The sequence below is a fragment of the Balaenoptera musculus genome, chromosome 9 (assembly GCF_009873245.2).
Source record: "Balaenoptera musculus isolate JJ_BM4_2016_0621 chromosome 9, mBalMus1.pri.v3, whole genome shotgun sequence".
NCBI lineage: Eukaryota > Metazoa > Chordata > Mammalia > Artiodactyla > Balaenopteridae > Balaenoptera > Balaenoptera musculus.
This window is the reverse complement of record NC_045793.1, coordinates 100,903,210-101,479,925: the sequence shown is the minus strand read 5'-3', so window position 1 is coordinate 101,479,925 and position 576,716 is coordinate 100,903,210. Positions and strand designations below refer to the sequence as shown.

Genomic DNA, 576,716 nt, shown 5'->3' with positions numbered 1-576,716 from the left:
ATCTGTTGCATCTTCTTTTTCCTATTTCCTGCCTTCCTATTAATTGGTGTTTTCACTTGTTTGGTGGAAACTACCTTCCAGTAACTTCCTCAGTAAAGGTCGCCTGGGAGCAGAAAAGGCTGAAAATATATTCACAGTCAGTTCTCCTTATTTGCAGTAGTTATGTTCTATGAAGTTGCCACAAACACTGGATTAGCAAATACTGAACCATTGCTCGTGGGGTTATTCCTATAAACCTGTTCTCAACATGTTTGTCTACCAATTGGTACCTTACAAAGGGACAGACACGTAGATCAAAGGAACAAAACACATCAATGTACTCAACTGATTTTTGTCAAAGTTATAAAGGCAATTCATTGGAGAAGAAAACATCCTTTCAACAAATGGTGCTAGAATAATGGGATGTCCTATGCAAAAGAAATGAATCTTCACCAGTATCTCACATATTATATATAGCATACTTCATAATGAACCATAGACATAAATGTAAAATGTAAAACTACAAAAAAAAAAAACAGGAGAAAATTCTGTGACCTTGAGGTAGACGGAGTTCTTCAAAATGACACCAAAAGCCTTACCCACCCAAAAAAAAAAAACTTAACAAATTGGATTCACCAATATTAAAATCTTTTGCTATTCAAAAGACACTGTTAAGAGAATGAAACCACAAGCCACAAAAATAGATACAATATTTACAAATCACATCCTGACAATGAACTTGTATCCAGAATGCATGTAGAACTCTTCAAAAATCAACATTTAAAAAACAATCTAATTTTTTTTAAGAGCAGAAGATTTACACAAAGACTTAATAAAAGAAAGCATGTGCAGATAGAAAATAAGCACATGAAAAGATTCTCAACATGATTATTCATTAAGAAATGTAAACTAAAACCACAATGAATATCATTACACAACTATTAGAATGGCTAAAAACAAACAACAAAAATTGGCAATACCAAGGAGTCTTCAAAAGTGTCAAGGTCATGAAAGATAAGAAAAAAACTGGGGAACTGTCACAGATCAGAGGAGAGTAAGGAAACATGACACTAAATACAATGTGGGATCCTGGAGAGGATCTTGGAACAGAAAAAAATGACATCAGTGAAAAACTGATGCAATCAGTTTGGAGTTTGATTAATATTCATGCACTGGTGTCAGAGGACCTGCACCAAAAGAACTACTAAAGGAGTTCTTGGTGCAGAAGGAATATGACTCCAATCGAAACCAAAATGCATGAAGAAATGAAAAGCAAAAGGAATATATAGGTAAAATATATGGGTAAATCTAAGTGAATATTAGTTTTATAAAACAACGATGTGTGAAATACTTGTAAATTAAAATATTTGAAAATAACACAAAAAATGGGAGGTTAAACGTAGTAAATGTGTTCTAAGGTTCTTACATTGTCTGGAAGTGATAAAAATACCACTTCCGGTTAGACTCTCATAAGACAAATGTTGTAATCTCTAGGGTAGCCACTAGAAGAATCATAAAAGAAGGTATAACTAACAAACTAATGGTTAGAGAGATGAAATAATAAAAAGTGCCCAATCAAGCCAAACAAACAAAAGATGAAAAAAAGGGAAACAGAACAGGAAGACAAGTGGAAAACAAATGTTTTTCAACACTTTCAACCTATACGAAAATGGATTTCAACCGAATTATATCTACAATTACATTCAATGTAAATGAACAAACTATTTCAATTAAAATACAAAGATTGTCAACCTGGACTAAAACAAAAAGAAAAGATAAATTCCTAACAAAAGCATTCAATTTATTACATTTTTAAAAAGCCAACATTTTCTTTGTTGATTTTCATTATTATACATTAATTTCCCATTTAAATAATTTCTGTTTTTATCTTCATAAGGAAGCTTTTGGGGAGAAGGATTTAATTTGTTGTTCTTTTTATAAGCTTTTGAGATGGTACTCAATTGTCACTTTTCACAGTGTGTTTTGACAAGAACTAGACAACTTAAAGTATGTTCTCTCTAAAAATAAATAAATCAACAAACAAAAAAATAAAATTTTAAAATAAAATATGTTCTCTCTTATGCCATGACTCTACAGACAAGAATGAATTCTTCTATAGAACAGAAAGAGAGCAGGAACTGTTCCTGCTGAGATGAACCAGCCCTCACACATTCACACAGCTAAAACAAATTAGACCTCATTTTGTCTTGACTATGCTACATGTTAATAGAAATGTTTTTTAAAGTGTGTGTACTGAATTTGAGTTGGGTTGGTGGGTGCATACTTGCTTTCAGTTGATTGGGCTAGCAGAGCATTTTGTAGCAATGTCTTTTTTCATTAAATATACATACAATAATTAATTGATTAAAAAATGATTTAAATTTGAAAAAATATAAAATATGTTCTCTCTGAAACCTGGAGGTACTAGTTTTCCAAGACCCTTTTTGGAAAAAAAATTAAAATCAGGTAGTAGCACTATTTTACAATGAAATGCCCAAATTTATATGACATTATCAACTTTATCTGCACGCTCAAATTTAAGATTCAATCAACTGAAAACAAGTTTTCACCCCCCAACCCAACAAATTCAGCACACATACTTTTTAAATTTTTTTTAATAAATGTGTGCTTCCCAACACTTTTTTTTTGGTTCATAGTTATTTATTTATTTATTTGGTTGCATTGGGTCTTAGTTGTGGCACACGGGCTCTCTAGTTGTGGCGCACAGACTCTAAAGAGTTCAGACTTAGTTGCCCCGCGACATGTGGGATCTTAGTTTCCTGACGAGGGATCGAACCCTCATCCCTTGCATTGGAAGGCAGATTCTTAACCACTGCACCACATAGGACTATTTTACTAAGACACTGAGCAGCCTGACAAGAGATCGTAGCTGGATAAAGGCCAATTCATGTGTGATTAGGAGTGGGTGAAAGGTAGAACCAGGGTTTCCTTTTATAAACCACTTTGGATTCACTTCAGCACTTGCAGACATTATCAGATAAAGAATATCAAAACTACAAATTATAGATTATTTTCCATCAAGAGTAAGAAATTATACAGATTGTGACATAGATAATGTTGACCTAAGGATGTTTTAAAATGTGTTATCAGTGCCATGCCTCCCCACACATAGGGCTTGCCTTGTTTAGTGCTTACGTGACTTCTCCCCACTCTGAGCTGATCAGTCTTTCTCCCATGCACCCCAGCACCTAGAACAAGGCCAGGTATATAATAGAAACCCAATTTTTTTGACCAGTCGGCTAACTCTCTACTATGGGACAGGGAGATGGAAGTAGGAAAAGGGAATCACGCAGAGTGGAACTGGGGTGGGGTGGCTTTCATTTTGGCCAATTGAGGCAGGAGTCTGACATGCTGTCAAAACCAAGAACTAGAGCGAGATGTCTGCAGCTTGAATGACTGTTGGGCTGTGGGTGAGCCCAGAAAGGGACAGTGGGCCCAGGGCTATCTGCTGTTTTTGTCTGTGTAAACCCAGACCTGCAGGCGAACGGTGGTTCTGATTGTTCTGCAGACTACTGGATATTAGTAGACATACTCTCAAGGGTCCATGAGTTTTCTGTGAACTTTTGAATTTTATATATTGATTTTATGACTAATGGCAAAAAAAAAAAAAAAGTTGGTATATCCTGGATCATCTTATAACCAAGAACTGCCTTGTAATTTAATATCTGAATGTATATTTGTGTTTACAATTATTTTGTTACCAACAGATAATATAAAGATGCATCATTCAAGATTAATATCGTGATAGATAAGTATGTGTGGATCCCATTAAGTGGGCAAAGGCCTAATGTTAAAATGCCAATAATTAACCCCTTCCCAGATTACCAGTTGTAAAGACAAACTTCTGCCACTGAAAAGCTTTATCATAAGGTTAGACTTCAGCTTCCACTGTTGAGATCCTGACTTGACGCTATGAGACCCCTTCCTGCAGTGGTTAAATGTGTTACTTTAATTGCTGTATGCTAATGATCAAAGATCAGAGGTGGACTTAATGCAAAACGATACCCTGGAGCCAAGTGCAGGTTAAATGATATTACAGCACATTGGGATAATGAAGGGATGGAAGCTGCTAGAGTAGACCAGAGCAGTGGGAGAAGTGAGTGAGCTTGCAGAGTGGGTCAGTGTAATCAGCCAGAGAAACCCAGCAGTCGGCACTTTATTGTGCTGAGGCAGATTCAGTCACCTTTGTGCCAGTTTGGAACATGCTTTTAGTAGCAGGGATACTAGCTAATAAGCAATGATTTTTTTTTTTTAAACCAGATTTTATATTTTTATTCAAATCACATTTACTTTAAATTTATTTATTTATTTATTTTTGGCTGTGTTGGGTCTTCGTTTCTGTGCGAGGGCTTTCTCTAGTTGTGGCAAGCGGGGGCCACTCTTCATCGCGGTGCGCGGGCCTCTCACCATCGTGGCCTCTCTTGTTGCGGAGCACAGGCTCCAGACGCGCAGGCTCAGTAATTGTGGCTCACGGGCCCAGCCGCTCCGCGGCATGTGGGATCCTCCCAGACCAGGGCTCGAACCCGTGTCCCCCGCATTGGCAGGCAGACTCTCAACCACTGCGCCACCAGGGAAGCCCAGCAATGATTTTTATAGATGGAATTTTTTAAAACTAATAATGCATTTTGAAGTGTACAACTAAGTTGATGATCACACCTTAATAGTGTAACAGTGGTTTACATGATAATGGTGATGGCTTGTGTGATAGTCCCGCAAGCTTAAATTTAAGTGTTGAGACAGGAAAGTATAAAATACAAAATGTCATCTCCCAACTATGAATTCCAACAACAAACATCACCAGTCACTATGAATTAATGTTGCTTTTGGTTGTTATGGTACTTACTTAGTAAATGTGTTTGGTTTTTGTTTTTTGTTTTCTTTTTTTAAATTTTATTTATTTATTTATTTATTTATTAATGGCTGTGTTGGGTCTTCGTTTCTGTGCGAGGGCTTTCTCTAATTGCGGCAAGCGGGGGCCACTCTTCATTGCAGTGCGCGGGCCTCTCACTATCGTGGCCTCTCTTGTTGCGGAGCACAGGCTCCAGACGCACAGGCTCAGTAATTGTGGCTCACGGGCCCAGTTGCTCCGCAGCATGTGGGATCTTCCCAGACCAGGGCTCGAACCCATGTCCCCTGCATTGGCAGGCAGATTCTCAACCACTGCACCACCAGGGAAGCCCAATGTGTTTGGTTTTACAGATGTGTAAGAACTATGAACATAAGGAATTTATACGTATAAAAATAACATAAATAATATATCAACATAAGATATATTGAGATTTTTTTTCCTTTTAAAGGAGGTCCACATTTACTGTCTTTTGAGAAAGAAACACATCAACATCAACTCTGGAACTTTGTTAAAAATAATAAACATTGCAGCTCTGATCACATAAATCAGCATCTCCTGGATGGGAGCCTGGGGATGTGTCTTTCAAAGCCTGTGGGTGAGTCTATGATCACACGTCCCCTCACTCTGGGCCAAAAGTTTATGAGTTCATTTATTTTATTCAATTTGTACATTTTCCCTTTCAAATTAATTACTTTATATTTTGTAGTCAATTCCTTTCACCTACTTTCCTTAGATTGATTTAATTTTTTCTCACTTCTCGAGATGAATACTAAATTGATTTATATTTATTCCTTTTTAAAAAACAATGATTACTTAAAATATGTCTCTTACATCCAATTCTTTTGAACATTTAGTATTTTTATAGTGTTTATTTCCTAAATAGTTTACAATTGGAGTTCTAATTTTGCCTTTGATGTAATATTTACATACGATAGTTGTTCTTTTTGATGTTGTTTTTATTTTAAAATTTCCAGTGGTTTGGATTTTGTTTGAGCTTGGTTGAACTTTGTTATTAACATCTAGATTATTTTTCATTGTCATTGAATGTAACCAGTGATACTTCTATATTTTTTAATTCATTAAAAGCTTTGATTTGTTTTTATAAATATTTTCTTTATATTTGCAAAGTAAGTGTACTTTCTGTTCATCAGATACAAAGTGCTAAGGATACCTATTAAAGCAAGCGTATTGATTATACTTTTCAAAACCACTCTATCCTTACTTAGTATTCCCTTTTATCTACTAAAGAAATAAGAGAAATGGTACCATAGTGAATTGCAATTGAGATTTTGTCCATTTCTTTGCATTTTTAAGAGTTTTAGTTTTATTTTGGTGCTGTATTGTTTCACATAAAAGTTTGCAAGTGTCATAATTCCACTGTAGAATCCACTGCCCTTTATTAATGTAGCCTAATCCCCTGTGCTGGTTCCACTGAATTCTCTGAACTTTGTCCATTAAGTTCTATTTTGCCTAATTTTAAAATTACCTCAGTTACCACCAAACTCCCCACCCTGCTGTCTGTACATTGCATTTTTCTAGTATATTATTACATATTTTTAAATTAAATTGTTTCTCTATTACTCTGCTCAGGTGCATCTCTTATATGCATAGTCAAATTTTATGTTGTTTTTCAATGTGTGGGTTTTAATATTAATTTAATCAGTCATGGGTATTAATATGTATTTATATGTATATTGGTACATTTATTCTTACTTCTGACTTATGTTTACTCTTTTTCATGCTTTTTATCACTTTGTTTTCCTTTATCTGTGATTATACTGATCATGTATTCTTCATAGTTTTATATTCTTTTTGTGATTTGAAAGTTAAAAATTCTTATCTTTATTCTATATGTAACTAACTTGAAATATTAAAAAAATGTTTTAATGATGTCAATGTAAAGAATGTAACATCCAATATCACCAGCTGTGAAAGACGAGAGGTGTAGGGTGCTTTCACACCTTCTGTTTTCTAACACATCTTCCAATACTTCACAGGTGTTTTCTCCAATTTCGTGAATAGAATTTTTATTTTTTATACTGTGCACTTTTACTTTCACTTTAATGTGTGTATTGCTTTAAAACAACAGTGACAATTATTTAGCTGTACCAGGTTTCATTGCTTAACATCATTTCCTTTAAATCTTTCCTTTTCTTGGAAGTAATTACTATGATTAATTTCTCTCTTTGTAAGACAAATTTTTCAGGGATTTTTTTTTCCAAGGATACATGATTGAACTGTGTCCCCCCAACCCCTACCAAAAGATGTGTTGAAGTCCTAACCCCCAGAACCTCAGAATGGGACTTTATTTGGAAATAGGAATTGAAGATGTAATTGGTTAAGACAAGTTCATATTGGAGTAGGATGGGCTTTGAATCCAATATGACTGGCGTCCTTACAGAAAAGGAGAGACACAGGCACACAGACTCACGAGGGGGAAATTACACGTGATGACAGAGGCGGAGATTCAAGTGCTGCTGCTGGAAGCCGGGTACACCAACGATTGCCAGCACTCACCAGACACCAGGCAGAAGTAAAGAGAGGGTCTACCCAGAGTTTCAGAGGAAGCATGGCCCAGCTGACACCTGGATTTTGAATGTGCAGCCTCCAGAACTGTGAGTCAGCACATTTCTATAGTATTCAGGCACCCTGTGTATGGTACTTACACCCCGCTTGTGGCGGCCCTAGGAAATTAATACAGTGGGTACTATCACTTCTGATTTTTGGTGTTCCTGCACATGTATTCCAGTTAATTAGCACATAAATTTATTTCACACCCCAAAATGAAAATCTTGAAGTACAAATTTTTTTCTCAACCCTCAAATTGTGGCTTCATTGTCTTTTTGAAGATTCCTTGTTTCTGTGTGATATCCAGTACCCGAAGCGCTTCTCAAAAGGTTTGGTATAATCAAGATTTACTCTGCAAAACATGGATGCATGGCTACCGTGTCCTCCTTCTGAAGTTCAGGACTGGAACACTTGGGGAGGTTCTACTGGGGGCATTTTTCACTTACTTGCTAAGCAACAATTTTCTTTAAATTTCCTAGGTCCGTGGCTCTATTTGCTTGAGCTTTTCTATCTTGAGAGAATTTCCTTATATTTCCTGAAATGTTTCCAGTGCTGATATGGATTTTTCCATAATATCATATTCTTTGTTCAGCTTCATTGATATTTCGTGAGGTTGGGTTTTTCTCAGGGAAAAAGCAGGCTTTAGGAGAAGTGATTAGAGGGCGTTACAGATGGCATCAGCATTGTCGTGTTTCTTTATCTACCAGGATGGTTTTACGTGTCATTGGCCACTTCAACAGGACGTGAGTTTACTTCAGAGCAAGAAGCCTTGGGCATGTGGCAGAGTTGTAACTGTCAGGAAAAGCTTGGGGGCATCACTTCTTCCTCTAACATAACATCACTCTGGAGCAAGAAGCCTTAAGTTTCACAAACACCCGTCCTCGGACCAGTTCCTTGCACGCGTCCTTCTGAGAGTCCTGAACAGACCCTCACTTGTATGACAGCCCCTCTGGATATGTGAGTAAAATGGCTTCATCTGATGCAGAAGAATTCTAGCTCCTGAGTCTGGCAGGGCACCTGCTCTGCAGCCTAAGCCACAGTGAGTGTGGACCATCTGGTCTTGGCAGGAGAAGTTTATGGCAGCTGCAGGAATTTGGGCGTCTCCATCGCTATGCAGGTTTCTTTACAATGAGAAAAACGAGAAAAGTTCAGTGCCATTTAGCATGTGGTGACATTTAGTGACCTTTCTGACACTAAACCCGCAAGTCTGAGTCTGGAAGCTGAAACTCCTCAACCTAGCAGTTCGTATGCTCCTGCAAACCTTCCAGTGACATCTGCTGGAAAAGACGGGTCGTTGTTGACGACTGTGGCCATAGAGTCTAAGCAGCCTTTGAGAGGTGGGCTGCACAACACCTGCATGCCCTTCAGCAATGGTGCCGAGGGACGCCCCATGCAGCTATTGGTGCAGAATTAGCAAAATTGTGCAATAAATGTTACCAAATCAAAATGTACAGAGAAAAAAAAAACAAAACATTGGGTTGATTCTAGGGTAACTATTGTAGAAAGAGTTCAAGGTTAACAAAGGGTGATAGAATGGGAGTGATTCACTGAGTGAAGAGACAAATAATTGCAAGGACTTTAAATATAAGTATTTCGCAATTGCACGAAAGGGCCAACACCTGCCAGATAAAGTTAGAAATGTGCTTATTCTATTTATGGCCAATTATATTTTTCTGGGTTTCAAGTGTGAATCTGGACAGTTTTAATTTATCACAAAATTATCTTTTCATTAAAATTTTCAAATTTATTTGCATGTATTTGTGCATCATATTCTCATAACTATTTTCCACATATATGGATTATTTTCACTTCCACTTTTGAAATTTTTATGTGTTCTCATTCAGAATTATACTTTCTAATTTATGTGATTTTCCTTCTAAGTTTATTTTCCAGAGAACTGTCTAGTATAAATATTTTAAAAGCCAAATTTTGTAATCACTGTCTATTGTTTTCTTTGTTCTAATTGCCTATTTCTGATTTTATCATTTATATATCAATCTTCTTTTTTTAAGACTATTGCTTTTTGTACATTATGGCATCTAATGTAATATATTAGTTTCTTTCTTAGTAAGTTACTTCTGGCTGTAAAATTATCAAGGTCTTGAACAGATACTTCAAAAAGGAAGATATACAAATGCCTGATAAGGGCATGAGAAAGTGTCCAGCAGTATTAGTCATCAAGTAAATACCAAATCAGATGTCACAACCCACCCACCAGAATGGCTAAGATAAAGAGAATGATATTGGAGCAACTCGCCAATGTTACTGGTGGCAGAGAAAATGGAACAGCCACTTTGGAAAAGGTTTTGCTATTTTTCATTAAACACACATCTACCCTCCGGCCCAACGATTCCACTCCTAGAAATGAAACCATATAAGCACCAAAAGATTTGTACATAGTGTCCACCGCAGTTTTATTCACAATAGGCAAAAACTGGAAGCAGCCCAGATGTTCACCAACAGGAGACTGAAGACAAACTGTGAGAGTCATAGTTTGGGATTCTCACTGCTCAGCTTTCAAATAGAAATGAAAATAATGATAACACGGACGAGTCTCTAAAACATGTCGCTGAATGAAAGTAGCGTTACACAAAAACAGCACATACTGTAATGATTCTATTTATACAAAGTTCCAAAGTAGGAAAAATAATATATGTAAAAAAAAAAAAGAAATAAAGAAATCAGAACGATGATTGCCTTTGGAGTGAGGGAGTAGGTAGGGTGGAAATTGATAAGGATGTGGCCCAAAGGAATTTCCTGCATTCTAGCTATTATCCTATTATGTTGATAAGTTTTTCAAAATTGCAAATGATGCGCTTAGGATTTGTGCATTCCACTATCTGTAAATTTTACCTTAAAAAGTTAAGAACCAGAAACAAATACTGATAATATAGTTGAAATATTTAGAAGTAAAGCATATTGATATTTTCAACTTACTTTGAAGTGCATCTAAAAATAAGATGAATTGATGGATAGGTAGATTTATTATGTATGTGGGTTAGCTAGAACCCAGGAAATTCCTTTGGGCCACAACCCTATCAATTTCCACCCTATATACTTCCTCACTCCAAAGGCAATCATGGTTCTGATTTTTTTTTTTTTTGATTTTTTAATTTTACCATATATTATTTTTTCTATTTTAGAACTTTGTATAAATGGAATCATACAGTAAGTGCCCTTTGGTAAATTTTACCTAAAAAATTAAGAACCAGAAAAAAAAATAAGACAGTTGAAATATTTAAAAGTAAAGCATACTGATATTTGCAACTTACTTTGAAGGAGTCAAAAAATAGGATGGATTAATGGATGGAGAGATTTATTATATATGTGATAAAACAAATGTAACAAAATGTTAGCAATCGTGGGACCTAGGTTGTGGGTATGTGGATATTCATTATTCAGTTATTTCAACTTTTCTGTAGAGTTGAAAATTTTCAAAATAAAATATGAGGAAAATATCTTTGGGCACACTTCAGGGGCAGCCCGATGGTGGACTCCTGGCTGAAGCCTCGCCCCATAAGCAGAGGTTGAATGACCTGCACTTTAACTGGAACGAATGGTTATGAAACATTTAAGAGGCGGGCGGTTGTGTGCTTCAGTTTCCAGTAAGCACTGTCAATAGTGGAGGAACTGAAGGCTGTTCACGTAACGCGCATGATTCCCCACAAGCAGCCCCACTGCCACTCTGGTCTCATTTGTGTAGCACTTGGTGTTCTAATTTGTGTATCATTTTGCAGTTCATGACCCAGTATTGTCTTATGATTTGGATATGAAGAAGATGAAGTACCATAATAGTTTTTAATAACTTATGATATGACCTTTAATTCTTTAAAAAAATTTAGGTCAGAAGTGACATACCTCACAAAATGGTAAGAAACAATAAGCATGGGCTTATTGGTTAATATTGTGTCTAACGTATAATGGTTCCAAACACCTCTTAAGATTCCAAACTATTCATAAGACACGATTTGATGATTCATACATGAAATAGTGTAATGTAAATACTTATTTAGAAAGATCAAAAACATTTTAAAACAGTGACTAAATACAGTGTTTTTTAAAATTCTAGAAAAGTTCAAAAGTATACTAATGGGAAAAAGTTACATCAAGAGTGCAAAAATAGTCTTAAATGGATAAACCAAGTTTTTAATGTGACAGCACCTAAAGTACAATTATTAATTTTTATTTAAATCTTAGATGGCAATGCCTTTAGAAAACTGGCTAAAATATCTTTGAAATGTTCAGAGGTTAGAAAAATATAAATAGGTATATTTAAAAAAACTTTCAAAAGAGGTTAAAACAATCCTGTTACATATAAAATAAGAATAGGTAATAGTATGGGGTAAACATAAATTTTAGGTAAATGTACCAATCACCCAAATCTGCTTTAAGTGAATGGGTTTTAAGCAAATTAGCCTTAGGCAAATTGGTTTACTCCTAGTTTGGTCACAGTAGGAATTCAATAAAGGTTTGTGGGAAAAGGCAACTACTGAATGGGAGAATTGGGAGTATTTGCAAATCATAAGTCTGATAATTAATATCCAAAATATGTAAAGAACTCAAACAACTCAATAGCAGCAAAACCAAACAACTTGATGAAAAAATGGGCAGAGAATCTGATGAAACATTTTTCCAAAGAAGACATTCAGATGACCAACAGGTACACAAAAAGGTACTCAACATCACAAATCATCAGGGAAATGCAAATCAAAACGACAATGAGATATCACCTCACACCTGTCAGAGTGGTTAACATGAAAGAGACATGAAATAACAAGTGTTGGTGAGGATGTAGAGAAAAGGGAACCCTTGTTCACTGTTGGAAATGTAAATTGGTGCAGCCACTGTGGAAAATGGTACAAAGTTTCCTCAAAAAATTAAAAATAGAGCTACCGTATGATCCATCAATTCCACTTTTGGGTATTTATCTGAAGAAAATGAAAAGCACTAATATAAAAATATATATGCACCTCCACATTCATAACAATGTTATTAACAATTGCCAAGATATGGAAGCAACCTAAGTGTCCATCAATGGATGAATGGATACAAAGGATGTGGTATATATATATATATATATATATATATATATATATATATATATATATATATATACACAATGGAATCCTATTCAGCCATTAAAATGAATGAAATTTTTCCATTTATAATAACATGGATGGATTTTGAGGTCATTATGTTAAGTGAATGTCAGACGGAGAAAGATAAATACTGTACGGTCTCACTTGTATATAGAATTTTTAAAAAACAACAACAATGAACAAGCTCATAGATACAGAGAACAGACTGGTGGTTTTCATAGGTGAATCATTATGTTGTTCACTTGAAAATAATATAATGCTATATGTCGATTATACCTCAACCTTTTTAAAGTAAATAAAAAATTTTTTTAAATATCTGTAGCAAATTGCAGAGAAGGAGTTAAGCTAATTTTTTTCTGTTACTTTTTTTTTAAGAAAATTTAACACGATTCAAATCCCTTTATATCACAATTTGATAGTTAAGTATGTGAAATCATGGGGTTTCAGTCCATAATGTTCATTAAAACAGATTTTACTGAAATGCGAATTGGAACAGTGAAAAATCACTATTGCTGTATAATAGAGTTCAGCAATTAGTTTAAACAATAGTTTCACAGAAAGTATTTTGCTCCTGGACACAATTCAAGAAACATATTTCAGTGACTTGCCAGGCACTATCAGACATAAAGATCATTAAGAAATGGTTTTAAGCTTCAGTGAAGTTGTGATTGAGCCGGGGGCAGAGGGGCATGGAAGTAGATGGCACACTTAGGTACCAACTGGGATAAAGCCAACCCCAGCATGTGTGATGGTGGAGATACAACAGAACAGGGGGAGCCCAGAGAACAGAGGAAGGTCATATAATGAGAAAAAATTAATAAAAGAAATAACATGTACATTTGACTTTGGAAATGGGACGAAATTTCACAGGTGGAAAAGAGCAGCGCCAAACAAGCAAACAAACAGAAAACCAAAACCTGGCATTATAAGTGAAGAAAAATTCTGAATAGAAAGAAGTGCTTTGAGGTGAGATGACAAATCTCTTAAAGTAGCAGATGAGACCATGGGATGTTATGAGAAAATGTTGAAAAGGTGGCTTCTGGTATATTTTGAAAAGTGAGAATTGAAAAGAAAAAGTTTTAACAAACCACCATTTTCAAAATAAGTTGTGTTGTTCCCCCACCCTCGTGCATTCACACATCCAGGTCCACGTCCTGTGAATGGGTGAGCTTACCCTACACACCAGCAGGTCACAAGAGAAAAGCAGCCTCCCGCTGGGCTCTGTGAATGGAACCCCCCAGAGAACTTCCATTGCTGACAGTGACCAGCAATGTTAGATGCTTTCCCCCAAACATGGGGAGAATTGTATGTGTTGCTTTTACATATTTGTAGAATTCTTAGTAGTTTTAAAAGTCTGCAGTCAGTAGTCATATGTTATAACCTGGAACAACTTTTATTGGAAAGTCCTGGTGTCTTATGATTTAAAACTCACCGATGTTTGGCTGATTCAGTGGCATGCAGTTCTTAGAAGCCATAGTCCAAGTAGAATTGTGGTCAAGCACTCCATGGAGGGAAATGATTTTTTTACATTTAAAAATCATTCTTCAGCTTAAACTCTTCTCTGGCAACTCTTCATGTAAAGACTTCATCTCCACCTAACTCACAGGCTCTTTCCTCTCTGGCCAGCAATACCAGCTGACCATCCTGGGCATTAGTGGGCAGCAGACATGGCAACAACTGCCCTCACATCCAATGGACTCTCTTCTCCAGAATTCTTCCATATCATCCATTTATTTAAAAACTACGTCTCATTATTATAGGAATTATTTCAATTACAACTGTTACATTAATTCTTGAAAAATTCACTATAAAAATTCATGGCATATCATGTGGTAATATGCACTAATTATTATGTTCCTTGTTGCCTATAAATGTTGCTCACAATCCATATCTATGGAAATTATTGTTGATTAAATTGCTATTAACTTCACAAAGACATACTAACTATGGCCAATTAGTGGTAATGTCTTGAATCCCGTACCAAAGAATCTGGGCATGTTTATGAAGTAAGAAAACTTGAGATAGGAAAGGTTCTGAGCAGATCAAAGCATGAAATTTAATCCACATCTGGTTTCACTATAAAGGAAAAAAAAAAGCAGAAAAATTAGAGGCTTGTAGATTAAATAATCTTTAAAATAATTCAGGCAAGAGATAATAAAAACCTGAACTAATAGAGGAAGAGAATTTTATTTTCTACTAGTACAATATATACCAGGTATGATGAGGAATGCTTAAAATGTTACCTTAGAATAGTAAAAACTTCCTGGGTTATGAAAGGTAAATGATAAAATCTGATAACCTTGCACCGTAAGCTATACTGAGGGGAAAAAATCTCAAAGGCATTGTTCAGACATCAAGAAAAAATGAAAATCCCCAGCACCAAAAAACATTGAGGAAAGAGAAAAAGAAAGGGTCTGAGAAAATATTTGAAGAGATTATAGTTGAAAACATCCCTAATATGGGAAAGGAAATAATCAAGTCCAGGAAGCATGGAGAATCCCATACAGGATAAATCCAAGGAGAAACACACCAAGACACATATTAATCAAATTATCAAAAATTAAATACAAAGAAAAAACGTTAAAAGCAGCAAGGGAAAAGCAACAAATAACATACAAGGGAATCCCCATAAGGTTAACAGCTGATCTTTCAGCAGAAACTCTGCAAGCCAGAAGGGAGTGGCAGGACATATTTAAAGTGATGAAAGGGAAAAACCTACAACCAAGACCACTCTACCCAGCAAGGATCTCATTCAGATTCAATGGAGAAATTAAAACCTTTACAAACAGGCAAAAGTTAAGAGAATTCAGCACCACAAAACCAGTTTTACAACAAATGCTAAAGGAACTTCTCTAGGCAGGAAACACAAGAGAAGGAAAAGACCTACAATAACAAACCAAAAACAATTAAGAAAATGGTAATAGGAACATACAAATTGATAATTATCTTAAATGTAAATGGATTAAATGCTCCAAGCAAAAGACATAAACTGGCTGAATGGATACAAAAACAAGACCCGTATATATGCTGCCTACAAGAGACCCACTTCAGACCTAGGAACACATACAGACTGAAGGTGAGAGGATGGAAAAAGATATTCCATGCAAATGGAAATCAAAAGAAAGCTGGGGTAGCAATACTCATATCAGATAAAATAGACTTCAAAATAAAGAATGTTACAAGAGACAAGGAAGGACACTACATAATGATCAAGGGAACAATCCAAGAAGAAGCTATAACAATTGTAAATATGTATGCACCCAACATAGGAGCATCTCAATACATAAGGAAAATGCTAACAGCTATAAAAGAGGAAATCAACAGTAACACAATCATAGTGGGAGACTTTAACACCTCACTTACAGAGGAGGTGGACAGATCATCCAGACAGAAAATTAATAAGGAAACACAACCTTTAAATGACACAATAGACCAGAGAGATTTAATTGATATTTATAGCACCTTCCATCCAAAAACAGCAGATTACACTTTCTTCTCAAGTGCACATGGAACATACTCCAGGATAGATCACATCTTGGGTCACAAATCAAGCCTCAGTAAATTTAAGAAAATTGAAATCATATCAAGCATCTTTTCCGACCACAACGCTATGAGACATCACAGGGAAAAAAACTTAAAAAACACAAACACATGGAGGCTAAACAATATGTTACTAAATAACCAAGAAATCACTGAAGAAATCAAAGAGGAAATCAAAAATTACCTAGAGACAAATGACAACAAAAACACAATGATCCAAAACCTATGGGATGTAGCAAAAGCAGTTCTAAGAGGGAAGTTTATAGCAATAAAATCCTACCTCAAGAAACAAGAAAAATCGCAAACGAAAAATCTAATCTTACACCTAAAGCAACTAGAGAAAGAACACAAACAAAACCCAAAGTTAGTAGAAAGAAAGAAATCATAAAGATCAGAACAGAAATAAATGCAATAGAAACAAAGAAAACCATAGCAAAGATCAATAAAACTAAAAGCTGGTTCCTTGAGAAGATAAACAGAATTGATAAACCTTTAGCCAGACTCATCAAGAAAAAGAGGGAGAGGACTCAAATTAATAAAATTAGAAAGGAGAAAGGAGAAGTTACAATGGACCCCACAGGAATACAAATCATCCTAAGAGATTACTACAAGCAACTCTATGCCAATAAAATGGACAACCTGGAAGAAATGGACAAATTCTTAGAAAGGTATAACCTTCCAAGAGTGAACCAGGAAGAAATAGAAAATATGAACAGACAAATCACAAGTAATGAAATTGACAATGTGATTAAAAATTTTCCAACAAACAAAAGTCCAGGACCAGATGACTGCACAGGTTAATTCTATCAAAAATCTAGAGAAGAGCTAACACCCATTCTTCTCAAACTCTTCCAAAAAATTGGAGAGGAAGGAGAACTACCAAACTCATTCTACGAGACCACCATCACCCTGATACCAAATCCAGACAGAGATAGTACAAAAAAAGAAAATTACAGATCAATATCACTGATGAATATAGATGCAAAAATCCTCAACAAAATACTAGCAAACAGAATCCAACAACACATTAAAAGGATCATACACTATGAACAAGTGGGATTTATTTCAAGGATGAAATGATTCTTCAATATATGCAAATCAATCAATGTGATACACCATACTAACAAACTGAAGAATAAAAACCATATGATCATCTCAATAGATTCAGAAAAAGCTTTTGACATAATTCAACACCCATTTATGATAAAAACTCTCCAGAAAATGGGCATAGAGGGAACCTACCTCAACATAATAAAGGCCATATATGACAATCCCACAGCTAACATCATACTCAATGGTGAAAAGCTGAAAGAATTTCCTCTAAGATCAGGAACAAGACAAGGATGTCCACTCTCACCACTATTATTCAACATAGTTTTGGAAGTCCTAGTCATAGCAATCAGAGATGAAAAAGAAATAAAAGGAATCCAAATTGGAAAAAAAGAACTAGAATGGTCACTGTTTGCAGATGACATGATACTATACATAGAGAATCCTAAAGATGGCACCAGAAAACTACAAGAGCTAATCAATGAATTGGGTGAAGTTGCAGAATACAATATTAATGCACAGAAATCTCTTGCATTCCTATACACTAGCAATGAAAGATCAGAAAGAGAAATTAAGGAAACACTCCCATTCACCACTGCAAGAAAAAGAATAAAATACCTAAGGGTAAACCTACCTAAGGAGGTAAAAGACCTGTACTCAGAAAACTATAAGACACTGATGAAAGAAATCAAAAATGACACAAACAGATGGAGAAATATACTATGTTCTTGGATTGGAAAAATCAATATTGTGAAAACGACTATACTACCCAAAGCAATCTACAGGTTCAATGAAATCTCTATCAAATTACCAATGGCATTTTTCACAGAACTAGAACAAAAAAAATCACAATTTGTATGGAGACACAAAAATCCCAAATAGCCAAAGCAATCTTGAGGGAAAAAAACAGAGCTGGAGGAATCAGACTCCCTGACTTCAGACTATACTACAGAGCTACAGTCATCAAGACAATATGGTACGGGCACAAAAACAGAAATATAGATCAATGGAACAGGATACAAAGCCCAGAGATAAACTCACACACCTATGGTCAACTAATCTGTGACAAAGGAGGCAAGGATATACAATGGAGAAAAGACAGTCTCTTCAATAAGTGGTGCTGGGAAAACTGGACAGCTACATGTAAAAGAATGAAATTAGAACACTCCCTAACACCATACACAAAAATAAACTCAAAATGGATTAAAGACCTAAATGTAAGACCAGACACTATAAACCTCTTAGAGGAAAATATAGGAAGAACATCTTTGACATAAATCACAGTAAGATCTTTTTTGACCCATCTCCTAGAGCAATGGAAATAAAAACAAAAATTAAAAAATGGGACCTAATGAAACTTAAAAGCTTTTGCACAGCAAAGGAAACTATAAACAAGATGAAAGGACAACCCTCAGAATGGGAGAAAATATTTGCAAATGAATCAACGGACAAAGGATTAATCTCTAAAATATATAAAGAGCTCATGCCACTCAATATTTTTTTTATAAATTTATTTACTTTATTTATTTATTTTTGGCTGCATTGGGTCTTCATTGCTGCATGCGGGCTTTCTCTAGTTGCGACAAGCGGGGGCTACTCTTCATTGAGGTGAGTGGGCTTCTCATTGTGGTGGCTTCTCTTGTTGCAGAGCACGGGCTGTAGGGCACTCAGGCTTCAGTAGTTGTGGCATTCGGACTCAATAGTTGTGGGTAGTGGGCTCTAGAATACAGGCTCAGTAGTTGTGGCGAACGGGCTTAGTTGCTCCATGACATGTGGGATCTTCCCAGACCAGGGATCGAACCAATGTCCCCTACATTGGCAGGCAGATTCTTAACCACTGCACCACCAGGGAAGCCCATACAGCTCAATATTAAAAAAACAAACAACCCAATCAAAAAATGGGAAGAAGACGTAAATAGACATTTTTCCAAAGAAGACATACAGATTGCCAAGAAACACATGAAAAGCTGCTCAACATCACTAATTATTAGAGAAATGCAAATCAAAACTACAATGAGGTATCACCTCACACCGGTTAGAATGGGCATCATCAGAAAATCTACAAACAACAAATGCTGGAGAGGGTGTGGAGAAAAGGGAACCCTCTTGCACTGTTGGTGGGAATGTAAATTGATACAGCCACTATGGAGAACAGTATGGAGTTTCCTTAAAAAACTAAAAATAGAATTACCATATGCTCCAGGAATCCCACTACTGAGCATATACCCAGAGAAAACCATAATTCAAAAAGACACATGAACCCCAATGTTCATTGCAGCACTACTTACAATAGCCAGGTCATGGAAGCAACCTAAATGCCCATTGACAGACGAATGGATAAAGAAGATGTGGTACATACATACAATGGAATATTACTCAGCCATGAAAAGGAATGAAATTGGGTCATTTGTTGAGACATGGATGGATCTAGAGACTGTCATACAGAGTGAAGTTAGAAAGAGAAAAACAAATATCGTATATTAATGCATGTATGTGGAACCTAGAAAAATGGTACAGATGAGCCGGTTGGCAGGGCAGAAGTTGAGACACAAATGTAGAGAACAAACGTATGGACACCAAGGGGGGAAAACTGCAGGGAGGTGGGGATGGTGGTGTGCTGAATTGGGCGATTTGGATTGACATGCATACACTGATGTGTATAAAATTGATGACTAATAAGAACCTGCTGTATAAAAAAAACAAAAAACAAACAAAAAACTAAAATAAAAAATAAAATAAAATTCAAAAAAAAAAAACTGGAACAGAACAAAAGTGTTTATTATCAATATTCCTACTTATGTGTCCACTGCAGTAAGGCAAGAAAAAGAATACAAGATATGAATACCAAATGGAAAGACTGGAAGGAAGAAACAATTTAATTTATTAATGATTAAGTTAATAATCAATTACTTATTAATTACAAAAGGGAAAATAATAACTAGTGAGAAGTCAGAGAAAACTTTACACAAGCAATCAATGTTAACATCAGAGATAAAGGGCAAAATATTATCATGTGTATCTTTTAGAATGACACAACATAATATGCAGTATTAGTTCCATAATGTAAATCTAATCACAAAATTAGAAAAACCCAAATTTAATAGTCTATAAAATACCTGTCCTGGGGAATTCCCTGGTAGTCCAGTGGTTAGGACTCTGCTCCTTCACTGCCGAGGACACAGTCCCTGGTTGGAGAACTAAGATCTGGGGCGCAGCCGAAAAAAAAGAAAAATACCTGTCCTGTATTCTTCAAAAACATCAATGGCATGAACACCAAATTGTTCCTAGTTAAAATTATACTAATTAGATGTGACTAGATGCAATGCATGATTCTGCACTAGATTCTACACTGGAAAATCATTGTTATAAAAGACAAATTATTAATCAGAGAGACAAAACTGTAATATGGACTATAGTTTAAATAACAGTATTGCATAAATATTGTTTCCTGAATTGTATAACTTAACTGCAAATACTTTAAAGGATATTATTGTTCTTAGGAAAAGCACGTTGCATTTTTATGGAATGAAGGTACTTAATTATGCAATTTACTCTCAACTGGCTCAGGGAAGTTTTCAGCTACACTGTAAATCTAGTTATATATAAAAATGATTTTTAAAGGTGACAAAATATTTTAAAGTGTCAAATATGGATTGTGTTGGCATTCTTTTCACTATTCTTGTAACTTTTCTGGGATTTCAAAATTTTCTATAAGTCTGAAATTATTTGAAAATAAAATGTTAAAAAATAAAGATATAATGTATGATATCTACAAAAAAGACCAAGAAATAAATCTAACAGAGATACACAAACTTTGAAGAGATAAATTATAAACCTTTTTTAAAGACATTAAATAGGACTTAGAAAATGGAGAGATATAGCATGTCTATGAATAGAAAGGTTTAATATTCTGATGATAAACAGTACAGGGAGAGAGAACCCAAACAGAACACGATAGCCTTGCTGAGTTGAGGAGACAGACATCGGCATTCAGCAAGCCTGAGACAGCTAGATTTGCACACTATAGTAGAAAAGATGGAGAAATGAAGAGACAGAGCTCCAGAAGTCTATATATAGTCTCCTTAAGTCTTTGGCTGAAGAGAAAGCTGAACATTCAGAGAGTATGGTTCCATGAGACTAAACAGAAAACTACCGCAGAAAGAACAACTACTATAAACTAAAACAGGACAACCACTGGAGCTTGCACAGGGCAGACCAGCCAGAGTGTAGAAAGCTCATTAGACACCAAAGACATTCAGTAGAGAGCCCAGGAAAGTCAACCTGAAAAGCAGAACTAACACGGGGTTGCTCTAAACCTGCCCTAACAAAGGATCCAGCTGCTCCAGAAGAAACATAACTGCCTGTCAAAAAAATTCTGTACTCCTTTAAAAAGACAACAAGATCCAGACATTTACAGCATCTGAAATCCAGTTCATGACACAGCATTTAATTTAAAGACACTGAACATGTGAAGAAGCAGGAAATTGTGACCCATAACCAGCAAAAAAAATCAGTGAATAAACACAGACCCATGAGGGACAGAGATGATGGAAGTGACAGATAAGGACTTGAAAACAACTGTTGTGTCAAGGTTTTAAAGGAAAATACGAACATAATAGCACAATAGAATGAGAATTAATATCGTGGAATCCAAGCAGGTCAATGCCTACATGTGAATGTATCTGTCAGTGTGCACATGTCAACATTAGAAATGAGAGACATTTATTCTCTAAATCTGAAGGAAAGGAGGATAGGATGGATGATAATTGGGGGGAAATGTGATTGTATCCAAGAAACAGTAAGAAAAATTCACATCTGATGTTCTTGTTCTGAGTATAAGCTTCATAAAAATATAAAATATAAAAATATAAATATTTTATATAAAATATAAAAATATAAATATATAAATATTTTATATAAAATATAAATATATAAGTAAAATTTTTAAAACTCTGCTGGAATTAAGAGGAATAAAGTAGATGGGCTTGGAAACAAATGATAGCACAAAACAAACAAATATAGGATGATAATAAAGATACACACTACGTTAGACCTTGTTAATTTCCAGCAGAAAAAGCTAACATATCACATGACTTTCATCATCAGGGTTTTAAAATCAGCCAATATGGTGCCAGGTTCATCAATAAACAGAATCAAGGGTGTCAGTTAAGGCAAGCTATGCAGGAAAAACTCAGGACACAAATGGTATAATGGAATACTAGAAAAAAATCAAGTTCTTAGAGATTATAGAAATGGCAGAGTTGATTCAAGAAAATTAGGGGAAAGGCAACAGGACAGATGACTGTGTCAAAAGGAGCAGACCCGCCTCAGATAGGTGATCTAGCATATAGGTTACTGATTAGAACTGACATAAGGTTGGATTAAAGTAAGAAAATAACGGAGCTGATCAAAAACATGGCAAAGTGTCAGGGTAGAGACAAGTAGAGGAACTCATGTGCTAAAGTCCTTGGGGGATTCTGAGGACCTTTCTTTCTGTTGGTGAGTGTGTCATAAACAGGTCACAGGTTGCTCCTTGGGAAGGAGGGCGGGGAGAAGGCCCTCACTGAGGCATGAGATACTCAACCACTCATATCTGCCTGAGAAAGGCATCTGGGTGTTAGGGTAACAAGAAGGGGACACTAGCCACTTCTCAGGTCCCCAGCCTGTCCTACTTGCACGCCAAATCTATTAGGAAACCTTCATCTTTTAGCTTAAGGTTTACTTTCCTGTTAAAATTTAAAAAGCTCTTGAAAGGGGTGTTCATTCAACCTGATCCTTCATCTTTTATGGAGCTGATAACTTTCTCAAATCTTTTTACTGGAAGCAGTTTTAATAAAAAGAGAAGGGGAAATGCTAGTTAATAGAGAAGTTCCAATGAGAAGAAAAGAGTGCAGCAAAGAGGAGCCTGGGAGCATGTCATTTATGATTTCAGCTGAGATTGCTCCTGCTGCCACACCTTGTACATACCTGGGCGTGCAACTCTAAGATAGGTGTGGCACCAGTGTCCCAGGATGTGTCCAGGCAAAGACTTTTCCTGAACCACTGTCAAATTTACTACACAAAAAACTTGGGTTTAAGCCAAATCCCCTAAAAGAAAAGACGTCATTCACTCAATAAACTCAGTTTCCCCCCTTTCTCAGCAATTGCCCACAGAAGACTGAATGGAAAAAAAAAATGACTATATATAATCTCTGGGTGTGTCTGGGAGGGAGGCTGGGGGAAAGGTGGGAAAGAGAAGAGGAAGGATGCCTGCTATTTGGTTGACTGTATCCAGGGAGCTAATCCCTTTCTTTGAACAAGTCAAAATGATTTGACAGCTATGATTAAAAAATAGGCTCTGTCTTAGAACTGAAAACCAGATAAAAGTACATTTCCAACTTTCCTGCTTGAACATAAAATATCACTATCTGTCCTTTATTTTCATCTGTGTGTGAGTTTTCATAAATGAAGTAACAAAATTTTTAAAACTCTCCCTCTTGTCCAGAGTCACACAACAATGGGAGACAGTAACTATGTCACAGAAGAATCTTGACCTTCATCAGTTTCTCAGCGTTCTGAAGCTCACCCTGTGCTTGTAGGGGCAGGGAATGGCCTCCTCATTGTAGCCTAAACCTGCATCTTTGTCCTAGAGAGATTAGAAGAGGGGCGCGTGAAAGTGAGATTAGGTGTTGGGAGTGTTTGGCATGCAATTTCCAGCTCACTGGTTTTGACAAAGCTTTTCAATCATCCCCATGAGTTGTGTTCCACTTGCCATTTATTATGTTATTGTAATGCTTCGAACACCAAGACTTCCTGAGCACAGTCTCTAAAATTATGTGACTTCATACAAATAGTAGTTTAACTATGCAGTAATCTGTGGCATTCAAGATTTATACTTAAATGTATATTTTTATATAAAAAATGAATTTAGTGAGTGATGTCAGTGAAAATGGCAGAGTAAAAAAATCCCAAAATCCTCCTCTCCATAAAAGCAATGAGAACACTGACAAAAATTGCCAGAATTAACGTTTTCAGAACTCTGGAAATTAACCAAAATTCTTTCAGCAATCTTGGAAACATTTATTCTTCAAATAACTGCTGAATTTCATAAGAACAGCAGGATATATGGCATTTAAACGTGGCCTGTCCCCATCTCCTTCCCCAACTCTGTAGTGGCCTGGAAAATAACAACCTGCAGTCACCATGGAAACCAGTAGTCTGGCAGCCAATAGAAGGAGAAGAACATGGTTAGAGCTCCTTCAGAGTCCCATTTCCAGATTATTGTCATTATTTGACCTTCCTAATGGTTTCTTGGAAGATCCTACTCATGCCCTCTTTATTTCACCTGACTTGGAGATTGCCCATTGCAAAAAGCCTTTTCTCCACGGATGTTTGTCAAAAACAGTCAGAGAGAGAGAGAAAGAAAGAGATTGAGAGCAAGAAAAGACTCAAATTACTAGAAAAAGAAATGAAAGAAGGGACATTACTATCTAACCAACAGGGGAACAAAAGAATTATTACAAACTACTATACAAATTTATATGCTAAAAATGAGATAATGTAGATGAAATGGACAGATTCATAGAAAAACACAAACTACCAAAACTGACTCTAAAAAAAATAGACAATCTAAACAGACTTATGGCAAAAGAAAGGAAATTGAGTTATTTGTAGTGAGGTGGATGGACCTAGCGTCTGTCATACAGAGGGAAGTAAGTCAGAAAGAGAAAAACAAATATCGTATGCTGACACATATATATGGCATCTAAAAAAAAAAAAAAAAAGGTCTTGAAGAACCTAGGGGCAAGACAGGAGTAGAGACGCAGACATAGAGAATGGACTTGAGGACATGGGGAGGGGTAAGGGTAAGCTGGGACGAAGTGAGAGAGTGGCCAGGACATATATACACTACCAATTGTAAAGTAGATAGCTAGTGGGAAGCAGCTGCATAGCTCAGTGCTTTGTGACCAACTAGATGGGTGGGATAGAGAGGGTGAGAGGGAGACGCAAGAGGGAGGGGATATGGGGATATATGTAGAGGTATAGCTGATTCACTTTGTTATAAAGCAGAAACTAACACACCATTGTAAAGCAATTATACCCCAATAAAGATGTTAAAAAAAAAAAAAAAAGAAGCTATTGAGGGAGTACTCTGCTAAAACAAGGGTAGATCAAGAAAAAGGAGGACTTGGGATACAGGAAATACAAAAGCCAACACAGGAAGGAGTAGCAAGCTGTGTGCAGATGCCCAGGGCAAGTGGTCCAGGAGGGAGTGTGAAAAGTTCTCCAAGGAGATGAATCAATACCTCATGTGAAGGAAATTCAGGCCACTGGAGAAGAGTTTGGAGTTGAAACAATAATAATACAAAACTAAAAAAGCAAGGCAATTATTAACACCAGGGAAAACAAAGAGTGGTGCAGGGAAGGAGAAGTAATCATCATTAATCATCTTTAGTTCAAGGCTCAGCTATAAACAGGATTTATATAATCACAGTCAGAGAAAAGGGATCTAACCAAAATTATGATATATCTATATTGGGAGTAGCAGTGGGGACAGAAAGGCTGAATGTGTTGTGAGGAGGTGTGTGGGAAGACAGACAAGAGTTAAATCTTCATCTTCCCTAGCAGGAAGTCATTAGATAATTCCTCAAGCTTGTAAGTCAGAGAGCAGCAAGACACTGTGTTATATAAAAATTTGGATGTAAATACCAAAAGAATGTGCCAAAAGAGTTTAAAGTGAGAGCTACTGGGGAGCGGAGAATGAAAAATAAGGGGATGGAAGACTGCTGGAGGGTTTTTTTGGTAACAAATCTTTGATTATGTACATGCATCAATAATTTATTTGTATATGTAACTACTGAAAATAAAATACATATGCATAATTTTAAAAATAAATAAATAAATAAATAGACTTATGGCAAGTAAACAGATTGAATGAATAATTTTTAAAAACTACCCACAAAGAAAAGCCCAGGTACAGATCACTTCACTGCTGAATTCTACCAAACATTTAAAGAAGAATTAATACCAATTCTTCAAAAACTTTTCCAAAAAAATAGAAGAGGAGTGAATACTTCTCAACTCATCTTATAAGGTCAGTATTACCCTCATACCAAAACCAGGCAAAGACATCACAAGGAAAGAAAACTCCAGGCCAATATCTCTTATGAATATGTGCACAAAATTCTTCAACAAAATAGTAGCAAACCGTATCCAGCAACATATAAAAGGAATTATACACCATAACAAAGTGTGATTTATCTCAAGTATACAAGGCTGGTCTGGAAATCAATTAATATAAAGCACCATATCAATAAATTTTTTCAATGACAAGATCATCTAAATAGATGCAAAAAAAATTGACAAAATCCAACATCCTTTCATAATAAATACACTCAGCAAACTAGGGACACAAAGGAGTATCCTCATCCTGATAAAAGGCGTTTACAAACACCCACAGCTAACATCACACTTCATGGTTCAGGACTGGATGCTTTTTTCTTAATATTAGGAACAAGACAAAGATGCCATTCTTGCCACTTCTACTCAACATTGTCCTAGAGGGATTCTAGTCAATACAATTAGGAAAGAAAAAGAAATAAAAGGCATCCAGACTGAAAAGGAAGAAGTAAAACTATCTCTCTATCTCACAGATGACATATTCTTGTATATAGAAAATCCTATGGAATCCACTAAAAAACAATTAGAACTAATAAATGAGTTCAGCAAAGTTGCAGGATATAAAAATCAATTTTATTTCTATATACTTGCAATAAACAATCAAAAATTAAAGAAGCAATTTCACTTCCAATAGCATCAGAATGAATAAAATACTTAGGAATAAATTTAACAAAAGTGCCTGAAAACTTATACACTGAAAACTACAAAACAGTATTGAAAGAAATTAAAGAATATCTAAATAAATGGGAAAACATCACATGTTCATAGATCAGAAGACTTAACACTGTTAAGAGAAACACTCTTCAAATTAATCTACAGATGCAACAGGCAATCCCTGTCGGAATCTGTTGACTTTTTGTAGAAATTGACAAGTTGATTCTAAAATTCATATGGAATTGCAAGTGATACAGAGCAGCCAAAACAATCCTGAAAAAGAATAAAGTACAGAGACTCACATAATTTCAAAACTTACTACAAAGCAATGGTAATCATGACGGTGTGATGCCAGCACGAGGATACACGTGTAGATCAGTGTGCTAGAACTGAGAAGACGCAAATGAATCTGTGTCCTTGGCCAACTGATTTGTCATTGAAAACCATTCAATGGGCAAAGAATAGTCCTTTCAACAAACGGATATCCACATGCAAAAAATACGGTTGGATTCATCTCACACCATATACAAATTTTATTTTAAATTAGACTAACAGCTTTATGGAAAGACAAAGAGAGCAGAACCCCTCTGCTCTACCCACAGTCCTAGGGCCTTGGCCTCAGGCTCTGAGCATTCAGGCATCCTGCAGCCCAAGAGGACTGTATACAAATTTTAATGCAAAATTTATTAAAGACCTAAGTGTAAAAGCTAAAACTATAAAACTCTTAGAAGAAAACATAGGGGTAAATCTTCATTACCTCATATTTGACAATAGTCCCTTAGATGCAACACTAAAAATAACAAAAGAAAAATAGATAAATTGAACTATTAAAATTTAAAAATCTTGTGCATCAAAAATACAATCAAGAAAGTGGAAAGCAACCCACAGAATAAGAGAAAATATTTGCAAATCGTGTATCAGATAAGGATCTAGTATCCAGAACATAGAAAGAATTCCTATAATCCAACAACAAAAAGACAAAGAACTCAATTTAAAAAATGGGCAAAAGACTTAAATAGACATTTCTCCAAAAAAGATATACAAATGGCCAATAGGCACATGAAAAACTAATCATCCTCATTAGTCATTAAGGAACTGCAAACCAAAACCACAATAAAATACCACTTCACACCCACTAGGATGACTATAAGAAAAAAGGATAATGGAAAATAATAAACATTGGCAAGGATATGGAGAAATAGGACCCTCATACATTGCTGGTTGGAGTGCAAAATGGTGCAGTCACTTTGGAAAACAGTTTGGCAGTTACTCAAAAGGTTATAAGTTAACATATGACTTGGCAATTCCACTTCTAAGTATATACCCAGAAGAATTGAAGACATATGTCTACACAAAAACTTGTACACTAAGTTTTTACACACTTGTGCATTGCAACATTGTTCATAATAGCCTCAAACTGCAAACAACTCAAATATCCACCAGTGGTTAAAAGGGTAAACAAACTGATAGATCTGTATGAGAGATTATTATTCAGCCATGTAAAGGAATGAAGTTCTGATTCATGCAACGATGTGGATGAACTCTAAAAACGTTATGCTAAATGAAAGAAGCCAGACACAAAAGGACATGTATTATATGATTTCATTCATGTGAAATGTCCAGAATAGGCAAATCCATATAGACAGAAAGCAGAATAGTGGTTGCCATGGGCTAGGGGCAGGAGAGGAATGGGGAGTGACTGCTAACAGATAACGTGTTTCTTTAGGGGATGATGAAAATACTCTGGAATTAGATCGTGGTAATGGTTGCTCAACTTTGTGAAAATACTAGAAACCACTTATCGCAATTTAAAAATGAGCTTAGCTTTTAAAATGTGTCAAACTAATACTGCTAAAAAAAAATGCTACACTCTCTCTTGTTCTTTAAGTTATCGTCACTTTTTGCCAAAATTGATTCCTAGGCAAAATCTTTATCCCTGGACAGGCAACTTCCTTTCCCCAATCTTGGGGTCTCTGATTCTATTTTAGAGCTGAAAAACAAACTTATCAGCTGGATAAGTAAAGGCATCTAAGTAAAATGCTTTGGGTTTAAATATTTTAAGCTATTTCTCAAACCATGGCTAAAATTACTACTGGTCTATTTGGGTTCATATTTTAGAGCCAGAATTCTCTTTATACGATTTATTTTCTTTCTTTTGGGCGTGTGAATTCTAAAAGGTGACTCCATAAATCTAGGAACTTACATTTTTCTCATCCATTTGTTAGGTATACTTAACTATATAGATTTTGCCCCAGCATCAGTGGATGTGTCAGACCTCAGGCAGAAGAACGTTTCTTGAATTTGAATTGATTTTATTCTAAATGTGTTTTTAGTCTGACTTCTAAAATACCTACCCCTTCCTCTCAACTCCTATCTGACATTTGCATGAACAAGTGCCTTCTAAGCCATGGCCGAGTCTAGTTTTAGGGACAGTATTATGGTTTAAAATACAAGTATTTTGAAGAAGAAGAGAGATGCTATGTAATCAAAGAGAAAATAACAAATCAATGCAGTCATAATTACTTCACTCAAAAAGAGAATCACTACTAAACATAAGTTTCAGAAACTAAAACCCTCGAAATATGGCACTAAATTGCTTTATTTAACAACTTGATTCAGCTTAAGGAAAAAACTTCAGAGTAATCTTTTAAAAAAAATAATAATAATGGGGTGAGCTAATATGTCAGCATAGGAACAGAATATATGTTATTTATCTAATTCAGGAAACAGTGGTAACACAATAATAATAAGAGCATAGGCCAGCAGTATAAAAACCTGGCAGATTAGACTACAGAGGCAATTTGAAGTTATTTCATAAAACCTTTGCCCAAGTTACCATGGACTTTTATTGAGTATCCCTTTAATATGTGATGGTGTCTAATTCAATGATACATGACAAACAAAATCATGATAACAGTTCCTTAGTTCATTTGCAGCATAATATTTTTGCAAGCACCTAAATCGTCTAAGACAGAACAAAAATAAATACAGTATATGAAATATGAATTATATATACAATATGTTCTTTAAATTGTCACATTTTGCTGACTAGTAAAGTTTTAGTAACATTTTAAAATTAAAATTGCTTTAAAAGTAATTTATGTACGTGGTTAACATATTTTTAGACATTACAAGAAGGTATAAAATTGAAAGGCAAGGCCTTTTTAACCCCAATTCCATTTCCTAGGAATATTGCCATTAAGATTTTGCTTCAGTTTCTTCTGGTGAGTGACACTGTGAGTTTTAATAATAATTTTATATCAGTGTTTCTTGATTTATCAACTTTTAATAACTTTTAATATTGAGATAATGTATACTTACAGAGAAATTGCAAAAAAAAAAAAAGCAGACTTCCCATATACCTTTCACTCAGCTTTCACTTATGTTATCATCTTAAATAACCAGAGAACAATTATCAAAACTAAGAAATGACATCTGTGCAATATCATAAACTAAACTAGAAAATTTGCTCAGATTTCACTGGATTTTTTACTAATATAATTTTCTGCACCAAGATCTCATGCAGGATTTATTAACTTTTAACAGAATCAATTGACCCTTCTCAAAGAAACGTGAGATTAGTGCACTTTCCATTTTCTTTCCCCCTTGGCATCCCTATAATTTTTCCTTACATATTTTTGTCCTTTTAATGGTGTGATTATAGCTCCCATGTTTTGATTGCCAACTTTTTAAAAGCATCTAATGATTTCCCACTGAAAAGATTAGGAAATTAGCCTACTTACACTTCCTTTCACTTCTTTTTCCCTACTTCTTAACTTTTGTTGAATTATTATTTTTATATCATTAAAATTATCGTTCTATATATTACAGTAGCCTGGTCTGAATTTTTGGTGTCACCAAAAATGATCCATTTAACACCTTGGCTTCTCCGTTCCTTGATTTTACCTCCCCAGCGAGCTTCTCCTCCACCTTACATCAATCAGCCTCTTATTCTCTCAAGCACACCCAGAACTTGTCACCCCCCATTTTCACAGCTTCAGCACAATCTCAAGCATTACTCTCTCTTCCCACTGCCTCCCATATTTATAGTTTACTTCCTTCAAAAATTCTTTGACTTCTAAAATTTCCTCATACCCTTTTGTACTTTCTCCGTCACGCTGCTCACTGCTCCATCCTTCAACAACCCTTGATGTGCTTTCTGTCACTATACATTAGTTTGTTTTCTAGAATTATAAATATATGAACTGGGACTTCCCCGGTGGTCCAGTGGTAAAGAATCTGCCTTCCAGTGCAGGGGAGGCGGGTTCGATCCCTGGTTGGGGAACTAAGATCCTACAGGCCACAGGGCAACTAAGCCGGCGCACCTCAGCAAAGAGCCTGCGTGCAGCAACCAAGACCCGATGCAGCCAAGAATAAAAAATAAATAAATATTTTTAAAAATAAATATATGAACTGATTTGTTGCTAGCTTCTTTTACTAGCAGAATGATCTCAAAGTTATTTTGAAATTCATCCCTCTCTCATTTCTTTCAATTGCTGAGTAATATTCCATTGTATGGATATAATCATTCACCTGTTGATGGACATTTGGGTTGTTTTTTTATCTAGTTTGGGGCTATTACAAATAAACCTGCTTTTAACATTTGTTTAGAAATCTTCATATGGACACATGTTTTCTCTTGAGCCATTCCTAGACATAGAATGGCCAGATCATATGGCAGGTTTATATTTAACTTTCAAAGAACTAGCAAATCTTTACCAAAGTGGTTGCACCGCTTTGCATTTCCACCAGCACTGCATGAGAATTCCAGTGTCTTCATATCCTCAATGACACTTTGTATGGCAGTTTTTTAATTTCAGCTACTCAAGTAAATAGTGTGTATGTTGTCTGGTTGTGGCTGAAATTTGCATTTCACTAATGATTCATGATACAAATCGTCTCGTAATTATTTGCCATTCACATGCCTTTTTTGGTGAAGCATGTGTTCAGACTCTTTGCCTGTTTTTTAACTGGGTGGTTTTAACTGGGTTGTGTTCGAGAGTTCTTCAATATTCAATTATATATCTGATAAAGGATATTCAATATCCTTTATCATATATATAATTTTCAAACAATTTCTCCCATGATATACCTGTCTTTTTATTATCCTAACAGTGTCTTTTGAAGAGCAGAAATTTTTAATTTTGATGAAGGTCCAGTGATCATTTTCTTTTGTATACAGGCACTTAAAATATCCATCCAGACACTGGATTAACGTCATTGCTTTGGGCGTATCTACCCTCGTTCAAAGCTGTCCCTTCCACTTTGGGGAAAGGCCTCTGCCTGTTGTGAACATCCGGAGGTGACCACCAGCTCTGCTTTGCCCCTCATCCAGGCCCCACTCCATCGCTAGGAGCCCCTGCCGAGGCCGAGCCCCACTTCCTTCCCTACAATTAACAAGCCTTCCCCTACCTGCTACCAAAGCCTGAGGCTGCGGGTGCGGACCTGCCAGCAACGGGACTGCTCACCTATGTCCAGTGTGGTTTGCGAGAGTCTCAGATCGCCCCAGCTGGCGGCACTTTTTAGCTCTGGGTTTCTCTAGGGCTATCTTGGGATGAGCGGGGAAGGTTCTGGAGTCTTCAGCAGTGACTGATTTCTCTGCTATTCCTACACCATTTCTTTTCTGTTTTTCTAGGATAGCCCAAAATTTCTGATGTGCTCATCTTTCATGTTTTCCAGAATGGTTACATTTTCATTGAATTCAGAGTTTCATTTCATTCATGAGAATCTGAGAGGCAAGTAAGGCAGCCACATGTGCCATGGTTACCACTCCAACTTATGTGTCCAGTCTTTTACATGGACTCCTTCTACTGGACAAGATTCCTTCAGTTGAAAGTGACAGACATAAACCAGTTTTAGGGGGAAAAGGCAGAGGTGGGAGAAGAAGATGTATGTATTCAAGGCACAGCTGGATCTGAAGATTCGAACACTGCCTTCTGATCTCTGTCTTTCCCTTCTCCCTTCTGTTTGTCTTCATTCTCCTCATGGCATCAGGATGGCTTCTGGCAGCTCCAAGCCTATACCAGCATCAGAGGTCACGATCCCGATCCCAAAGAGAGACCCTCTCTCTGGCAGCATCCGTCTTCCACATCCCCTTAGGAAATTCTGGCTGCCCCGTGTTGGGTCATGTGACTCACCCTGAATCACCAAGGCCAAGGAGATGGATATTGTGCTCGTGTTCACAGCTATGGGCAGTATTTGGGGGTTGGGAAAGTTGAAGAAGGGTCAACCCTATCCAAATACACAGAATGGGTTCCCCTGTTGTAATTATGAATTCTGAATCTAGAAAAAGAGGAACAGGATGTTGGACAAATATTCACCTGTAATTAACAAAACCATGAGTTGGATCACAATATCTAGAGTCTAGAATAGACTATCAATAAAGTACATAAGATTGTAGAAACAAACCAGCTGCCTATAAGAAGTAAGCATATTATAAAAGCAGTATTCCTAATAAATGGGGAGTAGCTAGAATGTTAAATTAATGGTGCTGGTACAAATGAATATCTGTTTCAAAGAAAAAAGTTAGAATTTCTCTTCACTCATTAAACCAAATATATCACGTGAAACCCAAATTGTGATGAAAAAAAATGAGAATTTAGCCTCAGCGTGGAGGACTTTCTAAGGATCTCTTGAGTCAATACATATCTACTGAATATCTTCTACATGCCAGGGAGTTTTTAGTTATTGGGATACATCTGTAAACAATGTAAAAAACCTACCCTAATAGAGCTTACGTTCCAGCAGGGCAAAGACATGATTAAAAGAATAGACAAAATAAATAAGTTATGCAGTGTGTTAAGAGATGAGATATACTATGGAAAACCAGAACTAGAGCAGGATAAGAAGGTGATGTTTAAGTGGAGTTGAAGGAGGTGAGGGTCAGGGATGGGGAAATGCAGGGGAAAGAGCCTTCCCGGTGGAAACCACTTGGGCAAAGTGCCTGAACAATAATGTCCCTGGTGTGTTGAGACGCAAAAAGAGGCCAGGATGGCTGTGAGGGAAGGAGGAAGAAGGGCAGGGGCAGGAGGTGGGGTCGGGGGACAGATTACAGGCCCTGCAGGCCACCGTAAGACTTGTGCTTTCAGTCTGAGCCAATGGGGTCGGCTCCAAGCAGACACAGAAGGACCACACTGACCACTGCGTTGGCTCGACCTTGAGGGGAAGAGGGGAGGAGGGGGAGCAGGGTGCCCAGTTAGGGGCTGGTGCCGGATGAGAGAAGATGGATGGCTCAGAACAGGGAGGTGTCTGCAGTGGAGATATAGGGAGGAGTGGCCGAAGGCCGGGTGCAGCCGAGGAGAGAGCCAGCGGACTTCCTGAGAGACTGGATGGGGGGTTGAGAGACAAGGATAAGCAAGGATGACTCCTGCTTTGGCCTGAGCAACTGAGATGGGGAAGCGGACGGCGGCGCCGGCCTAAGGGAAGATCAGGAGTTCAGACATTCTAAGTATAAAATGCTCGTTTGACAGCTGAGAGGGGCTATCAGACAAACAGCTGGCAATGCAGCCTGGGTGTGGGAGAGAGGTCTGCCCAGAGCCACAGGTGGGGGAGATGTGGCCACACAGGTGACACAGAGCCTGAACTGGATGCACAATTGAGACGGCTCAGGGCGTGAGGGCAGACAGAGGAGTTTGGGTAAAGGAGGACACAAAAGTGAACAATATGAAGGAAAAGTTAAGAACTTACCTGCTGAATAACGTAAAACCTCTTTGCATTCAAAAAGTAAAATACAAAACAAAATGGAAAATAAATTTGAACCACATATGACAGACATAGGATTACTTACCTTACTATGCAAAAATGACTTAAAATCATAAGAGAAAGACAACTACGTCACTAGAAAAGTGGGCCAAAGACACCAGGGACAAATGATTAAAACCAATAAAAGAAAATGATCAAATATGTTAATATAAATGTTTCAGACATTACATGAAATTTCTAAAAATCTTATATTTGTATTTGTATGGAAATATGTATGGAAATATGTTAATATAAATGTTTCAGACATTACATGAAATTTCTAAAAATCTTATATGTTCTGGTATAATGTTATAAGTAATAATCCTAGTTATTACTTTAAAATGTATATCTCAGAAATAACTAATTTTCTTGTCAACTGCATTATTATGAACTTTCATCAGATCTTTAACCATGGTCATTTTTAAGTCTTTTGTCATTTACAGACAGTTCTGGGTGTACTCTGATGATTTTGCAAATATGTTCCTATAAAAGGGTTTCATCTTCAAGAAATTCATGGAAAAGACTCTGACAAGTACAGGTTTCTGGTAACTGACTGTACTGCTGAACTGAATGAATAAGCATTTTCAGAACTCTAATGAAAAACTGATGAACTCATAAAAGTGCTAACAAAAGATCAAGATGAAAAAAAAATTAATTACATGGGACTGAGTGAACTGATGAGGATGAGTATAATTTTTGTGACTTTCTGTCTGAATTAAAAAAAAAAAAAAGCCCACAAGGACTCAGAGGCAAAGAATATACAAATCAATTTTCACTGCAAAGTAAAGGAGCTGTTACAGTGGAGGATTACTGGACTGAATGTCAATATTATGACATAGTATGAGTGTGTTTCATGTTTGGTAATTGCAATCATTGTTGCTTTTGTTGTGGTCATCCATGTACAATGCTTGGTGTCAGTCTATTTATCTCTTGTAAAAATAAAATACAGTGTATGTGTGTGGAAAAAAAAAAAAAAAGAAAATGATCAACAATAAGATTTGACGTCATCCTAAATAATAAACAAATAAATGCAAGTGGAAATAGCAATATATACTATGCTTCTATTATCAAATGAGACATTCGTTTTTATGATAAAGCACTTGGAGAAGACAAAATAATCTCCATACTTTGCAAAGTGAAAAAGCAGGTTGCAAAGCAATATGTACAGAATAACTCATTTTAATAAAAAATAAATATCTATTTATACAACATTGACCCATCATAGGATATGAGGCTACATATACCATATGATATAAATTGTAAAGGGGAATGTGTATACACACACACACACACACACACACAGACACAGACATTTCTACACGTGGAAGGAGACAGGCCAAATTGTGGATAATGACTGGTCCTTGGTGATGGGATTGTGCAGGGTTTTTTTAATATAACATTGTGTTTCTCAAAACGTCAACCATTAGCGTTCATATTTTTGGTAATCAGGGAAATAGGTGTTTGATAAAAATCACTGAAAACAAAAATTCCAAATAAATACACAGCTTACGAAAGCATGACAAAGCGTTAGCTGAACGTAAAAACAAATAGCAGTGAACAAGGCAGCCACAGTTTAAATTTTCTCCTCCAGCTACAGATAAAGTACTTCACCCAGATTTGCAAGGCTGTGTTATTTCTGTGTGTCACTGTTATATTTATAAAATTAATTCGTTTAGGTCTATGATATTGTAGGGACTGAATGAACAGGATCATTCCATCGAGAAATGCTAAAATAAATTGAGCAAACTGTGATTTACCCATGTGGTTTATACAGCCCCCATCCATTTCTTGTTCAAATTTACTTGCCTCCCTCTCCTGAAACTCCCATTATTTGGTTTGCTTCTTCCGATTACATGAAGCAGAGCACATGCTTCTGGATGAGGGGAGGAGCCCAGGACCTCTCATCTGCACAGCACATGGGTTAGTCCCTGAGCGTTAACTAGCACCTACAGAAGGAAACACAGAATCTGGCCTGAATGCAGACCTCAGTGCACACGTTCTGGGTAAGCACGGCAGACTGAAACTGCAAATTTATCTTCAGGCCTTTCTGTAGTCCCAAGAAGTTTTTTAAGAAATTGAAATTTTATCTCTATCTAAATCTCTCCAAAAGGAAAAAGGAAATGAGAGAGGGGAGAGAGTAACTGAGAGACACTGCGACCTGTTAGGAGGCGGAAGACCTGAGACCACGGTCACCGGCTAAGTGGGGGGAGGTCCGTCTGCAGTGGGGTAGGGGCACCAGCGAAGGACACACTGGTTGGTGGCCCAGGCCCTAGAGGCTTAGCAGTTGACAGCAGGGCGGCCTCTAAAGGCCGGGTTCAGAATGTGGTTGAAAATGAAGGATTGATTAAAGGTCCACACGAAAAGCACTCAGATTCCCAGATTTCCAATCCTGATTCCCGATCTCAGCCTCAACAGCGAAGCCTGTTCCCTCTCCATCCTCATGAGTGGACAGACCACCTGCCACAGGTTCCTGAAGCAGCAGAGAAGGAGCTGAGAGGTTTATCTTAACATAGTCTCTCTTATAAATCAGACGGGCCCAATGAACAAGGGTGCTGTGGAAGAATTTCCATCTAAAATGGAAACACCAAAAAAAAGAATAGGGACTTCCCTGGCGGTCCAGTGGTTAAGACTCTGCACTCCCAATGCAGGGGGCATAGGTTCAATCCCCGGTTGGGGAACTAAGATCCCACATGCCGCATGGCGCAGCCAAAGAAATAAAATGGAAATGAAGACATGAGATGGGAAATCTCACACGTGTGTCCTCAGGAAAACAAAACTTCAGGGCTGAGAGATTGATTTTCTGTAAAATGCCTGATTTACCACAAAAAAAAAAAAAAAACCCTGATAATATTGGAATTTTCTTATTGATATCACCTCATATCAATCCTGGGAAGTTTTGCTTATGGTTTTCAGAGGCATGAACAAGAAGTGACCCAGATCGGATTGGTCTGGCAAAATAAGCTAAATTGAGCTTTGCTGGTGCGGCTGGACTGGTTTTGTCCGCTCAGGGAATTTTCAAAGCTGGTTTCCATTTGTTTTTGATTTTAATAGATTGTAACTGAACTCTCCCTTCTTTACATTCCCTGCCCATACATACAGCACCCCAAACTCTCAACGGACTCGCTGCAGCTTGCTACACTTTGCCTGTCCCAAATTGCAATTCCCCCGTTATTCCCAAATAAACTCATCTTTTTGGCACTTTTGAGCTGGCCTCATTTTACTTTTTAATGTAGGTGGACGGTACACAATCCTGAGATTCGAGATACCAGAAAAGGTGACATGTGCGTGGACACTTGAAGCATTTTAGAGGACACTGTCACGTACTGATCAACAAACCTCCAGGCTTTATGACCTTGATGTGTCAAAATGAAAGAACCAAACCAACCAAATGAAATGGACCATGAAGATCCTTGAATAAAGTAGGACCTAGAATTGACTGAAAATTTATACAAAGTCCTTGAATTTATTAGTTGCACTTTATAACAAAGGTTAACACATGCCACATTGTCTTCATTTATTTCCTTAATACCAAATTAATTTTAGCAAAGAGGAATGAAATTCCCAGTAAGTGTCTGGTACGTACTGTATCTGAGCCAAATTATTTAATCTTCCTGGACCTACCAAATTAGTTTGCTTTTTTACTGGTGTATTCATAGTCCTAGCTGTTTATTCATCTTACAACACTAAATGCACTGAAAATATCTTCAAATTCTGAATAATATTACAATAAGACGTTGTGTGTGTGATCTTGTATCGATATTGCATATATGGCAGAGAGAGAGAGAGACAGAGAGAAAGATTGATTCATTCCACAAGTATGTTCTGGGTTTGGTTGGGTGTCTGCCTGATGCAACCACATAGTTGGCACATAGTATATAAAATACTTTTCTCCCACCTTTTCAGTCATGCCACCAAATTTAGCCCTTTTACAAATAATGGTTATACTGTCTGCTGATGTATTCTGGTGTGGATAGAAGAAAATGTTTATTTCATTTTATTTTATTTTATTTTATTTCCTGAGACTTGAAAGTAGCCACACCAGGCTCCCCTCGTAAGAGCGGATTCCGGGGTAACTTTGAGAAGTCAGTTGACAGGGAGATTGGAGGAAGCGGTGTTTGCCATAGTGCAGAGGAACAAGAAGCAGCCGGGAAAGTGCGAGGCTTGCCAATCGTGGGTTGTGCCACTCCGGGATGCAGAAATACAAAATTAAAAAGGCCGGTCCCGGCCCCTGTGATTTCCTTTTCTCTGGGTCCAACACTTTGGACTCCAGTCAAGGCCAGCAGCTGGCACCCCAGACGAGTCTTAGTAGGTCAGGTTAGAAGGCTGGCCATTCCCACTCAGCCCTTCATCTGTACCCACCACACACAAGGGGCATTTGAATGAGCACTTAAGAACCAGAGCTCTGCCTATTCTTCATTTGGGGCTAGATTCATCTTTGTGCCTCAAGACAATGGCTGTGCTCCTTTTCCTCTCGCTTGAACTCTTGGCAACCTACAAAGAGCAGGGCATCTGCCTCTGTGGTCTTAATTTCCCACCGAACACACTTTGTTCCGCTGCATACATCAGCTCTCCAAATACATCTGAAATGTATTTGTAGCTCTTGAATGAATACCGTGAACTTCGGAGCCGGTGTGCACGTCCCCCATCAGCCAAGGGGGTGTGGGAGCTCATGGTAACAGCGTGGGTCCGTCGTGAGAGGCTGCAGGACCGGAAGCAGGAATTCCAATCAGCGGACAGTTCGTGGCTGCCAGCCACCCTGAAGCAGTTTTCCTCTCCCCTCACCTGGTTCAAGTGAGCATTGGTTATGCAGGAAATATTTGGCGGGCTCCAACATGAATCAGGACTATGCATGGTGTTCCTCTTGTAGAGTCAAGTAAGACGTGATCCCGGCCCTTGAGGATATTTCAATTTAGTGAGGGATATAGCAGTCTGTGACATGCACTTGCTCACTGAAGGAATGTACATTGCGCTCCAGCCACGGGCCAGTGCTAGGATAGGCCATCTAGCCCTTGCTTCTTATTTTTTTCTCACCCCCAGTCCTATCTGCTTTAGAGCCTGTCAGCTCTACCTTCAACATACAGTGAGAACCCACCCTTCTCATCACAACCACCATCTGCCTCAAGCCGTCAGCATCTCCCGCGTGAGTTATTCGGAGAACCCCCCAGACACACATACTGGTGGCCTCGTGCTCCACACAGCAGCCCAGAGTGCCTCTTTCACACATGAGTCAGTGACGAGATACCCTTGTCCAGAACACTTCAAAGGCTCCCAGATAGATGAGAAGCAAAAGCCACGTCTCCTCACTGGCCTGCAAGGCCTTAGGAGACTGAAATCACAGCTGCGCATCCAAGATCATTTCCCACGGCTCTCGCCTCCCTCCCCTCCGGCCACCCTGCCTTCCTCGCCATCCTGCAACGTGGCCTTCGCGGCAAGTCCCAGCTCAGGGCCTCTGCACCTGCCATCCACCCCGACCCCACCTGGAACTTTCTTCCCACAGACAGGCATACAGGCCACCACATCAACTCCTTCAAATTTGTGTTTAAATATCACTTTTAGGGACTTCCCTGGTGGCACAGTGGTTAAGAATCCGCCTGCTAATGCAGGGGACATGGGTTTGAGCCCTGGTCCAGGAAGATCCCACATGCCGTGGAGCTACTAAGCCCGTGCGCCACAACTACTGAGCCTGCGCTCTAGAGCCAGTGAGCCACAACTACTGAGCCCGTGTGCCACAACTACTGAGCCCGCACGCCTAGAGCCACAAGAGAAGCCACAGCAATGAGAAGCCCACGCACCACAAGGAAGAGTAGCCCCCGCTCGCCGCAACTAGAGAAAGCCCGCGTGCAGCAACAAAGACACAACGCAGCCAAAAATAAATAAATAAAATTAATTAAATAAATAAATATCACTTTCACAAGGAGACCTTTTCCAACAGCTTCCAAAATTCTCATCTCATTGCCAATCTTGTTTTACCCATATCCCCAGCAATAGATACCCCAACCTATTACTATTTTGAACTAAATGTCAGATACCATATCTCTTTATCCATAAATGTTTCAAAAAGAAAGCCAATTTGTTTTAAAAAATAACCACAATACCTTTATCACATAAAAAATTAGCAATGATTTCTTAATATTATCCAATATCCAGTTGGTATACAAACTTCTCCCAATGACCAAAGAAGAATCTCTCTCAAGGTTTTTTTTTTTTATCCTCTCTCGCTCTCTCTCTCTCTCTTCCTCTCTCCCTTCCTTCCTGCCTCTTTCTCAATTTATTTGTTGAAGACAGTGAGTGATTTGTCTTGTAGAATTTTACATACTCTAGATTTTGCTGATTGTACACTATCCTCTATATTTCTGTAAACTGGTAATCAAATCTAGATGTCTGATCAGATTCAAGCTCAAATTTTAATCACACAGGCGATGTTATATATTTCCATCACGAGGCACCAAATGTCTTCTTGCCTCCCCTTTTTTGATCTTAGTGGCCACTGTTAGACTCAGCAGTGCCTGGACCTATGATCTCATTAGAGGTGAAAAGATGTTGAAATTCAGCTCTATCAATCCTTCCTCATGTTTTGTTCACTGGAAGAGATAACAGTAAGTCAGGAAATCATTGTGCCAGGTTTGGATGAGGTCATCCAGGAAAAAAACAGAGAGAGAACTCTGGGGAACGTCAACATTTAAGGAGAAAGGAGAGAAGAGGAGGTGAAAAGGACTGAAAAATAAAAATCCTGAAAGGGAGGAGAGTGCCATCAAAGAAGCCAATACAGAAGAAACGTCTCAAGAAACAAGAAGGAAGCCACAGTGCCAGAGGTCACAAAGACATCAAATAAGACAAAGGATGGAACAAAAACCATTCAGAAACAGCAGCATGAAATTATGCTCCTTACCACAACTCCCAGTGTTATATTTGAAGACCTGAAAGGAGATTGACATTTATTTAGCACCTGATTTGACACCTCCCACTTCCAAAACTGACTTCCAGGTGAGGTCTCTACCACGAGGGGAAGTCGACTTATCAGGCTAGTGGCTACAGCTGGTGCCACTCTGGGAAAACTTCTGACAGATTTTCTAAAGCTAAGCCTACAAGTACCCTTGACCCAGGAATTCCAATTCTGAGTATTTATCTAAGACAAATGAAAATTAATGTCCACAAAAAAACTTGTACACGAATGTTTATAATAGCCCCCAACTGGAAACAGCCCACGTGTCAATTTGTAGGTGAACCAATAAATAAATTGTGGCCTATTTCTAAAATAGATTACTACTCAGGAATAAAAAAGAACAGATTACTTACACACACACACACACACACACACACACAATTGTTTGATTTCATTTATACGAATATCTAACACAGGCGAAAACTCTGTTGAAAAATTCAGAACAGTGGTTGCCTCTGTGTGGGGTTACAGATTGGCTGGGATGAGGCATGGTGATGGTAATGGTCTGTTGGTAATTGGTATGGGATTTGGGTTGCATGAGTGTATGCATTTGCCAACCTTAAATCGTATACTTCAGACTTATTCATTTCATTGTATGAAAATTTTACTTCAAAAGAAATAAAGGAACCACAAAAAACACCGAACTCTGGTTGATAATGCATGCTGAAGGAATTAGGAAGAAAGTACAAACTATTTCAAAGTGTATCCAAATATTTGTATCCAAATAACAAGATAGATTGATGGATGGATAGGAGGATGCATAGATGGATAAATATGTGAAAAAGCAAGTAAGGTAAAGTGTTAACTTCAAATCGAGGTGGTGGTCTATAAGTGTTCATTGTAAATTTGTTCAAATTTCCCATGTTTAAACATTTTCATAATAAAATTGTGAAAATTTTGCTGTTACCTTGAAAAATTGTGTTACAATGTAGCAGCAAAAAGATGAAGATATAACAAGACACCATTTGCAAAAGCATTGAGAAACATCAAATACCTAGGAATGAATCTAACAAAATATGTACAATACCTCTATAGAAAAAAACTGTAAAACATTATTGTTACAAAATAAAGAACACCTTAATAAACCAAAGAATCCATTATAGTCATGGTCTGGAAGGTAAAATATTGTAGACATGTCAACTCACCTCCAGCTGATCTGTAGATTCCATGAGATCTCACTCAGTTCCCCAGCAGGTGTTTGTAGTTGTGTTGAAGTTGACAAGTTGACTCCAAAAACTTACTTGGAAATACAAAGTAAGACCCCTCCTGGGTCAAGAATAGATAAGGCAATCTTGAGAAATAAAAACAAAGCTGGAGGACTTACCCTGCCAGTTGTCAAGACCTTTTATAAAGCTGTAGTAATTAAGACAACGTGAAATTGGTGTAAAGACAGACAAATTGGCCAATGGAATGAACAGAGAATCCAGAAGCAAAACCACACAAATACAGCCACCAGGTTTATAATAGTACGTGGGGCAGGGCCAACAGGAGAAGTCTCTTATGAAAAAATTTAATCTTGGCTCCTACCTCACAATATACACAAAAAAGATCAATTCCAGATGTATCATAGACAAATATGGAAGGCAAAACAATGAATCTTTTAGAAAAAAGCGAAGTAGAACATCTTCAAGAACTTAAAGAAGGCAAAGATTTCTCAAACAGGACACAAAAAATACGAACCATATAAAAGAGAAAAATAATAAATCAGACTGTTTTAATTTAAGAAAAGCTATTCATCAAATACACTATAAAGGGTATGGACATGAAAGCTGCAGAGAGGGGAAAGATGTGTGTATTGCATATTTCCAACAAAGGGCTGTGTCTTATCCAGCTGTAGTATAAAGAACTGCAGCTCAATAATGAGCTGTAGTATAAAGAACTGCAGCTCAGTAAGAAAAGAGAGAAATCCAATTTTTCAAAACGAGGGTAAAACTTGGTCAGATTCAACATCACAGGAATTTGACTCACTTTCTTTTCCTCCTCCTGGGTTTCTTTATTTTTCCCTGCAGTTTTACTGAGATATAATAAACACATATCATTGTATTTAAGGTATACAGTATAACGGTTTGACTTACAAATATTATGAAAGGATTACCAATGATTACCAAATGATTATTAAGTTTAGTTAACATCCATCATCGCATATAGTCACAATAAAAAGAAAAAAAGAAAAAGAACTTCTTTTCCTTGTGATGTGAAATCGTAGGATTTACTCTTTTAATAACTCTCGTATACATCATAGAGCAGCGTTGTCTACAGCAATCATGCTGTACGTTACATCCTTGGCACTTAGAGAAACTTCTCTAGCAGTGAACTATAGAAATGATCCCTGAAAGTATAGCCTTTCCAGGGCTACTTATACTTTCTCACCCTTCTAGGTTATTTGAAATTGCACTAGGAATTACCTTAGATGTTACTATCAAAGTTCTCTTCTATCTCTTCCATCAGTTTTGTTCAGTAAAACCCTTCTATTCAGAGACTCCTCAGTTGAGTTGTAATTTTTTTTTCTTTCCTATCCACTCACAGGGGTTTTCTCTCTACAGCTTTCTCCTGTATAGGTCAGATGATAAACCGTCAAGCAGCCTGAAAACTTGGACCCTTCAGATAAAGTGTAGGGAGTGTTTGTGGGTGGAGGAACCTCTCTGTTCTCAAGTTCTCTGGGCACAAAAAGAGAAAGGCAATCCTCTGATAATCACCTGATCAAATAGGAATTCAACTCAGTGCTGCAGCTCCTTTTAACCTGCTGGGGCCAGCAGGATGAGGGGACCACACTACTTAAAGTATTCCATACAACAAACCCCTTTCCCCAGAGAGTCTACTGGTTGGTATCTCTTAGGAATCTCTAAAATATGAGCTTTTCCAGGGTCTCCCCCTAAGAGGAAAGCCTTCTCCCTGATTCCTGGATCCAAGTGTGTATCCTGGGACCACAGATCCACTAGAGCACTTGGGCCTCCAGATCTACTGCTTGTGCAAGCATGGAGTTTGGAAGGAGATGATGCCACAGGTGTGTGATTGGGGTTGTGTCTTCCCACTTATCTTCCAGGACAAAGGCTGACCTTCAAGAGCAGACTGATACTTCCCACTAGCTCCATTCACCAAACTCTTCTCTCAGCTCTCCCACAGGTGTCCCCTCCACCCACATGAACTTTCTGCCAACCTCCATTGTGCCCTTTGCTGTCTACTGAATATGCAACTCTGTCCTGAGTCCCACAGTGTTCTTGGCCTCGACTTTAATAACCCTGCCACATTTACTGTCACCTACTAATTTGAGTCCTGCTTCAACCCTAATTGACACTAAAGCTGAGATCTTGCTGCTGGTCCCCAGAATGAAGAGACCCTCTCCTCTTTACACCAGTATGAAGCTTAATGCAAGTTGACCTTAAATTAGTTGTGCTGTTGGGTCGTCCTCTTGGAGTCCAGTCCAACCTAAACCTCCCACTATTGCCCTACTGCTCTGTCCCTCTTGGTTTTGAGATGCCCTTGAGTAGAGCCAAAGCAATTTCTAGTATCTATTACTTTTTGCTTTTAACTGAGGACCTAAGGAGGTCGCTATTATTGACTTTTTATTGTGATAAAATATCTATCTATATATATAATAAAATTTGCCATTTCAACATGTATAATTCAGTGGTACTGATTGCCTTCACAATCTTGTGAAACCATGGCCACAATTTATTTCCAAAACTTTTTCATTACCCCAAGCAGGGATTCTAGACTCATTAATCTACTACGGATTTTAAGTGATGAAAGCTTTCATTTCCTGGATTACTGATTTAAGATAAGGCAGATTCAGCAATCACTTAGTTAAAGTCTTTTCTTATATTCCCTTCTCAAGGGAAGGGAGGAATGACAATTAATTCGAAACCTGCTGCAGTGACCTTCCTGGTCCGGAGCTAACCTTGTCTTCAGAAGGGTTAGATCTCCTCCAGAACCATGGCATGAACTGCATCCTCTATTTCATGATAAGGTTCCTTGGACACAAAATCTATACTCCATCCACTGGGACAGATATGAAACAGGTTGAGAAGATGTGTCCAGGGAAAATATCTCATGGCATCTCAGCAATGCCACTCAGCCACTGACACACATATATACCCTGTCCCTTTGGTAACATCATCACTACCTGAGCAATGTGAGGCAGGTCAGAGGACAGAGCAAAATGTAGATACCACGAGGGAGAAAAGGGTATTTAGTGCTTTGATGCCAGGACATCTGTTTTGACTTTTCAAAGTTTTGTTTGTTTATGTTGGTTGTACACCACACAGTGCGGTGTTTAAGTACCCAAGTGGACCCTGGAATTAAGCTACCTAGGTTCAAATTAGAGCCATGGAATTTAATAAGCCTTAGAAGTTCCTAAGACTTTTACTTACTAAGGCAAATTAACAAGCCTCTAAGTCTCAATTCTCTAAGCTGTATAATGCACAAAGAAATCGTAACTAAGGCTGTCATGAGGATTTAATGAAGCAAACCTTCTAAATTGTTTAGCTCAGTATCTGGCCCATACTTAGAGCAATAGTTATAATATTAAAAGTATAAATGAAACAGATCAACAAATAATTTTCAACAAATGAAATATTTAGGTACTGCTTTTGAGATGCAAAAGCATGACAGAAAAGATATGAGGGTTTTAATTAACAAGACTGTTCAAAATGTCAACTTTACAGATTATCAAACTGTTTCTTTAAATAATATTTGGATGTCAAGTTTCTGCATGGAGCAAACTAAACATTCTTTTCATAGTTTTTCCCTTTCGGTTCCAAGATGCCAACTTTCAGACAAGCACCTGAATTCCAAGTAAAAATCTAACATAGCCCCGGTATAAGGTACATTCATGATTACTCATCTGTAACCTGGATTTAGTCCATTTGTTTGTTGTGGGGAGAGGGGTTAGCATTCAGTAGTTATGTGGGGAGTCCAGAGAAAACTTCAAGTCTGTGAGAAGTTTGTACTTTGTACTGCTTGAGATTATTCTGATTCCAGCAGAACATCCCATTTCTATGTATTGCAACAGCCAGGGTGATTGCACACCTGAACGTACCCTTGGAATGTGCCGAGCCACAAACAGATGCCAACTATTCCAGCTATGTCTCCATAGCTCAGCACACGTATCTTTTCACAAACAAGAACTGAAATAGCCCCTGGTCCCATTGCTTGAACGTGTTCGGGAACTTCATGCTCTCAGGTCATCATCTCCCATCTCAGGTCATGCAGTAAACATCCATAAATGAGGGTGACTCAGACTGAAAGCTAAAAAATAAATGAATAAGTTACCCAGGAGAAGTCACAGTATCCAGTGCAGAGTTTTTTAGAGATTGTGGACAGAGCAGTAATTGGGTCTATTCCTAACTAGATCAATGATTTCTAGAAACCTAAATATTGTATATCTAACGGATGTGACAACCTCCAGGCCTCTATAGACTGGGCAGTCAAGAAACGTGAGGACACGTGGGAGAGGAGAGCTCAGTAGCAGTTCTTGATGCCTGGGGAGGCAGCCACAGTCCAGAGAAGGGAGGGTCACCTGAACCCTCTGAGGAGTTATACTTCATTCCAGACACAAGAAGAATCTAGCAGAACTTACAGAGCTGAAAAAACAAACAAAAAAACAAAAACATAGTTCACCAACGTGACCTGGAGTGTAAACCAAGACCTAGAACGTGGCAGGTTGGTCATATAACCTGACCACACCTGGTGATGGGGAGAGACAAGGCTGACCTAGTCTCCTACAGGCACTGCCAACCCTATTCCCAAGATTTGGCAGAAAACCATTTGCAACCTTCATTTTGCACTCAAGGGGCAGCTGCCAGACACCCAGGTGTGTGTATTGCAGGCTCGGAAGGGCTGAAAGCACAGGTGGCAGCTTGGGGTTGGGAGAGACAGGGACTGACAATCACAAAGCCTTTTAATACCATCAGTACCAGTGATAAGGAATTAAAGTATATTTAATATTACATATGCCACATTTAATAGCAGTTCATTTAAAAAATGGATGTTTGCTTCATTGTTGTTAAATTAAGTTGATGCTGCTATCCCATTATACCATCTTATTTCCATTTTTCTGTTGCAGAAGAAAGTAGAAATGAGTTTATATTTTGCTTTTATGTCAAGCATTTTCATGTGACATAAACTCTGTAATTATTAAGTTCCTTTTTTTTTTGATAGGTAAGAAGTGGATTTATTTAGAGAAAAACACATTCCACAGACAGAGTGTGGGCCATCTCAGAAGGTGAGAAAGGCTATTTTAAGTTCTGCATCCTATAATTCACTTCCATTTTAATTTTTTGTGGAATATTAAGGTTGATGCCGATATTTTGTATTGACATCTATTGTGCATACATACTACAATAATCATCTTTTTACTTTTAGATAAAGTCTTTGGTTTAAATTCCCAGAAATAGGATTCTGATCAAAAGGTATTTTTTACTTGTCATTATGTAGGTTCATTCGTTTGTTATGTTTCTCATGACAGATGCTGCTAAATTAATGGCAAGAAGCATTGTGTTAATTTACATCACACATATTATGGGTAAATGTACCACCTTCATCTCTAACACACCAGCTATTTTACCATCCCACTAAGCTTGAAAGACAACTCCGCAGTCTTTAAAATATAATTTCGTTCATAAATAACCATGCTGACCACTGTTTGACATTTGCATATTAAAAATATTTCCTACTAGGTAAATTTTCTGTACTTAAACTCAGAGATTTCATTTGATTCTTACTAGTTTGAATAACATTTTCCCATGGAAACTGAAAACAACACAAATATCTTAGAAGTTCTGGAGGTCAGAAATCCAAAATGGGTCTGTATCTGTTGGCAGGGCTGTGCTCCTTCTGGAGGCTCCATGGGAGAATCCATTTCCTTGTGTTTTCCAGCCTGTAGATGCTGCCTTCATTCCTTGGCTGGTGGCCACCTTCCTCCATCTTCAAAGTCAGCTACAACAGGCCAAGTCCTTCTCAAGCTGCCATCATTCCACCCTTCCAACCCCCTTGTCCACTTTTAAGGATTTTGTGATTACACTGGGCCCATCTGGGAAATTCACAATGATCTCGCCATCTCAGCACCTATAAATTAATCAAATCTGCCAAGTTCCTTTTACCATGTAAGGTTAACACACTCATAGGTTCCAAGGATTAGAATGTGGAAAATATTTGGGGGGCCATTATTCTGCCTACCATAGTCCCTAAATCTGAGGTACTCCCCAGGGCCTGACCAAAAAGGATGAACATCCTCTCTAGATGAACACATCCTCAATCTAAGTCCACAGGATTTACACAGAGGAAGACCAAGCATTGAGCCCACAATCAGTGATCAGCAAATACATGAGGAAACAAATCACCATGAGTGAGAGACAGCAGAAACAACAAATAGAAGACTTAATCCCCAAGGAATTAGCATAAAGAGATTATCAGGAATCATCATAAATAGTAAGAAGACTCAAAGAAAGGAAAAAACAATTGTTGAAATGAAACACCCTGCACCCCCCCCACACACACATATGTCAAATTGGAAGATAGAGTAGAAGACATTACCCAGGATGCAGCACAGAGGGGTAAGGATATGGGAAATATTTTTTTTTTTTTTAAACATTCACTTTATTTATTTATTTATTTTTAATTTCTTTATGGCTGTATTGGGTCTTCGTTTCTGTGCGAGGGCTTTCTCTAGTTGCGGCAAGCGGGGGCCACTCTTCATCGCGGTGCGCGGGCCTCTCACTGTTGCGGCCTCTCTTGTTGCGGAGCACAGGCTCCAGACGCGCAGGCTCAGTAGTTGTGGCTCACGGGCCTAGTCGCTCCGTGGCATGTGGGATCCTCCCAGGCCAGGGCTCGAACCCGTGTCCCCTGCATTGGCAGGCAGATTCTCAACCACTGCGCCACCAAGGAAGCCCGGGAAATATTTTTTTAATTGAAGCTACATAAAGAAAAAATTAGAAGGTCTAAATCCTGTCTAATCAGTCACAGAGAGAAAGAAGATAAAGAGGGAGAGAATAGAGAAAGGACAGTATTTGAAAAGATAATTGTGGTACTCCAAGGACAAAGAACAAGATAAACTCGAAGAGCCAACATTGCTGGGACAGGGAGTTACTGTACTCTTATCACTCTGTCACTAGCAACAATTACATTATCCCTGAGCCCTCCCAGGCAGCATGCCCTGTCCCTTTCCTGTTCCATATAAGGAAAGGTATTCGCCCTGTTCTTTTCTCGCTCAACACACTGGAAGTATGCATACCCTACCCAATCAGCAGATGACTCGTAGGTTCTTTTGTTCCCTGGCTATAAAAACAGACCAGTAACCCAATCTCAGGGTTGACTCTCCCTGACTACCAGGAAGTCAGTCCACTGTTCTGGCGGTGACACTTCCCTTGAATAAATTCTATCTTCTTTATATTCTGCCTTGTGTCTGGAAATTCTTTTCCAACCCGCGTTCGGACCACGACAATAATAGCTGAAAAATTTCCAGAAATTCTGAAAAACAAAATCCATAGATTCAGGATATATAACATACATAAAACTGAAGAAACAAAAATAAAATGTGTAGGACACTTCTTGTGCCCCATCTCACATTTTCTTGGCCACTTTTTACCCAGTCATCACTGCAGCAGCCATCTTTCTTCAGGCATAACTGACAGCATCTTGCCTCAGGTACAACTCACAGCTTTTGCGTTCTGTTCTGGCACTTCTCTGGTACATGTGGGAACCTGAAAGAGACCCACTTGTGCATCAATCCTGAAATTTCAAGGGAGGGTAACACTTCATGGAATAATCCTTGACCAGTGAGGAACAGGAACTGGTGGATAAATGCTCCCAGGTGCATCTCCACACAACCACTTCAGAGGCACATTCTAAAAATGACCTCAGAAAGTCCCAGAGGGCTTAAGTCCCAATTTTCTATAGCAGCAACCAGATCAATAAGGTGCCCTTGCATTGGCTCTCCCTACATCCTTGTTTCATTTTTTTTCTACTCCCACTTTTCTTTTCCCTCTGACCACCTGAATAAACAACCTACTCAAGTCTATATCACAGGATGTGCTTTCTGGGGGGAGGAAGAGATCAAGGTTCATAGAAAAAGTCATCTCCAGGTATATCAAAGTATAACTGCAAAATATCAAAGATAACAGAAAATCTTAAAATTATCCAGAGAGAAAAGTGAAATAATATAAAAAGAAAAGACAATAAAACTGACATCAGATTTCTCAATGATATAAGCACAAAAAACAGTAGAATAATACTTCAAAAGACTGAAAGAAAGCAACTATTAATTTACTCTGTACCCAGCAAAATCATATTTTAAGAGCCAGGGCAAAATAAAGAAATTTATAGATAAATAGAAACTAGAAATTTTACCATCAATATGTCTACATTAAAGGAACTTTTAAAGAATGTTCCTCAGGAAGTAGAAAAATAAACTCAGAAAAATGTTATGAGATGCAAAAAATGGCAGGGAAAAAATTGGTAAACATGTATAAATCTAAAGAAATATAACTCCATGACATAATAGAAATAATGTCTAATTTGAAGGCTAACAAATAAAAAGAACTTAAATTCTGAGAAACAATAAAATAAGGAAGAAGTATCAATCAAAGCTAGAATGTTCCAAGTTTCCTGTAGCATTTGGTTGGGAAGTTAAGCTATTAACTTTGAACTTAGTTAAATATACATGGTAACATTTTAAAATTTAGCACAAAAATAGAAATAGGATTTTAAACTTCCAACACATCAAGGGATAAATGGAATATAAATCAAGTAAAAAGAAACAGCAAGTGTAATAAACGGAGAGCAAAAACATAAAATGAGAGAGACCGGTAATAAATCTGTGACCATAATAAATACAAATGACCTAAACTCTCCCACTAAAATACAGAGAATTTTTTGACTTCCCTGGTGGCACAGTGGTTAAGAATCTGCCTGCCAATGCAGGGGACAAGGGTTTGATCCCTGGTCTGGGAAAATCCCACATGCCACGGAGCAACTAAGCCTGTGCACCACAACTACTCAGCCTGCACTCTAGAGCCCCCAAGCCACAACTACTGAGCCCGCGTGCTACAACTACTGAAGCCCGCACACCCTAGAGCCCACGCACCACAACTGCTGAGCCCACATGCCACAACAGCTGAAGCCTGCATGCTCTAAGACCCGCATGCTCTAGGGCCTACATGCCGCTACTACTGAGCCCACGAGCTGCAACTACTGAAGCCTGTGCTCCTAGAGCCCATACTCCGCAACAAGAGAAGCCACCGCAGTGAGAAGCCCACGCACCGCAACGAAGAGTAGCCCCCACTCGCCGCAACTAGAGAAAGCCCATGTGCAGCAACGAAGACCCAACGCAGCCAAAAAAAAAAAAACAGAAAATTTCTTAACAAGTAAAACCAAAACAAGCCCATCTATGTTGCTTGCAAAAACCTTACCTAAATCATAAGAGCACAGAAAATTTGAAACTAAAAGGATTAAAAATTTTACCAAGCATATACTTCCCAAATGTTTATCTCTAAATGCTTACAATAGAAACGAATAAATCCAGAGAAATTTAAAAGGAAAAGAGATTAAGAATAGGAGAAGAAATCACCTAAATAGAAAACAAATATATAATGGAGAGGATATGCAAAGCCAAAAAAGTAGGATCTTAGAAAAGACTCATAAAAGAGGTAAGATTTTTGTTGAAATTGACCAAGAAAAAAGGCTCAAATAGAATATTAGAGCAGAAAAAGTAGGTATAACTTCAGATAGATCAAAGACTAAATTAGTTAAAGTACTAAGAACAACCTTATTCTAATACAACTGAAAAAAAAATTAAATGAACAAAGTTCTACAAAAATATGACTAACCCAAATCAAGATGAAACAGAAAATCTTAATATTACTATAACTGTAAAGAAATTAAATTATTTTAAAATATTCCAACAAATAAAACCACAGGTCCAAAATATCCTACTGATGGGTTCTACAAACTTTCAAGGAGCAGATTATTTCAATCTTATAAAACTTTTTCCAGGAAATAGAGAAAGAGGAAATACTCATAACACATGCTATGAAGCCAATAAAATTTTATAATAATACCAGATATGAACAGTATAAAAATAAAAAATTCAAAATTAATCTTTCTTTATAAACAGAAAAAATAAATTTTAGCTAAAATTATAAATCTTTATTAAAACCATAAATAAAATATTAGTAACTAAAGCCAAGAATATAGAACAAAGATAATAAATATATCATGCTCGAGTTGAAATAGGCAGGAATGCAAAGTGACTTTAACATTTTTTAAAAACTATAAATATCACTCAGCACATTAAATGCTTAAAGAGTAAAAATTATATAACTACCAACAAATGTAGAGCAAATATTTGACAATTCATCCAACAGGTACATGAAAAGATGCTCAACATCACTAATTGTCAGGGAAATGCAAATCAGAACCGCAATGGAGAGCACCTCACATCTGTCAGAATGGTTATTATCAAAAAGACAAGAAATAACGAGTGTTGATGTGAAGAAAAGGGAACCCTCATACACTGCTGATGAGAATGTTAGTTGGTGCAGCTACTAAGGAAAACAGTATGGACGTTCCTCAGGAAAGTAAAAACAAAACTACCATATGATCCAGCATTTCCACTTCTGGGTATTTATCCAAAGAAAACAAAAACACTAATTTGAAAAGATATCTGCACCTCCATGTTCATTGCAGCGTTATTTACAACAGCCAAGATATGCAAGCTAAGTGCCCACGAATAAATGAATGGTTTAAGAAGATGTGGTATATATATGCGATTGACTACTACTCAGCCATAAAAACAGAAGGAAATCCTGCCATTTGCCACAGCATGGATGGATCTGGAGGGCATTATGCTAAGTAAGATAAGACAGAGAGAGAGAAACACTGTAGGATTTCTTATACGTGGAATCTAAAACAAAAATACCAAGGCCATAGGTACCGAGAACAAACTGATGGTTACCAGAGGCAGCGGAGAGGGAGTGAGTAGAATGGGTGAAGGGGTCAAAGGGCATAACAAACTACCAGTTATAAAATAAATAAGTAAGGCAGGGGGACATAATGCACAGTATGGTAAGTAACCACAGTTAATAATACTTGACCGCATATTTGAAAGTTCCTAATAGAGTAGCTCTTAAAAGTTCTCATCACAAGAAAAAAAATTTTGTAACTGTGTAAAGTGACAGATGTTAACCAGACTTATTGTGGTGATCATTTTGCAATGTGTGCAAATATTGAATCATTTACATTGTACATGTGAAACTAATGTAATGTTATATGTCAGTTATACCTCAATCTAAAAATATTTGATAATTCATCACTATTCACAATTTTTAAAAACTCTTAGCAAACTCGAAATAGAAAGGAACTTCCTTAAGCTGAAGTGTTAGTTACAAAAAAATTATACAGAAAACACCAGTCTTTGATGGCAATATGTTTGAAAAACCTTTCTAAAATCAGGAGCAAGATAGAGTATCCATTATCACAATCCCACTCAACACTGCACTGTAGATCTTACCTAGGACGATAATGCAAGATATAGAAATGAAGGCATAAAAATTGGGAAGAGACGAAGCTGTCATTATTTACAGATGATTTTCTACGTATAAAACCCAAAAGAATATATGGAATATTATAAATAATAAGAGCATTTACTAAGTGGCTGGCCAGTAATTGCATTATGTGTGCCATCAACAAGCAAGTAGTATTGCTTAAAAGATACAATGCTTAAAAGTATGATTTATATACATATACATTTATAGGTATATAAAGTTATAGTAATATATATTATATACATATTAAAAATATTAAAATCCATAAGATACATAGGAAAATACTAATATGTACAAGATGTGCAAAATTTATATTGAAAATTTCTCAACACTTGATTTAAAACATTAAAGAGGACAAGTAATGATCATGTTTGTGGATAGGAAAACTCAGTATGGTAAACATTTCCTTTCTTCCCAAATTGAAATACAGATTCAAAGAAATGCCAATTAAAATCCCATAAGGTTTATTCTGAAACTTGACAAGCTGATTTTAAAACTTACACTGGAAAAAAAAAAAGGCAAAGTAAAATTAGCCAACACTCTCCTGAAGGAGGAGAAGAAGAAAGAAGAAGAGAAGGTGGGGAAGGGGTGAACTGCCTCAACTGATTTCGGGGTTTTCTGTAAGGGTCTGGCAATTAAGATAGTGTGGTACAGGCAGGAATAGAAACATTTACCAGCAGAAAAGACTAGAGATCCTAGAAGCAGATCCACAAATATACAGGAACATTTTATATGAAAGAGTTTGACCTGCAGACAATTTACAAAGAAGACTGTAGAATTAATAGACCTGGGAAAGTCAGCTATCGATTTGGGGGAAAAAAATCAATGTCATCCCAGATTTACTCAAAAAGTTTTTTAGGGCTTCCCTGGTGGTGCAGTGGTTGAGAATCTGCCTGCCAATGCAGGGGACACGGGTTTAAGCCCTGGTTTGGGAAGATCCCACATGCCACGGAGCAACTAGGCCCATGAGCCACAATTACTGAGCCTGCGCGTCTGGAGCCTGTGCTCCGCAACAAGAGAGGCCGCGATAGTGAGAGGCCCGCGCACCACGATGAAGAGTGGCCCCCGCTTGCCACAACTAGAGAAAGCCCTCGCACAGAAACGAAGACCCAACACAGCCAAAAATAAATAAATAAATAAATAGATTGTAAGAGTCAATTTAAAAAAAAGTTTTTTAATAAATTAAGGATTAAAACATGAAAGGCAAAATTTTAAAACTTTAGGATATACACATCATAAAAAAATTGAAAAGATAAGACAGTCTGAGGGAAGACATTTGTGATATATATTGCACAAAGGATTAACAGATTAAATATATAAAGAACTTTATAAATCAGTAGGAAAAAGACCAAAAAAAAAAAAAAAGCAGTAGAAAATGGGCAAGTGACATGAACAGGCATTTCACAATAGATGGACTACTAATGGCAAAGAGAAAAAGAGTGAAAGGGAGGGAGGGAGGGAGGGAGGGAGGGAGGGTGGGAGGAAGGTCAGCTCTCAATGGTAAAAAAGCGTCCCTCTCTGGTGGGGAAGGTGGACACAGTGGAGGCTGTGTATGTGTGAGGGCTGAGAGAACATGGGAATCTCTGTACCGTCTGCTGAATATTGCTGTGAACCTAACAGTACTCTAAAAACAAAAGTCTACTTTTTAAAAATCACCTTAGCAGTTAACCAAAAAAAGTTAACAGGTAATTCGTGAAGTAACTCCTTAAATAGGTTATGCATAAGGTAAAGACTAATCACTTAACAATTCCATTACAATATGGGCCCTAAATTCCAGACGACATCACCAAACCTGGTAAACAGAGAAATAGGATGAAAAAACACACTAAATCCTTTCTTATGAAGCTTATTAACCCCTTAAATGCTAATCCTTCACAATCCCTCCACCAAGCACCTCCTCTCCAGACAGGCAGCGAGTCCAATTACTCCCACAAGGACCTACTTCTGCCCTCATTGGGATGCCCTGTCCTGACCTACCAGCCCTCCAGATGTCCCCTTTCTTGACTTTTCTCTTTATTCCATTTGATTTCTTGGGCTCTCAAGTCATTAGCATTTTTGTTACTACCTTAAAATGTATTTCCATTATACTCACCTGGAAAAAACGACATAGGATGAACCTGCTTCATGTGAGCCTTTGCTCAGGGAACAGGGCACAGAAGAGTCCCACAGAGATTCACATTGGTTTGGGTATCAGCTGGGCCCTTGACTGTCACTATAGCTACTAGCATGACACTTTCCACTATTTCAAATCTGTCCCTCTCTTACCAAACTTCTAACTCTGCTCTTATCCCCAGCACTTTCAACAAATTCTTTCACTTTTTACTTTAAAGAAAAAATGGAAGATATCAGATATTACTCCTTTATCATCAAAACCAGAAAGGTATAAAAGTAACCTATAGATTCGTGCATCCTTTTCCTTCCTATTGGAGAAATTGTGTATCCTCTTATCAGTTCACCCAGGCTTTGTAGCTACTCCATCAGAAATGATTAGAAGCCTTTGTTGCTTTTGTATATTAAACATTTTCCTCTCAACAGGGTAGGACCAGCTACATACTTTGCTCATCCCAGTGCAAAATGAAAATATGGGATCCCTGGTTCAAAAGCTATTAAGAGTTTCAAATGGCAACAGCAGATATTATCCAACCAGGTGCAGGTCCCTACAAAATGCAGGACCCTCCTGATTGCATGGGTTTCCCATCCACAAAGTCAGCCTTGCAATCAGATCTTTCTCATCACATCTTATACATGCTCAAATAGGATCCACTTAAAAAACAACACTTTGTTGAGGATTTTATTACCAATGGCATTTTTCACAGAATTAGAACAAAAAATTTTACAATTTGTATGGAAACACAAAAGACCCTGAACAGCCAAAGCAATCTTGAGAAAGAAAAACAGAGCTAGAGGAATCAGGCTCCTTGACTTCAGATTATTCTACAAAGCTACAGTAATCAAGACTGTATGGTGGACTTCCCTGGTGGTGCAGTGGTTAAGAATCTGCCTGCCAATGCAGGGGACACGGGTTTGAGCCCTGGTCTGGGAAGATCCCACATGCCACGGAGCAACTAAGCCTGTGTGCCACAACTACTGAGCCCGCACTTTAGAGCCCATGAGTCACAACTACTGAGCCTGTGTGCCAAAACTACTGAAGCCCGCTCACCTAGAGCCCGTGCTCCACAACAAGAGAAGCCACTGTAATGAGAAGCCCGTGCACTGCAGTGAAGAGTAGCCCCCACTCCCTGCAACTAGAGAAAGCTCACGTGCAGCAACAAAGACCCAACACAGCCAAAAATAAATAAATTAAATAAATAAATTTAAAAAAAAAAAAGACTGTATGGTCCTGCCATAAAAACAGAAATATAGATCAAGGGAACAGGATAGAAAGCCCAGAGGTAAACCCACGAACCTATGGTCACCAAATCTTTGACAAAGGAGGCAAGAATATACAATGGAGAAAAGACAGCCTCTTCAATAAGTGGTCTGGGAAAACTGGACAGCTACATGTAAAAGAATGAAATTACAACACTCCCTAACACCATACACAAAAATAAACTCAAAATGGATTAAAGACCTAAATGTAAGACCAGATACTATAAAACTCTTAGAGGAAAACATAGGAAGAACACTCTTTGACAAAAATCGCAGCAAGATCCTTTTGGACCCACCTCCTAGAGAAATGGAAATAAAAACAAAAACAAATGGGTTCTAGTTAAACTTAAAGGCTTATGCACAACACAGGAAACCATAAACAAAACAAAAAGACAACCCTCAGAATATTTGCAAACGAACCAACCAACAAGGGATTAATCTCCAAAATATGCAAACAGCTCATGCAGCTCAATATCAAAAAAACAAACAACCCAATCAAAAAATGGGGAGAAGATCTAAATAGACATTTCTCCAAAGAAGACATACAGATGGCCAAAAAGCACATGAAAAATGCTCAATATCACTAATTGTTAGAGAAATGCAAATCAAAACTACAATGAGGTATCACCTCCCAGTCAGAATGGCCATCATCAAAAAATTTACAAACAATAAATGCTGGAGAGGGTGTGGAGAAAAGGGAACCCTCTTGCACTGTTGGTGGTAATGTAAATTGATACAACCACTATGGAGAACAGTATGGAGATTCCTTAAAAACTAAAAATAGAGCTACCATATGACCCAGAAATCCCACTCCTAGGCATATATCCAGAGAAAACCATAATTCAAAATGATGCATGCACCTTAATGTTCACTGCAGCACTATTTACAATAACCAGGACATGGAAGCAACTTAAAAGTCCATTGACAGAGGAATGGATAAAGAAGATGTGGTACATACATACAATGGAATATTACTCAGCCATAAAAAGGAACGAAATAGTGCCATTTGCAGAGACATGGATGGACCTAGAGACTGTCATACATAGTGAATTAAGTCAGAAAGAGAAAAACAAATATCATAATAATATCTCTTACATGTGGAATCTAGAAAAATGGTACAGATGAACTTACTGGCAAAGCAGAAATAGAGTCACAGATGTAGAGAACAAACTTACGGTTACCAAGGGGGGGTAGGGGGGGTGAGATGAGCTGGGAGATTGGGATTGACATATATACACTATTGATACTATGAATAAAATAGCTAACTGATGAGAACCTACTGTAGAGCACAGGGAACTCTCCTCAGTGCTCTGTGGTGACCTAAATGGGAAGGAAATCTAAAAAAGAGTGGATATATCTATACACATAACTGATTCACTTTGCTGTACAGCGGAAACTAAGACAACATTGTAAAGCAACTATACTCCAATAAAAATTTTAAAATATATGTTACAAACAGAAAAAAAAATGAAGACAGCAACAACAGCAAATCAGCCTCTATCATCCTATTCCTGTCCTGCTATGAAAGACTCTCCCCTCCTCTTGAAAACCTATCTAGTTTGTCTAAATTTGTCATCTCCAGTGTCTCACCTCCCACTTATGCCTCCACCCCTCCCAGCTGGCTTCCCCCATGACGTCACAGAAAGGGTCCCAGCTGCTCCCTCCTCCTTCATGCTCTTCCCTTGGCTTCCATGAAGCCACAATTCCTGTTGTTCGACTGCCCCTTCACCAGCTTCCTTTTCTTCCTTCTTAGCAAAATCCTGCTCCTCTCCTAGCCACTCAACAGTAACACCGTTCCATCGACCTGCCCTCTTCTCTCTTTTTTTTTTTTTAATTTTTATTTATTTATTTATTTATTTATGGCTGTGTTGGGTCTTCGTTTCTGTGCAAGGGCTTTCTCTAGTTGCGGCGAGCGGGGGCCACTCTTCATCGCGGTGCGCGGGCCTCTCACGATCGCGGCCTCTCGTTGCGGAGCACAGGCTCCAGACGCGCAGGCTCAGTAGTTGTGGCTCACGGGCCTAGTTGCTCCGCGGCATGTGGGATCTTCCCAGACCAGGGCTCGAACCCGTGTCCCCTGCATTGGCAGGCAGATTCTCAACCACTGCGCCACCAGGGAAGCCCCCCCTCTTCTCTCTTCTGCGTGTGATTTCTTCTGCCATAAGCGCTGAGCCTGCACCTTCAGTTTTGACTTCCTTATGGTGATCTCACGATGTAGAATTTGTGTATTTTTATATAGCTAAAACTGACTTTTTTCCTTTTTTTCAATAATTCGCTGGCCTATTTAGGAAGCCCTCTACACCCAAAACATAGGAACAGCCTCTTATTTATTTTTTACTACTTTCATGGGTTTTTATCCTTTTTTGTTTTTTTAAAACATTATTTCAACAAAATTTATTTTATATATGATATCTAACATTTTGATAAATTATCTGTGGGTTCCAACATCATCTCCCTAGGAATTTGAAATCTCACTTAATCATCATTGTTTTACAATAAACATATATTTTTATCAGAGAAAGTTACAAATTTTAAATAAGAAAATAATGTATATAATCAAATTGGTTTTTCCTTTATAATTTGTTTTTTTTCACTTAGAGTAAGAAAAGGTAGAAACTGATTAATTCTTAATTATAATTTCTGATAGCTTTTCAATCATTTTATTTTCTATTAAACTTTTAAATAAATTATAAAGTTTTTACATTTTTTCCCCACTTCAGAATATAAGCTCTATGAAAGCAGGGGTGTTATATCTTTTCTTCAATGCTGTATCCCTACTCCAGTGCTTGGAACAGAATGGCAGGAAGAGTTTAATATGTATTTGTTGAGTTAATAATTAAATAAGTAATTGAACGAATTAACTATTTGCTAACCAGTTTCTCCAAACCTGTATTTTTTAATCTTTTGAAGTGTTTTAAATGGCCTTCTAGAAATCAATTATTAAATTCTAAAGTCATTGGTCTATAATTACAATTATAATCCCTATTGGTTCCACTAATTTAATTGTCTAGAAACATGCCGTGTGCCTGCATCCCAATTACTCTGCCCATGTATTATGCTTTTATATGTTTTGGCTAAGATCTATTTAAACTAATCTTTCAGGACAGTTTTTGATAGTATCATAATTAGATAAATGTGAGAATCAGTTAGCTGTGCTGGACAAAAAATATTTTAGGAGATCCTTTTCCATTTCCTTGTGTTTTCTGATCAGAAATATTATGTTTAGTGTAGGGAAAATAGAAAACAAAGCAAGAGAAAGAAAATACAATTCACCCATAATGTGACAAAAGAGGAATAATAACTTTCTAATATATTACCTTGTAACCAATAAAGTCGAATATATTTACGTTTATATTTTTATAAGTAGGTTTCTCCCTTCACCAGCCATTTCCTGGATATAATATCTTCATCTCTTTTTTCCACCTTTCTTTATCATATTTTAGATCCTTCCTTCAAACAGAATAGAGATGGATTTCATTTTCTTAACGCAATCTGATAGTCTTTTGTGATTGTCAAGTTCTTTTACACTTAGTTATGACATATCTGTTGCTCCTCAACAACTTACCCCAAAATATAGTGGCTTATTATCTCACAGTTTCTCTGGGTCACGAATGTGGGAGTGGCTTATCTGAATGCTTCTGGCTAAGGGTCTTTGACAAGGCTCCAATCAAGATATTGGCCAGGGCTTTCGTCATTGCTATGCTCAACTGGGGAAGACCCACAACTGAGACGCTTCAACCAAGACCCGTGGTTTTTGGCAGGACTTGGGTCTTTTCTGGCCCTCGGTGGTGAGACACTGAATATAGAAACAGTCAATGCAAGACCGTATGTAAAAATAGAGCTCTGACCCCCCACCTGCTGCAGCCCGCACAGGGAACTGACGTCTCATCCACAGTCCTCCACAGGAACCAGCCGAGGAATCAGCCTGCTGTCTCTAGTGACAATGCAGAAAGTCAAACAGTAACCCCTGCAACATTCAGCCCCAAATGCCCAGGACCTGATGAACGACTGATAGCATACTTTTGTCCCTACTAACAACTTAGGACCAACCAGAGGAAGCCAAATATGTCCCTCTGACAAATCGCATAGGATGTCCCCGTCTAGTAGCCCCCTCCAGCCAGGGCATGCCTGAAACCTCCCTTTTTTTTCCAGCATGAAGCTTTCCCACTCCTCTGCTTGCCTTTGAGTCTCTGACCAACCAAGTGATGGTGGTCGCCGCCCTTGCTGCAGCTGGCTCTGCATAAATAGCCTTTGCCTGTTCTCACGTGAGTGGTCTTCATTTATTCCCACAGTCAATGGTGGAGGCCCCACCAAAATCCAGTCTGCACTGCGTGTCATCATGGATCCTGGCCCTCAATCAGGTGTGGTACCCACAGAGGCTTCTCGTGCCCTGCTCCTCATGCACGGGCTGTTCAGTATGAAGACGTGGTAAGTCAGCACTGGGGGAGTCTGCTGTCTTTGTGGTTGAGTTCCTCAACTACATATTCTTAACTTGGTACCTGGATTTTTTTTTTTTTTTTGGCCGCCACACATGGCTTGTGGGATTTTAGTTCCCCAACCAGGGATTGAAACCGGACCCTTGGCAGTGAGAGCACAGAGTCCTTACCACTGGACCACCAGTGAATTCCCGGTACCTGGATTTTGTCATTGGTTCCATTTTGCTTAGCATCCTTGGTGGAATCAAGCCATTCTTCTTTTTTCCATCTGTAGCGTTACTATTTTGTGCTGTGCTGTCTTAAGAAGGAGAACCATAATACAGAACACAGGTAGAGGCCCTATAAGTCTCTTGTTAAGTCAACCTCACAGACCAGTGGGTTTTCGGAAACCGGCGTCCACTTAGACAAACGTTGCTGTAGATCAGTAATAATGCTGGATGACTCCTCCTTCCATCCTAATTGTGTGTTCTGTGAGGTTGGCTTTGATTCAGAGATAGCAGTCTCTCTGGATTTCCACCTGCCAAGGGACACAGATTGTCAGGTCTGGGGTGAGGGTGGCCAGCTGTCAGTCAGGTGCGAGCCCTGAGACACAGGTATGTGGGTTTCCCTTCCTACTGACCCTCGCCAGCCCTCCTGGGCTTGTGTAAATGCAAATCCTCTCCTCTACCAGGAAACACTCCTGCTTCTTATGTTTCTGTCATTACAATCCTAATTCTTGTGCTTATCTTTCCAAATGCATAACTTCACCAAGGATGATGTGACCCTTCATTGGCCACTCTGGGGAACATTTGAAATTGGTCATTTGAGAGGTGCCTTAGAAAAGAAAGGACATAACATTTTGCAAGTCCAGTAAGCATCATTTTTGATTGGTATGTGAGGACTCCAAATAAAATCCTGAGTCAAAAAGTGCTTTACTAAAAGACCCTTTGGCCAATGTTAGTGAACCCGTTCACAAATTAAACAAGAACAAACTAGACTCGTTTCCTTCTTTGTCCTCCAGGTGCCCCTATATCCAGCTGTCTTTCTTCCCCCTTATCCTTCTGATTGCTCTCCTTCTGCACCTCCTCTCATGTCTTCCCCTTGTCCAGAACCCCTACATTTCCCCAACAACTCTCTTGAAATACCAAAATGCCAGTTGCCTCTAAGGACCCACACCGCTCATGAGCCAGGTTGGCAGACAACTATAGAAGTTAAACCTTGGACCCAAACTGAATTAAGATCTATAATTAAAGATTTCCCTAAGCCCAAATAAGACCCACAAACATTCATGGAAGATTTTAGAATCCTTTTGGGTACATATAATCCATAGTTACCTGACATATGTCAACTTGTACATGTGTTGGTCTAAACCTCAGATACTAAATCTTGGAGAGCAAAAACTGATTGGACTGACCCAGAAAGGGACCCACAGAACCCCTCATTCCACAATAAAGCTGAGGGTCAAAAAAAGGCTATATGAGTAGGCCAAGGTGTCCTAAAACCATACATGAAAATTTTCCAATAAAAAATAAATTGGATCATCGCTCAATCATGAAAAAAGAAAAACATGAAAAAATAAGAGATTTTCAGGATAGACTAGATAACTTCTGAAGGTAGTTAAGGAAGTTAAGGAAGGCACTGATGTAACAACAGTCCTCTCATCTCCTTTTGTCAAAGGAGTTAAACCTGAAAGTGGAGACCTAATTTGAAAACAGAAATTAGAATAAGTAATAGCACGTTTAGCTGAACTACAACATCTGGCAGAACATTTTGAAAGGACTTTAGAACAAAAACAAGACAGGACAGAAAGTAAACTTTGGCCCTGCAGACCAAACATGCTCACTCCCCGACAAAACACCTTCAGTCTGCAAGGACACTTGTAGATATTGTAAACAGAAGGGACACTGGAAAAAATATTGCCCCATCTTAGGAAAGAAAAACAGAGACAAAGATCTATTCAGATCAATAAGGGTGTTCTGAGAAAGGGAAAAGTGCCCAATGTCCCAACATACCCGTAAATACTCAAAGGTGAGTTAACTGTAAATGTAGACGGTCAACTTCATCAATTTTTGGTGGATACAGTGCTTTCTGCATTAAACCTTGCCACCTTTGCTCAGCCTCTTCCTTGGAATAAACATACTGCACAGGTGGAAGTTACTTCAAATAACCCACAGATGTTTCCCTATGTCCCAGCCCTTAACCATAACCCTTGGGCCCTTGACTGTACAGCATTCCTTCCTGCTCTGTGATACCACCCCTATGAACTTAAAATACTTTGCAATGCAGCTGTAATTTTAAATGCAAAACAGAAGAACTATTTCTTGAGGTCCCAGAGAACCCCTCCATTCACAATGTAGTTGTGTCTGCCATGGATAAACCTTTGCCTCCTCCTTTATATTTAATACATACCCCAAATAAAGATCGTTAAACCGTACCTGACTATGGGCTAAAATTTCTACTGATACAGGCAAAATATTGGGCTGGCCAAAAAGTTTGTTCGGGTTTTTATGTTACAAAAAACCCGAACGAAATTTTTGGCCAACCCAATAACTGTAGCCAAACCTATAAAAGTTCAGCTAGATCCTATCAAACCACTACCTAACCTTCTCCAATATCCCTTGAAGCCACAAGCAAAGGGAGGGATCACACCTATAGTTGAAAGTCTTATATTCAAAGGCTTCCCATGTCCTGCACTAGCCCTTGTAACACTCCTGTCCTGCCAGTAAATGAACCAAATGGATGAGGATATTCACTAGTTTAAGACCTCAGGACTATCAGCAAAACTGCTAACACTCACTACTCAGTGGTACCCAACCCAAATACCATCCTGCCATCAATTCCCTCTGAAGCCGCTTGCTTCACTCTAGAGGATCTTTGCTCTGCCTTTTCTGTGCCTCTAGACCAAGAGAATTAATACCTTTCTGCCTTTACCTGAGGAGAACAATAGTGCACCTGGACAATTGTGCCCCAGGATTCACTGAAGACCCTCCTACTTTTCCTAAGTCCTCAATCAAGACTTTAAAGATCTAAATTTCCTGTGTGATTCAGTTCTGACACTGAATGTGGATGATCTCCTACTTTGCTCAGAAAACGAGGAAGCCTATAAAAAAGATTCCATTTACTTGCTCTCAGCCTTAGCAGGAAAAGAACATGCAGTTTTAAAAGATAATTACCATTTTTCCAATATACAGTCCATTATTTAGGGTTGACCCATTTACAGAGGGAAAAACACTCTCTCCAGATAGACTAAAAGCTTTCTAAGCTTATCCTAGACCCATGGCAAGATGACATTTGAGAGGATTTCTAGGCTTATCTGGATATGGCAGACACTGGGGGCCAAACTTTTCTGAGGTTGCAGTGAATTCACTAAGTCCTCAGTCCTAAGAGACCCTCTGCTCTGGGAACCAAACATGAACAGGCCTCTGGAACCTGAAAGAAGCTCTTCAACAGTCTCCTTCCCCAGGCATCCCTGCAAAAAGCCCTTTCATCTATTTCTGCGTGAGAGATCAGACAATTCCTTGGGGGTTGAACTCAGCTTCATGGGAACATCAACAACCCATTGCTTGCCCCTAACCCTTGACCCACTGGCAAAGGCTTATCCCCTCGTCTTAGGTCAAGAGCTGCCCCTTCATAACTCGCTGATTCTTCAGCTGAACTAGGTCTGGGCTCCCCGCTTCACCTCATGGAGCTTCATGCAGCACAGACTTTACTACTGACTGAAACACAGCACTTTTCAGTCAACCATTAACCTCTCACGGATGCTGCCTCTCTCTCCTTCATTACTATCCATCGCTGCGTGAATCTTGCCTCTCTCGCTGCCCCTGACAGAACGAGGGGACCTCATGATTGTCTTACTCGCTCACTCATATAGAGACTCTCCTTTAGAATACAGTCCTCCACCTGAGGTAAAATCAGCCCAGATGGCGGAACTTATTGTGCTTCCTAGAGGATGTCAACCAGCCAAAGACCAGAGAGTAATCACGTATGCAGATGGCAGGTATGTTTTGCGGGAAGTACCCGACTTTGGGATGCTTTGGAAACAAAGATGATTTCTCACCTCTGCTGCAAACCCCCATCAAAAATGGACAGCAAGGGACTTCCCTGGTGGCGCAGTGGTTAAGAATCCACCTGCCAATGCAGGGGGACACGGGTTTGATCCCTGGACCTGGAAGATCCTAAATGCCGCGGAGCAACTAAGCCCGTGCGCCACAACTACTGAGCCTGCAAGCCACAACTACTGAAACCTGCACGCCTAGAGCCAGTGCTCCGCAACAAGAGAAGCCACCGCGATGAGAAGCCCGTGCACCACAAAAAAGAGTAGCCCCCGCTCACCACAACTAGAGAAAGCCCATTCACAGTAATGAAGACCCAATGCAGCCATAAATAAATAAATAAATACTAACCTTAAGTCAACATTGTTGGGCAACCTTTAAAAAGATAGTTGAGGTTAGTTTTCAGGTCATATGTCACCCACCTGTCAACAACATAATCCTGGAAAAACTGTAAAGGTGAGACACAGCCCAAAACCAAAGCCTCGAGGCCTTTTGAACACCCTCAGCTGGATTTTACCCAGCTCCCAGCCTCCGTGGAATCTGAATCTATTTCAGTTATTGTGTGTCTGTTTTCAGGATGGCCTGAAGCATTTAGTTGCCAAAAAGTTTCAGTCCTTACAGTTGCTAAAAGGCGGCTTGATTTTTGTGTTTCTTTCATATCAAGTGATTGAGGCACACATTTTATGGGAACCATATAACAGAATTCCGTAAAACATGATCCCTTACTCAGACACTACGCTGTACTTAAGACATGCAACCTGGAAAAGTTGAAAGGACCAAAGACATCCTTAAATCAAAATTACCAATAATTTCAGAAACCTTTGAGTACCCTTGCCCAAAGATATTCCCTCTAGCACTTATGGCCCTACAGCCCACACTCTGGGGGACACATTGGTTATCCATCTATGAATTAGTAACTAGAAGGCCCATGAGTCTAGGAATTTCACCTCCCACACCAGACTCTGCCCTCCTGCATGCAGACATGGCAAAATATTGCAAGGGACTCATGTCCTATATCCAGTTCTCTCATCAACAGTTAAGGCCACCTTTCTATGTCCCTTTATGATCTTCAAAAGGAGATTTGTTATTGGAACAGACATCAGAGAAAAATTGCTCTTGAACCTTGCTGGGAGGGACTCTATCAGGCACTGTTATCAATAAATATCGCATTGAAAGTCTGAGGCAAATGTGAAATGTGAATCTTTGGATTCACATTTCACAACTAAAGAAGAAATTCAGAACCCCACACAACTGGAAGACTATTCCAATAGGGGATTTCAAACTAAGGATTGTCAGAGATCCTTCAAAAGCAGCCAATCTTCAGAAGCAAACAGCTGACCCAAGACCTTCAGAACAAATAGATGACAATGGATAGTGGACAGTTTCTGCCTAAGACCGCATATAATTCCTGTTTTGTTGCTTATCTACTCACTGATAATCATTCTCCTTCTCATTTGCTATAGATTCCTGTCACCATCCACCCATAATGACCTTTTTACTCTTTTCTTCCCTCCTTGTAATAAGTGTTAAGTCAGAACATACTCATTCTGAAGCCATCCTTACATGATCCCAAATAGTAATCACTGCCTTCATTCTTACTGAATGCTGTGTATGTCATCCCTCACCAGTCCTCCATGATCAAAACCTCTGGGCAATTCCACATTTGTGAAATGAGACCATAGGCAATCATAGCTGATGGCATTTCCACTTGCACCTGCATGTACAATTGACGCTACATAAATCAGTCTATTACTTTGCTAGTGACCCTCTCTCCCAGAAGAGGAACCAATTATTCAAATCTATTGATCAGACCTTAGATAATTCTAAATATGAATTCAAAAATCTTTGTAGAACAATGGGCCAAATACTACCTGGCAGAAACTAATAGAGATTCAAATATGTAACCCAGATCACATAAGATCTTGGTTCCAACCTCGTGCTGTGAACAGCTCCTTTTTTCTTGAACGTCCATGTGCCTCAACTGGATACTATTTCCTTTGTGTCCAGGATGCCTGGTCCTGTTTGCCTCAAACGAATACTTCTTTCACTTTGGGAATAATATTCTGAGACTTGTCTTTATATAGAGACTCTAATTCTGTAACTCAAAAAGCTTGGAAATTCAGATTCAGATGTGAGTTCCAAAATGAGACTACGGTTGATTATTTCAGGTACACTACTTGAGAAAATTACTGACTCATTATTTATGCAAGCAATTAGAGCAGTGCACCCATCATTGGGATCATACAAATAGAAAAGGCTAGAGGAAACCTACCGCTAAATATAATGGCACTGTCTCTGCTCTAAATGGATCCATCTCAACTCATTGGCACAAGTAGTGATGAACAATTGCATTGCTTTAGATTTCTTGTTCCTTAGTCATTGTAGGTCTGTACCATTGCCAATACTTCTTATTGTTCTTGGGACAATGAAACAAGCAAATCTGAACATTGTTTTAAGGAAAAAGCTATTTGGCTAACTAAGGTTGATCCTTGCGGCCCATGGGATTTGTTCTCCTGGCCTGGGTTGGGCAATTGGAGTTCCTGGTTTTGAAGAATCTTATAAGAACTATTAATCATTCTCGTTTTTGCCACAGCAGTTATGAAAATACTCTGCCTTATTTTCTCTGGAGTCTTAAATGCTTCTAGGTAGCAGCTCTCTCATCAGATGATTGCCATGATGAGACAACAAAAGGATCAGGAAGATCTTGCAACACAAGTGATTATGAAGACAACTGGACAATCTCCAAGTGGCGAAGATCTGGATCTCTAGTTCTTCCTGAATTGGTGGTCAACCTCTTGCAAGCAAAAGAATGACCAAAGGGGAACTGAGAAACTGAATATAGAAATGACAATGACCTATATATAAAAATAGAGCTCTGACCCACCTGCTGCAGCCCACACAGGGAGCCAACCTCTCATCTACAGTAACCAGCCCAGGAATCAGCCTGCTGTCTCTAGTGACAATCCAGAAAGACAAACAGTAACCCCTGCAACATTCAGCCCAAAATGCCCAGGACCTGATGAACGAGCGACAGCATACTTTTGTCCCTACTTCCAACTTAGGACCAACCAGAGGAAGCCAAATATGTCCCTCTACAAATCACATAGGATGCCCCCATCTAGTAGCCGCCTCCAGCCAGGGCACGCCTGAAACCTTCTATTTCTTCCACTATAGAGCTTTCCTCTTCCTCTGCCTGCCTTTGAGTCTCTGAAAAAATGTAAGGGAAGATCGTTGACTCTCTTGCTGCAGCCAGCTCTGCATAAATAGCCTTTGCCTGTTCTCACGTGGGTGGTCTTCATATATTTTCACCATGGGAGACATCAGTTCCTTGACACATGGCCCTCTCCACAGGCAGCTCACAATATGGCAGCTGGCTTTCCTCAGAGCAAGTGACCAGAAGAACAAGAGAGGGCAGGCCAAGACAGAAACCACAGTCTTTTTGTAACCTAATCTCCAAAGTGACATCCAACCACTTCTATTCTTAGAAACAAGTCACTTGGTCCAGCCCACATTAAGAGGAGGAGATTACACAAATATGTGAACACCAAGATGCAAGGGTCATTGGGGTCCATTTAGAGGATGCCCACACCTAGTGCAGTCACTGAAGTACTTAATACCATCCCGTAAATCATTTTATATTATTCTTCTTTTTGTTTTTGTCTTTTTTTATGTTTTTAATACCATTTCCACATGATTGTTTTGAATTTTCACTGTACATTTCCATTTCATTAATTGTAGTTTTCCTTTCTATGCTCTCAGAGATACATACGATGCTATTTTTTAAAAACAAGGGACCAGCTATTTCCCTCCATGAAATTCTATTTCATCACTATCTCGTCACAGAAGAATGAGGGTTCCTTTAAAATAGATTCACTTCCTCACCCCTTAAGTCTCATCCTATTGTGACCTTTACAACATGGTGGGGGGGTGGGGATGAAATGGGAGATTGAGATTGACATATAAACACTATTGATACTATGTATAAAATAGATAACTAATGAGAACCAACTGTACAGCACCGGGAACTCTACTCAGTGCTCTGTGGTGACCTAAATGGGAAGGAAATCCAAAAAAGAGGGGTTATATGTATACATATGGCTGATTCACTTTGCTGTACAGTGTAAAGTAACACAACATTGTAAAGCAACTATACCCCAATAAAAATTAAAATAATGATAATAAGAATAAAACATGGTCATATGCCCCTCTCTCTGCCCCACCCCCAGGCAACTCTAGTGTGTTGCTAGTATAATTTAGTACTTATTCGGGTTTCCTTCAGGGGTTGTCTCTTTGTTTCAAGAGTTGTCATTTATGCCTCTATTTCCTCTTCCTAAGATGCATAATCTTATCCACTTACACATACACAAATACACACACACACATACACATAATTGCCCGGTTTATTTTCCACTGCTCTTTCCCGTTTTTGCAATCTCCCATCTGAAAGTCTCTGTTCTGATGGTTTGTTTTTATATGTTTTCAACTTTTCATTGAGGTATGTGACACATACAGCAGAGCACACAAATCAAAAGTGAACAATCTGATGACTGATCACAAAGTTTACATACTCACATCACCTTCACCCAGGTCAGGAAATAAGATTTTGCCGGCACTCCAGAAGCTCCACCCAGGCCCCTGCCGGTCACTACCCTCTCCATCCACTCAAAAGGAACCACCATGCTGACATCTAACACCAGAGATTTGTTTTACCTGGTTTTGAATGTATATCAAAGGAACAATGCAATATTTATTCCTCTGAGCCTGGTCTCTTTCACTCAACATTATGTTTGTGAGATTGACCCATGTGTCTCTAGTCCTTCATTCATTTAAATTAATAGATAGCATTTCCTCATATGAATTACCAGAATGTATTTATCCATCCTACTCTTGATGAACAATTTGGTTGTTTCTAATTTGGAGCTATTACAAACAATGCTGCTATACTTTGTGTCTGTCTTCTGGTGCACATGGGCATGAATTTCTGTCAGGGCTATATCTAGAAGTTAAATTTCTGGTTCACAGGGAATGCATTTTTCACCTTTAATAGATAGTTCCCATTTCCAATGGTTGTACCACTTCAGTTCCCACCAACATTGTGCAAAAGTTCCTTGGTTAATTTGTTTTGTTTTGTTTTAGTTAACACGTGTTAAGTTTAATAAACACTTATTGAATATTTGCACCTAAGACAAAAGGATTTCAGAACATAATTCTACACTTTGCAATTACTTACCATGATTTTACCAGTATCCTCAAAAAACCAGACCACTGCTATTGTACCTTGTGTGCCCAGCCCTGTGTTAAACACAAAGAATAGGGTCAATCAGAAAACCCAAAGAACCTGATGTTATGGTGGTCAGATTATTTTTGCCACCTGGAAGTTCTTTTATTTCTTCTTCCCCATGAAATTTCAATAGTAATTACAATAGTTAAAATCTGGCAGCCCTAGAAGCTTAAGGAAGATAGCTATATTCTTAAAACCAAAATTACTGGACTATAATGATCCATTTATTTCAGCAATTTGCACAGTGAAAAGAGATTATTAGTGGTTCACTTACTTGATTTATATATGAGCAATTCAGGAAATGATGAAAACATCAAATGAATTCTTTAATGCGTCACTCAGCCATGGTTGTCAGAGCCAGTCTTGGTTATTCTTTTAGCTGATTGCAGCCACTATCATTTTCTGAGACTTCTGCTTAGTAAAGAAAATAATTTATTTGTTAATTTACTCATTTGTTCAGTCATTGAGGAAATGCTGTCTGCCCATAAGTGGACCTGAACTTCAAACCCACGTTGTTCAAGGGTCAACTGTATTTGACTATGTAGATTAACCCAAAATAAACACATTCAGGAAAATCCACAGCAAGATACAGCCAGTGAAATGACTGTATTTCAATAATAAAGAATTATGAAAGTATTCAGGTAGGAAAAACAAGTTACATTGGGCGAGTTTCTATAATAACTAGAAATGCCAGAAGACAATGAAGCAATGCCCATCAGAATTGAGGCCAAAAATATTCTCAACCATGTAAGACTATAGGAACTACTACACCGATATGATTTTTCTTAAATAAGATTTTTAAACACAAGGCACAATGGCAAAAGTGCTTAACAAAATCCATCCACCTATCTAAATGCAGCATTCATTGGTGTTGAGTTTTCAATCTATTGAAGAATACAACTATAGGAAGAAATAATTGTGGTGAATAGTGATTATAAAAAAAGATATAAATGTTATTGCCATGGACATCCAAAAATAATATATGATAATAACAAATGCTTGCAAGGATGCAAAGAAACTGAATCACTCACATATTGTGAATGGGAATATAAAATGGTACAGCCACTCTGGAATATGGCAGTTTCTTACAAAACTAAGACATGTTGCTTACCATACAACCAAGAAATTCATTCTCAGGTGATTTCCCAGAGAAATGAAAACATGTTCACTGAAAAACCTGTACATGAATGTGCATAGAATTTTAATTTGTGATAGTCTAAAACTGGAAATAACCCAAATATTCTTCAGTGGGTGACTGGTTAAATAAATTGGGGTCCATTCATACTATGGGTAGTAATGATAAAGAGAATAAACTATGATACACACAAGTTGGAAGGATGTCAAGGGGATTATACTGAGTGAAAAAAAAGGCAACATCAGAAGTGTACACAATGTATGGGTCCATCTATGTAATATTCTTGAAATGACAAAATTACAGATATGGAGAACAGATTCTTGGTGCAAGGGTTTGAGGGATACTTGTGGTGGAATTATTCTGTGTCTTGACTGTTTTGGTGGTCACACAAATTTACACATGTGATAAAATTACATAAAACTAAACACACACACACGAGGGCATGTAAGGCTGGTGAACTCTGAATAAGATTGATGGATTGAATCAATTTTGATTTCCTGGTTGGGATATTGTATATATGCAAGATGTTATCTTTGAGGGAAACTGGATAAAGGGTAGACAGGATCTCTCTGTATTGTTTCTTACATTTCTTTGTAGATGTGAATCTACTATTATCTCGAAATGAAAGTTTTCAAAATTTAAATAATAAGAAAAATAAGAAAAATTTGGAGTATGGGAGAATAAATAACTAAAACCTAATGTTGAAACATTTATTTAACTCAAATAATCACTTTGGTCTTTTAAGGCTTTTTACAACCTTTTTTTAAATGTAAAGAGATTATTTAGAATTATTAGAATTTAGACAAAAATAAATTTCAGTTCTTTCAATTTCACTTAGTTTCTTTTAAGTTCAAATAAAATTAAATGTAATGTAATTTATTTTGAAATAGAATAGGTAATTTGATTCTATTTTTCTAAAATTATTTCTGTTCATTTTTTCTATCTTTATATCTGCAACTACACATTGAGATGCTTAGAAAAATGTGCATCTAGTGCCAGAAATAGCTATTTCTCATTAATGAGATTTGAGGTAAGTTTTTTAAAATTTCTTTTTGTATTTTTGTATGATTTTTAAATTGTGGATATGTGCCATTTTTAATCCTAAACAAATAGCAACCAAAAAAAATTTTTCAAGAAGAACAATAAAAGCGCAGTCCCTGAGCTTGAAGAGGTTATCGTCTTGTAGGATGACAAGCAAGTAAACGAAAGATTTAGAAGGAGGGTCAAAGTTTCCATGAGAGACACCAAAGGACGAAACAAAAGCTGCCTTAGCTCCAGAATGAAAGAAGACTGCTCAGGAGTGATGAAGCATTTTATAATATTGTTTTTTAAAACCTTCATTTCTTGGTAATTTCACAAGTTCTGCCTGGAAAAGGCACACCATGGTAAAAACTGTTTCAAGTCAGACTTTCCACTGTAAAATCCACTTTGGTGAGTTTTGATAGTTTATTGACATGACTGTGTAAAAGTTGAGAAACTACAAGTGGAACAGCATGGACTTGGAGGCCAAGGTGTTGTTTATTTATTTTAATGAAGAATAGTCTAATAATTAGAACCTCACTTGAATTTTTACTCTTTCAAAAATTCATTTTCACCATTTAAACCGTCACTGTCTTTTTATCTTTGTAAAAGATGCTATTAAAGCCAAACACTGCAATGTGCTAGTAACCTACTTTTTTCATTTATATATGAAGTGAAAAAGAGCATTCAGATGTTTAATTTTCATAATTAGTTGGGAATTTTCCCAATAATTAAGGAGCTGGTATTAATTTGTCACTTGATTTTAATCTCTGAACATACAACTCGTGTATTTTTACTCTGGCCTTGGTGCCGCACCAAGAACTCTTGTAGTAGAAGGGAGACAGGCTGTCCATCTTTCACTGAATCTATGTCTAATATTTGTACAGTTGACTGTGCATATCACCATCTATTTACATGTCTTAATTGTGTAATAACATAATTGGCCATCATAAAGTCGTGGAGTAGGGCACTCGTCAGGCCAATCTTGCCCACAAGCCTAGCTACCCTGGCATATGGTCACTCAGCTCCTGCCTAAACACCTCCAGCTTCAGGAAACTCACCATCAACCAGGTGCTCAATTTGCACGGTTGCAAAGTTCTTCACAATCTAAATAAAAGATGTTTGTGGTGTTACTCATTACTCTATAGGCAGACCTTGTATATTTTATACTATTGTACGTACTTTAATCTTGCTAATTCAATTGATTTTCCCTTTTCCACTGTTGCCTAGTGGACTATTGGCCAGACACAACCATTGCTTGTAAGCTGCTCGCTGGCAACGCCTGTATTAGACTCACAATTCTCGGTCAACACAGTGCACATGTAGTCACTTCATGCCATTTTGTATAACAATGAAAATGTGGTCTGAATCACTTTCACAAGTTAATAACACACGAGCAACATATAATTGCAAAATTGTCTACATACCACATAAAAGAACTGTCATTGTGAAGACCAGATGTGATGATGTTTGTGGGGTACTTAACTCAGAATACATATCATGCGGCCGAGTAGTGTTTATGAAAGCCTCATGTTGTATTTCCCAATGTGTGTATGTAAATGTGTCTGTGTTTTGGAGCATACATGTTTTCATTTCTTTTATGGATTTATAAAAAATAAATAGAGTGGGGTAGGGACAGAAACAGGGACCTATTTCACCTTATAGTGACTGGTTGATGAAAACCACATTTTAATACAAATATTATTATAGAAACTTAATGTGTTTGTTCATTAAGGAACAATATTTGAATTTCATCCTCACAAGAGGCATCCAGACGTGCTCAAGAACAAGCACAGGTCACCTCAATGTCAACCTTTCCATGTCCCTGGCAGCCTCTGCTGTTTTTCCTGGGTACTCACTCACTCACTCCCCCACCTCCCTGGGTCTCACAGCTCCTGCCTCCTAGGTCTCTTCTCCTCTGAAAGAATGTAGCCCTGACCAGGGCATTTCCCCAGGACTTCCAAAGCCACAAGCCATTTCAATACACTCAACCATTTATACTCACTTCGGGCATTTCTTTCTGCTTGCCCCCGCTCCACACTGCCAGGCAATTATTTTATAGAGTTACCTTTTAGAGTTAGAGTCAATCTCTCTCTTATTTCTTGCAGTGACAGAACTCGTAGAATATATACAAGTTCCTTAGAAAGGATATGCACGCCCATCAGGACACAACCCTTACCTTCCTCTCTAGCTGTACCTCCTGCAACTTCCCCATCCCTAGAAACTTATGGTCTAACAGTACCGAAAACCTGTCAGGCGCTTCCATCCCTCTTTCCTTTGCGCATGCTACCCTTGCGCTATCTCCAACTCTGTTCCAAAGGAAGGGCTGGACGTTCACCTCCTCTATGAAGACTGAGAGGATCTTGGAGGAAGATTTAATCTTTCCTTCCTCTGGACCCTACGGTTTGTCTATGGTACCTAATCAATTGCATTGTTTATTTTGCTTTGTTTATAATTTAGATCTTTCATACTAACCTTCTCTTCATATGCTCAGCCAATTTTAAAATTCCTTTGGAAATTCCTACCACCTAGCAGAGTGTCTGACACATAACTGACATTCCATGAAGAATTGTCGAATGAATGAATGAACAAATGACATTCATCAAAAGAGCTTGGTCTGGAGGTGCCCATCACCATGGGGCTCTGTGTGGATTGAGCTGAGGTTGCCCTTTAGACCAGCACTGAGATCTCTGGGCATCATGGATGTAACAAATGACTTAAGAGGTAAGAGTGCCTGGAGAGGCACAAAGAGCAGTGTCACGGGAGCCAGTCATCAGCCTCCGTCCTCTCAGTGCTTACTCATTGCAGGTGCAGCTGCTCACGACCTAGTTTCATTTGTGCTTCCATCCTCAGTGGTCTCATTAGCTCCTGGCAGCGGTCATACCCCAGAGCATCTCTTTCTCCAAATGCTCTAATGAGAAGGCCCAGCAGATCTCATCATTTGGAACTTAACAGAAGCATTGGGCAGAGAGCAAGTGCCCACCCCCTCCCCAAAGACATCACCTCAGCCATCCCTCAGGGAAAAGAGAGAAGGTTTTCAATATACTCCCCGTCAGAGAGAGAGAAGAAACATTTCCCCACCAGCAAACCAGGGAGCAAGAAAGTCTCACTGGGGCGTTCAGCGGGCAGTTGAAAACTTGAAATGAAATCCAGCCTTCATATTTTGGTGGTGGGCAGTAGCAGGAAAAGGATTAGAGCTAAAATTAGAATAACAAAAACTAACTTTATTTGAAATATAGAGTGAAAGAAGTATTGAATAAGAACCACTGTAAATAACAAAAAATGAGGAATTTCAAACCAAAATGAGAGTTTAATGACCCTTTTACTGCTAAAAAGAACTGAGTCTTTTTTTCCAATTTTTTATCCTACAAAAGAAACAAGTATGTGGAATATCCAATGCCAAAATTCCAGCAAATCATTTTAACTGCTGAGTTTTCTAAGTGTAGAGGATATCTTTTCCAAAAGGCTATTTCCTAAATTCTGCTAAATAGAAGAGTTTTCTTATTTTCGCTTCCTGGTACCACTGTGGCCTATGAAATTCAAATAACCCACCTAGATTAAAATATTTCTGAAAAGACTACAAAACTGAATCCTGCCTTTGCCTCAGATTTTTCTGTTAAAAGCAAGTTTTTGCATAGAAATTAAATATCTAATGCAAATTTTTAGGGATAGATGTGAAGCAGTTTTCAAGATTCCTTAATTTGGCCCAGACGCCACGGTAATTTTGCTGCTATTAATGTTGGGCATAAAAGATATTCACCTTGTGCTTCAGTACAATATGTTTCAAAATACTAATCATGGGGATAGCTTCAAGATGGTGGAGGAGTAAGACGTGGAGATCACCTTCCTCCCCACAAATACATCAGAAATACATCTACATGTGGAACAACTCCTACAGAACACCTACTGAACGCGGGCAGAAGACCTCAGACCTCCCAAAAGGCAAGAAACTCCCCACGTACCTGGGTAGGGCAAAAGAAAAAAGAAACAACAGAGACAAAAGAATAGGGACAGGACCTGCACCTCTGGGAGGGAGCTGTGAAGGAGGAAAGGTTTCCACACACTAGGAGCCCCTTCGTGGGCGGAGACTGCAGGTGGCGGAGGGGGGAAGCTTCAGAGCCACCGAGGAGAGCGCAGCCACAGGGGTGCGGAGGGCAAAGCGGAGAGATTCCCACACAGAGGATCAGTGCCAACCAGCACTCACCAGCCCGAGAGGCTTGTCTGCTCACCCGCCGGGGCGGGTGAATTAGTCCCAGGGTCAACCATTGCCACTGGGCCTCTTGATTGCTCTCTGCATTGCCCTTCCACAGTACTCACTGCCTGTCAATCATTTGTCACCAAAATTAGTGTCCAGAGGGTGAGGGTCCCTGAAGCTCTCCCAGTCTCCCACACCTCTTTCTCAGTTCTTGGGCTAGGTTGGCTTTTCAGAGAGTTGTAACAGAAAGAGTACATAAATACTACATTTCTGTCTTGAATTCACAGATAGTTTCTGCAGACTTGTCCTGTAACTCTTGAGCCCTCTCTGGGGATGAACGCTTCATTTTCTGAGAGGGAGACATACTCTGTAATTCAACTACAAAATCAAGAAATTCATTCCAATAGTGAGAATAAAATCCCAAAATTGGATCTATCCTTTTTTCTTCTGTCTCTCTCATTGGCCCTGACTTGAAGTTATCTGAAGCAGGGCTGGTATTCTTGGAGTAGAAGAGATTCTAAAAATAAGAAAACACTATCCTGCATGGGAGATATTGTAACAAAGGAGCAAGAAACACAGTCATTCCCATTTCTCTTTAAGGTTAGAAAATCATTTTAGGACTTGCTTCCCTTTTTCTCACCTCCCCATCACCAAGCTCTCCTGTAGGAGGGGAAAGTTAATGCCATTTGAAACTGTACACCCTGGAAGAGAGGGTGCTAAGAAAACACTCCTTCTAAGACTTTTCTCCAAAGAAGACATACAGATGGCCAATAAGCATACAAAAATATGCTCGTCATCGCTAATTATTAGAGAAATGCAAATCAAAACTACAATGAGGTACCACCTTACACTAGTCAGAACGGCCATCATTAAAAAGTCTACAGATAACAAGTGCTGGAGGGGGTGTGGAGAAAAGGAAATTCCTACACTATTGGTGGGAATGTAAATTGGTGCAGCCACCTTGGGAAAAGGTATGGATGTTCCTCAAAAAACAAAAAATAGAGTTGCCATGTGATCCAGAAATCCCACCCCTGAGCATATATGCAGACAAAACTATAATTTGAAAAGATAGATGCACCCCTGTGTTCATAGCAGCACTATTTACAATAGCCAAGACATGGAAGCAACCTAAATGTCCATTGCTGATAAATAAAGATGTAGTGTATATATATATATATATATATATATATATATATATATATATATATATATATATATAATGGAATATTACTCAGCCTTAAAAGAAGAATGAAATAATGCCTTTTACAGCAACATGGATGGACCTAGAGATTATCATACTAAACGAAGTAAGTCAGACAGAGAAAGACAAATACCATATGACATGACTTATATGTGGAATGTAAAATACAATACAAATGAACATATCTATGAAACAGAAACAGACATAGAGAACAGACTTGTGGCTGCCAAGGGGGAGGGGGTGGGGGAGGGAAGGATTGGGAGTTTGGGATTAGCAGATGCAAACTATTATATATAGGATGGATAAACAACAAGGTCCTACTGTACAGCACAGGGAACTATATCCAATATCCTGTGATAAACCACAGTGGAAAAGAATATGAAAAAGAATATATAAATATATATGTATAACTGAATCACTTTTGCTGTACAGCAGAAATTAATAAATCAACTATATTTCAATAATTTTTTTTAAAAACAGCACTCCTTCTATTCTCTCTTCTATGGGCCTTTTCAGACTCAAGTTCAAATATATAACAGGCAACTCTGAGCTTCTAAAGCAACCCCTAGGGTCTTCCCTGGTGGCGCAGTGGTTAAGAATCCGCCTGCCAATGCAGGGGACACGGGTTCAAGCCCTGGTCCGGGAAGATCCCACATGCCGCGGAGCAACTAAGCCCGTGTGCCACAACTGCTGAGCCTGTGCGCTAGAGCCCGCAACCCCCAACTACTGAGGCCCACGTGCCTAGAGCCTGTGCTCCGCAACAGAAGAAGCCACCGCAATGAGAAGCCCACGCACCGCAACGAAGAAAGCCCGTGCACAGCAACAAAGACCCAATGCAGCCAAAAATTAAAATAAATAAATAAATAAGTTTATTAAAATAATAATAATAATAAAACAACCCCTAATGATCAGCCTTGACCGTGACTTAGGAGGTGAGGCACTTGGGCATTCCTCTCTCATCCTTTTTCCTCTCACTCCAAACACAGTTCTAAACTAAGCTGTCTGTCCAGAGGAATGCAAAGATAGAGGTCCTAATGAGAGGACACCTTATCATGTGGCAGAAGTGACAGCCATTAATGGAGGGACCGAAAACCACAAAATCAGAAAGGCAACTAGTCATTCTATTTACCCAGAGCCCTCCCAGGTTTACAGTTAATCCTTTGCACGCTAGGGCTCTATGCAGATTCAACTGGTCCCCTAATTTACAAAGATAACGTGTCATAATTGCTTATGTTTGCACAGCATCACCTTTCTTGCCCAGAAGTCACCTACTCTGAACCCTGCTTGTCAGAACTTAGCCAAGACGCCAGAAGCAAAACTGGCCCCCAAGACACTTGATGAGTTGGTGCAAAGTTAAGGCTCTGAAGTTTAGGTACTTTACTCGTAAGAGAGGACTCATCCAAAGCCAATTTCATTTTCATCTTTGTGTGTCTCTAACCAGCATGATTCTAAAATTTCTCAGCCCACAAATAGATTAGAAACAGCATATATTTAAAAGGTGATTGACTTGATCAACTGACAGATGGTGAAGGAGAAAGAAAAATACTACAAGTTAATAAGGCATAGCCGCTTAGATGTGGATTCCGTGTAGAGGCTAACGTACCAACACACTTCATTAGTTCCTCAGGGATCTCTGTGTTATAACCCAGGCTCTCAGTGAAGGTCAGAATGACAAATGTCCTTCGTTCCTTCATGTCCTTCAGATGGCAGCTTACACATCAAACGCTAAGAAAAACCTTCTTCCAATGACTCCACTTGAAGCAGCCCTTACCCAACATTCTGTTTCTCAGCGCCTTTTATATTTCCTTCCCAGCACCTATCAAAATTTACAATCATGTTATTTATGACTTTACTTTCTTGTTACATTGTCTACCTGCTGCACTAGATTATGAGTTTCATGTGGCAAAGAGCCATGTCCTTTTTGATCATTATTGACTGCCCAAATCCTGGCTCTGTGCTTGTCACATAAAAGGGTCTTGACAAGTAGATGTTGGGTGAAGAAAGCAATGTCACCAGGGAAGCATCTACATTCCCTGATTACAATATGTCACTTTAGAAACATTTCTTTAAATTTAGGAATGCTCCTTAGAAAGATGCTTAAAGAGATGTTATTTCCTGAAAGGACAGAAAAGTTGGGGGAATGTAACTTACCATTTCTTGAGCAACCATCATGTACCAGGAATGCTAATCCTCACAATGACACAGTAGAATAGGTATGATTAGTCCTCACTTCACTGATAAGGAAACTGAAGTTAAGCAACTTTCCAATTCTGTGCAATTAGTGGTAAAACCTGGATTCAAGCCTGAGGTCCACATCTCATTACTTTGATGGGTAAAGCTTCAATTATCTTCACTTAAGGAATCGCTTATGTGTCGTCTGGGATGCTGGCTGGACGAGAACCAAGAATTGGGTTCCAAAGGGACAATTAGGAAAGAAGGAAGGTCTTGTAGATTGGGGCTGAGTCAAGTCTGATAGTCAAGACAGGGAGACCAGGTTCAAAGGGCAGACAAGGAATTATAAAAGGACAGAATCAAAAGTCAGGAGTCCTATGAAAACAGGATCTGAGTCATGCTTCAGCCCACTTAAATCTGGCATCCACCCCCCACCCCCAGACTTTCCCAAAACAGCTCTCACTAATGTTACCAATGACTTTGACATCACCAAATCCAATGGGTAATATTTATTCTTTATCATGCCTGGCTTCTCCGTAGCATTTGGCATTCTGACCAGTTCCTCCTCTGTGAATCATTGTTTACCTTTGGCTTCCCCACCACACTCTCTCCTGGTCCTTCTCTTACGTATCTGTCTGCTCCACATCTGTCTCATTTGCCACTTCACCCTCCTCCACCTTGACAATAAATGTGGGGTTTTTTCAAGATCAAGATGAGACTTCCTTCTCTTTTGTCTCTCGGTCTTTACTGTCTTCTCCCTGGGTAAACTCACGAATTGCCATGGCTTTAAATATTATTGATAGGTTGACAACTCTTCAGGCATTTATTTCCCATTCTACACTACATTTCTGAACTTCAGGCTTGATGTCCAAATTTGCCTACTTGGCATTGCCGTTTGGATATTTTAAAAGTAGCTCAAATGTAATATATTCAAATACAGATTCATCAGCTCAGTCCTGATGATTGAACCCATGCATCCACTCAAGCAATGCAGAAACTTGGTATGATTCTTCTTATCTCCCTCCCCCTCAACCCTCACATATAAACCTACTAGTTATCTTTTTTTTTTTTTTCCTGGAACCACAGCTAATTGGTCTCTCCACCTCCACTCTTGTTCTCCTCCAATTCATTCTCTATGTTGCCACCAGAGACATCTTTTTAAAATACAAATCTCACTACATCATACCACTAACCAGGGTAAAACTCCATGCTTATACGGGGTCTGTATATCCTTGAATAACCAGACTTCTGCCCGCCTTTCCTGGCCCACGTGAATCTATACCAATTCTCTATTTCTGGGTTTCAGCCACCAAGGACCTTCTTTCAGTTTGTAGAATCCACGATGCTCCCTTTGGCCTCAGAGCTTTGATGTATTCTATCCTTCTTTCTGGAACATTCTCAGCCCTGCGATCACCCCACATCTGGTCATCCTAAGGTCACAACTCACATGTGACTTCCTCAGGAATCCCTGTACCTTTTGGATCCCACCCCCCCCACACACACACGCCAACACACTGGATCAAGTTCCCCTAATACCTAATATTCTTGTTCATCGGTACCTACACATTGTATAATTTGATTAATGTCTCTCTTTCTCAATGAAATGTAGGTTCTGAGGGGGCAGGGGCTGTGGAGATGGCTCATCACTGAAGGCCAGGGGCCAACACAGTGCTTTGCACAAAGATGATTTACAAGTATTGGTAAAATGCAGGAAGGGAGAAAGCAGGGAAGTAGTCCTGAGAGGACCTGGAATATCCATAGCTCACATATATCAGGCAGTCCCTAGGCAGCGTCCAGGTATGTCCGGCTTAAAGTAAAGGTGATTTGGTGTTATCAGTGGAGAATTCGTGTAATTTATTTATAAGGCAATAAACATTTTACTTCATCTTTAGATTGTTTTGACTTTACAACGTTGAATTATGGCTAACACATTTTTATTGTTGGGACTGTTGCTGTTTTGCTAAATCATATTTCTCCATTAACTTTTAATTCCGAATTTAAGGTATATTTCCATTAGAGCAGTTTGCAATAAATTTTTCATTTTTTAATTTTTTTCAGGATGCATTTTATTTATTTCTTTACTTATTCATTTACTTTTAATTGAAATACAGTTGCTTTACAATATTATATTAGTTTCAGGGTGTACAATATAGTGATTCAATATTTTTACAGATTATACTCCATTTAAAGTTATTATAAAATATTGGCTACATTCCCTGTGCTGTATCCTTGTAGCTTATTTATTTTATACATAGTAGTTTGTACCTCTTAATCCCCTACCCCAATCTTGCCCCTCCCCCATTCCCTCTCCCCACTGGTAACCACTAGTTTGTTCTCTCTGTATGTGAGTCTGTTTCTTTTTTGTTATATTTATTCATTTGTTTTATTTTTTTAGATTCCACAGATAAGTGAAAACATACAATATTTGTCTTTCTCTGTCTGATTATCTCACTAAGCATAAAAACCTCCAGGTTCATCCATGTTGTTGCAAATGGCAAAATTTCATTCTTTTTCATGGCTGAGTAAGAGTCCATTGTTTACATCTACCACATCTTTTTTTTGACCACACCACACAGCTTGTGGGATCTCAGTTCCCCACTCAGGGATCAAACCCACGCCCCCTGCAGTGGAAGTGCAGAGTCTTAACCACTGGACCACCAGGGAAGTCCTATACCATATGTCCTTTATCCATTCATCTACTCATGGACATTTAGGTTGTTTCCATATCTTGGCTATTGTAAATAGGGCTGCTTTGAACATTGGGGTGCATGTATCATTTCTAATTAGTGTTTTCATTTTCTTCAGATGTACACCCAGGAGGGGAATTGCTAGATCATATGGTAGTTCTATTTATAGTTTTTACAGGAACCTCCATACTGTTCTCCACAGTGGCTGCACCAATTTACATGCACATCAACTATGTACAAGGGTTCCCTTTTCTCCACATTCTCACCAACATTTGTTATTTGTGGTCTTGCTGATAATAGCCATTCTGAAAGATGTGAGGTGATATCTCACTGTGGTTTTAAAAAACCACAATGATTTCTTTTCTAAAAACCAATTCTTGGTTTCATTGATCTTTTCTGTTTTGGGTTTTTGGTGTGGTTTTTTTTTTTTTTTTTGGTCTCTATTTTATTTATTTCCTCTTTTATCTTTATTGTTTCCTTCCTTCTGTTGACTTTAGGCTTCTTTTTTCTTCTTTTTCTATTTCCATTAGATTGTAAATTAGGTTGCTTATTTGAGATTTTTCTTGTTTCTTGAGGTGGCTTGGATCACTATAAACTTCCTTCCTAGAACTGCTTTTGCTGTGTCCCATAGATTTTGGAAAGTCGTATTTTAACTTTTATTTATCTCAAGGTATTTTCTCATTTCCTCTTTTCTTTCTTCATTGACCCACTGGGTCTTTTTTAGAAGTATGTTTTTTAGTCTTCACATGTGTTTTTCCCATTTTTCTTCCTGTAATTGATTTCTAGTTTCATACTGTTGTGGTCAGAAAAAATGCTTGATATAAGTTCTATCCTCTTAAATTTGTTGACACTTGTATCATGGTCTAACATGTGATCCATCCTGGATAACCTCCTATGTGCACTTGAAAAGAACATGTATTTTGCTGGTTTTGGATAGAATGTCCTGTAGATATCTAATAAGCCCAACTGGTCTAATGTGTCATTTAAGACTACCATTTCCTTATTGATTTTCAGTCTGGATGATCTGTCCATTGATATAAATGGATGTTAAAGACCCCTACTATTGTGTTATTGTCAATTTCTCCCTTTATGTCTGGTAATATTTGCTTTATATACTTAGGTGCTCCTGTATTAGGGACATATATGTTAGCAAATGTTATAGCCTCTTCTTTTATTGATCTCTTTATCATTATATGATGTCCTTCTTTGTCTTTTGTTATAGACTTTGTTTTAAAGTCTAATTTGTCTGATGTGAGTATGCTACTTCAGCTTTCTTGTTGTTTCCATTTGCATGAAATACCTTTTTCCATTCTCTCACTTTCAGTCTGCATGTGTCTTTAGCTCTAAGGTGAGTCTCTTGTAAGAAGCATATAGATGGGTCTTGGTTTTTTTATCCATTCAGCCACCCTATGTCTTTTGTTTGGAGCATTTAGTCCAATGACATTGAAGGTGATTATTGATAGGTATGTACTTATTACCATTTTGTTACTTCTTTTCTGTTTGTTTTTGTAGTTCTTCTCTGTTCTTTTTTTTTTTATTTTAACATCTTTATTGGAGTATAACTGCTTTACAATGGTGTGTTACTTTCTGCTTTATACAAAGTGAATCAGCTATGTGTACACATATATCCCCATATCTCCTCCCTCTTGCGTCTCCCTCCCACCCTCCCTATCCCGCCCCTGTAGGTGGTCACAAAGCACCAAGCTGATCTCCCTGTGCTATGCAGCTGCTTCCCACTAGCTATCTATTTTACATTTGGTAGTGTATACATGTCCATGCCATTCTCTCACTTCATCCCAGCTTACCCTTCCCCCTCCCCATGCCCTCAAGTCTATTCTCTAAGTCTGTGTCTTTATTCCTATCCTGCCCCAGGTTCTTCAGATCAACTTTTTTTCTTTTTTCTTTTTTTTTTTTAGATTCCATAAATATGTGTTAGCATACAGTACTTGTTTTTCTCTTTCTGACTTGCTTCACTCTGTATGACAGTCTCTAGGTTCATCCACCTCACTACAAATACCTCAGTTTCGTTCCTTTTTATGGTTGAGTAATATTCCATTGTATATATGTGCCACACTTTCTTTATCCATTCATCTGTTGATGGACACTTAGGTTGCTTCCATGTCCTGGCTATTGTAAATAGAACATTTACAATGAACAATGAATATTGTGGTACATGACTCTTTTTGAATTATGGTTTTCTCAGGGTATATGCCCAGTAGTGGGATTGCTGGGTCGTATGGTAGTTCTATTTTTAGTTTTTAAGGAACCTCCATACTGTTCTCCATAGTGGCTGTATCAATTTACATTCCCACCAACAGTGCAAGAGGGGTCCCTTTTCTCCACACCCTCTCCAGCATTTATTGTTTCTAGATTTTTTGATGATGGCCATTCTACCGGTGTGAGATGATATCTCATTGTACTTTTGATTTGCATTTCTCTAATGATTAATGATGTTGAGCATTCTTTCAAGTGTTTGTTGGCAATCTGTATATCTTCTTTGGAGAAATGTCTATTTAGGTCTTCTGCCCATTTTTGGATTGGGTTGTTTGTTTTTTTGTTATTGAGCTGCATGAGTTGCTTGTATGTTTTGGAGATTAATCCTTTGTCAGTTGCTTCATTTGCAAATATTTTCTCCCATTCTGAGGGTTGTCTTTTCATCTTGTTTATGGTTTCCTTTGCTGTGCAAAAGTTTTTAAGTTTCATTAGGTCTCATTTGTTTATTTTTGCTTTTATTTCCATTTCTCTAGGAGGTGGGTCAAGAAGGATCTTGCTGTGATTTATGTCATAGAGTGTTCTGCCTATGTTTTCCTCTAAGAGTTTTACAGTGTCTGGCCTTACATTTAGGTCTTTAATCCATTTTGAGTTTGTTTTTGTGTATGGTGTTAGGGAGTGTTCTAATTTCATTCTTTTACATGTAGCTGTCCAGTTTTCCTAGCACCACTTATTGAAGAGGCTGTCTTTTCTCCACTGTACATTCTTGCCTCCCTTATCAAAGATATGGTGACCATATGTGCGTGGGTTTATCTCTGGGCTTTCTATCCTGTTCCATTGATCTATATTTCTGTTTTTGTGCCAGTACCATACTGTCTTGATTACTGTAGCTTTGTAGTATAGTCTGAAGTCAGGGAGCCTGATTCCTCCAGCTCCATTTTTCTTTCTCAAGATTGCTTTGGCTATTCTGGGTCTTCTGTTTTTCCATACAAATTGTGAATTTTTTGTTCTAGTTCTGTGAAAAATGCCAGTGGTAGTTTGATAGGGATTGCATTGAATCTGCAGATTGCTTTGGGTAGTAGAGTCATTTTCACAATGTTGATCCGACAAGCAACTATATGCCAATAAAATGGACAACCTGGAAGAAATGGACAAATTCTTAGAAAAACACACTATTCCGAGACTGAACCAGGAAGAAATAGAAAATATGAACAGACCAATCACAAACACTGAAATTGAACTGTGATTAAAAATCTTCCAACAAACAAAAGCCCAGGACCAGATGGCTTCACAGGCGAATTCTATCAAACATTTAGAGAAGAGCTAACACCTATCCTTCTCAAGTTCTTCCAAAATATAGCAGAGGGAGGAACGCTCCCAAACTCATTCTACGAGGCCACCATCACTCTGATACCAAAACCAGGCAAAGATGTCACAAAGAAAGAAAACTACAGGCCAATATCACTGATGAACATAGATGCAAAAATCCTCAACAAAATACTAGCAAACAGAATCCAACAGCACATTAAAAGGATCATACACCATGATCAAGTGGGGTTTATCCCAGGAATGCAAGGATTCTTCAATAGACACAAATCAATCAATGTGATACACCATATTAACAAATTGAAGGAGAAAAACCATATGATCGTCTCAATAGATGCAGAGAAAGCTTTCGACAAAATTCAACACCAATTTATGATAAAAATCCTCCAGAAAGTAGGCATAGAGGGAACTTTCCTCAACATAATAAAGGCCATATATGACAAACTCACAGCCAACATCGTCCTCAATGGTGAAAAACTGAAACCATTTCCACTAAGATCAGGAACAAGACAAGGTTGCCCACTCTCACCACTATTATTCAACATAGTTTTGGAAGATTTAGCCACAGCAATCAGAGAAGAAAAAGAAATAAAAGGAATCCAAATTGGAAAGGAAGAAGTAAAGCTGTCACTGTTTGCAGATGACGTGATACTATACATAGAGAATCCTAAAGATGCTACCAGAAAACCACTAGAGCTAATCAATGAATTTGGTAAAGTAGCAGGATACAAAATTAATGCACAGTAATCTCTTGCATTCCTATACACTAAGGATGAAAAATCTGAAAGTGAAATTAAGAAAACACTCCCATTTACCATTGCAACAAAAAGAATAAAATGTCTAGGAATAAACCTACCTAAGGAGACAAAAGACCTGTATGCAGAAAATTATAAGACACTGATGAAAGAAATTAAAGATGATACACATAGATGGAGAGATATACCATGTTCTTGGATTGGAAGAATCAACATTGTGAAAATGACTCTACTACCCAAAGCAATCTACAGATTCAATGCAATCCCTATCAGTCTTCTCTGTTCTTTTCTTCTTCTTTTAGTTTCTCCCGTACGGTTTGATGATTTTCTTTAGTGGTATGCTTGTGTTCCTTTCTCTCTTTTTTTTGTTTATCTATTGTAGGTTTTTGATTTGTAGTTACCATGGGGTTCATAGGTGTTGAGCTAAAACTATAACTACTTGTTTTAAACTGATAGTCATTTAAGTTCAAACACATTCTAAAATATCTACATTTTTTACTCCCTTCCCCCACATTTTGTGTTTTTATGTCATATCTTATGTTTTTGTGTTTATCCCTTAACTGTTTATTGTAGTTATAGTTGATTTTGCATTTTTCTTTTTTAATCTTTATATGAGCTTATTGAAGTGGTTAATCCACAGCCTTTATTATATATTTGCCTTTTCTAGTGGGATTTTTCCTTTCCTACAGATTCTTACATCTTGTTGTAGCATTTTCTTTTCAACTTAGAGAGGACCTTTTAACATTTCTTTTAGGGTTAATTTAGCATTGATGAATTTGGTTTTTGCTTGTCTGAGAAGTTCTTTATCTGTCTTTCAATTCTGAGTGATAATCTTGCTGGATAGATTATCCAAGTTTGTAGTTTTTTTCCTTTCACCACTTTAAATATGTCATATTAAATATAGCATGCCACTCGCTTCTGGCCTGCAACGTTTCTGCAGAAAAATCAGCTTATAGTTTTATTGGGGTTCCCTTGTATGTGACTCTTTGTTTTTCTCTTGCTGCCTTTAGAATTCTTTCTTTACCTTTTCCCATTTTATTTATGATATGTCTTGGTGCAGGTCTCTTTGGGTTCATCTTGTTTGGGACTCTCTGTGCTTCCTATACATGGATATCTGTTTCCTTCTTCAGGTTCAGGAGGTTTTCAGCCATAATTTCATCAAGTACATTTTCACCCCCCTTCTCTTTCTCTTCTCCTGCTGGGACCCCTCTAATCCAAATGTTAGTATGCTTGAAGTTGTCCTAGAGGTTCTTTCAACTGTTCTCATTTTTTAATTTATTTTTCTTTTTTGCTGTTCTGATTGGGTCATTTGCATTATTCTATTTTCCAGATCTCTGATGCATTCTTTTGTATCACCTAGTCGGTTCTTAATTCCTTCTAGTGTGTCTTTCATCTCAATTATTGTATTCTTCAGCTCTGACTGGTTCTTTTTTATATTTTCTAGTTCCTTGTTAAAATTCTCACTGTGTTCATCTATTCTTTTCCCAAGTTCAGTTAGCATTCTTATTACTAATGCTTTCAACTCTTTATTTGGTAAATCATTTATCTATGTTTCATTAGTTATTATTTCAGGGTTTTTTCCTTGCTATTTCATTTGAAAAAAAAAATTCCTCCATCATCTCATTTTGTTTAACTTTCTCTGTCTCTATGAAACTCGGTGAAACAGTTACCTATCTTGGTCTTGAAAGGGTGTCCTTATGTGGGAGCATCCTTATACAGGCTTCATGTGCCCAGTGGCTTTGGTGGGAAAGCTGGATCTGAAGTGAGCACAGGTCACATTTTTCCCCAGGGTGTCACCATGGTGAGAGGTGGCCCTTGAGATGGAAGGATTGGAGCCCGAGCCAGGAGCTGGGGCTTTTGCTATGCTCAGTGCTGTCACTGACCTATCAGGAGTGGGGTGAGTCCCTAGGTGCTGGAGCAGAAGCCCTGAGGGTCAAGTCCAAGCTGGTTCTGTTCCTTCTAAGTGTGTGCTCTTCCCCAGCAAATGCACCTTTGCCCCAGTTGAAGCTGTGCTAAAACAAGTGCGGCTGGAGAGGGTGCCCAGTGCCGGCTAGGATGTGAGCACTGGGACAGTCCCAGAATGCCAGTCAGAGCTCAAGCCAGCTCCCCATCCAGCACCTCTGCAAACGCCAACAAGGTGCTTACAACTGGGTCAACACAACTGTGCTCTCTCCACAGCAACAGCAGTTTCACCCTCGTGGGGAGCTGTGCCGGAGCTAGAGGGGCCAGGGCAGGTGCTCAGCACAGGCAGGGGGCACACTGGGACAGTCGTGGGAAACAGGCCAGAGCCCCAGGCAGTTTCAATCTGCTTCCTCCGCCCTGTTTCAGGAGTGAGCAGGTGTGCACACTCTTCACAAGTGGAGTTTTGGTTTCCTACAGCCTTCCTGTAAGCCCCACTGGTTTTCAAACCAGCTAAGGGGGCTCACCTTCCTGGTGTTGGATGCCAGAGATGGGGTGCCCAATATATGGCTCGAACCCCTTGCCCAGGGAGGATCCCCAAGCCTGTATAATCCCCTCTTCTTCTGTGTCCCCTCCTGGGGTGTGGGTTCCAACCTCATCGCTTCTCTTCCCTTCCTATCGACTCCATGTGGATCTTTCTTACAGCCTTGGTTGTAGCAGAGACTTCCTGCCGGCCTTCAGGTTGCTTCAGTGAGAACTGTCCCACGTGTAGATGGATTTTGGTGTGTGCACGGGGGGAGGGGAGCTCAGCATCCCCCTACTCCACACTCTTGATCTCCTCCAACTTTTAAATTTTTTTAATTTGGGCAAGAGTGGAGTTAAAACGTCTGACAATTGTGCGCTAGATGTAGGGCTGGAAGTAATTTTGTGTAGATCTAAGATGGATAATTTGATCTGCTCCAGACTGTCCTTCCTATTCTTGCCCCTAACTTTTCCTTCCCCCATAAGAGAAGTTTCTTCCAGACCTGAAGACCACCTGCAGTGGACTCAGATTGGTCCAGTATCCAATGCTCTTTCTGATAATAGCACCTAAACACACTGTCTCAGCATACCAGCTCTACTCGATCTACGTGCTTGGGGTGGGGCAGATCCACCCCAGCTCCACGGGTGGGCAAGTGACCCAAGTCTGGGCAGTCAGAGCACATCCCCTGGCCAAGATGACTGGCACACAGATGGGCACAGTCAGGCCAGTGGGAGTCAATCTGGTTCATTGGACTGCATGAGAAAGAGAAACTCTTCTTCCTCTTTCCCTGGCTGAGAGAATAGGAAGTAAGTGTGCATGGCTTTCTGCCCTTTGTCCTCACAAGAGGAAAATGTAGCCACACACAGAATAGAAATAGTGGGAGATAGTGAGTTGATGTCAATAGAATAATTTGAGTGCTGGTGCCATCGTGCTTCCCGGGCAGGGGTGAAAACTTCTGGAAAAGGGCTAACTAGTAAATAAGTTAGGCTTTGTGGGCCTGTGGACTGTACTGTGACTACTCAGCTGCCCTCACAGCACAAAAGCAGCCAAGGACAATATGTAAGCTAATAGGCAGAGCTATGTTTCAAGACACTTTTATTTACAGACACTGAAATGAGAATTTCATATAATTTTTTTTTTTTTTTTTGGCTGCATTGGGTCTTCATTGCTGGTACAGGCTTTCTCTAGTTGCAGCGAGCGGGGGCTACTCTTTGCTGCAGTGTGCGGGCTTCTCATTGCGGTGGCTTCTCTTGTTGTGGAGCACAGGCTGCAGGCACGTGGGCTTCAGTAGTTGCAGCACGCAGGCTCAGTAGTTGCAGCACATGGGCCCTAGAGTAGTTGTGACATGTGGGCTCAGTAGTTGTGGCTCACAGGCTCTATAGCACACACTCAGTAGTTGTGGCGCACAGGCTTAGTTGCTCCACGGCATGTGGGATCTTCCCGGGCCAGGGATTGAACCCATGTCCCCTGCATTAGGAGGCAGATTCTTAACCACTGCGCCACCAGAGAAGTCCCTCATATAATTTTTATGTGCCCCGAAATATTATTCTCTTTTGATTTTTTCCAACCATTTAAAAAGAGCAGAAACTGTTCTTAGCTTGCTAGCTTTACAACAGGCCATCGGCCAGAGTTGGTCTAGACTACATTTGCCAACACGCACTCAGTTTTTCAGTAACCCAGCCTGTAAATTCTCTTTTTTGCCTTAAATCATTCCAGGTTTGAGAGGTTTTTGTTTTTTGGGGTTTTTTTTCCCTGACATTTGCAAGTGAAAGAGTCTTGAACGTCTTATCCCTTGTTTGGTACCTGGGCTTTAGTTTCTCTCCTTCTGAGCCTGAACAACTGAGAGGTCTGAAAAAGCTAATAGAAGTGCTGTCTGAGAAAGTCTTTTCACATTTGCTAAGGCAGAAAAAAATGTTTGATAACATCTTAGCCATAGTAAAGCTGGGACTGAATGCATTGCTTTGACATCAATACAAATAATTCATTAATAAAAATAACCAAACAGTTATAAATTTACTAATTTCAAAGTCTGACATTTAATGAAATTAGTTGAGAATGGCATATTAGTGTTTGACTCTTCCAGATTGACCTCCCATGACTAGAAAATATCATATTAGACTTTAATATTTTTTGTCATTGCCTCAGGTCAAATTTATTACCAACCCAGAATATAGTGTTTTTAGCAATACCTCATGCGTTTATTCCTCATTTAAGTTATCTAAGTCAACCCTCCATTTGTCTCTCTTCCTGCTTGTTACCTCTTTATTCGTCATTAAGTTCATTCTTAATGTTTTAAAAACTGATCTTTTAATTTAAAGGAAAGTAGCAACAAAGAGAGATGAACAAATAATTCTAATAAACTGATCTCTATGCCACTAATTAACCCAATATTACTCTACAAGCTTGAAATACTTGCTTATAATTACCTTTGAGAAGAGGAGGTTGACTTTGTGGCCACAATGCACACCTTAAAGTTGACACTTTACTCAGACGTGCAAACTAATGATCAAAGGTGATTTGAATCATGCACTGAAGCACTGAGGAAGTCTTAACTTTTTAAAAAACATCTAATAATGATATGGTACTCTCTGTTCCTCTACCCTAACAAAATCACTACTTATATGTTTGCATGTTATCTCCTAAGAAGATAACTTTTACTCTTACGTTGCTGTAATCATCGCATCCAAATTGCCGTGTATGATTCTATTTTAACTGGCACTGAAATTTTGCATTGCCTTATGTTTCTACACAGTCTCCATAGTGACCATTTTATTGACAACATTATATTATAGCACAAAATATTGTAGTTCCTTTATATACCAGGCAGAAAGATTGTATTTCCTCGATGCTATAGAAAGTGCATCACTGAATATTCACATGTGTGTATTTCTTGGGGTGTCTGAATCCATTCAGTCTCTGAAGACCACTAAAGAGTTCCTTTCCCATTTCCTTTCTGGATACTAAACATTTCCTTCTTGATTTAGTAACTGCCTTATTCTCTCCCTTCTAGATCATATAGGTTTGTTCATCCACTTTAGGTGTATACCAAAAACAAAAGTAGTAATTCCATATCCCTTAGCTAAACATAGACTTTGCTTTCAACTGAGTGCATTTGTTACAGCCAGAGTAGCGGGTGCACAGGGAAGACGGCCTCCAGTTTGTGGGAGACTGAGAGCTCTGTGACTTTGCAAGTGCATCCTCTTCTCCCTTTCTCTCCCCTGCCCTGCAGTCCAGGCTGTTTAGACGTCCAGCCGGGAGGCCAGCCACTGAAGCAGCAGCAACCTTGCTGATCTGATGTCTGGAACCAGAGTCCCTGAACCTCATAAATACCACAGTTTCTTTCACTGGGTCACTTGTAAACGTTTCTGTGGAACTGTTCAAGCTCCTCTAGCCTCTAAACAGTCAGAAAGGAGTTGTGAACTAGCTCTAAGCATCAGGGGAATGAGACTGAGGCTTCATCCCACACCAGGAAGGACAATCAAGGCCCTCCCCACATCTCTGCATAAAGGCCAGCTTACTACACTGCAGACTGACGCTTCTTCCTGAGAGGTTAGAAGGCAGAGGGAGGGCGTTGGAGTGTCTATTTGTCCATACCTTGGAGGTAGCATTTGGATGACTGCTACAGAATGAATTCCTTTAAGAGTAAACATGGCAGCCCTACCAAAATACATCAGCTTTATGGTGAACATGACTCAGCAGCAGAAGGGAAATAAAAAGCAGGACAACGTGCATTTGCCCTTCAACTCAGCATTCTCCTCCTGGGTATTCACCCAAGTGAGATAAACACATATGTCCATCCAAGGACTTGTACGTGAATATTCATAGCAATTTTATTGATATTGATAATAGCCCCAAATTGGAAACAATTCAATGTCCAACAACTGGTGAATGGATAAACAAAACGTGGTATGTCCATATAATGGAGCACTAACTACCAACTCAGCAATAAAAGGAGCTACTGATAAAACCAACAGCATGGATGAATCTCAAAATCAATAAGCTAAGTGAAAAAGCCAGACACAGAATACAGTTGACCCTTGAACGTTGAGAATGGACTTGAGGACACAGTGGGGGGAAGGGGAGGCTGGGATGTAGTGAGAGAGTAGCATTAACATACATACACTAGCAAATGTAAAATGGATGGCTAGTGAGAAGCAGCTGCATAGCACAGGGAGATCGGCTTGGTGCTCTGTGACCACCTAGAGGGGTGGGATAGGGAGGGTGGGAGGGAAGCTCAAGAAGGAGGGGATATGGAGATATATGTGTGCATATAGCTGATTCACTTTGTCGTATGGCAGAAACTAACTCAACATTGTGAAGCAATTATACTCCAATAAAGATGTATAAAAAAGAAAAAGAACAACACAGGGGTTGAAAATTCACATATAACTTTTGACCCCCCAGAAATGTAATGACTAATAGACTACGGTTGACCAGAGGCCTTACTGATAACATAAACAGTTAATTAACACATATTATGTATGTTATATGTATTATATACTGTAGTTTTAAAATAAATTAAGCCTCTAGCTTAATATAAAATCTTAAAATAAAATCTTATTAAGAAAAAAATCTTATTAAGAAAACTATAGGGAAGAGAAAATACATTTACAGCAGTGTACTGCATTTATCGATACCATAAGTTTACATTGCCTGTTTACAAGACGAATCATCTGTCTGTCACTACCTACATGATATTGGCTTATGCAATGAAAAACACTGTAGATGTTTTACATATCACTAACACTAGATATCAAAAATAAAAAGATAGGGCTTCCCTGGTGGCGCAGTGGTTGAGAATCTGCCTGCCAATGCAGGGGACACGGGTTCGAGCCCTGGTCTGGGAAGATCCCACATGCCACGGAGCAACTGGGCCCGTGAGCCACAACTACTGAGCCTGCGCATCTGGAGCCTGTGCTCCGCAACAAGAGAGGCCGCGATGGTGAGAGGCCCGCGCACCGCGATGAAGAGTGGTCCCCACTTGCCGCAACTAGAGAAAGCCCTCACACAGAAACGAAGACTCAACACAGTCATAAATAAATAAATAAATAAAAGAACGTGAATTTCTTTAAAAAAAAAAAAAAAGCAAACTGGACTATTCATAAAAAAAATAAAAATAAAAAATAAAAAAAAATAAAAAGATAAGGTAGAAAAGAAATTCATATGTATTTACAGGTATAATGATTCATGCATTGATAATGAAACAGCAGCAACATGATTGCTTCATGGTCGCCTAGTGTAATCAATGGCAATTGCTTCATGGTAGCCTAGTCTATACACTAATGAATAAGTTGTTACAAAACTTTTATGGCATACAGTAGTACAGTCATATTCATAATGCAATATTGGAAATGTTGTTACATTTTTTAAAAAAGACCCTTACCTGTGATGATAGGCTGATACATAGTTTCTCCGATTATGAGAGAGAGAGGCATGCTGTATGGTAATGTAATTCTTTGAAAACAATGTTATAAAACTGCAAGAAAACCAACACATCATTAATCTTGTATTCATTATCTCTCACCTTCTGCTTAGGTAAGGATAGCCTATCCACTTCATTACAAGTCTTGCACATGATGTTCTACACGATGAATACTCAGGCGATAATGATGATGACACAATAAAAGTCTCATATAGTTCTTGCCGTACAGTTCTTAGATTTTCACACAATGACACTCACACGCATACATAGTTAATAAAAAGATAAGTTTATTAACTGTATGATACGATGATGATTTACTATTCATTAAGTGGAAGTGGGTCATCATAAAGGTCTTCATCCTTGCCGTCTTCACATCGAATAGGCTGAGGAGGGGGAGGACGAAGAAGAGGGTTGGTCCTGCTGTCTCTCAGGGGTGGCAGAGGCTGAAAAGGTGGAGGAATTGGAAGGGGAGGCTGAGAGGCAGGTGCGCTCGGTGTAGCTTCATGGAAATTCATCTTAATTTCTGTCTGGCTTTTTTGCTTTTCCACTTCTCAAAACATGTTTCTGTATAATACCAATCCTTCTTTCACCATTTGCTTTAGTTTCGGTGCCCGTATCATAGAGGGTCCAGGCTGTAAAGGTGTTGAAATCAGTCCTGAGTAATCAGAGCCCTTCTGCCAGGTTGTCCAACATCAACTTGTTTCCGGGTGCTGCTTCTTCCACGTCTTCTTCCTCACCGTCTGGCCCAGGTTGGGAAGTGCTCTTCTCCATCTAGTTGTCTTCTGTCAATACCTCTCATGTGGTGTCTATTACCTCTTGAATTTCTCTAGGATCTGTATCTTGAAACCCTCCACCTCCCACCCTTTTTGCCATATCCACAATCTCTTTCATGATTTCCTTGATTGGCTCTGTCGTAAATCCTGTGAAGTCATGCACAACATCTGAATGTGGTTTTCTCCAGCAGGAATTTATTGTTTTAGGCTTGATGGCTTTCATGGCTTTTACTATAACAATGATGGCATCTTCAGTAGTGTAATCCTTCCAGACTCTCATGACGTTCTTTCTGTTGGGTTTCTCTTCCATAGCTTGACGATCCTTTCCATAGAGTACTATGTGTAATAAGCCTTAAGGGTCCTTATGACCTCCTGACCTATAGGCTGAATTAGGGACATTGTGTTTGGGGGCAAGTAGACCACCTTAATGTCTTTGGTGTTGAACTCATGGAGTTCTTGGTTGTCAGGGACATTGTCCTATATCAAAAGAACTTTAAAAAACAGTCCCTTACTGGCAAGGTACTTTGTGACTTCAGGGTCAAAGCATCGATGGAACCAATCCAGAAAAAGTGTTCCCACCACCCAGGCCTTCTTGTTGTACAACCAAAAGCCTGGCAGCTGGTATTTACCTTTTCCTTCAAGGCTCAGGGGTCAGCAGATTTACAGATAAGGGCCGTCCTGATCTTACACCCAACCGCATTTGCACAAAACAGTTGAGTTAACCTATCCCTTCCTGCCTTAAACCCTGGTGCTGGCTTCTCTTCCTTACTAAGAAATGTTCTTTGTGGCATCTTTTTTTTCCAGAATAGGGCACTTTCCTCTGCATTACAAACCTGTTCAGGCAGATATCCTTTCTCCTCAGTGATTTTCTTAAAAGCATCTGGTAACTCATCTGCTGCCTCTTGGTGGCAGATGATAGGCTTTTCCTATTATCTTGACATTTTTAAAGCCAAACTTCTTTCTAAAATTATCAAGCCATCCTTTGCTGACATTAAATTCTCCAGCTTTAGATCCTTCACCCTCCTTTTGCTTTAAGTTTTCATATGACTTCGCTTTCTCTAGAACATATTAGAGTCTATAGGTATGCTTTTTTAATAGCAATCCTGCACCCACAGAAAAGCTGCATTTTTCAGTACAAGATAAAAAGGTATTCCACAAAAAGTGCAAGGTTTTTGAGCCTGCTGGAATAGCAGCAGTGAGAGTTTCACACATTTTTTTTCTCCTTCTTCTTTTTCTTTTTTTTCCCACAATGGTCCTTACACTGGATTCATTTGTCTTGAAATGGTAGCAACTGCAGCTGCAGACATCAACCTACAGTACATATCAAGCAATTCAACTCTTTCTCTATGTCCAGCATCACTAGTGGCACTTCATGGGTCCCCATTGTGTTGTTTAAGGTTTACGGCATTGCACTAAACATGATGAAAAACACAAGAGAACCCTGAGAGATCACTTTTTACTGAGATACCCAGTTTACTGGAGACACAAACTGCTCAGGGGGAGCTAATGGGCATCACAGGGAGTTTTAAGCAGATACAACACTTGAGCTCACGTGAAAGCAACAGAAGGCGCTCCAAAGTATTACAGTAGTACAGTGTGTACTACACTTAATTTTATGCAGCTTTGATTTAATGCTGCATCTTTACATTTGTTTACGTTTCTCTTAACTGCGAATGGCGTCTTGTGTGTGCATACATTGTGTTAGATTTTAACAAAATTTTTTATAATAGATTTGCTTATATTCCATGGTAGTAAATGATAAAATAGACTAGCATCTACATATATTTTATGCATTCATGTCATATCTTTTTCTTAATTTCTTTGATTTCTCTAGGCTACTTGGTTTGTCTGCAAGTTTTTACAAATTGTTGCAAATCTCAAAAAAATTTTCTGATGTATGTGTTGAAAAAAATCTAAATTTCAAACCAGTGTTGTTCAAGGATCAAGTGTACTTCATACGGTATAATTCCTTTTGAAATTCTAGAAAATGCAAACTAGTCTATAGTGCTGTAGGGGTAGATCAGTAGTTGAGTGGGGCAAGGGGCAGAGAGCTGGGGTTTGCCAAGGAGCATGAGAAATCTTTCGGGGTGATAAAAAAGTCTGCATCTTGACTGTGGTGGTGATTCACAGGGCTTGTATTGTACACTTTGAACAGATGCAGTTTATTATATGTAAACAATACCTCAATCAAGTTGATAACACTTTTTTCCTTTTTAAAAAATCTTATTGGAGTATAGTTGACTTACAATGTTGTGTTAGTTTCAGGTGTACAGCAAAGTGAATCAGTTATACATATAGATAATACATTTTTTTTCATTGGCAAGAGACTTAAAACAGATACTTCACAAATGGCCAATAAATACATGAAAAAAAGCTCAATACCATTAGACAATAGAGAAAGGCAAATTTAAACCATATAAAACCATAAAAACATGCATTTCATTTCATGTAAATTATATGTTAATTTTTAAAATGCAGATCTTAAAAAGAGAATAAAAATAAATTTTATTTTTAAATCAGAAACAAAACACTCAGAAATTCCACTTGCAAATGCATAAAACCAGTGCTATAGGTTATTCATTGTTTGGAAATATTCTAAATGTCCTTCAATAGGGAACTAGGTAAATGAATTATAGTACAAACATAAAAGGAAATACTCTACTATGGAAAGAAAGAATGAGATGTTAACTACTGATGTGAAATAGTTCCACAATGTATTATTACATATACTTTTTAAGTGAAGAAAGAACACTGTGTATATTGAGAGTACTGGAAGAACCATTCCTGGAAGGAAAACCACCTGATTGGGAGAACAGGGGTGGGACAGAAGATTTTCACTCTACACATTTTTAATCCTATTTATTTTATTTATTTCTTTTATTTTAGGCTGCGCCAGGTCTTTAGTTGCGGCAGGTGGGATCTTTGTTGCAGCATGCGGGATCTTTCATTGCGGCGCGGGCTTCTCTCTAGTTGTGACGTGCGGGTTTTCTCTCTGTAGTTGCGGTGCACAGGCTCCAGAGCGCATGGGCTCTGTAGTTTGTGGCATGCGGGGCTCTCTAGTTGAGGTACACGGGCTCAGTAGTTGTGGCTCGCGGGCTTAGTAGTTGTGGCTCACGGGCTTAGTAGTTGTGGCTCGCGGGCTTAGTAGTTGTGGCTCACGGGCTTAGTAGTTGTGGCTCGCGGGCTTAGTTGCCCCATGGCATGTGGGATCTTAGTTCCCCGACCAGAGATTGAGAACCCGCGTCCCCTGCATTGCAGGATGGATTCTTTACCACTGGACCACCAGGGAAGTCCCTAATCCTATTTAATTTTGAACCATGTGAATTTATTTACTCAAAGTTTAAATTAAGCTCACTTAATAAGTGGACACAAACAGCCCACCAATCTTCATACCTAAGTGTATCAAAAGCCATTGCCTTTTGTCAAGGGTCCTTGGAACTCTCACCTCCTTCCAAGCCAAGCCAGTGAGCAGACCTCACCCGCCCCCCTCCTTTCTCCTTCCCCCTCCCGGCTCCTTCTGATGCTTGGATCTGACACTTGTTCTCTCCCAGACCTTCTGGCTTCCATTCCCTCCAGTAGTTGCCCTGAAGGAGTAGCCCGGGCCCTCCCTCTGCCCTCCTTCCACAGATACCTTTCAGATCCCAGCACAGCAAAATCGTCACTTGATGTCTGCCTATGAAATAAAGGGGGGAAAAAAAGACATACGAGTGGGAAAACATTATTTTTCTGAATGTGAAGGGTTAATATTATCAGCAGGTGGATAAAGTATTTTAAAGAGGTCAGTACTTCTTAAATATTCCTATAAATTTAACAAAATTTCAATCAAAACCCCACTCCAATCAGACTCCCGCCCCACCACTCTAGTGAAACTTCTTCTTGACAAGGACACCAGTGACATTCCGGTGCCAGATTCCACTGAGGGATCTGCAGCTTTTGATGCAGCTGATTAAAGCCTCCTCTTTGAAGCCCCACTTGCCTCCAGGACAGTAGATCAGGCCACTCCTCAGTCTCCTTGACTTCTTCCTCCTTATCTCCTGTGTCTCTTCACAATGGAGGCCCCAGGGCTCAGGACTCTAATCACTTCTCCTTGCCGTTTATATTTTTTTCTAATCCCTTTATGACCTTATTCAACCTCGAGATTTTAAGTAGCATCTGGACGTGGATGATCACAATTTTTATCTCTTGCCTGGACCTCTCTCCTGAAGCTCACACTCATAAGTCCAACTACTTCTCCAGTATCTAAAAGTATCTCAGACACAGCAAGTCCCAAATCAGACTCTCAGATGTTCCTTTCTAAAACTCTCCTCCCATCTCAGTAAAGACTGCCATCAACCCCTTGCTGACCAAGACCTTGCGGTCATCCTTGGCTCTTGCCTTTCTCTCACACCCAGATTCATCATTATTTTGTGCCAGCTCTTACTGCCTGCCTCTCCTCCGTGCACTCAGAGGGTCCCTTTTCAGGGAGCACACCCCACCCTACCCCCACCCCCACCCCGGTCACCACCACCATCTCATTTCAGATCCATTGATCTTCCTGCTCCTTCCTTCCTCCCTTCATTGTTCTGCACAGCACTTATCCTAGAGTGCCTGTGTTGACTGGCAGCCTTCCACCCACTGCAATATGTGCTGAGCCCGGTCCTAACAATTGGGAGATTGAACAGTAAGCAGTGCCCAGCACACAGCCGTCTCTCAAATAATGCATGCACGCAAGTATGGTGACTGAGGAGTTTACTACACAAACTAGACAACTTCACATTTCATTGGGGCTAGCTGAAGGCCATCTTCCACTCACTTTTCTCCTTAACCCCAAACAAGTTGTGGGAACAAGGGCAAAGGTCAAGTCTTCCGACCTCCATGTCCCACATCTGGTGAAGAAGTGACAAATCAATGGGCTGCCTTGGAAGGTGACCAGAAGCACATTCTGGTTACCGCTGGAGAGAAAGAACTTGGTGATTCTATAAACTGCCTTGGAGAAGGCACAGCCTGCTGGAGCTGGTCCTGGGTTAACCCAACAGTCTCTTTGGTTAGCAGAGGCATAATTCCCTGCCTCAGGGTCAAGTAACATTTCCTAGCTGGAATCCTATGCCCAGGAATGCCTGCAGGGGCCACGAGCAGCTGGAACTTGACACGAAGCAGAGGGTCTGCTTTTTCCAGAATATTTTATACCCCTGGAGGCCCCCTTAGGTTCAGGAGGAGGTAATCACTGACCAGATTGGTGCATGAAAGCTGATGCCACAGAATTTATCTTACTCTTTATCTAGAACTTGAGGTCATTAGGTGTCCTAAGGCTAGGTAAAAGTATCCCATCCAGTAAAGACACTGTCAGCTGACCTGTGGGAGGGCTTGCAGTGTGGGAACTGCCCCGATTAGATGACAAGGAGCAGGTGAGAGCTTCTGCTCTCACCAGGTTCACTACAGGGGTGTTTGTTTCCTTCAGAAGACATGGATCTCTTCAAGGTAGCTCCAGCCTTGGTCAAATAGCAGTCGGTTTAGAGGGATTGTGCATGGGGGTGACCAGGATACTAAGACAGGAGGGAAGAAGGCAGGGCACAACCTTTAAAAGAATGACAAAGCCATTAAAGATATGACACAAACTGGTTAGAACCAACTAGGTCCAAGATGCTGGAAGATTCGACTTCCAGTGGACCTTGAGCCTCATTATACACTCATTGTAATACATTAGCATCTAAATGACACACCCACAGGTGCCATGACGGTCCCAGGGAAGACCGTGAAGGGCCAAAAAGTGGGCAAAGGCCCAATTCCTGGAAATCCCCCCCCTTTCTCCAAGATAGCTGTAATAACCCTCCCTCTTGTTAGCCTATGAATTGCCCAGCCCATAAAAACTAACCACCTCCACACCTCCTGCTTTTCGCCTTTTGAGACAGACCATGTTCCGTCCATGGACCGTGCATCCCCCAGGGCCGCCTCTCGCCTTCTGAGCAGGCCCACACTCTGTGGAGCGAGTATCCCTCTAAATAAATCTGTTTTCACGTTACTATGTCTCCCTTTTGAATTCTTTCCTGCGCAAAGCCGAGGACCCTCACTTGGCGCCCGTCCCAGAGACCTGGTACAGGAACATTCTCTTGAGCCCCATTCTTTCCTGCAACACTACCACGTGGCACTTCCGTTGATAGGACTACGTCCGAAGGACCAGGTCTGTCCCATCACACCTCTAGGAGGAGAAGGTGAATTCGCTCCGCCCGGCGGGGCTGGGCGCTCAGCGCCGCGCCTTCCTTCCCAGCTGCCGGCAGAGCGAGTCCAGCCAGCCTCCCCAGACCTCGGCGGGTCCGGGCGGGGGTCGGGGGTCTCTGTGGCAGGCGCCGGGCACAAGACATCGCGGGAGACCTAGCTCACTGTTTGAAAAACAAACTTGAGAAATATCCGCAAATCTCAGAAAAGAAGGGATAAGAAAAGCCGCCAATATTGCCCTCCCTCGTCCTGCTGAAATCATGGAAAACCCCATTCTCCCGCTAGCCCCGCTTCCAATCCCGCATTTAAAAGTTAAATATATTTTTTTAAAAGCACACAGAAGTTAGGATAAGGGTGGGGTGGGTGGGGAGAGGGCAGAATAGTAAAAACACGCAGTTACAAAGAAATCCTTACGCGCAAAATCACAATAAAGGGTCAGACCATCATCTCTGGTCAAATCAAAGAGCGCCGCACGGGCTGCACATCCCAAAGCCTCCCAGACGCGGGGCCGGGAGAAGCCGGAACAACCCCAAGGGCGGCCCGCCCCGCCGCGCGCTCCCGAGCTCCGCGCGGCCTCCCCTCCCCGAGCCAGGCCGCCGCTGGGAGGCCGCGCGGGGCTGCAGTCGGACGGCCGCGAAGGGGGAAGCGGGGCGCGGGGCACCCAGGAAGGGCGGCGAGGGGAGCCGCTGCGCGGCGCGGGCGCCGGTGCACCTGCAGAGCCGGCCGAGCGCACGGCGGGCGCTAGCTCGGAGGGTCATTGCCCGTTTCCCCCTGCACCTGCCGCGACAAACAGCAGTTCTTCTGAAGGCAAGGAACACCACTGGTCCTCCAAGTTCATAATTAGAAATCTCAGGGGGAAAAAAAAAATCATTGTTGACAACTTGTGCCATGGGGAGGCTGAAGGGGTCTTTTTTTTTGTTTTTTTTAACTTTGAATGACGAATTCTATGTTTAGGTTGTTTATGTGACCATGAAGACCAGCTGAAGGGTAAATCTAATGCGCTGCGCTCCACCGACTGGGCCCAGAGCTGAGCCAATTAACTGTGTTTGTTTATTGCTCTGTCTGCATATGAGGAAGGCTTAGAAAATCTCCAGGGAAATGGAAGAATGTTATATATACAGCCCATAGCTCCGAAAAACACATGCACACAGTATATTCTTTGTCATTTGCTATCTGCTAGGTGCCTTACCTACATGAATTCAAGTCATAATAATCCTATGTGGCAAGCATTAATGACAATTTACGGAGACAAAAACTAAGGATTTTGGTTGGAAAGACTGAATAAATAAAACATGCTCAAAGTCACATTTAGTTAATGGCAATTTTTAGATCACTGTTCATTTGGTTACTTCACGCCCCCCCCAACCCCGTCCAGTATATATATGTGTGTGTGTGTGTAAGTGTGTGTATAATATATATTATACAAAACACACATGTATAAGATATATGTATGAATACTTATGTATCAAATGTAAAATAAATAATTTAATATAAATTATTCATAAAATATATCATTTAAATATTTAACTAGGGGTTGAAGTCCTTCTTGTATAAATTAAGTAATGCCAGGGTATAACGGAGTAAGAAACAACCTGAACATCCAGGTAGCCGAACAAAGGTGAGTGTCTCTTCCACTCTTCCTGTCCATCGTGTAGATGTGACCAGCTGAAGGGTCTGCTCCCTGCCGTCGACCTTACTCCAGGCCCAGCCTGAGAAGCAAGCCACTCTCTGGACCATTACCAACCAAGGTAGAGGAAAGGGTGTCACGGGGAAGTGTACCCCGCTTTTGAGAGTCTGCCCAGAAGTGACATGAATCCCTCCATTAACATGTTATACAAGTCGAAGACTGATTTCCAGGGGACCAGAAAGTACCATCCTCCCAGAGGGGTGAGGGCAGGCAGACCCTGCGGGACACACTACTTTTCTCCACTGGGCTACAGTGAACTGGTCTCAAGTGAGACTACTAAAGAGGAAAGGCAGCAATGCACTTGCCAAATGATCTTAGCATGTGACAAAACTAAATGCCACCATCAGAACAACTCACTAACGTCCAGTGACACAACAGTAACTTCCCTAAATGCAGGCATTGAGAATTCTAGTCATGTTTGACATTTATTTTTATAGTGGAATAGTAAAGCATCCTATTTTTTTGGTGGCATTGAGAAATCAGTGAAATTGGTGAAAAAGAAAGAATAGAAAGGTTCCTATTCTTACACACACACACACACACACACACACACACACACACACACCCCTAGTTAGTCTAGCTAATCTTTTACAGGCTGACTGTAAGTTCTAGGAGGGCAGGAACTGGTAGCTGACCTCTGTCTCCCAGCCACTTTGTACTCAGTAAGTGAGTATTTAGTAAATGCCACTTATTCCAACTCTGAATTTTAATAAAATTGCTAACAACCCTGAAAACGTCTATGTGTTTTATTTTATTAACAAAGTATTTTTTATTATTCCTTTCTCTCTCCCTGAAACAATTCTTTCGGACAAGGTGCTTACCTGTCACCTAGAAAATGGCAGGGCCATATCTCCAAGGTCCCTCTCACCTCTAAGTTTCAACCTCAGGCTTTCTTGTGGCTCAGTTCTACAAAATTAACACGTGCAAGAATTTCTGATTTTCAATTGCAGAAATAGAAAAGCAATTTACCTTGGATTTCTCTAGCCCTGTTAATCATTTTTAACCTACAATATTCTCCCCCTTGCAGACCCTCTAGATCTACCACCATCTAAAACGTCACTTTGAATCTAACTTCTGGGGACTTTCTCAAAAGTGGTCTGCTCCCTTTCATAGTACTTCTCTTACTTAAAGACAACAACCTAAAGGAAGTAGTTTTCCTGGCCATTTTGAACTCTTTGTACACAGTGTCAATTTGTTTGAAAGTTGGGGGTGGGGGAGAAATCTCAACTAAAACATGAGAGAACACTTTAAGACTTTCAAAAAATTTCTCTGCATCTATAGTCTTTGTGAAGAAAGATAAACTGTTACCATTCTCTCTCTTTAGTCTCTTTAGTTGTTTCCTAAGAAAGCACACATTCTGTCATTTGTTACCATTTACTATAGACAAACCAGTCAGACAAAACTTGCTGACCTCCGAATCCTCCACGTCCTTCCCTGGGCTCTTCCTCCATCACCAGCTCAGGGTCTGCTTGTGCTCATCACACACGTCCCATAACCAAGAGGTAGAGCCTTCTTTCTCGGCTCTACGACAGGGCTGCATTTCTCCCCAGCAGTTTTTAATTGGGTTCAATTAAATTCTATGCCTCAAGAATGTCAACCATAATAATGATAGGGTATAATCATGAGCTGTGATAAACATCTGTCCTTTTACATTAGTCCATATTTGAAATATACTCATTTAAAGTAAGGTCTGTCACGGTATTCAATGCATCATGACCTCTGGACCAAAATCTCTCAACAAATAGATATGCACACACAGGAGATGAGCCAGAATGAGTTGGAGAGAGAAAGGAAGGGAGAGGTGAGAGGAAACCACACCTAAAAAGTGGCAGTAGCACTATTTAACCAGGAAGGCTGAGGCTGCAAACGCTCATGCCTATAGTAGCCACGCAGGCCCCATAAACTGGTGGGTCAGTCTCGGTGGTGTCGGTGTGAGCTGGCGACCCAGCGTCCTTTCCGAAGGGGACAGTTATCACCCCGCCAAATGCCAGCTCGCATGAAAGCACACCCAGTTGGCGAGCACTTTCCATTTTTCAAAAGAAACACAAAATTCACATTTTATATACGAAATCTCCTGATTTTTAAACGCTGCTATTAATTCAATTAGAAGAAATATTAAATAAGCCCCACAAAACCACATCTGTATCCTGAACTTGGCCTGCCGGCCACCAGTTGAAACCTCCAGGCTAGTGTTTCTAGTTATAACTATTCCCTGAGACAAGTGGTGACACCCTGGACAAAATATTTAGTGTCAGTTTGAAACCTTTAACATGGGCAAGGCATTGTACAGAGTCCAGAAACCTCCTACAAGATCCCTGCGCAAAGTAATTAACAAACATCGCAACAACGCCAGAAACTAGCATTCAAAACGCGATCCTGCTTTTTTGAGCATTACGTAACCCTCAACCCTAGAGATAAGGAAGAATACTAATAACATATAATACTACTAAGAATACTAATGATAAATGAAGGCCTCAGCACTTTGGTGTCAGCATATGATCCCTGAAAAAGAAGCTGCTTCTTTCTATTCTGCCAGAGATAGGTCTCAACTCAGAGTCAAATGCAAATAACTCGACTCAAAGGGAGAGGAAACCCGGGAAGCCTGCCACCAGCACCACCCAGGAACCTCGGCAGGGTTTCTGAGGCCACTGACTCTTACCTCTCAGAAACAGGTAATGTCTGCTCACAGTGTAAAATTGTAAGTGTGTAAAAGGACAGACATTTGAAAAACAAGTCTCCCTCTAACTCCTGACCCCCAGCTACCTAGCTCTCCTCCCCAGTGACAAGTCTTGTGTCTTCTTAAAATATATCTTTAGAAGAGCTGTTGAGTGCGCGTACATTGAAATGGGAACCTGTTTTAGACATGCACGTTCTTAGAGAATTTTAGGATTGGAAACGATCTGGTTCAGCCCTTAATTCACAGCTTCCCCTCGCGCTCTTTCTGCACACAAACCTCTCTACGGATGGAGAAACACTTTCCACTTGGAGGCAGCTCAACCCACTTTTAGATAACTCCAGTAGTTTACAAAAGATATTTTTTTTTAATTCTGAAATCTGCCACTCTGGTGTTTCATCCTCTTCAATTCCTGCTTTGACCTCAAAGGCCAGAGAAAACAGGTGGTCAAATGCCTTTTGCCTAAAATGGAACTTAAAATATTGAAGCCCTCCCGCTGTCACCCTGCCAAATAACCCCGGCTTCTCCTCCCCTTGCACAGGGTGTGTGGTTTCAGGGGATTCACTGCCATGTTCCTTCCAGAAAGGATTAAAGTCTTATTTAAAATACTCGGAAACTTCTTCAAAGAGGAGAACTGCTCATTAGAGGAAGGGAAAAAATTTCTGATCTATCGCTGGCAAAGTCATGAACAGCCTGTGTTATGAAAATGGATGGACCACAGAAGATTTAATGTGGGATGTACTACAGTCTCAGTGCATACTTGGTGTGCACGGATGCTTTATGTAGGAATTTTGGGGCCAAGTAGAAATTTTTGGTCGTACCTTCTCTAAAAAGTTTCCAAGATATTCTGAAATAGAATTTGGGGGCCTGAAGTCTCCATGTGTCTCAGGTCTGGAAAAGTGGCAGTATGAGAGTGATGAAGGACGTGGCCGGGGTTTGAGTTCAAGGCTGGCCTCATGACTAGCAAGGATGCTTTGGGACTTTGGGCAAGTTATTTACTTAACCTTTCCCAGCCACGGCATCATCTTGCTATAAAAGGCAGACAAAAGCATAACCTAGCTCATGGGTGGTCAGATAAGCTAATTTCTGAGCAGTACTTAATACAGTAGAGTCAAGGCTGCTCCTGCTATTCCTGTGGTGGTGGTAGGGGCAGCTTTTGCTTGGGATATGGCCCGGGATGTGACGCGGGATCACTTCTTGTAGAGGCTGGGTGCCCGAGCATCCTGTCTACAGGGCCCAGTCTGGGCAAAGCTCCGTTCTCTCAAGAGGATGTCATTTCTGTTAGATCAGCCACACAGTTTTTTTCTTAACAAGTAACACATTCATGAATACACTCCACTCCACGTACCTGTCAAAGAGCATAAAATCATCCTGAATGTCACCCCTCACATCACAAGCTCAGAGGAGAAACTGAACCTTCACATACATGTCCCAAGAGGATGCTGAGCTTTCCCGTTCCTCTCCAGTCACTGGGACCAATCCCGTATTGGTTCGTGTGCCTGAAGTGTCACCCTGCCTCTTCACGTAATTGTTCTCACAAGGCTCTGCTTCTTGAGATGCCATCAGGTCGTATGGAACGATGCACTATGAAGGTAGTTGCTCTCTCCTTTTGGGAGAGTCATGGGAGAAATCCCTGTGCAGTCTTAAATATTTGATGTAGCTTGAATAGCTTGGTGTTTTAATGGACAGTATATTCGTGCTACCACACAAACGTTTCCTTGACAATGGCTTAGGGCCCAGTCTGTGGCCCTTGTTGAGTAAATGCACAGAATTTCTGTGAGCAGATCTCTGCTACGAGACGCACCCTTTGCTGCATTCTGTGCCCCCACTGCTGTGTGCCTTGGTGTCCTTCTCTAGCAGGTTGTCCTTTCCTGAGGTTGTTTCTTTACAAAACCACTTTAAGTCCTTGTTTGGAGTGTGTGGAGGGGACCGAAGCCACAGACTGCAGAACGTACACAGCCCCCTTCATCCAGGGTACCTGGATGAGTTCAGCAGGCTCAGTGGTCGTCCTGATTCATTAAAACAAAGAAACAAACACAGATGACTCTAAATTTAAAGAAGTCCCAGGCTCCATGGACTTGCTGCCTGGGAAGGAAAGATGTAAAGTTCTGCTCCTCCAACCATAGGAAAGGTCCTGCTTTAACTCCGCTTACTGTAGGTTTGTGATTCCTGCTTAAACAGCAGGGAGACCAGAGCTGAACCGCCTGAATGTCACAGTGGACCTGGTGAGGAGAGGGAATCCGGCTGTAGACAGGCGGAAGACATCTGTCCTGTAGGAGTTGGAGCAGTAGGGTAAGGCGGCCTTTGCTGAAGGAATTTAGCTAAAAAGTTCCTGCAGCCTGAGAAAGGCTAATTTCTTCTAGCCGAGTCCTTAGTGGGTTTCCCTGGCTTTTCTCCTGCTTGAGTTACAGCGTGGTTGTCTCTGGGCAGAGGGGCACCTAGCTAGTGTTTGTACTGAGCCTTTATTCTCAGCGCTTGACTTTTTGAAGTGATTTACTGCATGTATTTGCTTTTCAAGTACTCCTGGCACATGAAATGCTGCGGGCTCCTTCGGTGCCCATGCACTCGTTCAATACACATTTTTCCAAGGCTAGTCTCTGTGTCAGGAGTTGGGTGCCCTCATTTCAGACGACTTCGAGGGTGCCTGACGGGATCCGAAGGACCGTCGGACTTGAGAGCGCATCTCAGAGGCCAGGCACCCACCGCATCCACGCGGGCGCGGCTAACTACCTTCTTGGAGGCCAGACCGCCGCTGACCCCCCCACTGGGATCCCGGGGTGCTCAGAGGAGTTGGGGGCCAGAATAAATCGGTGGTTTCCCCCTAAGTACCATCATCCGGCCTTGGCCTAAGGCTCGGCCAGTTTGCCCGGAGCTGGAACAAGTTTGCTCCGCAAGTTGGAGGGAGGAAGAAGGGAAACGGGAACCCTGGCACATAAGTGGCTCGCAGTAGGCTGGATGAACGAGACCGCAGGCAAGTCCGCGAGGACCCGTCCCGAGGGACAGCGCGGGGAACGCCCGGCTCCGCAATGAACTCCCGGCTCCGCACGCCCCCTTCCCGGGCGCCGGGCTCCCGGGGCCGCCGCTGTCCGCCTCCCCCTGTCCTGCCGGCCGACGCTCCTCCCGCCGGTTCCTCCTCCGCGAGGCGCGCCGTCCGCCCCTCCTCCCGGTCCCTCCTCCTTCGGCTCGGCCTCCCAGCGCCCCCGCCCCCGCCCCAGAGAGCTAGACATCCTGGCGGCCGGCGCAGCGCGCAGCCTCCGCCCCGGCTCGGTGCGCACGCCCGCGGCCCCGCGCGAGCCCCGTCCGCCCCGCGCCGCCGAGTCCCGCGCCCCGTGCACGGCCGCCGCTGCGTCCCGACCGAGTGCGGAGCCCGGCGCGATGCGACGCTCCGAGGCGGGCCGCGCCGTGCTCCTGGCGCTGCTGGCCGCGCACTTCCAGGCGAGTCCGGCGCTGTTGGAGAAGAAAGGTAAGGCTGCCCGCGCCGCCGTCCTTCCCGTCCTGGGCGGCCGCGCTTCTGCCGGGCCGCCGAGGAACGCGCGCCTCGGTTCCGGGCGGCGGGGCACCTCGGGCGCGAGGCGCGGCGGGCCGAGGAGCCCGGAGCGCGGCTTTCCCGTCCGCTGTCCTGCCCTCCGCCGGGTGGACGCCCCGGCGAGCGCTTGGTGCGGGGCGGGTGCGTCCCGGCACGTGCGTCAGCAGTCAGCCCGGGCCCGGGGGCCGAGGAGAGGCGCGGGGTCCATCCCGCCCCCTCGGACCTCCGGAACGGGAGCGGCCCTCCGCACCCGCGCCCCGCCCCCGGGCCGGCTCTCCGACCCCGCGAGCCCTCCTCCCGGCGCACCCTTGACCCGGAGGCCCGGGAGCTCGTCCCGGACACCAGCCACCTGTGCTGCGCGGCTGGGAGGGCCGCCCCTCCCTTCGGCACGGCCCGTCCGCGGCCCCACTGCCGCCGCGAGCTGCCCCCGGCCGTCCGCGCCTTCCCAGACGGTGGGCTCTCGTGAGTGATGGCTTCCCGGGACTGCCGAGACTCGCCCCCACCTGCAGCCTTTGGGCCGCGTGTCCGGGCTGCGCGGTGGAGTGGACAGAGCGGTGGGACCGGCCCCGGCGCGACAGCCGGGTCCTGGTGCGAACGCCCCAGGGGCGGAACCCATCCTGGCCGGGGCCCCGCGGTTTCAAAACAGGACTCACAGCAAGCTTTCCTCCTTAAAATCCAGAGATTTTTCTCTTTGGGATGTGTCTTCTAGCTTTTTGAAGAATTTGACATTAGGCCAACCAAAATATTAAACTTAACTAAAAAAAAAAAAAAAAAAAAAATGGATTGATGTCCATGGTTCACGTGTGCCCTGTCCAGACCTAACATGAGCGAGTCTGGCTTCGTGACTACCGACCATAAACCCACTTGACACGAGAAACATGCCTCAGAAGGTTTAATTGCACAATTTCAAGATCGAGCAGCCCGGGTTCCGAGAGTCAGGTCTGTACTTGCTGTTGATGTCATTGGCACAGGGAGCTGGGTTTGGGGCTGAGCGCCTTTGCTGTGGGAGCGCTAAGGCATAAAGCAGTGGTTCCCAAACTTTGCTGCAAATTAGAATCACTTGGACTTTAAAACAAAACAAAACAAAACAAAAAAATGACGTCTGGCTCCCACCCGCAGACTTTCTCATTTCTCTGGTCTGGGGTGAGATCTGGCATCTGTATTTTAAAAAGCTCTTCCGGTACTTTTGTTGGGCAGCTGGGTTTGGGAATCACTGGCAATAGACGTAAAATCTCTGGAGAGATTACCTGCCAATTTAAAAAGCTCTTTTGGAACATCTGGAGTTTTAACAATCTTGCAAAAGTACGGGAAAGAGGACGTGGGGGTGATTTCAGTAATAAGGGATTAGTCTTTTCACTGAAAGCTTCTCCTCCTCCTAGTCTGACGGGCTCCCCTACTCCATGCTGTGAACCCAGGAGGCTGTGGTCCTGCTCCTGAATCAGTTGACAGTAGGGTTCTTTTAGGCAGGTGGCAAGGGGACCCCATCCTTATTTTAAATTAAACTCTTGGAGTGTCTCCAAATCATCTCTTTTCTCACTGCAGAAATGTTCCCAGCTCCTCGCTGTTAACCCCTTTGAACACTACTGTTAGTGCTTGGAGATTTGTTTCTAAGAAATATATAACTACCACTGAATTTGCCTGTTAGTCCCGTGTTTGTTTAAAACAGAATCCTCCTGAATAGAATAGTGAGAGTAGGTGAGCAAACGTCATTGGGTTAAAGTAACATAAAAAGACCAAAGTGTAAGGGGCAGATTATTAACAAAAAGTGTGAAAGACCCATATCAATCAAATGTGGTCAGTTTTGTTCTAGAAAATTTACTCATTTTAGAGAGATTTGTTTGTTTCTAAGATACGGTGTCTTTTGTTCTTACTGCACTTGGTCCTGTCAGACACCGTTTTAAGTGTCCTCTTAATCCTTACGTCAACCATACGAGGTGGGTCCTCTCATTATATATGGGGAAACTGAGGTACAGAGAAGTGACTTTCCCACAGCTAGCAAGAGGCAGAACCTGGATTCAAAGTCAGGCCTTCTGGCCCCAGAGCTTCCCCCCGCCCCTGCCTGTGCTGTCTTGTGTGAGTTCTGGTTTTGGGGGAGCCCTGTGGGTGTGTGTGATGTAGGAAGCTGGCAAGGGAGGAGGAGGACCGGGGATGGGGAACCCGCCCGGCCCGTGGTCTGGACTCCTGCTCCCGGTACTCAGGGGGCACCTTTTGTGGAGGAGCTCCATCACCAAGTGAGCCGTGACCATGGAGATTGCTGGAGGGATGTTGAGCAAGCCCCTTGCTCTTGCAAAACGGAAAGGTGAAGGCGCTACTCCGGAAGTGATCCTGGGTGGTATTCCCAGCCAAGCCAGCCTGCCTGGCCCCTCCTCTGAGGACATCCTTGGTTCAGTAGGTCTGGGCTGTATTGAAGAGGACAAACTCGGGGATTCCAAATTGTATCCAGAGCGAACCCTCCTTCCTCTAAGGAGACCAGAGGACTCCCACTCAGTACTGGCCCGGAGTCCAGGAGCCTGTGTCCTTATTCCCGCTCTGTGTAAAGGTGGACATGTCCCTTGCCAGCTCCAGCTTCTTGAGTCCTCATTTCTCAATTCAACGAATATTTATGGAGTGCACAGAATGTGCCAGACATTATGAATTCAAAGGGGCAGGGGTAATCTTAATGGTTTCTGTTGTTGCTTCCAGAGTGGTTCTTTGGGCCACTAATTAAGTATTAGTAGATTGCTTTTCAGATCTGAAAAGGAAACCAGCGTCTGTGTGTCTGTCATCTGTCCACACCCGGGTAGCTCCGTCTAGCAGTAACAGGCTGATAGCTCCCATCGGCTTTGGACTGCCATTTCAGGCTTCATGTGTTTAGTTTTATAGTCCATAGATTTTCAAAAACTTATTCTGAAGTTTGAAGAAGCCGATTGCCAGAATCCATTGTGCTATGTAATTAGACTCGGTCCATGTGATGGCACTAACATGTTTTTAAATGTTTTTAGAGGTAGTGTCAGTAAAGAGGAAGAATTCTGCCCTGTTTAAAAAGAAAATACTCTTTGTTTTTCCTTTGATCAAAGCTCCAGGACCAGCAGCTAGTGTCTGAAACTTTCTTGACAGGAGTGGCAAGCCAGCTCTAACATTAAATTGATGATCATGGTGTCTAAGAGAAGATAGCCCCATGCTGGTGCCCCAAGCCCTGATACGGGGGCAGAATCAGAGCGTTGCGGACACACGGCTTGTTGAAGGACACCTAAGAAATCGGCTTGCACTCGCCCTGTGGCTTGCTGTGAAAGTTGTGCTTGTGTGTGTGTTTGTGTTTTCATTTGGACTTAGTATAGTAGAAACGGGCTTACGGTTTTACTAATAGAGGTATGTTTTGAGAAAAAGTCCAAGTTCTAGAACATGGCTCACCCATGTGTTGTTTCCTTGTAGACACAATTTAAAAATTATATTATGCCCCTCCGATTTCTACCGAACAAATCCCATTTTCGTTTTCTTCTGTCACTTGTGGACATTGGAAATTATGATAAGAAACATTTTTGGTCTCAGTTAATTATTACTGGTTTATTTCTGAACCATCAACACCCATGGAACAGAACTTACATCTTAGCTTGTTCTCGTAGGTCATTCCCATTTGCATCGGAGCTTCTGCCCATGCCTTCTTTTTCATCTCCCTTCTAAAAGCTTGTCTTTCTTGAGAAAATTCCTACAGTTGTCTCTTTGCACAGCATCTAAGGATAGTCTACCATCCAGCCCATGGGCGTAAGCAGGTGAGCTTGAATTCGGGCAAGGATCCAGGCTTTGAGACTTAATGCCAAATAACCGGTTTGACTGAAATTTTCACATTTTCAGAGTCATCAGGTCCAGCTTCCTTACAACAGGCTTAGATAGAAACACTCGATTCAGTTGTCTAGAAAGTTCCCTGAGCCAGCTGGTGCAGGAGGGGTAGCTGGGGCCGGCCAGCAGTGGTGGCTTGTTTACTTAGCCTCATTAGGAGCTAAGAACTGGATTTGACGTTTTAATCTCTGAAGACGCTGAAGTATAAGATCAAATGTCTGACCCTGCTGACTGAGCATCTGTGAGTTGCATATGCTTAAAATAAACTTTACTCCTACCAAATTTCAGCAGCTTGCTTAAGAAAGTCGTCTGTGAAAGCTTGAGTGTGGGGTAGAGTTTCCTTCTTTGCCCCACGTTATATCCCATTTTGGTGGTTTCTCATGGAAAAACCCAGAGTCCAAGTATCTCTTCTGGCTATATCTGGAACTTGTCATTATCAAGAGTCTCAAATTGCAATTTAGTGGACTAATGGTTAGGTGAGAATGCCTTGTACATAGTTCTTGTTATAGCCACAATTGCACCTGTTACTAGGGGGCCAGCAAACATGGCCTTGATTTAGTTCATTTAATTTAGTTTATTTAATTATTATTACATAAGTTAACCACTATTGTTCTTCCTTCGAATAAAAGGATGAGTATTACTGTGTATTACAGCCTTGGCTTTTATTTGCATTTTTTTCTTTACGTTCAAGCCATGGTGACAGTGTGTGCTGTTCCATCCACATTTTGAACTCTAGGAATGAATCTGACTTGATACTTGCCCTTAAGTGTCTAGAAGTCCAGTATGGGAAGAGAGATCTATAGATAACAAGTGTGAAAATGTCACAGAAGCGATGATAGAATTCCATGCAGGATAAAGAAGTCTTCTGGTATTTAGTCCTTGCTTTGAATTCTACCTGGAGAGGGGGCCAGGTATAGCCCCAAATGGAAGGGATTACTCATTTGAGCCTGCAGAGAGCTATGGGTATTTCCCCAGAGACTATGACGTATGATGTGAAGGGCATTCCGAGAGAAGTGCCAAGAGTAGCAAAGTCCCGAAGAGCACTGGTTATTCAGTGTGATGGGAGGAGAAGGGAGAGTTGACGAGCCTGCAGTTCATGGGGAGCTGTGTGTGAAGGGAGGGGCACCGTGGAGTTCGAAGCTAGGAACTGGCGTGATGTGTTTGGTGTTTCGGAAAGATGACTCCAGCAGGATTGTGGGGGATGGATTATAGGGGCAACAGTAGCACTAGGGAGATGGGTGACTCCTGCGGGTGAAATGATGTCTCAGGACCAGTGAGGCTGCAGAACAAGAGACTCGGGCAGATCTGGAGGTAGAGCTGATTGATAATTGTGTGTAACGAGTATAAGAAATGGAGAACCCCAGGATGCCACACAGGAAGCCTGGACAAATATAAATCCATTCACGGAGGCTGCAAACGCTCCAGGAGGGATGGAGTCGATTGGTGGGATTTGCAGCGCTCAGACGGAAAAGTCCAGGAGGCAGTGGAGCGTACAGGTCTGGAGCCCAAGAGAGCAGTGTGGCCTTGAATTGTTGTTCTATTAGACGTTTCAATGGCAGGCGTTGTCTTTGGCTGTAGGACAACTCGCCCCAGCCTGTTTTATGCTCACTGCACTGCCGCCATCCATACTGAGCCTGGCCAGGTTGTAGATCACCAGCTGCTTTTCGGACTCGGCTGCTGTGGTAAGCAGCCTGATGAGGTGCAGTTACCGGCAACCGATGAATAATGTACCGTGCATCGAAGTACGCCGCGAACTGTATTGGTGTACTGCTGTGCACGTCCTCAGATGGGAATCCGCCGTGTCTTATCTAGGACAGCATCGGATTACTTGGTTTTGTACCTTAGTGACTGAACCGAAAAGACCAGGAGGTGACTCCTTTTTTTTTAAAAACAGCAGCCTTTCCACTTTGAACATTCCTTAGAATCACCAAGAAGCTTCTGAAAAACAGGATGCCTTGCTGCACCCTAGGCCAGTCCAGTCCAAATTTCTGGAGGATGGAACACCGGCACAGACTTTTGAAAACTCCCTGGGGGGTTGTGATGAGTGGAGTAAGTGGTGTGTATAGCTTGTGGCAGAGAAGAAATGTTGTCTTTGTTCTCTGATTCCCGTGTTTTACTCATTACATGGGCTTCCTCAAGAGTGAGGGGCTGGTTTATATTTCATTAATAAATGAGTCTCAGAGTTGCATGTTTTTCATGAACTGATACATGAGAAGTCTACTACAGTGGCTCTCAGAGTATGTCCCAAGACAGCAGTAGTAGCACCTTGAACTTAAGAGAAATGCACATTCCTGAATCCCCAGCCCGGACCTCTGAATAAGGCACTGGGGGTTGGGGCCAGGGTTCGAGAACTGCTAACATGCTGCCCGCAGGCCTCGAGCTGGGTTCTGGGTACACACTAGAGGAGTGCGGGAACTGTGCTCGGCCTTACTGGATGCACAGTTTGCAGGGCTGAGCGGGGGGAGGGACACGTGTAGCACAACGTCTCGTGATAGATGTGATGGGGGTTTCGGTGGGAGCCCAGAAAAGGGGCTGCGTCTATCTCTGGGACAGCGGCAGTGTCTCAGAAAGAGGACATTTAGCTGGACCTCAGAGAATGAGGTTTTGCCTGGTCTCCATGCGAAGGGAAAAGAGAGAGATGATACTGTGACTGGTAGTCCTGCAGCAGCCCCGCCATGGCTGGCCACTTCGTAAAGGCACAGGGGAAGGCTTTAGCATTTCCTGCTTCCTTTTCTAAATGAGCATAAGGAAACTTACCATGTCAAAAGTAAAATGCCCAGGAGCTGACACATTTTATATTTAAAAAATAAAATGGTCATTTGGTCATCTTCTTAAAAATTAACCAGATACGAAGGATTGAACTAGCATCTGGATTATAGTTCATAGTTTTAACATTCTCCCCAGTAGCAAGATTTGTCCCTAAAACTTGTTGTGAATAAGAAAAATGACTTCGTCCGATCCTTTATTTAACTCCTACTACAGAAAGCAAGGAGAAAATGGCAACAAAAGTCTGCATGATTCTAGACACAATAAATACATGTTGAATCACATTGAACTCAGAAAATCTCTCAAGTTAATCGAGCCACTATCACTTATGAATTAGAAGACATCTATTTCCTGATTCACTGTTGAAAATTGCACAGGTTTACCTGTTTATTTGCAGAGGTCATTTGGAAACAACCAGGCGGATTTGTAACAGGGGATTAATGACTGCAGATGCTCCCTTGTGCACTCATTCCTGCCTTTAAGTGGAAGGAAATATGGAAGTGGTTCTAGACCACTGTTTACTTAGCAGTTGTTTTAAGAGCCTTTATGAAGGATTTTATTTTAATCGCAGAAATGTGATACCTGAAGGTTTTACTACTGTAGACATGCAGGCCTGCACATGGTGTATGATGTCATGATGGCCTTAGCAGTTGTAGGCCTTTGCACATGCTATCATTATGACCACTTGCGGAAGTTCCTTTCTTTTACTCTAAGTTTTGGAGAAAACTGATGCATTGCATATAGTCTCTCCAGTTTGACAAACTGAATGTATGTGACAAACTGCATGTTGTAGTTTCTTTGCCCTCACTCATAAATTCATCTCTACTTTAGTGTCTGGAATAAAAACAAATCATTTATTGAATCTGTGCAAGTCCTTAAGGACAGGCAAGTGTTCCCAGAAATCTCTTAAAATTGTAAATGGGATTTCAGAAAGTTTTGCAAAAAAAATTTTTTATATCACAAACCTGGTTTTACTTATTTACCAGCAAATGTGGAATACCTGAAGTCTGTAGGGAGATTTTATTGCCATACCCTTTCTGCATTTACACAGTATCTCTTAGTTCATTTGTATGCATCATAAGCTAGAGTAGATGGCTAAAATTGTGCTGAACAAGATAAACTGTTTTAAATTTCTTCTAGTACTAACTTGTAAGATCCTTTCTTTTTTTTTTAACTGAAGTATACTTTAACATAATATTAGAAAGTTAAAAAATTATCACCTCTTTCACAAGAAAAGAAAAAAACACCCCACTACTTTTGATTAAGTCCAGATGAATGACAGAAAAGCAAAAGGTGGTAGTCTAGTCGAAGCATTATTGTATCACCTGTTGGTATTTAAGGTATTGATTTTTAAATACAATGCATTTCAGAACTTTTTGTTGGCTTTGATTTGCTACAGAGTTAATAGAGAATCAGAAACCTTTCCTTATAGTTACTTCCTGATTTCTTTCTCTTGCCATTTCCTGATACTTTAATAGACTTCATGCATGGAATATATTTATGAGTGAGAATAATGTATTACCTTAATCTGTCCTCCCTCCCTTGCCTTCTTTGCGTCCTTCCTTTCCTCCTTCCTTTCTCTCTTTCTTTTTGGAAGCTGTTATGAATAAGCGTTTGCAGAGAAAGAAAATTTCCACAAAAGATTGCAGTGAAAACCTTTGACGAGTGACTGCAATAATATACTATGTAATTTTTTTAAGTTAGAAAGTATCAAAGACATTCAGTATTTATGATTATTTTTTGTACAAATAAGCATATTCTTGTATCATTCCTTAAAAGTGGTGTTGCTAAAGTTTTCCTTAGTATGTAGCTTAATGTATTTTTTCCCCAGTAATCTGTTGTTAGTTACAATAGGAAGAGAAAACAGATTAGAATCTACCTTCCTAGTTTCAACTTCCAAAAAACAACTAAACCAGATGGTTCTGAGCCTCCTGCCAGCTGGAACTGTCTATGAAATTAAAAGCAAATCTAAATGCATGCAAGGTATATATTTAAACATGTCGATAATAAATGTGTTGTCCCTATAATTTAGATGCTAAAACATTGATGTCATAATAATAATAACACCTTGCATTTATACAGCACTTCACAGTTTACAAAATGCCCTAATATCCATCTTTCCCAGGCTCCCAACAACCCAATGGGATGGAGATAATTATCCACATTTGAAGGTGCGGGACCCAGGCTCACAGGGGTTCTGCAGTTTGCCCATGGTTACTGGGCTAGTCAACACTTAGGTGCCAAGAGCTTTTCCTGCTTCACAACACACGCTGTCTCCCGACACGTGTGACAAATCTGACACAGGTGATGCATCTAACACGGGTCACACATCTGACATGGGTGATGCATCTGGCACAGGTGACACATCTGGCACGGGTGACACATCTGGCACGGGTGACACATGGCACGGGTGACTCATCTGACATGGGTGACACATCTGACACCTGTGACACATGTCACACGGGTGACACATCTGACACGGGTGACATCTGACACGGGTGATGCATCCGACACATCTAACGGGTGACACATCTGCCACCTTTGACACATCTGACATGGGTGACGCATCTGACACGGGTGACACATATGACACCTGTGGCACGTGTCACACGGGTGATGCATCTGATACCTGTGACACATCTGACACAGGTGACGCATCTGACACAGGTGACGCATCTGACATGGGTCACACATCTCACACGGGTGATGCATCTGACACCTGTGACGCATCTGACACGGATGACACGCTGTCACCCGTGTCAGATGTCCCGCACACTCTCCTTACCCCTCCTCTGAGATGTCCCTGGTTCTTCGCTGTTGATGCTTCCTATCATTTTTAGTCCTGTTTGTGAATCAAAAGACTAACAGAGAGAATTCCTCAACATTTCTGTTATACATCTATTACTTGTTTTTAATGCCCCTCAGAATTCCTGCTCTGTATTGTTCCTTTCCCACTTTTCCTCTTGTTACGAAGTATTTTTTGAGAGTTGTGTCTTATATATGTGTTGTAATAGCCTGTTTCATAAGATACAGGCATTGAATTTATGAGCCTTGAAAACATTTACTTTAGAAATTAAAAGTATAACTTTATTTTAAAGAGTCATAAGCTTATGTAAATTTGCCAGACCTGTAAATACTTGAAGAAAAAATGAGGGGAGAAAGCACCTTGGTGTAGCAGTTGGGTCAGTTCACAATGCGTGTGGCAAAGTGTGCTAATTTACTTACACAGTTGTGCAAAGAATCATATTCGGTGATTTAAATGAAGCACATACTTCAGTTCATTAGGGTGTGTAAACAGCTATGATGAAAAGAGACACACTTAACAAACAGTGTGCTTTCCAGGGATGCTCACGTCTACGTCACACCCTTTAGACAAAGCCATTCTGGCAAGTATCATCCTTGGAAGTGTGGACTTTAAGGAGAATTTATTACAAAAGTGAAGCTGTCCCACTTTGAGGAACTTTGTCGGTTAAATGGATGGAACAAGGAACATGACAGTGGGTGGGCCCCTCATTGATGGAGAGACACCTTTCCTCAAAGAATCTCCAGATACACTGTTCATTCTCCTCCATTACAAAGGAAGGAGCTGTTTTCAGTTATTGTTTATTCCTAACATAGTGGAAACTTTTAGTACTCCAGCAGAAATTCCCCAAGAGCATGTTTATATTTCATAATTATCAAGTGAAATAGGGAAAAGTTCTGTATGTAAGCTGAACAATTTTTTTTTACTTTTTAATATTTATTTATTTAGGCTGTGCCGGGTCTTAGTTGCAGCACACGGGATCTTCGTTGCAGCGTGTTTAGTTGCGGCACGCATGTGGGATCTAGTTCCCTGACCAGGGATCGAACCCAGGCCCCCTGCATTGGGAGTGCGGATTCTTACTCACTGGACCACCAGGGAAGTCCCTGTAGGCTGACTAACTGATCTGCAGTTGCAGCCTGTGTACTCAGATGTAGGGGCTGTCACTGAGAACGTGATTTTTTGCAGCCTGAGGTGGCACAAATCCTTACAGTGAACAGGCAGCTAGTATATTGATCTCAGGGCCACTTTAGTAACTGAGCCTCTAGGTCTTGCAGAAGTTACTTGGGCAAAAGCTATGCCATTTCACCTTCAATCAGCAAAGTCTGCCCAGCCAAGGCAGAACAGACAGTTAAGCAATTTGGTGAAACGGGACGACGTAAAGAGTCAGTCAGATGAGTTGCTCAGATTTTCACTTCACTTTCGGCCTCCAGAGACTTTCTCTTGTTTAAATGCAAATTTAATGATGTCCCTGGCTGGGGGAGGGCATTAAGTGAGAAAGCCCCAGGTTGATGGAGGACTTGGGTGGGTATCTGCGTCCATGTTCCCTCGTGACATAGGGATTGTCCTTAAAGTCTTGGCTAGAAAAGCTAGGTTTTTAGGTTGTTGAGCAACAGCTACTAAATAGTCATAATGTTGCCCAGTTGCAAAAACAAAACATTCAAACTATAGCCAGGGAAATAAGTAGTCAAAAATTCAAGGTCTGAACCATGCTAGGAGCCAATGAGAATGGGGTGTTTGATGCCACGGTGGGGACAGTTCTCAGGAGTGCATTCTTCTGTTGCAGTTTTTCTTTCTTCCTTGGACTTCATTTTGGGGAGAGGTTGGACTTTATTCCCCTTCTAGGCTTGCATCCTCTCATCTAGCTGACGAGGGAGAGGTAGACCGAGGTGGCAACCGCAGTGCAATGCAACGGTGGTGAGCGCAGGGATGCAGAGTGCGTTTCTTGAAGTTTCACAGGCTGGGTGGCTTCTGGACACTATGTACAAGGTTGCTTTTTAATTAAGAGAGAACCACTGGGTACCACGTAATGTAGTAACAGTATGCAGTCCTGATCTCATGACCGTCACATGTCCTGTTCACGAGGTGTTCCGTCGAGCCAGAAAAGGCCCAGGCTGAGTTTAAAAGGAGCTTTAAAAGTAACAGATGATAATTAATTAACACCCAGTGGTTCTGAAATGAGCCATCAAAATGCCAACTCAGCAGCGTCTCTCAGAGATGGGGAGACGGTGGGACGATGAAGTCCGTCTCTGTCTGAGGAAATGGCTTCGTGCGGTGAGCTGGAAGCTGAGTGTGGTCTCGGGGGAAGAGCGTGTCTGCAGATGAGTTTCCCCAGCGTTTGATCGGTGAAGTCTCGTTCTGCGTAGAGCTCCGCGTGCACACACCTCTGCCTGCTGGTGTGGCTTGGCTGGCCCTGACAGGTGGGAATCGTGTGCATCCTGACACACACGGCTGGGACGTTTGCAGGTCGGCACGTTTGTGCCACCTCCAGAGACGTGCGACCACTGCCCTCTGGCCGCCTGTGACTGTCCTCGCTCTGTTGTTGGTGTCATTTTGCCGCGGATGCTTCTGGTCACTTATCAGTTTGCTGTGCCCACTAGTTGGTATAGAACTGATTCTCCTGAAGAATCTGTATCCGTTTATATGTTGGGCGCTGTAAAGTGGAAGGTGTATGTCATTTATTAAAACGTCATTATTAAATGGGGAAAATGTTCTGGGGTTTCTTGACTCAAACAGGGAAAGAGGACACTTCCTCAGCCAAGAATTGACTACATTTGTGGGGTGAAGAGGGCTCACCAAACCAGAGGTCGAAAAAGCCACACATGCCAATCGTTCAGGGCTCTTGGAGTAACTGCCCCCAAAACAAAGGCTTCCATTAGGTGGATGTTTGTGAATTTCAGTGGTTCTGTGTCCAAAATGATCATGTCTATGAGTAATTTTTCCAATCTAAACGTTACTATAATAAGCTAAAGAATGCATTCGACCAGCGATTCTAGGACTAATCATCACCAACATTTGACGGATGACTTTCATTCTAGAAAAGGCAATAATAATGTTCGTATCGCTATCATCTGATGTTAAATTTTTTGTAAACAGGAAAAATAAAATGTGTACATGGGACTAAAATATAAATATACAAAACAAGGAATATATCAGAAAACCTCTAGATCTGCTGTGTGGTTCTTTTTCTGGACAAAAGTTACTTACGGAGGCTCTACATCCTGCACGCTCACAGGACGGTGTGGGGTCTGGATCAGTCTCCCCTTGGTTGCTGGGCACGTTGGCCAAGTTGAGTAACCCCGTGAGTCCTGTTTTCCTCATCTGTAGAATGGAGACAGTAATGGTGCTTATCTCCTGGGGCTGCCCAGAGGATGAAAGGAGATGGTTTGTTTAGAGGATGGAGTCCGTTTCGGAAGAGCCCACTGTTATCACTGTGTGAAGTGCTGCTGACTTGCACTCTGACCTCTGACCCTCACCACGACCTTTATGATCCCTGTTGTAGATGGGCAACCTGGGGTGGGGCAATGTCACACCACTCACGGAGCTCATCCGCCCAGGCAGCGTGGCCCTGGCCCCTGCCCGGGAGCTGGTGTCCTCAGCAGTTGCAGGTCTCTGCCCCAGATGCCCACCATGGCTCGGGGTCCTCAGGAGGCCATGGGGTCCAGGCAGGGAAGGCTCAGTGGCCCCACTCAGGGCCTCAGTTTCCCTCGGAAGGGCACTGTTGCTGTTTTGTTCCTGTACAGCCCTGGGCCGGTTTTCAGAATGCTCCTGATTTCATTGTACAACCTGATGATTTATTCCTGTGCTGTTTTCGCGTTAGCACGTTTATTACCGCCACTGTGAAGGCCCATTTCTCGTCTGTTTTGCCTGCTGACCCTCCTTTCATCACTGCAGCGCCCATGGCACTGATGGCCACACACGTTTCCCCAGCCTTTATGTCTTCATGGTCCCCTGGACAGATGCCCTGCCGGGAGCCCTTGGCCCTTTCAGCCACAGTTCAGTTTCTAAAGAAAGACAAAAATGGGTCTGTGTTCCCCCTTTCAATTATCACTTGCTCTGAAATTAAGCTGTTTCAGGTAGTGCTTAGTGCACGTGTGGTGGGTCCCGAGCTTCTGCAAATGTCCTGCCCAGGGGCCGCTGCCTTCATCTGGGGCACCAGCCTCAGAGCTTCCTTCGCTTTCCGGTTCTTCACCAGGTTTGTACTAAGGCCTGCAGGTGCTCTTGTGGAACCAGGAAAATGTACCAGTTCTCTATCTGTCTATCATTTGATTTATCATTGTTTTTGAATTTGCAAGATAACAGATTGGTCATGAATGAACATGCTAGAGACTTGCTATTTCCTAGCAGCAGCATATAAAAGTTATTTTTAAAGTTGTTTTAAATCTGTGAGTAAAAATAAATTGCTTTTGCTGCAAGAAACACCAAAAATGGAAAAGCTTAACAGTCCAAAGACGATAATTTATCTCATAGGCATTGTTAACAGCGTAGCTGCTTTAAACAGTGAGAAGATTTATGAGACGCTTGATTTACAACTGGGTTGAAGGTCGTTCTAACCTTCATGCCAGGTCTCGCCATCCTTGAGCTTTTTGGAGTCACACGGCACAGTCGTGGAGACGTGGCTTGCCTGTGAGCGGGCCATTTGAAAACAGGCAGGACACACAGGGAAGCAGTGAGCGCTCCTGACACGTAAGCCTTTGGGAAACAAACATTTATTTTCTTAGAAAATTAACTTTATGGTTAGCTCTTTTTTTTTTTTTTCCTAAAGCATGGGAGAAAAGAAAATGTGCAGTTAGGAAGGTTAGGATTAAGGAAGTAAACTGCTGTACCTTCCCTAGATAACGTTTGAGAGAATAAGTTCTTCACTTTCAAAACACACTTTAGGGCCTCCCTGGTGGCACAGTGGTTAGGAATCCGCCTGCCAGTGCAGGGGACATGGGTTCGAGCCCTGGTCCGGGAAGATCCCACATGCCGTGAAATAACTAAGCCCGTGCGCCACAACTACTGAGCCTGCACTCTAGAGCCCGCGAGCCACAACTACCGAGCCCGTGAGCCACAACTACTGAAGCCCATGTGCCACAACTACTGAAGCCCACGCACCTAGAGCCCGAGCTCTGCAACAAGAGAAGCCACCGCAATGAGAAGCCCGCACACCACAACAAAGAGTAGCCCCCGCTCTCCGCAGCTAGGGAAAGCCCACACACAGCAATGAAGACCCAATGCAGCCAAAAAATAAATAAATTAAATAAATAAATTTTTTTTAAAAACACACTTTAGAGTAGGTATTTGTCTGAACTTAGTATTTGGATCTTATTTTTTTCTCAATTTTTTTTTTTAATTTAATAGAGATGTTCAGAAGACTTTTGAAATTGTTGTAGTCCTTAGACTAAAAATAAAACACTGACCACCTTATGTAAATATGAATGGTGGTTTGCTGCAACAGCAAAGCTTTTTGTTGTTAACTTCTTATTTTTCAAGAATTACAGATTCACGGGAAGTTGCAAAATAGGCACAGGGAGGTCCTCTGCACCCACCCACCCCCAACTGCCCCCAGTGGAACATCTTAGCAAAGTTTTAAATATTTAGTTTGATGTCTTTATCTAATATAAGCTAGGTTAAATGCTCACTATTTTAATTAGCTAGTAAGGTGATAATATAGAAATCATAGCCTTCACAGTACTATTTAGAAGTTAATTTTTTTTTTAATTAATTAATTTATTTATTTTTGGCTGTGTTGGGTCTTCGTTTCTGTGCGAGGGCTTTCTCTAGTTGCGGCAAGTGGGGGGCCACTCTTCATCGCGGTGCGCGGACCTCTCACTATCGCGGCCTCTCTCGTTGCGGAGCACAGGCTCCAGACGCGCAGGCTCAGTAACTGTGGGTCACGGGTCCAGTTGCTCCGCGGCATGTGGGATCCTCCCAGACCAGGGCTCGAACCCGTGTCCCCTGCATTGGCAGGCAGATTTGCAACCACTGCACCACCAGGGAAGCCCGAATTTTTTTTTTTTAAGAAAATTTTTGGTCTTTAAATTTGGAAGCCATGGAGGCATGAGGAAGGAAATGGAATGAGGGATGGAGGGAGAACATAGACAGACAGACAGACAAACAGAGAAACAGAGAGAGAGATAGAGAGATAGATTGCTTTCTTGCTTGATTGATTGGACAAGCCAAACATTCTCTTCTAGTTTTTGGGTTAATTTGCCAAGTTTATATTGTGTTCAGATCATAAGTGGTTGGGTTTTTGTGTGTGTACCGTTAGGTCCATCCCATGTTTATTTTCCTCTGTTTGGTCTATTTTGCCTTCTTTAATTATCGGTGCCCTAGATGAGGGTCTTCTGGATCGCTGGTGATGTCATGTTTCTTGATTCAGATGCTGATTCCACAGATGGAATCACTCAGTGAGGGATTCATGGACCTGCATATTTTTGATTTGTACACTTTTCTACATGTACATTATACTGTACTAAGTTTAAAATACTGGCCTCACAGTCACTAGGTACAGAAGATAAAAAAACCTATAGGGAAAGCCAAGATTTTATTAGAAAATTCAGGATCTCAAAGACAGTATTGGACTTCCAAGTCAAGGCATTGCATCTGTTCTTTCTTTTGGTATAAGTAGCAAAAAGATCTCTTCAACTCAAAGTGAGACTGCTCTTCCTGTTACTTCACTTCAAGTTAATTACAAATCATTTTAAATGTAGGGTTGGAAAAGGATAGCATCAGAGTGGCATACTCCTTCTTCTTACATATATATAAAATCCCCCCCCAGGAGAAACCCTCTTTTAACAGGTACTCACCAACTGCAGAATCCTCACAGAAAGACAGTGTCATTGGAGGGTAACCACGTCTTCCTTCCCTGTCTGTTACCTCCCAGTGTCAGGGTCTCATGGAGCTATATTTAGACCCACACAGGGAAAGAGGAGAGAAAACCAATCCCATGGTAAAGACAGCTCCCAGTGTACATAACAAACGCATTCCCATACCGCAGATCCTCTTGTGGGAGTCTCTAGAGATTCCCAGATCTCCAAGCATGCCGAGCCCTGGTTCTTACACCTATTCCATTGCACAGCCGTAAACTGTGCTCGCAGTACAGCAGGGGCGCTTTATCTTAATAGATCGGTATAATTTAGCAGAATCATATTCATGTTTCATTTCCAACTTTTCAGTTCAGTTCAACTCAGTAGGCATGCATTAAATGTTTACTGCATATATTGTATACCAAAAAGCTGCTGGGGCCGGGTTCCATAGTCAGAAAATGTAGTCTCTGCCCAAACAAGCCTGCAGTCCAGAAGCCCATTCCTTCCGTCAAGTTTCCAAAAGTGAGAATTTGGTCTCATGTCGTTTGTGAGTTCTTCAGAACTGGAGTGGCAGTCGCAGGAAACCTGAATGGGTTCGCTGGGCTGCTGGTGTGTGGCTGTGAATCAGGACGTAGCTTTCAGAGCCCCTCACAGCTTTCTCAGAGCCTTTGACACACTTTATCTTGTTTGAATAATCATGCAAGAATAGCCTCATTTCGGGGATTTCCTTGGTGGCGCAGTGGTTAAGAATCCGCCTGCCAGTGCAGGGGACACAGGTTCGATCCCTAGTCTGGGAAGATCCCTCATGCTGCGGAGCAGCTAAGCCCGTGCGCCCCAATTACTGAGCCTGCGCTCTAGAGCCCGCGAGCCACAACTACTGAGCCCACATGCCACAACTACTGAAGCCCGAGCGCCTAGAGCCCATGCTCCACAACAAGAGAAGCCACTGCGATGGGAAGCACATGCACCACAACAAAGAGTAGCCCCTGCTTGCCACGACTAGAGAAAGTCCGCGTGCAGCAACGAAGACCCAATGCAGCCAAAAATTAATTAATTAATTATTTTAAAAAACAGTCTCATTTCCCTTTTTGATCTCTTTGTGAGGGTGATGCAGTAGAGTATAAGCCCCAGCTTCTGTGTTCACAGAACTGAATTGGTTCAGAAAATCTCTGAGCTCTTTTCACGTTTCTAAGTTGACATCTAAAATTGTTTCCCATAAGCTTAGTAGTTGTAAGAGGTAAAATTTCAATCCTTTGGTGAAGCTGCCAGAAAGATGCTGACTTCTGTTTCCTGGTCAAAACACTTGTTAATACTTTCCTTAAAAGACCTGTCTCAGTTCTGAATGGCGATTCTAAGATGGATATTTTGACACTTGATGGGAAGTTGGGGCAAGAGCCGTCAGGGACCGGCTGCCGGGAGGGAGTCGGCCAGGCTGTCTGCAGCATTTCAGTGCTGGGTCCAGCACCGTGCACGCGGCCGTCCTTTCATGTGGCAACCTGGAAGGGATTTTACAGACGGGGCCTGAGATGGGCCAGGAGGGTGGTTGTGAACGGAGAACCTGGGTTCAGGTGGGTTGGCTTTAGGAAAGAGCACGCACAGGCGGGGGGACACCCTGGGAAGTCCGGGTACCATGGGGGCCACCGCCCCGGTGTCAGACTAAGGACAGAGCAGGCAGCAGTGTGAAAGGGACAGTCAGGAAACTGGAGGAAACACACGTGCCTGCAGCCTTTTCCTAAACAGTGAACCTTCCTCCAGAGGGAGGGAGGGGGCTGTGAACAGCATGACCTTTCTCAGGAAGACGGCTGAGCAAACCCATCACAGCGCAGGTGCGCTGGTCCCTATGACAGCGTTGAGGCCACTGTGCGTCCCCGCCTGGGCTGGCTCCTGGGGAGCAAACCTGCCCTCTGTCTTGAGCTCAGTAAGTAGTGGCGGCAGTTATGAAGCTGCTCTAAAGTTGCTTTCTCAAACTTGGGGGCCACAGATGTACCCTTTGGGGGAAGTGCCTGTGGACTTTATGAGATTTTTAAATCTTGTCTATTCATTTTGAGGATAATCTACATTCCTTTGAACTTATGTGCAGACTGAACCATTTTGTAGCAATAAATCACAACCCGATGGTGCGCATGTGTGTAGGTAAAACCTCACCCTCCAGTGATATCTTAACGGTCACTTGTATATTAAGGAAATTAAGAGGAGAAAAGGAAAGCCGTTATTTTATACTGACCCACCCACTTACCATGCGTTTCCCTTCTCTTCTGTCGTTCAGGCTTGCACTGACCAGTGGCTATTGCCTGACAACAGTTGCCTCAGATATTTCACTCAGTTTTCTGGTTGTTTATAGCAGGAGGACAGTCTAGTACCAGTTACCCAGAAGTGGCCAGAAGCAGAGGCGTGTGGATGGAATTTTTATAATTTCAGTGTTTCTCCAATCGGGGTCCAGTGGAAATTGTTTTTCTGTAAAAAAAGGCCCATACAGTATTAAATGTGAGAAACCTCACTATAAATGAAGGAAGCTGAGAGGAACGAACAGGTAGGTGTCTTGTTCAACGTCCTGTACTAGGGACCTGATCGCCAAACACTCGGCCGATGCTGGGTAGCAGATGTAAACCAAGTATCAGAAGTTCTGTTTGTACACGCCACGCTTTAAGGGGAACCTAGAAAACAGGTGTGAGGGGCAGTAGAGACGGCAGGAGAGTGTGGAAGCCTGAAGGACAGTTATAACAACCGAGGATATGTAATGGGAAGGAGAGGAACTTGTAGGGGCCACACCTGCCTCCTCAGGTTGGCAGGGAGAAGAGAGAGCACGGATGAGAAGGGACAGCAGAGACCCACGGAGGCACAAGTCATTTCAGCTCTGTCCAGAGAGGAATGTGCTTGGTTGAGGCAGAGCCCCTCTGTCCCGGGGGTGGTCGGAGACCGGGCAGTCATTTGTGGGGTTAGTACTGAGGTGTTCGTTTATAGAGAGAGTCTAGGAATGCTTGAGTGTGTAGATATTTAAGAAATAAATTCTGCGCATCCCATGTCTTTTCCATACTCTGTCGTGCTGTCACAGTGGTTGCAAAGGAAGCACTGCCTGACATGAGCCCCCCAAGGCCTGGGAGCAAGGAACTGTCCCTAAACTACTGAGAATGAAGGAAAGAGATGGGTCCTCTGTGGGTTTGCTCCCAGCTGATACCTTTCTCTTTCTTAGACCAACTGATTAAGCTCTGACACGTGACTGTCCTCTTAACTAATACACTGAGAGTGAAGCAGAAATTCAGAGCTCCCTGAGGGTCACAGGGAGTTTTTAAACAAGTTTTGTATGGGGTAGGTCCAGCCTTGTGTCCACTGGCTCTTGTTACAACAAAGAAAGCTGCTTATCAAAAAGTTGTGTTGTAAGGATGCCTTTCTGCATCAAGCTTGGAATCTGGCCACGTGGAGGTGGGAGGAATGAGTCCCCTAGGGAAGTATAAAAGACGGATTATGCCTCTATAGCCATAGTACCTGTAAGATTTCTTCTGCACAGAACTACTGTATATGTATATACTGCATTTCTTCAGAGAAATATTAATCCTGAGACCCGCAGTCAAGTAGGATCCAGAGAGGCTTAAGAAGACGGTGAGCTCGGAAGATCTGCGTGGTTACATCCTCTGTGTGCTGTGACAGTGTGCTCCATCAGGGAAAAGCTTTGGTAAATACAAAATGGGTGAATCAGACCTTTGCGATGCCTTTTACTTACGCATTGCTATTTTTATTTCAAGGCTGGTTTGAACTATTACAAAGTAATGTTTAAAAGTGCTTTCCTCACTCTTCTTTGCTCTGCGTTTCCCCATCAGATCACTACATAACTGGAGAGAGATGTTTCTTTGTTTTTGTTTTTCAGTGTCTACTTATAAAACATGTTTTTTGAACAACTGTGTTTTAGGGACAGCATGCCTTTTCCCAGAAAATACCAGGTTAACATTAAATAGGCACTGGATGTTTATCTGAGCTTGTTTATGGGAGCATGAGAAATTTGGTAACCTTTGTATATACTTTACGCTATTAACTAGGTAGGAGGTCATTGGAACGTTTAGAATTCCACTGTAAACTTCTAAAATTATCAGGTGATAATTTTATTTGCATTGCATCTATATCAGAAGATGTTTGTTATTCATCCAGGAATGAAATTAGCTATGTGAGAAAGAATATTTGTGGTTCTGTTTGGAAATCTACATTCAGTGACCAGCAACTGCATGTCCTTCAGGAGTTCACAAGGCCATTCTGCACTGTCCACCATGGTGGACGCCTTAGTAAATTAGCCTGGGCCTCTGTGGTGGGAAGTGTCATAACTACACCCATGGAGTCAGACACTGATGATGGAAGAAGTTACATATAAAACCATAGAGTGAGCCTGAGGTACTCTGCACTTCTTTTATGACATTCTAGATTATTTATGTTCTGGTACAAATTTCTCACTAGATTGTCAGCTCCGTGTGACAAGCAGCTTCTGGTTCATTCAGCCCATAACTCCCAGCACCATGCCAGGTACATAGTGAGCAGTAAATAAATACTGGCTGCAATGCATTGAACATATCTAGGGTACGATTGCATTTCAAGTAAACTTCTGAAATCTGAACACATCTTTTTTCACTAAGAAGCACGAATGTATTTTTTAAAAACGGGGGAGGACTTTTTAAACCAGCAACTGATTAGATTATAGTGATCTCAATTCGTAAAATTTCTCACTGGCCTTCTTTATACTTAATTTGGAGTACATAGAAAAACAAGCATGTCTGAAGGAGAGTGCCAAGTGTTTTCTTATTTTACTTTTCAGAGCATTCATCTCTAAAGTAAAGAACATACATTGGTTTAAAAGTATTTTTAAGGAATTAGTAGTTGGATTAAAATTGAGTTATCAAGGAAAAACATATCTTAACTTCATGCATTCATGATTAGACCTCTTCATATAGAAGGGTCTGAGATTTATCTGCCGTATTCACCATCATCCAAAGAACTCAGGGGCATAGATTTTTTTTTTTAATTAAAATTAGTAGAAATTGGCAGGCAGTTTAGAGTAATAGCTGATCTTCAAAGCTCCCTTAGCAATTAAAAGAAAACTAATTATTTTTGCATGGAATACGATAAGGTGACTTTAAGTGCATATTAAAAGGTCATAACCATGACAACTCTTAAATATTACATCCAAGAAAAATAAGTTTGACTTTCATTTATTTTGGAAATAGCTATTAACTGTAACCCAAGAAACATTATGAACAGTGAGTTTGCTTCACGCCAGAGTGTTGTGAAAGTCAAGTGGCTAGTGGTTATTTATTACTGACAAGAAGCAGAAGTCATGTCCTGTCTGTCTGTGTGTCTGGATCTGCCCAGAGTTGGTACACCGATGAGAAGACCACAGGTACTAAATGAGGGGCTTCAATGAAATAAAATTGAATTTCAAGGACAGGGAAAGCAAAGTTCATTGAATTCTGTGACTCATATCCCACGTGTCATATGCTTTTTTACACTCAGTGCAGGATTCCTCTGTTTCATTTTATATTTCCATGTAGCGTGGATGTGGGTGAGAGTCTCCTTTACAAAGGCGGTTCGTGTAATTTACTCTATGTAAGTGTATGAGGAAATTATAAAATTTTGAACCATCAACCAGATAAATTTTTGAATCTTCAAACCGGAAGACATAAAATAGAGGGAATCAGAAGAACTATGTAAACAAAATAATGATAGCAGGTCAAACTTTGCTGCCACACATGAGTCTGGGGAGGCGCATTGGTCTTGACTTTGCATGTACACGTTTCACAAATAGTTCTTTCTTCCTTCCCATTTACCTCTGGAAACGGAAATTAGCGTCGTCAGTGACTTTACTGGGAAGTAGAAGCTGTCTGTGAACTTCCTTTTGTTGTTTTTAAAACAGACTATCACATTTAAATGTCAAATATGATAAGCTGGCATCCTTTAGGAGTACCTGTTTCAAATCAAATGGTATCTATCCTTCAAACTGCCATTTAATGACTGACTACTATACACAAGGTGTTACCTTCAAACTTAGGACTTAAGCTGCAAATCAAGTTAACAGATTTCAGCAATATGCAGATCCAGACCAGTGGTTCTCTACCGGGAACGGTTTTGCTCCCTGCAACCCTCAGTCCCCTTCAGGGAACATTTGGCAATGTCTGAAGCAGTTGTTGGTTTTCACACTGGGGTGTGTTATAGGCATCTAGTGGGCAGAGGCCAGGGCCAGACCCCGCCATAAAGGACAGTCCCCAGCCCAAAACGTTAGTGGTGCCGAGGTGGGGAAACCCTGGGCTAGGCCAAGCCAACCGTATTCAGCTCTTACTCATCCCTCTTTTTCATATCACACCAGCATACACTCACGGGCTTTATTCCTCCTGGCTTTGGAGCTGATTCTGCCTTCGCCTGGGTTTTCTGTGCGCCCGCGGTGCAGCAGCCGGCTTGGAGTCTGGCGTTCCTGACGGTTGCACTCGAGCCAGCATCCCACCTCCACCTGCAAAAGCCTGTCCAACCTGAAAGCCTAGCGAGTGAAAGCAGGAGTCATGTGAAGACGCCTTCATTATACCCACCCATAAACTTGCTTAGGAAGGAATCCGTGAGGTCCTGGAGTCAGAAATTGGCTCTATCCCTGTTGTCGAAACAACAGAAATTGAACAGAAAACACGTGCTTTTTCTTTTCCCTTCTTTTGTCCCCCTCCTGGCAGTGCAAGAGCGCCATTAGGTGAAGAAATCTCTCCGCACGCCACTCCCCAGAACCAGAAGAAAACCCAGCTTGTTCTAGCCCAGCTTTGTCATGGAGAGAAGGCAGCTGCTCCATTCTGAAATAGCCTTTCTCTGATAGCAGCCTGCCCGAGGATGAAATGCGTTTAAGAGTTTGAATTACACAATGCGCAGTGAATGCGTGCCTGTTTCTGCTTTATGGTACTTGCAAGTGAGGCTGTGTGCGCTGAGGTTTTAGATCACGACACCTAATGGCCTAGCAGAGGGGGAGGAAACCTTCTGCCAGGCAGGGGTCACTGCGTCAGTATTGGGGTGCTGGCCCACCAGCTGCCTGAGACTCCCGAAAGGGCTAAGTCACCGTGCTCTTGGCCGTGCCTAAAGGGAGTTACTAGAGTCTTGGAACAGGGCCACACACCTGTGGGGTGTTCCCTGGGCATTTGGGCAGGGCAGGTGACCAAGGGTCCTGTTGGAGTTGGAAGCCAACTTGAAAGCACATCTGGCTGTGAGCTCAAGTTCAGTAACACTCCCCCCCCCACCCGCCAACCCCATAATTCATGTGTGTCATAAAACACAATAATTTCTTGAACTTTAAAGTCATGCCTGTAATAGTGCCTGTGATACAACAGGGGCTCCATAAGTATCTGTTGAGTGAACGAATGAGTTCAGAACTGACGGGCTCTTGGTCCAGCTCTCACTTCACAGAGAAAGGAACTTGAGGTCCACAGAGATTCTACGATTGCCAAGTGAAAAGGTTGCTTTCACGGGCATGGTTTGCAGGGCCCTGTGGGTTATGTGCTAATACAGACCCCCAGGAAAACACCCACTCAGCAGACAGTGCTGCCTTGGGCACCCTCCCGCTCCTGCTCCCCAGCTTTCTTAAAAAGAGCCTCCAGGATTGCTTAGGCTTCAAGCGCCCCCAAATCTGCATCACCCTAGTTGAGAAAAATCAAAGAAAAAATAGAATGGGGCTGAAGGCCTCGCCATAACTATTAGTTCTAAAACAATGAAATAGATATTTTCAAATGTAAGACTTTTTAAAAATGTTTATTATATATGTTAGTTCTTGCTTTCTCTATATGAATGTAATACAGGTGTCGCTCTCTGAATAAATTAATAAGTTTTAGAGAACCAAACTGATAGTTTTTTATAAATTAGACACATTTAATCTAATTTAGTGTGACTACACCCAGCTACATAACTGATTGAACTTAATTTGAATTTCTGTATTATATGTTTTTTCCCAATAATTGACCCCAGTTTTCCCATCTATAAAAAGGGGTCAGACCTCACGGTAGCTAAGGTACCTGCCGAGTTTAAGGGAAATGGCCCAAAGGGAGGACTCCAGACCATGTCCACAGAGGGTCCTGCGGCCCCAGAGTCAGCACCATCGCTTAGTGACTGTGTGACCTTGAGAGGCACCTCTTTGTGCCTCAGTTTCCTCACCTGCCAAACACCAACACAATGGCAGCTAGGGCTTAGGGCCATGATGAGAATTCAAGGAAGTGATGCATGAAAAGTGCCTGCCATGTGAAAGTGCCTGCCATGTAGAAAGTGCTCAACAAAAATTAACTATTTTATTGCTGCTGCTGCTGCCGCTGTGGTTATTAATGTGGTTTCTAGACCTTTGCCATCCAATAAGGTAACCATGAGCCCCATTCAGTGGCTTTTGGGTGCTTGAAATGTGGCTTGTCCGAACTAAGATGTGCCATGTGTCTAAAGCACGTACTGGATTTTTCAAAATTTTAAAAATAAGATTTTTCACATACTTTTCCTTGTACTAAGTCAGGACAAGAAAAAGTATGTGAAAAATCTTAACACTTTTTAAAATTAAGTACACATTGAAACAAAAATATTTGGGGTATATTGCATGAAATAAAATACATTATTAAAATGTATTTCAGCTGTTTCTTTTTACTTTTTTATTACTGTGGCTACGAGAAAGTTGTAAGTGACGTATGTGGTTCGAATGACAGTACTGGGCGGTGCCGTGGGTACTGTGGGCGGCCAGGGTCCCAGGACGATGCGGCAGGTTTTGTCACAACTTCACCGTAGCTTCTGGTCTCCTCCACCCGAGCCCTCGCAGTGTGGGCCTGAATCTTTAGATTGGTAGGCTTTATCTCTCGGAAGGGTTGGCCCGAATAGATTGAAAAGAATAAGCATCTAAGTCACTGTGAATTTAATTTGCTCTCTGACTGTTCTGCTCTGGCCAAGGGGAGGCCCTCTTTAAGCGTCAATCTACCCCCAGTAAATGAAGGGCGATCTTGTCCCTTGCTCCTGAGAGGGTCCACTGAGAAAGCGTCACTGACCTTGCTTACGGCTCTCCTTTCAAGGGCAGCACGTGGCCTGGTGCTTCTTTAGTCTATGGTTCCCGGCTTTGTTCCTCAGACACATGTTAGTGTTAATAGTTCTTGGAAAAAAGCCTTCAGTGGAAGGCCCTGCATGTACCAGGCCACTTACTGTGCACATTTGATGTTAAGGACTCTGGGTAGTCCTGCAGTAAGGAGGCCTGTCTGATGTCATGACCCGTGGTCACTCAAGTTTATTTGACCGCAGAATCCTTTTCAAAGAACACCTGTAAGACACACCCCACCTGTAAGACACACCCCAGACTGAGACAGTTTCAAAAACACTCTCTTAATGAAAAGGGTCCTTTCACATGAACAATGTTTTCAGGGAAGGCAGGCTGAAACGGTCCCCTTGGAAATGTGAGACTGCTGCTTACTGATTGCCTTTGGCTGGAAGAAATCGCCGGGAACTGTGCTTCTCTAGAAAGAGTGAAGGGGGAAAAAGTAATTGCTCTTTTACTAGTGTGTCAACCTCTAATTAATACCTTTCTTATTTTTGGTTTCTCAAACAATATTGAAAGAATGCCTTGTTTAGATCAATAAAATAAGGAAAAAGTTACAAAAGGTTTGCCTTAAATTTATATGTATTTATCATTAGTCTATTTCCTGAAAGTAGCTGAGACATGAGAGTTGCAAAAATAGGGCCATTCCAGCGAAACTGTAAAGTAAAAAGAATGCAGCCATACAGGCAGGAGGCGACCCGGCCGGAGACTGCAGGCTAGTGGGAGTCATGCAGCCGGGCACGAGCACCAGCTCGGACCCTCCTGGCTGCAGGGAAGGCCTTTGCAGCTCCATGGTCCCAACCCCAGGCCTGGTAGATGGCTGCCTAAGTCATAGCAGCAAGGCCAGCTCTGGTCGGGGGATCTCCAACATCTGGTTACTGCAGATGTCAGTTTAGAGGATTATGCGTCATTGGAGTGTTGGTATACAGAAAAACTTCTTTATAAAAAGGCCTGAAAAGAAAAAACCTAATATAGTCAATCCAAATGTTTTTTAAATGAAAAAATGTATTTGTGTCCTTGATCTGGCTTGCTGCTTTTAAAAGATTAGAATTGGGGTGAAAGAAGTCTGTGTGCAACCATATGTCTGATAAAGGGTTAATTTCCAAAATATATAAGGAATTCATACAACTAACTCAATAGCAAAAAAAACAAGTAATCCACTTTAAAAATGGACCCAAATAGATATTTTTCCAAAGAAGATATACAAATGGCTGACAGGTACATAGAAATGCAAATTGAGACCACAACGAGTATCACCTCATACCTGTCAGAATGGCTATTATCAAAAAGACAGGAAGTAACAAGTGTTGGCAAGAATGTGGAAAAAAGGGAACCCTCGTGCACTGTTGGTGGGAATGTGAATTGGTGCAGCCGTTATGGAAAACAGTATGGAGGTTCCTCAAAAAACTAAAAATAGAACTATCACATGATCCAGCAATTCCACTCCTGGATGTATACCCAAAGAAAACTAAATTAGTATCTCAAAGAGATATCTGCACCCTCGTGTTCATAGCAGCATTATTCACGAGAGCTAGGATGTGGAAACAATCTAAATGTCCATCGATGAATGAATGGATGAAGAAAATGTGATACAGTGGAATATTATTCAGCAATTAAAAAAGAAGGAAAGGCTGCCATTTGCAACAACACGGATGAACTTGGAGGACATTATCCTAAGTGAAATAGGCCAGACCCAGAAAGACAAATGCTGCATGATCTCACTTATGTGTGGGATCAAAAAAAAAAAAAAAACGAACACTGAGTTCGTAGGACCAGAGAGGAGAATGGTGGTTGCCAGGAGCTGCGGGGAGGGGAAAGTGGGGAGATGCTGGTGAAAGGGTACAGGCTTTCAGTTATAAGATGAATAAGTTCTGAGGATCTAGTGTACAGCATGGTGACTATAGTTAATAATATTCTATTGTCTACTAGAAATGTACTAAGAGAGTGAATCTTAAACTTTCTCACTACACACACAAAAAAGGTAACTGTGAGGTGAAAGAAGGGTTAAAAAAAATCATCTGAATACATATTATGCATATTGTCACAGGGCTAGAAAATAATCAGTCAAATAAAAATTCATTAACATATTCATTAACTAGGAAAATAGTCCAATGAGGAGCAGAAACTTCTATTTAATTTTTGTCTCATCATTTTCTGTTTCTTAATACGTAACACGTATTAGTACAACTATCTATGTGCATTGTAATTAAATAATCATTTATTACGGGGATGTTCTCAGTGCGTATTTTGCTAATACGCAGGGATCAGGATGCTGATGGATTTGGATGCTGATGCAAACTATTTTAGGCCTTCCTGCTCTAGCCTCGTCCACTGGTTTTCCAGCAGTAATGAGGGGTATTTAAAATAATTTTTTGTAATGACACATGGCTTCTCTGGGCCAGCGTGTGAGTAGTAGGTGACAGCCGTGTGCCTTGTCAAGCTGCGTAAGCTGGCTCCAGGGCCCTGCGTGGAATTTGAGTTACAAGTGCTGATGAGGTTGGTGAAGTTTAGGTAAACACAGCTGGGACTGCACGATGGCCTTTGCGTGACCTTGGACATCACTGTAATTTACCTTTGGAGATGTGCACGTGCATCTTCCCTGGCACGATAGGACCTTCCATGATGCTTTTAAAGTGGTTTGGTCTGTGTTTTCTTGGTTACCAGACTTTCATGGAGCCAATAGAAGACAGTGGTTAAAGGCATCTCTTTATAGACAGAGTGGGCTCAAACTGGCCGTGGGACCGTGAGCACGATCCCGCGTCAGAGTCGTCTTTTGGGACTGAGGGTAGAGTCTCCACCTCTGTCAGAGCACCGAATGGGACACTGCATGCCGAGTAGGTAGGCACTCACAGCAATAACTCGGTGCCATCTGGGGCACAGGTGAAATATGGTAGCAGCTGATCCAGAATTCATACAAGGAGAAAAGTAAACTAAATGACCTGGAACAGATTTTCTTCTTTTGAATGTCTCTATAGCATAAAATGCCAGTGATTCTCAGGAAGGAGCTATATACATCAAATACAAGCTGTCTCTTAGTTAAAGGAAATCCAGACTATTAGCACAAATGGTGTGAACAAGCCGTTAATACACAGTAAACCACGGCCCAGCAAGGCTCTCCTTTTTCTGTTAGTATTTCCCAGACTTTCCACTCTGATTTTTGGTGCAGACACCAAGTAACCCTGGTTGTCTGCCCTGCTTTCAGAATACTTTGTAAGGATCCACACCAAGAAGGGAATCATTGGTTTTATGAGCTAGGTGTTTGGATTATACTATAACGTGGAAATAAAATCATCAGACCTTTGTTGCCTGAAGTTGGAGCCACTACAGGTAAATCTTTTCCACGAGTATTTTGCTGACGCTGGTTATAGCCTGGCTGTTGATGCAGTGTCTGTGGAACATACAAAGGGTGACCCTGTATTGAAAATCAACCCCAAACAAGTTTTTGTTATCCTTGTCTTTGGAGGCCCCTTATCCTCTGAATGGTGTCACAGTAGGGGGTGTCGTCTTTTTTTTTTTTTAACATCTTTATTAGAGTATAATTGCTTAACAATGGTGTGTTAGTTTCTGCTTTATAACGAAGTGAATCAGTTATACATATACATATGTTCCCATATCTCTTCCCTCTTGCATCTCCCTCCCTCCCACCCTCCCTATCCCACCCCTCTAGGTGGTCACAAAGCACCGAGCTGATCTCCCTGTGCTATGCGGCTGCTTCCCACTAGCTATCTGTTTTACGTTTGGTAGTGTGTATATGTCCATGCCACTCTCTCACCCTGTCACATCTCACCCCTCCCCCTCCCCATATCCTCAAGTCCATTCTCTAGTAGGTCTGCATCTTTATTCCTGTCTTGCCCCTAGGTTCTTCTGACCATTTTCTTTTTTTTAGATTCCATATATATGTGTTAGCATACGGTATTTGTTTTTCTCTTTCTGAGTTACTTCACTCTGTATGACAATAACTCAAGTTTCGTTCCTTTTTATGGCTGAGTAGTATTCCATTGTATATATGTGCGACATCTTTTTCCATTCATCTGTTGATGGACACTTAAGTTGCTTCCATGTCTTGGCTATTGTAAATAGAGCTATAATGAACATTTTACATGACTCTTTTTGAATTATGGTTTTCTCAGGGTATATGCCCAGTAGTGGCATTGCTGGGTGGTATGGTAGTTCTATTTTTAGTTTTTAAGGAACCTCCATACCGTTCTCCATAGTGGCTGTATCAATTTACATTCCCACCAACAGTGCAAGAGGGTTCCCTTTTCTCCACACCCTCTCCAGCATTTATTGCTTGTAGATTTTTTGATGATGGCCATTCTGACCAGTGTGAGATGACTTGTGCTCTAATTGATCCAATGCTTAAAATTGTTCTCTGAGATTAAATTTTACAGGAGTCATATCACACCTTTCCAAATGCTTACTATGTCAGTTTTAAACAGCATACCTTTCCGGAAAATTTAATCTATATTTAATATTTTTTTAAAAGCGAAAGTACTCTGTTATGAGTGTTTGTTATGTTTAAGACTTATTCGCCTCACCCCCCCTCCCCATGGTGTTAAAAGTAAGCAAGCGTGGTTATGCTTGTGATATGAGAGATATTCAACAAGTCCCAACTATTATCCACGCACACGCTCGCAATTCACCAAGAATAGTAAGTCTGAGAAGCAGTTTGAAATTCTCGTATTAGAAAAAAAGTGCTGTGTCAATATTTTAATTCCCTGTGAATGGTCAGTGGAGGTGTGTAGACAGAACCACTCATGCTTTCAGAGCTTTTATAGAACTGGGTGCTGTCTGAGGCACTGGTGTCCATAGGTAGCATGGTCGGAGGACCATGTGACCAGTTAATGGAGCGTTGGAACCTACCCGGATCTTTCAACCTCAGTTGCTCCTGTAACACCAGAAGGAAGAAAGCCGGGCTAGAAGGTTAACAGGAAACAGAAACCAGCTAGCTTAATTCTCACCAAGAAGATGTTGAAATGGGACAGATGCCTGAAGTGGCTGTGCTTTAATAACTGGGAACACAAGTGTCCTACAGTACGTTGAAGATAGAACTCGAAACTCAAAATGCTATTTTAAAATAATATTTTCAACCCTTTAAAATAAGTGGAAGTGTTACTTACGTTTAGTATGTATGCTTTAGCCACATGAAGTATTTTGATGCCATTGATGCAATACAATATTCCATGACTTTTTCTACCCAAATTAGCTAAGTATGAATTCCATCCGCATTATCTGAGTAAACTTTAATACGATCTTTACTGATTGTAGCAATACGTGGGGATGATCATTGATACGTGTATAGAAAGTTCCATCCCAGCTTCACAACCCCCCGTGGGAGGCCCGAAGAGAGAATAATTTTAATGTATCTTCTATTAGGGAAAACCTGGACCCACCACTCCCTCCCGGCCCGTGGACCCGTGAGCGCTCAGCCCCTTGTCGCTGTTTCACAGGACACACCACAGGCCACCGCTGCACGGGCAGACCTGTCAGCCCTTAGAGAGCTCTGGGGAAGGAAATCTGATACTTGACCCACAGGTCACATTTGACAGTTGGGGATTAGCTAGCTGTTCTCCTTGCCTCACTCGTCCTCCTGCAGACCTTCCCCTGGCAGCCTGGCCGCGGGCCCCTGGCCATCCCTCATGGCCTTTCCCGGGGTCGCAGGTGCAAGGCTCTGCACGGCGTGGAACCGACGGGATGGGGTCCGGCAGGGCCATCTCAGGAACAGGCCCGCAGGGAGCCGGGGGCTCTTTCACATATGGAATGATAAACTCAAACAAAATCAGGACTGTGTGTCCACAAGCTCAGAGGAGCGCAAACCCCTTGCTTATGTGCATCGTGGTGGCAGATTCTAAATCAGCCCGAGTGGGAATCTGCCGTCTTACCTGCAGAATTCCCACACGCCCTCACGCCCATAGACTCCCACGTGGCCTCTGAAAATGCTGCTTGAATCGCCCCTTCACCTGCTCCCACCGCGACCCAGCTGTCACTGCGGGCGAGCGATGGACAACCTCCCCAGTCGTGGGCCACGCCTAGGGGGTCCAGGCGTGATCAGGTCCACCCTGCTCCCTCTCTCTCTCTCCAACTATTTCTAACTGTGACAAAACATACATAACACAACATTTACCACCACAACCATTTTTAAGTGTGGAGTTCAGTGGCATTAACTACATTCACATTGCTGTGCAATCATCGCCACCATCCATCCCCAGAACTCTATTCATCTTGCAAAACTGAAACTCTGTCCCCAGTAAACAACTCTTCATTCTTCCCTTTCCCCAGCCCCTGGCAACCACCATTCTGCTTTCTGTGTCTATGAATTTGGCTACCCTAGAAGTCTCATATAAGTGTAATCATACAATATTTGGCTTTTTGTGACTGGCTTATTTCACTTAGCGTATCTTTAAGGTTCGTCCATGTCATAGCATATTGCAGAATTCTCCTTTTTAAGGCTAATAATATTTTATTGTACATATTTACATTTTGTTCATCCATTCATTCATCAGTTGACACTTGGATTGCTTCCACCTTTTGGCTGTTGGGAATAATGCTGCTATGAACATGGGTGTAAACTGTTGTCTTCTAAAGCCCAAATCTGATAAAGTCACTCCCCAGCTTAAAGTATTCCCCAGCTCCCTGTGCCCGTGGGGTAAAGGCCAGGGTCTCCTGTAGTTTTCTCCTGCCAGCCCTGCCCTGGGTTGTCTGGTCCATCACTGTGGCTGGGCCTTGCATCTCTATAGTCCTCTGCCTGTGTCCATACTCTGCCCTCCATCTAGAATGTGGTCTCAACATCTCTACCTGCTGAAATCTTGTTTCCTCTTTCAAAAAAAAATCCAAAGAGCTCAAGTGTCCTGGCCTCTGCCTGGGGTTCGGCACAAGCCTGCTCCCCTTCCCTCCTCCTGTGTGTGTCTGTGTGTCTGTGTCACCTGTAGGATCTGAGCCCCTAGAGGGTGGGCACTCCGTCTGGTTCAGTTTGGAAATCCTGGTCTTCCCTAAGTGCCTAACTTGCTGGAAATGTCCCTTGAGCAGCGTGACAGCTCCTGACCCTCAGGAGAGCCCTGCTAAGTCATTCCTTTGCAGATTGCTGCTGCTGCCCAGGTCATAGCTCTTTGCATGAGTGTATCTGGTCCCCAGAGAGTGACCTGTGGGGCAGGCACAGCCCTAGGAAGCCTTTACACAAAGATGAGGCTCAGCCTTCTTTGGTCCAGTTAGGGTCACGACCCTCTGAAGTCTGCGTGTCCAAGGTTAAAGGGAGCTTTTGGAGAGCTGCGCTCATGCACATGTCCCCACCTGTTCCCCAGTGTCATGTTAACCCACTGTCCCCCGGCTCTCTCGGCTCCAGCCTCACTGGCCACTGCTTAGTTTCTCAAACTGAAGCTCTTACTCCCCCGGGGCCTCTGCACAAGCTGTTCCCGCTGCCTGGACAGCTCGTTCCAGATCTTCCATTGTAACCTCCTTCTCACCTTGTGGAGTATTTGTTTACTCTTTAAATGTCTCTCCAGCTGGACCACGAGGGCAGAGCTCTCACCTGCTTCCTTCACCTGTGTACTCGCAGAGCCCAGCACCACTGTACGTTGACTGACACAAAATGCACTGAGAGCGAAAAAAACCTGAATCCCAGCTCCGCAGCGCTTGCTTCAGCTGAGTAGGTTTGCTCAAGTCCCGTGTCCTCCCTGGGCCTTAGTTTTCTCTCCTGTAGTACGATGAAGTTTCCCCTTGCTGGGGTGTCTCGGGGGACTACACAGACAGGCACTGAGCCAGCGCCTGCCCACTGACGGTGAGAAACAGCTCCGAGCCTTGCAAAAGAGACTTACACACCGTCCTTCCTCGGGCACAGTTTATTCATTATTCGTTCATTGTGTTGAGAAATGGGTTCTGGGGGAGCGATGTGGTGTCCACAGCCCTGATCGTGCACCTTGGTCTCTGATGGCCTGGCCTGGACCCTCACACTTAAACCCTTTCTATTCTTCGAAAATTAGACTTCTTTCAATAGTTTCAGTAATCAATCAGTCAGTAGTAGTAGTAATAATAATAATAATAATAACGATAATGAGTAATCCTGCCCCATGCAGGCCGTGCTCCACTGAAAGCAAGCTAAATGCTGCTCTCCCCAGAAACCTCGGGGGTCTGTCCCGCCTAGGTATGTGGTTCTGTGATGGAACAAGGGAAGATGCCACCATGTGGAGAGGTGCCCCTGGCCGCCCAGGCTGGTAGCGGGGGATGCTGGCCGGGCTCTTGCACACGCGAGGGCTGACGACGTCAGTGGCCAAGGTGCAGATACCCGGCAGGCCGTGTGGAAGGGGGCGAGTCCACGGCCCCCGGTGGGGATGCAGTGGCTGCCATGCGACGGAGGCCGGCGGGGGGCCGTCCTGGAGGAAGGGCCGGCCGGGGCGAGCGTGGGCTCTGACCCCCGGAGCCCGCTGCCCCCAAGCCGCTCAGCTGCCGGCGACCCTGAGGACAGCGCCACGTGGGGACCGGGAGAGGAGCCAATGAAAGAAAACGTGGGTTCCCAGCACCAGGAGAGGCCCTCCTCCAACTGTGCAAACAGTGCCCTGCAGGCATTTTAGGGATACGGTTTTGAGGAGAAGTATGTTATTTTAGCTTTCTTAGGTCAGGGAGAGAATGCAGCCCGGCGCACATTCCTCAGAGCAGACTATTCTAATTATTACCAGTTTAATACGGGTTCTGCTTATCTAGGGAAAATCCCTGTGGTTCCCTGACATGTTTCACTGTCATAACTAAGTGTTGGAGTAAATAAGACTTCACGGCCCGGCGCCTGGAGGAACTCAGCCCTCGGCGCTGGGGGCTGGGAGACCTCCGACCCCGGCAAGTACGGAGGCGTCCCTAGAAATGAGCCCAGCACCGCGCGGCCCGGCTGCGAGGCGGTGCCTGGTGGGCCGGCGCGTGCGCAGCTTGCCAAGCTGCTCTGCGGCCCGGGAGTCCCCGAAACGTCCCGTCCTGCGGTCGCCGGAGCCGCCTCCCGCCTGGCCACGCTTTCTCCTCCCGGGGTTTCCCACGTGATCGCAGAGCGCTGCCTGTTTCATTCAAAGCTCGGCTCACACTGCTTGCCCTTAGAGACGGCGGTGCCTTCCCCGGCGGCGGCAGGGCGAGAGCGCAGCTGCAGCCCCTGCGGGGGAGGCCGGCGGAAGCCCTGGGAGAACCATGGGCTATACAGTCGTTTGCTAGCTGCCCCGGGGCCAAAAAGCAAGTTACAGTTAAAATGCAAAGGATCTCACACCGGTCAGAATGGCCATCATCAAAAAATCTACAAACAATAAATGCTGGAGAGGGTGTGGAGAAAAGGGAACCCTCTTGCACTGTTGGTGGGAGTGTAAACTGATACAGCCACTATGGAGAACAGTATGGAGGTTCCTTAAAAATCTAAAAATAGAACTACCATACGACCCAGCAATCCCACTACTGGGCATATACCCTGAGAAAACCATAATTCAAAAAGAGTCATGTACCACAATATTCATTGCAGCTCTATTTACAGTAGTCAGGACATGGAAGCAACCTAAGTGTCCATCAACAGATGAATGGATAAAGAAGATGTGGCACATATATACAATAGAATATTACTCAGCCGTAAAAAGAAACGAAATTGAGTTATTTGTAGTGAGGTGGATGGACCTAGAGTCTGTCATACAGAGTGAAATAAGTCAGAAAGAGAAAAACAAATACCGTATGCTAACACATATATATGGAATCTAAGAAAAAAAAAATGTCATGAAGAACATAAGGGCAAGACGGGAATAAAGACACAGACCTACTAGAGAATGGACTTGAGGATATGGGGAGGGGGAAGGGTAAGCTGTGACAAAGTGAGAGAGTGGCATGGACATATATACACTACCAAACGTAAAGTAGATAGCTAGTGGGAAGCAGCCGCATAGCACAGGGACATCAGCTCGGTGCTTTGTGACCACCTAGAGGGGTGGGATAGGGAGGGTGGCAGGGAGACACAAGAGGGAAGAGATATGGGGACACATGGGTATATATAACTGATTCACTTTGTTATAAAGCAGGAACTAACACACCATTGTAAAGCAATTATACTCCAATAAAGATGTTAAAAAAAAAAAATGCAAAGGTTGGCAAATCCGAGAGGCTCCTGTCCCAGCCCAGCCGCCCCTGTGTCCCAGGAGATCTGGGGTGGGCGGGGACCGCATCTCTGTGGACACCTGATGCCTGGCCGTTCCTTCAGGTGATTCACATGGGCTCGCACTCTTTGTTTTTTTATTGATTGATCGATTGAGCTCTTAACTGATCTGCTTTACAATAAGCTGGTTTTGTTGGAAGCAGACAAACCCAGTTCCTAAGGGACATTGATGATTTCTTCAGTCTCTGAGGAAGAGTTTTCATTTCCCTCAATTTGTGGAAAAGGCAGGTGCCCTCCCTCCCCCTCGGTGGACAATCTCCACACCCGTCAACGGGTGCCGAGTGCCGCGGCATGGGGCCTTGCCCACCCTGGAAGAGGAGAGCCTGCCCACCGGGCTGCCTGCTCCCCGTCTGTTCTCTGCCCGCACTCGCACCCGCCCTTTCTGGAAGGGCTGAAGGCCTGGCGCTCCACGCGTCCCTCCCTCAGACCGCCTGGCCCGGATCGGGCGGCTCCTGGGCCGAGCGCCCAGCCTGGAGCAGGAACCTGGCCATCCAGTTTCCCCCCACCTCGACCTTCACTGACCTTGAGCAAGTTTCTCAGGTTTCACCTTTGATGAAACTTGAGCAAGTCTCACCCCCAGGTCGTCCTTCCGTTGGTGTGTGCAGGACCAGGTGGCGTTGCGTGGAAGACAGCTGACGACGGGAACCATCTGGCAGGAAGGGTGTTTGCCCGGACGGGAGGGGCGCGGTACTGGCGGGCCGGGCTGCCTTGACCAGGCCCAGAGCCTCGTGCCTGCCTGTGCCCGGGCCTCCTGCGGGGACCCAGCTCCCCAGCACAACCGCTCTGGATGGGTCAACGAGGCTGTTTCACACACTGATGTCCTTTGTTCCCCAAATGGGGGCCCTTAGTCTCAATCACAGCTTGACAGCGAGCCCGGATGTGTGACGTCTGCTTGGGAAAGTCTGGAGCACCTGGTGGCCAAAACCCTGGGCGCAGTAGGAAGCCAAGCACCTCTGCTCTCACACCCCTGCCGTGGTGGCAGGGCCTCAGGGCAGCGTTGCCTTTCTTTTCATGCCGTCTCCATCCTTGTCCCTCCCGCCCTCCTTGTCCCCAGTGCTCTTCTCCGTGCTCACCGTTAAAGGCCCCTGCCGACCCCGGATGCAGAGCCTTCACCATGGCTGGGCCTCACGTCTGCGCACGTGTGTATAGAGCCCCTTGGAGGTTGCACTGGCAGCCCCACACCGCTTCAGCTTCTGTTTACACGTGCACCAGAGTCACACACCAGAGCCGTCCTAGACGTCCCCATTTTCCCCACTGCGTCCATCCTGTCCTTGGTCCCCACGCCGACCTCTTGGGTTGGCTCTCACCATCTCCCGTGAGGACAGTGTCATTGCTGCCTCCTTGCCTCCCTCCCTTGCTCTTTCTTAGAGCTTCTCGTCACGACTGCCAGAGCCATCTCTAAAACTGGTTTGAAACCTTGGCTGCACATTGGAATCGCCTGGGGAGCCTTAAAAAAGCCCAGCACTGGCCCCAGTCCCTGGTATTCTGCTGTAGTTGGCCTGGAGTGGACCTCATAGGTGTTTTGTGAAAGTTCTCCATATGGTTTAGCTAGAATTGTTCTGAAATGTGCTAAAATGCTAATCGCATCAGGTCACGAGCTCCCTAACTCTGTTAGGTGATCCTTCTATCTGATGTTCAAAATTGAACATATCTGGACTCAGTGTACACATTTACACTTGTGCATTAACTCATCCAGCCCAGGGACATTATTTAGGAACTGGTTACTATGGTTGCATATGACACATGACTGTTTTCCTCATAAGCGCATGACCTGCGGGTCTGTCCTTGAAGTAACCACATTTAGCTGTGCAACTTCTTCTCTCCCCTTCTTTCCCTCCTCTTCCCCTAGCAATTCCTCCCTCCCGCTCACAGACACACACACAGACACACACACACACACACACCAGGATCAGTGTCATCTATGCTGAACCGCATCGTCTGCATTGTGAAGTCTTCTGAGTTTGAGTGACTTACTCTTTTGTTCACTGTTTTCTTGTCAAGTAGACTTCCACCTACTCGAGGTCAGTTCTTGAGCTTTGTGTGTTCACAGGGCTTATTAGCACAGAGCTGAACATGCCTGAATGAACCAGGGTGCTTCTGGGAGCCTCAGTGTAAGAAAACATTGGGTTTCTCCAGCTCTGAGCTTGAGTTTGCTCTTAGTAATTGCTTGATTCTGTGACAGTTTGTTGGTTAAGAAGGGAATACAAAAGGTGAGTTAGACCCTTGGCTCCTGAAAAATATTCACAAAACATGGAAAACTAGATGGGTGAGGGCAGAGGGAATAAAGGCATCTTGTAAGCGACATTGGTAGCTTAAGAGTTAAGGAAAACTCATGAGTGTTTCCACTATTTAAGTAAAACAGATGGTCATGCTGTATTTATGTGTAGGGTAATACCTGGAAAACTAAGGAGCTTGTCTGATGTGTCAGAGTCAGTAAAGCAGCTACGAGTGCTGCTTACATAACTTCTAAGAATAACATTTTGAACTAAAAGATGTGCTTTCCACTGATTTTCAAACTGGTGACAGTCAGGATCTGACTCTTTCTCAGCAGTATACTCTGTGCCCCTCCAAACACACGCATCTGAGCATGAGGGTGGGACGTGGTGGGACTTCACCTCATCGTCTGCAGTGCCCCCTCCCACGTGACACTGGGACTCTGCGTGGCTGCTTTGCCTTTAACAACTAACTGATAATAATATAGTTAACTTTTAACATGGAAAAATTTAATTTCGGGTTCACTTGTAGGTCAAAAGTCCATGTGTTTCCTTAGTCTGTTTGTTGCCCAATCATCTTATGGAAAATTGTCCGCTTTTGGACATTTTTTTCTTGAAGGCACTATTTGTTGAATGACTGGCAGAATGACAAAGCACCAGTTATGTAAGTGTGAAGAGGATGGGGTGTTTTCGTTGGCTCAGGTTAAGTGTGAGCCAACAGCAGTGTGGTGTGGATTCAGCAGCATGTTGGTGGAAGCGCAGGGTCCTGACCCCACGAGGTGATGGTCCAGTGCCAGGTGCTGGGCAGGCGTGAGTAGACTCTGCTGGCTGATTAAGGGCACATCTTAAAGGGACCATGGCGAGTGGGAGTTTGTGGAGTGGAGTGTAGCCAAGAGGAGAGTTAGAAACCATGCATGAGCAGTTCAGCTTGATGGAAGGACTCGTGGTGATAACAGCCATCCTCAGGTGTTCGCGGTATCGATATGTATGGTGTTAGGTAGGGTTCTGATTTCATTCTTTTACATGTAGCTGTCCAGTTTTTCCAGCACCGCTTATTGAAGAGGCTGTCTTTTCTACATTGTGTATTTTTGCCTCCTTTGTTATAGATCAGGTGACCATAGGTGCATGGGTTTATCTCTGGGCTTTCTATCCTGTACCACTGATCTGTATTTCTGGTTTTGTGCCAGTACCATACTATCTTAATTACTGTAGATTTGTAGTATAGTCTGAAGTTGGGGAGCCTGATTCCTCCAGCTCCGGTTTTCTTCTCAAGATTGCTTTGACTATTTGAGGTCTTATGTGTTTCCATACAAATTGTAAGATTTTTTTGTTCTAATTCTGTGAAGAATGCCATTGGTAATTTGATAGGGATTGCACTGAATCTGTAGACCGCTTTGGGTAGTATAGTCATTTTCACAATATTGATTCTTCCAATCCAAGAACATGGTATATTTCTCCATCTGTTTATGTCATCTTTGATTTCTTTCATCAGTGTTTTATAGTTTTCTGAGTACAGGTCTTTTGCCTCCTTAGGCAGGTTTATTCCTAGGTATTTTATTCTTTTTGTTGCAATAGTAAATGGGATTGTTTCCTTAATTTCCCTTTCTGATCTTTTGTTGTTAGTGTATAGGAATGTGAGAGATTTCTGTGCATTAATTTTGCATCCTGCAACTTTACCAAATTCACTGATTAGTTCTAGCAGTTTTCTGGTGGCATCTTTAGGATTGTCTATGTATAGTATCATGTCATCTGCAAACAGTGACAGTTTTACTTCTTCTTTTCCAATTTGGATTCCTTTGTTTCTTTTTCTTCTCTGATTGCTGTGGCTAGGACTTCCAAAAGTATGTTGAATAAGAGTGGCCCGAGTGGACATCCTTGTCTTGTTCCTGATCTTAGAGGAAATGCTTTCAGTTTTTCACGATTGAGAATGATGTTTGCTGTGGGTTTGTCATATATGGCCTTTATTATGTTGAGGTAGTTTCCCTCTATGCCCACTTTCTGGAGAGTTTTTATCATAAATGGGTGTTGAGTTTTGTCAAAAGCTTTTTCTGCATCTATTGAGATGATTGTATGGTTTTTATTCTTTAATTTGTTAATATGGTGTATCACATTAATTGATTTGCATATATTAAAGAATCCTTGCATTCCTGGGATAAATTCCACTGGATCATGGTGTAAGATCCTTTTAATGTGTTTTTGGATTCTGTTTGCTAGTATTTTGTTGAAGATTTTTGCGTCTATGTTCATCAGTGATTTTGGTCTGTAATTTTCTTTTTTTGTGATATCTTTGTCTGGTTTTGGTATCAGGGTCATGGTGGTCTCGTAGGACGAGTTTGGGAGTGTTCCTCCCTCTGCTATTTTTTGGAAGACTTTGAGAAGGATGGGTGTTAGCTCTTATCTAAATGCTTGATAGAATTCTCCTGTGAAGCCATCTGGTCTTAGACTTTTGTTTGTTGGAAGATTTTTAATTATAGTTTCAATTTCATTACTTGTGATTGGTCTGTTTATATTTTCTAATTCTTCCTGGTTCAGTCTTGGAAAGTTGTACCTTTCCAAGAATTTGTCCATTTCTTCCAGGTTGTCCATTTTATTGGCATATAGTTGCTTGTAGTAGTCTCTTATGAGAGATTCTCTTAGTCTCTTTGTATTTCTGCAGTGTCAGTTGTAATTTCTCCTTTTTCATTTCTAATTTTATTGATTTGAGTCCTCTTCCTTTTTTTCTTGATAAGTCTGGCTAAAGGTTTGTCAATTTTGTTTATCTTCTCAAAGAACCAACTCTTAGTTTTGTTGATCTTTGCTCTTGTTTTCTTTGTTTCTATTTCATTTCTTTCTGCTTTGATCTTTATGATTTCTTTCCTTCTACTAACTTTGGGTTTTCTTTGTTCTTCTTTCTCTAGTCACTTTAGGTGTAAGGTTAGATTGTTTATTTGAGATTTTTCTTATTTCTTGCGGTGAGATTGAATTGCTGTAAACTTCCCTCTTAGAACTGCTTTTGCTGTGTCCCATAGGTTTTGGATCATCATGTTTTCATTGTCATTTGTTTCTATGTATTTTTTAATTTCCTCTTTCATTTCTTCAGTGATCTCTTGGTTATTTAGCTGTGCACTATTTAGCCTCCATGTGTTTGTGGGGTTTTTTCCTGTAATTGATTTCTAATCCCATAACACTGTGGTCAGAAATGATGCTTGATACGATTTCAGTTTTCCTAAATTTTCCGAGTCTTGATCTGTGACCCGAGATGTGGTCTATCCTGGAGAATGTTCCAGGTGCACTTGCGAAGAAAGTGTATTCTCTTGCTTTCCGGTGGAATGTCCTATAAATATCAATTAAATCTATCTGACCTATTATGTCATTTAAAGCTTGCGTTTCCTTATTTATTTTCTGTCTGGATGATCTGTCCATTGGTGTAAGTGGGGTGTTAAAGTCCCCCACTATTATTGTGTTACTGTCGATTTCCCCTTTTATGGCTGTTAGCATCTGCCTTATGTATTGAGGTGCTCCTATGTTGGGTGCACAAATATTTATAATTGTTATATGTTCTTCTTGGATTGATCCCTTGATCATTATGTAGTGTCCTTATCTCTTGTAACAGTCTTTATTCTAAAGTGTATTTTATCTGATATGAGTATTTCTACTCCAGCTTTCTTTTGATTTCCATTTGCATGGAATATCTTTTTTCCATACCCTTACTTTCAGTCTGCATGTGTCCCTAGGTCTGAGGCGAGTCTTATATATGCAGCATATATATATATGCTGTCTCTTGTAGACAGCATATATATGGGTCTTGTTTTTGTATCCATTCAGCCAGTCTGCGTCTTTTGGTTGGAGCATTTAATCCATTTACATTCAAGGTAATTATCGTTATGGATATTCCTATTACCATTTTGTTAATTGTTTTGGGTTACAAATGAAGGATCAAGGTAAAAACCTACAAGACCAAATAAATGAAGAGGAAATAGACAACTTACCTGAAAAAGAATTTAGAGTAATGATAGTAAAGATGATCCAAAATCTCAGAAATAGAGTGGAGGCACAGATTGAGAAAATACAAGAAATGTTTAACAAAGACCTAGAAGAACTAAAGAACAAACAAACAATGATGAACAACACAGTAACTGAAATGAGAAATACACTAGAAGGAATCAATAGCAGAATAACTGAGGCAGAAGAACGAATAAGTGAGCTGGAAGACAGAATGATGGAAATCACTGCCAAGGAGCAGAATAAAGCGAAAAGAATGAAAAGAATTGAGGACAGTCTCAGAGACCTCTGGGGCAACATTAAACACACCAGCATTCAAATTATAGGGGTCCTAGAAGAAGAGAAAGTGAAAGGCTATGAGAAAATATTTGAAGAGATCATAGTGGAAAACTTCTCTAACATGGGAAAGGAAATAGTCACTCAAGTCCAGGAAGTGCAGAGAGTCCCATACAGGAGAAACCCTAGGAGAAACCCACCAAGACACACATTAATCAAACTAACAAAAATTAAATTCAAAGAAAAATATTAAAAGCAGCAAGGGAAAAGCAACGAATAACATACAAGGGAATCTCCATCATGTTATCAGTAGATTTTTCAGCAGAAACTCTGCAGGCCAGAAAGGAGTAGCAGGATATATTTAAAGTGTTGAAAGGGAAAAACCTACAACCAAGATTATTCTACCCAGCAAGGATCTCATTCAGATTCGACAGAGAAATCCAAAGCTTCACAGACAAGCAAAAGCTAAGAGAATTCAGCACACCAAACCAGCTTTACAACAAATGCTAAAGGAACTTCTCTAGGCAGGAAACACAAGAGACGATATATTATTATTAACTGAAGTTCACAGTTTACTAGCGTTCACTCTTGGTGTTGAGCATTCTATGGGTTTGTACAAATGTATAAGGACATGGCTCAACCGTTACAGTGTCAGACAGAATAATTCCACTGCCCTAAAAATCCTCTGTGCTCCACCTGTTCACCCTTCCCTTTCCAGAACTTGTGGCAGTCACTTGACCTTTTGCTAAATGTATTTATTCCTATGCTTTGTGTTATTCTATGCTTACCACATTCTGATCATGTGAAATTACATGACCTATAGTAGTGCTCCATAAATATTTGTTGAATAAATATTTGCATGAATAATCAGAGTTTCACAAGATTTCTTATCCATTACATCATCATTATGAGAAAACAGTGTTTTCACAGAGATGCGCTGAGGGGACACTGGGCACGTTCTTGACCCGGAGAACGTCTGGGCAGAAGTTGAGCTGGAAGCACGGAGGTCCGCTCTCTGGTCCAGGTGTTACTGGGCCTCCAGGAGCCTGTGCTGGGTGCCCGCTGGTGGCTCAGGGGTGCAGGCTGAGGTGGGTTCCCCGCCTGCCCCGAGCACACAGGGGGTTCTGAGGGGGACGTGCAGGGGCTGCTTCCACCCCACAGAAGAACAGCCTAATTCTAATTTATTTCTGTCATTCTAAGTTTTCTTACCTTTCCCAGTGAGCAATTTTATTACTCTTAATCACAGAATTGCCATTTAAAGTCATATGATTTTATTTCATTAAATTTATGTATTCTAGTTTGTTCAACCATTCTTTTACTGGGCCAGTTTGTGTGGTTTCTTGATATTTCTTTTTTTATTAATGCCTCAGTAGTTTTACACAAAATTATTTTTCTCTTTTGGATTATTTCCTTCGGGTGTAGTTCAGAAAGTGAAATCACTGCAGTCTCATGGTAAATTTTTGAATTTCACGGTGTGATGCTGATTTTTCAAAGTCCCACATTCTACAAAAAAATGTAATGAGGCGCACACCTTTTTAAATTTAATTTAATGTTTTTTATATAGCACGTTCTTATTAGTTATCTATTTTATACACATCACTGTATACATGTCAATCCCAATCTCCCAATTCATCCCACCACCACCACCCCTGCCGCTTTCCCCCCTTGGTGTCCATACATTTGTTCTCTACATCTGTGTCTCTATTTCTGCCTTGCAAACTGGTTCATCTGCACCCTTTTTCTAGATTCTACATATATGCATTAATATACGATATTTGTTTTTCTCTTTCTGACTTACTTCACTCTCTGTGACAGTCTCTAGGTGAATCCACGTCTCTGCAGATGACCAATTTTGTTCCTTTTGATGGCTGAGTAATATTCCATTGTGTATATGTACCACATCTTCTTTATCCATTCGTCTGTTGATGGACACTTAGGTTGCTTACATGTCCCGGCTATTGTAAATGGAGCTGCAATGAACATTGGGTACATGACTCTTTTTGAATTATGGTTTTCTCTGGGTATATGCCCAGTAGTGGGATTGCTGGGTCGTATGGTAGTTCTGTTTTTAGATTTTTAAGGAACCACATACTGTTCTCCACAGTGGCTGTATCAATTTGCATTCCCACCAACAGTGCAAGAGGGTTCCCTTTTCTCCACACCCTCTCCAGCATTTGTTGCTTGTAGATTTTCTGATGATGAGGCACACACATTTTTTTAAATAGACCTTTTCTTAGTATCTTTTCTGTCCGTTTTTGTAGGGGAGTGCCAGACTGTTTCAAGAACCCAAGACCTAATACCATCCCCCCATGAGCAGGGCCACAGTGAGCTTCTCATTACTTTGTCTCCATTTCAGGAAGACATTGTAGAACTTTTCATCTTGTGTTTTGGGAGCCATAGAAGGTTATGATAGACACCATAGTTTAGAAGGTTATTTGGGCTTGTTCCCAATGTAACAGTGCAGTTCCCTCTGAATAGTAGATGAGCAGGTTTGAGGACTCAGGATGCTGCGTGGCCTGGAGAAGGAACCTGGCCTTGGAGCTGGAGAGACATGGTCTCAGTCCAGCTCAGCCTGTTACCAACCATGTGACCATGTGAGCCTTTGGAATGATGAGCATGGAGTGGGAGCCCAGCAAATTACTGTCTTTTTCGATGATGTTAAGCAGACATGGCCAAATCTACTCTACTCTAACTTCTGCCACATGTCAGTCTTTTAAAGTAACCCTAAAGAAGGTGAACAAAACATTGGGAGACACTCCTTGCTCTTTAAACAAGACGGAAACTACAGCCCAGGAACCCATGCACGCTGCTCCTGACTGTGTTTCCACCAGCAACATTTGGGTCTAAAAACAACACAGCCCACTCTGAATCACTTAACATGAATCCAGTGGATTTCGTTCGTGATATTTAGTAGGCCCCATGGGACTGGGCATGTAGGTCTCTTGTTTGGATGGGATTCTGTCTTCCATGTGTTGCTGTTTAGCTTGAAGGTCCCACCCCTGGGAAGGCTGCAGGGCCTTTACCAACTCGCCCACCCACACTAAGGAGAGCAGCGTCCAAATGTGGAGAGTTTGCTTCCCACTGTTCTCAGCTGCTTCCAATTAGCCCCGATATACATAACCCGGGTTGTGTCTTTATCAGTACAATTCTCCCATGTCCGTGCAGATTCTGAACCACAGAGCGGGGGAAACAACCGTGGATGTTTTTTATAACAGAGCTCTCCCCTCCCCTCACTGTGGTACTCACACTGCACGGATTTCTTTGCTCTGATGAGACAACGTTTCACATCCCAGATTTGCTGTGAGAGGCACACTTCTCCCTACGTGGGTCTCAAAGGATGTCATATATAAAAATCCCTGTAAATATACACATCTCTCTGTGTGAAAGGTCATTGCCCATATGTGGATTGTTGGAACGAAGACAAATGAGCTTAGCCAAGAGACTGTAAAAGGTAGACCAACTATGATCTAATCTCCTTGACCTACAAAGCATTTTGTTCCTTGATTGACACAGTTTGTGCAGCATCTAAAAAGTGAATCTGTTTAAGCCTCACAGACACCACTGTCTCTATGTGGGTACGACTGCTGGAGATGCGGGGCTTGGACCGACTGGTCCTCACAAGCTCAAGCACGTGGTGCGTACTGTCACTCTGGGCGGACCAGGGGCTGGGGATCTAATTGCTGAGGGTTATGGGACTCTAATCTCAGCTTCAGGGGAATTTAGGGCCCCGGAGGAGGAACTAAAAAAACCCCGTGAACCAGGAGAGGGACTGATGCTGGGGAGATGTGAAAAGTAAGAAATCTAGCCTTTAAGAATGAGCGAGCCCGAGGCTAAAAGCCAGAAGTGGAATAATGGAGGAGCGAAGGACTGTTCTAGAACTAGGTCCCAGCTCTAGCAGCTCCCAAGACATGGTGGAAAAGGAAACTTCATTTTTGAATTAAGATTGATCTTCAAAGACAGGTGGGGGATTTGTGGTTCACTGTGTGAGAAAGAGGCATGAGTTCTGGCTTCCAAAGCATCTGAATTAAAGTGGGAGTAATAGGTGGCCATGAAAGGGTGGAACAGGAGAGAAAAGGACTCCACACCCCAGGTACCCTTTCTTAACCCTTAAGATCATAGAAATGATCCTAGAAATAAGTTACGATAATTGACTGTTGATCATTTCTACCTATTGCTTCAACGGTCATATTTTCTCTTTCATCACTGCGTATTTGCATGGAAAAGTGTACATGGGTTTCTGAGTATAATTTTGTGGTGTTCCTCTCCACTGTATTTGTGCCATTTGGATCACATTTGATAGGCAGGCAAACAGTATTATTCAGTATTCGTCACAGTATTATATACAGTATTATTATTATTCAGTATTATTTCCCAGTAGCTTTCTTTCCTTCACAGTTCTTTGGAAATAATCAGGAACTGACTTGTGGCATCATTGAAGAGCTACTTAATGTAAAGCTGTGCTCTGAACTTGACAAATGTACTTTTAATACCAAGTTAACGGAGCCCGTACTGCTCGTATGAGATGAATCTTACCATGCTGTGGTTGCTTGCCTCATGCTAGGCACCGTGCTTTAAGCCTGTGTGCTTAAACTCAGCCTGCAAGAGAAACACCATGGCTCCTTTTCACCGGTGAGGACCAGAGAGGTGGAGTGACCACTCCAAACCCACAGGGCCAAGCCCGAGCCCTGAGCTGTCTGCTGCCAAGGTCGCTCTGCTTCTCCACACCACACTGCATCTCCATTCTCATCACTCAGGGTCAGATGGAAAGAACAGATGGGGTCAAGTTTCAAACATAAGAGAAATTAGGAAATCTGTGCCCGGAAGCCAGAACGACCGGCCTCATCAAACTGGTCCAGTCGCCTCCTCTCATCTCCAAACTTTTCTGCCTTTGGCAGATTTTTCTCTCCCCCGCTTTTCCTCCTTGATCTTCCCTGGTGAAGTCATTAAGGTCCAGGCTTTGTTTCACTTTGGTTCATAATTTAGATGGACCCACATGGGCCGATGCAGTTGGAAAGGTGTGGAATTCTCTGGACAGCAGTAGAGTTGTGGACGGATCCAGTGTGTGTTTAAGATGAAAAGACCAGGCGTGGGGGAGGAAATAGAATGAACAAAAAATAGATGTTTTTTCATGAATACTAAACCTACACTTAACGGGAAAAGTTCCCTTCCCATGAGATCCCCCCAAAGTATTTTACCATCAGCGCACACAGAGCTTACTCAGAGATGGGGCCATCTTGGGACCATCTGGGCCGCACGTGGCATCGGCCTGGCCAACAGAGGTGCATCGTGAGCCCGGCACTGGGTGCTCTTTGAAGGGCTGGGTCTGCGCAGCGAGGGGAGCACGGCAGTGGGTGGGATGGTTCGTGAGACACGCTCTCCATGAGGGTGACGTAGAGCAAGCAGGGCGGTGCCCCCAGGACTGGAGGGACTTCTCAGCTTGTCCTGGGATGTAAATCCCAACTGCTCTCTTCTTCAACTGAGAAATAAGGCTGAATCAGCCAGCACAGGAGTTCTTGGGCTTCTTTGCTTGGTGCTGCACGTTTTTCTTGTTTTCCTTGCCTTTCACCTCCACATGCAGCCCTCAGGGAGTGAAAACCTAACATGGAAAATAGAGGTTTTAGTACATTTTTGTCATCTGAACACCACTGTCCTTCACTGCTAATGGAAAGGCAGTTCCCATCAACCTTCTTGTTTCAGCAGTGCTTCATGATGTGTGATGCACAAGAAACCAGAAAAATTGTACCAGGTGTTTTGAGTTTATTTGCCTGAACATAATAGGAGATTTTTTTTTTTTTCTTTTAAAAGAATGATCTTCCCTGGACTAAAGGAAAACTGCAAAGCACAAGTAAACATCAGTTTTTAATGTATAACAATATATTTCTTCAAACTACAGCTTTAATACTCAGAGTTTAATTTAAAAATGCATGCAGGCTTAACGTACGAACCTATCGATATAGAATGAATGTTTAATAGTAGGTCGTGTGTATTATTCACAGGCCTGTTTGACTGTCAAGTAGAAGTAATTCCAATTCATAATAATTGTGTCAATTATTCTTCTCCACCAGTAAGCCAATTTAATGGAAAATAATTTAATGTAGTGTCTGTCGGTTGTAATTTCAAAAATCCAGAACGGGATATTTTTCACAGAGCAGCCTGTATTGCTCTGTTAGGAGAACATATTAGAATCCAGACGTCCAGAAAGGGCCCCTCACGTTCTCAGAGTCCATTTTCCCTTTTTTGAGCAACACGGGGGTTAGGGTCACTGACCCCCGCGCGGTGGAAAATGTGAGTATAACTTTACAGTCGGCCCTCGGTATCCGTGGCTTCAACCAACAGCAGATCGTCTGGTGCTGTAGTATTTACCATTGACAGAAACCTGTGTGTAAGTGGACCTGCACAGTTCAAACCTGGGTTGTTCAAAGGTCCACTTTACAGACAAAAACACATAAATAGATGCAAACCAAACAGAGATATTAGAGTGATCCCACTGATGTTTATGTACTTTTTTCCCCTCATTCGGTCCTTCAAATTCTCACTCAGTGGCTATTTGCTCTTATTTTAGGGACAATTTAAACCTAATTAGAAACCAGAAGCTCTTACATGTCCACAAGGGATTTTAAAAGTTTGACAGCAGCAAGAAAAAATAGTGTAGCAATTACATAGCAAGGTAAAGGCTGCTAACATCACGAGGATAGAATTTCTCATTGATCTTAGACTTCTGAATTTAGAACTTCTCATAACACCTCTAGAACAAAGAAAAAGTCAATGAATAAAGGACATGAAAAGGAGACATAAGCCTAGTGGGCAGGTCATCTCTGTGACAGCAAACAGCCCACACAGGCCAGAGGCCAAGGAGGTTGGTGTGTCCCAGAATTGTCTACAGAGGGGGTCACCTAACACGCTGCACCACAAACCAAATATGGTGACATCGGAAGGCTTAGAGCAAATGTTTTACAAATATTTATCCAAAAGCATTGAAATAAGCGTTCTCAAGGCTTACCGAGGTCAACCTGAGTTATCTGGAAGGTGATGACATTTTTTTGGAGATTGCTTGATCCTTAATAAATGGGGGACCAGATGAGGATTTTCCCGTCTACTGTCTCAGAAATGTAATTCTGGAATTCCTTAGCTTCCTGGAGATTCTTGCTGCATTCTGGGCTTTTCCTGTATGAATACTTAGATGTTCTCAGTAACTCCCTAGGGAGGAGAGGGGTGCGTGAGGAGTAACCTTTGCTGATGACTCACGTGCTGTGTGGAAATTCCCCGTGCAAGTGAGCTGCCCTGGGCGAGTCTGAAGAGTTAATGCACTTTCAAAAGCCTCTACTTTATTCTCCGGGAGAGTAACTTACTCACCAGAAGTATCTAGGTGATACTAACACACTTGTAGCCTTTAAAAGATCAGTTTTATTTTAAGATCAAAAGTACAGAGCAAGGGCTGGAAAGTCATTAAAAACGGACAGCCAGTTTCCCATTTTTGAAAGTATTCATTAAAAGGCTCCTGTTGCAAAAGGAACAAGAAATAGCTTGGGATCGCGGCAGCATGAATCGTGTTGTCAACAGGTTAACTCCGGCTGGAGAGAGGTCTGCAAATCAAGCCAGAGGTTAGACGAAGCGTCACCAGAAGGGTGCTGTGGTGTAGGGCACATGGACTGTTATTTCCCTGCCTCTCTCCACTAACATGTTCTGATATTCATGGCAGGGGTGAAGGCACTGGGGACACAGAGTAAGTGTACTAATTTTCCTACAGAATGAAGTTGAGTCATATAGCCTCTGTCATTCCCAAACTATTCTCTGCTGCCGCATTCCTCAGTAACTCTGGAGAGGGGTTCCGAAAGTCTGTTCCTATCATGGATTATGAAAAAGATGAACTGTTCCAAAAAGCTGGAGATCGTTTCTAGCCTGTGTTTTCCTAGCTGTGGCTACATGACTGAAGTTCAGTGCAGACGGGACATCTGAATAAGGTGCTGAAATGTCCCCATGAGCGTGTGGAGAACCGCCCTGTGGAGGCTGGCTCCCTTTTTGCTTCTCTTTTTTGCAAGTTAACACATTCCTTCGATTTGGAGAGACTCCTTTACTTTTCGTTAGGTGGTGTTCTTACCTTCAGAAATATAAAATAAAATTGGCGAATCACCGTAATCTAGTTTGACTTTGGAGAATTACAGCCCAAGTTTTAGAAAAATCACAGAATTAATAACTGAAGAATCACAATATTGTAACACTGTGGTTAAAATATTGTGGCATTTGATAGAAAACGAGTTATCGCCATGCCTCCATTATTTTCAGACTTTCGCAGCCCCTTTTCAGCACAGAGACTGTTCTGGTGGAGGAGCCTGGGCACGGTGGGTGGGTGGGTGGCAGGTGGCCGAGGCAGGGGGTGCCCGGCGGTGCCCGGACGCGGCGAGGGGTGGGGCGCGTCTGCGGGAAGAGAACCCAGATTCTGCAAGAGATTAGATCAGAACGCACGATAGCGGACTATCTTCACGACCACATGGAGGCATCTCTTTTCACCGTCAAGTTTGCTTTGCTGAATCACAAAAAAAAAAAGGGCAGGTCAAAAAAACTTTGATTTTTTAGATTGATATTAGGAAGGTAAGATAAACTGTGCCCGGCAGGTTGTTCCGGCTGCTCCTGGGGTCGGTGGCACGTTCCTCTTCTTTGAAATGGACCCCAGCAAAGACGAATGATGTGCGCGCCGTTCCTAAGCTTGGGAAAAGATACAGCAAGAAAAAATACATGATTTCACGCTCACGCAGAAACTTATTTTTAAGTTTCAGACGTTTCACGCAGAAACGTCTGAAACTTAAAAATAATTAACATGTTCACGTAGAGTTGAAATGACAGAACTCGAGATTGAGTTCGCAGTTCCTGGAGCAACATGGTGAGCGCCACGTGGCTGCAGGGTGACAGCGCCTGCTTGGGCTCAGCTCCGCCGCCTGCTGACCACGGGATCTTAGGCTGGCTCTGTACCCCTCAGGGTCTCTCTCCTGCAGCCCTGCTGCGGGATGCTGTGAGGTGAGGATACTCGGCACCTACTCAGTGCCTGGCGCAGGGGGCGCATCAGGTAAGTACAGTTCTGTGGCATCAGAGTAGATGAGGAGGGTACGAATTTAAAAAGCTGGAGCTGGAAAATGCTGTTGTATCCAAAATGCTTTCAAGATTAATTAGGGACACGAATGAGGAGAGAAATGGAACCCACAAGAAAGTTATTTCAAAGTATCACATGTATTAGAGGAAGTCATCCGAATGGAAAATGTACACTAAAGCAAATAAATGCCTTAACAAGCAAGCAAAATAATGATAAGAGTCCCTGAAATGTTAGTTACTGGTCCATGACGTACAAAACTTAACGTGAGGACCCCTCATTGCTCTATAGTCAAAAGAACAGTCATTGTTTTGCCTTGGCTTTTGTTTTGAAATATCAGAACAATAATAATTTTCCACGGACAAAAATCCTCAATCAGCACCATTGTTCTGTCTCATATATTCTTTTCTTTAAAATTTTATATTGAAGTAAAGTTGATTTACACTATTCTGTTAGTTACAGATATACAGCATAGTGATTCAGTTACTTTTTTTCAGATTATATTCCATTATAGGTTTTTACAAGATAATGGGTATAACTCCCTGCACTATACAGTGTATCCTTGTTGCTTATCTATTTTATGTATAGAAGTTTGTATCGGTTAATACCACACTCCTAATTTGTCCATCCCTCCCTCTCCCCTTTTGTAACCATAAGTTTGTTCTCTATATCTGTTAGTCTGTTTCTGTTTTGTATATACATTCATTTGTATTATTTTTTAGATTCCACATGTAAGTGATATAGTATTTGTCTTTCTCTGTCTGACTGATTTCACTAAGTATAATATTCTCTAGGTCCATCCATGTTGCTGCAAATGGCAGTACTTCATGAATATTTATGGCCGAGTAATATTTCATTGTGTTTGTGTGTGTGTGTGTATTAAATCAATCATCTGTTGATGGGCACTTGGGTAGTTTCCATGTCTTGGCTATTGTATATAGTGCTGCCATGAACATTGGGGTGCATGTGTCTTTTCAAATTAGAGTTTTTGCCTTTTCTGGATATATGCCCAGGAGTGGGATTGCTAGATCATATGGTAGTTCTAGTTTTAGTTTTTTAAGGAACCTCCATACTGTTCTCTATAGTGGATGTACCAATTTACATTCCCACCAGCAATATAAGAGAGTTCCCTTTTCTCCACATCTCTCCAGCATTTATTATTTGTAGACTTTTTGTTGATAGCCATTCTGACTGGTGTGAGGTGATACTTCATTGTGGTTTTGATTTGCATTTCTCTAATAACTAGCGATGTTGAGCATCTTTTCATGTGCCTGTTGGCCATCGGTATGTCTTCTTTCAAAAAATATCTATTCAGGTCTTCTGCCCATTTTTATTAGATTGTTTTTTTGATATTGAATTGTATGAGCTGTTTGTACAATTTTGGATACTAGCCCTTTGTCAGTCACATCATGTGCAAATATTTTCTCCCATTCTGTCAGTTGTCTTTTTGTTTTGTTGATGGTTTCCTTTTCTGGCAAAGGTTTTTAAGTTTAATTAGGTCCCATTTGTTTATTTTTGCTTTTAATTTTTTGTGCCTTGGGAGACTGATCTCAGAAAATATTGCTACAGTTTATGTTAAAGAGTTTTGGCCTGTGTTCTCTTCTAGGAGTATTATGGTGTCACCTCTTACATTTAGGTCCTTAAACTATTTTAAGTTTATTTTTGTATGAAGGAATGTTCTAATTCCACTGTTTTACATGTAGCTGTCTAGTTTTCCAAGCACTACTTGTTGGAGAGACTGTCTTTTCTCCATTGTGTATTCTTGCCTCCTTTGTCATAGATTAATTGACCGTAGGTGTGTGGGTTTATTTCTGGGCTGTCTATTCTATTCCATTGATCTATGTGTCTGTTTTTATGCTGCTACCATGCTGCTTCGATTACTGTAGCTTTGTAGTATAGTCTGAGGTCTGGGAGGTTTATACCTCCAGCTTTGTTCTTTTTTCTCAAGATTGCTTTGGCAACTTGGGGTCTTTTATGGTTCTATATAAATTTTATGGTTATTTATTCTATTTCTGTGAAAAAATGTCCTGCATATTTTGATAGGGAGAACATTAAATTGTAGATTGCCTTGGGTAGTATGGCCATTTTAATAATATTGATTCTTTCAATCTAAGAACATGGGATATATTTCTATTTCTTTGAATCATGTTCAGTTTCCTTCATCAGTGTTTTGTAGTTTTTAGTGTATAGGTTTTTCACCTCCTTGGTTAAGTTTATTCCTAGGTATTTTATTTTTTGATGTTATTTTAAACAGGTTTGTTTTTACACTTTCTCTTTCATTGTTAGTGCATAAAAATGCAGCAGATTTCTGTATATTCACCTTGTATCCTGCGTTCTTGCTGGATTCATCTATTAGTTCTAATAGTTTTGGGTGGAACTGTCTCACATAGTCCTCATAGACTTCAGGCTCGATATTGAAATTTTTTTTCTGAAAATAGAGAAGGATACAAAGACAAGATTCAAAACAATCAACGTCAGGCCCCTTCTCTTTTTTATCTTGTTTCCTGCTCCCTCAGCTTTCCTTGGGGATGGTGTTTCTGGTTATTTCTGGTAGCAGCACATCCAGATTAGACAATGGTTTTCTTCACAGATAGTCTGCAGTGAGACAGCGAACGAGGTCAAAGCAATGATTGCCCGGCACAGTGATGGTCAAGTACCTGGACACTCCCTGGGGACTTGCCCTGGGTGGTTACCGTCCCCTCCTCCTGCCAGCCCTCACCGAAGCCGTGACCACAGTGCACGGTGAGAGTCAATGTGTCAGTGCCTTCGGCCAGGAGGCAGTATTCTGTCAACATCTAGGAGCAAACTTGGAAGAGCTGAGGGAAGAGAGAAGCTCACCTCCACGCTCGTGTTAGAAATGTATGGAGGTGAGCAGATGAGCAGGGCTGGGGCGGAGCCCCAGGGGAAGAGCGTTAGGACATGTGTTCCGAGAGGAGAGGTCTGGCTTTGTTACGGAACTTCCAGGGCCCTTTGGGAACAGTAGCCGCTTCTTTTTGCTACTGTTTCTTTAGAGAAAGGTCGTGAGACTAAAGTCTCTTATGAAGCAGTTTTGAGACATTCAGTTCCAGACTGATTACAGAGATGAGTATGAAGCTTATTTTTACTGTATTTTTCTAATGGAGTTCTCATTTCAGGAAAGGCAAAGAGACCAGTGAGAGCTCTACAGTTAATATTTCTTCTAAAATCAGATAATTAAGACACATGACACCCCTGACACTGCTGAGCACGTGAAGAGAAAGATTTACACTGGTGGCCCTGGAGTTCCATGTGTTCAGCTGCAAAAGGAAGTCACTTATTATCACCTATTTTAGCCCTTGTCATGGCTCTGCTCTGCTACACATATATGTCCAATAAGTATTTGTTGAACGAATAATAAACAGCCTCGGAAGAAGAGACAGTGGGTGGTGCCAGGTCTAAAAGAACCCCTCGCTCCGCCCATCCTGACTCCCCCGTGGGGTTCCCACAGGCCTGACTGGGCAGACTCGTCAGACCTAGGTCTTGCTCAGTCCTGGGTGCCACAGAGCCCAACAGGTACTCTACCCACCAAGACCACGCTCCCTACTCCCTACTCACTTTGTCCTCCTCTCAAGGATCGGAGACCTTCTAGGTCACAATACTGTGATGAGCACCCACCGGCCTGTGACATTGCCGACTAGAGTTTAAATATTAGACTACCGACAGTGGGGTCGGGTAGATGCACTGAACCCAGGAAGATGCCTGAAAAGACTTGCCTAGTGTTTGAGGAGAAAATCCTTACAGGGCATGTGCCCCAAACTGATCTACCTGCTACCTACACCAATCACAGGGGTTCGATTACACACACAAATACGCATTCTCTCTCTCTCTCTCTCTCCCCACCAACCCCCCCCCAACACACACACGCACACAGAATCTTGTTGCTTAAGTTTCAGATAGTCTACTTTCAGAAGAGTTTCCAGAAATACATCATGTACCAAACGGAGATATTACCTGAGCTTCTTTTTAGTTCTAATAGAGAGCAATGCAGGCTGCATTATTTTTCAAATATCACGCTTGAAAAGCACAGACAGGACACAAATATATTTAGAAAAATAGGTTATTAAAATTATTTTAAAAGGAGAATAACGCTACATGCCTTATCCCACCTTTCTCTGAATGTGACATTTCTCCCCTGTCCCAGGCTGCATCTAAGAAAAATGAAAGGGAATACCCTATGTCTTTTTTTTTTTTTTTAGTATTACTGTAATGTATTTTTATTTTTATTTTTATTTATTTATTTATTTTTGGCTATGCTGGGTCTTCGTTTCTGTGCGAGGGCTTTCTCCAGTTGCGGCAAGCGGGGGCTACTCCGCATCGTGGTGCACGGGCCTCTCACTATCGCGGCCTCTCTTGTTGCGGAGCACAGGCTCCAGACGCGCAGGCTCAGTAGTTGTGGCTCACGGGCCTAGTTGCTCCGCGGCATGTGGGATCTTCCCAGACCAGGGCTCGAACCCATGTCCCCCTGCATTGGCAGGCAGATTCTCAACCACTGCGCCACCAGGGAAGTCCAATGTCTTCTTTTCTGAGTAATGAAGCCCCAGTTTTCCCCACCTTTTCAGTGCATAGCACCTTCTTTTATTTCTGGTCAGACAGGTGTAGGTTTTGACCCCTGAAGTTGTGCTCTCTGAGTCCCCTGATATCACTGACTGACTTATTCTCATCTAGGTGATCTTAAGAATCACCAACTTTCCTGCCTCAGCAAAACCTCCACTGCTTGAAATATAGCAAGCTTATCCATTTTGGAAAGGACCACCATAACTGGAGTGGGAAAAGAACCAAAGTGTTGAACTTCTTACCTAATTTCCATTTAGAGTTCTGGGATTTAAATACATACGTGCACACATACCCACATGCAAGAAAGTGGCAAAAGCATTTTATTATTTTTTTTTAATTAATTTATTTATTTACCTTGGCCGCATGGGCTCTTTGTTGCGGCACGCAGGCTTCTCTAGTCGTGGTGCGCAGGTTTCTGTAGTTGCGGCACGCGGGGTCTAGAGCACATGGGCTCAGTAGTTGTGGCACGTGGGCTTAGTAGCGGTATGTGGGATCTTAGTTCCCCGACCAGGGATCTAACCCCAGACCCCCTGCAATGGGAGCATGGCATCTTAACCACTGGACCACCAGGGAAGTCCCGGCAACAGCATTTTAAAAAATGATGAGGTGCTGGAATTAGAACAGGACTTTTCAGTCTCCAGTTCAGTGCTCTGCTTTTACAGATGAGAGAGTTGAGGCCTGTGCAGATGGTCACTGGCAAATGATCCTCCAGTCTTCCAGTTTATGTCGTAATTCACAGCGAGTGCTGATTTTAGAAGCAAATAAACAAACGTGCAGGAAGAAATCACACAGACTGTGGCTTGGGTAACCTCCTATCTTGGTAGGATCGTTGATCAGTGTTGCATTCTTCTCATTCCCCCACGCCAGTCCTGCAGAAGGGCAAGGAAGTGGAGAAGAGAAAAAGGAATGAACAAAGCTGATGGGCTTTCGGCCCAGAAGAATCCTATTTAATCCCAGCTTTATAAAGTTTTGCTTTATTCCATGGCAACGTGGGTGTACACATCCCACTGGATGTTTCAGTCGCTTGGAGCAGGTGAGGTCTGTGCCGAGTTCAAGCAGGAGGCAAAGTGGAGACGGGCCCCAGAGGTAGATGCCGGGCCTGTTATCCCGTCTGTGCCTTGGCCTTTGCTGTGAGATCCAGAAGGATCCCCTGACGCTGACCATCGAAGCAGAGCCAACGCTGTGTAGGCAGCTTCCCGCGTGGCCAGGAAGGAACCGGGAGTCTTGTGTCCTGTTCACAAGCAGGAGGTGAAGAGGCTGTCCCACCCCACTAGTAGTGTGCTGCAGTGGAGAACTTATACACGATGCACTTTCCAAAATTGACTTTGTATGTTTTGGGGTTAAGGCTTTTGGGGGCAAGAGGAAAGGAACAGTTGTTTTGAATATATACTTCCTTTTGCTTCTGTTACTTAGAATTGTGTTTTGCCTATTTTTAAAAATTCAGACTCTTCAAGAAACAGATGAAAAGTTCTCGCAGAATGTTTTGTTTGAAAGGAGAATTGAAACCAGAGAGCCTGAGGGTGTCCGTTAAACCAGGGCCCGATGACTCTCTCCTCACAAGCCGCCCATGTGTGTTGGCAGAGTCCTGGCAACTCTGTGGCTTCTTGGGTCTCTTCGTCTCTTTCAGACTGTGACCCTCCTTCCCTACTAACCACTCTTACCCATGTGCCTGTGTGTGCGTGTCTGTGTGTGCGCACGTGTAGCTCACAAGAACTCTAAAGAGATATATTTCTGCTTAAATACTAGTATGTTTGCAGTCTACGTTTCAAATCAGTATAGAATCACAGGATTCTCTCCAAATTGTAGTTGAAAGAGAAAGAAAAAACAAAATTTATCTTACACGTATACTCATGGCACATTCAGGTCACACACACAGAGATGTTCCAGAATGTAGCTTATCTCTTGAGAGACAATTGACATGGTTTTCTGGGCAAGGCAAGGCAAAATATTCAGTAACTTAGCAACATAAACAGAATAGAGCCAGTATTGCAGCACACTTTTCTCTTGGACTGGGCCAGAAAGTAGCACAGAGAAAACAGTGTAGAGAAAGCTGAAAGACTCCTGCAACCGGTGCTGGGATTAGCGCTATCCCCACAGTAGGGATTCCGCCAGGTGTGCACCAGTGCCAGCACCTCCTTGACCATGACATTGAGTGTAGCTCTCCCTTGGTACGTGACCTCCAGGAAAGTGAAATGGGTATGCTTTATAAAGTTCCAGTGCCTACTTAACTGTTACTTTACAGAACATCAGTCCAGGTGTCATAGCTATTACTAGCAAAGTAATTTGGGAGTGACTTCCTCAGGGAACTTTGTACAGAGTTCAGCACATACAGCCCGGCACGTGGTGTATTGACCACTATCATTAGTGGTGCTGGTTTCCCTTTTTAAGGAAGTGACTTTTCTATGCAAAGGCACCAACTACATAAGGACAGCTTCCTGTCAGCACACTTGCCCATTAATTGTTTCCACTAATAGGACCAGGAACGGTTGTTCAGCCTTTTTATGACTCATGGATGCACCGTAGTCAAATTGCTTGGATGTGTTTAGATAAATACTGATAAATGCTTTTAACAATGTGCTGTTTTGTCTCCTTAAAGAGGTCCTTGAAAGATGACAGCACAGGTGAAAAGATGTCAGGAGTCACCTGACATCTCCAAGTGAACCTGTTTTCTTTACTTGTGAATTTGCCAGCTTCTAAAATGTCATATACCTAGGACTTTCATTAATTTTTTTAGGCACATGGCTACAGTTCAGTTTAATTCACCATCTGGAAAGTTCCCTAACAGTCAGACTAAAATTTCTCATGTTAATGCCTCACTACTTGTACGTAAGCACTCAGGCTTTGCTCTGTATGATCACTCCCTGATCACCTTGTCATCATTTTCCTCCCAACCTGTCAGTCTTTTTTCTGTCATTTAACCACTTAATGATCTATGATTTTTCCAAAAACTGAAGGAATTCCCTCAGTTCGGAGAGTCCAGGATCAGTGAAGGGCTGATTCAGTCCTGGGCAGCCTGAGTGGTGCTGGGTGCCGTCGTCGCCGTCAGCCTCCCGGGTCTCCCACTCAGCCTGCTCCCCCGTCTGTGGAAAGCTGTGCGTGTAGTGCCTTCCTACTAGGATTTTTTGTGAGAATTAAATCAAAGACTCACTGGAAAACTTTAGCACAGTGAGCGGGTGAGGCACGTACCACCGACGGAAGGGGTGTGCAGTGTAGATGCCGCAGCAATGCACACATGTGTATCGCCCCAAACTCCCCACTGCGACTTTTGAGTGCAGCTCACACTTTGTATGTGGCCTGTGGGGACGTGAATGTGTATTATTCCGTAATGTTCAAGTGTGAACTCAGTTTTGAATTTACGTAACATTATGGGCTCTTAGCTGCTGTTTAAGAGCATTCATATCCACTTTGTCCCATTTTTCCCACGAGGAAACCAAGGAGCAGAAATCAGAATACTTTCTAGAATCATCTGAACCACATCCCTGTTAATGAGAGAGACAGGCACACCTACATCAGATTTGGTTTTCCCCACCTCTTAAGATGTTATCAGCTTCATTTTAAAAAAAACGGGGTGGGGGGGGTGACCCTGGCCGTCCAGTGGTTAGGACTCTGCGATGTCACTGCCGAGGGCCCAGGTTCAGTCCCTGGGGACTGAACTAAAATCCCACCACCCTGGCGTGGGGTGGCCAAAATGATTTTTAAAAGGCAAATATGTTGTCTACTCTCACTTAGTCAAGCAATTATAACATATTTTTCTTTGAAGACTGTGTACTTACTGGGATGTGTATCTTCCACAAGGAATAACTTTTAGGCAAATTATGGTTAAAATACTGTTTGCATCTTTTCCCCTTTAGAATGGAAATAATCATGTCTTAGATTGAGTTAAACTAGCTCTTTCTGAGCGAGAGTGAGTGTAAGCCACACCCTTCGCCTGGCCTGGAGAGGCAAGTGGGCGGAGCCACTGGATGTGGGCGGGGCTCCTGCGGCGGTATTTGTTTTTCTCTTTCTGACTTATTTCACTCTGTATGACAGTCTCTAGGTCCATCCACCTCACTACAAATAACTCAGTTTCATTTCTTTTTATGGCTGAGTAGTATTCCATTGTATATATGTGCCACATCTTCTTTATCCATTCATCTGTCGATGGACACTTAGGTTGCTTCCATGTCCTGGCTATTGTAAATAGAGCTGCAGTGAACATTGTGGTACATGACTCTTTTTGAATTATGGTTTTCTCAGGATATATGCCCAGTAGTGGGATTGCTGGGTCGTATGGTAGTTCTATTTTTAGTTTTTTAAGGAACCTCCATACTGTTCTCCATAGTGGCTGTATCAGTTTACATTCCCACCAACAGTGCAAGAGTGTTCCCTTTTCTCCACACCCTCTCCAGCATTTATTGTTTATAGATTTTTTGATGATGGCCCTTCTGAACAGTATGAGGTGATACCTCATTGTAGTTTTGATTTGCATTTCTCTAATGATTAGTGATGTTGAGCATCGACATATTCTTTCACTCAGTGTGAAAGGCCACTCAAAGTCTTTTCAAAATTATTTTTGAGACACATATGGATTTTTTTAAAAATATCTAATTATTTTAAACATCTTCTTGCCTGTTCCCCAAATACATGATGTTCTTACCTAGGATGTATCAGGGAGGTGATAATTTCTCCCTACCCCTCTTGAGTTCTTTAGGCTGGTCTAATAATTACATTGACACAAGACAGATTAACAGGAGGAAAAAACCAATTTAATTCATATGCATGAAGGTCTCATAGAAATGGGACCGCCGAAGTGACCAGAGCAGACTGTTTTTATATCATTTTTAGACTAAGAAACACTTGTGAAGATTTAACAAACAAAGGGGCTTGTGCTTGGGGCAGCAGCCTAATGAAGAAGTGGCCAGAGTTTGTTTATACGGCTTTCTTAGCCTTGATTTCCCTAAATCCGGTGCTAAGTATGCCCTCTATCCTCTTGGTACAGGAAGGACACCGTCACATGGGAGATTATTTATTTCCCACTTTCTGGGGGAAAGAGGAGTGTCAGAGTGTGGGGTTTTATACCTTTTATTCCACCAGCTGTTTGTTAAGTAACTTTAATTCAAACTAATCAATATGCCTTTGAGGCATGTTTTGGGGTGGCCTGCCCTGGGTCCCAACAGATGTATAATATTACTAAAGAATATCTAATATTTAGGAATGCATATTTTCATGTTATAAACTACTACGACTACAAATTGACCCATTCATTGAAGTCAAAAGAAATTTGTAATCAACGAGTAAGCTTGCTGGCTGTCAAAATCGAGGTTATATTTTCTTAAGGTAGCATCACTCTAATTACCAAATAAAGAGCTCTCTTCCGAAGAGTATTTCAACAACACCTTTCCATCCAGAATTTGAACCATGAGATTGTATTTCAGAAGTCTGTTTTAGACAACTTTGGTGAAGATTCTAAGAGTTATGTTAATGGAAAACCGATAGAAGAACAACCTCAAGAAGACATTTCACAATACTAGTGAGGTTCCTTTGTCACCCTCTTAAGACTCTTACAGAACATTTGGAAGTCACTGAGTGGGGGTCAGGGGTGCCCAGGTGGCGGCATGGTCAGCCCGCTGCTAGAGCAGGGTTGGGTAGCTCCAGGCTGCGGGCTCGTGCTTGGCACGCTGAAGACAAAGGTCAAAGGAACCCGTGCCAACTTCACCTGCCGGGACACCACCTCTGACGACCTGGCCTTCCTCGCCCACGCTTCCTCGGCACCTACAGCCACATTCCTTTCGCTCAGCCCTTCTCCTGGAGGTCATTCTATCAGCTGAGTTGTAAGCACCGTGGCAGAAGTTCTCGTCTCAGGGCTTTTGGGATAGAAACAGTTTTCAGACCATGCTCACGGGGGAGTGGACTTAGCAACGACAATAACACAAGCAAAAAAGAAACCCGTGTATCTTGGAACAACGCATTTGGCAATCTGAATTTTTCCCCAGATTCGGTCACGCTCACGTCGCAGCTGATACATAGCCGTGACCCTCCCAGATCTTGGGAACACATCTTCTTGAACTTGCTTACAAACGGGCTCCCTGAAACGCGGGCTCCTCTGACAGGGACGCCCCAGGGCAGGGCCAGAGGCAGCGGGGAGGCGAGGCGGGAGCTCCGGCCCATCGCAAGTGCACCGCAGCTGCCTTGGCTGGCAAGCGCCGAGCTACACGATGTACTCCGGGATTGGAACCCTTTTTTTTTTTTTTTTTAAAGTTGGTTTGTAAATAGGATTGCACAAAAATCCATGCAAATCAACTCTCTGGATCAGAGTTTGCTGAGCTAAGAAGACCATTGAATCAGAGGGGCTGCTTTCAGTGGTGCGACTGTGACAGAGTAGCTCTGCAGGGCAGGGCTTTAGAAAGACAGACAAGCTCACCGCACGGTAATTTCCAGTAACCTGGAAATGTCAACACTGTTTAGCTCGATTAATTGTCTTTGTTCACTTGTCCAGCCTAGCAGTTACCCATTACTAACTAGAAATGAATGGCGTGTTTGCTGTTAGAACATCTCATTTAAGTAAGGTACTGCTACTGTTTATCATGACATTCTGTTAGCGATGTTTCATCAGCTTGAAAGGTATCACAATCCAAACTCTGTGTGAGCTTTATTAGTTTTTCAGGTGGTATACCTAGCTAAAATTCTAATTGAAATATGATTTTCATCATAGTTGAATAAATAACAGAAATGGTAACACATGTTAAATATCCGTAAAACGTCAGAAAGACCTGTAAGTTCCTTCAATCTGAGGGGCACTAGAAGACAGTTTTGTTATCAAGACTCAGGGATCCCAGTAAAAGCTGGATGCATCGGTTAGAGAGAATCCCAATAACCCCTGTGCTTATTCACTTCGATGATTGAAATTTCCAGTATGTTATGTGGCCTGGACTTCGGAACACAATTAATGTCGAGAGAATAATTCTCCTTTTTATTTCTCTCATCTAGTTCACCTGTTTTCACACACACCAGCCAAGAACAACCAAGCAAACACACACACACACGCACGTTCACCTTTTTCATCTATATCAATTTTTCAGAGCTCATCTCAATAAGACCTGTTTACTACTTGATCCCTGCTTCTTCCAACAGTCTCCCCTGCAAGGAAATAGTTTCTTCTCCTTTGTATTTCACTTGTAGAGGATTCATTCACCCTTGAGGAAGAGTTACTTGGGCATGTATTGTCCCTCCCCTACTAGAACATAACACCCGTGGAGCTCTGGGCACCCCTTCATTTGTTTTGGACCTTTGTAATGCCACCCCATCATTGGCGTTGCCATGTAAGATGTCAGTAAATATATGATGAATAAAACAGAGAATGAGGGAAATTGACTAGCAACCAAAGTCCTGAACCTTCTCTGCTTTGGTGTTTGAAAACCGAGTTCACTACCATCACAGGACATATAAAGGCAGAATGAAAATTGTGCAAAAATCTGTGTTGGTACCAATGTCTGCACGGTTGTTGAACAAACACCCATGTAGTAATAGAGGAGTGGCTAAGTCATTCAGGGTCTTGGTGAGGTCAATTACAGATTATTATTTAGACTCAAAGATTCCAAAGAAGATATTTGGATCAAATCTTCATTCTTTGTAAAGCTAAGTGGAAGTTGGCAGTTTAATATTCTGTGCTAGATGTGGTATTTTTAAAAACGTTATCAGTGTGCCTGGCATAGGACCTTGGCCACATAGAAATTCTTTGATAATTGTTGAGTAAAAGTTCACTGTAAAAGATCACATTAAGACTGTGAAATTATTTTCCTGGGTGGTTAAAATAGTAAATAACTAAATATTTTGCACAACATAAGCTGTCGAACAATTTCATTGCTTAATTTTCTAATCTCAGTCTTGGTATTTACTTGGAAAGTAAAACTTTGGCTTCCTTCTCTTTCTGTAACAGTGAAAAAAGCATGTATGTGTCATGTGCCCTACTGCACACTTCCCAGTCTAACATCTAGATCAATGATGCGTGATTGTGATGTAATTAAATGACAGAAATGTTGACTCCCGAGTGGAACCAACCCAGGGGAAGCCAGGCTGGGCAGCGTGTAGACTAAAAGATCCAGGTCTGCCAGAGTGCCAGAAACAGGCCAGAGCAGGAACCCACGTCCCTGGGCAGGAGTGGAAACCTCCTGTGAGGCCGCAGGGGCTCTCGGGTGCTAGATTTAGTGAAAAGCTCTTGCAAAAGAAGGCTTGGAGAGGTGCTATTCTGGGTGCACCGTCAGCTTTTCTTTTCTTTTCTTTTTTTTTAACCTCTTTATTGGAGTATAATTGCTTTACAATGGTGTGTTTGTTTCTGCTTTATAACAAAGTGAACCAGTTATACATATACATGTGTTCCCATATCTCTTCCCTCTTGCATCTCCCTCCCTCCCACCCTCCCTCTCCCACCCCTCTAGGTGGTCACAAAGCACCGAGCTGATCTCCCTGTGCTATGCAGCTGCTTCCCACTAGCTATCTATTTTACATTTGGTAGTGTATATATGTCCATGCCACTCTCTCACTTTGTCCCAGCTTACCCTTCCCCCTCCCCATATGCAGTGACAGAGAGCTGGACGTTCTCTCCTGGGCTGGGGGCTGCAGAACAGGCTCTGACGCCCTCGGGCTCTGCTTGGTTCGGCTCACAGAGCTTCACAGGATCGCAGTGTTTCACCAGTTAAAGGCGATGGGTGGTGAGCCAGGATGCTGTGGGTGACGGAGGGAGCGGGGCGGGCACCTTAGCTGCCTCTCTTGGGGTAAAGTACACAGCGGGCCTGCCTTTCCTCCCTGGGCGGGAGAACAGCCTAGAATAGGCTTCATATGTTCCTCCTGGCTTTCTAGAAACTCTGGAGTGTTTACCCTTCCCCCGTGGTATGTTCCAGTCCCGGGGTGTCCCCTCGCCTGTGGGCACGGGGGGAGGGGAAGGGGAGGCAGCTTGACAGCTGTGGGACCAGGGGTGGGAGGGCAGATGAGGGCCTGCCCTCCACGCCGGCGTAGCTCCCTAAAGCCCACAACAGTGCCAGAAAGGTCCCTTCTCACAGCCATACCTTAGGTACCCCGCTTCTCCAGAGGTGCCGCACTTTTAGAGAAATACTTTTCTTTTGCTTTATTTTCCTTAACGCTTAGACTCTACGCTGATCGTACTAAGTCCAACAATACCTAAGTGTGCAAAGAGTCTGTAAGCTTCCTCCTTCCTTCATCTGGTCCCAACCCCCTGAGGAGAACCGTTCTTACGCGCTGTTACATGTCTTCCCACCTGTAGAAAATGTTTATCTCTACCTGTGAGCTTGGAGACCACACTGATGCTGCAGTTGCTGAACCTGTCGGATTAAGGAACTGCCAACGTGGCTGACGTGGTGAGAGCCTGGAAGCCGTGATGGGTCCACGGTGCGGGGCTCTGCCCGGAAGGACGGAGGCGTGCGCAGCCGCGGGCAGCACTAGGTCTCTGGGTCCCAGAGTATCCCCTCCATCACCTGGGCATCCTCCGCAGAGACATGGAGTAAGAAAAAGGTTCAGGAGCTCTGCTGTTTCGTGCAGCCCTACATCCTTGTATGGCCTAGAGCGTGGTAACAAGCACAGGGCACCAGACTCTCCTCCACCTCCAGGTACCAAGTACTTATGTTCAGTTTTGGTTTCAAAAGGGAGAAGAGAAAATAAGATTGGCGCGTAGGGGTTCTTCACTCTTTCCTGCCCTGAGTGACAGGCTGTTGCCAGAAGTGAACATTTGTAGATTTTGAGAGCTCTTCCTACGTTCTCTTTATGAGTCCTCTGTCAGATATGTGGTTTGCTATGTTTACCCCCAGTCCGTAGCTTGTCTTTCCAACCCCTTAGAAGGGTCTTTGCTGAGCAGAACGTTCTCGTTCTGAAGTGCAGGTGATGCGTTTCCTTTTATGGATCATGCTTTTGGTGTCATGTCTGAGAATTCCGCACCAAAGTCCAAATCCTGAGGGTTTTCTCTTACGTTATCTTATAAAAGTTTCATAGTTTTGCATTTTAGACTTAAATCTTTGGTCCATTTTGAATATAAAATGTGAACTTTAGGTCGCCGTTCATTCTTTTGCCCCTGAAGTCTAGTTGCTCCTGCCCCATCTGTAGAAAACGTGCTACCCTATTTCAAGACATATTACACAGCTGTAATAATCAGGAGTTCTTGTTTCTTTTTGTTTTGATAATAAATGCCGGTCACTGCAACGTGGACATGGTGGGGACAAACAGGGGACGTTCCTCCCTGTGGCACTGTGACCTCAGGGTGACCCGGAGGTTGGGGTGCTGGTGATTGTTGACAAGACCTCCCCACAACCCAGCCACCAGACACTTAGAAAAATGCCCACAAAAGGTGCGCTGCAAAGCATGAAAGCTCAATCCTGGACTTTAAATGCTTAAAAAAAAGTACATGGTTACCCAAATGTAAAACTGACAGCTAGTGGGAAGCAGCCGCGTCGCACAGGGAGATCAGCTCGGTGCTTTGTGACCACCTAGAGGGGTGGGATAGGGAATGTGGGAGGGAGACGCCAGAGGGAGGGGATATGGGGATATATGTATATGTATAGCTGATTCACTTTGTTATACAGCAGCAACTAACACACCATTGTAAAGCAATTATACACCAATAAAGATGTTAAAAAAATAAATTAAAAAAAAAAAAGTATATGGTTACCACGTTTATGTCAAACAGTTTTTCAGGGGGAATTTTTCCTAACGTAAAACAAAAGCAATTTGAACAGAAAGCGTTTTGAAACATGCTTTTGGTGGGGCTCCTTGCAGATAGGGAGTGGAAATGATTAACAGGACGGTTATCAACTGTGGACTTCCGGCAGCAGAGGCAATGTTATTTTTTGACGTAGTGTGAGCCTGAGGCAGGCACATACCCCAGACATTCGATTTTGTGGACAGTCTCTTTCCTCGTCCACGGCAAGGAGCAGGAGGAGAATGCATTGCTGACAGAGGATGTGCAGCTTTTTCTTGGTCATTCCTGCTGCTGGTAGGGAGCAGACGTATTTAGCCTGGCTCTGCTTTCTTCTTTGCTGTGTGTTGCAGAACCCCAACAGAGGCCAGGTCCCCAGGAAGCTGGGGTGTGGGTGAACTTGAGCTGCAGTGCCGGAGCGCACCTGCCCTTGGCCACGGTGCAGAGCGGGGTGGGGGGGGCAGCCTCTAAATTCCCCGTGGGCAAAGCCTCCCCTTGGCGAGCCAGGCCGTCACCAAGTTACCCACCAACCTAGGGTAACAGTGGCTGTTTCTGCACAACTCCTTGGTGTGGCTGGGAAGAGAATGGGGAAAGAGATCATTTTGGAGTAGTGAATTTTCTTGCTTTTTAACCTTCCAGCTCTTTTCCTCTCTTCAGAACATGCTGTCAGTGTTTTCTTGTTTATTCTATAGGAGATTTTGAAGCCAGTCATAGACTCACAAAAAGTTGGCACAGGAAAGGTGTCAAGATAACATTTGGTTCAATGGCTTTCAAACATTACCAAACTGAGAAATTCATTTTAAAAATTACGACATTTACACATGACTATATGTGAAGTTTCATGAAATAATACCATCTTTATAATATCACTCTGAAACTGTCCATTTTCTTTTCTTTCCATTCTATTTCTTTTTCTTCTCTGTTATGCTGGTCTTAACCCACTAAGATGATTTCACAACACTGCTGGGTTGAGACCCACAGTTTGAAATAGCATCTAGGGCATGACTCTCATGTACAGAACAGGAAACTGAGGCCATTAGTAGATAAGTGATTAACCCAAAGTTGTTTAAAGCTAGTTACACAGCGGCAGAATCTGGATTAGAACTGTTTTGGCATCAGGAACTTGGGTCGTTCTTGGTACTTCAATGAGTAGAAAGATAGTCTTTGAACCTCACACATGGATAGAAGATACATTACCTTACATCATTCCCCATTTTCCTTTTCTCCTTTCTGCCACCAGTCATTGGATTAGGACCCACCCCAATCAGGTATGACCTGATTTTAACTTGATTACATCTTTAAAGGCCTTATTTCCAAATAAGGTCACATCACAGATACCGGAGGTCAGGACGCAGACACCTCTTATTGAACAGTTCAAATCACAGTACGTAGTCATCTACATATTCCACTTGGAGACTTTGCTCTTAGTGGTCGTAACCACTGCAATGTCAGTGTCGCAGACAGCTTGAAGCGTATGATCTCTGAAATGCATTGAAAACATTGTGTTCCCTTCCTTAGTCTGCAGTCAGTCAGCCTTGAACTCCAGTGAAGGGCTTCCTTTGGATTTTCTTCATGACTCCCTCCACTGAGCCCTCCCCATAGTCCAGAAGGACTGTAGCAGATACCTTTGCCAATGGTCTAGAGCCCTCACTGAAAGCTTTCTTTGGTGAATACAATATGAGAATGACACACAGTAGGTCACTCTTGCAGGGGAATGACAACTTACCTGCAGTATAACAAAAAGAGTGATATGGTGAGACACTATATAAATCCCAAGTTTTAAATTACAGCTAGGCTGAGTGGAGATCTCTGGTGGGTCTACAGATGATAACAAAGACTGAGGAAAGGGAATCCTTTTTTGCCCTTCGAAAATTGCAACTCATTAATCAAACTTGTGTTTTAAAAATACGTGAAGAGGAGATCAAGATGGTGGAGTAGAGGGATATTGAGCTCACCTCCTCCCACAAATACATCAGAAATACATCTACATGCGGAACAGTTCTCACAGAATACCTACTGAAAGCTTGCAGAAGATCTCATACAACCAAAGCTGCAAGAAAGATCCCCATGTAACCAGGTAGGATGAAGGGAAAAAGGAGAAGAGGAGGAATCGGGAGGGGACCTGCACCCCTGGGAGGAAGCCATGAAAGAGGAAAGGTTCTCTCACCCTGGGAACCTCCCTCACCAGCCAGGAGGTCAGCCTGGACAGATGGGGAGCTTCAGAGGCTGGAGAGGAGAGTGTGGGAGCTGGCCTGTGGCCCCACAGGGTAGCGAGAGACCAGGACAGACAGTCCTGGCCACATTGCTGCACTTCCCAGCCCAAGATGGGCACATGCTGGTGTGTGCTGCAACTGGCTTCAGTGGACAGACCCAGGGAGAAGACTTGGTTTGGCCACTCGGAGACAGCCCAAAGGGTCTGGAGTGTGGCCACGGAAGGGAAGAGGTACGATTGTCATTGTATGTAGATTTCTATATACTCTATATAGAAAACCACACAAAAACTATTAGAACTGATAAATGGTTTCAGGAAGGTAGCAGGATACAAGATTAATACACATAAATCTATTGCAGTTCTTTACACTGACAATGAAATATCAGAAAGAGAAAGTTAAAAAAAAACAAACCTGTTTAAAATTGTGTCAAAAAAATAAAATACCTAGGAATAAACCAAGGAGGTTTCTGAAAGACTTATACATTGAGAACTATAAAACATTGATAAAGGAAATCAAAGATGATTCAAGGAAATGGAAAAATATCCCATGCTCTTGGATTGAATTAATATTGTTAAAATGGCCATACTACCCAAAGCAATCTACAGATTTAATGTGATCCCCATCAAATTACCCATGATATTTTTCGCAGAACTAGAATTAATAATTCTAAAATGTATATGGAACCACAGAAGACCCAGAATTGCAAAAGCAATCCTGAGGAAAATGAACAAAGCAGGAGGCATAACCCTCCCGGACTTCAGACAATACTACAGAGCTACAGTAATCAGAACGGCATGGTATTGGCACAAAAACAGACATATGGATCAATGGAACAGAATAGAGAGCCCAGAAATAAACCCATACACCTACGGTCAATTAATTTTCGACAAAGGAGGCAAGAATATACAATGGAGAAAAGACAGTCTCTTCAGCAAGTGGTGTTGGGAAAGTTCGACAGCTGCATGTAAATCAATGAAGTTAGAACACACCCTCACACCATACACAAAAATAAATTCAAAATGGCTTAAAGACTTAAATAGAAGACATGCCACCGTAAAACTCCTAGAAGAGAACATAGGTAAGACATTCTCTTAAATAAATCTTAACAATGTTTTCTTAAGTCAGTCTCCCAAGGCAATAGAAATAAGAGCAAAAATAAACAAATAGGACCTAATCAGACTTATCAGCTTTTGCACAGCAAAGGAAACCATAAACAAAACGAAAAGACAGCCTTCAGAATGGAGAAAATGTTTGCAAACAATGTGACTGACAGGGGCTTAATTTCCAAAATATACAAACAGCTCATACAACTCAATAACAAAAAAACAAACAACCCAATCATAAAATGGGCAAAAGACCTAAATAGACACTTCTCCAAAGAAAATATACCGATAGCCAATAGGCACATAAAAAGATAATCAGCATCACTAATTATTAGAGAAATGCAAATCAAAACTACAATGAGGTATCACCTCATACTGGTCAGAATGGCCGTCATCAAAAAGTCTACAAATAATAAATGCTGGAGAGGGCGTGGAAAGAAGGGAACCCTCCTACGCCGCTGGTGGGAATGTAAATTGGTGCAGCCACTATGGAGAACAGTATGGAGGTTCCTCAAAAAACTAAAAGTAGAGTTACCGAATGATCCAGCAATCCCAGTCCTGAGCATATATCCAGAAAAGACGAAAACTAATTTGAAAAGATACAGGCACCCCAATGTTCATTGCAGCACTATTTACAATAGCCAACACATGGAAGCAATCTAAGTGTCCATCAACAGATGAATGGCTAAAGAAGATGATGTGGTGTATATATATACATATATATATATATGTATATATACACACACAATGGAATATTAGCCATAAAAAGAGTGAAATAATGCCATTTGCAGCAACAAATGAGATTATCATACTAAGTGAAGTAGGTCAGACAGAGAAAGACAAATATCATATGATATCACGTGTATGTGGAATCTTAAAAATAGTACAAATGAACTTATTTACAAAACAGAAACATAGACACAGAAAACAAACATGGTTACCAAAGGGGAAGAGAGGGGAGGGATAAATTGGGAGTATGGGATTAACAGATGCACACTACCATATGTAAAATAGATAAACAACAAGGATTTACTGTATAGCACAGAGAACTGTATTCAGTAACTTGTAATAAACTGTAATGGAAAAGAATAAAAAAACAAATATAGATATATACATATATATGTATTACTGAATCACTTTGCTCTACACCTGAAAGTAACACAATATTGTAAATCAAGTATACTTCAATAAAAAATTTAAAAAATAAATAAATATGGACTATAATGCAGACAGCCGTTAGTTAAGTATACTGAGAAGTCTTTGGTGAAATGAAATCCACTGTCTCTGTATATTACTCACGCGAGTCAGTGGGCGACATGCTGGGAATGATTGTCCAGGTTCAGTAAGTACCCAGGTTTTTCTAATACAAGAAATGAGGAGGGATTCGAATATACAGGTTGGCAAGATCAGGACCCTAAAACACGAACCACAGTGAATGGAACAGCATTAGGGAATTCATTAACAGCAAGGTCAAGGCAGGGCCAACTGCAAAGACACAGGATGGAGGAAAGCTGGCTTAACAGATGCACCCATTGAAGGTGAGGCTTAGTTTACCATAAGGAAATAACAGCCCCACCTGGGATGTTGTAACAAATTACTGCAAGTGCTGTGGCTTAAAACAATACACATGCATCGTCGCCCTGTTTAGTGCCTGGGTTCTCAGGGGCTCACAATGCTGTGATCCAGCTGGGTTCTCATCTGGCGCTCCCAGCCCTCCTCCATGCTCATCCTGGTTCTTGGCAGAATATACTTCCTGGAGGTTGTAGGACTGAGGCCCTTGGGCCCTAGCAGCTGCCTGCCCATTCACAGCAGGACTGTTTGCTTCTTCATGACCACAGTGTCTCTGCCAGGAGGGACATTTGTTAAGAGCTGTCACCTGATCAAGTCAGGCCCACATAGATACTCTCCCTTTTGATCTGGGACCTTAATGACATCTGCAAGATCCCTTTGCCTCTGACTTAAAACCTAATCACAGGAGTGATATCCAGCATGCATTTGGATCAAGTTGTATTAAGGAATAAGCAAGGGACATGAAACTGGATAAGCTTATGTTGATTGGAAGTACTCAGCTCCAGGGCTGCACTTGGGAGGGATGTTTGCAAATTGAAATGGGCCAAAGGGTGGGGAAGGCACTCAGAAAAGTCACAAGGACAGATGAAGATGGCCTGGGCCTGCTTGTTTGGGAGAAAACTAAGGGAGGATATAATAGCTATCTTCAAATATTTGAAGGGCTATTACTGGGAAGAGGAATTTGACATACTGGCTTTTGGCCTTTGGAAAGGCACGATGAGACATCCTGAAACATCTATCCCAGCCCAGCACTCGCCTGCCACATTCCTTCCCGGCTCCCCAGTTCAGTTCCTTGTCTGAATTCCAGAGGAGCACAGCCCTGGCCATAGTCTTCAGCAATCACACACATTGTGGACACTCAGGAAATAGGGAAGTAACCGTGGCAAAGGCCCATTTCCATCGGAATGATCTACTGAAGGGCATGCTCCAATCCAAGGAGGGTGTGTCCTCCCCATCATTTCTCTAGACCCTCAAAGGGTCAACTAGCACCAAAAAATCAGGACACCAGAAGCCTTGAGAAGTTTCCGGTGCCTAAGTGGACAGCTGCCTAGAATAAAAAACATCCATACAGGTATTCCGTATTTAATCATATAAAGAATACATACCACCTTGAAAAACTGCTGCAGGTATGTCTTACCTGAGGCATCAGAGTTGGCATTCAGTTGCCCCTTTCCGCTGTATTCATGCCAATTCTTTTAATATTGCAAAAACTCAGCGTCATTTCCATCTTCTTTAAGTCTTCTGCGTGTGTCTGCTTTTCCACGGGATGGCGTGGCGGAATGGAAAGCCGGTGGGCCCTGGGGTCAGGTGAGCTCTGGTTTCAGGTCCCAGGTCACCATGTGCTCCTGGACCCGTAGGCATCTGCTCTGTCACACTGAGCCATTTTCTTTCCTATAAAATGGGGATGATTCTGTCTCTAAAGGAGTCCGTGAAAACCTAATAGAGCAACATAGAAAGAATAAAGTATATAGTTGGTGCTTTATAAATACTTCTACTTTCTGAAAATTACTTCTGAAATAACTGGACAAGAATCCTTGAACATGTAGAATTTTCATTTTAACCATACCATAACATCAATAGTGTGGTGAAATTCTGCTCAATGTGATCTGCTAAGCATCAGACAGGGAGAAGAATTGACACCCAGGGTCCCTGTGTCTCCTGGCACGGTGCTGGGTTCTTTATCCAGCGTGTCCTTGATTCTCACAGGTGCCCCTGGTGACACAGTGGCAGATGCGATGGCCGAGCTCACGTGTTTTGGGCTCCATGTTTTGTCCACTGAACGTGCTGCCCTGAGTCTGACAACGTGCAGGGCTGCGTAGGGACGTGCCCCCTGCCCCTGGGGAAGGTGACCCTCTTCCCCTGCTAACTCCTTGTGCGTCTCACACGTAGTTTAAAACCAGTATTGATAGTATTATGGTAGCGGCTGTTTACCAGGTACCAGGCCCTGTGCTGGGTAGTTATTATGAATTATCTAATGTCTATATTGCCTCACAATTTTCCTGCTTCAGTATCTCCACTTCACAGGTGAGGAAACTGAAGCTCAGAGACTGAATAACTTGCCCTCGTTCACACAGCCGGTCAGTACGGAGCCAGGGCTTCCAACTCAGAACGTTCTTAATGTCTTCAAACCAGTCATTACAGGTTGTAAGATTTACCAAAAAAAAAAATGACGGTCTGTGGTAATCCAAAAAAGTGAGATTATTTGGCCCCCGTGGAGGAAGAAAGAGCGCTGGAAAGACGTATCACCAGAGCATGGGAAAAGTGAAACTACGGCTTCTCTGTGAGCCAGTTTTTCCTGGCAGCGTCTTGGAACAAAACCAACTATAGCAGAATTTTCTGTTTTAATATGAGCTGCAGGGTGACCTCTTTTCTTTCTGCTTTCACCTCTCTCCCCGTCTCTGCCTAGTTAATTCCGAGGAGCCCCTGCCTGGCCCGCTGGACAGCCATGCAGCTCGCAGTCCCCGGGGCCAGCCTCCGAGGCACAGGGGTCACTGGCCTCTGCTCCCGCCAGGAGGCCCGGAGGCCCGCACAGCCCAGAGGGGGAGGCGGCAGCCGCTGGCCGGCCGAGCAGGGGGTGAGCTGGGGGGTGGATGGCCCACGAGAGAACTGAGGTCTTTCCTTTCTTTTTGTCTCCCCTTCTAAGCCGTGAATCGACCCCAGTCTCCCCCCCACTCTGTCCCCTCTGGCCCCTCTCCGTCCGTGCCCCGCTGCAGGCTCGCGTTCTGTGTACACAGTGCTGTCCTAATATTTCTCTTTTCTCCGGGCAGGAAATGAGAAACTCATTTTTTAGAGCCATTCAGGAAGTTGTCCAGAGTTATAATGGCCCATTATCTAATGGCCGGAGTTTACTTAGGCTTTCACTACTTCCACTGCCCACTTGAAACAAGGAAAAGTATTTCCCCCGCTGCCGCGAGCGTGCTATTGAGACGGACCGCGGGCACCCGGACGCCCTGCTGCCCAGCAGCGCGCTCCAGGCTCACCCTCCTCCGTGCTCGTTGGAAGAAGTTTCTCGGTTATCTCTTCTAGTCTGTGCTCTCAGCGTTGGGCTCACACTCCCCTTACTGAACCCGTCATTCCTTAGAGAGTCGATCAGCCCGAGCCGGGGCACTTTTAAAAATGCGTATTCCTAGGCCTGCGGAGGGAGGGGACGGTGGGTCTCCGGAATGCTCATTCTAAGCCTTAATCTCTGCACCCAAAAGAGGCAGAGCGCGCACGCTTTAACGAAAGGTGGTTTGCGCCTGAAGCACGTAAAGCATTTCAAATACGTGGCAAAATGCGTCTGATTGGCACCACAGATTTTTTATTTTTATTAGGAGCATGAATGACAAGAACAGACTTTGAAGGAGGATTAAGCAGCCTTTTCTTACCTGCGCTTTGTGCTGTCAGGACAAGTCGGAAGCTCCCCTTTTCGGGTTCATCAGTGCCTGAGCACCCACGCCCCCAGCTGAGACCCAGCCCCCGTGGGCCGTGCTCTCACCCAGGATGTGGGAAGGCCTGGCCATGAGTCAAGGCTTACAGGAACCCATGCAGGTGAGCGGGGAACATTCCAGCACCTGGTGTGCAGCTGCCCCTCCCAAAGGCACTCCTCCCTCTGTGCAGCACAGGCCGCGGAAAGGAAACCCACAGTAGTAACTCTGGGTGTGTATGTCCGTAGCTGCTCGAGATGGGCCCACGGGGGAGGTGATACACGGAAACAGGGATCTCCTTCCTCAGATCCTGGCATAACGCGGGGAGTGAAAGTGCACCCGCTCCCACATCCTTGATATCTGCCACACCTGCTCGGTGCCCGTTCCTCTCCCGTCTGGATGAACAGCCCCACAAAGCCCGAGGTACCGAGAAGGGAATGAGGTGGCCACGTCTGCGGAGAAGAAAACCTGGTTTCAGACTCTGCACTCACCTTCCCCTGCCCTGCCCTGAAGGTGGGATCCATCAGGGCAGGCCCCCTTGGCACAAAGGACCCCATGAAAGAACCTGAAACCCAATCTGTAAAACTGCAAAACAGATGCCAGCAATGTTCCTAGGACGTCTTCGTGAGTCAGAACACAGGTGCCTTCAAGAACATTTAACTTCTCGACCAGTGTGCCCTGAGTATGTGCACTCTCCCTGGATGGAGCCCTGGCCACACTTGTGGTTGTTCAGATTACAGGGGTAATTTTAGAGTAATTTAGAAGTCAACTGCCGGGCATCTGCACTTGCAAACTAAATGCCTGGCACATGACTTGGTTAAGGTCATTACAGTACAAATGACAGGGGCGCACCTGGGCGACCTCCACGGTCATCCAGCTCCTGTGATTACCAGGGGCGGTCACCCTCCCTCTCAGCCCCGATGAAAGCCTCCATCCTTCTGCCAATGGGGCGCAACCCTGTTTTCAGCCCCTTTTTTTTTTTAATGCTGACACTGTGTTCCTTCTGGAATGAAAGGCCTCTGCCCACCTCACTCCCGTCCCTTTGAATGTGAAGACAGCAAGCTCCGGAGGTTTGCCAGCGGGCCCTTCCTGCATTCCACCATCCTTCCTCTTCCCTCCCTCCACCATTCTCATCTGTCTCCATTTGTTTGTTTGTTTGGCTGTATTTTAATTCCTTGATACGAAAACGCCTTCTCCTTGTAAAAAGTTCAGTGGTCGCAGAAAGTCAGAGAATAGAAGGAGTCTTCCTCTTCACCTCCCAGATCCCACTTCCACTGGCCAGAGTTTGGGAGGTGCCTTCCAGAATTTGTTCTCTGTATTCTACATACAAACATATGCACAAATAAAAATACTTTAGGTTTGGTTTATAGTTTTGTACAGTGAGTTGATGTGATGCAAATTGTTTTGCTACTTGCTCTTTTTTTTTTTTAAACTTCACTTTAACTGAGAGCTTTCCAAATTGCCATCTGTATGATCTGTGTAACTGTTCCTCGTCCTCAGGGTGACCTGCCGCTGCTGGTGGGCATTTAGATTGCTTTGGGTTTGTTAGCCAGAACGGTGAGGGCTGTAGTGAACAAGTTTACACAGTTTTTCTCTACACACAGGAAGGGGTTTTCCAGAAGACAGCTAGAAGGGGAGGACCATTCAGTGGATTTTTCAATAAATTGTTTTCAAAATTTCCATTATACACAGAAGTTGTAATACACATCCAGAGCCCCAAATCATCAAGATTATTTCACCATCTACCCTTGCATTTCTGAAAAATTTTAAAGCCAGTCACGTCACACCAAGAAATAATGTCATTTCACCACACCATCCTTCATTATGCACCCCTAAAACCGCGAATTTTATGTCATCCCGAGGAGAGTGGAACAGTTCAAGGAATGCTCAAGCTGTTGGTCAACAGAGCCCGGACTGTGTTCTAAATGTGGCCCTGAGTAGTGGTCAGCGGGAGTCCGTGAGTAGTACTTGAACTCTATCAGAGCTTGCCTTAGACAAGGTCCCTCGGCCTTCTGCAGAGCTACACACAGGTGGCAAGACCCAGTCCTAACTTGGTGTGCACACCCATGACTGAAGTTTGGCAAAACAACACGTACAACACACACCCTTAATGACTAAGCTGCCTCTGTTCTCCCACTGTGCCCATGATTCCTGCTGTGCTGGGAACAGAATGGCCTGAAACACAGTATTGTGGGTGAAATATCGTAAACTGTCCCTTGCTTCACTTTGCATTTGGCCTGACAATTCCAGTAGATGCTGAGTTCTGCAGATGTATTTGAGGAGGCCAGGAAATGCCCTGGAGGCCGAGATTAGGTGCTCCCTGTCGTGGAGCAGTCACCGTAATTGCTGCAGCAAGGTCTGCATCAAGAGCATCAGCCCAACCTCACTGCAGCCCTGCGGTGCAGTGTGCCCCGCGGAGGCGCCAGTGTCCTTGCTACCCCGTAGTCGGGGGCACTTGCAAATCCAGGCCAGCCCGAGAGCCCGGCACACTCACACTTCACCTACCCCCGCGATCGCAGCGCATAAATGATCCCGTTTTTCATCCCCGAGGACTGCTGTTTTTTCTATACTTATTACAGTATAATTGGTTCTGAAGAAAGTGTTCAAATTGTGTATCATGTGGAATACGTTTATGGAATCAAGTTTATATACCTTTTTCACCGGTTCACAAGGAGCTGTCCTAGCAAATGTCACCAGGCATAGTGACGAGCAGGTCACGTCATCCCTGTGCCAGGCTAATAACAGCTGCCTGCGCTGGTGTCAGCCACCGGGCAGGGCCAGCTGGTGGTGCATCTCCAGCAATTTGCAGATCATAAGTGCGGTTTTCATGAGGTTGCTAAAGATGTGTCAGTGTAGAGAGGGATCAGAGATTAGGAATTTGGAGGGCTTCTGTTGCTAGCATTTCTACAAATGACCAGTTAGAGGACTGAGCCCAGCCTGCACACATATGTGAAAACCTGTAATGGAGAAAGTTCACTTAATCGGTTACTTTTTTAAAAAATTTATTTACTTATCTTTTTATTTTTGGCTGTGTTGGGCCTTCATTGCTGCACACGGGCTTTCTCTAGCTGTGGCGAGTTGCGGGATGGTGGCTTCTCTTGTTGCGGAGCACGGGCTCTAAGCACGTGGGCTTCAGTAGTTGTGGCGTGCAGGCTCAGTAGTTGTGGCTCATGGGCTCTAGAGCACAGGCTCAGTAGTTGTGGCTCACGGGCTTAGTTGCTCTGTGGCATGTGGGGTCTTCCCGGACCAGGGCTCGAACCCGTGTCCCCTGCATTGGCAGGCGGGTTCTTAACCGCTGTGCCGCCAGGGAAGTCCCTTAATTGGTTACTTTTATGTGTCCCATCTTTCTAACTTGCCCAACATTTTCACATGTTTTAATTTTAGTCAAAAGAATCCAAACTAAAATGGGACTTTGAAAAATTATTTACCTTATGTGTGTCTTAATTTCCTCAACTGACATCTCGGAAAAAGAAGATGAGCTAGATGGTCCCAGGGGTCCCCTCCAGCGTGCGTGCCTGTCAACTCCTCACAATGGGCTAGTCTTCAGGGCACTTCTGTTGGTCGTGTCCTGTGAGAGCAGATTTACCTTCTACCCTTTTAGTTCTACTTTCCATGTTTGAAATTATAGAGGTCATGTGTCCAGGCTTTTCAAATGAAATCGCCTTTGTGTTGGTGGTTGTATTGGTCATTTTTTACTCCACTTAGTTTTGGAATCACTAGCTTGGCCAATTTATAACCAAAAACTGTAGTTTACAGTTAGTAATAAATCCCGCAGATGACTGTAGTAGCCAAATCCATATTCTCTTTCCACGACTCATTTTCAGGTCTTAGTCCTAGTTAATGATAAACAGAAACAAGAGCATTTCTCACCCTGATTGTGCAGCGCCTCTGTACTACTTTTCCTCGTCCTTTCATGGTATTACACAATTTTCTCTTCTGGAAACAGTAATTTCTACTTATACCTGTGGACAATCAATAATGAAAAAATGATTTTTTTCAAGGAGGAAACTGTATTTATATCTACTCTAATTTTGATGGAAACTTTCTCTGGAGACTGGGGTTTTGTTTTTAAAGTTTTTTCTTTTAAACATAGGAGAGTTTTTGCATCTGTTATCCAAGGATTAACCTAAGTTTCTCTTAGGCGGTGTGGTTTAAGGCTCAACATTTGAGGCCAGTCCACTCCTGGCGGCGGTGCTGGTCTTCCCGGTCACGCTGTGACTGTTCCTGGTGGCCCAGGGAGTGGCCAAGGAAGCATGGGAGGTGCCGACGGACACGGAGCAGTTGTCTTCGTAAAACGTCAGCTGTATCGCAGATGATCGCAGAACCAGGACAGGAAGTGCATCCACCAAGAACTTAACAGTACAGCCAGTGTGAGATGCGCATAACATATAAAAAATGAAACTATTGTACAGATGCAATGCATTGCGTAGGCTTGTATGTTTTCCCCATTACAAAGGAAAGTTTGTCTTCAGGAGGGGCTGCTCGACAGGATGACATCTGGCGATAACATTTTTCATTTGGAAGTTAACCTTAGAAGCCAGTTTCCACTGACTGGTGAGGAGGAGAATGAATTGTCCTAACCCAGCATCCAGCACTGCATCCTCGGGAGAGAGAGCTCTTGGTCGGTCACGAGAGGCAGCTGCCTTGTGCCAGCACCAATTCTGGGAGGTTTGCCTAGGGCTCTTCCTGAGCATGGCAAAAGTGCCTCGTGGACGTGGCCCTCCTACTGTCCAGATGATCGTACAGGACAGGCTAGCCTGTCACATCAGGAGGTCCAGTCAGAGAGAGGTTTTCAAGCATCTAGTTTGGGGGCAGTCAATAGAGCAGTGCTTGGAGACTCGTTAAGTCGGTGACCAACATCTAGGTCAGAGTTTTCTACTAAGAGTCCATAATGAAAATAGGAAGAGGAAGCTACTCCAGGGCATTCTAACAATTTTCTTTCTCACTTTATCTCTCACTAATGCTAGATATTCTAAGACTTTGCATCCATGCAGCTATCTCAGATTGGTTTTGGAAGAGGGTAAAAGAAGGAACGCATAGTGCTTTAGGTTGTTTCTGGCCATCATAATTGCTCAGCACTACATGTTCACGGGCGTTTATTTTGCAGGCTCTAGACAGACCCTGCTCTTTAGCAGATATGTAGTTATCCTTGAAATATTAGAAAGGTCCCAGCAACTTAGCAAAGGCATTTTGGATCATTCAAAACCATGACTCATAGTAATGCAGATTCATGACTCTGACTTCAGTTGAGCAAAAGACAGAGTTCTGTGGGGACATCCAGACTTGGGAAGTTGCTCTGAAGGCCTTAGGGACTTGGAGAGGGGGCTCTGGGCCTCCTCCTTCAATGGTTCTTTCACTCCCCTTTCCTCAAATTAAGGCTCAGTGTCCCAATAATTCTGAATTGTCCTTTATCCTTTTCCCGTTGAAATGCCTTGCAAACGTGTACCAAAAGATGGTCATTTCCCTGAGGATACTACTTGATCCTCTTATTCTTTTGTAACTCGTGGTGCCCAGGCTTGTGGCACGGAGGGCATGGTCTCTCCAGCCCATCGCTGTGCCCTCGAGGGTGCATTCCCTTGGGAAATGCTGGGGGAAAGAATTCGTCACCTTGGAAACTTAGAGCCGCCTCCAGCTAAACAGGAAAGTCAGCGGTGAACACAGGATGATCCTGGGGCTACGTCCACTCTTTATGTAGGTAAGGGATAGATTTCACAGGGAAAGGAGGAAATAGTATTTTAAAACTCAAGTTTGTATTTTCTTTTGCTTATGATTCAGTAAAATCTACAGAGGAGCCTTAGAAGTCACCTTGTGGAGCCGAATGTGTTGTTTTTCAGTTCCTCGTGGCACCTACGGAACCATCACCACTTTTGAGAAAACATCTTGTTTAGGCCCCACAGTGGCCCTTCTCACTCGCTCTGCCTTCTGTTCCTCTGCTTGAAATCACTGACGTTCCCCTGTGTCACCCACAGAGCAGCTATCCTGGCAGGAAAGCCCTCACCAGCAGGTCTGCCCGGAGCGCCTACCACCCTTTCCTGGATGAAAAGTCAGGGTGCGGCAGGGAGCAGCCCCAGGGCCGGAGGGAGCAGGGAGCTGGGAGAGCCGGGTCCCCTAAAGAGACGGTGATACAGACACAGCGTGGGTTCCCGGGGGCGCAGCCAGGGGCCCGCTCCTGACTGTCTGTTCCTGCCTCTGCGCCCTTCGTGGTGCTCAGTGCCCGCCTGCACTGACCCCACCAGCCACGGGCACGCGCTGTCTCTGGTCTTGTCTGGTATCCACTTTTCCCTCCATCATGCAGAATTCAAAAGGTCAGATCACTTCACCTCCCTAGACTCAATTTCCTGTGCCCTAGAGGAGGAGAAGGCCGGCGGCATCACTGCCCTGTCCTCTCCCGTCTCCCGGCGGGTGCAGCGGCCGCCTGGCGGTGACCACCCTGCTCAGCGCACTGGCCCCAGCGCAGGGCAGCTTCCCGATTTGTGCAGTGACCACAGGGTCCCGCAGGCACGTGCGGGCACACACACACGCACACACACACGCGCACACACGCGCGCGCACACGCACACATACACACATGCACGCACACACGCGCGCACGCACACGCACGCACACACACACACACACAGAGAGGTAAGGCTCCTAGTTAAGGAGGAGAAAGTGACTCCCATTCTCTCCTTTTTATAGAGGGGGAGATGGAGACTCCGTTTGAGGTGAGAAAGCACAGAAGTGAATCCCGGCCTCCACCTAAGCCTTTCTCCATGAAAGTTTCCCTCACTCACACTATACACATATTCAAATATTTTTTAATGTTTTTTTTTAATTAATTAATTAATTTAGTTTTGGCTGTGTTGGGTCTTTGTTTCTGTGCGAGGGCTTTCTCTAGTTGCGACAAGTGGGGGCCACTCTTCATCGCGGTGCACAGGCCTCTCACTCTCGCGGCCTCTCTTGTTGCGGAGCACAGGCTCCAGACGCGCGGGCTCAGTAGTTGTGGCTCACGGGCCTAGTTGCTCCGCGGCATGTGGGATCTTCCCAGACCAGGGCTCGAACCCGTGTCCCCTGCATTGGCAGGCAGATTCTCAACCACTGCGCCACCAGGGAAGCCCTAATGTCTTTTTTTAAACTCTTAGTCCTGTATGGTCTGATAGCAAGAAATGATTATAAGTATGCAGCTTACCTCAAAGGGGCTGAGGATAAATGTGATAAGAAACCCAGCAATGTCTGCGGGAAGAAAAAGTCAAAAGAACTGTGACAAGAGCACCAAAGGCTAGATCGACAGCAGGGCATTGTGAAAACAAAATAATTACTTATTGCCTCTATCCTCATAATTAAAATACACATGCACACCCAGGCAACCTTGTTTAAATCCTGGGCCCACGTAACACCCGGCAGCCGGGAGTACACACACCGGCTACTTCAGTGGAGCCCAGTGGAAGGCGGTCCGGGGTCAGGCAGCTGTGCTCTTCCCCTCAACAGCCCTCAGCTCCGTGGTTCTCAACGCTGACTGCTCACTGGAATCATCTGAAGAGCTTTCAGACACCTGTGCTGCCCCAGAATGATTGATTTGCAAATAATATTTTTTTAAAACCTTACCATGACTTACTGAATATCTGACCCAATGATTTGGTCAGTAAGTTCTTTCCCTTTAATTTTCTTGTTTGTAAATGCAAGCTTCCCACCGGTGTCTTCTAGGTTTGGCAACTTTGGGTTCTATTTCATAGCAGTGCTGGCTCTGTCGATCAGAATTCACCTATGACTCCTTTCTAGAAAATCATGGGGGACGGAATTTGTCTCCCCAGCAAGTACTGAAGGGTGAATTTGTGCATCCGTAAGTTTCTTCTTATTGACTGCAGCTGTCTGATTCCTGTACAGCAGTTCTGTTTCTGAACGGTTTACAGTAACGTTGGGTTAAGAAAACGTGTCAGCACACCCTGAGGTACCGTCAGTGATGGCTACTGAAGGACCCGTTCACTCGCTCATTTATTCAGCAGGTTTCTCTCAAGGGTCTGCCGAGTGTTTGCCGATGGTTGGGCGCTCAGGCACGAAGCAGGCACAGCCCGTTCGTCTCCCTGGTTGGTTCACTTGCTCCGTGGATTGACTACACCTCTTGGTACCATGACCAGCCTTATTCTTCGCTCCCTTGCTTGTTGTCAACCTGAACCTTACTTTTGGGGCTCACTTTCTTCATATGTGACATTTAAATGCTAACAGATGCTGCTGGCGGGGGCCTTAACCTGCTCTGTACGCATCCCCTGGTCCATGCCCCCCAGCTGCCTGTCGTCTCCCCCTCTCCTGCTCTGACTGCTAATGCAGCCCCTCCCCAATCCATTTCCCTGTGTCTGTGCCGCCCAGGCCCACAATAAATCTTGGACCTATTTACTGACCACTGCCTCTGGCTCTCCTCTGAAGGGCTCCCCAGTCGCTGCACCGTAATTCATATTTCGGGTACCGAGGAGCAAAGAGGGCTGCGTGGCGTCTCAGAGCTCTCAGCTGCTCTCAGTGGGACAATCTTAGGTACCCACTTCCTCATCCTTGAGGTTTATCACTCGGTGCCCTTGAGGATGACATTCAGAACCCCAGAGATCTGCACCTCCAAATCACCTTTCCTACCTACTCCCATGGCATTGGAGCTGTTTCACCTCAGAAATCTTGAAGCCTAATATCAGAAACCGAAATTTAATGCTCGTTTTACAGTGCTTTGCTCTATCACGCTTCCGAGACACTGCATTTTTTTTTTTTTACAAATTTAAGGTTTGTGGCAACCCCACATCAAACAAGTCTTTCGGTGCCATTTTTCCAACAGCATTTGCTAACTCTGTGTCTCTCTGTTTCTTCTGGTAATTCTTGCAATATTTCAAATTTTTTCATTATTGTATTTGTTATGGTGATCTGTGATTAGTGATCTTTGATGCTATTATTGCAAAAAGATCTCAGGTTCAGATGATGGTTAGCATTTTTTAGCAGTAAAGTATTTTTAAATTAAGGTATGTACATTGCTCTTTTATTTATTTATTTTTATTTATGGCTGTGTTGGGTCTTCGTTTCTGTGCGAGGGCTTTCTCTAGTTGCGGCAAGTGGGGGCCACTCTTCATCGCGGTGCGCGGGCCTCTCACTATCGCGGCCTCTCCTGTTGCGGAGCACAGGCTCCAGACGCGCAGCCTCAGTAATTGTGGCTCACGGGTCCAGCTGCTCTGCGGCATGTGGGATCTTCCCAGACCAGGGCTCGAACCCGTGTCCCCTGCATTGGCAGGCAGATTCTCAACCACTGCGCCACCAGGGAAGCCCCATTGCTCTTTTAGACATAACGTTATTGAACACTTAAAAGATTATGGTATAGTGTAAACATAACCTTTGTATGCACTGGGAAACCAAAAAAATCTGTGTGACTCGCTTTATTGCGATTTTCACTTTATTGCAGTGGTCTGGAACCAAACCCAAAATACCTCCAAGGTCTGCCTGTTCTCTGGTTTAAAAAAAAAAAAAAAAGAGCAGCTAGGGTTGCACAAACACCTCGTGCTATTTTATTTTTTCATAATGAAGCCTCGTCCCCTCTTATAAGAATGTCGCCCCTCTTCTCTACGGGTTAAGTTCTCGTGTTCCTTCCGGTCCCCAGTCTCTCGTCATCCTGTTTCCAGATGTTATAGGGCAACCTTCCTTTGCAGTTTTGGTGAAGACTAAAACCTGTATGCAGGTAACTTCCATCACTGGTTTGGAAACAGGCCTGTCTGGAGCGCAGTTCCTCCCCGTGTTCTCGGGGCACTGCCTCTGTGTCTCTGATATACGTCTGTGGGCCGTGTTGAAAGTGCCCCGGCCCGCTAACTGCCGAGTGAAGAGGCGGGTTTGGACGAGCTGACCAGACACGTCTGCTGTGATCAGCTGCGCAAGCATTGTCACAATCATTGTCATTCCTCCTGCAGTTTGAAGCCCTGTTTTTTTTCTGCTAATTTAGAGAAAATTTCCTTTGCAAATCCTTGATAAAATGAAGACTTTAAACTTGTAGTTGATTTTCCAGTTATGTAGTTGTATTGACCAAAGTTCTTGGTAACAATTCAGAATCTTGTAAAATATACCCATGTGTACGGAGATCTGTTTTTGAGTTAACCCTGGCACGCCAGGGGACGAAAGCCTAAACCGTGTCATGGGGGTATAAGCTGTCTTTGCCATTCATGCTGAGTTTTTCTGCTCATTTATAAAAAATTCTATCAAGCAATGGGAATTAGATGACAGAGATCACCTGTTACTTAAAAAGAATTCTATTTATGGATTATTTTACTTGCAGGAACATGTGAAGCGTCATGATCTCAGGGACCAGGAAACCAAAATATTTTTCCCACTCGGACATAAATTGATTGATCAGGTGTTCCAGGCCCAGCTGCTCCTTATTCAGCTTCCACTTTCACCTTTGTCGACTAGGAATGTATAGGTTCCCCTGGAAAAAGAGACCTCTCCTCTCCCTCGCACTGGTGACAGGGTCTGTGCCGCGTTCTTGCCCACCCGCTCTGGAGTGGCTGTGAATGGTAGCTGTGTCCTTGCTGGGGCCAGGCAGAGCACTGGGGTGGCAGTGTTTCTTGATGGTTCTCCTCCTGAAGTTACTGGAGGTTCTGCCTAGATTAGATGTTAATAAAGCTGCCCTGTGCCACGCTTGTGCAATGGAGCTAATGGAATGGAATGAATGTAACGTGAATTCATTACCCCAGCCCCTCACCAACCCTCCAGATGCCTATTATCATTCCTCCTTTGCCCGATAAAGAAAGGGAAGCAAGAGAGAGTGTGACTTTCCCAAGGCCGAGCCTGTGCTCTTTCTGGAGCTTGAATAACTGGTTCTAGAATGTTAGCATGCAAAGAAACTCCTGAGGACGTTTGTCAAAACGCAGACTTCTGTGTGCCGCCCAGATCTACAGAGCCAGAATCTCCCTAGGGGGCTTGAGCCACTTTCCTGGAATGCAGAACCGAAGCCTCCACCTTGCTCCTTTCCTGATGGCCTGAGGGCTCTCAGATCCACCGGGGAAGGAAGGCAGCACAGCCACTGTGAGAATGACCTCAGCTGACAAAGCTCCCTCTCACACCTCCCACCCAGTATTGTTTTAATAACACAACAAAACAAAATAAAACTGACCAGCCCAAATAGCCATCAAAGAACAAATGGATAAGTAAATCACCTAGAGGGAATTTACTGTAAAGCTAATGAAACTGAAGCTCCTTCCAAGGCCCTGGGTGGTCCTAGCAGTATGCTGGCAGGGTCTTAATGTTTTAGGAAATTTACATAAGGAAAGCATCTTGTGATTTTTCATTCCAAGTGTTCACTTGCACATTGTACCTAATTTTATATGCGTAAGTCTCAGGGCCCACAAACCCTGTGTCCACCTCTGGGGCCACCTGGGGGATACTGCCCAGCAGGAAACAGATTGCAGTAGATCACAGTGTGTCTGGTGAGCGATGGCCAAGATGGGGTCTGTACTTTGCCCACAGCACCCATAGGACAATCCCATTTGTGAAAAAAAAAAGGAAGTGATGTATTTGTGTGCGCCTAAGCACCTCAGAAAAATTTTTTAGCCCTATACTCTTCTGTACTCTTGATCTTTCCCCAAACTTCAAAAATGGTATTGATTCTATTATTTCTCCTAAATAGAAAAGTATCCATTTTTATAGGAAGCTTGAAAATAATTAAAAATGTGATGAGAAAATATTCTCAAATCATGCCTCACCGTAATAACTACTGTAATGTATTTAAAATTGGTGTTTCTTCCAGGATAGACCCCAGAGCTGCCCTATGCCTTGATGGTGTCGTTGCTGAAACAAAGAATCCCCTTTACTTTAAAAAACGAGGGTGTAGATAGCCTTATTAGAAATGGAAAGCTCGTTGATTTTTTTTTTCCACACCTAAACAACCTGTGTTTCTTTGAATAACCAATTTGTGACCCGGCTGGGACCAGGGGAGGGAGCTCTCCTGTTCACCTACGGCGAGCGCGGCGACAGACCTGAAAACATGCACGGGCTCCAACAGTGGAGGACCCGTTACATATGTAACTTGACGCTATATGATGAAATACTCTGCCAGTAAAAAGTATTTTGTAGATAAATATTTATTAAAATAAAATACTTGGCAGTCTATTAAATGAAAAAAGGCAAGTGAAAAATTATGTGTAGTAGAGTCCCATTTTTATAAATAAATTCCTTACCTACCCGCTATGCATAGAAAGAATTCTGAAAATACAAATACCGTATGAAGATCATTGGTTTTGTCTTTTTTTCCTGTTTGCTTATCTATAAGCCAGTTATGCTTCAAAGAACATGTTCCTCCAACAATATAAAAATGAAATAATTGAGTTATTTTAAACAAGGGCAAGCAAACGTGGCCCTCCAAGCCATCATCCTTCTGTGATTTGAAACTTCAGTTTTCTCACTTGATGAAAAGATTCAACAAGGTATTGAAATAATATGTGAATAAATAAACCATAAAAGGAGTGGAGGTGTTGTCTGTGAGCCGAACGATTAAGTGATTTGATTCCTCTGAAATCGCAGTCTTCTGATTGCCAGGCAGCAGCGGCTGCCCCAGGAGCTGCCGTCTCCAGGCGGAGCGGGTGAGAGGGCCCGAGAAAGGCCCCCAAAGCACGCGCTCCTCCAGCCTCTTCTCAAGTGCCTGTCTTCTCCCCTTCTCACTCCTCTCTCCCGTGGCCTCAAAGAGGAAATGGAAATCATTCGAGAAATACCCCGGGGTTCTCTCCAACCGGTTCAGCTCATGTGCATATATGTGGCTTCCTCTGTATCCCTCTGTTGATTTATTCTCTGGAAATCAGTGGATCGCAATCCCATCCCCGGCACGCTGTGAAGATTGTGGTGAAACTTCCCCACATCTCATCAATTACACAGACATTTCAGATGAGCTAACAGATGCCCCTTCTAGGGTAGGGCGGTCCCATTTGACTCTTTTTTTGTTTGGGGCCGTGGGATGGGTGATATTTTTTTTTAATGCTACATTCTTTTAAGCATTAAAGACCACCATTTGACTTTCAGAATTGGAAGTCATTGTGATGGTACAAGCCTTGAGCATGAGGGCAACGTTCCTTTCTGTGAAGAGATGAAATAATTGCTTGGAATAGCTGAGCAGGACACTTGGTCCCAGAGGCACGGGAGGAATTCAGGCGCTTGGTAGGAAAAGAGCACTTTGCACTTAGCAGCCTTGAGGGCTCTGATCAGCCACTGCAAGACCTGCTGCTGCCAAAGCCACCTTCTGGAGGGGTGCCCCGCTGTCACCAGCTATGGCTCTCCCCCGAGGGCACTCTCACCAGGCTGTGCCTGCACCAAGGCATGCCAGGGTGGGAGACGTCCTCTGCTGACAGCTCTGTGTGCCCCCTCCCAGGATCTGATTCATGAGAAAGCACGGATTTCACAATTTCTCCCAGTGTCTTCTGCCAACTTCTGTGAACAGATGTGGAATTTTAAAAAAAATTAAACAAAGGATCTCCATTCTCAATAACTGGGATGTTTCTTTTATATATATAAAAGAAACATAAAATGTGTGTATATATATATATATATAAATATACATTTTTAAAAATTTATTTATTTTTGGCTGCACTGGGTCTTCGTTGCCACGCGGGCTTTCTCTAGTTGCGGCGAGCGGGGGCTACTCTTCGTTGCGGTGCGAGGGCTTCTCATTGCGGTGGCTTCTCTTGTTGCAGAGCACGGGCTCTAGGCACGCAGGCTTCAGCAGTTGCGACACGTGGGCTCAGTAGTTGTGGTGCCTGGGCTTAGTTGCTCTGCGGCACGTGGGATCTTCCCGGACCAGGGATCGAACCCGTGTCCCCTGCATTCGCAGGCAGATTCTTAACCACTGTGCCACCAGGGAAGTCCCAACTGGGATGTTTCTGATAGAAGAAAATAGGCTAATGATTTGTTTAAAATCTCAGAGATGGAACTGATGCATTAAATGCACCAGTGTTTACAGATTCGGGCAGACCTTGTTTTATTGCAGTTTGCTTCATTGCACTTCAGAGATACTGCGTTTTTTACAAATTGAAGATTTGTGGCAACCCTGCATTGTAAGATGATGGGTAACATTTTTACCAATAAGTACTCTTTAATTAGGTACATTTTTAATGTACATTTAATGTACACTTTTTAGACATAATGCTATTGCACACCCACTAGACTACAGTGTAGTGTAAACATAACTTTTATGTGCACTGGGAAACCAAAACACTTGTGTGACTTACTTTACTGCCATATTCGCTTTATTGCATGGTCTGGAACGGAACCTGCAGTATCTCCGGGGTCTGCCTGTGTTACAAGGTGGGCTGCTTATGATTTTAATCTTTTCTTTTAAAATTTTTCTGAGAGCCGCTGGGTCTAGGAGCTCTCCGTGCAAGCCAGGTTTGTCAAAAAGAAGTGGGCTTTCATTGTGGCCTCGGTGGCCAGCGTGCATGGCCCGCCAGCCTTGCAGCACCTCCAGCCCTTCCCCCGGGGGACATGCTCCTTGAGCGGAGCCTTGAGCACCCTCCCGTGCTCCTCGAGAAAGGAAAGCACTAGAAGATCACAAGCCTTCACCAAGCTGCCGCGGGCCTGTTTGCTAACGTTAACTACGTCAAGTGCTTTGAGAAGGCCCCGCTCCCTGCACCGTGGGCTGCCCGTCGCGAAGGGCTCCAATCACAGCTGTGCCGTGCGCGCCCCATCCCCTCCGAGCCAGGATGTTCCGTGTAAACAGTGGTGTTGATTCCATCTGGCCAGCTCCCCCGGGTTCGGTGGGCGGGCCCCCAAGAGAGCCGAGCCTACAGGACCTCCCCTCCCCCCCAGCTGTCTGCTTTCTAAATTGTCTCAGAGCCACCACAGCTGTGCACCGCGGTGACCCTGCTCACAGCTGCGGTGCGCGAGGCCCAGGAGGGGGATCGCGGCTTCCGCCCTCTTAGAGCGCGGAGTCCTTGGGGTCCTGGACTTGCGGGACACGCGACAGGAAGCAGCAGCCTGAGCGGCTTGGGCCTCGGGTCCGGGAGGGCTGCCCGGGGCCTGAAGTCCGTGAACCCTGCCAAGGGCAGGGACCTCACCGCTACCCGAGACAATCTGTGTCCCACCTTTTTCAGCAGCTCTAATCATTTTTTAAAAAATTGTTGTCATTAGTACATTATCTGTGTCCCCGCCTCACCTTTCTTCTGGCCCTCCGACACCACATGTGACGCCTTCTTTCTTCGTGCCAACCCCCCAGTTTAAAGCCAGCTGAGCGTCCTCTTCCCGAGGCTGAGAAGCCCCCTCCCTGCAACCAGCTGATGGCTCCTGTCACACTTTGTCACTTGCCCGAGGGACCCCATGCTTCCCAAGCAGCCCCCCGACCACTCCTGCCCCCTCCCAGCTGCTGCTTGCTATCCTGGTATGTCGGGGTTTGGGAACCTAAATAAAGCACTTGTCATTTGCCCCTTTTAAAATTAACACTGTTATCAACACTCCTTCATTCTAGCTTCTTGACACCTGGGATCCGATCCTGCCACCCGGCACATACAGTTCCGAATCCCGGTGTTTCATACTGATTTCTTTGGCTTTATTTACTGGATCGTGGCACAGATGTTGACCAAGGCTGAGTTGTACGTGGTTAACTCCGCTACCCTCATCTGCTTAGAAATCAACACTCTGTCAACAGGCTCTGTTTACCCTACGGGAATCCATGAAATCCTATCAGCCACCACATCTTTGCTAATTAATATTATGGTTTAGTTAACTAGATGGCCTCATTGCACTTCATAATTTTAATATGCCTTAAAATGTCTCTACATTCCTAACACTCTCTAATGCGTTCTTGTAAAGATACCCTTGCAAAATTAACTGGACATTCAGGAACCTGTAGTGTCACATTAAGAGAGGGAGTGAAAGCTGGCATATTTCACCTGAAGCTCAATCTAAGGAAGAAAGTTTGTACAGACAGAGCTGTGTAGGTAGCGTGCTTTGGGAAGAACAAGGTACCAGTGGATGGTGGTGTCTGAATCTGAGCAAGGAATATTGTCAAGGAAGTTTAGACATCAGACTACGTTCTTCCAAACACAAGAATCTGTAGAATAATGTCCTGCAGGAAACCTATAAATATTCTGGAACCTGTCTCTTGATTGGGAGCTATTCATACAAGTTTTTTTTTTTTATTCATTTATTTATTTATTCATTCATTTATGGCTGTGTTGGGTCTTCGTTTCTGTGCGAGGGCTTTCTCTAGTTGCGGCAAGCGGGGGCCACTCTTCATCGCGGTGCGCGGGCCTCTCACTGTAGCGGCCTCTCTTGTTGCGGAGCACAGGCTCCAGACGCGCAGGCTCAGTAATTGTGGCTCACGGGTGTAGTCGCTCCGCGGCATGTGGGATCCTCCCAGACCAGGGCTCGAACCCGTGTCCCCCGCACCGGCAGGCAGACTCCCAACCACTGCGCCACCAGGGAAGCCCTCATACAAGTTTTGTCATCTCTGGTTACAAGAATAAAGGATGCTGTATGGGAAGTTCACATCTTTCAATTCACGAAAATTAATTTTTCTTGAATGATATAGTTTCTAAAAATGTATTACTTGCATTACATTGTTTTATTTTTATTTTTTCATGCCCGAGGGTAGAAGTGCCTGTGCTCATATTAAAAACAGCAGTGTTAATCTCTGCCTGAATCAAAACCCAATTTATAGGATCTGTAGTGCTTATGCCCACCCAGAAGCACCCACGGACGTGCTGAGGATAAAAGAACATCTGTAGCTAATAGGAATAGGAAATGTGTATCAAATGCTTACTGTGTGATAGGCACTGGCATGTGAGCTTCAGGGTCTCATTAACAACCCTTTGTGGCAAAAAGCATTGTAAGCAATTCAGCAGGAGAAAACGGAGGTCTAGAGAGTCTAGGTAAATATACCAAGGCCACGGAGGTGACGACCTGCCAAGCTGGACTGAGGCCCACGCACATGGGTTCCAGCTTTTCTGCATGGCTGCCGTGGATGAGTGACATCTGGGTAGATGGAGTTTTGAAGTCACGTAGGATGCTGAGACAGGCTGGGTTTAAATCCCACCCCAGCTGCCTACATGCTCTGTGACCTTGGCAAGGTCATTTTCTTGAGTCTCGTTTTTCTCATCTATAAATTAAGAAAAACTAGGGCCATTTATGGAGGTAGTTATCTTAAGAATTCCAAGGATGTGCATGGTACTCGGTACCCGGTATATGCTACGTGATCCACGGTGGTTAGCCTCACTTTGTATTCTCGGGGCAAAGATGCTGGGTGTGTTGAATCGCAGCCAAGTGGGCCCGTCTGCCTTCTCCTCCCAGCTCCCGCCCCACGGTGAGGCAGGGCTCAGCCCAGCAACTCTGCGGGAGCACTGACTCCTTCCATTCAAAACCCATGTTAGTGACCCCGTGGAGTTTGTTTTTTTGAGTTTTTGTTTTGTGTTGTTTTTATTTTTGTTTTTTTCTGTTGCTTTCCAGTGAAGTAGGAAGTGGGCAGCCTGGCAGGGAAAGTGATTTAGAATCAATTTATTGTTTATGCTTTGGCTTCATTTGATCTACGACAGATCAGCTGCTCTCAGAAAGCTACTCAAATGGAAGAAAAGTGGGGGGGGGGGGGAAGGGAATTTGGGTTAGTAAACTTTTCCATGATAGAAATAGTAGTAATGATTAATAACTTTTTTTTGGTTAATATGGTCAATTTATACTACAATGATGCCCCTTTAAAAATGAATTGTACAATGGATGTTTGCTCTTGATTTGAGGATTTGGAGTATAATCGGTATTTTAAGTTATTGTTATGATCTTGCAGTTGTTGCATCCTTCCCCTTATCGCTCATTTTTAGCTGTCTCCCCTGATGTCAAACACTTAGGCAGGAATAACACATTCGATTACAATGTGGCTCCATGTACTTCGGGAAACCAAGGACAGGGTGTGCCTTCAGTGCTTCAGGTACTAGAGGGGAAACTAGTTCACTTGCTGTTTTACTTTTTTTTTAATCTCATTCTAAGTGGTTTTGTCAGTCAGTTTCCTGTTGTTACAAGAGAGGGATTTACTCGATAACTTATTTGTAAAACAGAGTGTTAGACATGCCTTCTATGATGAAAGAGAAATTGGGTCAGAGGGAGGGGGAAATGGGGAGATGTAGGTACAGACTTCCAGTCTTAAGAGGAATTTGTTCAGAGGATCTAACGTGCGGCTTGGTAACTGCAGTTAGTAACACGGTATTGTACACTTGAGATTTGCTGAGAGTAGATCTTAGGTGCTTTCATCACACAGACAAAACAAGAGTTTAACTATGGGAGGTGATCTTGATCTTGGTAATCATTTCTCAATGCATATGTATATCAAGCATCACATCATACTCTTGAAATGTATGCAGTTAGATTTGCCAGTTATTCCTCGATAAAGTTGGCGGTGGGGGGGGGGGGGGGAAGGGAGAATCTGGGTCTAGTCGTTTCAGTGCCTACATGTAGACATGAATTGTTTCTCTCCTTTTCACCATGAAAACAGCTCCTGCATAAGTGGTACATGTAGTGAATAAGGCACGGTCACAGCATGAGGGGCCCTCGGAGCCCTGGGCGCAGAGCTGGACCACCTGTACCTGTCTCTAAAGGGGCTGACAACATCCAGGTAAATCACAGAGCATAGGTTCACCCACGTTAGAACGCAGAGCCCATGCATAGAAAAGGAATCCTGATTTTACTCTAAAGTTCATTTATATTTAAGGTTATTCCAAATGTATAAACTTTTTTTTTAATAGTAATCTTTTATTTATTTATTTATTTTTATATTTATTTTTGGCTGTGTTGGGTCTTCGTTTCTGTGCGAGGGCTTTCTCTAGTTGTGGCAAGCGGGGGCCACTCTTCATCGTGGTGCGCGGGCCTTTCACTGTCGCGGCCTCTCTTGTTGCGGAGCACGGGCTCCAGACGCGCAGGCTCAGTAGTTGTGGCTAACGGGCCCAGTTGCTCCGCGGCATGTGGGATCTTCCCAGACCAGGGCTCGAACCCGTGTCCCCTGCATTGGCAGGCAGATTCTCAACCACTGCGCCACCAGGGAAGCCCCCAAATGTATAAACTTTGAATTTAGCTGTTTTGGTAGAAAGATCTATTTGATAGATAAGACAATTTAAAATAAATGTTCATTTGATGAGTGGGTTTTTAAGAACTAATTATTTTTATTCTTTCCTCTGAAAGAAGTAGGATGGTGAGAATAAGTAATAAAAGTTTTAAGCATGAAATAAGAAGGCTGTCACGTGAATTTCTTAGTTCTTTCCTGATAACAACAAAATTCAGGACTTCGTTAAAGGAGGTATTTGAGGTAGTACATAGAGGCCCCAGGAGATCCAGAGACCCAGGTCAGGGCCAAGCTGGACCACTTCAGTAGAAAGCCAGGGCCACGGCCATTCTGAAGAGTAGGTAGAAGCTTTGTGTCCAGATGCGGAGCCCAGAGACGCGGGTAACTCTGGTAGTACGTGGCTGGATAGTGAAGATAAACATAGATGCTTACTCATCCCCTCCCAGCACTGGTCGGGGGCTCACTGTTTGTTCACGCCCACTCTCAGTTCAGGGATGCGCTAGAGCACTTCTGGCCCTGAGTCAGGAGTCACCAGGAGTGTCGTCCTGCCTAGATGTCCCGCCAGTGGGCCATGCCCATCTTTTCCCTTCTGATTTGCACCTGTATCTCTGTATTCCATGATGCGTTTTGCCCTGCTTCTAACTTGAAGTCGATCTCATTTCTTTGGGCACCAAATGGTCCAGTGGTTGTGTATCAGTACTCAGTCCTGTTTCCTTTAAACATCACTCTGCACGTCCAGGGATGCACTGTGTACTCCACAGTCCACAGGCCTGAGGGAAATTTTACCTTTTATCAAAGACTTAAAGTAAAACCTTTCAAATTAATCATCTCATGTGAAAGTCTAGACTTGATTAATACAAAGTGACTTTCCAGACTTTAATTCTAAGACGTTTTCCCCAAACTCTGGAATTTTGTTGCATCCTATCAATACGTATCCTTAATGCAGCAGTGTATCAATTATTGCTCAACACCTGCGTTGTAAAATGCATATTTTACAATCAGTTTTTAAAAAGTGGTGTTTAGAGATCTTGTTAAAAGTCTAGGAGTCAAGACATTACCCTATTAACCATGGAATTGTCTTCAGTTCTAACTCAGATGTTCCTGAATTCTTTTTCGTTATGAACATGTTAAATATATGTATAGTATATTTGCATATAAAACATGCATATGTATTTCCAACCTTGCGTTTTTCTAAGTAAAATTACAATACAGGAAAAGTAAGTCTGCTTTGTCAGAAAAAATATATATTAAGCATAATCTGACAGCATCTGGTTTATTAAAGCCCAGGCATTCTCATTGTTTACACAAAATAGTTCATGTTGTAACAAATGGCTTTCCTCCCGTATGTCACTTCCTCTTTCTCCCCATTTTTTGTTCCTGATACTTGGTGTATATTTTTTTTCCTATTTCCGTTGGCAAGCTACATGACAAGCAAATGATCACTAGAAGAATATGATTCCTCAGTGAAGGAAAATGCCCATTAGGTCTTGTTAATTAGTGATATAGACTATTTTCCAGTTTTTTTGTTTGGTTTTGTTTTCAGTAGCACCTATAGAGTTAAGTGATATAAAAAATCTATTACTATTTCAGGTGTTCATGTTTAATGAATTTCATGTGAAATATTGGCATTATAACCCAAAAGAAAGGGAATATGTGAGGAGTGAATGCTGCAGGGAGTGGGAAATCTCAGAGTTCCTATTTTTCAGCATCTTGTAATGTCCCAGCCATGTCCTGCCAGACAGAGTGCATCATAAAGCACAGGAGTGAATTCCGCTTGTCCAGAGTACATTTGACTTCCAAATTCCGGAGGCCACAGATTTGGAGATAGAACAGTGTTTGCATATGAAATTGTGGGATGATTTTTGCACAAGTGCCTATACATTTTCTGGAGAGAATTTGCCCACTCACTAGATTTCCCCCCCCCCCCCATTATCTGAAACAAACTACTGAAAAGACAGGCGTACTTGCAAAATAAATGATTTGCAAACTAAGAAAAATATTTAAAATCCATGCAAACGGTTACACTGTGTTACACTATGCATAAAAATGTCAATAAGCAAAGAATAACTGGAAAACAACTCCACTGCTGTGTAAATGAAACATCTTTTTACTGGATCCCACCGGGTTTCTTACAAAGCTCTGTATTTCCTCTTCAGGCGTTATCCTTGAAAGATGAAGTTGAAACAAAAGTTCTATTCTTTTTAAGTTGGCAGAACTTCTGAAAGGTGATTCTTAGCTGTACTATGACTCATTCCAAGTACAAAATTCTCTGACCCTGAGCTAGTCTATTTTTCATGTAGGAGCCTAGAAAAGCCACGAGCGATAGGAAATGACTATATGTCGACTCTTCTGAGAAGTGCGGGCCGGGAGGTGGACAGACCAGGAGTTGTGGTTGCCTGCAAGCTTCGTGCAGACTTACCCTCTGCGTTCCAAGACACACCTTGAGCGCCTCTTATGAATTAATGGAAGGATGGCTGGTGTTTAGAGCAAACGAGGAACTGGTGCTGGCCTGCTTCCCTCGCCAGACCTCTCCTGGAGTAACATTTTGCTTTTCTGATATTCCAAGTAACCTTATAATTATATATACATATATATTTTTTTTTTTTTTTTTTTTTTAATTTTTTATAGCTACTTTATTTATTTATTTATTTATTTATTTGTCTGTGTTGGGTCTTCGGTTCGTGCGAGGGCTTTCTCTAGTTACGGCAAGTGGGGGCCACTCTTCATCGCGGTGCGGGGACCGCTCTTCATCGCGGTGCGTGGGCCTTTCACTATCGCAGCCCCTCTCGTTGCGGGGCACAGGCTCCAGACGCGCAGGCTCAGTAGTTGTGGCTCACGGGCCCAGCTGCTCCGTGGCATGTGGGATCTTCCCAGACCAGGGCTCGAACCCGTGTCCCCTGCATTAGCAGGCAGATTCTCAACCACTGCGCCACCAGGGAAGCCCTACATATATATTTTTAAAACTTCAAAAATTATAGAAATATATGACATAAAGTAAAAATCCCCACAAACCTATCCCCACACGACTGAGAAATAACAAGTTTATAGCTTTCCCCCAAATTTTGCCTTTCATATAGCATATACGTGTGTGTATGGAGACATATATATGTGTGTGTGTATGTATATATGTATATACGTGTGTGTATATATATATATAGAGAGAGAGAGAGAGGTGGGTATACGTAATGAATTTTCAACAAAAATAGAATCATATCCATGCTCTAACCTATAATTTAGAGTTCGTAACTCATGTTTGTAATCGTGTTCTAAAAGTTCCTTTTTTCTTTTTAACTTCGTACTACAACCTGAGCAGATTCCAGGTGGATGCATTCTTTTAATAGCCGCCCTGTATACCAGGATTAGAATGTGCCCCTATTGTTGGATATTTGGCTTATTTCTAGAAGAGGTTGCATCCTTGTTCATACATTTTTATGCACTTAGGTAAGTCTCTGTTGGATAATCCCTGGAAGTGAAATCTGGTCAAAGGTTTGTGAGAGTTTTAAGTGTTACATTTTAAGAAGGTGCGAAACTAGGCTAAGACTGAGGAAACGTAGCCTTCCCCGGGATTCATGAATAACAGCTGAAAGAGCTGAGGCTATTTAGTCCTGACAGGAGAGATGGGGAGGGGGCTGCAGACAGGACAGCCATCCTCAAATCTTCAAAGAGCGTTTCTCCAGGGCAGGAACGGACTCCACCTGCAGGGAGGCGGGGCTGGGGGTGGGCGGGGCCGGGGCCAGACTCCAAGCGCTGCTTCTGTAGGCTTAGAAAGGATGTACAGAGCACCCTGGCAGCAGGATCACAGGCCTGACCAGTTGCCTGCTCTCGTGGAGCTTACATTTTAGTTCGGAAAACAGAAAATGCAGAAGTAAACTTACAAAAGAAAAAGGAAATTAATGATACCGGTCAATGATCGTTGAAAAAAAAAAATAGGGTACTGTGATAGAGAGTGACTAGAAGGGAAGAAGGATGAAGGGTAGCATTTAATAAGATAAACAGTAAAGCCCCAAATGAAGAACAGGCTGCCTTATTAGGCAAGTAAATTCCACAGCCTTGGAAGTTAAAAAGGGAATATATTAATATACACAGAGGATGAAATTATGGGATCTGCAATGTTATTTAAAGTCTCTTTCAACATAAAATATATGGATGTAATCCAAACAAAAGGTATCCTCAAGGACTCATGTTCTTCCCAAGGATCAAATTTTACTGTAGTTAAACTGGGAGACTTACATCCGTGTCGGGAGAATCGTAAGGAATATCTAGAGGAGTGAAAGATCTTCGGGCATCGCACTGTGTTCCCAGATAACTAACTTCAGGCTGATTTCTGCCTTGAGGTTGTGGCCTCATGGCCGTCTTCAAAAAAACCAAGGGCCGGTACAAGGCACAAAGCACAGTGCTTGGTTACAAGGGATCCTATGGCCGGAGACCAAGCAGAGAGCAAGATGAGACAGGTCCTGACGCAGTAATGCAAAGCCTTCCTCTCTTTCCCATATGAGTCATTGTTAGTCAGAAAATTACCTTTGCAGAAGGACTTAAATCCTTTTCAGACCTTAAAGTGATTCTTCCTCTTGGCTTAGGTGTAAACTTTTGTCTCAAAGGATAGATTCTATTAATCTGTTGAGCCTAGGACTGTGGATGTGTGTTTATTTGCATGACAAAGAGGCCTTTGGTATTTCAACAAACAAAAACAGGCATATAAAAACATTCTCTTTTTGAATGAGTACCGAACTTGTTCTCCAGTGAACTTCTGAAGGAAGAGAAAACCTGGGTACTCCTCCAAGGCTGGTTGTGTATTTTCCTTGCAGGAACTCCGGCAAGCTAGCCCTCCGCTGAGAACAAGGTCACCTAGATAACCAAATGTGGAAGTATGTTAGGGGGTGTAAAAAGATAGCAGAAATTGAGAGGTATAACAATGTAAACAGATATCAAGAGGAGTGATATTATCACTGTAAGTGTCTGTGGGGGAAGAGGGTAGGAGAGAAGATTTTCTACGAATCTCATGAGAATTTCCAGAGAGAGACAAGGGGTCTCGATAGAGAGAGATGGCTCTGTGAATCCATCCCCACTAATCCCCATTAGGTGATAGCACAGAAGTGTGTGTCTGTGTCCCTGCAGCCAAGCCCGTCCAGCCTTGCAGGGACAGGCCGGCCGCTGGGGCAGCCCTCCCAGCCCCACCAGGGGAAAGGCAGCAGAGATTGGGCACAGCCCAAGGTTTGCATCAGCACCGCCCTCAATCATTTATAGGCCTTTGTCTTAAATCTTAAGTGTCTTAAGATTATTTAGTTATATATATATAGAGAGAGCTCAATTAACATGTATCCATAACCTAAGATATTCATAAGAGACTGTATCTGCATGAACAGAATCAGGGACTGAGGCCACTCTCAGTCCTGTAATTACTGCATTTCCATGTTGCTTCCTGTTCACACCCGGAAGTCGAATTTCAAATATTGCTTTTCAGACTGTATTTGGGACCAATTTTAGCTCCGCTTTCCTTTCTCTTGCCTCTTTCTGGCCATCAGCCACCAGACTCTGCACAATGACCAGCTGGCCCCTGGCAGATCTTGGGCCCAGGTGTGAAGTAGCTAGAGAACCGTTTCAGAGCCAAGAAGGGAGTGATTTCATTTTCCATTGGCAGTATGCAGAACTGAAGGGGATTCAAGTGCCTTCAGAAAAGCTTCCTCCCAGTGAGTAGAGTTTTGGGGAGTTTCCAGACTTACACTGCTTTTATTCTTGGAAACATCATTGCCCCTTTTCCCCCTTCCATTTATATCCCAGGAACTGATTCAGAAACCATAGCAATTGGATTTGGACTTGCTGAATGCTAGCAGACAGCTGCCCGTACTCTTCCCAAGATTCCTGCCAGCTGGGTTAGGTACCAAATGCGAGCACCCCTGAGCTGGCCAGCCAGGTCCTCCAGCTCCAACCGTCCAACAGCAAAGTGACCAGAGCTGCAAGTGCTGTGCTTCGTTCGTTAGACACTTTGTGGTTTGGGCTCAATCAACCAGGGTATGATTTCAACCCCCAGTAACAGGTTTGGGGCAGCTGCCCAGTGAGTCAGGTTTCTTCCTGCTTCCTTGGCTGTTTTTTCTTACCTCACACCTTTTTCTTATTAGACTTGGATTTCCGTTTCCTGAGCCTGCTGTTTCCACGGATTCAGACAGGCTCCCAGGAGGACCTACCAGCCTTCTTGAATAAAATGCAGCAGTGAATGTCTTAGGTTTAAAATTGCCTAAAATGTGGTCTAAAAAGCACTAAAAATATTGTTACTATCCAGATTGAATAAAATCCTATAGAGATGAGTTCCTTGATTTGAACCGTTAGGTGTGCTGGCCTCACCTCAAGAGTAAATGTGTTCAGTTAAATAAGATAAGATCAAATAGAGGAGTGTTACCCTGGGGAGCGGCCTGGCCTCTTACGTCAGCGGCCCACCAGGTAAACACCGTGGAAATGCCACATTTAGGAGGGCTTAGGATGGTGCCACTAAAAGGAAAGGTTTTTTTTTTTAATTCTTTTTATTTATTTATTTTATTTCTGGCTGTGTTGGGTCTTCGTTTCTGTGCGAGGGCTTTCTCCAGTTGCGGCAAGTGGGGACCACTCTTCATCGCGGTGCGCGGGCCTCTCACCATCGTGGCCTCTCTTGGTACGGAGCACAGGCTCCAGACGCACAGGCTCAGTAATTGTGGCTCACGGGCCTAGTCGCTCCGCGGCATGCGGGATCTTCCCAGACCAGGGCTCGAACCCGTGTCCCCTGCACCGGCAGGCAGACTCTCAACCACTGCGCCACCAGGGAAGCCCGGAAATGTTTTTAAAACAGGGAAAAAGTGAAAGGTGTACCCCAATCATAGTTCCCCTGTGCCAGGCATTGTACTAAGTGCTTTTGTCCACATTGTCTCCCTCCGCCTGAGGGCACCCCAGAGCTGCTGTTAGGGGGTGCAGGGGCTTGGGGGGATGGGGTTGGAGGGGCGGCTTGACAGCTCGCGCTAAGGCCTGGCAGAGCTAGAGCTGGACTCTTCCATGACCGCTGCCAACCCCGGCCTTACCTGAAAGCCCTCCGCTGAGCAGTGCACAAGACTCATGGGCAAAAGGGCAGCTGCCCTTTACCTCCTCCTTTTCAGGCTGGAAAAAGCCCACCGCAATAACAGCAAGCCTTTAACCAGTGTGCCACAGTGACCTCCCAAAGATATATGAAAAAACCCGCACAAAGTGAGTGTTCCACCCGTCTGCATCTCATGGGTATTCACGGTGACATCACCATGATCTTGGGGACATTCTGACGGCCACCGCTCTGTGTCCTCTCTGGTCCCGTGGTCATGGTGGGCAACAGAATCTTGGGCCAACTATGGGGACACGACAGCCCGGTGACCAGGCAGCTGGTGAGAGGGGGCCATTGCTCAAACCCGTAATTCGCAGTCAAAACAAACAGACGATTAGCTGGGGGTTGTCACTTTCAATCAAGGCCTTTAGCATCGTCTGGACGTGGCCTCAGAATGAGCCCCGTGGGGCTCCGTGGCAGGCTCTGCGCAGATGGGGAAGCGTTGAGGAAGGAAGGGCTGCACGGATCCGAATCAGAAAGCCCACCTGGGCCTCGGTCACCTCACATGAAAGGTGAGAAGGGGGTCTTCCTATAAGGCTTGCTACTAGAGTTGAAAAACAAGAAAGAGGGGCTGCAAAATACTGTCTGAAATGTGACATCACGACGATCCTTGTTAGGCTATGAAATTGCTGTCCAGAGGGCTTTTGTAACCGGCCCAGGTCGCCCGGGCACTTCGTGGCAGAGCCAGCCCTGGAATCCGTCTCCTGACCTTCAGTCCTGTGTGATTTTCATCAGACGCACAGCCTGACAGTCACGCAGGAACTGCCGCCCAAGTCCCTGGGTTCCGGTCCCATCTTCTAAAGACAGGTCTCATTTTATCCTAGTGATCCTGGGGCAGTCATCAAAGGAAGATAAAATTATGCCCTGTAGATTCAGGATGTCCATACAACTTTTCCCTCCAAACTAGCGCACTTTTGCGAGTGAAATGAGGGGGTGACTGGACCAGACCCTGGAACCAAAGCACTAAGAGAAGCGCCTGGGCGGGCAGAACAGTGATTCCCTCGCACACGGAAAGGTTCGCGCGAGTCAGGTTTGTCACTCAGCTTCAGTTACGTGGAGAGTTCAGTGAACTGGGCCAGCTCATTCCCTAAGCATTCTGACTACTAGTGACCCAGTCCGATAGTACTGCTCACCCTGTGTCATGGTCGTGGTGACTGAATAAGATAGCGTGTGGGCCTCCTGCACAGGGAGTGCTCGGTAAACGTGTTCATCCCATGAAAACGCTTCCTAGTCAAGTCCCCTGGCATCCAGGCAGTCGCTCGTCTTCCAGGTGAAGGGCACAGCGAGATGTATGCCCAGCTCTTGCTCTCCTGGGTGTTGGCAAGGGGGTCCTTTTGGTCTCCTTTTTCCTCTGAAACTGTGAAAAGTCTTGGATGTGTATAAACGTTATGTTTTTGCCCTGTAGACAAGTAAATCACCTTCTTTCCACATTCCCGGTATTTTTTCAATGGATGTCCTCCAGTAAGGAATCAATAAGGGGAAATTCATTGAAAGCTTTAATTAGGTTCACTATTGATCCAAAAACATACCTCAGAAATCCAGCTTTTGTTCAACATTCTAGCCCCGTATATTCACAGAACTTCAATTCTGATACAAGCAATTTATCTGCGACAGAGACCCCAAGGTGAATTGGTAAGGAGCAGGGCTGTGTATGGGCTCTGGAATGTTTTGATAGGAGTTCAAGTCCCACCCAAAGGCCCGCAGACCTCTAGAAAGCAGGACACATGCCTTACTGTGGTAGCCTGGGGCCACCTGGGGAGCTTTGAAGAAACGCTGCTGGCCCAGGCTCACCCGACTCGCTGTTTCCCAGGTCTGGGCCCTGCCTTGGGGGCGGGGGTTTGAAGGTTCCCAGGGTTGGGGGGGGAAATGCCCCCCCAGAGACACTGAGAATGGTGCTTCCCTTTCTCTCAGCACTTAATACCTTGTCTTCCATTTAAAAAGTAAGACATGGCCGTCCTGGAAAATGGCCATGTAGTAAATAAAAACCTTGGCGTCCAGAGACAACCACTGTTAACAGATTAGTATGTATAAGTGTTTTTTACTCATTAACAGTATATCCTGAGATTTTTCTGTAGCATTTAATGTTTTAAAAAGATGTTTCATTGTTAGAGCACTCAATTTTATATCTATGCGCAATCATTTATTTATAATAGTTTCTTAATATTAGACATTCAGCAATTTTTTAAACAAATACTATTTTTTAAAATGTCCATTTCTAATTTTTATCATAAGGAACCATTGGATTTGATGTAATTGCAGAATTCATTCTCTTCTATGGCACCGTGTCCAATAGACTCGAAGTCTTAATATGTGTGTTTCTGGGGGTTTCTTCCTGGCATTTCAAAAAGAATGAAATACATTGTTACAAGCTATGTAAATATCAGCTTTTGAGAGAAGGAAATTTCATAGAAATAATGAAATGTTGCAGCCTTTTATTTATTATTCTTTAAGTTTACCTGAAAACCTAAGATGATTTCAAAAAATACCCTAAGTTAAAATATCACCAAGACTCTACTTAGACAAAAGTACAATAAAAGTGCATCAGGCTCTTGACAGGCATGATCTCTTAACGCCACGATAGGCTTGTTGTGAAGCAGGATCTTACCTACCAGGATAACTGCAGAAACACCACGCACGGTGCCCACACAGAGTACATATTCAGTGGTTGCTGTTTTTATGAATTCTGTTTAATAAATGTGTATTGTCCTGTATCACATTGAAGAAGTTATATTTATCATTACCTAAGACTTTAACGCTTCTGCCTTTTAAAAATAGATCCTGTAATCAGTCACAGGATTGCAGAGTGACTCACAGATCTGTAAATCTGAAGGGTTTCCTGGAAGGCTTCTCAGAGGTGGAGGCTGTTAGGAATCCCTCAGGCCTGGCACAGGGGCCCCTGGACCGCGGGACACGGGTTCCTCAAGGTTTCACTCCTCACCCACAGGTTCCCTTCAGACGCTCAGGCTACTGCTGATCAGACCCGGGAATGTATTTACATCAATTCTGTCCGTTACATGGAGAACTTCCTGTGTGCCCTTCCCTCTTCCATGTAACTCCACTTGCACAACGACATGCCGGTGTCGTTGCTGGGTACTTGGACTGGTTGACCCCTGGACTGCGTAACTGGAATGGAGATTGACCTCAGTAAACTCTATAATCCTCAGGGCAATCATGTATTGTCAAAATTTTATGTTTTAAATGACAGCAGGTGTGTGTAGGAAGATGCACGCGGTCCCAAAACACAGATAAGCGTCTGAAGTTGGAAAGAAGTGTCCGCAAGTCAGGGTTCAGGGTGTTTTATTAGCTTCCTCAATTTGGAAGAGGGGGCAGAGTGTGTGGGTCCACGGTTATTGTTATAACCTTACTTGTTTGACACTTGAAAATACAGCTTAATCGTGCTAGAAAGGAGAGATTGCCCTGGGAAAAGGGAGACTTGACGGCATGGATTTGAGAGAACCATGCGTGTTCTTTGTTTAAACGCCTCTCCGTGCAGGTGGATCCCTGATCTCAAGTGCGGGGAATGTCCAGGCCCTCTCTGCTTCTGACCCAGGGTAGGTGAGAGATTTCTGTGCCCACACTGTGCTCAGAACTGCAGCCCTGGCAGCTCTCCTCTTTTGCAGGTGACTTGGTGAGAGGCCGTGAAGGGTCCTGAGCTCACCGCACTGTCCTGGCCCCCGTGGGCATCTCCTGTTCGTATGTTCTGCCAGCCCCATGCATGGCCCCTTCAGAAAGCCTGATTCCTGACGGGGGATTCTGTTCAACCCAGGCAGCTTTTCTTATAGGGAGCAGCAGTCCTAGAATTTTTTCAAGGAAAATTTCAATTCACGTATCACGTAGAGTCAGAAAAGTGCCCAGATCAAAGGGGTGCGATTCGATGAATTTCACAAACCAAACCCCCCTTTGTAACCAGCACCCAGATCAGGATAACAAGCCTCTTGTGTCTCCTTCTGGGGCATGGTCACCAGTATCTTAATGCTAATACCATGGATTGGTTTTGCCTATTCTTGAATTTTGTATAAATGGAATCATCCAGCAAGTACTCTGGTGGGTCTGGTTCCTTTCACTCAACATTATGTGTTCAGAATTGTCCATGTTGTTCTGTGGAGTTGTATTTCTCTCCTTCGCAGCTGTATAGTCCATTATGAGAGAGTTCTACGCTGCATTTGTCCATCTACCATTGACGGGCGTTTGAGTTACTCTCTTTTTTGCAGTTATGAGACAGTGAATACTATCGCACGTGTTTCTGGGTGCACTCCTCTGCATTTCTGTTGGGCACCTAGGAGAGGAATTGCTGGGTCGTCGGGTGTGGGTTTGCTCTACTTTAGTAGATACTACAAAAAAAATTTCCGAAGTGGTTTTAGCAAACCATACTCAACCTGCAGTGTTTGAAAGTTTCAGTTGCTCTGGATCTGCCCCAACGCTTATGTTGTCTGATTTTCTTATTTTAACTATTCTGATGACTGTGCTCCTGGAAATCTAATGGTGAAAGTCAATATTCATTAACCTTCTTAAAATTAATTAATTTTCTTAAATTTATAAATATAGCCTTTATGCCAAGGAGGCAGCATGGGACCTGGAACAGGCTATAAGGCAGAGATGGACTTGAATATTGCTTCTGCCTTTGTCAACTGAGTAGCTTATCTTTAAACCTTGGTTTCTCCTTTCGTAAAACTGGAATAAAGGACAGGGTTAAGTGAAGATTAAATGACATAATGTCAGAAAACAGAAAAGGCCTGAGGCACCACATTCAATAATGGTTAGTTGTTTATACCCAACTCCCTGCAGATTTTTTAAAAATTCACATTTGCTACAGAAAAGCTTGTATTCTTCAGCAAAGCGTGAGGGTTGTGTAAGGCCATGGGCCACAGTCAACTCTGGCCAAGGGCCATGAGCTGACATGTGGTCTCTTTGCTTTGTTCTCTCCCTAGACGATATGAATCTTCACACTTTTCCCAGGGCCATTCCCTAAATCCTAGAGGATGACACTTAAAAGAGAACGTGGGGACTTCCCTGGCCGTCCAGTGGTTAAGACTCCATGCTTCCAAAGCAGGGGACAGGGGTTTGATCCCTGGTCAGGGAACTATGATCCCACATGCCTCACGGAACAGCCAAAAAAAAAAAAAGCGTGGAAATCCTCCAGCCCAACAATTCACTCCATTAAACCGTAACTAAGCCTCAGGAGGTAGAATGACTCTCTCGAGACCCTACAGGTGGTTGTGGCCTGGATGCTTCTAGAACTCAGACCCTCTGATTCCAGAACTAGTGCTGGTCCCACACTGTTTGGTGCCTCTAGTCAATACAGCGTAAATCTGTATTTTAAGCCGTAATGAAAATGAAAATAACTTCTGACATATGCAGTTAATATAACCTCTATCTTGTCCACAATAAATCTAACACCTCTCATACCAATGACAACTATTCAGCAAATTCGAAAGGAAATGTATTTGCTCTTTTGATTCCAGTGGTTTATAAAGTGCGAGAGGGGTGTGGTTAAAGGTTTCCTTGCCCCCATTTTAGATCAGTAAATGTTTATTGAATGAATGTGTGAGTGGAAGAGAGATTCATGGCACCCAAAGAAAGATGTAACATTCTAGAAGGGAGGGGCATTTCCTCCTCTGGGAAAACCCGTCCTCTCTTAACTTCCACGATTAAGAAGAAGCATGTTACAGTTAAGCTGCAAGAATCAAACAAGGCAGCTTGTCAAAACGGAAAGCCTTTTGGCCGCGGCTGCTGCGTGGAGGAACATTTGGTCCTAGGAAAGCCAGGGCGACCCTGGAGACCGGGCACTGAGTGAGGGGACACGTGCGTCCGGGTCACGGCCCTGTCCTAAGGGAAGGAGCTCTGTGGAGTCGCCCAGACCCTCCGCAGCAGGTACCGTCCATGGGCCGCCTTCTCAGACTGGTCCACAGGCGTCTTGTAGGATGCCCTTGACGGACACCAAGGAAATGGGCTGACGCCCCCCCCCCAGCCTTCACGTCTGTAAATCCACGTTGGAACTGCACGTGCGCTCTCACACCGTTGAGAGCTTCGCAAGTCTCCAGCACACGTTAAGTTTTTATTAATGAATCCTTTATTTGTCTTCATAAAATACTTAGAAGGAAGTTCCCCCTGCAGGTTTTCAGCAGAAATGCTAGAGCAGGGTGGGCCCAGCAGGTCCGCCCACTGCTGGGGAAGCTGCTTCCCACTGGGTCAGCCTTGTATCAGCTGCCACCCTGCCCGGACCAGGTGTCAGTGACGCGGCCGCAGCAAGTCCAGCGGACACAGTGCCTGCGCCGCAGAAAGTTCACATCCACCGGCACACGGCAAGTCAGGCAGTCACTCACAGCCCTGGGGTCGGCGGTGTGAGCTGGTCCCTCGGGAAGGCGCCAGGGGTGGCGGGACACTGAAGTGGCAGATCAGAAGGCCCAAATCGTCCCCGTAAATGTGCTCTCGGTGCCAAACTGGCAGGAAAATTGGTGGTTTCACTTTACAGATTCTTACTGGAAAGCTAGAGTTTAAAAATACACTCCAAAAATGTTTTTATTTTTATTTTTGACAAATCCTACCTTTGCTCCAAAGGCAAGGAGAAAAGAATAGAGGTCCATGGGGAGTTCAGGTAAGCCTGCAAGCACTTGCCCCTTCCCCACTGCTCATTTTACAATTAAAGTGTTACTACATTTATTACTGCAAGAAAGGTATCATTATTAAGACCTTAATTTCATAATATTGTCTAATCTGATAAGAATATGAATGCTGTGAAATGCAGGCCTTTTGAAGGCCTTCTCTAATGCTAATACTTCTCTAATACTCTGTTCTCTGCATGCACAGTCTCTGTGATGGTCTGCAAGTCCTTTCCCATGAGATGTAACACAGTGAGATTACAGGCTCAGAATTCAACATCAGACTCTCCCTTTCTTTGATAGGATAGGATATGACCTAAGTGTCTGATCCCAACGCAGCCTTTGGGGTGTTTAAAAATGCATGGTGACTATATATAATAATACTGTCTTGTGTGCTTGAAATTTGCTAAGAGAGTAGATCTGAAGTGTTGTCACCACACACACATACACACACACACACACACACACACACACACGGTAACTCTGTGAGGTGATGGATGTATTAACTTAATTATGGCAATCATTTCATAACGTGTGTTATTAAATCGTCACATTGTACATCCTAAATAGATATACTTTTTATTTGTTAATTATGCGTGAGTAAAGTTGGGGAAAATATATGGAAGTAATGTTGGCTCTAAAGTTGTATATCTCCAACAAATGTTTAATCCTTGGAAACTAGAATTTCAAATTGCAATGTAGTCAGAGATGGTCTTACCCCAGCAAACGTGAGAAGAAACTGTCACTGTGCATTTTCTCCTCCTAGCCAGTGTGTGCATTTCCTCAGAATATAATCCGTGTGTTCTCACCATGCCACTGAAACTCATCTGGGAAAGGTTCGGAGACTGCTCTGTAGTTGAGATCTGGTCCGTGCCTTTCCTCTTACCTGCTCCAAGCTTTTGCAGCTTTGGACAACGTGGTGTCTGCTTTTGCCTCATGGCCTGGGGGACTGCCCTGGCCCAGCTCTCTCCCGTCTCCTTCATCTCTCCTTGTTGGTGGTATATTTTAACAAAATCTCAGGTAATTCATAGGCCCTCCAGGGCTTGAGAAGCGGTGTCCTGAGCTCCTGGAGTCTGATTATTGCTGAGGTCAGTGTTCTAATCGGGTGGCTAGATATGACTGGGGACGCTTTTTCTTTCGTGTGAGCCTGGATAGGCCGCAGGCCATCCACCTGGCCGGAGCAGGCTTGCGTTCTGGGTTTTTCCCTCGCGTTGTTGTGTCTCTCCGTCCTCCCGCCGTGTGTGACAGCGCGCTGCAGCGGCTGCACCTCCCAGGTTAGGGGCCCGCAGGGGTGTTGGGCAACTTGATTAATGGCAAAAGGAAGTGCTTGCTTTCTTGGACAAATAACCGCTTCCACTCTTTCATCTGAAAGTTGTTCACATTGATAGAGAAAAGAATGCATGACCTCCATGAGGACATTGATGTGGCTACGACCCATCTGGAAAGGCATCTACTCATTGCCCTGAAAATCAGTAGTGGTGTCAGGAATCCCCACCTGTGTTTAGTGTCGGTCTTTCTTCCCAGACTGTCAGCTCCGTGAGGGCGAAGACCATTCACCCCTCCAGTAACAAGCACAGGGCCTGGCACGCATTTGGGGCCAGTGAGCGTTTGATGAATGACGCAAGGGCTCGTTCGTTCTCCTGGGAACTCCGCTGGCAATCTTCAAACACTCATTCGGAACAGAGGCTGCTTGTCAGGAAGCCAATTGTTATTATTTTATTTTCCACTGGTTATGGAGCCTTCAGACTTAAAAGGCATTATTAATATTGCTTGTCAGAAGAAATGTTGATGGAAACGAGTCAAATGGCATTATGGTTAGAAACTTGCCAGGTGTCATTTTTGGGAGATTAGATAACTGTGTTGTCTGGTAGAGTGAATTGCCTGTTTGTTGCAAGTTAGGACTTTGCTGGACTGGTTTACGGGGCTGAGGGGAAAGAGATAAGTGAATCTTCTAGTGAGAAGGTCATCTGTTTTGAAAGTGGGGACGATTCCATGAACCGGATCCAAGTGTTACAACATAGGGAAATGTCTCAGACCGTTCAGGGTAAGGAAGCCCCCAGCTGAACGTCAAAGCAGAAATTCTTCACGCTGTCCTCTTTGGAAAGCCCATGCAATCCAGACCTCTGAGTGCACAGCCGTGAGTAGATTTGGGGATGAAGGTCTGATACCAGAGAAGAGGTGAGCTTCTTCCATCAGGCACCCGAGGACGGGGCTGTCCTGCTGTCCTTGACACTGGCGTTCAGAAGCTGTTTCAGCAGAGGAGGTAAAAAGCAGACGGGACTTCTCCTCCCCGCACCGGAGCAGGGCAGGTAGGGCGTGTCCTCTCCATGGCACCGTGCCATCCCTGCCTGTCAGGTAGTGGCTTGGCCATTAGAGGAATGTCTTGGACATCTTGGCATTTTCCATGACAAGAAGAACAGAAGATCCTGCCCTTCTAGAGATTGCACTGGTCCCCGTAGCCAGCCGGCTGGGCCATGCTTTCTGCTGCTCTGTCTCTCGCTCCATTCCCCAACCCGGCCACCACCCCTATTACTTTCTTTCTCTATCTGAATTCCATTCAGAGAATCACCATTAAAAACAGACTAGCAATACACCACTCTGCAGCATAATGGGTGGTTTTTATCTTTTGTTTTAGATTACCAAGCTTTCCTGGATAACGTCATTTAATTGATCTTCATATTAGAAGGCCTTCCCCTTCACCAGACTAAAAAGGTATTTCAGTGATGCAATCGAGTGTGCGCTGTAATTAATTCAGCCGTCTAACAAGTGTATTTGTCGGGGTCTGTTCTGTGCAGGGGGCTCCTTGCTGTCCGATCCCATCGAGTCACGCTGTATCGTGCGCTTAAAACCGGTTTGGAGGGTAGGTCTCACGTTAAGTGTCTTAACACGATACGATTTTTAAAAATTAAATAGATAACACTGTTAGATTTTTTTTAAAGTCAATTCAGACCCTTAGAGTCCATCCCCAAAAGATTTAGAGGGTGGATCTGAGCCCACTTTCTGAAAGAAGTGATATCAATTTACTTAGGTCCTCTGTGAAACAAGCAGTATGGGAATCTCCTCCCTAAGAGCCCTCGGAGACCTCACCGTGACCCAGGAGGCACCGCCTCTGAGACCCCAACACCCACACCTCTCACTGGCCTCCTGTGCTCCCAGCCCTCAGCCTCCCTTGTGGCACCCGTCCTCCCTGCCCTCTGGCAGCACGCACGGTGATCTGGTGATCGCGGCCCCTGCCTGCCTGCCTGCCTGCCTGCCAGCCACAAGCCCTCCCCCCACTGCCAGCCCTGTGTGTGCTCCTTCCTCCTAATCAGTGCCCGGCTCACTTCTGCAGCCGCTGTTCCGGGCTGGCATCAGGATGCCGGCTCGCTCAGCGGATGGACCTGTGTCTCCCTGCTTCTTCCCACCTCCTCCGAGTCTTCTCATGTTCTGTTCCTCTGTTCTGTCTCCCCCTTGTTCCTCTGCACAACGAAAAGCTACTCTTCACAATACACTCAAGCAGCAGCTCCTTTAGGAAGCTTTTTTTTTAAAGGTGCCCTCTATCCTCGCTTACCTGAGAATTAGCAGCCTGAGCAGTTGCCTTAACTTCTTCCCAGCATGTCGCGTCCTGTCTCTGCCACGGGCGGAGTTCCTTCAGGGCAGGGGCCAGTGCACAAGTGCCTTGTGTTCAGTATATGGTGACAGATGAATTGACTGGTTAATTAATTAATAGTTTACAGTAGCACACCTTCGATGCAAAGATCACATTAACATAATCCACATGCTGGGTTGTTTTAGAGTGATGGCCTCTGATCAGGAAAGAAGTCACAAGACTAGGTCAAGAATTCCTTTTTAATCTACGGGCTTCCTATAGAAGATATTGAAAATGATCCACCTGGTTCCTCCAATTTTACCAGGCTGTGTCTTAAATTTCTTGTATGGAAAAAATGTGATGTGCGGCTACAGACCCTTCTTGGTGTGACCTAGTAAGTCTCAGGTGAATTTGTGGAATGATGGTGATGCCGTGGTGAAAGCCAAGGGGTAAAAGAGGTATTTTTTGCACATAAATATCTATGCAAGCAATTAAGAAATTAACATTCAAAATGCACTTACAGTAATCAGCATAACCATTCCTTTGATAAACAAACATGAAGAAAACTTAACTAAAAATACTGCATACTTCTGCTCAAGATTATATGCCCAGAAAGGATATATTTTTCTTAAGGTTTTTGATCTTTACTTTCTGTTTAGAATAGAGTCTGTGGGAAAATGCATTTCTTCATACTTGAAGTGTACCTCCATGTAAAGTGTTTTCAGAGGTTACTTATGTAACAGACGACTGCTGGCACCGTCTTGAAGAGCTTCATCCCATCTTTATCATGTGCTTCATTTCATGAGGCTTTGTAAGAGGAGGAGCTTTAGAGCTGCAGTGTCTCACTAGTATAAGTGTCAGTGTCAGTTTAAATCTAAGATGCAGTTTCTGAGAAGGAAAGCCTATGGGATAAGACAGAGAGGGATCAAAATATGGGGGGAAATGTAATGAAAGACTAGAGCAACTGAACTTTCCCAGCTCAAACACAGAATTAAAGCTCTGTGTGTGTGTGTGTGTGTGTGTGTGTGTGTGTGTGTGTGTGTTTCTAAAGCCTAATTAGAGAGGGTGCATAAAGGAATAGGGACATGAACAGGAAAGCTGTAGCTTCAGTTACAGGAAAACTCTGATCTAGATCAGTCATGGTTTTAAAATGTCCAGACTTGTCGATATTTTCCCCCTGTGCTATTGGCACAAAATGGCCCTGTGACATTCCATACTACTTCAATCAAATCTAAAAGCTTTGTTTCAGCATGTTTTATTGAAATCAGTATGTTTCAAATCTCTACCAGGTGTTTGTATAGGCACACGTAGGCCTTAGATTGACTCAGTTATTCACGATGGAGGTTGAACCCCACATAAAGTGTGGACCCGGGCTCTGGAGACTTGTTTGACATTGTTGGTGTTTACAGAATCTCAAAATTGCGAATTTAAGCTCTACAATTACGATGTTGTTCAGGATACCCTTTGGTTGCGGCCTCCAGTTAGAAAGCTATAGGGGGTCCTGTGTGAATACCATGGATCTGAGGACTTTTTTGAAGTCTGCATTGTCATGATATGCAGGTTTGGACTCGGCGTAACTAACTCAAAGGATGGACCCTTGTGGGCAGTGCACTTGGCTGACGGTCGGGAGCCATCACCACCTGCTTGTCCCTAGGATGCACCGCTGTCATTTGCAGCCCGAGCAGGGACACTAGGCCCCAGGCGAGGCGGGCAGCCCCTCTCGCCCGGTCTGGACCGAACTCAAGGTCTTTCCCTATTATCTAGGCCTTTCGTTTTTCCTTGCTGCCATGACGAGCTCAAACAGTCCAGATATTTACTTGGAAAGGCCTCTTCTGTGCTTCTGTAACAAGCTCTCCCCAGTTCTGTGGAGTCAAACTCCTTAACACCTGTCGGGGTTGCCCGTGACCCTGCCACCATGCTAGTGCCGGGCTCGGAAAGCTCAGTGCAGGGGCGTCTCCTAGAGACCTGGTTAAGATGCACGTTCTGATTCTGTGAGTCTGCGATGGGCCCAGGACTCTTCATTTCTAACAGGCTCTCCCAGGCGAGGCCAACGCTGTCAGTCTGCAGACCCCACTCTGTGCCTTGAGGCTCTAGACTGTTCTGCAACTGCCTAACTGGTCTCCCCACACTGCTCTGGAGGTCTTCTGGGCCCTTCTCCACAGGACAGTAGGGCCTTTTGTTTAAGTTAGAAGAGGGGGATTATTTAATTTTACAAAGGTGCGACATGGCATAGAGAAACATAATTCTTGTGCCCCGTAGAGACCGCATGCTTGTGTAGCACAGGAACTCTACTTAATGCTCTGTGGTGACCTAAATGGGCAGGAAATCCAAAAAAGAGGGGATCTATGTATACATGTTGCTGATTCACTTCGTTGTACAGCAGAAACTAACACAACATTGTAAAGCAGCTATACTCCAATTAAAAAAATAAAAAAAGATATGGTAGTCTTTTAAAAAAAATAATGGCTTTCCTCTTTACAAGAAAAAATCGCAGCGTTTGAAAATTACAAGCTATTGATATCCCACTTAGAGGTGAAGAGTCCGCTGTCACCAGGGCACCGCCAGAAGCCAGGCTCATTGCCCCCAGCACTGGGTTCCAGCCTAGGGCTTTGGCTCTTCCGACAGCTGACACATTCTAAGGATGACAGTTCCTGCCAGACTTCTGCCTTACAGCTTGTGCTTCTGAAAAAGTAACGCAATTAAACTTCTTATTTTGGGAAAAGTGGAAACTCACATGTTGTAAGAACTGGCACCGAGAAGCCCCGTGCAACCTTTTATGTAGTTTCCCCAGTGGGGCATCTTGCAACACCAGGATGTTGGCACAGAGCATCCCCTCCCACAGGACCTCGTACGGACACGCCCTCTTCGGGGCACCATCTAGGTCCTGCTCCAAAAAGCAGCAGCTTTTTCTTTTCTTAACATCTTTATTGGAGTATAATTGCTTTACATTGTTGTGCTAGTTGCTGCTGTATAACAAAGTGAATCAGCTCTACATTTACATACATCCCCGTATCCCCTCCCTCTTGCGTCTCCCTCCCTCCCACCCTCCCTATCCCACCCCTCTAGGTGGTCACACAGCACCGAGCTGATCTCCCACAGCAGGTATTTTTTAAACACAAATCTGAGCACGTTCCTCCTTGTTTGAAACCTGTCGGTGGCTTTTCGTGCCTTTAAAATGGAACGGAAAGTCCTCAGCAGCAAGCCCTTCGGCGGCCCCCCTGCCTCCCCTTTCGCTGCTCTCTGGGCTGCATCTCTGCTAGACTCACGTCCTGCCAGGGAGCCTTCCCCAGTCGCAGCTCCTGCTGCAAGAAAGCCCCCCCGAGCCCTTCCCCGCACTTGGCCAAGCTCCTCTTGTCCTTAAGAGCTCAGCTGTGTGGCCGTAGCTCAGGGAATCCTGCCAGGGCCGCTCTGACTGCGTCAGGGTCGACCCTCTACACCCTCCCCCAGCCACGCTCCCAGCCACGCTGCAGCACCGAACTGATCCATGATTTGGTGGCTGTCTGTCTCCCCACTGGAGTGCAAGCTTCACGAGGCAGGAACAGTGCCAGACCTATCTCAGCCGTGTGCCCGGACCTCACGCGTGCCTGACACACACGGACGCTGCAGTGACAGTGGTGATGACAGCGGTAACGGCGATGGCCTCCGTGAGCAGACACGGTCTTGCAGATGCTAACGATTTCGTCCTCACACCGACCCCAAGAGGGTGGCACTTTTACCCCCATTTTACAGAGGAGGGAAAGCGAGGCTGAGCCAGGAGTGATTTGCCTGGGGTGACCCCACCGGTCCCCTCAGAGCTGGCTCAAAGGCAGGCATCGGAGCTGGAATCCTCGCACTCAGACAGGAGCATTCACCACAGGCAACCTCTGCGCTGGTCCCTGCACACGGTGGTCAGGTGTCCAGTGGGCATCTGCTGTACAAACGCTGGAGGGAAGCGGTCCCCGCGCTGCCTTCGCAAAGCGGGGTGTGGTGGTCACAAGGGGCTTTCATCCTAGTGGGCTAGATTCTCAGTAGTTTCCTTATTAGGTTGATTTTCTTTAATAGCTTAAGTATTAGGTAGAGATGAATTAGAAAGTTGAGATTATTTGCAAGTGTGAAGTATAAAGCGTTTTGTAAATGTAATTCTATTTGTAAGTGGATGAGGGTATAATGAATGTAACATTCATTATATGTAAAGTATTGTGGGATTTGGGGTATAGAATTGACTTAGGAATTGTCCTATGAAACAGCCACAAACATCCAGTAACACCCAAACACCCCCTTTTAACCTAAAATCAACACTAAATAAGAAGTGACTAGACTTGGGGGGGGGGGGAATGCATGTGTATTTCTAGTGGTAAAAACCATTCCCCAGTGAAAATTAAATTATTATCTAGTTAATAAGAGTTCCCCTGTCCCTTAGCACATTAATACTTGCTCCCAATTGCTATTTAATATTTTTGGTTTTGTATGTCTTTTGCAAATTGAGCTAGCATTTGATGAATGGCTAGGTTCTGCTACCCCAACTTTTGGACTGTTTCCCACATAAAAATTACAGTTCCAGATAATCATGCCACAAAGATCTGGGTCTCATTAGGAGGGCGGGACGCTGGGAGGTGGCCCAGTCTGGCCTCCCCCAAACCAAAGAGCTATGGCTTTCTCTCATCGTCCTACAAACGATTCAAATTTTTTAGTAATTCTAAAACCTGATGTGCTTTTTCCATGAAAGGAAGTGTTACGGCATTTTCCAAAGGGGGAGGATCTATATCCTTGCTCCTTTACCCTCTCATTCCCACCCCCTCACCAACACCCACACAACATCTGTAGTTCTTAAACTAAAAGCACAAATTATTGTAAAAGTTAATTGAGCTTACAAAGAAATGTTTGTGTAGGAAACTTTCTCGGCTTCAAGGAGAAAAGTCTGGTTTGCATGGCCATTCCACAGGGTAGAAATTGGTCCACTGGAGGCATTCCTACAGCCCCACTGGGTAACCCCTTCTGCTGCCACCAGCCCCTTTCTGCAGATTTGACAATGTGCCAGAATAAACAGCTTAATGATGAGTCCTCAAAACATAAAGCACACACTTAACAGTTTTTCACTTCTCTGGTTACTGGCCTCAATAACCAGATAGTCAGCTTAAAAAGCAAAAAATAAACAAACCCAAAAAGTACTTTAGGTTACACATTACCAACTTACTGAAATATGTCCATTGCACCTAGGCCCCCCGGCCATTTTAAAAGACCTTGGACACCATCCTCACACAGCACTGGCCTTGCAGGGACCTGCAGGGCCCCAGGTTGCCAGGAATGACTTTATCTCTGTCAGCATGTTCTGTCGGATTGAATGGGACAGCCCAAGAATCTGGGGCTGGCACAAGAACAAATAAAAAGTTTTCCCATCTCCTGGAGTGAATTGTTGAGCCTGAATTTGGTACTTAAGACATATAGGGCGGGTCAGCAGCTTTCACTTGCGGTGGTTTTCCAGACCCAGGTAATTGGCTCCAGCCCCATCACTCCACTGCTCTCCCTTAACCACCAGGAGTCTCTTAGACTCAGAGTCACAAGCACATAGGTGGAGGCCATCTTGGTGAAGCCTTGTAACTTCACTTACGGTACCTGCATTTTGAAAGACACTAACAATGATCAAAAGCCGCATATGTGGCTCCTGGAGATTAGTCTCCGATTATCCCCAAGGGGAAAAAATTCAAATAGTTTCCCACTAACAGATAAGGAAACCCCACTCCAGGATCCTTTGGCCTAGAATTATTTTCATGGTGGAGCAGTTTCACCTTGGTCATTGAGCTTAAATGAAGGCTATTTTAGAAAGCCGAGCAAGGAAGAGAATTACAAAATGTCTTCTGTGAGCAAGAGAAAAGCAGAAGAGAGAAGTCGAAGGTAGGAATTTTTTCAAGAGAAGACATGAAGTATGTTTTGTGAATCCCCTGTGTGAGTTATTTTTATGTATTCCCTTGGGTAATAATTAATAACGCAGCAAGGATGGCAATGATAAGTTTTCTTGTCTGTTATTCTAACAGACCATGTTTTTGGAAGACGTCTCTCTGGTTAAATCCCAAATACATTCAGTCAGAAAGTGGGCTTTCAACAACAGAATTCTGTACCTGCAGTCAGTAGCAAATCCAATTCCATTAGGCCAGGAGGATGTAATAGAAAGTAAAACCTAAGAGAGACCCGAGCAAGGAAAAATACTTCCTCATCCAAGCCTGAGAGGAATTTACGGTCAGCCCTACTATTAATAGATGCAGTGGAGATTCCATTTTCATTGCTCAACTGCCATTTTAGTGATTAAACTTAAAGAGGTGAATCAAGTCTGCTGAAAACTCATATATGATGTTAGTACAGATATTTTGGTAATTTAGCAGTATTTATTCATCCCTTATTGCTTGCTGAATTTCTCAGTGTAATAAGCTAAAGGGAAGCCAAAGGAAACGGCATGTTTGCTGTCGTTCTCAGGTGATATATTATTCTTTAAAGAGACAGGATGTGCTGTGAAACAACAGAACGCTTTCACCACCCAAGTATGAGCAAGTGCACATCCATGAGAGGCAGCCGGGGCTGAGGAACCAGGAGGAGGAGGCTGATGGGGCAGCCTCTCTGGAGGGTGTAGCTGTGAAGGGAGACCACACACGTGGAACTCCCAAGAGCGCTTCGGAGGTGGAGTCGGGGTGGGGAAAGCACTGCGGTGAGAACAGCAGTGAGAGACTGCTGTTGTCTTCAGTATCTGCAGGGCCGGTTGCATCTGTGTTAAGTCAGAGGAAATTATCATGGGTCTAGCTTCACATCAGTGTAAGGAATAATTCTGGCATAGAGCTGTAAGTCAGGAGTGGGCTGCTACGCAAACTCTTAGCAAGATTAAAACTCTTAGTCACGCGGAAGGCCCATCAGGACTTGATAACCATTTGTCGTGAATATGGGAAGCCAGGATTCCTGGATTTGGAGTTGGATGTCCAGTTCTTTTTTTTTTTTTTTTTTTTTAACATCTTTATCGGAGTATAGTTGCTTTACAATGGTGTGTTAGTTTCTGCTGTATAACAAAGTGAATCAGGGCTTCCCTGGTGGCGCAGTGGTTAAGAATCCGCCTGCCAATGCAGGGGACACGGGTTCGAGCCCTGGTCCGGGAAGATCCCACATGTCGCGGAGCAACTAAGCCCGTGCGCCACAACTACTGAGCCTGCGCTCTAGAGCCCGCGAGGCACAACTCCTGAAGCCCGCGCGCCTAGAGCCCGTGCTCCGCAACAAGAGAAGCCACCACAATGAGAAGCCCACGCACCGCAACGAAGAGTAGCCCCAGCTCGCCACAACTAGAGAAAGCCCGTGCACAGCAACAAAAACCCAATTCAGCCAAAAATAAATAAATTTATTAAAAAAAAAAACCAACAAAGTGAATCAGCTCTACATATACATCTATCCCCATATCCCCTCCCTCTTGCTGATGTCCAGTTCTAAGAGTAGATGACGTAGCTTCGCACAGAACCGTAACCTCACTGCCCCAAACACTTAAATGACAGCTTCCAGCCCCGCACTTCCTTATAAGTTCTTAGTACCGTATATCTTCAATTCCTCTATTTAGCTGAGGATAAAATAGGAAGAGCTTAACCCTAAGAAAACCCTTCTGGAGTTTGGCCTTGGAGCAAAATGACTCACTTTAACCAGGTTTATCTTCTAGAAAGTACAGAATAGAGGGAATTCTAATCACGTGCTTCCCCACCTTCTGTCAGGCCTTCCTCTAAAGCAGAGATCGGCAAAGTACAGCCCAGGGGCCAAATCCAGCTGCTGCCTGTTTTGCGAATAAAGTTTTATTGGCGCACGGTGGGGCCTGGCTGGCATTGCTTGTTGTCTGTGGCTGTCTTTGGGCCACAGCAGGGCTGAGGGTTGGGACAGAGGCCCTGTCATCTGCAAACCCAGAAATATTTACTCTGGCTGTTTTCAGAAAAAGTTTGCCAGCCCCTGCTGTAGACCAGCATACAGGATGCTTCAGACTGTATTTTCTGGACTCAGACCTGCAGGGTGAGAGGCAGCTCTGGCTGGCATCACTCGTTCATGCATTTTTCCAGGCACGTGACCCATCTAATAGCAGATGGTTCCGTAGGAAAACTATTACCTTGAATTGCTAGCTCCTCGTGGAGAGCTTATATGTTCTAGAAACAGTAGTATCTGAGCAAAATCAAGATTCTTCTGTGGCAGAAAGTTGGCTCAGGCTTCTTCTTAGTTAACTTAGAAGTTTTTAGTGATTTCTGAGTCAGTATTTCCTAGTCACTGAGCCCAGGAATTGGGGTGGGCTTTGGGTCAAACTGCAAACCAAGGAAAGAGAGGCTGCAGGCCTCCACCGCTGGGACCATTTTTAAATGAAACTTAAAAGGAATATTTAAATTAAGTAGGAGTAAGTGAAAAAATTGTTCATTTTAAAACAAGCGTTAATTAAAAACATGCGCATACACACAGCACACAAATCCAACTGCACTTACAAAACCACCACAAAGGGTCAGGCGAGGCTTTCTTCTAAATGAAAAATAACAACGGGAGAGAATGTTCTGAGCAGAAAGCTGGAGCTCTCCTCAGGGAATTCTTCTAAAAGGCACACAGTAGGTGTGGCCTCCTCAGCCTTCAGTGCCGGGCACAGACCCCCTGGTCAGATACAGGCCCAGATGCCCCCGCTTTCAAGCCCTGGGCTCGTCCCCGTGGCCGGTCAGCTGTGGTCAGGAAGGTCACTGCTCCTTCCCTCAGTACAGGAGCCACGGCTGCTCACCAGGCCACAGACAGCCACGTGAGCAGAGGGCAGAGGGGTCAGCCTCTGGGAGTGCTTGGAAGGAAGGAAACAATTCATTCGACTGGACCCGGTCCAGATTTAACTCAGATTCAAGTCGTAGTAAATATTTACTGAGCCTACCATGTGTCACTGAATCCTCCCAAGAGCCCCTATTTTATAGGTGAAGAAAAGGAGCCTCAATGTGACGGAGAAGTGACCTCCGCAGCGGTGGGGCCAGAGTTCTTATCCAGCCCCTGTGGCTCCAAGGCCATTGGTCATTGACAAGTCATTGTAAAAGCCGCATGCTATTGTTCTGTAGTCAGAATGGCGGCGGTGGCGGTGGGGGGTGGGGGGGAGGCGGTGGTGTTTAACTTGCCCCTTTTCTGACTTTTCAAATCCTTCATGACCTGAGTATGAAGCACTGGCTCAAATAGTTGTGCTGAGGACCTGACATGTTTCAGTAACTTTAAAAAAAAAAAAAAGCAAGCGGCAGACTCTGCTGGTGGGTGAAATCAAGCCCATCACCTTTTTAGGGAGATTACTTTTCTCCTTTCACGGCTTCTGATTTGTTCCCAGCAGCAAAAAGGATACAATGACTCCCCCGCAGAGAGCGATTCCAGCCTGAAGCAGCACAGTGCAAGCTCAGACTCGAGAAGCGGCCTAGAATTCTCAGCCGTGCTAGCTTTGTCCCCTCCGCACTCCCCCCCAACAATCCACGCTTTCCCAAGCAGCACCCCCCGTAGACCAGCCTCCTTCTGCACCTCTGCTTCCTTCCCCTGCTCCTCGTTCCTGTGGGTTCCCCCGCAGGAGTGTCAGAGGTCCTCTGTGACCTCCTGCGTGTCGTCTCCTCTGGGCTTTCCTGCGGTTCTGCAAAGGCCGCCTTTGGCAGTCTTCACACGGCAAAGGCCGGGCGGATCCCAAACACCACGGGCCAGCTGAGGAACTAGACCTAGCCTTACGGTGGCCCGTGCTGCCCAGGGAGCAAAGGGAGGGGTGCTGGGAGCCTCTTGGTTTTCAGAAGAAAACACTGGTGTCATGGCCTCTCCCGGTGTCTTAGTGATTACTCCCTTGTTTGGATTTTTGTTGTTGTCATTTGCTTTGGGTTTTTGTGTTTTGTTTTTCGTTTTGGTGGGGGGTAGTGGCTACTTGTGTGTTTGGGTTTTTTTCTGACGCTCACGAGTAAACCAACTTAAATGTGTGTATGTTCAGAGAGGTGACCTTGAAACACCATTGTGCACTAGAGACTGATTTCTTTAAAACATGAGTGATAATAGATGAACACATTTAAAAGGACATTCAAACCATCTTGGGGTGGAGGGTAGGCATGCACAACCACATAGCACCCAAACACAGTGCTTCTGCAGGGAAGTAAATACTTGCCAGAAAGGTCCTTAGCCCCCGTTGTGGATTGGAAATCTTTTATTTCCTTGCAAATTACAAATCTTTTCCAGAATTTCCTTCAATAAGAAGAATGCATGGAGAAGTGATTCTTAGAGATAACTATCAAGAACCCAGGAAGGATCACTTGTATCCCCAGGTGGCCCAGAGGAGGGGAATGCAGGGGGGGAAGGAGAGATGGAAGGAACCTTATTTTCTTCGTGTAGCAAATGGTGTGACTGGGTACAGTGAGGTCACCAAGCCCGACAGCCGGCACTTGTAGGCAGCCTGTTCTTTATGGGAACGTGGGGTAGCGTGGCCTCATTTGCTTGACAGTGAGGAGTGCGGGGAGCGTTCCCGGGTAGCTCGCGGTCGGCGACTTCTCCTCTTGCCGGCCTGGGTTCCTTTAGCGTCTCTGCACCGCTTGGCTGTGGGATGTCCTGTGACTATTTCATATGTAAAGTCACCTCCCCAAAGGACGAATTCATTTCTTCGGGGCAGTGAGCACTTTGGATTCATTCCTGGCAACGGCTGTAGAACCATTTTATTAAATATGAAATATGTTTTCGTTGAAGAAGTGAATGATCAGAAGAACAGACAGCCCTCGTGGCCCTGGTGCAGACCACAGAGCAAGAGGGAACAAACCCTCACGCGGTGGCCGGCGACCCCCAAGGCGATGATGGCTCCCCAGGCCAGGGCGCTCCTAGGCCGGGCTGGGATGAGTTCCAGAGGGGCAGCTCCCACTGTGGGGCGTGTTGCCCAGCCTTTGTCACTAGAGGGAGTCGTGCAGGCCTGAGCAGAATGGAAAGCAGAAGGGATGTGAGTCGGGCGGGGACGTGTCAGCCTTGCCCCGCTGTACCTCCGCGCCACCTTGCTGGGAATGACACCGATTGTGAGCTCGCCACAACCTTCCTGCTGCCTTCAGCTCACCAGGTCTCTGCCGAAGAGGGTCAGGCCGAGTCAGAGGTGAAAGGTGGGGAGGGACAGCGGGCAGTCCTAAGTCAGACTCTGAACCATCAAGCCACGCTTTGACCCTGGTTTCAAGCAGTGGTCTTTGACACCAACCCCGTCTGGGATTTCACATTTCCCACTTCCTTAACCAGCCCTCCTCTGGGCTTTCCTCTGTGCTAACCATCCGTGTCCCCTTTACCACCCCGGCCCGCCCCCTGTCCTGCCCTGTTCTTTCAAGTCTCGTAGCTTTCAGATGGGCAGACCGTCCCATTCCAGTGGGTGCTTCGGCGGTGAGAGAGGGTAACCAGCCCTTCCTCGTCCAGGTGACAGGCAGGTCTCCGCGGTCGCCTTCTTGAGGAAGAGCTTTGCAGACTGTCATTGCAACTGTGCAGTGTCAAGTACTAATCTTATCGTGGACTCTGTGCTGCCCCACACCGGTCGGGCTGAAGTCATCACCTGAGAACGCAACAGGGCTCTGAAGAAATAGGTCAGAAGCACCAAAATCGCAGTGCAGGCAAAGCATCCAAGCAGTGGTTTGGCCAGCGGACCTTTGGAAGGGAAGTGGCATTACTCACTTCAGAAGTATGCCTGTGTGCAGAGAGAGAGCCCTGAGCATGAGTAAGCAATAGTCCCCAGCTAGGAGATTAGAAAAACAGAACCCGGGTCGAGAGGAGGCGCTTACTCACAATATATCTAGAAAGGAACAACCAGACTCACTAAATTCACTCTTGGTATATTTTCACACAGAGAGATCTTAAACCAAATCCAGCATCCTGTCCTTTCCTCAGTGCACCCTGCTCAGCATTCAGCATTCCATCAAGGAGCACTCCAGTCCCATAGAGGTCTAGTTCTGTGTTACCTGATATAGATTCTGATGTATAACCTGATATGTATCATTCATCTATCCATGAATTTTCATTCAGTACGTGTCCGTGTATTTAAAATACAGATGACCAGAGACAGAACGTGTTGCCAAGTACTCGAAAGAGATTTATTGGACTGAATGAATAAAAAAGATCAGTATGGCTTTCTGACATCTCCTCCGGTCCAAATCCATTCCTGATGGTCCAAACTAGGTAAAATTCATTTCTGATCTACCAGCCATTCAACTACCTATACAAATGGAGCTGATGGCCAGCCCTGTGGTTCAAGATTTTTCATTTCCGTTGTCAGGACCATTCTCTGGACTGGACAGCATCCTATAAAAATGAAAAGTGATGTCTTTAATTTCAGAATTTTAAAGCATCCCAAATTTCAACACAACTCATCAAATTCTGTTGAGTGCATTTAAGAAAGAAATCCTTGGGGCTTCCCTGGTGGCGCAGTGGTTGAGAGTCTGCCTGCCAATGCAGGGGACACGGGTTCGAGCCCTGGTCTGGGAAGATCCCACATGCCGCGGAGCGGCTGGGCCCGTGAGCCACAATTACTGAGCCTGCGCTTCTGGAGCCTGTGCGCGTCTGGAGCCTGTGCTCCGCAACAGGAGATGCCGCGATGGTGAAGAGGCCCGCGCACCGCGATGAAGAGTGGTCCCCGCTTGCCGCAACTAGAGAAAGCCCTCGCACAGAAACGAAGACCCAAAAAAACCATAAAAAAAAAAAAAAAAAAAATTAAAAAAAAAAAAAAAAAAAAAGAAAGAAATCCTTTCTTAATCCTTGTATGGAAATATGTTAATATAAATGTTTCAGACATTACATGACATTTCTAAAAATCTTAAAAAAAAAAAAAAAAAGAAAGAAATCCTGGGCGGTTAAGCGGGGGGATAGTTTGCTGGTATCCTTGAAGACACATAGGCAGAAATAGACTGCAGTGTTTTGGCTACTGTGAATACTGCTATGGTGAAGCCGTAGTGTCAGACATGATTTGTATTTAGAGAGATTTGTGATTTATGAAGCACGTTCATGTCCACGATCTCACTACTTCCCACAACTACCCTGTCCAATGCATCAAGCTGGTCTGATTTTAACCAGTGAGAACACCGAGACCCAGAGAGTTGCGATAACTGGCTGGAGATCATCCCATAACAATACATCACAATCTTCACACTGATAGGGCAGATGTTTGATGCGGTCCCTGGAAACCTTCCGCAATCCCTCCCAGAACTGGCCTTCCCAGGATTCATAAACTTCAGTTAACTCCCAAGAAAGTGGATACAATATGCACAGGTGTCCTAACGCAGTATATTTTTTAAAAGTCATAAACTGGGCTTGAGCTTATTTTAACGGCTAGGAGGAGAATCATGGGGAAGGAAATCAACCAGTTTTGGTATTCTGTGCCCCTACTCAAAAATAAAATAGGTGTAATTTTAAAGTCTTCTGCTTGTTAACTTAGAGTTACCTGAGTTTGCAAACGTGTTGGACGTGCCGAGGCTTGGCATGTTTAGTCCAGTAGGCATATTATAATGCACATGGCAGATTATCAAGTATTTAAGAGGACTTTTTGAGTACTACATGTGCATATTACAAGTTGCAGTGTAGATTGAAATTCAGTTTGACAACAATCTTTGGATGCCTACAAACTGAGAACTATTTATTAGTTATGAAATCAAATATGATAAAATAAGGAACTACTGATAAAATATAAAGTTTTGGAAAATAAAGAAAAATCTTTTTCAAAATTATAATGAGACTTTTCCCCTTCCACAAAACCTTTGATTAAACAACAGTGAAAATTTAAACACTATTTTGTATTTACTCTTATTATTTTCCCAATTATTTCATTATAACTGAACTGTAGATCTAGTTTCCTACAAACTGTTGTGTGGATTAAATAAGTTTCACAGGCTAGTCTGGTGCCGTAATCACAATTTATAACATTTTTCTATAGAATAAACTTACTGTCTGCTCCCTGAAATGGAAAAATGTATTGATAGATCAGGAAGAAAATGGAACTTGGGAACTCTTCAGTTCTGTCCTCATCTGAGGAGAAACCATGTGTGTGCAATGCATGGCGTTTCCCAGGGGCTGCCATATGCAGCTGTTCTGAACAACACTGACATGCATAAGCTGCAGTTTACTCGCCCTTCTAACACTTTCTATATACAGTACTTCATTCAGTTATTTCTAATTTTTAAACCACTTTCATAAAGCCATTTAACATGCAAAACTTTGAAAATCATTTCTCCATTTTTGTGAAGTGTATTTTATTAAAAATGTCCTTCTTTTGGCCTTGTTCAACACAGATTTTTGTAAATTATCTCCTCGATAATGTTTTATTATAAAGAAATATATGGTCACTGTAGAAAATTTGAAAAATGGAGAAACTATAAGGAGGAAATAAGAAAAACACCCAGAATCCCACTATTCATAAAAGACTATTGTTAACAGCATTTGGTGTATTTTCTTCCTGTCATATTTCTGTGCATTTTTGGATAGTTGAAATGTATATACATACACATTTTGAAATTGCCACCATAATACAGTTTCAGTAAGGCAAAAGAAATGATAAATCCTGATACGACGAAACCTCTGGCAAACTCTGAGTATCTTTTCCTTATTTATTTTTAAATCCATTATGTAAATATCTTATTTGAGATTTCCTTAAACCTTTTCAGGATGAAAGTGGGCAGAATCTTCCTCTGGCTTTTAAAGCTTAATCAAAGATGTTACCTAGCCTAGAAAGATTTTACGATAACCCTCCGGAAAGTTGTGAGCACTGGCGCTCTTCTGAGACATCCTGCGTCCTCCTCCTCCTCCACCACCAGACACACGGAAACAGGAAAGGCAGAGGGACTCAGGTCAAGTCATCCAAGACTTTGGTCACATGGCCACCATTGACCCATTGCTTCCACGTCTAAAATGTAAACGCAACATGTGTATTCACATCCCAGCGGTCAGTCCAGCGAGATATATCTGTACATATTCCACCTCTCCCCATTCTGTGTGTGTATTTGCATAAACAAATAATAATTTTAAGTAGTGATAAATGCTAAGAAGAAAAGAAATCAGGAGAATGTGATAGAATGCAATGGTGGGGACTTAAGCTGTTCTGGTTCCAGAGGGGCTTTTCTGAAGGGATATCATGTCCAGTGAGTTGGAATCTCAGTGATAAAAAGGGAGACAAAGATGCAAAGAGCTGGGGAGAAAGGGAAGAGCCTTCCAAGCAGATGGAACAGCCCTGAAGGGAGCAGGAACCTGGCGCCGGGGAGAAACGGCGGCGGGGGTGTGTGTCCGGGGAGAACGTATGTGGCTGGGCCAGTGGACGGGGGAAGGAGTCTGAGAGGAGGTGGGGAGGCCGAGGGCAGGGGCCCGTCCCGTGTTCTGATGATACTGGGAAACCTGGATCGTTCAAACCAAGAGCAGTGCAATGTGATTTCTGCTTCAAAATGAGGTGCTCTGTGGAAAACGGGGTAACAATCAAAACAGACAACTTCGGAGAAGGGGATAGATTGGCAAGAACCCAATGACTTTGGTTGCCGTTGAAGTGTAGAGAAAACAAATTAAAACAATTATGAGTTTACTTAGGCAATTCCACAAGTGTCTAAGTGGAGTTGGAGAAAGCTGGAGAAACCTGTTTTCATGTTGTGTCTTAATCAGCCATACAGATTTGCCCAGGCTTGTGGGCAAAGAGAAGGGCCCACTCCCACAATGACACAGGAAGGCCACAGGCTCTCCCACTCACATCAGGGGTATCTCAAGACTTAAAGGAGGCAGATTGTTTTATTTTCAGTTAAGATAATTTGGGGGGGGTTCTTGAGAAAAAGAACAGCCTGACTCTGGATCAACCCTCACTGTCCAAGTGTAATACGTAGATAACTTCCCATAAGACTCCCTGGAAGCCACGTGAAGCCCAGCCCCAGGATGAATCTCAGAAACGCCTGCTGTGCGGGGGACCTGACACCAAAGGACGGTGCTGGGTGATTCCAGGAGCACGAGGTCCCCAGACAGGCAGAACTATTCTAAGTGAAAACAAATCGCGCTGTGTGGTGTCTGGGGCAGGGATTGTCTGGGCGGGGCCGTGAGGGAGCTCCTAGGGTAACCGTGATGTTCCAGGGGTAACAAGTTACACGGATGCATGCATTTGTTGAAACTCATCAATGCTACACTTAAGACTGATTATCTCACAGTTTGTGACGTTACCTCAACAACAGCTGTCTACTCATCTTGAACTGTAATCAGTGGCATGTCAGGGTGAAGGGTACTGATATCTGTACCTTACTTTAAAATGCATCAAAAAAATGAGATGGATAGATACATGATAAAGTAAACGTAGTAAAATGCTACTTTAAGGATGTTCACAGTACAATTCTTTTAGCTCTTCTGTCCATTTATGAATCGTCGTAATAAACTGTGAAGGTGAAAAGCTAAGTGCTTTGCAGGCCCTGCTGCTCTTGGTTCAGTAGGATTTGTCTTCACATTTGCAGGAGGGAGAGCAAATCCCTAGTATGCTGTACGGAGCTTGACACAAACACTTTTAATTGTCTGGTTTTCGACTTCATAGCCCTAAGGTAATACTAAATTTCTCTTTGAATAAATTGCTTAAATATGCCTAAATGCATATTTTAATGAAATTCTTAAAGTACAATGTATTTCTTTTTCTTTCTTCTTATGATTGGATAAATATTCTTCAGACAAAGCATAAAGTAACTGTTTAATGCGCAGTATTTGAGTAAGCCAATCGGCAGATCCAAACATGCCCAGTTCAGACAGCACCTTAGGACGAGGACACGTCCACAGAGGTCCCCAATGCCTGTCCAGAGGCACCTTATGTCAAACACCTGTCACAGTTCCCAGTAGTTAGCTGTAACAAAAGAAAGTTGAAGCTTTTGTGTTCATTCAATCCTCAGAACAATTCTGGGAGGCCAGGATTGTTTTCACCAAGTCTGTACTTGAGGAAAGCGTGGCGTAGAGCTCGGGGAAGTCATTCAGTGTTGCATAAGGAAGAAGGGCTGACCAAGAAACTTTCTCCTGGCTGAGCTAAGGGCTCTCACTCTTGCAGTTTTGTCTTAAATCTGCCTCACTAGTTAGTGATTTTTACTTTTTAATATTACTGATTCAACAGCCTCACAGTTAAATTTTCTCACCACTTTATATTACATAACATGAGATATTTGGTATAAAGATGGAACCAAGATTATACTTTGTTCAGGCAAGAAACCTAGGCCAGGCCATTCCCATCCTCACTCTAGATTTGCTGTCTCCTTTTGGGCATATGACAGGGGAAGCCTCAGAAGAAACAGCCTTGTAAAATTTTCTTTTGATACTTTAGTAATTAACCCCAGAATAGAACTCAAGATGGACTTGCCTTAAGCTGAATCAAATAGTGTGTCAACTGCTTTTTCTCTAGGATAAACATGTTGGACAGTTGGACAATTTTTTGCCATTATTAAAAAATAAATCAACATCTTGCCTGACAGTTTAGGTCTATTTCCTCAAAATAGGTTTTCCAAAGTGGACTCATCATGACATGGAATTTAAGCATATTTATTTGTTTACACAGGTTGTCCAGTTGCTTCTCAAAATGTTTTACAAATTAACCTTCATATCAATAATGTGTAATGTTGCTATTGTCTTCCAGATACAGGATCTTTTATGAATGTAAAAGTAATTCATACTAATTGTAAACAGTGAAGGGTCATAGTAGGTATTCATCAAATAAATACTCATTCAGCACTTTTTGAAGGAGTGAATGACAACACAAGTACAGTCTTTTTGCAATTATTTTCTTCTATAACAGGCTAAACTGACATGGCATGTTTTCCTTTTCTACTGATGAAAGTCACTTTTGCGTGACTTAATAATAAAAATTCTTTGGTTCAGCCAAGAGAAATTTACAAGCTAGTACCCCTGATCCTTTAAAATGAAAGTAGCTGTGATTGTTTTCATCCTTCTGTGTACAGAAGAAACGCTTCAGAAATGTGCTCCAACACCCCGTTCTAGTCAGTACTGGTCACCCGGCTGGTGTGAAGGGCATGATCAATACTTGGGGCTCCCTAGACCAGAGCTGACCAGTTAGGCTGAAATTTAGAGACCATGGTCTGTCAGCTGGAAGGCAGCTTTTGTTCCAAGGTGTGCCGACGGAAAGGTCACCCTTTATCGTCAAAACCCTGTACCTCCATTGGTGGTGGCATCTTTAAGGACCTTAGAATTGGGAAATCAGTCTGGCCCCGTCCACATGCATTGCAGCCAACTGTGTACAGCGGTTCCAACTTGAGGTTGCCGTCAGAGCGGTCCACACTCCTGGGTGAAAACAGCCAGAGATGTTGGGTCCGTCCCGTGTTATGGTTGGAAGAGTGATGGAATCACTGTGCCCTGGAGCCAGTGCTGGGGGGGCTCTGTCTTGTGGGCCGTCGCAGTTCCCGTGTGAACGTTCTCTCTACCACCAGATTTGAATGAGACCACAGAAGGGGAGAAGAGGGAAATCCCCACACAGTTAAAGAGGAAGTAAGGGTTGCTTCATATTTACTGTTGGTGTAAATGCTTTGCACTGATTGTGTGGTATCTGAACGTGTGCTCGCTGCTGTGGCACTAAAATGCAAGAGCAGACGGTGATCCTCTTCAGAACACTTCTGTGGGGAGGGGACAAAGGACCTATCAAAGAGAAGTGCAGACTCGGCAAGAGTTCCTGAAGGAAGTCCCTGCATATTGACTCTGGCCTTGGTACTGTCCTCAACCACCTGGTTGCAGATTGCATCCGTGGAAGAGCCTGGCCTGGTCTGAATCTAACCTCCAAAGCCAGGGGCCATATTTCTTCACTTATGATAATTTGGGTTCAAAGTACAGTCCCTCAACAGCTCCCTGCTTCAAAAGCCCCGAACCTCTTTGTTTTCTTATGCTTGCCTGTACATGTTGTTCAAAGAGCTAGGTTTATAAACATGGCTTTATTATAATCCTCTCCTTTGCTTTTAAAGATAGACTACCAAATGTATTTTCATAGTCAAACTTTGTCCCCTAATTTTAAATGTTTTCTTATATTAAGTTTGATACCTGAAAACATCAGGGAGTTAACTGTGCCAAGGCCGCATCCCGGCAGGGGATGCGAAACCCTTGCACCTGCGCCTGGGTGGGTGGGCTCCTTGGAGTGTGGGCAAACACAGAGGCATGTTGGTTTCTCAGGAGCTGAGTGTGTTTTTTAAATATATGTTTTCATGTCATCATTTTCTAAATGTTATATAGTATTTGATTTTATTCTTTGGTGCATTCGTTTAGAATATTTTTCATCTCCAGCCAGTGGGTTTTAATTTACACTCTTGTCATTGATTTTAGGTTGTACAGTGTTATGGTCAGAAAATATGTTTGTAAATATTCTTTGAGCACGTAATAATGTGACATGCTATTTTTTGCAAAGTAAAAAGTTCATTATATAGTTGTTAACTCATCATTGTAATGCTGAGTTGCATATTATGATATGTATTTTTTGTTCACTAAAGCTCTTATAGACTGTTTTAAAGATTTTCATAGAATTCCCATCTATTTCCCCTTGAACTTTTAACAGTTTTACACAATTCCATGCATTATAGAGATGAACTAGTCCTTATAATGAACTGCACCTTATATAAACTTTTAAACATTTTTCGTCACAGTTGTCCTGAGTGGACTTTGATCAGAATTTCTGTCATAAGTCACTGAAGTGTGCAGTTAGTTGAAGATTGCAAATATCGTTTTATTTTAGTTTTGCTCTTCTACTTGGCATTTCATGTGATACCTTTTTTCCTCTTGTTTCCAGTTTGCCAAGGGACAAGTAACAAGCTCACCCAGTTGGGCACTTTTGAAGACCACTTTGTGAGCCTCCAGAGGATGTTCAATAACTGTGAGGTTGTCCTTGGGAATTTGGAAATTACCTACATGCAAAGTAGTTACAACCTTTCTTTCCTAAAGGTTAGTTCCATGAATTTGATTCTTACCCAAATATAGTAGAAGTAAATATAAGTAGATAAAGGCCTTGGCAGAATTTAACTGGCAGTGTATTTACTTTTGCTGTGGCAATTATAAGTCCTAGGGACCTACACATGCAAGTTTTATGAAAAGGCCACTTTACCAGCTAGTGTCAAGTTACAGCTATAAAAGAACAACAAAGAGAAACAGATTAGCCTGGCATTCCACTATCATCGTGGACACTAATCTTTTAACCGTCACTTCAGCCATGGTATCCTGACATACTGGCTCTTTAGAAAAAGAAAAAAGAAAAAAACTCCTGCTTTGTAGCATTTGACTATTTCCTTGGTATAAATACCCCCACCATGGTTGATTTCCAGCTACCAAGAGTTTAACAGCTCATTCACAAAATTCCCAGATGTGTCACAGTAACCTCTAATGAGCCAATGGGAATCAGCCCTGAAGGCTTCTGAGTTTGGTGTAAACTTAGGATTTGACTGGTTTTCTTCTGGGGTTTTTTGTCTTTTTTTTTTTTTTTTTTTTTTTTCACACACACACACTGTATTTTATTTTTACAAGAGATAAATAGACTGACACCAAGCATTGTACGTGGATGACCACAACAAAAGCAACAATGATTGCAATTACCAAACATGAAACACACTCATACTATGTCATAATATTGACATTCAGTCCAGTAATCCTCCACTGTAACAGCTCCTTTACTTTGCAGTGAAAATTGATTTGTATATTCTTTGCCTCTGAGTCCTTGTGGGATTTTTTTTTTTTTTTAATTCAGACAGAAAGTCACAAAAATTATACTCATCCTCATCAGTTCACTCAGTCCCATGTAATTAATTTTTTTTTTTCATCTTGATCTTTTGTTAGCACTTTTATGAGTTCATCAGTTTTTCATTAGAGTTCTGAAAATGCTTATTCATTCAGTTCAGCAGTACAGTCAGTTACCAGAAACCTGTACTTGTCAGAGACTTTTCCATGAATTTCTTGAAGATGAAACCCTTTTATAGGAACATATTTGCAAAATCATCAGAATACACCCAGAACTGTCTGTGAATGACAAAAGACTTTAAAATGACCACGGTTAAAGATTTGATGAAAGTTCATAATAATGCAGTTGACAAGAAAATTAGTTATTTCTGAGATATACATTTTAAAGTAATAACTAGGATTATTACTTATAACATTATACCAGAACATATAAGATTTTTAGAAATTTCATGTAATGTCTGAAACATTTATATTAACATATTTCCATACATATTTCCATACAAATACAAATATAAGATTTTTAGAAATTTCATGTAACGTCTGAAACATTTATATTAACATATTTCCATACATATTTCCATACAAATACAAATATAAGATTTTTAGAAATTTCATGTAATGTCTGAAACATTTATATTAACATATTTCCATACAAATAACCCAATGAAAGTTTAGTATTAGTTGTTTTGTTTGTTTTTTTATACTGCAGGTTCTTATTAGGCATCAGTTTTATACACATCAGTGTATACATGTCAATCCCAATCGCCCAATTCAGCACACCACCATCCCCACCTCACCTCTGTCTTTTTTTTAATAGGAAAACCTGCAAGATAGATAGAAAATAAATTAATAAAACATTTCCATTTTCATCTCAGTGTGTTGAACAGCAAGCAAAATGAAAGTCACAGCATTCCTAAGTAATACACATGGTCCTTTGTTATTATCAAGCTCAAGAGGCAAAAATGCAGGAATCATTGTAAATTCTGTCACCTCCCATGGGATCCAGTGGTAATCACCTATATGCTTCGCATCTGTCAACCACTCCTGTCCAGCTAGGTGTCCTGGGCTCTCTGGACCCATTTCAGATCTTGCATTCGTGAGTTCCTCAAAAGAGAAATAATACGTTTATGTTTTATCTCCTTAGACCATCCAGGAGGTTGCTGGCTATGTACTCATTGCCCTCAACACAGTGGAGAAGATTCCTTTGGAAAAGCTGCAGATCATCAGAGGAAATGTGCTCTATGAAAACACCCATGCCTTAGCGGTCTTATCCAACTACGGTGCAAATAAAACCGGACTGAGGGAGTTGCCCATGAGAAACTTACAGGGTGAGAGGCCAGGGAATGGGGAGGCTGTAAAGGCAGAGAGTGACCTCGGATGGTACTCAGCAGACTTGGTGCTTTTCTGAATTCCATTCAGAGAAGACTTTTATTCATCAGACACAGAGGTATTTGCGTGCCAGCCATGGGCAAGATACAGCAGGTGGAAGTTGCTAAGGAGATAGTAGATGGTGGGGTGGGAAGGGAAGATTTAAGCCAAGTACCAGTTCTCCCTGGTTCATGGAAAAGTATCCAGAGAGTTTGTAAAAAGTGGTAAAGGTTCTGGAAAAAAAGAGAGTATGACCAGGTGACCGGAGCTGGAATGCTTAGGCAGTCTGCCGGTCTCACTACCTGGACCTCAGGTATAAGGGACATAACGTGAAAAAAATCAACCCTTATCTGAGACGTTTTCCAGATTAATGCTGTTATCCGGAAAGCCATTTTTAAGTTAAGGATAGGGAATAAAGGTATTACAGGAGAAGTCTGAATTCTTGTGAGTAGGGCACTTGTGTGAGTTCTATGAGAGGAAACTACAGAAGATGAAGAAAAGACGTCACGTTGATTTTTAAAAATTGAAGGTAACAGTGATCGTGCCCTCACCACGCGGCAGGTGCAGTGCCAGCCGTGTTAAATTGGTAACTTCATCTAATGCCCACAACCTTCCTTGAAAGCAAGTGGTAGCTCTGCCACTTTACAGATAAAGAAATGGTGGCAAAGTAACCCTCCTGAAGTCCCACACGAGCGAAAAGATGGCCGGGGATGGCCACCCAGTCTGTGCCCCCAGAGCCCTCGCATCTTCCACGCAGCTCTGACGAGCGAGGGGGCCGACCCCAAATGGGGGATGAGAGCAGAGGATGCACGACAGGGTGAGGGTGCTGGGCGGGGAGGGGCCTGGTCCCAGGCCGCGGTGCTGGGATGCCTGAGCGTCCAAGCCCCATGGAGCCCGACGTCTGCTCTCCAGGTTGGCTCCTGGGCTCTGCCTTCAGGAGGCGGCCTTAGGGCTTCCCACCCCCTCACCTGCTGGGCGCAGCCCCGGCGCTGGGTCGTGTTGTCCGTGCTCGGTTGTGCTCGGCCCGCCTGGACGCCCATCCTGCCTCACGCTGTCGCTGTCTCGTGGCGACAGGCAGAGGCGGGTGGGAGCAGACGGTCGGGTTCCAGCCCCGGCTCCATCGCTCACCAGCCAGGCACCCGGGAGCGTGTTCTCTGTGTCTTCAAACATGGGGATGAACGATGGTGACAGACTTCCGAGGATGGCTGAGAAGACTCAGTGAATTGCTCCAGATAAAGCGCTGGGCAGCCGTTTCTTCGCTTGGTATTGGGGTAGTGTCAATCCCGATTATTTAATGTTATTAAATAATCCTCTAATGTGGGTTACTGGGCGAGAATTACACACTGTTATTGATAACTAACGTGCGCCTCTGCTGCCCGCGGCTTCTGTCGGGCCCTCGGCCTCCCCGCTGGCGCTCTCCCGGCCCCTGGTCTGTCGTCCCGAGGGTCCCGCTGCCCTGGCGTCTCTCTTCTGCGTCTCCAGCGCTGACCTCTCATCAGTTTATCCCTTGACTCTGGCTCCCTCCTGGTGAACGTTTTCACTTGGGTGTCCTGCTGCCGTCTCTGACTTCGCATCCAAAGCTCCCTTTCCGACCCCTGAGCCTGCCTCTGTGGCCCCCGCCGCCGCCCCGGCGCCCGCCCTCCCTCGGGTTCCTCCACGTGCTCCCGTCAGCCTTCAGGAAACGTCATCCTTTCCATCAGCCTCAGAGAGCTTCCCAGGGAGAACCCTTCCTCTGCCACGTCCTTTTCCCGCTGTGGGATGCTGGGCATTAGCTACGTATGTAGATTTGAGTTACAGTCAGAGGACCGTGCGAGGATTAGCTCAGGCCACGCGTATAACCCAGCTGGCCCCAGCCCCGTTGTGAGTCGTGGTCCTCTGTGGACGTGAGGTCATTAACTGTGTGACGTGTCTCCCACGCATGTCGCCTCTTAGAAAGGGACCAACAGAAATCACTCGTCTCCGCTGACCCCGCAGCTCTTGCTGCTGTGCTCTGTGTACACAAGTCATTCAGGAAATGTTTACACAAATGTCACGGAGGAAACACTTGTCCTCTGCTCAGGCTTGACTTTTCTTACCACCCCTGACTTTCCATGTCTTCCCAGCTCTTCCTTTGAACAGTTGAACAGTTTTACACCTTGGCATTCCCGGTGCCCGTCCCGTCTCTTCCTCACATGTACATATCCTCCTGCTGCACCTCACTCCCACCCCCTTTTCTCCAGTGAAATGCTCCCAAAGCCCCTCACACCATCCTCCCTTCCACCCGCCCTTCCTGTCGCGTCTGCCCTTTCACGTCGTCATCACACGGTCATTCCGGTCCAGCCCAGACCAGCCCCCCCGGGAACCACCGACTCACTGTACACGTGTCGTTTATGCTAAGTGACTAAGGCGTTATCTTCTTTCCTCCCCATATTTTGAAATTCTGATCATTCATGGTTCAAAGACCCAGTGCAGGGGAACCCTGACTCTTCCACAGAGGAATCCATCAGGTCATTTTCCACGGCCCCCCAGTGAAGTTCCAAGGGGAGTCTCGTTTGCAGGTGGCCGTCTTTTAGCAGGAGGCACAATGTGAAGAGACGCATGCCTACCTCAGGAGAATTGAGGAGGGACGGCACATTTGCTCATGGGGGTTCCTTCCTCACGCAGAGATCCTGCAAGGCGCCGTGCGATTCAGCAACAACCCCGTGCTCTGCAACATGGAGACTGTCCAGTGGAGGGACATCGTCCACACCGACTTTCTAAGCAATATGTCGATTGAATTTCAGAACCAGCTGAGCAAATGTAAGTGTTCCACAGGGACCCCTGCCCCCAACCTGCAGCTCCTAAGGTGGGCAGAGCTGTGGGGCTGGGGTGGGGATCAGAGAAGGCAGAGCTAACACTACGTTACATTAATCTAATACAAAAGTAAATATTGATAGTAAACAGATGATATGCTCACCGGAAGACAGAGGGGGGAAAAAAGTCTGTTTTTCATGGTGACGGCTCCCCTGCTGGCACATCACCCGCCCCCCCACCCCCACCCCCCCTACCCAGCACAGCTAAGCCCTCATGTGGCGTTAAGAAGAGCCCGTCATGTCAGCCCTGGCGAGGGGGCTTCTCACATCTTGTGTGAGGGGACTGACTAGACTTTTGTGAGCTTCTGACTTGCTGCCGAGGCTCAAAGTAGCGCCAGGCCCTCTGGAAAGCTTTGGGGCTGAACCCTGCCCTCCTGCTGATGGGCCTGGGCACTCCCACATGGAGCCCCCAGCAAAATTGGGGAGCATATGGGGACGCGTTTGTCCATCTTTAACTAGTGCCCGTTACCTAGTCCCTGCCATTCATCAGTAAAGCAGCCCATGCAAGGGAGAGGCTGGCCGGGGCCAGGCTGCAGGTCAGGGCTGCCCCATGAGCGCTGTTGGCAGTGGGAAACTGAGGACCCTGAGCTCCGCTTAGCCGGCTGCCTTCCTGATCTCCCTGACCTTCCGGTCTTGAAAATAAGAAGCCATCATCGTTTCCTGCTTCTCTGTTTCCCTACAACTATGCAGTGGATGCAGGGGTGTTTTTTTGTTTTTGTTTCTTGGGGGTTTTTTTGGTCTCAGAATTTGGAGCTGAGGGCTTCCCTGGTGGCGCAGTGGTTGAGAGTCCGCCTGCCAATGCAGGGGACACGGGTTCGAGCCCTGGTCTGGGAAGATCCCACGTGCCGCGGAGCAACTGGGCCCGTGAGCCACAACTACTGAGCCTGCGCGTCTGGAGCCTGTGCTCCGCAACAAGAGAGGCCACGACAGTGAGAGGCCCACGCACCGCGATGAAGAGTGGCCCCCGCTCTCCGCAACTAGAGAAAGCCCTAGCACAGAAACAAAGACCCAACATAGCAATCAATCAATCAATTAATAAATCTTAAAAAAAAAAAAAAAAAAGAATTTGGAGCTGATATGGATCTTAAAAATCAACTGGAGCTGCTTTGTTTTTTGGTTTTTTCTCTGATTTGATTGATTGATTATGATAAAATACCCTTAACATAAAATTTACCATCTTAATCATTGTTTTTTTTAAATAAGGACCTTTTTTCCTTTTGTGTATTTTTGTGGTGAACTTTTTTTCTTTAATTTTCTTTATTTTATTTATTTATCTTGGTTGTGCTGGTCTTAGTTGTGGCAGGCGGGCTCCTTTAGTTGCGGCACGTGTGCTCCTTAGTTGCGGCTCACAGGCTCCTTAGTTGTGGCATGCGAACTCTTAGTTGCGGCATGCATGTGGGATCTAGTTCTCTGACCAGGAGTAGAACCCACGTCCCCTGCATTGGAAGGCGGGTTCTTTACCTCTGTGCCACCAGGGAAGTCCCCATCTTAAGCATTTTTAAGTGTGCAGTTCAGCAGCATTAATTACATTCACATCGTTGTGCAGCCATCACCACCATTTATCTCTTTGCATCTTGCCAAACTGAAACTCTGTCCCCATTGAACACTAACTCCCCACTCCCAGCCCCTGCATCCACCATCCTACTTTCTGTCTCTATGAATTGGACGACTTTAGGTGCCCTGTAGGAGTGGAGTCACATAGTATTTGTCCTTTTGTGACTGGCTTCTTTCACCGAGCACAGTGGCTCTTCTTGAAGAGCCATCCAAGTTATAGCATGTGTCAGAACTTCCTTCCTAATATGGCTGAATACTATTCCATTTGTTTATTCATTCATCTGTCGATGAACACTTGAGTTGCTTGAGTTGCTTCCACCTTTTGACAGTTGTGAATAAAATGCTGCTGTGAACATGGCTATTGAGCCCTTTGGTTTTGTAAATGTATTATTCCAACAGACATTCAGCATGATACCTACTATGTTTGCAAGAAACCAAAAGCTTTCTTTTACAATGCAAAATTTTATATTATCCAGAGATCGAGGTTAGCCTTTCCTCAGCTCTCTGATGGACAGTGGGGGAGGTTAAATTGTGTATATTTATAACAAGAAAAACTGACATGGAAAGGCTGTGAGCCTAATATGGGTTTGCCATGGACCAGATCAGGCAACCCAAAGCGGCACATCTGCCCTCTCACACCACAGCTGTGGGAAACACCTGGCAAGAAAGTGTTGGGAAAGAAGAATGGTGGACAGGTTTATGCAATAACAAGATTCAAATATTACAAAGCTATGAACTCTAAACCAATATGGTATTGGTTTAAGAGTAGACATATACAAATAAGAATAAGATAATAAGAATAAGCCTAACTGAATCAAATGTCCATAAAGAAATGACATTGCAAGCAAATAAGAAAAGAATTCATTATTCAATAAATTGTTCTGGAATGATTTCACTACTAAGGGAAAAATATCAAAGTGACAGAACTATTAAGGGTTTTTTTTAAAGGATCTAGGGATATTAGGTTAGTCATATTGGAAATTAAGTGATGTAGAAAAATATTTTTGTTCAAGAATGTTCCTTACAGCCTTGTTTATAATAAATTTTGAAAGCAACTTATGTATCTAAAAAGAAGAGATTGGTTAAATAAATTGTGGTCCAGCCATGCCATTAAAAATTCATGTTAGGTAGAAAGATATTTACTTTTTTTTTAAATTTATTTATCTATTTTTGGCTGCTTTGGGTCTTCGTTGCTGCGCACAGGCCTTCTCTAGTTGTGGCGAGCAGGCGCTACTCTTCGTTGCGGTGCGTGGGCTTCTCATCGCGGTGGCTTCTCTTGTTGCGGAGCACGGGCTCTAGGCGCGCGGGCTTCGGTAGTTGTGGCGCACGGGCTTCAGTAGTTGTGGCTCTCAGTCTGTAGTGCACAGGCTCAGTAGTTGTGGCGCACGGGCTTAGTTGCTCTGTGGCATGTGGGATCTTCCCAGACCAGGGATCGAACCCATGTACCCTGCATTGGCAGGCGGATTCTTAACCACTGCGCCACCAGGCGAGTCCCAGAAGGATATTTAAAGGCATGGAAAAATTGTCATAACGTTTTATCAGTTATTTTTTAAGTTATAGTACAGTGTGTAGTGTGATATTAATTCTTATATGTAGATATACTTATATGCCTATGTTGATTACCTCTGGATGATTCTCATTTCTTCTTCTTGCTTTGTTCTATTATCCATATTTTAAATAATGTCTAATTCTTTTTTTGTCACAAAAGGTTAAGAATAGAATCATAAGCAGACTTTGAATTCCTTGATTGGCAGATGTTTTCCTGTGTTACAGAAAGATGCCATTAAACGTTTTTATTTTAAATATTTTCTTTTATAAACATACTATATGCTTATAATAGAAATTCGGAAAATATGGGGAAGTTTCGGGTAAAAACGAAAGATATCGTGATATCATTGTACAGACACAGCCACTTTGAACATATCTATGTGTTACTTTTGCTCTTTCCTCTTAGTTTCTTTCTGTCTTTCTGTCTCCACCTCCATCTGTCTCTCTTCACAATGTACAACCCACACCGTCCATCTGGGGCTCCTCCTGCCATCCTTCAGGATTCTGAGAAGTGCCAGCATTGCACTAATGCCTTTCACCCCTGGGAGCGATTGTAAACCTTGTCGGTCTTATTGAAGGGGTGCCCTGGTCCAACAGTTACTTGGCAAATCGTCAGCTCTTCTGTTTGAAACCGAAATTCTCCCAGAGACTGAATTCTTCCTGACTGTGGGAGACTTTGGGACACACGTTAAGTCCCTTGGTTACTGTGTCTTTGCAATGGAAGTGATCGGCATGGCGGATCTCTTTCTAACGAATTTGGTGGTCAGCTCTTCTCTCTGTCTGTATATAGAACACTCGGTCTTCAGATTTCTTAATGCCGATGAAGACAAAACACAACTGATGAGATTAAAACCCTTAGTAGCTGTCATTTATAGTCAATCATTTACAAAAACTGCACGAATGGATTGATCAATTACAGATAGTTTCAGACAGTAACTTGCAAATTAATAGCTGAAGTTTTAGATAATCAACCAGGTGACACAGAACATGCACGTCCTACCCTTTGTGTGGCATCCAGGCCTCTCTCTCTTTGGCGTGGAGTGTAGCAGTATTTATTTACAGGACCCCAACTCCTGGGATCACAGAGGATTGGACACGGCACGAATGTGGTTGGTGCATACCCATCCCCCCAGATGAGGCATCCTTAACATCATTGTGGGAGATGCTGGAAAATTCTCCGAGCCTAAGCAGATTTGAAATCTGGACCCACGAGTCCATTTAAATCCCAGTTTTCATGGCCTTTGACAAGTCAATAATCGCTCTCCTCCTCAGTTTCCACGACTGAAATGTAAATAAAAGCAGTACCTGGTTCTTTTTTTTTTCTCATGAGAGTCTTTTTTAAATCATCTTACAAACCAACCAGTTGAACAAACAGAGAATAAGAAATTTGAAAGCACTTCCTTGTTTCTAGGATGTGGCTTTGCCTAGGGGCTTGAGAAGGGGCCATCAGTTTCTTATTCCCTTTCCCTGAAATATGAATTTAACCATTACTTTTATATTTTAGGCCCAAAGTGTGATCCAGTCTGTCTTAATGGAAGCTGCTGGGGTGCGGGGAAGGAGAACTGCCAGAAAAGTGAGTCGGGGAGCAGAGTTTCACTGGCCATCTTCTCCCCTTACACTTGCATTTGTTTTCCCTTTGAAGACTCCGAAAGCATTGTTGATTTTAAGGCCAGATGTTAGCAGTTATGTGAATGACAGTCTTGCAAATCTCCCCGTGTGCAGTTAGTCCAGCGTGGGCTATTGTTGGCACTCCAGCCTGTCATAAGTCAGTGCAAGTGGGCCACCCGTGTACCAGCCATTCTCTCTGAACAATATGTTTGGCAGGTTTTCCTGGGAATGGGGGCTCGTCTGTGTTACCTGAGTCATGGCACCTCTCCCTCTCTTGAGTACCCACCTCCAGAGAAGCAAGAGTAGCTTCTTCTTCAAGGCGGTTTTTCTGCAGGAATCCTAGTTTGGGAGCATGAACGGCCAAGGAATCTGGGGACATGTCAGCTTGAAAACTTTAAGTCTAATTGTGATGCGACTGTTATGTCCTTTTAAACACTATTTTCTGGCAGGTGTCATGCTCTTTGTACATGCTTTCCGTTACCCACCCCAGACTCAATTCTCATCGGTATCTAATTTAGCAGTCTGAAAGTCCAGAGTTGATCTGAGTCAGTTCTCCTAAGTGATGAGAAACAAGTAGGAAAAAAAAAAAAAACAGTACAGTAAGAAAGATCAAGACTCAGTTGAATTGAGCAGAATGTGAATGTTTGGGAACTTAAGCCGCAGAATCACCAACTTGATCCATCTTTCATCCGCTGTTTGCAAGTGCTCTGCGAGGTCCCGGGGAAGGCATCCTTCCTCCCTCCCGGGCCCTTCAGCTCACGGGTGGCCTCTGCTTCTTTCCAGTGACCAAAGTCATCTGTGCCCAGCAGTGTTCCGGGCGCTGCCGCGGCAGATCCCCCAGCGACTGCTGCCACAGCCAGTGTGCCGCCGGCTGCACGGGGCCGCGGGAGAGCGACTGCCTGGTAATACCCACCCCAGCGGCTTCTCTGGCCCGAGATTCAGAGAGCCTTCCTGTGACCGAAACGTACTGACTGACGTCTGTAGCCGCAGGGGTGACAAAGCATCTTTTAGTGTCCTGCCTTCCTTCACCACTTACTACTTGGTGACCTTGGGCAACTTACGTGACCTCTCCGTGCCTCTGTTTCCTTGTCTGACAGTGGTGGAGAATAAAGTGCCTACCTGTTAAGTGGTCTAAACGGCACAGTGTGTGTGGCGTCCATACCCAGGCCCTGGGCATAGAATGAACCAAAACACGAAGTGTGTGTCATGGGCCCCTAACGTCTCTTGTGGCCAGCACCAGCCTCGTCTCATGCTTATCGTTCCACTGGATTCTCATTGCAAACCTAGGGCGTTGATGCCGCAGGGACCCCTAAAATGTGCACGGCGAAGGTAAGGGGCCACACAGATCCCGAGTGGCAGGACAGCCGGGGCTCCGCTTGTGCCTTTCGCCCCTAAAGCCTCTGCTCCTTCCACCTTGGCTCAGAGGCCTCCTGCACATCCCGCCACACCCACCCCCCGCCTCCTCGCCCCCCCCGTGGGGTCCCCGTGCCCTCGCTGTTGTCCCTGTTGCTGCGGAAAGCTCAAGCGAGACCTAGTGTCCCCGTGGGCCGTGGGTGCCACACATCTGATTATGGGCACCTTGTGAGTCCCGAGACACCAGGACGGACAGACGGGGTCCCGAAGTCAGAGCTGAGCGAGCTCCAGACTGGGAGACTCACCTTGGATGGGATCCAGAAGAGTCTGGTTTTCAGGGACAGGGGGGGCTAAAGTTCCAGAGGCTGGACAGGCCCCCAGGCTTTGGACTCGGCTGGTCTGGGCCGGTCCTGATGTGCGGCTGGAAGGAGACGGCCCGAGGCCGTTGGTCAGGACCCCTCTGTGCGTGGCCTGGTCCCCTCTGCACGACGCCCCCGAGTCCAGGTTCTCTGCGCTTGGCAATAAATTCTAAAATGTGTCCTCAAGTGTTGTTGAGGAGGGAAACCTGACGTAAGTTAAGCTGAAGAATAATTTCACCGTAGAGTTAACTACTCTCGGGTGTGTACTCCTGCCTCGTTTTGAAAGTTAACGGAGACGTGTTTTTCCCTCATCATAATCCGTAAACTCTGACAGCTGGGACAGTGGATTTAAGAAAAACCATGCTTTTAAGAGAAGGGTCTTTCTGACTGTACCGAGAGTACTTTAGTAGACGTGTGTGCTCTGACCAAACACCTGGACGCAGAGAACCGTGGCCGCGGCTCCCCGCACGGAGTCTAACAGCCGCCCCCCCTCCCCTGACAGGTCTGCCGCAGGTTCCGGGACGAAGCCACGTGCAAGGACACATGCCCGCCACTCATGCTGTACGACCCCACCACCTACGAGATGAAAGTCAACCCACTGGGGAAGTACAGCTTCGGCGCCACCTGTGTCAGGAAGTGCCCCCGTGAGTGCCCCTCGTGGAGACCCTTTCGTTGTCAGGCACCCCGTTACCTGTTCTATCTCCTGCTGGCATCCCCGCGTCCCCCACTCACGCGTCCTTGGGTCCCTGTGTTCACCTCAGCGTCAGGCAGGTGAGGGGACGGCTGCTACTCCGGCCTCAAGTCAGTTCTTGTGTCCTGAGCCCCAGCTGTGGTCGCCCAGAATATCCCATCGTCTGACTGGCACAAACCCATGACCACTGGGCCATTTTCCCGTTTAGCTCTTTGCAGGTATTTAAAAGGCCCAAGTGAGAGAGTAGTTAGAAGACCTGCCTTCTTTAGTGGTTAAAAGTCTGGTGAAGGTTGTACCCTTAGGAATACTGCAGAGGGGTTTTTGCTTGTCAGTCGGTTTTGTTTAATCATTTGGGCTTGGGTTTTGCTTATTTCTATTTGTGCTTTACAGATGGCTCTGGTATTTAGGGAATTGGCAACATGAATTATTTCATGGTACAGGAAGTGTAGAATTGTCTAATTAAATTGTTTTAGAAACCAATCTTGATTTCCAAGAGGGAAGGTTAAGGAAAAAAAAAAAATGTTTAAGAACAATTATGAGGGGGAAGTTTGCCCTACCAGATCTGTGAACATGAAATTTTATAAATTTGGAACAGAAAAAAGAACACACAACTAGAATAATAAACCACTGTAAGGTAAATGACGAGCTAAGAAAAATTCGCCACAGTCATGACACAGATAGACTCTCTGAGAGACAGCTTAACAGGCAGAGTTTAAAGTCCACAGGAAACCACTCAGAGCCTCAGAGAACAAAAGTAGACAGTTTTCAGAAGGAAAATGACAAATGCCCAGCAAATAGGTTTGAGGATCGACTTGGGAAAGTCACAAGGAACCCATAGAGTTCCTGAAAAGTATAGACTAATATTTGTGTTAATAGGTTATTAACACAAACACGTGTTCGCACCGGTGAGGGCAGCCGGGACAGTGACCGGCGTCGGGGCTGGTGCCGAGCGTGGGCACCGCCCCCCGCGGTGGCCGGAGGGGACGAGGGCAGCCCCGGCGGAAGCGTGGTCTTTGTGTAGCTTCCCATTTTCTAATAAATAGTCAAGCTTCAACCACAAGTCCTGAAGGGAGACCCTACGGGAACACAGGCTGCAGGGAGGGAGGGAGGGAGCATTGTGACCAGCGGGCGGGCGGCGCCCCGGGCAGCCCGGCTCCTCGCCGCCCCGCGCCTGGCGGGGAGGCCCTGAGAGCCCGTGAACCCCGCACCCCTCTCTGTTCGCAGCCTTTCATTCTTTGTCCTTAAAGTAAACAAAACCAGAGGATCAGCCCGTCATGGAGGGCCGTGAGGCCCAGGAACACCTGGCGCCGCTCTCGTCACCTTCCTTTCACTGTCCCCCAGGTAACTACGTGGTGACGGACCACGGCTCGTGCGTCCGCGCCTGCAGCTCGGACAGCCAGGAGGTGGAGGAGGACGGCGTCCGCAAGTGTAAAAAGTGCGACGGGCCTTGTGGCAAAGGTGAGAAGCCGCCCAGTGCGGGGGGAGGGGCTCTCTCTCCTCCCTGCCCCCAGGCCTTCGGCATCGCGCTCAGACGAGACGTGAGGGGGTCTCCAGGCTCGGAGATGCGTCCCTTCCTTTACGCTCTGCCCTGTTCCTGGGTGTCCTCAATGCCAATTTATCCCTGCTTATCCTGTACTTTATCTTTTATCTTGAAATCTTTCAAACAACACCCAGAAACGTTGCAAGAATAGTGTAATGAACACCCATGTGCCCTGCACTTAACTTTACCAATTTTCAGTAATCGCCACATTGTGTGTGTGTGTGTGTGTGTGTGTGTGTGTGTGTGTTTTCTGAGCCCTGTGACAATTACAGGTGCTATAACACTTCACCCTACATTCGCCAGCACGCTTTCCTACCCACGGGACATTCCCCTAAGTAACAAAAGACGGCTTCACTCTCATCCGGAGTTTAACATCGATTCAATGCAATTCTAGTTTTCAGTTTAATTTCAACTCCCCCACTGTCCCAATATGTCCTTTTTAGCTGCTTTTCGATCCAGAGTCCAGCTGAGGGCTGTGGCTTCCATGCTCTTCGTTAATTCAGGACCATTTCTCAGCCCCCTTTTCCCCGATGTTGTGCAGAGTTGAGGCCGGGTGTTTTGCAGGACGTCCCTCGTCTGGCCTGGGCACGGTTTTCCTCCGGGCGGGACTCAGGTGGGCAGGAGCATTTCCACTCATTGCGTCCCACCAGGTGGCACAGCCATTTCATCCCGTTACCACGATGACAAATTTGATGATTTGCTTGAAGTAGCGTCAGTCAGATTTCTTGGTGGTTATAAAGTAGTGATTTCCTATTTCTATCATTTCTTCTACATTTATTAGTTGACATTCTTTTCTAAAATAGCCTTTTTAGTACCCATGTGAGGTCATTGAATCCTTTTTTTATTCAGTTTATGGTAATCCCTCCTGTCATTATTCACTTTGATATCCAGACTGTCTCCCATGTGGCCCATGGGAGCCTTCCCAGTTGGCACCTGGGTCCTTTGGGCACGTGGCAGGCCTAGACCACGTCTTCCACTTCCATAGAAGACGCATCTACACTCTTTGTACCTTGCCACTTAAACTTAGCATACCCTGGAGATCACTCCAGATAACTTCACATGAATCTTCCTCATCCTACTTTGCAGCTGCTGGGCACTCCCCGAACCCTATCCATAATCCCCTATATCCTATCCCCTCTACCATAATTTATCCAGCCAGTCTCCCTGTATATGGTCATTGAGATTATTTCCACTGTTTTGCTGTTACAAAAAAAATGCCTCAATGAGTAACTGCTTATCTTGAACTCAGATGCCACCTTCCCTAAGAAGCATCTGTGATTTCAGCTGAAACTGATTACCACCTCTGTGCTCTTACATTGCAAGTGTGTTCTTTCACGGGGCAAACTCAGCCTCCGTGCTCCACGTCATCGAGTCCCTCCAGCCCCTCTAGGGGGTCTGTGCCATTACGATCCCCGCTTTACAGACCCACGAGCTCCCAGCGGGTCTCTCTGGCCACCTGGCCTTGTAGCTCCTGTGTGGCAGGGGTGTCGGGGCCCTGAGAGATGAGTATCCTTTGGCTCCAGGAGACCTCCCGGCAGAGGGGACATGGAAGGAAGAAAATAACCTGGGGCAGTGCCTGGCACAGAGGAAGTAGAAGAGTTAAGCCCCTGAAGAGAGAGAGGGTTACTATCAGCATCCTCAAATGGATCAATAAAATCAGAGATTATTTTTGTCTTTGTTCTGTTAGTTTTGTGTTCAACAAACATTCGATTCTCCTGTAATCATTATGCTCTATTTTCTACCCACCCCCAGTTCATATCCTGGAGTAGTGGCCAACTCAGATCCCTTCGGGTATAGGGCGACGCCAGGAAAACAAAGTTTGGAAAATGCATGTGTTGATGGTCCACAACTTCTCCAAATCTGATCGGTCTAGGGGTGAATGTGTAATTTACCTCCAAATTTAGGAATTCAGGTAACCCCACCATCACCATCACACCTGAACAGAGGGAGAATGGATATTCTTTCAAACATGTGGAATTCTCTTCCGAACCCGTAATTAAACGGCAAGTCCCCGTTGGCAGGCATCTGCCTCGGGGCTTGTTTGGCCAAAGCCGCCTCACTCTGTTGTCAGCCAGAGCCTTGGAATACTAAACCAGCCTCGCCCTCACATTCCCAAACCCACAGGAGGCAGATGCAGCGCAGGGCGAGCCTGGAGGTCCAGGGGGGCTGATGGGACAGGCCCCACTGCCAGGTGGCAACCCAAGCAGCAGGGACTCCGGACAGAGTAGAGCAGAGGGAGACGGACGGAGTGACGGGAGGGACCTTGTCCCCAGGGAGACCTGGGTGAGGCCAGGGGAGGACCTCATCCTGAACAATGAGATTTTCCATGATTATTCTTCAAAGTGAGATACAGTCTGAAAGAGAGGTACCAAAGATTGCACTGTGAATTCTAGAAGTAGAGCCACAACAGATAAATGGGCTTTCGAGGGAGCTGGCATTTGAGATGGAAATTCGGGAGTGAATGTAAATTAATAAATGGGCTCAGAGTGTGGAAAAAAGGCATCTGAGACTGACATCACAATAGGACACAGATCAAAGCACATGGCTTAAGTAAACACTGTGGAAGAAAAGCAATTTATCTGATAAGAGTTATTCCAGTATTTCTTATGATATAACATCAGACGGCCATTAAAAACCATGTTTGTGAATGGTTTTAATGACAGGACAAATGTTCACAGCATAACAAGTGGGGAAAAAAAAAAAAAACAGCTACATATCTAGTGTGACATAACCATGGGGGATAGCTAGACGGAAATTTTCTAAAATATCAAAGGTACATAGCAGAATTGCTTGTCATTTTGTTCCTCTTTATTCTGTGTTTTCAAGGTTTTCTCAGATGAATGCATCTTGCTCTTTTCATTAAAAAAAAAAATCTATGCATATTGTTTCTTTCAGTTAGAAGACCAAGCCGCAGGCCCAGTTAGGCGAGGGGAGGCATTGAGGGATAGTAGGGGCACGCGGGTGAGCACACACAGCGTAGGGCACACTGCCATGGAGAGGAAGCTGGAGTCCTCAGGAGCAACTGTACTCTGGCCCAAGTGGGGAAAATGAGGAGGAGAAAGCAGGTTCCTCGAGGACAGCCGTGGCGTCTCCTGTAACCACTGCAGCCCGAACCCTGCCATGGTCCCTGGGCCCTAGCAGGCCTAGCAGTGTTTGTTGAGTGAATGAATGACAGCGTGGCGGCAATAGTTCCCACGGCTGCAGTTTCCTGCCTGCTCCCCTCTGCCTGTGGAACACTAGCTATTCTTGATTCAACAAATGCGAGTGGAATAAACACCTCCCTTATCTTTACAGTTTGTAACGGAATAGGAATTGGTGAGTTTAAAGATACACTTTCCATAAATGCTACAAATATTAAACACTTCAGAAATTGCACCTCGATCAGTGGAGACCTTCATATCCTGCCAGTAGCATTTAGGGGGTAAGTAAAGATTAAGTTACTGATATAATAGAAGAAAAGGAAATCAGCTTTGTTCAGTGGCAGGTTGTTACTGATCGTCCTGTTACTTGTTTCAGTGATTCCTTCACACGTACTCCACCTCTGGACCCAAAGGAACTGGACATTCTAAAAACTGTAAAGGAAATAACAGGTGTGTGCCGCTAACATATCATATGAACATTAACAGGAAATCAGTGTTTTACAAAGAGAACTTTTAGCAGTACTTTCTTCTCCTTTGGCATAAAAACATTTATTCTGAAATTCTACCATTAATGAGTAAGTAGTTCTTTGATATTTTTCAAAAATGCAGTTTCCCCTGCACTCGAGAGGTGAGCTCTTTAAGCAAAGAGTTAGGTCATTCATGATGTGGCGTGAACATGTCTGATCTCTCACTGCCCAGCCCAGGCCAGCCGTCCGAGGACCAGCCCAGGACGTGGTGGGTAGAGGAAGGGGGGCAGCGGCGAGCGGACAGCCGGCTCCCGGGCCTGGAGACGCACTTCACATCCTGCTCCGCCACCGGCAGACGTGGGCCTGGGACCCGTCAGAGCTCCACTTCCTCCATCCCTAAAAAAGAAATAATCAGACTAAATAGCAAGGTTGTTTGGAGAATTGGAACTAAATAAGGATAACATGTCAGGCTCCTTGTGGCACTACAGCTCGGCACTGGCCGCTGTCATTGAGCGCGGCGGCCTGCTTGGGGTCTCGCCCTTGGAGCACAGCCTGCGGGGTGAGAGTCGGGCGGTGGCCCATGGGCAGCGTGCCTGGTGCACACCGACGCGTGCGTGCGTGTGCTCGGGAAGACGACTGGAAGAACGTTCACCTCCCCTGCTCATGGACACTCTCCTGAAAATCCTACAATACTGTCTCATACAAAATAGAAATTTCTAAGTGGTGTGTGTCTGAACCTTCCTTCTGCCTTATAGGGTTTTTGCTGATTCAGGCCTGGCCTGCAAACAGGACTGGCCTCCATGCTTTTGAGAACCTGGAAATCATACGTGGCAGGACGAAGCAACAGTAAGTTGACCCCAGCCAAGGCCTGGTAGACCCTTATTTTGTGTTCTTGAAATAAGACTTAGAGAAGTGCTACAGAGACAGTACAGAGAGTTCCCACACATCCTTCACCCGGCTGCCCCGATGGTGACACCCTACATCAGCGTGGCACAAGAATCAAGTAAAGAAATCAGCAGTAACTGAACTGCAGACTTTCTGGGATCTCGCCAGTTTTTCCATGAACGCCTTGTGTGTTCTGTCAGCCCACACTGCATGCGGCTGTCACGTCTCCTTGGTCCCTGCATTCGGTGACAGTTCCTCTGTCTTCCTTGTCTTTCATGGCCTTGACCCTTTCAAAAAGTATTGGTCAGGCATCTTGTAGGATAGCCAGTGTTTTCTCCTGATTCAGCTGAGGTTTTGCATTTTTGGCAAGAACAGCGCTGAGGTCACACATCCTTTTCAGCAAGTCATTTCAGGGGACCTGAGAGGCTTTTTAACATTGAGTGTTTCTTTCAGGATTTCCACTTTTCCAGCTCCAACAGTGAAATACACACACACACACACACACACACACACACACACACAAGCACCTTTAACGTAATAAGGGTAATGATGAGTTTTGTGGTGAGGGGAAGTTTGGGACTCTCTTGTTCAAACCTGCCTTGGAAACCGTCTGGTTCTGAGAACTCTTTCCCATAATTGACCCCTAAGAGGGCTACATAATATTGTGCAATATTAAAGAAATTCAGACGACAGTACATGTAAAGTAAGCATCACTCTCCAAAAACCGTCTTGGCTTTGCATCTCTGATGCAGCTCATATCACTTCCCAGAAAGGCCCCTGTGCTCTGAGTTCTCAGGAGTACTTCTTTTGCCCAAAGTTCATACAGAGATGAGAGATTTAGGTCAGTTTTCTTGGGTGACTAGCATGTACCTCTCAGCTTAGTTTTAGGGATTTAAACAAGATAAAGATGACTTTTTTCCTTTTCACATTTGCTGAGAAGCCCAATGATGCACCGTCCCTCCTGGGGCAGTGTGACCCCTGGTTCTCAGCAAAGCCAAACCTGCCCTGCAGGGAAGACCTCAGCTTTGTCCCTGCTGGCTTGCCTCCCCTGGACACAGTTTGGGGGGATTCCTAACAGCAGGGACGCAGGTCTAATACACAGGAGCCAGGCTGTGGGAGGACAGAGGGAGGAAAGGGTGGGGAGAGAAGAAGAAACAAGGAGAAGAAGGAGTCTCCAAATTATGCTTTGACTTCTGTCATCTCACGCCTTCATTATCTCTCTCTCTACTGTACTGTCTCAACTGGCCCATTCCACGTCCTGGTGTCCAGTGAGCTTCCTAAAAATGCAAATCTCCTTCCTGTGGTTTCCCATCATTTGCAGACAAAAACCTCCACGTGGTGTCTAAGGTGGTCCATGCTCTGGCCTCTTCCTCCCTCCCCAGGCCCCCCTCCCAGCTCACCCCCACCTCCAGCAGTAGTTCATGGTTCTCAGTGCCTGTCACGTGCTCCTCCAGGTGGTTCAGGACTTCCTTCCCTTTAGTCGGAATAACTTCCATCTGGTCACTTGATGAACACGTACTGATCACCCCGTAGGATCCTAGCACAGGGTTGGGTAGCGAAGAAAATATCATAGTTCCTGCTCCCAAGGTCCTGACAATCAGGCATCACCACTTCCGGGAGACCCCCTCCCCAGACTTGTTTAGACCCCTACTCTTTGCCTCCGTGGTACCCCTGCTGGGTTAAAATTATCTGCTCATATGATTGTGTCATCACTAGACAAAAGGTTTTTTGAGAATAGGAAACACACACTTAACCTAGAATTAGAATAGAATTAGTCACATATTACCTCAAATGTTTGTTCGATAAATGGATGGGTGGATGGATAGATGGACGGATGGGTAGACGGATGGATGGAAAGATGAACCTATGATTTTTTTAAGTGTATTTGGATATTTGAGAAGTTAGAACATGTTCTCAACTCCCAGGCAAAATTAAAATGCAGCAAATCAAATAATTACATTAATAATTACATTAATAAATATTCAGCCCCTAGTCTGCCACTGGGATTAGAGATACTAAATGAACAAGGTACTAGCTTTTCCCTGAACTAGCTTTAAAAAGCACTTGCAATTTTCCAAAGTTGCAATACATACCTTCCACAACATGACTTACAACCCGTGGAAGGCAGTTTGTGGTAAATCTAAAGTGGTACAGAAAAGCAAAGTTTTTAGTGATACTGTGTTTTCATAATTTTTCACGACATTGTTTTTCTTCTCTCCAACTTAGTGGTCAGTTTTCTCTTGCGGTTGTTGGCCTGGATATAATGTCCTTGGGATTACGCTCCCTCAAGGAGATAAGTGATGGAGATGTGATCATTTCAGGAAACCGAAAGTTGTGCTACGCAGATACAATAAACTGGAAAAAACTCTTTGGGACCTCAAATCAGAAAACCAAAATTATAAACAACAGGAGTGAAAAAGAGTGCAGTGAGTCATCACTTTGGTCGATTGTGGAGATGGTTCCAGCGGGTCATTTATTTTGATTTAGACTATTGAAGAACCATTCCCAAACATTAAAATTACTTTTTACTTTTGTAAAGAAGCAAATTAAAAGAAATCTGTATATTCTTAATTGTGAAGTTCATCAGAATTGTTTCTAGATCATTCTCATTTCATAGGATGAGCTTGCCTTGAAGTCTAGGCTATCAATTACTGGTAATTTACAGAACTAAATGTAGTATTAATTACATTGCATTTTTTTAATTTAATTTTATTTATTTCTTATACAGCAGGTTCTTATTAGTTATCTATTTTATACATATTAGTGTATACATGTCAATTCATCCCACCATCCCGCCCCGCCCCTCTTCCCCCAATTATATTGCATTTTAGCTGTGTGTTGCTCCCTTCTCATTTCATCCCCAATGACTATAGCTAGACACACACGTGCACGTGCACACACACACACACACACACCGGAATGGGATGAGTATTTCACACGGGTATTTCCAGTTCTGAGTTTAGAGCCATAGGCAGCTTTTGAAGCGGGGCCTGCACCGTAGCCTGTGCTGAGACCCAGGCCACCGGCAGAAGCAGACCTGAGTTCACATCGTGGCTCGAGCCCTTCCTAGCTTTGAGACCTTCGTCAGTTTACGTAAATCTTTGGGCTTTGGCTTCCTCATCCATGAAATGGAGGTAATAATGATTCCCACACCATAGTGCAGTTGAGAGAATTGGTGAAATTCTGTGTGCCTTGCACACGGCAAGGAACCACACGCTTCCCGTGCTGTTCCGGCAGCTCTGAGTGTTTCATCCAGGTACACTCAGCCCCCAGCAGGGCAAAGGGGACTTGCAGTGAGCCTCCGGAAGCCCTTTTTTGCATCACTGCTTCTTCCAGGGGGCCCAGCATGTGTTTGAGCACCTCACCCACCCTTGGCCACTGTTCCTTGGCTGACCCGTGTGGCTCACCCTGTCTTCGCAGAGGCCATGGGCCACGTCTGTAACCCGCTGTGCTCGTCAGAGGGCTGCTGGGGCCCGAAACCCAAAGACTGCGTGTCTTGCCGAAACTTCAGCCGTGGCAAGGAGTGTGTGGAGAAGTGCAACATTCTAAAGGGGTAAGAGGCTTTGTTTTTTAATCCCTATGGTTTTTTGTTTTGTTTTGTTTTTAAATTAATTTATTTATATATTTTTGGCTGTGTTGGGTCTTCGTTTCTGTGCGAGGGCCCTCTCTAGTTGCGGTGAGCGGGGACCACTCTTCATCGCGGTGCGCGGGCCTCTTCACTATCGCGGCCTCTCTCGTTGCGGAGCACAGGCTCCAGACGCGCAGGCTCAGTAATTGTGGCTCACGGGCCTAGTTGCTCCGCGGCACGTGGGATCCTCCCAGACCAGGGCTCGAACCCATGTCCCCTGCATTGGCAGGCAGACTCTCAACCACTGCGCCACCAGGGAAGCCCCAATCCCTATGTTTTGATTAAAAAAAATAAGACTTTGGTTTTATAGGTTTATAGTTAATCAGTCAGATTATTTTCCTTTTTTTCCTTTTCCTTTGTTTTTGTTTGTTTGTTGACAACTGTTAATCACAAAGGGAAGTGAACAAACTTTTTTTCATTACTTAATCCAATCCAATTTATAGAGTCTCTCTTTATCTGGAAATATCTTATATTTTTCCTAGCTGCACAAAGTTCCCAAGACAAACAGAGCAGTCTTCCATGGTTCAGATGGCCAAGACCACGGCCACTGTAGCACAGCATTCCTACTGTGTCAAAACACAGCTTCTGGTTAATTTTTGTTTATGTTCAAGACACACTGAACAGTGCAAATAACTTCAAATATACCCATGGACAAAGAAATAAACAGTTGTAGAACATTTGTTGAATTTATTGCAATCAATAAGAAGTACAGTCTGTTGATTCTATAGGAATTTTGATATTGAGTAAGGTTTTGAATGACCACAAATAATGACTAAAATAAATTAATAGGAAAGTGAAATGGAAGGATAGAGACTGGCAGAGGCAATTTTTTTTTTAAATTTAAAGAACAAGAGAAATTTCATGATAGAGAAGAACGTAGGCGTTACAGATGGCTCTAGGAAATCTTCCTTTCTGTTTCACTATCAGGGCTTGGGCTACAGCTCAGATCAGAAATACTTGGAAGCAGGATGAGAAGACCAAGTTCAATTCTGTAGGAATCTTTAGCTGATAGGCTCATTAGCCTAACAGAGTAATTTGCATAATTGATAGTATTGTTTCAACAAGAAATATTGGTGCAGTCCTTACAGCTGCAAACAGACACTAAGCTCTCATGTCTTCAGTGCTGACTTCTCTTTGAAGCGACAAGGTGATTAAAATAGCCACGGCGGTGGCACCCGGGTCTGCCCGTTAGAGAACCCCAGTGTCCAGCGGCACCTCCTCCACTTGCGAGGCTGGCTCCTGCAGTAGGTGTGGTAACCCAGAGAAGAAGCACAGGGAAAAAGTCCCGCGGCGTATTTGGTTTAATTGATGCCGTCTGCCTGAGAGGACTCAACGGACCACGTCTTTGGGTGTAGACACTCCTTGTTCACTGCCTAGTTAATTACCAGTCGTCTTAACAGCTGCCACAACTACAGTGTCTTTTCAATCAAACATCAGCTTGTCGCTTAACGTTAATCTAAGTTTGAGGAATGGTTAAAATAGTATAAGCAAAATTTTTCACGCCTGTGTTCCCTACTTGCTGTTTTTTAGGAATAACCACTGAGGAAACTTTTAAGAGCTGTCTTTCCTTTTCCCAGGCATTAGTCTAGATACCATTTCTTTGCAGCTTAATTTAAATATCCATGAATCTGATATTGGAGGGGGTATCTTCTATCTTAAGGACTGATATCTTAAGGGCTGTTTTCTTCTTTTTTTTTCCCCATGTGGCGCCTTGCTTATCTAATATTCAAAAACTGTGCCTGGAGAAAAAATGTAGGGAAGATGTTTTGATTATAACGGAAGCTGATGTTTTTTGTTCCAGGAGAAGATGACCAAAGATTCCGCTGACAAGAATCAGTTTATTACATTATAGTCCTAGATTCCCGGCCATTCGACTTTTACCTAAAACTGTTTTGACTTTCTAAGAGAGGTGATTTGTGTCATCTGAGCTCTCAGACAGGTGAAGCCAGACAGCATCCTGCAGCAGGGTCTCCAGGGACGGCACTGACCAGTTTCCCGTCTTCTCCCGTCAGAGAGCCCAGGGAGTTCGTCGAGAACTCCGAGTGCGTGCAGTGCCATCCGGAATGTCTGCCCCAGGCCATGAACGTGACCTGCACGGGACACGTAAGGAGCATGTTTGATGTCACCCCCTACACGTCAGCCGTAGCCCGCGAGGCTGACCCTCACCCCCGTCACCCTGTGCCTGCGGGGACACACATCCAGCACACTCCCCGCCCACACCTGAGGCCGTGCCATCTCACAGCCGTCGGGGGCTGTGACCGAGGGGAAGTCAGCTCACACCCTGCCTGGCACGGGCATTCCCCTTCTCTGTCCAACCCCAGATGCACGTGGTGACGCCCGTCCTCACACCACAGAGCAGGGCGCCCTGTGGACGGGGCACACCCACAGGCAGCCTTCAGTGTCCCTGACATCTGTCATCATTGCTTTATCGTCTTAATCAGACATCACCAAATTCTTATTTGACATGAGTTTATCGTTATTTGAAGAGTGTTCTTTAATCGCAAAGGAAAGGTTTTCAACATTCAGTTTCACATCTACATGTTCAGTAATAATCTTTTACAGAGTGTGAGAATGCAGGTCCCTCTCACACCAGAGTGCTCATGTTGTTAATTCTCAGTATTATTTATATGAGGAGCTCTGTTTGGATTTGAATTTCAACAGCCATATCTAAATCTAGTAACGGAAAACATTTTTCAGAAGTTCTTTAAATCAGACAGAAGACGGGTAAGGCTCAGTTTTGAGGTACAGACTGCCAAAACGGCTGGTTACAAAGGAAACCACTGGTTTTTACGTTGGTGTTCGGTTACATTTTCATCAGTGAAATAAAATAACTGGTGATGTTGACCGACTTAGTCATCTGATTGTTCTGGCTCTGGGAATACTCAGTCTTTGAGACATGAGAGCACTGAGCCAACAGGCAGACCCTCCCCTACCCACGTTATTTCAGCCCTTTGTGAAGTGTGTGGACACAACCCAAGCAGCCCCAATGCATTCATTTCTGTGGGTTTTAACCGACGCATTCACATTTGACCAACAGAATCAAATTTAGCATGCTGCACAGTTAATTATACAGCCAACACTGCATTTACACGTGCCACCTTCTCAACGCTGGAGAAATGTAGTTGTGGGTTTTCTCATCTGGGCCTTTGGCGAGTACAGCTTCCCACTGAGGCCCCCTCAACTCCAAACACGATTCACAAGGAAGTCCATCTGACCGATAAGGATATAAATATACATGTAGGCCAATCAAGAATGCTTTGACCAGGAAAGATGCCCACAGTTTATTAAGTAAAATGTAATAAAGCACATAGTACAGTTTCTTTTATGTTTTATATATATATATGTATGTATATAAAATACACGTTTAAAGTCAAGAAGGCTTTATTCTCAGCTGTTAACAGTGGTCACATCAGGCAAGTCACAGAAGAGCTTGTCCACTTTAAGAACTTCCACGTCGTTTGATTTTTTTCATGATAAGCATTTTAAGTAAAAAGTTACTTCATTCTGAAAAAGAGAGAGACATAAGTAAACGTTTGATTTATGAAACGGTTTTTCCACCTCGGTGCAGGGACCAGGCAGTTGTGTAAAGTGTGCCCACAACACTGACGGCCCTCACTGCGTCAAGACCTGCCCTGCTGGAGTCACAGGAGAAAACAGCACCCTGATCTGGAAGTATGCAGATGCCAATCACATGTGTCACCTCTGCCACCCCAGCTGCACCTACGGGTGAGTGCAGAAAGCTCTGGGTCTGCAAAGGAAAAGGCAGAAGAACAGGGTGCTTCCCATCTTGCAAATTCGTAGATTGAAAATGTCTCCAGACTTTCCAGTCAGTCAAGTACACAGGTTTGTATTTGAGTCAGTTCCTCCAGGTGTTCTGGTCCCACGGCCACGGCGGCAGCAATGATACGCTCGTGGGCAGATCATGGTGCTGGCGGGAGAGCCTCTCAGCCTCTCCAGGTGTGTCTCGTGCCAGGGTCCTGTTCTGCGGTGCCAGCATGTCCCAACACGAAGAATAAGGGACAGGGAGAACGAGAGCAGAGGTCCTGCCCGTCCCCAAAGGTTTCTATATATATATATATATATATATATATCTTTCCAGATGACTGGGATTCCTGTGGGAATCTTTTATTGGTTTACAATTAATAGAAGATAACATTGCCTGGAATATTGCCTAAAGATGCTTTTTCTTTTAGCTAGTTGATTGCTAAGCTGTTAATAGGGAAATTAAAACTATTTTGACTGTAATTAGCAGAAGCACTCAGAACGTATATATCTTATTTACTAAAATGATCAATTTGACAATGAAATGGGACTACTAGAAATCAGAAGGAGAAGTTGTCCCATATATTTCACATTCCCTTCTCTCTCTCCTAATCCTCAACTTTATTTGGCACCGTTACTCTTCTCTGGAGCCATCTCTTACTAGCTGTGTGGACTTGGGGAAGTGTCTTAACCTCTCTGTACTTCACTTTCCTCACCTGTAAATTAGGATAATAAGACTGCATTGCTCACAGGATTTTTGAGATCTTGAGTGAATACGTGTACTGTACTTAAAATAGCGCGTGGACCACACGAGCACTCAATCAGTGATTGCACAGATGGCGGTGCGGAGCTGGTGGCGAGGTGGCAATGACGATGGTGGCGGTTATAATGCTGGTGAAGGAGGTAATGGTGCCTGCGCTGCTGGTAGTGACGGTGGTAATCATGACCGTGACAGTGATGGTTAGTGTTCTGAAGGGGTGCAGAACCTTCCAGCTAGACTTCCAAACATCAGGAGTCTTGAAAATTTTCCGAGTACATCCTAAGTTTTTCCAAAAAACCGATTTTAACTGCATTTATATGGAAGAGCCTGGGCCTGGAGACAAGTGATTTGGGAATGACTGGTACCCTGGTCAACTTCCATCGTTTCACCTTCCTTCCTGAGTTTCAGCCATCATGAGGGTAAATGGAAGGGCTCCATCATTCCATGACCCCGGGGTCCAAGAGCTTCAGTCCCAGGCAGCTGATTCCCCAGCTAACATGTAGGAAGCCAGGGCATTTCCTGTGTGGTTTGCATGTGACTGTCTTCTCCCTCTAATCTTAGTCTAAGCCATTGGTGTGTTGCAAGTGACCTGGAATATTTTACCAAGTTTAACACACACACACACACAAACCCCACTAAAGCCAATTAATTAATTTGAGTAGGGCTAACATTTTTACAATATTTTGTATTCCCAGTCAGGAAATGATAATTTCTTCATACATTCAGATATTCTTTTTTATATTTCAGTCAAGTTTTAGTTGTGTTCTTTCATGTTCTGCCTAAACATTTTGTATTTATTTTTGCTACTGTGAAATGGACCTTGTTTTCTAGTATATCTTCTCATTTATTATATCTAATATATAAGATAGCTTTCGATTTTTTTTTGGCCGAGGTGTATATTCATCTCGTATTGGTGGTCTCTACTGAACTTCCTTTGAAATTAGGGTTTTAGTTCATGGTCTTGCATTTTCCAGGAAAACAATTATATCATCTCCAGTAATGGTATCTGTATCTCTTTTCCAAAAGTTTCAAATCATATTACAAGGGCCAGAATTTCTAGAATAATATCAGATACAATGGTAGTGGAGATCAGAATTGTATATCTGATGGTGGTGGGCATGGCTGTAATAAATCACCATTAAGAACAATATTTGCTATTAGTGTGAGATTCTTATTATCTTGTTCAAGAAACAGTTATCTATTCCTACTTTTAAACTCTTTTTTTAAATCCAGAATGAATTCTGAACTTTACCAAATACCTCCTTGGTAGGAATTTCAAGATTTTTCATATTTTTCCCTTTGGGTATACCAGCACACTGGTTATATTGACCACTCTGCAAACTCTACAAAACATAGTATAAACTGTAATTTGCTAGTTTTTCACTTAGTCTATTTTTTTCATATTCCCCAAAATAAGCAATTTTGGAGCAGATTCTCTAAAATAGAATTATAGTACCTATATCAAATAAATATATTTTTCCTGTTTTTTCTATCTCTGGGAAATAAATGTGTTTCTATATGTGTGTATGTCTGTGAGCATATAGCATTGGTAGAAAAATATATAGTTTTCCGTAATCTTGTTATTACTATCTCTATCTTCTCCCAAAGGAATTATGTACTAAAAATGGATTTAATTTTTTAAATATGGAGAAATATTGATGGGGTGAGGGGAAATAAAAAACATTTCTTTTACTGTGTATCTGGGATGTGCACAGCATCATGAAACACATAGTCTCAACGATGACTAAGAGCAAACGCGCTGCTTTCCCCATTTGTATTGTTAAAGAAACACTTAGAAAGGCTCTGGGGTCACCACGACTCATCAGCCAGCAGTGACAGAGCCCAGGTTTCAGGCACATGCTTGCTTCCAGAAGCCGTGCCCTTCCCACAGGGCAGGTCTGCTTACCCCAGGGAATGGGTCAGCAAACTTGAAGCAAATCCACTTTTTTTAATTTATTTATTTATTTATTTATTTATTTATTTATTTTGGCTGCGTTGGGTCTTCGCTGCTGCGCGCAGGCTTTCTCTAGTTGCGGCGAGCGGGGGCTACTCTTCGTTGCGGTGCACGGGCTTCTCATTGCTGTGACTTCTCTTGTTGCAGAGCACAGGCTCTAGGCATGCAGGCTTCAGTAGTTGTGGCTTGCGGGCTCTACAGTGCAGGCTTAGTAGTTGTGGCGCACGGGCTTAGTTGCTCCGCGGCATGTGAGATCTTCCCGGACCAGGGCTCGAACCCGTGTCCCCTGCATTGGCAGGCGGATTCTAAACCACTGCGCCGCCAGGGAAGTCCGCAAATCCACTTTTAAATGGAACCACATTTTATAGTAAGTCGTCAGGGGAAGGTTTCTTTGAAATTTTATGCCAATTAATTAAACGAAGTAACACGAAATTTTGCCTATTTTAATTACATGTAACAAAAAAATAATAAATCGAGTGGGAGACAAGGAATAATTTTTCTGACAAAATTAAATGATAGCATGATATGGCCTCTTTTGCTTGATATCTGACAATCATTTCTGCAGAATTATGCAGGGCACCATCAGCTTTCCCAAGGACCTCTTAATCCTTTGATACTCAGATGTTCCCTCTTAGGGCACCTATCCAGTCACTACCCATGTCCATCATCTCTTCAAATGTAAACTGGCCGAGCTCTCCCTAGGAGCGTCTCCCTTGTCCACAGCTTCTTGCTAGAAACCCCATAGGTTTCCCAGCAGCACTTTCAGAGGCTGCAAGAAACCCTGCTTCTTGTCCAAAGTTTGCAATTCCAGTTTGCACCACTATGCATAGAGTTCCCATTCTATTACGGTCTGGAAACCAAACAGGCATTATGGGAAAATATAAAAACACTAGTGAGGAGGGATATTTTGAGGAGGGGTTAATTTTACCAATTTTTATCCATTAGCGAATGTTGTCTCTGACGATTATCCTAGGAGATAAAGGATTGTGAAAAAAGGAGAACTCCTCGTGTGTTCCACTGTCTGAAGAAGCCTGTGTCGGGTGTAGGGAATGAAGGCCCGAGGCTTGCAGGGCCGAGACTGCGTTGTCTGACACCACGGAAAAGAGCTCTCAGACCCTCAAAACCAAGAGGAGTAGAGTACAGAGATCAGAGCCCTTGGAATGAGACAGAAAATGATTAGAACCAGTTGACAGTACGCATCCAGCAAGCACCGGGCCTCTTCACATACCTGAACCAGGCTTCTTCATCTTTCCCCAGGCCGTGAACATCAGTCTTCTCCATTTAATTGGAATATTTTATTTTCCTGTTGACGTTTTTATTGACAAACGTTGCTGTCCTTCAAAGCCAACTTAGTCTGCCTTTTCAGCCATCGTCCTGTAATCAAAATAACAGATGGTGGTGCCCCACAGAACGGGAACCCAGCTGCTGAGGGGTCACGTTAGGACAAATGATGTCCCTGCTCGACGTACAACATCGCAGTTGTGTGGAAGCGGATGGAGCCAGCCCCTGGCTTTCTGCGTCTGAAATCATCGTCCCCGTTTCCCTGCCCCCTGAGATGCATGTCGTCACTCGTCTGCCCCCACCCCGCCCCGCTCCTTAATCAGTGTGCCCCAGGAAATGGTTCTGGTCTCAGCTCCCTGTACCTCCTGCCCACATTGATGTTCTAGAGCCAGCTGTGGGCCAGCTGAACCTCTGGCAAATGGAGGCCGTGAAAACATGTCAATAATGAAGACCAGAAGTGTCTACTTTGTTCAGTGCTAGAACAATCCCTATCACAAAGCAGACACTCAAAAATACTTGCTGAGTGAATGAACAAATGAATAAATGCATAATAAACAAATGCTTAAGCACTATTGAGACGCACTGCGATTGTAATGATTTGAAAGTAATTTAACACACATTGCCTTATGATTTAATAAAAACTCTCCAAGAAAAAGTGCTAAAGGAGTAAAATGATCGAAATGTGTATCTCTCTTTCAATTCCTACAGCTGTGCTGGGCCAGGTCTTCAAGGCTGTGCAGTGAATGGGTAAGTGTGACACTTTGTATGGGATGACCTGATGAGAAATGACCAAGAGCGCTATGGGCGAGGGTAATGCTTTCCCTCTTTTCCGACTGCCCTCTGCCTTGGCCGGTTCTCACTTCACCCTGGGCCAGCCTGGGCATCCCTAGCACAGCTCACCCTGACCACGCTGCTGGCTGTGCTCTGGGGCCGGGGGGCGGGGGAGGGGGAGGGCAGGACAGGAGTGCTGGGCCTCCTCCACGCGGAGCCAGCCTCTCTGCCCAGCGCTTCACATGCAGTCCTGCCCCCTAGGTCACCAGGGTTGCTGGATCCTTCTCCTCCTCCAGCTTCTCTTCTCTTTCCTCGCTGACCCAGCTGGCCCTACCACAAACCTGCGTTTGAATGACCTTTCTATCCAATGACAGAGCTCCAGCTTGGGAGAATTTCTCCCCTTACTTCCTTTTCTAAACACAGGACTTCCTCAGCATTTCAGTTGTGATCACTTTGCCGTCACTGCCTGAAATGCTGCACAGAGAAAAGCAGAATTGGGACCTCCTGTTCAGACTCATCAGGAAAGAGTGATATTATCCATTAATAATGTCTATCGAAGAATCAGAATTATACACAAGACACTGACCAGATATCCCCAAACACCAGCCAAACATCCAGGAACCTCTGCCATCTCCAGTAATGTTTACAAAATTCCTCCCCTCAACAACCCTCCTCAATGCCAGCTGAGCCAGTCAGCTCAGTCTCTTGCCGAAGAATTAGCCAAGATAACTGATCCTTCCTACTATCAAGTGAGACATTAAAGACAAATAGGGCAGTTTCTCAAAGATAAAGATTTCCTTTTACGCCCTCTTCACTTGAGCCACGAGGACACCAGCAAGCTCCGTCCTCTCTTTGTGCTTCAATCAGCGTCTTAGTAATGAGGTTTTCCGTCACATCCCCACCCTGAAACCAATCAACGACCATTCTTTGTTATATTTACCCTTTTAATTTTTTTATTCTCTTTTCACTCTCCCTACTTCCCATGGAACACATACTCTGTACAAATTATTCCTGACATCTTTCAATGTCCCCTTCAAAATGGTGAAAACCCATTAATTCAAACTGCATTAATTGGGAAGATGGTATAACTCAGGAGATGAATTTTGCACTTGCTAAGAAGAAAGTGTCATATATACTATTTACGTGAAGTACCTTTGACCCACTTATGAGAAATCCGTAAGAACTATGGCACATTTTTTTAGGTGCAACGGTGCTACTGATTAATCTTTGATATTCGTTAACATTTCTACCTGAAAATATGAAGTTTGCCAGAAGCTTAGATGGCACAGGTGCTGGAGAAGAAAAGCTTTATGAAGATTCTAAATTCAGAATCTACTAATTCAGACGGTTCTTTCCCCGTGAGCTTTAGAACCCGAGTTTTGGGTGTTTGCTGGTCCCGAGCCCTATGGGGTGGCGGGGGGGGGGGGTGCTGCAGGATGACATCACTCATCCATGACAGCTCTGCTGTCCGTGTGGAAATCCTGTCACTTGCTCACCCCCTCCACACTCATGCATACAGCTCTTGAAAGCCCCGGACCCCTCGGGAAGTCTCCACAGGTTTGAAAGGGTCCCTCCTTCCAGCCTGGCCAGCAGACATCGCAAGTGTCACGTGCGGAGGGCGTGCCTCAAACGCGTGGAGACACTCCGGGGAGCCACACAAATTCACATGAAAAGCATGACTGAACTCTGAGTTACTTTTTAAATGATGTGTTTTCTTAATCAGCAGATGAAAGTATGATCGCTATAGGGATAAGTCAAAGTGATACCTCAGTGTAAAACATGCGACAAAGCAGGCTCCTATACTGAAGGAAGTTGGAAACCCTGCCCTGGGGCTCGAAGTCCACCCTCCTTTCTCCTTTAGGAGCTGCGCCGTATTCCACTTTCTGAGCTAGCCCTAAATGACGTCATGCTATCAGAACATACAGGAACTATGTGAAACGCCACCGTAACAAACCTCACTCTCTTGCGTTTCCACCTCGTTCCAGGCCCAGGATTCCGTCCATCGCCACCGGGATCGTGGGCGCCCTGCTGCTGGCGCTGGTGCTGGCCCTGGGCGTCGGCCTCTTTCTGCGCAGGCGCCGCATCGTCCGCAAGCGCACGCTGCGCCGGCTGCTGCAGGAGCGCGAGGTGAGCGCCCAGCGCGAGGGGGCGGGGAGGCGCTGCAGCCCGAAGGTTGCGTCTTAAAGATGTATTACTGCGCTCTATTTATCGCGAGGAAAGAGTCGGAAGAATCTCTGAATGTCCGGTTCTAAGCAACTACATGCACATGTTAGTACTTGTATCCAGGGGAATGCAGCTGTGTCTAGGGTAAGTCCCACGGCCGGTTACCACGCCGGGGCGCCCGCTGCCCACGTGGGGTGGGCGCTCGGGCCGGCCAAGGGGAAGGCTGGTGCGCAGAACTGTGAACTCACGAGGTGTTACTTTGGAAAATGCCATTGTCCACACCAGCGGCCGCTCCCTTTGGAGCCACGTTTGTGACCGTGTTGTCCGTGATTCCTCAGCCGGCATCCGTGTCTGACAACGTGTCAGACGCCAGAGGCCCTGGGAAGAGGGACCCACGGCAGCTACAGCATCACGGCTGTGAGGGGCCCGACCGGTTAGCAGAGTGACCACCACAGAACACTGTCCTTCCCCAAGTGTTCTCGGCCCGGACACAGAAATAGAAATTGCACTTATTGCAAAGGAGCTGTTCTGTTCAAGGATGCCTTTTTTTGGGGGGGGGGGGTCAGTCCCTGTTCCTTCCGAGTGTCTCACCAAGTTCCTTAGCACAGGCGTCCCTGTCTCCGGAGTGAGAGCCGCGAGTTCTGTCCCCTGGTGTCTGGACCTGCCACCCCTCTCCCCGGCCCGGCGGGCATCGTCTCTTCCTCTTGTCTCTCACAGCTTGTCGAGCCTCTGACGCCCAGCGGAGAAGCTCCCAACCAAGCTCTCTTGAGGATCTTAAAGGAGACGGAATTAAAAAAGGTCAAGGTGCTGGGCTCCGGAGCATTCGGCACGGTGTACAAGGTGAGCCCCCCCACCCCCCGCGAGTACCAGGCGCCTTCCGCTGTGGTCTTTATCGTGGTCACGTGCTCTTTGTGTCACTGAGGGTTTAGGAAATTCCAGTGTTTTTCTCAAGTTGTCTAGAGGAAATCTTTTATGATCACAGTGACAAGTAAGTGGTCCGGTGAGATCTGTACACAGGCACAGACATTTTCAGGAGGACGGTGTGAGCTTTCCGAGGGGTGGGTGGCACAAGTCAGTCTGAAAGAGGGTTGCCTGTCACGGCCCAGCAGCATCTGAATAAAGCCCAGCTCAGAACAGCTTCCTGTTCATTTCTTTTTCCTACATCCCTGTTGCGTAGTCTGATTTCAGTTAGGCCTAGACCCAGAATCTCAGAATTCTGGACAAAATGACTCACGCTGACTGTGTAACCGGTACGAGCTTAGGGGTTTTGTCTAACTACTCTGATTCCTGGAACGTGATAGCTAAAGAGCTGCTGAGCTATCGTGACTCCCAGCACCGGTGGCCTTGGGTGCAGGGCTGCGCTCGAGCCCCTCGCCCTTTGGGGTGGGGTCACTAATGATGCCCAGCCGGCCTAGGAGCCGCATCTTACGTGTATGATGATGGCCAGCCAATGTCTTCCCCTCTCTTTGTCACAGGGACTCTGGATCCCAGAAGGCGAGAAGGTTAAAATTCCTGTGGCTATCAAGGAATTAAGAGAAGCCACATCTCCAAAAGCCAACAAGGAAATTCTTGATGTGAGTTTCTGCTTTATTCTCTAGCTATCTGCACGCCTGGAAGCCAGAAGCCACCTTTTTTCGTGATTGGCAGCACATTGCTCTGTTTTAGACTTTGTCATCACCGCATTCTAAATGGTCACTTTTTCTGTCTTTTTTTCTTTCTGGCTATAGTCGGTATAATTCTCTCTCGTAGAGAAGACTCACTCTTCCATTCTCTTATTGGCCCCCAAAAGTATGGAAGCCTGCGGTCCCCGGGCATCCACCAGGGGCCGTCCCCGTGCTAGTGGCTTTACCCCTGCCGTCTCAGTGACCGCCCCTGGCGGGCCTGTGCTGCTCTAGGTGTTGTGCCCCCCAAGCCTTCGGTGAAGAAACGGAGGCATGAAGCAGCCCTGATGCTCAGGGTCGCGTGGCTGGGGGAGGTTTCCAGCACGTGGTTACTTCTGACTCTGAAATGCATGTTCGTTTTCTTCCACCAACTAGCTCATCTTTGAAATGGCTTTGTAAAGGTGCCTAGGATTAACAATATGATGCTCTATGAAGTCTATAATCTGTTGCTCACCTTCTGTACTTTTTCTCAAAGTAATTTAAATGTTATTTCCAGCATCCGCTGATTGCTACTTTATGGAGTCTTTGAAATACTCCACAAGATTATTGTTACATGTTTTTACTTGCGATTGTCTTGAACTTTTTCCACCTTCCCTGGACCCTCACTAGCCAATGAGGGGGCTGCACAGTCTCAGAAAGAGGCTGGATGCAGGAGGGGCCAGCCTGGAGCTGGGCAGAACCCTCTGCAGGTAGAAGCTCAGGAAGCTCCAGTGGACGCACCCTTGGGGTCCCGGGCTAACAGCGCTGGCCTACGCTTGCTGGGGTGGATGTGGGTTTCTCTTGCTCTTGTCCCAAAGCAGAGCCAGTGAAAGAGGAGCTGGAGGGGCTCAGTGGTGAATTAGGGAAACAGTCAATGAAAAAGGAAAACGACTGCCTTTACTGAGTCAAAAATCTAGAGAACTTAGATCGTGTTACAGCCACGAAGGACAAAGGTCAGATATAACATTTCCCCACTCTTGTATCTAACCCACAGAATATACAGTAAGCAAAGCAAACATGGGCCTTTTTAAAAAAGCGTTCAAACAATGAGCGTCCCAGGAGCGCACTCTCTCCAACCCCATTTTCTCCAGGCAGCCTCCTCTCCTTTCATCGCAGCAGGAAAGTCCCAGCCCAGTATTTTCTGCATGAAGGATGATGTATTAACACAGTGCAACAGAAAGTCTCACACACTGATGATAGCTCACCAAGCAAAGTTATCTTTCATTTTAACAGTTTACAGATTAATGTACAGTCTGTTAACGTAGGGTCGACTCCTATTTCCATAACCACAAGAAGTACAGCAAACAAGTGATTTGTGAAGTCTCTTCACTTTCAACCTCTAGGTCCTTCTCCTACACTGTTAAAAAGAAAATCTTTTTGCAGAATTTGCTTCCTTAATTCATTTGTTACTCATTTAAGACATTCTAATAACTTTCACAAAATGGTGTTGAGATGTGAATTTTAACAATATTCACTATGCAGAGTAAGGGCGATTTTGAAGACAGTAGCTATACTTTGGGAAGGAAGTAGCTTCACTGAGAAGGGCCCTCCAGGACCCCTAAAACTGGAGGAAATCTGCTTTCGTGGGCCAGAGTTGGGGTGGAAGATAGAGAAAGGAAAGACTGACAAGGTAAAAGAAAAAGAAGTTTAAAGTCCCATTTCGCCTCTCGTGCTGTCTCTGTCCTGCTCTCCTTCTCTCCCTGCGTCCCGCCCCTGGTTTCTTTCTTCTGCTCTAACACCCGTCCTGTGGCTGTAACCAGAGGGATGGCAGCCTGACGCCTTCCGCCTGCTTTTCCCGAAGCTCCGTCTGCCCCGCGCGCACAGGGAGCCTGTCCTCGCAGCAGCGTGGGCGCGGCCGTGGGGAGCCCCTGAGGGAAGGGAAAGCCAGTGATTTGAGGGCCAGTTTCATCAGTGAGTTAAAGGCGAGTTAATTCTGTAACAGGCAGCCCAGGGGGCTGAGCGTGGGCTCTGAAACACTCACACGCACTTGTAAATGGCCCCAGCAACCCGTGCTCTTATTCCCCTGCCCAGGCCAGCACTGAGGTACAGCACACACACACACCCTCTAGCCCTGGCGCACGCTGCGGTCAGTGGTGGCTTAGTTACTGGGACGCTTTCAGAAATGTTCTTGAAGTGAAGCGTCTGCCTCTCCTGAAGGAGTTTAAAGTCTAGTGGAATCCTTTTTTCCCCAATCTCTGTGAACGTAAACTAGTTCACAGATGAGGGAGACGGCAAGAAGGAAGGCCCCCCAAATTTCAACGGTTGGACAAAATAATAGACTTTCAAGGTCACCGAGCCTCAGAGGCCCTCCTGCCACGTGACTCTGACCTCAGCCATGGGAGCCTCCGAGCGTGGGCTCTGCCTGCCAGTCTGCACGCCCGGCGGGGGTGGCCGATCAGAGATGGCTGGGCAATACCAAGCGTTCTTGCCATAGGTCACGGTGCACCTTTGAGATTCCAAGAAAAACAAAGCTAAGAACAAAGCTCACGTTAACTCCTGCACACACTGAACAGGACACACGACCAGACGGCATCCCCATTGTGCCTGGGCTTCGGGGTGCAGAAATCTGTGGCTGTAACAGATTTTCATAGGAGCGGGGACCTGGCAGGGCTCCAGGCTCTGTGTGGCCGGACACCCACGCCCATGCTCTGCTCCCTGAGCCCCAGGTCAACTCCTCACGGCCCACAGCAGATGGGCCACTCAGACTGCTCTGATCTGCAGATTTTTCTCCCCTCTAAAATGAATACAACATGTTTCCAAGTCTCAACCAGATCTTAAGAAAATAAGAACAGCCAGAGGATTTCTTTGGTGTTATGGTTGTACAGTTTCCCAGACTGGGGGAGAGACGTGATTTGTCCTTTTCTGGCGATCGCATGGCCTACTGATGTTTCCATAGACTTTCCAGTTTAAATTTAGGGCAGGCAACGGAACGAGAATGCAAAACAGATTTATATACGTGCTCTTTCTGTGTCATAAGGTCTAGAGCTTTCTGGTAGCCCATCTGCCGGAGCACTCAACAAGGCCTCACGGCGCGTGGGGTAAGCGGGGGAGGACCAGGAGGGCCCGGGTCGGGGGAGACCCGGGTGTGGGCCCTGCCCTGACATAAGAAATGTGGTCTCTGGTTGTCATTCACTGGGCCTCAGTTTCCTCGTCAGACAAATAATGGCTTGAGAAGAAACCACTTGCAGGCCTTTTCCAGTTCTAACTTTTTATCAGTAGCCCTTCTCAAAGGTGAAGAGCTGTCAGAAGGTCCATAGTTTTAAACACCTGCTCTGCTGTTGTGATGCTGCGTTTACAACACAGACGAGGAGAAAGGCCGACTGCCCGTGAGAGCAGGGCGTCTCCACTTAGGGCAGCGTCCAGACGGACGGTGCTTCTGCAGCGGATGTCAGAGCTGTGGGATTCTTTCCGTAGTGGACGTGGCATGGTCTCTGTGTCGTATGATTTCAGTGTCTTTCAGCCGTGGTGTTCCTGAGGCAGCTCTGTGCCTAGAGATGTGTTGGGCACCACGGGAATGACGCAGCAGGAGCAGGTGTTGGGGAGGTGAGGTGATAAACAAGCCCCAGCTCCATGCATCTCTCACGGCACACCTGCCCGGGCAAGGCCCAGGGATTGGCATCTCTGGCAAGTTTGCAGGCCGTACTCAGCCTGCTCGCCCGAGGGAAAAACTGCAAGATGCCAGGAGAGTTCAACTTAGATTGGGGTTCAGGGAGGCCCTCTGAGGAGGGGTCAGCCAGGGAAAGGAGAGGTGGAAGGGCATTCCAGACAAAGGCCCTCCCAGGTACAGGCGAGCAGAGGTGGGGAACAGAGGGCAGGAGGACCGGGGGTCTGTTGGAGGAGAGGCTTTGCAAGGCCTGGCGGGCTTCCCAGGAACAGTGAGGCCGGGGGAGGGGCTCAGGCCAGAAACTGGTGCCGTCACGTTTGTGTTTAGAGATATGTGTACGTGCCCCTCCACCTGTCTGTCACCACTGTCACCTCTGGCTCCTGCGGTGCATCCCCCAGCATCCCCCTCGCGTGCCTTCACCTGGCCCAGGCTGTGTTCCCTTCTGCACAGAAGGCCCACACCCCGAGCACAGCAGCGGTCAGATGGGGAAAGGCGCCTCAGAACTTTCTCTTGGAGACCAGGTGATCTGAATAAAATGTCCCCCCCCCCTTTGCATTCTAAAGGGAAAGAGATGGAGTTTATTGGTGGAAATTGAGGATTCCCTGATTCTTAGTCAGACAAAAGCCAGGCCCAGTTGTGTGCATGGTTGTAAATGAAATCAGCTTCCTCCGCCCAAGGATAGCAGAAGGGTTCAAATAAAGTCCATGGCTGTGGGTCTGTGTCAGGCTCCCACCCCATTAGCAGGGGCGGGCCTGGGGGGAGTGGGTTCTGCAGAACAGCATGGATTTCCCTTCCCAAGGCTGAGGCGGGGCAACACAGACCCCCTCTTCTGAAGTGAATCCTGGGCCGCCAGCGGAGTCTGCGAGGGCTGTAGGTGTGACGTCCTCCATCCGGTTCAGAGCCGAAAGGGCTTCTCTGCCGTGCGTGGCATTGGTGCCCGTGGCCCCAGCAGTGCTGGGGGGGGCTCCCCCTCTCTGCCCCCGGCGCTCTGTGGAGAGGTGAGGTCCCCCTCCCTCTCCCGACCCCCCAGAGCTCTCAGCATCTCCCACCACGGTGCCCACGGCCGGGGTTCCGGAGTCAGCGGGCAAGTCTTCACCAGGGTGTGGGCCCCAAGCACGGGTTCCCACCGGCCCTGACACCATTTGAAGCAGCGGCATCTTTGGCTTTGAGATGGAGGTCTTCGTAAGGACTCAGCAACACCCAAACTTGGAGACATCAGGTCTCATTGTCACCCAGCGCTTTGCCAATGGCGAGCGCTGCCTGGGCCTCTTTGTGACGCAGAATCCGCACGTGCGCTCAGAGGACGCCGTCTCCCATCAAGCACCTGGCCACGCCACAGCCTCGCGTGCAAGAGAGCCTGCGGGAACGTCCACTGCACTAGACGTTTCACGGGCCCCCTTGTCCTCCACACGCGCGCATTTCCAAACTCAAAATCACGTTCGACTTCTGTACCCGGAAAGGGACAAAAAAGTCTGCCTGTTCCGTTAGCCACGGCGGGGAGCCTTTCTGATGTGCCCTCTCCTCCTCTGCCCCCAGGAAGCCTACGTGATGGCCAGTGTGGACAACCCTCACGTGTGCCGCCTCCTGGGCATCTGCCTGACGTCCACGGTGCAGCTCGTCACGCAGCTCATGCCCTTCGGCTGCCTGCTGGATTATGTGCGTGAACACAAGGACAACATCGGCTCCCAGCACCTGCTCAACTGGTGCGTGCAGATCGCAAAGGTAAGTCAGGCGAGGGCGCTCGGAGCAGGCACCTGGCTCTGCGAGGAGGGCAGGCAGGGCCACGAGGCAGGGCTGGCGGCTGCCGTTGCTTGCCGCTCCGCCCTCGCCCCCCGGGATGATGCGGTCCCTGGGGAGAGTCCCGGAGACCGGCGGCAAAGGGGAAATAAAGACAACCAGGAAGTCAGTAATTACGTTCTCCATCCTAGGACAGCGCAGAGCGTGCCAAGAGAGCGTGTGTGTGTGTGTGTGCACACGCGTGTACATGGCATGCACACGTCTTTAGTTTGGATTAAATTGAATCAATTGTCTTTTGCATCAGATCGGTGCCTGTCCCACTGCACACTGAAAATCTAATTATTCAGCTACATTTGCACAATTTTCTCTGTACGGGGGACTCTCAGTATGCTTGACGTTGGTGTTCTCATTTCCCTGGCATTCTTTTTGTTGAATACTGTGGTAATTTGTAGCAGAGGAGGAGGTGTGGCTTTCACCCAGGCAGGACTTGATCACAAGGCCAGCAAACCAGGCCAGCGCTGTCAGGTGACAGAGTGGCCAGGCGGACAGACAGGTGCTGGCTCTGACGTGCGGTGGCAGGAGGTGAATAGATGTTTCTGCTGCTTCATGGGGCTCTGTACGCGTCCCCCTGTCAACAGGCTAGATCTGGAGCGAGGGAGGGGCCGAGGGGGCAGACAGCGGCCAGGTGGAGCTGAGGCCAGGAGCAGAGCGATGAGCCGGGTATTTAGCTGCTCAGATGGCCTCACAAGGACTGTTCTTCCATTTCAGATCTCTCTCTCTCTCTTTTTTTTTTTTTTTTTTACAGATGACTTCTGCAGTGAACGGATTTTTTTTTAAATTTATTTATTTATTTTTATTTATTTTTGGCTGTGTTGGGTCTTCGTTTCTGTGCGAGGGCTTCCTCTAGTTGCGGCAAGCGGGGGCCACTCTTCATCGCGGTGCGCGGGCCTCTCACTGTCGCGGCCTCTCTTGTTGCGGAGCACAGGCTCCAGACGCGCAGGCTCAGTAGTTGTGGCTCATGGGCCCAGTTGCTCCGCGGCACGTGGGATCTTCCCAGACCAGGGCTCGAACCCGTGTCCCCGGAATTGGCAGGCAGATTCTCAACCACTGTGCCACCAGGGAAGCCCCAGATCTCTCTCTCTCGATGCCAGTAGTGCATCAGTTATCTGCAACCCAGCTTGCTAAATTCTGTTCCTGCTGACAGTGGGTATACCTTTCACTCAGTGGAACGAATGGAATCTGTGGCCAGGCCCCGCCCTCAGCCCCGGGGCGGGTGTTGGGAGCGTGCAGGAACCAGGGAGGACAGGGCGCCCCTCGTGCCCCGGGCCCCATCCAGGTCCTGGTTGCTCGCCTCACCCAGGGCGGCAGCACCGTCGGCCCTGCAGATTTACTCCTGAGGATGCGCCGGACTTGCTCGCTCGACCCCCAGCAGGCGTAGAAGGTGACTTTAGACAGACGAAAATGTGTTGTGGGCTCCGCTCAGCCAGCAGCCGCCAAGACGCTCGCTCCAGGACGGGCTCCTCTGGGGTCAGCGGTGCAGGGTGAGGCTGGCAGTGGGAGGCAGCCTCTGCCCTCTTCTGCCAGTGCCCGCCCGCCGGGGCCGCTGTCTCAGCCCCAGCCCCGGAGGCTCCGGCACCCGGCAGTGCGGGCGCGCCTCTCGGAGCCCCGCCCATCGCGTGGTGCTCTCGGCGCTCTCACGGCCGTAACCCCCGTCACAGGGCAGAGGAGTCACGTGGCCGCTGCTAGGCAGTGGTCCTGGTAGAGCCTGCGTGCCTCACGTGCTGTGGTCTCATGAAAAGGCTGCTTATTTCTGTGTCTGACCGTGTCAGTTTCCTAGGGCTGCCACCAAAAGGCGCGACAAACTTAGTGGCTTACCACAACAGAAGCTTACTCTCTCATAGTTCTGGAGGTCAGAAGTTCAAAATCAAGGTGTCAGAAGGGCCGCGCCCCTCCCAAGGCTCTAGGGGAGAATCCTTCCTCCCTCCCCAGCTCTGGGGGCTCCAGGTCCCTCCCGCCTCTGCCCCGGTCTTCACGTGGCCTCCTGCCCTAGGCCTGAGTCCAGATCGCCCTCTCTCTTAGCAGACACCAGTCATTCCTAAATCCAAGATGACTTCATCTCAAGGTCTTTAACCGATGAGATCTGCAAAACCCTGTGTCTAAAGAAGGTCACATTCTGGGATGCTGGGTAGGCATGAGTTCTGGGAGGATGCTTTTCAGCCCAGAACAGAGGCTGGTGTCGGGGCGGAGGTCGTTAGCCCCAGGTAGGTCTCGCTGAATATGGCATTTTTCCTGGAGGTTTACTTGTGTCCTGACTCCTGTCCCCAGAAATTCTTCCTTAGTCTCTTCCCTGATTAGCTAAGGCAGGAGAATCACCAAAGCTATCCCCCTCCACCCCAGGCAGCCTCTATCACCTTGCTTAACTCGCTTTATTTTTTAAAAACACATCTTGTGGGCTTCCCTGGTGGCGCGGTGGTTGAGAATCTGCCTGCCAATGCAGGGGACACGGGTTCGAGCCCTGGTCCGGGAAGATCCCACATGCCGGCGGAGCAACTGGGCCCATGAGCCACAACTACTGAGCCTGCGTGTCTGGAGCCTGTGCTCCGCGACAAGAGAGGCCGCGATAGTGAGAGGCCCGCGCACCGCGATGAAGAGTGGCCCCCACTCGCCACAACTAGAGAAAGCCCTCGCACAGAAACGAGGACCCAACACAGCCATAAATATAAATAAATAAATAAATAAATAAAAAGAACAGCAAACTTTAAAAAAAAACACACATCTTGCTACCTGCGAAGACCTGGTTTATTTCCTTGTTTGACTTGAACCTGGGAGGTGAGCTCTGTCAGAGCCAGGCCCTGGCCGCTGCCCCCCGTCAGGCAGGGCATCCAGAACTCTGCACACCTGCCTGGGTGATGAGGCCCAGCTCACCAGAGGGTGCCCGGATATTTAGCATTCTGATTATCTTGTGTCAGTTGGCCGCTCCACAAAAGTGACTTCTTATGTGATGCGACACATAGCCTTGGCAAGTTCTGCCCGGTACGGAACCGGGCTTGTGACTCTGGGGGATTCACATCTCAATTCTGGCTTTTCTTAGGCGAGTTGTCTCTCTGTGGCCGCGGAAGGGCCTCTGCCGTCTGTCTTCCCGGCAGCGAGAACGGTGCTGGGTAGCCTCTGTGGGGTGCCCACTCGGGCCCCAGTAGGCACCCCATGCTCACCTCTCTGGTTTTTTCCCCATATTTCGACTACTTTAAGTCAGATTAGTGACGAAAATCTAAGCTGAAACATTGTCTTGTTCTAGTTCTATATCGACTTTCTCTCCCTAGAGCAGCGTCTCCTATTTCCGGTCCCTCTCTCGTTCGTGAGCTTTTCCCCTTCTCTCCTTGGCAACCCTACGTTCAGACCTGCCTGCTCACAAGTGTCTGCATAGATGGAAGTTTATTTGACCCCAAATATCAGTCTTCTGCCAGCACGAGGAAGAAACAAACACCTGACCACGGCAGTGCCCACTACAGGGCGAGTTCAGCTCTGCCCAGGCCCTGGTCAGCCATGAGTTTCCAAAGTCCCTGAGTTGAGTTTCCAGGGCCTGCAAGTTTTCCAAGATAGTGCTCTATATAATATTACTCAGAATTTCACCTTGTTATTTCAATCCACTGCTCTGCCTGTTGAACTTCGTTTAGGTTCGCTCTCATCCAAAGTCGGTTCACGTTGCAGCTGTTAGATTTGTCTGCGATGGAGCTGCTTTCTATTTCACAAGAGAAACCTAAGCCACTGTACTTGAATAGCTGCGGCGATGCAGTGTCTGTCCTTGCAGGGAAAGGAAAATAATGGTTTCTTCAGCTGTAAAGAGAGAAATTTGCTCTTGGGTTAGTGACTGTTTACCTAAGTATTGAACAGTTTTCTCTGTAAAAGTTAGAAGTGAAACTACCCAGAAACACTTAGTGGCTGACCAGAAACTAAACCTGCTGGCGTTTTCAAGGTGGGATTTATTGACTTACAAATGTCCTCCCTGATTCACAAAGGCACAGGCTCTCTTGGGAAGTTTTCCAGTATTCACGGAGACCTGGGTACCATTACGTAGGTTTATTGTCCTGGCTAAACTGCTAGGAGGACAGATAAAATTATATCACGGGCAAAAGAAAAGAAGAAAAAAAACAGAGGCGGCCTAGTGGGGAATCTTGCTGGGGTCGGGAAAGCAGAGGTGCCGTTCCACACAGGGTGAGAGTGGATTCTAGACTCAAGTCTCAGGAGGCCGTGGAGACGTCACCTGCTCCCTCATCACCGCTTCCTGAGCTCCTGGCTCGGGAAGGTACAGGGGGCTCTCACTCACGGGGAGTAACTTAGGTGCTTCGGAAAGCGTGTGCATTCTTCCTGGCTGCATAAACCAGCTAGTAAATCCCAAAATAATTAGACGGGATAATAACGTAGTAAAATGTTAGAATCCAAAAGATGCTGTCTGTCATCAATTCAGTTTAGAGAACACCGCTGCCGTGCCAGGCTCTTTCCTCTTAGAGCACCGCAGAGCACATTACTGCCGAGTCCTGCATAAATCAGCTCTCTAGGCTGTGATTGATTTAACATTTTCACAAACCTTTGGGACCACAGAGCTTTCTTTCACCTAACCTGGATTAAGATCTCACAGAAGTGAGTTTTTAGAGAGGCGATATACGTTTCAGATACTTGACCAGGCCCTGGTGAGATCTGAAAGTAGCTGGGGGCTGGGGTGGAGGGGTGGGTGGGTGGATGCTGTCAGAAGGAAACCGACCACAACTTCAGAAACACCGAACTACGCCTAGTTCACTCTATAAGATGAAACTTAATAAGGATGAACTTCAGAAAACATTCCATTCGAAGGATCCATTTTTTTAAGTAGACGGGATACTTAGTTTGGTCTAAGTTCATCTGAAAAAGCCCCAGCGTTTTCACTGCTCACACATTTATAGGCGCTTTCAGGGCACGAGGGCAGCGAAGAGAAGACCCATCCAGGTGAGGAGAGGAAGGTGGTCCTGCCGATGACGTAGCAGAGCGTGCTGGCCCCTCGTGTCTGGGTCTAGGTGCCGTGTCATGACACCCACATCGACAAATTGTGGCCTGGTCGTGAGGGATGAGCAGGGGTGGGGGAGAATGAAAATCATGCTGGAAGAGGGGCCGGAAGAGGAGACGTTGTCCGTCAGCCTCGTGCAGCCTACGGGGGCAGCGGGGAGACACTAACTGCCCTGTGCACGGCCTCCTGTCTGGGCCCAGGTGGCTCTGGCCCTCGTGCCCAGGTCTGCTCCCCCCGCCCCCCGGCCTGGCTTTCCTGTGCTCCAGATCAGGACTCCTGAAGGTGAGGTTTCAGGCGACACCTCCCCCCGCTGACTAACTGTGCAGCCTGAGGGTGGTGATTCAGTCCCCAGCCCCCAGCCCCCAGCCCCCAGCCCCCAGCCCCCAGCCCCCAGCCTCCATCCACGCGATGGGAGAGGAAGGCGCTTCCTAAGAGCTGATTCAGCTGCAGAGCAGGTACCTGCGTAAAACCCTGGGCAACAAGACCGCAGACGGGGACAGAGCCCCACAGCAGATCCGGTTACCAGATATTTCAGTTATTTGAATTATTTTTTTATTTATTCTCACATCGTTCCACAAGATTACAGTTGAACTTAATCAACCTAAATGATCACTTTACAGTATGTCACTATAAAGCCAAAAGTTGCTGTACTGTTAAAGCATGTTCATCAACTTTTAGTCATTTCACTTGGTGATTTCTTGAGCATATATCTGTCAATGTCAGGTATCATGTGAAATATGTATATAAAGAAGACAAAATTTCCTATCTCCCCAAACTTGCAAACAGGTGAGGAAAACAGATCCCTACAGAGGTAACAATGCAGCAGGAAATGAGTGGGTCAGAGCAGGAGAGCTGAGGGACCAGACTCCCAGAGGCTGCTGTACAAGTCACACGGGGACAGCAAAGTGGGCTCAGTCGGCCAGCCGAGCGCCAGGTGCGGGGACAGCAGTGGTGAGGCGGCCGCCCTGCACCCTCGGGAGCCTGGACGTGGCTGTGGTGCTGTGGACACGAGTGAGAGCCCGTCCCCATCCTGGGGACCATCTGAGGGAGCAGTGAGAGGTGACCAAGAGACACTGAGGGCTGCCGAGGGATGAGGGGCAGGCCGGAGGGGAGGGGAGACCCCGCAGGAACCTGCAAGCGCGGCTTCATCACGAAAGCGAAGGGCGCCACGTGGGAATTTATTCATGATCAGACTTTGTTGGGAAGTGTAGCAGGACGTGGCAGCAGCCTAATTCAAGGTCATGGCAAAAGGGGTAGAGAAGAGAGGATGGATTTGGCATTTAGGAGGAAATAATAATCACAGCGCCGAGGGAGGACTCTCCCTGGGCACCGTCCTAAGTGCTCCATGTGGATTAACTCATTTAATCCTCTGAGTAGCCCGTTGTACATGTGGGGGAGAGTGAGGCAAGGGGTGTTGAAGTAACTTGCCCAGGTCTCAAGCTAGAAAATAGCAAAATCAAGATTCCACCCCAGGGCTCCTCGCTCCCAAGTCTGTGCTTTTCCCCAGCACGTGATGTCACGGGTCAGAGTGGAGCCCACAGGCTGGTGAGCCTAGCAGGCCTCCTGTCCCTACACAGCAGGAGGTTGGTGCCTGGGACAGGAAAGTCTGACACTTTCCTGCCTCTTCTGAGGGCAGGGGTGCAGTGGTGTGGACGCCATGCCTTGCTTTACTCTGCCAGAGCCCTCCGCCTACCCCTCCGCTTCCTATTCTGCCACCTCCGAGGTCACCAAGTCAGCGTCTGTCCCCCCTACCCACCACTTCCCCACGTGGTGGTTAAGAAATACACTAGAAATGCAGCTCGTTCCTGCCTCTCGCTCTGGGCTCCTCCTAAGAGTCGCAGGATGCTGCAGTGCCTGGGAATACGGTCCGTACATGTCACACCCAACCCAGGCCTCTCTTCTCCCCCGGGTGTTGTGCGAGGAAAGTCTTTAAAACCCTCGTGGAAGCAATCCTGTGTCTCCTGTGCATTCAGGTCCCAGGGCGGCTCTTCAGATCCCCTTTTAACCTCAGTATTGCAGCATCCATCCTAGCCGTCCTGTGTTAACTAGCAAAATAAATATGTTCCATTAAATTAAAGTGAGGCTCTCAGAGAGAAGAATCAGGGAACTGCCTTTCCAAGAGGCCCCACGAGGCTGACGCTGATATCGCTTCCTGCGGGTCTCTGTTTGGATTCTGAGAGTTCACGAGCGATGTCAGGGCTCTTATCTTTGGTGCTGGTTAAACTATAACTCTGCTGGGCCTAGAACTGTAACCGAGATGGCCTTTCAAACTGCCATATTGTGTGGGACAGAGACCAAGGAATAGAGTTTTATCTAAGTTCAAATGAGTCTAATCTTGTCCCGAAATTATCTCTGATTTAAATCCCTCTAGCTGTGTGCTCCAGACACGTACTGCTCTTTCCTGCCCTTTCCCAAGCCTTCTCTGAAGGCTGGTGTTACGAGAAAACGTTGCAGTTTATTGCAGTTGCTCTGCTCCTTTAAAAAAATCTGAGGTGGGGGGAGGGGCGGGGGTGGAGCTACTTCCATTGTTAGATTCCCATCCACCTGCCCTTGGGCACGCTCAGCGGCACAGGGCCAAGATGCTGGGGTGTCGCTTCCAAAGCAGTCTCTGGGTCAGCAGACAAGTCTCACTTGGAGGCCTAGCAGGAAATTAAGGGCACCGTCCCAGTGGTGGCCTCAGAGCCCTTGGTCTGTGAAGCAGCACCAGCCCAGGCTCTGGGCCCCTGGGTCAGCTGTCAAGGCTGTTGTGGGGGTACCAGACCTCCCAGCACCGGGAGAGGCATCTTTGCAGGCGTGTTTGAAATGCCGGGCTCGGAACTGTCGGCCGCTATTATCATTCATTCATCCCTTCCTTCCTTCATCTTCAACAAGCTTTTGTAAAAAATGTATCCAGTGCACCAGATCCTCTGTTAGGCATATAAAGAGGCAGAAAGAAAGTTCACGACGATAGTTAAATGTAGCTGGAAATGCCCTCTGAAGTCCTCCTTGTGGGCTTAAGTGAACCACAGGGGAGACAGATGCTGCTGAAAGGAGCCCCGTGAAGGGGCGGGGGGGGGGGGGGTGCCAGGGAGTAGGAAGTCCTCCTCTGCCAGGAAGCCCTGCTTCTCTCTCCCTCTCCACGCTCCATCCCTAAGGAATGATTCCTAACCTGGAAGTGCTATTCCAGGGAAGCACCTGCCCACTTCCTCTTGAATAGACATGAGCCCATTAACCTTATTTCCCGGCACCTGAGACATCTTAGAAAGGAACCATTTAAATCAAACAGCATCTTAAACATTCAGGAGCTTTCTAGATAATACAGTGGACACATGGGAATCATTTTTTTTTTTCCCAAGAGAAGAAAAACATTAAAGGCCTCAAAAATAGCCCTCAAAGACTAATTCCTGGTAGTGTCTTTGTAAGATCCTATTTTCCTGTGATGGCTAGTTTAACTCTAGAAAGAAAATTTGTAAACTTCGCTTTGATGTGACAAGTTAATTAGTAATTTTTACCTAATATCTATGCAAAAGGAAGCAATGAATTTGCCAGAAAATTTGGGATCTATCCTTATCTGCAGGTATTCCCTGCATTTGCACTAAAATGAAGAGAGCTACATGCAAAAATCTCGAGGGTAATGCAGAGTTGGTTTTGCCCATTCATTTCCATTTTGTGCCCTTCGGTAAGCATGTCTGTGGTGCCTGCCCTTCACTGGAGAGTTCATGAGTGTCAGCTGTAAAGGAGGCTGGAAATGTGGTCCACCTCCCTGGCTGGGGAGAGGAGAGGTGCCTTTGTGAGCAAGGAGGAGAACACGTGGTTCCAGCCACACAGGCCGTGTGCAGAACTTGACCCTCCGGCATCTCCTGCCTGCCCGTGTGGCCCTGCACAGGGGCAGCGGCTGCCAAGCTCATGTCTACGGGTTAGAGCTTGGGAGGGTCCAAGGGAAGCTTGGCTCAGCTGGGCAGGCTTCAAGCCAGGAGTAGGGGCAGGAAGTGAGCCCGCCTGTCAGGGGAGAAAGGGCAGGTGACAAAGACACCAAGGAGGCTGTGGACAAGGGCTAGAGGTGAGGGGTCACACAGTTAGTCCTTCGTAGCCGCAGTTCTGCATCTGCAGAATCAGCCAACCGTGGATCAAAAACATGTGGGAAGAAAATTCCAGAAAGCTCCAAAAAACAAAAGTTGAATTGGCTGGGCACAAGCAACTGTTTACATAGCATTTACATTACGTTTACAAGTATGTACATTGTATGAGGTGTTACAAGTAATCGAGTGGTGATTTAAAGTATGCAAGAGGATGTGTGTAGGTTACAAACAAATACTTGCTCCATTTTTTATAAGGGACTTGAATATCTACGGATTTTGGTTAGGCGGGTGGCAGGGAGAGGGGTTCCCGGAACCAGTCTCATGGGTACTAAGGGGTGACTGTACATCCGAGAACTCACTATGTGTCGGGCACTGTGTTGGGTACTTCTCAAGTATTCTGTCTTTCTTTCTCTTCCAGCCTTGATTCTGATTACAGCAGTTATGGAGGCAGCCAGGGAGGGGGTAGGGAGTAGCACCTTGTATCAATAAAAGCAAATTCAATATCCATGTGATTTCAATTTAAAAAAGAGAAAATAAAACAGGACCAAAACCTTCACTGGTAGTGAATCATGTAAGATGGTCCAGGAAAGCGTGATGAGAGCCCTGGATCCTGGGGAGGTGGCGCCCCAGACGCGCTGGCGCGGGAAGGTGAGGCCAGGCAGGTGGGGTCGGCCGTCCGGAGCAGCGTGCAGCATCTAACCAGGTCGCGGCCCGACGGCGGGGCTCCTGCTCTGTCACTGGCCTCTTCTATTTGTTCAACTGAGTTTGAAACTTGAGTAACCGGATGGCGATAAGTTAGTAAGTCAGTAGCTAGTTATGTCTTCATCTCTTCACCTTTTCATCCGTGGAGCAGATAGACTCTGGTCACTGATGTTACCAGGTGCAAGTCACTGTGTCCGTGGAGGGCAGTCGGTCCGCAGACAGGCTCCGGCTCAGAGGCTGTTGCGTACGTGACACCGCACCCTGCGCCGGGGCGCCCGCCCTCTGCCTGATCCCCGCTGAGCACCCACCCCTCACTGCGTGGCCCCGTGTTGCAGGGCATGAACTACCTGGAAGACCGGCGCTTGGTGCACCGAGACCTGGCGGCCAGGAATGTGCTGGTGAAGACGCCGCAGCACGTCAAGATCACGGATTTCGGGCTGGCCAAACTGCTGGGCGCCGAGGAGAAGGAGTACCATGCAGAAGGGGGCAAAGTAAGGAGCTGGCTTGTAGAAGGGCGAGCACTCCCCCGCCAGCAGGCTGACCAATGGGAGGGCCGTCCTCAGGACCTTCTGGGTGAGGTCACAGCTGCCACCAGCACCTGGGTCTAGCCAGGCCCTTCTGGCCCTGCAGCCAGAGCTGCCCAGGGAGCAGGATTTGCTGGGAAAGTGTGTAAAGATGTTTCTGACACATCCAGAAGCCAAAGGCAGTAAACGTGAGTTCAGCTCCATCTCTAGGTGACCGTTAGCCAAGGGTAGGTTTCAACCTTCCACTCCTGGGTAAAGCCCCTTCAGAAGAGCAGCTGGGAGAGCAGCCCGGAAAGGGCCCCGTGTTGTTCCAGCAGCTCCCGAGGGGCGCCGGCCGCGGCGGCATTGGCTTCTTCCTCTCGGACAGGCCTGGGGCTTCTCCAGGGGGCTCTCCCAGTGGCGAGGGGTGCGGGTCTCCTGAGAGGCCCTCCGGAACGCTCTGGATCAGCTGCTTCTCTCTTCGCTCTCACTGTGGCCCGCGTGGCTCCAAGCAGCTAGCCCTGCAGACAGCCGCGGACGCAGGGCACAACCAGGGCCCCCAGCTGCCAGCACGTGCACGCAGCTCGGCAGAACAGCCCACAGACCCGAGGCCCTCAGCTCTGGGCCTGACAGAGGCCCTGTTCGCTACCAGACTAAAACCTCTCCCCCGGCTGGGAAGGAACACTGGGCCCGGGTTGGGCTGGGGGTGGCCCAGCTTCCTCACCTTTGTTGCTTGTAATGCATTCCAGTGTGATTTACTTTTTTTCAACCGAGGGAAGCTAATTGTTGTCTTATTACTTTCCTCTCTCATCATCCCAAGGTGCCTATCAAGTGGATGGCCTTGGAATCAATTTTACACCGAATTTACACCCACCAGAGTGATGTCTGGAGCTACGGTGAGTCGAAATCCTGAGGCTGATGAATCAGGGCTGAGGCTTCACTGGCTCGTGTTGTCGATGTACATGATACGCTCTGCCATCCAGGGCAGTGACTAACAACCCCGTAATCATCGCCGTCTGTCTGTTGTACTAGGAAATGTGAAAAAGGAAATTGAGTGGAACTACCGTACCGGGTGTCACTGGAGAGAACAAGGAGCGTGTCAGGAGAGCGGGTAGCGGGAGGGAAAGAACTGGAGCCTAGGAGACGCCTGTCCCCCAGAATCAAGCCAAACGTCACCTCTTGCCCTGAATTTGAAGTGAACCAAAGGGAGATGACAGATCAGGTTTCGTGGGGAAGAGTTTCCCGGTAGAGAAATGTGGTTTTATGATGGACTGACTCGGGGGTTATGGTTTCATATAGTGAGTGGTCATCTTTGTGTATCAGAGAGAATGGCTTCATGAAACGCACTGTGAGGGTTTGTGTGTGTGGGGAAATATGAGGAAAGGGAGGTAGTTACTGTTTCCAGCTCTCGTGAAGGCCGCCTCGTCAGGGTCTGACTCTTCTTCCTTCCAATGAGGACAGCTCAGACACACCTTCCACGCCCTCGCCTCGTCCTCTGTACAGAGCGTTTCCTGGGTCCGCAAGGGCCTCGCCTTTCAGGAAGGCACTTCCACTGGCTGCCGTGCTGGGGTGCTTCCGCCTACGTTACTGCAGGCAGTCTCGCTGTCACCCAGAATCAGCCCAAAGGTTGCGGAACACCTGATCTGCATTGACCTATGCGTTACCAGCCTATCCCAGCTATCAACGCAACGGAGGTGAAGGGAAGGACTCACCCACCTCCATAGAAACGCGTATTTGGGGAGAGCAGTAGTAAAAAGAATCTCCGAGAGGAATTTAGTCACTGTCACAAAAACAAAATCATTCAGGATATTGTCCATTTAGCATTTCTTTCAGAGCATTATTAACTTCCTAATATTCCAAATGCATTTTTAAAAATTTCATGGGTCTTTGTCTTTTCTGCTATAACGTAAGCTTTACAGAGACGGAGATCTCTGTGAATGAATAAGTGGATTTTCATTTATACCTGTGAGCTAGCTGCTCACGATGAATGAACTAGATAAGGAAATAAAGCTATTCTGATGCCTTATTTTCAGTCATGTTCAAGAAATGTCTACTCCCCCAGAGGGATGGGAAGAAACGCCGCTTTCCCATTTGTGGTCCTGCCCAGAGCTGTCATTGTCATTGTCACAGCCCAAGCCACCCCCCCCCCGCACCCCCAGGGACACCAAGCAGGGGCTCCTCCTGGGTCTTCTCTGGGCTTGTTTTACACCCACTCGTCTGTTCTCCAAACAGCAGGAAAATATATTTTTAAACCACATTAGACGTTCGCTTCTCTGCTTAACATCCTTCTTTGGTTTTCCAAATATGTTCCAGATAAAACCTGAACCCCTAACCGTGATCAATAGGATCAAGAGTGGTCTCTCGCAGTGGTGATCTTGAGTGGTCCGGCTCAGTGACTTAATCCCTGTGAATGATTACAACCGGCATCAGAAAGCCAGCATCACCATGGGGGCTGTGTCTTTCGTCTCAGTGGAAATCGTGTTGTCAGTGGTTCTAATCTACTGTCCTGGCAGTACACCGGACCTGTTACAACATGAACCTGAGTTTTTAGTCTAAAAACATATCCTGTTACTCCACTCTCTAGGCTCCAGTCAAGGCAAAATATTTTAGTCAGTTAGGGACCTACGTGTTCCACTTAGGAGTTGAAAAGAGAGAGAACTCATAGCACCTTCCAGCCCCACTTATACCCCACAACCAGGTACACACACCGCCCTCTTTCACCGTTTGTTCCGAAACCCGAAAAGCTGCCTTCCCGCAGGGATTCATTGTGTGTGTTTAAACGCAATGTCTAAACCTAGTTAGAGCAGGACCAATCGACTTTAAAGATCTGGACATGAGATTTTCTTTCTTTCATCAAGTCAATATTGATTCCGTGGTGGGCAGGACAGAAGAATCTATTTTCTTGTCCCTGGACCACTGCTTTTCTTCATTCTTCAGCCTTGCATTTTGCCTGTTAATTCAGGTCATTCGGTTTGGGAATGACCTCTGGAAAATCTATGCAGATGTGTGGTGATACGCATTTAGAAGCCAATCTCAAGAAAAGGGGTGGTTAGACTAGCTGGAGACCAGGAAGGCCCCAGGTTCCTGGGTCTGGTCCCTCCCTGTGTGGTCTGGGGGCATACTCCCCATGGCATTTGTGTGTTTCTGGAGCAGAGAACTCCATCAAGGGAGGCACGGAGATGGAAGGGCCATCAGAACTTCGGAACAGTCTTAAAAAACACCAATTCTAAAATTACTCCTGCTTGGATTTTTTTTTAATCACGATGATTGATTGATGTTGAAGTTAAAAGTATGGGGTTTTTATATTTATCAAAGGGAACACAGGGGGCTTTTCTTCCATTTTTTTTACTCTTTAAAAACACAGGCTTATAACCTTGCCGGTAAGTCATCTGTGGCCGATGATGTCTGGGTGTGTAACTCCAGCTCCACAGACCGTAATCCGTATGTTTCAGAGTGGTGGTATTCTCTTTGCTGTTATTACTCAAGTTTACTATTTATTGGCCACTTACTGTCTGCCTGGGATTGTCTGAACATTGCAGTTGTGTTATCTTGTTTGATCCCCACAACTGTCCTATGAGGCAGATGCTGTCATCACCCCCCCTTTACAGGGAGCTGAACTGAGACTTCCAGCATCAAGCAAATTGCCCAAGGCCACAGAAACATGGGTTTTTAAACCTTAGACACAGTATGTCAACAACGATGACTAAAGACAAGGTGCTGTGATTATTATTGACTCATACAGCAACGCTTCTTCCTCTTAGGAGTCACCGTTTGGGAGTTGATGACCTTTGGGTCCAAGCCTTACGACGGGATCCCCGCGAGTGAGATCTCAACCGTCCTGGAGAAGGGAGAACGCCTGCCTCAGCCGCCCATCTGCACCATCGACGTCTACATGATCATGGTCAAGTGTGAGTGGCCGGCTGCACCTGGCCCTGGGCTGCCCTGAGCCAAGCGCCCCAGGGCCTTCGACGCCCTGAAGACATGCTGTCACAGTCTGTAGGCAGGCACATCTGTAAACACCCCCTCAGACACTTCTGAAAGCACTTACCTGACGCACTGAACACTGTGAGCTGACGTTTGCCCATGTTCACAAGCAAACGAGTAAAATCAAAGTCCTCCATAAGCCGTTACACCAAAATACTCTTTTCTCTGAGTTGCTCAATGAAAAAAAAGCTGCCCCACTTTTTGAAGCCTGTTACCAGAGAAACTGTTTTTAAATGCCTAACAATGAGTAACCACAAGAGGTTAATAGAATCGGCATTTCTGCTTTGACGTCAACCTTTTCGGATAGTGGATTTATGTGAGGACTTCTGCAGTGTAGCGAGTAAACATTTTAATCCAAGTAAGAGTGTGTAGCTTGACTGTGACACTACCGTGCCATGAGAATCACAAATTCAGTAGGCTCCGGGGGTAACATTACATGTATGATGAGCATTTATACAGAAGGTAGCACAGGGAATGTGACAGAGTTCATGTAAATATTAAGCCTTTCTGAACTTTAGACCACAGAGTTAATCAGTTTTAACGTCCTTGCTTTAGGTTGCGGAAGCTGGGATCCAGAGAGGTTGCATGATTTGTCTAAGGTCACATAGCAGTCTGGCCCAAAATAGCCTGACATCCTGCTGATAGAAAATAAATAAGAACCCTCAGGAATCATGAGGATTTCCAGTCAATAGCTGTTCCTCCAGCATGTTTAATCTAGACTTGGATCACTGTGTACTCAAATGCACTGGCATGGTTGACAGAAGTATCCCCCCCCCCGCCAGGAAAGGCACTGAAGCACCCCTGTCACGTGCACATGTGATTGCTTGAGTGTGTAATACAGTGAAAGCACCAGGGTGTGGAGTTCCCAAACGCCGAGGTTCTTAAGAAAGTCCCTAATTTTCCCTACACCGAATGTGGTTTCCAGCTTACTAGACTGCCGAGTGAATATGGATGAGGGTACGTGTCAAGGGAGGACTTTACTGAGAGACTGGACCCAGGGCACCCTGCAGTCAGAGCAGTTCACAGAAAGCAGTGCATATCGTACAGCTGCTGGGTCACTTAAGGCGATGACACCAGAATGCTGGCCCTTGGAAGGGGAGGTGCAGAAAATTAGAGCATGTTATTGCCATTCTGGCTCAAATATGTGATGGCATCAGGGTCTTTAAACAGTAATCAGTGCTGGTTTGCCAAGACTGAACAACCTGTCACGAAGATTAGGTTTCGTCCTCATTTATTTGTCTAAAAGAATCTCACTGTGAGTGCTTTCTTTCAGCGATGCCATCTTTATCACTTCTTTCAGGGTTCTAATTGCACTGACTTTCCTCCTTCCTTCCCCAGGCTGGATGATTGATGCAGATAGTCGCCCAAAGTTCCGTGAGTTGATCATTGAATTCTCCAAAATGGCCCGAGACCCCCAGCGCTACCTTGTCATCCAGGTACCAGCTCCCAGTCTGCACACCCACTGGGAAAATCCCTCTAATAAGCATCAAACGTCACTATGCTCCGTCCGGTGCCAACACAGCCTCCCCGTCTCGCAGGTCACACCATTAACCCTCAGTGCGTTAGAAGAAGCACAGCCCAAGCTGTGGACTAATTGGAGCGCACCACGGGGCCCCCAGCTCCATCTGCCATCCCTGTGAGCCCCTCACACTCGGCCCCTGTCATTTCATGGTCCCCTTAGCCAAAGCCTTATGTCGCTCTCATGGAGAACCGGGGCTTTGGTGTCGGGCAAACCTGGCTTCAGATCCCTGACCCTGTACTTACAACGTGAGGTTAACAAAACTAAGCTCGCAGCGCTGCTTTAAAGATTCAGTGAAATAATATATGCAAAATACTTTGCAAAGCGCCTAAAGGTTCTGCTCAGCAATCGCAGGGTGTGTGTGTTGGAGGGGAGGGACCCCACACCACCAGGCAAGCAATTGTCCATCACCAGCTGGTGTCCTTCAGTTCAGCTCAATCTGACACTGTCCACCTGGAGACAGCGTCAGATCCCACAGTCCTCCAGGACCGCTTCCCCTCCCCCCCCGCCCAGTTCAGATGCCTGTCCCAAGTCCAGGTTGTTACCTGGGCATCTGACCATCTGGCAGAAGGTTCCCACAACCCCCTCCTTGGGTTCCATTAATTTGCTAGAGTGGCTCTCAGAGCTCAGAAAATCTTTTTACTTACTGGATCACTGGTTTACTATAGAAGGATATAACTCAGGAACAGCCAGACGGAAGAGATGCACAGGGCAAGGCATGGGGGAAGGGCGCAGTCTCCGTGCTGTCTGGGTGCACCACTCTCCCCGGATCTCCAGGGGTTCACCACCCCGAAGCTCTGAACCCTGTCCTTTCGGGGTTTTATAGAGGCTTCATTACATAGGCATGATTAAATCATTGGTCATTGGCAATGGATTCGACCCCTAGTCCCCCTGCCCTCCCTGGAGGTTAGGGGTGAGACTGAAAGTTCCGACCGTGTAATCACATGGTTGGCTTCACTGGCCACCAGCCCCCATCTTTAGGTGCTTCCAGAAGTCTCCTCGTTAACATAAGAGACACATAGGAAATTCCAAGGGTTTAGGAGCTCTGTGCCAGGAGCAGGGAAGAAGACCAAATGTGTATTTCTCATTGTACACAGCACAGCACTCAGTAAATGCTGTGGCTTTGGCCCTTCCTTTTTCCTCCTGAGCCGTTTGCATTTCCTTTGAGGACTTTGAGACATCAGGGAATTTTCAGTGTCTTAATTCCAGGTCGGGGGAAATGGAAGGAGGAACTGTACTTCCCAGAACCGGGCAGGGGGAGGGGGGACGAGTGTATTAGAACCCAACTGGCAAACACACAAGCACCTGCTGACAGCAGACCCGCCTCGATAGCCAGGGGGGTGGAACGGCAGCTCGCCGGACCTTTCTGATGGTCTCACAATCTCTGCGCCAGGGGGACGAGAGGATGCATTTGCCAAGCCCTACGGACTCCAACTTCTACCGCACCCTGATGGACGAAGAGGACATGGAGGATGTCGTGGACGCCGATGAGTACCTCATCCCCCAGCAGGGCTTCTTCCACAGCCCCACCACTTCCCGGACGCCCCTCCTCAGTTCCCTGGTACCAAAGTCACTCTTGCTCAGGCTCTGCCTCCTGGTTTGAACAGATTGAGTTTTAGCAAAAAAATGATACCCATCTTGTGGAACTCAGGTAGAGACAAAGAAGTAAACGTTAAGCAGATGGTAAAGCCAAAATCAGAATGAATCAATTCAGTGTATTATTTATCTTACTGCATTGCAACAACTGGAACAGAGTTAAATCAGAACTAAACCTAGTTTTTCTAAAGCTAATGAGTCAAGACGAAATCAGGCCCCTTTAACTGTGCCCACTCCCGGAGGCCCCCCGTCCTGCTCTCAGTGGGGGTGGGTGAGCGTCCATGTGCACCATAAACAGCTGCAATTCTTTTTCAGAGCGCCACCAGCAGCACTCCCACTGTGGCTTGCGTTGATAGAAACGGGGTAGGTATCAGCTCCTATAAACCAGAATTAAATCACAGCTCTGTACCATGGCTCTATTAGACATAAAAAAATGCCCACCCTAACCCAGAAAGCTGTGATTTTCCTTCCTGTATTGTTTCATCCCTACCCTACGGCCAGCAATTAGCTATCGCTTATCAAAATGCTATTGAAAATACAGTTGATAGACCAGCAGCAGCATGCAGTTCATGGACCTGGCAGTCTGTTAGAAATGCAAACTGTCGGGCCAGCACCCCACACCTCCTGACTCAGGATCTGCGGGGAGGGGCCTGGCCGTCTGTACTTGAGCCCACCTTCCAGGTGACGCTGTGGCTTGACGTGTGAAGCCTTGATTAGACCCACACTCACCAATGTAGCAGCCACTAGCCACATGCGGCTGCTTAAATTTACATTTTCGTTAATTAAGTTAAAATCTAAAATTCAGTTCCTCGCACCTGTGCTTAGTAGCCGCCACGCGGAAGAGCACAGATCACAGAACATGTCTGTCATCGCGGAAAGCCCCGCTGGACGGCCCCGGCCAGGGCCGTGCCGCCTGCCCTGTGGTCTGTGGGCCACCTGTGGGTGGAGCGGGTCCTCTCCCAGACCTGCTGAATCAGAATCTGCAGGTTAACAAGCCGTCAGGGGGTCCTGATCCCCGCCGAAGCGAGCGGCGCTGGCTGCAGTAACCTTGCCTAATCTCCTCCCAGCAGAGCTATCCCCTCAAGGAAGACAGCTTCTTGCAGCGGTACAGCTCAGACCCCACTGGCACCTTGACCGAGGACAGCATCGATGACGCCTTCCTTCCAGCGGCCGGTGAGTGCCTCGCCCTGGAGGCGGTCATGCTCCTCGGCCTCCGTCCCCGGTGCCCCGGCCAGCTGCTGCTTTCCAGCTGGTCCAGAGGTGGGGCCCGTGGCACGCGTGCAGACACGATGGATGGAGGAAGAGGCCGATCAACAGAAACCGCTAGGCAGGCGCATGGGTCTCTGAGGGGCTCAAGGCGTGTCCAGGTTGTCTTTAGAATGAATCTGCACATTTTCTAGAATTTGAAGCAAACAGCAGAGATATACATGTGTGAGTGTGTGAGCATGTGTGGGTGGGTGTGTGACACATTTGATCTCTGTTCTCTCTCCTGGCTCCGTTCTTGGCCTGTGAAACATGTATTTGCCTAATCTAAGCTTTATCCCCAGACAGACCCAACCATCACACACACACACACACACACACACACACACACACACGCACGCACACCCTCAAGGGAGGCTGTCCTCTGAGAACTTTAAATTAGCAAAAGATAAACGTGCCCATTGCTTTGAGAAGGACAGAAAAGAACACAATTTATTTTAGCCAGAGAGTCGTCTCCCCAGGCTTCCCCGCTTCTGTCATCCGTTGCCTCATTGAAGAATATTCACGGGTTCGGAATGAGCCGTGGAATCCTGCTTAGGACGATGCTTTGCTGATTACGTCTGATTTCTTTTCAATTTCAGAATACGTAAACCAGTCGATTCCCAAAAGGCCCGCGGGCTCTGTCCAGAACCCCGTCTATCACAATCAGCCTCTAAACCCAGCTCCAGGCAGAGACCCTCACTACCAGAATTCCCACAGCAATGCCGTGGGCAACCCTGAGTATCTCAACACCGCCCAGCCCGCCTGCGCCAGCGGTGTGCTCGACGGCCCTGCCCTCTGGGCGCAGAAAGGCGGTCACCAGATTAACCTGGACAACCCTGACTACCAGCAGGCCTTCCTTCCCAAGGACGCCAAGTCAAACGGCATCTTTAAGGGTCCCGCCGCTGAAAATGCGGAATACCTGAGGGCAGCGCCGGCAGGCAGTGACCTTACCGGGGCCTGACCACGGAGGATGGCCTCAGCCCTAAAAATTCCAGCCCCTTCAGCCCCCAGGACCAAGCCACGGCAGCTACTCAGTCCTGCCAGCCATACTCACGTTCACTCTTGGACCCGTGGACTGGTTTGGCCACATCTGCCGTGATCAGCCCATCTTTCAGCCAACAAGTGTCCCCGACTCGGATGCACTTTGGGGAATTGCAGGGACATTCCTTTGTCTTCAAACTGTGAGGCTTCCACAAAAGGCATCCAGAAAGAATGTTGTCCGTTTGGGCAGAAGTTCACCTTTCAATGAGGTATATTTGAAAAACACTAAATATGTTTAAGGAGTTTTATTGCTTGGGGACCTCTGCGGTTTTAATTGTCATTGATTTTGCTCTTAATGGACTTTTCCAATGAGGGAAAATCTTGCTCGTAGCACCTGTGGCACTGAGTTGACCCAGGCCCACCTGTGACCAAGAAGCAAGGGTCAGTCTTCCAGCTAACACTTGATTCCCTTGGCTCTGCTTGGAGACTCTTCCATTGCAAGACAGTTGAATAACGAACCAGTCCTCTGGATCCTAAGCAGGCCCGATTGGTACTATATCAAATCACGGCAGGTGCAAGAGGATAAGCCACTTTGAACTCTTCCTGGGCAAGGAAGAAACAGAGGGGGTAGAATTCTTCCTCAGACTTACTTTTATGTAAATGTCTCCATGGTACTTAACTCTCCATTGGTTGACCAGTGTTTTCTAATTACAGGTATTAGATTTGTTTCTTTTCCATTCCATTGTTTTGAAATTCAGTATGCTTTCCCTGTCAGCAGGAGGAGACGGTAACCAAGATCAGCTCATATTTGATTCGTCAGCATTCAGACCAGTTGCCTTTAATTGAGATGGAATGACAGTGCAAAAAAGGAACAAATCCCCCAAATTTGAGTCCCAGAGGAAATACATCAAGTCCTTTGGGGGTCAGGGGACAGGCATGTATCGGGAGACTGCAAAAACGAAGCTGCGATTAAAACTTTGAGCTCCCCCCGACAAAAAAAAAATTTGTTTAAGCTACTCATGGAAGATAGTTTTCTTTTTATTTCACTTCAAGGGTTTTTTACTCCAAGGGTACTTTGCTCCTCACCGGTAAGCTGCCCCCGAAGCTCCTCCTCGCCCTTGGTGAGCTGAAGGGTCCAGGCTCTGGGGCAGCTCTGCAGACATGTCTCGCCCTCACCACTGCTGGCACGTTTTAGACTAGAGACAGCATTTTGTGTCGTGTGGAATTCAGGTGGTAAATATGAAATTTGACTTTGATGATACTGCCTTCATACCATCTATAGGCATGTGAGAAGAAGAAAACAATTTCCCCTTAAAATAACTCCCTGTAATTGGAGGACCTGCTGCTTAGGACACCAGCATTTTCTCAGCTGTGTCCCCGCACCCTGACTGTTAACACACTTCTTTGTAGACAGTGTTATAAACACTCTTCAGCATCCACTGCAGCCAGGAAGAAATGTTTCAGACAGTATTTTCAGCCGCCCATCCCACATCCCACATCCACGATTTTCCTTTAGCTTTTATTTATTGACTCAGATGGATCAGGGCCCCAGTTTTGTTACCAAAGTATTTTATTTTGTCTCAATGGAAATATACACTATATTCAATTCCATCACATCGTGTTCTAAATACCCTTGAACACCTTACCAGCCTGGCATAGGTACTGAAGATAAATAAAACATAATCCGTGATTCCACGAAATTCACAATTTAGCGAAGAAAATTGACTCACAAATACCAGCCTTAAAACGATATGACAGATGCCAGACATGACATGTCAGCCCAGCACCGTGACAGCACAAAGCAGGGCGTAAGGGGGGACCGGGTCCTGGAGGAGCCGTGGTGGAGTTGGGTTAAAAGACCCCCCAGGGTGTCAGCCACTGGAAAATGGAAAGTGCATTCCCAGCAGAGGGAGTGTCACCCACGAAAGCATCTGCCACAGGAACCACTCATGCAGCCGGTCTACAGGCCCACTGCCCCTTCCGGCCTGGGAGTTACGTTCCCCAAGGGCCCTTCGGGTCCGTCCCCACGGGGGATTTGAAAATGATTCGAGGAAAGATTAAACAACATCTCCTAAGAATCTGAAATTTTATGTCCTTGTCAGTAAACCACTTTCATTATTTATTCACCTCAGAACATAAATACTTTAGCCCACTATTTATCCAGCACTGAGAAACAGAACGATTCACATTCTGCTGTCACTTATTTGTCAGGAAACAGATGGTGAGGGAGGACCACGACATGCTGGTCCAATTGTAGCAGTAAAATCCTAGTATTTTTGTAATTTGAAATACTTTAACATAATAAAACAGCGAGAACTATTCAAGTTTTTTCTTCTTTGTATTTCAGTTTTCCTGCGTAAAATGTAGCTGCTAAATTCTCTTAAAGATTGTGTTTGCCAAAATGGTCTCACTGTGTCTGTCCAGGGAGGTGCAGGGGGGCCTGTAGATGCTTCAGAGCCCAAGAGAGCCTGAGTCCAGCCCGGGGGTCCCTGGGCAGTCAGGAGGGGGGGCTCCCAGGGCTCCAGGATTCCCACGTCTTGGCTCTGACTGGCTGGACCTCAAAGCTTAACGCTCACCCCTTTGGTTCCTCCTAGTTGACACCAGGCCCCGAGGTCCCACAGAGAGCCTGTCTTCTGTTTCCTCCCCAGCCATCCCTGGAACCCTTCCCCATGGCCCAGCCCCAGACCAGGCCTTTGGAAACAGGTCAGGGGGAAGTAAGAGTTAGAGGCTAACATTTACAGCTGACCCTTGAACAACATATGGGTGCGGGTCCCCTTAGACGTGGATTTTTTCACTAGTGAACGTGACAGTTCTACACGAGCCCCCGTTGGCTGAATCCTCAGATAAAGAACCGGAGGCTCCAGAGCGCCGACTTACTAAAGTTACTGGCGGGTCCACTGCTCAGAGGGTCAGCGCCCCAACCTGAGTCATTCCAGGGTCAGCTGTCCAGTGGGCCTTACACACATCTTCTCACATAATCTTTAAGGAGTCCCCATAGTCACACTCTACGAAAAATTGTTCTGTCACCTCAGGAAGACAGAGATGAATCTTCCAAACTCTAGGTTTGCTCTGGTCCAAGTTGTCACTGATTTTACAACTAGGAGCACAGCGGTGGAGACAGCAGGTTGCATTCCAGTTGACGATAAGGCTTAGGTATTTGTTGAAAGTTCTTAATTTTGAGCTTTAGCCCTCCCCCGCCCAAACTGCAGACATACATGAACCGTGAACTGCAGAAGCACAACGATAGTGGTTCTCAGGCTGGCTGCCCTTGGGAGTCTCCTGGGTCCCAACCAAAAAGGGTCTGAATTTGTCTCAGGTGCAGCCTGGGCCCAGGGATTTTCAGAGCTCCCCCAGGTGACTCTGACGAGCACCAGAGTTTGGGGAGCAGCCGTGTAAAGGAAAGGCTCTGCAGGGGAGACTCAGCCTTGGGCTGACGGCCTCCCGCTCACGGCGCACTCAGCGTGTAGGATGCGGCTGTTGGGTTTCAGTGACTCGCGGTTCTCACCCTTGCTGCCCGCCAGGACCGCCTGTGAGCTCAAAAGGACCAACTGAATGGGAATTCTACGGGCTCCCCATGTGGTTCTAATGGGCAACCAGAGTTGAAACCCTCATCTCTAAGGTCACCTTCCCTTGTACAAGCCTAGGCGTCTACACCGTGCCCGCAACTCAGGGCAGAATCAGAGAAACTGTGTGTGTGGAAGAGATTCCTGAGGCAGGGCCAAAACGACCCCGCGGTCCCTGGTGTGCCTGCAGACCCAGCCACTGGTGGCCATTCCAGAAGCCTCTAATTCCTTGTCACCAGCAGCTAACTCATCCTGAAAGTGGCAGATACCCAAATCTGAGCCTTGAGAAAGCCCTGGACAGTTTCATTTTCTAAGACGTATTAGAAAAATCCATCTCCCGCTGCAGGGAATGAGCTGCTCACCCAGAGTGACAGCTGTTGAAATTGCCCTTAACATCTATTCTGCATTTCTTTCCTGATGACGAGCGCATTATTACAATGTAATGATCTTTGTTTTTTCTTTGCTGGGGCTGTAGAACCTTAGTGAATAGAAACCCCTACCTCTTTCACCAATCACACCGGCTGTATCAGGAGCACAGATTTTTTACTATTGAAGACACATTCCAACAAGATTTTTAAATGTAAGCCTATTTTTGTAACTTTTTTGAGCACTGAACTTTGTAAGGTATATTTATAGGAAAACTCAGTTTTCTACTAAAAGAAATAGCTTACTTTAGAAAAACTGCAAGAGAATCAAAATTTGAAACTGAAATTTTTTTTAAAGGGATTTGAATGAAACAAGAGAAAATTCTCTTCTTTCTCATAAAAAGGCACAACATCATTGCAGAGCTAGGTTAGGTCGTCTTGATGAAGAGGAGACTCGTTTTTATATCTATAAAGTGAGAAAAAGGTGGAAAGCACATATAGTTTCTTGGTCTGAAGGAGGTTCATTTGACTCTGGCGCAATTCAGTGGGAAAGAATCACTGTTACAACTAAGACACAACTTCAACTGCATGCCGTACTCCACCCATCTGCCAACGGGACCCTGTAAATGTGAGAAAAACAATAGCGGAGCACTTTGTTGGTTTATCTATCCCAATCTGACTTTGATGCAAAGTATTTTATTTTTGTATTTACAATTGATATGCGATTACAATATAGACTAGAAATACCAGCAGAGCCCTAATAATGTTTAGCATGTTAGATGAATGCCACCAACGGTCTTCCAAACTAAGCCATTCCCGCACCCTAGGGATGGGGCTGTCAACGCCGGCTGCACAGTGAAATCGTGGGGGGAGCTTTTGAAAATCTTGAGGCCCAGCCGTGCCTCAGGCCAGCGAAACCCAGGATTTATACTTTGTAAAGCTCCTAAAATCATTCTGACGTTCAGCCAAGGCTGAGAACCACCAGCCTAGGGATTAGCCACAGGTGTGTGGACTTGCAGGCAGATTCTGCAGTTGTAGACACCTGAGGATTGAGAGAAGTCCAAGCACAAAGACCCCAGCATCGGACTTCCCTGGTGGTGCAGTGGTTAAGAATCCACCTGCCAATGCAGGGGGCACGGGTTTGAGCCCTGGTCCGGGAAGATCCCACATGCTGCGGAGCAACTAAGCCCGTGCGCCACAACTACTGAGTCTGCGCTCTAGAGCCCGCGTGCCACAACTGCTGAGCCCACAAGCCTAGAGCCCCTGCTCGGCAACAAGAGAAGCCACCGCAATGAGAAACCTGCGCACTGCAACGAAGAGTAGCCCCCGCTCGCCGCAACTAGAGAAAGCCCGTGCGCAGCAACGAAGACCCAACGCAGCCAAAAATAAATAAATTAAATAAATTAATTTTTTTTAAAAACCCAGCATCACTCGCTGAGGGTCAGGAACCTGGATGGACGGGGAGGGTCCAGGGCACGTGCCCAAGCACTAGAGGGGAGAGGGCCAAACCAATCGATGAAGAGGAAATACAGAACAGACCCCCGTTTTCCATGTCTTCCATTAAAAGTGGGCTGATCGTGAGCACCCTTGCTGCTTGTGCAACCAGCTGGCTGCCCTGCCTGGAGCCGCCGTGCATCCTTTATTGCCCAGCGAGAAAGGAAGCAGTTAGCTGCAGAGGGAGCCGGCAAGGAGACTGCATGAGTAGTTGGATGGCGTTTGTAAAAACCAGAGCCAACGAGAGGATGCTTGCTTTAAGAAACACGTCTTATTTTTTCTTTTTATATATATTATATCTGGGATAAAAACTGAAGCAGTTAGTACTATTTTCTCTTCCACAAGCACAGTATGCCTTCCGAGATTACACATTCCTATCTGAATTGCCAGCAGAAGTACTAAAAATCCCCACCCTATCACCTGGTAGATAAAACTACACATTTTTAGCTGCGTTTACTTGTTTGTTTTTTTTAAAAAAAAGAAACCCTTTTGACTTAATTTGGCTAGAGTAATCTTGCTGTATAATATAAACTCTTGGAAACAAAGACATGCTATGGATCTGATGACTGATATTAGAGGTGATGATGTAACTGATTAGCCTCGGACACCAATAACTTCGTTTTGAAACGAGCAATACTTTTTATAGCCTCTATATATGGTACGTTTTAACATTGTAAAGTTTTGCTATGATGAAAGCAATATTTGTACAAATGGAAAGCAAGGTTTTCTTTTATATGGTTTACACTGTTGATCAAAGCATGTTGATTGTATATGGAGTATTAAAAAATTAGATGTATACTATTCATTGTTCGTTACTCATACTTACCTTATAAAAAATAATATCGCATTCTTGTTAATGCAGTGTTGATATTAGTTATTAACCATATCTGACCTACTGTGGATGTTCTTTCCTGGCAACTTTTTAACGCTCATTAATAAACTTTATTTTTAGAGCAGTTTTAGTTTCAACAACTGCAAAACTGAGGAGAAATTGCGGAGAGTTACCGTATGCCCTCTTGCCCCCTGGCTCCCCGCTCCGCCGTCCACACCGTAGGGCCTGATACGCTTCAGCGAGTGGGGCCGTCTCAATGCCGTGCTGTGCAGGGCACACCTCCCAAGATCTCCCCTTCCCAGATGTCCTCCAAGAGACAGGCCTCCTTGCGGAAGAGTCCGTAGCAAGGTTGCGTTTCCTCAGGACACCAGAAGTTTGTGGTTGTGACTCTGCTCCGTAATAAACACTGAAAGTCAGAGACGTTCACGAACCACAACCTTGTGCTAGGGCGTCGGGCCCAGCTGCTCCCACTCTCTCCCCGTCACCCCCCGTACCACGGGGAAGACCTGCCCGCCCGCCCTGAGCCGTTTCCTCACTCGCCCGTGCAGGAAACCAGCAGCGCTGAGGGAAGAGGCTGTGTTGAGATTAAATCCTTGAACGGCTCAGGGAATTGGAGGAGGTTTGTCATCTGAACTGGCCGTAAGGGGCAGCGGGCGGTGGGAGGGAGCACCCAGGCAGGAGGCGGCAGTCACCTGGAGCCGTCCCACCCTCCCGAGGCCACCGCCCAGGCCCCCCCTGTGTCACAAGCTCCCTAATGCTGGCCGCGTAGACGCCCATCACTCCCAGGGGAGGCGCAGCTTTGTTTGGTGTGGTGCACCCCGAAGATCACTTATCACCCACGTGCAACACAGGCTGAGGGGGAGCTGTCGTTCAGGTGGCAGCAGGACGTCAGGTTCCGGAAGCAGAAGCGGGTCCAGGGACCTCTCCGGGTCGCTGTGGGACCCCCAGGCCTCCCTGGCCTCCAGAGCCCCCAGCCCCTGGTGTGCTCGGTGCCCTGGGAGAGGTGAGCCTCTTAGAGCTCCCCGCCTTCCATCAGGGCTGAACCCTCACGGAGAGAAGGGTGAGGCAGACAGGGACAGTGCTGGGGCCCCGGCTGCCTGGAGCCTGAAATGTCGCCCCCAAGGGAAGGTCGTGGCTTCCATCCCCCCCTCAGGGCAAACGCAGCAGCACCCCGCTCTCCCCCCACCCCGCCCCGGAACCCTAGCTGAAGCTCAGTGCACGTGGGGTTTCAGCTTGAAGGGATTCTGCCTTTGGAATCACAAAGGCCAAGTCATCACAGCTCTCTGGGGAGAGAAAAGCTTTCCCAAGAATAGGAGGGTCTGAAAAAGATGGGTAGACGGTTCTTCCCTGGGTTTTCCGCTTGTTCAGGGCGTGGGCAAGTCCTCCTGAGGCCAGTTCTCCAGGTTGTGTCGTATCCTGGCTCGTCCTCCAGGCCATCCCGTTCCTTCCTTCACACCCGGGAAAGGACGTTTAAAAACTTGGGTAGAAAAGCCGTTAAGATCACATCTAATTTTTGCCCTGGCCTCAAAAACACAGTAAACAAAATATAATAAAGAGCCCGTGGGCATCCATTTGTAGTTTGTAAATGTGTGCCTTGAAGGAGCCTCGCCCTCCGGCCCACCAGGCAGGCATGGCGCCCTGGGAGACTCAACAGTGCAAGGACGGCCGGGTCCACGCTGAGGCCCCGCCACTGATTCTGCCTGCAGCCTCTTCCTCCTGCCCTGGACACCGAGCTAGAAAACCTGGACACTAGGTTCTAACGAAAACAAAAATACATCCTTTACATCTTTTACTCCATTCCTGAAAGTTAGCCCTGATGAGCCCAAGCACAAAGCTGTCCCGTCAAGGCACATCACACGTGCAGGTCGCAGGGCAGGACAGATGGGAGCCACTCTGTCTCACCTGTGGCTCAGCCCCACGCACAGCAGGCGGCCCCCCACCTCTCCAGGTGGTCTGCACTGTGAAGGTGCTGGCGGCCGGGCCACTTGGGCAAGGAATCCCTAGGGGCCCAGCACCTGAGCATGAAGAGAGAGGGCAGGCTGCAGGGGGGCTCTGCCTACCTCCTACCCCGCCCCCAGGAAAGGATGTATCCAGGGGTCCGAGGGTGGTGAGGCGGAGGGAGCTAGAGAACACTACAACCCAGGGTCCCCAACACCTGGAGCTGAAGCTGGTGTGGCCCCAGCAAAGGGGACCTGACAACTCAGCAGGGAGTGGAAAGCCCAAGGTTTCCAAGAGCCTTAAATGCCCATCAAATTTTCCAAAGTGCAAAATCCCTTCTTTCCTTGAACCAACGATGCCCTTAAAAAATCCAGCCCTGGGCTTCCCTGGTGGCGCAGTGGTTGAGAATCTGCCTGCCAATGCAGGGGACACGGGTTCGAGCCCTGGTCTGGGAAGATCCCACATGCCGCAGAGCAACTAGGCCCATGAGCCACAACTACTGAGCCTGCGCGTCTGCAGCCTGTGCTCCGCAACAAGAGAGGCCACGATAGTGAGAGGCCCACGCACCGCGATGAAGAGTGGCCCCCGCTTGCCGCAACTAGAGAAAGCCCTCGCACAGAAACCAAGACCCAACACAGTCATAAATAAATTAATTAATTAAAAAAAAAAAATCCAGCCCTGCTCCCTCTGGGTGGAAGTAGAAGTTGGAGGGGTACCCGCCCTCTTTTCTACTCCGGAACAGCTCAGGACCTCTCCTTACCAGTTATTTTATCTCTAAAGAAGAGCTTGCCTTTTCTGCCTTTTCTGCTTCTCCTCTGTCTTTCCTTATTGTATAATTTAACCGTTCCGGAACTCAAGCAGAAATGGGGGAGACATTTTAACCTATGACAGGTTTCTTCTGCTCTCACATCCACTCAGCTGACCAGTTTCCACAAGAGCAAGTCTAAGTGGAATGGATCCCACGCAGCACACAGGCTTTAGCCATCGGGGACAAAGAGGTGCTGGGAGGACCAAATAACAGAGGAGATGGAAATGGCAGAGCCCGTCACTGAAAAAGTTCACTACGCCCAAATAATTTCTGGGTGTTCCAGCAAACCTGCAAAGAATAGTTAACTTTGATATCATTTAAAGTATTTCAGAACATAAAAAAAGATGGGAAGTTTCCCAGTTCATTCTACAGAAGTTAGAATAGTACTAAAAAAATCAAAGAAATATTACAGAAAGAAAATTATGGCTTCATTTATGAATGTAGATATAGAAATCCTTAATGAAATATAGGAAATGGAATCATTTCTTCCATGAATTCAAGGACAGTTCATTATAAGATATTTTGTTTATATTCATGAAGAAGTAATAGGGAAGATGTGAATATTAAGAGATACATGGCATTTGCTAACATTCAATCACACTGCTGTTAAAATCTCTTAGTAACCTAGGAATAGATGAAAACACTTTTAACTGGGTAAAAATATCTGCCAAAAATTTAAAAAGAAACATTGAACTTAATGGTGAGATACCAACACCTTAAATAAGAACAAGACAAGAGTGACTTTTATCATGTCTATTATTCAACACTCTTCTGAAATCCACTGTTTTGGAGACAAGGAAAAGCATATTATTCATATACAATATATTTGCATCCTTGGAATATTCAGCAAACCCTGTCCCATGCCCAGTAGTCAAATCCAGCCAGCAGCCTGTTTTTGTAAATAAAGTTTTATTGGAACATGGTCTCATCTATTCCTTTATTGCCTACGGCTGCTTCCACACTGCAGTGGCAGATTTGAGTAGCTGCAACAGGGCTCCTATGACCTGCAAAGCCAAAAATATTTCCTATCTGTCCCTTCACAGAAGAAGTTTGCTGATCCCAAACAACTGGCTGAAAACATTATTAACAAACATTAACAAAATAAGAAAACTCAGTAGGGTGGCCATCTGTGTCATTAATCCTACATACCATCAATCATTAATTAGACAATGTAATGGAAAAGAATCCCATTTAAAATAGCACTAAAACTACAGAACAGCTGGATATAAACTTAAATGTGCAAAAACAGTATGAAAACAAAAACTACAGAACTTTGCTGAGGCATAAAAGAAGACTTAAAAGATATATTGTATTCATGGTTATGAGGACTTAATCTTGTAAAAATACCAATTCTCTCCTAATTATTATATAAAGTCAACTGAAAATTTCAATCATTATTTTGGGAAGTAGACGTTTTAGATCATGGAATCCAAAAAAGAAAACGCACGACAGTAGCCAGGAACATTTGGAAAACAATTGAGTAGTGATATCAATGATATAAAAATACACTACATAAAACTAAAATAATTAAAGCTGCATAGGACCAATGTAGCTACAGGAAATAATTAATGGAAAAAAATTAGAATTTTTGGAAACAGACGTGTACATGGAAGTATAGCATGTGATAGTGATGACATTTCCAGATAGTGGAGGAATAAAAGGCTCCCCAATGAATGATTCTGGAGAAAACTTTTATACATTTAATTATAAATAAATTAATTAGAAAATTCATTAGAGCTCTATTTCAAATTCCAGATGGACTAAAGATCTAAAGATAACAAATCAAAACAATCAAAGTATTGGGTAAAATGTATGTGGATATTCTAGAATCTCAGGAAAGGTGATGCTGACGCATAACAACATAACTCCAAAGCCGTGAAGAAAACGACTGGCAACACGGCCACCTAAATAATTTTTAGGTGTTTTTTTTTTTTTTAACATCTTTATTGGAGTATAGTTGCTTTACAATGTTCTGCTAGTTTCTGCTGTATAACAAAGTGAATCAGCTATATGTATACATATATCCCCATAGCCCCTCCCTCTTGCATCTCCCTCCCACCCCCCCATCCCACCCCTCTAGGTGGTCACAAAGCACTGAGCTGATCTCCCTGTGCTATGTGGCCGCTTCCCACTAGCTATCTATTTTACATTTGGTAGTGTGAATATGTACATGCCAGTCTCTCACTTCATCTCAGTTTACCCTTCCCCCTCCCCATGTCCTCAAGTCAATTCTCTACATCTGTGTCTTTATTCCCGTCCTGCCCTAGGTTCTTCAGAACCATTTTTTATTTTTTATTTAGATTCCATATATACGTGTTAGCATATGGTATTTGTTTTTCTCTTTCTGACTTACTTCACTCTGTATGACAGACTCTAACTCCATCCACCTCACTACAAATAACTCAATTTCGTTTCTTTTCACGGCTGAGTAATATTCCATTGTATATATGTGCCACACCTTCTTTATCCATTCATCTGTCGATGGACACTTAGGTTGCTTCCATGTCCTGACTATTGTAAATAGTGCTGCAATGAACATTGTGGTACAGGACTCTTTTTGAATTATGGTTTTCTCAGGGTATATGCTCAGTAGTGGGATTGATGGGTCATATGATAATTGTATTTTTAGTTTTTTAAGGAACATCCATACTGTTCTCCATAGTGGCTATATCAATTTACATTCCCACCAACAGTGCAAAAGTGTTCCCTTTTCTCCACACCCTCTCCAGCATTTATTGTTTGTAGATTTTTTGATGATGGCCATTCTGACCGGTGTGAGGTGATATCTCATTGTAGTTTTGATTTGCATTTCTCTAATGATTAGTGGTGTTGAGCAGCCTTTCATGTGTTTGTTGGCAATCTGTGTATCTTTTTTGGAGAAATGTCTATTTACGTCTCCTGCCCATTTTTGGATTGGGTTCTTTGATTTTTGATATTGAACTGCATGAGCTGCTTGTATATTTTGGAGATGAATTCTTTGTCAGTTGCTTCATTTGCAAATATTTTCTCCCATTCTGAGGGTTGTCTTTTCATCTTGTTTATGGTTTCATTTGCTGTGCAAAAGCTTTTAAGTTTCATTAGGTTCCATCTGCTTGTTTTGGTTTTTATTTCCATTTCTCTAGGCGGTGGGTCCAAAAGGATCTTGCTGTGATTTATGTCATAGAGTGTTCTGCCTATGTTATCCTCTAAGAGTTTTATAGTGTCTGGCCTTACATTTAGGTCTTTAATCCATTTTGAGTTTATTTTTGCATATGGTGTTAGTGTTCTAATTTCATTCTTTTACATATAGCTGTCCAGTTTTCCCAGCACCACTTATTGAAGAGGCCTTCTTTTCTCCATTGTATATTCTTGCCTCCTTTATCAAAGATAAGGTGACCATATGTGTGTGGGTTTATCTCTGGGCTTTCTATCCTGTTCCATTGATCTACATTTCTGTTTTTGTGCCAGTACCATATTGTCTTGATTACTGTAGCTTTGTAGTATAGTCTGAAGTCAGGGAACCTGATTCCTCCAACTCCTTTTTTCTTTCTCAAGATTGCTTTGGCTATCCGGGGTCTTTTGTGTTTCCATAGAACTTGTGAAATTTTTTGTTCTAGTTCTGTGAAAAATGCCATTGGTGGTTTGATAGGGATTGCATTGAATCTGTAGATTGCTTTGGGTAGTAGAGTCATTTTCACACTGTTGATTCTTCCAATCCAAGAACATGGTGTCTCTCTCCATCTGTTTGTATCATCTTTAATTTCTTTCATCCATGTCTTACAGTTTTCTGCATACAGGTCTTTTGTCTCCTTAGGTAGGTTTATTCCTAGGTATTCTATTCTTTTTGTTGCAATCGTAGATGGGAGTGTTTCCTTAATTTCTCTTTCAGATTTTTCTTCATTAGTGTATAGGAATGCAAGAGATTTCTGTGCATTAATTTTGTATCCTGCAACTTTACCAAATTCATTGATTAGCTCTAGTAGTTTTCTGGTAGCATCTTTAGGATTCTCTATGTATAGTATCATGTCATCTGCAAACAGTGACAGTTTTATTTCTTCTTTTCTGATTTGGATTCCTTTTATTTCTTTTTTGTCTCTGATTGCTGTGGCTAAAACTTCCAAAACTATGTTGAATAGTAGTGGTGAGAGTGGGCAACCTTGTCTTGTTCCTGATCTTAGTGGAGATGGTTTCAGTTTTCCACCATTGAGAACGATGTTGGCTGTGGGTTTGTCATATATGGCCTTTATTATGTTAAGGTAAGTTCCCTCTATGCCTACTTTCTGTAGAGTTTTTATCATAAATGGGTGTTGAATTTTGTCAAAAGCTTTTACTGCATCTATTGAGATGATCATATGGTTTTTATCCTTCAATTTGTTAATATGGTGTATTACATTGATTGATTTGCGGATATTGAAGAATCCTTGCATTCCTGGGATAAACCCCACTTGATCATGGTGTATGATCCTTTTAATGTGCTGCTGGCTTCTGTCTGCTAGTATTTTGTTGAGGATTTTTGCATCTATGTTCATCAGTGATATTGGCCTGTAGTTTTCTTTCTTTGTGACATCTTTGTCTGGTTTTGGTATCAGGGTGATGGTGGCCTCATAGAATGAGTTGGGGAGTGTTCCTCCCTCTGCAATATTTTGGAAGAGTTTGAGAAGGATAGGTGGTAGCTCTTCTCTAAATGTTTGATAGAATTCGCCTGTGAAGCCATCTGGTCCTGGGCTTTTGTTTGTTGGAAGATTTTTAATCACAGTGTCAATTTCAGTGCTTTTGATTGGTCTCTTTATATTTTCTATTCCTTCCTGGTTCAGTCTCAGAAGGTTGTGCTTTTCTAAGAATTTGTCCATTTCTTCCAGGTTGTCCACTTTATTGGCATATAGTGGCTTGTAGTAATCTCTCATGATCCTTTGTATTTCTGCAGTGTCAGTTGTTACTTCTCCTTTTTCATTTCTAATTCTATGGATTTGAGTCTTCTCCCTTTTTATCTTGATGAGTCTGGCTAATGGTTTATCAATTTTTTTATCTTCTCAAAGAACCAGCTTTTAGTTTTATTGATATTTGCTATTGTTTCCTTCATTTCTTTTTCATTTCTTTCTGATCTGATCTTTATGATTTCTTTCCTTCTGCTAACTTGGGGGGTTTTTTGTTCTTCTTTCTCTAATTGCTTTAGGTGTAAGGTTAGGTTGGGTTTTTTTTTTTGAGATTTTTCTTGTTTCTTGAGGTAGGATTGTATTGCTATAAACTTCCCTCTTAGAACTGCTTTTGCTGCATCCCATAGGTTTTGGGCCATCATGTTTTCATTGTCATTTGTTTCTAGGTATTTTTTGATTTGCTCTTTGATTTCTTCAGTGATCTCTTGGTTGTTTAGTAGCGTATTGTTTAGCCTCCATGTGTTTGTATTTTTTACATTTTTTTTCCTATAATTGATATCTAGTCTCATAGCGTTGTGGTTGGAAAAGATACTTGATACAATTTCAGTTTTTGTAAAATTAGGAAGGCTTGATTTGTGACCCAAGATATGATCTATCCTGGAGACTGTTCCATGAGCACTTGAGAAGAAAGTGTATTCTGTTGGTTTTGGATGGAATGTCCTATAAATATCAATTAAGTCCATCTTGTTCAATGTATCATTTAAAGCTTGTGTTTCCTTATTTATTTTCATTTTGGTTGATCTGTCCATCGGTGAAAGTGGGGTGTTAAAGTCCCCTACTATTATTGTGGTACTGTCAAGTTCCCCTTTTATGGCTGTTAGCATTTGCCTTATGTATTGAGGTGCTCCTATGTTGGGTGAATAAATATTTACAATTGTTATATTTTCTTCTTGGATTGATCCCTTGATCATTATGTAGTGTCCTTCTTTTTCTTTAATAATAGTCTTTATTTTAAAGTCTATTTTGTCTGATATGAGAATTGCCACTCCAGCTTTCTTTTGATTTCCATTTGCATGGAATATCTTTTTCCATCCCCTCACTTTCAGTGTGTATGTGTCCCTAGGTCTAAAGTGGGTCTCTTGTAGACAGCATATACAGGGGTCTTGTTTTTGTATCCATTCAGCCAGACTATGTCTTTTGGTTGGAGCATTTAATCCATTCACATTTAAAGTAATTATTGATATGTATGTTCCTATTACCATTTTCTTAATTGTTTTGGGTTTGGTTTTGTAGGTCTTTTCCTTCTCTTGTGTTTCCTGCCTAGAGAAGTTCTTTTAGCGTTTGTTGTAAAGCTGGTGTGGTGGTGCTGATTTCTCTTAGCTTTTGCTTGTCTGTAAAGGTTTTAATTTCTCCGTCGAATCTGAATGAGATCCTGCTGGGTACAGTAATCTTGGTTGTAGGTTTCTCCCTTTCATCACTTTAAATATGTCCTGCCACTCCCTTCTGGCTTGCAGAGTTTCTACTGAAAGAGCAGCTGTTAACCTTATGGGGATTCCCTTGTATATTATTTGTTGCTTTGCCCTTGCTGCTTTTAATATTTTTTCTTTGTATTTATTTTTTGATAGTTTGATTAATATGTGTCTTGGCATGTTTCTCCTTGGATTTATCCTGTATGGGACTCTCTGTGCTTCCTGGACTTGATTGACTATTTCCTTTCCCATATTAGGGAAGTCTTCAACTATAATCCCTTCAAATATTTTCTCAGTTCCTTTTTTCTTTCTCTTCTTCTTCTGGGACCTCTATAATCCAAATGTTGGTGCGTTTAATGTTGTCCCAGAGGTCTCTGAGACTGTCCTTAATTCTTTTCATTCTTTTTTTGTTTATTCTGCTCTGTGGTAGTTATTTCCACTATTTCATCTTCCAGGTCACTTATCCATTCTTCTGCCTCAGTTATTCTGCTATTGATTCCTTCTAGAGAATTTTTTTTTCATTTATTGTGTTGTTCATCATTGTTTGTTTACACTTTAGTTCTTCTAGGTCCTTGTTAAACGTTTCTTATATTTTCCCCATTCTATTTCCAAGATTTTGGATCATCTTTACTATCATTACTCTGAATTATTTTTCAGGTAGACTGCCTATCTCCTCTTCATTTGTTTGGTCTGGTAGGTTTTTACGTTGCTTCATCTGCTGCGTGCTTCTCTGTCTTCTCATTTTGCTTAACTTACTGTGTTCAGGGTCTCTTTTTGCAGGCTGCAGTTTCGTAGTTCCCGTTGTTTTTGGTGTCTACCTCCAGTGGGTAAGGTTGGTTCAGTGGGTTGTGTAGGCTTCCTGGTGGAGGGGACTGGTGCCTGTGTTCTGTTGGATGAGGCTGGATCTTGTCTTTCTGGTGGGCCGGACTGTGTCCGGTGGTGTGTTTTGGGGTGTCTGTGAACTTAGTATGATTTTTCGGCAGCCTCTCTGCTAATGGGTGGAGTTGTGTTCCTGTCTTGCTAGTTGTTTGGCATAGGGTGTCCAGCACTGTAGCTTGCTGGTCATTGAGTGGAGCTGGGTCTTAGCATTGAGACGGAGATCTCTGGGAGAGCTCTCGCTGATTGATATTACGTGGGGTCAGGAGGTCTCTGGTGGTCCAATATCCCGAACTCGGCTCTCCCACCTCAGAGGCTCAGGCCTGATAACCAGCCAGAGCACCAAGACCCTGTCAGCCACACGGCTTGGAGGGCTTGTACACAAACAGCATTACAACAGCAACTTTAAAGACCTCTCTGCTTAGATAGCCTTTGTTATCTTCATCACATGCTTTAAATACTTCTTGTGTTCTGACGGGCTGGCTTCCCACATCCACAGCCAGGTCCTGGCCTTGTGAAACCCCACAGACTTCGTGCTGCTGCAGCCAAAGAGGATGGACTGCGTGGACCTGGGCCGACTCTGGGGAATCCTCAACCCTGCAGGTCCCAGAGGATGCAGAAGACATCTGGTGGGGATGTTGGCAGGGCACCCTTCTGGGGAGGTGCATGCTGGGGGCAGGAATCCCCTTTTTTTTAGTTTTTAAAGAAAGAAATAGCAGTAAAAAAATCAAAATTCATATAAGGAGAAAAAACTGAGATATATCAGGGATTAATATCTTAAAATATGAAGAATTCCAATGGACTCAAAAAAAATAGTTAAACACCCTACTAAAACTTTGACAGCGTATAAATGGACAATTCATGGAGAAATTACAAATGACTCATAACACTTATGAAAATATATACTCAACCTCACTAACAGTCAAGAAAATGCCAATTAAAATGAAACAATAAACCCTTTTCACCACACATTTTGGTAGGAATATAAAGTGTCATAAACTTTTTGTAAGACAATAAAAAGTTTAAATGTGTATATCCTCTGATACGGCAATTTCACTTGTAGAAATAAACTCTATTAAAATACTGTTATTGACTGAACATCTCTCCCCCCCAAAATTCATGTTGAAGCTCTCGTTCTGGAATTTGGAGATGGGGCCTTTGGGAGGTAGTTAGGGTTAAGTGAGATCAGGAGGCTGAGACCCCATAGCAGGATTAGTGTCCTTACAAGAGGAGAGAGACCAGAGCTCACACGCTCTTTGCCACATGATGACATGGCGAGAAGGCAGCCGTCTGCAAACCAGGAAGAGTTCCCACCAGAACCTGACCACGCTGGCCCCTTATCTCACACTCCCAGCCTCCAGAACTGTGTGAAATCCATGTCTGTTGTTTAAGCCCCCAGTCTGCGGTGTTTTGTTTTGGCTGTCTGAGCTAAGACAAATATTCAAACAACTATACAAAGATAGAGGAATGAAAATGTTCACTAAAACATTATCTGTAATAGAGAAAAAATATTTTTTAAATGCTTTATATCCATCAAAAGGGAAATTATTAAATAAATCATGGAGCATCCATAGTATGGAATTCTGTGCAGTTGTAACAAAGAAAAGGATAAATCTTCATGATATATACTTCTAAATGAAATAAAGCAAATTGCTGAATAACATTTTTGTTATTTTTAAAAGCTTATGTTAGTGTACATACCTACCTTTGAGTGTGTGTGTATGTGGGTGTGTGTGCACACAATCTGGAAACCGTCTGGAAATATTAGTGTCAGCCCATTAATGGTGGAGACGGGTGGTGAGTAGGGAGCAGTATGTGAAGTAATAAAGTAGCAAGGAGGGAATTTCACTTTTTATTTTCTATATTTCTGTGTTATTTGGCTTTTATAATGAATATATATTACTTTGGCAGTTGTGTTGGGACAAAATTTAATGTATGTCAGTTCCCTTCCCTCCACTCACAACAAAACATTTAGCAATTTCTTGTTTTGTTTTCTCTTCTCCCTGCTCTCTCTCCCCAGAACAAAATCCTTGTGGCACTGTCTCCTGGGAACAGGCCAGTGGAAGGAGAAAGCAGTGCTGGGGCGCTGCGGGCAGTGGGAGGATGTGGCCAGCAGGGAGTTGGGCTGAGCACGCAGGTTCCTGGATCACTGAGGATGGGGTGACAGAGCCCCTCCACAGTGAGGGCGTCTTAGTCAGCTTGGGCTGCCATAAAAACACACCACAGACTGAGTGGCTTAAACAGCAGACATTTATTTCTCACAGATCTTGGGGCTGACAAATCCAAGATCAAAGCAAAGGTAGAGAGGCCTCTTCTTGGCCTTGCAGAGAGCAGTCTCCTCACTGTGTCCTCATGAGGCAGACAGAGGAAGAGAGTGAGTTCTCTGGTGCCTCTTCTTATAAGGACACTAATCCCGTCACAAGGGCCCCACCCTCACTACCTGACCTAACCCTACCTCCCAGAGGCCCCTTCTCCAAACACCATCGTAACTGGAGGTCAGGCTTTCAATGTATGGATTGGGGCGGGGGGACACAAACATTCAGTCTATAACAGAGAACGTTCTTCACTTTAGGATGCAAGAGGCTCGGGCAGGATAGAAGACTTTAGTGAGAGCACATGTACTCTACAGTTTAAGAGAGATCCAAGTATGCTCTGGAATTTCTGTTTGGATCTTGTTTCTTTAAATGAGATACTGATCTAAGTATCCAAGGCTTTGCCATTATAGGTCAAAGTTTCAATACATAACTTTTTAATGCTTAAGAAACAGAACCATATTTTTAAGTTTACTGGCTACAGGAACTGACAACAGAAAGATTTGGAATGTGTTTTAAAAAGTGAGTTGGAGCAGGGGGATGTTAGGAAGAGTTTCCTTAAATATATTCACTTCAAGCAGCACGTCCCAAAGCCAGTCTCAACCCAGTCCCACAAAAGAATTTAGCCTTAATGAAGGAATCCACTATATGTAACAAAAAACTTCTCCCTGCCCTTCTAGAATTGTGCAGTTATGCACCATCCTTGGGAGAATCAAGACAATAATCGCTTAGATTTCTTCCTATAGAGCTAAATTCTCTCTAGGTACCCAAGTTGAAAAAGGCCTGCTGACATCCAAGAGTAAAAGAGGATTCCAAGCTTCACCCATTACACTAACCAAAAGGAACACACTATTAAAGTGCTAATTAATACTTGGACTAATGAAAGAATTAGCTAAAGAAACAATAATCATTGGTAATATATATTGATTTTTAACATAGATCAGATGCTGTGCTAAGTGCATATCTACACTAAGAGAGAAAAATGATTTTTCCATATTACAGATGAAGAAACATTTAAAATGCTGCATTATACTACTGTTTTGGACATAGGAAAAATCACGTCAGCCTTGTTTGGGACCAGAGCCCACAGAGCTGGTGTATTTCCTGGGGGTCAGCTGCACACTGCCTGGGCTCCAGACACAAAGTCAAAGCAAGTAACCCTGGGATTCGGTCATTCTGGGCCCCCTGAGAGTGACAGGCCCACAGAGTATACACCAGCAATGAAGGACACTGGTTCATTGCAGCAAACATTTATGGCCCTACTCTGTGCCAAGAAAGGTGTTGAGAGCTGTGAAGACACTAAGGTTGGTGTCCCACAGCAAGTAAAGTTGAAGGCACGCGCGCACACACACGCGCACGCGCGTGCACACGTGTGGGACCATACCATCAGAAAAAGGTATGGTTACACTACGGAATACTATGCAATATTTAGATAGAATTGGCTGAATTTCTATGTCATAATGGAGAGAGGTTTCCAAACCATATTGCTGAGAGAAAAGAGCAAGCTACCGAATTATAAAAAGAGGAACTACCCCTCCTCACCAAAAAAAAAAAAAAAAAAAATCCATTGCCATCGGCAATACCATACCATCAGAAAGCTGGCCAGAAGCCACACGTGGGGACGCCTCGCCCTCAGCTGCCAGAGGACATTCTGACAACCGGAACGGCTATGGCCAAGGTGAAACCACACAGCCTGACAAAGCGCAAGCAAATAAACAAAACAACCAACGTGGGAGCTAAGATGATATTCTTTAGTCTAAAAAGTACAGACTGGAACACAGGAGATACAGAAGCAGAGCATCCTTTGAAAAAAATAAAAGGATCGTCCCAAATGAAAGGGAAGTGCATTTTAAATAAATCCTGTATTAGCCGGGTCGAAACTATTTGTTCAGATCTTACCACTAGGAAGTTGTCATTCATTCATTCATTCATTCATTTGTTCAACAAACATTACTGAGCACCTACCATGGGCCAGGAACTGTCCTGGACCCTGGAAATGTGATGGGAGCAAAGCTAACAAGGCCCTGCTCTCCCCCAGAGCGTACAGCTTGTTTCTCATGTCCCCCCTTTTCCTGTGATGACACAGATGATTTTAAAATACCTAAATCTGAAGGCCCCCAGGAATTCCCAGGACAGCCACAGTGGATTCTTCAGGTGGCTCCCTTGTCTCGGGGGGTATTTACTTATTCTAAGGACCCTAAAACCTCCTCACTGAGTTTCCCTTTTACCAGCCCCTACAGGGCTGTGACTACTGTGTCACTGCACTCCTGTCCCTGAATAAATGCTGCAATTCTGGTAGACAGCCTTTAATACTATACCCAGGTAATATGAATTCATCCCTCTTTTAAAAGAGTAAAATATCGGGCTTCCCTGGTGGCGCAGTGGTTGAGAATCTGCCTGCCAATGCAGGGGACACGGGTTCAAGCCCTGGTTTGGGAAGATCCCACATGCCGCAGAGCAACTAGGCCCGTGAGCCACAACTACTGAGCCTGCGCGTCTGGAGCCTGTGCTCCGCAACAAGAGAGGCCGCGACAGTGAGAGGCCCGCGCACCGCGATGAAGAGTGGTCCCCGCTCACCGCAACTAGAGAAAGCCCTTGCACAAAAACTTAGACTCAACGCAACCAAAAATAATTTTTTTAAAAAAAGAGTAAAATATTGCCGATGGCAATGGATTTGTTTTTCTTTTTTTCTTTTTGGTGAGGAGGGGTAGTTCCTCTATTTATAATTCAGTAGCTTGCTCTCTTCCCTCAGCAATATGTTTTGGAAAACTCTCTCCATGATGACATAGAAATTCAGCCAATTCTATCTAAATATTGCATAGTACTCCATAGTGTGACCATACCGTTTTTTTTTTAAAGCCACTGTCCCTTTGTTGATAGCCCTTTGGTAGCTTGTTTCCAGTCTTTCACTTTTTTTTTTTTTTTTGGCTGAGTTGGGTCTTTGTTGCTGCGTGCGGGCTTTCCCTAGTTGTGGCAAGCGGGGGCTACTCTTCATTGCGGTGCGCGGGCTTCTCAATGCAGTGGCTTCTCTTGTTGCGGAGCACGGGCTCTAGGTGCATGGGCTTCAGTAGTTGTGGCACGTGGGCTCAGTAGTTGTGGCTCGCGGGCTCTAGAGCACAGGCTCAGTAGTTGTGGCGCACGGGCTTAGTTGCTCCACAGCATGTGGGATCTTCCCGGACCAGGGCTCGAACCTGTGTACTCTGCATTGGCAGGCGGACTCCCAAGCACTGCACCACCAGGGAAGCCCCTCAGTCTTTCACTATTACAAACAATTTTGCAATGGACATTATTTTATATGCCCTCCTGTGCACCTCTGCAAGGCTCTCTCAGGGGTACGGCAACAGGGAATTGCTTTGTCAGATCATGGGATATTTTAATTTAAATACATACTGTCAAATTGCCAGAAGAATATGAGGGGCCTATTTCTTAACATCCTTGCCAATTCTTAATATTATCAAACTTTATCATTTGTGTGAATTCAGTGAACATTAAATAGCTGGTTTGTTTTTGTTTTTTACTTTTCTTTTTTTGGCTGCGTTGGGTCTTCATTGCTGTGCGTGGGCTTTCTCTAGTTGCGGCAAGCGGGGGCTACTCTTCATTGTGGTGCGCAGTCTTCCCATTGCAGTGGCTTCTCTTGTTGTGGAGCATTGGCTCTAGGCACACGGGCTTCAGTAGTTGTGGCGTGCGGGCTCGGTAGTTGTGTCTCGCAGGCTCTAGAGCGCAGGCTCAGTAGTTGTGGCACACAAGCCCTGTTGCTCCGTGGCATGTGGGATCTTCCTGGACCAGGGATCAAACCCATGTCCCCTGCATTGGTAGGCGGATTCTTAACCACTGTGCCACCAGGGAAGTCCTGTTTTTGTTTTTGCTTTCTTTGTTTGTGGTTTTGCATTTTCCTAGCGAAGACGGGCATTTTTAAATTTTTATATCTGTATATAAAATGCTTATTGTAAGTAAAACATATAATAAAGGTAAACAAACATTAAAAAATATATATATTTATTTTTCTTATTTTATTAAACATTCAAATTTTGTTTGCGACCTTTTTCTATTGGGTTGTCTGTCTTCTTTTTATTGACATTTAGGAGTTCATTACATACCCTGGATTCTCATTTTCAATTTTCTAATCACATACATTTTATATGGTAACTATTACCATTGGTAAACATAATTTTAACTTGTTTATACAAATTTATTTTTTCTTTATGGTTTTTGCTTTGTGCATCTTATTTTAGGTCTTCCTTTTCCCTAAGGACATAAAAATGTTTTCCCATATTTTTGTCTGTCTCCAGGGTATTTTTATTTATTTATTTATTTATTTATTTATGGCTGTGTTGGGTCTTTGTTTCTGTGCGAGGGCTTTCTCTAGTTGCAGCGAGCGGGGGCCACTCACTCTTCATCGCGGTGCGCGGGCCTCTCACTGTCGCGGCCTCTCTTGTTGCGGAGCACAGGCTCCAGACGCGCAGGCTCAGTAGTTGTGGCTCACGGGCTTAGTTGCTCCGCGGCATGTGGGATCTTCCCAGACCAGGGCTCGAACCCGTGTCCCCTGCATTGGCAGGCGGACTCTCAACCACTGCGCCACCAGGAAAGCCCTCCAGGGTATTTTTACCCTCAGCTTTATGAGTTTCAACAGCATAGCTCCCTCTCTGGTGCTGGATCACACATCCTCCCCATGAGGCAGTTTCCTTAGCCGCACGCTCCTCAGCTGGCACTTCTGGGGCTAAGGCACACCCATCAGGTCCGCTGCCCTCATCACCAGCTGCTCACATCCGCCCTGCAACCTCCCAGTGTACCCAAAGTCCCAGCACTTGGTGAGATAAGTGAGGGAAACATTCTGAGTGGCCCTGCCGCTTTTGGTTTCCTGGTCCTGATTTCATGGCCCCAGTGATGAAACACCTCCCACGCCACCCACAGAGCCTGGAAACCCAAGGAGCAGCCTTGGGACTTAAGTGGTAGGAGGTCCATGGGATTCTTAACAAGCCTTAAAAATGCTTCTCTGGTTTTCCTGGCAGACTCACACATACCCATATAAATCAGCAGGAGGCGGTGGCAGTGAGGGCTCTGAAAAATCTTGGCAGGTCCTGCCATAGCCAGGGCCATCTTTCCGAGAAGAACTCATGGATGCTGTTGGCTGCCAGGGTGGTACTGAGCCGCCTCCAGACTAGAGAATCAACCCACATGACCGTGTCTTCTCCTCCGGGGGCCAGAGGGAAAGTGCCCCACACCCCGAGTGCCTGCCAAGCCCATCAGGGTCCCCCTTCCCCGGAGCCGCGCAGGCTTCAGACCACCACACGTTTTCAGCAGGAGACACCTTCCCCTCTGTCGAAGACCTTCCCCTTTGTCAGAAAACAACCTAAACTCCAAGACTTCCAGGCCTCAAACGAAAAGGAGCACCAGACTTTCCCTGCCAACAACAACGATCCTCACGGTGTCGGCTTTCACTATCATCCTAGTTTGCAGGGTGGCTGCCATACCTCCAGATGGCAAGTCAGAATTCCAGCAAAGAAGGTGGGGAAGGGTAAATAGGTAAACAGGAATGTCAAATAAGTGCCTTTGGATCAGAAAGTCTAGATGTTTGATTGTATATCATCTGTCAGAACACTGACCTAGGGCAGCAAGAGTACCAAGACCTTTCTAGGGCCACCTTGTTTCATCCATTTGGGCTGGAGTAGTCGCTCACCCTCCCAGGATCAAGGAATCTCTGCCACCTACACAACTGGGCTACTATAGCAGAAAATAAGAGAGAGGAGATGCAGTCAGATAGATAATAGCCAGTGCACGCAACAAGGAGGAATCTGTGGGGAAACAGGACAATGGGAAAGGTACAAATTCAACAGGGCGGTGACCAAGAGTCTCATCACAACTCCATCAGGCCAGGCGGCCGTGGAGGCTTGATGTAGGGGGTGCCCAATGGCTGGGATGTGTTCCCAGAATGTTGGGGATGCCAGGGATGTTGGAATCCTACAGTTACCCAGCATGTTCTACCCAGTGTGGAGCAGAACCCTGGAAAGCTAACGGTGATATGAAGAGCAGAGTCCAACCCATAGAGCAGGGATGGGAAAACTGGAACAGGGTGTGTGGGCCCAGCTAAGTGGGTCAAAGAAGTGCAGGGCTAGGCAGCAGCCTCAGGAGGAAGCTAGAAGGCAGCCAAGAAACCAAGGCACAGCTGATTGCACGGCCCAGGTGGACGCGGCCAGCATCAGAGAGGAAAGCTGGGACTTAGGAGACATGCAGTGACCCAGAACTGCCTCCAGGTGTAGTCCAGGAATCCTGAGAGCAAGGCTCAGAGCAGGAAAACTAAGTCTAGCCCCCACCCTGGGGGTGGGGGTGAGTCTCTCTAGACCACCCCGCCCTTGGTGGACGTGACCAGGTCCTGTCAAAGCTGACCCCAGTTGGAGGCAACATGGCTGGAAGGGGAGCCTGCAGCCTGGGGAAGAGGGGCTAACACGGTCCTCACGGCTCCTACTCACCTCTGCTTGTTCATCAGCCTCCTCTGCATCCATCCCTGTGATGGGGCAGACAGCCCCACCCCCTCCACCTCCCTGCCCAGGTGCTTCTCTGTGTCTGTGGTTCTAGAGGAAAGGTCAAGAAGAAGGACCCTCCCTTCTTTGGCTCCCTTCCCGTTCTCTTGACTTGGGTTTGAATTCTACTCAGTTGTGCCAGACCTGGGTACCCTCTGGGTTATTCCTGCCTCTTTCCATACAGGAGTGCTCCATCCACTAGAGTCCGCAAATTGTCTGTGCTTCAGGCCCCAGCCGGCTGGGCCCACTTCCCACCTGGAATTCTGACTTGCTGCCTGGAGGTGCAACAGCCATCTTGTCAAGCACCTTAATGCATTTATTCACTAAAAACAAACTTAAAAACAAACTTCCTCTTGTGACTTTGTCATCTCTTGCATACTGCAGCTCAGCTTTCACTCTCTACCTCTTAGTCTCCCCAACTTACTCCATCTAACAGAACACAGCATGAGTAGTAATGATGACCATTTACTACAGAACAAGAAACGAGGAGGCACTGTGCCCATGGCCTCATGTATTTTGGAGTTTTCATTCCTAAACAGTATAGAATAAAGAGCATCCTCTTGCTAGTAAATTGTCTGAAATTGTTGGAATAAGACATCTTGCTTAGTCAAGACTGCTACCAAGTCAGAGGTTCTGTCCAGAAGTTGGCTTAATATCTTACCCCTCCCCGGCTCTTCCCCAACTTACAAATAAGAACATCATCAGTTTCTTGCATCTTTCCCATCACATCCCCCTGCAGCCTTCTCAGATGTAAGCACCATCCGGAATTGTGTTTTTAGTCATCTTCTTGCTTTTTAAAGAAGTAGTTTTATCACAAATGAATGAATTTCTAAACAGTGTATTATCTCACTTTGCTTGATTTTTACTGCTCTAATTTGGGTGGTCTCCTGGGGCTGCTTTTTCCATTCTACGTTATGTTGGTAAGATTGCTCGTGTTTGTTAATTCATTTTCAGTGCTGTAGTTCCTTTTACATTCAGGCAAGAGTTGATGAGAAGTACAGCCCTGTTCCTCCTGCATTCAGCCTGAGTGGCTTTCTGTCCTCCACGACGGACTTGGTGATGCCTCATCTCGTCACACGGCACAGCGTCAGGGTATTTCCCGGCCAGGTAGGTGAGGGCTGCTGTGTGCATAAGGTTTGCTAGGAGAGACAGGAGCAATTTTTGTAAGTCAAAAATGATGCCATTGCTCCTCTGGTTTTAAATAGCTCTGCAGAAAACTGAAACGGTCATGTTGTTTCTGAAGAGTGCGTTTAGTGGGTTCTAAAATGACGTCATCACAGCCTACCACATCACGGGTCTCATGATGAGACACATTTCTCTTGATCTTGAATGCATGGGACTTCAGCCTCAAATCGCCTTCCATATGGTCTTAATAAACAAACTTCAGCAAGAAACGTGAGCGCGTGTGGCACTGCAGGTGTGGAGCGTCACCTGCAACAGGAGCTACAAGCTCTGGTCTGGCCCGGAGCCTGCGAGACATTCCCTGTGTGCCTTTGAGCGGGTTTTCCTCTCTGAACACAGTCTGCCCGTCTCTGAAAGGAGGAAGCTGGACCACGCGGTCCTCTCTGGCTCCACAATTCTAGCATCCTTTAACTTAGGAAAAATCCAAGAAGCAGAAACATTACTGGCAAACTCCAGGGCGAGAGAAGTGTTTACGCTGTACTGCCTGTTCCTCCTGCACGTTCCCCGACGTGTTCTCAGAAGCCAGAGATGTCCCATCCCTTTACTAACGTGCTTCACCAAGCCCGAGTCTGGGTTGGAGGTAGACCAAGACTAGCTGCAGGTGACAGGAGCTTCAGACTGCCTTTCTTCCCAACAAAACAACAAAATCCCCTGTCTGAGTCCAACCCATCCATATATGCATTTTCCAGTAACAAAGGAGCTTTAAGGCAGCTTCAAAAGTATGAGCTCACGCTGACTCTACAGATGCTAAAATTAGAATGCAAAAGAAATCTCTGCACCTATTTCATCAGTGAGCGTGGTTTTATCTCCAGGATGGACAAGGAACACACCTTCCCCTCCTTATCCGAGGGGCTCACCTGGGCTCTGCTACGCACTGCTGGGTGTGACCTTGCGTGAACCCGCATCCACCCTACAATGAGGGGCTGGGTTAGAGGGTCCTTAAGGTCTACCACCTCTAAAGTCCCAAGATCAGACAGTCTGTCTACAATAAAACAAACGAGTGTGGATACCTGTTTTTGGAGAGGGTTCAAAGTACAGAAGAAGAAATCTGGATCCAGATGTTACCTTCCTCCGCATCTTGGAGCTTCACTGCGCTTCTGTCCTGTCCTGGATGCCGGCCTCGTGTCTTATACATCCTGCCAAAGTCAGCACCTCAGTGACGTTGTTCCCATTTCACAGATGAGGAAACTGCATCTGAAATACAGTAGGTCACTTTCTTAAGGATTCAATTACTTGACACACAGCTACTGGACGTCAGTGCCGGGATTCGAGCAGAGGCCTACTCCACAGTGTGTGCTGTCCAAACACAGCAGAATCCTGCCGGGAGACAAAGCACAGAGCTGCTCCGCTCTTCACGGGGTCCGCAAACCGTCTCAGCACAGCCCCTGCTCTGGACGCCAGCGTCTCTCCTGTCCTCCCACTTTAAAAGTACAAGGGAAGGACTTCCCTGGTGGCACAGTGGTTAAGAATCCACCTGCCAGCTCTCTATTTACAATAGCCAGGACATGGAAGCAGCCGAAGTGTCCATCGACAGATGAATGGATAAAGAAGATGTGGCACAAATATACAATGGAATATTACTCAGCCATAAAAAGAAACGAAACTGAGTTATTTGTAGTGAGGTGAATGGACCTAGAGTCTCTCATACAGAGTGAAGTAAGTCAGAAAGAGAAAAACAAATACCATATGCTAACACATATATATGGAATCTAAAAAAAAAAAAAAGAAAAGGTCATGAAGAACCTAGGGGCAGGACGGGAATCAAGACGCAGACCTACTAGAGAATGGACCTGAGGACCCTGGGAGGGGGAAGGGTAAGCTGGGACAAAGTGAGAGAGTGGCATGGACATATATACACTACCAAATGTAAAACCGATAGCTAGTGGGAAGCAGCTGCATAGCACAGGGAGATCAGCTCTGTGCTTTGTGACCACCTAGAGGGGTGGGATAGGGAGGTTGGGAGGGAGGGAGATGCAAGAGGGAGGAGATATGGGGATATATGTATATGTATAGCTGATTCACTTTGTTATACAGCAGAAACTAACACACCATTGTAAAGCAATTATACTCCAATAACGATGTTAAAAAAAAAAAAAAAAAGAAAAAGAATCCACCTGCCAATGCACGGAACATAGGTTCAAGCCCTGGTCGGGGAAGATCCCACATGCCGTGGAGCAACTAAGTCCGAGTACCACAACTACTGAGCCTGCACTCTAGAGCCTGCAAGCCACAACTACTGAAGCCTGCACGCCTAGAGCCCGTGCTCTGCAACAAAGAGAAGCCACCGCAACGAGAAGACCGCACACCACAAGGAAGAGTAGCCCCCGCTCACCACAACTAGAGAAAGTCTGCATGCAGCAACGAAGACCCAACGCAGCCAAAAATAAAATAAATAAATTTTTTAAAAAAAGTACAAGGGAAGAAGGAGCTGAGGACTTCACACAGAGGGTGGGAAAGTACTGTTTTGCTTACCTTGTTTTATATTCTCTGGAAAAAGGAAGGAAGCCTGCTTGGGTTATAACCCCAGGAGCCACTTTCTTGGCAGTGAGAGCCTCAAAGTAGCCATTAACATGACTTACAAGCTTATGCGAAATAAACGCCAGGCAGACTGGGTGCTTCTACAAAAGTGCAATGATTCTATGGAAATGCGCTCTATCATTTTTAAAGGCCTCGTCTCCAAGAAAATCAGGCTTTTTAATCTACAAGCACAATTATTTTCTCAGCGATTCAAAGTAGATATTTTATAGAATGCCTGTTCCCAAACATGAGGAAACCATACGCTGTAAGGGGACCCCAGTGTTACGTACAGGATTATGTAAAATGAGATTCTCTTCCTGTAAGTTCGGAAGACGTACTAGTTGACAGAACGTACAGCTATCTGAATGTCAACTTCGGGAAACAAACGTCTTCCAGGATGACTCACATTCTGGTGAAAAGTGATAACCAAGCTATGACAGCAGAACAGTGAGTCAAACCTGAGAAGAATAGGAGGCGACGGCTGCCTGCCCTGTTTTCCCTTCCCCTCCCTTGTTCCCCTGTCGTCTGGCCATCACAGACACACAGGAGCGGGCAGAGCCGCAGACGCGGGCCTGGGAGGCGGGCCAGGGCTCAGCCCGGGCTTCCAGCGGGTGCCAGACCAAAGCCCAGGGCTCCAGCTGGGATTCTGGAACAAGGCTGAGTGCCATTAGCTGATTTCCTGAAGGCAAAAGCGTCTCGACGAGGTGACAGGAGAGCCAGGTGGCTCTGTCCGTGGAGACGAGCGGGCGAGAGAGGCCCGCTGGCGGCCGCTCAGCCTCCCTGGACCCCGGCCAAGGCCCCCAGCCGCCAGCCTGAGGCCCGCGGCCCGCGAAAGGCCGCGCGGACTGGTGCCGAAGGGCGGGTTTGTGGGGGGAAGAGGAGCTTCCTCAGAAGAGACAACTTGTTGCCCTTTTTTCCCACCCACCCGGGCTCCCTAGTTCAGGCTTTCCCCACGGCCCCTCCCCCCGCCACGCTCCGCCCTCCTCTCCTTCCAGAAGCACGTGCACCGGGGCGGCCGCGAGGAGAGACCGCCGGGCACACGTGGGGGCTGGAACCCTGACGCAGCCCCACGGGGGACGTGCGCTCGCAGCCGCTCGTTACGCATTTCAGCGCGCGCTCCTCGCTTCCAACAGACACGGACGGCCGCGGCACGAGCTGTGGCCATTCGCTGCGGACGGCCGGCCGCTCCTCCTTCGGAAGCGATTGCTCCGCGCTCCGCTCCCCGGATGGCCCAGTGGCGTCCTCACGGCTGTCCTGGAGCACGAGGGACACACAGTGCCGGCCGAGGGCCGCCCGGGTCAGAACGGCCCGGCGTTGCCACCTGTGCTCGGCGGCCTGGCTCATTGGCCCGATGCCAGCCAGCTCCACAGGCCTTGGCCCCGTGCCAGTGCCCGTCCAGCTTTATCCGTGCTGCGGGGGCTCCTCTTTGTGATGGAAAACCGTCATAAGCCGGGAGCCACCAGCACACACCTGGCAGGTGTAGTGCATGTGAAGGGCCCAGAGCAGGACCTTGTCTGTACTCGCAGGTGCCGGGACCTGTTACTTTCCTAGTTTGTCATTACTTCTTCACCCTTGTCCATGTTCAGATGTCAATGAAAACTAAATAATAAAGAAAAACAAACAAAAAAGAACAAAAGGCATTAACCAAAAGCTCCCCTCTTTAGGTGTATCTGCCATGCCTCTTTCGCAACTTAACACTCTGTGAAGACAGTGACTGGTTCATTTGGTTTGGCAAACATAGCCATTAGTATATTATAAACACCCCGTCTAATGTCAATACGAAGGAGAATTTAGAAACGTCACCTCTGCAAAAGAAACTCTTCTAGGTAAGCATCCAGATCTCGTGTTGAGTCAATAATCTGTGGAAACAAACTTTTTAGTAGTACCTGGGCTGAAATTCCAAAATAATATAAATATTGATGTATCTCCTGAAATGAAAAGACTCCATTACAAACTAATTCCCTTCCAGGCAAAGGCCACGTGAAGCTGAAAGCTGAAAAAATGCCGTAAGTGACAGAGAAAAAGACATCACTTTCAAGCTGAAATGCGAGGAGAACTTGTCATGGCCCAGAGTCCACATGGTCTTGCAGTTTCAGGGCTAGTGGTGACAGGCACAGGACACTAAGACCATGTGTGATGGGAGTGTGGGGCAGGAAGAAGCAGATGAGAACCAGTTTCAAGAGATTTCCAAAGCTGTAACAATTTGAACAACAAAATAAGTGATGATGGTAACAGATTATAACTCATTGAATCAATAGGAGTTCATGAGTCCATAGCCATGTAAGACACATAAATAAGAAGTGAAAGCTCTTCGTTAAAGTAGAGCGCCAACTCAAAATACAAAATAAAGACGGAAACCTCACAGCGTTGACACTCACACTGAGAGTGCAAACGCAGTGCGCCGAGAGCCTGCTGGAGTCTTCACACGCATCAGCGCACCGGCTGCACACTGCCAGCAGCCATGCGCTCTCCCCGCCAGGCACGCACAGTCATGAATAGAGAAACGTTAACACCAGCGACAAGTGATGTCGGTTTCTCTTAAGAACGTTCTAGATAAATTGGTTTAAAAAAAAAACTATTAATTTCATTAAATCTTGGCCCATTAATATATGTCCTTTTACTATTGTGTGAGATGAAATGAGAAGGCGCGTGTGCCGTGTGCTGAAGGGTGACGGTCAGGGCACCAAGGACCCAGGTGCTGGATGGGTTTTGTGGGCGGAGCTTGTCAGCTTTCTCATGGACACCAGTTTTACTTGAAACAACAACTGAGAGACAAATATGTTATTCACACATGGGTATTAGGCAGACATTTTCTCAAAAATGGACAAACCAAGCCCGATGCTTCAAGGAAATAACTGAGAGTAAATGTTGCCAATGAGAAAATTCAAGCTTTTTAACAAAAACTAGAATTTGGAAAACTTGAATCTGCCACCATGAGCTTGACCGTTTCCCATGACCTAGTAACTTCTGTAACGAGATCAGTGGTGATAGTAACAGATGTGATTTTTCAGTACTGTATAATGAAATGTATCAACATTTGATAAATTTCACAACTCAAGGATCCAGTATTTTCCAAATGGCTAATGTCACAAAATGTGACAAAATAATACACAGATAAAACATCTATCCAAACTGCAAGATAGAACAATGGATTTTAATGTAACAGAGTATGAAAATTTAATTGACATGTTTCAAATTCCACATTGCAACTAACCTTTAAGAAACTACTATTGTTGAGTTTTGGTGTAGTATCAAAAAGAAGACCCATAATTATCCAAAGTGGATATTTAAATACTCCTTTTTGTGGATTTTCTGCAAACATTTCCACCATAAGACCATATTCCAACAGATCAGAGAGGTGTGTAAAAATATGAAACAGAGCCACTTTTCTCACTAAACTTTCTTCTGAAAATATTATTTTTCATAAAATTGTTCATTTATGTTAACAGGTATTTGGTTTATTATTATTTTTAAATGAATTAGTAAATACTTTTAAAGTTTCCTACCTCTAATTTCTTCTTCAATAAATATTGATAGATCTAAACCATATTAGCAAAAGCTTTTTGGAGCCCTTAGTACTTTTTAAGAATGAAAAGGAGTCCTGAAATTAAAAAGCTTAAGAATTGCTACCTTGGGCTTCCCTGGTGGCGCAGTGGTTGAGAATCTGCCTGCTAATGCAGGGGACACGGGTTCAAGCCCTGGTCTGGGAAGATCCCACATGCCACGGAGCGGCTGGGCCCGTGAGCCACAGCTACTGAGCCTGCGCGTCTGGAGCCTGTGCCCCGCAACGGGAGGGGCCGCGATAGTGAAAGGCCCGCGCACCGCGATGAAGAGCGGTCCCCGCACCGCGATGAAGAGTGGCCCCCACTTGCCTCAACTAGAGAAAGCCCTTGCATGAACCGAAGACCCAACACAGCCAAAAATAAAAAAAATAAAATAAATAAATAAAGTAGCTATAAAAAAAAAAAAACAAAAACAAGAATTGCTACCTTGGGAAAAAGTATGCTTGGGAAAAAGGTGTTTTCTTTCTTGCCGGTTCCTCAAAAACATTAAACTGCTAATGAATTGGAACTCTGCAAGGCGCCGGGAGAGAGAGATGGGCTATTTAGCACTGTTCAGACTTATCTGACCCCACGGACACCACTGCACTGTGTGGGCATCTCTCCACAGACAAGAGCCCTGGAGATGGGAACCCAGGCTCTGCCATGAATTTGCCATGTGGCCTCAGTCAAACCCAAACACTTTCTAAATCCAAACCTAACACCCTGTAACAGTGGCACATCAACATTCCCACTTGCATGTGGCTTTGGACTCCAAATGCATATGTGGAAGCCCTAGCCCTGAATGTGGTAGCATTTGGGGACGGGGCCTCTGGGAGATGACTGGGTTTAGATGAGGTCATGAGGGTGGGGCCCTCATGGTGGGATTAGTGCCCTTGTAAGAAGAGACAGCAGAGAGCTTGCTTCCTCTCCCCTACACGTGAGCACACAGCCAGAAGGCAGCCATCTGCCAGCCAGGTAGAAGGCCTCACAGGGAACCGAATCTGCTGGCACCTTGATCTTGGATTTCCAGCCTCCAGAACTGTGAGAAACAAACGTCTATTGTTGCAGCCCCCCAAGTGTGGTGTTTTGCGATAGCAGTCTGAGCTGACAAAGACACACACACCTACGACAAGGCGGCACAGCTAAGGAAGCCTGGCAGTGCTGTGCAGTTACGTACGTGAGCCCCGTGGTCCCCACTCAAGTAAGCCTTCTAACCTGAGCTCTTTTCCAAATGTTTTAAATGTATTTTCAATCAGAATAACATGTACACGTTTTCTAAACATCAACTAAGGAGAGACACTGATAAAGAAAGCCACTTGTCCCTGCCTGCACCCCTACCCTCAGCCCTGCTCTCCAGAGCAACCTGATTCAGTCATTTCTGATTTGGTTCTGTGGTTGCCTCTGAAGTTCCCAGTAACAAGCTCACAGAGCTATTTCTGGATTTATCAGCTCTACGCATTATCCGCTGTTATGCTGAATGATGATTTAGTTTGCTTACACCCTCAATATCTTTCCCCATAACACATTCACCTACTACATACATACATATGTACATGAAATATAGGTGTATATTCAATTTATCTATTTGTGGCCTTTATAATTTTTAAGTTGCATCTTTACATCTCTACTTATTTCTCCATTAATTATAGACAGGTGGTATTTCTTTTTTAAAACATCATCGCCAATGCTCATTTATTAATCAAAGTCAAATGGGAAATACATCTGCTCTGATTTATAAATTAGGATTCCTAGTTGTCAGAGATGGTATTTTTTTAAGTCTACTGCAAAGTGTACATTATCATAGTGGTGTGAGCTTTTGATGACCCATGTGCATAGACTGGCCATCTATGGCTGGGATCTTTCATGGAATCCTTTGGGCATCTTCACGATATCCATGGCCTGCGTTTTGGAGAAACGTATGCGTGTACTCCCGGAGCCCCCTTCTTCCAAATCTGTGAAGACGTGCTCTTTCTAGGACTGAGAATTGCTGTCTCCCAGGAACTCTCTTCAGAGCGCTCCTGAGTTGGACCCACTGTTTCCTAGACCCCTCAGCTCCCTTTTTTTATTTGCTCCTTGTTTTTGCTAGAGTACAGCCTTGCAGTAGTTTCCCGGGACAGACACAGAGGAGTTAAAGTGGATTTACTGCGCTGTTAATGAGCCTCTTCCAAGGGCCTGGAAAGGAAGGGCCTCTGCCTTAGAGTCACATGATTGTGTGTTTTTATAAATTCTTCAAAAATCAGACCCTTGGGGCTTCCCTGGTGGCGCAGTGGTTGAGAATCTGCCTGCTAATGCAGGGGACACGGGTTCAAGCCCTGGTCTGGGAAGATCCCACATGCTGCAGGGCAGCTAGGTCCGTGAGCCACAAGTACTGAGCCTGCGTGTCTGGAGCCTGTGCTCCGCAACAAGAGAGGCCGCAATAGTGAGAGGCCCGCGCACCGCGATGAAGAGTGGCCCCCGCTTGCCGCAACTAGAGAAAGCCCTCGCACAGAAACGAAGACCCAACACAGCCATAAATAAATAAATAAATAAATAAGTAAATTTAAAAAAAAAAAAAAAAAAAAATCAGACCCTTCAACAGCAACCGTTTAAGGCAACGTCTCTCTCCCGCCTGCCCTTGGTCACATTCCCCACATTGCTGGGTGGCGGTGAAGCGGCCCCAGCGCGTGTTTTTAATCTGGCTGAGGGGAAGCTGAGTGGGGAACACACTGAGCTTCGGCACCTCCATCCCCACGCAGAGATGGGTTCTTGCCAAGCCAGAGAAGAACGGCTTCCACGAGCCACCCCACTCACCGTGTCACCTCTCTCCCCAACAGGCCGCGCCCCTGTAGGCCCTGAGGTCATATCCCAATATGAACACAGAGTTTCCTATACTATCAATAAGAAATAACAAATTTTGACCAACCATAGTAGAGAAAGGACTGAATGCTTCTCTTCTCTCCACAAAAATACTATAAAACTGTTGTCATATGAAGAAGCAACCAAAAAGTATAGGGAAAATACAGGATCAAAGTATAATAGAAATCAGTCAGTGAATCAAATTTTTTCTGGATTTTATAATATTTAAGGCTAATCTTTGTATTTAGTTGTGATTTCTCGTATGACTCTAAATAACTATTCACTTTGTATCTAATTATATAGTAGTAATTTTTAATGTTTTTCTGAAAGAGAGGCCCCCCAGATTGTACAGGCTTCACGCCCCACCAAACCTGAACCCATCACTGCATTGCAGGTACCTTTCCTGAACCCTTGCAATTCTGGAAATAACTTGTATTTGATAGATAATGGGGCTAAGTAAAAAATTCTAGTTTGAATTTTTGTTTCTCAGATACCCAAAGGCACTGAATCAGTATTGAGAGTACCATTTTGATTCGTTTCCCTGCTTTGGTGGAGTGGGGTGGGAAGCAGGCAGGACGGAGAGTCAGCTGGGCCACACGAAACACAGCCACACCTGCTGCTAAAATACAGAAATTCTTTTGCACCAGTTGGTACATGGTCAGCATCCTATGACCCCCAGCCCCGGCCCTAGCCCTGGAATGTCCCAGCATCCTGCAGACTCTCCTCTTGGACCTTTAGACCTTTCCACCATCCAAACAGCTAAAGGGCTAATACCCAGTAGAGCAAGACCCCACTTGAGAGCTACATCCAGCGGCATCCATTCTGACGGGCCAGTGCCCAGGCCATACCAAGTGTTAAATATTTTGAATCCTGCCACGGGGTGGTGGGATTTCGTTCTCATTGTTGGTATTTATTTTACTCTGGAAGCCATTAATATTTTCTTTTGTCGTATGAGTTCCGATATTTCACAGCAACGTGGGCTGTATGAGCCTCTTTCCTTTCATTGTGCTGGGTTCTCTACCCTGGAGATGTCCAATCTGGAAATCGCTCTGACCCCTCTCCTGCAGGAAGGCTTGCTCTGATTTTGATACAGGGGCAGCCTGCGATGGGACTTTAGATTCTTTCCTTAGGGAACTGCCCTGAGGCTGACCGTCCAGTTCACTTCCAGAAATCACTGCGCACAATCAGGCAGGAAGCTGCGTCCTCCCACGGGGGCCCCAGCCCTGCCTCACCTTCACCAGCCAGCACGCGCTGCCCCAGCTCACGCCCACCCTCTTCTCCCTCAGCATCTCTTGCGCTGTGGTCTCCTCACGTCACCGACAGGATGTGGGTCCTGTCACTCCTAAAGCACCTTTGTATTTTGCTCTTTCTTCTGACACACACAAGCTCATCCATCACTTTTTTCTTCCAAAATTATACAAAACTGCCCTCTGCATGCAGAATATTGCCTGTAGGAAGTAGCCCCTGTCTGGTGTCTAGATCTGTGTGACACCATCCCTCCCACCAGCGCCGCCCACACCATCTCCTACTCCAATCCCTGCTCACTCACGGCCTCCAGAAGCTGTGCTCTGCCTGGGATGACCTTCACCCCGCTCCACCCTGTAGGATTTAACTCACACTCCACCTTCTCTCTCAAGTTCTCACAAAAGCAGCACACACACCCCCTCCCATGCCAAATAAACCTCTCACTTAGCCAGGCCCTCCTGGGTGTGTGCATGTAGCTCTTAGCTTAGCTGTCTCTCCTGGGTTCCGAGCCCCTGCACCCAGCTGTGAGCACAGTGGGTTGTACATTACATAATAGTTACCATTCAGTTTGAGAGACTGGGAAGAGAGATGGTTCTGTGAAAAGAACGGAACCTCCTTGGGTAAAAAAGGTCTAGGAGAGCCAGAGAACCAGAACCTTGCATGGTTTTTTTGTAATAGAGGCCTGATTGTATTTTGGGTTTGCTAAGGCTTTGCACCTCGGAATTTCAGAACACCAGAAAAGCTGGGTTAGGAAGAGCCTTTTACTCTGGTTGTACCAGATCAAGTATGATATCAGAGCCGCCTCCTCTCAGTCCGTGACCCAAGGTTAAGGTTAAGGGAGGAGGGTGAGGCAGAGGGATCACCCCTCACCCCACTAAGTGAAAGGAGCCCGCAGATCGTAGAAACAGGGGGCTGGCCGGCACCGTCGAGGACCGCGGCCGTCGTCCCCCCCCAGATGGTTCCACATGCTTTAGGCCTCAGAACTTGGAGGCCAGCCAAGGAGAGTCTGTCTTCCCACCCCGAGTCCCACCCCCACAGGCAGGAGCCCTTGGCCTGCGCTCTGAACCCCGTCCAAGGGGCTGGGCCCAGGCCTGTCTCGTTGTTTTGTCTAAGTTTGATCAGGAATGAGTAGAAGGCCAGCAACTGCGTTCTGCCCAGACAAAAACATTTTATCCGCTTTCGGAAAAGCACGACCATGGAAAAGAACTGACTTTCTTCTCCCTCTGGGAATACCCCCTGCACCCCTCCACCCTAATCTCTGTCTCCTTTGCTCCTCACATGTTGCTGTCAAGGGAAGTCTCAGAGTTCAGCTATTTTACAGGAGAGCAGTTAAACGGAAGGCTCAGTTAAAGATCTGAACATCTAGAGACAAATGAGGTGATCAAATCTGACCTCTGCTGCCAATACTCCAGTAACCTTTTTTATCAAAACAGTGGAATATTTTAAGAATCAAATTATCAATTATTTTATTTATTTTCTTAAGTCTTGAGAGAAACTAAAATTTTAAATAGGCCTCAAATCATGGAATTTAAGGTTTTTTCCAATCGTAAACATAATGTATGTAGGAAAAAATACGATAAAGAAAATTTTAGGAGTTAGTTTTCCTGGGTCTCTCCTATGTATACATATTATTAAACTTTGTTTTGAAAAGAAAACTCAAAATTGTTTTCATTTAAATAGAAGTTTTCATCGTCTATCGGGGCCCGTTTTTTCTCTTTCGTGGCACCTGCTGTCCTCAGCACACAGCTTTTAACTCTTCGTCCAAGATTGCTGTTCTAATTCCAGCCAGAACATCCACATTCCAGGCAAAAAGGAGACAAAGGCAGGAAAGGGTGTGCCTCCTGTCTTGGAGGACACCTCACAGAAGATGTGTCCATGCTCGCCTACAGCCCCTGGTGCCCCGTCCTCACAGAGCCGCGCTCGCTGGGAGATGGGGTCTGTTGTGGTGGCCACGTGTCCCGCTAAACACCCTGAGTTCATTTACTGTAGAAAAATGGGAGAACAGACATTTGGATAGTACCAACAGCATCTGGTACGGGGAGTAAATTCCAAGGAGAATCCTTTTTAAATCAGCAAAGGGATGAAAATGAGGATACAAATGATGGAGATCACGCTACATAAGTAAAGAGATGGTGTGAAGGAGTCTGGGAAGACAGGGCTGAAGCCAGCCCGGCCAGAGAGGCCCGGACACGCTGACTTCTAGGTGGGAAGATGAGGTTGCTGACTCCAAGAGGGAGAAAAAGAGAAAAGGCAGAGGATTTTGTAGCGAGGGGGTTGCCATGTAAACTCTCTATACCACCGTTAAGTGTTGACACGGAGTGGAGCCGGACCTGTTTGGGAGAAGCAGCACATCCTGCTTTTTGGGAGGGTGCAGCAAAGCACAGCTGCTGGAAACACCAGAGTCTGTAGGTTTTCTTGCAGGGGGTGCTGGACACGTGCAGGGGGAGATCCTTGAGCGGAGAGCTCTCTCAAGGGCTGGTCCCCGTGATGAGAACAGGGCACGGAGCATGTCTGCAGCCCATGCTGTCCACACGTGCGTTGGGAGGTTCCTTCTGGTCGGGCACGCGGCTCCCGAGCTCCCGAGGGGGCTGCTGCCTGGCATCCTGGTGGGTGTGGCCGCCGTCCCGCTACAGGCAGCCGGCGGTATGAACCCCCGTACTCTCCACCCCTCCCTCCTGTGCTGAGACGCGGGGCGGTGGGGGCCGGGGAAGGACACACAATTCAGAACTAACTTCCTAACTGGCCTTTCTTAACAGTGATGTGAGTCGAAGTTCCCCGGGAAATTGGGGTAGGGTCTTCTTTTGCTATCTCCCTATAGAGCTGTTGTCCATTTCTGTCTGTCGTGGATGCTCACGAGCTTCCTATGAGAAGAAAGGAAAGCGCGTTTGTGTTGTTCATCGGGCATCCCGCAGCCCGAGGGCAGGAATTGCTGGGCTGTGGGGAGAGCATTCTAGGCGGAAATAACAACACGAGAAAAGGGAGTTAGGAAGGCAAAGCCCCAAATCAGGAATTAAGAGCAAAGGGAGGACATGGGGTGCAGTAAAAGGCAAGTCTAGAAAGATCTAAGGCTCTGTTCAGGTGCCAGCTCATCAGCTGGGAGCAGCTGCCCTCAAGGGTCTGAGGCTTGTGAAAAAGGACACGTTGATTAGCTAATGATGTTGGCGCCAGGGGTGCAGAAGGAGAAGAGGCAGGGAAGGAGCATGGGAACCTCATCACAAATCCGAGACAAGCGTGTCCAGGGCCTTGGAGCCACACGAGGAAGTCTGCAGTGTGTCTGAGGGATTTGCCTTAGAGCAAGGGCCAAGTCCCTCTAAGGGCTGCAAGGTCCCGGGCTGCTCTGGCCTAAAAATTCAGCACAAACATCCCTCTCTTAACAGTCAGCCAGAGGAGGCGGTGGGGTGACATGCAATCCCTGGGGCTGCCTTTGCCTTGGGAAAGCAAGGGAGAGCAGGGGCAGGGACACGAGGGACCACGGCGGACACGGCAGGTGGAGGGGAGGTCTTTCAGCTGCTTGCCTGGGTGACGATGATGATGATAATAATGAAGAAGCAAGATTTACAAGCAGCTCATGCAGCTCAATAACAAAAAAGAAACAACCCAATCCAAAAATGGGCAGAAGACCTAAATAGACATTTCTCCAAAGAAGATATACAGATTGCCAACAAACACATGAAAGAATGCTCAACATCATTAATCATTAGAGAAATGCAAATCAAAACTACAATGAGATATCATCTCACACCGGTCAGAATGGCCATCATCAAAAAATCTAGAAACAAAAAATGCTGGAGAGGGTGTGGAGAAAAGGGAACACTCTTGCACTGTTGGTGGGAATGTAAATTGATACAGCCACTATGGAGAACAGTATGGAGGTTCCTTAAAAAACTAAAAATAGAACTACCATACGACCCAGCAATCCCACTACTGGGCATATACCCTGAGAAAACCATAATTCAAAAAGAGTCATGTACCAAAATGTTCATTGCAGCTCTATTTACAATCGCCAGGACATGGAAGCAACCTAAATGTCCATCATCGGATGAATGGATAAAGAAGATGTGGCACATATATACAATGGAATATTACTCAGCCATAAAGAGAAACGAAATGGAGTTATTTGTAGTGAGGTGGATGGAGTTAGAGTCTGTCATACAGAGTGAAGTAAGTCAGAAAGAGAAAAACAAATACCGTATGCTAACACATATATATGGAATCTAAGGGAAAAAAAAAAAGGTCATGAAGAACCTAGTAGCAAGACGGGAATAAAGACACAGACCTACTAGAGAATGGACTTGAAGATATTGGGAGGGGGAAGGGTAAGATGTGACAAAGTGAGAGAGTGTCATTGACATATATACACTACCAAACGTAAAATAGATAGCTAATGGGAAGCAACCGCATAGCACAGAGAGATCAGCTCGGTGCTTTGTGACCACCTAGAGGGGTGGGATAGGGAGGGTGGGAGGGAGGGAGATGCAAGAGGGAAGAGATATGGGAACATATGTATATGTATTACTGATTCACTTTGAAAAAATAAAAAAGAAGCAAGGCTGCTCTGAGAAGCCGGCAGGAAGGAACCGAAGAGGCCCAGATAAGAAATCGCATTTCAGGACTCCCTCAGCATCTCCTCCACTTCCCCACGGTGGTTACAGGGGAGCTTTCCCACCCAGGCTTCAAATCTTCAAGCGACCTCAGGCATTTGAAAGGCAGCTTTGTATTCCAGTCTGCTGTCCTTTCTGTGAAAGAACTTAAGGCCCACTGGGGTTGGGCTGATAGCACCTAAGTGTCACCATCATGTTTCCTAAGTGTTCTTTTCAAAAGCTGGTATTCCTGGATGAGATCCATGAAATTCCATGTATTCCTAGAGATTCTCCCTCACGCCCAAGGGTAAAGCAGCTTTTATTGCCCCACCCGTGTCCATGGATCTTACATCAAATGCCTGTGAACCCTGACTGTGGGTCCTCACACACCCCCCACCGGCCGTTTCTCAAAGACCTCAGGAGCTGCCGTAGAAAACCTTCTCCTGGCAGCTGCCCTGACAGCTCAGGCTTCCTGAAATGTATATTCAAAAAAGAACCCTCACCTAATAGTGTGACCTTAGAAATGTAACCATTTGAACACTTCACATTTCAATTCCTCTATCCATCCGAAAATTTTTTTGAAGATCAACAGTGGCTTCAAAAGTTTGCCTACCTGTCATCAGACTTCAATCCAACTACCTGATACTGGCAGAGTCCCTAGAAAAGACACTGAAGACTTCTTAAAACTAAGATGTCTTTTCAAATGAAAAGATGAATGGAATTCCTTGCTTTTAGTGGAAGCCACGCCCCCTTTGCCAACAGTGCCCTTTAGGACCCATTCGGTATCCGGGTCCTCATCGCCCATCTCCACCGTGACAGGATCCCAACCGACAGCACCACCTGCAGGTCCGCCTCTGGTCCCGAGGCCCAGTGTGAACGGGAAGTGGTCTTCGCTCCCTCTGTGTGCTCACCCCACACAGAGCCCGAGGGCGGCTGCTGGGCTCTGGAGCCGGGTCTCTGACCCCTGCACTGCCCTGTTGGCCCCCCCTCGGCTGATGGGGGGCCCTCCTGATCAAGCACAAGACTGTGCCCAGCAGGTCTCCCGCGGTCCAGGCGCCGGGCCTCCTGACTCCCAGGCCACATTCCCATAATCTGTCAAACACCCCAGGGGACTGGCCACCTCCAACCCAAGATAGGCCCTAAAGGCCCTCACTTGAGCACAGGTCCCCTTCACTCGGTCCTCCCTGCTGTGGGCGTCGCGCTGGGCATCTGCACGCAGTCTCGTCTTGTTCCCGTGACGGCCCTGCAAGGTGGTCTCATTGTCACCAAACCGAGAAGCTAGAAGGCGCAGGGCAGAGTTTCACCCCAGCTGTCTGCTGCCCTGCCCTGCCTGGGTGCTGCGTGGAAGCAGTGCCCTGTTTTAATGTGATGCATTGCTCTAGAGGGGGAGTGAGCCCGGCATGTTCCACCTGTTTTATCTCGGCACAAAGGGCAGTGAGTTGTTGTGCCTGGATGACAAGGACAGAGCGTTCAGTGACCCCCGAGGAGCTCAGCCAACACGGATGCGTCTCGAAATCTGGTTTTCAAAAGAGCTCCCCCTTGTCCCAGCTCTATCTATCTCCGCATTAGGGCACATCGTGATGTTTCATACCCTTTTGTAAAAGCCAGCGTCTTCAAATAGTTCTTACAATCCGTGAAGGCAGTATCCCCATATTATATGGTATTCAGTCTTAACGCATTCTCCATAATGCCTGGCCTAGAAACCAAAGTTGTTGAAAACACCCACAGACTAATGGTGCCCTCTGCTGGTGGAGCGCAGCAGTACAGCACAAGGGCTCCAGGCCGCAGTCTAAGGATGCTGAGATTCACAGCGGGCTCGCTTCTCCAGTGAAGAAGCTGAATTCCAGCCCCAACTCTTCTGCCGACTGACTAATTGGCGTCGTGTAAGTGATTCCGCCTCCTGGGCCTCGGGGGTCTGTTCTGGAATGAAGAGCTTGAGCTGGTGCTTCCACATTCCTACGTTCCTGGAGAGCAGGAGAGCCCATCCAAGGTTTGGGAACCGGACCCTTTCACAGCCTGGCATAGAAGCAATAGAAGTCCCTGAACCACCATAACCTCCGGTCAGTAAAACATCACCTACTTCATCTTGACTTTTCAACTTCGTACGAGAGCAGAGAGAACCTGGGGCAGAGGAGACAGAGCTGCTGAGATGTCCAGCTCACGTGCGGCCGGCGCACCCCCAGTCCTTCCCGCAGTCGGAATCCCACTCCCCTCCCCCAGCCACGGCTGGCCCACTGCTGCCCTTCACTTGTTTCACTTACAAGTGGGCGGGTTCTGCGTTACCTAAAACCTGAGACCCACTGCCGGTGAGGGTCACTGACAAGCTGTCCTGGAGACAGCACTGGGGTTAGTCTCTACAAGGGGCATGGTGATGCCAGAGGCCAGGGTCAGGCTCCACCTCTGCTTCCGCCGCGTTCCAGCTGGGTCCTGTGTCTCCACTCCTGCGCTGCTGAAAAACAGGGGTTCACTGAGGACCAAAAGAGAAATGAATACAAAACTGCCTCATCAACCCTGAAGAATTGTGCACACAGATGTGATCATTAGGCTGGGAAGCCACCAAATAACAACCTGGCAGGACTTCCCTGGTGGCGCAGTGGTTGAGAATCCATCCGCCTGCCAATGCAGGGGACACGGGTTCGAGTCCTGGTCCGGGAAGATCCCACATGCCGCGAAGCAACTAAGCCCGTGAGCCACAACTACTGAGCCTGCGCTCTAGAGCCCGCGAGCCACAGCTACTGAGCCGGAATGCCACAACTACTGAAGCCCATGCGCCTAGAGCCCGTGCTCCGCAACAAGAGAAGCCACCACAATGAGAAGCCCACGCGCAGCAACGAAGACCCAACGCAGCCAAAAATAAAATAAATAAATTTATAAAAAAAAACAAAAACAAAAAAACAACCTGGCATAGTTAGGTACTAGAGAATGAATCGACGGCAACTGAAAAGGAAAATCCAAATTTATGCAAAAAAATAAATTAGGAGGTCTTGAACTAATAGCAAGATTATCTCAGGGCACGATTTCTCAAAATAAAACTCCCTTGAGATGCTCCAAGGGGAAAAATAGATTGCATGGGCTTTATTCCCTCCTGGGAGATTCACAATGCCTGTCAGATTTTGCTGCCAAATTTCTTACTAAAAATGCTCAATTTTTAGAGCTGTTTTGGATTTCAGAATTGCAGAATTTTGATACTTGTAAACCTGTATCAAAATCTACAAAAAAAATTCCAGTCTGAGTGGCTCCTATGTCTCTGGTCTCTTCAGAAGGAATTAGTTCAATCTAGTTTTAGTTTATATCGTTGTCAGTAACTTAGCAGTCAAAATAATCCTACCAACTAGGGTTGCTTTAGGACTAAATTGCCCAATGTATACAAAGTGCTTATCTGTAAGTAGGCACAAGAGGATTTAATACATGTGCTATAATCACCATCTGTGATGGGAGCATTCCTTCTGGCTCCAGGTCACTAGGAAAGATACTGCATGCACCAGTGCCACCTAAGAAAGGACCCAGGCCGCCACCTCATACTGATATTCTGAACCTCAAATTAGGACTAACGATCTGACAAGTATAACAGTAAGAATCACAGGACAGACTATTTGAACTCAGGATAGGATGCATAGATGACATAACAAATGCATGAGAAAACGGGATCAATTGTCTTAACAATTGACCCAGCCTGGAATGTCAGATTCCCATCTGTCATATAATTCTTACTTATTACACAGGCTGAAGGAGGACAGAGAAGGATGGTTCCATCGGTGAATAGAGTGAACGGCTCTAAACTTTCACTATCACCATGTGCTGCGTCTTATTCTACAAATCAGGGTCTTTTTTCAGCCAGCACACACTTCCCTTGTCCTGAGAACACTGAATATAGGACCAGAAGAACCACTGTTCCCCAGTCGCGTTGTGATCATACAGGCATGGGCCCAGTACTCAGCTCCCCGTGTGCTCCTTTGGCCTGTTTGTGGGTTCTCACGCCTGTACCACACAGTGTTGATTACTGTGGCTTTATTAGTGAGTCTTGAAATTGGGCCATGTAAGCCCTCCAATTTTGTTCTTTTTTTTCAAGATGGCTTTGGATATTCTAGGTCCTTTGCATTTCCATGTAAATTTCAGACTCATTTTGTCAATTTCTACAACAAGCCCTGCTGGGATTATGATTGAGATTGCAGTGAGTATCTAATTGGGGAGAACTGATATCTCAATAATACTTTCTTCCAACCCACAAACAGGGTATATCTTTCCCTTCATTTAAGTCTTCTTTAATTTATCTCAGCACCATTTTGCAATTTTCACTATAGAAGTATTGCATGTTTTTGTTGATTTATTGCAGAGTATTGTATGTTTCTGTTGTTATGGTATATGGTTTTTTTTATATTTCATTTTCCAACTGTGTACTGCTATATATTAAGTACCCATTGATTTTTCTATATTAACCATATACCCTGCAATTATCAGTTCTAGTAACTTTGTAGATTCCTCAGGATTTTTCTATATAAACAATCATGTCATGACTATAAATTAAAAACCAAGCCAAGCTGTACCCATAAAATTAAGTCTCTCTTTGGAGCCTAAGAAAAATGAGGAGAAGTAAAACTTAAGATGCTTCATTAATGAACTAAAAGTTTACATCTACATGACCCACAGAAATGAGTGCAACAACACAAGAAGGTGGACCAGGTTATCAAATTTTATGTCATTTGATTGTTATTTCCTTTGATTTATGGAGGGGGAGAGAGAAAGAGGGAGAGAGGTGCTAATCTCATCTACATTTGGGTAAATTCTCATCTACTCCCCAAATAGTGTTACTATCAGTAAAGATATCCAGAAAGTATTTGTCATACATTAAATAATGACCTGAATTAACTGCTGTAAGATAATTTAAAATATAGGGACTTCATTCGTGGCACAGTGGTTAAGAATCCACCTGCCAATGCAGGGCACATGGGTTCGAGCCCTGGTCCAGGAAGATCCCACATGCTGCGGAGCAACTAAGCCCATGCACCACAACTAATGAAGCCCGCGTGCCTAGAGCCTGTGCTCCGCAACAAGAGAAGCCACCACAATGAGAAGACAGCGTACCGCAACGAAGAGTAGCCCCCGCTCGCCACAACTAGAGAAAGCCCGTGTGCAGCAACGAAGACCCAACACAGACAAAAATTAATTAATTAATTAATTAATTTTAAAAAAAAAACCACACAAATATTTTTGTGATCCTGTAACACAACCTCTTTTCTTCCATGTTCTTGCTTCCCAATCGGCTCTAACACCATGTGATCATATCCACGGTGGTCCCACCCAAGCCCCACAGCAGGGGGCAGGAGCCCTATCTCTGACATTGTGTAGAATCTCCAACCCGAGGTGATTATAAAAAGCATGCGGACTTCAGTCCTTTGCACTACTGTCCGTAGACTCTCTGAGGCAGTACACCCCATACAGTGTGTGCCGGGTGGGCTGTGTTCCTACCGCGTCCCCGCGCAACTACCTCTCTACCACCATCTCCAGCTGGGTCCGCAGTTTCTTTGCTGTGGACAAACTACCAGTGCTCAAAACCCTTAACTCAGCCCTGGTCCTGTTCACCAAACATTCCTGCTGGCTCAGCTGTCTTTGAAAGTGTCCATGGCAGATTCTGAACTCAGAGCCTTTCAGTTATTGAGAGAGGCATATCACCTTGGCTCATTCAAGCCTTCAGTGCAGGTAGGCCTCTGGTTTCTTATGTGTCTCGAGTAAAATGAGAAATATTACTGCTCCCAAAATAGACTAAACTTAGGCAAAATTTAGACTAAACCTCTGGCCGACAGAATAATAGCCCCCCAAAGATGCTGTCCTAGTTTGCTAAGGCTTCCATACCACAGACTGGGACACAGACAGTATCTCGGAGTGGGTGATTACACAACAGAATTTATTTTCTCACAGTTCTGGAGGCTGGAGGTCGAGATCAAGGTGTCAGCAGAGCAGGTTTCTCCTGAGGCCCCTCCCCTTGGCTGCAGAGGCCGTCTTTGCCCCTCTCCCCGCCCCGGATCTCTGCATCACCTTCCCTCTCTGTGTGTCTGTGTCCCGATCTCCTCCCCTTATAAGGGCATCAGTCAGATTGCATTAGGGCCACCCTAAAAACTTCATGTTAGCTTAATTAACAGTCACGATCTGAGGTACTGTGGGTTAGGGCTTCAACATATGTGTTTTGGAGGACACAATTCAGCCTGTAACACATGTCCATGTCCTAATCCCCAGAACCAGTGAGTGTTACCTTACATGGCAAAACGACTTTGCAGGTGTGGTTAAGTTAATTTAAGGATCTGGTGAGGGGGGGTGGTTCATTCTGAATCATGCAGGTGGCCTCACTGTACTCACAGGGTCCTTAGAAGGAGGCAGAAGAGTCAGGGTCAGAGAAGGGGGTGTGACAACAGAAGCAAAAGCCAAAGGGAGACAAGACAGACTTCCCGGGGTAGGTTCCACGGGCTCTGAACACAGGAAGGGGCCGCGGGGACACAGGTGCCTCCAGAAACCAGAAAAATCGAGGACATGGATTCTCCCCTAGAGCCTCCAAAGGAACACAGCCCTGCTGACGCTTGGCTTTAGCTCAGGGAGACTTCCCACCTCCAGAACTGTGAGATAATAAATCTGTGTTGTTTTGAGCCACTAAGTTTATGGGAATTTGTTACAGCAGCAATAGGAAAACTAATATAACTTCCCCGTCTGGAAATATTTTGGAAGCTGTGAAAATGAGGAAACAATCAGAAGGATAATCAAAAAATAATGAAAAACTAGAGTTCAAGGGAAAAGACCAAAGGAAATGAGGGAGGGGGAGAAAGGGGGAAAGAGAAATCAAGCAATGCGACAGGAGAGAGCATAAGCATGCCTACGGTGGCAGCCCTGCAGAGGACGCGTGCTGGCCCGGAGAAGATTATAATATGAAAGAATCTAAAACACAAAGCCCGTAAAACCAGTTGTGGAACCCTGAGCCTCTAGGAAAAGCGGCCAGCAGCGTATTCAGCAACTCTTTGCACCCATGGCTCTGACCACACTGCCAACACCCCCAGATGAGCTGCCTTAGAAAGACCAGACCACGAAGCCAGTCAGCCAGATCTGGAAATGGCCCAGGGCGGGCACGCTTCAGAGAAGCCACAGACATAACAGGACCTGGTTCTAAGACCATCCAGGTGAACAATCTGGGCACCCTCCACGGAGGTGACGATAATCATAACAGCTACTTTTTAGAAGCCTATTACTATGTCCAAGCACTTGAGAGGCAGAATACACAAAGAGACAATGGCCAGACCATATATAAGAACAGAGCTCTGACCCCCCCACCTGCTGCAGCCCGTACAGGGAACCGACCTCTCATCCACAGTCATCCACAGGAATCAGCCTGCTGTCTCTAGTGACAATGCAGAAAGCTAAACAGGAACCCCTGCAACATTCAGCCCCAAATGCCCAGGACCTGATGAACGACCGACAGCTTCCTTTTGTCCCTACTTCCAACTTAGGATCAACCAGAGGAAGCCAAATATGTCCCTCTGACAAATCGCACAGGATGTCCCCGTCTAGTAGCCCCCTCCAGCCAGGGCTCGCCTGAAACCTCCCTTTTTTTTCCAGCATGAAGCTTTCCCACTCCTCTGCTTGTCTTTGAGTCTCTGACCAACCAGGTGATGGTGGTCGCCGCCCTTGCTGCAGCCGGCTCTGCAGAAATAGCCTTTGCCTGTTCTCACGTGGGTGGTCTTCACGTACACACTCAGGAAACACTCACAGCCGCCCGTGCAGTGATAACTGCCATGACGCTATGTAGCAGAAGCTAGAAGTCACTCTCTCACTGGCACCTGAGGCTGCGTGCTCATCAACTGACACTTGGAGCCCAGAGAAGTTTGGCTTCTTTTCCCAAAGCCTACCACTAACCATGTTTGGGAAAGACTGAACTAGAGTTTCAGAAGCAAAGCCATAATTTGGAAGCCAGAAAGATAAACAGCTGAATGCCAGAGGAGAAGGATTAAACAGGGAAAAACAGAGAATGACCAACATGATGGTCAGACGTGTCTGGCCCTCATCACAGGGGCACTTCCGTTTAGAAATTAACACGCTTCAAAACGTGCCCAAGTATTCCTGGCGGTTCCTCCGGGGTCTGTCTCGTGCTGTCCAGTGCAGTCCCGGCCACCACTGTCCCCGTGTCGCCCTGGGTCTCACAGACTCTGGAAGCTGAGCGCTAACGCGGGGGCCTGCCTTCAGAATCCTGCACTCATGCGCCAGAGCTGAGACCACTGCCCCCGCGGGCCGGCCTGCCCCCCAGACATCCGAGCCTGAACCACACACCCGCCCGGGGAGACCAGCACAGCCCCTCACTCCTGTCTCAGCACACCTCTTCGACCGTGTTTTGTCCCAGCATCACTGTCACTCCAGATGGTTGACAGAAGAACATTTATTCCTTCCCCCCATGATTCTTAAAGGCGATCACTCATTGCCACATTCCCGTAATCACCTTGTTGAACTTGCAACAGTCTTAAAATTATTTTCACAAACACTATTCATGCATTACACTATTCCTCTTTTTCTTTTTTTTTTTAACATCTTTATTGGAGTATAATTGCTTTACAATGGTGTGTTAGTTTCTGCTTTATAACAAAGTGAATAAGCTATACATAAACATATATCCCCATATCTCCTCCCTCTTGTGTCTCCCTCCCACCCTCCCTATCCCACCCCTCTAGGTGGTCACAAAGCACCAAGCTGATCTCCCAGTGCTATGCAGCTGCTTCCCAATAGCTATCTATTTTACATTTGGTGGTGTATATATGTCCATGCCACTCTCTCTCTTCGTCCCAGCTTACCCTTCCCCCTCCCCGTGTCCTCAAGTCCATTCTCTACGTCTGCATCTTTATTCCCGTCCTGCCCCTAGGTTCTTCAGAACCATTTTGTTTTGCACAGCAAAGGAAACCATAAACAAAACGAAAAGACAACCCTCAGAATGGGAGAAAATATTTGCAAACGAAGCAACTGACAAAGGATTAATCTCCAAAATTTACAAGCAGCTCATGGAGCTCAATATCAAAAAAACAAACAACCCAATCCAAAACTGGGCAGAAGACCTAAACAGACATTTCTCCAAAGAAGACATACACTATCCCTCTTTTGGGGGGATGATGAACACTCGGGGGACCCTGGGTTTTCATCCAAAGAGCAAAAAATATTTAAAATCCAAAAAACCTCTCCTCAAGCTCCATGAAGTCAAGGACGAGATTTCAAACAAACCAAGCCACCCCAGCTGCCATCCACCTGGGCTGCCTTTGCTGGGTGGGCTAGAATCTGGGGAGGGGGTGGGGGACATGATGGGGAACACGTGAAAAGAAAAGGGTAAATCAAGGAAGAATGCCAGGAAATCAAAAATGCATTGGCAGGGGCTTCCCTGGTGGCGCAGTAGTTGAGAGTCTGCCTGCCAATGCAGGGGACACGGGTTCCAGCCCTGGTCTGGGAAGATCCCACATGCCGCGGAGCAACTGGGCCCATGAGCCACAACTGCTGAGCCTGCGCGTCTGGAGCCTGTGCTCCGCAACAAGAGAGGCCGCGACAGTGAGAGGCCCGCGCACCGCGATGAAGAGTGGCCCCCGCTTGCCACAGCTGGAGGAAGCCCTCGCACGGAAACGAAGACCCAACACAGCCCAAAAAATAAATAAATAATAATTAAAGGTGCTAATAATTAAAAAAAAAAAAAATGCATGGGCAGAAGCCAGCCTGTGGTAAGCCCTCTAAGATCATAGCCCACAAGCACGGCCCTTGGCGTGCGGGAGGTGCGGTGCCCGGAGCCTCCTCCTGTACGGCCCGTTGTTCAGGACAGAGCTGACCCACAGCCAAAGGCGGCACGGAGACCAGGAGACATAGGATGAACAAAGGATGAGAAACAAAGCTGAGCTCTCTTCTGAATGGAGGCTCTGAGAACCGGGCGGAGGGGAGCAGAGTGGCCCCCTCCACCCCTGCCGTCCTGAGTGCAGCGGGTGTGACCCTGGTGCTCCTGTGTGGGTCAACGCACCCCGCCACGCCTTCACCCCGGGGTGTGCAGTGGAGGTGTACTGATGCTGCCGCACGTGCTTTCTTACAGAAACTTCTGCACTCGATGTACGTAATGCTGTCGGAGCCAAGAACGGAAGGTTGTAGCCTCGCCCGTGACCAGGCTGGCCGATCACTGCCCCATCCCTCATCCCTCCAGACGCTGTGAGGGGTTAAGGGGGAGATACGATCCCAGCAAAGCCAATCAGGATATTCAGGGAGATGGAAGAGGACATTGGGAGACGAGAGCTCTTCCTTATCAAATTCTGAGCTGCAGGAATCCTGTGACCGGGAGACCCTGGAGGGCATCGTCCCTGCCACCTCACAGGTGCAAGAGGAAGTGGCCCCGACAGCAGGGGCCGAGGACCAGAAGCCTGCCATTGCTGAGGAAACGCGCATGACCCCTCGCCCTGAGTCAGTGAAGTCCCTTGAGTTTCTAAGCAGACTGTACTTGGGCTTCTACCTCTCTTCCCAGCTGGAACAAAGGGAAACCGGCTGAGCCTATACCTAAAACTAGGACAGACACTGAGCAGCGGACCCCCTGCCCCTCCCCAGTGCCCGTTGAACAGTGTGACCGGGGAGGGATCAGGGAGGGAGAGCCTTCAAGAAGCGCGCCTCCCACCAGAGCTGAGCCCAAGATGAGGCAGTGACCTTACAGCGTGTCAGGACAGCCAGGAGAGCAGAAATAAAGCCTGTTCTCCTCCAAAGGGGCCACGGCCTCAGGACCAGGGGCCTGGGCCCTCGGGCCCGAGCACGTCACTCAATAGCAGCACACACTCACTCTGGTGCAAGATCCCTGACCCTAGGGCGAGGCTGGTCCAGATGCCGCTGAGTCAGAAACTCCTCCTCCAGGGTGCAAACCACCAGGAACCACCTTCACTGGCTCTTTTTGTTTCCAGAGCTGGGACTGGGCAATCCTGGTAGGGCCACACTGAACGTGCCTGGCTGCAGCCTGGCTTGGGACCCTGGAAGGGACTCGCCAGGTCCAGGCGGGGCCCTTGGATTGCTCTGGACGGCACTGTGCCCCCCCCAGAATTCATATGGTGAAGCCCTAATCCCTCACGTGGCTGTAGTGGAAACAGAGCCTTTCAGGAGGTGATTAAGGTTAAATGAGGTCATAAGGGTGGAGCCCTAAGCCCAGGGAACCAATGTCCTCATCAAAGAGGAAGAGGCACCAGAGATCTCTGGCGAGCACACGGTGGGAAGGCAGCTGTCTGCAAGCCTGGAAAGGAGTCCTCATCAGAAACCACATCCTCCAGCACCTAAATCTGGACTCCGCAGCCTCCGGAACTGGGGAGGGAGAACTTTCTGTTGTTAAGCCCCCGGTCCGTGGCATTTGCTTCGTTGTCCTGAGATGACTAAGATGAGGACTGGGAAGATCTCTGGGTAGACAGGACACCCGCCTGACCCTGTGGTTTTCTGGAGAAAGCCTCGGTAATGCTGAGCTCCGCGTGCTGAAGGACAGGGCAGCTGCTCGGAGCTCCACTGCCCTGATGACCAGCAGGGCTGGGCCGTGCAGCCTACAGACCCGAAGGGTGGACTTTGGCCGGGAGCTCCGTTTCCTCACTGAGGAGGTCGGGGCTGCTGCACAACCCTGAAGAAAGTGAGGCGTCAGGCAAAGTCCTGGCTCAGGGCTCAGTCACCTGACCCCGCGGTTTGGACGCTGAGTGGGCACAGAATGGAGCGGGCCTTCCAATTCCAGATGCTTCAGCTGCATCCGAGGCCAGGTGGCGGGGGCCCCTCCTGACGACTGGTCAGCAGAGCAGCCACCCCGGACAGTGTGGAAAACAGTCTCCCTGGGCTCCGAGCCCGGGGAGGGCAGGGCCGTGTTGGCTGTGCCCACCTTCGCCCTGTGCTGAGCATGGACGAAGGCACCCGGCGGGGCAGCTCTTTCCCGGACGAGGGGAAGTGCTGGGGCCCACGGACAGCGCCCAGCCGCTCCCCTCCCCTTGCCATCACGGCGGCTGCTTCTGAGCACCACGGGGCCGTCTGCCCTGGATACTCAGCCCGGTTTTCCCCCCCTGCGGCTCTCTCCCCAGGCCTTCAGAGCGGAGGAAACCCCCTGCCTCGGCTCCGCCCTTGCTCCGCAGCACAGCCGTCCGTCAGGGAGAGGGGCTGGGCGGCAGGTGAGATCCATCGCGCACCCAGGCGTCCGCTGGCTCTTCCCCTTCACGATGTTACCGAAAGCGGGGTCCGCCTGCGCGTCCCTTGACAGCCAGTACTCAAGAGGCAAGGTTGGTGGAAAGAAAGACTGCTTCATTCCAGAGCCCCGCAGCTGGCGGGGAGGGCGGACTCGTGTCCAAAGGCCAACTCCCCACCAACTGTCAGGAGAGTTTCAGGGGTGTACAGGCGGAGGGAGGGGGCTACACACAGAAACAGCACAGTCGGCTCTGACCGTCATCCTGAAATTGGTCCTGCGGTGCTCTGACCAGCGCCATCCTGATTGCCTTAAGTACAGTTAGTCTTCAGTTCCAGGCTTGGTGTGTTCCCATTTCCGTGAGGCCGATTCTCAGAATTGTGGCAGCTTATGTCACGGCTAGAGTCTAGTCATCATGTAGTTCACTCCTTCCACCTGGTGGCGGTTTCAGTGTCTACGAGACAGCTCCCAGGATGTGGCTCAAAACATGATCTGTAGCCCTTGAGGAGGAACTAAAGGTCCTTGACTTTGCTTAATGATTACACTATTATTATTTGGTCTCATTTGACTGTTGTCCTTTCTTTTTGCATTCTCCCACTTCTCTGATTAAACTTATTCTGTGACTAAAGTTTTTATATGGACAACAGGCAGGCAGAGGACACGGTGGGGAAGGACCACAGGGTCCTGCTCCATTTCAATAACCATCCCGGGCAGGAGACGGGGGCCTGCCTCGCCCAGTGATCCCAGCACGTTTCTGGAATCCTTTTGCTCTCTCCCTTCCCCGGGAGGTGATTTCATGATTTCTCCTGGCTGGAACACCCCACACCCCGCCCCCTCCTCACTCTCCACCCACAGCTTCCCCTTCTGCTTCCCTGAGGACACAGAGGCAACGATCTCCCACAGCCTGTCTGCAAAACTCCCTGCACCAGGGACATGGGTTCGAGCCCTGGTCTGGGAAGATCCCACATGCCGCGGAGCAACTAGGCCCGTGAGCCACAACTACTGAGCCTGCGCGTCTGGAGTCTGTGCTCCGCAGCAAGACCCCTGCGCTACAACTACTGAGCCTGCGCGTCTGGAGCCTGTGCTCCGCAACAAGAGAGGCCGCGATAGTGAGAGGCCCGCGCACCGCGATGAAGAGTGGCCCCCGCTTGCCGCAACTGGAGAGAGCCCTCGCACAGAAACGAAGACCCAACACAGCCAAAAATAAATAAATAAATAAATAAATAAATAATTTTTTAAAAAAAACTCCCTGCACCGAGAACCACCAGTTCCCTGTCCTCCCCGTGGCAGGTGGTGAGCTGACCCTGCTCCTTCTAAAGCAACCCCTGCCCTCCGTTTGTGCTCAGGACCTCAGCCCCTCATGTCAACTCAAGGCCTTTTCTCCTGTGGTTATCTGCTCTCCCTCTGGCATCAGCGGTTTACCCTTGTCTCCTGGATTATCACCATAAACGTACAGCATGTTCTAGGATCTCCCTCCTTTTAGAAGCTTCTCTCTCTAGGACGCATGTCCCCCCTGAGCTGCTGCTTCCCCCGGCGCCGGCCCCTTGCCCTCTGCACTGAGCCTCTTCTCTCTACCATATGCAGCTGCTCGCCCATCCCATGGCTTCAGTGACAACAAAATGCTCGTAATTGTTAAATGTCTATTTCCAGCCCCAACATGTTCCCTGAGATCCAAACTCAAATATCTCAGTGCTTACTCAGATGTCTAGTAGATGTCTCAAAATTCATACGATCAAAACAAAACTCTTCCCAACGCCCCTCAAACTTGCAGATGCCCATTTCAGCACATGGCACGGACACTGCTCCCATTTTCAAATCAAAACCCCAGGAATCCTCACTAAGTCCTCTTTCCCACATACTCTGGGATTCATCAGCGGGTCATACCCACTCCTTCATGAATCCCGAATCCAACCCCTCCCTACCAGGGCCTGCCAGCCCCAGGGGCCCAGCTTGGGGCCCCTCTCTAAGCTCTTGTGCTGACAGCCGCCAGGCCATGGGCGCCGCAGCCCCTGGGGCAGGACAGGTGGTGAAAGATAAGCAGGGACAAGGGACACCCCCACCAGCTACCACGCTCAGGACCAGGGCCACAGAAACGGTCATTACTTGCCCGAAATCACAAGACAGTAAGTAGAAGAGGCAGGATTTGAACCTAGGAAATCTGGCTCCAAAGTCTGGGCTCTAAAATACAGACGAGGACTGGACATGCAGAGTGTCCGGCTCACCTGAAGAACTGCCCAGCTGGAGAGAGTTGGACATTTTCAAACCCCACCCACACATTCCCACAGACACAGGCCATCCATGGTGTGGGCGGTCACGAGGCCATTTTTTCGGTCTTCAGAAACACTCTACTCCAGGGATGAGGGTCTAGTTAAAGGTCTGGGTCCATGAAAGTGGCCAGCTGGGCAAGCGGTGCAGCAGGGGTGAGGATAACGGGAGCGTCCAGGGAAGGAGCGACGCACAGAGAGGCGGTTCCTGAACTAACACGGGGCTCCTTTCCTGGATTGCAGGGTCCTCCTTGTGGCCTGGCTTGTGGGAACAAAATCTAAAAGGGGCCCGCCTCTACCAGAAAAACTAAGTGCCCACATCGAACAGGCCATAAGTTCCCAGCGTGATCACAGGAATTGCTTTGGAAGACTGAAAAGACAGATTTCTAGGCCTGAATGAAGCAAAACATCTCAGGTGGCATCTGAGAATCTTTACTTTTAGAAGCTTCTCAGATGAGCTCATCCAGGTTTGAGAACCACTGGTGCAGAGTGGAAGAAGGCAGAGGGGTTTGGGGCCTGGTGTGATAGCGAGCTTCCGGGCTGACTCCCAGAGATCCCCACTGTCTGATGGGAGCTCCTCCCTGGGGCGCCTCCTGCCATGCATAGGCCTAACCTGGGACAAGTGTCCTGCAACGGGACAGTGCAAACGGTGCTGTGAGGTTTGAGGCCGGGTCATAAAAGACATCACGGCTTTTCTCCTCACTCTCTCAGGATTACTGATGTGACACATCACGTCACAGGGACACTCAAGCAACCCTACAGAGGAGCCCCCGTGGAGAGGAACCCAGGCCTCCTGACAACAGCAAGCGCAGCCACGTGGGTGCACCGTCTTGGAAGTGGATCCCCAGTGCCAGTCAAGCCTTCCTGACACAATGACTCTTCATGAGACAGGCTCCAAGTCAGAACCACCCAGCTAAGCCACTCCTGAATTCCTGACCCACAAGATAGTATGAAATAATAAATGTTTATTGTTGTTTTAACCTGCTGAGTTTTAGAGTGATGTGTTAAGCAGAAAGAGAAAATTAATAGGCCTGGAATGATCAGGACATTTCGTGAAGGAAATTGGACTCTGGGCTCTGATAAGAAGAGAAGGGCAGGGCATCAGGTTAAAGAGTAATCTAGGTCCGGAATGATCTATTGCACTGAAAGTCAAACAGAGGAGAATAAACTTATCCCTTATCCCTGGGCCCAAGTTATCCTGCTTTCCCAGTGACAGGGACAGGACCCCTCCGGGACCTGGGGCGGGGGCTGGGGGGTGAGCTGGCATCACGACGCCCTGTGAGGAGCTGGCCTGGATCCTCACTGACGCCGTCCACGGGTCTCCAGCTGGGCTGCATGTTACGATCACCTGAGGAGCTTTAGAAAATATTGATTCCTGGGCCATATTCCCAAAGATTCCGATTTAACTGGTCTGGGCTGTAGCCTGGGCATGGGTAACGTTAAAATCTTTCCAGGTGACTGATATGCAGCTCTGGCTGAGGACCACTGCTGTAGATAAAGAGCTTCAGCGTCTTCCTAGAGCCGGGCTAAATATATGTGCAGCAAGGGTGGGCAGAAAACTGTGGGCCTTTGTTCTAATGCAGCCCAGTATGCAGGGGCGCTGGGACCATGCACACTAAAGTCAGGGTCTTCTGAAGGGCAATAATTTTTTTTTAGTATGTTTGGGGGGTTTTTTTGTTTGTTTTTTTGTGTGTTTTTGTTTGGTTGGTTTTTTGGTTTTGTTTTTTGTTTGTTTGTTTGCTGTTTTTCCAAGCTGCGCAGCTTGCAGGATCTTAGTTCCCCGACCAGGGATTGAAGACGGGTCCTCGGCAGTGAAAGTGCAGAGTCCTAACCACCGAATCGCCACAGAATTCCCATGAAGGGTAATAATTGAACAAATAGCCAATGAGGATTGCGGCTCTGGTTATCTATAGCTGTGTGGCATAAATCGCAATAACCGTTTATTGTAATTATCATGCTTGGTCTGGGATCGATGGAATTCATCTAGATGGTGCTTACTGAACTCTCACGTAGTTACAGTCAGACAGTGGCTGGGCTGGAGTCCTCTCTAAGACTGCTTCACACGATGGTTGACACTGGCTATCAGCTGAATCTCGTATAGGGCTGTTGGTGGAACATCTACATGCAGGCTTCCCATGTGGCCTGGACCTCCTCACAGCATGGTGGCCGGTTCCAAAAGTAAGCTTCACAAAAGAAACCATCAGAAGCTATTGGATCTTTTCTAAGCCAGCCTTGGAAGTCATGCAGCATCACCACATCTTTTTTTCTTTTTTTTTTTATTGAAGTATATAGTTGGTTTACAATGCTGTGCCAATCTCTGCTGTACAGCAAAGTGACTCAGTTATACACAGAGACATTCTTTTTTTTAATATTCTTTTCCATATGGTTTATCACACGATATTGAATATAGTTCCCTGTGCTATACATTAGGACCCTGTTGTTTATCCATTCTAAATGTAATAGGTTTGCATTTACCAACCCCAAACTCCCAGTCCATTCCTCTCCCTCCCCCCACCCCGCCTTGGCAACCACAAGTCTGTTCTCTATGTCCGTGATTCTGTTTCTGTTTTGTAGATAGGTTCATTTGTGCCATATTTTAGATTCCACATGTAAGTGATATCACATGGTATTTGTCTTTCTCTTTCTGACTTACATCACTTAGTATGATAATCTCTAGTTTCATCCATGTTGCTGCAAGTGGCATTATTTTGTTCCTTTTTATGGCTGAGTAGTATTCCACTGTACCACATCTTCTTTATCCATTCATCTGTCGATGGACATTTAGGTTGTTTCCATGTCTTGGCTATTGTGAATAATGCTGCTATGAATATAGGAGTGCATGTATCTTTTTGAATTATAGTTTTATCTGGGTATAGTCCCAGGAGTGGGATTGCTAGATCATATGGTAATTCTATTTTTAGTTTTCTGAGGAACCTCCATACTCTTTTCCATAGTGGCTGCACCAACTAACATTCCCAGCAGCAGTGTAGGAGGGCTCCCTTTTCTCCACACCCTCTCCAGCATTTGTTATTTGTAGACTTTTTAATGATGGCCATTCTGACCGGTGTGAGGTGATACCTCGTTGTCGTTGTTTGATTTGCATTTCTCTAATAATTAGTGATGTTGAGCATCTTTTCACGTGCCTACTGGCCATCTGTACATCGGAAATGCCTATTAAGGTCTTCCGCCCATTTTTTGATTGGGTCGTTTGTTTTTTTGTTGTTGAATGGTATGAGCTGTTTATGTATTTTGGAGATTAAACCCTTGTCTATCTCACCATTTGCAAATATTTTCTCCCACTCCATAGGCTGCTTTTTTGTGGATTTTTTTTTTTAATGATTTCCTTTGCTGCGCAAAAGCTTGTAAGTTTGATTAGGTCCCATTCATTTATTTTTGTTTTTATTTCTATTGCCTTGGGAGACTGGCCTAAGAAAACATGGGTACAATTTATGTCAGAGGATGTTTTGCCTATGCTCTCCTCTAGGAGTTGTATGGTGTCATGTCTTATATTTAAGTTTTTAAGCCATTTTGAGTTTATTTTTGTGCACAGTGTGAGGGTGTGTTCTGACTTCACTGATTTACATGCAGCTGTCCAACTTTCCCAGCACCACTTGCTGAAGAGACTGTCTTTTACCCATTTTACATTCTTGCCTCCTTTGTCAAAGATTAATTGACTGTAGGTGTGTGGGTTTATTTCTAGGCTCTCTATTCTGTTCCAGTGACTCATATGCCTGTTTTTGTACCAATACCACAGTGTTTTGATTACTGTAGCTTTGTAGTATTGTCTGAAGTCTGGGAGAGTTATGCCTCCTGCTTTGTTTTTTTCCTTAGGATTGCTCTAAAAATTCTGGGTCTTTTATAAATTTTTGGATTATTTGTTCTAGTTCTGTAAAACATGTCATGAGTAACTTGATAGAGATCACATTAAATCTGTAGATTGCTTTGGGTAGTATTCCCAAATTCTAATAATATTAATTCTTAGTATTTAACAATTTTAATTAATTTTATTAATTTATTAATTTTAACAATATTAATTCTTCCAATCCAAGAGCATGGGATAGCTTTCCATTTTTTTGAATCCTCTTTAATTTCCGTTAGAAATGTTTTACAGTTCTCAGTGTGTAAGCCTTTCACCTCCTTGGTCAGGTTTATTCCTAGGTATTATTTTTTGGTGAGATTTTAAAAGGTATTGTTTTCTTACATTCTTTTTCTGATATTTCATTGTTAGTGTAAAGGAATGCAACCAACTTCTAAATGTTAATCTTGTATCCTGCTACCTTGCTGAATTCATTTACTTGGTCTAGTAGTTTTTGTGTGGAGTCCTTTGGGTTTTCTATATATAGTATCATGTCATCTGCATATGGTGACAATTTTACCTCTTCCCTTCTGGATACCTCTTATTTCTTTTTCTTGTCTGATTGTTGTGGCTAGGACTTCCAATACTGTGTTGAAGAGAAGTGAGAGTGGGGCAGCATCACCACATTTTATCATCAAGGTAGTCACAAAGGCACAAGATAAAGTTGCTACAGACTGAATTGTGTCCCCCCCAAAATCCATATGTTGAAGCCCTAACCCCCAATGATATTTGGAGATGGGGTCTTTGGGAGGTGATTTAGTTTATATGAGGTCATGAGGGTGGAGCCCCCATGGTGGGATTAGTGCCCTTGTAAGAGATGCCAGAGAGCTTGTCCCCTCTCTCTCTCTGGCTCTGCCATGTGAAGATACAGCAAGAAGAGGGCATCTTCAGGCCAGGAAGAAGACCCTAACCAGAACCAAACACACTGGCACCTTGACCTCAGACTTCCAGTCTCCAGAACTGTGAAAATAAATGCTGTTTAAGCTCCTGGTCTATGGTATTTTGTTATAGCAGCCTGAGCAGACTAAGACAAAAGACTCCACCTCTTGTTAGGAAGAGTGTTAAAGGACTTGCAAGCATATTTTAAAAGCACCTAAAATAGGATGGACATAAACAACACCTCTACGATACATCAAGCCTCATGCCGGTGAGTCTAAAGCTGAGAAGTTTCTGGGATTTTATAGATAATCAGCGGTAGAACTATTTTGTAATCCATAGATTTCCTGGAATTGCAGCTCCCAGACCCTTTCTAGCAGAAATGGGAGGAATGGAGGTTGATTTGGTGGTCTCACCAGGAAAGCAACAGAGGAGATTCTTATTTTAAAAATTCCAACACATGTGCTCTGCCTAGCACATGGGAGGTGAAGAATAAACACTTGGTGAACTGATGAATTCGGTTCTCAATTACCACCTTAGTCACAGCCTTGAGAGCCCAACTGAAAGGCCCTGGGTTTGAATCATCTCCATCCTATGTCTGGCATTGGTCTGCCTGTTGGGAAACAGAAGACATTAAGTGGGGCTTCCCTGATGGCGCAGTGGTTAAGAATCCTCCTGCCAATACAGGGGACATGGGTTCGAGCCCTGGTCCGGGAAGATCCCACATGCCGCGGAGCAACTAAGCCAGTGCACCACAACTACTGAGCCTGCGCTCTAGAGCCCACGAGCCACAACGACTGAAGCCTGCGCGCCTAGAGCCCGTGCTCCGCAACAAGAGTAGCCCCCGCTCTCTGCAACTAGAGAAAGCCTGCGCACAACAACAAAGACCCAGCGCAGCCAAAAATTAATTAATTAATTTTAAAAAAAGAGAGAACAGAAGACATTAAGTGGACGAGGTGTCCACCTGCCGCCCAGTGACAGAGATGGGAGCCAGCAGCAGAGGGCTGAGACTGTTTACAAGTAGTTATCAGGCTAGATTTCTGCTCTGAGGAGACAGCGTGGGAATCTGTGAGGGGGATTAGGCTGGGGCTGAGATGCTGGAATTCGTTTCAGATGTGGATGACAAGACACAGTGGGACTGGAACGCAGGCAAACTTTTCAAGGCTGCTACAGCCCTTCAGCTGCTGTGGCCTGGCTCTGCGACCAGACGCCAGCTGCTCGCTAGAGGTGCCGGCCCTGGGCACTGCTCCCAGGGGCTCCTCCAGCCCTCACAACAAGAGTACAATGTACGTGGAATTTCCACAGGCCACTCTGTTCTTGAGTCCATTAAACTAGCGTCACTTGGGAGGGCAGATGGGAGGAAGTCCACGGGGTGGAGGGTGCAACCTCGGCTGTGGCTAGGGCAGCAGGACACAGCGCCCTAATGCTGCCATCAAGGTGTCAGCCAGAGGGATTTGCTAACTGGGTGAAGCATGACAAGGTCACAGGGAAGGTGACCTGAGGTGAGGTGGGAGGGGATTCCCGAAGATCAGGAGGATGTCACCACGAGGACCCCCAAGAGCAAAGAAGCAGCCCAAGTGATGACTGTTTCAAGGGGTTACTATACGCCTGGCAAGAAGCCAAAGCATGGGCCTGTCCAGGGCTGTGGCTTGGCTGTCAGATGGGCCCACACAGCCATTCATTAGACATCATATCCGTCAATCTCCCGGCAGCCTCTGAGGTGATGTCATCTCCACTCTGCATCTGAAGAAACTGAGTGTATTCCTCTCCTGTGCTGCTGTAAGAAACGACCACAAACTGAGCAAGGTGTTCTCTCCCAGCGTGGGCAGGGCCTGCTCCAACTGAAGGCTTCAAGGAGGACCCTTCCAAGCCTCCGCCTGGCTCTTGGTGGCGCCTACGGTCCTTGGCGTTCCCAGGCTTGTGGACGCACCTTGCCAGGCCCTGCCTGTCTCCCCTAACCCACCCCACCCCATGCCCCGCCTCCTGCCGTGTCTCCTCTGGGTGCACCTCTCCTGACCCCCCTCCTCTTCTCAGAACACCTGCCGTTGGGTTAGGGCCCATCTCATCCAGGAGGACCTCACCTTAGCTAATGACATCTGCAAAGACCTAATTTCCAAATAAGAGCATATTCTCAGGCTCCGCTGAACATGGATTTCAACCCAGTGCACTGAGTTTTAAAGAGGTTTAAGGAATTGCCAAGTTTCCACAACCCATAAGAAGGTAGTTGGAACAAGGTTTGAACCCACAGAGCAAAGCCGCTTGCACGCATCCCAGATTTGCCTTTGTAACAGAGGGGTTTAACCCTGCGAAGCCCCCAAGAAACATTCCCACCGCTGCCCTCACTTTTGGGCCATGGGGTGGAACTGGAAGACAAGTATTGTGCTGTCAATGTGAACCCCTGTGCCCGCACCCCTCAGGGAGATGAGGGAAATTCTGCCCAGATGCCTGACCTCCCGACAATGTTCTCAGCTGGCTTAGGGAGACCATCCACCCTGACAGCCCTCACCCCACCCTCACCGGATCACTGGGTGTGGATCAGATCCCAAACTCTGCAGGAGGCCACAACCTCAAGAGTCCCACGCAGACTGCCGTGACCCCTGGTGGCCTGGAGGAGGGGCGCTGGAGGGAGAGTCAAAGCCTGGACTGGGGGGAGGAGGACGCTTACAACTCAGGGAGGGACCCCAGGATCCCAGAATCCCAGGCCGGGAGTCTGAGGGCTGGCGCAGGGGAGGGCCTGGGTGTTCTTGAGCTGGGTGGGGGGCTCCTAGCGATGGGTGGGCCCAGGATAAGAAACAGTCCTTTCTTGGTCCAAAGACTCTGCACTGCACTGCAGCATGTGATCAGAAAACAGGAACTCAAAGCAGCGCAGGGCTCAAGGGACACCTGCTCGTGCACTGGACGCCACGGACCTTCCTTCCCGCGTGCGGGTGGGTTTGCGGGAAGGAAGGACAGAGGCCCTCTCGAGGACCAAAGTCCCCCTCCATCCCCCGTCAGGCCTCAGGCCACTCCCGGCCCGCGCCTTAGTGGTGCCACCGTGTGCCTGGTACCTCCACCAAGGCGCCAACCTGCGCTGGGCTTCAGTCCCTTCAGTTCCACCAGAGAACAAGGACGACCTGACAGAATCGTAGCCAGGACAATGGGACAGCAACTGACAGCGTCGCCTGCAGCTCCCTTTCCGAAGAAAAGGAGTATTATCGACTTTTTTAATGTTCTAGATAGCCGCCAAGCAGGGCAGAAGGGCTGGAGCTGGTTCCACATGGCAGGACCCAGGGACCAGGCTTGGCTGAGCCAAGCAGGTGTCAGGAGCAGGGCCTAGGGCCTCAGAGCCAGCTCAGGGCCCTGCCCGGTCCCCCAGCAGCTCTGTGGGCTCAGCGGGCTGCGTCCTCCTCTGAGCGCCGGGCTGTGGTAGGACCCGGAGGAGAGCGCACCCAGGGCCCAGGCAGCCCTGACGTTCCCGGAGTCTCCACGGCCTCCCCAGAACCTGCCTCTCCCTTAGTCCTAGATTCTGCTGCCACCTCCCATTTACTGTGACCCGTGAAGTGCCACAACTAAGACCTGACACAGCCAAATAAATAAATAAATAATTTTTTTTTTTAAATAAAGCTGAAAGATTTTCCTCTAAATTCAGGAACAAGACAAGGATGCCCACTCTCACTACTTCTATTTAACATAGCATTGGAGGTCCTAGCCACAGCAATAAGACAAGAAAAAGAAATAAAAGGCATCCAAATTGGAAGAGTAGAGGTAAAACTGTCACTATTTGCAGATGACATGATACTTTATCTAAAAACCCTAAAGTTTCCACCCAAAAACAATTAAAATTAATAAATGAAATCAGCAAAGTCGCAGGATACAAGACTAATATGCAGAAATTTGCTGCATTTCTATACAATAATAATGAACTACCAAAAAGAGAAAGTAAAAAAAAAAAAAAAAACCAAAAAGAATAAAATACCTAGGAATAAACTTAACCAAGGAGGCGAAAGACCTATACTCTGTAAACTGTCAAACAGTGATGAAGGAAACGGAACGTGATACAAAGAAATGGAAAGATATCCTGTGCTCTTGGAATAGAAAAATTAATATTGCTAAAATTACTACTGTGTACTACACAAAGCTATCTACAGATTTAACTCAGTCCCTACCAAAATATGACATTTTTCACAGAACTAAAATAAATAATCCTAAAATTTATATGAAACCATAAAAGACCCTGAATTTCCAAAGCCATCCTGAGGAAAAAAGAACAAATGATATGACCGATAAGGAGTTAATATCCAACATATATAAATAGCTCTTACAACTCAACATCAAAAAAAAAAAACAATTAAAAAATGGGCAAAAGAACTGAATAGACATTTTTCCAAAGAGGGAAGGCTAATGGCCAACAGGCACATGAAAAGATGCTCAACATTGCTAACCAACCGCAAATCAAATCCAGCAACATTTAAAAGGGATTATATACAATGATCCAGTGGAATTTGTCACAGCAATGCAAGGTTAGTTTAATATATGAAAATCATTCAATATAATAGATCATATTAATAGAATGAAGGACAAAGTCCACATGATCATCTCAATAGATTCAGAAAAAGCATTAGACAAAATATAGCACCGTTTCGGGGCTTCCCTGGTGGCGCAGTGGTTGAGAATCTGCCTGCCAATGCAGGGGACACGGGTTCGAGCCCTGGTCTGGGAAGATCCCACATGCCGCGGAGTAACCAGGCCCGTGAGCCACAACTGCTGAGCCTGCGCGTCTGGAGCCCGTGCTCCACAACAAGAGAGGCCGCGATAGTGAGAGGCCCGCGCACCGCGATGAAGAGTGGCCCCCGCTTGCCGCAACTGGAGAAAGCCCTCGCACAGAAACGAAGACCCAACACAGCCATAAATAAATAAATAAATAAAACTTAAAAAAGAAAAATATATAACACCCTTTCATGATAAAAATATCCAACAAACTAGGAATAGATGGTACTTCTTCAACCTGATAAAGACCATCTATAAAAAAACAGTTAATATCACACTTAATGATGGAAGACTAGATGGTTTTCCCCTAAGATCAGGAACAAGACAAAGATGTCTGCTCTCACCACTTCCACTCAACACTGTATTGGAGGTGCTAGGAGGGCAATTAGGAAAGAAAAAGAAATAAAAGTCATAGAGACTGGAAAGGAAAGGGTATAATCCCTATTTATAGATGACATAATCTTGTATATAGAAAACCCTAATAAATCCACTAAGAAACTATTAATAAATGAGTTCAACACATGTACTAGTCAGAGTTCTCAAGAGAAACAAGACCAATGTGGGGGGGAGGGTGCAGAAGAGAGGAGAGGGGAGAAGAGAGAGGACAGAACAAAGAGGAGAAAGATTGAGATTTATGAGAAATTGACTCACACGATTGTGGGGACTGACAAGTCCAAAATCTGCAAGACAGGCCAGCAGGGACGAGTTAATGTTGCAGTCTTGAGTCAAGGCAGTCTGGAAGCAGAATTCTTTCCCCCTTGAGAAACCTCAGTCTTTTTCTTTCAGGTGTTCAACTGACTGGATGAGGCAGTCCACATGGTGGAGGGTAATCCACTTTACTCAAAGTCTACTGATTTAAATATTAATAACATCTAAAAAATATCTTCACAGCAACATCCAGACTGGTGTTTGACCAAACAACTGAGTACCAAAACCTAGCCAAGTTGACACATAAAGTTAACCATCACAGCAAGGTTAATATACAAAAGTCCATTTCCATACACTAGCAATGGACATTCCAAAAATGAAATTCAGAAAACAATTCCATTTATAGTAGTACCAAAAAGAATAAAATATTTAAGAATAAATTTTTAAAAGTAGTGCAAGAATTGTACACTAAAAATTGTAAAACGTTTTTAAAAGATAGTAAAGATCTAAATAAGTAGAAAAATCCCCATGTACATGATTAGAAGACTCTAAGATGGCCACACTCCCCAAACTGATCTGCAGATTCAATGTCAACCCTATCAAATTCCTAGCTGGAAATTTTGATAAGCTGATTCTAAATTTATATGAAAACTCAAGGGATCAAAAATTATCCAAAATAAATCTTGAAAAAGAAAAACAAAGTTGGAAGAGTCACATTTCCCAATTTCAAAACTTATACTATAAGTTTACAGAAATCAAGAGAGTGTGATACCAGCATAAGGATAGAAATATAAATCAATGGAATAGAATTAAGAGTCAGAAATGAACCTTTACATTTATGGCCAACTGATTTTCAATAAGGGTGCCAAGATAAAATGGGAAACAATAGTCTTTCCAATAAATATTGCTGGGACAACTGGATATTCACATACAAAAGAATGAATTTGGACCCCTTATCTTACACCATACACAAAAATTAACTCTAAATGGATCATAAACATCAATGTAAGAACAAAACTATAAAACTCTTAGAAGAAAATGACCCTGGGTTAGGCAACGGTTTCCTAGGTATACCACCAGAAACGTGTGATGAAAAAAAAGACAAATTAGACTTCATCAGAATTAAACCTTTTGTGCCACAAATGATAAAATCAAGAAAGTAAAAGGACAACTCACAAAAAAAGGAGAAAATATTTGTAAATCGTGTTATCTAAGAAGGGACTCTGATTCAGAATATATGAAGAACTCTTACAACTCAAGTAAGAGTTGTAAGTAACCCAACCAAAAATGGACAAAGGGTTTGAACAGACAATTCTCCGAAGAATATATACAAGGCCACATGAAAAGATGTTTAATATCATTTAGTCTTTAAGGAAATGCAAAACAAAACCACTTCACGCCTCCTAGGACAGTTGGAATCAAAACAGATAGATAATAACAAATGTAGATGAAGATGTGGAGAAACTGAAACCCCCATACACTGCTACTGAGAATATAAAATTGAGCAGCCACTCTGGAAAACGGTGTAACAGTTTCTCAAAGGCTAAACATAAAGTTACCATACAATCCAGTAATTCCACTCCTGGTTATACACCCAAAAGACATGAAAAGCATATGTCCACACAAAGGCTTGCAGGTGAATGTTCACAGCTGCATTACTGATAACAGAGAAAAGGCAGAAACAACCCAAATTGTCTGTAAACTGATGAATGTATGAATAATATGTGTTAGATCCATACAGGGGAATATTATTTGTCAATGAAAAGGAATAAAAGCATTTATGTGCTACAACGCGGATAAATAGAAAGGAATAGTGTACTGACGTGCTACAACATGGATAAATCTTGAACACATAAAAGAAGCCAGATGCAAACAACTACCTTATGTATAAGCCCATTTACACTAAATCTACAGAATAGGCAAATCTTCAGAGCCAGAAGGAGATTAGTGGGGGGATGTGGAATTAGGAGTGACTACTAACGGGTAGAAGGTTTCCTTCGGGAGTGACGAAAATGCTCTATAATTAAACTGTGGTAATGGTTGCACAACTCTGTAAATAAACTAAAAACCACTGGATTGTACACTTTACATGGAGGAATTTATGGTAAGGGAATAATGTTTCAATAAAGCTGTTAAAAATTTAAGAGAAAAAAGATTCAGACAAGGAGGAGGAGGAAAGAGGAAAAAAAAGTAAAGAGAAGGAAGAAGTTATCTGTGTTGTCTTTCCAAAGTCATGAGGAAAGCTCTAAACACATCCTTGGAATGAGAAAGACCAACCTAAAATCACAAGAGGGGTCACAGGTCCAAATGCCTTAGACATCTGTATCACGACTGAGGAACACCAAGCTTAGGAAACCAAAATATTTCATTAATCTTTTATTTGTTTGTTTATCTTTTATTTATTATACAGGCTGCTAGCAAACCTGTCTGACTTTTACCTTGAAGGGAGACGTTATTATACCAGACAGCAAACAAAACCCTCCTCTCTGCTCCAGAAGGACACGAGTTCTCTATTTTCCAAGGCTATTCACTCTACAAGTGTTACGAAGCAAAGGCTCGCCGCCTGACATGCATAGCAGACAATATCGTGGTACTGGCTTTTGAGAAAAGAAAGAGCTTTATTGCAAGGTCGACCAGCAAGGAGACAGGAGGCAAGGCTCAAATCTCTCTCCCAATCCAGGGTTGGGACAAAGGAGTTAGGGACAAAGGAGTTAGGGGAATTTCAAACTTGGAAGCTAATTGGCTAGTCTTGAATCAGTCCATATAAGCTACTCATGCTGCTGGAAGCCAGATTTTTCCGCCATGGAAGGACTTCTCGCTTCATAAAAGGCTCTGGTGGCAGCATTTTTATTCTTTGAGTTCTGTAGACTGAAGATTCTTGGTTCCAGGATCACCCTGGAAACACGGGTTCCCATCTTGCATATGCACAAGGCTGCCATTCTCTGGTCCCTGGATAAATTCTCATTTGGGTGCATTTTTAGTCCCGTCATCATCCCGACTCTTGCGTCTATGTTCCAGATTATTTACAGTTTTCCAAACATGTGGCTTTCAGAAATGAACACACTACTCCAGGTGTGGCTGACCAGCACAGAGTAAAATGGCCTATCAATTTCCTCTTCCCAACTTCTAGACTTCTATTAATGCAGTCTGAGCTCATTCTAGGGCTTCTGTTTTTTGTGGATTTTTTTGGCAGTCACTTCACAAACAGATGACTCACACTGCGACAACATTTTAAGACAGGCACTAAAAATCCAGAAGTCTATTTAACAGGAGATGCCACAAAACTCCATAGTCCACATTCTGCATTTGAGCAAGTGGGTATATGGATCAAGACCAGGACTTTTCCTAACATCTACTTGTCCAGATTTTTCTGAGTCCTGATTTCTGTTCCACAGCTCAGTGTAATCTACAAGTGTGAAAACTGTGCCTTCTGTGTGTCATATTGCAGGATTGGGATGAGACATGATGCTTCCTTACAGCACCCTGGAGCAGGTGAGATCAAAGAGGGAGCCAGGACCCGAGATAACCTTTATCGAGAGAGTAAAAGGGGTAGAAGGAGCCTCTGCAGAGAATGCTGTGCCTGGAGGGGCAAGCAGGGTACGACCAGCCAAAGGATACAACCAACTTAGCCTTGAATCTGGCCACTGGTGCTAAGATAGTGAAGATAGTGAAATCCTGTTCTGGGGGGTTACAATGGAAGGGACTGAGAATCTGATTGGCAAAAAGCCATGGCCCAGGGAAGCTCTCCGAAGGGCTACAATTATTTGGAATGTGCAAAGAAAAGGCTTGGTCCCTGGAAGTAGATCTAGCAAGAACAGTACAAGAAGCACAATGGAAACCCAGGCCTAGCAAGGGCATGGGGGCAGGAACAGCACTTCCTGACCTGAATCCAGGAGTGACAACTTGCTGATGGACCTGCCTGGACAGGATTGGTTTGGAGGCTGGGATGAAAGGGGGTGGTGCTGGGGACGAATCCAGCAGGAGACAGTTGCAAGTAACGGAGAAGGCAGAAACTGGGAAATGAGATATCCGTGCCATCACTGAAGCCCCCAGTGAAAGAGCAGAAGAGGACCGGGCTGAGATAGGGTCACAACACCCACCTGCAGCCACACCACTCTCATCCTCTTCACTCTGAATTCCCCTTCTATGTAGTTTTCTCCATTTCGTTCTAAAATCTCACTTCATTGAGAGCAATTTCCCCTGTACTTTTTCCTGATGTTACTTGGCCATTAAATAGGAAGATATGCCTTTAAATAATCAGGCATCAGGTATCAGTACTCAGCGCTTACACCTAATTGCATTAGCATTTAACCTGCATTTTCCTCTTATCCAAATGGATAATGTTTTTTAAAAAATTATATGCCAAGGCTTCCCTGGTGGCGCAGTGGTTGAGAATCTGCCTGCTAATGCAGGGGACATGGGTTTGAGCCCTGGTCTGGGAAGATCCCACATGCCGCGGAGTGACTAAGCCCGTGAGCCACAACTACTGAGCCTGCGCGTCTGGAGCCTGTGCTCCGCAACAAGAGAGGCCGCGATAGTGAGAGGCCCGCGCATCGCGATGAAGAGTGGCCCCCGCTTGCCGCAACTGGAGAAAGTCCTCGCACAGAAACGAAGACCCAACACAGCCAAAAATAAATAAATAAATAAATACATTTTTTAAAAAATATTATATGCCTTGCTAGATTTCAGTAGCAACGTTGACCACTTTGCCAATCTCTCAATTTTATAACTGGATCAAAAAAGGAAATGAAGCTACTTCAGTATAGTTTTTAATTGAACCTACTGCCAAGTTCTAGTCACCTCTTGCTTGTGCAAGTATAGACGAGCAATTCATTTGCTAACCTATTCTACAAGACTACAGTCTATAGAACGTAGGATGTACCTTCTTTCCCTTGGAGAAAATGGAAGCACCTCTTCATCTTTGTTCTTCTTACATACTCCAAATACCTGTGACTTGCTGAGCTCAGCGCCTCTGAAGTTCCTTTGGCTCAGACCTATAGGACAACCAGATAATCTCTCAGGAGAGCTCACCAACCAGCAGACCTTGGCCATATCCAGACCACAGCTGTATGTGAGTCACTCAAACAAGGTTTTAAAAACTTTGAATTAGTTGCCAATGTTGAACACTGAAGACATCACATAAAATCAGGATTCCTGGCCTCTCTTGAAAATCTGGAAGCTATGACACCCCTGGGCCCTCACTTCCACATGGTACATCAGGTGCCTTGGGGTAGCACATGTTTCTAGTTTGCCTCTCCACCTGACCCACTTGCTCCTTCATATTGGCTTCCTGGCCCCTCTTGGTGTGGCATTTGTGATCCCTGATTTAGAGTTTCAACATTCACCCTGGACTCGGTTTCCGCCTTCTGGTTACAATCTTCCTATCTGAGGTTAATACTCCCCAGATGAGAACTAAGATGCAAAATTTGAGTTGAGAGCAATGGCAAATACCAACATAGCGCCTGCCAGGCACCACAGACACTGAACTATTAGTTCATGTCACACTCAGAACAACCCTGTGTGCAAAGTGCTATCATCCCCACCCCCCCTTACAGGTGGAGACACTGAGGCTCAGAGCTCTTAGTCAACTGCCGTGTCTACATCTTCTGCTCAACTAACCCTTACATTACGGATGTCTTCTGCTCTGAACCTAATATTCAGACTGGTTTTTTTTTCTTGACCTCAACATTTTGGGCTAGCCTCAGCATAGTTGGGGGTTAGGGTGCTAGCCCCCCAGACACTATTCTTCCAGCTCTGTGATACTTCAGTCTCCCTCCTCTCATGGTCTGTGTTTGCCCACTTTTAAATTGGAGCCCATCTGAGTATGACTCCCCCCATGTCTTCTTGGCTCACGTTCTCTGTGGGCTTCAGGAAACAGGAATCTGTTAAACAAATGAAGTCACATTGTTTTGGATACACCACTAAGAATGCTTAACAATAAAACGGTCTGATAAAACTGTGTGTAAATGGTCTGGGAAAATGAAGCGTGGATGAGAATGGTAATTACTCCTTATGAGTCAGGGAAGTTTTAAATTGACTTTCTGAAGTCAGAGGGTTAGAGGGTCACCACTGCAATCTGGTGAGTAAGTGGTTTCAGCACTTTCTTTCACTTGTCATTGTAAATAAATCTGAAATTGAAGGAAAATGAAGAAACACATTTCAGAAGAGCATAGTGTCTTTGACCTGAATTACTAGGGCAGAAACTGCACACAGACTCCTAAAACCTCGCCCAGTAAAGCAGGAGAGCATTTAGATTCAAGGACATTCACGTAGTCAGTAATTCATCAGGTATGTACTAAGTGCCTACTATGTGCCAGAAACTGTGCTAGGTGGGTACCAACAGTTTCATCCAATCGTTAATATTCTTTTGTGGGCCTACTAGGTGCAAGCACCACATTAGGCTCTGGGATGTAGCCCAAACTTTGGAGCTTATGTATTAGCAGAAGAGCCAGACTTTCAACAACCAATTACACAAAGTAGTTAATTATAAGTGCTGCAAAAAGAAAACGCAGTACGCTCCCCAACTTAGGTGTTCCCGAACATCTAGTTCCCGACAACTAGTCTGGGAAGTAAGGAAAACCCCCCTGGTGAGGTAAGATTTGAGCTGAAATCTGCAGGAGTTGGAAGAATAGTGAAGTGAAGTAAGAGAAAAGGGAATAGAAAGCGCCAAGGACCTAAGGAGGGAAGGAGCCCTTGACTTCAAGGCACTGAAAAAGGCCAGTGCAGCACACGCAGAGCACAGGCAGTGAGAGGGGAGGCACGGAGTGGGACCAGCGACCTGGGCAAAGACCACACCAGCTAGAGCTGGTGGACCCTGTTAAGAATTCTGAGATTTACCCTAAAAGCACTGGTAAACCAGTAGAGTTTTAAGCAGGATGGTGATATGATCAAATTAGCATTCCTAAAGTTCAGCATGCCATTATGTGAAGAAAGGTCAGAGGCGTGGAAGGGCAGGTGCCGTGGGTCAGCGATCAGGCTAGCTCAGTGGGGCAGGCAAGGAGTGCAGGGTTAGGGCTTCCCTGGTGGCGCAGTGGTTGAGAATCCGCCTGCCAATGCAGGGGACACGGGTTCAAGCCCTGGTCCGGGAAGATCCCACATGCCGCGGAGCAACTAAGCCCACGCACCACAACTACTGAGCCTGCGCTCTAGAGCCCACGAGCCACAACTACTGAGCTCACGCACCACAACGACTGAGCCTGCGCTCTAGAGCCTGAGCTCCGCGACAAGAGAAGCCACCTTAATGAGAAGCCCACACACCGCAATAAAGAGTAGCCCCCACTACGAAGACCCAACGCAGCCAAAAATAAATTAATTAATTAATTAATTTAAAAAAAAAAAAAAAAGAAGTGCTGAGTTTCTCATCAGCAGCAGCACCACTGGCATTCTACACTAGATGCTTCTTTGCTGTGGGACTGTCCTGTGCGTTGCTGGATGTTTAGCAGCAACCCTGGCCTTCATCCACTAGATGCCAGTAGCACCCTCCCTTAGTCATGACAATCAAAAATGTCCCAACATTGTCAAATGTCCCTTGGGGAGGAAAGTCACACACAGTTGAGATCCACTGGTTTAGGCTAAAGTGGTGACAAGGAAGGTGAAGAAATGTGGAGAGATTCAAGATGTAGCTTCTTGAAGCTGAATCAAAAGAAATTAATGATGGATGCATTAAAAAAGAATAAAATACCTAGGAATAAACCTACTCAAGGGGGTAAAAGACCTGTACTCGGAAAACTACAAGACACTGATGAAAGAAATTAAAGACGACACAAACAGATGGAAAGATATACTGTGTTTCTGGATTGGAAGAATCAGTGTTGTTAAAATGACCATACTACTCAATGCAATCTATGGATTCAATGTGATCCCTATCAAATTACCAATGGCATTTTTCACAGAACTAGAACAAGTCATTCTAAAATTTGTATGGAACCACAAAGGACCCCAAAGAGCCAAAACAATCTTGAGAAAGAAGAACAGAGCTGAAGGAATCACGCGTCCTGACTTCAGACTATACTATAAATCTAAAGTAAACAAAACAGTACGGTACTGGCACCAAAAAAAGACACATAGATCAATGGAACAGAATAGAGAGCCCAGAAATAAACCCACACACCTATGGTCAATTAATCTATAACAAAGGAGGCAAGAATATACAATGGAAAAAAGTCTCTTCAACAAGTAGTGCTGGGAAAACTGGACAACTACATTAAAAAAAATGAGATGAGAACATTCCCTCACACCATATACAAAAATAAACTCAAAATGTATTAAAGACCTAAATGTAAGACCTGAAACCATAAAACGCTTAGAAGAGAACGTGGGCGGAAAACTCTTTGACATAAATCGTAGCAATATTTTTTGCATCTCTATCCAAAGGCAAAAGAAATAAAAGCAAAAATAAACAAATGGGACCTAATTAAACTTAAAAGCTTCTGTCCAGCAAAGGAAACCATCAACAAATTGAAAAGACAACCTATGGAATGGGAGAAAATGTTTGCAAATGATATGACCAACAAGGGGTTAATATCCAACATATATAAACAGTTCATACAACTCAGTATCAATTAAAAAAAAAAATTAAAAGATGGCAGAAGACCTAAATAGACATTTTTCCAAAGAAGACATACAGATGGCTAACAGGAACATGGAAAGATGCTCAACATCCCTAATTATTAGAGAAATGCAAATCAAAACCTCAATGAGATATCACCTCACACCCATCAGAGTGGCTATCATCAAAAAGAACACAAATAACACATGTTGGTGAGGATGTGGAGAAAAGGGAATCCTCATTCATTGTTGGTGGGAAAGTAAATTCCAGCCACTGTGGAAAACAGTATGGAGGTCTCTCAGAAAACTTAAAACAGAACTACCATATGACCCAGAAACCCAGAAATTCCACTTGGGTATATGTCAAAAAAACCCAAACTACTAATTAGAAATGATATACTCACCCCAATGTTCATAGCAGCATTATTTACAATTTCCAAGATATGAAAGCAACCTAAGTGTCCATCAACAAACGAATGGATGTGGTATATATACCACATCATATATATATATATATATATATATATATATATATATATATATACACACACACACACACACACACACACAAACACATATACATACACAACGTACATGTTGCCATTTGCAGCAACTTGGATGGAACTAGAGGGCATTATGCTAAGTGAAATAAGTCAGACAGAGAGAGACAAATACTGTATGATATCACTTATACTGGAATCTAAGAAGTACAAAAAGCTAGTGAATATAACACAAAAGAAGCAGAGTCACAGATATAGAGAACAAACTAGTGGTTAACAGTAGGGAGAGGGACGGGGGAAGAGGCAATATAGGAGTGGGGGATTAAGAGATACAGATTATTATGTATAAAATAAGCTACAAGGATATACTGAACCACATGGGCAATATAGCCAATATATTATAATAACTATAAATAGAGTGTAACCTTTAAAAATTGTACACCTGTAACTTACATAATATTGCACATCAACTATACTTCAATAAAAATAATAAATAATAATAAAAAAGTAAGAACTAGAAAAAAAGAAATTAATGATGGGCTTGAAAATGGACAGAGCATTGGGTCAGGGATGACTCTAACTGAAGCTACCAGTGGATGGCATGGCACCCACTGATAGAAAACATGAAAAGAAGACCAGGTTTGAAGGAAAAGAGAAGAGTTCCATTTGGGGTATGTGTAATGTACAGTGCCTCTTAAGACCTGCAAGGAATGCAAAGAAAAACAAACAAACAAAAAGTGCCTGTCTTCCAGGAGTTTAGAATCTAGAGAGACTGACAAATACATTAATGAGTGCAGTGCACCGGGTCAAACACTGTGTTAACTTGTGCTCACGTTGAGTGGCCGTGAGTGACACACACACAGACGCAACCAGGTGTAACTGGAGAGGGAGGCCAAGGGTGGCTTCTTAAAGAAACGAACCTCAGGGTGGCTTTTAAAGGCTGGCTTTAAAGAAACCGGTTAGAGACAGAGAAGGGAAGAGGAAAGCAAATGTGAACAATCCATGCAGCAGGGAGCAGCGTAATGAACTCAGAGAAGGTGCAGAGCAGCTGAAATGAGGGCCTCTGCTAAGACAGTGAAACTGTAGACGGGGTGAGCTGGGGGCATCTCCTGAGGTCCATTCCTCAAGACTTCAGACCGACTGGCCGTAGGGGCGAGAGCATGGGCTGCTCCAGCATGACCTCCGGCTGGAGCAGCAGGTAACACCACCAGGACATGTGCAATATGGGACCCCTCCGCTTGACAGAGACTTCAGGGTGAGAACTAGATTGCGTGGGAGATATTAGTGTGAGTTTAGGAAAGGCGAGTTTGAGGCGTGGGAGGGAGACAGGCAAGCGGCAGCAGCCTCGAGCGCACTGACCCCAGGCTCCTAGACCCCTGGCCTGTTTCAGGGCGAAGTCGGGCCCCAGCAGTGGTCCTTCGAACAACCGTCCTCCCCCACCCCTCCCCACGCCTCCCCCCGGGTTCTGAGCCGGGTGCTGCCTACATCTCACCATGTCCACGGCCGCCCTGGTACACCTCGGACTTCCAGTCTCCACGTGTAAGCAGCCAGGGTCCGGGCGGCGAGACGGAGGGTCTGCGCTTTGCCGAAACTGGGAGCACGGGCGCTTCCGGCGACGGCGCCGGGGCCTCCCCGGGACCCGCTTCCGGCCGGCGCCGCGGGGCGGGGCTGCACGCGGAGGGATGCTGAACCGCTACCTCGCCGCTCACGCAGCCCGCCCAGGCCTCGTCTTCCGTGAACGCTTAGTGCAGGTTTCCAGCACTTCCGCTGGACTGAACTGCAAGCTCCACGGCCCCGACCCCGTTCTGTGAGGCTCTGGGAACTCCTTACGCTGCAGACATTGCTCAGGGCGTTTCAAGGGATGAAATAAATGGGTAGAATGCGGCAAGCTGGCAACGTGTACGAAATGGAGATGAAAATAGGTCAATTTGAGAACTTACTTTAAAAATTTCCAAGAAGAGGGGCTTCCCTGGTGGCGCAGTGGTTGAGAATCTGCCTGCCAATGCAGGGGACACGGGTTCGAGCCCTGGTCCGGGAAGATCCCACATGCCGCAGAGCAGCTGGGCCCGTGAGCCACAACTACTGAGCGTGCGCGTCTGGAGCCTGTGCTCCGCAACAAGAGAGGCCGCAACAGTGAGAGGCCCGCGCACCGCGATGAAGAGTGGTCCCCACTTGCCGCAACTAGAGAAAGCCCTCGCACAGAAACGAAGACCCAACACAGCAAAAATTTTAAAAAAATTTAAAAAATAAAAATTTCCAAGAAGAAAAATGCTTCCCCCATTATTAACCAAGACTATACCTCATCCCTTTTCATCAATCCAAAAAATACCGCTATGACTCATCCACTGTCTCTTCTGTCCCGTGGTCACAACTGAATTGAAAAGTGAAAAAACTAAAACGTTGTGCATGGAGTAGGGTTGCCAGGTAAGATACAGGACATTCAGTTAAACTTAAATATCAGATAAACAGCCAAGTTTTTAGTATACTTATGTACCAAATATTGCATAAGACACACTTACACTAAAAAAACCAAAAATAGGCATCGTCTATATAAAATTGAAATTCAACTGGGCACCCTGCATTTTTATTACTAAATCTGACAGCTGTACTGTGGAGCAGTCTGAAATTGGACGTTCAGCCTCCTAAAAGAAATATTTAAATGTGTTTATTCACTTGTTCAGTAGGTCCCTCCTTGTTCCAGAAAGGATGGGAAGTGCCTGAATAAAGTGGTGTCCTTCTAGGTGACTCTGTTGCCAGCTGTGGTCACTTATTCTTTATACTGAAGAGAAGGTCCTCCTCAGACGGCAGAGCAGGTCCCCCCAGGGGCAGCCAGAGACCCAGGCAGGGAATGACAGCACTCCTGTTCTGAGAGACCCCGACACCCTCCCTCGGTGCCTCCTGACTCTCCTCTCGGCTCAGGGCAGCTAGTTTCCCATCGTAAAGCTGGCACTGAACCTGCAGCAAACGCGATGAGAATCAAGGAGGTCTGTGTCCTGGCGCCACCTTCCTCCTCACCCGCTACTCTTTAATCCTGGGCGAAAGCAGAGCCTCTCACTCCCCACACAGTGCTCGCGTTCATTCTGTTCCCTAAGGATGGGTTCCCAGGGAGTCAAGAGCAGTGTCCTTCAGGTGCCAGGGGTCCTGTCGGACCTGTTAGGTGTGCCATGGAACCAGCATTCTGAGCTGATTCCGTTTGGGTCGGAAGCGAAACCAGGGAGAGGGACACTCAGGCAGTGGCATCTTCTTAAAGGTTATGTGTCATCATGTCAGACACAAAGACTGCAAGGAAGACTGGAGAAGTCCGAAACCAACTGAGAGAGAGAGAGACCAGGAGCGGTGCTGTTTTAATGTCTTCGCTCTCCCAACCGGGCTGACCCTACCCCCAGGCTTAGCCTTTTCAAAGCTAAGAAACTGGTTGAAACTCTGTGGTCAGAAGTGCCTTCGAAAACCTATCTTTTCAGGCCTCAACTCTGGTTTTGCTGGGCAGGGAGAGAGGCAGGGGCATGGACAGCAAGGCCGGCTGTCCCGAGGAAGAGCAGGCACGCGCTGGTCTTCAGAAGCACACACGCACAGGGCCTGGTCTGGACTCCAGCCTAGAGCTCCACGGCAAGTCGCAGCTCCTAGGATGTCATCTTTAGTCACTCGTTAGAAGAGTCTGAATAAATACAGAAGTCACACGCCTGGCCTACTCCAGATGGCTCAGAGCTCTTCTAGGCCATTATTACATGAATACTTTTTAAGATTCACAACAGTCATATTTGATAAGTGGGTGTAAATATTATCTTCCTTTTTATAAGAGAGACATAGGGGCACTAAGTTTACTTAAGATCAGGCCAGAGAATAGTAATAAGACTCCTACATAAAATTGATTTTCTTTAGGCTTTCCTGGTGGCGCAGTGGTTGAGAATCTGCCTGCCAATGCAGGGGACACGGGTTCGAGCCCTGGCCTGGGAGGATCCCACATGCCACGGAGCGACTAGGCCCGTGAGCCACAATTACTGAGCCTGCGCGTCTGGAGCCTGTGCTCCGCAGCAAGAGAGGCCACGATAGTGAGAGGCCTGCGCACCGCGATGAAGAGTGGCCCCCGCTTGCCACAACTAGAGAAAGCCCTCGCACAGAAACAAAGACCCAACACAGCCATAAATAAATAAATAAATAAATACTTTAAAAAAAATTTTTTTTAATTTTTTAAAAATATTATTTAAAAGGTTAAACATATACAAAATAGAGAGAATAATATAGTGAACACCCATGGACCCATTGCTCAGCTACAACAGTTATCAATTCATGGCCCATCTTATTTCAACATCCACTTTCCCCTCTCTCATATTATTTTAAAGCAAATCCTAATCGTTACAGTATTTCATCTAGAAATGTTTAGTATGACTCTCCGAATGATCAGAACTCTTTTTTAAACATAGCCACATTACCAATCTCATACCTAAGAAAGAGTTAATTTTCCAGTAGGATCAAATATCCAGTCAACGTTTAAATGTCCATTGATCTCATAAATGTCATAAATCTGTTTTTGGTTTATTTGAATTAATAGGCTCCAAATAAGGTCTACACACTCGGATTGGTTGACATATCTCTTAAATCTATAACTTCCCCTTCTACATTATTTTTTTTCCCTGCAACTTGCGTGTTGAAAACCAAGTCATTTGTCCTGTAGAGTTTACCATAGTATGGATTTTTCTGATTGAATCCTGAGATGTCATTGAACCTATTTCTCTGTCCTCTGTGTTTCCTACAAACTGGTAATGGGGGCTTGATCCACCTGTTTTTGGAAAACTTCTTCACAGGGGGTGCTGTCTACTTCCAGGAGGTTATCTCTCTTTCTCCATATCTTTTTCTGTCTCTCTGTCTCTCTGAAGTTATCTGCCATTTACTATTTAAATATTCAAAGCCTAGTTCTGTTCATTCATCACTGGTTGTGAAAAGGTGACATTCTGATTCAGTCTTTCCTTCTTTATCTGTTAGCTAAACTACATCCACAGAAAGAAACCACCCTCTTCTACTATCTGGTTACCCATTGGTATAGTTCATAGAGGAAAAGTAGGTCAAATGTTTGATTTCTTCCCTTATGTATCATTTTCAATGTACCACTTTTCAAAATAATGAGGTGAGTCACCAGCATTCTGCAACTGTAATCAGCGAAGTTTCTTTTGTGTTTGTGTCATGATGATCACAAATTTAAAGATATTGATAGATTATGAAATCAGAAGGTAATAGAAGATTTGAAAAATAATTAACAAGCTTACATCCATAATTGAAGAAAATATATTTTTAATTGAAATGTAATTCACACACATAAAATCCACCCTTATAAAGCATAAATTTAGTAGCTTTTAGTATATTCGCAAAATCGCGCAAACATCACCATTATTTAATTCCAGAACATTTTTATAACCTCCCCCAAAACACCCTATAATCATTAGTGGTCATTATCTACTCCTCCCTCCACCCAGCCCCTGGCAACTCCTAATCTACTTTCTGTCTCTATGTATTTGCCTGAAGATATATTCTTTACAATCACATTTGTAACATTTAAGAAAAATTACTGTATGAAAAGTCAGAAAGCAAATCTCAAGGAATGTCAAAGGACTGATAATATTCTTTGACTACAGTGCAAATAAATTAGAAATAAATAATGAAAAGATACCACACAACTGGAAGATCAACAACACACTTATTTGACCCAGGGGTCAAAGAGTCAATAAATCATGTCAATATTTACAGTACCTAGGAAATTACTTCCTTTGCAACTATTTAAACCTAAATTGAAAAGTATTAGATATCAACTTAAAGGTATGGAGAATTTTTCAAAATCCTTTTATGGAAGCGTGAAAGAAAGAAAGAGATTAGAAAGGCAGGAAGTTCGCTGGTTTAAAGACCACTTAAGGTGCCTGCCAGCGGGGGTGGAGCCCTGCTGAGTGAGGTGGTGCTGACCTGGTGGGCGAGGTCATCAGCGAGAGGTGATGTGCCGTTCCTGGCAGTTCAGAACAGACAACAGATGTGCTCTGACTACAGGAAACATCCCTTTAAGCCAGGCACTGCTCTGCCGGAAGTGAGAGTACTTACTAAATTGGTCACTGGTGCTTCCCCAGTATCTCCTTCACTTGAAATCCCCTGCAGTTAGGACATATATCCCCATAGCTTCTTCCGGTTACTACCCAGACAATTGCCAGTCACTTCTTCACAGGTTGTATGATGAATGAGAATCCCTCTCAAAAGTGACACTACTTCCACTTTGCTGTACACCTGAAACTAACACAACGTTGTTAATCAACTATACTCCAATATAAAGTAAAAATTTGTTTAAAGTCCAACTTCCAACAATCCTATATTTCTGATTTTATGCTAACTCATCACTCCAGTAGCTCCACAAATGTGCCATGAAACTTACATTTTCACTTGCATTTCAAGTGGCCCTGGCATGCACCTGGTGGGCACACACAGCAACACCACTTGAGTGCCTTTTGTCAACCAACACGGATCAGAACCACTCAGATGAACACACAGCAATGGCAGAAAGCAGGACCACAGCAGTGGAATAAACAGATTGGTCAGCACTTGGGAAGATGAGGAAACGACACAGGGACCCTCACTGGCCACGGGGGCACATCTGACTCTATGCCATCACATAACGGCTAATGTGATATGAGGATTGTGTTAACTGTACTCTTCACAATTCTAAAATAAAAAATATTCCTGAGGGAAACCGAGCCATGGGGTCTCAGCCTGCATGCGGTTGCTGAGTGAGCATGCGCAGACAGCGCGGCCTGGAGACTCAGCTGCAGCGCTCAGGCCCCAGGGTTTCGCTGAGGCCAGCAGTGGGGTGGGGCTAGGAGGCACACCCTCCACAGGGCACTTGGGTGGAGGGAGGCAGCAGTAATTCAGTGCCCAGAGCAGCTGGCAGACTCTGGCTCCAAGAAGTGTTGGCAGGGACTTCCCTGGTGGTGCAGTGGTTAAGAATCCGCCTGCCGATGCAGGGGACACGGGTTCGATCCCTGGTCCGGGAAGATCCCACATGCCACGGAGCAACTAAGCCCGTGTGCCACAACTACTGAGCCTGCGCTCTAAAGCCCACGAGCCACAACTACTGAGCCCGTGAGCCACAACTACTGAGCCCGCGTGCCAGAACTACTGAAACCCTTGCGCCTAGAGCCCGTGCTCCACAACAAACAGAAGCCACCGCAATAAGAAGCCCGTGCACTGCAACAAAGAGTAACCCCAGTTCTCGGCAACTAGAGGAAGCCCGCGCGCAGCAACAAGGACCCAAAACAGCCAAAAAAAAAAAAAAAGGTGTTGGCAGCAAATTCCAGAAACCCATAGTCAGCAGACATCTAAGGACCCTAAACACTCTTTGAGCAGCACGAATAGTCTGTGGGTCCTGCACCCCCAACTCAGCTCCATCTCCTCTTGCTTTACCAGGAAACAAAAGTGACCGAAAGAGGGAGGCCTGGGGTTCCAGTAGTTACTGGTTTTGTTACGAAGGAGAGGAAGGTCCATTCCTCTTTGCTCTGTTGCCCTTTCTTAGACCCGCGGCCGAAGGAAAAAATGTAACTTGTGGAACTTGAAAGTTGCTTGAAAATTCAATATAAAATAGTAGTTAGTGGGGTTTCCTTCATCCAAAACCATCTTGCTAAAGCAAATATCAGGGGATGGTCCGTGACCGAAGCCAGCGTATAAGGGTTCACAGATGGACAGCTAGGAAGCGGGTGGCTAAGGGCCCAACAGGACATCTGTTAGCCAAGAAAGTCAGACCTGAGAATAAAATATTCTAAAATATTGTTTTCCTCTGGACTAGACTTACAAAGCATAACACAAGATGAAGAGGAAATTTTTCCAAGATAAACAACCTGGAGTAGAGGGAGGCCTTGTTACCTTTGTACTCTTAGTAAATCACCAAGCACGGAGCTCATAGAGGAGAATTCCTGATCCCCCCAGATCACAGAGAATGTCGAGCGATGCTAATTTTCATTATTTTATGCTAGCTGTGCTACGTAACATTTCAGTGTAAGTCTAAGAGTGCTGGCTGCAGTACGCCGAGCCAGCAAACGGATGCCCTCTGGGAGGGCTCGTGCAGGAAGTCTGCTCCTGGCCACTACCCTCTCCTCCGCTTCTGCTCTCCTGCAGTTCCCTCCAGGGTAACGTGCACGTAGGTATTTACGAAGGAAAGCTGTCATGTGGCATTGCACACAGACTTCAGGGTAAAATCATAGATATTTTAAATAAGTTACAGCTACCCATTTTCTTAATCAACCCAGGTTCTAAGCATTAATCATATAGATTTTCCAATTAAGGCCCATCTACTTTCTTTCTTTCCTTTTTTTTTTTAAATTTATTTATTTATTTATTTATTTTTGGCTGTGTTGGGTCTTCGTTTCTGCGCGAGGGGCGAGCGGGGGCCACTCTTCATCGCGGTGCGCGGGCCTCTCACTGTCGCGGCCTCTCTTGTTGCGGAGCACAGGCTCCAGACGCGCGGGCTCAGTAGTTGTGGCTCACGGGCCCAGTTGCTCTGCGGCATGTCGGATCCTCCCAGACCAGGGCTCGAACCCATGTCCCCTGTACTGGCAGGCAGATTCTCAACCACTGCGCCACCAGGGAAGCCCTACTTTCTTTCTTGAATAAGATAGCTGTTGTTTTAAAAATACATATAATAATAATAAATGTTAATCATCAAAAGTTTAAAAAATTAAGAAATCTAGTGGATCAAAATCCTACCACCAGTGATTACTGTAATATAACACTGACATAATACATATACACATACATGCGCGCACACACATATACACACATGCTGAAATCTTGGCATTCACGAGTTAATCATTTGCAGTTTTAGTGATTCACAAGTAACTCCAAGTTCAACAATGTACGAATGTCACTTCGGTGTGTGGGAGAATGTCACTTTGGTGTTATCACTAAGCTAACGAGCTACCTTGCTGAAGATCCTGCCTTGACTACCTGGATCTCTGGATGTCATAAATTAATGCATAAGAGAACCCAAATTCAATCCACGTGAGTACATTTATTTGAAAACCCTACTGATATCAATAAAGACGGATTCACACTAAGCATATAAAAGAAGAGGGTGGGATTAATAAACAGCAGCCTCATTGACATACGTGGAAAGAAAGAGATACACATGCAGAACTCACAGGGAGTAGAGAAGAAAATTGGGAAACCAGAAACCATGGCTACTCTCTCTGCCCTGTCTTAGGGATTTACTTGCTTCTGGTTGGTTCTTTCTGTGCCTCTGTGCTCCCCTCCCCAGTTTTCTCTGCTTCCTCCTCTTGCAAATGCCTAAAAATGGCCACCTCACCCCCAAGGATAAATGAATCTCAGTCTTATGATCCAGAGAAACTGTCAGATTCTCAGTGTCTCAGTTTCAGCATCCCTGGAGTGGAATCAGAATGGCATAGCTCATCTTTGACCGCCAGGCCAAGACCTACTAGTCCTTTGGAAGGTCTTTTTTGCTTTGAAACCATGTTTATATAATTCAGTAAAAGATAAAAAGCTGATGCATTCATCCATCCGTGTACTTATTTAACTGAGCGATTTCAATCTAGTGTGAATATGTTAAACTATTACTTCTCTTGGACATTTACAGTTTAACCTATTTATTTAGTATAAGTATAGATTGAAAAGTTTTATGTAAAGACATCTCAAGCATCAGTAATTTTTCCTGCAGATTGGGGGGAAGTGGTGGGTTGAGTAGGATAAAATTCAAACTATGGTCTTAGAAGTGATCTGACATTGTCCTTGTACGTGGCTGGATCCAGAGAGTCTATTTCAAATCTCTCTTGTGGGAGATGGAGCTGGTCTAGTCAGGTGCTGGAGGCTTAGTCCCACAGGTATTTAGAGGCTGAGGGGAACCAGGAGTCACCCCTGTCATCCAGGCAGAGGGCAATTCAGCAAGTTCACATCTTCTATAGAAGGATGGTCTCCTTGAGTCCAATATCTATCCTGATCTCGTCAGCTGGCCTCCCTCTCATGAAGGGCAGCCTCCCTTGGAAGGGGCCATGGACATCTTTGGTATACAGATGCTCAGACCACCAAAACTTAGCACTTAGTCTTTAATGTGACAGTGTGATCTTCTTCCTTTGTAGCTGTAAAACAGATGCAACTTTATTTGGGTCTTTGCAGTTGATTTTGTATTCAGGGAATGATTTATCTTCCCGAATATGAATTCTGACAATAATCTCTGAAAATTAATGTTTGGCCTTGGGAGATTGTGTATACAGGGTGTGTGTATATGGTGTGTGTGTGTGTGTGTGTGTGTGTGTGTGTGTTTAAGCAAATCATCTTCTGTTGGAAGACTGGGGATAATGGAAAGGCTTTTACTCTAATGGGAAAACCTTCAAGGTCTTTGACCGAAGTGCTGAAGCCCATGTGCTTTAGCAATGTTTTACTGACAGTTCCTCCTCTGCAACTTGATATTGTTACAGTTTGATTAAATCAGTCTTTAGGAAGCACGCTAAAGTGGTTATTATACAATAAGAATGTACCAGTGGGATAGGAATGTGCCGGTGGGTGAGGAAATAAACCCAACACCCAGAGTAGGTAACTTGGTCTGGGTTCCCCAAAATGCAATTTCATAGGTGCAGGCGGTTTATTTGGAAAGAGGATCTCAGGAAGCAGATGCAAGAGAGTGGGCAGAGGCAGGGAAGGGAGAAAAGTCAACAGAGGCTATATTTTGAGCTGTACTTGCTGGAGGCGAGTGGAGCTTCATCCACCTGGGAGCCTCTGAAAAGCCTGGGGGAAAATGCTTCAGAAAGGCCTCACAGGAAGATGGGGACATCTGTCCACAGGTTTCCACCTTCCTGAGGCTTGGGTTGCCCCCAGGGGCATTAGCTCCACTGCTCCTGGGCAGGGGCTGAGTGTCCTCCTAGGCCTTCACAGCAAGCCCTGAGGCAGGGCGTCTGAGAGCCACTGCTGGTTGTAACCTGGAGAGCCCAAGGCCTGAGGTGAGGGCTCCAAGACAATGGCTGGAGCTGGGGATGGAGTTTCTCTAGAAGGTGGTGGAAGTTCCCACTGTAGAGGCGCCTGCAGGGAAGCTGAGTTCTCAGGACAGGGAGCTAGTCTGGGACCCGGGAAGTATCCTGAGAGCATCTCCCATGGAAAGTTTACCTTTTACTTTGTTTTCTTTGTTTTCCCAAGAACTGTGGGACTAGTTGTATTTCCCGGTAGTGCTCAACATTTCAATCTTCTCTAGCTAGCATCAAACATCTGCATACAGTTGCCTAACTCCATCTGCTGTTAGTGTTTTGCCAGGTTTTCATTAACCATATGTATGTATCTATCTGTATGTGTACATAAGTATGTATATAAAACTTCTGGATGATTTGAAAGTAAGTTGCAGATGTTATGTCACTTCACTCCTAAGCACTTCAGCATTCTTCTCTTAAGAGTGGCATTCTCCTGCATGACCACAATACCATTCTCATAGCTACAAAGATAATTCAATAATGTCATCTAAGAGAGAAATCATTTTCAGATTCCCCAAATGTCTCCAAGATGTCATCTAAAGTACTGCCCCACCCCAGATCCAATTTGGTTCACACATCGAAGCTGTTAAATGTTAGTTTCTTTTAGTCTAAAACTTGCCCCTTGCCTTTTCTTCCTTTTCATGATAATTGACGGTTTTTTAAGAATCTGGGCCAGATTCTTAAATTAACCACATTCTGCATTTGTCTGATGGTTTCCTTGTGAGAAGATTCAAGCCAAATTCTTTTGGTAAGAGTATAAATAGAAGATACTGAATATTTCTTATTGTACCACACCAGGAATTCCAAAATTTCAGATTTTCTCACTGTTGGTGCTGTTAAATTAGGTCACTTGGATAAGGAACCAACCAGCCTCTCAATTCTAAAACCACAACTTCCCCTATCTAATTAGTAATTAACCTGAGTAATCTGTAAATAATCTGTGGGATGAGGGTTTTTGTGTATAACATCCTGTTCCCACAACATTTTATCTCATCGTTTTATCATCTATCTAATGATCACTGATCAATCAGCAATCAATGATCACTTACGGGTGCTGTTTAAAATTCTACCATTCTTTCTAAATTTATTTGCTGCCATTTGTAAATAAGAGCTTGCCTTCTTCTGCCTTTTCTTTCTTTTTGCTTTTGAATTTTATATGGACTCATGCAATTTTTTACTGTTATGATTTATTATCGTCATTATTCTTTTTGACAAACTGACCCATTTTGGGGCAGTGGGAGCCTCTTCCAGACCATGTGTTTGTTGGTTTTTTGGGTTTTTTTGGTAAGTGTTATTGAGGTATACAATAAATACAGAAAAGCAAATCCTGTGTCCTTTGACCCTATTTATCCTTCATTGAATTCTTCCTTGATTTCTGGTAAAACAAGATGATATCCCAGGCTCACCTCAGACTCCCCCAGTCCCAGGCCTAGCTTCAGATATTTCTTCAAGGAGTCCTGATTCCTTTTTGTAAGAAATGGGATTTAGAAAACAAGCTCTTGCAACTAGAGATTATCACACTAAGCAAAGTAAGTCAGAAAGAGAAAGACAAATACCATATGATATCACTTAATGTGGAATCTAAAATATAACGCAAATGAACCTATCTATGAAACAGAAACAGAATCACGGATATAGAGAACAGACTGGTGGTTGCCAAGGGGGAGGGGGTGGGGGAGGGATGGTGTGGGACGTTGGGATTAGCAGATGCAAGCTTTTATATACAGAATGGATAAACGACAAGGTTCTACTCTACAGTACAGAGAACTATATTCAATATCCTATGATAAACCATAATGGAAAAAACTGTTTTAAAAGTAATGTATATATTGTATAACTGAATCACTTTGCTGTACAGCAGTAATTAACACAATATTGTAAATCAACTATACTTCAATAAAAAAAAAACAAGATCTGGTGTTTGTTGCTTCTAGATCATTTTGGTATACAGACCCCCCCCAAAAAAAGATACTATTTTTAAATGTTGATAAGGGCTATAGAGAAAATGATAAACAGGGAGGAGAAGGCAAAGATAGCAATTTCAAAAGGGAATAAATGAATTAGGACATTAAGAAAAAATGGAAGAGTAGAGCATAAAGGGAGGTGCACTCCCTCCCACACCCACCCTCCAGCGGTTGAAGGCGACCAGCAGATGGGCAGGAAGAGGCTGGAGAAGTGAGGACAGCTGAGAGGACGGCACAGGCGCAGACTCAAGACTGAGCACCCCCCGCTTCTCGGCTTGCAAGCCGCGCCAGGATGTCAGGAGGAGCGATGAGTGGCGGTGGGGGGCAAGCTGGCGTTTGGGTTACAGAATCATGGTCATTTTTTTAAGTAATTAATTTTTTATTGGGGTATAGTTGATTTACAATGTTGTGGTAGTTTCTGCTGTACAGCAAAGCGAGTCAGTTATACAAACACCAATCTCCACTCCTGTTTAGATTCTATTCCCATATACGCCATTACAGAGTATTGAGTAGAGTTCCCTGTGCTATATGGTAGGTTCTTATTAGTTATCTATTTTATATATAGTAGTGTGTATATGTCAATCCCAACCTCCCAATTTATCCCTCACCCCCTGGTAACCATGAGTTTGTTTTATACGTCTGTAACTCTATTTCTGGTTTGTAGATAAGTTCATTTGTACCCTTTTTTTAGAGTCCACATATAAGCGATATCATATGATATTTGTCTTTCTCTGTCTGACTTACTTCACTTAGTATGATAATCTGTAGTCCATCGATGTTGCTGCAAATGGCATTATTTCATTCATTTTTATGGCTGAGTAATGTTCCGTTGTATATGTGTACGACATCTTCTTTATCCATTACTCTGTCGATGGACATTTAGGTTGCTTCCATGTCCTGGCTATTGTAAATGGTGGTTCAGTGAACACTGGGGTGCATGTATCCTTTCGAATTATGGTTTTCTCAGGATATAGGCCCAGGGGTGCGATTGCTGGATCATATGACAGCTCTATTTTTAGTTTTCTAAGCAATCTCCATACTGTTCTCCATAGTGACTGCACCAATTTACATTCCCATCAACAGTGGAGGAGGGTTCCCTTTTCTCCACACCCTCTCCAGCATTTATTGTTTGTAGACTTCTTTGATGGTGGCCATTCTAACTGGTATAAGGTGATACCTCACTGTAGTTTTGATTTGCATTTCTCTAATAATTAGTAATGCTGAGCATCTTTTCATATGCCTCTTGACCACCTCTATGGCTTCTTTGGGGGAATGTCTATTTAGGTCTTCCACCCTTTTTTTGTTTGGGTTGTTTGTTTTTTTTGATATTGAGCTGCATGAGCTGTTTGTATATTTTGGGGATTAATCCCTTGTTGGTCGCTTCATTTGCAAATATTTTCTCCCATTCTGTGGGTTTTCTTTTTGTTTTGTTGATGGTTTCCTTGCTGTGCAAAAGCTTTTAAGTTTAATTAGGTCCCATTTGTTTATTTTTGTTTTTATTTTCATTACTCTAGGAGGTGGATTGAAAAAGATCTTGCTGTGGGCTTCCTTGGTGGCACAGTGGTTAAGAATCCGCCTGCCAATGCGTGGGACACGGGTTCGAGCCCTAGTCCGGGAAGATCCCACATGCTGTGGAGCAACTAAGCCTGTGTGCCACAACTACCGAGCCTGCGCTCTAGAGCCCGCGTGCCACAACTACTGAAGCCCACGCACCTAGAGCCTGTGCTCCGCAACAAAGAGAAACCACTGCAATGAGAAGCCCGTGCCCCTGCTCGCTGCAACTAGAGAAAGCCCGTGCGCAGCAAGGAAGACCCAACACAGCCAAAAGTAAATGTAATTTTTAAGTCTCGTTATATCCAAAGGTCTCTTAGCTAAATAAGAATCTTTACCATACCCATGTCAGTAAAGAAACTATAATTATGTCATTTTTTTGTAAAGATGCTCTCTCTTCTAACCCAAGTTCTTCTCAGCAGGAGAGTTCCTCAATATAATCAGCAATAAAGAACGCTCTCTCTCAAGAACGCTCTCTTCTTTCCTGGGCAAGTCTTCACAAACACCCTGTGGTCAAGGTGCCACTCTCTGGACCGAGACCTACACAGGTCCATGCTGATTCCTGGAGCTGAGCATGGAGAGCAATGGAGAAGGAGGGGACGGGAAGGGTCAGACAAAGTAAGAGATTCAGAGACAAAGCAGGGATGCGTGAAAGTAGAAAGAAGCCAGTGACTTTGGTACAGTGTGTAGTCCACACTTTCTCAGCAGCACCACAGGCAGACACATAAAGGCATGACTAGTAATTTCAGAGTTAGCAGAAAAGTTATCATTTAGTTCCAAGACTCCAGCTCATAGTTTCTTTAGGATTCTCTAGCACTTCATATCCTTCTTTTCCCTGACAGTGTCCCTGGGCTCCTAGACATGGCCCCAGCACAGCACAGCTCTACAGAATTATGTGTATTCTAAGCTGTGCTCCTAGGGATGTCTCAGGCACAATACAGTGTGAGTGGCCCCACCCAAAGCTGGGCAGTCACATGATCACCTTGTCACTGAACTCAAGTTCTGCTCGCCACTCAAAAGCAAATAGTCAAGAGGCATGTGTCAATAGAAAGGAAAGGTGCTTTAATCAGAAAAGCTGGCAATCTGGGGAGAAGGTGGACTCTTGTCCCAAGACCAACTCCAAAGATTCTGCTCAGCCATTATAATTTTTGAAGGGATAAAAGGAGGGGAAGAATCTCAGTGAATCATTGAGGCAGGAGGTTGGGTTCTGCATCCTTCTCCATTGTGTGCAGACAGGCTGACTCTCTCTTCATATGTTATCTTGCCTGTCTGATCTGCTTGCAGGATTACTAAGAGGGTCTCTTGAGGGTAGAGAGCTAGTCATTCTTTACTTAATTCTTCGTTCTTACTTCTTCTTATCTAGGAAAAGAATCAACAGGTTAATTAGGTTCTTTCAAGGTTAGAAGGGAACAGAAATGGGAAAACAGGAAAGGGGCAAAAGAGCTGCTTTCAACTTTGGTGAATGGCCAGTGGCCATTAACATCTTATTATTTGTTACTCATAAAAACAAACAGAAACAACCAAATCTCTCATAATGATTTGATAAAATAAGTTCTGATAGGTCATACAGTGGGATACTATGCAGCCAATAAAATCATGTTATAGGAGATATTTAAGGACAGAGGTAAACATTCATGATTTATTGCTAAAGAAAAACATAAAATATATACAGGAGTTCTGGCTTCTATAATGGGGGAACGATTCCACCAAACTATCTGCAGGAGGTCAAATCCTCCTGCAGATAACACTGATAAAACCTGAAAAAAAAAAAAGAGTTAAAAAGACAACAGTGTGGTCCATCAACAGAGGAATGGATAAAGAGGATATGGAACATATATACAATGGAATATTACTCAGCCATAAAAAAAGAACAAAATAATGCCATTTGCAGCAACATGGATGGACCTAGAGATTGTCATACTGAGTGAAGTAAGTCAGACACAGAAAGACAAATATCATGTGGTATCACTTATATATGGAATCTAAAAAAAGGGAACAAATTAACTTATTTACAAAACAGAAGTAGAGTCACAGATGTAGAAAACAAACTCTGGTTACCAGGGGATAAGGGTGGGGAGGGATAAACTGGGAGATTGGGATTGACATATACACACTACTATATATAAAATAGGTAACTAATCAGAACCTGCTGTATAGCACGGGAACTCTACTCGATACTCTTTAATGGCTTACATGGGGAAAGAATCTAAAAAAAAAATAAAGAGTGGATATATGTATATGTATAACTGATTCACTTTGCTGTACACCTGAAACGAACACACACTGTAAATCAATTATACTCCAGTGAAAATTAAAAAAAAAAAAAAAGGCCACAGTGTGTATATACTTGAGCCTGACCAACAGCAGGCAGAAACTGGAGTGGAGTCAGTCCTTGAAAGTCAGCGAGCCTATTGGGCAAGATTTGTGATTATGCAGCTTTGGGCCTGAAGCAACCTGGAGAACTCCCCAGGCCACAGGCTGCTCAGGGCAGCTTGAAGTGTCAGATGACAAAATTTGGGGCCGGCAGAGCAGATAGAAAGTTAGGGAAGAAATCCTGGAAGGGAAGGAGACGCAGAGTGGCTAAACCCCAAAATCTGACTGTAAACTCTGCCCAGACTCTTGACTGATCTGCTACAGATCTACACATGCATGGGGATGTTACCAAACCAAACTTGGGTCTGCTCAGCCTTGCCCAGTGAAGCCAGTCTCCTGACACTGGGTTATGGTGAAGGAAAGTGCAGCCTTTATTGTAAGGTGCCACACACGTAGTAGTCCGGGACAGCTAGAGCTCAAAAACCCCGAGCTCCCCAATGGGTTTCAGTAAAGCACTTTTTTAAAAAAATTTATTTATATTTATTTTTGGCTGTGTTGGGTTCTTCATTTCTGTGCGAGGGCTTTCTCTAGTTGCGGCAAGCGGGGGCCACTCTTCATTGCGGTGCGCGGGCCTCTCACCATCGCGGCCTCTCTTGTTGTGGAGCACAGGCTCCAGACGCGCAGGCTCAGTAGTTGTGGCTCACGGGCCTAGTTGCTCCGCGGCATGTGGGGCCTTCCCAGACCAGGGCTCAAACCCGTGTCCTCTGCATTGGCAGGCAGATTCTCAACCACTGCGCCACCAGGGAAGCCCCAGTAAAGCACTTTTAAAAGCCAGGTGAGGAAGGGGTCCCAGGGTACGTGATCAGCTCGTGCACAGTTCTCTGATTGGTTCATGGTGAGGTAACAGGGTGGTGTCACAGGGGTTAACATTACCTATCCTCAGGCTCTAGGAGACCTGGGGGCTATGTGCTCATGGACATCTAGTAATTAACATCTTCCGTTTGGTGGGGTTTTTTCACATCTGTAAAGCAAGTCAGGAAATGTGCATCAGATACTATTATCTAGGTACTTCAGAGAGGAGCTAAAGCAGAGGATATGGGGAAGGGGTCTGTCCCGGGAAGGCCCCATAGGGTCGTGCTCCATCACAGGGAGATTTCAATGGTCCCAGCAAAAAGTAACAGCTGAAAACTAAAAGAATGGTTAGCTATTTCAGCTGTTGTCCACTGCAGGGGAAACAGTTTGAAGTTCTTTTCTTATTCTATTAATTTCTTTAAAAGAAAGATTAACACTGTGTTTGGATGTTTATGATGTATATACATGACATATATCTACAATAACACAAATGATAGGACGTATAACTGAACTATATATCTTTTTTTTGTTTGTTTGCTGTTGTTTTTATTTTATTTTATTGGGGAAAAAACACTTAACATGAGATCTACCCTCTTAACAAATTTTAAAGTGCACAATAGATTACTGTAGAGTATCAGTACAATGTGGTAGAACAGATCTCGAGAGCTTATTCATCTTGGGTCACTGAAACGTTATACCCATTTCTCTCTCCCCCCGGTCTCTGGTAGCCACCATTCTTCTTTTCAATTCTCTGTATTTGACTATTTTACTCAAGTCCCACTTTTAAATTGAGTTGGGTTTTTTTTTTGTTTGGTTGGTTTTTGTTTGTTTGTTTGTTTTACTGTTGTGCTGTAGGAGTTCCTTGTACATTTTGGAGATTAACTCCTTATCAGATATATGGTTTGCAAATATTTTCTCCCAACCCTTAGGTTGCCTTTTCACTCTAGTGACTGTTTCGTTTGCTGTGCAGAAGCTTTTTAGTTCAATGTAGCCCTGCTTGTTTATTTTTGTTTTTGTTGTTTGTGCTTTTGGTGTCATATTTGTGAAATCACTGTCAAGATCAATGTCGTGAAGCTTTTTCCCTATGTTTTCTCTGAGGAGTTTTACAGTTTGGGGTCTTATGTTTAAGTCTTTTTTTTTTTTTTAAGAAATTTATTTATTTATTTATTTTTCGCTGCGCTGGGTCTTCGTTGCTGCGCGTGGGCTTTTCTCTAGTTGCAGCGAGCGGGGGCTACTCTTCGTTGCGGTGCGTGGGCTTCTCATTGCGGTGGCTTCTCTTGTTGCGGAGCACGGGCTCTAGGCACGCAGGCTCAGTAGTTGTGGCGCGCGAGCTTAGTTGCTCCGCGGCATGTGGGATCTTCCCGGACCAGGGCTCAAACCCGTGTCCCCTGCACTGGCAGGCGGATTCTTAACCACTGCGCCACCAGGGAAGCCCAGAACGCTAACCTTTTAAGACGTTCCATTGCTAGCATCAGAAGAAAGAAAAAAAATTGATCTTTACTGTCAAGCAGGCGCTCCCACCTTTGAGGAAGTCTGGTTAATGTATAACGCAGATACACACTGCACCTTAAAGGGGGAGGGAGGAGGCCCAAACAGAGAGAATTTTATGCTTAAATTTTCTAACTTCTTTCTTAAACTTCTAACAGGCGGAACAGTTCTCAGGTTATAATTTTCCTTCTTAGCTGACAAATACATACAGGAGGGCGTATAGGGCCCAAGGCAAATAATGTTTTGCAGGGCCATTATTTACACAAACAATTTGAATCACCCCAAGCCCCATTCTAAGGCCTAATCATTCTCCAGACCACTCTCCTAGAACCTGGGTCCAGCCAGGGGGACCCTAGGGAATCTCCAGGGGCGCAAGTTCCGGAGCTTCTGGGGCATCTGGTTTGTACCCTGCAGGGAGCGAGTGCTCTGAAGAAAAGAAATGGGAACGGACCCTTGTATGTCCTGCCAGGGCCTGGGGCACCCCACCCAGAAGGCACAGCCAGTCTTCAAGAATCCTGGGCAGAGGAAAGGAACTTGGAAAATTCCAAGGAAGGGCCTAGGGTGTATTATGCCATCTCTCTCTTTTTCTCCTTATCCTTCTCTTTCTTCCTCTGGTCACCATATTAAGTCTCATGGGGACCATATCAGAGCACATTTGAGTGATGCCATGTAATGTCACTCCCAAAGCCTTTTTTTGGCCAATAATCAATAATGAATCTGTGTCCGAACATAGAGCCTAGGTGTCTTGAGTTTCTCCACCTCACATGGTGCAGGTTAGCACGGACCTGCCACCCACCTGTGTTGGTGCAGAGTTGGATCATGGCACTCTTCTGCCTGGGTATTGGCTATTAGTCCCTCAACTGTTTTTTGCGTGTAACAGCTTTATTGAGATATAATTCATACAGCATATAATTCACTCATTGAAAGTGTATGATTCAATGGTTTTTAGTGTATCACAGAGTTGTGCGATTGACTGTATCACCACAATCAATTTTAGACCGTTTTCATCACCGCAAAAAAACCCTCCATATCTCCTAACCATCACTTCCTAATCCCCTCTCCCCTCAGCCCCAGGAAACCACTCATCTACTTTCTGTCTTTATAGATTAGCCTATTCTGGACAGTTTATATAGCACAACATGTAGAGTAGGAGGGGGATCTTTCCATGCCATTATCTGCTAAGGAGATCGGGTAGCTAGCTCGTAAGCCAGCTCATTCCTTATGAATGGGAGGGCTGTCCCAAATGAAGTCCAGTTTGCATTAGGAGAGGCCTGTTTCTCTGCATGGAGAAGAGCTAAGGAAATAATTAGCTAGATGGAAGCAGAGCAGCCATCTGAGTAGAAAAGGTATCTTGTAGTACTCGTTACTGAAAAGTCCTATATTTTTTCACGGAAAGAACTTACCTCTGCAACTGCTCTGTGCACCAGGTAGGCCAGGTTCCCCTAGCTTATGAAGAGCTTCTCGTGAACAGTAGGAAGCCACAGTTCACTGGTTCACTACCTGCAAACCACACCCCGCCACCAAATATTTATGGGAATCTTTATAGTGCGTCCCCTATGTTCTAGGGGGAGTCTGCCTTTGCCACCCTCATGGGCTGTGCCTGGTCTGGAGGAAGGAAGGGGAAGTGCACGGTTATCCGTGAAGCCCATTCTTCCTTCCAGTGTTTTGTAAAGCACTGTTATTGATCAAAATGCAGAGGCATGGGTCCTCCCAGTTTTGCTCAGAGAGCAATTCAAAGATATAGATATATAGATAGATTTGATTCCAAAACTCTCCTTGTGGGAATAGAGATTATCCTTATACTTACTTGAGTGCCAGGAAGAAAAATTTAATCCTTACAGCATAAGAAAAATTTGGAATCAATTCTGTCAGTAGAGAATTCTATAGATCGTGATATAGATGTATGTCTAATTCTAATCTTTAAAAAGTCAAATAACTGCATGTTTAGTAAACTATTATATGCAAGGTGCAGTTAGTAAGAACCATGTCTCAAATGCAGTCTAAATTACTTATAGTTTACCTGTTTTCAGTTTCAGTTAAATTATTTACGTATCCCTTCATTTCATTTTTTACTTGAACACCTACAATGTAACATCTAGGCAATAAATTTTGGAACAGACGTACGGTTTGTATTTACAGGAAATGTAAAATTCTGTAGAACTGACATAATATAAAACTATGTTGTATTGCTAAATTAGAAGTTCAATCCTCAGTATTGCTCATTTAAATGTACAAATAACATCCTTATGTAATAAATTCATCATTTCCTGTGGGAGGGCGGGAAATGATGACATTCTCTTTTCTGAGGACCAATCCGGGTTGAGCTCAGGATGAGTCCTTGCCCCGCATTGTTCTCAGAATCCCACCACGTCTGCAACTGAGGCTTTGTTCCTGGGCCCAATGGTTGCACCTGGCCCTCAGAGGGTAAAGGAAGACACATTCCTTGCAAATAGACTGTGCCAGGGCTGACTGCGTGTCCCCAGACCTTCTCAGAGATGGCTGAGCTGAGTCAACCTTTCTGTCTCGTATTTTGGGGCATTCCAGATGAGCTCGTGCTGAGAGCCTGTTGCCACTTCAGTTCTGTCTGTTCCTTCTTAGCCTTTTCTGTGATCTAACCAACTGCTGGGTTCATCCTTGCCTTCTTATCTATCTGTTAGTCTAGAACAACTTAAATCATCCCAGAGATTCTTGCAGAGATCTAGAAATCAAATTAGATATTTTGGGCAGTCATGATAGATTTTGATCTGATGTAGAAAGAGAGCGTGAAATTGCCCATTTTGACTCAAAGATTTTCAAAGATCGCCACGGCCTCCCCTGGTGAGAGCCGCTGAAGCATCCCCACGAGAGCAGTGGCTCTGTCCTCAGCACCCAGGGGCATCGCCACAGAGGACCGGTGCTGAGAGCTGCCCCAGGGACAGGAGCAGAGAAAGATGCCCTCCAATCCACCACCACTTCTTCCTGCAAATGCTTGCAAAACCCAACACTGGTTACAATCTAAATTGTTTCTGGTTTCTACAACTATCTCGTGGAAGCACTAACATCCAGCTTACGTTTTAAATTTTGGCACAAGCTTTAATTCTATTGATACATCCGTGACTACACACGCAATTTGGGTCAGGATCTCCTAACTCTCCTTTTACATGTTTGAATTGACACCTAGCCTTTCTTTGATCATCATTTTCCAATCACAAATTGAGTTCCACAAAGCAAGAAATTATACAAATGACAACAAAATACATTAGTGTCATAGGGAGACCTAGTAAAAAAGACTACAGGAAGTGGCAAACACGAGCAGGTGAGGGTGCAGCTCTTTGCAGTGTTCACCCACACATTGTACTGCTTTAAATGCTCCATGGCCCTGAAGTGAAATATGCCTGATGCAACAGCTTGCTGAAGGCAGTGGTTCTCAAATGTATGGTCTCAGAATCCCTTTACACCTTTACAATTTATTGACGACCCAAAATAATTTCTGTATGGGCAATATCTATCAATATGTACCAAATTAGAAATTCAAACTGAAAACATTCTACTATTTATTCATGTGTCAATATATTAACATAAATTACATGCTACAGGTTAACATAAACAACATATTTTTATGAAAGATAACTATTTTCAAAACCAAAATAACAGATATGGGGATATATGTATATGTATAGCGGATACACTTTGTTACAAAGCAGAAACTAACACACCATTGTAAAGCAATTATACTCCAATAAAGATGTTTAAAAAAAACAACATGCATGAGAAAAGGGGCATTGTTTTATTTTTTTTTATTTTTTTTTATTTTTTTTTTTTTTTTTTTTTTTTTTTTTCACACACACACACTGTATTTTATTTTTACAAGAGATAAATAGACTGACACCAAGCATTGTACATGGATGACCACAACAAAAGCAACAATGATTGCAATTACCAAACATGAAACACACTTATACTATGTCATAATATTGACATTCAGTCCAGTAATCCTCCACTGTAACAGCTCCTTTACTTTGCAGTAAAAATTGATTTGTATATTCTTTGCCTCTGAGTCCTTGTGGGATTTTTTTTTTTTAATTCAGACAGAAAGTCACAAAAATTATACTCATCCTCATCAGTTCACTCAGTCCCATGTAATTCATTTTTTTTTCATCTTGATATTTTGTTAGCACTTTTATGAGTTCATCAGTTTTTCATTAGAGTTCTGAAAATGCTTATTCATTCAGTTCAGCAGTACAGTCAGTTACCAGAAACCTGTACTTGTCAGAGTCTTTTCCATGAATTTCTTGAACATGAAACCCTTTTATAGGAACATAGTTGCAAAATCATCAGAGTACACCCAGAACTGTCTGTAAATGACAAAAGACTTAAAAATGACCACGGTTAAAGATTTGATGAAAGTTCATAATAATGCAGTTGACAAGAAAATTAGTTATTTCTGAGATATACATTTTAAAGTAATAACTAGGATTATTACTTATAACATTATACCAGAACATATAAGATTTTTAGAAATTTCATGTAATGTCTGAAACATTTATATTAACATATTTCCATACATATTTCCATACAAATACAAATATAAGATTTTTAGAAATTTCATGTAATGTCTGAAACATTTATATTAACATATTTCGATACATATTTCCATACAAATACAAATATAAGATTTTTAGAAATTTCATGTAATGTCTGAAACATTTATATTAACATATTTCCATACAAATAACCCAATGAAAGTTTAGTATTAGTTGTTTTGTTTGTTTTTTTATACTGCAGGTTCTTATTAGGCATCAATTTTATACACATCAGTGTATACATGTCAATCCCAATCGCCCAATTCAGCACACCCCCATCCCAACCTCACCGCAGTTTTCCCCCCTTGGTGTCCATATGTCCATTCTCTACATCTGTGTCTCAACTTCTGCCCTGCAAACTGGCTCATCTGTACCATTTTTCTAGGTTCCACATACATGCATTAATATACGATATTTGTTTTTCTCTTTCTGACTTACTTCACTCTGTATGACACTCTCTAGATCCATCCACGTCTCAACAAATGACTCAATTTCGTTCCTTTTTATGGCTGAGTAATATTCCATTGTATATATGTACCACAACTTCTTTATCCATTCGTCTGTTGATGGGCATTTAGGTTGCTTCCATGAGCTGGCTATTGTAAATAGTGCTGCAATGAGCATTCGGGTGCATGTGTCTTTTTGAATTACGGTTTTCTCTGGGTATATGCCCAGGAGTGGGATTGCTGGGTCATATGGTAATTCTATTTTTAGTTTTTTAAGGAACCTCCATATTGTTCTCCATAGTGGCTGTATCAATTTACATTCCCACCAACAGTGCAAGAGGGTTCCCTTTTCTCCACACCCTCTCCAGCATTTGTTGTTTGTAGATTTTCTGATGATGCCCATTCTAACAGGAGTGAGGTGATACCTCATTGTAGTTTTGATTTGCATTTCTCTAATAATTAGTGATGTTGAGCATCTTTTCATGTGCTTCGTGGCCGTCTGTATGTCTTCTTTGGAGAAATGTCTATTTAGGTCTTCTGCCCATTTTTGGATTGGGGTGTTTGTTTCTTTGATATTGAGCTGAATGAGCTGTTTATATATTTTGGAGATTAATCCTTTGTCTGTTGATTCATTTGCAAATATTTTCTCCCATTCTGAGGGTTGTCTTTTCATCTTGTTTATGGTTTCCTTTGCTGTGCAAAAGCTTTGAAGTTTCATTAGGTCCCACTTGTTTATTTTTGTTTTTATTTCCATTACTCTAGGAGGTGGATCAAAAAAGATCTTGCTGTGATTTATGTCAAAGAGTGTTCTTCCTATGTTTTCCTCTAAGAGTTTTATAGTGTCCAGTCTTATATTTAGGTCTCTAATCCATTTTGAGTTTATTTTTGTGTATGGTGTTAGGGAGTATTCTAATTTCATTCTTTTACATGTAGCTGTCCAGTTTTCCCAGCACCACTTATTGAAGAGACTGTCTTTTCTCCATTGTATATCTTTGCCTCCTTTGTCATAGATTAGTTGACCATAGGTGCGTGGGTTAATCTCTGGGCTTTCTATCTTGTTCCATTGATCTATGCTTCTGTTTTTGTGCCAGTACCATACTGTCTTGATTACTGTAGCTTGGTAGTATAGTCTGAAGTCAGGGAGTCTGATTCCTCCAGCTCCATTTTTTTGCCTCAAGACTGCTTTGGCTATTCGGGGTCTTTTGTGTCTCCATACAAATTTTAAGATGATTTGTTCTAGCTCCGTAAAAAATGCCATTGGTAATTTGATAGGGATTGCATTGAATCTGTAGATTGCTTTGGGTAGTATACTCATTTTCACAATGTTGATTCTTCCAATCCAAGAACATGGTATATCTCTCCATCTGTTGGTATCATCTTTAATTTCTTTCATCAGTGTCTTATAGTTTTCTGCATACAGGTCTTTTGTCTCCCTAGGTAGGTTTATTCCTAGGTATTTTATTCTTTTTGTTGCAATGGTAAATGGGAGTGTTTCCATAATTTCTCTTTCAGATTTTTCATCATTAGTGTATAGGAATGCAAGAGATTTCTGTGCATTAATTTTGTATCCTGCAACTTTACCATATTCATTAATTAGCTCTAGCAGTTTTCTGATGGCAGTTTTAGGATTCTCTATGTATAGTATCATGTCATCCGCAAACAGTGACAGTTTTACTTCTTCTTTTCCAATTTGTATTCCTTTTATTTCTTTTTCTTCTCTGATCGCCGTGGCTAGGACTTCCAGAACTATGTTGAATAATAGTGGTGAGAGTGGACATCCTTGTCTCGTTCCTGATCTTAGAGGAAATGCTTTCAGTTTTTCACCATTGAGAATGATGTTTGCTGTGGGTTTGTCATATATGGCCTTTATTATGTTGAGGTAGGTTCCCTCTATGCCCACTTTCTGGAGAGTTTTTATCATAAATGGGTGTTGAATTTTGTCAAAAGCTTTTTCTGCATCTATTGAGATGATCATATGGTTTTTATTCTTCAATTTGTTAATATGGTGTATCACATTGATTTGCGTATATTGAAGAATCCTTGCATCCCTGGGATAAATCCCACTTGATCGTGGTGTATGATCCTTTTAATGTATTGTTGGATTCTGTTTGCTAGTATTTTGTTGAGGATTTTTGCATCTATATTCATCAGTGATATTGGTCTGTAATTTTCTTTTTTTGTAGTGTCTTTGTCTGGTTTTGGTATCAGGGTGATGGTGGCCTCATAGAATGAGTTTGGGAGTGTTCCTTCCTCTGCAATTTTTTGGAAGAGTTTGAGAAGGATGGGTGTTAGCTCTTCTCTAAATGTTTGATAGAATTCACCTGTGAAGCCATCTGGTCCTGGACTTTTGTTTGTTGGAAGATTTTTAATCACAGTTTCAATTTCATTACTTGTGATTGGTCTGTTCATATTTTCTGTTTCTTCCTGATTCAGTCTTGGAAGGTTATACCTTTCTAAGAATTTGTCCATTTCTTCCAGGTTGTCCATTTTATTGGCATAAAGTTGCTTGTAGTAGTCTCTTAGGATGCTTTGTATTTCTGCGGTGTCTGTTGTAACTTCTCCTTTTTCATTTCTGATTTTATTGATTTGAATCCTCTCCCTCTTTTTCTTGATGAGTCTGGCTAATGGCTTATCAATTTTGTTTATCTTCTCAAAGAACCAACTTTTAGTTTTATTGATCTTTGCTATTGTTTTCTTTGTTTCTATTTCATTTATTTCTGCTCTGATCTTTATGATTTCTTTCCTTCTGCTAACTTTGGGTTTTGTTTGTTCTTCTTTCTCTAGTTTCTTTAGGTGTAAGGTTAGATTGTTTACTTGAGATTTTTCTTGTTTCTTTAGGTAGGCTTGTATAGCTATAAACTTCCCTCTTAGAACCGCTTTTGCTGCATCCCATAGGTTTTGGGTCGTCGTGTTTTCATTGTCATTTGTCTCTAGGTATTTTTTTATTTCCTCTTTGATTTCTTCAGTGATCTCTTGGTTATTTAGTAACGTATTGTTTAGCCTCCATGTGTTTGTCTTTTTTACGTTTTTTTCCCTGTAATTCATTTCTAATCTCATAGCGTTGTGGTCAGAAAAGATGCTTGATATGATTTCAATTTTCTTAAATTTACTGAGGCTTGATTTGTGACCCAAGATGTGATCTATCCTGGAGAATGTTCCATGCGCACTTGAGAAGAACGTGTAATCTGCTGTTTTTGGATGGAATGTCCTATATATATCAGTTAAATCTATCTGGTCTATTGTGTCATTTAAAGCTTCTGTTTCCTTATTTATTTTCATTTTGGATGATCTGTCCATTGGTGTAAGTGAAGTGTTAAAGTCCCCCACTATTATTGTGTTAATGTCGATTTCCTCTTTTATAGCTGTTAGCAGTTGCCTTATGTATTGAGGTGCTCCTATGTTGGGTGCATATATATTCATAATTGTTATATCTTCTTCTTGGATTGATCCCTGGATCATTATGTAGTGTCCTTCCTTGTCTCTTGTAACATTCTTTATTTTAAAGTCTATTTTATCTGATATGAGTATAGCTACTCCAGCTTTCTTTTGATTTCCATTTGCATGGAATATCTTTTTCCATCCCCTCACTTTCAGTCTGTATGTGTCCCTAGGTCTAAAGTGGGTCTCTTGTAGACAGCATATATATGGGTCTTGTTTTTGTATCCATTCAGCCAGTCTATGTCTTTTGGTTGGGGCATTTAATCCATTCACGTTTAAGGTAATTATCGATATGTATGTTCCTATGACCATTTTCTTAATTGTTTTGGGTTTGTTTTTGTAGGTCCTTTTCTTCTCTTGTGTTTCCCACTTAGAGAAGTTCCTTTAGCATTTGTTGTAGAGCTGGTTTGGTGGTGCTGAATTCTCTTAGCTTTTGCTTGTCTGTAAAGCTTTTGATTTCTCCATCAAATCTAAATGAGATCCTTGCTGGGTAGAGTAATCTTGGTTGTAGGTTCTTCCCTTTCATCACTTTAAGTATATCATGCCACTCCCTTCTGGCTTGCAGAGTTTCTGCTGAGAAATCAGCTGTTAACCTTATGGGAGTTCCCTTGTATATTATTTGTCGTTTTTCCCTTGCTGCTTTCAATAATTTTTCTTTGTCTTTAATTTTTGCCACTTTGATTACTATGTGTCTCGGCGTGTTTCTCCTTGGGTTTATTCTGTATGGGACTCTCTGCGCTTCCTGGACTTGGGTGGCTATTTCCTTTCCCATGTTAGGGAAGTTTTCGACTATAATCTCTTCAAATATTTTCTCTGGTCCTTTCTCTCTCTCTTCTCCTTCTGGGACCCCTATAATGCGAATGTTGTTGCGTTTAATGTTGTCCCAGAGGTCTCTTAGGCTGTCTTCATTTCTTTTCATTCTTTTTTCTTTAGTCTGTTCCACAGCAGTGAATTCCACCATTCTGTCTTCCAGGTCACTTATCCGTTCTTCTGCCTCAGTTATTCTGCTATTGATTCCTTCTAGTGTAGTTTTCATTTCAGTTATTGTATTGGTCATCTCTGTTTGTTTGTTCTTTAATTCTTCTAGGTCTTTGTTAATCATTTCTTGCATCTTCTCAATCTTTGCCTCCATTCTTATTCCGAGGTCCTGGATCATCTTCACTATCATTATTCTGAATTCTTTTTCTGGAAGGTTGCCTATCTCCACTTCATTTAGTTGTTTTTCTGGGGTTTTTTCTTGTTCCTTCATCTGGTACATAGCCCTGTGCCTTTTCATCTTCTCTATCTTTCTGTAACTGTGGTTTTTGGTCCACAGGCTGCAGGATTGTAGTTTTTCTTGCTTCTGTTGTCTGCCCTCTGGTGGTTGAGGCTATCTAAGAGGCTTGATGGGAGGCTCTGGTCGGGGCATTGTTTTATATTTTTGCGAATCTTTACACCTGGCTGCTTCTCTACTTAATCCGCTATGACATCACATATCATGTTGCCTCTGGAAAACCCCACGGTACACTCATGAGAGATGGTAGTTCACGGGGTACTCCTCTCGCACATGACTCCAGCTGTCTGCACAGGCCCACTCGTGCTCTGTGTCCTGTGCACGTGTATGAGTGACATGTCTGACTACCAGAGCACCAGTTACCATTGCTGCTGGGACAGCTGCAGTTGGTTATCTAGCTTACAAAAGATTTTATGTTAAAGATCATTGCAGCCTTTCATATCCAGAAAAGCAACCCTGATCTGTACTCCTGCCATTGTTGGAGGTCCAAAAGGTTTCCATTCTGTAACGGATTTCACACAAAACACAACAAAAATGAGACAGGCTGGGACCTGGGACCCTCTGCTGCAGGGCTGCCGTGCTGGCACCTGGACAATCGGCTCCTAGAGCAACAAGATACAAAGAAACTGTATGGGACTAAAAATAACTGTGTGCACTGTGCAGTTGGGGCAAATTCTGGACAAAAGATACAAAAGACCAAAAAAAGCCCAACTGCCACTTCTGAAGAGCTGGCAGCAAAAGCAGGGCACTGCACGTGCCCCCTGCACTCAACACCACCTAAGGGGTAAGCAAACAACCTAAGCCGCCCCTCTGGCCTGACCCCTGGATACACCCCTGCCCTCATCCCATATAAGGAAACAGCTTGCACCGCAGAGCCCCCCACTCCCCAACCCCCCAGGAAGCAAGCAGGGAAACCTGATACTTGTTCTCCCTCCTGCTGCAGCAGGGGCCCCAATAAAGCCTTGACCGGCCTCTAGTCAATTTCTATTGTTTGGGGAAGGCCACGAACCTTGGTCAGTATCAAAAAGACTGGAGACAACGTGGGACCTCTGATCACTAAGAGATAAGAAATCTAAATGAACAGTTTTGATGCTGCAAATCCATTTGTCATGATGTTACTCGATTGTTTAATTAGAATGACTACCCCTTCTGTCTAATGCACCTCCCTAGGTTCTAGATGTGGTATATTGCGAACTGCAGCGTTCATATCCACGTTATTTGCCTTACTTGTTGAACTGGCCTGGTGAACATTTGTTTAAATTTTTAAAAAAGGAAAAAGGAGAAACCCACCTTATGGCCTGTGTGTTATTTTGGTCTTGTAAGGATCTGTTTCTTCACATTTAAAATAATGACATTAAGATATAATAGTTTATGTTAAAAGTTAACATATTAAATTATTCTCAAAAAACCAAAAACTAGTGTTGGCTTCATAGCCACCCTAAAGGGTCTCTGATCACACTTTGAGAACTGCTGGCTTAAGGGATCAAATTTGTCTTAAATCAGGGCTATAGAGCATACGTAGGTCCTGTATGTGGCTTGCAGCTGGAAGGAACCGTCTTATGTATCAACAGAGAAAGGGGGTAAAGCAAACCCCTCCCCTATACCCCTGGGCTTGTTTCTTTCCCCAACTAGCTAACAACTTGGACCCTGATGGATGGACAAAGTGTAGGGAAATCTCAGAGGGGATTGCAGTGAAAGACAAAGGGAGTTTGCTGGTCTGCCTGCTGGGACTTCGCCTTGTACCATCCAAAGGAAAGGCCTTCTTAATGAAAGCCTGGGCAGCTCTGGCAATGGGACTCACTGGTAGCTGAGGAACATGGGCAAATCTAAAGCCTGTCAGATGACAAACGTGAAGAATAAATATAATAAAAAGAAAAACACTTAATAAATCAAAAACAAACAAAGCCTCAGGCCTTCAGGTGTCATCAACAAATGTTCCTTCCCCTGGCCCCCTGCCAACATGCATGCCATCTGGAAGTTTCTCAGCCATGCAGCCCTCTTCACTCCTCTCAGGAAAACCCGCTGTGACAGGGAGGAGTCTCACTCCCTGGGCCCTTTCAGAGTTCCCAACCTTGAGTGGCGCCCTAGGTTTCAGCCAGGGAACACAGAGGCGCCCCTCTCCCCCTTAGATTCCTTTGAAAGAAAGGACAGGTCACTTGCAAATTGTCCTTACCACTCCTGGGATTTGTTTCGGATGGGCATTTAGCTAATCCTTGTACCGTCCATCTCACTTACATAGAAGGGTTGGGGCGGATGCCCTCCCTGTCTAAGAATTTGGTTTGGCCTAAAATAATTAAAATGTTGTAATTCAAGGCACTGGCCGAGCCTTTGTACTACTGAAGAGTGTACACCAGAGGAGGACGGTCCTGAGGTTTGAAAGGGCAGAACGGATCCCCATACCTCCTGCATTAAGAAGCCTCTTGGAGACAAGAAGGTGAAGAAAGGAGACAGTCACTTCTTGAAAAATAATGTAATCAGTAAATGAAATCTCCACTGAGGGCAGGAACCTGCAGATCGGACAGCGTTTAGGAAAATTTGCCAATTCCTTAAACTGGGTTTAGATGTTTCAGTCTTCGAACATATCGGTTGTCCTTAGGACAAGTTTGTGTACTTGCCAACAGTTGTCCATGGTTACGCCCAAGATTTTAAGAAGAATGAGAAAACCTGTCTTTACCTCACACCGGGTTGTGGACACAATGTTGCCCTGCCATTCCAGTTAAACGAGGAATGTTCTGACCATCAAGCCCTCAGAGGAATGTTCTGACCATCAAGCCTTCAGCCAGTGCGGCTGTACCCAATGGTGCACCCTGAGGGGATTCAGGATGGAGAAAAACAGGATACTGGCCCTACACATTTAAGAGGCAGACCAAGGGAATAATGTCAATGAGCCTAAAATCATTAATTTGCGATGTCTGGGGATTTTGTGTGTGTGTGTGATTAGCAGTAATCTTCTCATATTCAACAACAGGGTTTGTTTTGTTTTGTTCGGCAAACTCCTATATATCCTGGCTCCTCGCTTACCTCTTTGGAGCAGTTCCTCTGAGCTATCTGAGAGGCTGCCATCCCAGGCTCTAGTCCTCAGTAAGGCCACCGAATAAAACATAATTCTCAACTTTTAGCTTGTGCTTTTTTTTTTTCAGTCAACAGGGGTAGAGAGAGATCAAAGGTCACCAGGCTTAACATAACAAAGCCAGCAGTGGATGTTTCTGCTGCACCTACCTGTGGTGTTAGGGTCTAAATAACGCAGGCTTTGGGAAACGTCTGCTGTGGGTTATTTTGTGTAGTAAAGTCCCTGATACTGGCTTAAGAGCGCTTTTAAGGAGCATTTTGCAGGGAGGCGGGGGTGACTGACAGGGGATCATTATTTGATTGACAGTCCCGAGCTATGGAACAAGTTTGCTGCTGCGCACGCTCTCACCCTTGAATCGCTAAGAAACGCCCACTGGGGGGGGTAGGAGGGCAAAACCACGTGTAGATTTTATTATAATTATGGTGTAATGAGTTGGGGTTCAATGTAGGTTATATGCCTGTGTGGTCTGGCCATGCGCAGCCCAGGGAAGTCCCCCCTCGTGTCACTGTGCGTCTCTTTATCAGGATAAGTTGCTCACTACACGACCATAGTTTCGCCCGTTCTGGGGGTGGGGGGGTGGTCAAGGGATAGTCCCCAGATGGCTGGGTGTATGACTTGATTTCTCCTTGTCTTTCTCGCCACTGTCACCTCCTTGCTGCTAATGTCTGACTAACTACCTAACAAGGAGACTGAATTTCCTATATGGTAAAAGTATCAGAATTCAGGAGCAGTTAGAAAATGTCCTTAACTGAGGGTGGGAGAAAGATGGACCCTGGGACAAAGGAATGAAGCAGAAGAGTGGAACGGGCCCCTCAAGGCTTCCCGTTATATCAGTTCTGTTTCCTTGAACTCTAAGGATATATATTTATGCTGAGTAACCCCTTTATAATGATTTTTTCCAACAGTGGAATTTCCCATGGTTATCCTATAGGTAGGGGCTGTTTCACATGTGCATCCTTGTACAGCTGGGGGAGACAACAGGACAGACAGGAGTGGGAAGCCAGGCCACAGAGGCAGGAGGATGGAGCATTTCCAATGCTTGGTATGTCACTTCTTGATATATTAATGTATACCTTGCTTGGTTTCAGAGAAGTATCCACATCATGCTAAGCTATGCTTACTTTTCTCACCCACTAACTTGGAATCCCGAGGGTAGAAACTATCTTTTGTCATCACCTAGTACCATCTGGCATTCAATGTTTAAATGGAAAAAGAAAAAGGGAATAATATATTTCCCTCGAGGAGGAGAAATCATTACATCTATTTAGTTTCAAATAATTAAAGAAACAACAAGAAGAACAAGGAGAACCAATAAAGACTGCTAACTATGTTGTGATTACATAAATGCAGATGTACTTGCTTGTGTCCTTTTATTATTATACATGTTATGCTCCTGGGCAATTACGCTAATATTGGACGAGCTTGGGGGGGTGGTCAATGAAATATTTAGGTGATTAAGGATGCTTTCACATTACGTGCTGCTACCAAAGATACCCGTTTATTCAAAACAAAGGGACTTAAAACCTAAAAGGAAAAAAAAAAAGGCAGTGGCTCCTCCTCCAGACCCCCCTCCCCCCGACGGCGGGATGACGGGGAGGGACAGCGCCCTCCCCGGAGACGCTGTCCTTGCGGCGCCGCTGGCCGGAGCCTACTCCTCGGAGGGGACCCCGCTACCGCGGCGCCCCGGTGACTGCGAACCGCCGCAGCCTCCCCGAGGGCCCGTCCAGAGCCGGGCCGGGGCGGGGCGCCCGCCGCCTTCTTTAGGGCTTGCCTGAGACCCGCCCGCGGCCGGGCCCGAGCGCCTCGGAGGAGGTTTGTCCCCGCTCGCTCGCCGTACCGCGCGGCCCCGCGGAGGGCAGGGCGCGCGGCCGACATGGGCGAGACCATGTCCCGGAGGCTTAAGTTGCAGTTGGGCGGGGACGCGGATATGGAAGAGCGGGCGTTCCCCAACCCCTTCCCGGACTACGAGGCCGCCGCCGCTGTGCCGGCCGAGGAGCCGCCACGTGCTCGCCCCCAGCTCACTCCCGACGAGCTCGGCCTCCCCTTCCACAGCGATGGGAAGGTGAGTCGGCGACCGGCGGCCGGACTCGGGCCGAGCCAGGCGTTGGGGGAGGGGGAGCGCCGGCGGTGGTAGCGTCCGCCCGCCGCCCCGTCGCCGCGCGGACGTCACCCACCCGCGCCGCGCGCTGCTCCTGGGTTGAGGCCCTGGGTTCCGCCGCTGGGCGGTCCGGGGCCGGTGAGCTCCCAGCGCGCGGGCGCCGAGCTGCGGTCCTTCCCGGGCGATGTGGCCCTGGAAGGCTGTGGAGCTCTGCGTTGTTAGCCGCTTTCCTCCTGGTAGGCGCCTCCTGGCCCCTCGTGCCTTTGAAATACGCTCTTTCGCGGCTCTCGGAAGTGCGGGCCAGGACTCCGGGGTCTGTTGAGGTGCAGATTTGTTTACCATCGAGGGCCCACCCCAGAGCTGCAAAGCGTACCCGCTGACCGCCCGTTGGCACTTTCCCTGGGGCCGAGGTTGTCGTCAGCCCTGGCCTCCGGTTCCCTGCCCTTGGAGTGTAGGGCTTGGGAACAGCAACCAAAAGACCTTGTTTCTACACAGTAGTGTCACTGTGATGGGTCTGGTGTGTGCGCCCAGGAGTCGGAAGTGGGATACGTTGTGAACGAGCTAACTCGGTGGGGGGAAGGGGGACATATCGGCACAGCTGTTCTCATTTTGGTAAAACCGCGCGTTCACAGGTTAGATTTCTGTGTTTCCACTGATCTCTGTTCCGACTGCCACTTTACCTCCCCGGCTCCCCATGTATTTTGTGTTTGAAAAGGTATGAGTTCGCCCCAATGAAGGCAATTTTGAAAGAGCTATTATTGGTCTGAACATGGAATCTTAGGCAAGTGTCTTCTCTGAACTCGCTCTTCTTGTATGTAATTCAAGCCTGGAGAACAATTCCTAACTCACAGGGATGTTAGTGATTGAATTGAAGTATATAAAATGGTCTGTCAAACTGCCTTACGTGGTACCTGGTAAGCCCCCCAATAAATGCATCCTCTTTCTTCCCCTGGAATAGTCAGTGCTCGTGGTTTAGAATTCATATGTCAGCACTGATTTTTCTCTGGATTTCTTTTGTTTTCACATACATTTCTGTTTTGTTTGTGACTTGGTGTTTAAATTCTTTGTAGTAAAAATAAGTCTGTGGCAAACATTTGAAAATTTTGTCATACATATTATCAGTTGCTGTCTCAATATTATCCTTAGAGTAAGGAGGCTACTGCAGTTTAAAGATAAGTGAAAGGAACCACTATTTGAGTCTCCCTGAGAACAGTAAAGAGGTGAGAACAGTTGAGTTTCATTTTCTATGAAAAGGAGATAAACACTGGTTCTGAAATAACATGTTTTTCTTTTTAACCTTTTATATCCAGTAAACATAATGTTGACGTCAACTACATACCAAACAGGCTTATGTAAAAGAAAATTAAACCACAAATAACTAACGGGGCTTGTGACATCTCCATGCAATTAAACAAAATAAGTCAGGGTGGGGGACCCATGCCAGTGGTCGTTGTTATATGCTAAAGGAAAGGGGAAGAGTTTTTTCATGTTCTTGAACATGAAAATGAGAGCACATTAAAGGGAGAGAGAGATTTCTGATTTTGAAAGGTGGACATGAAATGGAGCAGGACCCTGTGGTCCGCACCGCCGCCCCCCCCCCCCCGCCCATGTCCTCAGCCCACCTTTCGTCTGTAGAAAAACGGCAGCCAAAGAATAAGTTGAATTAGAGAAGTGAGAAAATGTAGAAGCAAAGGAAAGCAATCAAACAGGACAAAATAATAATAGTTTAGTCATGAAGCAAAGTGAAGGACCTTTAGTTCCTCCTCAAGGGCTGTAGATAGTATTCTGGACCATGTCCTTTGAGCTGTTTTGTAGAGACTGAAAGCCCCACCAGGTGGAAGACGTGAACTACATGATGACCAGAGTGTAGCCATGACATCAGCTGCCACAGTTCTGAGAACTGGTCTCAAAGAAATGGGAGCAAACCGACCCTGGAACTGAAAACTAAGTGTACTTAAAACAAGATGATGTTGATCAGACCACCACATGACCAATTTCAAGATGCCTGTCAGAGCTGACTGTGCTGTTTCTACACGTAGCCCCCTGCTTCCACTTACATACCCCAGAAACTCGCCTTTAAAAGCTCTTACCCACTGGTCATCCTTGGGGGTGGGGGGTGTCAGCCTTTGGACACAAGTACCCCCCCCTTGGTTTGCCAGCCTCTAAAATAAAGCAAACTTTCATTTCCACCAGTCTTGCCTCTCGAGTATTGGTTTTAGAGCCGCAAGCAGCCAGACCCCACTTAAGGTAAGAGAAAGAATGCTTAGATTTAGGGAAGTCGTAAAATAAAATGAACATGAATTAAGTTCCCCTGTCTTCTGTATTGATAGATTGTGATTAACAGATTATTACATCTTTAATTCTTAGAATATTAAGAATGTAATTAAAATAGAAGTTGTCAAACTATGCATTTGTTTTCATAGACATAAAGTTTCATGAAAATGAGGGTGTTATGCATTGAATTGTGTCTCCCCAAAAGATGAAGTCCTAACGTCTGGAATGTCAGAATGTAACATTTGGGAATAAGGTTGTGTTAGATGTAATTAGTTAAAGTAAGGTCATGCTGGAGTAAGGTAGGCTCTTAATCCAATATAAACTAGTGTCCTTAGAAGAGAGACAGAGACACACAGGGAGGGAGAAAATGGCCCTAGAATGATGGAGGCAGAGATTAGAGTGATGCATTTGTAAGCCAAGGAATGTCAGAGATTGCTAGCGAACACCAGAAACTAGAAGAGGCAAGGAAGGATTCTGCCCAGAGTCTCAGAGGGAACATGGCCCTGCCAACCCTTGATTTTGGACTTACGGCCTCGAGAACTGTGAGACTATAAACTTCTGTTGTTTTAAGCCACTCAGTTTGTTTTGGCACCCTAGGAAACTAATACGGAGTGTAATTTGTAAATTAGGCATTGAGGAATAATTTTATCATGATGGTGTGTGCTGTTAGTGAGAAAAGATTATGTAAAATCTACCAACACAGTAACTTTATTACTAAGTATTCTTTAAGTCACTTATTTGATCCCGTTTAGGTTAGCTGTGTATATGTTGTGGTGTAATCAGTCGGTAAAATTCACCTCAAATTCTAAAACCAGATCAAGTTGACTTCACTGAATTATGTTTCTGTAAGTAGGCTTTTGTAACATTTTGACAACATCGGTCCAGATATTATGAAAAGCAGTGAACCAGTGTAATAGCAGCTTTCTTTGTTTTTGTTTTTTAAATTATGGAAGGTATCTAAAGTCAACACTGTTGGCTACTTCTCTAATAGCCATTTCTTCCCTTCTTTTTGCTTGATTTCATCGTGGCCATGAACATCAGGAGCTGAATCATGGTTAATGGACACCAGTGTTTCTCAAAGAGTGCGTCTCTGATGAGCAGTGTCAGGTTTCTCCGCTGTATCATCAGGGATACACTCAGGAGACAGAAACCACACAGTGATTTGATAGGGAAAGTTCAATATAAAGAATTATTACTAACTATAAAGAGATTGGAGTAATGAGAGGTTGCCTCTTAAGAAGTAAAGAGAACTCTAAAGAATATAGGAATAGCTGATATGAGGAGCAGCCCCATTCCTAGGGCTAAGAGGGCACTCAAGGGAGAAGCCACTGTTATTATCCATCTATTGCTCTGTAATAAATGATCCCCAAACTTAATAATTTAATAAAAGTGTATTAGCTCACATAGTTTCCGAGGGTCAGGATTCCAGTTGCTATAGCTTAAAGCCCAGGTGGCTCTTTGTGATTGGTTGTCGTTAGGTTTTGATTTTGTAACCTTGAGGCATTTACAGGCTTAGGTTTTGGTTTGCTTACAGAGGCTGCCGAGGCAATAGAGCCACCTCAGCCTAATGGTCTCCTTGTTTAGTTAATCTAACAATACCCCTTTTGGTCACGCTCTCATACATGAGAGATTGATCTCAAATGGTGTATAAGCGCCACCCTCGGTCACCATCAGAGTTAAGTTGCTCTTGTGTCATTGTGAAACTCACAGGTTGTGGTGTCAGGTCCATGGAAGAATTGTTTTTGCTGTTCATCTCTTTGTTCACTTGTTTCTGTTTCTCCAAGAGCAGTGAGACCACCTGATGTACTGCTGATGGCTGTGAATACGCGTTTAAGATGGTTGAGAGGATATAGCCCACCAGGGAGACAGATGACGACTATGAGGAGGATAAGACAAAGAGACTGAAGACTAATCCTAAGCCAGGGCCCCCATGAACCAAACCAGTTGGTATCAAAGAAATCAAAGAATATACCTGAAGGGATATCAACCTGTTTTAGCCAAGTAGCTTATTTGCTAATTGCTTACATTTGCTAAAATATCAGAGGGGTTGATCCAGGTACAGCAGGAAGTATTTGCTTTGGTGCAGACTCCTTGTTTAGCCAGTGAGTGATCTAAGCAATTCTATTATCTAGAACCACCTTAGCAAGAAAGCCTAGTGACTTTTGTTTTGCAGCTATGGCCTTGGCAGTAGATTCGGTGATAGTTGCCAGAGCTAAGGAGCATTATCTTCTTGTGCATTAGCAGAGAGAAAAAGCAAGTAGTGAAGTGGCAAAAGGAATAAAGGTTTTTATATTGGAGATGAAGCTCGTGTTCCGGGATCTTGGGCGATGCCATCTGCTTCTGGGGAGGAACCTCCCTGGTCAGTTTCACTTTAGATCTCCAGCTGGTGTGCAGTTCCAAGAGTCTGGAGGAGCCCTTTTTAGTTGAGGGATGTGGATCTAAGGTTCAGGGTCCTGAAATTTGGCTTCCATCTGGGTTTGAGGAGGCGCTGGTATGGGCCCTTCAAGGAAGTTCAAGGGCAATCTTTGTTCTTAGTGATTCCAGATCAGAAAGGTGGGAGAAAACTGGAAACATTATTGATAGTTTGGAGAGTCATAGCCAGGTATTTGAAGAAGCTAGAAGAATTCAGGATCCAGTCCAGCTTACAGGTACATAGCAAACCTCAGAGACAACGGACAGGACTGAAATCTGATATGCACATGGTTTTGTTACAATTTTCTGCTGAAACATAATTTTTTTTCTCTACAATCACCCTCATTTCTATTAAAGATAATCAAAGTAAGGCTAATTTGTTTGCAAAATAAGTCGTCTCATTAAACTTGGCCTGTTTTAATGAGGGGACCTCCTGGGGGCTGTCAGGGGTCTCCTTCGATTTCCTCTTCTGACAGCGGAACTGTCAAAAGATAAACTGAGGCATATTACAGATGTTAAGAGTTTAGTGAGCACAAATGGATTTGAATCAGGCAGCGCCAAACTGGAAATGGTTAGGAGCATTTTTCCGACGAGCCAGGGGAACAGTGAGGGGGTTAGGGGCACTGACCCTCTGAACAGTCGAATGTCCCCATAACTTAATTCTGCATAGGTCGTTCCTCTGTACTGAGTTTCTTCCATGTCTGTGGTTCCTTATCTGTGGATTCAACCCACTAGGGATTGTGTGGTACTGTAGTATTCACTGTTGAAAAAAATCCCCGTGCGGGTGGACCCAAGCAGTTCAAACCTGTCTTCTTTAAGGGTCAGCTGTGTAGAAGAAGTGTGGAAGCAAAGCAAGGACATTCCTGATTGGCTATAGCTTAAAGCCTAGCTGTTTGTGGTTGGTTGTCCTTGGTGTTTTGATTTCATAACCTTGAGGCATCTACAGGCTCAGGTTTTGGTTTGCTTACTACACTGCCAGAGCTTTAGAGCCACCTCAGTCCAGTGGCTTCTGCTAATGAACCTAACAGTGGGGCTTTGCCAGGCTAAGGGGGAGCGCTGCGTGAAGGGAAAGGCAGGGAGTAGAATCTGACTGCGGAGGAGGGAGCGTGAAGAACGTTGGGTGGTAACGGGGCTGAAAAGGTAGATTGGAGCCAATTCTAAAGGACTTGATGGGTCCTAAGGATTTTAAAACTTTTTCCATACAAAAATGAAGATAAGAGAATTTTTACTTGGAATCTATAACTTGATATTATCTTGAGCTGTTGGAAATTCTTCATTTTATCCTTTTTCACTGAATTTTCTATATTTTTGCTTTTCACTTCAAAATTTGTTGAATGTCATAATATATCATGGAAGCATAAGGAAATAGCACTTTTCAGTTGCCCAGAAAATATATTGGGTCGGCCAAAAAGTTCGTTCGAGTTTTTCTGTAACATCTTACGGAAAAACCCAAACGAACTTTTTGGCCGACCCAATAATTTTTCTTTCATTCAGATGAGCTAAAATGGGGGTGAGAGAGGGAATATACTCTACAGCCTTTCTCCTCAAAGTGAGATTTGTGGACCCAAAACATCAGCCTTTCCTGAATGCTTGTTAGAAGATGTGGCTTCCACCCTACGCCTAAAGAACCAGAACCTGCATTTAACCAGATTCCCAGGCCAGACGGTCCATATGCCCGTTATATGGGAGCTCTACAGCTTGTTGAATTTTCTTTTAATTTTAACCTCCAGCCAGTTTTCAATTCCTGATATGGAAAGATATTGACATAAAAGGGTAAGGGGAAGATTATGTAGGGGAGACTACAAAAATATTGCAAATCAGCATTTCCCATCGGTTGGGAATAACATGTGGAGTGTAGAGCAGGTGAGAACTTGGATAGACCTGGGTTTGACTCCTACTTTTCTGCCACTTATTATAGCCTTTGGGCAATGATAGTACCTTCCTAATAGGTTATGACTATTTAATTAATGCATTTAAACACTTAGAACAATACCCATTAACATAGGATAATAGCGTTTATCTCATCAGCTTGTAGTAAAGGGTTAAGTTGAAAAGGTAATTGAAGTTCTTAATGTAATATATTGGTTGAAAGTTGATAATAATATAGCTGTAGAGTAACCCATTCCTCATTAGGTTGTTATGGTGTTTAAGTTAATACATTTAGAGCACTCAAAAGGGTGCCTAATACTGATAAAATTAGTACCTTGTTACACATAGTTACTAATATATAGGTACGTAGTTTAAGAGTTCAGTTAATGATAGCTATTAGCATTATTATGTATCCTATTTTTTGTCACTATAGCATACAATGTGATAATGAATAATTGCTTAAAAGTTTATATCTTTAGTGGAATATAAAAAAATATTGCATATCCTTTACTTTTTCCTTCTTAGAGAAATGCTTATTCTTGTGCCTTTTCCTTCTGAGGAAAATATAGGCAAACACGCAGTATTCATGTGGGTATGTTCTCAGATTTCTAAATTCCCTACCATACTTTTCTCACTCACATCTCTGCAGTGGGGACACTAACACGCCTGCTGATGGTGGGGTAGGTGAAAAAGGATTATTGGATGTTGGAAAGTCAGCTAAACTCTCTGCCCACAGTTCTGTCAACTCGTGCTCTTTTTATTGGGGCCTCAGCAAAATTGAAAATTGTTGTATGTCATGACATAGATCTTCAGATTCGCATGCTTATGCTTGAACCCCCAAACAGGAGCTATGAAGGTTTAATCCCTGGTTAGTGAGGGCTGACTGTGATTCATTTTTGTTTCTCTTCCCCACTTGACTCTACTCTTTAAGACAGGAATTTTTTCTTACCTGTGCTTGAATTATTATTATTATTTTAAAAAATATCTCCACACTTGATACTGAGCTAGGACAGAATAGATACTCAGTGAATGTTGAATGAATAAATGAACTGAAATAAAAAACTTTTTTTTATTAGAATCTTTTATATATTATTTTTTTAATTAATTAATTTATTTATTTTTGGCTGCGCTGGGTCCTCGTTTCTGCGCAAGGGCCTTCTCCAGTTGCGGCAAGCGGGGGCCACTCTTCTTCGCGGTGCGTGGGCCTCTCACTATCGTGGCCTCTCTTGTTGCGGAGCACAGGCTCCAGACGCGCAGGCTCAGTAGTTGTGGCTCACGGACCCAGCTGCTCTGCGGCATGTGGGATCCTCCCAGACCAGGGCTCGAACCCGTGTCCCCTGCATTGGCAGGCAGATTCTCAACCACTGCGCCACCAGGAAAGCCCAATATATTATTTTAATAGCATCATTTTATCTTTAAAATCTCTTCTGTATCTAGAATGTTATATGAGTCATGACCTAGGTCCTCTAGACAATCTTCTAACCTAACATAAGACTGTAATATACTTCATGGGTGTCCCAGGTGAGGCCTATATTCTGTAGGGCGGCCACCTAGGAGTCTGCTAGGGCCAGAATAGGTTTGAGCCAATTTTACTTGAATAGAATTGAATATAACAAACTGAGTTTCCTTTTCAGAAAATGTTTCTCTTCCCTAGATTTTAGCTAATACCGTGCAACAATTGTTTAATCAAAAATGAAGCCTAGTGTTTCACCGAGAGCTTTCCAAAAATAAATATAATTTGACCACAAAGTCCTGTTAACCTTATGTTAACTATAATCGTGTATGCTTTGAGCCCTTATAATCAGTTTATTAATATACCATTACTAAGCAGTTGTCCTTGGTTCTTTATGGGCATTATAAACTTCTTTTGTGGTTATGATATATATATATATATATATATATATATATATATATATATCTCCTAGAGAGTATACACAGCAGATTATCAATTAACTTTTATGACACAAAATAAGTACATCAGAATTGGACAGATGTGTGTGTTTAGGATATGTAGTCTAGAATATTTTCTATTAATAATGTTACTGAGTTTGGAACAAGAAAAACAGAAACAGACCTGATTATGTAAATATATACCTATTTTTAAAAGAATGAACTATTTTCAAACATCTAAGCAAACAGCATTTCCTTATCACACATTCAGTATAGGTAATGATCCTTCTTCTGTTTATTGAAAATACTGCTAGTGAGGGTAGATGTTCCCCCACCATCTAATTCTTTACTGTCAAAACATACAACTTTTTTCCCCTTTTCTCCTTTAGTAATTCACTTTGAGGTAATGATTGGGGTACTTTTGCTTATTCATTTTTGTTTGAAAATAAAGTGTTAGAAAACCAAGCCCACCTACTTCATGTGTGTAACTGTCACAGAGCATCTTCCCCTGGGAGATCTGAGATTACAAAATATACTTTCCTCAGCCTGTGCCCTGGGTTAAAAAGATTTGTTAAAACCTTTCCTATGAAAGAATTACTTGCTGATGTATATATATGCCTGTGTATACATATACTTGTAATTACTGGTGTCTATATATTTGCACATATTCTGGAGTGTATAATCTGTGTATACACACACATACACAAAATGTGGGTTTTAACGCACATACACAAAATGTGGGTTAAAAAGCAATTTTTATTATCTTTAAAAATGTAGACAAGTCATTGTTAGCTTTAGTTTCTTTGTCTATAACACGGGGATGATAATGTTCTTATAGGGTTATCAGGATTGAATTAGATGGAGTGTCACAAGTGCCCACCTATGTGAGGAGTATAAGAAATGATTTTATTCATAAGCTATCCTGATGCATTATTCAAACTCAGAAGTTTGGTTCACAAATACCTATTCCAAACATTACCTTTTGCTTTAGGAGTTATTTATTTGTGCATGTTAAACACCTATTTTGAGAGTTTCCACTCTCCTCTATTTGAAGTTAAGATCATGAATTTTAAAGTTAATGATCAATCTTTTTTAAGATTTCTGTGTTTTTGTATTTTAGGGTTGTATTTCCTCAAACAGCTTTCATTAAAAAAATACAGAAAAACATATAAGTATTAGAAATACCAACATCGTTTTGTTTTATAGCACTTTGGGGCATCCTTGTTTGGGAAAATTGCCTAGTACGTAGGAAAATAATATTTTCTTTCTAATTGCAGTGCAATTACTAAAAATTAATCTTTGAGTCAGAGAAAAACCTCCCAAATTCTTTAGCTACTCTTTCTGTTTCTGTGCTTTGTGGAAGATGTGTATTGTATTCATATGGTGTGATTGAGTGAAAGCTGTAGTAAGCCTTTCAAAAATCTAAAGGTAAACTGTAGATAGAGAATCAAGCAAAGATTTTCACAACAAGGGCTCAGCATAGGGAGGCCCAGGAACTTTCGAATTAGACAGTCTAGCTACAGCTCCAAGAGCTCGGTCTCTTGTTGTCTCATGTGACCTTGGGCTAGCCTCAGGTTTCTCACCTAAAAAACAGAATCATTCAGTAATGTGAAGATTAATTGAAATGTCACATAGAGCACTTAGTGCTAGACATATGGTAAAGTGCTCAATAATTATTAATTATCTTTATAATAATACCATTATTAAATGAGAGGAACCAGTTAAAATTTCTCCAAATAGAATTACAGCATAATAAATTTTTTTCTTTGTTCTTGAGACTTTGGTTCCAACATCAACAAATTAGAAATCTCTTTGATGACAGAGAGTTAGAAAATTAGGAACTAGAGAAGATACCTTAAAGCAAAGGCAGAGAAATTATTTTCACAATGGAATTTTGGCAAGTATTAAAAGGAATTAGAGTGAGTAATCATAAGCCTTAGAACTATACTCCAGTATCATTTATGAGGAATAAAGCATATGCTTTGGAATAAAGTTATCATGCCAGAGCTAAAACCGTACATAAACGTTGTTAGGCCTGCATTCAGCTACAATAAACAGAAGACTCACCTTGGAAGTACCTTAATTAGATTATTTTTCCTGTATTACAGGAAGTCTAGAAGTAGGCAACTCTTGGTGTTGATTCATTTCAGGATTTGTGCAGTTATGTTGGCCTTTCTCTCATATTTTTTGTGTTCTAGTATAAGATGGCTGCTCTAGTCCCAGATTTCTTGTCCAATTTTACAGTAGGAGGAAGGGAGAAAAAAGAAGGGAGTACCAGCTGTATCTTTCTCTTTTATCAAGAAAAATGAGAACCTTCCAAGAGCCCTTAGAAGACTTGCCCTTGTATCTCACCGGTTAGAACTGTGTCATGTGGCTGCCCCTGGTCTGGTCATAAGGCAGTCTGGGAAAGCAAGTAGCTCTTCTGGGGTTGGATGCATTGCGGCTGTGAATCTAATCAGGATTCTGACAATAAGGAAGAAGGGTGTCTGCAATAAGTGTGGGCTGAGTACTACCTTACGGGTTATGCCACACCAGGTAATGAAGTGGTAGTACTCTAGTTTTTTTTTCTTCTCATGAAAATTATTCTGCATCTCTTTGATTAATGGTGGAAACCAAAGGTCAAGACACAGGAGGCTTAAATTACTAACTTGGAGTCAAAAAGTTATTAAACAGTTGGATGGAGAATCAGACAACTCTCCTCTTTGACACGTGTACATGTGAATTCTTCTGATCCACGAAAACAGGATATCTTTCCATTTGTTCATCTCTTCACTTTCTTTCATCGGAGTCTTGCAGTTTTCAGAGTACAGCTCTTTCACCTCTTTGGTAAAATGTATTCCTAAGCATTTTGTTGTTTTTGATGCTATTGTGATGAGACTGTTCTATTTCTTTCTCCTGATAGTTTGTTGTTAGTGTGTAGAAACAACTGATTTCTATATATTGATTTTATATCCTGCAACTTTACTGAATTTATTGGTTAGTTCTATCAGTTTTTTGGTTGAGTCTTTAGGGTTTTCTGTATATAAGATCATATCGGTAAATACAAACAGTTTTACTTTTTCCTTTCCGATTTGGATGCCTTTTATTTCTTTATCTTGCCTGATTGCTGTAGCCAGGATTTCCAGTACTGTGTTGAACAAGAGTGCTTAGAGTGGCACCCTTGTCTTGGTCCTGATCGTAGCGGAAAAGCTTTCAACCTTTCACCATTGAGTATGAAGTTAGCTATAACCATATAGTAAGTATGTGGCCTTTATTATGTTAAGGTGTTCTCCTTCTATTCCCAATTTGCTGAGAGTTTTATCGTGAAAGGATGTTGTATTTTGTCAAATGCTTTTTCGGCATCTATTGAAGGGATCATGTGATTTTTATCTCTTGTTCTATTAATGTGATGTGTCACGTTTATTGATTTGCATATATTGAACCATCTTTGTATCCCAGGGAAAAATCCCACTTGATCATGGTGTAAGATCCTTTTAGTGTATTTTTGAATTCATTTTGCTAATATGAATTATTAGCAAAAATTATTATCTTGTTGAGAATTTTTGCATCCGTGTTCATCAGGGATATTGGTGTGTAGTTTTTGTTTCACATAGTGTCCTTATCTGGCTTTGGTATCAGGGTAATGCTGGTCTTGTATTTGGGAGTGTTCGCTCTTCAATTTTTTGAAAAAGTTTGAAAAAGGTTGGTGCTAATTATTCTTTAAATGTTTCATAGAATTCACCAGTGAAACCATCTTGTCTGGGGTTTTCTTTTTTGGGAGGTTTTGTATTATTGATTCAATGTCCTTATACATTATTGGTTTACTCATACTTCCTACTTATTCCTTTTTAAAGATATTTATTTATGTATTTGGCTGAGCTGGGTCTTAGTTGTGGCACATGGGATGTTTAGTTGCAGCATGCGAACTCTTAGTTGCGGCATGAATGTGGGATCTAGTTCCTCGACCAGGGATCAAACCTGGGCCCCCTGCATTGGGAGCACAGACTCTTAGCCACTGGACCACCAGGGACCACCACTGGACCACTGTTTCTGATTTGGCCTTGGTTAGTTGTATGTTTCTAGGAATTTATCCATGTTTTCTAGGTTATCCGTTTTGTTGGCATATGGGTTAATCTGCATATAACTTACAGTCAGCCCTTCATATTCTCGAGTCTTCCACATCCCTGAATTCAACCAACCATGGACCATGTAGCACTGTAGTATTTACTACTGAAAAGTATCTGCATATAAGTGGACCCGTGCATTTCAGATCTGTGCTCTTCAAGGGTCAACTGTATTTCTGTGGTTATCACTTGTAATATCTCTTTTTTAGTTTCTGTTTTTATTTATTGAGTCTTCTCTTTTTCTTAGTTTAGCTAAAGGGTTTGTCAATTTTTTAAAAAAATCTTTTTAAAAAACAGCTCTTAGGGACTTCCCTGGTGGTCCAGTGGTTAAGACTCCATGCTCCCAATGCAGGGGCCCAGGTTCAATTCCTGGTCTGGGAACTAGATCCTGCATGCCGCAACTAAAAGAGCCTGCATGCCGCAACTAAAGATCCCGCATGCTGCAATGAAGATCCTGCATGCCGCAATTAAGACCTGGTGCAGCCAAATAAATAAATGAATATTAAAAATAAATTAACTAATTAAAAACAGCTCTTAGTTTTGTTAATCTTTTCTATTATTTCTCTAGTTTCTATTTCATGTATTTTTGCTGTGATCTTTGTTATTTCCTTTTTTCTGCTAACTTTGAGCTTGGTTTATTCTTTTCCTAGTTCCTTGAGGTATAAAGCTAGGTTATTTATTTAAGATCTTTCTTTTTCCTTACTGTACGTATTTATCACTATAAACTTCCCTCTTAGAACTGCTTTTGCAGCATCCTATAGTTTTGGTAATGTTGTGTTTCTGTTTTCATTTGTTTCAAGATATCGTTTGATTTCCCTTTTGATTTCTTTGACTCATTGGTTGTCCGGGAGTATGTTGTTCAATTTCCTCATATATGTGGATTTTCCAGTTTCCTCTTGTTGATTTCCATTTTTATACCAGTGTCAGTAAAGATACTTGGTATGATTTCAGTCTTCTAAATTTGGTTAAGACCTGTTCTGTGCCCTGTCATATGATCTATCCTTAAGAATATTCTGTGTGTACTTGAGAAGAATGTATATTCTGTTGTTGGATTGAACGTCTTATATATGTCTATTGGGTTCATTTGGTCTAACGTGTGGTTCAAGTCCAGTGTTTCCTTAGTGATTTTCTGACTGGATGCCCTACCCATTGCTGACAGTGTGGTATCGAAGTCCTCTATTATTGTTGTATTGTTGTCTGTTTCTCCCTTTAGCTCTGGTATTATTTGTTTAATATATTTAGTTGCTCTGGTGTTGAGTGCATATGTATTTCCGATTGTTAATGTCTTCTTCAGAGGAGTTGACCCCTTTATCTTTATATAATGACCTTTGTTTCATGTGACTGTTTTTTACTTAAGGTCATTTTGTCTGATATAAATACAGCTACCCCTGCTTTCTTTTGGTTTCCACTTTGTGGAATGTCTTTTTCCATCCTTTCACTTTGAGCTATGTGTGTTCTTAAAGCTGAAGTGAGTCTTTTGTAGGCAGCTTATAGTTGGGTCTTGTTTTTTATTCATCCAGCCATTCTTTGCCTTTTATTAGAAGTTCAATCTACTTATATTTAGAGTGATTATGGATATGTAAGGACTTACTAGTGCCATCTTTTTAATTGCTTTCTGGCTGTTTTGTAGTTTTCTTGTTCCTTTTTGACTCTTGCTGGATTCCTTTGTGAATTGGTGATTTCCCACCGTTGTATGCTTCTGATTCCCTCGTCTTTATCTTTTGGGAGTCTACTCAAATTTTTTGCTTTGTGATTTTCATGAGATACATAAAACATCTTATAGCTATAACAGTCTATTTTACTCTGATAACAGCTTAATTTTAATCTCATACGAAACATCTACCCTTTTACTCTTCCACCTTTTTTGTTTTTTTTATGTCACAGTTTGCCTCTTTCCATATTGTATGTTCATCCGCAAATTATAGTAGCTATAGTTACTTTTGATACTCTAGTTCTAATCTTTATACTAGTGTTAAGTGTTAACACACCATCATATTGCAGTGTTCTGAATTTGATTTTATATTTATCTTGATCAGTGTATTTTTTATGTTTCACGTTACTAGTTAGCCTCCTCTCATTTCAGCTTGAAGAACTTCCTTCAGCATTCCTTGTTAGACAGATGGAGTGATGATGAATTACCTCAGCCTTTGTCTGGGGAAGTCTTTATTTCTCCTTCATTCCGGAAGGATAACTTTGCCACAGGGAGTTTTTTGTTTTTGTTTCTGTTTTTTTTTAAATTTTTGGCCATGCTGCACGGCATGCAGGATCTTAGTTCCGCGATCAAGGATCGAACCTGTGCCCTCTGTAGTGGAAGCGCAGAGTCTTAACCACTGGACCGCCAGGAAAGTCCCCACATGGAGTCCCCAAATGGAGTATTTTTTATTTTTTAATTTTTTCTTTCATCACTTTGAGTATATCATCCCACTCTCTCCTGGCTTGTAAGATTTCTGCTGAGAAATTCACTGATGTCCCATTGGAGGTTCCTTTGTAGGTTACAGTCTTCTTTTTCTCTTGCTTTCTTTAGGTTTCTCTTTTTGTGTTTGATTTTTGATAGGTTTATTACAATGTGTCTTGGAGAAGGACATTTTGGGTTGAAGTAATGGGGTAATCTGTTCATTAGCTTCATGAACTTGATGTCCAAATCTCTTCCCAGGTTTGGAAAGTTCCCAGCCATTATTTATTTAAATAAGTTTTCTGCCCCCTTTCTCCCTCACTTTTCCTTCTGAAACTCTAATGATTTGGCTGTTGGTTTTTTGAGGATGTCTCATAGATCATGTAGGCTTTCTTCACTCTTTTTTATTCTTTTTTCTTTTTACTCTTCAGACTGGGTTCTTTCAAAGTTCCTATCTATATTGTTGATTCTGTCTTCTATATGATCTGCCTGCTTTTGATGCTCTCTATTGCATTTTTCATTTCATTCATTAAATTCTTAAGCTCCAGAATTTCTATTTGTTTCTTTTTTCAATGATTTCTATTTCTTTGTTAAATTTCTCACTTTCGTCACATACTGTTTTTTTAAATTTCATTAAATTGTCTTTCTGTGTTTTATAGCTCATTGAGTTTCCTTAAAACAGCTATTTTGAATTCTTTATTGTGTAAATATTAGATTTTTATGTCTTTACGTTTGGTCACTGGAAGATTATTGTGACCTTTTGGTGATGTCATGTCTTCTTGATTTTTCATGTTCCTGGTAGAGTCCAAAATGGACCAGCAGGAACTACATTCCTTTAATGCCCTGGAAATCTTATATGCTGCTCTCTGACTTGCTCCCTCTCCCCAGGCCTGGACTCCCTCTGTAATGCTCTGGATGCATTATGAGAAAGGAGAGAAATACGTCTCTTCAGCAGAGTCCTGCACAGATTTAGAAACCGGGCAGTCACTCAGTGGCTCTCCCTTTCCCCAGCAGGAGAAATCACGGGCCATCTATTTAGCCATATGCTGTACCTGAACATTAGGTGATGCCGGCAGAGACAAGCTGTTCCTCTAACCCACTTGAGTGGATCCAAACTCCTTTTTTTCTTTTTCCTCCAATGGAGTGTTGGTACTTCTTCTCTGGAAATCTGGAGTACCACAAAGGCTATCTCATCCGAAGGTGACTGCCTAAGTCACTGTTCTGCCTGCACTCCCAGACTGTAGCTGAGGGGCTGGAACCGATTCAGTCTCCTGTAGGTTTCACAGCTGGTACTGAAGTCTCTCTGCTTATTACCTAGTTCTCTAGTGGGCTAGATTTGCCGTGGGTCCCTTGGTGTATGGTGCTGCATTCCACAACTCACACTAAGGCACTTCCGTTGGTGGATGGATGCCTAATTTTTGTTGTTAAAGGGGAAAACAAAAACAAGGGATGTGTTGTACTGCCATGATGTTGATATTACCCTGGTTTAGGTTTTCAATATTTATACTTATTAATTTTTTCCTGAATGTACACAAGAGGTTTCTGGATCAGAGATTTCTTACTTACTAGACAGAAAATAACCAGTGAGTGGTTCCCTGAGTCTCACGTCTTACCTCTTTGGCAGTGAAAGCCAGGTCAAATGTCCTACATACACAAAGTCTGTACTGTAGGCAAAGACTGAAGAAAAATAAGGTTTCTGTGCTTTTTATAAAAGGGAAGGAGACAACTGTCTCTCCTTCCCTTTCTGAGAGAGTTTCATTGGAAATATCAGTCTTTGGAATATAAATAAATCTCTCTGTGAAAAGACAGGCCCATTTGTCTTCAGTTCTATGACTGGGAAGGGTCTCCCTGCTCTAGCTTCTCATCCCCTTTGAAATGTAGACACATCCCTCTGGGGCGGGGCTTTTACAATGTATACGATTGTAACTTAATTCCTAAGGTTGTTTTTAGTCCATAATCCCAAATTTCAGTAAAATTTGGCCTGAAAACCCTAACTGTCCGGTAACATGAAAACATTTTCCCTGTAGTCCCGCAGAGGGATGTTTCTTTATGATAAAATCTGTCAGGAAGGTCTAGCATTCCTAGATTTGTCTATGCCAAATAACAGAACTACAAGTACACTAAAGGGAAAAAAAGCAGAATTAAAGGGAGAAACAGACAATTTCACAGTCACAACTGGAGATTTTAATACACCTCAGCAATTGATGTAACAACTGGAGTCTTCAAAAATCATCAGAGGCAGAAAAATCTGGACAACACTGTCAACTACATGTTTAAGAATACTGATAAATTTCCCTTGAGAAAGATCACCAGCAGTGAATAAGAATACCTGTTATCTTAGCTCCTGGCAGCCTTGGGGGTTAACATTTTTAAATTTTTTTATTATTTGTTAATCTGATAGGCAAACCACATAGTATTTGTATTTACTTGCATTTCATTAATTACTAAGTGATTGAACATTTTTGCATATGCCTGTCATTTGATTTTTTTTCTTTTTATAAGGTACATTGATAATTTTAAGTGTATTTCTATATTGTTATATAGTCTTTTTATTTATAATATTTTATATTGCACATATTTCCCCTTGTCATTGACTTTTAAACCATCTCATGTTTTTTAACTTAAGGAAGTTAAAATGTTTGTGTAGTCAAGTACATCTCTTTCCTCTTTTTTTGTTTTTTAGTTTTTTCCTTTGATTTCTGCAACTTATTTTTTGTGATTCTACAATTAGGGCATTCTGATTCTCCTTATGACCTAGAGTCTGTATAGGGCATTCTAATTCTCCTTATGACTTAGAGTCCATATAGGGCATTCTCTCATTTTAAAACTTACCTTATAAAACCAAGGTAGACTCCCTCCAACCAATGAAACATTGAAATGGGCCAGGTAATATAATTTCTGTCTGTTTGTTTTTACAACTTAGACTGTTAGTTACTACAACATTGTCCTATTCTTGTGCAATTTAATTTTATGTTTTCTTTTGGTTCTCAGATTATTAATAATTTCACAAGGCGGATCCAGACCAAAATTAAAGATCTTCTACAGCAAATGGAAGAAGGGCTGAAGACAGCGGATCCACATGATTGCTCTGCTTATACTGGTTGGACAGGTAAGACTATGGATATAAGTAATTGGTATGTTTTATTTTTGGATTATGATATGTAAGCCTTGGATCTGAATTCTTTTTCTTTTAAAAGTCAAAGGTTTATACCTTTTAAAAGAAGTCTTGAGCTATCTTCATTGATGAGATGCTTTGTAATTTTATTTCTAAAGAAATTCTTTCTGCCTGAAGTTTGAATGGCATATGAGTTTGTATGTCATATTTTTGTAACATTAACTATCTGACCTAATATATGGCTGTTTTTGAAAATGTGTTAAGATCAGCTTTTTTGTTTGCTTTTGGGCCTTTGATCTTTGCGACAAGATGTATTTGTGTGATTTCTCTGGCCCGATACGTATGAACGATTTAACCTACTTTTTGTACTCATTTACATCATTTGTACACATAAAGATTTTGATTTTGATTCTAATAATAATAATTAAACAAGCAACCAGTAACACATTTCACATCAAAAAACTTAATTTCAAAATTAATTTGCCTTAACTAATCTTTACATTCTTTTTATTATTTTATCATGTAGCCATAATATTGTCATAGCTATTTAGGGAATATAAAAGAAATGAGACAGACCTTGTTCTGAGGGATTAGACTGCAGTATGAGCATTGCTATTGACAATTCACATATAAATTTATAGCCTTTTCTTGCTAAGTTTTTATAGTTTAATCAGTGAACAGTATGGACACAAGTGTACGTGTTGGAATCACCAGGAGCTGGCACTTGTTTTTGCAGTGCACGCCCAAACTTGATGGCCCTGATCTTTTTTATTATTTGTGTTTATATTTGTACTCATTTATGCAATGCTTTATTTATTATTTGCCTGTTATCAATACAATATTACATAGTAACACTAGAATTGAATTTTTCAAACTTTTATACCCAGACAGACATGGAGCTAGTTCTCTTACAGAGCCAAAGAAACTTATCCTAAATGTAATTTTTTAAAAATATTTATTTATTTATTTATTTGGCTGGGTTGGGTCTTAGTTGCAGCACGCGGGATCTTTGTTGCAGCATGTGGGATCTTTAGTTGCAGCATGCGAACTCTTAGTTATGGCATATGGGATCTAGTTCCCTGACCAGGGGTCGAACCCGGACCCCCTGCATTGGGAGCGCAGAGTCTTAGCCACCTGACCACCAGGGAAGTCCCCTAAATGTAAAAGTAAATAGTGTTGGCTAACTTGAAGTAAAATACAGAGAATAAGTTTATCTTGAAAGGAAAAATAACAGTTATTAGTAGCACAGTTTTCCCCCTATAAAGTCTTTTACTTAAAGCATTTCTTCTTGTTGAAAAGGGGTTTTAACTCCATGATTGTTAGGTCCCAAATTGGCTATGCATCAGAATTATCCAGAGAGCTTTATAATAAAGACTATCAGCCTTCACCTCAGGACAGTTAAATCAGGAACTCTAGGGGGAGGATTCTAAGAATCACTATTTCTTTAAAAACCCCAGTTGTTGTCATTTTTTGGAATCACTGAGAGAGCCATCATGGAAGTATTTGGTTTGAATGATTTCAAATAATATTTAGGGCTTTGGGGTTCATGTAGCAGTATGGAGTCCACTTAGACCCATACCTCCCTGTCTTTTCTCCTAAAACTGTGTAAGAAGAACTGTATAAAACTGTATAAGAAGAATAAATGAAGCACCCAAAATTTATCCCTTTAGCAAAATGTGAGATAGAGAATATACACAAATAATAAGGGGTGAAAAACAAATAGCATCCAGAATGACTATGGAAAGTCACAGTGGCAGAGCCGGTGAAGAAAGACAAAGGATCCAGAGGTGGCAAAATCTGTCCCACCATTCCCCACTTTGCCAATTAACGAGTAATTATTCCCGGAAGGAGTGAGACACACCCTTTTCCTCCAATGGAGTGTTGGTACCATTTGTTGAAATGACCTTTTGTTCAACAAAAGGGGGATCTTTTGAGGGTGTATCTGAGTGCAAAGTGGGCAAGTAATGCTGGACAAAGCAGAGAAGAAAGGTATGTAGGGTATACAGGGAACAGGTTTTATTTTAGACTTTCTAAAAAAGCACTGTTCTGAAAAAGAGGGGATTAACTTATGAAGCAGAAGCTGCATTCCTGGTGGCACTGGCTAATGGTGTAGGTAAGGAGAGAAACAGCAATGATAGGGGCCCTCCTCAAACAAGAAAGAATATGAGACTCAAAGGGAAATCTGGCTACCAAAAGTCATCATTTATTAACTAAACTGTTCATCACTTACTAAGAAGAGGATGCCTTTCAGATTACAACTACCCTAACCATTTTCCTCTTCCTGTTAATAGTTGATCCAGAAAAATCCATCTGTTTTGAATTTAAGAAAAAAAATCAACAATTATTTACATAATGTTAGGAAAAAGAAAAAAGAAAATCAGATTTTGTCAGCAGAAGAAAACACACCAGGAAAATTCTACTACAAGATGGAGAAAAAGGGCAGCACTTTCAACATTAATTTTGTAAGTTAATTATGCAGTATAGTCACAGTGCAGAAATAAAGTAACTCAGAGAAGAGATGGCAAGACAGAAAGGTGATGTGAAATAAGAATTGACAGAACTAAGAAGAGAAATTAAAGGAAAAGGCAAAATCACTTCAGAAATGAGGACCAAATTGCAAGGAGTTGAAGAAAGAACTGGCACCACAGAAGACACAGCAATACCATAAAAGGAAGAAAATCAAACTGGAGAAAAACTTCCAGTTTCTGGTCTGATGTGTAAGGAGTTTAGAAGTCACCACTTTGTCCTAACAAGTTAAAAGCTGAACTAACTGAAAAATCAATAAAGTTTCTAAGATCCATCAGAGAAGTGGGGTTACATGACAAACGGCTACACCAAAAATAGCAATAGACAGGGAGATTCAGAAAATCAGAATTTACTGGAGCAGAGACCTACAAGGAGAAACCTCCACAGGAGCCTAAACTGTAATTGATTAATTGCTAGAAGCTCAGTGTGGGCAAATATGAGAGTTAAAAAAACTCTAGGAGGACCCAGTCATAGGGAGGCATCCACACTTTTGTGAGGTTAACTTCGGAGTTATCCCAGGTCCTTGCTGTGAATATTGGAGAAAAATCCCCTCATGCCTCTGGTTGCGGGAGGGGAAAAGGAACCATTTTGAAATATGCTAGAGCATTCTGTTCTTAACAAGGCCAGCCTTCAGGAGAAACTATTTTACCAGAGCCTCGCCTACTGGAGTTTCATCAGAAACTGCCCTACCTGGAGGAAGGGTGTAGCCAACTCCAGCTCCCTCTAGCCATTGTGTCCAACCTGAGGGGAGGAAGACACTGAGAAGCACTGGTGGAGTTCACGGTCCAGGGGCACGTGCTCATCAAAACACTGAGACCTGGCCATAGGGCCGTAGAACGCTTCCACTCCCCCACTCCTTACCACTCCATTACTAGAGGACTATTTGTGCAGTTTCTTTTACCCAGTACATTATGTCCACCTTTCAATAAAAAAATTACAAGACATACTGAAAGGCAAAAACAAACCAGTTTGAGGAGACTAAACAAACATCAGAACCAGAATGAGATATGGCAGGAATGTTGGAATTATCAAACCAGGAATTTTTAAATACTATGATGATATGCTAAGGATTTAATGAAAAAAGTAGACAACCTGCAAGAACCCATGGATAATGTAAGCAGAGAGATGTAAATCCTAAGAAGGAATTGAACATAAATGCTAGAAATCAAATACACTATAACAAATGAAGAATTCCTTTGATGGGCTCATTTAGTAGACTAGACACAGCTAGGGCAAGAATCACTGAGCTTGAGGATATGGCAGTAGAAACTTCTAAAACTGAAAAAAAGCTGAAAAAAACCCCCAAAAAACCAATATCCAAGAACTAGGGAACAATGACAGAAGGTTTAACACTTGTGAAATGGTAATACCAGAAGGAAAAGAAACAGAATCAGAAACAATATTTGAAACAATAATGACCAGGAATTTTTCCAAATTAATATACACTAAACCACAGGTCCAGGAAGCTCAGAGAATACCAAAGAGGATAAATGCCAAAAACAAAGAACAAAGAAACAAAAAACCTGCATCTAGGCATGTAATATCCAAACTTCATAAAACCAAAGATAAAAAATCTTGAAAGAGATACATGCTCCCCAGTGTTCATTGCAGCACTGTTTACAATAGCCAGGACATGGAAGCAACCTAAATGTCCATTGACAGAGGAATGGATGAAGAGGCTGTGGTACATATATACGATGGAATATTACTCAGCCATAAAAAAGAATGAAATAATGCCTTTCGCAGCAACATGGATGGACCTAGAGATTGTCATACTGAGTGAAGTAATTCAGACAGAGAAAGACAAATATCTTATTGCTTATATGCGGAATCTAAAAAAAAGGGTACAAATGAACTTATTTACAAAACAAATAGAGTCATAGATGTAGAAAACAAACTTATGATTACCAGAGGGGAAAGGGGGGAGGGAGGGATAAATTGGGAGATTGGGGTTGACATGTACACACTACTATATATTAAAATAGATAACTAATAAGGACGTATTGTATAGCACAGGGAACTCTACTTAATACTCTGTAATGGCCTATATGGGAGAAGAATCTAAAAAAGAGTGGATATATGTGTAACTGATTCACTTTGCTGTACAACTGAAACTAACACAACATTGTAAATCACCTATATTCCAATAAAAAATTTTTTTAAAATCTTGAAAGAACACGAAAAAACTGCCCTATTATAGAAAAGCAAGGATCAGAATTACACCAGACTTCTGTTCAGCAACAATGTAAGCAAGATAAGAGTGGGGTGAAATACTTAAAGTATTGAGAGTTAAAAAATAAATAAATAAAAATCCTAGAATTTTGTACCTTGCAAAATTATCCTTAAAAGTGAAGGAGAAATAAAAGCTTTCTCAAACAAAAATCAAGGGAATTTGTGGCCATTAGACTTGATTTTCAAGAAATGGTAAGCCAAATCCTTCTGAGAAGGAAAATGGTATCGGTTAGATACTTGGATCTATGTTTAAAAAGGGAAGAACTTCAGAGTATGAATAAGTGAAGGCAAAATAAAAACTTTTCTTATTCTCAGATGATTTAACAGATCAAAATGTGTGTTCAAAAATAATAGCAATAATGTGTTCAATTACATATGCTTAAGTATATGTTTATATGTATGCATATATTTATATGTTTATATGTACATATTATGTATAAGTAAAATGAATGACAGCAAGATACAAGAGGTAGGAGGAAGGAATTAGGAATATTTTATTATTATAAGGTACTTGCTCTACCCATGAAGTGGTACAGTAATATTTGAAAGTGGAGTGGGATTAAACAAGAAAAAAATCACATCATATAAATAGATGCAGAAAAAGCATTTGACAAAATCCAGTGGCTATTCATGATTAAAAAATCTCAGCAAACTATGAATAGACGGGAACATCTTCAACTTGGTTAAGAACATCCACAAAAAAACGTACATTGTATTTAATGGTAAAACACTCAGAGCTTTCCTGCTAAGATCAGCAACAAGGTAAGGATGTTCCCTCTCACCACTGCTCTCAGCATCATATTTGAAGTCCTAGCTAATGTATTAAGACAAGAAAAGGAAATAAAAGGTGTATGGATGGGGGAGGAAGAAATAAAATTGCCTTTGCAGATCACATGCTGTTCTATGTAGAAAATCAGAAAGAATCAACAACAAAATAATCTCCTGGAACTAATAAACAGTTATAGTAGGGTTGCAGGATATGAGGTAAATATACAAAAGTCAATTGCTTTATTATATACCAGCAATGAATAAGTGAAATTTGAAGTAGAAAACACAATACTGTTTACATTAGCATCCCCCCAAAATACTTAGGTATAAGTCTAACAAAATATATACAAAATCTATCTGAGGTAAACTACAAAACTCTTAATGAAAGATATCAAAGGGGAACTAAAGAGAGATATTCCATATTCTTGGATAGGAAGACTCAATATTGTCAAGATGTCAATTCGTCCCAACTTGATCTATAGATTCAATGCAGTGCCAATCAAAATTCCAGCAGGTTATTTTGTGTATATCAATAGACTGATTCTAAAGTTTATATGGAGAAGAAAGATACCCAGAATATCCCACTCAATATTGAAGGAAAAGAACAAAGTTGGGGACATGACACTATCTGACTTTAAGACTTGTAAGACTTATAAGCTACAATAACCAAACCAGTGTAGTACTGGTGAAAGAGTAGAACAGAATAGAGAGCCCAGATATAGACCCACATAAATATAGCTACTGATCTTTGACAAAGGAGCAAAGGCAATGCAGTGTAGTGAAGATGGTCATTTCAACACATGGTCCTAGAGCAACTGGGCATCCACATGTAACGAATGAATCTAGATACCTTTCAAAAGAACTAGCTCAAAATGGATCATAGACCTAAACATAAAATTCAAGACTATAAAAGTCCTAGAAGATAACACAGGAGAAAACATAGGTGGCCTTCGGTATGGCACTGACTTTTTAGATACAACACCAAAGATGTGATCTGTGAAAGAAATACAGGCATACCTTGGGGATATTGTGGGTTCAGTTCCAGACTACCACAATAAAGTGAGTATCGCAATAAAGTGAGTCATATGAATTTTTTGGTTTCTCAGTGCATATAAAAGTTATGTTTACAGTACATTGTGCAATAGTATCATGTCCAAAAAGAACAATGTACATATGTTAATTTTAAAATATTGCTAAAAAATGCTAACCATCATCTAAGCATTCAGTGAGTCAGTCTTTTTTGCTGGTTGAGGGTTTGAAATATTGTGAGAATTGCCAAAATGTGACACAGAGACACAAAGTGAGCAAATCCTGTTGGAAAAATGACTCTGACAGACTTGCTCAATTCATAGTTGCCACAAAACTACAATTTGCAAAAAACATCTGGGAAGTGCAATAAAGTGAAGCACAGTGAAATGAGGTATCCCTGTAAATGATAATCTGGGCTTTTTTAAAATTAAAAACTACCTGCAAAAGAGAATGAGACAAGCCACTGACAAGGAAAAAATAATTGCAAAAGACATATCTGATAATGGACTTTTACCCAGCATAAACAAAGAACTCTTAAAGCTTAACAGTAAGAAATGAACAACCTTATTACAGAATAGGCAAAATGCATGAGCAGACACCTCACCAGAAAAGATATACAGATGGCAAGTAAGCGTATACGAAGATGTTCAACGTCTTATGTCATTACAGAATTGCCAAAATTCAAAACACTGACAGTACCAAATGCTGGTGACAACGTGGAACAACTAGAACTCTCATTTACCGCTGGTGGAAATGCAAAATAGTCAGACACACTGGAAGACAGTTCAGAAGTTTTTAACACAACTAAACATACCCTTACCATATGTGCCAGCAGTTGTGCTCTTTTTTACCCAAATGAACTGAAAACTTAGGCCCACCAAAAAACCTGCACATGAATGTTTATAGCAACTGTATTCATAATTGCCAAAAGTTTGAAGTAACCAAGATGTCCTTCAATGGGTGAGTGAATAAATAAATGGTGCATCCAAACAAGGAAACACTATACAGACTTAAAAGGAAGTGTGCCACAAAAAGACATGGAGGAAACGTAAATGTATGTTTCTGGGCTTCCCTGGTGGCACAGTGGTTAAGAATCCTCCTGCCAGTGCAGGGGACACGGGTTCCAGCCCTGGTCCAGGAAGATCCCACATGCCACGGAGCAACTAAGCCCATGCGCCACAACTACTGACCCTGTACTCTAGAGCCCACGAGCCACAGCTGCTGAGCCTACGTGCCACAACTACTGAAGCCCGCACGCCTAGAGCCCTTGCTCCACAACAAGAGAAGCTACCACAATGAGAAGCCCGTGCACCGCAACGAAGAGTATCCCCCACTCGCGGCAACTAGAGAAAGCCCACGCACAGCAACGAAGACCCAATGCAGCCAAAAAATTAATTAATTAATTAAAATTTTAAATTGTGTATTTCTAATTGAAAGAAGACATTCTGTAAAGGCTACATACTATGTGATTCCAACTATATGATATTCTGGAGAACGTATAACTGTGAAGACAATAAAAATGGTTAGTGGTTTCAGTGAGCTAGAGGGTGAAGGACAGATGAATAGGTAGAGCACAGAGGATATTCAGGACAGTGAAACTGCTCTGGATCATTGTACAGTAGTGGATACATCTCATTATACATTTGTCCAGACCCACAGAGTGTACAACACCAAGAGTGTACCGTAATAAAAACTATGGGCTTTTGGTGAAAATGATGTGTCAGTGTCAATTCATCAGTTGTAGGAAATGTATCACTGTGGTGTGAGATGTCAGTAGTTGAGGAGGAGGTATATGACAGAAATATCAACAGGGAGAAAATCACATTGGTATCAAACCTCTAAGTGGCCACATTCAGAAGTTCACCAGCAGGGGCTTCTCTGGTGGTCCAGTGGTTAAGTATCCATGCTCCCAATACAGGGGGCCTTCGTTCAATCCCTGGTCAGGGAACTAGATCCTGCATGCCGCAGCTAAGATCCCATGTGCTGCAGCTAAGACCCGGCACAGCCAAATAAATAAATAAATATTTTTTAAAAAAGAAGTTCACCAGCATCCTACAAGATATTCAAGGAATGAAAATATGAAGATAAGATGTTAAATCCAGCTAGGTTACTGCCCTCCAGGCATATGAAATATAACAAAAGGTATAACAGGAACCTAGGAAATATTTTTATCAAGAGCATTCCAGAGGACTCTACTAGTGTAGTAGTTGACAAACAGTGGCTCATGGACCAAATCTGGGATACAGCCTGTTTGTTCACAGGCCTTGAACCAAGAAGGGTTTTTATTTATATTCTTAAGAATTTTGAAATAAAAGAAAACCCAACAGTGACTAAATGTGGCCCTTGAAGCCTAACCTAAAGTTTATTATCTGGCCTTTTATGGAAAAAAAATTTGCTGATTCCTGTATTAGAGGACTAGCCAAGATATGATTGAGGTAATGGGCATAATTTTATAGTGACATTAATTAGGAACAGAAGTTTGCAGATAGGGGAAGAAGGGCACAAAAACATAAATGAAATCGGGAAGCCTTAAAACAGAGGAAATTTTAGGGACTTCCCTGGTGGTCCAGTGGTTAAGAATCCGCCTTCCAATGCAGGGGACACGGGTTCAATCCCAGGTTGGGGAACTAAGATCCCACGTGTCACAGGGTAACTAAGCCCATGTGCCGCAACTCCTGAGCCCATGTGCTCTAGAGCTCGTGCACCACAGCTAGAGAGCCCACACACCACAACTGCTGAGCCTGTGCACTCTGGAGCCCGCATGCCTCAAGTAGAGAGCCCGCGTGCTGTAGAGCCCTAGCATCACAACTTAGAAGCCCGCGCACCACAACGAAAATTTCCGCATGCCACAGTGAAGATCCCACATGCTGCAGCTAAGACCCAATGCAGCCAAATAAATAAATAAATAGAGGAAATTTTAGAAATCACATGACTACTTTTCACTCTACAAAAATTTATTTCACAATGTAACTGAAATGGATAATTCTCTGTGAATGCATAATCTACCAAACCTGACCCTAGAAGAGATAGGACATGTAAACAGACAAAATTCCAAATAAAAATTTGAGAATGTTGTCAAATATCTACCCAAAAATTTCACTGGGAAATTTTACCAAACCTTTACTAACGGACAGGAAATCCTTAGGGGTGACAACAGTAAAATGGTGGAATAGGAGTTTTCTACTGTCTTCCTCCCCAGAGAATACTGATTTTGATAATTATACACAGATGAGAGTACCTTTCTGGGACCCAAGAGTCCAGTGGAGGAGTTACACAATACCATTGGGTCGGTGGGGGGGGGAACACAAAACAAAAACTGAGATTGGACACATTGAAAAGGGTAAGAGGAAAATTTTCACTTCACCTGTGTCACCCCATCCCCAAGGTGGCACAGCTTAGTGCCAAGAGAGACACATTCAGCCTGTGATTTCTCCTACAGGGGAAAGTGAGAACATGTGAGTGAGTGCCTGGCTTCCCCAGCTATGTGGGAAGCTACAAAGGATACCCACTTCTTTCTCATCCCTTTCAGAATACAGAGGAGATCTGCATGACCAAGGGGCAAGGAAAGGCTGAGAGCATAGCAACCAGGGCTCAGAATTCAACAAGGGATGCAGGTCCACTGGCCACTTTGCGGACTCCATCAGGAAGCCTGCCTGTGAGCCACTGGGGACACCTCACCAGTGTATCCCCCAGTTAGCCCATGGTTACCTCCAACGTTCTGCATTCCTCACCCACACACTGACCCACCCCATAACTGTGTGTGCCCTTGAGGGCAGTGTGTGCAAACCTCAGTGGACAGTTAGTGAGCATGGGCAGAAAGCTGGCCCAACCCTGCAGAATTGGGAGAAGGCATAGACACTTGAGCATCCCTCACTGCCCTAGGGAAAGCAAACAGGAGACTGTCAGCACTCAGCCTGGCTTTGTGGAATCAGGAGAAGGCATACAGTCTTAAGAATTCTCCCCTAACAGGGAACAAAAAGTGTGGAGCAGGCATGTCCACAGAGAAGGCCTGAGAAAGCCTGAGAATCTGTAGTAAGGCTGACAGAAGACATTTCATTCCTGAAGGCTGTCAGTAAAGACTGGAGGGGGTGACTGCATCTTCAAATGCTAAGATGGCAACACAAGACTTCAAGGAAAATGAAAGATCAAGGCAATATAACAGCACTAATAATTTATAACTTTATAGTAATAATTTGCCAGTAACCACCCCCAGAGAAATGGAGGTTTATGGTATGCCTGATAAAGAATTCAAATTAGAGGACTTCCCTGGTGGTCCATTGGTTAAGAATCCGCCTTCCAATGCAGGGGACATATTAATGAAATCAGGAAAACCATACATAAACAAAACAAGAAGTTTAAGAGAGAGAACCAAAAACGAAGTGCAGAGCTGAAGAATATAAATGAATGACATGAAAAGTGCAGTAGAGAGCAGCAGCAGCAGCAGAATGAATCAACATGAAAAAAAAATCTGAACTTGAAGGCAGGTCATCTGTGATTAACCAGTCAGAGCAGAAAAAAGTAAAAAGGATGAATAAAAGTAAAGAAAGGTTACATGAGTTAAGGGACATCATCAAGTAAAGCAATTAATGCATTATAGGAGTCACAGAAGGAAAAACAGGGAGAAAGGGGCAGAAAGTTTATTTAAAGAAATAATGGCTGACAATTTTCCAAATCTGGGGAGAGAGTTCATGATGTCCATAATTTCCCATACAGATTCATCCCAAAGAGGACTTTACTGAGACACGTTATAATAAAACTGTCTAAAACCAAAGACAGAGAATTTCCAAAGCAGGAAACAAAAATCTACTTACATACAAAGGAACCCCAAGAAAACTATCAGAAGATTTCTCAGCAGAAACTTTACAGGCGAGGAGAAAGTGGGTTGATGTATTCTAGGTACTTAAAGAAAAAAAAAATGCCAACCAAAAATACTATACCTGGCACGCTGTCCTTCAGAAATGAAGGAGAAATACTTTCACAAGCAAACAAAAGCTGAGGGAGTTCATCACAACTAAACCTGCCTTAAAAGAAATGTTGAAATGAGTTCTTCAAGCTGAAACAAAAGGATGCTAATTAGTAACATGAAAATATAAAACATACTGTTATAAGCAAGTGTGTAGTCAAATCCAAATACTATAGTAATGTAATATGGTCATGTAGTACTTAATTTTACTACAAAGGTTTTAACAGAAGTATTAAAATTAACTATAGCTACAATAGTTTTTTAGTGGGTATACAACATAAAATATGTAAATTTGTGATGTCAGAAACATAAGATGTTGGGGGCGGGGAGGAGAGTTTTTGTACTAGCTTAAAATAGAATGTTGTAAGATGTTTTATGTAAATCTCATAGTAACTACAAAGCAAAAACCTGTAGTAGATACACAAGCAATTGTTAAAAAAAAAAAGGAATTGAAGCATACCAATAGAGAAGATCATCAAATCGCAAGGGAAGACAGCTAAAGAGCAAGAAAGGAACTATGGAACAGCCAGAAAAATAATAAGACAGCATTAGTAAGTCCTTACATTATCAGTAAGTACTTTAAATCTAAATGGCTTAAATTCTCAAATCAAAGACAGAGTGGTTGAATGGATAAGAAAAACTATATGCTGCTTACAAGAGACTCATGTCAGCTTTATGAACATAGGCTGAAAGTGAAGAGACGGGAAGTTATATTCCATGCAACTAGAAACCAAAATAGAGCAGGAGTAGGTATACTTACGTCAGAACAAATAGACTTTAACTTCAAAAACTTTAACAAGAAGCAAAGAAGGTCATTATATAATGATAAAGGAGTCAGTTCATCAAGAGAATATAACTGTTGTAAATACATATGCACCTAGAAATATAGTGAATACTAACAGTTCTGAAGGGGAAAATACACAACAATGCAACAATAATAGGGGACTTCAAGATCCCTCTTCTAACATTGGACAGGTCATCCGCATTATCAATAGGAAACATTAGAATTGAGCTATGCGTTAGACCAAATGGATCTAACAGACATATACAGAATATTGCATTCAGTAGCAGCAGAACACATTCTTCTCAAGTGCACACAGAACGTTCCTCAAGATGATCATGTGTTACAACTCAGAACAAGTCTCAACGAATTTAAGAAGATAGAAGTTACATCAAGTATCTTTTCCAGCCACAATGGTAAGAAACTAGAAATCTGTAATAGTAGGAAAACTGGAAAATTCATAACTATGTGGATATTAAACAGAAAGCTCCTGAACAACCAGTGGGTCAAAGAATAATCAAAGGAATAGCAAAAAATATCTTGAAACAAATGAAGATGGGAGCACAACATATTAAAACTTAACAGGATGTAGCAGAAGCAGTTCTAAGAGGGAAGTACCTTGCAGTAAACAGCTACATTAAGAGAAAAGAAGGGTCTCAAATAAAGAACCTAACTTTACACCTCAAGGAACTAGAAAAACAACAAACTAAAACCCAAAGATAGCAGAAAGGAGATAAGAAAGGTAGAGCAGAAATAAGTGAAATAGAAACCAGAAAGCAGTGGAAAAGATCAGTGAAACTAAGAGTTGGTTTTTGAGTAAATAAACAAAATAGGCAATTTACCAAGCCTAGCTGAGAAAACAAGAGAGAAGATCCAAGTAAATAAAATCTGAAGTAAAAGAGAAGACATTATACTTGATACCACAGAAATACGAAGGATCATAAAACACTACTATGAACAATTATAAACCAACAAATTGGATAACCCAGAAGAAATGGATCAGCTCCTAGAAACATACAGCCTACCAAAACTGAATCATGAAGAAATAGAAACTCTAAACAGACCAATAATGAATAAAGAGATGGAATCAGTAACCAAAAACCTCCCAACAAAAGCCTAGGACCTGATGATTTTACTGGTGAATTCTGTCAGACATTTAAAGAATTAATACCAGTCCCTCTCACACTGTTCCAAAACAGCTGAAGGAAAGAAGAAAACTAAAGGTCAGTATCTCTGATGAACCACAGATACAAAAATCCTCAACAAAATACTAACAAACACAATTCAAGAGCACATTAAAAGAACGTGCATGATCAGTGGGTTTTATCCCAGGGATGCTAGGATGTTTCAACATACACAAGTCAATAAATATAATACACAACATTAACAGAATGGAGGATAAAAATCATGATCATCTCAATAGATGCAGAAAAAGCATTTGATAATACTCAACATACTTTCATAATAAAAACTCAAATTTGGTACAGAAAGAATGTACCTCAGCATCATAAAAGCAACATATGATAAGCCCACAGCTATCGTCATGCTGAAGGATACTCGTACTCGGCTAACAATACTCAGTGTTTCCTCTAAGATCTAGAACAAGACAAGGACTCTCAATCTTGCCACTTCCATTTAACATAGTACTGAAAATTCTAGGGGGGAGCAATTAAGGCCTGCCCAAAAATAAATAAATAAATAAATAAAAGGCATCCAAATCAGAAGAAGTAAAATTGCTTCTGCTTGCAGATGACATAATCTTATATGTAAAGAACCCTGAAGATCCACCAAAAAAATTTATTAGAACTGATAAATTCAGCAGAGTTGCAGTATATAAAATCAATATACAAAAATCAGTTTTTTCTATACATTAACAAGCTATTGAAGAAAGAAACTAAGAAAACAATTCTGTTTACAATAGCATGAAAGAAAAATACTTAAGAATAAATTTAATCAAAGAGGTAGAAGACCTGTACACTGAAAATTATAAGACATTGATGAAAGGAATTGAAGCAGCTGCAAATAAATGGAAAAATATTCTTTGTTCATGGATTGGAAGCATTAATGTTGTTAAGATATCCATACTACCCAAAGTGATCTATAGATTTAATACAGTCTTTATCAAAATTCTAATGGTATTTTTCGGAGAAATTGAAAATCAATCCTACAGTTCATATAGAATTACAAAAGACCGAGAATAGCCAAAGCAATCTTGAGAAAGAAGAACAAAGCTGGTGGCATCACACTTACTGATTTTAAAGTATATTACGAAGGTATAGTAATCAAAGCAATATGTCACTGGCATAAAAACAGACACAGAGACCAATGGAACAGAATAGAGAGCCCAGGAGGAAATCCATGCATAAATGGTTCATTAATTCTTGACAAAGCAACCAAGAACACACAGTGGGGAAAATTGCCTCTTCAATAAATGGTGATAACTGGATTGCCACGTGCAAAAGAATCAAACTGGATCCCTATCTTACACCGCTCTCAAAAATTAACTCAAAATGGATTAAAGACTTAAATATGTAAGGCCTGAAACCGTAAAACTCGTAGAAGAAAACAAAGGAAAAGCTCCTTGGGTCTTCGCAATGACTTTTTGGATATGACACCAACAGCACAGGCAATAACATAAAAAAATAAGCGGGAGTAGGTCAAGCTAAAAAGTTTCTGCACTGCAAGGGAAACAGTCAAAATGAAAAGGCAACTTTATAGAACAGGAGAAAATATTTGCAAGCCATATATCTGCTAAGAGGTTAGTATCCAAAGTATATTGGGAACTTATATAACTCAATAGCAAAAAATAAATAATCAATTAAAATACGGGCAAAGGACCTGAGTGAACATTTTTCCAAAGAAGACATATATATGGCTGGGACATATATGAAAAAGTGTTCAACATCACTAGTTATCAGCCAAGTGCAAATCAAAACCACAGATATCACCTCACACCTATTAGGAAGGCTTTTATCAACAAGACAAGAGAGAACAAGTGTTGGTGAGGGTGTGGAGAAGAGGGGACCCTAGTACATGGTGGAAACATAAGTTGGTGCAACCACTATGGAAAACAGTATGGAGGTTCCTCAAAAAATTAAAAATAGAACCATATGATCCAGCAGTCTCACTTCTGGGGAAGTCAGTATCTCAGAGAGATATCAGCACCCCCGTGTTTATAGCAGCATTATTAACAATAGCCAAGATATGGGAGCAACCTTAATATCCATCCATCCTTGAATGGATAAAGAAGTTGTGATTGATCGTTCGAGCTCTCTAACTATATCTAATGGAATGTTATGCTGTCTATGAATGGAATGTTCAGCCACAAGAAAAAATGAAATCCTGTCATTTGTGACAATATGGATGGTCCTAGGGGATATTATGCTAAGTGAAAAGCCTGACAGAGAAGGACACAAACTGTATGATCTCACATACATATTAATTCTAAAACAAACAAACAAAATGTCAAACTCATGGAAACAATAGAATGGTGATTACCAGGGCTTGTGTGGTAGGGGAAATGGGGAAATGGTGGTCAAAGGGCATAAGCCTTCAGTTACCAGTTCTATAGATCTAATGTACAACCTGGGACTATATTGTATACTTGTAATTTGTATACTTGTAATCTGCTAAGAGAGTAGATTTTAAGCATTTTCATACATACACACACTGTATTGTATACTTGTATACTTGTTATCTGCTAAGAGAGTAGATCTTAAGCATTCTCATACACACACACACTGATAACTGTGTGTGATGATGGATGTGTTAACCTGATTGTGGTAATATTTCCACATTGTATGAAATCATCCTGTTGTACACTTTAATATATACAGTTTTATTTGTCAATTATACCTCAATAAAACTGGGGAAAAAGAAACAATAAACTAATAAAAAGAGACAATTTTTTTTAAAGAACAGGAAATCTCAGTGCTCCTCTTACAGTGTTTCAGAGAATAGGAAAATAAGGACTAAGTCCCATTGTTTTATGAAGCAAGGTTAATACTGGTACCGAAACTGATATAAAGATCTACCAAAAAGAAAAAAAGAAAAAACACAGCTCAGTCTCACTAATTATTAATTTTGATAGTTATGGTGCTGTTTTGGCTTGTAAGAAAAAGGTTCATATATTTTAGATTTTCATACTGAAGTATTCAGGGGCAGAATGTCATGATGACTTTTTTTTTTATACTTTACCCATCATCATTTACTTTAAAATACTTAAGCTTTGAATGTATATAACCATAGGTTTTTAGGTTCACAGGTTGACCAGATCATCATCCTATTTTTAGGGGTTTCTGAGTCAATCATGAAGTACTTGTAAACCTTTTATAGTGATTATTATGTTTGAAATTTGTAGGTATTTAACTTCTAACTTGTTTTCTATATGTTTATCATTTCAATTTTTTGAATACAGAAGACACTCAGGGAGATCATAAGCCATTCATATGGAGGGATTTTTTTCAGGGGTTACAAATATGCTACTTTTATATCTGTTTGACTCAATGTCTTTAAAAAAAAAAAAGATAATGACAAAAGAAGGACTTCTCAAAAAATATATGTCGGTGTTAAGAATTAATTTGAAAGGCAAGTAGGATACCCTGAATAGGAGAATTAAAGAAGAAGCTACCTATTTAGAGAAATTTGAAAAGCAAAATGAAAAATAATAAAAGTGAGAGTAGGATATCAGACAGAGAACAGAATATTAGAGAACCTCAATTCAAACATTAGTAGATTTTATTTTTGGCTTTTTCACCATCATATCATTTCTTTAAATATTTTTTCCTACAGTATACTTTATTAGGTATATGTTTATACAGATTCCTTTATTACTTATCTGCCACATTGGCTTCTTGAGCCCAGGAATAATAGCATGCTTCTTTTAGAAGTCATATAGGTCATCCTCCATAGATTTTCAGAAAAAGACCCCTCTCTGGTTCCCTTGAGTAACCAGATGTGTTCTTTCATCTAAAATAGGAAGTTTGAGTAGATGATAAGCTATGTCTTCTGAATTCACTACCTTACTCTGCATCATGTGGCTGTTCTGTAAACGGTGAGTTGACTCACTGGTTGGTTGGTCACTAAAGAAAATTGAAAAATTGTGAGAAATAGATAAATTAGAAAGAAGATGGTATAAAACTCAGAAAAGCAATCATGTAATTTGGCATAAGATAGGAGGACATTATTATATGAGAAGTAAGAAGAAAAGGATCCAGATTAGCTTATAATACAAAGGAGAATAAGTACAACCTGGAAACGAATGAAAATTAAAGGGGAATGAGTGGGAAGTCTTGTATTTCCCTTATCTAGGAGGTAGTGAATCATTGTGTCAGAACAGTTAGCAACATTTTAATTTGTTTGCAATTTTTTCTACACTGGGTTCTTTTTTTCCCCCATTTTTAAGAAACATATGTAATTTGTTTGATGTTACTCCTTCAGAAACGTAGGCTTTACGTAGGTTTTTCACGTAATCATGTAGTAATGTCCCGACAGTAAAAAGGAAAGACAATAATGCTTTTCTTTTGGGGGGGGGGGTGGTGATTATTCCAGGCATAGCCCTCTTGTACCTGCAGTTGTACCGGGTCACATGTGACCAGACCTATCTGCTCAGATCCCTGGATTACGTAAAGAGAACACTTCGGAATCTGAATGGCCGGAGGGTCACTTTCCTCTGTGGAGATGCTGGGCCCTTGGCCGTCGGAGCTGTGGTATATCATAAACTCAAAAGTGATTGCGAGGCCCAGGAATGCATCACAAAGTGAGTTTTTGCAACTGGAAGTATTTTCTCCAAATTCTCAGTCTTGATGTAGAAAGAAACTCAAAAAACGAAAAAGAATTTTTCTTTTAATTCACCTGCTCTTGCAGACAGTTCTCTCCAAGAAGCGAAGAGTTTGTATTTTAATCTTGAGCATAATGGTGGGATTGTATGCTACCTTTCTATCCAAGCATGCGTTTGCCTTAATTTGAGGGAGGAATAGACATGTTTTTTCCTAAATAATTTTTGGTTGCCTTCAATGCATGAAAATTACCTTATATGCCTTAGATTCTCTATAATAACTCAGTTATTCTTAGGTTCAATTGTTAGGAAACAATTAGAGAATGTAAGCTTTTATTGTACCTATTGGTTTATATTCTCTTTTGAAGCAGCAGAAATCAGAGCTCACAGCCGTGGTCTGGTGGAGTGTCTGGCAGGTGCTGGTCAGTTAATGTTTGTTAAAGTTGGGGTGACTCAAGCTAATTTTCAGGCATTGGCTACATTTTAGTAACATTTTTGTTAAAATTTGAAATCACTTTCTTGTAATTCTGGATTGCAAAATTGGGTATCTTCTCGTATATGGTTTAGAGTATCTTCTCTTATATGCATATATCCTATACATTTTAGATATAAATGTAGAACTTTTGAACAGCAAGGTGTTTTATCATTCATGTTGATATCTGAGAGAGAAGTTTTTGTTTGGTTTTGTAGTGGGGAAGTTTTCGTTGTTTTCCCTCTTTTTTGGTATTTTTAAAAATTAGTTTTAAATTAAAAATAGTAACAGATGGTTCCTAAAGTGACAGGGTTACTTGCAGTTTCAGGAAGAGGTACTTTAGACATTCTCTCTCTGGTAAAGCTGGATGTTTCTTGTTGGGTAGACTTTTGCAGCTCCAGAGAGCCATCGTTTGCCGAGATTCAGACCTTCCCGATGAGCTGCTTCAGGGCCGGGCAGGCTATCTGTACGCCTTACTCTACGTGAGCACGGAGATGGGGCCGGGCGCCGTGTGTGGGTCAGCTGTCAAAGAGGTATGGTGGGGTCCCGCCCCGGGGCGTCCTCGCCTGTCTGCTAGCAGAGACTTGTAGTAGTGGCTGGACTCTGCTTTTGGGTAGGAGTAACTTCCCAAGGCCACTCATAAAATAAATAAATTGCTCCTTTTTTCTCTTCCAGGGATGTTTTTTAAAAAACTTTGGATCTGTATTAATTTAGCTGTCTTTACTAGAATCAAACAGCAGCGTCAAGAAGATAGAATGTTTATTTCTCTTTCAGGAGGTATCAGAACTGGTAGGCACACCAGGCGAATAGGGCTAGGCACCAGCTTCTGTCTTGTTCTGCCTTATCCTAGGGCCATGCCCTCACCTGCACAACCAGAGCTCGCTGAGCACCCCCAGCCCAGGGGGCGGTGAGGAAGTGGGAGAGGAGCAGCTTCCTTTTCAAGCCTGAGAACTAGAAATTGCCCACCTCACTTCTGCTCCCATCCCACTTCCAGAACTCAGTCAGATGACTGTGTCCAGCTGTTTGTATCTCTGAGGCCAGATGCCTCACTAAAACTTGGGGCACTGTTACCAAAAGTGTGAGGGGAGAGAGGATATGAGGAAACAATTACTGTCCTTGCTGCGTAGTCATTCTAAAATCCTGCAACAGACCTCACTTCCTTAGCCTTTCATAAATAAAGCCAGTTCCTCCAGCCTTGGAAGATGTACAGTTATCCTTTAGTACCTGTTGGGGATTGGTTCCAGGACCCCCCTTGGATACTAGAATGCCGGGGTGCTGAAGTCCCTTATATAAAGTGGTGTAGTATTTGCATATAAACTGTGCACATCCTCCCATGTACTTTAAATCATCTCTAGATTACTTATAATACCTAACACCATGTAAATGCTATGTAGAAAGTTGCCCACATGAAGCAAATTCAAGTTTTGCTTCTTGGAACTTTCTGGAATGTTTTTTAACCAGTATTTTTGATCTGTGGTTGGTTGAATCCATGGGTGTGAAACCCGTAACAAATATGGAGGGCCAACTCTACTTGCCAGTGTTTTGGGGAAAACATTGAAGCTACAAAGCAACTAAGTAGTCTAGGATAGTTTTTATCGGAAGTTTTTCTAGGTTCTAGTAAACTGTTCGTTCAAAGACCTTTTGCTCTCTTGGTTCTACTTCTTAATATCTTTTTCTACTCTGAGATTGTCTTCTGGTTTCTCTCTGCCTTTATTTATTTATTTATAAAATAAAGATAACAGTGTTGGCTACTAACTGCTTAAAGATTTTTAGAATAAGTAATCTATCTATATAAAGACATGTTATTGTTAATTAGACTAAAAGAGATTACATGTAAGTTTTTTAGACTTACGCTGTCTCATTATGTCTGTAGGTAGTCGATGCTATTATTGAATCGGGCAAGGCTTTGTCAAGGGAAGAAAAGAAGGCCGAGCGCTGTCCCCTGTTGTATCAGTGGCACAGGAAGCAGTATGTTGGAGCAGCCCATGGCATGGCCGGAATCTACTACATGTTAATGCAGGTGCGTGATACTCTGATATACTAGTGCAGTGACCGCGTTATAAAATACTAGATCAAATCGGCAATGGGTACTGAAATTTTACTACAAACCAAGCAGGCTGAAAGGAAATAAGGATCCTCCTTTGAATCATGGATCCCCAAGCAGTGACCTCCTGAGAGCACGTTCTGTGTGCAGCTTCGTGTTGGATGAGGTGTCTGTGGCCCACACTTTATTTCTGTCCATGTCCTCCTCTTTTAATAGGGAAAAACCTTCGGGGAGCAGAAAGGGCTTCCAGAATGCAGGCTAGGGCAGAGACTTTTTCACATTCAGATACCCCCAACTTACTATCAGTTGTGTTCAAAATTTTTTTAACTAGTTTATTGCTGTGGTTATGATTTTGTCTCTGAACCATCCCTGACATCTACTGAATTAAGTACTGACTCTTGCGTCAGGCAGTCAGAGACCTCACCCCAAACACTGCTTCAGCCTGTTTCCAGCCTTATGGCCTGTGGGTCCCTCTTCCGCTCTGCGTGCAGCCTGCAGGCAGACCTCGGCGACGTTGCGGGTTCCGTGCCAGACTGCTGCAGTAAAGCGAAACATCGCAGTGACGCAAGACTATGCTGTAGTCTGTGAAGCGTGCAATAGCAGTGTCTTAAAAAAAGCGTACATACCTGAAATTAAAAATATTTTGTTGCTAAAAAGCGCTTAACCATCATCTGAGCCTTCAGTGAGTTGTAATCTTTTTGCAATAGTGAGATCAAAGATCACTGATCACAGATCACCATAACAGACATAACAATGAAAAAGTTTGAAATATTGTGAGAATTACCAAAATGTTTCAGAGATACAAAATGAGCGAATGCTATTGGAAAAATGGTGCTGCAAGCCTTCAATTTTTAAAAACCGCAAATGCAGCACAGTGAAGCAAAGAACAGTAAAACAAGGTCTGGCTGTGCCTTTTGTTTGTTTGTTTTTCCCCCCAATTAAGCCTTTATTTATTCTACTACACCCATAACGGAGTACTTTATAAAGTTATTCAAAATTACAACGCTAGTGAGTCAAGGAGCATGGATTAGAATTTAGATCTTTTTAATTAAAAGCCCATATGTTCCTTTTTTAAATTTTCACTTACGAATTCCTTTTTTATTTTTACCTTTTGCGTCATGCTGCTCCTCACTGAAGGGAAGTAGGAGATTCCTATCTGCACAGGACTAGAGCTCCCTTCTCTGGTGACTAGTAGGGGTCTTTGGTTATCATTGTAGAAAGTAAAACACGTATGTATTCCAATTTGTGAATTTAGGTGCAGACATGTTTCCAAAATAATCAATTCCATGTCTCATTTTAAAACGGTAGTGTTCTAGACAGTTGGTAGATTGTCCATTTTTCTCTGTTTTCCCAGAAAAAGGGTTTTTTTTGTTTGTTTTGTTTTGTTTTGTTTTTTTAAGATTTATTGATTGATTGATTGATTGATTGCTATGTTGGGTCTTCGTTTCTGTGCTAGGGCTTTCTCTAGTTGCGGCAAGCGGGGGCCACTCTTCATCACGGTGCGCCAGCCTCTCACTATGGTGGCCTCTCTTGTTGCGGAGCACAGGCTCCAGACGCGCAGGCTCAGTAATTGTGGCTCACGGGCCCAGTTGCTCCGCGGCATGTGGGATCTTCCCAGACCAGGGCTCAAACCCGTGTCCCCTGCACTAGCAGGCAGATTCTCAACCACTGCGCCACCAGGGAAGCCCCCCAGAAAAAGGTTTTAACAGTGGCTTTTGAACCCTGTTTTAAAAGTGATCATACCCTTAAGGGAAACATAATCATATGAGAATCACACCAATTAAAAATAATTTAGATTTAGGTGTTTAGTTTAATTTTGCTAGATACTGGGGAGTTCCTTGAGAGAATCACAAATCATAAAATTTACAACTCATCTGCTTTTAAAGTGAAGAGCCTGGAAACACTCTTTCGTGAGGATCCTACTTAGAAATTGGCGTCAGCGTTCTCCTCCTGGTTGGTAGCAGCGGTGTGCCGGAGCCGGTCTCGCGAGGCCGGCTGCACACACCGCTCCCCGGCGGGGCCGGCCTAGCCGTGCGGGGGCTCCATGTGCGCTTTCATCTGGACAGCTGTCACAACGACATACACAAGAACTTGCAAAATATCACTTAAAGGGAACGCCACTCTCACGATGAAGAATAAAGCACAGTTCTCCTCTGGAGACTCATTTCAGAACCTCAAGGAAAACAGAAAACAGACACCCAGCTTCTCTGGTGAGACTCGGGGACTTCTGGAGCCCCGCGCGACAAGTGGACTGAAAACGGACGGAGGAACCGAGGAACAGCAGGTGACCTGACGGGACAGGGGTGCCCGCACAAGGTGCCGGAGGAGGCGGATGCCAGCCAGAAGCAAGCCAGGTGTCCTGCAGGGCCCTGCACTCGGGAGCTTACAGCGTCACCAATGGCGGTGCCAGACGTGTGTTCCGGTGGGGAGTGAGGTCTGGGCTGCAGGGGAGCCTCTTTGGACATCCTTGTGCAGCCCAGCTGGACCTGTGCCATGAGATCACCGTGCAGGGCGAGGTGACTGCAGGGAACGGTACGTGGTCTGCAGCAGTCAGACCAGTTCTTCTGACGCCAGAAAGCCAGGTGGGGAGGAGAGCTGAAGTGGAGCGCAGACCTGAAAGCGGGGCTTGGTGACTGTCCGCACGGTCAGCAGGAGACCTCCCTGCTGCCACGGCCAGCCCCGCACCAGCACCTTTCCCCGCCCCAGCTGGCAGCACGGCACCCCCTCACCTGGGGGGGTGAAGTCTCTCTTTCGGAGAAACAGCTCAGATAAAAGATTTGTAGGTACAGGTATATGGAAGTCCCCACTGAAAAAGGTAGCTAGCTGTCTGTGGTGGTTAATTGTATGTGTTCACTTGGCTGGGCTACGTTGCCCAGATATTTGTCAGACATCATTCTGGGTGTGTCTGTGAGGGAGTTTGGGTGATGTTTACATTTAAACAGGTGGACTTGTAGTAAAGCAGTTTGCTCTCCGCTTGTGGGTGGGCCTCATCCAGTCAGACGCCTCCCCCCTGAGCAAGAGGGAACTCCCCAGCGGATGGCCGGCCGCCAGTTCCGTCCGCAGCATCGCGTCAGCAAGGGTTGATGCAAAGGCCTGCCCAGGCCTTCAGTAACCGGAGAAGCGGATTAATTCTAACTTTATGTGTTCCTCAGTATTCTGGGTAATTGATGCTTAACTATATTAGCCACAATGCAGAGGTTTAAAACAAAAGAAAAAAAAAAAGCTTATGGAAACATAAATTAAATGTTTTATTTTTGTTTGTTTAAAAGCCGGCAGCAAAAGTGGACCAAGAAACCTTGACAGAAATGGTGAAACCTAGTATTGACTATATGCGCCACAAAAGATTCCGATCTGGGAATTATCCGTCATCCCTAAGCAATGAGACAGACCGACTGGTGCACTGGTGTCACGGGGCCCCCGGTGTCATCCACATGCTCATGCAGGCGTACAAGGTCAGTGCTGCGGGGCGTGTCCTTAGCACCCGAGGTGCACAGACACGGTTTTCACCACCACGTTTTCAGTTTGGTTTTGGTAAGCACATTTGCTTGCAAACTAAAAACCTTTTAGAGTTAATATTTTTACTAGTAAACAGAAAGTCTCTTTATTTCACTGTTCATCACCACTGTAATTGGAGTTGTAAGTATATGTGTGTGTGTTTTAACAGGGATTATATTCATGTGTAAAAGAAAACCTAGATGACATAAGTATGAATATCCAGTAAGGCAGGAGGCAGTATTATAACCAAAATGCTTTTTATTTGACTTCACATCATTTGATTTCCTTGCTTGAACAAGCCTTTATCGCTAGATGATGATGCTGATGATTCAGGAGCTTTTAAATTTGAGTTTTAAATTATTATAAAGTTATTTACAAAAGATTGATGTGGCATTCAAATTTTTACACATATGAGAGGTATTATTGGAAATTAGGCAGTACCTTTACTGATGAATTGTAGTAGACTCTGTAGATCTATCTGGGCACAATATTAAGAATACTGCTGATTTCTCTCCTGGACTTAGAATTATCATGTGAGTTGAAAGCAAACAATTCTTCTTTTGCAATTTTATTTTTCTTTTAATGCATCTTTGTTTGTAATAGTTGATGTTGGAGATTGTCACTTATATACCAACGTATACAAATGTAACCACAATGATTGATTAGTGTTTTGGCAAGGTCTCTTAGTTTTGCAGAAATAGACTTACTGGAGCAGAATTCATATGTCTACCTGAAAATTACAGAAGAACTGGTCCCTGAATCAATTTTATTTTCCTTTTGTGATTAACTATAATAAATTATCTAGAAAAATTGGGAATTACCTTTCATGATTTAGGCTGATTTCTCAGAATTTTTTAGTCCTACAACAATAACACCAAAAATATTCACATAATATAAAAGTCAGTTACGAGCATTCAAGAAAATAACTCAGAAAGTTATGATGTTTGATGAGAGGAAAGCACAACGAAGTATACTTTTTGGAGATCTGAAGAACTTAATGATTCATCTTCTTAACAGTACGTCAACTTTTAAATTAGAACAGAATTCTGTTCAAATCACTGCCTCCCCTTTTCTCGAGCTTTAGAGGAAATGTAACTTCAGTGACATAGAGATAAGTCTGTAATATTACAAATATCCAACCATAGGATCTGAGCACAGTACTGACAGCACAAACAGGAATCCTTTGGTACTCAGAACAGATGTTTGACTGGTAAAAACTGAAAGCTTCTCTTTGTCAAACTCCTTTTCCCTTTTGCTTTAACGAGGATCAGCTATAGAGGTGGGCACTCCTGGTGGCTGGTAGTCTTGGCTTCTGGGGGTCTCCCCACTCCTGCTTTAGCAGCTGAGCTGTGGGCAGTAAGAAGTGGTCAGGAGCCAGGGCTTGCAGTAGGCCCTTGTCCTGGGCAGTTGCATTTCCATTAGCCCTGCTGACCGTGGCCACCATCTGCTTCCACCACTGCTGGTACCAAGGGAGCAAGCGCCGCACACCCCTGCCAGCGGCAGGGCCACCGCGTCTCAGCCCGGCTCTGCCTGCAGGGCTTCCGCTCCGGAGACCACTGGGTGCCCGTCCCCCCTCCCCCCCACTGATTCCAAAACAGAAACTCCTCTTTTCTAGAAACATGGACAGTAAGATCCCATACTTAGTCACTAAAACTTAATTTTGTCCATGTACTTCAAAGTTCCCAAACATGAGGAAGGGGAGGAATAGCGGAATCTTCTGGGGCAGAAGACGTCAATGGTAGTTTGAAGAAGCATAGATAATGTAGTTTTACAGTTGGGGGTGAAAATATGTCCTCAGAGTATAAGTTAGTAGAGTATGAAGTTTGTACTTGGCCAGGACAGGGGGTGGCACAAAGCTAGAGAGACACAGCTCTAGACTCTATTTTCTCTCAAGTTATTGTTAACTCAGATTAAGAGGGTCCTTGTCCATTGAAGCCATCTCTCAAAATGAGGAAATGTTTAAATTTTGTGTAATAACAAGCTTTCAGCAGTTTCTCATGCTGGCACATAAAGTTGTAAGTTCTTCAGGAGCACTTAGGAAGGCATAAGGTGTTCAGGTATTTAAAAAAAAATTAATATCTTTCACAAATAAAACTATAATTTGAGTCCAGATTCACACTAAATTTGTTTTCCCTTCCTATAGATGGTAATCCCATTTCACGTAGGGTATATACTCTTCTTGGTATGAACATGTATTATTCGCAGTTATGTAGTATTGTAGATGGTCTTGGAAAAAATGTCAAGATTTTTAACAGTATTTCTATGCTGTATTAGGAATTTTGTTACTTGCAAATGATTTCCTAACAATTACATTTGTGGACCTCATAGCTGGACTCCATTTTGATGAATAGTTACGATCAGTTCTTAATTATCTGACAGTAAATTACAGGTTACGGTAACAAATTCTACCACCTTCTAACCACACATTTAGGCCCTAGGGCATTAGCAGTTTGTGTGGACGCAACCACTAATAAACAAATGCTAGCACTGGTCAAATAAAATTATACTTGGAAAAGTAAACCTGTTGCCCAGGAAAACCAGGTAAGTCATACCAAAGTGATATCAAAGTAATCCTTTGATTCTGGGCTAAATGTGTGAAACAACCATACCTTCCCCTCCTGCACCCACAAGCCTGCTCTGAAATTCCCACAGTAGAACTGGGTTAGAATGCGTCCTGGTGGTCGACTCTTCACTGCCCATCAGAAAATGTTTTCGTATGAATTATTTTCCAAAAGCTCATTTGTAAGTTGATTATTTCTGACATGGAATGTCTTTCTAGGTGGTGTATATCAGGATCACCTGGAGAGATTATGTTCAAACTATATTTTCTTTCCTTCTTCCTCAAGATTCTGGTACCTTCCTAATGTTAAGCATCATTTATAAATGTACCACAGTTTATGCCTTTGTTTTTCAGTTGTTTCTAGTTTTTTGCTATTGTGAATGAGCTATAGTGAACATTCTTGTACAGATCTTTTCGGAGACGTATGTTTGCATTTCTTTGGGGCTAATAACTAGGAGTAGACTTGCTTGATCAGAAGGTAGCTTTTTTAGTTTCCTAAGACACTGCCAGATCTTTTCTCAAGGGCTGTACCAGTTTACATCCCATCAGCATGTAAACAGAGTTCCAGTCGCTCCACATCTCTGCTAACACTTGGTGTTGGAAGTCATCTTGATTTTATTCTGGTGGGTATTTCATTGTGGCTTTAATTTGTGCCTTCCTGATGGTTAATGATGTCGAGCAATTTTGCGTGTGCTCATGGGTTGTTTGTACAGTTGACCCTTGAACAACATGGGTTTGAACTGCGTGGGGCCACTTATACGTGGATTTTTTTCAATAAGTACAGTACTGTGGTACCACACGGTATGCAGTGTGGTGAATACGGGGATGCAGAACGGCATACAGAGAGAGCCCACTGTAAAGTTACACGAGGGTTTTCAACGAGGTGGGGGCCGGCACCCCAACCCCCATGTTGTTCAAGGGTCAACTGTGTATCTTTGTTGAGTGTCTGTTCATATCTTTTACCCACATTGTTTTATGTATTTATTGTTTGTTCTTTTATTATGGAGTCATAAAAATTCTTCATATGTTCTGGTTGTAAGTCCTTTGGTCAGATAACGTTTTGGAAATGATTTCTCCCAGTCTGTAGTTGGCCTAATCATGTTCTCTATGACATCTTCTAATGAGTAGAGTTTTAAATTCTGGTAAAATCTGCCTTATCAGTGTGTTTTTTGTAATGGTAACTACTTTCCGTATCTTGTCTGAGAAATTTTACTTACTCCCAGGTTATACAGATAGTATTCTCCTACATGCTTCATGGATTTAGATTTTACATTTAGAACTGTCTCAGATTAAGTTTTGTATATTATGTGAAGTAAGGAGTGAAGTCCTTTTTTTTTTAACCATAGGAGTATCTGATTGTTCCACATCATTTGATTTCCCCATTGATTGATTTGGTACCTGTAGAGGCACTAGTTCAAACGTCAAATGACCTAGTAAGTGTAGGTTTATTTCTGGGCTCTCTGTTCTGTTTCTTTGGCCTCCTTACCTGTCTCTGTGATACCATGCCGTTTGGATTACTTTAGCTTTACTCTAAGCTTTTTTTTTTTTTTTTTTTTGAATTTTATTTATTTATTTATTTATTTATTTATTTATTTATTTATTTATTTTAAACATCTTTATTGAAGTATAATTGCCTTACAATAGTGTGTTAGCTTCTGCTTTATAACAAAGTGAATCAGTTATACATATACAATATGTTCCCATTTCTCTTTACTCTAAGCTTTGACATCAGGTAATTTAAGACTTCAGCTTTGTTCTTCTTTTTCAAAATTGCTTTAAATATTCTAGATCCTTTGCATTCCCGTATAAGTTTTAGAAATCAGTTTGTCAGCAAAAGAGGCCTATTGGGATTATGACTGAGATTGCATTCAATCTGTAGAACAGTTTTGGTAGAATTGATACCAATATTGAGTGTTCTTATACACAAATATGGTATATCTCTCCACTTTTTACATTTTCTTTAATTTATGTCAACAGTGTTTTATAGTTTTTGATGTCTTTATATTTAAAGTCTGTGTCTTCATAGTTGGGAGTTGTCTAGCAATGCAGTCTAACAACCTCAGCCTTTAATTTGTAATGTTTAGTTCATATATAGTTAATGTAATTATTTATGTGGTTGGATTTAGCTCTGCCATTTTTCCGTATGGTTTCTATTGGCTACATCTTGGAACTTTTTTTTCCTCCTCTGTTTTTTCTTTCTTGCCTTTTTAGGGAGGTAGGAGAGAGTAACTGAATATTTTCTGGAATTCCAGTTTAATTTCTCTGTTGACTCTTTTAACTATATCTATTTGTACATTTTTTTAGTGGTTGCTAAATATACATCTTTAACATTGCAATATACATCCTTAACTTTTCACAGTCTGCTTAGAATTGTACACTTCATATAAAATGTAAGAAAATAGTAAGTGCCTAGTTCTCTTGACAGCAGTTCTGTACATGTTTATAACATCTGTCAGATGTATCAACAAATGTTATAAACCCCCAGTATAGTTTTATAAGTTTTGCTTTTTAAATAGTCCTGTGTATTTTAAAGAAATTAAGACAAGCAAAGAAGATGGTCTTTGATATTTATTTGTATATTTCCTCTTTTCAGTGCTCTTCATTACTTCTTGAAGGTCCAGATTTCTGTCAAGTATCATTTCCTTCAGCCCAGAGAACTTCCTTTAGCATTTCTTATAGTCCAGGTTTGGTGACAACACATTGATTATCACTTATCTTAAATTTGTCTTTATTTCACTTTCATTCTTTTTTTTTTTTTTTTTAATGGAAAATAAAGGACAGTATATTTTAGTTGTAGTGCATGCATTTGGATCCCAACTCATTGCTAAACAGTCCTGTGCCTCCGGCCCTGCCTCGGGTGGTGAGTGCCATATGGACACCATGTTCTGCCTGGAGCCACCCACTTGAATGCACCAGTCGGAACTCCTTTGGCCTGGCTTTCATTGATTCAGCAGATTACTTAGAGGATGATCCATTGTCAAAGACATGATTCTTGCAAGGAATGCATGTCTGGCAGACAGCCTCTAGTTTGTAGATCGTTGTGGAATCTGTGGCAACGAGGATTCTGTATCTTCCTCTAATTTAAGAAAATTTCTTGCAGTTCTCTGTGATGATGATGTGTGGTTCTTGACATCCAAATGAACTGATACAATCTAACAGTAGAATTCCTACTGTTACATATTCCTGTGGCACTGGTGCAGTTTGTACCGAATTGCTTTATAGTTTTCAAGGTGAGCTTGACGTTTTGGGATTACTAGTACATCTGCTTTACATACCAGGGAACTTTTCCTAATATAGGTGAAAGTTTTGGTTACTTCCTGGTTGTTCCTACAATGGTGATTTCCATGGGCAAAATCTGAAACAGTCCCTCAGGGGGTGGTGCCTCAATCTTCCTTCCACATCTTGTGGTGGTTTGTGAAGAATGCTATCCTTACTGTGAACATCTAGATCAATTCTGTGGACATTTATTTATTATTCCAAAAACTGCAGAGAACAGGGGTTTTGTAATAACTGATCCAGAAATTCCCTTGCACTTTAGGATTGCCTAATCATAAGCAAAAGCAATGAGAGAGGTGAATGTTGCCCTGTACTTAAGAAAACTCAATTCTGCTGCCCCATCAAATTGGCTACTAAGTCTAAATGGAAGATGTAAAAAAAATTGAAGTGGAAAATTGTGAAGGATTCCTTCTCTCCAAGACCTACAGTGGAAATGCCTCTTAGGAATTAGTTTTTTAATTAACTACTAAAATATTGTAAGTTTAATCTCCTAATAAATTGAGTATTGTTCCTGGAAGAGGTCTTGTAAATGAATCAGCTGAAACGTCACTTCTACTTAAGAGAATAAAAAAAAAATGTTAAGTAGTGTTATTAACTTCCTGTCGTGTTTGTTTCTTGGCAAGTCCAAACCCTCTTACCAATCCAGTTTCACTGAATATGAGCTCATTTTTCCTTTTTTGATATTTTCCTTGAAGGCTTTAATTTTAATAGTTGAAATCATCGTAAAGAAGATAAAGGAAATATTGGATAAAAAGATGAAAGCGGTAAGAAGGAAGGGAAAAATCTTCATTTCCTTGGAGTGGACATTGTTATTCACAGTGTTTATGAAGAAATGATAAACACCATGGCAGTAAGACAAATAATAATTTACATCCCAAAGGCTCTTGCGTGTAGTCATGTATTAAGCCATAAAAGAAAAAAATCAACCCAGTTTTCCCTTGGAAAAGCTTAAGAGGCAGAGGGAGTAAGGTCAGAATCTTATAGCTCAGTGGAAAATTACACCAGCTATTAAAAAATTCTGAATTCTACTTCATACCATGAAATCCACAACAGGGTTATTTATACAGAGGAGAGAGAGGAGTAAGGTCTCGGTGACCAGGTCTGAGGAAGGGACAGGGTGTGTTCTAGTCCACAGTGGTTCAGAAGAGTTAGGTTCACTCTGCGAAGGGTTAGATGTGGAACAGTGTGTGGTCTCAGGGCTGTGGTACCCCTGGCTCCTACTCTTCACTCTCTTATTTTATTTTTTTTATTGAAGTATAGTTGATTTACAGTGTTGTGTTGGTTTCAGGTGTTCAGCAAAGTAATTCAGAGATATTATATATATCCTTTTTCAGATTCTTTTCCCTTATAGGTTATTACAAGATACTGAGTGTAGTTCCCTGTGCTGTACAGTAGGACCTTGTTGTTTATATATAGTAGTGTGTATGTATGTTAATCCTAACTCCTAATTTATCTCTCCCCCCTTTCCCCTTTGGTAACCATAAGTTTGTTTTCTATGTCTGTGAGTCTGTTTCTGTTTCATAGATAAGTTCATTTGTGCCATACTTTAGATTCCACATGTAAGTGATGTCATATGCTATTTGTCTTTCTCTTTCTGACTTACTTCACTTAGTGTGATAATCTCTAGGTCCATCCATGTCGCTGCAAGTGGCATTATTTTCTTATTTTTTTATGGCTGAGTAGTATTCCATTGTATATATGTACCACATCTTCTTCATCCATTCATCTGTCTGTGGACATTTAGGTTACTTCCGTGTCTTGGCTATTGTAAATTTCACCTTCATTCTTTGAAGATATTTTTGCTGAATATCTACGCTAACAGTTTTGGGTTTTTTTTCCTTTCAGTTCTTTAAAGATACTGCTCCACTGTCTTCTGGCCTTCACTATTTCTAGGATGTTAGTCATTCTTTATATTGTTCTCTTACAAGTAGTCCGTGTTTTCTCTGGAAGCTTTCGGGATTTCCTCTTACTTTTTGGTTTTCAATATTTTATCATGTACCCATGTGTATCTGTTTGTATTTATCCTGCTTGAGAGCCTTTAAGCTTCTTGAACTTGTATGTCTTCCACTACATTTGGTAAATGTTAGGCCTTTACTTTCCAACAGGTCTGTGAGGCTTTTGTTTTTAATTTCTTTTCTGTAATTCAGATTGTATAATTTCTATTTATTTACCTTCATATTCACTAATGAGTTCTTCTCTATTAAGCCTTACTCAGTAAGTTTTTAATTTCATCTCTTGGTGTTTTTTCAGTTCCTGAATATCTATTTCTTTCTATAGTAATGTTTCTCTGAGATTTCCAAACCATTCATTGATGATGTGTTTAGTTTCTTTTTCATCCTTAAAGATTGTTAATAACTGCCCCAAATGCTTGTCTCTGTTGTCAACATTCGGTCGTCTCAGCATCAGTTCATTTCCTAACGTGAGCAGACAGACTCAGAGAAGTTACGATGCCTCACCCAAAGGTACTCGGTCAGTTGTAGTGGAAGAGGGAGTCCAGCCATGGCTTCCGACTCCAGATCTCTTAACATCTTCCTCTGCATCGCATTGTCTCTTCAAACTTTCTGTCATGACATTTCCCAGGGTAATTTACGATTTGAGAGAGGTAATGTGGATCAGTAAATAGATTTTCTGGCCAAGTTATAAGGCTACAATGTAGGGAAGATAAATCTGGGAGCTTCAGTGTTCATTAAATTTTCAAATGTCCCACTATTTATTTTTTTTTAAGGAATATTTATTTATTTGTTTGTTTATTTATTTATGGCTGCGTTGGGTCTTTGTTGCCCTGCGCGGGCTTTCTCTAGTTGAGGCGAGCGGGGGCTACTCTTTGTTGCGGTGCACGGGCTTCTCAATGCAGTGGCTTCTCTTGTTGCGGAGCATGGGCTCTAGAGCACAGGCTCAGTAGTTGTGGCTCACGGGCTCAGTAGTTGTGGCTCGTGGGCTCAGTAGTTGTGGCTCACGGACTCTAGAGCGCAGGCTCAGTAGTTGTGGTGCACGGGCTTAGTTGCTCCGCGGCCTGTGGGATCTTCCCGGACCAGGGCTCGAACCCGTGTCCCCTGCGTTGGCAGGTGGATTCTTAACCACTGCGCCACCAGGGGAGCCCCTCAAATGTCCCACTGTTCAGAGTAGCTCCTCACGTGGAGCACGAGTGTGTGACGGTAGTGGGCGTGGTGGGCGTGCTGCGGGCACGCGCCGGGGAAGGAAGGTGACGCTCGCTGTGTGGGGTGCCTTTAGCAGCTTCAGTCTCACCAGGGGGGCAGGGAGAACGGGAAGGCAGTCCGACTGGTTTCATGTACCACTGGGTGACCATCAGAAAGGAGCCAGTCAGGTTTTCTTTAGGACTGGCCTTACTCTCCGTGTGATTTTATGACATAGCCTCCAAAACAGTCTCCTTTCACCTGTCAGCTTTGACCTAATCTTTTTTAGGATGGGAAGAAGGTTCCTTTTATAATTCATTGTAAGAGGCTTAAGATGCAAATGAGAGGATGAAATATTGTGCTGGCATGATAACATAGAAAGAATGGTGGTTAATGACAGCTCAGAAGTAGCACTAACCGTGTGCCAGGCAGTGTTCTAAGAGCTTCTTGTATGTTATTTCTTTTTAATACAGCAAGCCGCTGAGATGAAGAAATGGTATCTTTTTGTAGTACATTAAGACGTAAGAGGTGACTTGTCCTCGGTCACATTTAAAAGGTGACAGAGCTGAGATGCACGCTCAGGGACCCCAGAGGCCGCGTCTCAGCTGCTTTTATGGCTGGGAGTCTTGCTCCTGGCCCTGGCGAGGCTCCGCACCAGGAGCGGTGATGGCAACGCGGATCTGCCTCTTCCCCCCTCTGGCCGCGGCGGGCGCTGGTCACAGTTCGGGCACTTTGGTTCTCCTGCACCTCAGAGCCGCCTCAGCGGGTGCCCAGGAGTCGCGCTCAGCAGTCACAAGGAGGATCCCCTTTGCCGCCCCAAGGAGCTCTTCTCCAGTGACCTTTGGCCTCTGATCCGTGGTCCAAAACTCATTTGCACTAGAATGGAATGAGCTAAGCAGGGGAGACTGCTAATAACAGATTCAGAGGAGAGGACCGGGGAAAGAAAATAAATGAAATGTGAGGAGACAGAGAAGAGTGTCAGGGGGAATCTTTGGGGGGGGGGCGAAAGCGTCCTCACGCTGGCGCACTTGCCTCCGCTGAGCGCGCTTGTCCCTCCGTCCCCGTAAACCACTGCGTGGAGGGGGTGCCGCCTGCCGCTGGGCTGAGGACGCTCTCTGCGGGTTTCCTTGTGACGGTTTATGACCGCTCGTCGGGTGCGTTGGCTGTGTGGCTAACGAGGGTGTGGAATGTTCCTGACCTGGATGACAGGACAGTGTGGGATCCTCGACTGCCCTCTGCGCAAGTAGGGGTGTCACAGCTGCAGCCTGCAGGCCCCAGGAGGCACAGGTGGTTCATTTGTGACAGAGCATCTTACCGGGGAGGTCTGGTAGCCTTCCTGATAACCGTTGGAACTTCAGAACTGCTTTTGAAAAACCATGAACTCGAAGGCAGGCGAAGCGGGGAGAGGAGTGGCTTGGGCTGCACGGTGCCTGGTGCAGTACCGCTGCCGCTGGGCTTGGTTTACCCGTCATTTCAGGTTTCTGAACGTCGTGCAGTTTTCTAAACAGAAAGGGGAAATGTTTTGCTAACTCGTCGCATAAGACATCTGTTTAACACTGCTTTGTTTTTCGTTGCCCAGGTTTTTAAGGAGGAGAAGTACTTGAAGGACGCCATGGAGTGCAGCGATGTGATTTGGCAGCGAGGTTTGCTGCGGAAGGGCTATGGGATCTGCCACGGGACCGCTGGGAACGGCTACTCTTTCCTTTCCCTTTACCACCTCACGCGGGATAAAAAGTACCTCTACCGCGCTTGCAAGGTAAGGACATCGCTATCCAAACCGCTTCTGAGCCCTCAGGGCACACACACAGCCCAAATACAGCTCTCTCCTCCTTCAGACATGTTTCTCCCGACTCTGCGGTTTCCTCTGCAGAGCCTTGTCCCTGGCGGCCGTGTGCCTTGGCCGTTCCATCTGTACAGTGGGACTAAGGGGTGGACATGCATTCTGGAGTCCCGTGACTTGTTAGGATGCCCTCCTGTGCATTTATTAGCTTCATGACTTTGGGGCGCCCCTTCTTCAAGCCTCAGTTTCCTCATCTGTAAAAATACTACCCACCTCCTAAATTTGTTCCAGGAGGAATTAATTGAGGTAATGGGCAGGCCGTCGGTAGTTGCCCCTGCTTAAAGTCCTCCAGTGGTTTCCCACTGCCCGTGAGCGGCACCCACAGCCCCGAAGTGGAGAGCCCCGTGCGCCTCGGCCCCTGCCCGCCTCTCCCCCGCCTTGCCCACGCTCTCCACGGGGCGCAGCGTTCCTGGGGCTTCCCCGAAATCTGCCTGGTGGAGGTGACCTCTGAGGTCTCCCCCGTGACAGAGCCACCGGGGCGCTCACCGTGCGCTTCTGCTTGTTCCTGGTGTGCCGCACCCTAGACCCCGAGCTGCGTCATCTTCCTAGTCAACGTCCCGACCCTACCCAGTGCCCGGGACGGTGCCGGCACCGAGGACAGGCTTAATACGCATCGGGTGTGCGAAAATGAACGCACAGAGCAAGACTCAGTAAACGTTTGCTGGTGTGTTTATTACTATACACACGTCACAAAATAAAGTGACAGGAACACAGAAAAAAAGATTGGAAGAAAATGCACCAGAATGTCCAATGACCCTTGATGGATGGCGGCATTCGGGTGGCTTATTCTGTGTATTCATTACTGTTCTGAAGCCTTTTCCCACGCCAGATGGAGCAGAGCCCTCCGTCCTGGTGCCCCGCCCGAGTCACGCACGCGGTCGTGGTGCCCACACTCAACAGAGGCCACGCAGGGTATCGTGGGGATGCAGGGGGCGGGCGCCTGACCCGGGCGTCGGGGGCACCACGTAGGCCGAGACCCAGAGCAGAGCTGAGCTTGAGCGGGCGTGGGAGGGGTGCCGCCAGCCGAGGAAGCTGGCGTGGTGAGCACCGTGGGGCCCGCAGCGTCCCCTTGGCCAGCGCAGAGCAGGGCAGGAGCTGGGGTCAGCGAGGCGAGGGGCAGCTCGGGTGCACGGCAGTCGCAGTAGCAGGTGGGTAAGAACATACGGGGACTGGGGAAGGCTTCGTGGGGGCTGAGGCACAGCTAGTTTTCTAAAGATGTGGAGCTTTTCAGGTGGGCCAGGAAGGCAGGGCGTGGGGAGGCGAAGTGCACCCCAGTAGGGGAAGAGCCCCTGCAGAGCATGGAGGCAGGCAGGGTGCAGTGCAGTCTGACCCTGAGCGCTCAGCGCGTGAGGGTGCACGGGCGAGGGGTGAGGTCAGAGGGGCCGAGGCCAAAGAAAGCTAGTCCTTCCCCTTAGTCAGTAGATCTGAGCCTTGGTTACGCCTTAGAGTCACTGGGAGCTTTAAAAGAGTGCCTGGACCCCACCCTGGGCCCGGTTCTGCGGGAGCCCAGGCCCCCCGGTGCCAGCTCCTGGGTGGGTCTCATCTGCAAGCGGGGCTTCCCAAAGGTTTGTGATTCATGTCAGGCTCCTCTCGGATTGCCGTGGCCACAGTGGAATGGATGAGGTAGAGGTAAACAATTTGGGTTTCTCCAAATTGTTGTTTAATAATTAATGCAAGAAATGTTGAGTTATAAACCAAGGGCATTGGCTCTGATACTAAAGAGGAGAGATTCAGAAACACTTAAGATATTGATATAGCTGATTCACTTTGTTATAAAGTAGAAATTAACACACCATTGTAAAGCAAGTATACTCCAATAAAGATGTTAAAAAAATAAATAAATTCCTCTTGATAGACACTAAAAAAAAACAGATATTGAGCTGAGCCCACAGAATTCAGTGGGTGTTTTTAATGTGGAGAAGACAGAAATGTATGAATGTCTCTCTGATCTCTGACTAAGGAAACCAGATAGATGGTGGTGCATGAAACAAGGTAGAAGAGTGAGCAGATTTGGAGGGTAGAAAGTTTTATTGTATATGTGCTGAATTTATGATTCTTTATATACATATGACCAAAAATAAGTTAGCTTAAATTTATTATAATGTTATAAAAATCCATTGAAGAGGTTTAAGAAGAAAGGGTGGGGGAGCTCAAAGGAAATTGCTGAAAAAGCTGAGGGATGAGTTTTCAAGATGAACAGGGTGGGCAGTGGGGAGCGGTGGGGGGAGGAGGAGGGGGGAGGGAGGGCTGCGTGCTCAGCAGAGGGGCTGGCGGTGAGCCCAGAGAGCAGAGCCGGGCGAGCGGTTCAGAGCCAGTGTTTTAATCTGGGTGGAGCGCCTGCAGGGGCAGGAGGCAGTGCTTAGAAAAGACCGGAGGTTGTTGGGTTGTGAGATCTCTTACTTCAGTCTTCCCAACAACCTTCCTAGGTAAATTCCCCCCTACAGAGGAGGAAACAGGCCGAGGCAGGTGACAGAGCTCGCCAGGTCTCACCTGCTCAGAACAGGTGGTGCCGAGTCTCTCCGAGCTCACACTCCTGGCCACTCTGTTGCCTGGGAGTCTGCTTTCTTTGATTCTTGGTGAATTCACTGCAGTGTCTTATGCGTTCCATTTTCACCAAGTGAAATCCCCACTCTTAAAAAGAAATGTCTTTCTCCCTAGTTTGCAGAATGGTGCCTAGACTATGGAACACATGGCTGCCGCATTCCTGACAGACCCTATTCTCTCTTTGAAGGTAAGAGTGAGGGAGAACTCCAGGTTTAAGTATCTGGGTGTGTGCGTTTGGTTCTCCTGACTCTGTGCACCATCACGGTTGATCTTAGTTAGTAATCGCTGCACAGCTGGTAAATACTGTGTGCAAAGTCGTTCATTGCTGAAAATTATATTGAGTCTCTCTACCTTGCCTGTTTTGTGCTCCTGTGAACTTCTTCCAAGTATTTTTAGATCTTTTGTGACGTGTATAGGCGTAGACTGTCTTCTGCTCGGTAATGGAAGAAAATAAGTTTACTCCTGTGCATTTCATCAGTAATATTGTGCATGTAGTATTGATCTATTCACAGCAAACTTAGCTAGTTACTTAAATGTATTTAATTATTTAAGTCATGTAAAGAAGTGTAAATAATTAATATTAGTAATTTAAAAGTATTAGTAAATTCAAATATTAGTAGTTGGAAAAAATAATGAGAATATTGAAGACAGTTCTGAAAAACAAGAGCAATGAAAGAAATCAGCAAACACATTGCGAGTCTGCTCCAGGCACACACAATGCATAGAATATAATGCAGGAAAACAAAATGGAAGTCCTACAGAGACTCAGATATTCTTTGTTTAGTGTGTGTGTGTGTGTGTGTGTGTGTGTGTGTGTGTAATGGTAATTTGGAACATAAGCCACAGAAACCAGAGGGCAAACGTTAAATGATGTTAGGATAAATGGATGGTAACTTTTTAATTACTTTAGAGCCACCTTTTATAGTAATTCCAAAATAAATTTCAGAAGGAATACATGAATACTTTTTAAAAAATCAAATGATAGATGGGTGTTGAATTTTGTCAGGTGCTTTTCTTGCATCAGGTGATAAGATCATGTGGTTTTTCTTCTTCTGGCCCCTAGCATTGTGGATCACATTGGTTGATTTTCAAATATTAAGCCAACCTTGCATCTCTGGAATACACCTTACTTGGCCATGGTGTACAATGCTTTTTATGTATTGCAGAATTATATTTGCTAATATGTTGTTGATGACTTTTACGTCTATATTCATGAGGAATATTGGCCTGTAGTTTTCCTTTCTTATAATGTGTTTGTCTGGTTTTGCTATCTGGGTAATACTGGCCTAATAAACTGTATTGAGAAGTACCTTCTCCTCTGTTTTCTGTAATAGATTGTATATTAATTGGTGGAGGAATTCTCATTTAAATGTTTGGTAGCATTCTTCAGCGAAACCTTCCTAGCCGAGAGATTTCTTTTTGGGGAGTTTTAAATTTACAAATTCCATTTGTTTAATAGGTTACAAGGCTGTTAAGTTATCTGGTTCATATTCAGTGAGTTTTAGTAGTTTGTATTTTCAAGATACCGCTCCGGTTCACCTGCGGGGTTAAATGTACGTGCATAAAGCTTTGGTAGTAGGTCCTTCATTGTCTTCCTGATGTCTGAATTGTCTGTAGTGCCATGCCGTGTTTTATTTCTGCTACTGATAATATTTTAATCATATAATAGATAAATGAGCAAAAGTTAGAGCATTTGTCATTATCTTTTGCAGAATAAGATCTTTTTAATATTCAAAGAAACCGTAACGACAAAATGTTTCTCAGAATAAAAATTTTCGTCTTTTGTGTCATAAAAATGAGGTGTATTTGTATCAGATATAACACAGTTAATACCTGAACTCTAAATGGAGTTCGTGCAGGTTCATAAATTCAAGTTTATAATGGCAAATTCAAAGCCCCAGCGGGTGAAAGTCTTTGAATGTAGCCTCCCGAGAGGCTGGAAGCTCTTGCATTCTTCTGGGCCCCTGTGCCTCACAAGTGCCTGGCAGGAGACACTAACTAGCTTCTCGTTGGCTGGGTGAGTGCTGGTGTGGAGGCCGCTAGGCTGGAAGGGCCCGCAGCGCCCAGGACCTTCGTGGAGGAGCTCCCTCCCGCCACGGGATCCTTCGGGTAGGCTGCTGAGTTACTGCAGTGATTGGCGGTGGGGATTTTGACCAAGCAAGTAAAGGTTGTTTTAAAATAACATTTTTGAAACCCAAAGTGCAACCTTCCGTTTGGAATAAAAACGTAAAGGCTCTGAGAGGAAGTTTATATGTTGGAATATCACAATAGCAGCGCCCTTAACTTTTTTGTTAGCACTTCTGTGAAATCATCTTAAAGTGTCAAGATACAAGATTAAAGCTCAGAAACCAATTTTTAAAATTAAGATAATGAAGAAAACTGGTATTACCTGCTGGGTGCTAATGCGAAGATCTCCTTTTTGTGTGTGTGAAGTTATTTTCAAAGTCCTCCCCACCTTTTCCCACGTCCTTACAGCCCCAGTAGAGGCAGTGGTCAGAGGTCACTTGGTTCTGGACCCCGCCGCGCACCCTTTCTCACGAAGGACCGCGTTTTGCGTTGCAGGTGTGGCTGGCACTGTTCACTTCCTCTCCGACATCCTGGCCCCGGAGGCATCACGGTTTCCAGCATTTGAGCTCGGCTCTCCACAGAGGGATACAGACGTTCAAAAGGACTACTGAGAGATCCAGCTGGACCAGAAGCCACCGGGTTGCTTAGTGCCTGACACAGAACCAAGTGTGAATCCTGAAGGAGGGAGAAAAAGGAGAAGCAGACACCCTCCCAGACCCCCTGTGTCAGAGTGTGCTGACAGAGCATCCCATCCGCGTCTGTAACAGTGTCCCCTCACTGGTGTAAAGTGTGAATTCCTCGTGTCCCGTTCCCTGTAGTGTGTGCATGTCTCTTGGCGTTTGCTGTCTGTAGGTGTACGTTGTTCTAAACGGAAGCCCTTCTCTGTCCATGAGCCCGAGCTGGCTGTGCATGAGGGCACGTGGCAGCCTCTTCTCTGTACATAACATTTAAAGTGGGGTGTTTTCTGTACTGACAAAGAGGAAATAGGCAGGTGGTGTCTCTCCTATGTAACAGAAGATCCTCCGCAGTGATGTCCCAGTGGTAAGACTTTCCAGCATTTTCTGTGGGTACCTTCAGATCAGCATGAGAGAAAGACCACTCCAGAAATGAAAAGAAATAGAACAGGTGGAGGGGTTTGCTGGAGAGGGGGTGGTGAGCCTTTCCACCAGGTAGTCGAATGCTCCCTCTTCATGTTTTGTGCTCACCTCGGTGTTTTTAAGAAGCCAAAGGGGGTGCGTTGCAGCTCTGCTGGGGCTCCCATTCTCAGGCTCTTTGTGTGAAGTTCCGGACCCTCCTCGCAATCCAAGGCAGCTCGTGCCCTGGGGAGTGGACTCATGACACCAGGGCCATTCAAGGGAACCGTTTTCGTGGCCACATTGTAAATCGTGTAGCAGTGACTGAGGGTTGGCAAGTCTAGATTCAGTGTATATTATTAAAATAGGCTGCACCTCAGTTCTATCAACATTATAACTTAGTGTTGTAAGTACAGTGGATACAATTCCAGATGCGTAATAAGCAGAAAGATACTCATCTCTTCCCATGTCCCTCCAATTAAACTTACTCCAAAATTTGGTAAGTTATCAGAGTACAGATTTGGAATGAATTTAGTCCTTATTTTTGTCTACTATTTGGGTGATAAAAGTCTCACCTTTGATGAAATGTATTAAGCATAAAGTACTAGTCTGCATTTATGCATATGGAAAAGTCTTCTAACCAAGAAAATTATGATACTGTCTGTCTGACATTTTTTATTTTAAAACTGGGCATTAATTTGGCTTAGCGTACCCTCAATAATTTTACCCTGTAAATCTGTTTTTAGAAGAGTTTTGCTGTAATGGTATGAGTGGTCTAGGACTTTCTACAGACTTCTCATGAGCTAAGGCCAGATCATAAAAGACAAGACAGGTCTCTCTGATGGTCTGGTCCTTATCTACAAGGGATTGTCAAATGTTTATCAGCCCTCGTTTCCACTCCTTTTGTAAAGGTGAAAGAATGTCCATGTAGAAGACGGATTCATTCACACGCATGTAATTCTGTGCAGCTCCTAGGACGCTGCTGAGCCCTGGTGGTGGGGCTGCCCCCTGACACGTGCCCTTCGGTTTCTCAACGATGCCTCGTGAGTCTCAGTCACGGCTGTTCTTTTCAAGTTAGGCTGATGACTTCCATGGCTATAAATCCTCAGCGTTGTGGATTTGCTCATACGCGTCTCAGGCAGCCCGGTTCCCCGGGACCTGCCGGCGGGACGCGACTGAGCGGAGGGGCTGGTTGTCCCAAGAGCTCCCCTGGCATCACAGGTCAGCCCAGCTGCACCGCGGCCACCTCGGCCGGAGCCCAGCGGCAGCCCGCGGGGCTTCGGCACAAAGTGTTACCCGAGCCGTCTCAGTTCTCAGAGGAGGCCAGTGGGGCTGCACAGGCTTCACCCCACTCAGCAAGAGGGGGCAGCTCGTGGAGGCCCTGGTCCTGGCCACGTGTCTCCTGACCGGAAGCAGTGAGGGTGACCCTTCGTGATACCTGGGCATCGCGCCACGTGTGTTCGGCTTGTTTCTGACTCGCGCGCTGAGGGCAGATGGAGCGCTTGTGAGGTAAATGGAGGAGATTGTATTTGCAGCGTCTTTTTGAGAAGCCAGCTGGATTGACCCTTCCCGCTTACCCGCCGGATGTCAACAGAGGCGCAGTCTGTGACTCCACATTAACCCGCCTCCTGGGTCACGACGCAGGCAGCTGCACGGTGCCGGGTCCGGCTCTCCGTCCCCGGAGGCAGCGGGGCAGAGGAGTCCCAGAGCTGGTTTAGTGGTTCTGATGAGTGCGATTGCGGATCTCAGAGCATCTCACAGTGATTTTCTACGTTTGTTTGTGTATCCAAGATGTGTCTAAGTGTTTAAAATAATGTGTATGCACAATGCCATTTTAAAATATGAAAGAGAAAACATTGACGTCCACAGAAAGTGTGTGGGGTTCCCTGGTTCGGTACTTAGTAAAAACACGGTTTTGTTGTGACACTTGTGGGGTCTTCGTCTGTTCTCACCTCTGTCTGCCTTTGAGAGCGACGGTTAGAAGCCTCGGCCAGCGTTCTGAAGATGGCCTTCCTCACGGAAAACGTGGCCGTTGCTCATGTTACGACGTCCCAGGTGCTTCACTAGAATGACGGCTTTCTCTCTTCATCCCAAGGGCCTCCCAGCCCTGGGCAGTACCAAGAGAAGCCTGTCTTGAGCTTGCCCGTGAGACAGGCCTTTACGCTCACAGTCACCCTGCATGGCCACAGCGCGGCTGGGGTCACAGCGTGCACGGCGGTGGGCGCTCTTCTCATCACTGTCTTACAAATGAGAAAGCTGGCGGCCTTGCCCAGGGTCACAGCCGGAATGAGGGACGGTCAGGCTTCAGACCCGACAGTTCTTGCCAGTGGCCGTACTTCTGACTTGTTCTCAGTACCTCTTCCCCTACGTGCCCAGCACAGAAGGTGAGAAATTGAAACCCCGGAGAGGCCCTGTCATCTGTACCCCTGCCCTCCTGGGTCCCTCGAACCATTCAGTGCAATTCCATACTCTTAACTTCGTAAGGCGGTCTCAACCGCTAGTACTTCATTTGCTGAGTTCACAAAAGCAGGACCCAGGTGGGAGGTCCAGGTCCCCCAAACGTTTTTACAGACTGTCTTTACTCCTTCCCAGTCTCTTTGCTAAGCTTCAAGGGCCCCTTCCTTTCACGACTCAATTTTTCCACATCCTGTTTTCTGGAGGGGAGCCAGGTGTCCATTCCAACCTGACGGTCACCCCCAGTGCCTGTCAGCCTTCTGTCCAACTGGCCGGTGGCCCTGGAGGGCTGTGCGGCATCATCGCTTTTCCTGATCAGAGGGAGGCCGCCGGCTCCTTCAAGGCCCCTGCTCCCCGGAGTTAGGCCGCTAGACGACTGAGGCTGTAATGACGTCCAGCCGGCCTCACAAGCTGCCCCTGCCCCCGCGCCCCTCTCCAGTTTGCTCGGGTCCCCCATCCAGCAGCTGCTTGTTGCACACCTGCAGCGTGCCAGGCCTTGTGCTCGGTGCTGAGAGCGACGTGCCGATCACCGTCCTCCTGCGGCTCACGCTGCCCCTGACGGACGCCCGCGGAGGGCAGCGGTCTCGCGCTCAGGCTCGGGGCAGGCCCTCCCCTGCCGGGACCTCGGACGGCTCCTCTGCAACGCGGGCGGGCAGCAAGCCTCCGGGCGCGCGCTTCCTGGTAATGGCAGGCGGGCACCACGGGAAGTGTGACCAGTTGGGCCTTACAGCGCGGTGACCTCCGGCGTGAGGCTGGTCCCTGTCGTCAAGGAGCCTGTGGAGGGGACATCTGGAGCAGAGACGGGACCAACTCGTATGAACTTGGATAAGCGATTTCCTACAGAGGTTTTCTGTGTCATCAGGACCACCTTATTTGGTTAGTGGGAGAATTAAAATGGAATAACAAATGGAGAAGGCATCTAGCATGTGCAAGTGCTCTGTGATGGGGGAGTTGAAGGTGTGCGTGTAGTGCTTTTGTGTGAAGAAACGGGCTCACTCTCCTGAGTAATGAAATGAAAACCCAGGTCTGTCCAGCTCCAAAATCCCAAGCCACACCACCATCGCGTACCACTGCTCTGCCTGGCAGCCCTGAGCTTTTGGCCATCGTGGGCGTGGGCGTGTGTGTGCCCAGCCGCACCAAGGTCCTTCAAGGGGAAGAGTCTGCCACAGGGGCAAGGAGGAACCAAGCCACAGTTTGAGGCTTACACAAAATCTAAAAGTTCAGAGAGGCTGGGTTCTCCGTCCTCTGGCCTGTTCTTTGCTTAATGCCCCTGGAGATCTTCTTGCTTCTGTACCAGGTAGATTCTTGTGGCTTTCATAAGATCATCAGATGCAGTGCTGGTCACATGTTAACGGACCTTACACCCTCCTTAACGTATTGTTCATGAGAGAATAAAACATGTAGCAAGCAGTATAATCCCGTATCCACCCATAATCATATAAATGTCCCCCACGGCCCCAAGAACTGAGGAAGCCAGCTGTTCACACCGTTTCGTCACAGAGGCCATAGGGAAGCTGTCCAGCGCTCCACGCGTGGCCGCTGGGAACGAAGAGGGGGTGATGAACGGGACGGTCCTGCCCCCAGAGGCTGTCCGGTAGCAAGAAGGACCATGCTCCCTGCCGCGGAACTGAGAGTTCTGAGAACTGGCCTGCCTGAAGGGTGTCACTGTTCTGCCCTGACACTTGAATCATAGATTGTTTAGCGAATTCTGCACTGGAAGTCACTTTCCTCCTGCAATTTCAAGGCATCATACTGACTTCCAGCTTCCAGCGCTACCTCCGAGAACCTCAGAGCCACCGTGATTCTTGTTTCTTTGTGCTCAGATCTTGTGTTTTGATGTGATCACTTTGCAAATTGTACAGTTTTTTCTCTGTCATGATGATGAGCCTAGTCCTGGGTTCTTTTTTTTTTTTTCTTTAACATCTTTATTGGAGTATAATTGCTTTACAGTGGTGTGTTAGTTTCTGCTTCATAACAAAGTGAGTCAGCTATACGTATACATATATCCCCATATCCCCTCCCTCCTGTGTCTCTCTCCCACCCTCCCTATCCCACCCCTCTAGGTGGTCACAAAGCACCGAGCTGATCTCCCTGTGCTATGCGGCTGCTTCCCACTAGCTAGCTATTTTACATTCGGTAGTGTATATATGTCCATGCTACTCTATCAGTTCGTCCCAGCTTACCCTTCCCCCTCCCCATGTCCTCAAGTCCATTCTCTACGTCTGCATCTTTATTCCTGTCTTGCCCCTAGGTTCTTCATGAGCTTTTTTTTTTTTTTTTAGATTCCATATATATGTGTTAGCATACGGTATTTGTTTTTCTCTTTCTCACTTACTTCACTCTGTATGACGGACTCCAGGTCCATCCACCTCACCACAAATAACTCAATTTTGTTTCTTTTTATGGCTGAGTAGTATTCCATGGTATATATGTGCCACATCTTCTCTATCCATTCATCTGTCGATTAGTCCTGGGTTCTTGGTAGGCCCTTCCAATCTGGGAACTCGTGTGTTTCAATTCTAGGAAATTTTCTTGAATTATTTCTTAATGTTTTTTTCCCCTCCACCTTTTTGCTTTCCTTTCCAAGAGATATCAACTTTATTTTTGAATTCTTCCATTGTGTGTTTAGTTCCAGGAGTTTTTCTTGTTCTCAGGGTATCTTTTTTTTTTTTTTTAATCAAAATCTGAATTTAGTATGCTATTCTTTAGAATTTAGTGTCACAGAAAAGTGACCCAACTTTTTTTTTTTTTTTTAATGAATTGAGATGTTTTTATTTATTTATTTATTTTTGGCTGTGTTGGGTCTTCGTTTCTGTGCGAGGGCTTTCCCTAGTTGTGGCAAGCGGGGGCCACTCTTCATCGCGGTGCGCGGGCCTCTCACTATCGCGGCCTCTCTTGTTGCGGAGCACAGGCTCCAGACGCGCGGGCTCAGTAATTGTGGCTCACGGGCCCAGTTGCTCCGCGGCATGTGGGATCTTCCCAGACCAGGGCTCGAACCCGCGTCCCCTGCATTAGCAGGCAGATTCTCAACCACTGCGCCACCAGGGAAGCCCCTCAGGGTATCTTTTGTGTATATCCTCTTCTTATTTCTTGTTGCAATATCTTATCTCTTTGAGGATATTAATTTATTCAACACATAGTCATGAAGGGCTTATTCAATGTCACACATTACTCTAGGCACTTGGAATCCGTCAATGATCAAAACAGTCAAAAAGTCTTATCTTGTAGAGTTTGTGATATAGCAGCGAGAGACAAACAATAAGGCTAAATAGGCAAATTTTCTCCTATGTTATAAGGTAATAAATAATATGGAAAAAAAGAGAGAATAAAACAAAATAAGAGGGACTGATGGTGGAGAGAACACAAATTAACTGTTTTAAACAGGATGGTCAGAGTAAGACTAGAGAGAGTGACATTTGAGCCAAAACTTGAAGAAATTAAAGGAGTTGGCCAGATGAGTATCTGTGGAAAGAGCCCCTGACAGAGGCCGTGCCCTGTTCAGGAGCAGAGTGAATGAGCAGACGGGGGGAGGAGGGAGGAAGGCCTGGGCCTGCAAGGCCATTCGGAGGAGTTTGGCTTTTACTCTGGGTGAAGTACAGAGCCACTGGAGGGTTTGAGCAAAGGAAGGACATTATCTGATTTATGCGTCGAAGGGGACATCCTGAGAGAATGCCTGGTGGACGTAGGGAAACCAGAAGGCTGGTCCAGGAGAGAGATGATGTGGGCTTGGCGAGAATGGGCAGTCTCTAGCGGTGTCCTAGAGCCAGTAGGATTCCTGACGGCCAGTGCAGAGCACGAGAGAGCAGAGTTGGCCTTGGAAGGGGCGTCGCCAGCAGCTGAGATGTGGAAGAGGCCAGTCGGGGATCAGGGCATGTAGAGTCTGAGGTGACCGGGGACGGCTGGAGTTTGGAGAGAAATCTGGGAGGGAACTGTCACTTTGGAGTCATTTGCATATTGATTATTTACAGCTATGAGCTGGGAGAGCTCACCCAGAAAGTGAGGGGAAAGGGAATGGGGAAGGAAGGAGCTGAGGCAGAGCCTTTGGCCACGTAACGCCAAGAATCGGGAGGAGTTTGCTCCAGCAAAGGAGGTTGAGAAGAAGCAGTCATTGGGTAGAGGTCTGTTTCCCTGGCGGCCAGTGAGGAAATTGTACGTGTGCAGAGGAGTGACCGGCTGTTTCACATGATCCTGGTAAATGAGAGAAAGGCTAGGAGTTGGCCTTTCAAAAGAGAGGAAAGAAATGGGGCAAAAGAGAGGAAAGGAATGGGGCCATAGTTGGTAAGAGAAATAAGATCAAGAAAAAACTTTTTTTTCAGAAAAATAACAGCATGTTTGTAAACCAATGTGATCCAATGGGAGCTTTTTAAAAAAATGATGTAGGGACTTCCCTGGTGGCTCAGTGGTTAAGAACCCTCCTGCTGATGCAGGGGACCTGGGTTCAATCACTGGTCCGGGAAGATCCCACACGCTGCAGAGCAACTAAGCCCATGTGCCACAATTACTGAGCCTGCACTCTAGAGCCCGCGAGCCACAACTACTGAGCCCGCGTGCTGCAACTACTGAAGCATGCGTGCCTAGAGCCCGTGCTCCACAAGAGAAACCACTGCAATGAGAAGCCCGCGCACCGCAACCAGAGAAAAGCCCGCGCACAGCAATGAAGACCCAACACAGCCAAAAATAAATTTATTAAAAAATAAAAAATGAATAAAAATAATAATGTGCTGCATAATCACAATACCAATGTCACACCTGAGAAAACTAACAATGATTCTGTAATATTACGCTGCATCCAGGCCGTGTCCGGTGCCCTGACGGACTCAGGAGTGCTTTAAGTCTATATTGTTGTTGTTTTCCATCGGGATCCAATCTAGGTTCCTGCTTTATATTTTGTTAGTCTTTTCATAACCTAGGACACTCACCTGCTTTTTTGTTTTGTTTTTAACGACATCAACTTTCTGAAGACGCCAGGACTGTTGTCTTATAAACCTCCCCCATGAGTTTGTCTGATTCTTTCCCCACGGAAACTTGTCCTGCCATCTCCCACTTCCTGTAACTTGGAGGTTAGGTTTGGACTCTGGAGCTACACTGTCCAATATGGTAACCACTAGCCACTGATGAGTATCTGAATGTAAATTAGTTTAATGAAGATTAACTTAAATTTTAAAATCCAGTTCCTGCATCTCCCTAGCCTCATTTTTTTTTTAAAACATCTTTATTGGACTATAATTGCTTTACAATGTTGTGTTAGTTTCTGCTGTATAACAAAGTGAATCAGCTATATGTAGCCTAGCCTCATTTCAAGTGCCCAATATCCACATTTAGCCCGTGGCTACTGTACTGGACAGTGTAAGCATTTCCATCATCATAAAAATTTCTGTCGGATAACACTGCTCCAGATGCTGTTATATCCTGGTTGGACAGTTTTGGCAAGACTGTTTCTTAAGTGGTATTTTGTACTCTGTACTTCACATGCAGAGGCCTGGTTAGGAGTCCCAGGGTGCCCTGAGGGACTTGTAAACTGCACTAGGAATATCACACGCCCTCCACATCCTTCTCTGGTCGTCAGTCGGGATGCTACATCCTGTGATGGAAAGATTTCTAGGGAAAAGAAAATAAAATCAAAGAATTTTAGAGCTGAGAGGGAAGTTTGATATTTTATAAGCAGCTGAGGAAACTGAGGCCCATAGAGGTTCAAGACTTGCCCAAGGTCACTGATGCTAATTGGAAGCAGAGAATCACCTTCGACAAGCATCTTACTCCTGGCCATTCATATATCAGAGTTGAAAATACCCTGTGGCAACAGAGATCACACTACTAAAAATAATCATAAAATACCTTTTATTGAGTATTTATCAGCATTAGGTACTGTATTTAGTCCTTAAAATTACTTCACGTGATTCTCACAACCACCCCACAAGGAAGGTTACTTACAGAAAATCTCTAACAGGAATTTATTTTTTCAGGGAATAAGAAACCTAGAATTGGTTCAACCCTATGAAAGCTGGTATCTCTGTGATCATCTTGGCCTTTCCATCATGGTCACAAGGTAGCTGCTGCAGCTCCAGATATCACATCAATGTTGAAAGGGTGAACCTGCATGTGGCGGTGCCAGCAACTCCAGTCTCATTTATGACAAAAGTGAAATCTTTCCCAGAGGCCCACAGTAGACTTCTGTAGTATCTATCATTGGCCAAGACTGTGCCCCTGTTGCAAAGAAGCTGTGTGGCTCTTCTGGCTTCTATAGAAGAAATAGGGAAGGGAATGGGGGTTGGATTAAACCAAGCAACAATGGAGGTGTTGCTGTCCTCACGGTTCAGTTGAGGAAGCTGACGTTCGGAGTGCAGAATCCCTCACCGGGGGCTACCCAGTGCGTTAAGTGGCAGAGATGCTTTGGCGCCAGAGCCCGTGGTGAGTAGTGTCCTCACTGAAGAATGAAAATGAGGGCTCTGATGCTGCCAGGTCTGGCTGGTTCAAACACTTCAAGAGGTAGGATGCGTGTGTCCTCAGAGAACAGGGGAGAGGCTGCCCCAGGCCGTGATGCCGCCACCCGAACAATAACCTGAGGAAGGACGTTCAGGAGAAGACTGCCATAGGTATTTGCGGGTGGACAGCTTGGAGAAGTTTTACTTACTCCACTCGTAATATATATTTAAAGCTACATTTCATGTTATCTATATGCTTAATGCTATATATATTCAGTGCTATGTTTATATATCATAAATATTTCATAAATATATTTAATATATGCTATAGTTCATATTTTCTCCCCAACCTTCCCTTTTCCATGAGAGCTTAGTCTTGCCAGCATTGGTCTTGCCAACCACACACCTTTCGAGAAGGTGTGTCTCACAGTTGGTAAGAGATTCATGTAATAAATGATACAAATTGAACAAAAATGGGGCTTCCGGCTCCTCCTCAAGTGGGCAGCTATGCATGGACCGTTGATCATACGCAGTGCCTGCGAAGCCTGGTGGGACACGTCAGTACGATCTTCCTAATGGGAATATCTGCCGAAAGCCCGAAAAAATGTATACAGATGCTTCAACCCAGCAATTTAAGTCTAAGATTTTATTCTGAGGAAATAAATGTGGATGAACATTAAAAGTGGCCACAAGCTCGCTCAGCACAGCATTGTTCATAACGGAAAAATTAGCAACAATTTTTGCAAAAAAAGCCAAGTTGGAGAAATACATTAATACCATGAAGTGAAAAGTGAAACAAAACACATACGTGGTAAAATCAGGAAGAAAAGCAGGGGGATTGTAAACGTAAATGTGGGCGGTGGTAGGAGGCGCAATGGAGCAGATGCGCGGGGCGCCGCCGTTCTGTGTCCTAAGCGGGCTTGTGTGTTCACGTGCGTACATCTGCTCCGCGTCATCCGCACTTACGCCAACAAACTGAGGGGCGTCACAAGAAAGCCTGGTTTTGCGCGGCAGCCGCCGTCCTGGGGGTTTGTAGGCGATCTCGGCCCGCACAGTCGTCCGGGGCTAGGCGTCCGCCGCCCGGGGTCCGGGCTGGCGCGGGAGGGAGCGCCTCGAGGCCCGGCGGGAGTTCAGGGCGACTCGGGTCCCCTGCGTCCTCATCCACCCCCGGCCCGGCCCGGCCCCTGGACGCGCGCTCCCGAGCGGCTAGCCGGCATCCACCATACGCCTTAGGCAAAAGTTACTCTCATTATTCCGAGTGTGTAGAATACTTTGTTGTTTAAAAATGAAAAATAAAATGGAACGACCCAAAAATTAGATCAGAGTGTGTGGGTTAAATCAACTGCGGAGCAGCCGTATGGTGGGGCGCTGTTTAATCATTGCAGGGAAGAAGACTATTTAAGTGCCAGGAAAAATGCTAGAGAAAAGCGGGCTACGAAGGATCCCGCGGTGCACATGTGTCGTCAGAGCAAGGGACCTAGAAAGCGGTGCAAACACGCCCAGCTGCAGTCTCGGGATACTGGGGTCGCAGGTGATTTCTATTTACCTTTTGCTTTGTGCTTTCCTGTACGGTCTACATTTTAGATTAAAAATAAAGGCATGGGTTTGGTCTTGAGTAAAAAAATATCAGCAGGGACTTTGCCAAGGGCTAAGCAGGGTCCCCTCCTGGAGCCTCCCCGGGGCCGCCGCGCCCCAACCTGGTCTCCGGTCCCCAGTCCCCTCTCTGGGCGGGCGATCTGGGCGCAGAAGCCGCGGTCCCCGGTCCCGGGCTCATCGCGGGGTGGCGCGTGCGTCGTTGGCTGCCCAACTCGCACCACACCCTGGGCGCCTCCGTAGCCCCACTTTCCAGATGGGGAAACGGGGACACCAGGACGTCCCGTGCCCCCAGTCGTCAGGGCGACTCCGAGGCAGGGCGTCCAGAACGCCCGTCCACGTGCGCGTATGGTCCCTCCGTGCCCATCCGGCTCCACCGCGAGCGCTAAGCCCGGGCCCTCACCACAACCCAGGGCGACGAGGACAGGACGGCGACAGCAAGGGCAGAAGGTGGGAGGAGGGAGCCGGTCTCCAAGGTCAGCGCGCCCAGAGCGTCCTCCCCAGGTCCTGGGGGACACGGCTGGCCGGGCACCGACCTGAGCTAGGCGCGCACGTGCCTTCCCAGGGCTCCCCAGAACCGAACTACACATGCCGGGCACTGGGGCCTTTTGGTACTTGAGGGCGAGACACACGGACCCTCCCCGCTCCGCCGCCATCTCTGTGAGTGGACGGTCCGCCTGGAAGGGGGGACCGGGCTTCGCATCTCCCCAGGGGAGCGCAGGGAAGGGGCGTGGAGAGCAGGCTGCAGGGTCCTGGAGACAGGAGGCCTCCCGCCCACCAGACTCTGCCCTCGGTAGATCGTCACCTTCTTTCTGTCCCCCTCACCCCTCCACCCACCCAACTCCTGGACCTGCATCCTAGGGCCCAGTCCTAGACTCAGGTGAGAAAGGTCCTAGCTGCCTGGGAGTACAACCTTGTCACCTCTGAGGGGAGAAACTCATTCAAGGGCACGAGCGGTTAGCAGGTTTGGGGGGACGAGGGCTCTGGCGAGAGGACGGGACTTCTGCAATCCGTATCCGCATCTCTTCTGCATCCACACGGAGGCTCGCTGCTAACTTCCTCCTGACCATGACAGGCATAAAGAAGGCAACTGCTGCCTTCCCCTCCCTTCCCTTGCTTGATAGCAACTCACTCCTTCCAGGATTTGTTTCCTTGGAGAACCTGGTGAGCACAAAGGAGTGACAGCTGGTGGCTGGGGGACATTTGGGGCAGAAGACCCCAGGGCTAGTCCTAGCACCATCTACCAGACCTGAGCACGTGATCTGGGCATGCTCTCCAGGTCCCGCTGGACCTGCGGCCTCGCCACCTGGGTGTTCCTTAGTGGTGCCTTTGGGGACTGGAATGAAAGGCTGAGCTGCAGTGGGGGCAGCACCCCTCACGCTCCCCAGAAGCTCAGGAAGAATTCGCCCCATACCTCCCAAGACTGTTGACTTGTAACCTTAAGACTCTGAGTTTTGTTACAGAATCTACAACATCAGACGTTTAATTTAGAGAATGTGTTGGGTCCCTAAAAACTGTAGGCTGTATCACCTGAGGTTGAACTTTACCTTCAACCTTTTCATAATTAACTTCCTTTTAACCTCACTGGATTTTGTGGTGACTGACCGGCCAGAACATAGGAGCGGAGTATTTTCTTATGCACTTGCCTCACACTGTCCAATAAAGCAGCCACTGGCGGTGGAGTTACGGTGCACTTGAGATGCAGCTGCCTCAAGTTCACCGTGCTGGTGAATATAAAATCCACACTGGGTTTGGAAGACAGTATGGAAAAAAGAATGTAACATTTCTTGTTAATATATTTTACACTGCTGCATGTTGAAATAATATTTTGATACATTGGGTTAAATATTATTAAAATAAATTTCATCTTTTTTGATGTAACTAATGAAAATTTAGTATAACATGCTTAGCTGACATCTTTTTAACGGACAGTCCTGGTCTAGAACATCCATCTAAAAGCATTTCTCCTTATAAACTTTAAGGCAAGATGAAAAATTCCTTTCTTCCTCAAAAACATGAGGGATCATTATTGTTTGTAAGGGCTGTGACCAGGCACTTTTCAAAGGCACACACTCTGTACACACAAAGGTACATGGTCTCCTGTTCCTGTACAGTGAGCACCAGTCTGTGGCAAATGTGACTCAGGGCTTTCAGGACCTCGGGACTGTTTGTGATTTCGAGTCCAGAGAGGAAGAAAAAGCAGCGCCCCCTGCATTCCTGCTACCCTTGAGACCACGGGCCCTCCTCCACCTTCATTACACCCTGGGGACCAGGAGCCTTTCCTCACAGAAGCAAAGCCGGACCTTGGTGCCTGGAGTCAGAACAGGAGATGCAACAGAACCCAGCTCTACCAGGGGGGGCAGGAGGTGTCAATAATCGTCCCTGCACCAACCACACCGTTTTTAGGAAGGCTTTGAGCAGGATCCACCCTGGACACCGCGGCACAGCCAAGGAGGCAGGAGCATTGGAACAAAAGGCTATGCGGGTGTCAGGGAATGGCAGGAGAGACACCCAAGTAACAGGACGGATTGCTTATAACCATGGCTGGTTCTGGGGCACGCACAGACCTCATTCAACGTAAATGGTGGGGAAAAAAGATGGTCGCCCGAGGTTTCTCCTTCCCAGCTCTGGCGGGCTCAACACCCACTGCCGAACAGCCCACAGCCAACATTTCAAGACGGTAAGGTGACGTGGGGGGCAGTGGCAGTGTATGGGACCCCTTCGGCTTCCATCTTCACATCCTGGATGTAATCAAGGGGAATTTGCTCCCCTCACACCACGGAGCTCATCTCCTGATGGGCAAAGGACGGGGTGGGAACTCATTCTCTCTCCCCCTCAGCTTCAATTCCTCTTGCACAGGGAAAAGAGGAATGAGGGAGAACAGGATTTCTAACATTTGTTGAGTGACCATAATGTGATTTTGCAGTTGAGGAAACTGAGATTGGAGATCATTTGAGTCATTGAAACTCCTCTGCACGTTGTCAGCTCCCATCTTCTCGGATCTGTTTTCTTCATCTGTCAATCCCACCCGCCACCTTCTATTTCAGAAATTACAATTTCTGATCTTGCACTTTTTTGCCTTGATAACTATTATGGACTTTTTGGAGTTCAGTGACATTTGGGAGGGACAGACAAGAGTGAATACTGTGTTTGCCATCTCCAGTCATGACCTCTGGTGTGTAAATGACCCTGCCCCCGCTTCACTGGGGGAAGCTGATGGCCAGCGGCTCGTCCAGTGAGGCGTGTAAATCAGCTCTGAGTTCCCCACCAGGAGGCTGTCCAGCCTCTTCTACCTTATTTCCTGTCCTAAGATAGTAAATTATAAAACACTTCTTTATAAACATTATCTCAGTTAGTGATTCATCTAAAATAACAGCCTAACTGTAGCAGCTATAGATCTGTGAGAGAAATAGTTTCTGACCAATTAGAGTTGGATTTTTTTTAAAAAAATAAATTTATTTATTTTTGGCTGCATTGGGTCTTCGTGTCGCGCATGGGCTTTCTCTAGTTGCGGTGAGCGGGGGTACTCTTCTTTGTGGTGCGCGGGCTTCTCATTGCAGTGGCTTCTCTTTGTTGTGAAGCATGGGCTCTAGGCATGCAGGCTTCAGTAGTTGCAGCACGTGGGCTCAGGAGTTGTGGCACATGGGCTTAGTAGCTCCGCGGCATGTGGGATCTTCCCGGACCAGGGCTCGAACCCGTGTCCCCTGCATTGGCAGGCGGATTCTTAACCACTGAGCCACCAGGGAAGCCCTAGAGTTGGATTTTAAAATCAAGGCTCCCCTACCTATGCAAAGCACACTCAGACCCCCAGATAACTAATATCAGTATTAGCTGTGAGTCCACATAATTAATGCTTCTGTCTTCTTAGTCCGATAATTTTTTCCTTAGCTAGATATTTTAAATGTGTTGGTGAAACAAAAGTTCCTTATCATCTTGGATAGCATCTAATTTCCAGTTCTCCTGAGATTGGGTGCATGCCTCACCCACTCCACCCCACCCAGCTGAACTGAGAGCCCACTGTGCATCCTTCTTTAGAAACTTCATCTCTCCCCTCTTTCCCACTCCCCAGCAAAACAGCCAAAGCACACACCCAAATTTATTTTTATTTTGCATACATAGGAAACATGACCCTATCAAAAGAACAAAAAAGAGAAATGAGCCAAGTGTTACAAGAGGAAAAGCATGCACCGATCTGCTCCCAGCTCACTCCTGGCCACACACTCTACGGAACTCTATGGAATTTCACACACCGGGAGCTGGACTGGCTCCAAGCGGTGGGCACTGCCCACTGACAGCACAGGGGGAAACAGAATGGGCAGGAGGTGTCACTGCAAGTGGAATTTCCACACACAGTGTCAGTGCCCACAGTAGTGGGTTCTCACCCCGGTTCAAGGGAAAACAAAATGTATCTCACACAAACATGAATATAAAATTGTTGAGTGCTACCTAAATCGTTCAGTCTCAAGATCATTTGCTATCAAAAAGATAAACAAAATTTCGTCACGGACATTTGGGTGGCTACTCAGCTGTACCCAATCCAACTCCAGGGGCAGCTCGCGGGGCGCTTCCTCATCAGAACAGTAAAGGGAGAGACTGGACCTGAAAATGCAGAACGAATGACCTGGAGGAGGAGGGCCTTTTGGACCCATGTAGCTGTCCTGGGTTGTCAACAGCAAATGCTGTGCTTTGTTGTCTCATTCGAGTCAAGGACTTGAGTGCGGGGAGGTACTGAAGTTGGGCACAGGAGTTCAGAGGTCACACTCGGTGGTCAAAGACACCGGCAGCAGCATCCGTGTTCACAGACTGTTTCCAAGGTGTTCATCTGGCTCCAAGAGCGTCCTGTGGAAGTCCCGGGGAGGCTCCCAGAGTCCCCATCCTTAGGAAAGGTAAGTCACTGTGGCCCCATCCTGATTCCTCACTCCTACGCCACAGACGTGTCCCAGTAGAGCAGGGACATGGAGACTAGGGCTAGGGAATGAAAACCCTCAGCAACCACTCCGGTGAGATGCCCTGATGCTCAGGTTCAACGAGTGACAACTCAAGAGGCTCTGTTTAGTTCATTTCAAAAATAAGCACTCCACCCCACCGCTACACATACAGGGATCTACATGTCTTGGCTACACGGCTTTGCCCTTCCTGTACGTGACCTGTCAGGTCTCACTCTGGGTTTAAATACACGATCGTGGGCATTACTCACTATGCAGAGGAGCAGGACTCCGGCCCCCTAACAACCCAGGACTACCTGTGATCCCAGGGCCAGAGAGGTTTCTGAGCCAGGGTTTGCGTTTCCAACCAGATCTTCTTTATTCTAATTTTGATGAACTCCTCAGTGAAATCTATTCGGTCCTTTTTGAAGAGCTCTCTCTGCAGTCCTGGGGCTTTGCGTTCCCGTCTTTTTCTTGGCAAGCTCATCGTCTTCGGAGCCTGGCGTACACCTGCCGAGATCAGTCAGCCAGGGCCCAGGCCTGCCCAGCCCAGGCTCAAGCCACCGACTGCGCCCTGCTGGGACACCTCTCTCCAGGGGCTGATGTGGCTTCCCAGCCGATGTGCCTCTCTGCTTTGAAAGTGTCCCTCACAACGCGCCGTCAGAGCTACCTCAGGGGAGGGGCAGAGGCGCCTGGCCGTGACCGCAGGCCAGAGAGCTGCCGACGTCCAGGAAAGACTCCACGTCTGACCTCAGGACAGGACTCCACACCACCTTCCACAGGACACACTGAAAAGGGCGCGAGCATTTTTCTCCCCAAGTCGGACCAAGAGCTCATCAAATGCAATGTCCGGTTTGAGGCAGGGGGCAATTTCCCATGAACTTAAATAACTTTGCTCAGTGACTTTCAGATAACTATAGACATCAACTTGGCCTGATTCCGGATCCTCATCTCCTTGAGGTGCAGGCCGTGCCCAGGGCTCTCCCAGCCCTGGCTGCGCAGAGGGCGGCTCTGGTCTTCAGGAAGGGCATGGAGAAGAGAGGGCTCCAAGGCTGCGCCGCCAACGCCTGTTTCTCTGAGAGCCTTTTGAAGAGGAAGACTGACGGGCGAGGGGCTCACACAGCTGGCCCCGTGGTGGTGCCTCGTTTCAGACGGGCCGCCTGCCATGTGCGGGGCCTTCCGGGCGGCCCGGGCCCCTCCTCGCGTTCACGCGTACTCACCTGCACGCGCCCTGCCTCACCTTCCGCCGGGGTCTCTCCCCTGAGGGTCTGGGCGCGCCACCCTAGGGGGTCAACCCTCGGGACTCTCCACTCGGCCAGAGCACAGATTACATTGGAAACAGAAGCAACAGAGGAGACACGGGGTGAATTCAAATCCTGGTCCTCCAAGGAAAACTTGAAAGGAAGCTGTGCTTGCTTTGAAGATATCAAAAAGGAGTTTGCCCTTAGTGGCTCAGAAGACCATTCCTGGAAGTGAACGGTGATGGGGACAGGGAGGGCGAGTGACAGCCTCTCCGGCCTCCCCGGCCAGTTGCACAGGCAGGTGCCAGGCGGCTCCCGGCTACTTGGCCTTCACCACCTGTTCATATGGGGGCGGTGGCGTGTTGCAGTAGGAAGGGGGCGGTGGGTAGGCCATGCTTCCCTGGGGTGAGTTGGGTTGGACCTGGAAAGCCATCGCCACAGGGTTCCCAGCAGGATTCATCCCTGGTCCTCCAGGGTCGGTGTAAAACGGCAGCCCCAGCTGCTGGGCTCCTGAAAGACAGGCAAGCAGATGTGAGCACAGCAGAAGAAAACCCACAGCCCATCACAGCCAGGGCCCAGACACAGCAGGGCACCTGGGATCAGGAAACGAGCAAAGGCGACATGCCCGCCCCGGCCTCCTGGAGCTTCTCCTCTCCTGGATGCAGACAGCCAGAAAGCACCACAACCTGAGAGGGTGTCTGAGTGATGGAGGGACATCAGCAGGATCAGGTGTGGCAGCGACCAAGCCGCAGCCGAGTGACACAGCAGGGCAGCTCTGCCAACAGCTTGGGGAGGTGCACCAAAAAATTACCATCAGAGAGGGCCGAGTGTCCCTGAGAGCCTAAAACGCCTGGGCGTAGAAAGGTAAGTCAACTCAGAGAGAACTGAAAAGGGGACCCTGTGTTCCCGAATCTCGGCCAGAATCATCACCGGCACCCCCACACGCTTTCTGAGAACAGTTTGCTGGAGTATCAGCGCCACTCCCACCTGCTGGATTAACATTTAGTCAGGGCAGATTACCTGTCATCCAGGTGAACCCAATTCCCAGATAAGGCGACGAGCTACGGGGCGGATGCCAGCGGGCTGGGCTGACATGTCTGTGGACTCTCCCTGCCCTGGATGCTGCAGGTCAGGACGCTCTTGTCTCAGGGAGAGGCTGCAGGACACGGGCTGAGCCCTGCTGCGGGCCAGGGTGCAGGGCACGGGGGTCCAGAGGGCACAGACGGTGACAAGAGGGAAAATACTGGTCACCCTGCCCCAAACCTAGCCCTGACTCTCATTTTAACAGTAGAAACACCTGAGCTGCTGTTTTGGAGCCTATTTCCTAGATCTGCTTTTTCTGATCATGTTGATAACATGACAGGATACTAACTAAATAATTAAAGAATCAAGAAGAGAAACTGGGGGCTCCGGGTTTTATGTGGGCTGGGCTAAGTTCACGAGTGAAATCAGGTGTATCTGAGTTAGGCCTCATTCAACCCAGGAGACACTCGGGCACCAGAGAGGTCGTCTCTGTGTGTGTATTGCGTAGGGTCTTTTTTTGTGCAAATCTTCCTCTGCCACAGTTTAACTGAATAAAGGTCAGATGCCTGGAAAGATGCCCACGAAGGTGTGCAGGATGTCTTGGAAATCTACCAGTGTGCTGAAGGACAGAGTACAGGACAGAAACACACGGCCAGAGATGCATTCAAGGGTGTCGGGAGGAGAGCAATCAGCCACAGGTGGCACCTAAATCAGCTCCCGCCTCATCTCACACCTGTGTGGCCCAACAGACGGCACCTGCTTCTACTGGTGCGTCTTGCCTGCTGCCAGGAGACGTGCTCGTTTTCAAGACATGTTTGTATACGAGCCCGTGACCAGCCAGGACCGTGCGCTTCTCAAGGGCAGAGATTATATTTTATTTATCTCTGAATCCCTTTATATTTTATACAAATAAAAAGTTAAAGATGAAAAAAAAGAGGCTAATGTAGTAGTCCGGGAAAGACACAATGGAAGCCTCTGAATATGAAAGAAGAAATGGGGAGGAGAGGATGAGAGAGGGGTTCAGGAAGTGTATCCAAGGACCCAGGACCAGCTCAGTGTGGAGCGCGTGGGGAGGAGGAGAGGTCTGAGTAGGAAAGGCCCGGCTTCTGGTGTTGATAAGGGGCCCACCATGCGAGAGAGGGGACAGAGGAAAAGGGCAGGGCCCGCGGGAGCCCAGGCAGCTCTGGGGGCCTTCTTTGTGGAAGTGGCAGCAGAGACGTGGCCTTGGCCGAAACCTCCCAGGAAGAGTGTGTGGAAGGGCCAGAGGACGGCTGGGGAGAGCAGCGCCGACAAGACCAGCACTCAAACCAGGAGAAACACAGGAGGCGTAGGCAGTGGCGAAGAATGAAAGGAGAATGGGAGGAAGGAGTGAAGCAGCGAGGTGGGAGCTGTGTCACCGGGCAGCAGGGGGGACAGCGCAGCACCGCGCCTTCTCAGCCCACAGGACATTCGGGATTTCTGGCCAACAGTTTCAGCACCATGGCTGGCACAGAAGCCCAGCTGCCGGGGCAAAGAGCTGCTCCAGGGTAAGGGGTGAAGACCAGAGGGGAGAGGTGGTGGCTAAAGGGATGCACGACAAGGGCAGACGTGTTTTGTTTTGTTTTTTTATTCTTTAAAAAACTGCTTGAAGGGACTTCCCTGGTGGCGCAGTGGTTAAGAATCCACCTGCCAATGCAGGAGACACAGGTTTGATCCCTGGTCCAGGAGGATCCCACATGCCACGGAGCAACTAAGCCCGTGCGCCACAACTACTGAGCCTGTGCTCTAGAGCTCGCGAGCCACAACTACTGAACCTGCGCTCTAGAGCCCGCAAGCCACAACAACTGAGCCTGCGCGCCACAACTACTGAAGCGCACATGCCTAGAGCCCGTGCTCCACAACAAGAGAAGCCACCGCAATGAGAAGCCTGCGCACCACAGCAAAGAGTAGCCCCCGCTGGCTGCAACTAGAGAAAGCCTGTGCACAGCAACGAAGACCCAACGCAGCCAAAACAAGACGAAACAAACAGAAAAAAGCTGCTTTAAATTAAGGTACAGTTGATTTACAAGATTATTAGTTTCAGGTGTACAACACAGTGATTCAAAATTTTTATAGATTATACTCCATTTAAATTTATTACAAAATAATGGCTATATTTCCCTGGGCTGTACAATATATCCTTGTTTATTATTTTAGACATAGCAGTTTATACCTCTTAATCTCCTACCCCTATCTTGCCCCTCCATCCTTCCCTCTCCCCACTGGTAACCACTAGTTTGCTCTCTATGTCTGTGAGTCTGCTTCTGTATTGTTATATTCATTCGTTGTATTTTTTAGATCCCACATGTAAGTGATAACAGACAGTATTTGTCTTTCTCTGTCTGACTTAGTTCACTTAGCATAATACCCTCCAGGTCCATCCACATTGTTACAAATGGCAAAATTTTATTCTTTTTCATGGCTGAGTAATAGTCTATTGTGTGTGTGTGTGTAATGCAGTATATATATATATATATACACACACATATACACCAGGTCTTCTTATCCATTCATCTGTTGATGGACACTTAGTTTACTTCCATATTTTGGCTACTGTAACATAGAGCTGCTAAGAATACTGGGTGGCATGTACTTTTCAAATTAGTGTTTTCATTTTCTTTGGATGTTTACCCAGGAGTAGAATTGCAGGGTCATTTTATTTCTATTAGTTCTATTTTTAGTTTTTTGAGGAACCTCCATGCTGTTTTCCATAGTGGCTGCACCAACTTATATTCCCACCAACAGTGCACAAGTTTCCCTTTTCTCCACATCCTTGCTAACTTTTTGATGTTAGCCATTCTGACAGGTGTGAGGTGATATCTCTGTGTGCCTTTGACTTGCATTTCCCTGGTGATTAGTTATGTTGGGCATCTTTTCACGTGCCTATTGGCCATCTGGATATCTTCTCTGGAAATATGTCTATTCAGGTCTTCTGCCCATTTTTTAATCAGGTTGTTTGGATTTTGTTGTTGAGTTGCATGAGTTCTTTATATATTTTGGATATTAACCCCTTACATATGATTTGCAGATATTTTCTCCCATTCAGAAGGTTCCCTTTTTGTTTTGATGATGGTTTCCTTCCCTGTTAAAAGATTTTTAGTTTGATGTAGTCCCATTTGTTTATTTTTGCTTTTGTTTCCTTTGCCTTAGGAGACAGATCCAAAAAAATATTGCTATGATTTATGTCAAAGAGTGTTCTGCCTTATGTTCTCTCCTAGGAGTTTTATGTTTCAGGGCTTACGTTTAGGTCTTTAATCCATTTTGAGTTTATTTTTGTATATGGTATGAGAAAATATTCTAATTTCATTCTTTTACATGTAGCTGTCTAGTTTTCCCAGCACCACTTACTGAAGAGACTGTGTTTTCCCCATTGTATGTTCTTACGGCAGAAGTATTTTTAAGGATGGGAAATGCTTGAGCGGGTTTATAGAGTTAGGGACAGAAATACAGGAAAGAGAGAGGATTTCTACAGAGAATATAAGCTCAATGATGGCAGGGACCTTATAAGCCTGGTTCAACATTTGAACCCCACTGTCTAGCAAAGAGCCTGGTACACAGGAGGGCACCCAGCACGGTCTGTCACTTGGGCAGAGAGGAGCAGTACAGGCAGTGGCCTTAAGCAGCGGCACAGGGACCCACAGTTCCCTGCGTGGGAAGGGGGACCGGGCGCGCACACAGGCAGCCTCTGTACCACGTGCCACTGGGGGGCGGTGATTTGAGCAGACAGATTCCAAAGTCCCCAAAGAAGAGATGCTCACAGACAGTAGCAAAATGGTGACAAAGAGCGGCAGAGCCAACTGGTATAGGGTTCAAAGTAGCCGGGACTGTAAGGATACAGAAGTGATGGCCAGGAGCCAAGGGGACACCAGCACCATCTCCCTAACTTAGCGGGGGCGGAATGTGGGAGAAGAGAACTAGCCCTTCAATTCTGAAGGCTTACGGTAGATGGTTTAGTTAGAGAAAGATAAGGCAGAGCGTCTGTGAAGAAGCTGGAGTTAGAGGAAGACTGTTTCTCCAGGAGACAGAGAGGAAAGGATCAGGAGAAGTGCAGCCACAACGCTGCCCCGCTGTCCCCTCAGGTGTTAAGTGTCTGTAACGGCCGTCTGCATTGCATCTCTATCCTATGTGGAGGGCGCAGTGGGGACAGCAGGGGCATTGGTATTGCATCCACTTTCCTGAAGACACCGAGGCTCAGGAAGACACAACTTGCCAAGGTCACGCAGCTACTATACGGAGGCACTGGAACTTGAACCCAGTAGTGTACTGGAAAGCCCAGGCTCTTCCCACTATGACATGTGTCTCACAACGGGGTGATGAAATGGGGGAAGAAGTTCCGGCTAAAGAGGGACGGGCAAAACCAGAGAAGACTGGTGACGTGATGGACCTACATTCTGAGCACCGTCCGAGCACGAAGGGCTTGGCTAAGGGCCGTCACGACCCAGGCGCCCCCCGCTCCACCACCCGCCCCGGGCTGCGCCCTTAACCCGGCCACAGCGTCCTTCTCCAGAGACTTGAAGTCATTCCACTCCTTGCAGCCATCGTCTCTTCCTCCTTGAGAGTCTTCGTGCGATTTGAGAGGGAGCCCTACATTCACCAAAGGTGAGTCGACTGACAAGAGCCCCACCCGAGCGGACACACTGTTTAATTCAGTTTCCCAAGATTTTTGTATTTATGATCATTAAACATGATCTAATATAATTTTATTTTGGTTACACTAGTTTTACAAGTTACACTAGCTTTACAAAACAAATTAGGTAGATTTCCATAATTTTCTATACTTGTAGTAATTCATAAGCATTGACATGAACTGTTTCTTAAAAGTTTCAAAGATACCATATGAATTTGGAGCCATTCTGAAAGCTAACTCTTTGAAAACTTCCTCAAACTCTTACTTGCTTTGTGGACCACTGAAATTTTCAATATTCTAATGAATCTTTGGTAATGTACACTTTCCTATCTTACCAAAATTTTCCATTTCAGGAGTACTTCTTTGTAATTTTTAATCTCCTCTGGATATGTAATGTTTCAATTTATGATTTTATTTTTTCTTTACTCAGCTTGACTAATTAGATTTATCAGGGATGGGATTGGCAATGTCATTTACTTTATTTAAAATTTACTTTATTGAAGTATAGTTGATTTACAACGTTGTGTTAATTTCTGCTGCACAGCAAAGTGACATATATATATATATTCTTTTTTATATTCTTTTCCATTAGGTTTATTACAGGATATTGAAATAGTTCCCTGTGCTCTACAGTAGAAGCTTGTTGTTTATCCATTCTATACATAATAGTTTGCATCTGGAAATCCCAAACTCCCACTCCCTCCCTCTCCCACCCTTTTCCCTCTTGGAAACCACAAGTCTGTTCTCTATGGCTGTGAGCCTGTTTCTGTTTTGTAGATAAGTTCACTTGTGTCATATTTTACAGTCTACATGTAAGTGATATCATATGGTATTTGTCTTTCTCTTTCTGACTTGCTCCACTTAATATGATAAGTCCATCCATGTTGCTGCACATGGCATCATTTCATTCTTTTTATGGCTGAGTAATATTCCATTGTGTATATGTACCACATCTTCCTTATCTATTCATCTGCTGATGGACATTAGGTTGCTTCCAGGTCTTGGCTATTGTAAATAGTCCTGCTATGAACATAGGGGTGCATGTATCTTTTCCAATTATCATTTTTTCTGGATATATATTGGCAATATCATTTACTTTTATTGCCTTTTACCAAGCACTAACTTTTAGATCTGCAAATCAATTTTTCTTTTTCCTGTAATTAATTTTTATTTTTTATTATGTACTTCTTACTGCTTTCTGTGAGTTTATTTTACTAATTTCTGAACCTCTTTTAAGGAGAGGTCAGCTAATTCGCTTTCTTATTTTAAACTTTTAACAAAGAATAAGGCTATGAATTTACCTTTAAATGTCAGTTCACTTACATTGCATGTTTTTGTATTAATTTTTCATTGATACGTCATTCACTTGTGCATTAAGCAAACACTGAATTCTTACTATTTGCCAGCACTGTTATGGGCACCCAGAACACAGCAATGATGAAAACAGAGAATCTCAAGTCCTTATGACGCTTGCAGTTATGAAAGATAATAAGCAAGATAAAAACAAAGTATGTAGTATATTACTAATGATAGTGCTAAAGATAAAAATAAAGTGGGGATGTTGGAAACAGATAAAAAGAGAAAACAAAGAGGAGGAAAGGGAGTCCATTTTCTCACTGTTTACAGAGGGAGGGTCTCTGAGAGGTGAAACACCTGGAAGAAATGAAGGAGCCCAACATGAGCAAGTGTGTGAGGGAGGAGGTGATGGCAGAGCAGCCAGGTGTACACGAAGAGGTGGCCGTAAATGCAGAATGGACCTTTCAGGCAGAAGGAATCACAGCGCTGAAGTCAGCAGCATGGCAGCCTGGAAGTCTGAGGAAAATCAAAAGGTCAGTGTGCAGCAAGAGTGGAATGAGGGCCAAGAGAACAGTAGGAGAGGTGACCGGGAACAGAAAGGCAGTAGCAGGGGGAAAGGTGCAGACTTAGAGAGGGCCTGTGGCTGCTGTAAGGACTTCTGACGTGAACTGTGCTCTGAGTTCTGTTTTTACTCTGGTTGCTTTTCTGGAAATACCGTAAGTCCCCTACATACGAACGAGTCCGTTCCGAGAGCGCATTCGTAAGTCCAATTTGTTCGTTAAGTCCAGCAGAGTTAGCCTAGGTACCCGACTGATACAGTTGGCTACATAGTACTGTACTGTACTAAGTTTATAATACTTTTCACACAAATAATACATAAAAAACAAACAAAAAATAAAACCTTTTTAATCTTACAGTATGGTACCTTGAAAAGTACAGTAGTACAGGACAACAGCTGGCGCACAGGGGCCGGCATCGAGTGAACAGGCAAGAAGAGTTACTGACTGGAGGAGGGAGAGGAGGTGGGAGATGGTAGAGCTGAAAGATCGTCAGCAATAGGAGACGGAGGGCAAGCTGCAATTTCACTCGCGCCTGACATTGATGGCACAGGTTTTGGTTCCTTGCTGGATTTAATTCTATCTACCCTCTTGAAAAAACGATCCAGTGATGTCTGGATAGTACTGTACCAGCGACATCACCGCTGCTTTTATGCTTGCTTCTGGACATCCTGGGCTTGAAATAAAGATACTGTGCTACTGTACTCTATACAGTACTGTAAAGTACACAAAAGCACAACCACTTGTAGAGGATGCACGCCCGTGACAGTGTACGCCAGACACGTGAACTAACTTACGTGATTGGACATGCGAACGCACGTTTGCATCTTTGAAAGTTCACAACTTGAAGGTTCGTATGCAGGGGACTTAACTGTAGACTGAAGCAGAGGACGGGGGAAGCAAGAAGACTAGTTAGGAGGACTTGTGATAATCTGAATAAAAGGTGGCAGCTGTGGAGGCAGAGGTGGGAGAAAATGTGAAGATGGCTCTGAGACTTGGCCAAGCGGCAGAAGACCAGAGCTGCCATTCATCCAAATGGGAAGATGGGTGCGGCAGGTTTGCAGTGAGGGTGAGGGAGCACATCACGACCACAGGGTCCTCCCTCACTCCTATCCTTCATTTACTCAATGAGTAATTTAGAGGAGGATTCTTTTATTTCCAAGTGGGTGCAGGTGATTAATTTGCTCATCTATAGATTTCTTAAAACTACAAGTTTTAGTAATATTAGTAGCAGCGACTACTGCCATCCACTCAGTGTTGTCTCAGGCCATGTGTTAAGCACTGTATTGGATCAACTCATATGCAATCACCCTAAGACAGTCTTATCTCTACCTCACAGTTCAGGTGCTTGAGGCTTAGAGAAACTGAGTCACTTTTCCAGATGTGCTACAGAGACGTGAGGTTAGAAATAGAACCCAGGGACTCCCCTGGTGGTCCAGTGGGTAAGACTCCACGCTCCCAATGCATGGGACCCAGGTTGGATCCCTGGTCAGGGAACTAGATCCCACATGCTGCAACTAAGACCCAGCGCAGCCTAAGTAAATAAATAAATAAACATTTTTTAAAAAAAAAAAAAGAAAAGAAATAGAACCCAGAGTGTCCTAGTCCAGACCCCAAGGTCTGTGATTTCTGCTCTTGCAAACTTCTTCAGATTTTCTTTGTAGTGTACAATTTGATAAATTATTTTAAATACTCCATTTTTATATTTTGATCAGATTAATAATAATGCATTGACACTTGACAGTTTCCATCATACTTCCCTCTTAATTCTGAGTTTGTTTCATATACTTTGAAGTTATTCATGACTCAAGTTATATCCTCATTATCCAAAGTTATTTTTATCAGTATTAAAAAGATGTGTATGTATGTGTGTGTGTGTATATATATATATATATATATATATATATATATATATATATATATATCAGGAAAATCATGGATTATTTCTTAAAAGATGCACAAAAGACTGGTCATACTAGTCAGCCTGAGGAAGGGAGCCAAAGCCCTGACCCTTCGTGTTTCCTTTTGCAAGGACTACCCATCACAAAGACGGCCCTTCTTTTACTGCTTCTTTGGGAGGGGGGGAGGAAGGGAGTTGAAAGGTGTATCTGTATTAGGTATCTGGCCTTTCAGGCTGACCTGTCAGGGTCTGTAGAGATTATACAGCTGAAATTCTGCCAACACACACATGAACACTGGGGCCCTCACATCCCACAAGAAAAGGCAGGCACAGCTTGTCCTCACAACTGTGTGTGTTTCAGCTGTGTGTAATTAAACTGTCAAAACACACTTCCTGCTATTTCCATTTTCCTGCAGTTGGCATTATTCATTCAGGCCACTACCATCACTGCAGGTTGACAGATTTAGTATAGGATTGGGACGCCAGAACAGTCAGAACACCATCAACAAACTCACCATAAGTGCACCGATGGGAAGGAATAAAAATGTATCTCCCAATGGGAATACCCCATCTACTTCTATTTTATTTTATTTTATTTTTAAAAAATCAGGGGCTTCCCTGGTGGCGCAGTGGTTGAGAATCCACCTGCCAGTGCAGGGGATACGGGTTCGAGCCCTGGTCTGGGAAGATCCCACATGCCGCGGAGCAACTAAGCCCGTGCACCACAACTACTGAGCCTGTGCTCTAGAGCCTGTGAGCCACAACTACTGAGCCCACGTGCCACAACTACTGAAGCCTGCATGCCTAGAGCCCGTGCTCCACAACAAGAGAAGCCAGTGCAATGAGAAGCCCACGCACCGCAACAAAGAGTAGCCCCGCTCTCCGCAGCTAGAGAAAGCCCGCGTGCAGCAATGAAGACCCAATGCAGCCAAAAATAAATAGATAAATAAATAAATTTATAAAAAAAAAATCAGTATTAGTCACATGAACGGAAACCATTTTCAAAGACACTTTAAATCATGTTAACATCTCAGACGTCACTACCAACTGTCCTCTCCAGTCTCTGTGCACCTGTGTGATCACACAGTTGGACTCACGACCACACTGTAACACAGCAGCCCGCCCCTTCCCTAAATACAGCTTCACACGTGTCCTGCCACAGTTACGCGGCCTTGACCTTGACTGTCAACTTGAGTGCCACATAATACATCATAAAGAAGAGAGACCATAATGTCGTCATCTTTTCCTTTGTGGCCCCGAACCCCCTCCCCACACTCAGCATCAAGTGCACAAGTTTAGTGAGGCCCTGCTCAGAGAGCCCTGAAATCCAGCCCCACTCTCCTCCAGACTCACAGCTCTGCTGTAGCCAAGGCTTTATATTCGTCCCCCTGTTCTAAACGTTCTCCAGTTTTATTGAGCTGTAGCTGACACGTAACATTGTATGGCACGATGATTGATTTGATACACACACACATCGTGAAATAATCACCACAATGAGCTATCATCCACCACCTCATAGTTGCACATAGCTGCACATTTTTTCCTTGTGATGAGAACTTTTAAGATCTACTCTCTTACCAGCGTTCAAATATAAATAAAGTTACCTGTGGTCACCACGCTGTACGTGACATCCCCAGGACTTACGTACCTTATAACTGGACGTTTGGCCCCCTAGCACCCGCTGTCCCTTCACCCATCCCCCCCTTCCTACAGGTTCCTGAAGGGCAGTGAGCACGTGTCCCTCCCGCCCTCCTAGCGCGTGAACACGGCGCTGCTGCCAGCCACCACTGTTTTCTGAAGGAACAAGGTCTGTCTGTCCTCTCTGCCGAGGAGGGCGTAACCAGGGCCCTGCCAGCGGTGTGTCGGGGAGGACTGGGGAGGCTGGGGCACTTAGGGAGCTCTGACTGTCTCTAGTTACTCTGGCCACCGTTGGGCGTAAAGACTATAACTGAAGACTGCTTTTCTTCACATACGCTCATTTTGCCGATAAGATGCAGAGGCTCAGGAGAGACAGTGCCCACCCCAGGGCCCACAGACCCCAGGCCTCCTGACTCCCGGTCCAGGTGCCTCTCCTCGGTCCCCAGACCAGCTTCTCCGCCCTCGCCGTGCTGGTGCTTCCCTGCACAGGCCCCGGGGAGCTGGATCTCAGCCACGGCCTTTGACCGGCAGCCCTTGTTCAGCCCTTGTTTCTTTGGGTTCCTGGGCAGGCTTGGAGCCCCCACTCTGAACCTCAGCCTCCAGGCCTACTTTGCTGGTCTCTTCCCCCCCCCCGTCCTGCTCCAACCACACCAGTGCCCTGGAACCGTGATGCTGCCACGCGCCCCACCCAGTTTTGAGCATCTTCGTAATGTGCAGGTCTCTGCTCTTCTGCACTCAGCCTTGCTGGGCTGGGGAGCTGGTCCCAGCGGGACACCACTGCGTACCCCTCTGCATACCGGGCTCGAGTGCCGCCCTTCCCCAGCCCTCCAGGGAAAGAGTATTGATTCTTTAAAACCTGCCCTTTCGGGCTTCCCTGGTGGTGCAGTGGTTGAGAGTCTGCCTGCCAATGCAGGGGACACGGGTTCGAGCCCTGGTCTGGGAAGATCCCACATGCCACGGAGCAACTAGGCCCGTGAGCCACAACCACTGAGCCTGCGCGTCTGGAGCCTGTGCTCCGCAACAAGAGAGGCCGCGATGGTGAGAGGCCCGCGCACCGCGATGAAGAGTGGCCCCCGCTTGCCACAACTACAGAAAGTCCTCGCACAGAAACGAAGACCCAACACAGCCAAAAATAAAAAAACAAAAAAACCTGCCCTTTCTTCTTCATGAATGAGCAAAACTCACCCGAATCCACTTCCCCTCCCCCAGATCAGCAGTAGAGGGAAAACGGAGCCACCTGGCAGATGGGCAAGCACTGCCCGCGGTTCGCAGGTATCGTCTCTCCCTCCGCACCAGCCAGGCTCCTCCCAGGCCCGAGGACCTACCACGTAGGGTCAGCGCACCCCGTTCCCTTCCCAGACCGCCTGGCCCCCGGCCTGCCCTTACGCACACACACACACACACACACACACCCCATGGGCACAGGCCTGAGCACTACAGGGTCTCAGCAAGCAGCCGCAGGGGCGTGAATCCCACCCACAGGAAGAGGCGGGTCTCCAGGCCAAAATCATGGAGAAACCAATAGACCCTATTTTTCTTCATTATTACTAATTCTAAAAAATCAAAGTAATTAAATTCTTCCCAAGCATAGTGCTGTTAATTAATGACACAGCCCTGGATTTGGTGGTGAAAGTATGTATACGCCCACGGAACAAAGCAAGCCTTCATACGGTGCTCTGGTGTGTTTGGGGACTGACCATTTCATACTTTACAGGCCTGTGAGAAGTGTACAAATGGAGGAGGGTGGTAAATGAAGCAGCAGCTGTGACTCCCCACAGAGAGCTGAGGATACCCGCATCAGAGTCTCCCAACAGAAGGTGAGCGGGCTGTTTTTCACAGGCCCCACTGGTGACTGCATTAGGAGAGGGCTTGGAAGAAAATAAAGCAGCCCCCATTTCTCTGAACGCCCCCAACTGCAGGGTAGAACCGTATCGGGTCAAACCACACTACCCTAGTCGTGGGAGAGCCCCCAGTCTCCACTGTTCACAGAGAGGCTCAATATTGTTGATGTGGCATCTCTGCTGCCCTAGATGCCTACAACAGCGCCTGCCGTTGATGCCACAGCTGTGGGACTGACAGCAGCTGCTCGGACTCTGCAGCTCAGGAGTCTCGGTGGGCAGGCGTGTGAAACGCAGGCAGCAAAGGAAGACACAGGAGCCTCTCTGGCTGTTCCTCAGTCCCCCACCCCTCATGCCCTCACTTCCACTTAAATATACTTACAAACTCTTCTGCCCCTTCCATCCATACAACAGATTGAGTTTCCCACTTACATGGCTTCCCAGCATCCTGAACTTTCTCCACATACGTCTCATCACAGTTGGTGACTGTACAGTAACTTGTGCAATGACACAGTGCTCCAACACACGGTTGTGCAAACCATGCAATGCACAAGGGGGTGAGTGAGGGCCGGAACCCAGGCTGCATTCCAGTGTCCCAAGTACCTGCAGCACCTTAGCAGGTGTGAAATATGGGTCGAGTGACGCTCCAAGTGTGGCCATGGTAAATCCCTACCCCAGGTCGACCGTTCACTCAGCTGGCAGATCTAAGTCTGCTTGGTGCTTGAGATGTGAGTCCTGCGAAAGCACTCAGCCCAGTGGGGAACCCAAAATATACGTAGGGATTAAAACTCACCATGATATACAGAAAATCCTAAAGACTCCACCAAAAAACTATTAGAAATAGTAGACAAATACAGTAAAGTGGCAGGGTACAAAATCAATACTCAAAAATCTGTTGTTTCTATACACTAACAATGAGCTCGCAGAAAGAAAAACTAAGAAAACAATCCCATTTATAATTACAACAAAAAGAATAAAATACCTAGGAATAAATTTAACTGAGGAGGTGAAAGGCCTATACACTGAAAAACTGTAAGACGCTGATGGAAGAAATTGAAGATGACACAAAGAAATTGAAAGATATTCCATACTCATGGATTAGAAGAATAACATTGTTAAAATGTCCATATTACCTACAGCAATCTTCAGATTCAATGCAATCACTACCAGAATCCCAATGACATTTTTTCACAGAAATAGAAAAAAAAATTCTAAAATTTATATGGAACCACAGACCCCAAATAGCCAAAGCAATCCTGAGAAAAAAAGAACAAACCTGGAGGTATCACACCCCTTGATTTCCAATGATACCACAAAGCTACAGTAATCAAAACAGCATGGTATTGGCAGAACAACAGACACACAGATCAATGGTACAGAACTGAGAGCTCAGAAATAAATTCCCACATACACGAAGAACTAATTTACAAGAAAAGAGCAAAAAACATACAATGAAGAAAGAACAGTTTCTTCAACAAATGGAGCTGAGAAAACGGAACAGCCACATGCAAAAGAATCAGACTAGACCACTATCATATACCACACATAAAAATTTACTCAGTATGGATTAAAGACTTGATTGTAAGACCTGAAAACATAAAACTTCTAGAAAAAAATATAGATAGTAAGCTCTTTGTCATCAGTCTTAGCAATATCTTTCTGGACATGTCTCCTCAGGCAAGGGAAACAAAAGCAAAGATAAACAAATGGACTACGTCATAGTAGTAGTAGTCTTTGCACAACGAAGGAAACCATCATCAAAACAAAAAGGCAACCTTCTGACTGGGAGAAAATATTTGCAAATCATCTATCTGATAAGGGGTTAATATCCAAAGTATATAAAGAACTCATACAACTCAACAATAACAACAAACCTGATTAAAAAATAGGCAGAGGATCTGAATAGACATTTTCCCAAAGAAGACATCAGATGACCAACAGATGCAAGAAAAGATGCTCAACACCACTAATCACCAGGGAAACGACAATTAAAAACCACAATGAGCTATCACCTCACATCTGTCAGAGTGGCTATTACCAAAAAGATAAGAAATAACAAGCGTTGGCAAGGATGTGGAGAAAACAGAACTCTTGTGCACTATCATTAGGAATGTAAAGTGGTGCACCCACTGCGGAAAACAGTATGGAAGCTCCTCAAAAATTAAGACAGAACCACTGTATGATCCAGCAGTCCCACTCCTGGGTATTTTTCCAAAGAATATGAAAACACTCATTTGAAAAGATACACGCACCCCAATGTTCATAGCAGCATTATTCCCAAGAGCCAAGATAAGAAGCAACCTGAGTGTCCATCAGTGGATGAATGAATAAAGAAGATGTGGTCTGTATACACAATGGAACATTACTCAGCCATAAGCAAAGAACGAAATCCTAGCATTTGTGACAACATGGATGGCTCTAGAGGGCATTATGCTAAGTGAAAGTCAGACAGACAAATATAATTATATGATTTCACTCATATTTGGAATATAAAAAACAAAATAAATGAACAAGCCAAAACAAACACGTAGATACAGAGAAGAGAGTAGTGGTTATGGGGGTGGGGGGAAGGGGTGAAGGAAGGGCAGGTAAAATGTGTAAAGGGGATCAACTGTACGGTGATGGATGGAATGTAAACTTTTGGTGGTAAGGACACTGTAGGGTATACAGCCATAGAAATAGAAAGTTGTACACGTGAAACATATAATGTTATAAACTGATGTTACCTCAATAAAAAAACAAACAACAACAACAAAAATCACCGTAATAAACGCAGTTAAAGTACTTGGCAGAGAGAATCCAGGAGAGAAAGAGAATGAAAGGAAATGGCCTGGGACCAAGGGAGGGCATGGGCTGGGCCCGGTGAGGTGGCAGAGCTTGGGGAGCAGGCTGCTGACACGGGGCACAGGAGGGGCAAGGGCGGGGGTCTGGGTCCTTGGCTAAGGAGTCTGGACTTGCTGGGAGCAAAGTGACACGGCAGAGACCCTTCAGCAGGAGAACAACATGACCTAGGTGCTTTTTTTTTTCCCCCCCAAAGAACTTTCTGGTGGCAACATGGAAGACAGAGAAGAGCTGGCAGAGACAAGTGACTGGGAAAACTTTTAGCAGGCGTTGCTCAGGGGTGAGTAAGAGTCTGAAGTAAGGCTTGTAGGATCGATGACCTATTTATTATAAGGGGACCGAGGATTCCAGTTAGGAAGATGTGTGCACTGGGATGAAGAAAAGAGGCAGGGGGGGTGCTTCCCTGGTGGCGCAGTGGTTGAGAATCTACCTGCCAATGCAGGGGACACGGGTTCGAGCCCTGGTCTGGGAAGATCCCACATGCCGCGGAGCAACTGGGCCCATGAGCCACAACTACTGAGCCTGCGCGTCTGGAGCCTGTGCTCCGCAACAAGAGAGGCCGCGACAGTGAGAGGCCCGCGCACCGCGATGAAGAGTGGCCCCCGCTTGCCACAACTAGAGAAAGCCCTCGCACAGAAACGAAGACCCAACACAGCCATAAATAAATTAATTAATTAATTTAAAAAAAAAAAAAGAAAGAAAAGAGGCGGGGGTGAGGGAGAGAGGGTGACAGGGGATGCAGGGCGTTCTTGTTTCAAACTATTGAGAGGCTGCAGACGTTCAGCAGGAGCTGTGCACAGGCGGCTGGGCACCCTGGGCCCAGCCCAGGCCTGACGCTGTGGGCCAAGCACACGCGGCATCTTGCATCTGTGGCCGCACGGGGCACTAAAAATCCACGTCATGAAGACAAAAGGAAAAGGAAATTCATCAGTCTTTTACCCATTTCTCTAATCTACTGTCTGCTCCTTGAAAAAAAAAAAATCAAAGGACTGAAAACTCAGAATAAGCCAGATAAAATCTAGGTTTGGCCTCCCATTTTAACTGAAAATTTTCACTTTGCCCTATGCTGGAGCATAGATTTGAAGCTATTCAAATCTTTCCAAATATGAAAGAATAAAAATCCACTTATACATGAAAAGCGGTACTAACCCTGAGAGAAAGTTTAAGCTACAGCAACCTCGGAACTGTTGTGGAAAATACACATTCAGATTTTTAGCAACGTTTTAAAAAATAATAAAAGAAAACCCGGCTGAGTGTCTGGTGGAATAAAACTATAAAAAAACAGACCAGCAAATGCCCATCTCTGCATCTCTGTGTCTAAAGGGCAGATGAGAGAGAGCTCTTCCCGCACTCAATCCCCCAACTTCTTTCTTTTTTCTTTGAGCTGTGATCGACATACAAAAAGGTGAACATATTTAACGTCTACAGCTTGATGAGTTTAGAAATACATATACACCGTGAAGCCATCACCACAATATATGCCATAAACCTATCCATCACCTCCAAGCATTTCCCCCTGCCCTCTGAATTTGTGACGGCACAACATAAGACCTCCACTCGGCAAATTCGTGAGTCTACGACACAGTGTTACTAACTGTAGGTCCCACGCTGTACAGCAGATCTGAGGGCTTATCTTACAGAACCGGAACTCTGTAAAGACTGGAGCAGAGCTGCTCCTACATCTCCGACTGTCTCCCCGTGGTGTGCGGTGAATGGAGGGAGCCCGCCCACACTCTCGAGGTGGGGAGCACGACGGGGCAGGGTGGCACGCAGCCCCCTGGCCCAGCACACGGGCCGAAAGGCAGGGGCTCAAGGAGCAGTGCCTCCCCAGCCCTGCAGAGCCCCCCGCGCCCCCTGCCCCCGAAGGGAAGGGAAACATCTCACATGTACTTTCAAAACAAGGAACGGGCCCGTGTCCCGAGGGAAACTTGAATTCACCCACCACAGTATGTCTGAGGGTTTAGGTAGTTAAAGCAGTGTTTTGTAAGAATTAGGAAACCACGAATTCTTTTTGACCCTGGGGCACCACTCTGGGTAATGTTCCCTAAATAGGCCAAATGTAACTTGTGCAGACATGTCTATAGCAGCACAGTTAATAAGTACTCGCAATACTCATCAACGCACAGCAAACGCTTATTGAATGAATGAATGAAAAGCAAAACAAAAGAAAACAAATGATCAGCAAGGACAGACTACCTAAGTAAATTACCATTTAGTAACATGATTAATATTTAGTCCAGAAGCATTAAGAATGTCACGGACAATACAGTTTCTACATAAAAATTTACCCATGAAATAATTTTTAAGAAAAAAAGAGCATATAATGTGCATATATGGACTGCATAAACATGCCTAAAAGATGCACCAATAATTAGGTAAGAGTAAGAGGTGACAGGCATACAGCACAACAGATACTGCATTTATTATCAGCACAAACGCACAGCAAGGTTGATCATCAGAACTTAAATGAATAAACATGGCCTGAATTTTTTCTGCCAGCGTATTCCGTGGCAGTGCCCTTTCCAAATGCTTACAGAGAACGTGTAAGCTGCAAGGAGGAGAGACAAGGACAGAGGGCTTGGCTGACCTGGAGCGGGGTCCGGGGGCTGCCTGGTGTAGGACACGTTGAATGCCGGCTCCTCGATCAGCGGCGGGGGGTGCATGCGCCTCCGGATGAAGAAGCCGGCTCCGCAGCAGAAGAGAACGCCCATCATCAGAAGGAACCTGGGCGAGAGCACAGGGTGAGGCCCCAGGCGGAGGCCCGGGCAGACGGCAGGGCTCCCTGGCTGGTCCTCCCCGACCACCTTCCCCCGGGACCGTCCCGGTGGAGGACACCAGGGAGACACCTGGCTTGCAGAGCTCTGGGTGCCCCCGGATGGAGGCCACTGGTGCTGAGAAGCTCTCGAGGTGAGCTTTCTGCTTCAAAAGCTCCAAGTGGCTGCTGGCTTCAAAGGGCTGGTGCAATTACCTTCCTGTGCATGGCTCTGACCTCAACTCAATATTTTAGTCAAACCGGGAGATGCCTTTTCAATCCAGTTTGAACACGACTGCTGGTCCTCACTGTCTATTTCCCCCATTTTTCTTTACTGTCAAAGCAAGAGTAAGCCCGTGATCCTTTCTAGCAGTTTTCTCTCCATTATTATATGAACATCCATGAAAAAAAAATTTTTTTTAAGTGCCCTTCCTAGAGCACATCTTAATTATAGAGAAACTACAGGAACAGAGAAAACGCTCACAATCAATAAACAGGCTGTTTTTAAATCTCTAGGTTCTAAGTATGGCTGAACCTTCTACCATGACCCTACAGTCTAATGGACACAGAGCGGACCGCTAAGGATCGGACCTTTGTCCAAATCATCTAAGAATTCTCAGATGCATCACTGGCGTTCAGTAAATAATGAATGAATGGACGACTCTTCCCACCTCACATGTGCACTATACCTGTTTTTCTAGAAACAGGGGGAGTCATTCTGAGAAGGGCCAAGTTGTCTGTTCCACACAGACATAACTGAGAAACTTGCCCACCTCTAAACTGATATGATGATGGGACTCACAGAACCTTCCAGAACCTCACTCAACACGCACACACACTCTTGTGAAGGATGCACACACAGCAGAGCTGGCCACGTCATGGTCAAAGGCACCTGTCCACACACAAATGAAACTTAAGAAAAGAGTAGACAGTAAAGCCTTCAGGAATAATTAACATAACGTTAAGGGTTAAATTAAGTCCATTAGTCAGTCAGTAAGCATTTACCGGACAACCTTGGAACGCTGAACAGGAACAAAGATCAGGGGCACCAGACAGGAAATGATTCAGGAAAGGACTGAAATTGTGGCTTTCTGATCTCTCGTCTAATTCATTATTCATTCAACAAAAATTTTCTTAAGCACCTGCCATGCTCCCAGCACCAGTCTGTGCATTCCAGGGCATAAGACAGGTGGGGCCTCCCCCTCGCTGAACTTGAGTTCTCATAGGGGAGGGGGACAGTAAAAAGCAAATTAACAAAAGTGTTTATTTACAACTCTGATAGTGCTAAGAAAGACAAGCAAGGATACAACATAGGTTTGGGGTGGGAGTGGCGGGTAAAATATACATCACACACAACTGTGTTCATCATTTCAAGGGTACAGTTCAGTGCAACAAGAGGGTTGACAAGGGTATCTGTCAGAGTGAGGAAGCTTCTTTTCCTTCAAAGCAACATCTGAGCTGAGTCTGAATGATGGAAAGAAAGAGACAAATTGAAGGGAAGGGAAGGAGCTTTCTGGGTGGAAAGAACAGCACAGGGGCTCCCACAGGAAAAGCTGGGTGGGTGAGAGGCCCGGAGAGGTCAGCTGTGAGCTGCCGATGGGGAGGGGGTCAGAGGGGTGCAGTCTTGGGGAGCTAGAGGAATCCAAGTTGCGCAAAACAAGGCCCTCTCCGAAGTCAGATGCTGGAATCCAAAGGGAACAGCTTCATTTGCACTCCATGATAATCTTACGTTCAACCCTGGGTCCAACTGTAAACATCTGAGCAGAAAGGTAAAGCACAGGTAGGCTAATTGCACATAAGGGTTTCCCTTCTCAGTAACACCACTGCTCACTCCCAGGGGACCAGGCTCTCTGGATTAGAAATGCAGAAGCCGTACGAGATCTTGGTCTCTTCCATGAGACAAGCCAAAATGTTGGTTACACCGTCCAATGGAATACATATTTCTTCCTAGACAAATAAAAGCGATACACACCTCACACCGTGGACTGCTGGAGAGCACATAGGTGCAAGCAAATAAGAACAAAGTCACATGGCAAGAGACCAACTCCCGGCTTAGGCAGCAATCATCATCAGACTCATTCCTTATTGAAGCAGTAGTCTGAGAGAAACTAACGAGGGTGCAGGGGAATGAGCTTCCGGTAACAGGGAGAGGAAGCAGGGTGTCAGTGAGGGAAGGCGTGCCAAGGTAAGAAAGCAGCTCTTGGAAGTGCTGTGAGTAACAGGACGATTGTTTCCTAGACGTTCTCTTTCACTGCTGAGCAGGTCTGGGGAGCTTCCCTGGGATTAAGAGAGGAAGTTTGTGCCTTCTCTATCATCAAAAGTAATCTGGTTTCTTCAATTCAATTTGTTTTTTCAGTCCCTTCCTACCTCCCCGCCGCAGCACTTGGAACAGCAGTTCTCAGCTCCCAATGCAGGCCCCAGGCAGCAGCAGAGCCCCTGCAGATCCAGGGCCGACCTGCCACCTGCCACCTGCCCCGCAGGAGCGCTGGCAGCAGGGCAGCACTCACCTGCCAGGCTGCACTCTGTTGCAGTGCGCTTTCCAACTCTACACCTTCTCTAATCCTGGGGATTTCATTAGACTATCCTGGTTAAAGATTACTTAAGATTTTAGAGCTGGCAGGGACTTCTGAAAGCATTCTCCTCCAAAACCTCTTGTGTTATGGTAAGGAGCCCAAATTCCTCCAGAGTCAAGTGGGACCAGGTTGGAGAGCAGCCCTCCTTTCGCTCCATGCCCAGCTCCATCCTGCCCACCTCCTGCCCCTCCCTCCAAACCTGCCCCCACGCCAGCTCCCCATCACCCTCTCACCAGGTCCATGCCTATGTCCCTGCCCGTGCAATGTGCTGGACCCTTAGCAAGGAAGGCCCTCTCTGAGACCCGGTCAGAAGCTGTGCAGCTTCCCCCAACTTCTGTGGCATCAGAGGCTGCACGCTTTGTTTCCAGAACACTGGTTTAAAACTCTCCATGTGTCTAGACATCTGTCTGTTTTAGGAGCCCAGCTGCTGTAGGGCCTTCTCCATACCAGACATGTAACTGGTATGTGCATACCAGACACATAACTGAGAGAAAGAACCCATGGAGCCGAAACCAAGTGTCCTCTGACTTCAGCTGGGGCACCTCAGACTTGTATCTCAAGGTGCTCTCTGGCTGTATCCGCAGTTTAGAAGCTGGTATCTGGTATCAGAATCTCAACTCAGAGAACTCAACCAAACCTTCTGGCATCTGGCACCCCGACCTTGGAGACCTGCCCTCCTTCCACGGCTCTCATGAGATGCCTCTGTGTAGGGACCCACTGGCTCGCTGAGGTGCCCTGACCCTGACAAGGGACGCCGGCCAACAGCTCAGAAGCACCGGCTACCAGCTCAGGGAACGCTTCCAGGGAAGGTCGACAGAAGCTGCTCTAGCAGACAGGCCCTCAGAGTTCTCCTGGACTTTCAATTTTTCCTTCTTTCTAATCACGTAATGTCTAAACTTTGACAAGTTTTCTCACTTTTAGGAGCATTTCCACAATCTCATCATCATCTGTCGGGTGTTTCAGGCCCACCTGAAGCACTGCTGGTCCCTTTCGGGACCCTCGACCACAAGGCCCCGTGGAGGCAAGTTCTGAGGGGGCGCGTGTGTGAAGCTGGGCAAAGCTCTGAAATGCCACCTCCCCCTGGTCCTCCTCACCCCAGCTTTGGCACCAGTCCCTTCCACCTTGATAGGTACACAGAGGTATTAACATTTGGAAAATCTCAGGGTAAAAAATTCTCCTTCTATTATAGAGTTTGAGGCACTAGCAACTAGGAGGTGGGGAGAAGCCAACACCAGGATGGCACTGTTCAGGGCCCGACGTGACAGGTGGGTCCAGCCCCCAAATGGCCAAAACCCCATCACGGAGGTGGTGACGGTGAGAATGAAAAGAGGGTCTCCTATTAAAGAAAACGTGGCATGTGGAGTACCCACTTCCTGCTGATTTCCCTAATCAAACATTAGGAACAGTTGTCAGGAGGCAAAGGCAAAATCTCACCAAAAATTCAAGTGTCTGCTGCCACATGCTCAGGAAAGGCCTTAAAGTCTCTAGATGTCAGGAATGTCAGAATCTGAAACCCACGAAGAAGCTTAAATCTTAAAGCTGGGTCCTAATCCTTCACGGGGTTTGCCTCGATGACTGTACCTCTGCAGCGGTGCAGAGGAGAGCGTGGCAGGCGCAGGAAATGCTCTTTTGGTTTTAGGCAAATCCTTTCCCACACATACTCTGCCATCTCTGTCATCTGAAGCCTATCTCTTATCTACAGAGTCAAACGAATCTTCAGACAAACCTCCAAACAGGCATCCTCTGAGGATGGCAACTCACAGGAGGTTCCTCTCCTTTGTGGAAACTCTGCATCCTATCTTTTTAGGACTCTGTCAGCCTTACTCCCTCATTCTCGCCCAAGGTACAATCTTACAGACTCCAGACAGCTCTTGCAACTTCCCCCAGTAGAGCTGGAAGATGGGCAAGGATGCAGCCTGTCTGTCTTGAAAGTCAGGACTCAGCTGACACAGTGTGAACACGGAAGATTTCCCGGCAGTGGAAACTTTATAACGAGATGTGCTGATTCCCTGATCAACACAACTGGCCTCAGCTCCATTTCAGAAACTGGTGGAGGAGCCGCTGAAGGTCCAGGCTGCTGTACAGTCCAGCTTCCAAAAGAATAAGTCTTCTTTCCGAGCCACAAGTCTGTGGAAATGGGGACGAGCTTTCTCCAAACTCTGTGAGCAGAAGTGCTTGACGTGAAGCCAGCCCCAACGTACCTGCTTTCTTGACTGAGGCCACCCAGAGACCAGGGCCTCAGGGGGAGGTGATGTCACCTTGGCTGTGACAAACTGACCGGGCAGAGCCCCGGGGGAGGGCGGGGGGAGCATCTGAGACCAGGAAGAGTCATGACCTACCAAAAATACCACAGCCTCTGTATGGACAGGGCCCGCACACAGCACCTGGAGCCACAGCAGTCCTCGTAAGGGCGGCATCTGCGGGAGAGAGGGCACAGGCCGTCAGCATCCTGCGGAAGAAGGGCCAGACCCGTCAGGAGGTCCAGGCAGACGTCAGTGCAAAGGACAGAACTGCCACCACTGCATTTTATGAAACTAGCAGAGCTGCGGTAGTCCAAACGGGTGGCCCAAACGGAAGGCGCTGAGAGGGACGGTGTCATGCAAAGCACCTGTTTGCTACATATCCTTTGGGCAGAATCACAGTGGTTTCCTTCTGGGGAGGCCCTGTAACTGGATGACCAAACACCTGCATGAAACCAGAGGGGAGCGTCAGAGCGCTGTAGACCCCGCTCAGGGCCGACCCCCGTCAGAAGATGGGAATCTGCACTGACAAGGCCAGCAAGGTTAAGGGCAGAGGTTACGAAGTCAGACAAGTCAGGTGGTTTAGTCCTGGTCTTGCCACTTCCCAGCTGCAGGACTTCTAGCAAGTTATTCAGCCTCTGTGAGCCTCAGTTCCCCCGTAAGCAAAAGGGGTGGGCGGGCAGGACCTCCTCACAGCGCTGTTTGAAGTCTGCAGGCCAGGATCCTCATGAAACGTGCTGACAGGGGCCAGGGCTGCTCACACCGGTCCTGCCCCCACAGTGCTGACACTGACGGTGCTCAGCACCCGGCCTCCCCCGGAAGGACCCGAGAAAGGCCCCCACCCTCCGAGGACAGGTCCAGAGCAGGGTCCAGGCTCCAAGGGGCTACGGAGCTATGAAAACTGCTGCACTTTGGTTTTCACAGAGACACTTTCACTAAAGCGATTTCAGTCCAAGTGGCAGTGGATTGGGTGTGTGCGAGGGTGGGCAAGGCTGTTTTCTCAATAATATTAAGTGATCATAGAATTGTGATCTAGGTTCCTGCCAATTTTCTTCTTTTAAAAAAAAAAAAGTAGTTGGGAGAAATACACAATTTGATCCAAGAACTTGGACACTGAATTTGTAGGTAATTCCAGTACAAACTGACTTGTTTTATGTAGAAAAATATGTAGAAAATAGCTCCCTATAAAACATTAGTTACGATGGAGAGTTATGAGTTACAATGGAACTCAGCACACCTGAGCTCCAGCACTGCTTCTCCTTCTTTGGCTCCTAGGGCTTACCTCTAGCTCTTTAAACACCCAGCACCCAGTCGCTGCTAAATCCTCTATCATTTCAAGGACAAACTGAGCTGAGAGACCCCCACAGAACCACTGCCATCACACACACACACACACACACACACACACACACACACACACACACACGCTTCTCCACATGATCGGAAGTTTCCCGCCCATTCCTCCCATAGCCCATGAACATCTCATGATTTTGACGAGATGCTCCAATAAGCTGGTGACACAAGCTAATCTGCTTAACTGGACTTAACCAACCAACATCTAGCAGAGCACTGAAATGTGTGCTTAAAAACACTACTGGTTCTGGGCTTCCCTGGTGGCGCAGTGGTTGAGAATCTGCCTGCCGATGCAGGGTACACGGGTTCGAGCCCTGGTCTGGGAAGATCCCACGTGCCGCGGAGCAACTGGGCCCGTGAGCCACAATTACTGAGCCTGCGTGTCTGGAGCTTGTGCTCCGCAACAAGAGAGGCCGCGATAGTGAGAGGCCCGCGCATCGCGATGAAGAGTGGCGCCTGCTTGCCACAACTAGAGAAAGCCCTCGCACAGAAACGAAGACCCAACACAGCCATAAATAAATAAATAAATAAATAACAAATACTTTAAAATACATGTTATTAAAAAAAAAAAAACCAAAAAAAACCACTACTGGTTCTCACAACCCATGCATCTAACAAAACGTCACTGAAGTGCCGCTCTGAACTCGGCCTGTGCTGGGTCCTGGGGGTGGAGCAATGAAAACCCAGACAGAAGTCCCTGCCATGGAGGAGCTTTCTTTCTAGAAGAGGGAGACAAACAACAAGCAAGAAAAACATGAACTGGGTTAGATGGCAGTAAGTTCCACTACGGTGAAAAATAAAGCAGAAGCCGGCGGATCAATAGCTCGGGGGAGGGAGTGGTGGACGATACCATTTAAAACCAGGGGTCGGGGATGACTCACTGAGAGGGCGACGTCTGACCACTCAGAGATCCAGCCTGGCTATGGCGTGAGCCAGCACAAGGGCCTCAGTGCTGGGAGAGGAGTGCTGGCCCCAGGGTGGCTGGTCTGCTGGCCCTCCAGCTGCACTGGGGAGAGGAAGGCTAAGCACAGAGCGGAAGACAAAATGAAGTGGCCGCTGTAGGGCAGCCAGGGCGTCTAGGCCAGGGCTGCACCAGCAGTGCACGAACAGCATCGACTGCTCACACCATGTACAGCACCGTCCACAGTAACTCCCTGGTGTGTGCGGGTGCGTGTGCCTGTGTGCAGAGGGAGTGGGGGGAGTGCTCAAGGGAGATATGGACTTCTCCCTTCTAGGTTATGTGGAGTTCAGACAATTAATTGTAAACAAAAAGAGATGGGACTGTTTCCGATCATGAACTTGCAAAGACAAGAGTCCTTAGCAACTATGTTAGGTTCATGATAAATGTGATAATGTGGTAGAGAGAATTCAAAGAGGGCCCCCAGATTCCTGACCCCCTAGAGTACATGGCCTGCATGATCTCCTCCCCTTAAGTGTGGAGGGTCCTGTGAATATGATGGGATGGCCACTCCCATGACTATGGAACATTACATATGGTGGTATGTTGTGTAAGATGGCTGTAGCAGACCGGGGGCTCTCCTGCTGGCTTGAAGAAGAGAGCTAGGACTAAGGGTGATCTCCAAGAGTTGGGTACAACCCCCAGCCAGCCAGCAAGGAAACTGGGACTTCAGTCCTACAGCCTCAAGGACAGGAATTCTGCCAGCAACCTGAATGAATTTACAAGAGGACCCTAAGCTCCAGAAGAGGGCACCACCCAGCCACCTCTTGGTTTCAGCTTTGTGATACCTGGAGCAAGGGACCCACCAATGCTGTGCCCAGGCTTGTTATCTATAGGAACTGTAAGATAATAAATACATGTGGCTTCAATCTGCTTAGTCAGTAGTGAGTTATTACTCAGCAATGGAGAACTCATACAAATGAGAACAAAGGTTATAGGCTTTGGTCACATCCTACATTCTAGGTGGCAGGTCAGTGCTTCACAACTGTCTTATTTAACACACAAGGTAAATATTATCAACCCCATGTTTGAAACAAGCTCAGAAAACAAGGCGCTAGGGATGTCACGCCTCCTCTCAGCCCAGGTCACTGTCTGCTGAAGCCAAGAAAGGATTTGGTCAGTATTTCAGGAAGGCATTTTGCAGACACTGCCTCTTCAGTGACACTGAGTCTTTTGTCACCAAAGGGCCACTTTCTCAGATCCCACTTGATTTTCCTATTCTTCCAGGGCTCTGCTTAACAAGCCGCTGTGGACCAAGTCATCACCACGAGGGTGTGTCGTGATTGTGCTCGTGAACTGTGACCGTGTAAGACTCCACAACCATTCAGCTCATGCGAATAAACCAACTGGATAGGACTAAGAAGAAGGGCAGTGGAGGGATGCCTAAGAAAGTGAAAGAGGTTGAGAAGGTGTAGAGGGGAAGGTGATGTTTAATGTGGCAGAATTTAAAGTTTCCCAGAAAGCAAACCGAGCCCAGAAGAAACAGGAGGGAAAGGTGGAAATTCAGCAAGACCATGGTAACAGACAATGTGAAGGAAGCATAGAATCCTTGGGTAAGTGGCAGGAGGTCCTTGGGATGGAGCCACAGACAGAAATTCAGCAACCACTCTTTAATAATGCCTGAAGGGGTTCTTGCTTTAACTTGGAACTGCATATTGGCCAAATCGCCTACACCATTCCATGCCAAGAACTCTCTACAATTAGTAGATGATAACGTAATCATAAAGACAGAACTAACATAGTAAGATGTGACATCGGGTAAAAGTATGGTGTTGATTTGGGAAGAACTACCAAAGTTCCAACAATATTATACAACAGGACAGTGTTTTCAACTATCGTGACCCACTAGTCACAATATGATTATGAAATCAAGTTATTGGGTTGTGACATGTATTTTACAAAGGTAAAGATCATTTTTTTAAAAATCAGAGGGGGGTTTTCCCTGGTGGCGCAGTGGTTAAGAATCTCCGCCTGCCAATGCAGTGGACACGGGTTCGAGTCCTGGTCCAGGAAGATCCCACATGCCGCGGAGCAACTAAGCCCATGTGCCACAACTACTGAGCCTGCGCTCTAGAGCCCGTGAGCTACAACTACTGAGCCCGCGCGCCACAACTACTGAAGCCCGCGTGCCTAGAGCCCGTGCTTCACAACAAGAGAAGCCACCACAATAAGAAGCCCACGCACCGCAACTAAGAGTAGCCCCTGCTCGCCGCAACTAGAGAAAGCCCGCACACAGCAATGAAGACCCAATGCTGCCAAAAATAAATAAATTAAGAAAAAAAAATCAGAGGGCATCCCACGAAAGAAGTGTTCTGTGAAACTTACGTTTTGGTCACACATACAGCCACACAGATAATATATTCCTTCAAAGCTACTTTTGTGGAGGCCCCAGGTCAAAAGCGGACAGGCTCAAATTTCTGTTGTACCTAGATGGGCTTCTTTCATCCTCCTGGTAGGTTCTGGGCAGCTGCAGGTCCAAGTCCCCAGACTAGCAGATCACTTCCTGCTGTCAATGGTGCTGGGCTAAGGGTTCTTTCTGGTCCCCCATGACTTCTGCCTGGGTGACACTGGGTCAGACGGCTATTGCATTTTTGCTCCTAATTCTACTAGATGACCTGCAGCGATCAAATTCTAGAAGACGCAACTCTCGTTCCCTCTCCAGTGGGAATGCGCCCACCCACCTGCCTACTATCAACAGCTCTGAACGAGGGCGGGAGGTGGCTGCAGGGGATGGAGGACACAGACGGCAGACACCTGCAGCCTAGGAGCAGCGGGTCTGTGATCTTCCCAACTCGGAACAATTTCTCTCCCACTGTTCTACCACTTTTACTACCAAGATGTTTCCCAGAGAGTAGCTTGACCCTGACTATAATTAGAGCTGCCCAGCTCTGGGTACAGTGAGGGCTGAAGGGCACCTGGAGTCCATTCCAGTCTGGCAACTGTCAACTTGGTATAAAACAGGAAAGCAGATACAGGGATAAAAATTTAGTGAGGTTTTCTTTTCTTTTTTGTATGTGGGAAACTCTGTAGACCACGCTCAGAAGCTTTGGGAGGTGATGGGAGACACTGGTGATGCAGAGGGATGTTGTTAGGATGGAACTGTGTCTCCTCAAAATGCCTATGTTGAAGCCCTTACCCTCAGTGTGACTGTATTTAAAGATGGGACCTTTAAAGAGGTAATTAAGGCTAAATGAGGCCATAAGGGTGGGACCCTAACTTGTTAAAACACGTCCCTTCAGAGTTATATTCATAAGGAAACATTTGCTGCTTTGAAACCTAAGCCCCTGCAGCATACTAGTTCCCCTGTTAGAAGAAGCACACAAGACAAGGATCTCCACAAGCTTTTAAACATATGTAGAGCCTCCTGTCTCGAATTACACACACACACACACACACACACACGCACGCATGTACCTCAGCCTAAGAACGAAGATTATAAATATGTTGATTTTTATACAATGGAATACTACTCAGCCATAAGAAAGAATGAAATAATGCCATTTGCAGTGTCATGGAAGGACCCAGAGATGATCATACTAAGTGAAGTCAGACAAAGAAAGACAAAAATCATATGATATCACTTATATGTGGAATCTAAAATATGACACAAAGGAACATATCTATGAAACAGAAACAGACTCACAGACATAGAAGACAAACTTATGGTTACCAAAGGGGAAAGTGGGTGAGGGAGGGATACATTAGGAGTTTGGGGTTAGCAGATACAAACTACTATGTACAAAATGTAAACAACAAGGTCCTACCGTATAGCACAGGGAACTATATTCAATATCCTGTAATAAACCACAATGGAAAAGAATATGAAAAAGAATATGTATATGTATAACTGAATCACTTTGCTGAAACTCACACATTGTAAATCAACTACACTTCAATAAAAAAATGAAAAATAAAAACTTTTTTTTAAGAAAGTATATTGATTTTGAGTTCCTAATTCAAATTACTTTCTGCTGGCAGGCAAGATTCAACATCTAAGTGCTCTACCTCTCACTTTTCAGGATCCAGATTTGGAACACCAGCAGAAATGTGCACTGTCAACTGGTTATCTGCTTTCTTTTCTCAAAACAGAGTGTCCTTTACGCTCTCTTGTTTCGCTGAAGACCCATTCACTCCAAGCACACTTGTGGCTCAACTGCAGTCCTGGCCTGGCCCCCGATGTGGACGCTGGGCAGTGCCAACCACTCGAAGGAGCACGCAGTTACCCGTGGGGTGACACTGCCACCCCCCTTCTCTCTGCTGCTTTCTTCCAGTGAACCTGTTGGTAAATTGGGGCCCTGAGCACACACCTGCTGACATTCCAAACAGCTGCAATTATGAAAAGAATGTTAAGTATAACGCTGAGCTCAATCAGAAGTAGCCAACGTGAGCAGGCGGTCTAGCTACTAAATAAGTCATCATCCGACACACCAGGTCTTGTGCTCCCAGCGCCCAAGCCTTGAGATGGCACTGGTGTTCCAAAGGACAGCTGAAGACGGACTAAGCCCGTGACCTTCACTGTGCTGCGTGCAGAACAAATCAGCATGGAGACAACAGAACTGAATTTTCCTTCTCGCTCTACTCTGTGTGCCAGAGCCTCAAACTTGCAGTAGAAAGGACATTGCTTGTAACTACTAAACCTACTCCCGGACATATGTAAGTATAGGTCTAGGAGTCTGAAACACACACGCCTGCTTTAGAAGAGTGAAAAGTGCATGTACATTAGCAGAAATGGGCCCCTGGAGTTGCTTCCTGTGAAGCAAGTATTCTCCCCCGTATCCCAGGATCCAAACACACATTTCGGATAAGGTAAGAAAACTAACTGTCCACTCTGAGCAGGTGTGAATTTGTTAATTGGGTACCTCACACAGGTGAAATCAGGGTGTGTAGCCCTTCCCCCCAGGATATGAAAGGTGGCGTGGTTCTGACGATGCTTATGTCTAGAAGTGTATCTGCCACAAGTTAGAGATTGGTCATGGCAGCGATTAAATGCAAATATAACAGGATGGCCCCTTTGGCAGTTTGCGGAGCCTGAGAAGTAAGCACGTGCCATCTCAGCACTGCCCAGGAGGGGAGCGGTCTGCCCACCTGACACATCCATTCTTAGCCTTCGAGTCACATAAATCTCAGGAGTAGAGAAAGACAGCACATCAAGTCAGGGAGTGTCCAATGTTAATAAAGTTACAAACTCTCTTAAAAAAAAAAAAGGCCAACTGTTGGTAAGTAGATTTTTTCATGTGGCGTAAACTGGTAATTTATATTTAAACTGATTCATGGAAAATCATCTCGGCATCTAGTAGAGCAACTAAAATATGAGTCGAGTCTTCAGGGTGGAAGCCTAGAGATGGAGTTTATGGGGGATGGATTTTTTTTTGTTTTTTGGTGTTAAAACACGGGGCATGGCTGAAACAAGAAAACTTCAGGGTTCTAAGTAAATTCCCATCCACCCCATTTCACGCACAAGGCCAATCCTTCCCGCACCTGCCGGGTTAAGTCTCAGCGGACCATGCTCTCCCTTCTATGTATCTGCCAGGACATTTTTTTTTTCCTGTCCAATCCCCAGTTTCTTAGTTTGATGGTTGGTCTGGTCTCCTCAATTATATACCGTATGGATCTTGATACCTGGACCTGCTTCTTACGCTGCTTTTATTGTCATCTGCCTTTTCCCACAGAGCAAAGCACAAGGCAGGTGCTTAAAGAAGGCTTCCTGAGTTAGAATCAGGAAGTATATTCAAGGTTATCAGAGATTTCCAATTAACCTGTGAGAAACTGGGCTCCTTGAAAAAACTAAACACAGCCCCACAAGGTCAGAGAAAACTCCAAAAGGGAAGTGAAACTCAGGGGCAGCGCCGAGGTTGGCCGGTCCCTCGGCCATACAACAGCCTTGGCAGGTGTCCCCTAAGAGCCTGAAGAGCTCTGCACCCCCTTCCTTGTAGGGAGGAACTCACCCCCAGCGCATCCTTGACTCACCTTCCCTCTTGACCTTCCCACCAAAGGCTGCCCACACCTCCCATGGCCGTTCCAGCAAGAGCCAGCCCTTCACCGTCGGAAGGGGTTCTCATGTTTCCGGAATCTTCTCTCCTCCAGGAAAGCATGACCAGTTCGGGTAAAATCTTGGTTCCCCATGCTCAGGAAAAATGCCCATTCACTCTCACGACTGCAGCCTTAGACAGTATTAACATTTTTAGCAACCATAACACAGCTGAGTCAGAATGAACTTTCTGTCAACTAAACTTCCAAGTTTTTCTCAGTCAGTAAGTTCTATCTTCCCATCCTGTACTGGTACAGGGCTTAGGGACCTAAATACAGGATCCTACACTTATCCATTACAACATTTAAACGTATGGAATCTGGCTCATTATTCTAGCCAGTGAGAACGGGAGCCTCATTCTGTCGCTCAAGGCACTCCTAGCTTTCTGTCACTTAAGTGAAGAATCAAGCTTTGCTGGGACCCAGGAGCGCCGAACACATCCAGCCATCCTGCTCCTCCTCTGTGCAATGACCACATGGCCACGACTTAGCACCGCAATGTCCGACAGCCCCACGGGAAGGTCATGTGCAGCATGAGGCTTGGGCCTGAACAGAAAGTGGGATCTTTTCACATCCTGAACCATAATCCAGAATCCGAGATCTTCCCAAAGTCTGACAGGCTGCCTGGAGTAAGAAAATCAATGGAAGAGAATGAGAGGTCACTCCACATAGAGAGTCCTGGCCTAGCTGCACGGAAAGTCAGAGAGGAGAGAGCCAGCGGTGTAGGCAGAAAGGGAGGGCCCTGCAGGAGGAGAGGGAGGACGTGCACCCAGGCGCGTGACCCAAACACCACCAGGTGCCCTCTGATCAGCTATCTCGGACAGATCAGTTCACTGCCTGGATATAAAGAAAGCAGAAGTGAATTTTATGGTATTTGAATTATATATTAATTTTAAAAGAGGAAGGAAGGAAGGAAAGGAGGGAGGGAGGGAGAGAAAGAAGGAAAGGAAAGGAAAAGAAAAAGAAAAGAGATGGAGGACTTCCCTGGTGGCGCAGTGGTTAAGAATCTGCCTGCCAATTCAGGGGACACAGGTTTGAGCCCTGGTCCAGGAAGATCCCACATGCCGCGGAGCTACTAAGCCCGTGCGCCACAACTACTGAGCCTGTGCTCTAGAGCCCGCGTGCCACAACTACTGAAGCCCGCGCGCCTAGAGTCCATGCTCCGCAACAAGAGAAGCCACCACGATGAGAAGCCCACGCACCGCAACGAAGAGTAGCCCCCGCTCGCCGCAACTAGAGAAAGCCCGTGCGCAGCAACGAAGACCCAATGCAGCCAAAAATAAATGAATAAAATAAATAAATTTTTAAAAATACTTTAAAAAAGAAAGAGATGGATGTGATACCCCTTTCCCTACAGCCTGAGAATGTGACTGCTACAGCATGCCTTCCATATTTTCATTCAAATCAATTATAAAATAGTGATGATGGAGCCAATGGTCAATTCCATTAAAAACCTTCCTTCCATGGTGGTATTTTACTAATCATACTTTTATAGGTACAGCTATTACACCAGGCACAAATCTACCTAACTGGCCTGTTTGTTTAGACCAGACTTTCTATCTTATCAGCTGAAATACGGAGTGAGTTGCTATTAAATGTCTTCACGCAACTCGGGCACACTGTCAAGTCACAGATCTCCCCGTCTCACGGTCCCATTGAAAAAATGAGCCCAACCTCACAGGACATTAACAGGCAAACCCAAATTAGTTCCAAATGATCACAAAAGGCCCCTTTAATAATCTCTTTTAGATGATTCTCCTGAAGCCTTCACGTAGGTTCCCTACCACTCTGCGCTGGGTGATGAGCCCACTTTTCATCTTTCGCACGTGCGCTGTTAAAAATCTCACCCCAGTAGGCTGCTTGCTTCCTTAGCATACTGACATCCTGGGAATTCCCGCCTCTTCCCTCCTTAAACTAGGTCTCTGTGATCTTCATGACATTTCAGGTTTCCCACTAATTCCCTGAAGCACTCTTCCCGTTCAGATGGATATCAATGTGTCACAGCCATCTCTTTCCCAATATTGAGTCTATCATCCTAAAATATACTACTCACCACCAATTCTACCTTCCTATAACAAGCTTTTAAAATATTATTTAATGTTTCAATATTTATTTATTTTCAGCCTTATTATGGCCTAACATGGCAGACCATCTCTCCAGCCTTTCCTTTAGGGTCCAAACCTGCCATGGGAAAGTTCTCCATTTGAACGAAGTAGCAGAACCCTTCACCTGTGGGCGTATAACAGGAAAGGAGGCAGCCCAGGAGGAACCCCTGCAGCTTCAGGTGGTCACTCTGTGACGAGCACTCTGGAAAGCAGTGGTTCTCAACCCTGGCTCACATCCCAATTACTGGGCAGCTTTAAGACACGCCTCTGCCTGTGGGTTGGTAATCGCTCCTCAGGTAAGTCTAGGACACAGCCGGGACGGAGAACCACCCGCTTGTCGGTGTTTCCTCTCGGGGCACCCGCCAGGAACATCGCAGGGGAGGAGATGCTGTTTTGGCTTTCCTGATCGGTTTTTTTTAAAAACAGTTCTACTGAAGTATAATTGATATACAAAGAACTGTACATATTTAATAGGTACAGTTTGTTGAGTTTGGACACACACAAACCCGTGACAACATCATCACACAAAAGGTAATAGACATATTCTCATAAGTTTCAATATTGAATATCTGTGAGAAAAAGTCATTTCAAAAGAACTTTCAGGCTTCCCTGGTGGTGCAGTGGTTAAGAATCTGCCTGCCAGTGCAGGGGACACGGGTTCGAGCCCTGGTCCCGGAAGATCCCACATACCGCGGAGCAACTAAGCCCGTGCACCACAACTACTGAGCCTGCACTCTAGAGCCCGTGAGCCACAACTACTGAGCCCACGTGCCACAACTACTGAAGTCCGTGTGCCTAGAGCCCGTGCTCTGCAACAAGAGAAGCCACTGCAATGAGAAGCCCGCGCACCACAACGAAGAGTAGCCCCCGCTCACTGCAACTAGATAAAGCCCACGCGCAGCAACGAAGACCCAACGCAGCCAAAAATAAATTAATTAAATAAATAAAATTAAAAAAAAAAAAGAACTTTCATCTCTCCAATCACAGGTTTTAGACCTTATACGTGTCTGGCTGTCAAGTCAAAAACTTCACAGATCTGAGGATGAATTGACGGTTCTTTCTGTCAATCTCAGCTGACAATTCATATGTCAGAATATTTTCCTTCCAGTCTGACTTGATTTCCCTGACAGGTGGGGATGTGCCCGTCTGTGGAAACAGATGGTTAGAGTTTGATGACCTTTTAACACTTCATGGCAAAGTCACACATCTCTGGGCTCTAAAGAGGGGACCACAGTGGCTCTGATGAGACCTGGCCTTGAGCCTTTGGGGGTTGGGAGGACAGGTGCCCTGGGAGTCATTCCTCCAGAAACACATCTTTTACCAGAAAACATCTCACACTGGAATAAACCAAAATTGGTTGTACTTAGGGTGGCTTATGCGGTTTCCATGGGGAAATTCCACTCTACTTCTTCCACGGAGAAAGTATTATAAGTGCTTATTATAAGCCCTAAAATTAATAGACCAAATGGGTTAGAAAGTGCTCATTTCCCTGCCATTTTAACCCTTGAACAGCTGCTGCCTCCAAGCCCAGCTGCCCCCGGAGCTGAGTGAGTGGACGAGGAAAGATGGCCTAGACGCTTTCCCATGACTGCTGACCTTTGCTGGCTCCAGATTTTGAAACTCTGCCCTTGTGTTTCTGGGGTAGAGGTTTCTCCTCTTCCCTCCTTTCAGTAAATTGTTGATCATTTAATATCAGTTCTATTCAACTCTAACCTGGAAAACAAGAAACTTATCCTTCTATAGCTTGGGTTGATTAACCCTCAGGTTAAAAACTAAACGCTGGTCAGTGAGGTAATACTGAAAATGAAAAACAGAAGTCCTCCTATGATCTTATAGAATTGAAACCCGATACTAGGTTTCATTTCACTGAAATAACACAAGTGAGGCAAATATAAATGGCAAGATGAGCGTGGCCATGAGCTCCGGAAAGCAGACAGATTCCAGTCCCCATTAGCTCAAAAACCTAGAAACCTGGATTCAGGTTGACACCCGGCTGACTTTCTCAGCTTGACTTTTACTTGAGTTGGTTTAACTCTCCCTACCTGCTGAGAACTCTCAAATCCACGTTCCGTCCGTGGACCCTCCTGAGCTGCAGAAGCAAAGCCCCGCTGCCTAGATGCTCGGCAAGAACTTCAAGTCACCGTCCCCCTCTCCCCCTTCTGCGAAGCCCCTCGCTGAACCTGTTCTCTGCACCCTCTCTCACTGTCTGCCAAGCAGAGACCACTCTTCAGCCCCGCACTGATGCTTCTGAGATACACTCGAGCCCCACCGACTGGTTTCTCAGCCCATCTTCACTGAAAGAGTGAGACCCTCCACGCTGTGCCCTTACTACACAGCTACCACCTCAGCTCCAGTCTCCACCTCCCAGCCCAGCGCTGCGCCAGCAGCCTTCCAAGAGGCCAAGCTGGTGCCGTCGCCTTGCTTTGTGCAGAAGCAAGTCTCAGCTCTCAGAAGGACGTTCAAGACCCCTCCCCCTCCTTATTCATCTCAGCCCCTGCCGTCGGCAAGGCAGCCTACACTCCAGCCCTGTGGTGCCCCACATACACTCTCACTAGAGCCTCTGAAACTGCTTCTCAGCCGTCAAAGATCAGCTCTGTGAGGTCTTCCTCAGCACCATCCCCTCGTCCTCCCTGCCACGCCAGGATCCTCCCTTTGCTGGGTCTCCAGCTCCGACCACGTACAATATTTGTTCACCGTTAAAGGCATCTATAGATCCGCCACCAGACCATGAGCTTAAGAGCAATCCTATCTCATTCCTCCATGTAGAGCCCAGGTGCCTACCATGGTTCCCGGCACATCATATGTGTTTGCCTTCAGCGGAAGTGATGTCGCAGCAGAAGGAGACTCCCTAGGATGAGACAACACGTAACTAACACGAACCCAGAGTACAAAGTGTCCTCTGATTACGGTGTTACACCCAGTGGGGCTGAGGATGGTCGAAAGCAGCTGCCCTCACACCCTGATGGCCGATTATATCATGACAACGTTTGGGAAACTCAAAGCATTTATTAAAATATGAAACAAGCATAACCTTTGCCTCAGCAATTCTACTTCTGCAAATCCATCTCACAACAAAATAAGTTCTAGTACATGTAGGAAGATGTTTACTGAGTACAGGGGCGTATCAGAATCCTTTCTCCAAACTCCGGGGACCAGATATGTGGAGACTGAGAACGGTCTGGATTCATGAATTATAAGATATGTAACCACGTGCTACATAGCGTTACCAGCAGAAATCTGCACTGAAATACACAAAACATCTGTTAAAGTTCTCAAACAAGGACGCCGTTAGCCTGAGGGGGCTCTGACAGCTGTGTTGCCTTTGGAAGCAAACTGAAACCTAAGGCAGAGTGGATTCCTGTGAGTGCCTCAAGTTGGGAAGGAAACCAATGACCAAGAGCCAACAGGACTTTCCCAGACTAGGCAATCTCTTAAACTGTAGCCAATCAAATCACTTCCTTGTTTGAATCTCTACAAACATCTCGCCCCTGGCTCCTGGCGGTGGAATGCTCCTCATCACTGCCCAATTTGAATTGATGTTTCCTCAAATAAACTCTTGAAAATTTTAATATGCCTCAGTTTATATTTTAGCACATCCTACTAAATGGAATTCTAAAAAGAATTTTAAAAGCCTCGTGTTGTCCAAATCCATTCCTGCTACCAAGTATTTAAAAATTTGTTTATGAGCACTGTCTCAAATTTTGGAATAACAGATAAGGAACTGCAGACCTTCAGTAGTAAAAACAAAACAAAAGTGGCACTACCTGAATGTACAATGATTATAACGGAATGTGTAAATGAACTATGGTACCTCCCCAGGGAACACTCTGTCATTATGAAAAACAATGAGGTTGCTTTGTATACTGATTTAGAAGAAGATTTATAATATATAGTTAAGAGAAAAAAAATCCAGTTACAGAATATATAGAGAAACATGACATTTTAGAGGCTGTCTTAGTCTGTTCCGGCTGCTATAACAAAATATCACCGACTGGATGGCTTACAAACAACATAAATTTACTTCTCTCTGTTCTGGGGGCTGGGCGGTCCAAGATCAAGCTCAGGGTCGTGTTTTGGTGAGGGCCCCCTTCTGGTTCACAGCCTGTGTCCTCACATGGTGGATGGGGCAAGGGAGCCCTCTGGAGGTTCTTTTACGAGAGCACTAATCCCATTTACAAAGGCCCCACCCTCAGGACCTCAGCTCCTCCCAAAGGCCTTACTTCCTAATACTATCACCTTTGGGGGTCAGGACTCCACATGTGAATTTTGGGAGGACACAAATATTCAGACCACAACAGGAGTCTAGAGATCCGAAAGGGGGATTACGGTAAAACCTTTCTCCCTGTTCTAAGGACACGAAAATGCCCCCAACTTACACCAGAAGTCTTCAGTGAGAAGCCCAACAACAAGGAGTGACGGAGAAGAAAAATTCTTCTTTAGAGCATCTGTCCCCAGACCAGACACCTCCCCCTCCCCAGGCTGCTACCAACGGCTGTGCTCAGCTGCTTCACCAGCTGAAGCCCCCCTGCCCTGCCCCACCCCGCTATCCACCCTGCACACACCTCAGGCTCCCCAAGCTGCTGGGGAGCTGGGCACAGAGGGCGCAGGGCACCAGGCCCCGGGTCACAACACAGCCTGCTACTGCTCGGGGGAACCTTGTGTCGCAGGGTCCCTGAACTGACCTTGGCACCAACCTCCTAGCTGGGTGCGGGCTCTGCAAAGCCTGAATCTGGGATCTTGATCTGACACCTGCAAACACTTCACCCATTCACACCATTAATTATTCACAGCAGAGAAATGAACCCAGAAAGACAAGATAAACCAGGGTAATGTGAGTACTTTGAAAGAAGCTTCAACACTCCAATGGGAAACTTGGGCACAGGGCCTGAAAATGGCCTGGTCGAAATCGATAGCCAGAGAAGAGCAGGGCTGGAAGGAACGGCCCTTCCTAGGGCTGCACGAGATGGGCCTGAGGCCCGCCTCTGTGTCTCTACTCCCAGGGTTGGTACACGCTCGCTCCTGCCCCCGCAGCGGTGGTGTGCACGTAGCAGGTACTCAACAAAGTACACACATCAGGGTCATCAGTGCATGACCCTGATGTGTGTCCTCACTAGCTGTTTCGTGCATCCTATCTTTCTTTTATAAATCTGACAAAGTGCTTTCCATCCATCTGTTCCCTTTCGCTCTCTCCTTTGAGCTGGGCAGTTGGGGATTCCCTCACGTCTCAGTGGAGATGATTAAGACAAGTGTCCCCACGTTCTCTCCTTCAGTGGTACTTAGAGCTGAACCAAAAACTAGAATAAGTGCGCAAACACAACACCCAGGACCCAAATGCCCTGCAGCTCTGTTCCATCCACGTGGTGGCCAGAGGTGTGACCCAGTCACACAAAGAGACCCCTGAAGACACTGTGGGCCCCGGTGGGTGCTTAGCGTCTCCTGCTGTCAATTACTTCATCTGTAAAACTAGGTAGGGAGGGTCTTAAGGTTTCCTTAGTATTCCAAGAGAATACAAGTAAATCAAGGACCCCCTTTGGGTCCTTTCCCACTGGCCAGCTCTACAGAGCGCCACTGGTTCATCTTGTTTTTAAATCACTGGTGTCTAGTTAAGAAGACCCAACCCATTTCTAACCTACCCTCAATTTTCTGGAAGGAATTACCAGATCCAATTCTATTCATAAAGAACAGGAAACATGCACATCTAAATCACCAGCTTTCTCTGGCTTGTTTAAAATCAAATGAAAACAGTCATGGTTTAAATAAGCATCCATGTACCTGACTGCTGCGAAGCCCCAGTCCAGCACCTAATAAGACATCTCAGGAACCTCACAGTCTGGAGCAGTGAGTGGTCACAGGCTCCCAGATCCATTCCACCATCTGACTGTGTGATTAACATCTCCTCCCCACTGTTGTGTCAATACTAAGACCTGCAGAAGAAAGATGACTCACTGCTTAGAAAGGAAATGTTAGGTGATTGCTTTGTACTTGGCAAGCAGATTGGACCCTTAATGAGCTAAAATCCATCTCATATCTGTACCCTTGTCTCTGCTACAACACATAAGCCTGCTTGGTCGTTCATTGTTTGTTCTCTATGCTCTAAATTATTCTGCACAGACGGCCAGAGGGTGTCACAGAATTAAGCAGTATGAGACCTTGGAGATTATCTAGCCCAGGAAGTTGGGGCCCAGAAAGGTTAGGAGATTTGACCAAGATCACAGAGCAACCTAATGGCAGAGCAGGACTAGAGGTCTCTTGACATTAGGTCCCTAGAACAATTTCCATCCCTGAAGAATGACAGTGAGTCACTCTTTCCTTCCCCAACCCTGCTCGAGGCCGCCACGTGTGAGTTACTAAAGGAGTACCGCGTGCTTTCCATGTGCCTGGCAGCGCGTCAGCACAGAAGATAGAACTCGTGCCCTCAACGAACCCCCAGTCTAGGGAGGAAACAACGGATGTTTTATTTCAGCAACAGCAAGTCCGAGGATGGAGCGTGGCACCAAAGGACGAGAAGGACACAGGTCCCTCAGCTGAAACGGAGGGAAAAGAAGGGAGGGGAGGAGAGAGGGACCACCCTCAAAAGCTCTCGGAAGAGTATATATGTAGCGTGCCCAGAAAAGTCCGCTGCATGCAGTAAGCACTCAGTGAATGTCAGCTGTCATGATTCTTAGTCTTTGTATTATGATTAATTCCCTCACAGTTTCCTCGCCGCAGTGGAGGGCTCCGCCTCAGCTATGGTCTGGGAAAACTCAGGGACGCACTCTGCTCTGTCTTGGTCCGAGGGAGACACGGAAGCATGGGTGGCTCCTGGTGAGTGCTGGCAGGTGCGCCAGGGCAGTGAGGTCCGTCCACCACCGTGCACTTCGGAGAAGGCCCTGAGGTCCCTGGGCCCCATACTTGGAGACTCACACGAGTCCAGGCGGCCGACACGGACTCAGCACCCTCCACCTTCCACCTGGTTCTGCCTCCCACCTCTGCCCTTGGACACTCACGTCCTTCCGCGGACAGCGGCGGTGGGCAAGCGAGCCTCGGGGCTACAGATCTCAGCAGAAAGCGTGACATTTCTCGTCGACAGAGAGACACTGCTCCTGATCTGAGAGGCCCCCTCTGCCCACAAGGGCGTCGACTGTGGCCGTGGTGGTCCACCAGGGCCCCTCTGGACACTGGAGACAAGCTGAAGGGCCCTCCCAGAGTCACCAGGAGCGTACCCCACGGTGAGACAGGTTCGCCCAGCCCTCCTGCCCCTCTCTGGGGCAGCAGTGCCCACATCTAAAGTCAGGAGCCCCATCTGGTCACCTCTGGACACAGACCCACTGACCCTCTCCAAGCCACCAGGAAACTGCAAATATCAGTGATGATTACAGACGCTAGGGACGCGCAGGGCAGTATCTACCCTCTCAGAAACTGAACGTGGTAGTGACCATGACCACAGCCACGGGACCCCGAGAACCAAGGCCTAGAGGCCAAGGGATCTGCTGGCGAGAGCAGCTGAACCAGAGCCAGCCCCGTGCCCCATGCCTGCCCTCCTGCACACGCAGGAGCGGAGCCCGGGGTGCACCTCTGAGCAGGACAGGCGCTCCCGCCAGCCGCCAGGGCATCGAAGTGCTCCAGGATGTGACACTGCACTGGGACGCTTCCCTGACAACTGCCACCTTGGTCTGCAGTGCCCTCTGGACTCTGAACAAACAGGAGCGAAGCCAGGCCCTGCAGACGTGTGCAGCCCTGCGCGGCCAGCGGCAAGGGCTCCTCAGCAGGCCCGTCCCCATCTGCTCACCTCACCCGCCCCTGCAGCAGACAGAGGGGCTGAATGAGCAAGTCCTCGGCCCAAGAACAACTCAAGTCGAGAATGAAAGCAAAGGGACGAGACTGGTGAGGCCACGTGACCTCCCTGTTATTTTTAAATCACACTGTTGCTAAGAGGACGTATCTAGTAAGCCCAGAACCAAAGCACAAAAACGGTACATTTTAGGACTTCCCTGGTGGTGCAGTGGTTGAGAATCTGCCTGCTAATGCAGGGGACACGGGTTCGAGCCCTGGTCTGGGAAGATCCCACATGCCGCGGAGCAACTAAACCCGTGAGCCACAACTACTGAGCCTGCGCTTCTGGAGCCTGTGCTCCGTAACAAAAGAGGCCACGACAGTGAGAGGCCTGCACACCACAATGAAGAGTGGTCCCTGCTTGCCGCAACTAGAGAAAGCCCTCGCACAGAAACGAAGACCCAACACAGCCAAAAATAATTAATTAATTAATTAATTAATTAATTAATTAATTAAAAAAAAGACAAATAAGAAAATTTTTAAAATAAAGCTGTGGGTCTTGCCTTCATGGGACTCACAATAAAGAAGATAAAGCCAGCCAAGTATCATGGAAACCTGTTTACAGTTGGCTAAGGATTTGAACTTTGTTCCTGATGTTTTTAAGTAGGAGAGTGACACAAAATTTTCAGTAATTTAGAAAGAAGTGAGAACTTGACGGGAGAAGAGAATGAAAGGAGGTCCATTATAAAGTCATCTAGAGCATCACTGGAATTCCTATCAAAATTCCAACGGCATTCTTACAGAAATAGAAAAAACAATCCTAAAATTTGTATGGAATCACAAAAGACCTTGAATAGCCAAAGCAACCCTGAAAAGAACTAAGCTGGATGTATCACACTCCCTGACTTCAGATTGTACAACAAAGCTACAGTAATAAAACAGTTTGGTACTGACATGAATATAGACACATTAACCAATGGAACAGAATAAAAAGCCCAGAAATAAACCCTAGCATAAATGGTCAACTAATATTTAACACGAGAGCCAAAAGCATCCAATGGGGAAAGATAGTCTCTTTAACAAATAGCACTGGGAAAACTGAAGAAACACATGCAGAAAAATGAAACTGAACCCCTATCTTACACCACTCACAAAAATTAACTTGAAATGGATCTAAAACTCCTAGAAGAAACTATAGGGAAGAAACTCCTCAACACTGGTCTTGGCAATGACTTTGGACATGACACCAAAAGCACAAAAACAAAAACACAAAAAACAAAAGGGACCACATCAAACTAAAAAACTTCTGTTCAGCAGAAGAAACACTCAACAAAATGAAAAGGCAGTCTACTGAATGGAAGAAAATATTTGCAAACCATATATCAGATAAGGGGTTAATATCTAAAACATACAAGGAACTCATATAACTCAACAGCAAAAAAACCAAATAATCCAATTAAAAACTGGGCAGAGGAACTGAACAGATCATTTTCCAAAGAAGACACAGAAATAGCCAACAGGTACATGAAAATGTGCTCAAACATCACGAATCAACAGGGAAATGCAAACCAAAACCACACAGAGGTATCACCTCACACCTGTTAGAATGGCTGTCATCAAAGACAAGATAAGTGTCGGTGTGGAAAAAATGTGAACCCTGTGCACTGTTGGTAGCAATGTAAATTGGTACAGCCACTATGGAGAACAGTAAAAAATTAAAAATAGAGCTGCCAATTCTACTTCTGGGTGTATATGCAAAGGAAATGGAAACAAGATCTCGAAGAGGTATCTGCAATCCTATGGTTCATTGTAGCATCATTCACAGTAGCCAAGACATGGAAACAACCTGTCTGTTGATGGATGAATGGATAAAGACGATCTGGTACATATACACACAATGGAATTTTATTCAGTCCTGAGAAAGAGGGAAATCCTGCCATTTGCAACAACACAGATGGACTCTGAGGGCATTATGATAAGCGAAATAAGACAGAGAAAGATAAATAGTGTATGATCTCACTTATATGTGGAATCTAAAAAACAGAACTCTTAGAAAAAGAGGGTAGGATTTCCCTGGTGGCGCAGTGGTTAAGAATCCACCTGCCAATGCAGGGGACGCGGGTTCGAGTCCTGGTCCAGGAAAATCCCACATGCCGCGGAGCAACTAAGCCCGTGCGCCACAACTACTGAGCCTGCGTTCTAGAGCCCACGAGCCACAACTACTGAGCCCACGTGCCACAACTAGTGAAGCCCGTGCGCCTAGAGCCCGTGCTCTGCCAGGAGAAGCCCGCGCACCGCAATGAAGAGCAGCCCCTGCTCGCCATAGCTAGAGAAAGCCCGTGCGCAGCAACGAAGACCCAACGCAGCCAAAAATAAATAAATAAATTTATTTTTAAAAAAAGAAAAAGAAAAAGAGGGTAGAATGGTGGTTACCAGGGACTGGGGCGGGGGGTGTGGAATGAGACGTGTTAAGGAGTACAAACTTCCAGTTATAAGATAAATAAGTAGTTCTGGAGCTCTAATGCACAGCATGGTGATTATAGTTAATAATACTTTATTATATACTTTAAAGTTACTAAAAGAGTACATCTTAAATGTTCTCATCACCAAAAAAATGGTAATTATGTGATGTGATGTAGGTGCTAGCTAACACTATGGTGGTAATCAGTTTGTAATATATAAGTGTATCAAATCATCACATTATATACCTTAAACCTATACAGTGTTATATGCCAATTATAGCTCAATAACACTGGGCGGGGGGAGTTTATACAGTGCTTCAGATGAGCATTGACAGAGGTATGGACTCAGGTGAAGGCAGTGGGAACAGAGAGGAGAGGAAAAGAAAGATCAGAGTGGCTAGGGAGTTAAGTGACATAAATTCATGTAAGGGACGTAAAACAGGACCTAGCCTATGTTAAGTGCTGTTGTTACTTTTATACTGAGCTTCAGTACTCTAAAAGCAGAGTGACTTTACTTTTTAATTTTTAGGACCCTTCCCCTCACTATCAGCAGAGAAGAGAGGTGAAAGGAATCCAAACCAGCAGGTCTGAGTGACGAAACAGGGCTTGTCTCTGTATTTTCTGTCAATGCAAAAACACTTTCAAAATATGTAGTGAATAAATAAATGTATGAAGGAACAAACGAGCAAGTAAGTACAAGAACAGCAAGGACCTCTGACTACCAACCTCTGAAAAACCAGGAAATGGTTCCTCAGCTGATCTACAAAACAGCCGGAGAAAGAGCACAAAGGAAGACACGGTTGATCCACACCTGCGTAAGAAGTTGAATCAAGAACTAAAGCTTCCCAAGGAAAACCCACTGTACTAAGAACCAAATTTTTCATCTCCCTGTTATCCCACAACCATTTTTCTTCAACCTGACAACTCTGTAATTAGAACCGAAGCCCTTTTGCTGCTGCTTTACCTTCCAAGTGGATTTTGTCTTTTTGCAGTTGCAGGGGATTTCTGCCAGGACTCCCACCATGTAGGGCAGTAAGGACTCCTGCTTGTTGATACAAAACCAAGGCTGGAAAACTGCCCATTTCCCTGTGCTTCGTCCCCATTCACAGCCCAGCAACCTTCCCCAACTACACTGGTCTCTCTGAGATTAAAAACTCCCAAAGAATGCCAGGTAAGAAAAACATACATCTTGGCCAATTAAGAACTAATCCTCTTTGCTACTAGGTGTACTATTTCCTGTCCAATCTCCCTATATATTAGAAAAGAGAGTGTTTCTGCTATAACACAACTATATGCATTACTGAAATTTCTCATGTTTCACAAAATTCAATACAAGAGTTTTTGGGAAAAATTAATTTGGCTCATTCCACTCAAAACTTACGGAACTTCAAAACACTATCAAAAATAATAATTAATAATCTAGAGAGTTAATCTGGCCACCTAGGCAGGTGGCTCAGCAGAGCTAGTGGCTAACACAGCAGATATTAAAAATACAGAAAAACAATAGGGAGAAAATATGGCAATGCTTTAATAAGAGTAATATTGGCGGGGCTTCCCTGGTGGTGCAGTGGTTGGGAATCTGCCTGCCAATGCAGGGGACACGGGTTCGAGCCCTGGTCTGGGAAGATCCCACATGCCGCAGAGCAACTCGGCCCGTGAGCCACAACGACTGAGCCTGCGCGTCTGGAGCCTGTGCTCCACAACAAGAGAGGCCGCGATAGTGAGAGGCCCGCGCACCGCGATGAAGAGTGGCCCCCGCTTGCCGCAACTAGAGAAAGCCCTCGCACAGAAACGAAGACCCAACATAGCAATCAATCAATCAATCAATCAATCAAACTTTAAAAAAAAAAAAAAGGAGTAATATTGGCAGGTGCTGAGGGCACAGGAAGAGGCATAATCTGCCCTGAGCCAAGAGCCATACAAGGCTGACTGCACCTGCCTGGGGAGGGGCCTGGCTGGGTGACCCTTGTGATCACCGTCATCTCTCTCTCTCTCTCTCTCTCACAGTCACAGCAGCCGAGCTAAGTACTTTGTCCTGTCCTGCTCAAGTTCAAAATTCTTTCCCACTACCTTTGCTCCCTTTGCCTAGGAAGATTTGTATAAACCGGCATAACTCTGGCCTTGTTCAGACATTTTGCCCTTTGTGACCAATCATGTACAAGCTAACACGCCTCACAGAACAGAGCACCCGGAATTCCACGCTGTCCTCAGAGCAGCTGGTCTGGGAAGGGAGAGCATCCTTAGGGAGGTCGCCCGCTCACTGTGGGGCGGAGGCAGGTGAAACCAGGGGTGGAGGCCTCGTGAGGCTGGGCATGCCCCATCCCATAACCAGTCCTGTGACCTATGAAAGAAATAAATCCCAGAGAAAGATGTGACCACAGAATCAAACCAACAGAGAAGTGCAAATACTTACATATAATAGGTTGGATAGAGTCCTTCAAAATACCAGCAATGTTTTTTGGCCTCTGTGCACTGGAAATAGAAGAAAAGCTTTGTCAGTGAAAAGTAGTTTGCATATTGCTGAGAAGATCCCACGAAAAGAAACAAGGAAGGATGAGTGAATGCAGCTTAAAGTGTGAGAAGCAGGGGTTGGGGGGACGATGAACTAGAGGGAGATCCACCCCCAACATGACTTGTTATTTCTCCAAAATTTTTAAAAGAGAAGAAAACATAGGAAAACATCTATTTCCCTATAATTTTTCTAGCTTTTCATAGCTCTAAATACAAGGGGGTGGGGGGACTTCCCTGGTGGTCCAATGGCTAAGACTCCGCACTCCCAATGCAGGGGCCCCGGGTTCGAACCCTGGTCAGGGAACTAGATCCCACATGCCGCAAGTAAGAGTTCGCATGCCGCAACTAAAGACCCAGCAGGCTGCAACGAAGATCCCGTGTGCCGCAGCTAAGACCCAGCCCAGCCAAATAAATAAATAAATAAATGGGGATGAATAATTCATTAAAAATGCAGATTAAAAACAATCCATTCTTAAAAATGCACATGGTATGATACTTCAAATATCTAAAGAATGATAGAAGTAAATTATTACAAAGATTTCCCCCAATTTTTGGTTTTGAAAGACATTTCCCAGAGTCTTAACATTTCTAGACCTTTATATTTCAGAATACAGCTGACCCTCGAACAACGCGGAGGTTCAGGGCACCCACTGTCCACACAGTTGAAAATTCACGTAGAACTTTGGTCAGCCCTCCGTCCCCACAGATCGTGTAGTGCTGTCGTATTTACCACGGAAAACAATTCAGGTATAAGTGGATCCATGCAGTTCAAAGCTACGTTGTTCTAGGGTCCACTGTCTTCCAAAAGCCATATTCAAGTCGTTGATTCCCCAGTGGGCACCTATGTCTGCCAGACTCTGTGAGGCAGAACTGACCTGACGCATCCGCGGGGGCCCTGCCCTTGCTCCTTCCCAGGTAGGAGAAGGACGGAAGAGGGGGACAAGGAGGGACTTCCCTGTGCTTTCCAAGGAAGTTGATGCTGAACTTTCTGGAGGGGAGGGCAGGGCAGAGCAGGTGCGATGCCACCCTGGAGGCTCCAGTATCTCAAACACCTGACAAGTTAGAGGAAGCCAGTGGCACCAACTCCAAGCGAGAGCTCCAAGCAGAAACGCTCTGACCTAGCTGAGCAAGGCTCTTCTAAAACTACTCCACTCATGCCATCACTTTAAAAATACACAACTTCCTACCTCCATGATCCACGTTCATGGGCCCCTACCAGCAGGAAAAGGCACAGTGAAAACAAAGCTTTCTTTGGGCGAGGCAGGGACGAACTGTCTTGTCCAGCTCCTACCCCCGTGGGTGTATGGTGATGCCCTCCTGCCTCAGTCTGCCTGACAGCTGTAGAAGTTCAGACACAGACCCCAAACCTACTGCAGAATGCCAAGGGAGAGGTGAGTTCAAATGTTATGTGTTGGACTTCCCTGGTGGCGCGGTGGTTAAGAATCCGCCTGCCAATGCAAGGGAGATGGGTTCGAGCCCTGGTCCGGGAAGATCCCACATGCCGCGGACCAACTAAGCCCGTGCGCCACAACTACTGAGCCTGCATGCGCGCCTACAGCCCGCGAGCCACAACTACTGAAGCTCGTGCGCCTAGAGACCGTGCTCGGCAACAAGAGAAGCCACGACAATGAGAAGCCCGCGCACCACAACAAAGAGTAGACCCCGCTCGCCGCAACTAGAGAAAGCACGTGCGCAGCAATGAAGACACAACACAGCCAAAAATAAATAAATTTTAAAAAAAACTGTTATATGTTATGCTGGCTAAATTAGGTGAGTTATGAAAAGAGCATGAAACATGGGATTTTTTAAAAAATATACGCTTTACGACACTCAGAAGCACATTCAGGCAGCCTGAAGTGACCCAGTTTTATTAATGGAAAATGGGTTTAATTTAGACTAGGTTAGCTCTTGTCCAGTTCAAGAAATGAAGTTCAGACAGCTGAAGAAATCAATTTATTTTGGCAAGGAAGAGCAATTTCAGGTGTCTGCCCTAAATTGCAACTCATTTCACTAGAGTCTTCTACGATAAACTGAGAAACTGGGTCTTATTTCCAGGTGGCATTTCCAACGTCTCTTCTTCATTCTCCATCACCACTAGAGACAGACACACTTTCTTGGAATCTGACACTCAAGTTCCACACACAGTCAAGAAACGGTGCCCCTGATGCCAGTCCCAAAGCTCAGGACACCAGAGCCCAAGTCCAACACCCCTCCCTTCCTGCTGCCCTGGCCACCCCAAAAGGCGTCTCAATGGAGACTCGGGGCAACGGGTCCAGATTTTTTTTTAAATCCACTCTCCCCGGCCCAAAGAGATGCCCTAAGTGCCATCACGGAGCTCCTACACAGGCCACCACTTTGCCAGGAGTAACCACGTGGAGGGAGCTGGGATTAACGCTCACACGGAACTTAGAAGAACACCCTCTCCTCCTGGTGGTCCTCCTGGGCCCTCAGATGCCAAGGTCACTAGTTCCACTCACTCTCGCTCAGACCTCCCACAATCTCTTCCCAGCGTTTGCTGGGGTATCCAGTAACTCCACTGGTGCTTGTTGGTTACTCTAACTCAGTTCTTTGCTGATAACCTTTCACCATCTTTCACTAAGCCACTCAAATAAGACCAATTTTTAAAGTGTTAACCCCATTTGTTCCTTTATTAAAGATTCTCTTAACAAAATGCTGCGGCCATATTTCCTGAGACAGAAGAGAAAAATCCCTTTTAAACTGAGCTGCCTAGAAGTTAAGTTCTTGAAATTCGCTAATATCCAGGCAACTTCTTCACTACTTTTGGACACTGGACTTTTACAACAGCTTTCCTGTAAGGAATGTCGATACTGTAGCAACACGTGTATCTGGTACTTCACAAAAGTTAACACATTATTATATCATTTTACAGCTGGATAATAGGAAGAACACAAGTCACATTTCACTAATCAACCGAAAAACACTGAATGAGGACTGGGGAGTTCTGATTCTTTCCATCGCTGAGCCTCTCCTCCAGTAAACGCTGGTTAACTGCACACCGGGGTCAAAGTCGATTTGCACAGCATCCGAGAGGCCTCGTGTTAAAAATGGAGATTAGGTTCCACAGGTAGGAAGTGCAGAGGGAGATTCCTGCTGGAAGCCACCCAGGATGGAGAGCCGGTTCCTGCCAAGTGAAAATCCACCAGCAGAACCACAGTTACTAGCCTACTGATTCCAATTTCCAAATCAGCATAAACACCAGGATTCAGGGCGGAGGCAGACAGCTGGAACTTTGCAGATGTGGTCAAAATGGGAGTTTGTAAAGGATGAGTGAGGGGGGGCTTTCCAGAATACTCCCCAACAATGCTGGGCTGTCAGAGGCAACCCCATAGGCAGGCAGATGGCAGCATGGGGAAAAGCAGACAGAGGCACTGTGCCAGGTTCCACGGCACAGGGGCCAGGATGAATCCACCCCACAGAGGAAGGATGGATTAAAGCCCAGAAAACTGGGTTCCAATCCTGACTGCCCCTCACCAGCCATGTCGCCAGTTAGTCTGGATCTCAGCTTCCTTACTTCTAAAACAGGACAGATCGGGGCTTTGTGTCCACCTAGAGGGGTGGGATAGGGAGCGTGGGAAGGAGACGCAAGAGGGAGGAGATACGGGGATATATGTTTATGTACAGCTGATTCACTTTGTTATACAGCAGAAACTAACACACCATTGTAAAGCAATTATACTCCAATAAAGATGTTATAAAAAAATAAAAAATAAATAAAACAGGACAGACTCTCCTCCCTGCGGAATGTATAAGACGGCTTTATGAAGTAACTGAGACTGAATATATCTAAACGCCTGGCCAGACTGAGGTACAGCTCACTAAATCCCACAGCCACTTAGCAACTCTATCCCGAAATGCGCACCCTGAAGCCAGCTTTCTCAATTCTCCAGAACAAATGACTTCCAAGGCTCATTTTTCCCGTGATCATCTATCATTTAAGCAGAAGCCAGGCTTCCGAACCTCTTGAGAGCAAAGATTCTAAATATGTAATACCTTACACTTTGGAAAACTCCGTGGTATGCAGTTTTCCAAAGTCTCCCTAAAAACAATAAGCCCCTCTCCAAAAAGACTTTGAAAAGTAAATACGGGGGGAAAAAAAAATCAATTTCAGGGTTTTATGTCTACCCCTAAAAGTAGCTCTACGCATTCTGCAAAGATACTACCGCGATGTCTCAAAAACTGACCATCTACTGAAACAGAAAACACACTTGTTAGGAGAGGTCAGGTCGGCTACTTTGTGTCACGGATTGGGCGCCCACAATAGCCAGGATGCTCTACCAGGTTCCGGGCAAACGGGAGGCCTTCAAAGAGCTCATGATGTGTCTAGTGGAAGCACTAATAGTACAACCATCTCCTTCATGAAGAGAGTGTAAAGAGTAGCAACATACAATTTATAAACTACTAACAAAGCAGAATCTGTGGAATTGTGAGAGAACATCTACTGTCAGAAGCAATCCAAGTGAGGGAATCTAAGCTTTAAACTGGAAAGGCTTGTGAGACATCTGTACTCAGGAAAGAATCCCGGTGGTCTGTTATTGAAGGACTAGGATATCTATAAATGTAGTTAAGCCCTCCTAAGTATAGTTATCCATAGTTAGCCAAGATCTAAATAAGCCCCAAAGAACAAATCCTTGCTAATCCCAAATAATCATCCTCATATTGACATAAATTATTCTACATCTATCTCTACTGCCTATAGGAAGAACCAGGATGCCACTGTTTAATAAAATAGTACATCCTTTTTCTATGCCAAGTTCAAAGAATAGCTGTACCACAATTCTGATCGACTCTGAGAGAAGTGAATCCGCCTGTGACTTTGGGACACGTGGTAGTCAAGAGCAAAGTCGAAGGGATTCAAAGCACTGAGGATTTTATCTAAATCCTACCCCTCCTCCTTCTGTTCAGTGGCGGTTTAGGCGGGATCTTTAAATGAATAGCAAACTGGCAAACGAGGGCTTCACTAACAGAACTAATCCCACTCACACCTGGAAAGTAAGGATCCTTATTTTACTTATTGTGGTAATAACTTTAGCCAGTCTGTCCCGGGGCCAATACGCCTACAGTTTGCTGTGAAATGGTGGGAAGGCCCCAGGAGAAATCAGCCCGACGACTCTCTCCGTGCTGTGCTGGGACAAGGTGCTGCTTTCACATTCGTCAAAAGCTGCACTCAGATGCGCCTTGAGATCCGGCTGCGTTCAGTTCAGCCCAGCTGGCGTGGGCTCCACACTCTGCAGTCTGAAAGAGGGGGAGCCTCCCGGACGCCGGTGGGTTTTGTGCTCAGGACCAGGGACAGAGGCACGAGGCATGGAGAGGCCTTGAAGTCTGATCAAGAATTTACGGAGGGCTTCCCTGGTGGCGCAGTGGTTGAGAATCTGCCTGCCAATGCGAGGGGACACGGGTTCGAGCCCTGGTCTGGGAAGATCCCGCATGCCGCGGAGCAACTGGGCCCGTGAGCCACAACTACTGAGCCTGCGCGTCTGGAGCCTGTGCTCCGCAGCAAGAGAGGCCGCGACGGTGAGAGGCCCGCGCACCGCGATGAAGAGTGGCCCCCGCTTGCCGCAACTAGAGAAAGCCCTCGCACAGAAACGAAGACCCAACACAGCCATAAATTAATTAATTAATTAATTAATTAAAAAACCAATAACGAGTAATAAAACCATGCGAAAAAAAAAAAGAATTTATGGAGGGAGTGACAGTTAATTATCTCAAGGTCTCTGAATTTCAAATAATAAATAGGAATGATCTTGCTTTAAATTCCTGTATTGGAATTTTAATCAATTCCCTAAGTGTTTATTACTTAATCCTTGGGCTTCTGGACATTCATTTTTTTCAGGAACACATTTCCAAGGAACCTTGGTTTTTTTGTGTTTGTTTTTGTTGTGTTGTTGTTGTTGTTTTTAGAAATAAGAGTATGAGGTTGCTCATAAACATCGTTTATTAAAGGGAAAAAAGCAGAGAAACTCAAGAAAACAGAAATAAAAAATCTTCCAGTGTCTTACAGAAGAAACCACATCAGGAATTCATATGTGACCAGCAAATAACCAACAGAGATGCAGCACTATCTACTAATATCCTGAAGATTCTAGGGCCATGGAGACTATAAGACATAAGTAGTCCCAGCTGCATATCCCTGGGAAAATTCTGTGAACTCTCATAACTTACTCTAAATAAAGTCTCTTTGCTTTATCTGCTTTGGTTTTTCATAAAAGAATGATAGGAGAGCAGATTTCCCCAAGTTCAATTAGATCACCAAAATTAAAAGGAAAATAGAGGAAAGTATTCAAATAGAATAAGATTAATGCCCTTAAACAATAAAGAGCTTATATAATTCAATAAGAAAGGATAAAAATCCCAATAGGAAAAAAATAAGAGTAATAGAAATGAGAATTCTTCAAAGAAGAAACACAAAAGGTCAATAAACCTCTTTCAAAAGATGTCGTTCATCAGTAATCAAATAAATGTAAGTTATAATAGTATGGATTTATATATCAAATTAATTAATGAAAAAGAAAAAGACCTAGTATCTACAGTTGATGAGGGCATGAAGGAAAATACATATTACATAATACTGTTGGGAGTATAAATGTAATGTCTCAGGAGGACAATTTTTCAATATATGTCAAAAAACCTTTGAAATGTACATAACTTAAACAGGGTTATTAACATTTATCCCAAGGAAATAATATCAACAATTGTGGGAAAATGTTATTAATAAAAATTGGAAATAACCAAAATTTTCAGAATATGGGTTTGGCTAACAATATTATAACACATCCAAAAGACATTGTAGAGAAGCATACAATAGCACGGGAATAGTTTGCTAAGAAAAATAAAGTCAGTAAAATAGTATATCTAAGATAGTATATTTTTGTTATAAATCATAGGAGAGAGAAAATAATATGAAAAGATATATTTCAAAATACTGGTGATAAATGTCACTTTAAAAAGCAGATCATTTGCAGTCCAATAAAGAATATGAGAGTGGATATAAAGAGATATTGAAATTGAGGAAATATAATTGGTTGACAAAAGTGAACATTATCCAACTAGGAATTAAATAAAAAGTAACAGATAAGCAAAGTTTGTGAAAAAGAATATACAAGGCTAGAGGGGGTTACTGAAACAAATACTCATGTAGTCAGTAATTAAAACCATATTTATAAAAATTTTAACATCATGGAAAATGCTCATTTTATGCAGTCAGTCTTAAACACATTACATATCCTTGATTTTAACAGTATAAAAATAAATATTAATGTATATTCATAGGAAAAAGAATGGGACTATATATAAGCTTAACTTTATAGTGTTATTTTTGGACAGTGTGATTTCTTTGGGGTTACTTTACAAATGTCTCTCTGTTGAGTCTTAAGTTCCTCTAACAATAATCAGAAGCTGTTGTGGTAACAGCGGGCACATAACCCTAAATTAGTGCAAAAGACAGGATCCCCTGAAGCACTCAAAACAGGCATGCAGGCGCTCCTGTTCACCTGAACACAAGAGTTCTGAAAACCACGTAATTTTTTTAACATAATTAAAAATAGAAAGCGCAATTTATGAGACTGTCATGTCATCCAAGTTCTAGCTCAACATGAGGTTTAATTTATATACCACCGTGTTGGAAAACCCACCACACTCCTCCTGTGCTTCTCTCACACACGATGACCACACTCACAACTCGTCTGACGCCCGATGTGCGTGGGCTTCCCCCTCACCAAGCAATGCTCCGACACCAGCCGGGGGTCCTACGATTCAACTCCATCTGACACTACCTGGAGACAGCGTCAGAGCCCACAGGTTAGGGGCTCAGTCCCCCAAGACTGCCCTACTCCCCTCCCCTCTCAGACGCCAATCGCAAGTCCAGGTTGTCACCTGTGCTTCTGACCAACCAGCTGTAGATTGGAGGTTCCCACGACCCCCTCCTTGGGTTCCGTTAGTTTGCTAGAGCAGCTCACAGAACTCAGGGAAACGTTTTACTCACTAGATCACTGGTGTATTGTAAAGGGATATAACTCAGGAGCAGCCAGACGGAAGCAACGCACAGGGCAAGGTATGGGGGAAGGGAAGGGCACAGCTCCCATGTTCTCTGTGCACCGCTCTTCCCGAATCTCCACGTGCTCACCCTGGAGCCTGTGAACCCCGTCCTTTTGCGTCTTATGGAGGCTTCACTACACAGGCATGATGAAATCATTGGCCATTGGTGGACAGATTCAATCTCCCGCTCTCGTCCCTTCCCCTGGAGATCCGGGGGTGGACTGAAAGTTCCAATACCCTAATCACATGCCTGGTTCCCCTGGAAGCAGCCCCCACCCTTAGACTACCTACGGGCTTTCCAAAAGTCACTCCCTTAACCTAACAACAGACACCTTTACAGGGATATATATTTCTCGCTGTAAGTCACAAAATCACAGCCATAAAAGTCACTCATTTTCTTTCTTTTGTTTTCTTTTGGGGGGCCTGAGCTGCACAGCTTGCGGGATCTTAGTTCCCTGACCAGGGATTGAACCCAGACCCTCGGCAGTGAAAGCATGGAGTCCTAACCACTGGACCGCCAGGGAATTCCTAAAAGTCACCCATTTTCAATGCACAGTTTGCTGAGTTTTAGAAGTTTACGCAGCTGTGCGTTCAACACCACAATCAAGTTTTAGAACATTTCCATCCCCCGCAAAAGTTCTCTCATTTCCTTCTGCAGTCAAGCCCAGCTCCCACTGCAGCCCAGGCAACACTAACCAATTCTCTATCTCTATAGCTCTGCCTTTTCTACAAGGTTCAAGTAAATAAGAATCACACAACTTATAGTCTTTTATGTCTGCATATGTCCATCAATGTTGCATTTATCAGCAGTTCACTCCTTTTCAGTGCTAAATAGTATTCTATTGAATGGATACACCACAATTTGTTTATCCATTCATTTGGGTTGTTTCCTCGTTTTGGCTACTATGAATAAGGCTGCTACGAACATTTACATGCAGGTCTTTGTGTGGACATGTGTCTTCATTTCTTGGGTAGATACCTAGGAGTGGAATTGTTGGGTCATGTGGCAACTCTACATTTAACTTTTTGAGGAACCTCCTGTTTTCCAAGCAGCCGCACTATTTTACATTCCCACCAGCAACGTATGAGTTTCCAGTTTCTCCACATTTATCATCCGGTATTGTACTGGTATCCCACTGTGGTTTTAACTGGCATTTCCCTAATAATGAGGTAGAGCATCTTTTCACACCAGCTCAATTGTAAGGTAAAAATAGCAGCCGCCATTTATGGAGAACCTATTATCCTCCAGGGGCTTTTCATATGAAATCTCATTCAACAGCGTAACAACCCTGGGAATTAGGTAGCTTATGTACTTACAGATGAGTAAACTAAGTATCGGAGAGGTGAATTAACTTGGCCAAGGTAACACAAGAAGCAAGCAGAAAGCTGGGTTTGAATGAGGTCAGTCGGTTTCTAACGTCTGTGCACTTTCTCTGGCAGCGTAGAGACGTTGCCGTTTCCTGTGCCACAATAATCCATAATCTCATTCTTTGGGATGTCGGACACATCTCTCACGAGGAGTCAGAATGAGATTTATTTTAGGCATCATTTCACTGTCTAGAAGAAAACTAAAATGACAATTGAAACCACATGGAAGAGCCCACCTCCATCTCCTTTTACGGGTTATTAGGGATTATACTTCAGCTATCTCAACTACCACTTAACTGCATCTCTGAGAGCAAAATCAAAACAAAGGTGCTCAGAATGGCTGACCTGCCATGAACAACCACAAACCAAGGCGGCCCAAAGCCCGTCTTAGAGGCAAACCACAAAACCACCCCTCGTGCCCTTAGAAGAGAGGTCTTAGCTACTAAAAATACTCAGAGGTGCAACTTTGGGGCACAAAACAACATGAAATGAATGCACGGACTGCAGCCAAAAGGGTTTATGTGACAAATTTTCCAAATGCCCCAAAACATAATTCATTCAGAAACTGACGACTAGGAGATTTAATTAGAATGATCTGAAAGCAGTGATAACAGATGGAAACAGCAGTGCTACTGTTACTTGCTGGCAACAAACGAATATAATCAACCTTGGTTATGGGCTCAATTCCAACAAAAGCACTAAAGAAAGACCAGACTCTCCCTAAGGGCCTAATCCAGGAAAGGCACCCCTTTCAATGGCACTGCCCAGAGCTCAAGAGCTGCAAGGCCAACAGAGCAGCTCTGCAACCGCGGGGCCGGGGGGCAGGGGACACGCTGCTTTAATGACCTCATGGGCAGTGAGTGAGAATGTGAGAAAGGTCTGCTGTTTCCAACCACATCACACAGTCCCCCCAAATGGGATAACAGATATATACTGGGCCTAAGTCCTTACCAGCCGACCCAAAACTTTAACCACCAGACAGAGGAGAAAATAGCAACTTCTCAACTTGTGTGGCGAGGAATGCCTAGAAAGATTAGTAACCGCAGCAGCTTTGAGAGCAAAAACGCCAAAAAGAGTAGATAAGGATTCCCTAACTTAGGTTGTGTACTGCCCTCCCTATTCGATTTATATTTTGGAAGGAACGTGTGTCGGATTGTGTGATGACAGACTGGTTTCTAGAAGTCTGCCTTCTAACTGTAAGGAGGACAAGAGAGTGAAAAGAGCTGAGATTTGACGTGGCTCCCCACGGTCAGAGGCGATGTGACCCACCCCTCACCCTGGGGCGGGAACCTGCGGCCCTTTGCTTGTGCCCTGCAAGTCCCGTCCTGTGCCCTGTTCTTCCTGCGGCTTCGACTTACCAGGTGCATCCCCATGCCGACCCCACGGCAGCTGCCACTCCTCCTTCAGGTCTCAACTTAAACGTGAAGTTCCTCCTAGATCTGAATCTACCCGGGAGGACTCTGCTGAACTGACCGCCCCAGTGCCGTCTGAGCCCCACGCGGGCAGCTCCTGGACTCTCCTCTCTCCAGGAAATACACGAGCGCAGTGCTTGGCGTTATCCGCTGTCACCACCCAAACAGGAGGGCAGGGACACGTCGGCATGACCTCACACTTGGCCCTTGCAGGCATACGGTGCATAACATATGAGTTTAAAAAGTGAAAGGAAATATGCCCTGAAACAGTCCAGGGCACGTAGTCTGAACGACCTACTTGCCCACATCTGACAGCGGCTACACTCAACTGATCTCAAGGGGACATCACCCTCTTGATGCTCTGCTTTGGGTGCCGCCTCACCTTTTCTCCTACTGAGGGGGTGGGCTGGGGTGGGCTGGGGGAAATACACCCACAGGGAGGAGGACAGCAGAACTCAGGTCAAAAAGGAAAGCAATTCTTTAAGTATCGTAGACAGCAATGGCTTTCCGTCCAATGCAGCACATTTCTGGAAGAATGTCAGCAAACTTTTTATAGCTCTGTCTCCTAGCTCTGTCAGCTATCAGTTCCAATAGCTGTCACTGTGTCCTGCTTTTTAAAATCTGTGACGGAGATTGTTTTGTGTGGCTTTTTTTTTTTTTTTTTTTTCCTTAAGGGAACGGGGGATGGAGAGAGAAGAGGAAGACCATCTGGTGGTAAAAAAGCAAATGCAAGCAGATGACAAATTCCACTGGTGGACTCAGCTTCAATTCTCATGCAATTTTCTCCTCTGCAGTCCTGGCAAGGACAAGGTCCTTCAACGGTCGCCTGCAGCACGTGCCGATTCTACCCCCGGGGCGGGCAGCTGTTTGGGAGGCTGGGGCTGCCCACAGCCTCACGCTGCATCTCTGCCTCCGTCTGTCATTCAGAGTCCGATGTTCAGGATTGCCCCCAACTGGCTTTCTGCTTCTGAGTTTGCTCTGCAGTTTCCCCAAGTCTGACCTCAAGTCCCCCACGTCTCTCCAGTGCGGCCCTCTTGCGGGTGTCCTGAGCACAACACAGGCCAGAATACAACGCTGTGCAGGGTTCTCTCCTGAGCCGGGGACCTTTCTCCACCTGCCGCCTGGCACCCTGACCCCGTGCCTGCTGGAACCTCACGCTAGCAGCCCAGCAGAGAGTCTCCACCGCCTCTAGCCCCTCGGGCTCCTAGCTGGGAACAGCAGCACCGCCCAAGACAGCACTCGAGCCCGCCAGGGCCAGCTCCTCCGCACCCACCTGGTCAGCGAGCCTGGTCTGGGGCCGGGAGATGAAGAGCGAGCGTGTGTGAGCTTGCCCGTGGTACAGGAGGGGATGAGGAAGACGAGGAGAGGCAGGTGGAGACCAGGGGGAAAGGAGAGCGGGGCCCCAGGCTGGGCAGGCCCGGGGCCGCTCCTGCATCCTCAACAGCCCGCATGACCTCCTGCACCCCGGGAGGCCAGGCTCGGGGCGCTGCGGGCACTGCACCTGCCTCCCTCCCTTCTCACGAGACTTTACAAGGCTCAGGTGGCTACCCAGGGCTCCGCAGAGGACGACCCAGAGGGAAGGAGAGCAAGCACACCAACTCCCTGCTTGCGGTTCTCCGGTGAATCCCCATTCATTGCACGTTTCTTTCGTTTCCTTTTTCCTGGAGGTCACAAAACCCTTCCTTCTGAATATAATTTGATCCCGGACAGGACTGCATATATATCCTAGACAGAACAAGCAAAAGTGGTGGGGCTCAGAGAGTCTGGCCTGTACCGGTTTCCCCAGAAACCCTGAAAATGCCTCACTGACAGGTTAAACTCCAGACAAGCAGGGAAGGTCCTGGCCACGGCCCCCAGCCCGCCAGACCTCCAATCTGTGCCACTCCACAGGCACCTTCCATCCCCTGCCATCCACCTGCCTCTAGATGGCAAGCTCCTGAGGGCACGTCTAGATCTTCTTTATCTGCACCTGCAAAGCTCTTCCCTGCAGTTCCCAAGGTTTGGGGCCAGGCTCAGTGTCGCGTGGATGAAAATTTCCTGAACTTTCAGAAAAGGAGATGTTAGTTTTCTCTTTGGGTCTCTAAATTTTACTAAAATCATTAGCACAAAAAGTTTCACTTGCATTATCTTATCTGGTCCTAGAAGTGTTGTATGAATGGGCAGGCTGCTGAGGCTGGAGGCGTGCTTAGCGTGGGGTGGGCCGTCCCATGCTGTGATCGGGGGGGACTGTCCCTCTTACATCAGGGAGCGCGTGGCGCCCACACGGCGGCCGGTATGAGGCTGTCTCCAAGTGCCTGTGTGCTTTCCGTGTGAGGCCCACTCTTTCACACCCCTGCCCACCCACTGCTGGGGTGCTCTCCTCCCGCAGACCAGGCGCCTCGGGAGTTTAGGGGTCCTGTCACATCTGCCCTGTGACCGCCAGTGTCTGGCCCAGCGCAGGGGTTCAGGAAACGCTTCTGTGGAAATGCTCACGTATCCTCCTCCTCCTCCTCTGCCTGCTCAAAAGTTTTAATTTGATTTGACTAAACACACCGCAGTTTGGACCCCGGCCCTGCTCACTTCCCAGTTAACACCGAGGCAACGACCCTCAGCGCAGCGAGGGCAGACAACTTGAAAGCCCAACGTGCCGTGAGGGCTGCTGAGGGAACAAAGAGGGACGAGATCCCGGCGCGTCTCCTAAAGAAGGGCGAGAGTGATGGGAAAGCACGTGACATGGGCAGGACTGAAGAGTAAGACTGACGTGAAAACAAAACACCGTTAGTGGAGGACACTGGCCGGGGTGCTGGGGAGAGTGACGCCAGGGCAGCAGTTCTGACGACTGTCGGGCAGGGCGTCAGCAGCAGGAAAGGCACGCTTCCCCCCAACCCCATCCCGGGTCAAGGCAGGCACACCGCGCTGCTCCCCGCAAGACGGGAAATGCACTCGAACTCCCCAGAACTCGCACAGAAAGTGAACAGAATAGAATTCGTACAGTGTGAAATCCACAGCTCTTGCAGCAGAACTGGGGACGGAGGCAGGAGAACTGGGGGCAGAACTGGATTTAAAGTTGTGTCTAAGAAGTGTGGAGGGTTTAATAGAAACTCCAAGTAGTCAGAAACTTGTGGAGGGAGGGGACTGGCCATTTTCTGACAGCCGACCGAATGCCGACGGTGAGTCAAAGACCTTTCAACCTAACCCTGTCTAATTCCCTGGCTGGGAAGGGCTGTCAGGACCCTCTTCTGGAGCCAGCTGGACCCGTGGGGAGAAAGCCTGCTCCCCCACAGGCAATCTGTGTGCCCTGAGCACCCACAGTGCTCAGCAGAGCCGTCAAAGACGAGCCACGCACCTCTCTCAAGCCTCTCTAAGGCGAGGCAGCTAGCTCAGCTCGCACTCTCGCTCGCACACCATTCCTGAGGATGCTTTCACTATGCGAAAATCGAGGCACTTCCCTGGTGGTCCAGTGGCTAAGACTCGGCGCTCCCAATGCAGCGGGCCTGGGTTCGATCCCTGGTCAGGGAACTAGATCCCACACGATGCAACTAAGAGTTAGTTAGCGTGCCGCAACTAAAGATCCCACGTGCCGCAACTAAAGATCCCACACGCCGCAACTAAAGATCCCACGTGCCGCAACTAAAGATACCACGTGCGGGAACGAAGATCCCGCGTGCCGCAACTAAGACCCGGTAGAGCCAAATAAATAAATAAGTAAATAAATATTTAAAAAGAAAGAAACTCGACAGGAACCAAACCCAGCAGGGAAGAGCGATCAGGCCATCCGCTTTTGAGCAAGTAGAGGCATACTGTAAGTCAGACAAAGTAACCTCGCGTTCGAGTTTTGGGGAAGATAAGGTACAAACATCCGAACAACACTCTTCTTTCTGAGAAGAGACGCCCAAACTTTGCGCCAGGCTTCGGCAAACTCAACCATCAGCCCTACGACCACCTGAATGGGTAAGGATATCCTGTGTTCAGTTCAGCATCACGCTGGGTGCCAGGAAAGACACAGAGCAAAGAAGCACGGTCAGTGGCTGGCCCACAGTCACCTGCCATCAACAGGCCACACGAACGAAACCAATTACAGATCGAGCATAAATAAAACACTGACTCCACTCATAACCTCATCCGTTAAATGGAGATAATAACATCTCCCTCGCTGAGGGTATTATAAAGACTCTATGAGCTAATATGTGTAAAAGCATGAAAGTGGGACTGCCACCCTTTCCCTGGCCATCAAGAAACAACCACCTTCCTGTATCTTCCAGGTCTTCTCCAACTGCTCCAAACCATTTAACGAAACTCCAACTCCCAAACTATCCACAAAAGTCCATCCTCCCAAAACCCACTTAGCAAGTGCTAGTAAGTGCTGACTGCCACGCCAGGTACTGGGGGTGGGGGGGCAGGGGTTAGATGGACCAGGGCCATCTCCTGTCTACACCCTTCGTTTCTTTTGCTAGCTCTTCACAAGCCAACGAGGAGGTCGAGAGCTCTGCCTGGAAAACTGCAGGTCCGAGCAGGGAGGCTCGCACAACCAGACGCAATCGCCCAACCCCTGTCCGGCTCAGTCAGGCCAAGCTACCCCCTGCCACGTCCCCACACGCCCGGACCCTGGGCTTCAAGACACCTGTCCTCACCAGCTGACATGGCAGAGAACTTTTACCGCTGATCCACTCTGCAGACTGTATCTCCATCTGACTGTGAAAGTGCTTCTAGAAGAGGAAACGTTGCGAAGTCTACTCCTGTAGACCAGAGAGAGTAGCTGCTGCTCACCAATTCTGCCCCCGTGCTCTCCGCACTCGGGACAGCTACCTGTGTCCTGCTTGGGCCTGTGTTCTCTAACCAAGCTACTTCCTCCAGCCTGTCTGCAAATCTAGGCAAAGATTTAGCCAAGGGTCCTTCCAGCCTCCAAAGTATTACAAAGACGCAAAGTGTTAAGTTCAGCACCCCAAAGCAGACAATACGTTTGGGTCCTTTTCTAACTTAATGCTCCAGTATCTTCTCAAAAACAAAATCTGAATACAAGTCTCTCCTACCAGGCCGCACCCAAACCATATACAACAAATCGGCCTACGATCCAAAGCCTCATGATTCCACGGCCCAGCTGAGAATCACTGTAAACCAGGACCTTTCATGGTTTAAGGGCAAACATAATAATCCATTAATGTAAACTTGCAGAAGAGAAAAAGATAGACACTTGCCCAAGAGTTTCATGGGGCACTGTGTGTAATAACAAAAAGCTAGAAACTACCTAAATGTCCATCAAAAGAGAGCAGATTAAGAGAGTCGTGGTCATTCACATAAAGGAACACTCTGCAGTTCTAAGGGGAATGTAGTAGGTCTGTGCATGCCAACATGGAAACAGTTCCAAGCAATATCTCTTATGAAAAAAGAAGAAACAAGATGCAGAACACTGTGTATAATATGATCCCATCTGTGTGCTTTTAACAAGGTATCTAGTATATACATTTTTTAAAAATTCAGAGGGCAGCAAAAGAAACTTAACAGTAGCTACCTCTGCAGAGACTCGAGTTGGGGAGGAACTGGGGAGGGAGAGAGGCCCTCATGTTCCTTTCATACCCCTTTTTAACCATATACGTGCATTCATTTTGTTTTAAAAAAACCCATCAAATCAATTATCTCTGAAACTATGGAACAGGATCAACATAGATGAAATCCCCAGATAATTTAAGAATGCCATTTCAGTTCATATCCACCACTTTTCAAAAAGCTCCAAACTGAATTCAATTTTTCCCTATTCATCTCTCTCTGCCCGTCCTTAAAACTAATGAGCCATGAAACGGCCAAATGTGAGTCTGAAAGGAAGAGAAAAAAAGGCTCTAATTCACACCTGGATAATCAGCTCTTCATGAGCAAGGGCCACAGCCCACTGAGACCGGCCTTGGGCAGAGCTCATGTTCTCCCTTAACAGACTGCGGGGTCTAAAGGAGGACGGCCGCCCTGGGCACGCCGCCTTGGTCCTGGCACAGTGAGGCTCATAGGCGGCCTCAATAAATGGACATGAAACTGCACACACACAGCCCTCATGCGGTGCAACAGCTACTGAAAAGAACACTGATGAATGAGCACAGGTACAGCCCAACTTAGACAGAGATCGCATTTCAAAAGTCTATTTCTAAACTGATGATTTAGAATTTAGGACCCATTTTCTCACAGAAATAATGGTATATATGTGGCTAAACTTCCTGGCTAGCCAACCAATTCCTTCTTAGCTCATGAAATAAATGAACTCCCCTCTGTCCTTGTGACTGGCTCAGAACTGTCTGCTGGGGACCCCCGTCCGTGCTTCCTCAGCCCACCTCCCAGCAGGAGTGAAGCGCCCCTGCACTGGCTACAGCGCTGGAGGTTCACCAGCCTCAAGGACCAACTCTCTTCCAGGTTCCACCTGCTGCCCCGCACCAACCTGAGGCAGAGGCTGAAAAAGGAAGATTTAGGGAAGCCCGGCTGAAGGCAACTGATCCCTCCAGACACTGGAAAGGTCCTTGCCTCCAATGAGGCTTCGATATTGAAAACTCATTACTGATTTCCCTGCCGAGATGCATTTGGACAGAGTCCATGCCGTTGCCACACAGCTTTGTCTTATTTATTTTTATGTCTGACTTTGATCTCAAAAAAGGTCTGAGGAGACTATAGAAATAAATACCAATTAAAAACACAAGGCAAAGACACCAAAAGCAAATGTATCAAAAGAAAAAATAGATAAATAAATGGGACTACAGCAAAATTTAAAACTGTTAATGCTGGGACTTCCCTGGTGGTGCAGTGGTTAAGAATCCACCTGCCAATGCAGGGGACACAGGTTCGAGCCCTGGTCCGGGAAGATCCCACATGCCGCAGAGCAACTAAGCCCGTGTGCCCCAACTACTGAGCCTGTGCTCTAGAGCCTGTGAGCCACAACTACTGAGCCCGTGAGCCACAACTACTGAAGCCCATGCACCTAGAGCCCGTGCTCCACAACAAGAGAAGCCACTGCAATGAGAAGCCTGCGCACCGCAATGAAGACACAGTGCAGCCAAAAAAAACAAAAAAAAACTGTTATGCTGCAAACGATACCATCAAGAAAGTTAAAAAGGCAACCCATAGAATGGGAGAAAATATTTGCCAGTCCTACAGCTGATAAGCAATTTCTATAAAGAAGTCTTAAAACTCATCAATAAAAAGACAACCCATGAAAAAAGGACAAAGGAATGACTGTTAATGGCTACAGAGTTTCTTTTTGGGATGTTGACAATGTTCTCAGACTGACTGTGGCAATGCACTTGCACAACGCTGTGAATGTTAAAATCACTGACTTGCACAACGCTGTGAATGTTAAAACCACTGACTTGTTCACTTTAAATGGTGAATTGCATGTATGTGGATTATAACTCAATAAAATTGTTCTTCTTTAAATGGGCAATTATTTGAATAGATATTTCTCCAAGGAAGAAATACAGATGGCCATTAAGCACATAAAAAGATGCTCAACATCATTAGTCATTAAGAAAATGCAAGTCGGGCTTCCCTGGTGGCGCAGTGGTTGAGAATCTGCCTGCCAATGCAGGGGACACGGGTTCGAGCCCTGGTCTGGGAAGATCCCACATGCCGTGGAGCAACTAGGCCCGTGCGCCACAATTACTGAGCCTGCGCGTCTGGAGCCTGTGCTCCGCAACAAGAGAGGCCGCGACAGTGAGAGGCCCGTGCACCGCGATGAAGAGTGGTCCCCGCTTGCCGCAACTAGAGAAAGCCCTCGCACAGAAACGAAGACCCAATGCAGCCATAAATAAATAAATAAATAAAAATTTAAAAAAAAAAAAAAAAAAAAAGAAAATGCAAGTCAAAATCACAATGAGACACCACACTCACTAGGATGACTGTGATAAAAAAGACACAATGAAAAGTGTTGACAAGGATGTGGAGAAACTGGAGCCCTCGTACGTTGATTCTGAGAATATAAAATGGTGCAGCCGCTTTGAAAAACAGTCTGGCTGATATTCAAAAGGCTAAACAGTTAGCATATGACCCAGCAATTTCATTCCCAGGTAGGCACTCAACAGAGATTAAAACATGCATCCACATAAAAACTTGTACACAAATGTTCATAGCAGCATTATTCATAAAAAAAAAGTGGAAACAACTCAAAAGTACATCAACTGATGAATAAATACTTTGGCCTATTCCTGGGCAATAAAAAAGGAATGAAGTAGTAGTACGTGCTATAATGGGGAAGAAGCCAGTCACAGAAGACCACATAGTGTACGCTCCATTTATATAACATGTCCATAACGAGTAAATTTAGAGAGACAGAAAATAGATCAACAGTTGCTTAGGGCTGGGCATGGGGTGGGGCAGAATGGGGAGTGACTGCTAATGGGTATGGGGTTTCTTTCAGGAGGTAAAAAATATTCTAAAATTAGATCATGGTGATGGTTGCATAACCCTGTGAATATACTAGAATATATTGAACTGTACAATTTAAGCGGGCAAAGTGTATGGTATGTGAATTGTATCTCAATTAAACTGCTTTAAAAAAATATAAGAGCAACCAGCGTGTATTCGTTTGTTAATTTCTAAGATGCATTTTTTTTAAAATGACAGCTGAGCAAAATGGAAACAAGAAGAGGAAAATATCAATATGATGAAACTGGAATGAAATACGTACATGAAATAACACAGCGTTGGTGATCTGGGGCAGTACGGCTGGGGGATGAAGGAGGTGGGCGCCCAGCTTCCAGAGGCCAAAGCAGACAGAAACGTAATCAGCCAGAATATCCCAAGATCCATCAGACGGGAAAAAATTCAAAGAGGATCAGTCATCTCTCTGATATCGGAATGTTCTTCCCAAGGAGAACACAGTGTGATTGGCAAGAAAGAGAGTTCAGGGTGCCAGGGAGGACCTCCCCAGCGGGGAACTGGAGCTGACAAATGTCATCTGATGTTAAACTCTGGAAAATGTTGTTGAGGATTTCTACGGAGCTGGCGGAGACCCTGGGAACTCAGCCACACATACTAAATAAACTAAGTTAATGAAAACATGAGGCCTTGGGCTTCCCTGGTGGCGCAGTGGTTGAGAATCTGCCTGCCAATGCAGAGATTACGGGTTCGAGCCCTGGTCTGGGAAGATCCCACATGCCACAGAGCAACTGGGCCCGTGAGCCACAATTACTGAGCCTGCGCGTCTGGAGCCTGTGCTCCGCAACAAGAGAGGCCGCGATGGTGAGAGGCCCGCGCACCGCGATGAAGAGTGGCCCCCACTTGCCGCAACTAGAGAAAGCCCTCACACAGAAACGAAGACCCAACACAGCCATAAAAATAAATAAATAAATAAACCCAAAGTTTAAAAAAAAAACAAAAAACATGAGGCCTCTATGAACTCAAGGAAAAACAAAAAAGTTGTACAATAAAAGATGTAAAATGTTAGTATTCTACATGGCTCAACAGTCAGCAAAATTTAAATAGTCATCATAATGAGGATCTGGGTAGGGACTTAACCAAATATTGTATACAAACTGTGTCGTACGTGTATTGCTATAACCGAATACACTGAGAGGACAGAGGGAGAGAGACTGAATAGATAATGTCCAACACCGCTGAGTCTACAGCTAGAAGTATATGTGCATTATTTTTAAATCTGGAGGCAAATATTAAATGAACCAGCTAAAAAAGTTGAACGTCGTTGCCTTTCAGAAGCAGACCACCATAGCAGAGGCATAAGGGGGCTACTCTTCTTAGTTTTAAGCTCTGGCACGATTCAACGTTTCCACTGATATGCATATGTCACTTTCTTAATAAAAATAAACCAGCTACATACAGCAAACATCATTTATAGTCAGTATAAGCTGTGAACATGGCTTCTAGCAAAGAAGGTACCGGGTGAGGCCAGGTGAAGAGCCCCCGGTGCTGTGGTGGAGGAGCTCGCCCACCTGCCAGCACCTGGCCGGGGCCTCCCGCCAGCCCCAGCACGGCCGACGCGCATGGGTGCGGTCCACACTGTGTCCTTCCTGCTCCCACTTTCCGGCCAGGGGGGCATCGCTGACTTTACCCAGAGAGAAATGCAGGTATGATGACACCCTGGTGTGACTGGAAAAATAAAACAGACATGACTGCAGCTGGAGTCCCAGCTTGTGGGCCGCACTGGTTACACGTCCGACAGAGCTCGGGGTGTCTGAGCTGTGCCCAGGCACCGCCTGCCCCTATTCTGCTTCAGAGGCCCCTGAGAAGCCCGTCACGTGGGTTTGTGTTAGCTGTACCCCTTCCCAGGAGTGCCCCAGGTTGAGAATGGTTACACAAAGAGAACCTGGAAAGAAAAGGGAAAGGCAGGCAGGAAGCTAGGGTAACACTGAGCTAAAGCCTAAATTCAACATGGAATCCTGCAACAGGAAAAGACACAAGAGGGAAAACTAGTGAAATTCAAATAAAGCCAGAAGTTTAGTTAATCGTAACATTATCAAAGTAGGTTTGTTTTTTTTAGCAAATATAGGGTGGCAATATCGGATGTTAAATTAGCGGAAAATGGGTAAGAGGTATACAGGAGCTCTACATTAGCTTTGCAACTTTTCTATAAATCTAAACTCTTTTCAAAGTTAAAAGCTGACTAAAAATATACATATTGTGCCAAAAACAAATAGACAACAACAACGTCAACAAAACCTGAATTAAGGCTCCTGGCTTTCAAACACAAAGAGCAGAGGCAGGAGGGATGGGGAAGGACTGCTCACAGCCTCGCCCTGAGGCTTCATCCTGAGCGTGAGGGGAAGCCTCTGGGACACGGGCGGATGGGCAGGCCTCGGGGTACAGAGGAGTGAACCCGCATGTGAGCACAGAAGTGAGCTTGGAGAGTCAGCGCTCCTGACCCACAGGATGCCAAGTGTCCAGGGTGGCAGAAGGCTGGGCCCTTCATAATCCCTCTGACCTGGATTTCAGCAGCCCCAGGTCAGTTGTAAGGACATGGGGGCAGCCGGCACAGGTCTAGGAAGCAGAGCTGGATGTTGGTGCATTGGATATTTTTCCAATCCTCTCAGCTAATGCCTACTAACATTCCTGTCAAACCCTACCCCCGCTCTGAGGCTGGGTAGCAAGACACAAGAGACTCCAGGGATTTCACAAATAGAATCCCACAGCACTACGGTCACCCCCTCCCCCGGAGGCAGGAAGAGGTGGAGGGGCGCCCAAGTGACCTCTGAGGCTCTTTCTAACTGTGATGCCACATGGAGTACCGGGGCAGGACAGTTTGGCTAATCTTATAGTGAAGTCCTGTTCTTCCGCGACATTTAAGTGCAAGGATCAATAACTTAAACTTAAGTCTCTGCGTCCCAATAAATCTTGCCAGCTTCTTGGGAGTTACAGAACCATGTAAACTCGAGAAACAGCAGGAAAATTCCTTTACAGAGACCTCTGAACACCCAGAACTAAATGCACCAATCATTCAAGCCCTTACTGGAAGCTGAGCTGAGAATGGTCATCTCCAACTAGCCACCCACGGATGTGTTTTGTTTGGCCCACAGCAGTTTTAAGATAAGGAAACTTTACAGAAAAAGCTAGATGTTCAGCTTGTTGTGACAAATCCAAAGCCCTGTCAACAATCACCTAGACCTTGAGTGGTACCTACTGTCTCCCTCCCCCTGCCCCCGCCAACACGCCTTTCACATGATGAGACCCTTCTGGATCACCACCTTCCTTCCCATTACTGGGGATGAGATGAAGCTAGGAGTAAACGAAATATGAGGAAAAGCTGGCAAATATTATGGGTTCTGCAACAGGTACTACAGGATAATGAAAGAACAGCATCTCCCAATAACCAACAAGATCCACAGTCTTAGGAGGGAGAGAGGGGCATATTGTTTCATCACCATTTATGTCTCGGAACAAAATGCTAGAAGTCAGTTTAAAACTCAAGTCTGGGGCTTCCCTGGTGGCGCAGTGGTTGAGAATCTGCCTGCCAATGCAGGGGACACGGGTTCGAGCCCTGGTCCGGGAAGATCCCACATGCCGCGGAGCAACTGGGCCCGTGAGCCACAACTACTGAGCCTGCGCGTCTGGAGCCTGTGCTCCGCAACAGGAGAGGCCGCGATAGTGAGAGGCCCGCGCACCGCGATGAAGAGTGGCTCCCGCTTGCCACAACTAGAGAAGGCCCTCGCGCAGAAACGAAGACCCAACACAGCCATAAATAAATAAATAAATAAATAAATAATTTTTAAAAAACAAAACAAAAAACAAAAAACTCAAGTCTGCCTGGCTCCAAAGTTGCCCTTTTCCTACCACATTACATCACCTCCCAAAACTGGGGGAGACCTCAGGTCATGCAGTCTGATCTACCAGGCAGCTGACGGAGACTCACTCACAAAAGAAAGTGACAAGGCAGCCGGTGGAGGCCTGTTCTCCCAGGAGATGTCCAAGTGCCAACTGGGCTAAACTCAGAAAGTGGACAGAACACTGTGCAGAAGAGACACGGGATGCCCTAGACTGTACCCTTGAACCCAAAGAAAAAAGTACACACAGCACTGGCCGCAAAGCGCTGATGAACGATGACATGCTTTAGGAAAGACAGGCGACCAAGACCTGCGTCTCACACGAGTCAAAGTCAGGGCGGAGCTCTCTGTCTGGGTGTCAATGTTGCTACAGCAAAAAAGGCAAACGCTTGACAACACAATTACAACTGTCAATCTTCCTGCAAGGAATTAAACTTGGAAACCATTCAGGAAGCAATAATAGGTGCAGGCGTTAACTGCATCTCATAACCTTATTCCCAGAGTGTGTTACACCACCAGGAGGTTATTGCTGGAAAGGAACCATCGTTCATCTGTCGTACCGGCTAATTTTAAATTTTGAACTCAAGATTTTTTTTTTTTTTCACAAAAAGGAGAGGTTTGGGGGAAAGTTTTTAATGCCTCTAGTCCCTAGCAACTATAGTTCCACTACCTAGCAGAATTGAATGGGGATATATTTTCATTTCCACTTTTGCACCACTTGGGAGGAAGAGTCAGGGCAGGGCTGGTGGCATTCTCACCAGTGAAAAATCTTTGTAAGAGGCCTACTTTCAAAGTGAGGGAAATAAAAAAAAGACTAGCCTGGGGAGCCAGAGGCTGTTTACCTATAACATAGACCCTAAGACAAGGTTACTAGGCTTGGCTGTAAACACCAATTCACCTCCTGCCAAACAAACAATATTTAGATTACAGACCTAGGCCTAAAGATTTTGGTTTTGCTTTAAATATTTCCCTGAACAAAACCAATGAGACACACTGGGGCTCCCCTCAACCCTACCAGACGCCCCCAGTCCCCATCCTCAACCCCAGCAGCTCCAAGCCTGCACACACCATGGCTGCTTAGGTCATTCATCACCACATAAGAAGCCCTCCCAACCTCTGATTCCACTGGTATCACCGTGCTCCGGGTCCTACACCCTACACACGCACGCACACACACACACACATTCACTCACACTCTTCCTAAGCCGCACAGCCAGGCATCGTTTCCTTCCAGACCCTGGAGCCCCACGGCAGGGCTGTTCCCAAGTCTGTCCTGGTCGGCGCCACGGACGGCACACTGCACAACACGGTGGGTGCCATTTAGAAAGACTCTGCTCTGACAGGCATATCCTGCTTGCATCTTAGCAATGCGGCCCACCCTGCTCAAAATTTACAATCTTGGATCTCTTTCCCTCCAACCCTTTGTGATTTCCAAAAAGTGAACCCTTATCCGGAACTGTGATCACGGGTGAAGAGAGGAGAGGCAGAGAGAACGAACCATTCAGAGGCCCTCCCCCCCATTTACTGCTGACGAGACGGGCTCTAGAACTCGTACAGTGATCAGTTAGTTCTCGGAAGATAAAAAAACACACTTAAAAATGTGTGGCGTCTGCTGCCTCACTCTTAGACACAGCACCTGGTCAGGGCAAGGGCGTGGAGTCAGCAAGGCTTGGGACAGGACAGAAACACCACACACCACCTAAGGAATGGACGGGGCACCGATGGGCACTTTGAGCTAAGCTAAGGGTGGGTGAAATTTTAGGTTCACTCATGGATTTCAAATAAGGAAGTGACAGCTTGGGTTAGGGTTTCAAGAGATCACACAGGCAGAAGGAAGAGGGCCGTCCACAGGGAGAACAGCCAGGACTGAGGCAGGCACACAGGACGGAGGCCTGAGAGAGGTGCATTCTGGAACCTTGGAGGAAGAGTCAACAGGACTGCAGAGAATGCAGAGAGGGCGGGGCTAGAGTGGTCCAGGTTTCTGGAGCAGCCTCCTGGGTGGGTGGCGTGGCCACTGACCAAGATGAAAACCAACGGGGGCCACTTGGAGAAAGGATGGGCTCCGTTTCAGATACAGGGTCTGAGAGATTTCTATTAGACAACTGGATCAATAAGGGCTGTCACTCAGCAGGGAGTTCTTGGGCTAGAAACATAGATTCTGGAGACATTGGCGTAAACACTGTGATTGAAGATTTAGAGGTGAATGAGATTCCTCGGGATCTTTCAGAGAATGAGAAGAGGAGGAGGTGCTCAACCAAGCCTAGAAGATGTGAGCATCGAAGGTGCGACGAGAGGTCGGGACGGGGATGGTGAAAGAAGAGCCCCTGCGGAGGGAAGCTGCTGTGCGCTGGGAAGAAGAGCTTCATGAACAGGTGCTGCTTCCAAGTTAGCCCATCACACTAAACATGCTTGTAAGCCAAAGGGCGATCCACCTGAAACTTAAGGTACACAGAGAGATACACCTTTAAAACGTCTTTTAAAGAAGTATCAGCCTGTCTGCAGACTTCCGAGAAGTAGTAAAAAAAAAAAAAAAAAAAGGGGAAGGAAAGCAGCGAAACACGGGGCTGGGATAGAAGGTGAGGGTGCGGGGGATTGAGCAAGGCGGGGGCCCCGTGTCGACACCCCCCTCACCCGTCAGCACTGCTGCCCCCTCCCTTCTCCCCGGCTCAAACCCCAGCCCTTGAAGGACAACACGCATAACAGATGCTGACTTGCAACAATCACTAACCTTTAGTGCCTCAGCTTCCCCACACGGGAAAGCTGAAAAGAAAGCTCCTACCATCTTCTTTGACTGCACACGTGACCTTTAATAAATCACTTAACTTCTCAACCTTAGTTTGCACCCTGCAAAGTGGAGTGACGACATTGACAAGGTTCCCGTGGGGAACACAAGTAAGGCACACAGCTAAGACGGTGCGCGGCACACTGAGTGCAGATGAGATCCGGCTCTTGTGGGTGGGAGTGCCATCTTAGTCCAGTGTATTGTTCTAGGTGGCCCTTTCCCTAAGTGTCCAAGTATCAAAAGCTAAGTATGGGCTCCGCATCTCCCTGCCCCATACCTCCTTATTAAATATAGTAGTAGTGGCTAATTATTTTCACAGGAGTGGCATGCCTTTGGCTGAGAACAGAATTCTTTATGATGAGTTTTAAAAAGAAAACCAAATTTCACTCACATAATTTCTACTTATCAAGGCCTTTCAAGGGTTATAATCCTACTGATGTAAAGACTGCTTGGGACTTCCCTGGCGGTCCAGAGGTTGAGACTCCACGCTTCCACTGCAGGGGGCACAGGTTCGATCCCTGGTGGGGGAACTGAGAACGAAGATCCCGTATACTATGCGGCCAAAAAAAAAAAAAAAGACTGCTTGCACTAGAATTCCTTCAATGAGCTCTACTAATGAAAATAAACAGAGGAAACAAATATAAATTAACGAATAATGCCAAAGAGTTCGTAAACCAAAACCCACTTGTTTGTTTGTTTTCTTTTATATGCGCTCTAAGTTATTTTCCAACAGATTTTCATAATAATTTGTACATGGCAATGCCGCAATGGGTATGTGTGCAGAGACCAAGCAGTCACATTTACGAATACAAGGCGCTCGCCTAGCACCTCTGCAGCCTGCTTCTGGAGTCCTCCACTCCCACAGCGCCTGTCAAGCCCCCTTAAACCTTCCCTGACCCGTGGTGGCACAAAGCACTGGGCCAGACAGGCTGGGCCCCTGACTGCAGCCCACCGAGCAAGGTAGGGGTTTGGGGGGGACTGGTGGGGGGCAGCTCAGCAGGAGATGTGACTCAAAGGCCACAAAGACAACCCAATGAGGCACTCTGGTTCCTGAGCTACCTTCCAGATCTTGAGCTTGTTTATCTGTTTCTGGATTCCATGAACCAAAATTCCCATATTCCCCATTTCCATATACTATTTACAATAAAGATATATCACTTAGGGTAACACGGCTGAATTTCTCAGACTCTGGGAATGAAAAAGTCCTAAACGTGAACCATCTAGCAGGAACTCCTTCCAGGGCAGCCCAGACAGGACCCGCAGAGAAGAAAACATTATTATTATACGAACGTAAACACCTGGGGCAGGGGAACCAACAGTATTTAAGAACACAAACTCTGAAGTCAGTCTGATGAGGTTGGAATCCTGGCTCTAGCTAGAAAACCTTGGGCAAGCTTCTTAATCTCCTGTGCCTCACCTGGTTCACCTGCAAAATGGATATAATGCAGCACTAAACTCAGAGAAAGGTTGTAGAGATGAAATGTCAAGTGTTTAAAGCCGTGCTTAGCAGGATATCAGCAAGACGGTTGAATAGAAGGTGCCCAGCTCACATCCCCCACGTAAAGAACAAACTGACATCCATCCACAGACAAAAGGGTCTTCATGGGAGCTTTGGGATCCAGGTACAAAGTTACAAAACCCTGGTGAAGCTCAAGACCGAGAAGAGTCGCTTGGAGAAGGCCGGCTCACTGACAGTGGCCCTGGCTACAGACCGAAAGCAGTCCTTCCCCCATGGACTCAGCTGTGGCCCAGCTTGGCCATGGTCCTGCACAGAGCCATGCTGCCTAGGGACCAGGAGGTGCCACCCTGTCTACGCCCCTGTTAACGGGATCTCCAACCTCAGACCCGAGTGCAGATCTGAAGCGGTCCTGTGACCTGGCCCCAGCCCCAGGGACCCAGCAACACCCACCTTTGCCCCTGGTAGCAGGACTGCAGACTTCAGTCCCAGCTGCAGACCCTCAAGGGGCCCTACGGCTTGATTCCAGGCCCAGTATGCCATGGCCCAGGGGCAATACCGCGCGCCCAGGAAACCAGTGTGAGACACGCCTGTCCGAGCCCCCACTGGCAGGTCTGCTGACCTCAGTTCTGACTGCAAATCCTGAAGCAGCCCCGTGACCCTATTCTAACCCCACTCTACCCTGGTCCCAGAGGCAGTGCTGCCTACGCAGAGACCTGGTGGGAGCACGCTCAGGGACACAGCGGATGCCACCCCCATCCACGACCCTGGTAACAGGCCCGTCAACTGCAGGCCTACAGACGGCACCATGACCAGGCTGCTCAACCACAGTCCTGGAGGCAGGCCCGTCACCCAGGTAACAGACAGGATTCAAACCACCTGCATCCCCAGTAACAGGCCTGCCGGTGGTGAACACAACTGCAGACCTGGCAGCAGCCAAGTGACCAGGTTCTAGCCCTGCTCAAATGCAATCCCCGAGGCAGTCCCATCAGTCTGGGGACAGAGCAGCAGAAGGTCCTTACCTACTAAAACCAGCCTGTAAAGACAGGAAGAGGTGTTTGCTCCTTCAAATGCACAGACATCAACACAAGGCTACCCGGATAACAATGAATCAGGCAAACACGACCCACCACAGGAAACTAATAAAGCTCCGGTAACCAACAATAAAGAATTGGAAATCTATGACTTGCCTCACAGAGAATTCAAAATAATTGTCTTAAGGAAGCTCAGTAAGCTACAAGAGAACACAGATAGACAACTCAACAAAATCAGGATAACGATGCTTGAACAAGATGAGAATTTCAAAAAAGAGAAATCATAAAAAAAGACCCAAACAGAAAATTCTGGAACTGAGGAACACAATGAATGAAATGAAAAATCCAACAGATTTCTTCAACACTACTTGACCAAGAAGAAGAAAGAATCTGTGAACTCAAAAACAGGTCATTTGAAATTATCCAGTCAGGGGGTGGGGGGGGAAATGAAACATAGTGAAGAAAGCCTATGGGATTTATGGGACACCATTAAGCAACTCAACAGATGCACTATGGGACTCTGAAAAGGAGAAAAGAGAGAGAAAGGACCAGGAAGTTTATTTAAAGAAATAATGGCTGAAACTTTCCCAAATCTTGAGAGAGATATGCCCATCCAGGTTCCTGAAGCTCAAAGGTCCCCAAACAGGATCAACCCAAAGAATGTTACACAGAAACACATAATTAAATTATCAACAGTCAAAGACAAAGAGAAAATTTTAAAAGCAGCAAGAGAAAAAAGGATTTATGATATACAAAGGAACCCCTATAAGGCTATAAGTGGATTTCTCAGCAGAAAACTTACAAGCCAGGAGACAGTGGGATAATATATTCAAAGTGATGAAAGAAGAAGATGACCAATGAAGAATACTATACCCAGCAAAGCTGCCCTTCAGAAATGAAGACAAGACAAAGACTTCCTCAGACAAACAAAATCACCACTAGATGATGGTGGTGACTAGGGAATCATCACCACTAGACCTGTCTTACAAGAAACGCTAAAGGGCATTCTTCAAGAGGAAGAAAGGAACAAAGAAACTACAAAAAAGTCAGAAAATACTGAACAAAAGGGCAAGAGTAAGTTCTTACCTGTCAATAATGACTTTAAATGTAAACAGATTAAATTATCCAATCAAGAAAACAAAGTGGCTAAATGAATGAGAATACAATATCCAACTATATGCTGCATGCAAGAGACTCAAGCTTTAAAAGTACACATAGGCTTAAAGGGATGGAAGAAGATATTCCATGCAAATGTTAACCAAAAGAGAGCAGCAGTGGCTATACAGTTGTCCCTCTTAACAACACCGCGCCAGTGTTGAACTGTGCTAGTCCACTGTTACGCAGATGTTTTTTGATAAATACGTACACAGTACTACACGATCCACAGTTGGTTGAATTTGTGAATGCAGAATCTTGAATACAGAGGGCTCACTGTAACGTTACATGCAGTTGGCACCCCTAACCCCCATTGTTCAAGGGTAAACTGTTCTTATATTAGACAAAATTGACCTTAAGTCAAAACTGTCAAAAGAGACAAAGAAGGTCACTACATAATGATAAAAGGTCAATTCAATAGGAAACTATAAGTTATAAATATATATTTACCCACCATCAAAGCATCTAAATATATAAAGCAAATACTGACAGATCTGAAGGGAGAAATAGACAGCAACACAATCATAACAGGAGAGTTCAGTATCCCACTCTCAAAATGGATAAGTCACCCAAAGAGAATACCAGTAAGGAAACAGCAGAACTGAACAACCCTATAGACCAAATAGACCTAACAGACATATACAGAACTTTCCATCAACAACAAGAATACACACACTTCTCAAGTGCACACAGAACATTCTGCAAGACAGATCACATCATAGTTCACAAAACAGGTTGTAAAAAATTCAAACAGATCAAAGCATTACAAGTTCAAAGCCTTAAATGTAAGACCTGAAACTGTAAAACTCCCAGAAGAAAACATAGGGAAAAAGCTCCTTGACGTGGGTCTTGGCAGTATTTTTTTGAATATGACAGACACCAAAAAGAGAGGCAACAAAAGTAAAAATAAACATGTGTGATTACATCTAACTAAATAACTTCTGCACAGCAAAGGAAACAATCAACAAAATGAAAAGGCAACCTGCAGAGGGGTATAAAATACTTGTAAACCAAACCTGATAAGGAGTTAATATCTAAAATATACAAGAAACTCATACAACTCAGTAACAAAAAAATAAAACAAACAAAAAAACAATAAATAACCCAATAAAATTAGGCAAAGTACCTGAAAATACATTTTCCCAGAGAAGACATACAGATGGCCAACGGGTACATGAAAAGCTGCTCGACATCACTAATTATCAGGGAAATGTAAATCAAAACCACAATGAGATATCACCTAACACCTGTTATAATGGCTATTATCAAAAACACAAGAGAACAAGTGTTGGCAAGGATGTGGAGCAAAGGGAACATTTGCACACTGTTAACGGGAATGTAAACTGGTGCAGCCATTGTGGAAAACAGTATGGAGATTCCTCAACAAATTAAGAATAGAGCTACCATATGATTCAACAATCCCATTTCTGGGTATGAATCCAAAAGAAATAAAATCACTATCTTGAAGAGATATCTGAACTCTCATGTTCACTGCAGCATTATTTGCAATAGCTAAGATAAGGAAACGACCCTAGTGTCCATCAATGGATGAATAGATAAAGAAAACACTTATATATATAAATAAACATATTAAACATATGCAACATATTTATATATAATACATATTTATGTAAAATAAAATTTAATATATTTATATATTCATTTAAATTTTACATATTTATATATTATATGTATTTATTTAAATAAACTAACATTTAAATAAATATACATGTATTTAAATAAAAGTAACTTATTTGAATAAATTTATTTATTTAAAATATATAATGTTATATGTATAATGGAATACTATTCAGTCTTAAAAAAGAATATACTGGGACTTCCCTGGCGGTCCAGTGGTTAAGACTTTGCCTTCCAATTCCAGGGGTGTGGTTCGATCCCTGGTCAGAGAGCTAAGATCCCGCATGAGTTGTAGCCAAAAAAACAAAAAAACATAAAACAGAAGCAATATTGTAACAAATTCAATAAAGACTTTAAAAATGATCCACCTCAAAAAAAAAAAAAATCTTAAAAAAAAAAAGAACATCCTGCCATTTAACAACATAGATGAACCTGGAGGACATTATGCTAAGTGAAATAAGACAACTCACAAAGACAAATACTACATAATCTTACTTATATGTGGAATGTAAAAAAGTTAAACTCATAAAAGCAGAGAGTAGAACGGCGGTTGCCAAGAGTTGAGAGGATGGGGAAATGAAAAGGTGTTGGTCAAAGGGTACAGAAATTCAGTTATGTGGGATGAATAAGTTCTGGAGATTTAATGTACAGCATGGTGACTATAATTAATAAAACTGTACTTGAAATTTTCTGAGAGAGTTGATCTTAAGTGTTTTCACCACACATACACAAGATGACGTGACGTGATGAAGTGTTAATAAGCTTGATTGGGGTGATCATTTCACAATGTATACACATATCAAATGATCACATTGTACTCCTTAAATATATATAATTTTAATTTGTCAAGTATACCTCAGTAAAGCTGGAAAATAGAGAAAAAGAAAATTTGAAAGTATCAAAAACTAAAAAAAAAATAATGGCACAGAGTAAACACACAGTAAGTGCTAGTTATCACCTCATCACCATCATCTCTTATAAATCAGAGAAAGTAAATAATGTTGGAGAGTTTTAAAAATACTCTAAGATGTTTCAAAAAAGTAATTAAGGCCACATACTAGCAAGAAGGTTTCTATATGTGTTTATATCTGAATCACTGGACTGATTTTTGATTCGAAAATGCTGGTCCTTGAGGACCCGTCTAACACCATCCTCCTCCAAAATGAGTTTCCCATTGGGAAATATTGAGTCAGAAGGAGGGGAACCAAGTCATACTGCTAGGCCAGAACAGAACAAACACACCTATGTCCTAACAGAGATGCTGCGGAAGGTGATTTATTTGCATATCATGAAGGATTGTTGCGACCCACAATGCAACCACGAGGACAGAATCCTGTTACTCAGGGCTGAAAGCCTTCTAGTTGATACACAGTCTAATGAGTACTTCATAATTAGAGGCACACAAGAAAGTCCTTCTATTTTTTCACATGTTTACTTTATACTTTTCCCCAGAGAAATCAATGTAAACTCATACAATAATGTGAATGTTTCACACCTGCTGACTTGTTTACATGTGCACAACTGCACGGAAGATACTGCTTTCATCAGTCGGGGGACTCTGCCACCCTGTAAATGCCCTGCTAATACCAATTCCAACCACCTCTGCTCAGGAGACGGCTCTCCCAGGAGCCGTGATCTCCCTGTGCAGAGGTAGCGTGACTGCATTGCGCTGTGCAACCTACCCCCTCCCATGTGCCACCACATATCCACCCACACTCTCACCCCGGCCTCCTTGTAGCCAAAGACCCCACAGAGTAAGGACTTCAGACCATGGCCTAAAACACAGCAGGCTAAAGGGACAACACCCGACCCTGGCATCACTGGCGAAGCTGACCATCAAAGAAAGAGCTATTTTAGTGTACTCACACCTTTTCAGCAATAATAATGCAGACTTGCTAAAAACCAGAGGAGAAAGCAAAGGGAAGGTCAGAGTTCAAGGTCAGAGAGGAGCTATAGCTTCACTAAAAAGCTTTAAATGACTTTAAGTTTCCTTCTGAAGACTTACCTGTATTAATTATATCTGTGCTCAAAGTACACAGACAACTTAGGTCAGGTGGATGTCAGGTGTTAGGTGGACAGTCAAGGTTTCCTTTTTTCCGGTTCCCTCACCTCTCTGAGATGATGATTTCAATGAGATCCTGAGCCAACTACCAGAAGAAGAACTAGACACACAACCAATTCTGATCACAAGGGAGGGATCCAGAAAAGGTCTCAATTCTAGTTGTGACAATCATCACTAAATAAACCTACCTCTACTCTTGGCAGCTGTACGAAATACGTCACCACCAGGTCATGCTGACACTTGGAAAGGGACCAGAGGGAGGCCTAATGAAGAGGCTGACCCCTCTAGTCTTATGGGAGAAGTATGACTCCTGTCCAGGAGGAAGTCTCCAAGAACAGCCACTGCCCACAGGGCTGACCACATGGCAGCCTGACCAGCTGCCACAGTGATGGCCTCTCACACCCGGCTCAGCTGACCGAAGCCCAGGTGTCATGATTTTGAACACCAGTTCCTTTCCTGCAAGAAAGTGGTAAAAGCATCAAGTACATCAAGTAACCTGTGGTCTCAATTCCACATACTGTTTAAAATGCAATTTCTGGACCTTAACCCCCATAGGCCCTCTTTCCTAAAACTGACCTGCCTGAGAACACAGGCTCTGGTGAAGATGCTGGTCAAGTGGCCATGCTAGTTCCCCTTTCACAACCACCCTTCTCCTCTCTACAAAACAAGGTACACCTCCCACCCATTCCTACTCTTACAGGATGTGCTGGTCTAGAACTGAAAACTGTTCAGGGTATCTTTCTAAGGCCATTGCAAATACTGGTATCAACTCTGTTAAAGAGACATTACTCTGCTGCATGTTAAAATGGTAAGGAAGACTTTATTCAAGACTATGGCACCAGGGGAGAGTGTGATGGAGCTCAATCCCAAACTCAAAAAGGACAAGTGGGGATTTACAGCCAAGGAGCAGAGTGAAGGAGTCAAGGGACGGAAAATCACTAAGAGGACATATCAAGGGGAAGGGCATTCTTGCTAAGTTGATTTAACAGAATTCTTGCCGAAGGCAGGTCAAAGTAATTGGATATCAAGGACAGGGGGATAATTTAGCAAGAGTCTTGCTAAACGTGGGTCAGTGCAGACAGGTGAAGAAGGCCAGGGAGAGGCCCAGTCAAGAAGACAGCACAGAGGAACCTCCCTGAAGTTCCGTCAAGGAGACTACCTTCGTCAACACATACTTTACACCTCAGGTGCTCTCAAATTCTTTGCTTTTAATTAAATTGAAAAATGACCTGATCATAGTTTACTGTGAGGTTTGGGCACATTACTCAGAAGAAGTTCAATATGAAACTTCTTCCATTTCTACCAGTGACACATGATCCAACTGAAATAATAAAATCCTCCTCCACCTCACTCAGAAAATTATTGCCAGTAAACTTTTCTGTTTACTAATATTCAGTGTGTAATATATTTACAGTGTTTCCATCAAATGTGTAATAACTGTAATGATAACTCTGTTAGTAAATTTTTAATCTTTTAATCGTTTATCTGAGGAAACGTTTTAAAAATTAACTCAAGATATATATTTTTGTTACCAAAAAAAGGATAGCAAAAACAGACTTTCAAGCATAGATTTCATTAGATTGAAGTTCTGTGTGGGAAGCAGAATGGAAGCAGAAGATCAAAGAGAAAAGGAGGTGATGTAAAATTTCCAACTGTTGAAGATGAGTTTTTTGCAGGAATGATAATGCACACCCTAAAAGTTGAGAATTATGTTTTATTCAGCAGATACACTGAGGACTTAAGCCCTGGAGACAGGCTCTCAGGTAGCTCTAAGGGACTATTCTGAAGCGGTCAGGGAGGAGCCAAGAGATAGATATAGAGAGAGAGAGATATCTGTATCTCTCTCTTTCTCTAAGAACAACAATAACAAAACCCCCCAGGTAGTTGGAACATCAAAAGATTACTGTTAAAGAAAACCAGGCATCTCAAGTTAATGAATTTAGCACTTTTCTATGTATGGGAAGATGCAAGAGTCCAGGCTCTTTGAAATCATTCCTTTGATCTGCATCTTAACTACTTAGGGCCAGTAGCCTGTTTTTTTCTATCCTGAGTCCCCTCAGGGCGCACAGTCTGGGGAGGCTGCAGTGGCTGAGGGCTTCATGGCCGCAACAACCTTTGTTTACTGACGTGGCAGGTGACATTCTTCCTCTACAGTAATCAGTATCAAATTGCTACTGGTATTTAAATTCCACTGGATACACTGAGTGCTGTTCTAGTGCAATTTTAGATAGTTAATTTTCACAATACACAAGAGATCAAATCCAATCATATCTCACTGGATCCAATTCATTAGTCATTAAAAATCTGTAATAAGAAAGACTGCATGTCAACTCAAAAAATATGTGCAGGGGTATATAGTTTTTGAAAATTCCTTAAGGGAGTATACAAACAAAAGGTTGGGGCTTCCCTGGTGGTGCAGTGGTTAAGAATCCACCTGCCAATGCAGGGGACACGGGTTCAAGCCCTGGTCTGGGAAGATCCCACATGCCACGGAGCGACTAGGCCCGTGAGCCACAATTGCTGAGCCTGCGCGTCTGGAGCCTGTGCTCCGCAACCAGAGAGGCCGCGATAGTGAGAGGCCCGCGCACCGCGATGAAGAGTGGCCCCCGCTCGCCGCAACTAGAGAAAGCCCTCGCACAGAAACGAAGACCCAACACAGCCAAAAATAAATAAATAAATAAATAAATTAAAAAAAAAAAAAAAAAAAAAGGTTGGACCACTCTCTGAGCTAGAGAAAAATGGTCAGGAGGAAAGTGACAAGAAATAAGTAAAAAAGAACAATAGAAAGAAGCCAGGGTTCCGGAAAAAGAATCCTGAACCGCTTGGAATGTACCTCGAAGTCGGTAGAGAGCAGCTGAGGTTGCAGAGATTTTAACCAAGTGGGGAGACCCTGCAGCCGTGTGAGAACGATGTCCTGAGGCTGTGGGACTTGCTTCACACACCCCACCCCCTTCTCATCCGCTGGTTTTCTATCCAACTAAGGAAACAAAGTACCACAACTAGGAACTTTCACAAACCCTCACAAGCAAACTCCCACACTCCCTGCCCCCTGCCCATAAGAGTTTAAGATCTGTCCCCGCTCTCTCCAGGAAGCCGTAGTTTGATTCTTTGGACAACACCGTCATAAATCACAAAATACCCAGAGACGGAGACCAGCTACAGAGCCAAAGGGTTTCACTCAACTTTACTCCCAGTTAGTTAAAAGTCAAGATGTTACCTTTGTGGATGCTGCTTTCTGCTCCGCCATCCAAAAAGCACCGAAGGGGAAGAGAGTACTAGTTTGAACCCTTTTATTGCTTTACCCAGAGCAAAAATTAAGAGCCAAAGATGGTAGTAATCACAATCTTCCTTTCCCTTGTTTTTGACACTAATGACCAAGTTCCTTTTCAGTCTAGTCACAGATATACTAAAAAGGGAAGAAAGCACAATTTTTAAATAAAAAGGTATTTTTGGAGCCCTCTCTCCGTTTTGGCAGGGAACCTGGGCAAGGCACCTTGCTTAGAAACAACTGACAATGTTCACAATCTGTTGGTCCAAACTGTGCAGAGCTAAATTCCAAGTGGTGGATTTTCCCAGAGCTTCCCTCTACCCTGGGGCACTTCTCTCCTTACAGGTGACTCAGTTGAGTCAATGAGAGCCTAAGTAATTTACCCAAAAGACTCCCAGCCAATACACAAAGAGCTGAGATTCCACAACACATCGTTATGTTGCCACCTGCTAGGGTCTGAATGTTCATGTCCCCTCAAAATTCACGCTGAAATGCTAACGCCAATGCGGTGGGATTAAGAAGTAGGGGCACTTAGGGTGTGATTAGATCGCAAGGGTGGAGCCCTCGCGAGTGGGATAGATGCTTTTATAAAAGAGGCCCCACAGAGACTGCTTACCCTTCCACCATGTGAAGACACAGCCAGAGGTGCCAGCTTTGAACCAGGAAGAGGGCCCTCACCGAACTGGACCTTGCTGGTGCCTTGACTGACCTCCCAGCCTCCAGAAGTTTTGTTGTTTATAAACTACCCGGTAGGTAGTATTTTGTAGTTTGTTATAACAGCTCAAATGCACTAAGACACCATCTAAACAAGAAACTTAACTACCATCACGTGTCTTCTGTGCCTCAAGTACACAATCGATCGATTTCAAAGCTGATTTATAAGATCCTACTTCTTTGTTCTGGTCTGAGGATGTTGTGCTCTAATCAAGAGCTTTGAAGTATGCAGCTGCACTTCATGAAAATACATATATTCATATTCATTGCCTCCCTGTACTGGCTGACCACTTGACTCCTTAACCCCAACCAGCAAAGGTCACCGTGTCCTACTGACCAAACACAACGGCCTTGCATAAGGCTCTCAACTGCTCTGCAGCATGAGCGCAGATAACTCCCAAATTTAGATATCTTGCTAGACTCTTGTTGGATCTTTCCTCACCGAGGGCAGATGATCAAACACTTCAAAACACTGCACGTTTAAAGCTAAATTCTGACTTCTTACAATTAAGGACATCAGTATTCTCCAAGTCAAAATCTCAATCAGGGACTTTCCTGGTGGCACAGTGGTTAAGAATCCGTCTGCCAATGCAGGGGACGTGGGGTCGAGCCCTGGTCCGGGAAGATCCCACGTGCCGCGGAGCAACTAAGCCCGTGAGTCACAACTACTGAACCTGCGCTCTAGAGCCTGCGAGCCACAACTACTGAGCCCATGTGCCACAACTACTGAGCCTGTGTGCCTAGAGGCCGTGCTCCACAACAAAGAGAAGCCACCGCAAGGAGAAGCCCGCGCACCACAATGAAGAGTAGCCCCCGCTCGCTGCAACTAGAGAAAGCCTGTGCACAGCAACGAAGACCCAATGCAGCCAAAAATAAATAAATTAATTAATTAACTTTAAAAAAATCTCAATCATCTACTTCAACCCAGATGTAAGTCTCCATCTTTGACTCTGCTCGATTTAACATTTTTATGACTCCATTGGACAAAGCCGACAGCGGTATGATAATCAAATCTGTATATGGCACAAAACCATAAAGGGTACTGGATTTTAAAAAATAGTATTCAAATAGCAGTTGGCAGGCTTAAGAAGATGAGATGAGGGAAGTAATGTAAAATAGAATTAATATATAGTCCTCAATTTAGGTTTTACATATTATACTCAACACTCTACAACTGTTAAGAGGATTTGTGGGTTACCACCAACAGATGTTAAAAACATTTGTGTCACTGCAAACTCAATGTAAATCTCTTGGCTTATCTTATCTGCATAATGCAAAGGTCCAAACAAGGGCTGTGACAGTGCCAGTGAGACCACATCTACAGAACAGAGTGTCCTTATTGTTCAAACAAGTCCCAATGGGGAAGAGATGGGAGGCAAGCCAAAGGCTGCATGACAAAATGCACTCAACACTGAACTCATTCCTTCTAAAACAGTGCACCAACACCGCAGCCCACTTAACACAACCAGCTCCATAATCAACCTCCGGTGTCAGGATCACAGGCAAGTACAACACAACTACCACACAGATGGACAGCAAAGTGACCTTGCAGATCTCGCAAAGATACATGAAGTCTATGGAAGAGACAAAAGAGTCTGGCAGGTACCCGTTAACAATGACCCAACAGATGCCCAAAACAGAATGATATGAATAAAAAAGACCAAGAGAAGCTAGAGGTGGACGTACGGCGGGGTTTGATTACTCGAGCAAATAATTCTGGAAAAAAAAGAAAAGTCCCTTACTATGATCATGCCACTAACTTTCAAGGTCAAGTGAAGACTATGCTATTATGCATCACAGACTTTTATCAGAAATATTAATCTCCCCCGCCCAAATTGATTCAATTCTAAAAATGGGTACTTGGGATGGAATTAACTTATTTTTATTATCTGGGCTTTGTTTTTCCAAATTAAGCTGAAATTTTTTCCTCACTATTAACTATGAAATTTTGATCCCCGTTTTAAGTGGATTCACTTTGAGTGGCCTTTTTCTAGGACCAGTTTTTTCAGACAGTGATGATTTCCTGACCACTGTTCATCCAGTTTGGCAGTTTTCTTTTTTTTTTTTTTTTTTTTTTTTTTTTTTTTTAAATTTATTTATTTATTTATTTATTTTTGGCTGTGTTGGGTCTTCGTTTCTGTGCGAGGGCTTTCTCTAGTTGCGGCGAGCGGGGACCACTCTTCATTGCCGTGCACGGGCCTCTCACTATCGTGGCCTCTCTTGTTGCGGAGCACAGGCTCCAGACGCGCAGGCTCAGTAGTTGTGGCTCACGGGCTTAGTTGCTCCGCGGCATGTGGGATCTTCCCAGACCAGGGCTCGAACCCGTGTCCCCTGCATTGGCAGGCAGACTCTCAACCACTGCGCCACCAGGGAAGCCCCAGTTTGGCAGTTTTCAAAGGGCAGCTGTGAGGACGGGGAGATGATTCAAAACCACATCTTGTGAGAAATAACAGAAGGAAATGATGCCTGGAGAAGAACACGGGGCGGGGAGCGGGGGGTGCGCGGAGACCAGCACAGCTGTGTTCAACTGAGGGACCGTCACTGTGATCATAGTTATTCTGAAAAGCCCAAAGGTACAGAACCAGGCCCAGGTAGAAACAATGCAGACATTTCTACTCAGTATAACAGAAAACTTTAACAACTAAAAGTGTCCAAAAAGTTGATGCCTTGCTTTGAGATAGTGAGTTTCCATCGCTAGAGGTGTTCAAATAATGATTAGCTCTAAGTCCTAACACACAAGGCCCCCTTCAGAGTCATAGCTAATCAACTACCTTCCCCTCTCCTACTGTAGACCTAGTCAGCTCCCTCCCGCAGGGTCATTACCACGGTTCTTTTTACTCATTCAAATATTTACTGAGTCCTTACTGTGTGCCAGGCACTGTTCCAGGAGCTGGAGATACTTCAGTTAACAAAATGGATCAAAACCTTTGCTCCTATAATGTGTAGATTGTGGAAGGTAAATTCCATCATGTTTTGAAGGTAATAGATACAGAGAAAGGAGAGAATTGGTCAGAGCCAGAGTGCTGGGAGGGGAATTGGGTTGGAATTTTATATAGGGTGGTCAAGGTAGGCCTCATCAAAAGGGTGACATTTGAGGCCTCACTGAGAGGATAAATGTAGGTTCTAAGAAAATGACTTGCCATCCCATGGCTAGATAATCCAGTGACCAATAGCCTAATCCATGTGCTTCTAGAGTCACGGCCCCCTAGTTGGTCTTTATAGGTTTGCACAAGCCACAGGAAAGCAAGGGCCAATTAGGGCCCCAAGTCAGGGCCCAGAGCCCCAGGCCCTCCGCACAAACCTGGAGCCAGTTTCCCCCAGTTCAGAGTGGAGCCCTCGCCACCAGGTTCACGTATCGCTGCCACCCCTCGTCCTCAGCACCCAGCCTCCGTGGGCTTCCATAGATAACAAATCCCAACAGTCTTCTCTTTCACTCAAATTGCATGTTGCTCAGATTCTAAAAACTCTAAAGAGTGGGAAGATTGCAGTAGTTTATTTCAGAAAATTGGCATCCAAGGGCTGCCACATTCATTGCAATTCCAGGGTACAAAAAACATTTGGCATGAGACAAAAAAACACTCTTAAACATGACTTGGTTCTAATTTCAAGACTCCTGGGCATCCAAATACAAAGGACTTTAGAAAAATACTCAGTAATCCTGTGAATTTCCCTAGTTTCAAAAGACAATGTTCCCTTTCCAGCCCTCTCTCCCTAAGAGAAGATCACTCCTTTTTCTAGCCCAAGAAGGGATGTTCTTTGGCCAGAATAACTTTGAAACACATGGCGGCCTCACTTAAAGGTTTCCAGCTTTGGGTTCCAGGGGAGGAGCAGAAAGATAACTGATGCCGGTCTCTTGAATAAAATAACCTAGTACAGAGTTCTCTCCCCCACGGATGGATGCAGAAGCCCCAACCCTGGCACAGGGGGAACTTATACTAAATAGTACACTACACATTCCTGGGCTCATTTCAGTAAGGACAGAACGCATAACAAATACTGCTCAGTATATTACGAAAGTGTCAACAACCTGACCTCTAGAAAGAGACTGCTGTGACAATATCCAGGAAACCACGTATTCTGACAAGAGCCCACGGGGGGCGCATACGCTTAGCACCTAATGACTCCCCAGGTTCTACTAAGCCATACTCAGGCTTGGAACCGCTTTTCTTCTTCAGTTTCTATGCTGCGGCTGCAACCCAGTGCACTAGGAGGCTGGTTCACCAGGGCTACTGGGAGACGGCTCAGTCCGGTCACTGTTTCTGCAGCCACTGTTCACAGGGCCTCACACAGACCAGTGGACAGAAGACCAACACACAACTTTAGAATTTCATGACCCGAGAAGAGCCGTGGGGTTCCCCTATTCTGTGGCCTCCCCCATGGCCCACGTGCCTGGGGTATCTACCCAGCTGGCACAGAGTGACTGGGGAGGAGGCAAGATGAAATAAGGGTCCTCACCGGCTTCCCATGCGATTCACAGGCAAGTCCAGGTTCACAGAAAGGAAAGGTCACTTCAGTAATGAGCGCCCCAGAAGCCTCCCTGGGGAAGGGATAATGCTGCCCCCTCAGCCTGTTCCTACTTACAGCTCTGCCTGGGCTTTGGGGTGAGCACACACCGGGGCTTCCAGGACAGTCCTGCTGATGCCCTGCTGCGCGGGCACGACTGTTAACAGTCCCCAGCGTCACTCTCCAGTGTCACAGTTTGGATGCTAAATTATATGGTCCCCTAAATGGAGCCGAGTTCCTAGAGGGGATTTTGCTGGTTTACCTGTTTTCATGGGACCATACCTGTCCAAGTCTACCACTGGCCTCGGGACGGACCGAGTACAGATTCTCTCCATATCTCTGTGTCCAGCAGTGGGAGAGGCTGAAGCAAAGGATGGGGCGGTCGGAGCCCCTCTGCCTGGGTTAGCTTCTCAAGCCCTGGCACGTCACAGCAGTGAGACCGTGGACAAGCTCTTTAACATCCCCATTTGACACAAAAATGGGGCTAAAAGTAACTGCTAAGAAGATTAAGGAGTTAATATTTGTAAAGTGCTTAGAACACAGGGGAAGCACTCTGTGTCTGCTAAGTGAAAAACCAATACGCAGTCTAGCTGTCTAACAGGTAAGTGAACTTCTATAGAAGGATGTGAGGCAGGGGAGGAAAGCCCTTCTGAAACAACTTTTAGACACCCTCCATGCTCAAGGACTTCTCCAGAGCACACCGCCCCCGCCCCAAGCCCGCTCCACACAACCCTGAGCGGCGCTGCCTAGGAACAGGATGCCAGAGGGCCAGGGCAGCATAAAGGCTGCCAGGTGGTTTATGGTCAACTACACTCCAGCCACAAACCAGCTCAAGCAGAACAAAGAAACAAAGACAAGTGTTCCAGGTTGCAGCTGGCCGTCAGAAGCCTTCAAACATCTCCCTCAATTGTCTTAGGCCCTCAAATTGAAGAGAGTTCTTTCTTTGCCTCTTCACATACTCGGCAAAGGAAATAGCACATTTATGTATGTGATTCAGGACTTCAAAAGCATCAGAGGCGTACTGATAACAACCAATATTAGATGAAATTCAGAGCAACCCACTTAAGATGAAAACATCTCAGATATATAACTCACGTGTAAGATTCCACGTGATACATTAGAAAGAAATCTCCTTAATTCCTCAGAGAGACGCCTCTCTACCACAAACAAAATAGGTGCTTGGGACAGTCATGTAAAAGTGGGCTACACCACGCCATCCCATGAAAGCAAAAATTACCAATCATCTAGATATCTGACTTTGTGAAAGCATCAATTTCCTCCTTTAAATTTTAGGGTTGTCCCAGTTCGGCTTAATATCATTTGAACCTTTCAGGCCTGATTTGAACTGTCTCTTAAGATGATAAATTCCTGAAGAACGTCACTTGCCATTTCAGTAAACAAAGGATGGTGTGGCCATCTCGCCAGCAGCCACTGCGGTCTCCCAGACGTGCACCCAGAGGGGATTCAGGATGGAGAGAAACAGGATACTGGCCCCAGATAGCTGAGGTGCATATCAAAGGAATGATTTCAATATGCTCAAACTCTTACAACTTCCCATACACAGAAAAGTGCTAAATTCATTAACCTGAGATGTCTGGTTTTCTTTAATAGTAATCTTTTGATGTTCCAACTACCTGGGGTTTTTTTGTTTGGTTTTTGTTTTTCTTTGGCAAAAACTCCTCTATAGGGGGCTTCCCTGGTGGCGCAGTGGTTAAGAATTCCCCTGCCAACGCAGGCAACACAGGCTCGAGCCCTGGTCCGGGAAGATCCCACATGCTGCGGAGCAGCGAAGCCCGTGCGCCACAGCGACTGAGCCTGCGCTCTAGAGCCCGCGAGCCACAACTACTGAGCCTGCGCGCCACAACTACTGAAGCCCGTGTGCCTAGAGCGCATGCTCCGCAACAAGAGAAGCCACTGCAATGAGAAGCCGCGCACCGCAACGAAGAGTAGCCTCTGCTCACCGCAACTAGAGAAAGCCCACGGGCAGCAACGAAGACCCAACGTAGTCAAAAATAAATAAATAATTTTATATTAAAAAAAAACCCTCCTCTGTATCCTGGCTCCTTCCTTAACCCTTCGGAGCAGTCCCTCCCTCCGAGTGACCTGAGAGGCTGTGTCCCGGGCTTAAGTATTTTGAAAAGAACTGAGTCCCTGAAGCAGTCTAGGCTACATACAGGGCACAGCACCACATACACTAAAGACGTGCAGGAGGCAGAACCAACGAAATGCTAGCTAATTTCACCAAGTGCTGATTTAAAAGTGGGGGGATCGCATGTGTAGGTACAGATGCATGCGTTTTTATGTGAATAGTGGTCTCAGATCCACTTCTCCATTATCTGTCTGGTGACCACCCAGGAGATGTGATACCTAAGGTCATAAAATTCAGAATCAACGAAAAGGACGCAAGTGGAGGGCACTCCACAAACACATGAACCACTCAGCCAGGGAGAGACAGAAGAACAAAAACAGGAAGTCTTTGCTATGGCGGAGCCGGGCGCAAGAAACTTTTCCATCAACCTTCTTTTCAGGAGAGCTCAGACTCTCCCTCCCAACATTTTGTAACATTGATTTCCTTATACATGAAGAAAACCAAGGAGTCGTTTCCAGAGTTTTACTACCTAAAAGAGAAAACGTAAGATCCTCTTCACTCATTTACTTTGACTTCATTAATTTAATACAATTTCCTTCAAAATAATGGAAGTGAGCAAGGAATGGAACAAACCTTAATCCAGACTGCACCCTAGGGCCCCACTAGCTCCCATTTTAAAGAACCCGCTTTAGCAAGAAGGGGGTGGCCGCCATCCGAGGGCGCAACTTTCCGGCCGGGGGCAGCCGAGGTCCCCACGAGGTTGCGGTCACCAGCAATTCCTCCGCCGTTGCTTCAACAAGTCCCTGTCTCGGCTCCAAAAGGCCACACCCACCACCCCGGCTCTTCGGGGGTTTCCTCTCGCATCGGAAGACTGCGCGCTTCATCCTTACCGGCGGGGACATTTCCTCCTGCTCAGTCCCGCCATCTCACTCGCGGACCCGTGACACCTCCCTCATCCACGTCTCCGCGCGGTCGCGCCCCGACCCGCCGGCGCCCCCGCCCCAGCCCCAGCCCCAGCCCCCGCCCCAGCCCCAAACCGCTGGTCGCCCTGACTCTGCGCCTGCGCCGCTTCAGGGACCACCCGCCCGCCAGCCCCACCGACCTGGGCCCCCGGGGGAGGGCAGGGGAGGGGCCGGGCGCACAGCGCGCAAAGGGTGCTCCCGGGTCCTCCCTACGCGCGAGAAACGGTAACGCGGGGCGGGGAGACTGAGGGCCGTCGGAGGAGCGGGGAGGGCTGGGACGACCCCGTCACCAGGGCGCGGACGCCTTCCGCACGGGCGCTCGTGCGGGTCCGTGAGGCCGCGGCTCTCAGCCCTCAGCCTTCAGGGCTCCCGCACACGGTCTCCCGGGCGCCTCGGTGCCGCTCCCGCTCAGCCCCGCCCGGCCCGGCCCTACCTCCACGAGCAGCCCGAGCAGCAGCGCCGCCGCACTCCCGGCCAGGAGGCCCATGGCTGCGCGTCCTCCTGGTCGCAGGCGCGTGTCAGCAGCACGTCCCCTGCGAGGGGGCCAGCCGGCTGGCGGGCGGGATCCCGGCCCGGAGTCGCAGAGGCTCGGGCTGGCGGGCGGGGAGCCGGGCTGAGCCGCGAAGCCCTCGCCGCGCGCGCCCCCGGCTCGCGCGCCCCCGGCTCAGCTACGGGGTGGCAGGGTCAGCCCCGCCGGAGTGCGCGCGCCAGGAGCTGGGCGATGAGTCGCGGAGGCTGGCGAATGGGAGGGGAGGGGCCAGCTGTTTCCTCCCTCCTAGGAGACCGCCCTCTCACCCCTGAATAGACCTGGGAAGGTTTTTAAAAGAAGCAAAGTCTCCGCGGAGTGAGGCTCGTTCCAGAGGGAGTTACATGAACCCGTTGTGTGCCTCCAGGATCTTCACTGTCCCTCCCATCCCTCCACACCGTGGGGCGATGCACCCCCCCGACGTGTGACGGCAAGGACAGCCAAAGGATGAGGAGGCAGACGGAGAATGGAAGAATCCCTGCGCCTCACCTCTCGCTTAGATGTGGTGCTTTCATGCCCGCATCCTCCTGTGCTGGCCCTGCCTGTACTCCCCGCACAATTGGCCCACATTGAAGCCCACCCTCCCGCTAGTAAGTTTGCGATGTCCTTGCCTCTGATGAACTGACTTTCCTCCCCCCACTACCTCGTACCTACCATGTTTTTTTCACAACATGGCTCAGATTCCATCTCATTTATACAGTTATTCAACAAGCATTTATTGAACTTGGAAGTTGTACCAGACCCTGAGCTGGAGAGCCAGTACATAGAAGGGGGCAAGAAAACTCTGCCTGGTGTCTAAAGGG

At 44.5% G+C, this 576,716-nt stretch overlaps 3 protein-coding genes, 1 long non-coding RNA gene and 1 pseudogene across 8 annotated transcripts; 2 read left to right on the top strand and 3 right to left on the bottom strand.

Annotated features, from left to right (window-relative positions):
• Positions 1 to 43,857: 43,857 nt before the first annotated feature.
• LOC118901373 lies at positions 43,858 to 43,947 on the bottom strand (annotated as a pseudogene).
• Positions 43,948 to 110,394: 66,447 nt separating this feature from the next.
• On the top strand, positions 110,395 to 302,668 carry EGFR (epidermal growth factor receptor). Of its 4 annotated transcripts, XR_005021163.1 has the most exons (29): positions 110,395 to 110,590; positions 241,142 to 241,293; positions 243,224 to 243,407; positions 246,091 to 246,225; positions 250,885 to 250,953; positions 251,772 to 251,890; positions 253,203 to 253,344; positions 254,733 to 254,849; positions 258,226 to 258,352; positions 258,448 to 258,521; positions 259,294 to 259,384; positions 261,650 to 261,849; positions 262,844 to 262,976; positions 265,064 to 265,154; positions 266,620 to 266,777; positions 271,517 to 271,555; positions 273,565 to 273,706; positions 274,460 to 274,582; positions 275,218 to 275,316; positions 280,523 to 280,708; positions 290,857 to 291,012; positions 291,845 to 291,920; positions 294,786 to 294,932; positions 296,347 to 296,444; positions 297,921 to 298,088; positions 298,439 to 298,486; positions 299,191 to 299,296; positions 299,968 to 300,618; positions 301,125 to 302,668. XR_005021163.1 is itself a non-coding variant. In XM_036862891.1 (28 exons), exons 1-28 carry the CDS (start codon positions 110,503 to 110,505, stop codon positions 300,327 to 300,329), a joined length of 3,627 nt encoding a protein of 1,208 aa, XP_036718786.1. In that variant the 5' UTR covers positions 110,395 to 110,502; the 3' UTR covers positions 300,330 to 302,668. The 4 variants fall into 4 exon arrangements, 3 of the variants coding, with proteins under 3 accessions (XP_036718786.1, XP_036718785.1, XP_036718787.1); XM_036862891.1 differs by having other exon boundaries at positions 299,194 to 299,296; positions 299,968 to 302,668; XM_036862890.1 differs by having other exon boundaries at positions 299,968 to 302,668.
• Positions 302,669 to 302,800: 132 nt separating this feature from the next.
• LOC118900496 lies at positions 302,801 to 342,679 on the bottom strand. The gene is made up of 4 exons (XR_005021164.1): positions 342,432 to 342,679; positions 327,625 to 327,753; positions 306,777 to 306,992; positions 302,801 to 304,743 (listed from the first exon to the last, which is right to left on the bottom strand). It is a non-coding gene; the product is annotated as an uncharacterized LOC118900496 (long non-coding RNA).
• Positions 342,680 to 408,624: 65,945 nt separating this feature from the next.
• LANCL2 (LanC like 2) lies at positions 408,625 to 469,491 on the top strand. The gene is made up of 9 exons (XM_036863061.1): positions 408,625 to 408,894; positions 426,862 to 426,979; positions 444,835 to 445,042; positions 445,918 to 446,065; positions 447,406 to 447,552; positions 450,846 to 451,028; positions 461,621 to 461,797; positions 464,540 to 464,612; positions 466,988 to 469,491. Exons 1-9 carry the CDS (start codon positions 408,706 to 408,708, stop codon positions 467,101 to 467,103), a joined length of 1,359 nt encoding a protein of 452 aa, XP_036718956.1. The 5' UTR covers positions 408,625 to 408,705; the 3' UTR covers positions 467,104 to 469,491.
• A 12,615-nt stretch (positions 469,492 to 482,106) lies between these two features.
• Positions 482,107 to 576,082, bottom strand: VOPP1 (VOPP1 WW domain binding protein). 2 transcript variants are annotated; one of them, XM_036863505.1, is made up of 5 exons: positions 575,821 to 576,072; positions 530,574 to 530,632; positions 507,603 to 507,680; positions 502,526 to 502,662; positions 482,107 to 484,710 (listed from the first exon to the last, which is right to left on the bottom strand). In XM_036863505.1, exons 1-5 carry the CDS (start codon positions 575,872 to 575,874, stop codon positions 484,520 to 484,522), a joined length of 519 nt encoding a protein of 172 aa, XP_036719400.1. In that variant the 5' UTR covers positions 575,875 to 576,072; the 3' UTR covers positions 482,107 to 484,519. The 2 variants fall into 2 exon arrangements, with proteins under 2 accessions (XP_036719400.1, XP_036719401.1); XM_036863506.1 differs by lacking the exon at positions 507,603 to 507,680 and having other exon boundaries at positions 484,520 to 484,710; positions 575,821 to 576,082.
• Positions 576,083 to 576,716: the final 634 nt, after the last annotated feature.

Excerpts from the sequence above, each read along its gene's own strand:
- EGFR (XM_036862890.1), top strand. The coding sequence starts at position 110,503 with ATGCGACGCTCCGAGGCGGGCCGCGCCGTGCTCCTGGCGCTGCTGGCC. Across the intron at positions 266,778-271,516 it reads CACCCCAGCTGCACCTACGG|CTGTGCTGGGCCAGGTCTTC; the intron begins GTGAGTGCAGAA and ends CAATTCCTACAG. Across the intron at positions 298,487-299,190 it reads CTTGCGTTGATAGAAACGGG|CAGAGCTATCCCCTCAAGGA; the intron begins GTAGGTATCAGC and ends ATCTCCTCCCAG.
- LANCL2 (XM_036863061.1), top strand. The coding sequence starts at position 408,706 with ATGGGCGAGACCATGTCCCGGAGGCTTAAGTTGCAGTTGGGCGGGGAC. Across the intron at positions 447,553-450,845 it reads TCTACTACATGTTAATGCAG|CCGGCAGCAAAAGTGGACCA; the intron begins GTGCGTGATACT and ends TTTGTTTAAAAG. Across the intron at positions 461,798-464,539 it reads ACCTCTACCGCGCTTGCAAG|TTTGCAGAATGGTGCCTAGA; the intron begins GTAAGGACATCG and ends CTTTCTCCCTAG.
- VOPP1 (XM_036863505.1), bottom strand. The coding sequence starts at position 575,874 with ATGGGCCTCCTGGCCGGGAGTGCGGCGGCGCTGCTGCTCGGGCTGCTC. Across the intron at positions 530,633-575,820 it reads TGCTCGGGCTGCTCGTGGAG|TGCACAGAGGCCAAAAAACA; the intron begins GTAGGGCCGGGC and ends TTCTATTTCCAG. Across the intron at positions 507,681-530,573 it reads CTCTATCCAACCTATTATAT|ATGCCGCCCTTACGAGGACT; the intron begins GTAAGTATTTGC and ends TCTCTCCCGCAG.